This window comes from Suncus etruscus, chromosome 1, assembly GCF_024139225.1.
Source record: "Suncus etruscus isolate mSunEtr1 chromosome 1, mSunEtr1.pri.cur, whole genome shotgun sequence".
Classification (NCBI taxonomy): Eukaryota; Metazoa; Chordata; class Mammalia; order Eulipotyphla; family Soricidae; genus Suncus; species Suncus etruscus.
The window spans coordinates 184,573,761-185,133,634 of NC_064848.1; the positions used below are offsets into that span (position 1 = coordinate 184,573,761).

General features: G+C 41.4%; 6 protein-coding genes, 2 non-coding genes and 1 pseudogene across 12 annotated transcripts in view; 4 read left to right on the top strand and 5 right to left on the bottom strand.

Moving 5' to 3' along the window:
• The first annotated feature begins 13,293 nt into the window (after positions 1 to 13,293).
• HOXB1 (homeobox B1) lies at positions 13,294 to 14,523 on the top strand. The gene is made up of 2 exons (XM_049780855.1): positions 13,294 to 13,861; positions 14,195 to 14,523. Exons 1-2 carry the CDS (start codon positions 13,294 to 13,296, stop codon positions 14,521 to 14,523), a joined length of 897 nt encoding a protein of 298 aa, XP_049636812.1.
• A 14,362-nt stretch (positions 14,524 to 28,885) lies between these two features.
• LOC126028502 (U1 spliceosomal RNA) lies at positions 28,886 to 29,044 on the bottom strand. The gene has a single exon (XR_007502438.1). It is a non-coding gene; the product is annotated as a U1 spliceosomal RNA (small nuclear RNA).
• A 19,266-nt stretch (positions 29,045 to 48,310) lies between these two features.
• Positions 48,311 to 48,441, bottom strand: LOC126030766 (small nucleolar RNA SNORA21). Its single transcript, XR_007503181.1, has one exon. It is a non-coding gene; the product is annotated as a small nucleolar RNA SNORA21 (small nucleolar RNA).
• A 71,891-nt stretch (positions 48,442 to 120,332) lies between these two features.
• SKAP1 (src kinase associated phosphoprotein 1) lies at positions 120,333 to 453,447 on the top strand. The gene is made up of 13 exons (XM_049766353.1): positions 120,333 to 120,368; positions 121,889 to 122,015; positions 124,200 to 124,444; positions 149,108 to 149,213; positions 210,641 to 210,754; positions 398,201 to 398,278; positions 399,324 to 399,407; positions 403,022 to 403,146; positions 405,369 to 405,432; positions 407,740 to 407,931; positions 418,570 to 418,620; positions 428,052 to 428,152; positions 453,345 to 453,447. Exons 1-13 carry the CDS (start codon positions 120,333 to 120,335, stop codon positions 453,444 to 453,446), a joined length of 1,425 nt encoding a protein of 474 aa, XP_049622310.1. The 3' UTR covers position 453,447.
• An 18,881-nt stretch (positions 453,448 to 472,328) lies between these two features.
• On the bottom strand, positions 472,329 to 486,704 carry SNX11 (sorting nexin 11). The gene is made up of 9 exons (XM_049780978.1): positions 486,510 to 486,704; positions 481,649 to 481,708; positions 480,768 to 480,837; positions 480,459 to 480,513; positions 479,407 to 479,493; positions 479,014 to 479,114; positions 475,212 to 475,307; positions 474,770 to 474,982; positions 472,329 to 473,149 (listed from the first exon to the last, which is right to left on the bottom strand). Exons 4-9 carry the CDS (start codon positions 480,498 to 480,500, stop codon positions 472,882 to 472,884), a joined length of 807 nt encoding a protein of 268 aa, XP_049636935.1. The 5' UTR covers positions 480,501 to 480,513; positions 480,768 to 480,837; positions 481,649 to 481,708; positions 486,510 to 486,704; the 3' UTR covers positions 472,329 to 472,881.
• Positions 486,705 to 491,972: 5,268 nt separating this feature from the next.
• On the top strand, positions 491,973 to 519,054 carry CBX1 (chromobox 1). Of its 2 annotated transcripts, none has more exons than XM_049781391.1 (5): positions 491,973 to 492,244; positions 510,346 to 510,522; positions 511,073 to 511,262; positions 513,717 to 513,811; positions 517,544 to 519,054. In XM_049781391.1, the coding sequence occupies exons 2-5, from the start codon at positions 510,383 to 510,385 to the stop codon at positions 517,686 to 517,688; spliced, it is 570 nt and encodes a 189-aa protein (XP_049637348.1). In that variant the 5' UTR covers positions 491,973 to 492,244; positions 510,346 to 510,382; the 3' UTR covers positions 517,689 to 519,054. The 2 variants fall into 2 exon arrangements, with proteins under 2 accessions (XP_049637348.1, XP_049637349.1); XM_049781392.1 differs by having other exon boundaries at positions 511,073 to 511,250.
• Positions 518,901 to 528,061, bottom strand: LOC125998154 (60S ribosomal protein L23a-like; annotated as a pseudogene).
• A 2,146-nt stretch (positions 528,062 to 530,207) lies between these two features.
• NFE2L1 (NFE2 like bZIP transcription factor 1) lies at positions 530,208 to 543,553 on the bottom strand. Of its 4 annotated transcripts, XM_049779082.1 has the most exons (6): positions 543,437 to 543,553; positions 540,925 to 541,949; positions 535,516 to 535,731; positions 535,058 to 535,147; positions 534,745 to 534,903; positions 530,208 to 533,300 (listed from the first exon to the last, which is right to left on the bottom strand). In XM_049779082.1, exons 2-6 carry the CDS (start codon positions 541,432 to 541,434, stop codon positions 531,954 to 531,956), a joined length of 2,322 nt encoding a protein of 773 aa, XP_049635039.1. In that variant the 5' UTR covers positions 541,435 to 541,949; positions 543,437 to 543,553; the 3' UTR covers positions 530,208 to 531,953. The 4 variants fall into 4 exon arrangements, with proteins under 4 accessions (XP_049635039.1, XP_049635040.1, XP_049635042.1 ...); XM_049779083.1 differs by lacking the exon at positions 535,058 to 535,147; XM_049779085.1 differs by lacking the exons at positions 540,925 to 541,949; positions 543,437 to 543,553 and adding an exon at positions 536,924 to 537,319 and having other exon boundaries at positions 535,516 to 535,698.
• A 12,615-nt stretch (positions 543,554 to 556,168) lies between these two features.
• The window catches only part of COPZ2 (COPI coat complex subunit zeta 2), an 18,776-nt gene continuing 15,070 nt past the window's right edge, over positions 556,169 to 559,874 (top strand). The window contains exons 1-2 of the mRNA XM_049766567.1: positions 556,169 to 556,291; positions 556,997 to 557,071. Coding sequence (XP_049622524.1) covers positions 556,181 to 556,291; positions 556,997 to 557,071 — 186 coding nt within the window. The 5' untranslated portion in view covers positions 556,169 to 556,180. The remainder of the gene's footprint in view (positions 556,292 to 556,996; positions 557,072 to 559,874) is intronic.

Consider the following 559,874-nt stretch of genomic DNA (forward strand, 5'->3'; position numbering starts at 1 on the left):
ATTTTTATTTTTTATATTTTATTTTTTTGGGGGGGGGTCACACCCGGCAGTGCTCAGGGGTTACTCCTGGTTCTATGATCAGAAATTGCTCCTGGCAGGCTCGGGGGACCATATAGGGATGCCGGGATTCGAACCACCATTCTTCTGCATGCAAGGCAAACGCCTTACCTCCATGCTATCTCTCCGGCTCTGATGCCTGCGTTTTAAATGAGTTATTTTGCTCTGTTTCATTTGTGGAGTCATCTTGGGAGTTTTTCCAGATGGCTATGGATATAGAAGGAGGAGGGATTCCTAGGCAAGGCAGTAGAGCCACCAATGTTGGCACATTAGCAGGTATCCCAGGCAGTTCCACTCACTTACCCCCATCCTATTGAAGCAAGGCACCTTTTGGGTTAGCAACAACCTTGACTGGTGGTGTAGAGACTGGTTATAAATGGGCTGTGGTTACAATATGAAAGTTTCAGTGAAACATAGAAAACTGTTGCTCAGCCTGCTTCTCTCTTGATAAGTCATTCTTTGAAGATAAATGGCTCTTAATATTGTGGTGAAAGCAAAGGCCCATTAGATTGAGGAATTATTTGCAATCATGATAACCTTGAGTCATTAAAAAAATTAACTTATGCCTGGGTAAGTTCCTTCCCCTTTCAGAATCTCAGTCTCTCCTTCTGAGAAAAAGAAATAAAATAACTAAATACTTCTTCTAATAGCCATGCTATGAATATAAGACAAAAGTGTATTGGTTATAGGGTCAAAGAGATAGTATAGTGGGTAAGTTACTTACCTTTTTGTTTATTTGTTTACTTACTTGTTTTATGGGCCACACCTGATAGCATTCAGGGGTCACTTCTGGCTTTGTGCTAAAAAAAATCACTCTTGGGGCCGGAGAGATAGCATGGAGGTAAGGTGTTTGCCTTTCATGCAGAAGGTCATTGGTTCAAATCCCGGCATCCCATATGGTCCCCCGTGCCTGCCAGGAGCGATTTCTGAGCATGGAGCCAGGAGTAAACCCCTGAACACTGCTGGGTGTGACCCAAAAACAAACAAACAAACAAACAATTACTCTTGGCTCAGGGGACCATAAAGATGCTGGGGATCGAACCCAGATTGGCCACTTGCAAGGCAAATGCTCTATCCACTGTATGATCACTTTGGCCCCTAAGGTTTTTGCCTTGCAAGTGGCTGACCTGGATTCAATCCCCATTACCCCATAGAGTTCCCCAAAATGGGCCAGGTGTGATCCATGAGTGCAGGGCCAGGAGTAAACCCTGAGCACTGTTAGGTATGACCAAAAAGTATATTGATCAATATTCAAAGCAACATGGAAAATAGTAGCTATAGCTGTTGTTGTATAGGTGTAACTCTTTGTTGTTGTTGATTTGTTTTTTTTGGGGGGGGTCACACCACGAGATGCTCTGGGCTTGCTCCTGGCTCTGCACTTAGGACTTACTCCCTGCAACCTCAGAGGAGGAAATGGGATGCTGGAAATTGAACCTGGGTGGGCTGCATGCAAGGCAAGCACCCTACCCGTTGTGCTATCCCTCCAGCCCAGAGGTGAAACTCTTGCTGTTTGATAATGCTCCTCTTTCCACATATCTAGGAGAGAGAGTCATTGACATAAATGTTAATGTATCTATTTATACTAAAAATGATGTAACTTACCATTATTTAAATAAGTAGGGAAACAATTTCTTTCATCAAGGGTCTCAAACTCGTGGCCCTTGGGCTGTTTGCGGCCCTCCGTACAACATTTTGTGGTCCGTGGCTGGCCTTCAAATATCGCAGTATTGGCGATTATTTGCTTACCGAATAATCGCAATAAAAATTGCATTAGTAAGAAAAAGATTGTTCAGAGTGAATGTTTAATGCGATTTTTTTCTTACTAATGCGATTTTTTATTGCGAATATTCGGTAAGCGAAATCCCTTATGCGGCCCTGCCTCACCCCGACTTTTGCCTCCTGCGGCCCCCAGGTAAATTGAGTTTGAGACCCCTGCCTTTTATCATGTATTTGGATGCAGAAGTGTTTGTCAAGTGCCACATATTCAGTTACGATGAATATTCAGAAGAATCTTAGTTTGCCAGAGACTTTCATCATCTGCTATCTATTGTTTTTCCCAACATTTGTTTCTGTTTATTCTTGTTAAAAGAAGAATAGCATGTCCCAGGCAAAACGAGCCACCACATTGCTTTGACATGGTACACTGGACTTTAAAAGTCTTGTTAGGGCCAGATAGCTTGCTCAATGGACAGTGTATGCTCTGGTTTGTATCCCACAACTACACTGTCCCACAAACACTCCCAAGAGCAATCCCTACAAAACAGAGCCAGTAGTAAACCCCAAGCACTATTGGATGTGGCCCCAAAGTCTAAATAATTTTTTTTAGGTCCTCTTTAGTCAAGTTTTGTCTGATTGCTGACATGTCAGAGCATAGGCACAAAACTTAGATCTCCTGGATCAAGTTTGATTATCTTTGGCAACGATTTTCTCCAAGTCTTTGATTAGCACACCTTGGTTTCATGCACATAGTCTAGAAATGTGCTGTTCTCAAACATATGACCTCAGTTTGCAGAAGGTCAAATCACTATGGATCCTACATTTGCTGTGGCTGGTGTGGCCCATATCTCTCATTGATTGACCTGGTAACCAGTTATGCTTTCCGGCTTCCATTACCCTGACCCAACTCATCTCTTCAAATGCAGTGTGAAGCAGCTATTTAATGCCAGGAAGAGATTAGATCAACTGTTTCTACTCAGTGAGGTTCTCAAATCTCCACTAACTCCCAACCACCACAAAAAACCCTCTGGACTTCATTCAGGTGCAAATTCAGTTTCATCAGTTTTTAGTAAGATTTCCACAGTGGCCATTTTGGCCAAAATAACCATATTTGCATAAACTCAATTGTATACATGATTATTTCAATTCTTCATATCACTTTAGAAAGAATCCTTTTAAGTCATTTAGAAAAAATCCTTTTAGAAGAATCCTTTCTTGGGGCCGGCGAGGTGGCGCTAGAGGTAAGGTGTCTGCCTTGCAAGCGCTAGCCAAGGAAGGACCGCGGTTCGATCCCCCGGCGGTCCATATGGTCCCCCCAAGTCAGGGGTGATTTTTGAGCACTTGGCCAGGAGTAACCCCTGAGTATCAAACGAGTGTGGCCCGAAAAACCAAAAAAAAAAAAAAAAAAAAAAAGAAAGAAAAGAATCCTTTCTTGTACCCTTTTAGAAAGAAACCAACTCTGACTTACTTTTCACTCAGATGGAAGTTTATATCCTGTAGTTCTGTAATCTTTTTTTTTTGTTTGTTTGTTTTTGTTTTGGTACTACACTTAGCAGTGCTCAGGGCATACTCCTGGTTCTGTGCTTACATCACTCCTGGCAGAGTTTAGGGGGGACCATATGTGGTGTAGGGAGACTGAAGAGCCAGCTTGGTTGCAAATACCATCTCATAGTACTGTCTCTCCCACCCCAGATTTGTGAATTTTTTTTTTTTTTTTTTTTTTTGGTTTTTGGGCCACACCCGGCGGTGCTCAGGGGTTACTCCTGGCTGTCTGTTCAGAAATAGCTCCTGGCAGGCACGGGGGACATATGGGACACCGGGATTCGAACCAACCACCTTTGGTCCTGGATGGGCTACTTGCAAGGCAAACGCCACTGTGCTATCTCTCCGGGCTCAGATTTGTGATATTTTTAACTGGAAAAGTTAAGTGAATTCTCACTCCCCAAAAGTGATAGTTTCTTTCTTTATTGAAACTAAGGCATCATCCACCTTCCAGCCCCATTGTTAATTATTTAACACAACAAGGGGGCAGAGCTATGATCTACAAACTTATTGATAATTGACTTTTAGGCATATAATATTTCAACATCAATCCCATTACCAATGTCAAATTCCCACCAGCCCTAACCCCACCCCCATCCCGGTCTGCCATCTTGACAAACACATTACAAAGTATGAGGGAAGAGCTCATGTTGTCAGTGTTATTAAGTCTGTGCTTCGGATAGATATATAGCTATACTGCTCCATTCTAACTGAAGCCAAGACCCTTCTCCCTTTACTTTACTTTCCCATCTTCTTCTTTCTAGATTTCTTTCCTTCTCTATTCTTCTCCCCCTTAAACTCTGGGGTCAAAGGTGATCTAAGCATTTATGTAGTAAAGGTGTGATCCCCTTTTCTCATCCATTTTATTTTTTTCATCCATTTATTCTATATACCACAGATAAATGAGACCATCATGTGTTTGTCTTCCTATTTACTTCATGCAACATAATATCTTCCAATTCCAACCAGTTTGCAGCAAATTACATGATTTTATCTTTCAGAAAGGTGTAGTTGCTAAGTTAAACTATTTGCGTAAAAAGAGGCCATTTCCTCAGAGAAATTATTCCAAATATTTGGCAGATAAGGAGTGATACGTTATTATTAATATCTAACCTCAACCTTTTTGCTGTGATTCCAAATCAGTTGGGTTCTTTAAAGAGATATAACATTCATTAGTCATACAAATTATGACTTAGTCAAAAATATTTTCTCCTGAAAAATGATTCGAATTGTTGGAGTGCAGACTTGTATGTAGGAGGGTAAGTTTTTTTGTTTGTTTTTTTTGTTTTGTTTTTTGGTCACACCCGGCAGCGGCGGTGCTCAGGGGTTACTCCTGGCACAGAAATTGTTCCTGGCAAATGTGGAGGACCAGATGGGATGCCGGGAATCAAATCACCAGGAATGGAACCACCGTCTGTCCTGGGTCGGCAGCGTGCTTTGGCAAATGCCCTATCACTGTGCTATATCCTCCAGTCCCAGGAGGCTCAAATTTAATCTCTGGATTAAATAATAAATAATTCCCTGACCACTGCCAGGAATGACACCCAGCACCAAACAGGAATTACCATGGAACATGTACAGATATGGCTTTAAAATTAATCTACAAATCTACAATCTACTCTAGTTGGGACTAGGGACTTGGCACAGTGTTGGAATGCTTGCCCTGAATGTATGAGGTCCTAGATTTAATGCTCAGCACAGCAAACAAAACAAAACAGTCATTTAGGGGCCAGAGCAATAGCACAGCTGGTAGGGCGTTCACCTTGCATACAGCCAATCTGGGTTAAATTCCTGGCATCCCATATGAACCTCTAAGTCTGCCAGGAGTGATCTCTAAGCACAAAGCCAGGAGTATTGCCTGAGCACTGTTGGATGTGACCCAAAACCAACAACAGCTACAACAATAAAACCCCTTCCTTCAGCTTAGAATATATATTAGAATATACTCTTCTACCTACCCATTTAATCTTCTCAAGTCTCAGTAAAATTTACATACAATAAATTCGCATATATTGATATGGTACCTGAAAATATAGTACATATGATATTTTTCTAACATATATTTCAATTTTTTTTTGTTTTTTTGTTTTTTGGGTCACACCTGGCAGCGCAGAGGGATCACTCCTGGCTTTATGCTCAGAAATCGCTTCTGGCAGGCTCGGGGGGACCATATGGGATGCTGGGATTTGAACCTCCGTCCTTCTGCAATGCAAGGCAAACGCCTTACCTCCATGCTGTTTCTCCGGCCCCATATTTCATTTTTTTAATATGCTAGCTTTTTTCCCCTAAAATTGCCAGGAATTACAAAGTTATTTATGATTTAGTTTCAGGTGTACAATGTTCCAACACCAATCCCTTCACCAATGTTCACTTTTCTCCATGAATGTTCCTAGTTTCCTTTGGCTTCCCGACCTGCCACTCTGAAAGTCACTTTTTTCTTTTTCCTATTAGGCATGGCAGTTTACAACATTACTGATAGGATATCAAATCTTGTGTATCACCTTATCACCTTTAAGCACCCAGTCCTCTTGCAGAGGGAACCACTTACCTCTACCATTGTGAGAGTGGTACCTTCTGCAATCTATTCCTTCCTCCCACACTCCTAATAGCGAGCTTCTACCTAAGGTTCTGCCACTTCTTCCATTGCCTTCAGGCATTACTGTTCTTATTGACATTTACATAATTCTTTGCTCTCAGTCCTTGTTTTTCAGCACGTCTCTGGGAAATTAGTATGATTAGTACTCTCAGCTATGTAAAATCTGAAACTCAAACAAAATAATTAATGTATCAAGATCATATATATCTGAAAACATTTTTTTTTATTTTGGCTTAAGTTTTGGGCCACACCTGGCAGTGCTTCGGGCTAATTCCTAGCTCTGTTATCTAGGATCACTCCTATTGGGGGGGGGTGGTCTGGGTCCACCTGTCGGTGCTCAGGGATTACTCCTGGTTCTCCACTAAGAAATCACTCCTGATAGGCTGGGGCTGGGGGGACCATATAGAATGCAGGGGATCAAACCCAGGTCAACTGCATGCAAGGCAAATGCCCTATCCACTGTGCTATCCCTTCATCTCTGACTTCATCTTTTCTCAAGATTGAGTAATACTATTCCATTGTGTAGATGTACCATAGCTTCTTTATCCAGTCATCTGTTTTTTTGGGCACTTGGGTAGTTTCCAAAGTTTTATCTACTGTGAATAGTGTTGCAATAAACATAGGAGTGCAGAAGTCTTTTCTGCATTGTGTTTTTGGATTCTTGGAGTGTATTCCCAAAAGTGGAATTGCTAGATCATATGGAAGCTCAACTTCTAGTTCTTTAAGGAAAGTCCATATTGTCTTCCAAAAATGCTGGGCCAGTTGGCATTTCCACCAGCAGTGAATAAGTATCCTTTTATGATATGCTGATATAAATTTATGATCTAACATGCATAAGATATGCTGATTATTTTAGAAAATAGAGGATTGGCTCATACTACTTCATTTTTTCCCCTGCCCCCTGGCTCATACTATTTTTATATGTGATATAAACTGTCATTTGTAGAGCTCCAATTATTTTTTGGATTTTGAGCCACACCCTCAGGGGTTACTCCTGGCTATGCGCTCAGAAATCACTCCTGGCTTGGGGAACCATATGGGATGCCTGGGGATCAAGCTGTGGTCCGTCCTAGGCTAGCGCCAGCAAGGCAGACGCCTTACTGCTCTGTGTCACTACTCTAGCCCCTCCTTTCCTTTTTGTTTATTCACTTTTTTGTCTACACCTGGCCATGTTCAGGGTTAACTCCTGACTCTGTGCTCAGGGATCACTCCTGGAGGTGCTAGGGGGACAGATGTGTATTTGCAATCAAATCCTGGTTAACTTAATTCAAAGCAAGCACCTTAACCCCATGTATTATTATCTCTCTAGCCCCCATTTGTATTTTATTATTTACTTTAATCTTATTAACAATGCACTGAAATAGTTTAAATCCATTCCTCTTCTCTGAGGTTGAGACTTAGAGAAACCAGATAACATGTCCAGATCTTACACTAATAAATGGATAAGCAAGATATGAACTCAAGTTCTCTGGGCTATAAACTACTATACACTTCCCATTATAGTATATATCACCCACAGTTTCTGGATCTCAACCCAATTCATGACAGCTTCACTTGCTTGAATTAAAGAAAATTCCACTAGAGCTAGAACAATAGAACAGAGGGTAAGGTGCTTGTCTTGCAAGAGGTGACCCAGGTTTAATCCTTCACACCTGTGTCATCCCCTGAGTACCCCCAATAGTATTCCTGAGTATTGAATAAGGAATAGCTCCCCACAAAAAACATTAAATTTAAGCTTTATCAAACCCTCAAACATAGGAAACCCCCCTCTCTCTATCTCTCTCACTTTGTCTCTGTCTCTCCCTTATAGTTTTTTTTTTTTTTTTTTTTTTGGTTTTTGGGTCACACCCGGCAGTGCTCAGGGCTCTCTCTCTCTCTCTCTCTCTCTCTCTCTCCTTTAGTTCTTTTTTTGGGGGTCACACCCGGCAGTGCTCAGGGGTTACTCCTGGCTCCACGCTCAGAAATTGCTCCTGGCAGGCTCGGGGGACCATATGGGACGCCGGGATTCGAACCAATGACCTTCTGCATGAAAGGCAAACACCTTACCTCCATGCTCTCTCTCTGGCCCCTCCCTTTTGGTTCTTAAGCCACCTAGCAGTGCTTGGAGTCACACACAGGAATACTAAGTACACAATTTGCTGGGGATTGAATCCAGTTTTTTTCCTGCATGCAAAATATACAGTTGGCCTGTTGAACTACCTCCCTGGTTCAAAGAAACCATTATGAAGTAGAAAAAAATTGTAAGTCTGAATGTCCATTTAATTCTTTGGGTGGGTGCACCCATACCCTGTAGAGTTCATCTCTTACTAGTAGCAGGGCTCAGGGACCATATCTGGTGCTGGGAATGGAACTTGAGTTGGCCACATGCAAGTCAAATGTCCTACCTGTAGTACTATTGCTGAAAATATATTTAATTCTTATTTTGGGCGGGGGCGTTGGTTCATACCCGGCAATGCTCAGGGGTTACTCCTGGCTTTGCACTCAGAAATCACTCCTGGCAGGTTCCGGAGACCATATGGGATGCCGGATTCTAACCGGTCTGTGTGGGAGGCAAATGCCCTCCAGCTGTGCTATTTCTCTGACCCCCGCCATCTATTTAAATCTTAAGTTTTATTTTATTTTTTGTGGGGGTGGGCACACCAGCCTGAGCTCAGGACCTATTTTAGGCTCAATGCTTGGAGGTAATTGCTAGCAATGCTTGGGGCACTAAATGCTGTTCAGGGGATTGAAACTGAGTTGATCATGTGCAAGGCAAAGGACTTAACCTCTGTACCAACTATCTGGCCCACTCATTCTTTGTTGTTTTGTTTCTGGGTCATAATCAGCAGTGCTTAGACTTTCTCCTAACTCTATTCAGGGCTCACAAGTGGAATTGCTCAGGGACATACATGTGGAGTTAGGGATTGTGCTCTAGATAGCCATGTGCAAGTACATACTATCTCTCTGGCTTCACTTTGTTGCTTTTTAAGGTTTCTGCTGAAAAAGGGAAAGTAGCAAGGCCCCCTGGGGTTAAATAGAGAGTTGGAGCTGAAACCATCAGTGTTGTGGTTCTCCTTCCCTTCTCTTGTCATTTATTCCTGGTGGTGTCAGTTGTTACCAGGGAGAGAAAATTTCCCTAACTCTCAGAGAGATTTTAAATCCTTTGTGGATGCAGGGTGAGGTTTGAACCATATCTAGAGTTGCTTAGCACTTACTCCTGGCCCCGTTAATAAAGGTTGTTGATGGTGCTGGGGCAGAAGGGTTAATATGACGTGTTTGTACAGGAAATTAAACTGGGGTCTGCCACATGCAGAGCAAACACCTTAACCACTGTATTCTCTCTAGCCTCAGATTATGAATCTTGGGCCCGGAAAGATAGCACAGTGGCGTTTGCCTTTCAAGCAGCCAATCAAGGACCAAAGGTGGTTGGTTCAAATCCCGGTGTCCCATATGGTCCCCCGTGCCTGCCAGGAGCTATTTCTGAGCAGACAGCCAGGAGTAACCCCTGAGCACCGCCGGGTGTGGGCCCCCCCAAAAAAGGTTATGATTCTTGTATTAAACTAATTTCAATTTAGCTCCCCCTTTAGTCCTTACCACATGCAGAACAAACACTTTAACCACTGTATTCTCTACAGCCTCAGGTTTTGAATCTTGTGTTAAACTAATTTCAATTTAGTTCCTCCTTTAGTCCTTAAAATGTTCCTTTTTTTTTCTTTCTTTTTTTTGGATTTTTGGGCCACACCCAGCAGTGCTCAGGGGTTACTCCTAAATATCTACTCAGAAATAGCTCCTGGCAGACATGGGGGACCATATGGGACTCCGGGATTCGAACCAACCACCTTAGGTCCTGATTGGCTGCTTGCAAGGCAAACACCGCTGTGCTATCTCTCCAGCCCCTAAAATGTTCCTTTTTATTTATTTAATTTTTTTGGCCACACCCAGTGCTGCTCAGGGGTTACTCCTGGCTCTCTGCTCAGAAGTCTTCCTTGGCAGGCACAGGGAACCATATGGGATGCCGGGATTCGAACCACCATTGGTCCTAGGTCAGCTGCTTGCAAGTCAAACGCCCTACCACTGTGCTATCTCTCCAGCCCCTAAAATGTTCCTTTTATTGAAAGGGGATGGGTTGGGTTGTCAGAAGCTGAGGTAAGTATGTTCTTCCTGGTTTGAGGGAGGAAGAAAAAGCCAAGAAATTTTAAATCTCTCAGGAACCTTAACAGATATAGACCCAGCTCAGATTTGGAATTAAATGAGCAACCCTAATTCATTTTACCCTTCTTCACCAAATCTTTTTTTTTAATTTTTAATTTTTAAATTATTAAAATATTTTTATAAAATATTATTTAAAATAACATTTTAATTATTATCTGGAGAGATAGCAAGCAGTAGGGGGTTTGCCTTGCATGGAGCCAACCCAGGATGAACCTGGGTTCAATCTTTGGCATCCCATATAGTCCCCCTAGCTTGCTAGAAGCGATTTCTGGGCACAGATCCAGAAGTAACCCTTGAGAGCCACTGGGTGTGACCCAAAAACCAAAACCAAAACAACAACACCCCAAAATCCAAGCACCAAAACCAAACCAAAGGAAAATTGCAGAATAAAGCATCCATTTCTAAAAAAATATTATCACCACAAGATATACAGTTATAAAGTTGTTAATAATGGAGTTTTATACAATGTTCCAACACCCATCCCTTCACTAGTACAAATTTCTTGCCACCAATGCCTCTTAAAGTGTTTGCTTTTAAGGCTTAACCCTGGTTCTATAATCAGGGATCACTCCTTGCACACTTTGGGAGCCCATATAGAGTGTTTAAGATTAAACCTTGTTCTGATACATTCAACGCAAGCACCTTGCCTACTGTATTATTTCTCCAGCCCTGTGCAGGGTCTCTTAAAGCCAAAGGGGAAAATTGTGGGGCAATTGCAAACTCAGAAAAGGAAAGCAGTCAGAGAGCTAGCTCGACAGTTTGTGAATGCATGTTTTGTGTGTAGGAGGCCTAAATTCAACCTCCAGCACAACATAGTCCCTTGAGCCCAATCAGGAACAACCCTTGAGCATAGAGCTAAGAAGTGGATTTTAAGTTCTCATAGAATTGTGTTTGTTGGGGGCTGGAGTTAATACAATAGGTAAATTGCTTGCTTTGTACATAGTCAACCCAGATTTCAACCTGGCATCTCATATGGTCTCCTAAGCAGCCCCATGAATGACTCTTAAGTACAGAGCCTGGAGTAACCCCTGAGTATCTCCAAGTATGCCCCCTAGTAAAATATGTGCTTTCTCTCATCTCAACACTCTAATTTCTCTATAGACCTCCCAAATCGCAACTCAATTCTACTTTCCTTTATGTTCCCTGATCCCTTTAGCGGTGAATATTCTCTCAACCTCCCCTCACTGCATCTCCCTTATAGAAGCTCCATCTGGCTCCCTTCCCCCAATATGTCCTGGTCTGAAGCTGGGTCTGAGACAGAGTACACAGGAGGAAGGCAGGGGCAGGGGTCCTGTGAAGTGCTTTGAGCTCTTTCATACTTGGGGCTCAGGGAGGTTCACAGTTATTAAGAGAGGAGAAAGGCAGCATGATGGTGATGTGGGTGCTAGAGATAGAAAGCAGAGGACAGGCAAAAGAGGCCCGGTGGAAAACCCAAAGACAGACACAGACTATAAGAGAGACAACTTTGGTTCCTGGTAGAGGGGTAAGTGCCTCCCTCCACCCCCTTGTTCTACTTTAGATTGGGAAACCTGAGAAGCTTGAGGGCTTTCTCCAGCCCTATGGCACTGACTTCTCCAGCCTGATTTGAACTCAGTTGCTGACAGGGATCCTTCCCTGAACTCTTGCCCTCCTGGACTTGCCCTAGTCCCAGTCCCAGGCCTCTGGCCGGGCAGACACCCTGACAGGTTACAAATGAGTGTGGGAGTTAGATTGTGCCAAGCCCTTGTCCTCAGAGTCTGGAGGAGGAGAATCAATGGTCTCTACCTAAGGGTTACTCCTCCAGTCAGTCTAAGCCTGAAGAGATGCCGGAAACACTTCCTCCTCCAGCTCTGTCCCCCAGACACTCAGAGCGACAAGGACAAGGACTCCACCCTTAACTTCCCTCTGAGCCAGAGTCCTTCACCAATGCTAGAAACTCCACTGAAGAATTAAGTCATCTTTAAGAGAGCATTGGCTTTCGAATACATGGATTTGAGACAGGCCTATGTTGGGGTGGGAGGGCTGAAGCAAAGAAATGAATCATGGGGAAGGAGAGAAGGGTAGGAGGAAACCCAAACAGGCAGGAGTGAGCCTCCTTTTTAATGCTCTAGAGAGAAAATAAAAATCTCCTCCTCTTTACCTGTAAACATCACCTATCGCTGTGCTCATTGTGGCTCTCTGGAGAGATAGGGGGAGTTATTTGAGCCTGAGCGAGCGAGCCAGCTACAGCTATGGATGGCTAGAGAGAGGATAAATACATCTAGAGAGATGAATTGATGGATCAGTGGGGAAGGAATATAAATATGGAGAGAGATGGACGAACTGAGAGATGGATTGAGACAGTGAGAATATAAAGAGAGTCTGAGGGAGAGAAATGGTTGTGTGAACGAGGAAGGAGCGCCAGGTGATGCAAAGACGAGGGGGAAAGAAATGGGGTATCGCTCACCCCCCCTCCATGTTTCTACCCTGCTCACTGAAATATCAGCCACCTACCCCTCACTTGACAAACTCTTCCTTTTACATTCTAGACCCAAACTCACACCCTTAGGTGACTTGGCACCCCTTTCTTTCACAATCATCCAGTTGGCCCCCAAAGAGAGATCTCATCCTGCTCTTGTGGTCTATCACCCCCAAGACAAATTGGGAGAAAGAAACGGGGAGTGGGAATTCGGGGCTCAGTAAGGGTCACCATTCTGTTGGTCTACTGACTTGGGGGGGGGGAGACTTCTCTGGGGGTGGGAAGAGTGAGGGCAGCTGGGTTGAATTTGTCCAAATCTAATAACCTCGGAGCCTATTGAAGGCCTTGGGGGTGGGGAAGGGAGGAAAGTCTTGAATATTCCTCTAACTTTTCCCCCCTCTCCCTCTGGTCCCTTCTTTCCAGAAGTCTTTGAAGAAAGATGTTTTTGACGCTTCCACGTCATTCTCAGATGGATGGGCTGTGGGTGATTGAAGTGTCTTTGTCATGCTAATGCTTGGGGGGTGATGGATGGGCGCCCAGGCTGCCAAACTCTGGCCGGTGCGCCCATTGGCCTGGGAGAGATCACATGCACCCCTCCACCCCCACTCCCTACCCCCTTCCTAGGGGAGTTCTGGTCCAGGCAAGCTGGGCCCGGCCATGGATGCAAGCTTCAGCGCGGTGACATACTGCCGAAAGGTTGTAGGGCAAGAGGGTGTCTCCCCCAAACGGGCCGACCCTCCTGCGGCCTCCACGCATGGACTATAATAGGATGAACTCCTTCTTAGAGTACCCACTCTGTACCCGTGGACCTGGCTCCTACAGCACCCCAACTTCCTTCCCCCAGAGCTCGGCTCCGACTGGTGACAGCTACGCAGGGGAGACCCGTTATGGCGGGGGGCTGCCCAGCCCTGCGCTCCAGCAGAACTCAGGCTACCCGGCCCAGCAATCGCCTTCGGCTTTAGGGGTGCCCTTCCCGAGCTCGGCGCCGTCGGGGTACGTAACCCCAGCCGCCTGCACTTCCAGTTATGGGCCTTCCCAGTACTATCCTCTGGGCCAGCCAGAAGGAGATGGCGGCTACTTTCATCCTTCCAGCTATGGGGCGCAACTCGGGGGCTTGTCTGACGGCTATGGCACGGGCGGGGTGGGCCCGGCTCCCTACCCTCCGCCGCAGCCCCCCTACACCAACGAGCAGACGGCGAGCTTTGCCCCGGCCTATCCCGAGCTCTCGGAGGACAAGGAATCGCCGTGCCAGGCAGAACCCCGAACCCCTACCGCCAGGACTTTCGACTGGATGAAGGTGAAGAGGAACCCACCCAAGACAGGTAGGGCTCCGGCCTGGCCACGCGCTCCCCGGGGCGCACGGCGCTGCGCCCCCAAGATCCAGGGTGTCCTGTCCCGGGTTAGGGCTGGGTTCTCCTGGGCGGCCCTGGTGACAAAGGTAAGTAAGGACTCTCTCCAGGCTCTCACCCAGGTGGGCTGTACCTAGGGGGACACAGAGTTGGGGTGAGCATTCGTGGGGACTTGGAGAGGTGCCCTGGCACCGAAGGGTGCAGGGGGGGTGTGCCAGGCTGGACTTCCCCCCAAAGGAAGGAAGAGAGGGGAGGCTGGAGAGGTGAGAACTGACGCGCTCTCCGCCTGCCCCGCCCCGCCCCTAGCGAAGGTGTCGGAGCTGGGCCTCGGGGTGCCCGGCGGGCCCCGAACCAACTTCACCACGAGGCAGCTGACCGAGCTGGAGAAGGAGTTTCACTTCAACAAGTACCTGAGCCGCGCTCGCAGGGTGGAGATCGCGGCCACCCTGGAGCTCAACGAGACGCAGGTCAAGATTTGGTTCCAGAACCGGCGCATGAAGCAGAAGAAGCGCGAGCGGGAGGGAGCCCGGCCGCCCCCCGCACTCCCAGGCGCCCCCAAAGAGGTGGCTGGAGACGCTTCCGACCAGTCCACTTGCACCTCCCCAGAAGCGTCACCCAGTTCCGTCACCTCCTGAACCCAACTCCCAGCCCCCTTTTCCCTCCGTGCACCCCACCCGCCTCCCCCGTGGGCAAGATCTTCTTGAAGGTGGGGTGCAGGTTTAGAGCCTTCTAGGGAAGAGGGTGGCATTTTTTCTTCAGCATGGGTTGGGCACCGATCGCTGGGAACCTTTCGGGACCCAGAGGCTGAAGATCTCTGTGCGCCTGTGAATTGTGAGGGTGAAAGGCTTCCTTCCACCCTGGGTCTGGGTGTCAGCTCGGAAGTGGGGGTGAGGATGGCGGCGGGAACCAGCCTTACCCTCCCGGGTTCTCCTTCCCTGAGTTTGTCCTTTCAGTTCAGTGCCTTGGAACCAGGTTCTCTTCATGCACCCCTAACACCTTCTGCCCTTGCTGGATCCAGACGGAGCCCTGGAAGTTTCTAGTTTGGGGGTGTTGGTGTGCGGATGTACTTCCAATTCTTGTCCTTTCCAATCACCGCAGACCTTACAATAGCACCAGCTGCCTTGAAACACACCAAAAAAAGCCTCCCCGCACCCCACCTCCCTCCTCGCACATTTATATTGCACTAATGCGGCCTCCTAAGGTTGTTTCTGAGACCAACGCTCCCCACTCCCCGCCAGCGACCTCATCTCCAAGTCACCAAAGTGTTTTGCAACTTGGTACTCCAGAAATTTCTGGAATGCTGTGCAAGGCCTGGCCTCAGCAAACCTCTACCAAGAAGGCGCAGGCACGCCCCACTCCTCTCCCCCCTATTTATTGCCACCTGGAAAACCCAGGACTCTCTTTCATCTCTACCCTTAACCCTGGGGCAGCCCAAGGAGGCTTCTGGTGCAGGGCCCCCCTCCCAGGAGCTGCCAGCATTCAAGGAACCTTCCAGAGTGCCCAAGTTTTTGGTAACCTGAGCCCCAAGCTAGCCAGGTTCTCTCTGTACCTCCACCTACCTCATTTCAATAAAGTCTGTTTCTCCCAACTAGTCCTGCCTCATTCTGCTCCTCCACCTCCAGGAGAAGAGGTTGGGGGGGGGGGCTGTGAGCCTGTGGGGTTGGCAAGAACCCAACTTTAACGTCTCAGGTGGATCAAGAGAAGCAAGAGAACTTCGTGGGTGGGTGTAAGGCAGAGTTGGACATCAAATTTCCAGGTCTAAATCGCCCCTTCTGGGGCTGGGAATCTGGCAAGGAAAGAGTGGGGACAAGGGGGGATTCCTTGGGAAATTTGGAGCCTAAGGAAGTTTTGAGGGCCCGGAGAGATAGCTCAGTGGCGTTTGCCTTGCAAGCAGCCGATCCAGGACCAAAGGTGGTTGGTTCGAATCCCGGTGTCCCATATGGTCCCCTGTGCCTGCCAGGAGCTATTTCTGAGCAGACAGCCAGGAGTAACCCCTGAGCACTGCCGGGTGTGGCCAAAAACCAAAAAAAAAAAAAAAAAGTTTTGAGCGGGTTCTGAAAAGAAAAGAGAAACAGATCTGTTTGGAGAAAACAGAAAAGGCGGTAAAAAGAGGAATCTAGGACAAGGCAAAGAGCTTTCTATTCCTTCCTTTATCACCCTCAATACCTTTCAGACACCCCACCCAGAGCAAGGACACCAAAGACCAGAGTTCCAGAGAGATGGGTCTTTACTGCAAAACTCCAGCCTGGCATGCAAGTTAACCTTCCTGTGCATCCAGCCCTGTGCCCTCCACATAGACTCAACAGGGACTTCAGGACATAGAGGAAGCCCTGTGGTTCAGGATTCTCAGGTAGACTGCTGAGTTTCCAGGTCCCCCCCACAACCCCACCCCATGGGGAGTGGTGTGCAGGAGACATCGCAGATCTTCATGGTGCTGGACAGCAGGATGCAAGCGGCTCTGAGAGGCAGGAAGGGGAGGTGGGCTGGGGGGCAGGTTCCTCTAGATTCAGAGGCCCTGGGTGTGGGGCAGGCAGAAGGAGGTCTGGGTGAACCCGAATCCTGGGTTGACCTTTTTACCTCTAAGGATCTCTGGGTTTTCCAAACAAGTCAGCGGGACCACTATTGTCTGCTGGCGGTCCCACTGTCAACGTTTGGTAGGCTCAGGAGGAGGGCTCTGGGCTCTGGAAGCTTCTCCAGGGCCCCTAGGTTTTCATCATTGGTAACAAGGCTCTGGGGGTTCCTACTGGGCTGACTTTGTTGATTTGGGTTACCCTAGGATCTCCAAAGGCTTGGGGTCAGATAAGCCCCAAATCTGGGATGGGGGAGGGACAGGGAAATGGCAGCAAAGGCATCTTATCTGCCTGATCTTTTTGATTTTGATCTTTCAAAACCAGAGAAGCAGTGGAAAGAGATAGGTAAAAAAAAAAAAAATCAGTATTTGCTTCCTAGTGAATTTGGGGCCATTGTCAGAGGTGCATGGTCCTCAGTAATTGCACAGCCCAGCTAAAGAAGAAGAAAGCTCCACAGAAGGAGTCTAGCTTTCTCAGAGGCTGCTGTCTTGCCCTCTGTCTTTAAAAAAAAAATCTATTAATTGCCTTTCTGCATTTAATTGAAATTGCCACTAAGGTTGACTTCCCCAAAGGGGTCACCTTGACAGAGGGAACAGAGCAAGTGCCTGTGGAAACAAAACTCCCCCTATCCATTCAGAGAAAGCCTGGGGAGCTTTCTGGTTGGAGTATTTATGGATCCTCCAGCCCATAGACTGTGAGTAGGAAAGAGGGAGGGGGGAAAGGGAGCAGTGGTTGGAGCAGGGAACCACTCCAAGGGGGCACCTGGGGCTGACAGGCCCTGGGGGATGGAAGATGAAAGGGACAGGAGCAGAAGGAAAGGCTGGTCAGAGGGGAAGGGTGGCCAATTTGATTTTTGGTTAGAGCAGAAGAGCCACCAGATTCCCCCCCCACCCCCAGGGAAGGGTGAGAGGCAAATCAATTCCCTGATAACACAGAGGCAGCCTCAAAATGACACCCCAATACATATGGTTCCCTCTATCTCCTAAGATACTTATCTTTTCTGACTTTGGACTACTGGGAATCCCACTTGGAATCAGAAACTTCATTTAGTTGAAGAAAGCATAAACAATTCTCCATGCATTTTCCAATTATAAGTGACAAACACAAGGACGGGAAGGCAAGCAAATAAAAAACCAGTCTACTTCAATTGTCTGAAATTGATGGTCTTTATTAGCTTTAAATGCCAAACTTCTTCAAACCAGAGGTTTCTCTTCTAAGGGGAAGGGCATTGAGTTCAGTACTGCCGATTCTGTAAGGTTTGGAAAGTGATGACATTTCTGTAAGATTTGGAGGTGATAAAACACACCTCCATTTAACAGGGAAGCAAAACTCTCCTGTTTTTAAGATAAAAATCTTTAGAGATGATTCCTTGATTCCTTTCTTGCCTCATCTTGGGAGGGAAAATCCTTTTCAGAATTGGTTGAAAGTTAGTCAAGATTTCAGGGAAACTTCTCCCAGATCCTCCTCCACAGCATGAGATGTGTTGAGTCTCTACTGCATCCAACCTTCCACACCATCTGTTTCCCAAAGTGTGAACTTTTCCTCTTTCATTTGCCTTTTTCTTCAGCGTTTGTTCTCCCAACATGAAGCTCTTTGATCTCCTGCCCAAGGAAGATGAGAAGAGAAACATCAAACACACACACAACAAACAAACAAAAATAACCCAATCTAAACAATCCTGTGGTTCTTCTTGCTTGTGATTCAGACTTCTTTATTGTGAACATCCCAGCACCAGTACCAGGCGCTGCTAGAAGAAAGCTGGTTGTATTAGGGACAAGTAGATAGAGAGTATGGATGGGAAAAATAGGCAACTTCCATGGATAATGAGATTAGGGAGTTCCAGATAGACCCAGAGAAAAGCCAGAGGCTGGGAAGATGGTCAGGATACCCAGGTTCAAGTCTGTTCAAGTCAAAATCTTACCCCACAAGCTTATGATCTTGGCTAAGTTGTTTATTTCCTTATGCCCAGTTCTATTACCTACCAAAGGGAATAGCACTTTTTCACTGGGTTGATGCTATGTTAGTGTAAAAGGTTTGCAATGGTTTCAATAAATACTTTAATGATAGTTATTGTTATTGCAAAAGACATGTTCTCTCCTCTTTCTCTTGTTCCTATTTATGACTTATTCCAACATGCATTTATTTTCATTTTCACAGTCCTGTTGTTTGTTCCATGATGGATTTATTGGGGACTAGAAACAGGTAATTGGACAAGGTCAAATAGATGTGAATGGACCTGACTGAGACCCCTCTCTTTCAGATCTAACCTGCAGAAGAAAAGAGGTATTCAGCCACTTGCACTTTACCCTTTCTTCCATGATGGAAAAGATGAACAAGTCTTTTTTGTTTGCTTTATTTTTTTAATTTTTAATTTAATTTTATTATATTTATATAATATATATTTATTATATTATTATTTTTTTGGCCGCACCTGGTAACGCTCAGGAGTTACTCCTGGCTATGCCCTCAAAAAATCGCTCCTGGCTTGGGGACCATATGAGATGCGGGGGGATCGGTCCATCCTAGGTGTGTACGTCCTAACGTGTGTAAGGCAAACGCCCTACTGCTTGTGCCACCGATCTGACCCCAGATGGACAAGTTTTACAAACAGACATTTTGAGGGGCCAGAGCAATAGCATAGTAGTAGGGCATTTGCTTTGCACACAGCTGACCCATAACCCGGGTAGGTTTGATCCTTGGTATCCTATATGGTCCCCTGAGCCTACCAGAAGTGATTTCTGAGCACAGAGCTAGCAGTAACCCCTGAGCACTCCTGGGTGTGGTCCAACATTCCCCACAAAAAAACCCAGACCTTTTATGGTCCTGAATTAGAGTAGTGGAGGACAAAGGATCTGAATTTCTTTTGTTTTTGTTTTTTTGTTTTTTGTTTTTGGGTCACATCCAGCAGCACTCAGGGTCTACGCCTGACTCTAAACTCAGAAATTGCCCTCAGGGGCCCAAGAGATAGCACAAAGGTAGTGCATTTGCTTTGCATGCTGAAGGATGGTGGTTCGAATCCCGGCATCCCATATGGTCCACCGAGCCTGCCAGGAGCGATTTCTGAGTGTAGAGCCAGGAGTAACCACTGAGCACTGACGGTGTGACCAAAAAAAAAAAAAGAAAGAAAGAAAGAAAGAAAGAAAGAAAGAAAGAAAGAAAGAAAGAAAGAAAGAAAGAAAGAAAGAAAGAAAAAAAGAAAAAGAAATTTGCCCCCAGAAGGCTCAGGAGACCATAGGGGATGCCGGGATTTGAACCACTGTCCTTCTGCATGCAAGGCAAATGCCCTACCTTCATGCTATCTCTCCAGCCCCGGATCTGAATTTCTTTTGTTTGTTTTGGAGGTGCTCTAGGGCTACTCCCAGCTAGATTATGGGGAACCATGTCTTAGCAGGGATGGGAATCTGGAACCATAAAAATTATGTATTTCAGCCTATTGAGCTATCTTCCAGTCCATGACCTATATAATTTAACTTTCAACATATTAGCTGTATGAGCTTATACTAGTTATTTAATTTTCCTGTGCTTTTATTTCTTCAACTGTAAAATGGAATATGTTGATAGATAAATTATATATTTTATATATTATATGACTACATAAATTATATATACATATAATAAATGCTTAGACTATTTCCTAACAGCATTCAATACAAATCTTCCATTTTATATATTCATGATAGGCATGTTTTTTCTTTCTTTTTTGGGTCACACACGGCAATGCTCAAGGGTTCCTCCTGGTTCCACACTCAGAAATTGCTCCTGGCAGACTCGGGGGACCATATGGAATGCTGGGATTCAAACCAATTACCTTATGCATGAAAGGCAAATGCCTTACCTCCATTCTATCTCTCCAGCCCCTTAAATTTATTTTTTTAATTTTTTTAACCATACCCAATGGTACTCAGTGCTTAGTCTTGGCTTTGTGATAATGGGTCATTCCTGGTGGTATGCCAGAGAACTATATATGTGATCCTGGTGAATTGAACTGGGTTCAGTGGAATAGAAAGTAAGCACCTTCACTTTTGTACTATATCTCAAGTCCCAAGAGACTTTTTTAGTACTGTACCTGGCAATGTTCAGGGATTACTCCTCAGTCTGCTCTCAGGAATTATTCCTGCCTGGATTTGGAGACTATATATGGGATATAAGAGACTGAACCCATATCAACTGTATGCAAGGCAAGTACCCTGCCCATTGTACTATTTCTCAGGTCCCCAAGATTTCCTTTTTTGGTATTTGGGTCACACATGGCGGTGCTCAAAGATTACTAATTGCTCCTGGCAGGCTCAAGGGACCACATGGGATGCCAGGAATCAAACCGGGGCCTCTCTGGGGTTGGCTACATACAAGGCAAATGTCCTACCATTGTGTTATAGCTCTAGCCCCAAGCTATTTTTGATTGTTTTCTTACACTGAACTTTTCTTCATCTTAGAATGGTGGAAACAAACATGCTTCTTCTGCCGTTGGGCCCTTCTGTTCCACATCCACAGTGTGGTGCACTTGGAATTGCTACTGGGGAATAAAAATAATTACAAGAAAGAGTTTCAAGGGGAGTGAGTTTGGTAAACCTTTCATACATACATACATACATACATACGTACATACATACGATACGTTCATACATACATACATAGAGTATGGTTATCTTGATGAACACTTCTCTTGGCAGATAGCTCCATTATGTAATGTTGCTAACACATTCCTACTATGATATATGAGATTAGCACCCCTTCATCCATACCAGATTTTCCTTTAATGGTACAATCCTGTCTCTAAGGACATCCTTGCTTGACCTCCTTTGCATGACTCAACCACAATATTCCAGATGCTTCAGCTTTTGCTATTTCCCTGGCTCTCTAAAGACGTTATATAATCAGTGTGAGTCCTGGGTGGGAGATGCAAAATATTTAATGTAATCCTGGGAGAACAGAGATGCTCAAACAGCTGTGTACTTCAGCTCGCAAGCTGAGTTCCTGGCCTTTATCCATGTTCTACTCCATTGGGAAATGACTAGATCGGACACTTCAAAGATGAAAGAATTTTGAAGGAACTCGGGGGATCCAATTTTATTCTCTTTCTTGTGTGTCTTCAAGTAAGTCATTTAATCCCCTTTAGTTTCTCAGTCTTTAATCTAAATTGAATGATTCTGCTGTAGCATAGCTAGATCTTGTCCTTTGAGCAGAAAAGAAGACACTAAATAGAAAACTTGGGGGCCAGAGAGATAGCATGGAGGTAAGGTGTTTGCCTTGCATGCAGAAGGTTGTTGGTTCAAATCCCAGCGTCCCATATGGTCCCCAGAGCCTGCCTGGAGCTATTTCTGAGCATAGAGCTAGGAGTAACTTCTGAGCACTGCCGGGTGTGACCCAAAAACCCAAAGTAAATAAATAAATAAATAAATAAGTAAATGAATAAATAGGAAACTTGTCACATGGAGGAGGACTGGGGAAAGACACTGGGAGAATAGTGGAGCGAATCGGACACTCTGGTGAGGGTGTGGTACTGGAATACTTCAAGTATGAAATCCTTCTAACAACAGTTTCATAAGCCACCATGCCTAAAATTAAAATCACAATTTTAAGGAAAGTGAATGTGAAACTCGTGATAAATGGTGGGTGGGAAGGTGGACAAGGAAGCATCCTGTAAGCATAGATTCTACTGTTCTAGTCAGAGCTCATTAATATCACTGCCCCTTCCCAGTCTGCTTCTCTCCAGTTCTCAAGATTACTGGCCTTGGTCCAGGCAGCTCTGAGTCCTGCCTGGAGGGAACTCTAGGGAAGGAGCCCCACAAAGCATGCGCCTTCTGCTCCTCAGAGGCCCTGAAGCTCCCTTCAGTTTACTCTGGCCTGACAGCTCCATTTCAACCCCCCACCTTGGAGATGAGGCAACTCAATATTTACTCAGCCAGAGAGGTTGACCCAGAAGCCTCATCTGTCCTGCCTGCTCCTGCTGACTGGACTCTGCTGACCCCACCCCCTTCCCTTCCTGGTTCATAGAGAGTTCAGTCCGAAGAGGCTTGCAGCCCCCCCAACCCCCAGCCTTGGTGGAGCCGCCAGTCCAGGGAATTGTTGAGGCCAGAAGGGCAGGGAAGAGCTCCGGTCGTGGGGTCATGCCCTGGTCTTTCCACTCTTGCTGGACCAGCAACTTGGACCTCCCAAAGGAGTGGATTCAGCAACTGATTGCTTTCTGTGGGGGAAGTGGTGCGGGGAGATTGTACAGTTGGGGAGATGATCCAGAACTGAAAAGGTCCACTTATCTGTACATTATTTGGATTATAAACTGTTTCATGGTAGACAAACTTGGTGAACTCTGAACAGTGGGAACATTTCCAAAGACATAAAGGAACTCAAGGAATAAAGAAATGTCATATATATGGCCAGCAACCATCTATGAACAATCTCTTGTCTACCAACATTTTAGAAGGTCAGATCCAGGAGAATTGAGGGTTTTTTGGTTTTTTGTTTTTGATTCTTTTACTCATAATCCACTTCCAGTGCCAGTGCCTGGCACAAAGTAGAGGCTCAGTAAATATTTATGGACAAAATGAATATTAATAAAATCATCCTGCCTAGAAGGCAGGCATCCTATTAAAAGGGCATTCAGAAATGATGTTAGTTTCAAAACAAGGTCTTATAATCAGTGTATTAATGTGAAGAAAATGCAAGTAGAGTTTGAGGTAAAAGGGAAACTAAGGATTTTTTTTTTAAAAAGAAATTTATCAGACAAATGACAGTTTGTTTTATAGCTTCAGGGAGAGTCTGTTCTAGAAGTTTTTATTTATTTATTTATTTTTTGATTTCCTTTACTTAAGCCAGTATAAACTCAAGAAAAGACTCAGTTTGAGAAGGATGCTGGGTTTGGAGGTTTAGGTTGGCAGAAATGTTGGTGGCAGATGGACCTAGAAGCCATCCTTGGGAAGGGACAGAGAACACTTCCCTTCTCCACCCTATCTCCCAACTCAGCCCTCCCCCACGCTAGTGTTATTCATACACTATTATTCAATGGATGGGACCAGGCTGAGATTTTCTTTGATCTTTTTAAAAACATTTGAAATGACTTTCTCTGTTAGGTCAAAACCCCCCAAATAACAACACAACAAGCTTTGAAAAACCAAAGTGAATTCATCCAGTTTTGTATATGGCATTGTTCGGGTAGCAAAAGGGACAGACAGAAAGGGGAAGCATAGTTTCAATACTTCATGGAACTCAGGGCAAAAGTGGGCCCTGTTGGTTGAAAGAGCCTTAGAAAGCCCCAGAAGACCATTCTTTAGTCTTGATATGGGCAGTTACCATTGTTGGAATTGGGGCTGGAGAGATAGCATGGAGATAAGGCATTTATTTGCCTTGCATGCTGAAGGATGGTGGTTTGAATCCTGGTATCCCATATGTTTCCCTGAGCCTGCCAGGAGGATTTCTGAGAGTAGAGCCAGGAGTGACCCCTGAGCTCTGCTGGGTGTGACCCAAAACCAAAAAGAAAAAAAAAAGAAAATTTCAGGGAATTGATGACATCCTTTTGTTTATTTCTTTCAAAGTACTATAAATGGGTCCTAATCACAGAGGCAGTAATTTGACCTATGGAAGAATAAGGGACAAGACAACTGTCAAGGAAAAGGAAAAAAATCACCTTCCATTCCTCCTCCTCCAAGCAAGTTTCTAGATCAACCCCTAGGAAGGAAGGAGCTGGTGGTAGCACTCCTTACCTCGATACTTGAAGGGGACAGGTCTTGGATGTTGCAATTTTTGGCCAGAGTTCTCTGATTCCCCATTTGGGTTCTGTTCTCAGTCTCTGCTTCAGACATGTTGTTTTGGGGAGATGGGGAGTCTGAAGAGGTGAAATCCTTGTGTGCTGAGTGTGTGTGGGGTGGGGGGGCTGGGAGAGTCCTGGAGACTCTTGTTTTTTCATTTTTGGGCCACATCGGGGGGTACTCAGGGGTTATTCCTGACTCTGCATTTATAAATTACTTCTGGAGGGGTTGGAGGGATCATATGGGAATGAAATCAAACCCAGGTTGGCCAAGTGCAAGGCAAACACCCTACTTGCTGTGCTATCATTTTGGTCCCTCTTGGAGACTCTTGGGAGGAAAGACAGACTGGTGGTGGCTTGGAAGAACTCTCTCACATACTTCTCCAGCCCCCAAATTTCTTACCTCTTTCTACCACCTCCAGTCACTCCCACAGTCTCACCTTTTTACTCAGATACTTTTTGAAACTCATTCTTCAAAGGACAGCACTGGGACTTGGCAGGAAAGATCTAAAACTGAATGAGAAGACAGGAAGGGGCAGTAACTTCTCAGGAGGTTGGGGGTGAAGTGGGGTGGGCAGGACTAGTTCCTAGAACCCACACAAGTGGCTATTGAGATTCATTTGGGTTGGAAAAGTGATGGGGATTTGCAATGACACCATTGAATGAGTCTGCATGTTTGCTAGCTCCCACCTGCAGTGTGAACTTTTACAAGCCAGTGAAATCCATACCATGGGCGTTTTCACCACAAGGACACCTTCACAGACCTATCTGTAAATAAACATTGGGATGGGTGTGTGCAGCCAGAAAATAAATTGTACTTGTATATAGCTTTGCAAATGTGGTTGCAACAGCCAGAGAAAGGAGGATAGGACTATATCTAGGAAGGTCCTCTCCTTTTTCTACACTTTACAGTCTATCTTTTGACTCTAAATGGTGCAAATGAAACTTGCATTAAAAAAAAGTATGAGTGAAAAGCAGATGTGTTCTCAGGACTTCAATGCAAAAGAAGAGGGCCTTCTGTGAAAAATGCCTCAATTGAAGCTTTCTCTACCCAAGTCTTAGCATGGACATGGGAAGGAAATAAAGAACTACGAGTCATGTAATATATAGCCAAACACTGAGAGGGAAAAGAAAAATGTAAGAGAAATATGATCTAGTTAGCACCTAATGACAATCTTAACTTTGCTTTCTTCTTTGTTTTTGTGTTGTTTTGTTTTGGGGCCACACTCGTGATGGTGCTCAGAGCTTCCTCCTGGCTCTGTGGTCAGAGGTCACTCTTACTGGGCTTGGGAATCCTAATAGCATACAGGGGATCAAATGGGGTCAATTGTGTGCAAGGCAACACCTGACTCTTGGTACTACTTACTATCTTGCCAGCCCCAAACCTCTTGTCTCTCACACTGGCTAGGAATTGGGCTGCTCGCTAAGCTGCATTCCTCTCCTAGAACACAAGAAAAGACCTGATTTTATTTTTCCTTCCAGTACTTCTAGGTGTAGTTTTCTATTTTATTCTTGTTGACAAGTGTAAATGTTTGCTCAGTTGCCGACATAACTCAGATTCTTGCTCGGGTCAGTGGAGTTCTGGAGAAGTCTTCTCTCACTTACCTTTTCCTTTTAACTAACAAAGCTTCAGACTTAGTTCTTGTCTAGAGACTCTCTCTTAGCATCTGGAAGTCTTGTCCATTTCAGCTTGGTTTCTGAAGCACAAGGTTCACTCTCCAGTGAGGTTTGAAGACTTGATTGGGAGAGACTGGAAACCATCAGGATGTCCTTTTTTTTTTTTTTTTTTTTTTTTTTTTTTTTTGTCTCTTTTCTTTCTCTTTTATCTTTTCTTGGTTTTGGGACCATCCTTGGTGGTACCTAGGATCAGCCACTTGCCAGGCAAGCACACTACTTACTATATTATCTCTCTGAATTGCTGTCTTCACATCTCCAATCTCAACTCTCTTTCTCTCCACAACCCTGCAAATTTATTTGTTCTTGTTTCTGCTTTGGTTTGGGGGCTATACCTGACAATGCTTAGGGGTTGCTCTTGGCTCTATGCTCTGGAGGGACCCCTGGTGGTTCTCCTGACCATGTGCGTAATTGGGATTCAGGCCAGCAGATTGGGCAAGTGCCTTAACCCCTGTACTATTTTCAGGCTCCTAATTTTATCTATTGCTTATACTTTTTGGATGCCTTCTGGAGTCAACAAAATAACTCAATTTATTTTCCACATACTTCTTTTTACTTAAACATAACTGTAGTGTGTCCTTAGGTTCTTTGTAACATATACTGAGTCCTTGGGGCTAAAGCAATAGCACAGAAAGTTGGACTTTTGTCTTGCATGCAGCCCACCTGGGTTCGATCCCCAGCATCTCATATGGCCCCCCAGCACTGCCGGGAGTAATTCCTGAGTGCAGAGCCATGAGTAACTCCTGAACACTGGTGTGGCTCAAAAACAAACAAAAACCATACATACATACACAAACATTACACACACAAACTTTATTTCTCTTGGGCCTTGTTTCTAGACCTTCCCTTGTCCTTTTCTTCTTTCATTAATATCTTTCATGAAATATGTGTTTCCATAGAACACAAGATATAAAGGTTGATTAGATCTGTTCTGAGTAGAACGGTCATCTCAGATCCTTTATTTCCGACACCATATTTCTATTGATAGAGTCAGGAAAGCTTGGACAGGGTAGGACTTTGGAGCAGACTGGTGGTTGTTGGGAAATGAAAGGAATTCTTATCTCTTGCAAATTGTGCCCATCACCTTGACCTTTTAGGTCAGTGACTGATTGCCATCCATATAAATCCGCAAGCTGCCGGATGTGGAAGCCATTTGTAGAAACAAACATTTGTAGAGCAGTATTTCTGTCATTTGCAAGAAGCGAAAGATGCAGTAGAGCAGAAAAACAGTAGACAGGGGAGAAGGGAGAAAGAAAGCTCCATTATCTCTAGGGAGGAAAGTGCAAATGAACTCAGCTAAGGCGCCAGTTTTATTGTCTTTATCATTGCTATCCAGGTAATGTTACTTCTATTCTCTTCAGTAATGGGGATCAAACTCAGAGCCTATGACATGTGAGGCATATACTCTATCCCCTGAGCCTTATTCCTGGAACTCCCCCTATTTTTTGTTTTGATTTATTCTTTGGGGTCACAACTGGAAGTGCTCAGGGCTAATTCCTAGCTTTGTTATCAAGAATAACTCCCTTTCCCATCTTATTTATTTGTTTATTTATTTATTTATTTATTTTGGTCTTTGGGCCACATTGGCAGTGCTCAGGGATTGATTATTCCTGGCTCTGTGCTCAGGAATCATTCCTAGAGGGCCAGGGGATATATGGAATGCTGGGGATTTAAACTGGGTCAGCCGCGTGCAAGGCAAACTCCCTACTCACTGTATTATCATTCTGGATCATTCGAGGATCACTCCTGACAGGGTTTGGGGGACCAAAGGATGGAATCCTGGTCAGCCAGTTGTAGGAAAGGAAGCACCTTACTTGCTGAACTATCTTCCAGTCTCCTGAAAACAACAACAACAACAACAACATTATTACTGTTGTTGTTATTTGTTTTGGGGCCATACTAGGCAGTGCTCAGGGGTCATTCCTGGCAGTGTACAGGGAACTATATAGGATACTGGGAATTTAACATGGGTCATTTGCATTCAAGGCAAATGTCCTACCTACTGTATTATCACTTGGCCTCACATTTTTTTGTTTTGTTTTTGGGCCAAATTCAGTATTGCTCAGGGGTTACTCCTGGCTCTGTGCTCAGAAATCTCTCCAGGTAGGCTGGGGGAATCATATAGGATGCTGGGAATCAAACCTGGGTCCATCCCATGTGCAAGGCAAATGCCCTACCACTGTTCTCTCACATTTTATTTTATTTTATTTTTTGGCTTTTGTGTCACACCGGAGGCACTCAGGGGTTCCTCCTGGCTCTGCACTCAGAAATCACTCCTGGCAGGCTTGGGGGCCCATATGGGATGCCTGGATAGAAACACCGTTCTTCCTGGGTCGACTGCATGCAAGAAAAATACCTTAGTGCTGTGCTATTTCTTCTGCCCCACATTTTATTATTTTTTATTAAAACATTTTTATTAAGTCATTTTGAAATTACAAAGTTATTCATGATTGGGTTTCAGGAATACTTTGTTTCAATGATGTATCTATCCCCTTACCAATATCTACTTCCCTCCTCCAATTCTCTCCCATTTGTCTCCCACTCTCCAGTCTGCCTATAAGAGGCATAAATTTTTTTTTGGTTTTTCTTTTTGAACCACACCCAGAAGTACTCAAGGCTTACTACTAGCTCTACATTCAGAAATTACTCCTGGAACACTTGGAGGACCATATGGGATCCTGGGGATTAACCTGGATTGACCATGTGCAAGACAAATGCCCTACCTGTTGTGTTATTACTCCAGCCCCTGGCAATATATATATATATATACATATACATATATATACACATTTACATATGTGTAAATACATATATATATATAAACTTTTTGTACTGTAGTTTAAAATTTCATACATAACACTTTATCCACCTTCAGGCCCTGCTCTTCCTCACACTTGAATGCTTCCTTTACCATATTCATTGCCTTTCTCCCTGTCCTATCTCCCAATCTCCTCAAGTGGTGGCTTGTATCTTACTGAATGCCATGTGATAAGAAAAACTTTAATTTTTTTTTCTTGCGCGAACGCAGTCCCCCACTACCACAAATTATGCAGTCAAGTTTCCCACATTTGGGGAAATCGCAGGGATCAGCACATCCGGAGTGCAATGGATAAGCCTCGCCCTGGGGAAACCACCTTCGTGATCATGGTATCTCCCCTGCCAGGTAAGTATAAACTTTAATTTTTTACCTTCACTATCATAAGTGTATATGCAAGGGACTGGAGCAATGGAGAAAGTGGTAGGGCATTTACCTTGCACACACTAGCCTAGGATGGACAGGGGTTAAATCCCCCAGTGTCCCATATGGTCCCCCAAGCCAGGAGCAATCTCTGAGTGCATAGCCAGGAGTAACCCCTGAGCGTCACTGGGTGTGACCTCCCCCCCAAAAAAGTGTATAGCAAATCCACATATTTCAGAGCTGGAAAGATAGCTCATGGCAAAGTGCAGACTTTGTGTGCAAGTGATCTGAATTTGATCCCTGGCACCAAAGGTTTCCTAAAACCAGCCCTTGAACATCCCTAAACGTGATCCAAAAACACACAAAAAGTTGAATATTTGAAATATGCATTTAGGATGAGGGCCTTTCTTCCACCTCATCCTCCCTCTCTCAGCCTCATTGTCTATGGTACAGATTTTATTCACCATTTTTTCCTTTAGGAAAAGAGAAATCAAGAAGTCTACTCAAATATTCAAGATCATCAAGTTCAAGTAGGAGATATCTTTTTCTGTGTGATCCTTAAACATTGAACTTTCTATAAATAAGATTCTGAGTGACTACGAGCTAACTTGCAGATTCTGTGAAAACCTAAAACAAGGGCCTGGAGAGATAGCACAGCGGCATTTGCCTTGCAAGCAGCCGATCCAGGACCAAAGGTGGTTGGTTCGAATCCCGGTGTCCCATATGGTCCCCCATGCCTGCCAGGAGCTATTTCTGAGCAGACAGCCAGGAGTAACCCCTGAGCACAGCCGGGTGTGACCCAAAAACCAAAAAAAAACCAAAACAAAACAAAACAAAAAAAAAAACCTAAAATGGTTTAGGGTTTGCCTATGATGGAGGTTTTGCTGTGGGAATTTTCCACTTGGGTGGTCCTCTCCAAATTAGGAAAGAGCTAGACACTCTGTGACTGGTCTGGAAGCTGAAAGAAGCCTGGAGAAAATGCAAAGGAGAATATTTTGGTAGGTCTGGGTCTCTTTGAGGAACCTCTCCCCAAATTCTCATGACAGGCAAGCAAATGCTCTGAATTCCCTGTTACTAGGAGTTATTTCATAGGAGTAGATAAGAAATACAGATTTTGAGTCCTGGAGTTAAAGACCACTATCTTTTCTCACAATGAATTTGCCTTTGTCCTGATCCCATTCTCCCCACACCGAACGAACCCCCTCTGCCACTTTGTTGGAGATCCTAGTAATGCTAGACAAGGAGTTTTGAAAATATTTAGGAAAAATCAGCACAAAAGTCCAAATCTCCAACCTCTTATACCTAGGAGCCTCCCAACACTGATCTGCAGAGAGAAGACAGAAACCTGGAGGCCATGTGCAATTTTCCATTCAGCTACTCAGTCCAGGTCCTAGGGAGCTATAGACTGGTCCTGGTGGTAGAATTTGTAGGATGGGGAATCTGGGGGTGGGGTAAAGAGGGAAATGAAAAGGATCAGAGAGGGTCCCTAAACCAGATTAGGGGCAGGAGATCACTTGGGTCTGGTATCTACTCTCTGCTTTATGCAAATGTTGCTCTAGCCCCCCAAAGAAGCCACATTCTGGGACTAGCTTGCTGTTTATTTTTAAAAATCCGCAGACTTTGCAAGCTGTCTGGGAAGCTCTGAAGGGGCTCCTGATAAGGGCATCTCATCATATCCCAGCAGCAGGGCAGTAAATCGAGAACATGCAGAAACATCAAAAAAGCCCTTCCTTAATCAGATGTTGTAAAGAATTTGCCAAGTCTGCAGATAAGAAGATCGCTAGAGAGGATGCATGTGTGAATCCCTCAGAGAAAGCCCATTTATTTTTCTCCTTTTCATTACCTTCTGCTCTCTCGAAGAGCAAGGCATGCACAACAAGGGGGAGGTGAGCGAGCGCCAGTTGGAGGCCACGCAGCCAAGTCACATATGGTCTCTCTCCACCAGGTACTCAGGGCCTGTCCTTATCGGTTGTGAAATACAAGGTACAAAGACTTAGCAGCTGCTGCCAAGGTAAGAGGCTATCGGAGAACAAATACCTGAAGGGGAGAGACATATTTGAGAAAGCACAGATAACATTTCCAACATATTTAAAGATCCTAACCCTCAATCTAGCTTCAGTGTTCTTCCTTGTGAGCTTTTACCAGTAAAAGGTGTCAAACAAATTAAATAGCTTAGGGGAAGGCAGGAGCCAGGACTCTTCCCAGTTCCTTTTTTTCATGTGCTGGAGTCAGCCTGAAGATGACTATGTGGGGCTAATGGATCTTGGTAATTTCACAATCTAAGGAACTTTAAGCATTTCATATTTCACTTATTTTACAGTCTCACTCAGCCCCTTGAGCAAAGGGAATAGACATTTTTTGTTTGCTTTTAGACCATACTTGGTGATGCTCAGGGATTACTCCTGATTTAACACTTGGGAATTACTCCTAGAGATATTTGGGGGAATCACATGTGATGCCAAGGATAGAACTCAGAGCAGCCACTTGCAAAGGAAACACCCTACTCACTGTATTATTGCTCTGACCCCTAATTATTTTTTTTGGCAGAAAATCATTAAAAATCAGTGAGAGTTTGGTGTGGGGAGTTAGACTTTCTAATTATAATAAGGTCAAGTTGTCTTCATGGTCTTCTTCCTGTCATCTCTCCTGTAATCTGCCTTCATGTTAACTAAAGAAAGCATGAACAAGTTTTAATTAATTGGAGGAACCCCAGTGCTCTTTTATATTAAGAGGGAGTTCCTGGTATAAAATGCAAAATAAACAACCAAAATGCATAGTGACTAGCAGGTGTATTTTGAAAGGTTAAAATATATGTGAGGGGCCCAGAGTGGTAGCACAGTGGTAGGGCATTTGGCTTGCATATGGCTGACCTGGGACGGATACTGGTTTAATCCCCGGCATCCCATATGGTACCCCGAGCCAAGAGTAATTTCTCAGAGCAAAGCTAGGAGAAACCCCTGAGAGCCCCAGGGTGTGCTTCCTTAAAAGTCCAAAAAATATATTTGAGGAGTTAAAAAAATATCTGAGGAGGGGCCGGAGAGATAGCATGGAGGTAAGGCATTTACCTTACATGCAGAAGGTCGGTGGTTTGAATCCCGGCATCCCATATGGTCTCCTGTGCCTGCCAGGGGCAATTTCTGAGTGGAGAGCCAGGAGTAATCCCTGAGCACTGCCGGGTGTGACCCCCCCCCAAAAAAAATCAGAGTGATAGCATAATCTTTAGGACATTTGACTTGCAATCTGCCGACCCAGGTTCAACCCCCAGCATCCCATATCATCCCCTGAGCCTGCCAGGAGTAATTTTTGAGTGCAGAGCCAGAATTAATTTTTGAGGGCCACCAGGCATGGCCTCAAAACAAAACACACAGGCCCGGAGAGATAGCACAGCGGTGTTTGCCTTGCAAGCAGCCGATCCAGGACCAAAGGTGGTTGGTTCGAATCCCGGTGTCCCCATATGGTCCCCCGTACCTGCCAGGAGCTATTTCTGAGCAGACAGCCAGGAGTAACCCCTGAGCACAGCTGGGTGTGGCCCAAAAACCAAAAAAAAAAAAAAAAAAAAAAACAACACACACACACACACACACACATAAAAAAAGAAAATAAAAGAAAAATTTAAAGGACTTGAACAATATAGTACAGAAGGTAGAGCACTTTTCTTGCATGTTACTGGCACCCCATATGATCCTTTGAGACCCACCAGGAGTGATCCCCGAGTGCAGAACCAAGAGTAATTCCTGAGCACAGCCAGCCCACAAATACTTTGAAATGTACAGCAGGGGAAGACTGATTCTAAGGGGCAATACCTGCTAATTCTTTTTAATTACAAGGATAATTGGGAGATAAATATTAAAATCTTAACACTGAAAAGGAGTTAACCAATTTAAAGAATGAAGAGATAAGGGTTAACAAAAGGGCTGTAAAAGTGAAAGAAGAGAAACTGGTGGCTTAAGTGAGTCTCTTTTTAGAATTATGATACATATTCCTCATGCTGTTGGTTTTCCATATTTCATCAAAGAGACAGTCTTTTTAAATTTTTATTACTTTACTTAAACTGTGTGGTTTACATAGTTGTCACAATCCATTTGTTTCTGCCATTCCATGTTTCAACACCAATCACATCGCCAGTGTAAAATTCTCTCTACCATTGTCCTCGAATTCCCTGACCCTTTGTAGGCACAAAATAATTTACTTTATATTATTTGTTTAAAATGGAGTGGTAATGGAATTTTAAAAAACTACAGCAAAAGGGGCTGGAGCGATAGCACAGCGGTAGAGCCTTTGCCTTGCAAGCAGCCCATCCAGGATGGACAGTGGTTCAAATCCTGACATCCTACATGGTCCCCCTTGTCTGCCAGGAGCGATTTCTGAGTGCAGAGCCAGAAGAAACTCCTGAGCACTGTCAGGTGTGACCCAAAACCCAAACCAAAAACAAACATACAAAAAACTACAGCAAAAGAAAAAATTTTAAGAAGATTATCTCTAGAAATGGTGTCATTAAGTCATTGATTGAAGGGTTACTAACCTACTTTATGGCTAGTTGATCATTCTGTTATTGGTTTTGTTTACCTTACGTGGCTTCTATGCTAGTTTGACATCTAGTATGGTGTGTTCCTACTGAGGTATATGTATTGAAAAATATTATTATTATTATTATTATTATTATTTTTGGCCACACCCATTTGACGCTCAGGGGTTACTCCTGGCTATGCACTCAGAAATCGCCCCTGGCTTGGGAGACCATATGGGACGCCAGGGGATCGAACCGTAGGGGTGGGGGGATTGAACCGCGTTCCATCCTAGGCTAGCGCTTGCAAGGCAGATAGATGCCTTACCTCTAGTGCCACCTCTCCGGCCGCTAAGTATTGAAAATTTTGAAGGTGATCACATACGTGGTCATGTAATCCTGGAATTTCAAGTTCTGTGGCTGACATGGCAGTGGCTGTAGGACATGTCTATGGCTTCCAGGGCTTTCGGAAGTATGAAAAAGCGGGGGGGGGGGGGGGAGAGGGACGCTGCCTACGCTCACTTTGACAAAGCCCTGGAGATCTCAGCTCAAATATAGGCATACCTAAGGTTTTGGTCAGTTAGGTGTTTCTGCAGAGATCAGTGGTAAAGTGATGAAGTTGAGCCATTGGCATTGTGGTTATTGAGGTTGTGGGTGTAATTGCCAATGCTTCAGCAGTGCTGGGACTTTATCCATCCCTCCTCTTGAGATTGCCCCAGTTTTCACTAGCCTAGACTTGATTTATTGAGGCTTTATTCACATATCTTTCAAGAATAAAATGAATCAGGGCTAGAGTGATAGCACAGTGGGTAGGGCATTTACCTTGCACCCAGCAGACCCAAGATGGAGCGGGTTCAATCCCTGTCATCTCACATGGTCCCCTGTGCCTACCAGGAGCGATTTCTGAGCACAGAGCACCACCAGATGTGGCTCCCTTCCTTCCCCAAAAAAGAATAAATGAAATCTATGGAGCTGGCTGATGAATAGATATGGCTGTGGGGTATGGTTACAGCTCCCTTGAACTTTTTTTTTTTTTAATTTTTATTTAAGCACTGTGATTACAAAATTGTTCGTGGTTGAGTTTCAGTCAAATTATATCTCCCTTCCCAGTGCACATTTCCTGTCACCTTGGGGGAACCACATGGGATGCCGGAGATCAAACCCAGGTTTGTCCTGGGTAGCTGCAAGTAAGGCAAACGCGCTACCGCTGTGCTATCGCTCCAGCCTCAGAGCGACACTTTCATCTTAGCTGCTCACTCTATCACACCTTTGTGACTGTCATCATCAACCAAAGCAAATCTCTGAGCAAAGTGAAATCTACTAGTAAGCACCAAGTCAGTCCAGACTATAACATCTTCCACATTCTCCTGATGGAGTACTTACACTGTTCTTCTGTTTCAAATCCTTTAAAGACATAATTTTGTGGAACTCTTGCTGCAACCTAAGAGGCAGCATGTTACTGTGATTACTGTTTTATACCTGGTGGAACTGAGCCCAATAGGGATGGAGGTAAAGAGCTTGTTCATAATCACGTTTCAGTGATTGTACTTTTTCAGTGCAACTCATGGCTCAAAAATAATCCCATTTCTCTTCTGTTGCATTTGTACCTAAATTTTAAGACATATTGCAATGGGAAAATATTTTGTGTATATAGGATAGTTTGATATTATTTTCTCCACTTGGACCCATGCAGTGATTTAAAAATGTCCCTAGGTTTATTTATTATTTTTTATTATTATTATTATTTATTATTTGAAATATTTCAAATAGGCTTGATCTTCAAGCCCATATTCTCCTTTGAACATGTATTTTTGCATGTTTGTGTCTATATTTTCTACTTCCTTATATCCACTCTAGAGAAGTCTGTGTTCTCTCTTGAACATGTACTTCTCTTTCTCTCCTTTCACATTTCTTTTTAAGTTTCATTTTATTAGAGCGCTATGATTTACAGTTATGCAGAATTGAGTTTTACACCTACAATATTCTAGCACCCATTTCACCACCAGTGACCTCTCGCAGATCTTTATGTTTCAATAAAAAACTTTTTTATTTCACACACAGAAAATGTTTCAAATGTTAAGAAAAGATCAAAAGGATAGTACAATTTGCCAGACAGGCTTTACATAGCTCTTAATTTATGCATCCATCCTTCCACTTTTGCACTTCAAAAGAAATTGCACATCTGGGACTAGAGAAATAATACAGGGATTAAGATGCTTGACTTGCATGTGTCTGGCCCGGGTTGGGTCCCCAGCCCCACATATGGTTTCCTGAGCACTGTTGAAAGGTTGTCTTTTGTGGGGTGGGGGTGGGGGAACACACCCAGCAATCTTCAGGGTTTGTTCCCGACTCTGCATTCAGAAATTGCTCCTGACAGACTCAGGGGACCTTATGAGATGCCGGAGATTGAATCGGGTCTGCCCCGGGTCAGCCTCATGTAAGGCAAATGCCCTACCATAGTGCTATCACCCAGGCCCCTTTTTATCCCCCTCACCCTTTTTAAAATTTATTTATTTAAATAAAAAAGGGGTGGTGGGAATAAAAAGGGGTCTGGGTGATTTATTTTGGTTTTTGGGTCACACCCAGCAGCGCTCAGGGTTTACTCCTGGCTCTATGCTCAGAAATCACTCCCAGCAGGCTCAGGGGACCATATGGGATGTCGGGATTCGAACCACCAACCTTCTGTATGCAAGATAAACGCCTTATCTCCATGCTATCTCTCTGGCCCCCCCTTTTATTTTTTCAAACATTTTCATTCATGTTTGGTTTTACATGGTCCCATTTATTTCTTCTTGCTTTTGTTGTCTGTGCTGTTGTTAAAATATTCAAAAAATAATTTCTAATACTAATATCAAGTTCTTTCTGTGCTTTCTTCTAAAATTTTATGATTTTATAATTGAAATATTTAATACATTTGAGTTGCTATGTATATTATACAAGTCAAATTCCTTCTTTGACATATGGATATAAAGTTTTTCTAATACAATTTATTAATGAAATGAAGTTTTTAGGAGGGGGGTTTGGGCCATACCTGATAGTGCTCAACAGGCCTTTTTCCTGACTCTGTGCTCAATGATTTCACCTGGTAGGCTCAGAGAATCATATGGGTTGCCAGAATTGAATCTGGGTCAGTTGTGTACAAGACAAGTGCCCTACCCTCTGTGCTATTCCTATAGCTTCCATCACATGATTTTTATCATTTGTGCTATTAATGTGATGTATCTCTTGAATCATGCTTGCATTTTAGGAATAAATCCCACTTGGTCATGGTAGATCATCCTTTTAATGTGTTACTTTACTCTGATAAATTTGATTTAATGGTGTTATTTGTTTGTTTGTTTGGTTGGTTGGTTTTTGGGTCACACCCGGCGGTGCTCAGGGGTTACTCCTGGCTGTCTGCTCAGAAATAGCTCCTGACAGGCACGGGGGACCATATGGGACACTGGGATTCGAACCAACCACCTTTGGTCCTGGATCGGCTGCTTGCAAGGCAAAAGCCACTGTGCTATCTCTCCGGGCCCTAATGGTGTTATTTTTAAATTGTTGCAGAGGCTTCTCCCACTAGTGTTTGGGCCTAAGGGTGCTTGGTGAGGAGTAAGGTCATACTTGGTTGTATTGGTGTGGAAATTGTGGTACTGGTATTTGAACACAGGTCTTTATATATGTAAAGACATGTGCTTTACCCCTTAAGTAATATCCCCAGCAACAGTTGTTAAGGGTTTTTACCTATATATTCATTAGTGGTATTGTTCTGTAGTTTTCTTTCCTCCTGTTGTGGGTGGGTTGTATTATCCAGGCCTTGCTCAGGAGGTCCAATGACTCTTGCCTATCTATAATTCTCAGCCAACTGGTCCACTGTTCAGTTCTAAATCCCAGTGCTACTTGGGCCCTGGGATTACCTGGACCACTTTATGGAGCTTGGCGGTCTCCAGGATGCACCTGACAGTTCATGAGGAGAGTCAGTGCAGGAGCCAAACTCTTCAGATAAAAACCAATTGTCAGATATCCTTAATACTTCTCTGACAGCAAGAAGCCAAAGGCATCCAGGAGATCTGGAGTCCCATCTACTCAGCGCCACATTGAACTCCTGGGAGAAATGGGTATTGGAAGAACATCAATGTCCGAACACTCAGGATTTAATAATCCAGTCGCATATTGTGCTCGCCCTTCTGTGAACCCCGACCTTCCTTTCAAGTCCCTGGCCTCTGTGTTCATTAAAAAATCTGATCACCAGTGACCTGGGCCCCAGTGTAGCTGACACGGCTCTGGTCCTTTCATTTCTTCCCAGTCCTGATGTGCTCCAGGGATGCAAAGCAGCCAGGGCACAGTGGTGAGAAAATAACTGGCTGGAACAATCTGTCTCCAGCAAGGACTTAGGTGAGGAGCTAGAAGTTGGGGGAAAAGGACAGCTGGAAATAAGTGGTTGTGCCCTGCTGAGCAAGAGAATATTGTTTTCATGGGCCACCAGGAGGTAGAGAGTGAGGCAAGGATGAAATTCTGAAATTTTCTTTTCTCCAAGGGAAGAAAAACAAAAGAGAAAGCTTCTTTCCAGCTAGAGCCAAAAATCACTCAAGGGGTAAAGCTTGGGTCAAGCATTACTTTCTGGTTTCCCCTTACAGCTGAAATTCCTTTTTTTTGGGGGGGAGGGGGAGTGGTGGTGGTGCATTTGGGCCACACCTGGTGGTGCTCAGGGTTTATTCCTGGCTTTATGTTCAGGAATTATTCCTGGAGGGTTTGGGGACCACATGTGGTGCTGGAAATTGAACCCAGATTGGCCATGTACAAGGCCAATTCCTGATCCCTCTGTCCCACAGCTGAAATTCTTTATAAGATTTTTTTAAATGGAAAGGCCACACAGATGGTGATCAGAAAACCTGGGTAAATATAATTTATAGTGCTTGTGAATTGCAGCTAGCAGAGCTTACCAGACCCAAAAGACAGGTGTTTTCATGTGTGGGACACCAGGAGTTTGGACTCAGGATCATTGGCTTCAAGCTTGTAAGACAGGTGCTCTAAATCAGTGATCTTTAACCACCAACCAGTCCATGGATCAGTGGTCTGCAGCAGTTGAAAGGTTAAAAACCACTGGTTTAGTGCCTTATAATGGTGGACCTCTGGTTGGTCCACTGTGGTATGTGGGACAGATGCGGGTCCTCAGATGTGCTAAGGTGAAGAATGCTGCTCTAAAACCTTTGCAATTTCTCCATCCTGCAACTTGAAATTCTGATCTATCTCCAAATACTTTTGTCTTATTTTGGTTTTGGGCCATGCCCAGTGGTGCTGAAGGCTTATTTCTGGCTCTGTTCTTAGGGATCACTCTTGATGGGACTCAGGAATGTGTGAGGGATGACCATATGTTGTATGGGGTTAAACCTGGATCAGCTGCATGCAAGGCAAGTGGTCTACCAGTTGTACTATATCTCCAGTTCCTACAAATAATTTTTGAAGAGATTATTTGGACTATAATGTTGACACCTTCTTTTTAACAATGTAACTTGAGGGTTTTTTTTTGGCGGGGGGGGGGGGTCACACCTGGGAGTTACTCAGGATTTACTCCAGGCTCTGCGCTCAGAAGTCTCTCCAGGCAGACTCGAGAGACCATATGGGATGCTGGGATTCGAGCCTTGGTCCATCCCATGTTGGCCATGTGCAAGGCAAATGCCTTACCGCTGTGCTATTGCTCCTGTAATTTGAGATTTTATCCATGGCTTTTGTGATTCTAAAACTGAACTCTAATTAAGGGATAGTATTAGGGACCAGAATGATAGTACAGCGGCAGGGCATTTGCCTTACAAGCGGCCAACCTGGGACAGACTCAGATTGTTCCTTGCATTCCATATAGTCCCTTGAGCCTACCAGGAGCAATTTCTGAGTGCAGAACCAAGAGTAACCCCTGAGCGCTGCCCGGTGTGGCCCCAATACATAAATAAAACAAAACAAAAAGAGAGAGCATTAGAGGGCTGGAGTTATAGCACAATAGGTAAGATGTTTGCCTTGCATGTGGCTAACCTGGGTTCGATACCTGGCATTCCATATGGTTCTCCGAGCCTACCAGGAATGATTTCTGAGAGCAGAGCCAGGAGTAACCCTTGAGCACTGCTGGGTGTGGCCCCCCAAAATAAAAACAAACAAACACAAAAGAGATAGTATTAGAAATAGGCATGCTTGGGGCCAGAGAGATAGCATGGAGGTAGGGCATTTACCTTTCATGCAGAAAGTCATTGGTTTGAATCCTAGCATCCCATATGATCCCCTGAGCCTGCCAGGTGCGATTTCTGAGTGTTGAGCCAGTAGTAACCCCTGAGCACTGCCAGTGTGACCCAAAAACCAAAAAAAAAAAAAAAAGAAAAAGAAAGAAATAGGCATGCTTTAACTTTTTCCAGGCCTTGACATTGACCTAGGCTTGTGGTCTACACTTAGCCTCTCAAATCCAGAGGTAGGAGAACATAAGGGGCTTTTCTAAGGGTGGGGCTTGGATACGCTGAGCAATCCAATATTTCTTTAGTTACTTTAGTGATGATTATTGGCAATATGGCCAGCTAGGTTGAGGATTGCAAACTCAGATTGAAGAGCAGGTTTTTCTTTTCTTTCTTTTTTTTTTTTTTGTCTTTGGGCCACACCCGGTGACGCTCAGGGGTTACTCCTGGCTATGCGCTCAGAAGTCGCTCCTGGCTTGGGGGACCATATGGGACACCGGGGGATCGAACCTCGGTCCGTCCTAGGCCAGCGCAGGCAAGGCAGGCACCTTACCTCTAGCGCCACCGCCCGGCCCCCGAAGAGCAGGTTTTTCTTTGTATCTTAGCATTAGCAGTCAACTCTAAGTGTTGGTTGGGTGAAATTTGGTGCTATGTAATGTGAGAGAAGGGAATAGAAACTCCTGTTTGCATACCACTTTGTCTGAGAGCCGAGAATGACCAGCAATTATTATTTTATCATTTCATAAGTGATAAACCAGAAGATGAAATGAATAAAGTGACCTGCCCAAAAATCAGTCAAGAATGAAACTTATTTCCAGATGCAAAAATCTTGTGTTCCTTCTTTTTATTTTAACTTTATTTAAAGAAAATGCATCAAATAGTTGACCACAATACATTTGTTTTCAGCTAAGTGAAAGCGAAGTTATTTATTTATTTTTTTTTGGTTTTGGTTTTTGGGCCACACCTGGCGTTGCTCAGGGCTTATTCCTGGCTGTCTGCTCAGAAACAGCTCCTGGCAGGCACGGGGGACCATATGGGACACCGGGATTCGAACCAACCACCTTTGGTCCTGGATCAGCTGCTTGCAAGGCAAATGCCGCTGTGCTATCTCTCCGGGCCTGCAAAGTTACTTTTAAAATGAATAGAAAGAAAAAAAGGGGAAGAAAAAAATAATAAAAAAATGTAATATAACAACAAGCACATTTGTGAAAATGACTGTCTCTCTAATGAAGTCATTAATACAATGGTAGAAGGTTTAGTAAGCTCTTGTTAGCTGATGATTCTGCTAAATTGGTGTGTTCCTATAGGGATGACAGAACTAAACAAACGAAGTTGTCCAGAAATTCAAAGCACTATTACTGATACTGTATCTTTTAGGAACATGTTCTCAGCTAGCTGCCAGTTTCTTGGAACAAGGAAGATGGGAGGGGTAGGTGGGGATGCCTACATTCACTCCAAAAAGCCCTGTTGATATCAGCCCCAAAATCAACACATTTGAAATTTGGTCAGATTGGTGTCCCTGAAGAGAATCATGGAGGGGTGATGAGGCAGAGCCATAGACAAAAACGGTGATTCTGGGTGATAACTGCAGCTAGCTGGTGTCACTTCAGCAGAGTAGTAAGTGCTTGATTACTCTGTCCTCCCAAGATTGTCAGCTTTCTGCTGCATGGCCACTGTGCCCTTAATATTTCATGGCTTGGTTTATATCTCTTTCAAGAAAAGAGTAAGTCTATGGAGTGGCTCGGTGTGAACATGCCAACTGCATTTTTATGTTCTCTCTCTTATAAGAGACCTGGTGCCAGAATAGCTAGCTTAAAGCAGACCAGACATTAGAGGAATGTGGATTTGTCAACAGGCCTCAGCTGATCATTGGTATAGATATTGTTGGGCATATGGTTCCTTGTGTTCTATTATCTGTGTATATGTTTGAATATGATCTATAATAAGAGGTTTTGTTTGTTTGGGGGTCACACCTGGCAGTGCTTAGGAGTTATTCCTGCACTCAGAAATTACTTCTGGCAGGTTTGAGAGGCCATATGAAATGCCGAAGATCTCCACATGTAAGGCAAATGCCTGACCTACTGTGTTAATGCTCTGGTCTCAATAAAAAAGTTTTGTAAAAGAATCAACCTTTATTCAGTCCTTAAATCCTGTTTCTGGGGGCCGGAGTGATAGCAGAGTGGTAGGGCATTTGCCTTGCTCATAGCTGACCCAGGATGGACACAGGTTCAATTCTTGGCATCCTATATAGTCCCCCGAGCCATGAGTAATTTCTTTCCTTTTATTTCTGTTTTTTTTGTTTTGTTATTTTTTTTGTTGTTTGTTTTTGGTTCACACCTGGCAGCACTCAGGGGTTACTCCTAGCTCTATACTCAGAAATTGCTCCTGGCAGGCTCAGGGACCATATGGGATGTTGGGATTTGAACCACTGACCTTCTGCATGCAAGGCAAATGCCTTACCTCTATACTATTTCTCTGGCCCCCAGGAGTGATTTCTGTGTGCAGAGCCAGGAGTAACCCCTGAGTACTAACAGGTGTGACCCCAAAACAAAAACAAAATAAATCCTGTTTCTTTAAAAACTCTTCTTAAATATATATTTCTGTAGTGCTCAGGGATTACTTCTGGCTCTGTGCTCAGGAATCACTCCTGAAAAGATCATTTGACCATATTAAAATGCTACGAATTGAATCCAGGTCAGCCAGATCAAGCCCTACCTGTTGTACTACTTTTGTTGTAGCACCTAAATTTTACTGTAGGAATAAGTAAAGTAAAAAAAGAAGAGATAATTTTTTTTTGGTAGAGGCAGAAATACCTACTGGTGCTTGTGACCAGATCTGGCTCTGGGGTCATGCCTGGCAGAGCTAGGATTCAAACCAGGATCACAGCTGCAACCACATGCTCGCAAGCACCTTAATCTTGGTTCTATCTATAACATCAGACTCTTCAAGTTTTCTTTTAATGGCTGAGATCCCATGAATGATAACAGCTTCTCTCTCTACTGTATTGTTTATTGAATTGGGCACTGTGGTAAGTGCATCCTTGACTGCCTCTTCAACTTTTACCCTAGAACAAGGTGCTTCTATCTCTGTTTTGCAGATGAGGAAAACTGACACTTAGATAAACCAAAATTTGCTGGAGGCAGCACCTCTTGAAAGATCAGAATTGAGACTTGAACTCACATCTGTTTGTCCGAGAGCTCTGTCTTTGACACCTATTATTTGCCTTACAATAACAGGGGCCAACAATCTTTCCTGGGCTGCAATTGATTGAAATAATTTTCCATTCTCACCATCTTATAAAGAAATGCAGATGGCACTGGAGATCTCATCCCCATTGCTGGGAAAAATAGCATTTGTAAACAGAAAAGCTCTTTCATCTGGTCAGACTTGTCTGTCCCCACCTCCCTAAGGGGATTCAAGCACTTAACTTGAAGTTTGTTTTGAGATCTCAGGTGAATGAAGCTGGCATCAATCTCTACGTCCATTTCCTGGAATGAAACAGGTACCACACATGCAAAAAGGGAGGGAAGTCAAGTGGGGAGAACCTTTGAATGAGAGTTTATATGAGTTCATGTTTCTTTTTTATGTTTTGTTTGCTTTTTTGTTTTGAGGCCACTCCCACCAATGATCAGGGGGTTTCTCCTGGCTCTGCACTCAGGAATTACTTACTCTTGACAGTGCTCAGGGGTGCCTGGAATTAAATCCAATTTAGCCATGTGCAAAACCCACTGTACTATCTCTCCAGTCCTGAGTTGATGTTTCAGAGAAGACCAGTTTCTGGTAGCCAGGACTTCACCCCTACTGGAACTGACCAAGATGAAAAGACTTCTACACCAGTGTATCAGAGATCCTCATTTCCCACATTGTTTGATTTTAATCCAATGCAGCACTGACCAAGCCTTTCTCCCCTTATGGAGCCAACCTTCTAGTCTAGATGGGGAAGTGCCTTGGGTCGTTATCTAGGGTGCTATCAAATATTTAGCTGGAAAACTTTCAGAGTGCTTCAGGGATGCAGGGAACTGTTTAGATATCAGATTCTCTCCTGCCAGGTCAAGCGAACCCCCAGTTGATGAATGGCTGTGTTTCCTCAAGCATCTTTCCCAGCAGCGCGTTATCTTGTGCCCCCTTTAACTCACTGTCCAGCTGAGAGGCCCCAGGCCTGCAGAAGCTGTTCTTCTAATCCTCATCTCAGGCTCTGCTGCTGCAGTGGGCGCGGGGAGATTGTTTACAGAAGATGAAGGCTGACTGCCCTGCACCTGGTTTCTGTCTGGCCCACGCTGACGGGGATGAAGGATCCTTCATTTATCTCAGTCTCTCTTCTCAGGCAGCTCCTGCTGTCACGGCAAGCTCAGGCCAGTGTTTCAACCCCTGATAAGCTGCTTTCTGAGGAGCTGGGGAGAGCCACTTTCAGGCCTTCCTACCTCTCTCAGGTCCCCACCCTGGTCAGAGCAGAGTAGCGGGGTTGGATGCGGCAGGGGACAGCTGAAGGTTTATATAAAAGATTCAAGAGGTCAAGTGGGCTGGTGCTCTGGAGATGACTCAAAGGCTGATGCACATGCCCCAAACACAAGGTTTAATCCCTACCCCCACCTTCCTGCACAGCAGCACCACTGGATATGGCTCTGGTTGGCCCCAAGCATGGCTTGGGGATGTCAGCCCTGGCTCCTGTCAAAACAAAACGGCAGGTGGGTCTTGATTCCAGCTAACTAGCAGGCAACATATTTTTGTTTTGTTTTGTTTTTGGGTCACACCAGGCAACACTCAGGGCTTACTCCTGGCTCTACACTCAAAAATCGCTCCTGGCAGGCTCGGGGGACCATATGGGTTGCTGGGATTTGAACCACCATCCTTCTGCATGCAAGGCAAATGCCTTACCTCCATGCCATTTCTCAAGCCCAGGCAATATATTTAAAAAAAAATCTTTACTATAGATCTTAGGAAATAGGTACTGAAATAATCTGTTAGCCATTTTTTGGAGGTATAACCTGGATGTATAGAAGAGAAAGGACATCTGATATGCAAAAGGCATAGAACCATTGGAGGGGCCAGGTAGAGTAAGAAGAAAGAAGCCCATTGGGACAGATATAGTATGCTAGAAGGGGAATTTAGTGTGGGGAGTGACGAAGCTCCCTCCCTCAAAGGTCTTAAAGATAAAAAGACATTTATGATGATAAGGAACATTTATGGGGTGCTTACTATGTGCCCAAATGCTGCTCTAAGCACTTAATCTCATTTAATCCCAAGAGGTACATACTTTTATTACATCCACTTAACATATAAGGAAATGGAGATTTAGAGAGATTAAGTTTATAGCTAGTAGAAAGAAGAGGTGAGATTTAAAGGTAGGATAGCTTGGGCCCAAGGATCCAAGCTCTTAGGGACCAAGAATTCTTTGGTCTCAGAAGAGTGTTTGGTTGTCTCTTGGCCTTCCTATAGGTGTCCTCCCACAAGACCCTGAAGTTTGCTGTGGGCAGGTTTCTGATATGTCCATTGTCCTTCTCCCTTGATCTCTTTTTTATCCTTCAGTCTTATTTTGGGGCTACACACAGCAGTCCTCAGGGGTTAATCCTGACTGCGGGATTACTCCTGGCAGGATTCAGGGGATCATATGGAATACTGGAGATTGAACCAACAACTGCCCTGTAGCTCCTGCCCTTCATTTTCTCTTCTTTCTATGTCTCAAGAGGCAACTGATTGTGGATTAGAGGAAAGGGACATTTCCCTACTCAGCTTTCCTTCCTCCATTGCTGAAATGTCTTAATGGTTGAAAGTGTCACCTCCCTCCTAAGGCACGTTTTGAGCTGTTTGGAGAAGTTACTGCCCTCTTTGCCCCATATGGGGAAACTAGTCCTGGCCAGAGAAAAGGTCTTATTCCCATTAACAGATTGAGTCCTTAAGCTCCCCACCTTGACCCCACACCAATGACCCTAGAACCAAGCAACAGAAGGTGGACTGTGCCATGGGATGGCTGCATCTTGACTATTGAGGATTCTTGGAAATGGAAAGTCTTTACTTTTATTAGATTTATGTATATATACATATATATTATTGTTTGTTTTGGGGCTACACACAGTGATGCTCAAGGATTGCTCCAGGTCCTATACTCAGGTATAACTCCTGGCAGTACTCAGGAGATCATATGGGATACTGGAGATTGAACCCTGCTCAGCTACTTCTAAGGCAAGCACTCTACTACTGTATTAATATGCTGCCCCTTTATTTATATACATTCTGGTAGTGCTTGGGAAACTGTGCATCACCAAGGAGTAAATCTGGGGCTTCTACAAACAAAGCCTGAATTCAGCCCCAGACCAGCATCTTCCCCTTTAAACTGCAGCCAGATAGAAAATAAGGATTGAAGGACTAAAGAGATAGTGTAAAGAGTAAAGCCCTTGTGCATTTGACAAGGCACCAGATATGGTCCTTTGAGTACTGCCAGGAACAATTCCTGCACACAGAGCCAATAATCCCTGAATGTTGCTGGAAGTGGCTTCCAAATCAAAACTTTTTTTTTTTTTTTTTTTTTAAGAAAAAGAACAGAATGTTTGCGGGCTAAATCCCAGGAAAAGTAGGTTCCTGCACCTGAGGTTTGTATTTCATCTTGAGTTTCACTGTTTTTTGTTTTTGGGTCACACCCAGCAGTGGTCAGGGGTTACTCCTGGCTCTACACTTAGAAATCGCTCCTGACAGGCTTGGGGGACCATATGGGATGCCGAGATTTGAACCACCGTCCTTCTGCATGCAAGGCAAACACCCTACCTCCATGCTATCTCTCCAGCCCAAGTTTCACTATTGAGTTGCTGTAGGTAATGAAGGAAAAGGCTTCTCCCCTCATAGTGAGAATGTGACAAAGATTAAGGACAAAAGGGCCCACTTAAAATAAGTGTTGCCAACATTCAAGGCAAGGTGATTTTGATAAAGGGAAGTTCCTGGTCTCCCTGGGCCTCCTTCCGCTGAGCTCAGGGGTTTCTACAATTGATGCAGCCAATCACTGCCCAGGAAGAGCTTACAGTCTTAGGACCCTAAGGCCTTGACAGAGGCTTCAAACTTCATTCTTACACAACAGCACCTAGCTGACCCTTGTGGGACAGGGTTAGAGCTAGGCAGGCTGGGGTGGGGGAGGAAGAGACACTCTCTTATACACTCTTCCAACATGATGCTGCCAGGGCTGGGCTGGTGACAGGCCTTGGACACGGGGTTTGGAGCAGCTGAGTCCTGCGGACAAGAAGCAGATAAAGGGCACCAGGCCTCTTAATGAATCCAGTGCTGGCTTCAGATAAACTGTCGCCACTTATTCCTCTGGGCCCTCCCTTCTCTGAGTAATACTCTTGGCTGTGCCATAGAGATGCATTTGGAGCAGCAAGGGGTACAGAGCCTGCTGCTCTCCTGCGAAGTTCTGGAAGCAGAGGAGACTTTTGGAACTCTGATTAAAACATTGAGTCTTTTTAGCTCTACCCAACTCGCCATCTCCAGGCCTGAAGGAAAGCCAGGAATTAACATTTGTTTAAAACTGTAGGTTAGGGGCTGGAGAGATAGCACAGCGATAGGATGTTTACCTTGCAGGAGGCCAACCTGGGAGGGACCTGGTTCGATTCCCGGCATCCCATATGGTCCCCCAGCCTGCCAGAGGTGATTTCTGAGCACAGAGACAAGAGGAACCCTTGAACACCGCTGGGTATGGCCCAAAATCCAGTCAATCAATCAATAAAGCTTTTTTTTTTAAATAAATAAAACTGTAGATTACTACTGGATGTTATTTTTCAAAGAATGTTAATTAAGGGGCGAGAGAGATAGCACAGCAGTAGGGTGTTTACCTTGCACACAGCGACCCAGGACCGATGGTGGTTCAAATCCCAACATCCCATATGGTTCCCAAGCCTGCCAGGCATGATTTCTGAGCAGATAGCCAGGAGTAACCCCTGAGCGCCACTGGCTTTAGAATGTTAGTTAAAAATAACATTTTTGCTAATAGAGCTAAAAGTAACTCTATCTGAAGATAGAATATTTATCTGTTTGTTTTGAGGGTGAGGGACACACCCAGCAGTGCTCAGGCATTATTCCTGGCTCTGCACTCAGAAACTATTCCTGGCAGGCTTGGGGAACCATATGGGATGCTGGGGATTGAACTGGGTCAGCCGCATGCAAGGAAAATGCCCTCCCCAATGTACTATCACTGCTATCACTCCGGCCTGAGACAGAATATTTAAAGAGCCACCTAGAGTAAATGAGAACAGAAGGGATTTCTGAATCTAGTGATTGTGTCCTTATGTAAAGAGGCAACTGAAACCCAGATTCTGAGGGAAAACCAGAAAACTTTTAGAAGTCACAAAGATGTGATACTTATCTAAAGAGGCCTCAGTAGGGCTGGAACCCCAGAGGGTTCTCCAAAACCTCCAAAGAGTGATTCCTGAATGCAGAGCCCAGAGTAATCCCAGAACATCTCCAATCTGCTCCACCCACCCCCACAATAAAAGACCTTAGAAGAAACCAACTCTGCCAACACCTTGACTTTGAACTTCGAACCTTCAGAACTATGAGGGAATTCAGTCTTTTCCTTCCCTTGTAATAGTGCTGATTTTAGCCAAACAACACAACACATTGCAAATTCACCCCAAAGCAATGTCTTTACCCTTTCTTGATGGCTCAGTGGGTCACTAGTAAAAGGGCCAGTGAGTGCTTTTAAAAGGATAGAAGGAATCCATTTCTATTGTTTTTAAACCAACAAAAACTGATAAGGTGTGTAAAATAAAAATCTATGGGTTGTGAGATCACCCCAGCCACCATTTTTTCTAAACCCCATGCAGATGGGTCGTATAGCATAGAAATAATAAGCTAAGCCAGTCAGGAGAGAAGTATTTAGCCAGTCTGCTTTTTTGCCTTAACTCTCTGAGCCCCTGCCAAAAAGCCAGAACTGCCTTTTTTTTTTTTTTAAACCAATACCCAATACACCAGAGGGGAAGGTTAAGTGAGAGATAAAAGTACCTATCCAGAGGCCAGAGCAATGGCGCAAATGGTAGGGTTGTCTGTCTTGCATACGCTAACCTGGGACAGACCAATGTTCGATCCTCCAGCGTCTCATATGTTCCCCCAAGCCAGGAGCGATTTCTGAGTGCATAGCCAGGAATAACCCTTGAGCATCCCCGGGTGTGGCCGCCCCCCCAAAAAAGTACCTGTCCAGTACACTTTTATATAATCACAGGAAGAGGTTTAAGGAAGAAGGAAGTTGGGGAACCGCTGATAGCTGGGTGTCATCATACAGGGATGGATTTTGTTTTCTTGCTTTTTACTACTCTTCCCCTTCATGTTGCTTTTTGTTTGTTTTTATTACTTTGCCATTTTGGGGGCCATACTGGTGGTGCTCAGGGCTAACTCCTGACTCTGTGCTTAAAGATCACTCTTGGCAGTGCTCAAGGCCTGTCTGTGTGCCAGGGATTGAATCAGGGTTGGCCTCATGCAAGTCAAGGGCATTAATCTCTATACTATATCTTTCTGACCCTCGCATTGCCTTTGAATAATAAGTTCTTTTTAGTCACAGAAGTTATACCTCTGACAGGCCAGTGCTATTTTAGGATGTTGATTCCCCCATCCTAGATCTGGGGGCCATGACAAACTTAAGTCTTCAATTTGGAAGTCCTAGAGCCACACCTGGTGGTACTCCTTCAGGGTTTATACTCCTAGCTCTGTGCTCAGGAATCATCTCTGAAGAGCCTCAGAAGAACATAGAGGGCACCAGGGATTGAGACTAGCTCAGCTGCATCCAAAGCAAGGGTCTTACCTGCTACTATCTCACTAGCCCTGAAGAAGTGATTCTTCTTCTTCTTCTTCTTCTTCTTCTTCTTCTTCTTCTTCTTCTTCTTCTTCTTCTTCTTCTTCTTCTTCTTCTTCTTCTTCTTCTTCTTCTTCTTCTTCTTCTTCTACTCCTCCTCCTCCTCCTCCTCGTCCTCCTCCTCCTCCTCCCAGCAGTGCTCAGGGATTACTCCTGGCTCTATGCTCAGAAATTGTTGCTCCTGGCAGGCTTGGGGAACCACATGGGGATGCCCGGATTTGAACCACTGTCCTTCTGTATGCAAGGCAAATGCCTTACCTCCATGCTATCTCTCCAGCCCTGAAGTGGTTGTTCTTATTAGGGAAAAGGAGAAGCCTTTCTGAAGGCTTCAGAAAAGAACACATTTCTTATCTGAAGCATGGCAGCAATGGTCCCATAATGGTCTGAACATGTGGAGAAGGCTGTGTTTAGGACTGGAGAGGCTGTGTGGTCCTCTATGCTCAAGCACATTTGTTTGAACATTTTTAAGATTCCATGGGACTTTGGGAGGAGATGGTTGTAAGGTTCAGGATAGGATACAGCAAGATCCAGGACCTGATTTTTATCTCATGTTTTTATATCCAAGATAAATGTTTTGAACTGAAAGAGATAGGAGAATTCCAGTCCCCTTCTTACCCACATGCCAATCTAGAAGCTGAGTTGGATGAATTGATATTATTTTCTAATGGTTTCACCAAAATAAGCAAAGACATACCATAAATTTTTCCATGGATCACAGTGTCCACTTAACAGTTCTTATCACTTAGTACAATTCTATTAAATTCTGAATGAATTTGGGCTGCTTACTTAGCTGATGATGCTTATCAGAAGCATCCTCCTTGCAATTTGACCAGTAAACAAGTCCATAGCCTTCAACTGGAGTATGATGCCTGGACCCGTCTTAGCAAAGCATTTGGGAGATGTTAGCAAAATCACAGGCCAACCCAGAGTTATTGACTCAGCCTGAAATTTAATAACAACCACTATGAGACTCAGATGTACTTTATAGTTTAAGAAGCACTAGTCAGTATGACATGATGGTATCTAATTCTCTTTTATGAGGTAGATAGGATGAATATTATTTATTTTCTTGCCTTGCATGCAGAAGGACAGTGGTTTGAATCCTGGTATCCCATCTGGTCCCCCAAGCCTGCCAGGAGCAATTTCTGAGCGTAGAGCCAGGAGTAACCCCTGAGCACAGCAGGTATGACCCAAAAACCAAAAAAAAAAAAAAAAAAAAAAAAAGCAGACACTCAGGAGTGAGGCAACTTGCCTGTACTCATGGAACTAAGTAGAGGAGGCAGTATTTTTTTTTGTTTTTGTTTTTGTTTTTTGGGTCACACCCGGCGGTGCTCAGGGGTTACTCCTGGCTGTCTGCTCAGAAATAGCTCCTGGCAGGCACGGGGGACCATATGGGACACCGGGATTCGAACCAACCACCTTTGGTCCTGCATCGGCTGCTTGCAAGGCAAACACCGCTGTGCTATCTCTCCGGGCCCGAGGAGGCAGTATTTGAACCAAGTTCATTTGGGTGGGATTGGGTCAGGTGGAATATATTTGTACCATATCCAGCGGTGCTCAGGGGCTTGTCTTGTCTTTGTGCTGAGGAAATGTCCTTGATGGTGCTTGGGGACCATATCCAATGTCCAGACTTGAATCTGGGTCTGTTTTGCATGCAAGACAAGAGCCTTGATTGCTGCACCATCTTTCTGACCTACAGCCTTTTGACTATGAATCTCAAGTCTGTCTACTTTTTTTTTTTTTTTTTTTGGTTCACACCCAGCATTACTCAGGGATTACTCCTGGCTCTGCACTCAGAAATCGCTCCTGGGAGGCTCAGGGGACCATATGAGATGCTGAGATTTGAACCATTGTCCTTCTGCATGCAAGGCAAACACTCTACCTCCATGCTATCTCTCTGGCCCCTCGAGCTCTGTCTATTTAGTCTACTATGCCAGAGTCCAAAGAAGAAAGAAGCAGCAGATTCAGTGCAAATGAGCTACCTTGAGATTTGGCTCCTTTGTGCTTCTGTTTTTCTCACATGGAAGATGCCCTCTGAAAGAGTGAGTGTTGCAAAGATGTGATTTAATCTCTCTTCAGCTCTTTTCCAAGCTACACTCTAGCATCTCTAACCTTGACCAACTGCTGCACAAATGCAGGCTCTTAGCAATAATTGCCAAGACCTGTTATAGTACCTTGGCATTGAATAGGTTTTCCACAAATGTTTATTGAGCCAAATAGAATTACCAAGCATTAGCACAAGCTCTCAGCTGTTGATTACCAAGGAGCACTAGTAAAGGAGAGTTCTGAATCTTTGTGGCTCAAAATGCACTAGAAGATGACAAGAATTAGGGATATCATCTTAACCAGAAAGTCAGATTAAAGTCAGATTTTATTTTATTTATTTATTTGTTTGTTTGTTGTAATGTGGGGCTCTATCTTTCAGTTTTCAGGGCCTACTCTTTTAGCTTGAGTGTTGCACCCTGGGGGGCTCAGGGGACCATGAGATGCTTAGGTTGAATCAGATCTCCTGCATGCAACACATTCACTCTAGTCTGTTGAATTATCTCCCTGGGCCCTAAAGGGAAGATTTTAAAAACAAATTCCAATGTCTGTGTCTGTCTGTCTTGTGAGTAAGGGCCCAAGCCAGGAACTGTAAGAGCTTGAGGAGTGTGGAATTTACATGCTTATATTGGAAAAACAGGCTTGGCTGCATTTTCTTTGATTGGAAGTGTGGGAAAAGTCAAGAACACAGACTGAGCCAAGTCTGAAGGCCAGGGTCAGCAGAAAGAGATTACTGCCCTAGCGACAGTAACTGGGATCTGCCTATAAATGTTATGGAAAGTTGAAGGCTTTCTCTGAGATTGTTGACAATGGGGCAAGCCTCAAGTTAACCAGGCAGGGCATTTCAGTGCATTTGAACTGAACCAGGGCTGAGTAGGAAATGCCTCGGTTTCTTTGCTTGCTTTCCCAGGGGAGTAGAAATGAAGCAAAGCAAGGAGCAGAGCTGATTTATTATGCCAGGAGAAGTTTTCTAAAGATTGAGGCTAGGAAGATGGATCCTGTGAGTAAATTTGACAGTCTTTCCCCTGCATTTTAGCCTCTTACTCCAAAATATAAGTGGAAGGAGTTCACTGTCTTTTACACAGAAGCTATCCATCCTCACCTCTCTGTATAGGGCATAGATTTGGGGGTTCTCCTACCTGAAGTATATATTCTCACCCAGTCCTCTGGGAGCCTGATGTAGGCTGTGAGCCAATAGATAGATAAGCTCCAAACTCTGCTTTTTTTTTTTTTTTTTTTTGGTGTGTGTCAGATCCTGAGCCCCAGAGCTAGTGAACTCCAGAGGCAATGAGATGCAATGTGGCCTTTGAACATACATAGATTAAAGAGGCGTGGTTCTTTCTTGCCCTGCTCCTTTAGTAGCCAGTAGAAAGACTATTTTGCTTTCATATCAAAGTCTGGAAAGGACTCAGCATTTTGTGTGTCAAGAAAGAAAATTTTACTCCCCCCTCCCCCCATATTGCTCAGCTTGTTTGGGGCAGGTGATCAGCAGTTCTTGGAAATTTCTAAATATTGGAATATTAGTTCAAAAATAAAGCACCAGCTTTAGGGAACCCTTCTTTTTTTGTGGGGGGAAGGATTTCACCTGGAATATTGCTTGGGGGATGCTCTTTATGAGGTACCAAGGGGTGAGGCTGGGGATCAAAATCAGACTTTCCACATGCAAAGTCTCTGCTCCTATCTCCTGATTTATCTTCTTTTCCATTATTTTTTTTTCTAACTTTAAGGTTTTGTTCAAAGAGATACATCCCATTCCTACTTCCTTGAGTTGAGTTGCTTTAATTTGTTTTATAGTATTGTTAAGGGATATAGGTTTCCTTCCTTTTTTTTTGTTTTTTGTTTTTTGTTTTTTTTGGGGGGGGGCCACACCCGGCGGTGCTCAAGGGTTACTCCTGGCTGTCTGCTCAGAAATAGCTCCTGGCAGGCATGGGGGACCATATGGGACACCGGGATTTGAATCAACCACCTTAGGTCCTGGATCGGCTGCTTGCAAGGCAAAACGCCGCTGTGCTATCTCTCCAGGCCCAGGTTTCCTTCTTTTATTTATTTATTTTTTTTTTTTGGTTTTTGGGTCACACCCGGCGATGCTCAGGGGTGACTCCTGGCTGTCTGCTCAGAAATCGCTCCTGGCAGGCACGGGGGACCATATGGGACACCAGGATTCGAACCAACCACCTTTGGTCCTGGATCGGCTGCTTGCAAGGCAAACACCGCTGTGCTATCTCTCCGGGCCCTCCTTCTTTTATTTTTATTCCTTCTGTTATTTTCCCCCCCGCTGAAATCTTCTTTGGGCTATTTGCTAGTTGAATCATTCCCCCAAGTGAGTCTGGAAAACCAACTGTGTAGGTTGGGAGAAAAACACTGTGCAGGTATGGGAGAGAACTGACTACTTTCTTTTAGCCAAACCTAGAATCCTCTATTCAGGATCTAAGATTACAGCCCTAGGACTTACAGCACTTCACTGCATTCACTTGATACCTTTTCATGTATTTCCCCTTAAAATGCAATAAGCCTCTTGCAGAAAAGGAGTCTTATTTGTTTTTATTCTAAGCATTTAATCAAGGTACCTGGCACTGGAGGAGTATCTGGTATATATTAACTAAGTTAAATTAATAAGAATGGTTGAGAGGAGAAAGGTAGAAATGCAAATCACAGAAAGCTCTAAGTTTTTTTTTTGGTGGGGGAGGAGGGTAGCTGGAGTTCAGGATTAACTTCTACAAATTATCCTGGGTTTGGAGATTTTGTTTGTTTGTTTTGTGTATTGGGTCACACCAAGCTTCCTCCTGACTTGCAATTGGGGATCATTCCTGGAGGTGCTCAGGGGCACTGGGCATTCAACCCGCATGCAAAGCAGGTGTCCTACACACTGTACTATTGCTCTGGCCCTGGGTTTGGAAATTGGATCTCTTTCACCTTGATATTGCTAGAGACTCAGTGTGGTTGCTGTGCTGTTGATAGTGACACCAAGATATTTGTCAAGACTGAGGACAGCTGATGATACATCATCATTTTATGTGCCACAAGGGGCCTTTATCAGTGATAGAGCATAGCTTAGAAACTGCTGCCATGATGCATTTTGTTCATTGATTTGTAAAATTAGCAACATACATGCTCATATTCCTCCTTGCTGTGCTTTCTTAAACAGAATTATAAAATGCCAAAGGTGAAGAGATAGTAGAAGACATCTATTCCCTTTTGAAAATGAGGAACTGAAAAGCTCAGAGACTGAGCAAGAGCCTGTTACCAGATAATAGAAGTGTTGAGATTAAAACAAATTCACAATATCATGCACCAAAGTCACAGGTGAGATGACACTGACTGAATAGTGGTACTTCTTTCTTATTACCAGGAATCTGAGCACTGTCTGCTTCTTTTTCTTCCTGCTAAAATATAGTCAGAGGCTCTCTCTCTCTCTCCTTATTTATTTTTAACCACACCTGGCCACGCTCAGGGGTTACTACTGGCTGTGCACTCAGAAATCGCTCCTGGCAGGCTTGGGGGACCATATGGGATGCCGGGATTTGAACCACCTTCCTTCTGCATGCAAGGCAAACACTCTACCTCCATGCTATCTCTCTGGCCTTCCTCCCTCTTTTCTTTATCTCTTTTTTTCTCACTTTCTTTTTCTGGCAAACACTTTGTTTTGATTTTGGATCATATTAAGGGATGCTCAGAGGTTACTACTGGCTCTGCACTCAAGAATATCTCCTGGTGGTGCCAGGGGGACCATCTGGGATGTTGGGGATCAAACCCAGGTTGGCTGTGTATAAGGGAAGCACCCTACCTGCTGTACTATTTCTCTGGCCCTGGGCTAACACTATTGAGCACTTACTACACTCTAGCCACATTGGTGTGCATTTAATCAGCCCTATAACTCTAGGAGGAAAACTTAGTTAGAAATAAACTTATAAATTATATTATAAAATTATAAATTATAAAGATTTATAAATTATAAAATTATAAAAACTTATTATAAATACACTTATAAAATGTATAAATTATAAAAATGATAAATTATAAATTTTAAAACTTATAAAGTTATAAATAAACTTACTTAAAAATAACAATAGTTGGGGTTGGAGCCATAGGATAGCAGGTAAATTGCTTGTGTGACATAGATGACCAAGGATTGATCCACCAGAAATGATTCTTGAGCACAGAGCAAGAGATAAACCATGAGTATAGCTGTGTGTGGTCCCAAGCCCTCCAAATAAAAATAGTTAAAAAGTAAAAAGTTATTTATTTTAAAGAAGAAGCAGAAGGGCCCAGAGAGATAGCACAGTGGCGTTTGCCTTGCAAGCAGCCGATCCAGGACCAAAGGTGGTTGGTTCGAATCCTGGTGTCCCATATGGTTCCCCGTGCCTGCCAGGAGCTATTTCTGAGCAGACAGCCAGAAGTAACCCCTGAGCACCGCTGGGCGTGGCCCAAAAACCAAAAAAAAAAGAAGAAGAAGAAGAAGAAGAAGAAGAAGAAGAAGAAGAAGAAGAAGAAGAAGAAGAAGAAGAAGAAGCAGAAGTTAAACAACTTGCCAAAATAGTACACTTACTAAGGGGCAGACTTGGGATTCCAATGCGAAGCATCCTTTTAACAATGGCTCTCTGCCTTTTTTCATAGCTTTATTCGAATTTAAGGAAAACCCCAGGATGGACAACTGAGCTCTCTTGCCGACAAAAAGAAAATCACTCTAGCCAAGTAGCTACCAGGATTCGCCCTAATTTATACACATCTCCACAAGAGCTGTTGGTAATGATTTGTTTTTATGCCAATCTCTTCCACTAGAGTAGAAGTTGGAGGAGTTGTGTCTTGAATCATTGCATTTTAAAGATCTAGTTCAATGCCTGTCAGAGAAGGTGCTTAATAACAGCTGTATTGATGAGTAGATGAAGGTAACTTATAGCATTCGTGTTGTACAATACCAGGGTAACTACCCCAAGCCTCTCAATTGGAATATGACCCATCAAAATTATTTTTTGAACTTGGTTTCCATTTGGAGGAATGAACTGCCTCTTTCATATCCTATAAAACAGAAATGTCAATTGATACTCTTCTCTGAAGCCTCAAGTCTGGATAAAGAGTTTATTCCTTTTCTGGGTATCTTCTGTCAGTCCAGGGAGGCACTAACTTTGAAGATGCCCAGGTTGTGTGAAACCTTGAGCAGAAGGAAGTCCATTTTGTCAACCTAAAGTTAAATTTCCATTTAAGGCTAACAAGGCTAAGTTCCATGTAAGGGCCAAGTTTCTATCTCAACAATAATGACACAGACCCAAAGGCCCTATAAACTATAATATACCACCCTCGATTTCTAGCCATAAAAGAACGTGATGAAATACCTTAGAAACACCCTAGACAATAGCCAATCAATTTAAAGGGTCAAGACTTCCTGCTTCTAGCCCTATATTACCTGCTTGTGACCTCTGGGTGGGGTTGCTTCTCTGGGAGGTGGCCCTGATGGATCAGTTTGTAGCTTCTTGGTAGACGAAATAAAGTTTTGCTTTGCTATATTTCAATGTGTGGTATTGTCTTTGACTCCAGACCCTAACAGTAGATCTGCAAGTCCAGTGTTCCACATGGAACAAAGGCTTGTTCTCTGGTACAACACAGACTCAATGCAGAAGGGCTATGCTTGGGTGAATAGTGTGTGCGGGGAGTGTTCTACTTCCCTCCAGAAGTACTTTGAGATCTGAACTCAGAAGGTCCTTTTTCTTGGCCATTTGGATGGACCACCCCAGACAAGAATGAGTTAGGTTTAGCAGCAGGGGCTTCAAAAAGGTAACTGAGGTTTGCCAGAGAAGTATCCAAACTCTGCTGAGGTGTGTGACTGGGAGCTTTCTGCATGGGGATTCTCTGCAGGGAAGGCCTGTGTTTCATATCCCCTCATTTTCCTGGAGACACATCACCTCCAATGTTGGCTGCTTTTATCCAAAGTCTCAGGTCTTGACTCTTTACACGTAACTCCTTTTTCTTTTTTTTTTTTTTTTTTTTTTTCCTTTTTCTTGCTCAGAATGCTGGCCTGACCAGGCCCAGATGGGAAAGGCCATCTCTCTCCGGGTCTTTGCCCTTCCTAACAATGGCCGGGGAATCCCAGATTCCTGGGGGAGTTGACCTGCTTTCCTTATCTCTCTGTGCAAGTGTGGTCTCCCTTGGGAAAAAGGACATGGCATCTTCCACTCTGATCCCCAAGAGAAGCTCTGGAGGGCGAGGAGGAATCCCTGGGACTATAAATATGTCTCAAATGTCTCCTGTAAATCTCTAGACGTGTCAGCAAGGCACAAGGAAGAGAGTTTGAATTAGAGCCGATTAGAGACCATATTGTCCCCTGAGAAGGGCAAGCCTGCCTGTCAACTCAGCCCCCCAGGGCCGAGGGGACCACCTTGGGGCCAGGCGGTTCTCCCTGGACAGCTTTCTTAGATCCCAGGGAGTCCTGAGAGCATCCTTGAGGACAGACACTACTTGCCCTGGGTTCTCCAGCCCCCTGCAGGAGCTCGTCCTGGGCCAGGCCCAATGCCTGTCTGGTGGGGTCTCCCTCTTTTCGTGAGTGGGGTGGGGGGTAGGGAGCGAGGAAGCGCCTCGACATGGCAGAAGCAAACTGCCCGGGCCGGTGGGTGATTTATGAAGTGCTGAAAAGCATCTTCGAAGCTGTCATTTATCTTACAGTTCTCAGCCTAAATAAACACAGAATCCGCCTAATTATAGTTACAGTGGAAACACAACATCACAACGGCAGGGCCGGTGCTGGCAGCGTACGGCTCCTCCGGCTTCGCCCACCGCGGGGCGCCCGTCTAGCCTACAGCTGCACCCTAGCGGCTGCCTGCGGGTCTGGGGCTCCGCGCCAAGATGCAGCAACCCACCAGCCTTCCTTCCTTCTCTCTCTGGTCCCTCACTCACTAGTGTACACACCAATGTATGCACATCCTTCCATGAAAATGCACTGGCAAGAGGAGATGGACTCTGGCCCTGTGGGGTCGGAGTGGGGGGTGGGGGGGGGGGGAGAGAGAGAGAGAGAGAGAGAGAGAGAGAGAGAGAGAGAGAGAGAGAGAGAGAGAGAGTGAGATAGAGAGAGAGAGAGAGAGAGATGAGAGAGAGAGAGAGAACAGGGTCTGGGGCAGTTCTTGGCTATCATATCACTTAGGTAGAGAAGAGAAGGGAGGACATTTTTTCTGTTGATTGGCGATTTTTTTTTTTTATCAACCCGAGAAAAGAAAGTCTCCTCCTGCTAGACCATTTTCTACTCCTCTTCCTGAAATTGAACTTGGAACTCTTCTTCATTTGAGGTTCTGGGAGTCTTCTTCAACAAAGACTCTTGGGTCTTGCAGTCAGAAATTTCCGAAGTATCTGGAACAATGATTTCCCAGGGTGATTCTGAACAAATCCTCATCCCTTAGGCACCATTTCCCACTTGGCCATTGTGTTATCCCCCCCCCCCCCGCCCTTTTTTTTGGCTGGTCCTGAGTTCTGGAATCACAAAGGGTATTCGGGACCAAATAAGGTCGAATGTTGGGGCTTGTGCAAGAGCAATGCCTTATCTGCTGTTTACTATCTTTTTGGCACACTTGGCATTTGTCTTGGAGAAGTGGGACAGTATTTGCCAGAGTAGATTTCATTTATTCTGATAAACAGAGGAATTAGCTTAATGGACAATGGCATCAAAGTCCCTTCCATTCTGTAGAAACCCATGCCTTAAAACTGTGTGTGTGTGTGTGTGTGTGTGTGTAGTTTCTGAGCCTCAGGCAGTATATCTCCAGGCGCTGTTCTCCATTTCCTCTTCATGGCATTAACTTACCCACTGGCAAATAGGTTACACTAGACTTATAACTCACCGCTAATTTACTGCTGTCTTTCTGTGTGCATGGGGTCTTGTTCTTGTAGACAAATCTGGGGATCTAATAACAAAGTAAAGGAAGAATTCCTCAAGGCTGACCTTGAGGGTAATCTGAGTAGGCTCCCTGGTGGGCCAAGGGCTGCTCTGGAGGATGTGGGCTCAGGAAAAGGGTATAAATAAAGTGCTGCCACTTCCCAATTAAAAAGGACTGGAAGAGAAAGCAGCATTTCTTGTTCTTGAAGAGCACAGATCTGGGACTTTTTCCTCCTGATGTTGCTTCTCAACTCAATCTGCCTTTTTCTATGGGATGAGGGAGTTGTGGAATGGAGTCAGTCTTTCCTGTGTTAGTTCCAGTTCTGAATCTGAGTCAGAGCAGCGATACTGTGCACCTACACCGCTTTCAGGAACATTGGCAACTGGGTCCAAATAACAGGCTCTTGAGTCAAATTCTCTGTTGTGTTTTGTTCTTGTTTATGGATCACACCAGCAATGTGACGGGACCATTCCTTGCTCAGTGCTTGGGGTCAGTCACTCCCAGTGGTGTTCAGGAGATCCTACAGTGCCAGGGATTGAACCTGAGGCTCTTGCATATAAAAGGTCATCTCCAGCAGTCATCTGGAGCTGTCAAGTTTCTGGTGTTTTTTGTGTTTTGCCTTACTTATTTTTTTTTTATTGATTGAAGTTCTGTGATTTACAATATGTTAATAATGGTTTCCTATGCACATAATTTTTTTGTTTGTTTGTTTGGAAACTACACCCAGCTGCTTTCATTGATCACTCCTGGCTTTGTGCTCAGAAATTACTCTTGGCAGGCTCAGGGGATCACATGAGATGCCAGGGATCGAACCTGGGTCAGCCACATTCAAAGCAACCCCCTAACCACTGTGATATTGCTCTGGGCTATTATGCTTTTTTGTTTTTATTTATGGACCCATACCTGATAGTTTTCAGGAGTTACTCCTGGCTCTGCACTCAGGAATTACTTCTGGCAGGCTCGGGGGACCATATGGAATGCTGGGGATTGAACCCGGATTGGTCAAATGCAAGGTAAACACACTACCTGTTACTATTGCTCTGGTCCCTGGTTTGCTTTTTTGGGTTTGTTTACTTGTCTTTAAAGGAGTTCTCCTTTCCCAGGTCGAGTCTGGTTAGCCTAATCTCAGAATCTTGTTCAAAGGAAAAAAGTCAGGGTCTTTTCCATAGTACACAGAGGAGTGTGCCAAAGGAGACATCCATTTTTTACTAGTTATACTACTGCTTATCCATTAAAGTAAGATAAAAATACCTGTTCCCTGCCTGGCTCCCAAAGCGGCAATTCAAATGAATGAGGATGTAAAAGCTCATGGTAAGAAAATCTCTCCCTAGATAGTTCCAGATGAAAGAACATCTCTTTAGCACTTCCAGTAAGTTAGACAATGAGGCCTCCCCTTATGGCTGACTAGAGTAATCTCTGCATCTTTTTTTTTTTTTTTGGAAGTAAGAGGGGACATAAAGCTTCAGAAGGGTTGAATAACTTTTCTAAGGTCACATAGCAAATCACTCTTTTAAAGACTTGATTTCTTTCATCAGTTCACACATGTTTTAAGTATGTTTGCTTTGGGCCAGGACAAGGGCTCAATGGGTTGGAGCACATACTTTGCATCCAGGAGATCCTGGGTATGATCCCAGGTATTATATGGTTTCTCAAGCACCTCTGGAAGCAACCCTCTGTTCTAATCGAGGAGTGGCCCCAAACAAATACAAACACAAAAGAGAATGTTTTGCTTTAATTCCTTGAGGAGAAAGCAGTCTAAAAGAGCATTTTAGGGCCCAGAGAGATATCACAGCGGTGTTTGCCTTGCAAGCAGCCGATCCAGGATAAGGTGGTTGGTTCGAATCCCGGTGTCCCATATGGTCCCCCGTGCCTGCCAGGAGCTATTTCTGAGCAGACAGCCAGGAGTAACCCCTGAGCACCGCTGGGTATGGTCCCCCCCAAAAAAGAGCATTTTAAAGTGACATATCTGTTGAAAAAATACAATTTTAGTAGGAGAAAAACATTTTATGTTCTATTTTGCCAAGTTTCTTCAGGTTCCTCTCCCATCCCTTACTTCTCTTTTTCGCTTGCCTTGATTCTCCTTTTCTTTCTTTCTTCCTAACAGCTAAGTCAGCACTTTTATCTGTGGGATACTTTTTCTTTTTCTTTCTTTTTTTTTGCTGCCAGCTTTTTCCTGCTGCCGCCAGGACCTTCCCTTTCTCTAGACTTCCTCAGTTGATGCTGTGCAGGAGCTGATAAGTTATCTCTGCATAGCAAGAAGAAAATGAGATAGTGGGCCCAGAAGCCAGTTCCAAGAGCATCTTGGGAAATGGCCTGCTGTTGTGAACAGTCCTTGTCTTCCCACACCCAAGCAAAGATCATTCTCAGATACTTTTCTTCTCTCTTTCTGCCCTAGTCTGTACTTCTACAGTCAGATTAAGGTAGATACAAGAAAAGGGACTGGACAGCTACAGTAAAGTGTCTCTCTCCCCCCCTTGGGTCACACCCAGTGGCACTCAGGAGTTACTTCTGGCTCTGCACTCAAATATCGCCCCTGCCAGGCTAAGGGACAGGATGGGATGTTGGGATTTGAACCACCATTCATCCTAGATCAGCTGCATGCAAGTCAAATGCCCTACTGCTGTGTTATTTCCCAGCCCCTCTCTGAGTCTTTCTGAGCTCTTGTTTTTGTAGGTAGAAATGATCAATCCAGTGTGAAACTTTGTATATTTGACCCAGTTTTAGGGTACTGGAAGATTCTATCTGAAGCATAGAGTGAGTTATTGCCATTTCTAGTAATTTCTCAAGGGGCCCACCTCACACTTATCTATTTCTTTCTTCTATCACCCCATTCTATACTTCAATGACCTGACATGGAAATTTCATCCCACACCAGGATGATCTCACCTGGAGAACTCCCAGCTTCAATTGTGAAAAACCCCAGGGGTTGAAAGCACATTAGTCATCAATTCTTAATCTAATAAATATGCAACTTTTCCTCCAGTAGAAAAATACTTTCCATTCCCATAAGCAATGCAAAGTAGAGAAATTGCTTCTGCAGCTGCTTCAGTCTAAGTCAGCAGTTCTCTGATGGGAGGGTATCCCCCCTCTCCACTCCCAAATACAGGGGGGCATTTGGTATTGTTTGAAGATGTGTTTGTCACAACTAAGAGAAGGTCATTATTGGCATCTGTTGGGCAGAGGCTAGGGATCTTGGTATCCAACAATGAACAGGACAATGCTCCCTATTAAAGAATTATCCACCCCAGGTTGACAAGGCATGGACTTGTTCTGAGAAGGGATATGGTCTCAGAGGTTAGATGGTGCCCTGATTGAAAGGAGAAATAGTTCTTAATACTATGCCTACAGAGCTTATAGTTTAAAGAATATCATAAAAATATTGAATCTTAGATCTGAAAAATATCATGTTGGTGAAGTTAGTCAGAAGAAGAGGGACAGACAGAGATGATCTCTCTCATATGTGAGATATAACAATACATAGTAGAGGACCAAGAAATGCCTAAAAGAAACAGAAACAGAATTGTACTTCAGTAGGATATAAGCTGTGGGGGGGATAGAATGGGCTGGGGACACTGTGACAATGGTGAAGGGAAGTGGTCACTTTGCGGGGAGGTGCTGGAAGATGATAAAGCATTATTCATGAAGTCCTATCAGTAACAGTTTTGTAAACAACAATGCCTAATTTTTTTTTAAAGGGCTGGCTTATCATAGTGACAGCAGGGGTGGGTGGAGGAAACAGGGGTTGGGAGGAAACTGGGAAAGGAAACTGGTGGAGGGAAGTTGGCCCTGGTGAAGGGCTTCATATTAGAACATTATATGCCTGAATCCAATCATGAGTAACTAAATCACAGTGTCTTAATAAAAAATTGCATATTTCATCAATGTTTATCAACCCAATACTTTTTTTGGAGTTCCTATGGTATGCTAGCCCTATGCTACTAAGTTCTTTTTTTTTTATAATATCTTTATTTAAACACCTTGATTACAAACATGATTGTGGTTATGTTTCAGTCTGTGCTACTAAGTTCTAAGGATGTCCTCATTGGGTAAATTGATGTCTCCCAATTTATACACCTTGGAGAGAGATTCTCTTCCTAGATTATATTTTCCATCACCATTGTGAGCTATATATTTGTGAATGGGAAGGACTTTCCAGGAAAAGGAAGTTGAGTCTTCCTAGAGGAGGCTCTAGGAAGCTAAGTGATTACATCTTTGGATGTACTGTGGACAGTTCTTAGAAAACTAGAAGAGAAACTTAGGTGAAAAAGAGAAGATCTAGGTGCCATTGTGAGAGTAGGTAAGCTACATGGGTCAAGAAGATAATTGTGGAATGAAGATGCTGCCATAAATTTAAACCTTGTCTGCTGCTCTTAGACTGGGGCCAGCTGATTGTCAGTCTTGTTGTTGGTTGGATTTAACACAGAGTGCCTGCTTGCCTTGGAGAGTAGAGTGTTCTATGTACTTGGTAGGGAGGGATAAACTATGAGCAAGTCCTCTGAAGCTTGGGAATGTTCTGGTTTCTTTCACTTATAAATTTTCATAGTTCTAACTTCACACCACTTATGTAAAAAAATTCACCTGCCAAGGGAGAATGGAAAGTGGAGATTCTCGTTAGCATTGGCATGAGTTAGCCAAATGAATGAACCAAGTGGCCCTGCCATTAACTTTAAAGGTGTGAAGAAGTTATTTTCCTCATAAAGTAGGCTGAAAAAGATCTTATAAAAGAAGTCATATGCCATCATTAATTATAATTATAATTTATAATATTAATTATTATTTATTAAATATCTACAACATGTAGAAATAATTCCATTTTTCACTCAATCACTTATTATGTGTCTTGCACTATGCTACATTTTTAACACACAGAAATGAAATATGGCTCTTCTCTTCAAGAGTTCTTGAGGAAGCTACTATTTCTTTTCATTTTGGGGGAACTACTACTTCTTGAGTTTTCACCATGTACTAAGTTTTAAGCTGAGGGCTTCAACGTATACAATTTTTTCAATAACTTCAAATCTTTATTATTAATAAGGAAACTAAAGCCGCCAAATGTTTAGCCAATGGTATGAGAGTACTTATGAAAATTTAAGTAGGGACCAGAGGCAAATTCTTTCTCAGCCTTTGTTCAGAAGAAACTTTAGCCCATTCTTCAATCTTAACAACATTCCATCAGCTCCTTCTTTTCACCTCTCACGATGATTTGCAGCTGTTTGCTTCTACCAAAGATCACTCCAAGTGGAACCAAGTACTATGAAGGGGAACAACAAAATTAATCCTTCTGGCCTGGGTTTGCTTTCTTTCTTTGCTACAGCCATCAGAGAGCTGAGCCAGGAAACTAAGTTCTAGTTTCTTTTGCTGCTAACTTGCTGCGTGTTGCTGGGAGATGTCTTTCTTCTCTGGACTTTGCCTTTCTCCTCTGCACCATGATGGAAATTGTTCTTCATTGTGACTAAAACTCCATTTCTATCACTGGCCATGTACTTTTGAACTCTTCTTCCCACTGTCTCGCCCAATTCTTCCTGACTTTCCAGTCCTTCTCTTTCAGCACAGAATCACATTCTCTTTTCCTTTCTCTCCCCACCAATTGTCCCCCAATATTTGCAGTTCCACTGGCATCCAGAGAACAAGAAAAGAGGCTCTATCTAGGTTTTCTCTTGATTGAATGAACAAATTATTTTTTAGAAAGGTTGGGGCCTTGGTTTGGAGAGAGAAGACTGGGATTAAGGGGTTTGCTTTGCATGCAGCCAACTTGACTTTGATCTCTGGCATTTCATATGGTCACTTTGAGTACTGCCAGGAATGAACCCTGAAAACCAAGCCAGGAATAAGCCCTGGGTGTGACTCAAAATCAAAAGATAAACAACAAAAACTGTTAAGAAGGTCTAGGGCTAAGAGGTTTGGGACCAACCCTCTACTCAACTTTCAAGGCTGGGTTGTATCCAGAACTGTCTTGGGTGGAGATTTTGGGGTGCCTCTTCAAATCTCTGTATGAGACTCCGCCAGGGGTTCATCATGTGGCTGCCTCTTCTCCCTGGAAGTGGTTGGGATGTTGCTAGCCTCTCTGTCCCTGGAGAAGTGAGTTCTAGCTCTGATCTTGATGAGGTCATCTGGATCCCCAGTCTGGAGGGCTCAGGGGACAGCTGCCTGTGATTTCTCTCTTCCTCTAAGAAGGAAAGTCTGAGCAGATGCTCCCCAAGGTGCAGGCTGTGGTCGAGGGAAGGAGGAGCAGGATGTGGGTTTGGATGGGTGGAATGGGAGGAGTAGGGATGGGGATTTGGAACAACACCTAAGTGACATATTTCATGAGATGAGAGTCCAACCTCTTTTAATAACTTCTTAAACTCTGTTTTTATTCTTAGGAAACCTCATTTCTTTCCTAATATTTATTCATGAGGATTTTTGTTGGTGGAGACATGAGAAGCAGCTGCTTTGGGTCAGAAGGAATTCACTCAGCAGCAAAGGCAGCTTTTCATCTCCTCAGGCCAGCCAGGCTTCTCACCCAGAAACAACAGCATCCTAGTTTGGAAGGGCTCAACTCCTGCTGGATTCCTCTGTTGTGGGGAAGGGCTCCTAGCACCCCCCACTCCTGATCCTGAAGCCATGGAACTCAGTGCCAGCCTGGGACAGCTTGAGGAACATAGGAAGGACCCTATAAGAGGAAAGAGTGCCTGAGGATCTCAAGGAACTATTTTGGTCAGCAAAGCATCTTCTGGGAATTCAAGAGCTGGGGTTCTGGATGGCTGCATCTTTCAGAGGTTTAGTAAAGTTTTAGTCTTCAGTCTGGATCTAGGTCTAGGCTAGAGTGAATCTCTTGGTGGGAAATCAAGTTTTGGATTATATTTGAAGTGAGATGTAATATTCAATTAATTTCAAATTATGGTTATGTGAGGGCAGTGTTTTCCCTATCTTGGCTCCATTGACAATTAAATCATTCCATTGTTGGAGGCTGCCAAGTGATTTTTTTTTTCTTTTTGGGCCACACCCAGAGATGCTCAGCAGTTACTACTGACTCTGCACTCAGGAATTACTTCTGGGAACTAGGGATGGAACCCAGGTCAGCCATGTGCAAGGCAAGTGTCCTACCTGCTATACAATCTCTCCAGCCCCTTGCCTAGTACTTTTGAAAAAGAAGTTTAGCCCAATCCTGACCTCCACTATAGATTCTTGTAGTATCTAATTTCAAATCCCATGTAGTAGTCAAAATTGTCTCCACAGAGTGTCCGATGTTCCCAGTGGGGGAAAATACTCCCCAATTGAGGGCCACAGAGGTAAATGAACGAGGATACATGTTGGAGTTACCTTAGAAAGATTGTATTTAGACTTTGATTTGAGTTGAGTTTAGGATATGGCCAGAGTTAGAATTGCAAGTCATTAAGGGTAAGGAGTTAGAAGTAAAGTTTAGGTTCATGACAGGTAAGGTTTAGAGTTTGTACACTGATAATGGTCAGACAGCACCTTGCAGAGATAAAGAAAGGCACCTCTCTTTCACTGAATATGCAGCTTTGGGAGGGTCAAACATGAACCAGTAAGGAAGTGGGGGGACCCACTAAGTCAGTCAGATTAGCTGAATCCAACCTGGTGATCAGTGGGAAGTGTCGTAGTCACAATGGGTGATAGGTGTTATAGCCATGTCATCCTCATTTTCTCCATTAGTTGTTGGGAAATGTCCCAACAATGAAGATGTTTCTGGTGGGTGTCTTCATAATGGGCTTCAAACCTAAAGAAGAAGATTTAAAGAAAATAAATATATTGGGGCCAGAGTGATAGCACAGTGGTAGTGCATTTGTCTTGCATACTGCAGAACCAGGATGGACCTGGGTTTGATTCCTGGCATCCCATATGGTCCTCCGAGCTTGCTAGGAGTAATTTCTGAACACAGAGCCAGAAGTAACCCCTCAGCGCTGCTGGGTGTGACCCCAAATAAGAAAAATACCAAAGCAAAACAAACAAAATATATATTAATAAAAGGGGGGGGGCTGTAGCAATAGCACAGCAGTAGGACATTTGCCTTGCATGCAGTCAAACCTGGGATGGACCCGGGTTCAATTCCCAGCTTCCCATATGGTTCCCAAGCCTGCCAGGAGCAATTTCTGAGTGCAAAGCAGGAGTAACCCCTGAGTACCACTGGCTATGGCTCCAAAACAAACAAAAAAACAAAGAAGAGGATTTGGGGGGGCACACCTGATAGTGCTCAGGGGTTACTTCTGGCTCTGCACTCAGGAATTATTCTTGGAAGTGCTTGAAGAAAAAAATGGGTTACTGTGTGTTAAACCAGGTCAGCCGCATGCAAAGCAAATACCTTATCTGCTGTACTATTTCTCCAGTTTAAGGAAAAAGATTTCTTAACATAGTGGTTGTCTCCTGGGTGAACACAGGTTTGGATGAACAGAGTACATGCCATATGATGACTTACATCACTTTTTATGTCTTATTTGCACCCAGTGGTCATAGAACCCTCATTCCTGGATCCTTTCCTTTCTGTTAAATTGTTCAGACACAAAAAAATTGGTGGAGTCAGGCTCCTTAGACAGGACTGCAAGGTGCCTCAGAGACTCCAACAATGAGGCCATTTTAGATCTAGAAGTGAAGGCCCTTAACTCTCCTCTTCTTTATTATTCTATCTTATGTGTAATCCCTGTTAACTTCATCTCCCTACCTTCATATTCCTATCTTCCAAATAACCAAATGTCCCCCTAAGAAGCCCTCATTTACCAGGTTCATGAATTGGGGTTGAAGTTCACTATCATAAGCTCTCAGAAGTGCTTGAGGAAAGATGCTGTGTTGGCTTAACTTTTATTTCTTTCCCCCTGTTTTTCAAAAAAAAAAAAAGGGGGGGGCATTCCAAGCTACTTCTAGCCCAGCATCTGAGTGGTGGCAGGCACTTCCCGAGGCCTCCACCTGTCCATGTCAGAGAATTCAGGAAGAATGGGGTTGCCAGAGGTAGATGCAACAGAGAGGGAGCTATGCTTCACCAGCTTGTCAACATGTCATTAGGGTGTTCCTGTGGGAACCAAGAGCAGAAGCAGGAGGCAGGAGATGTGGGCGGGAGGGAGGAGGGAGGAAGAGAGAGAAGTGGGAGAGATGAAGGGGTCCATGCCAGTACCACATTCATCCCTGTCATGAGGAGAGCTCTATCAAACCAAGGCCAGGCCTATAAATCAGACCATAATTAGTTGCAAAGAGAAAGCTTTAACATCCTCATCAAATTGATTAATACATCTTGCAGCTCAGGACAGGCTGGCCCTGTCTTGGGAAGCCTGCAAGTGCGCCCAGCTAGAGTGTAGGGAAGGACAGCTCTGTCTGTGGCTGCCAGAGTCAGGTAGGTCCTGCCTCTGTTTGTTCCCTAGAAGAAAATTCTGGCAGGTGGCAGGGGAGGCCAACTTTGGATCCAGGAGTTCACCATGGGTCTGAAGTCTGGAGAGTCAAGAGAATGTGCTGCTTTTTGCCAGGAATGAGTCTGGATACTGTGGGCTATTTACTCTTCCTCTTTTCAGTCTCAGTGTCACTATCTGTAAACAGGTCATATTGAATCAGAAAACTTGGTTTCTTTTCATTACTGATGTCGGAAATGTCTACTGGCAAGGACATTTGGAGGTCATGCTCAGTGAAGACCGGAATATGGGTTCAATTTCTTGACCATCTAACAGAGGTGAAGTTTGAGGTAAACTTAGATAATTTCATTTAAGTCAGACTAGAGATGACCAAGTTTTTCTTGTGTATCCATTCTAAGACCTAAGAATCAACTACCTAACATTTTTCAAAGCAAAACAGAGAAATGATATAGGTTCAACTTAGATTTACATCTGGCTCACTTCCTTTTTAGTTGTATTTGGGGGGAAGTTTAGCCTCTTTAGCCTCCTTTTTAAGACAGGAAAAATAGTGTCTACTCTGTTGGGCCATTTACTAGGATAGCCAGACAGATGCAGACCCCTTAGTCCAGAGTCTGGCATCAAAAAGGCAGTCAAAAGTAATAACCAGGGGCCCGGAGAGATAGCACAGTGGCGTTTGCCTTGCAAGCAGCCGATCCAGGACCAAAGGTGGTTGGTTCGAATCCCGGTGTCCCATATGGTCCCCCGTGCCTGCCAGGAGCTATTTCTGAGCAGACAGCCAGGAGTAACCCTGAGCAAGGCCGGGTGTGGCCCAAAAACCAAAAAAAAAAAAAAAAAAAAAAGTAATAACCAGGGCCGGAGAGATAGCATGGAGGTAGGGTGTTTGCCTTGCATGCAGAAGGATGGTGGTTCAAATCCCGGCATCCCATATGGTCCCCCGAGCCTACCAGGAGCGATTTCTGAGCGTAGAGCCAGGAGGAACCCCTGAGCACTGCCGGGTGTGACCCAAAAACCAAAAAACCAAAAAAGGTAACAAACAAATTATTATTATTTAGAAGTTTTATGATATATTTATAGAAGCATCAAAATCAACCAGAAAAATAAACTCTATGGAAAACATAAAAACCTGACTCCTCACATGTCATCTAATGAGTCACTCTTCTGTGATTCAACATAATAGCCAGCATTTTATTGTGTGAAAAGCACTGAAATTTTGGTTGGAAAGTTCTAATCCTATATTTACAATTTCTGAACTTGCTCAAGATCCCTCATTTTTCAAATACTAAGTATTTTAGATGCAGTATTGTGGGTATCTCTCTTGCCTTTTGCTCAATTCTCCAAGGTCTCCTAGATGGAAGAACAAATAAAATAGGTTCTTTTCAGCCCCTGGAAGCCACTCTTATTTGAAAGGACAGCATACCCTAAGTCTTCTATCAATTGCACATATCCTGTTTCCTGCTTTAACAACAATACAACAAAATCTGTTCTATTGCTGGTAATAAATACTATATATGGTAGTGTTTAGATTACATTACAGATAATGCAACAATACTATACAAATTTTTATTTTCTTTTATAATGATTGAGCTGTGCATGGAATCCAAGGGCACAAGTATATTTTCTCTCTCCTCTCTTTCTCTCTCCCCCCCCCCCCCTCTCTCTCTTGGTCACACTTGACAGTGCTCAGTGGTTACTCTTCAGCCTGTGCTTAGAAATCACTCCTGGCAGGCTTGGGGACCATAAGGGATGTCGGGAATTTAACTGGGGTCTACCCTGTGTTGGCCACCCTACTGCTGTGCTACTTCTCCAGCCCAGTATATTCTCAAAGTAGCTGAGAACAGGCCAATTTAGTGGGTGGAGGAAGAACTATACAGAAAGATCCTGGATTAAGTTTGAAAGAGATTTCTCTGCAAACCTAGAACTCAGACTTTTCTTCCATCCTTTTCTTTCTTTCTTTCTTTCTTTTATTTATTTTTTTGGTGGTGGGGGGCTACATCCAGTAGTGCTCAGGCATTACTCCTGGTTCTGCACTCAGAAATTTTTGGACCATTTGGGATATTGGGGATTAAATGCAGGTTGGCCATATGTAAGGCAAATGCCCAATCTGCTGTGCTATTGCTCTAACCCAAGTTCAGACATTTTTGACCCATCCTACTTTCCACAGGGAAAATTTTCAGATTGTGCCAAACACCCTCCATGACTCAATCAGCAATTTAGATTCTGCTGTTCCTGTTGTATTTGAAGACTGTGTCTGCCTCTAGCTCCAACTATAATCTTCTAGTGATAATCTTATTAAGGTGTGTGTGTGTGTGTGTGTGTGTGAAAAAGAGAGAGAGAGAGAGAGAGAGAGAGAGAGAGAGAGAGAGAGAGAGAGAGAGAGAGAGAGAGAGAGAGAGGATAGCGGTAGAGCATTTGCCTTGCAAGCAGCCAACCCAGGACCAACGGTGGTTCAAATCCCGCATCGCATATGGTCCCCATGCTTGTCAAAAGCAATTTCTGAGCAGAGAGCCAGGAGTAACCCCTGAGTGCCACCGGGTGTAGCCCACAACTAAACTCCCCCCCCAAAAAAAAGAGAGAGAAAGAGAGATTCTCTCTCCATAATTATTCAAAATTTCTCCTTAAAATAATCAGTTTCATAATTAGCACCCCCTTATACCATTCTGCCATAATAAAGTCTACCTTCCCCCTAGAAAACAGTTGCAAGTAGAGGGTGAAAAGGAGGGAAGAAAGAGCTAAAAACAAGATGACTGTATAGGGAGGATTCTTGGAGGGATCCCCAGGAATCTGAACTCTTAGCTCAGTCAGATGGAAAGGCAGAGAAAACTCAGAGCTGAGTTAATAGATTTGGAATGCAACTCTGGTGGGGAAAGTGGAGTTTCCTAAACTGTACACAGCTTATGCTCCAATACCCCAAGTATACCAGCCCTTCGATGGCTGATACACTGTCTCCCCTGGCTCTGTCACCCCAGTTGCAATGATTTCAAAGCCTTCAAAGATTTCAAAGCAAAGGTTTCCTACCATCTGGGCCCGGAGAGATAGCACAGCGGTGTTTGCCTTGCAAGCAGCCAATCCAGGACCAAAGGTGGTTGGTTCCAATCCCGGTGTCCCATATGGTCCCCAGTGCCTGCTAGGAGCTATTTCTGAGCAGACAGCCAGGAGTAACCCCTGAGCAAGCTGGGTGTGGCCCAAGAACCAAAAAAAAAAAAAAAAAAGAAACGCCTAAGCTTTTAGGGGGGCTCAGCCCACCAGATGTAGCCTCAGATTTTCCTGGTGGGTAGAACTAATTTAACCCCCATGGGGTTCCTCAAAAGGCCTGCTGTGGATGCCTTTTTCCCCTGCGTGGATGGTTGAGGAATTTCCTAAGAGACGCCTGGCATTACATTTTCAGCCAGTATTTAACTATCTCTCCTTTGTATATATCAGGCAAAATAATGGCCTCTATCAAACAATTTGGCTCAGAAATTCCAGCACCAAAGTTTATTTGAGAACCCCTTTTTCTGGATATAGTCAGCCCTAAAAGCAAAGACAATTTTTCTCTCCTTTTCAAATGTCCTTTGCAGCTGCAGTTTCTGGTAATCAAGGGCATAACCAGAATACAGATTTTGACTTTTGACCCTCCTTTAGAAATAGGGAAGCTCATTCTTGGGGATTTGGTACCTTCCTTCATTTAATCTCTAAAACAATAGAGTCCAGCCTAGAAAGACCAAGTTTCTAGATATTTCCTACTTCCTCCTAATCCTGATTTTGCATTTTAAGTGGCTTGCAGGGAGTTACCTTGAGCTGTGACTTTCTCTCTTGTAATTTAGAATTTTTAAGTCAGACCCATAGTTTAGGTATTGTTATTGTTGTACTAGGCTTTGTGATTGCAATTATTCTTCGCCTGTGGCTAATTTTACCCCTATAAATTTCCCTGCTTAAAAAAATTAGGGCCCGGAGAGATAGCACAGTGGTGTTTGCCTTGCAAGCAGCCGATCCAGGACCAAAGGTGATTGGTTCGAATCCCGGTGTCCCATATGGTCCCCCGTGCCTGTCAGGAGCTATTTCTGAGCAGACAGCCAGGAGTAATCCCTGAGCACTGCCGGGTGTGGCCCAAACAACAACAACAACCAAAAAACCAAAAAATTAAACTTGTTGCACTCCTGCCAGAAACGTGTTGACCCCCTGTCTCTGTGTGGTTTCATTTATTTCATATTTCATATTTTGGCCACTCATGCTCCCGCTTTCCTATCATGTAGTGCTATGACCCATGAGAATTGCTGAGACGCAAGGCGTCTATAGCAGATTGGTTCGAATCCCGTTGTCCCATATGGTCCCCCGTGCCTGCCAGGAACTATTTCTGAGCAGACAGCCAGGAGTAAGCCCTGAGCACCACCGGGTATGGCTCAAAAACAAAAACAAAACAAAACAAAACAAAAACCATTCCCTGTGGCACTATGCTTCACTCTTCTTTGTTGTTTGTTGGTTTGTTGGTTGGTTTGGTTTTGGTTTTAGGAACATACCATATTCGGACATCACTCTTGGCTCTGGTCTTAGGGATTCAGGCTATTCAGGCTTGGCATGCTGGGAACTGAACCAAAGTCAACCATGCACAAGGCAAGCATCCTACCCTCTGTACTCTCTCTCTGGCTCCTTGTCCCCTGACCCTTTATCATTTTGAATATGGTCCTCTATGCTCAGAACTGCTCTTTAAAATATATGACTGAGCACATGATTTGGAATATGAGGGCTGAAGATTCCTCTTCAAAACTAGGTGCTCTGCGGGGGCTGGTGGCAGAGGTAGTGTCTCACAGACTGGGTGATACCAAGAAGGAAGGCTGTGGTGTTGGAGAGCTACAGGTGGGAGCCAGAGTGGGGAGGAGGAGCGGCCTCTCACTTTGCCACACCACTGGGCCGAATCCCAGGACAGGACTGAATGGGAAATGCCATTGCAAATGCTCCCACCTCATCTCATAGCTCACCAAATATTACAGTCTGCACATAAAAGCCAGCCTGCTAAGCTGATAGGAGTATTAAATTCAAGGAACTGTGACCAGAAGTTGGCAGACTCTGGGGACTGGAACAAGAAGGCTGCAGTGGCCTTGGCTCCTGGGTGGCAATTGAAACCTGGCAGAAAACTTAGCTCCAGCCCCGAAACCCACCTCTGTCTCCTGCCTCTCCATGGTTGGAGTGTTTAGAGGGAGTCCTGGCTCTCCTTAGCAGGAGTGGGGCCACCGCTAAGCAGAAAATAAATGCTTTTAAGTCATATAAATCAATGAAAATTAGCTAGAGTCAAGGTAAAATAAATCCATCCTTTACCACTCGGATGTTTGAGCCAAGGTTCTTGAAGGTGATTTAGAGCCATATAATTAGAGAGAACAGATCCCATCCCCCCACCAGCCCCCAATTCTCCCTTTCCCAGGCAAAGTCCTCTCCTCCAAGGCAGGTTCCCACTGGCCACTAGCAGCTCTGGCTCCAAGCAGGTGTGTGCACTTGTCAGCGCAGCTCCTTGATGGATTTCTGTAATACCTCGGTTTGCCCCTCCTTTCCTGCCCTTTAATGAATGTGAGCAGTCAGTTCCAGGCTAGGTCTGAAGTCTGAGTTGTTAGTGGGGAGACCACATTTTGAAGAATGTTGTAGAAACAGAGAAATGTGAAACCAAGTGAGAAGTGGTATCTTCCCAGAGGTGCAGGTGAGAGGGGGGTTGGGAGAATATAAAACTCTGACCTCTGACCTCTGAACTGAGGAGCCTGATCATGGCCTGAAAGTCCCCTCGCCTAGAGCTCCCTACCAGATTAAAACTATGATTCCCAGGGGCCAGGGTTTGCCTTTCACGCAGTCAATACAGGATGGACCCTGGTTTGAATCCAGGCATCCCATATGGAGTAACCCCTGAGCGCCATAGGGAGTGATCCAAAAAAACAAAACAAACAAACAAACAAAAACTATGATCCCCGGTTGAAGGAAGTGATCTGGGATCCAGAAACAAAGAGGACTGAATTTGGCTCAGAAAACTGGAATTTAGAGAGATGATATGGTCTGGGAAATAAAGATGTGATTTAGAGAGATGCAAGTTCTAGTACCATTTCCATCATCTAAATAATCTTTATCCACTTTGTTTTATATATTTGGGTGGGGGCAAACCCAGAGGAGCTGGGAGGCTATTTCTGGTTCTGTACCCAGCAGTGATCCCTGGCAGTGCTTGGGGATATTAGTAATTAAATACCCAGTAGGATGTATGGCAAGCACTCTAACCCTGACCATCTCTTGAGCTCCATTGAACAACTTTCTCAAACCTTTCTGTTCATAACGTATTATACTCTTGGAGCTGCTCAATTCTTCTGCTTGCCCAAGACACCAACTGGGGAATTGGGTCCTCAGTGTGGGTCTTTCAAGTCCTCTTTCGTTCTGCCTAGAATCCTGCTCAGGGACTTAGGAGGGCAGAGTATGTCTCTGAATGACAGAGACAACTGACTCAAAGCTTCTTCTAAGAGGCAGTGCAGCCCAAGCCTTTGGGAAGAAGGAAAGATAGGACCCAGCAAGGTCTTATGCAATGGGACTTCTCTGGGTTCATGTCCTAACTAAATCACTGACAAGCTGTGACCCTAGATATTTCCCAGGTTTCACTTTCCCCCCAAAGGAAGTGGTTATAGTTGTAGTTCTTGCCATGTGATGTTTCTAAGGTTCAAAGGAAATGATGAGTGAGAAAAGCCTTTGAAAGACACTATATAGTGAAGTGATGATAATTTTATTCAAAAAAAATTCTCTTAGAGAGGAAAATCTGCTCCAAAGAATGCCTTGATATGTGCTTATCATATGGTAGATGTTACCAGAACTTCAGAGAAGAGAAAATTTGCTTTGTACAAGGCAGAGGAGGCAGGGAGAAAAGAGGAAAGGGGGTGAAGTGTCAACAGGATACAGAGAAAAACCAGGCACAGAGACGTGGGTGTGTGTGAAATGCCATAGTCGTTGGACTGACCGGAAGGTGTTTAAGGAACAATGATACTGGACTAGAGAGAGTACAGTAGTCAAAGAATTTATTTACTGTGCATGGGGCTGATTCCAGGAATCATGAGAGTAAACTCTGAGCACCACCAAGTGTACCCCCACCCCAACAAAAGAAAAACAATGCCCCCACTGTGCCAGTTACATTTATGCTACATAAGCTCCTATATCCCTATAAAATTGTATGTAAGCCTATTAACCTTACCAATATTTTTTGTTTATGGACCACACCTGTCAGTGCTCAGGAGTTATACTTGGCTCTGTGCTTAGAAATCGCTCCTGGCCTGGCATGCTCAGGATGTCAGGAATTGAACCTGGGTCTGTCCCAGGTTGATAGTGTGCAAGGCAAATGTCCTACCATTGTGCTATCACTCTGGCCTCTAACCTTACCAATTTTTTGTTTGTTTTGGACCACACCTGGGTGCTCAGGGATCATTCCCGGAGGAGTCTGTGGAATGCTATGAGGTGCTGAGGAGTGAATCCAGATGAGTTATGTGGAAGGCAATCATTCTCCATGTTGTACTATTGTTCTGGCCCCAAACCTCACCAATTTTAGAACATCAACCACATATATTTAGGATTCACATACATTCTTCTAATAGAGTCCTCCTATATCTTTCCACACTGAAGACTCAGAAAACTTGGACAACTGTGAAAGGTAATAGAAGTGGTAGCTAAGGAAGGAAGGGTTTCAGTAGGTTCTGTTTAGAACTAGTACTGAATACTGTGTCATGAACTACTGCTCTCCTCTCCCCACTGCCAGGACCTCAGTTCCCTGGACCCGAGTTTTGTAAATTGTTGAAAAGATATGTTTCTATTGCTTTTCTCTTTGACACTCAGATACTTGATAGATGAAAGAGGTAATAGATTTAAAACACTTTGAGAGCTTTTAAACAAACAGCCCCATTGTAGAAGTAAGCTATTATTAATACCACATCTCACACTCTAAACTGCCTGCCTAATCCACCCTGATCTAAGGAGCCAAAGAGGAGTCTCCTTCCTTCTGTTTAGTTTATTCTTTTTAGCCAAGTGCCAAGTCTGCTCTACTTTGCCTTCTCTCTACAAAAAGCAAGTAAATGGATTGCCCCTAAAATTATCCAAGTGTGAATACCACAGTCTCAAAGCATTCCTTTCCTTCGATTCATCTCAAAGGACTAACACCAGTGCTACTTACTAAAAAGTTCTTGAGAAAAAAATATGCCATCCTCTATGTGGTGTTTACCAATTTCCTTGCTATAAATATTTTCACCCTGCTTGCTTTCAAGATATTGTGACATCACTAAGTACATTTTTTTTTACTATATTGGTATAAGACATAAAGAACTTAAAAAGGTTAGAGTATAAAAATAGTCAAGTAGGGGTCGGAGTGATAGCACATCAGGTAGATTGTTTGCCTTGCATGTGATCAATCCAAGTTTGATCCCCTGTGTCCCATATGGTCAGAGCCTGTAAGGAGTAATTTCTGAATGCAGAGCCAGGAGTAACCTCTGAGTACTGCTGGGTGTGGACCAAAATAAAAACAAAACAAAAATAATAGTCTGTTCAATTATAAGTTATGCAATTTAATTTTTGTTTAAAATATGATTTTCTGGGCCCGGAGAGATAGCACAGCGGCGTTTGCCTTGCAAGTAGCCGATCCAGGACCAAAGGTGGTTGGTTCGAATCCCGGTGTCCCATATGGTCCCCCATGCCTGCCAGGAGCTATTTCTGAGCAGACAGCCAGGAGTAACCCCTGAGCACCGCCGGGTGTGGCCCAAAAACCAAAAAAAAAAAAAAATATGATTTTCCTGGGGCAGGAGCAGTGGTGCAAGCGGTAGGGCGTTTGCTAACCTAGGATGAACCCTGGCGTCCTATATGGTCTCCCAAGCCAGGAGTAACCTCTGAGCATCACTGAATGTGGCCTAAAAAGCAAAAAAAAAAAAAAAAAGAAAAGAAAAGAAAAGAAAAGAAAAGAAAAGAAAGGAAGGAAGGAACGAAGGAAGAAAGAGAAAAAGAAAAAAAATTTCAAAAACATTTTACATTAAGAAATTACATAAAAATCAAATTAAAATATTGAAATTAAAAACATTTCAAAATTGTACAACTGAGTTTTTATGAGCTAGAGGAGGTAGCTCTAGACCTGTGTGACCCACACAAACTCCTGAAGACAGATTAGAGCCTGGAAGTTAGACTTGATAGAGAAAAGTGTTTCTGTGCTCCTAAGATAGATTTTTCTATTTGGGGGGAAGGGGGGAACAAGAAGAAACACGCTAGATGCAAAATGGCTATTTCAGCCTCAGAGAGTTTTGAAATGTTTATCTAGTCCAAGTCCATAATTGTGAGCAAGAATTCCTGCTGAGTCTGTTTTCCAGGATCCCATATTTATCAGGGCTGTGTTCTGAGACAGATGGCATAAGGTCAACAGGACATGCTTGAGAAGAACTTAATGATATGGGCAAGATAGAAGTTCACAAGGGATGGTGAAGTTAGCTTTGAGTAGGGAATTACTAGTGCTCTAGGCTTGAAGAAAAGGGACATCTCTCAGAAACTGGAGGAAAGGAACTGTGGACAGTGGTGATGCATTAGCCACCATCAACCTGAGGCCCAGCTGGTAGGAAGGTGGGGAAGTAAAGACAGCAATTTAATTCTCTCCTAACTTCTAATTCACTCAATGACTTGCTACATGATCTAAACACATATTCCCATTCTCTCTCTCTCTCTCTCTCTCTCTCTCTCTCTCTCTCTCTCTCTCTCTCTCTCTCTCTCTCTCTCTCTCTCTCTCTCTTAGTTTTTGGGTCACACCCGGCAGTGCTCAAGGGTTACTCCTGACTCTACGCTCAGAAATCGCTCCTGGCTCAGGGGACCATATGGGATGCCGGGATTCAAACCACCATCCTTCTGCATGCAAGGCAAATGCCTTACCTCCATGCTATCTCTCCAGCTTCCCATTCTCTTTTTAAAACTCTAGGGACAGAGCAATAGTACAGTGGGTAAGGTGTTTGCCTTGTATGTGGCTGACCCAGGTTCAATCCCCAGCACCTTATATGGCCTCCTGAACTTGCCAGGAGTAATTTCTGAGTGCAGAATTAGGAGTAAGCCTGAGCACCATCAGGTGTGGCCCCAAAACAAGATAAAATAAAACAACCCCCTATACTTTAGGGACCAAAGAGATAGTGTAGGAGTTAAGGTGCTTGCCTTGCACATAGCCAATCCTGGTTTGATTTCTAGCCACATGTATGGTCTCCTGAGCCAGGAGACCACATCACCAGGAATAATTTTTTTTTTTTTTGGTTTTTGGGCCACACCCAGCGGTGCTCAGGGGTTACTCCTGGCTGTCTGCTCAGAAATAGCTCCTGGAAGGCACGGGGGACCATATGGGGCACCGGGATTTGAACCAACCACCTTTGGTCCTGGATCGGCTGCTTGCAAGGCAAATGCCACTGTGCTATCTCTCCGGGTCCAGGAATAATTTCTAAATATAAAGCCATGGGTAAGTCCTAAGTACTGTCAGATGTAACTTCAAAACCAAAGTGTACATAAAACAAAGCAAAAACTGCAGAAAGAACTGGAGGGGCCGGAGATATACCACAGCAGTAGGACATTTGCCTTGCACACAGCTGACCCAGGATGGACCTGGGTTCGATTCCCGGCATTCCAATATAGTTTCCTGAGCCTGCCAGGAGTGATTTCTGAGCCAGGAGTGATTTCTGAGCCAGGAGTAATCTGAGCGCTGCTGGGTGTGGCCCCAAAACCAAAACCAAAAAATGAACTAGAGAAATGTTACAGAAGTTATGTATAGGGATTGCCTTCCTGGTAGCCAGCCCTGATTTGGTCTCTGATATTATGTGGTCAATAGAGCATCACTGAGTACAACCTAGGAGACCTTGAGTACTTTTTGGATGGCTGGGTAAACTCATATACTATATAGGGCCTGGGCAGGGCCCTTGCATTGAACCACTGATCTGGTTAGCAGTGTTAATGGAAGGAGCCCTGAGGCTCCTTGGAAAGCCTCCACCAAAATAAAAATTTAAGATCGCAAGTATTGTAATTGTATCTTGAGCCTTGACTATTGACTATTGAATGTAATAGGAAGTCAGAGTATCAGTATTGAAGTAGTTTATGCACACAGTCTCCAGCACCAGCACCCAGAGCTGGACTGGAATCATCCAGCACTGTTCCTAGAAGGGTCATTGTAAGAAATTTTAGTCTCCAAGGTGAATGCTTTGGAAACTTGCATGCATCTCTTGTAAACATCCCATCCTATAGATTACAACACTTTTTCTCATCTACTAAGTCTGAATTGAGGCTCAAACTCCCAGGAGTTTATAGTCTGGACCACTCTTAGGGAAACAACATCTTAGACCATCTCATCCCACACCCCCAAACTCCAGGGGTCTTGTCTAGTTAGAGGAATTGTGAAATGAATTAGAAATGGGAACTGTGAAAGCCTCTGAGCCTTTCCTTTCCTACTCCTGACCTCATTTTTTTTTGGCTATCCAAATATCTTATGGTAAAACCCAGTTATAAGAACAGCCCAGAGACTTGTTCTTTGTTCTCCCAGTCTCCCAAGGCCAGGCTAGAAAGAGGTGGCTTTGTGAACCCCAGCACTTAAAAGCAGCCCTCCCAACTGAAGGAATCTCTTTGGGACTTATAACAGCTGTATGTGCTTCCTTTTTTTCCTGTTCTCATAGCTACAATTAAAGTAGCTCAGTGATTCCCAAAGCTACCAGTAATCTCCAAAAAACTAGGACTCACCCAAGCCCTGGGCAGGGGTGAGTGGAGGGAAGGACAACACACTCCATTAAAATGGTTCCCCAGGTGGACTAATAGCACAATGGCCATTCTATATGTGCACAGTTCTGTGATGCCAGAGTGTCACCGATGGCCCTCAGCAAAATTCGGCCTCACCTCCATTCCCAGCACCAAATGTCGTCCCTACAAGGTTCATGTTTAAAAACTTTGATCACAGGAGAGGGAAAATATTTGCGTAGAAGGGATGGCCACCAAGAAAAACAAAACAAAACAAAAAGTGGGTCATATTCTTGGACATGTGGAATCCAGAGATGTTCCCATTTCTAGATGAATGGGGGAAAGCTCGTGTGGATGAATATGATGAATGCCAGGAAGCAAGTGAAGCTTTTACGCCTTCCAGGTCAGGTCTGAGTGGGCTTGGGAGGGTTAGGAAAGGAAGTCACATGGTTTGCTCTGTTCTTAAACAAGAGGAAGCAGCTGTTGGCTTCAGCCCCTGAGCTCTTGGTCCAATTGCCTGGGATGAGCAAAATATCCCTCCAATATCTGCCCTCATTCCAGACGTGTTGCACCTGTGTGGATTCTGCAGCAACAGAGAGATGCTTGGGTGAAGATAGCGTCTGCCTTTCTATCTATCTTTAGATCTCTATATCTACAGTGAAATGTCCACATCTATATTGATGTAAATGCTCTGGGAGATGTAAGTGCAAGGACTGTAAAGCTATAGGATGGGTGAAGTTAGCTTAACATAATTTCTTCTCCTTGGGAGCTTAATCTTCTGAAAGAGGAACATTACAACAGCAAAGGCAATTAGGTCTCGATCCTTTAGAGATTTTTCTCATTACCTATATTTGCTCATCCCAGTTTACATAGCGGTTCATTTAAATGCACAGGTCTTGAGGTCTGTAATGAAACGAGGATTTTACAAGGAAGGCCTGATAGAAAAATGAGCAGCACAGAGTGAGAGTTCACTAGTCAGAATCCAACTAACTACAGTGGCCAGAAGAGTCTTGTTTGCCTCGTTTCCTGATAAAAATCAGGAAAGAATGAGTCCCTGGTCCTTAACAAGTGAATGCATTGTTCCATAATAATGACTATAACATTTAGTTGGCACTTATGATAAAAACACTTCTCATCATAGAGAAAGGCAACATTTACAAGGAACTTCAAACATTTTGGCTTGGTTGGGTTTTTTACAACAAATCTTTGAGATCAGAGCTAAGCAAGATTATCACCATTTTATAAATAAAGAAACCGAAGCACAAGATGTTACATAACTCACCAAAGGCCACAAGACTCTTAGGTAGGAGAGCCAGGACTAGAATTTGAATTACTGCTCAGAGCTAGTGTGTTTTGGAGCCACGTCCAATGGGACTAAGGGGCTATTCTCAGCAGAATACTCAGCAGTACTTTAGGGAATTATGCAGTGCCAGGGATTGAACCTGGGCATTTGTTAGCTCTTTTGTCTGTGTCTCCAGCACCAGATTTCAGGTTTCTGACTCCTAATATATAGCCTTTCCTTATGTTGCATTCCTTTTCTTTGTCTAGTAGCTCATTTTTTGTTCTTTTCTGACTTTTTTTTTTTTGTGTGTGTCCCTTTACAGATATCAGAGTTCTGAGAGCAGGGTCTTTGGTCGCTTTTACTAACTTTGCCTCAGTACTTAGAACAATGCCTGATACATAGCATGTGCTCAATAAAATGATGTTGACTGAGTCCATAACTGAAATGGATTGCAAGTTACCAGAAGATGGGGCTCTAGTGTTGAGTTTCTAGTATCCCTCACAACAGTTACATAGAGGAAGAATCCATATCGTAGATAAGAAAGATGACTGATGGATTGGAGGATAGGACACAGGTAAATGTCTGGCTTTGCATGCCATTGTGGCTGTAAACTAGATTTGAATATGGACACTGCATATGGTGCCCAGAGCACTAATAAGTGTGGCCTTTGGGCAGGAGAGTTGAATGTGACCGCTAAACACTGCCATGTGGAGGTCAACTTCCTGCCCCCCAAAGATAAAAATAAAAAGACTAAAGGGCTGGGCCATGTTTCAAAGGGCTGAAGTATACTTGCCATGCATGAGACCTTATTCCCCATCCTGCATATCCCCCTGAACACTGCTGGGTATAGTTTTGCTGGCCCCCAGCACTACCAGACTGACCCAAGCACTAACTCTTCAAGCTGCGTATTGTCAGGAGTGACCCCATGTCCTCAAGCAATGCTGGGGAGTCACACCCTCTCTCTCTCTCTCTCTCTCTTTCTCTCTCTCTCTCTCTTTTAATTTTTGGGTCACACCCAGCAGCACTCAGGGGTTACTCCTGGCTTCATGCTCAGAAATCGCTCCTGGAAGGTTCGGGGAACCATATGGGATGCTGGAATTCAAATCACCGACCTCCATGCAAGGCAAATGCCTTACCTCCATGCTATCCCTCAGGCCTCACACCCTCACTCTTGAAAAGAAAGATGGCAGACCGTCCAGGGGGTGGGTGATGGACTCACAGAAAACCACAGAAGATGATCTACTTTGAAGTTCCTGCTATGGCTTCCTTAGAATTCTAGAGAATTTGAAACAATGACTTTCTAGTCTGAGCATATCTGATTTCCTCCAACTATTCTTCTCTTGCCCTTGAGGTCAAGATATTCACCCTTGGAACTGATGGCCCAGAAATCCAGGCCTGTGCCCTTTTGATTTAGGATCAGGCCCCGTGGAGCCTCAGTACTGTGGTCTGCAATGCCTGGGGCGCCCATCACCCCCAGAAATAATAAAATGGTTTGTTTCTTTTAGCAGCTTCCACCCAACAGTTCCCCATGTGTGTGTTGCTTTCTTCAATTTTCCCCTCTACAAAATCTGGTCATGTTTAATAACAATAAATCAGGGGAGAGATTGCAGCCTGCAAGAGAAGTCTGGGGCAGCTGGGGTTTCCACATCTGGGGCCCATTCAGTTTGAAGCGATGACAATTCCTAATAAATGTTAATGGAGAACCTCCTCAGATTCATACTCTCTAGTCATAATTTAGCCTGTCTCCATGCCAGATGACCTTTTGAACATCCAGAATACACCCAGCATAGTGCCAGCTACACTGCATGGCTCTCTGCGTGTGAAGTGGGAAAAAAACAAGGCTTGTTATTGATGACATTGCTCCATTTTCCCTTTCCCTGACTTTTTCTTCAAAGACTCACAAAGCCTTGGGGCTTTCCAGCCACCCGGGTGGTCAGAAGCGTGGGACCCAGGTTCGTGGAAGTTCTCATCTACTTGTACAGGAAGCCTAAGCCTGACAGTCAGTTCTGTTGTCACAGAGGCAGGTGCAAGGTCAAAATGGTCCTTCTTCTCTTTTTTCCCTCTTTTTGGCTTCAAAGACTTTTTACTAATCCTGCTGGCTTACTCCTTTCTCCAGTCACTCTTTCCTCTGCTGCTGCTCTTCTAAATTGTTGGTGTGCAAAACTGGCCTTTTCTCTGACTTTGCTTGTCTTTGACCTGTCTCCACTGTCTCATATCTACACGCATTGTCTCAGCTAGGATCTCTCTCTAGTTCTCTCTCTCTCTGTCTCTCTCTGTCTCTCTCTGTCTCTCTCTGTCTCTCTCTGTCTCTCTGTCTCTCTCTCTCAAGATGGGCTAAGGCCATGCATGAGACCCTACTCCTCATCCTGTATATTCCCCTGAACACTGCTGGGTATAGTTTTGCTGGCCCCCAGCACTACCAGAATAACCCAAGAACTAACTCTTCAAGCTGAATATTGTCAGGAGTGACCCCAGGTCCTCAAGCACTGCTGGGAAGTCACATCCTCACTCTTGAAAAGAAAGATGGCAGAATGTGGGTGATGGACTCACAAAAAGCACCTTACGTTTGGCTAACACTGATTTCCTGGTATCACATGGTCCCCAAAAGCCCTTGACATCTCTGGGTGCAGCCCTGAAGGCCCCCCCCAGCATTGCCAGATGTGATCGTGGAGGTCTCCAAGAACAGTGGGGTGACTCAGGTCTTTCCAGCAACACAGAGCTTGAACAACACTGCATCTTCAGGCTTCCACATGAACTAACAGACTTGTTAGACTCAGAAATGTCTAACAAGCACTGCTTGAGAGTCCCCCAATCTTTCCCCTCACAATAAATGCCTGTCAGAATTTTTTGGCTGGGGAATAGGTGATTTGACTAGACAATAGCATTGTCTAAATCCTATTTATCTATGTTTGTTCATCACCCAAGTACAACTGGGCTCTTTTCCAAAGTTCTATATCTTTTAAAACATTTCTATTCTTAGAACTCTATAGGTATCAAATCATAATACTGCCTTAGCACTCCTCCCTTCCTTTGCTCCCACCAAAGGGGTAGTAGTAGGGTTAGTGAATCTTCCCTCCCAATTTCACTCCTTTTAACTTCTACAACCCCCTAGGTCCTAATCACCTCACTCTGAAATTGCCTACTCACTTGTCTCTCTGCCAAACCACCCCTGAACAAGACAATTAACCACACGATCCCAAGACGCTATGTGATCACATCCTTCCCAAGCTCAAAATTTTCAGTGGCTTCCCATTGAGTTAGTGTTTTTTATTCAAACTTTTTCATAATTAACTGTCCATTGAGCTGTGGAAGATCACATAATATGGTAGCTATAATTTAGATAGTAAATCCCATGCTTTCCTGCCTGCTTCCCTCCTTTCTTGCTCTCATTTTATGTTTCTTTTTTGGGGGATTCATTTGCTTATACAACAAATGTTTTTTGTACTACTGTCAAATGCCAGAGGCTGCTGAGTGTTGGAGAATAAAGTGGTAAATATTTTCCCTGCCCATATGGAAATACTTTCTAGTGGGTAAGACAAATAAATGAAATAATTGCCAAATATGATACATGCTAAATAAGAGCTGGTGTGTGAGTTCTGGAGCCAGAGTGATAGTATGGTGGGTAAGGTGTTTGTCTTTCATGTAGTTGACCCTGACTCTATTCCTGGCATGGCATATGGTCCCTGTCAGGAATGATCCCTAAGTGCAGAGCCAGGAGTAAGTCCTGACTACTGCTGAGTATGATTCTCCTTCCCCCCAAAAATAAAGAAGGGATTTCTACCATTATTATTTTTTTAATTTTAGGCAGTTTACACTGACATAATCCAGCACCACACCCTCCTTCAGAGTGTCCACTTTGTCCTGGTGTCTCCACCCATTCCCCAAAGTCCCCTTAAAAACCAATTCTCTAAATGCTCTTCTCTTCCATTGAAACCTTTCTGATTCCTTAAGAATATTGACTATTTCTTGGGCACCTACCCTCTAAGAGCTCCAATAAGAAAGAATATTTATAAATGATACCTTGTAAGACAAATAATTCCCTAGACAAAAATCTCTATTTTGTTAGCCTGTCTAGATATTAAACAAATCAAACTATGTTTTTGGACACTGAAAACTATGGCTCCTAAGTTGGACTGCTGATGGAAGGAATCTTTTGGAGTTTGAGAAATTCAAATTAGAACAGTGAGGAATTTCCTGGCAAAATTTCAGCAGAGCAAGTACTTCAGGGAGCCTATCAGTCAACTTTACTACAGAAGTGCCATATAACAACAATAACAGCAACAAACCTACAATCTCTGAGGTTTACATGTTTTATTCTTGCTCATAGGCTGGTGAATTGGCTGCAGTGTTTCTGTTTCATACTGAGAATTGTGTTAGGTCTGCCCCTGCATCTTCCCATACTAGGATTCTGGAGGAAGTGAGGGGGGTATCTCTTCCAGGACCCAAAGTGGAAGCCCCTTCACCCTTGATAATGATTTTTTGGTCAATTCTTGGGTGTCTCCCAAGCAGGGTTCAGCAGGCTGAGATCCATACCAGTGATTTGATGCCAATTGAGTTGGCAGTTTGGTGCCAGGGTGGAGGACACAGTGCCTGGGGTTCTCCAGGGCTGTATCCAGTGATGCTTGGAGACCATGTGAAGCAGAAGTACAAGCAGAAGCACATATCAAGCAAGTACAGTTCAAACTTCTGACTACACTTCATTGGCCAAAGCATGTCACGTGATGAGACTGTTACCATGGACTGACATTGCCCTTGGAGGGGCATAATGGAGAATGACTCTTTGCTGAGGAGCAATACACTCCACTACGAGGAGGTTATGGAGTCTCCTTCACAAGTGGTTTTTACAAGTACAGGAAATTGTTATCTAGCAGAGTTCCTCTGGGTCCCATATTATCTGAAATGTACCAAAGGAGGACCAGAAGACATGATTTCTTAAAGATGCCTATTTCAGTACAAGGGCAGTGTAATTTGTATCTGATATCTGGTTGCCACTGAAGTCCTTTTCCTTTTTCACTAGAGCTGTGCCAGGGGGGTGATTTGAAGCTCAATCCTAATATTAGAGTCTCTGTGTGATTGTATACAGTGACAGTCACATGGCCAACATAAATACAGAAGAGGTTCTGATACTATTCAGGAACAGTATTTCTGCTCAGGGCCAACTTTGTGGCTGCAGTGTAGTTAACTGGGGAATAAAATTGGAGGCAGTGGTAACTGATAGTCAGAGGGGACCGGGTGGATCTCTATTTGTCATCCAAGGCTCAGCAAAAGGTACAGCAAGAACTAATTATATCCCAGATAGAAAAATTTAGATTACAAATGTTGATGAATTAAATTACCTAATGGTGTCCATAGTTGAGTCAACTCAAAAGGAAAGATATGAGTGTGGGTGTCAACTTGATTCCCAGGTTCTATATTTTACAGCCCCTTCACTCTTTTTTTTTTTTTTTTTTGGTTTTTGGGCCACACCCGGCAATGCTCAGGGGTTACTCCTGGCTGTCTGCTCAGAAATAGCTCCTGGCAGGCACGGGGGACCATATGGGACACCGGGATTCGAACCAACCACCTTTGGTCCTGGATCGGCTGCTTGCAAGGCAAACGCCGCTGTGCTATCTCTCCGGGCCCAGCCCCTTCACTCTTGATAATGATTTTTTGGTAATTTCTTGGGTGTCTTCCAAGCAGGGTTCGACAGGTTCAGATACACACCAGTGATTCGATACCAATTGAGCTGGCAGTTTGGTGCTAGGGTGGAGGACGCAGTGCCTGGGGCTCTCCAGGGCTGTACCCAGTGATGCTTGGAGACCTTGTCCAGCAGAAGATAGAGCCCAGATTGCCCTCAGCACTATGTTATCTCTTGTCTGATTATGTTTTGGCTATAGAGTGCTTCTACACTCCCTATTCCCCATAACTGCTATCAGCAACTTTTAAGATACCAACTAACCCCCCCTTTGATCCTCAACAAATGCATCATTTGAAAACTTATTAGAAATGCAAGTCAAAGCAAGTCCTTCTCCCAAACTATTTAACTTGTAGTCTCTAGGGATGGAGTGGGTGGGGGTGGGAGTGGGGGGGGTTGTGCCAGAAAATCATATTTTAATCAGAGTTTTAAGTGACAATTAAGCACACACTAAAGTCTGAAAACCAGGCCCCTCTCTCTCTCTCTCTCTCTCTCTCTCTCTCTCTCTCTCTCTCTCTCTCTCTCTCTCTCTCTCTCTCTCTCTCTCTCTCTCTCTCTCTGGGAGGTCTGCGGGTGGAAGCCACAACCTGCACTTCTGACAAGAATGCAGCTGGGAGGATGCTGTCTGTGCAGCACATTGTGAGCAGCTCAGCTTTCAACTCGGTTGTACTCTTGAAACGACAGTCAACAGTTTTGAAAAAAAGCCTTCCTGGCCTGGCTGAACAGAAGCGAAGTCTGAGCAAAAGGCGAGAGTCACCAGCTTTGGGATTTCCCATTTTCTTATGATGTGGTTTTGGATCTGTGCCTCTCTTGGAGTGGTACTGCTCTGTCTGATGGAATGGGATGAAACGCCTGCCTACCTCCGAGGGTTGTTGTGAAAATTTAAGAGTCCCATATATCAAGAGCTTCAAACGGAGTCTGCCAGGAGGAAAGCAGAAAAAGCATTGAATGAGGGCAGAGAGGGGAACAGAGGAGTTTGAGGGTGGGGTGCTGCAAACCAGGCTGCAGGGCTCCATCTCTCCTGTAGGTGGCGCCTGTCCTTGTTGAGCATCACGTCTTGCTGAGCTTTAGAAGTGAAGTTTCTACTCTGCTCTGTAGAGTCGCTTGTGTCCCGGGCAGCCAACTTTGGGGAGCTCAGCTTCCTTCCTGCAAAGGCACTTAACCCATTCCACGAAGTCACCCCACCTCACCTCCACCAGAGGCCGTTCACTATCTTGGAGGAGCTAAAAAAGCCTTTAAGACAGATGCAACCCAGTGGGCCTGGCTGTGGGAGGATTTCACTCCCTGCACCTGAGCTAGGCAGTTCAGTGGGAGTTTCCCTGCTCGGTTAAAATGACAAATTGGTACATGAGCGCTTAATGAAAGATGCTGGAAACGTCCGTGGAGATCAGAAAAATGGCCTCTCCGAGCTGACAGCCAGGCCATCTGCATTCCCGCATTCCTATTAATTCCTTAACAATAAACGACAGGAGCGCCTAGAGGGTTAACAACTTAATTTAATCGCTGAGATTTCTTCCTGGGGCGTTGAGAATTAGAAAGGCATTTACCAAACAGTGTCTGCACACCTTGACTCCCCTCACCCTCCCAAAGTGTCCTCTGGTTGGGTGGCACCTCATTCTGGACAAGCCCCTCTGTGGGTGCTGGAAGCTAAGTGCCTCTTCCCACATTGTTCAGAGGCTCCTTGAACCAAGTGACTTGATTCCACCTGTCACAAGATTCAGCTTCTCAGCAGTTGTTCACAGGCTGGATTGCCTGATTTCCCCAGGGCCTATGGGGTAACAGTAAAGACCAGGTAAAGAGCAAGAAAAGGGGTGCCCCGACTTGGAGTAAATTTTCTTTCTTTCCAATGCAAAAATGGGAAGTAAGGATGGCAGCAGTCAGTTTGGAAAGCTACTTGCTTAGTCTTAGAGATTTCTAGTAGATCAAGAACTATTCATTGGAGAGGCCTGATTCTCATGTTAGTCTTCTCATTTTTATGGATAAGGATATGGAAGGCTGCGAATGATTAATAGATGTGAGTGAGCCATCTCATCAGGTAACTAGTCCATTAGTATCAAAGCCCCAAATTAGGATTCATGACTCTTAGTCCACAAATACATTTAGTTCTGTGATAGAACTGGCAAGTAGATTTCACCTTACTGGAACTCCCATCTTTGATTGGGAGGGTTACCAAGGCCTTGGGGGTTCAAGTCCAAGTTAGTGGGCAACTGCCTCCAGAACAATTTGGAGATGTTTTCTGCAGAGAAAGAAGGGGCAAAGGTGCCAAGAATTTGCAATCCCTGCACTTTTCAGGCTGTTTCCTTTGGGTGAAGGCATTTAAAAGCTTCCATTATGATGGAAATGTTATCTGGGAGGATTAATGTATTAAGTCATTATCTGTCATTAACACCTTGGCTAGAATTCATTTAAGATACATTGTTAGTTGCCCAGCAGCTACCTGAGGAAATTAGAGTTGTGAACAAGGATGCACTCCAACCTCCATAGGATACAGGTCTTTGCCCTGGAGGGATGCTGTGTTTAGAATCTCAGTGCAAAGAGGAGCTGGGAAAACAATGCTGATTTTCTAGAGGAAGATGCACTGAATGGAATGAGTTACGGGAGATGAAGTGACCCTTTGTGGGGGTGTTTAAGGGGTGATGGTATTCTGCTCCTGAGCTACTTTCTGGGCTTCTGCAAAACATTTTTGCAAAATTTCTCTTTGACTTAACTTTATATAATATGGTTTCTACCATTCACATGGTCTGATCCTTACCTGGAAAATAACTATTAGATCAGGCTATTAACCTGTATATTTAGAATAACTAAAAACATTTAAAAAAATAGTGTGGAGCTGCAGCCTTAGCACAGTGGGTAGGGAGTTTGCTTGCACAAAGCCGACCTGAATTTGATCCCCAGCATCCCATATGGTCCCTTGAGCCTACCAGGAATAATTTCTGAGTACAGAATCAGGAGTAAGTGCTTCTGAGTGCTGCCAGTTGTGGTCCCAAAACCAAACCAAACCAACCAAGCAGACAAACAAACAAACCCAATATTTTGGTCCTTGTCCCAAATTAATTCAATTAAAATGTCTAGGAGTGAGACCTGCTCCCATTTTTCCTCAACCACTCTTTGTAGTATATCCTGATATTGGTCATTAAACTATCAATCCAACCCTTAGCTAAACTAACATATTTTATGTACTTATAATTTCAATTTCTCTGTCATTCTGTAAATATATCAAAAATGCTTTCAGGGACAACTAAGAATATTTAACCAAAAAGGCTGATTGACTTTCACTGTCTCTCATACACACACACACACACACACACACACACACACACACACCACACACACACACACACATACACCCCAATGTAGAAATACTATTTTGGGAAACATTATTTTGGTTCATCAAATGAAAAGTAGGAAAAACTGATTTATTCTTTAGTTTCTTCACCGTTGGTAGTGGCATTCGATTCTAAAAGGATTTTGCTCATAGATGTGGTTGCCTACAGTTGAAGAAATTATCTTCTTATTACTACTACTGCTTTAAAAGACTTGAAGGAAAGGGTAGGAACCTCACCTTTCTAAGTAGATCAGTATAACCAATCATCTCTCAGTACAGCCTTTTTACCTCTCATTGGTCAAAACTGTTCGATGACCATCTTTAGATGCAAGGGAGCCTGGGTAGCCAAGAAGCATATCTTTTTAGCCTGACCTATCACGAGAGAGGAATCTCTGGGAGAAAAATAGAAGGCAAGAAAAATAGAAGCTATCAGCTAGTGATGTGTCAGATTGCTTGGTGTAGCTGGTATGACATAGGACACAATGAAATATTTATAATAGTTAAGAATTTGGAACGGTAACATGGGTCAAATGGTAAAGTCCATGCCTATCATGTATGAGCCTGAGTTCCATTTCCAGCACTGCATGGCTCACGGGGTACTGCTGAAATGATAGCCCTGGTGGTCCTTGAGTCTCATCATACCTGAATACCAAACTTTCGGTTCCATTTCACAAGGGATCTCCGCCCTCCCCTACTTTTGCTGGTGCAGCCCTTATATAGAACTAAATAGAATAATATAATCAAGGACTTAATATAGCTGCAGCTTTATATATGACCTCCCTGACCAACTTAAAAACCTTTTTTTCTTTTAGTTCACCTCTGCAGTGCTCTCTTCTATGACCACATCCTCCTACTTAAGCAGGAAGTGTCTAAGCAGATCAAGGCCATTTAGATATGTGTGTGTGTTAGCTTGCTATGACTGTGTCTTATGATTTGACTAAAAATGTCTTCCTGACTATCAAACTCCTGTCACTGGGGACCTCATTCTTCCACCCTATCTTGCTAACTGGCTTCTCAATATCGAAACTTTCACTATACTTTATGGAACTCTGGAGAGCAGCTTTGTCTGTTTTCAGTGCTTTTATCCCCAGATCTTGGCCTATGGACATTTGTTTGTCCTTGATATCTGCAGAGGATGTCAGTAATCCTGTCTTCCTAACAGGAAAATTAAGCCCCAATGCTTGGGGCATGTCACAAAGACCTGAGTACAGTTATAAAACTGAGTAAGAATGGCCCGGAGAGATAGCACAGCAGTAGCGCATTTGCCTTGCAAGCACTGACCCAGGACCAATGGTGGTCCAAATCCCGGCATCCCATATGGTTCCCCGTGCCTGCCAGGAGTGATTTCTGAGCAAAGAGACAGGACTAAGCCCTGAGCATCGCCTGGTGTGGCCCAAAAACAAAAAACAAAAAACAAACAAACAAAAAAACAAAAAAACAAAAACAAAAAAAACCTGAGTAAGAATAATGTGTAATAAGTGAGGAGTTTCCAAGCAAAGGAAGATTCAGATGGGTTCATCAGATCAGACTGGCTTCAGATCACAGCAAAATTTGATCTTTAAAATATAATATTTGTTTGATAGGGTGGAACAATTAATATATAGAATGTTTCTAAATATATAAGCTGGAGAGAGAATGAAGGAGGTAAGGAGTTTGCCTTGCACATGACTTTCAGGTATAACCCTAGTTTAAATTCCATTCCACACATGTTCTCCTGACCACAGCCAGGGGTAATTTCTGAGCACAGAGAGAAGAATAGACCATGAGCACCACTGGGTATGACTCAGCTCTCCTTCACCTCACTCCCCCCCAAAAAGAAATATAAAATTTATAAGAAAGTAAAAAATGATAAATACACCCCAAAAAGGCATTAAAGAAAGAGTACAGGGGTTAAGTTTCCTGCCTGGTCCAATGCCCAACATTTCACATGGTTTCCTGAACACCACTATGAATAACTCCTGAGTACAGAGCCAAGAGTAAGACCCGAGTATTGTCAGGTATGTCCCAATCCCACCTCTAAATAGATAAGGAGCAGAACCAGTCATTTACTAAAGGAATAATATGAAAGGTTAATACCAACCTCTTTTGTTTGTTTTTGTGCTATACCAGTTGGTGCTCCTGGCCCTAAACTCAGAAATTACTCCTGGGGGGACTCGGGACCATATGGGGTTCTGGGACTGAACCCAGATTGACCACATGCAAGGCAAGTACTCTACTTGCTGTACTATTACTCTGACTCAATAAAAAATATTTCCAAAAAAATTTTTTTACCAATAATCCAATGAGTATAAGTCAAGATGCCAATTCTGACAACTTGTCAAAAGTTTAGTGGGTCTTCTGCCAAGATCAGGAAGATGGCTCTTAGGCTAAAGAGCATACTTTTGCTGAAGGAGATTGTGTTCTACCCTTGTTGGTTTCCCAAGCACCAACAAAAACAAATGAAATAAAAATTTGTGGCTGGAGTGATAACATAGTGGTAAGGCATTTGCCTTGCATGTGGCTGACTCAAGACAGATTCGGGTTCAACACCATCCCTGGCATTCCATATGGTCCCCCAAGCCTACCAGGAATGATTTCTGAGCACAGAGCCAGGAGTAACCCCTGAGTACCCCTGGGTGTGGCCCAAAACCAAAAAGAATTTTTGATGTGGTAAGATCAATTTGCATAGTCTAGGGAGATATCTCAAAGGGCTGGAGCACAGATTTTCATGTTGATGCTCTGGGCTTGTCCCCAACATTGTCGGAGTAACTTCTCCACACCTTCCTACAAGTACTACACTGTAAGGGGTAAGCACCCTTTTCCTTCCCAATAAACAACAAAATCAATTATCAAGGGACTTCAGAGCACAGAATCAGGAGTACTCCCTCCCAAGAACCACCAAAAACTGATTTAAGAAAATCCGTTTAGGGCTGGAAAGGTAATATAGGGATTAAGGTACTTGCTTTGCGCAAGGACAGCCCTGTTCTATTCCCTACCACATGTGCTCATAAGAGAATAAGAGACAGGAATAAACCCTGAGTGGTTAGGTGTGGCCCAACACTCAGCCCTGTCCCAATCAGCACTTGGTACTCCATTCCCATAGTTGTGTGTATGTGTGTGTGTGTGTGTGTGTGTGTGTGTGTGTGTGTGTGTGTGTGTTCTATGCATCAAAAATGGGAAGCCTCTTCCATTTCCCATTTCAGATTCTACATGAGGGTTAAGTTTCACTAATTAAATGCACTTTCCTGAGCTTTGGGTGAAGCTGTCTGTTGCTGTCCAGGAGCCTGAGCCACGATTCCTTTAAATTAGATCCTTTAGATTGCTAAGCCCTCTGGCAAATAGGCTTAACTGCAACTAAAATGTGGGCAGAGTTTTAAATGAGTTTTTAAAAAAATAAGCCAGGTTCACATATATTTGCTCAAAGAGATAAATTATTTAGTGCTAATTCTGGCTCTGACTTCAGGGTCTTGACCAAGTCCCTTGTATCTTGAGGCCTCAGTTTTCTTATCTCTACAGTGAAAGAGATTTATTAAATGACTCTTGCCACCCTGCCAGCCTCACCATATGCCAGCAGACTCTGTGCAGGCTCCTTTCTCTTTGGGGGAGCCTGTCATGTAGATGTGCTCTACCTGGCTTGAAGGGTCAGTGTGCAAGCCTCAAACTCTTGAAGCAGATTGCAGTCTATGTCTTGGCGCAGGTGATTTGACTAGGATGGAGCTGTCACACATGCTCAGCATATACATGTACTATTGCCATTTGAGGATTCATGTATGCAAGTGGACTGGTGATATAGTTTTACAATTTCTTAAAACCTCTCCTCCAAACTCTTTCCCCACCTACCTCCTAAATGTCAGTATATTACACTAATCGTTAGAAATGGCTGCTTCAGGGGCTGGAGTGGTGGCGTAGAGGTAGGGTATTTGTCTTGCACATGGCTGACCTAGAACAGACTGTGGTTCTATCCCCCAGCATCCCATATGGTCCCCCAAACCAGGAGCAATTTCTGAGCACATCGCCCAGGAGTAACCCCTGAGCGTCACTGGGAGTGGCCCCAAAACCAAAAACCAAAGGAAAAAAAAAATGAAAACCAAACAACAACAACAAAAGAAATGGCTGCTTTAGATCAAGGAATTGTGGTGAGATAAAGTGAAAATAAATAATCAAAGTAGTAACAGGAGGGCCAGAGAGATAGCACAAAGGTAGGACAGTTGCCTTGCATGCAACCGATCCATGACGGATGGTAGTTCAAATCCTGGCATCCCATATGGTGCCCCGAGCCAACAGGAGTGATTTCTGAGCCAGAGCCGGGAGTAACCCCTGAGCGCAGCCATCGGGTGTGACCCCCCCCAAAAAAAAAACCCAAAAAGGTAGTAATAGGAGTCCTGAAAGATAGTAAAGGAGATAAGGCACTTGCCTTACCAGTGGTTGACCCAGATTTGAATCCACAGCACCACATATGGGCCCCCAAGCAACAGCAGAGGTCATTTCTAATCCATGAGTAGTTTCTGACTCCTGCTGGGTATGGCCCAAAAAGCAAAACAAAAAAATAGAAATAATAAAGAAAATGAAAAGAAGTAACACACATGCATATTAATCCTAGTAAACTGCACTGATACTCATTACACTTGTGATTAGCTATCAAGTTATCCATTTGGAGGGAAGAGAGTTGACCATGAGAGAAAAGGAGAAGTTAAACTCAGACTAAAAGAAGATCTCAAGGAGGACCAGGGGAGAGTGCTTCCTGGAATGCACTAGGATGGTATAGTTATATAGCATTCATTCATGTATTCAACCAAACTATACTATCTCTCCAAATATAGATATTTTTTTCTTTGTACATGTAGTACAGGAAGGAGTGCTCTATTTTTCCTGGAAGCATCACAGCTGATTTTATGGAACAACAATATTTTCTTTCCTGTTGTGAAGAGAATCTGCTAAGAGAGGAGGGGAAGGGTAAAATAACTATAGTTAACTCATATATTTTTTTTATCCTGGGGCCAGTTTAGATAAGAAAAGTTTAAAACCGTCCTTAATGTTGGATAATGAGGCAACAGATTCATAGAGATTTGGCGCGAGAATCCCATTCAACCCGGGGCCAAATTGCCTTTCTAGTATCCATGAGTCATAAAAACAGCCAAGGCTAGAATTTGTGCTGAGAATATGGGCTTTGCTGTCCGATATCCTGCAATTGAACCCATCTCCTAGAGTGAGAAATAAGCACGGCAGACACTTAGCAATGACAGAACTTGAAAATATAAGTGTGTTAATCAGATACAAATTTCCATATGTGAGACCGAGTTTGATTCCCAGCACCAGATGGTTTCCTGAGCACTGGCAGATGTGTGTTGTCCTGTTGGCCTTGAGCATTGTCAGGAGTGACTCTTATAAAAATAAAACCCAGATATATTTAGGAATCCTTTATATTATAATTAACTTTTATGAGGTTAATTTCTTATGCATATACAAACCTGAATGCAGAATATAAAAACTTTTATTGGGACCTTCCAAATGGTGCTTAGGACACCCAGGTGCCCCTCTAGATAATTGTAGTCCAATTGGACAGGTGGTTCAACTTGAGAGTCTGAAAATGTGTTGCCACTTGGGCCTTGCCTTGCTGGGTTTCTAGAAGAACCACATGGTATTAGAGATTTAACTTGAATTGGCTGTATAGAAGGCCTGTGCCTTACTTAGCTTCTGACCTGCCTCTCTGGCTTTAAAAACTCATTTTATATACATTTAGAGATTTAGAATTATGAAAACTTGAAGCTGATGCTAGCTCACATGAGGTAGAGCTTGACTGGTTAGAGCTGGGTTGAGAAAATGACAACCTTTACCTCCCTCCTGTCTCTAGCCCTGTCCTGACTCATTGTCAAAGGCCCTCTGAGGAACCCAAAGGCTTCTAGAAATGTAAACTAGAGTCCTCCTTATCTACCCCAACACCTGTGCTTTAAATGTTCCTTTTGTAAAACTCTGCTCTGCTGTATTTCTATTAATTCAATTGTCTTATTTTCTTTTGAAAATGATGGGTTTCTTGAGGGCAGGAACCTTTGGGTTTAAATTTTAAAATTCTTTGTGTACTGCTCTACATGTAAGCGGAGTATTTAAGGCCTTGTTAAAAATCTTCCTGTTCCGTGCCAGAAATAACCAGAGACTCTTATTATATATAAACATCCTTTATTGAATCTTTGAAAAGTGATTTCATAGAAGCATCAAATTTTCAGCTTGAAGGGACCTTAGAGAACATGTACTTTAACACTCATTTTCTAGATGTGGAAACTGGGGCCCAGATAAGTGATTTGGTTGATGTCATGTTGTGAGTTAATAGTAGAATTGGGATCAGAGTGCTGGATACCCGATTCTTGGGTTAGGGCTATTTCTACTTATAACAAGAGGCTGCCACTAGGACATTATAAATTTGTATTCCAGAGAACACACTTGGCCCCCTACAAATCTCCTTTATTCTCTCCCTAGTCAACCCAGGGAACTGGTTTTATAATCTATGTCCTATGTTACATCATGTACATGTTTTAATTTTTAAAAAGTAAAAATATGGGGCCCAGGTGGAGTTTAGTGATAGACCTCTTCCAGGCTTGAGACCTTGAGTTTAATCCCTAGCACCAATTTACTTAATTGATCCAGGAGGAGATTGATCTAGAAGGTCCTATCATTTGAGATCTCTGGTACTGTTACAAAGTGTGCCATTTCAGTTATACTGAAATTAAGTGGCACCCCCCATTATAAAATAATATCAATGTGAAGGGAAGGGGAGAAAAGTAAAAAAATTTTGACATGAATATCTATGATATGATCAATGAAAAGGCAACTGTTATGTGTGAGATGATTCTATTTTATTTAAAAGTTAAGTTACTTCCCTAAAATCAAGTGCAGGGGCAAAAAACATCAGATCTGTGGTCTTTATGAAATTCATGAAATCCTGGGGTCTGGCCCTGGTATATGACAAGATAGACATTAGGCTTCTGTTGGCTGTCTGGGCCCATTTGCTTATGCTACATAGTCCATAAGTGATATTATAAATATTCCCATATCCATTGGCAGATATAAGGTTCTCTACCCCTGGTTTGGTTCTTCCCTTAACTCAATGCTCAAGTATCTAATGATATGATAAACATACACGTCAATTTGTAAAAGTTGATACCTATACATGATTAACAACTACTAGCATTTTTATTTCCTTTGCCTTATTATTTTTATTGCTGCACAGTATATCACAAGTCATAGACATCACAAGTTATTCACACAGTCCTCTATTGGTAACATTTAGTTAATATCTAGTTATTCAATAGGATGCAGTGAAATTTCTCTCCTATACATCATTTGCACATATATGAGCATTGTTATGATATGAATTCCCAGAAGTGGAATTGCTGGATAATTCTGAGATTATTGTATGGCATACATTTTCATGTTTTCCTTTTGTTGCTGATACTAAAATAAAATCCTAATATCTTTCTTTATATAACTTTCTGGCTTATTAAAATGTTCACATACATGAAATTCTTTGTTGTTTTTTTAAATTGTGTTGGTTTATTGATGGGGAAAATGAGGTAAATAAATCTTTAAGGTTAGGAAGCCAAATGAGAAGGCTAGGCCTTCTCACTCTGTGTCCCTCATGAAAATACAGAAATGTCGGGGGCCGGTGAGGTGGCGGTAGAGGTAAGGTATCTGCCTTACAAGCTCTAGCCAAGGAAGGACTGCAGTTCGATCCCCCAGTGTCCCATATGGTCTCCACAAGCCAGGGGCAATTTCTGAGCACTTAGCTAGAGTAACCCCTGAGCATCAAACGAGTGTGGCCGAAAAAAAAAAAAACAAAAAAAAATACAGAAATGTCACCTTATAATGATGACAGGAATGTGGACCTATTCTTTTGGGCAGCAGAGACTAGACATTTATTTGTTCTGTTGATGAGTATCAGTTAGAGCATAGATACCACAGGAACTATACCCTGAAGCCTTGAAAAGAGTTCCCTGACCCCAATATCACCTCCATGACCCTTCCCTGCAGTTTCCCAGAAGAGCCCTGTTTTTGTCCCTCATAAATGGGGTGCCCTTAGAAGAAGTAGCTGCTCCTAAGTTGAGAGTTCCCCTGAAAACATTTGAATGGGAATCCCAGAAACAAACATGGCCACACTCTCATGTGTGGAGAAGAAGTTCACAGGAGTGATATGGAAACATTTGTACCCTAGATACAGAGAATAAGAGAAGCTTGCAGGTGAATCAAGTCACTGGGCCTGTCCTTGTGAACAGTGATTGTTTTGTTTTGTGTATGTGTGTGTGTGTGTGTGTGTGTGTGTGTGTGTGTTAGGGTGAGGGGCCACACCATTTGGAAAAAGAGAGCTCTTCATTTTGGAAACAGAGAGCTCTGTGCCACTAGCATAGACTTAAACCCAGAGAATAGTTGTATACACATTCCCTTTTCTCCCCCCACTTCCTCCAGACTCTGTCCATAGGATCTTATTTAAACTTTCAAAACTAATTACGGATACTAAAGCACATATCAAGTCCTACTTGGTTTAACTGTCATTTATTGGACACCTCCCATGAGGAAGACTTGAGATATTTGTCTTTAATCAGGTTGCTTTAATAGAACACCAGAGACTTATCGGGGGTGGCCTTTAACAACAAACATTTATTTTATTTGGGGAAGTATAACTGGTAGTATTCAGGGCTTATTCCTGCTCATAGGTCTGTCCAGGTGATGCTCAGGGGACCATATGTGCTTCTAGGGATAGAACTAGGGCCAACAAAGTACAGGGCAAGTGTCTTAACCCCTGTACTCTCTCTAGTCCTGCTTTCTTTTTTTGCTGGATATTCATGAAGATCTCAAGCATCCTTCTCTTTTATTTTGTTTTTGCCTCTGAGCCGCACTCAATATGCTCAGGGATTACTCCTGTTTCTACTCTCTGGGATTACTCTTGATTGGATTTAGGGACCACATAAAGTGCTGGAGATGGAACCAGATCTGTTGTGTGCAAAGCAAGTGCCTTACCTGCTGTACTCTCACTCTGGTCACAAGTATTCTCCCTCATGATTTAAGCTCACCTGGATTATGTCTCACCTGAAGTATCATCTCATTGGGGATGAGGATTTAACGTATAAATTTGGAGGGTAGCACACACATTCAAGGGCAGAATGGGCGCTTCAACTGCCTAGAGATCTCAAAAGATGAGTGAACAGGGAGCAGGACTGGTGGGCAGGAGTAGGAGGCCCAAACCTAGCTTGACACATGACTACCTATGGCTGGGAAGGGCCAGGCCTATGCCTGACTCAGTTACCTCTATAGACAAGCCCTTCTCTAAGCAGGTGTTATGCCAGCAGGGACCCACAGAGGTGTAGTTGGTGACCTTTCTGGTTGCAGAATCCAAGCCGGGGGAGGGAGAAAATCAGCTTCGAAGTGGTTAATTTTACTGGCTCTTAAATTGATAAGCGGTGGGACGTCGGTCTGAAATGAACTCGCCTTGTTCAGAGGGGTTCTAAGACAGCGGAACTCAATCAGCAGCGGGCCGCACGGTTCAAGGCTGCAATTCATCCCACCGAGCCTCTGAAAAATGGGAGGTGACAGTTCATTTTGCCAGTGACAGTCTGTCGGTCTCGCTCGCTGCTTCTCCTGTCGATTGCCTGGCTGAGGTGAAGTGCAGCGCCGAGGCTCCCTCGTTTGGTATTCCACTCAGCCCAGCAAGCTGGTCCCAGGACCCAAGGTGGGCAAATCTTACTCCACCCCCAACAGCATATCTTCCCATCTGTGCTCCTCTGAGAAGCCCAGGCAGGATGAGGGGTCCCAGGAGCCATTTCCCACTTCCTGCAGCTCACCTTTCCTTCCAATTTCCACTTCTGGTGCACTGTGCCCCTTCTCTCTCTCTAAGACCTTGATAAACAAAGCCATTTTGGGCAGGAAACTTCCAGCCTTCCCACAGAGGATTGGGGGTTTGTGTGAAGATACTTATGTAAGTGCCTAGATGTAACTGATGTAAGATGGGGGCACCAAGGGAACACCAGGCTAGACATTGCCTTGCCAGACACAACTTTAATTTTGGAAGAATCCTCTGAATAGGGCGGACAGAAGGAGGATGGAGAATGGGAGATGAACCTGTGAAGACAGGCCTATTACTGATGGTCATCCTACTATTTTCTACTGCTCTAAGAAAAACCTAAAACTAAAACTACTTATTCAAATTACAACTGTGTATCTTTGTTAACAGTCTTCCTTTGGACCGCAGAACTGTGAGCTATTTAAGGAAATGTCTTCATTTTTTTTTCGGGCCACACCCGTTTGATGCTCAGGGGTTACTCCTGGCTAAGCACTCAGAAATTGCCCCTGGCTTGGGGGGACCATATGGGACGCGGGAGTGGGGGGGATCGAACCGCGGTCCTTCCTTGGCTAGCGCTTGCAAGGCAGACACCTTACCTCCAGTGACACCTTGCCGGCCCCAAATGTCTTCATTTTTAAGAAACACTACTAAGGGGCCGAAGAGATAGCATGGAGGTAAAGCTTTTACCTTGCATGCAGAAGGACGGTGGTTCAAGTCCCGGCATCCCATATGCCCCCTCCCCCCGCCCCCCCCCCCCCCCCGGAGCCTGCCAGGAATGATTTCTGAGCATAGAGAGCCAAGAGTAACCCCTGAGTGCTGCTGGGTGTGACCAAAAAAAACAAAACCAAAACCAAAAATAGAAAGAGAGAAACACTATTAAACACTTTATGGGGGATGGAGCATGTTGCTTTCAACTGTCTAATGTTTCAAGAAAATAATATAAGTTTACATAGAAAATAAAACTAAGCTGGCAAAAATTAACAGTGAATCTTGGTGAGGAGTATGAAAGAATTGTAGATCCTATGGCATCTTTTCTGTAGTTTGAAATTGATTCAAAATTAAGTAAACATTGAGAAAACAACTGAACAGACACTTCTTCATTAAGCATTTGTTGAGAATTGAATATGAACCAGGCATAGGGGTTACTGGGGATACAGTGTTCAAAAGAGAGGAAAGAACTGGAGCCTCGGGGAATTTATAGTACCAGGAGAAAGCGAGTGATAGACTCATGGTTTTGGAATGGAAGATCTCATGCTATAGAAATGTATAAAAGAGACATTCCCCAGTCTGGGAAACCAAGGATGGCTACTAGAGGAAATAATATTTAAATGGAGACTTGAGGGATGGAGAGATAATACAGAGGTTAAGGTGATTGTTTTGCAAGTGGCTGCAGCTATGACTCCAGTTCAAAATCCTGCACTATATATGGGTTCCCAGAGCACTGTCCCTGAATGTAAACCCAAATGTGATCCCTGAACACAGAATTAAGAGTTGCCCCTGAAAAACTTCAGATGGAATTCCAAAAAAATAAAAATTGAGACTTGAGAGAGGCAGAGAGATAGCTCAATAGGCTGACTGACTGCATGCTTTGCATGCAGATCAAGATTTGATTTCTAGCATTGCATATGGTCCTCTGACCACCACCAGAAGCAATGCCCAAGCACAGAACCAAGAGTTGCCCCTGTGTAACAATAAACAAAAAATACAGTAAAGAACTATGCATAAGGGTTTTAGAAATGCTAGCGTTGCAGAGAGAGGAGTTAGCACCTGGAAAATTAAAGTACAAAGCTAGCATAGGACTGAAGGTGCATATTTTGCTTGGGGACAGTCCCGAATGCCCTCTGGTCCCCTGAGCATTATTACATGTGATGGGACCTAGGGTCCTGCTGGATATATCTTGGGATGCCTCTCCCCAAAATAAGAAAGTGGAGAAGAGTGTGGCTTATGGAAGCCTTGAGCTTTGTTCCAGAATGGAACAGTCTCTTCTGAACAAAGAGAAAGGAAACCATGGGAGGAGGTGAGTTAGAGGAGATAAGTCAAGGTCAAACATAGAGGCCTGTTGACCAAATTGAGGGGCTAGAAAAAAATACTGAGAAGCAAACAAGCTTTAAATAGGTGAGGGACCTCACCTATTTGTTTGCTTATTTGTTTTCAATAAGATAGAAACTGGAATGGCTGGAGAGATAGTAGAGTGAGTAAAGCTCTTGCTTCGCATGTGGCAAATGCCCTATGCTCTGTACTTTCACTCTGGGGCCTATATCTCTGAGATAGGGCCTCTTCAAGGGCCTCTTTGACAAATCCTATATAAATTTAAGTCATTTCTATGATGATTCATTGACATAAAAGCACATCTTGGGCCTGAGCGATAGTACAGCAGGTAGCGTGTTTGCCTTGCATGCAGCTGACCAGGATTCAAGCTCTTGTATCCTATATGGGCCCCTGAATACATCTAGAGATAACACTCCTGTCTTCCCTCAGGGATGGGATTACTTTGGTGGGATTTGGGGCACTCTATGGTATGCTGGGGATCAAATTCAGGTTTGCCACATATGCGACAAGCTCTTCTGCTGTACTGTCTCTCTAACCAACCCTACTTACTTATTTAGGGGTTTGTGTGGGAGGGTCATACCTTAGTAGAACCAGGGGTTACTCCTGGCTCTACGCTCAGAAATCGCTCCTGGCAGGCTTGGGGGACCAGATGGGATGCCAGGATTTGAACCACTGTCTTTCTGCATGCAAGGCAAACATCCTACCTCCATGCTATCTCTCCAGCCCCAACCCTACTTACTTCTAGAAACATTTGTGTGTCTAGGAAACTTTTCTCTCTTTACATTAAGTTCTAGTTAAGTGGCTTTTGTAGGAATTAGGGTTTTTACCTAACCCTTTCTCCAAGGTTACAACTAAACTTACTTGTCCCATTGAGAGAAAGCCTTTCTTAATGGCAGAATCTAGGGACTCAAATTATTTGTATTTAAGGACTAGGCCTGTTCTTGCCCTTCTTTGTTCATTCATCCTTTCCTTGGAATCTTATTGAAATCAATTGGTGATAATTTTCCTTTTTGCCTAAGGCTCTTTGATTGGTTTTCTGTATTTTATAATCAAAAGTATTGATTAATACAAGTTGGTCCTTCATGAAGCCAGGTTTTAGAAAATATAATGAGGGGCTGGAGAGATAGCATGGAGGTAAGGCATTTACCTTTCATGCAGAAGGTCATCGGTTCGAATCCCGGCGTCCCATATGGTCCCCCGTGCCTGCCAGGAGCAATTTCTGAGCCTGGAGCCAGGAAAAACCCCTGAGCACTGCCGGGTGTGACCCAAAAAAAAAAAAAAAAAAAAAAAAGAAAATATAATGAAACTATTATTTTTGTCATCAGTAGCAGTTTTTAATATTTTTACTTTGATACAGCTATACTACTTTTATTTATTTTATATCTCATTTTATTAATGTAATGTGATTGACAGATATTCATATTTGAGTTTTAGAGATACAATGATAGGGCCCGGAGAGATAGCACAGCGGTGTTTGCCTTGCAAGCAGACGATCCAGGACCAACGGTGGTTGGTTCAAATCCCGGTGATCCCTTATGGTCCCCCGTGCCTGCCAGGAGCTATTTCTGAGCAGAAAGCCAGGAGGAACCCCTGAGCAACGCCGGGTGTGGCCCAAAGAAAGGAGAGAAAGGACTATGATTCCTAGGTAATAGTTGAAGTAAATAATTTAAAATAGAGATACAATGTTTCAGCACCAATCCTCTCATCAGAGTCAATTTACTTCATAACTGTTTCCAGGTTTCCTTCCCCAATACCCCCTCATGCCTAGCCTGTATCTTGGCAGGCACTTATTTTAGTTTAGTTGTTAAAATTAGAATCTCATGATTTTAATGTTGACCCCTGACCTTCATTGCTACTTCTTTTCACTACATTCTGGAGACAACCTAGGCACCCCACCCTTTAAACCATTGCATTCCCTCATCCAGTTATTCTAGATACCACTATAAGGGATATCATCTTCTTTTATTTATTCTTCTTCTTTTAGCTTACTTCATTTAAATTATTTTCCAGTTCTATCCATGTAGCAGTGAATTGCATGATTTCATTCTTTCTTATAGTTGCGTGTATTCCATTTTGTATATGTATATATATGCATATACACACCACATCTTCATGAACCACTTATCTATCATTGGATATTTAGGTTGTTTCCCAATCTTAGATATTGTTCTAAGTGCTGCAATGAAAAATGATATGCATTTATTCAATTTTTTTGGTTTTTTGTTTTGTTTTGTTTTTTTGGGCCACATCCGGTGGTGCTCAGGAGTTACTCCTGGCTGTCTGCTCAGAAATAGCTCCTGGCAGGCATGAGGGACCATATGGGACACCGGGATTCGAACCAACCACTTTTGGTCCTGGACTGGCTGCTTGCAAGGCAAACACCACTGTGCTATCTCTCCGGGCCCTATTAAATTTTTTTTGAATAATTTTTTTCTATCCTGCAGGTAGATACCAAAAGTGGAATTGCTGGGTTGTATGCTAACTCAATTCTTAGTTTACTGAGAACCCTCCATACAGTTCTCCACAGGGATTGGACTAGACAACATTCTCACCAGTAGTGGTTGAAAGTTCTTTCTTTATCACATCCTCATCAACTGAGTGTTCCCACTCTTTTTGATGTGTGCCATTTTTACTGACATGAGATCTCACTGTTATCTTGATTTGGATTGCCATAATAAACAATGAACATTTTTTCATATGTCTATTGGCCATCCTTTAGTTATCCTCAGGGAAATTCTTATTTTTATTTTCTCTCCTCATTTTTTTTTTTTTTTTGGTTTTTGGGCCACACCCATCGGTGCTCAGGGGTTACTCCTGGTTGCCTGCTCAGAAATAGCTCCTGGCAGGCACAGGGGACCATATGGGACACTGGGATTCGAACCAACCACCTTTGGTCCTGGATCGGCTGCTTGCAAGGCAAATGCCGCTGTGCTATCTCTCTGGGCCCCTCTCCTCATTTTTTGATGGGATTTTTAGAGTGTTGTTGTTGACCTTTGTGAGTACTTTATATATTCTTGATATGAACCATTTATCTGATATGTTGAGTGCAAATATTTTCTTCCATTCATTGAGCTGTTTTAGTTCTAGCCTGTGTTTCTTCTGCTTTCAGAACTCTTTATTTATTTATTTGTTTGTTTGTTTGTTTGTTTTTGGGTCGCAAAAAACACTCAGAGTTATTCCTGACTCTAAACTCAGAAATCGCTCCTGGCAGGCTGGGGGCCATATGGGATGCTGGGATTCAAATCACCGTCCTTCTACATGCAAGGCAAATTGCCCTACCTCCATGCTATTTCTCCGCTCCCACCTTTTTTTGGTTTTTGTTTTAGAACTCTTTAATGTGAAATAATACCATTTGTTTATTTCTTTTTATTCTGTAGACTTTGACAATAGTATTAGATCATTTAAGACACCTTTTACACTCAGATCTTAGGACATTTTGCTTATATTTTTTGGTGTACTTTATAGATTCTGGTCTGATCTCAAAGTCTTTGTTGCATTTTGAGTTCACTTTGGTGTAAGATTTGAGATATGATCCAACTTTAATATTTTAAAACTATACCTGGCTTTGCTTGGGGGTTATACCTGAAAATGCACTCAAGAATTATTCTTGATAGTGTTTGGGGAATCTAGAGGATGCTGTGGTTCAAATAAGCCAGGTGCAAAGAAAATGCCCTCTACTTGCTCGACTATTGCTCTGACTCCATCGCTTTAATATGTTTCATAAGTGGCTATTCAATTTATCAAAGAGGCTGTCTTTGTTTCATTTTATGCTCTCAGTTCCATTGTCAAAAATTAGCTGACCATATTGGTATTTGTCCTTGGATATTCTACTCTAATATATATGTCTTTCCTTATTCTGGCAACACTTTCAATTACTATGGCTTAATAATATAATTTCAAGTTAGGTAGTGAGATGCTTTTCAGTTCCTTATTTTTCTACATAGGCTTATTTTTCAGGCAATTTGGGGGTATTTTATGATTCCACAGAAATTTATTATTGGCTATTCTAAATTCTTGAACGATGTTATTTGAATTTGGGTAAAGATTATATTGAACCTATATAGTATTTTAGGTAGATGATCATTTTGACAATACTGATTCTTTCAACCCATTTCCTAAAATCTTCTTTAATTTCTCTCTTAAGTGATTTTGAAGTTTTCATTGTCTTTGTTAATTTGATTCTTATGTACACTATGTTTTTGGATCCTATTTTAAAGGGGGTATCTTCTTTGATCTCTTTCTCTCTTGCTTCATTATTTGTACATAATCAACTTCTGTGTTACAATGAGACTTTTGAAAGAAAAAAATTTATAAAACATTGAAGTGAGCAAACAGGTCAGATTTGGTGTCAAATTTTAGGTAGAAGGCAGCATGAGTTTATTCTTTTTATTTATTTCTTTTTATTGTTTTTGGACCCAAACTTGACTGTTCTCAAGGCTTATTCCTGGCTCTTTGCTTAAGGATCATTCATGGCTATTCTGGGACTTTATAGGATTCTGGGGAGCAAACTTGACTGTATGCAAGGCAAGAGTATAATCTGCTGTATTACCTCTCTAGCCCTATATGATTATTTTAAAACCTCTTTTGATCTGACCTCCTGGGGTCACTGAAGTGTGTCAGGTAAGGAGTAACTTAAGTAGTGCCATCTTGGCAAGCAAGAGTTGACATATAAAAATGAATTTGGGGGCCAGAGCAGTGGAGCAAGCAGTAGGACATTTGCCTTGCACTTGTTAACCTAGGACAGATCGTGGTTCGATCCCTATATGGTCCCCCAAGTCAGGAGCAATTTCTGAGCTTATAGCCAGGAGTAACCCCTGTGCGTCACTGGGTGTGGCCCAAAAACCAAAAACCAAAAAAAAAAAAAAAAAAGGATTTGGAAGGGCAAACAAGAACAAATGATGGATGGAACTGAGAAATACAAATCTGTAAAATAAACCTGGAAATACCAGAAAGACACTGAAACTACCATTTTTGAGAGATGGTAGCTATCAATCCAGTAAGTCTCAGAAGAAATTATTAAAACGATCTTATTATAGGTCAAAGCATTAATAATGGAGAGGAAGTTAGCCTTGTATGTAGCATATTCATGTTTGATCCCCAGAAGCCCATGTGATAGCCTGAGCCCACTAGAAGTGATCCCTGAGTGCAGAGCCAATAGTAATTCCTGAGCACAGCTGGATATGGCTCAAAAACAAAACAAAACAGAAAAATAATCTCATCTAGGGGTCAGAAAGAGCTAGAACAGTGGTTAAGGTGTTTGCCTTGCAATAAGCAGATCCTGATTTGATCCCTGACACTACTTATAATTCCCTGAGTATCTTCAGGAATAATCCCAAAGCAGGTTTAGCCAAAATATTTTAAAAAAAAAAAGATAAAGTAATCTGACCTGGCAAGTACCTGGGAGAACCTCACTCTAAAACTTTTATTCACACCAAGAGAAGTCTCACAGGAAGCCCACATTTGAGTATTTAGGAAGGTTGACTGAAGATTCCCAGAAGACAACTTTCAAAATTCCTTGAGGGGAGGGGTATCAGAAACAAGCATCACTTACCTTCATTTTCTTTTTTTCTTCTCCATTCTGCCTGTCCCTCAAATTAATTTGAATATTTACTCAGGCCTAAATTCAGTGTAGTGCTCACTCTCCCAGTTATTTCTTGTTTTCATGTTCAATCAAAATTTACTTGCCTGTGTCTTATATCAGCCCCTTAGGGCAGCTACTAATCTGATAACCTATGTGCACTAATAGGATAAAAAGTGCACGTGGAGCAAGATGTTAGCCTTGCCAGTCAATTTGCATCTTATTTATAAATTCTTACTACCTAACACCATTCCTGGCACATAGAAGTCATTTAGTTTATGTTTGCTGAAATAAAGTGGAGTATACTCCTTTTTACTTGGACTTCCATTAAAATCACATAAAAGTAAAGCCCTTGTGGTAGACATTTCAGTGTGTTGTGTTGGGTACACAAGTGTTGGCAAGAGATTTAGGGGTAAATAATGACCTTTTGTTATTTTCCAACCACCCCATGGGGTCCAGTGCCATCTTGACTAACTCTGTATGGTGGTTTTTAGCCTGTATCTTGACATTAATCGAGCATTTATTTGGAAGTTTCTGTTTTGACACTAAATGTTTGTGGCACTGTGTTAATAATTTAAGTAGGAAAGTGTTTGGTCTCTAAAGAATATCCATTGTCACTTGATGGGAAGATATTAATAACATAGCATTTGTGGGTCATATATTTGAGTAATTATGAGAATAGGAATATTTGATGAATACTAGTTTGTTATGGTTTTGTTTTGCTTATTTTTGAGGAGAAGGAGGAAAGCGTTGGTTTAGCACTTAGCAGTACTCAGGGCTTACTCTTGGCAGTACTCATGGGACCATATGTGTTGGAGATTGAAATAAGACTATAGGCAAGGCAAGTACCTTAATCCTTGTATTACCTCTCCAGTCCTCCAGTTTTTAAGGTTTTTGAGGGCAATCAAATTGTCTACATGTATCCTTCTGCTTTGAATGTATTAGAGGTCTATTAAATTTAAGGCTAGGAGCTTAATAAGTTGAAGGCTAGGTTATAGTTCAAGTAGTATTCTGTTTGAGACTTTGAGTTTGATCTCTAGCACTCCGTTATTCTCTAAGCACTGCTGGGTGTGGACCCTATAAAATAAATAGCTAACTGTTGACTAAATGAAGTCACAAAATAAGCCCATGTACCATATTTTTCACTCTATGAGATGCACCTGACCATAAGGCACACATAGTTTTTAGATGCTCTCCTCCCCTGCACTCAGGCTTCAGCTCCAGGCGGCATTCCCTGTAAGTCTTATGGTACGAAAAATACGGTATATATTCCTCATTTATTTTATGATTAAAGGAATAATCAAGGTCTACTACTGGGGATGTGTATCAGGGAGTGAGGTTGGCTATGTATCTGGATTTTTCAGAGCTTCCTCCTGGTTCTGTGGTCAGGGAGCATTCCTGGCAGTGCCTGGGGATCAAACTGGGACTAGCTGTACGCAAGATAAACACCTTCCCCATCATACTTCAAGGGGTTTTTGAGGTTAACATAAACAAAAGCTCCAAGAAATAAAAATGTTTGATTGTGTCTCATTTTCTTGTGTAACTGATAGGTCTTTTGAGGACTAACCCTTAACCTTAATTCCAAACTACTTGACCAATCTATCTCAATTTATACCACTAGCTGGAGTATTAATAACATGTACTGATAGGAGTAAAACAACGGGTTTCCTGCCTTCTCTTAAAATCCTAGATGGAGCTTTTCTACTTAAGCCAATCCTGGTCCAAGATCCCAGGTGTCCCTAGGAGCTGAAGACAACCATGATATTGACCACACTGATGATGGTAAACTTGGAGCAAGGGAATTGAATTTACAAGATCTGCATTATCACATGTGTAATCCAATGGTGTAAAGGGAAGTTGGAAAACACTAGAAAGTCTTCACTCCCAGTGATATGGAATCCTGGATGTTAGAGATAGAAAGAACCTCATTTCCTTACTTACAGTTGAAAAACAGGGTCCTTTCATAAAAAAAGGAAGTCAGATGGTTTCATTACCAAAAGACAGAATGCCAAACAGATATTCTCTTGGAGTGCCTAACAGCTACATTATTCTTTGATTTCTTGGTCCTGTACTGACACCAACGAATAACCCACCTCACCCTTTAAGCAAGCAGATTCAGGTTCCTCTCAGTGGTCTTCAAATAAATAGTATTCATGGGAAGAGGGGTTTTGGGAGAGAGGGACAGCTGTGTTTCACATTCCTATCACAAAACTATTTTCTTCTCCAAAATCTTCTCACTACCCTCCTTTGGCACCAGCTAACACAGGAAGTGGTAATGTTATTATCTATAGATTCAGCCAAATCTCCATTTCCTGACTCAAATATTCAGCAACCACTTTTGGATCCTCCCCCTTCCCACTTCCCTTTTGCTTCAGTTTCAGAGGTACCTAGAAGGTGATTTAGCACTCAGCAGAGTGGAGGACCTTATTTTCTGTATGAATTTTTTGTAATGCAGATTCAATCCTTTTCTTAGGCCTGGACTATATATCCTTGATAATTTTAGGGTTTTTTTGGGGGGGGGTTTGGGTTTTGGGGTCACACCCAGCAGTGCTCAGGGGTTACTCCTGGCTCTACGCTCAGAAATCGCCCCTGGCAGGCACGGGGGACCATATGGGATGCTGGGATTCAAACCACCATCCTTCTGCATGGAAGGCAAACACCTTACCTCCATGCTATCTTGCCAGCCCCAATTTTAGGGTTTCTAAAATCACTTCTTGCTCTGAAATTCTGAATTTCTTTGTTATTATTCCAAGAGGAGACTTTTATAGACCCAACTATTCTGCAAGTGCAGCCTACCAAGCCACAAACTTAGGTTTTAGGGGAGGGCAAAGCAAGCCCTGGGCTTTATGTTTAATCCATCTCCCTGACCCTCAACACACTTTGGAAAAAAAAATGTACCTGATCATCCAGTAAATGTCCTCTTAACCTAGATCTTGACTTTTGTTTGTTTGGTGTTGTTTTGTTTTTCTCCTTCTAGTGCAGCAAAATAAATTAGAGATGCAGGGGCCGGAGAGATAGCATGGAGGTAAGGTGTTTGCCTTACATGCAGAAGGTCGGTGGTTCAAATCCCCACATCTCATATGGTCCCCTGAGCCTGCCAGGAGCGATTTCTGAGCATAGAACCAGGAGTAACCATTGAGTGCTGCCGGGTGTGACCCAAAAAAAAAAAAAAAAACGAGAGAGAGAGAGAGAGAGAGAGAGAGAGAGAGAGAGAGAGAGAGAGAGAGAGAGAGAGAGAGAGAGAGAGAGACTTGTAACTGAAACCTAGCAGCATCTCTTGTAAACTGGCTAGTGGAATCAGAGGGTGGGGTGCCACTCCCTCAATGATCAGTTTTTTCTCATACTAGGTGGGGTTCAAGGAAGGTGACTGAGGGTTTCTCTTTTGACATCTATCTCTCTGTGTGTCTCTCTGTTTTCTGTCAGTTTAGTGCAAAACTCTGGGTTAGCTCCCGATTTGGTTTCTAAAACAGGATAGAGGAACCAAGTCTTCAGTGCCTCACAGAGCAATTCCCCCCGTTCTTTGTTGACAGCCATGGATTTAAGGTTAACATCCTGTTGACTGGCACTGCTGAATGAAAAACATTTCTAGGGATAGGATTTCAGTGAGAGGTTACAGAAGCTGTTCCACTATGCAGAACCATGTGCATCTTGCCTAGAGGATCTTATAAACTCTGACTCTTTTTGTTCCCAGGTACTATCTGTTTGATGCAGGGGAAGGGGAAATATTGCAAGACAGAGGTTAAATAACTTTCCTAAGGTCACACTGTTGATGGGAGAGTAGAGATGAAAACCTCAGACTATTTGCCTAGTCCTTAGTCTGGCTCTCATTGAATCACACCCTAACTTCTCCATATATAAGGGACAGGTGCGTCTGTTCAGGACCCAGGACAGGCATGCCAGGTATTGATATGACCGCCATCCCAGTCCCCAGTGATCTCAGAAGATGCAGGAAGCAGATGATGGGGCTGGAGGGGGTTACCATATGCAGAGCTGTCCTGGCAAAGATAACAGGTTGTCTGTCAATGTAAGACTCTCTGTATGGTCTGGACCACAGAGCTTCCACCAGAGAAGAAATTAAACCTGTCTCACATACCAATCCCAGTGCTCTGATTACATTTACAGAGGTCGTGGCCTGCATTCTGTCACCATGGAAACCTCTCATACTGCCAGAGTGTTGTCTGTGTGTGTGGTTGATATTTAAAGGCAACGCCGCAGGCCCCTGTTGCTGAACTATCAGCTGCCAGGGACAATTGCTCTCCTCTGACAGCCTGCATCCTGGTACTCAATACCTGAGAAAAGAGGAAGAGGAAGAGGTAAAGAAAGGTGCCCACATGTCTCTAACAAGCAGGCCTACAGGGAAGAGGGCTCTGGGATGAAGGTGCTGGTAGAGCAGATGGGTTGATAAAGGGACCAAAAAAGCATCTCAACTTGGCCAGAATGGGAGCATCTCACAGGTATCTGAGCTCTGGGATTGAGTGGAGCCCTCCTTTCTGATACTTTCACCAATTCAAGAGCACTTTCAGAATGGCCAGATGGAGCTCTGGAAATCCCCTCCACCCAAATGCTTTTGGTGGTTTCAATTTTACACGTTTGGTAGCTGTGTGAATTGTGCTGATAACAGTGAGGTTTATGAAGGGTTCTTGCTTTTGTCCAAAGATCCCCACAACACTGTCCTGGAAAAAAGCTACCAAGGGAGTGACTTATCAGGAGTCCCAGGTGTTAGAAGAGGTAAATAACACCTGATTCAACAGAGTAAGAAAAGAACACAAGTGCTGACTCTGCTGTGACCATCAATTTTTTTTTTCTTTAGTCTCAAGACAATTATTTCCACACCACTGAATGGAGAGTAGATAACACAAGCACCTTAATAGGCTGGGAGCAGAGACTGTTTAGAGGCGATTTTAAGCACTGTGAGCATAAAACAAACATGAATATTCTGCAGTACGCATCTTGCAACTTGTCATTAAGTGGATGGCCTCAATGATGTGATGCAACAGGCTTTGATTGGAATATCGAGCTCTGAAAAGGGAAATTCTGCATCAATAGTCTCATGATGCAGAATGTCACCTCGTCCTCAATAAAACATGTCATTGTGTTGATAGTATATATGCTAAAAAGTACAGCAGCAGATAATAATGACTTGAATCTCCAACAGGAGCTTTTATATAGGAATATATAGCCATTCCTGAAGATTCTAAATGTTCTTGGGGATGGCACAGATAGAACCTAAAACAAATCCATAGGAAGTGAAATAAAACTGATTTTGTTTCTAATCCTTCAAACTATGGGAATATCCATATTTTCTCTCTATTTTCCTTTTTTATTCAGTTAAATATTTTTATTTTTGAGGTCAGAGCAATAGCACAGCGATAGGGTCTTTGCCTTGTACACGGCGGACCAAGGACAGACCTGGGTCCGATCCCTGGCATCCCATATGATCCCCTGAGCCAGGATTGATTTCTGAGCACATAGCCAGGAGTAACCCCTGAGCATCACTGGGTGTGGCCCAAAAACAAAAAAAAATTATATAAAACATATATTTATATATAAATTTATATATTATATAAAATTTTTTATTTAGTGTTTTCTTTATTTAGTGCTTAGGTATTCTTCTGGCTCACCTTGGGGGACCATATGTGATGTTGGGGATCAAACCTAGATTGCAAGCAAAGCAAGTACTCTACCCATTGTACTTTCTCTTCAGCCCCTTCTCATTCACTTTTTTCTTTCCTTTTTTTTTCTTTTGGTTACTCACTATGTACCAAGATCTCTTTTAAACCTACTTGATCCCCTTCCACTCTCATTCTTTTTTTTTTTTTTTTTTTTTTGGTTTTTGGTTTTGGGGTCATACCCAGCATGCTCAAGGGTTACTCCTGGCTCTACGCTCAGAAATCGCTCCTGGCAGGCTCAGGGGGCCATATGGGATGCTGGGATTCAAACCACTGACCTTCTGCATGCAAGGCAAACGCCTTACCTCCATGCTATTTCTCCCGGCACCTCCACTCCCATTCTTTCCTGGAGAGCTTAACCCTGCTGGCAGTCCTCCAGACATGAGGCTATCAACTCCTGAGATATAGTTTGCTTTAGAATTACTTTTTTCTGGAAACTATATTTATAGTGGAAACTTGGTTTCTGCCATACTGAGTGAAAATATCTCATCCTTTCAAATGAGTATTTTTCTCCGTGTGGTTTAAAGAAATGTTCTAGAATGGATACAGCAGTGAGAATATCTTTGGGGGACAGGCAGAGATAATCTGCAGACTGATTATCCCAATTTGCTAGAGCCTGGTGTTCAGAGACCAAGGTCATCCCTTTCATCTCTTTATAGGCAAGTTAACTTTCTAAAGAGAAAATGTTCTTCTCTCAGAAACCAACAATGCCCATCTTGTCCAGTTTCTCCTCAAGTTTTTAGTGCGCAAGGAGGATCAAATGAGAGATTATGGCTGCTTCAAGTACACAGTTACTGAGTACCTTCCAGATGTTGGCTTAAATCTTAGGTAGGGGAGTTGGGCCAAGAGTTCCTGTGCTGTGCTCAGAAACCATCCAGGGTAGTGCTAGGGGGACCATTTGCTGTGTCAGAGATAGAATCAGGTCTGCCACATGCAAATGCCTTAACTTCTGTATTATTTTTATGAACCCTTGATGCTGGCTTTTGCAGGAAATGCAAAAATTATAATAGCAGCAACACCTACTACGCTACAGGTAGTTGTTAGAAATGTCATATATGGGGCCGGGTAGGTGGCGCTGGAGGTAAGGTGTCTGCCTTGCAAGCGCTAGCCAAGGAAGGACCGCGGTTTGATCCCCCGGCATCCCATATGGTCCCCCCAAGCCAGGGGCGATTTCTGAGCGCATAGCCAGGAGTAACCCCTGAGCGTCAAATGGGTGTGGCCCAAAAACCAAAAAAAAAAAAAAAAAAAAAAAGAAATGTCATATATATTTTAGCTCTTTGAATTCCCACATAAAATAGTGAGTTGAAAATAAAAAGTACTGTTGCCACTTTACAGATGAAAACATGGAGACATAGAGAGAATTAAATCTTTATCAGGTCTAGAGAGATAGCTCAAAGGGCTAATAAACGTGCTTTTCATGTAGGAGGCCTGAATTCTTTTCCTAGCACAGTGTGTGTCCCACTCCCCACCCCTCAGCATTGCCAAGAGTGACCCCTGAGTTCTGTGTAGGGGATAAATAGCCTCTCAATATAACAGGGTACAGCACGATTTCCTCCCTCCCCCAAGAAGCAGCTTAATAAAACTCACTACCAGAAAATGCTAGTTTTGAGTATAGGATTGTCTGCCTTTAGGGCCACTATGCCTTATCTCTTGCCTCTCCTTCTTGGAGGGATCAAAATTATGCTTGGGAAATATATTTTGAATTTGGGTAAAGAATTGCATGGGAGATAAAGGAGCTTTGATTCTAGATACTGAATGACAAGCCATTCCATATTACTTCTCAACAAAATGAATGAACACCAATGCATACTGGTGACACTTGGGATGCCAAGGAAAGTAAGAATGCAAAAGTCAAGGGGTGGGTGTTGGGGGAGACAAGACTGGAAGGCACGGAGAATGTTTTCAGTGGAGGTGAGCAAGGCTCCAAGATGAATTCTACACTTTGAGTTTGATCTCCAGGTAAACAGCAATTTCTCTGCCCATGGCACTTTAGTGGGATTTATACTTGTGGCATTTTATTTAAACTCAACATATACCCTGTGAAACCAGAATTATAATGTCCATTTTACATTTGGGGAGGCTGAGGTTAATAGAGTTTTGCCCAGAGATTTAGAGCTGGAGGTGGACCCAGATCTTTTATAATTAGTAAGCTTATGTTCTTTTTACTGAGCTTTGTTGTCATTACAGAGAATAAGAGGCAGAGAAATAAGTTGAAATGGTTCAGGTGTAAATGGGGAAAGGAGAAATATATTGAAAAATAATCTGTGTGAAGGGGAATTGTTGGAGTGATGGGAGCTTGGGACCTTAAAGAGCAGAGAAAGGAGACAAGAGGAAAAAGACAAATCATGTGTAAAACTCTTTAAGTGCCATGATTAGAAGGCAAATTTAAAAGACAAATAAGGAGACAGAGACATCATTAAGGATGGGGCGAGATCAGGATATGGTGGTGCCAAGGAGGCTGGGTGCTTAAGTAGGAACAGTGCCAGTGCCACTTAGGACTGCAGTGAGAGATTGGTGAAGACTGAAAAGTGCTAAGAAGGAAGGAAGGCACTGATGGCCTTGTGCGATCAATGGTGCAGAAATGGCAGGAAAGGAGAAAGAAGAGAAGAAAAAAGATAAGATGCAGAAGTTGACAAGGAAAAAGTTTGGAGAAAGAATGAGATTTGAAGAGATTTACAATGAAAGGGTTTTATTTATTTATTTATCTATCATCACACAGTTTATTTAACTATAGGTTATAAGAAATCAAATGTAACAGTCTATACAGTGATCCAAAGGTCATATTTATAAGTAATCAACTTTAATTGCGTAATTTACAACAGCTGAGGGTTTTTGCTTTCTATTTTCAAGTTTCACAGAAAGTATGGTGTGTTTTGGGGGGTCAGGTGGGAGACAAGTAAGGAAGAAGAAAGCAAGCAAAGAAGAAACCTCAGGGACATTTTGCCTGTTAAAATCACTCCACTGAAATTACTTCTTACAGTGAAAGGGTTTTAGATTTTAGAAAAACAAAAACTGTTAGACAGAGGGAAAGAAAAAGAATGTAAAACAGGTGCTGGAGAGAGAAAGCAGAGCAGGTAAGGCACTGTCCTTGCACAAAGCTTCCTGATGCTGCTTATGTTTCCCTTCTCCCTACCCCTTTCAGAAGTCATCCCTGAGTGCAGAGGCAGAATAAACTCTAGGAACACTCATGTGTGGCCCAGCCACCCTCCCCCCACTTGCCCACAGAGTGAAATTGAAGATTTAAAAGGGATTGGGAAAGTTTGGGATCAGGAAGCATAAAGTAAGAGTAAAAGGTGGGGTGGGGAGCAACAGTACTGGAGAAGGCCATTTTCCTTTATGTGGCCAACATGGGTTGGATCCCTGGCACTTCAGATGGTATTCTGAGCCTCTGATAAATACTTTCTGAGTGCATAGCCAGGAGTAAGCCCAGAGCACCACTGGATATGGTCCAAAAACTAATCAACCAAACAAACCAAGAGTAAGAGAAGAGGGGCCGGAGAGATAGCACAGACGTAGGGTGTTTGCCTTGTATGCAGAAGGACGGTGGTTTGAATCCCGGCATCTCACATGATCCCCCGAGCCTGCTGGGGGTCCATATCTGAGCATAGAGCCAGGACTAACCCCTGAGCACTGCCGGATGTGACCTAAAAACCAAAAAAAAAAAAAAAAAAAAAAGAGTAAGAGAAAGAACAATTCATAATTTAGAAAAAAGTAAAGTGAAGCCTAAAAAAGCAATACAACAAATATTAGAAGTATTGCTGACTGTGAAGGTTTACAGGAGTAGAAAATGTTGCTGAATGACAAGAAGTTGACTCGAAGGGCTGAAGTACATTTGTATGTGGATGCTCTGAATTCAGTCCTCAGCACCACATGATCTCCCAGCACTGCTGGGAGTGACCATCATGCATTACTAGGTTTGGATGGAAGAAAGGAGGGAGGGAGGGAGGGAGGGAGGGAGGGAGGAAGGAAGGAAGGAAGGAAGGAAGGAAGGAAGGAAGGAAGGAAGGAAGGAAGGAAGGAAGGAAGGAAGGAAGGAAGGAAGGAAGGAAGGAAGGAAGGAAGGAAGGAAGGAAGGAAGGAAAGAAAGAAAGAAGGAAGGAAGGGGGGAGGGAGGGAGGAAGGGAGGGAGGGAGGGAGGAAAGAGGGAAGAAAGGAAGGAAGGAATATATTGTTAAAGGAAGCCCTGGAGTGTTTGGAAACAGACAACTGAAAGGTAAAGAAAACAGACACCATTCTGAAGGCAAGGAAAACATATTTTGGTGACCCAAAGATCATCTTTGAAGTGTCCATTAGGGGAAAAGTTCTTCACCCACTTCACTATGTTGACAAAAATACCATTGACTCAGGCTCTAGGTAGTGCTTCACTAGTATTTGTGAAAGGATAATTCTTGCCATCTACATCAATTTTCTTTAGTTCGGATACTCCAGAGCATGTGGGTCATGTAGACCAGCGTATTAGGTGTTGAAGAACTTCCCCTTCTCCCACTGAAATCCCCTGCCTTATTCATGATTTTAAGATCCATAGTATAAAGTGAGGGAGAAGAGATTAGGAGAAAAGGAAGGGACTCAGGGAGCTTAAAGTTAACCAAGTGGAGCCAAAGGAAGTCAGTTAAACTTAGGACATGCTTTCCTTCTCTTATTTACTTTTGCTCTCCATAATCACTCCCAAAGAAGGGCGACTCTTTTCATACAATTTCTCCAAGTGACCATGCCTGCAAATAGCTAGCTTATAAAATCAGCCTGGGCCCCACCTGCCTCCCGAGCAGATGAAGCCTAATGCCTCACTGGCAGCACAGCTTGGAGAGCAGAGAGCGAGCATGGCCACATCTGGTTCGTTGATACCAGTGCACACAACCCTTCTGTCTCCCAAGGGAACCAATCAAAGACAGAGAATGTCAGAATCAGCAACCTCTTTGGTCTGTAGGGCCTCTGCTGGGCTCAGCAGTGTCCATAAGGAATGTCTAATGTGGTCTAAGGAATAGGCATAGGAGATTTTTTTTTTTAAAAAAGACTGGGAAATACAAGGAAAAATTATAAGGAATGTGATAGAATGACGAGATAAAGAACAACAGGAGCTGGAGAGATAGCATGGAGGTATGGAGGTAAGGCGCTTGCCTTTCATGCAGAAGGACAGTGGTTCAAATCCTGGCATCCCATATGGTCCCCCGTGCCTGCCAGGGGCGATTTTCTGAGCATGGAGCCAGAAGTAACCCCTGAGCACTGCCAGGTGTGACCCAAAAACAAAACAAAAAAAAAACAACAAAAGAGCATTACTATTGAGAGATAGTAACCTGAGAGATATTCCAGAGGGGAAGGGGCTTGCCTTGCAGAGTTGATCTCTTTTCTCTCAAGCATAGTAATACCCCCAAATAGTGTCAGGGGTCACTTCTGTGCACAGGATAAGAATATCCAGTAAGGCCTATTTCTCCCATCTAACTCCCCCCCAAATTTCAGAAGTAAATCCCCCAACCTAAAAGGATTAGCATTGAAAATAGAGGGGTCCCAACAATGATGGCTTCATAGAGTTCCTTTTGGTTGTAAATATAAAGTTTCTCAAGAGCTTCAACCCAGTCCTCTGGTGAGCTAATGACCCTGGAGAGAGCACTGTGTCTGTTACTCCTCTTGAATCTGATAACTGTGAAGATTATTTGGCCTTTTAGTGGTACTGGGTTCTGTTTCATGCTGGTGCCTCAGTGAGAAGCTGCTAGAAGAGAATTCCTCTCTGGTAGGGAACAGAACCTGATGTTATTGTGTGCAGCCGTGTAGAGAATTCTAGGCATGAGAGCTGGTCGGGGAGACCAAGAGAAATACATTTGTGGGTGTGTGGAGTCAGAGTCTCCTCAGTGAAAAGGTGAGCTGGTGAGGAAGAATAAGCGTTAGGAACTCTGCATGCTGAGCTGCTGAAGTGTGGCATCCAACTGAGCTTCTGGTACCTTTCTCCTCTGCCTCGGGGGTGGCATAAGACTTGGTTTCCAGGGCCTCACAGAGCATGCAGAATCTGGATACTTGGCGCCAGCAGGACGCATCCTCTCTCTTTCCCCAGTCCTTAATGAAGTGCGTAGCTCTTGTCCTCATTAGGCCTCTGCATCGTCAATAAAAGAGTCAATAAGACCGCTGATAGGGTTGGGACCGAGGGGCCAGGATGCCATGGTTGCACATCCACAGGGCAAATGTCAGATCCACAGCGTGTGTCATGGCCGAGCATCCAGGGTTCAATAACCAGCTTGGAAGAAAGTCCCTAAGCCTGCCCTTTGCAATTCCTTCTCCAGACCCAGGGTACCCAGGATAGAGCAGCGCCAGCCGGCTCCTGCTTGGCTTGCAATTGTTCCTACTCTGTGCCATTTTGGGCGCCAGATGCTTTTGTTTCTTCCTTGACTGAGCCCTCTGGACACCCCATAGATGAATATTTAGTGAGCGCCCACCTGGCATGAGAACATGTCGACAGTATCTCCAGGCGGCTCCGAAGCTGGCGTGGGCCAGGCTCTTTCTCGGTGTCTTCTGTCAGCTGACAGTGTGTGAGGGGTCCCCGTGGATTAAACAGTGTATTTCTGCATGTTGTGTTGTAGTCTCAGGTTCCTGCTCTGCATCTTTTTTAGATACCCTTATCTTATCTAATTACAAGGAATTTCAGATTAATTTCTTGGCCTCTGCTCCAAAAGACCTCTTATCTGGGAAGGCCTGGTATTTTAACCTTGTCATTCTTTTGTTTGCCTATAAGGGGCAGGCAGCTAAGAATAAGGGATGCTGAGCTCTTGCTGGAATTGGGGGTGGGGGCAGGGAAGAAGAGGGAGGCAGACAGACCTGGCATTTGTGTATTCTGCGCCATCCCCCTGCCTGCATGCAGAAGACAGCTGGCTGCTTACTTCTCTGACAGCCACATGGTACCCAGCCACACAGAACAGGACCCAGGCAGGGACTCGTCTGCTGCCAACCTCTCTAGATCCCTTTGATATTTCCGACAGAGCAGTAAAGGAGTCTTGACTATCACATTTTGTCTTGCCTTTCTCCACCTCTTCGAAGACTCCTTGGTGTGGTTTCCATGGCTACCCCCAATCAGATTTGGCTCCCTGAGAAATTGGATTTCAAAGAAGGACAAGGCTTCAAAGGAATTTGTCCATTTAACAGAATGTCATTAGGAGTGAGACTGACTGCTGAACCAGGGTCCTCAGATGATTAAGGAGGGGCTGCGCTCATGTGCGGAGGCAGGTTTCTGTCTACAACGAGGAACCTTGATACAACATGACAATGCTGTATTGGAATCTGCCAGTCACTTTGCACAGCCTACCCAACTCGGCGCCTCCCTCTGCCCCTCGCTCTAAAATCAGGACTAGATGTAAAAGAGCTGCAACCACAAGTTGTTGCTGTTTCCCTGTTTAACTAAGCTATGACAGGTAGGAGCCCTGTGAGGAGGAGGACAGTATGATGACCTGGGTTTATTGCTCTTTATCAAACAACTCATTAGCTTGGAGACTTCATTAGCCTTTGACAGATTTCCTTGAAGAAAAGGGGAGAGGGTTGTCAGATTGTCTTCTATTGCTAGGCCAAGGCAAGTGCTGGCATGAAATCCAGTTAGAGACTTGATTTCCCTTGCTCTTTTGAGGACCATAGGAGATTACAAAAAGATTTGGGGTCTGAGAGATTATATAGTGGGTAGGGCATTCGCCTTGCATGCAGCCAAACTGGATTCAATTCAATCTTCCACACCCCATGTAGTCCTCTGAGCCTGTTAGAAATGATCCCTGAGTGCAGAGCTAGAAGCAACAACTGGGTTTGTTCCCCCAAGGAAATATCATGAAGTTACTAGAGTATCCTTCCTTGTTTTATAACATATGAGTACCTACCCCCCCCCCCCCGCCAAAAAAGAGTCCCATGTACCTTGCTTTTGCTCTGGAGCCTGCAGAAGACAGTTTGCACATTGTTAGCTTTTCTGAGGCAAGACTAGAGCAGCAGAAGCCATAGACTTCTGCCAGCCTCCTCACACCTCCACACAGTTTGCAGGAGGGTACCGTGATCCTAAAACCAGGTCACTGTTGCGGGCCAAACCTGTTCGCAAGACGCCAGCGCCTGCAAACAGATCCTTCGTGGAGTTTCGGGAAAAATCCCACGGGGAGAAAGTGGGTACACGGACGGCGAATGACGGAAAATATGTTGTAGAAATGAATGAAACCACGCAGATTGCATGGGGACTCTCGTTAGCAGAAACGAAAGACAAATTTATTTTTTGAGCTAGCTGTTTTTAAAGGTTAGAGACTTGGAAGGCAGATGCAAATTCTAGACATCAAAGAGGCTGGGAAAGAAAGGAAAGACCCTGGCTTAGATTAGCATATTAAAGAGCTGATACTGAAGGTGAAAAGGCCAGTTTGTTTTGGGTTTGCTAGTTTTGGGTAAAACAGAAGGAAAAGGTAATTTTCGGGTGGACTGTTTCAGAGTTTCGGAGAAACACTGAAAATTACAGAGGAAAACTGAAAATTGCTTCGTAAGAGTAAACAGAGAAAAAACTGAAAATTACTCTGTTTTGGGTAAACAGAGCAAAAAGTGAAAATTACTTCACTCATGAGCTAAGTTGAAAAACCAGTTCTTGGCACCAAGGTAGTTTTGACAGTGGGAGACTTTTGGCTGGATTGATTGCTGTTCTAGTAGAAAGAATTTACTAAGGCCTGATTTCTAATAAAGGTTTAAAATAAAGAGAGAAATAGTTACAGCCCTTATGAAATTATGTCCAAATAATCCACGCAAAGGGTCAAGTGATTTTGACTGCTTTTTGCGGGCCTTTTTGGCATATAATTTCTTTCTCAGGAGGGCACTCTACCTTGTGGTGTGTGCCTCTTCTGAGTGGGGTGTGACAGGTCACCTTTCCTCTTCAGATCGCAGGACGTGAAGCTGTAAAATCAGGACTCAGAGCATCATCCTTTTTAACAGACTCAACCCCTAAGATGTATAGGCTAGGAGGCAGGCATGGCCACTGCACATTCATCCTGACTGGCTCACCACAACCATTGGGGTTCCACCATCATTTCCTCCAGGTGCCTTAAAACCACACTTTGTGCTTCCTCTTTGTGTCCTCTCTCTTCTTACTCCCACACCTTCCCACACATTCTGAGCACAGAAACCCTCTTTGCTCAAAGAAGGACAGTGTACAGTGAACCAGGTGAGGTCGGTCACCTCTACTCCAGGGGCTTAGTACTCAAACTGGCCAATGTCTTCCCACAATGCATCTGGTGGGGTTGGAAAATCCGTGCTCTGACTTCGAGGCAGTCCCTGCTGGTTAGAGCTCCAGTCTTGTGAGAGCTTCAGTGTTTCCTGACAACTGTCATTTCCCTCCTGCCTCCAGAAAGAAAGGGTGCCCTGCACAGTCTCTCCAGCAGAAGGCTTTCCCATCTTTGTTTACTCTGGTCCTTCCACCTGGAAAGTACTCTGCCCCTTCCAAGTCTGGCGTGCATCCAGCTGGGCTCAGATGACATACGCTCCATTAAGCACACACAGACCCCAACATTCCCTCCTTCCCTGAGAGCCAGGGCCCCCTTTTTATGAACATTGTGTACAATAGCCAGGTGTACAATAGTCCTGGGCTTACTGAATTTTTTTTTTTTAAAGCTCACCATTGGGAGGGAGGTTGTTTTGTGTGTGCTTGGTGGGAAGGAGGTTGGCTAGAGCTCTGAGGAGGTGTACACTCTGGTGAAAGATGCGGTGTTAAGATATTGTATTTATGAAACCCTGTCATTAAATCAGGGTGACTAACACAACAACAACAACAACACAACATTGCCTGAGGTTATGTAGCCGTACAGATGTTTGGAGAAGTAACACAAAGATCTTGCCCTCTCTTGAGCAGTTTCTCCAGTGGGAGCCTCTCACCCCATCACAGTGCTATGGTCACTTTGAATCTTGGAGACGTTTGAGTGGTACTTTGAATAGGAGGAAGGGATGAAGAACTTCCCTGTGACCTTGTCCTTCACGTTCCTCCTGCCAGTTCTTAGAGCAAAAAGGCAGGGTCCCTTCTCTCTCTCTCCTCTGGCTCCCATGACCCATTCTATTCCTCCTCTCCATCCCTTCAGCAGCACCCCAGGGACACTTGGGGCTCCCAATGTCCATGCAGCTGTGCACTCAGACTCCCCAATCTTGGAGGTTTTCATTACTTACAGAGCCTGAGTGTCACTCTGGTCCCCGCCCGGGGTTTGCCCCAGAGCTCAGGCTTTGTGGGTGCAGAGGTGGGGGGCTTCCACTTGCTCCCCCCCCCCATATCCTCCCAGGCCCAGTGAGGTCTCAGCTTTGGCTCTCACCTCCCCTTCGCCCCCTCTCTAGCTCAGAGCACCCCTCCCCGGGAAGGGGGTGTCTCGTGCCCGCGCCCAGGTGTGCCCCCCACGCGCCCTCGCGCGCCCCCGCCCGCCGCGCGCCACTTCCTGAGCGCGCCCCCGGCCCCGCCCCGAGGCTCGGCCCGCGGCGGCGACAGAGGTGCAGGTGCCCCGGGGCGGCTCCCCGCGCCCGCCCGCCCGCCGCCTCCATGCAGGCCGCCGTGCTCCCCGAGGAGATCCGCTGGCTCCTGCAAGGTAACGCCCCGGCCCCCTCCCCGGCGAGGCCACGCTGGACCACCTCCAGGCTTCGAGCATCCATCCCGGGGACGCGGGGTTCCCGCCTCCCAACGCCGGCCGCGCGCCCTGCAGCCCGCGCCCCCTTCTTCCTCGGGGCTCTCCGTCCCGCATGGGGGCCTCCGCCGATGGGGTCGGAAGTGGGGAACCCCTGGCTGCCCGTAGGCCGCCCTCTGAGTTTGTACCCTGCGTCTTTCTCCTTAGGAGCCCCCTCCCCCTGCAGCAGGTCCTCTACCCCAGCCCCAGGGGGTGACCTCTCCATCCTATTGAGAGGCCCCTGAGGTTGTCAGGGGTTTCTGAGCCACTTTGATCAAAGCCTGGTGTCCCCAAGTTTCTGCAGTTGCTTACAGGCCTGTCAGACTTTTGGGGTCTACCCCGCAGGGCAGGTTGGTCCTCAGTCAGGCACATTTCATTGACCTTTTTTGGGAAAAGTTCTTGCAGGTGACTGAGCCAGAGCCCAGCCATGCTTTGGGGGAAGTGGATTGCCTGAACTAAACACCCCCCCCCCCCAATCCTTCCAACCCCTCAGATATGGTGCAACTGGTCAGAGGACTTTGCTCCCAGTCACACTTTTTCTGCCAACTGCAACTTACTTTCCCATAACCTTCCTGGAGGCCTGGAGTCTGAGATCTGAGGAGGCTGATTGGTTTGGAATTAAGGATTTTTTTTTGGCATTCAAGTGACATTTCTGACACATATTTAACAGATGGCCCACTTTGGGCAGGTCATGCTTTTGGCACTGTGTATCCCCCCCCTCCAGTTTCTTTCGATTTAATTGGTTTTATATCTGCATTACCTTGTTATCTTGCTATAAATACCTCCTAATCAAATAGTTGGCAGGTCCTTTTGGGCTGTTTATAGCACTGTTTCCATTCTGGACTGTTTCGATGTGAAAGTTGTCAACGAGGTATTTCTTTGGAAGTTTCCAAAAATCACTAATGATCTGAGGAAATCTCTACTCTTGTGAATTAAAAACAATCTCCAAAGAAGTAACCTATCATTTCTTTCCGTTTTTTTTTTTTTTTTTTTTTTAGGGTGGGGGACGGAGGTATGGGATTTGGGGTTAAACCTGACAGTGCTTAAAGCTTACTCCTGGCTCTGTGTTGAGGAAACAATTCTAGGGGTTCTATGTGGTTCTGGGGATCAAACCTGGATCTGTTATGTGCAAGGCAAGCTCTCTACCTGCTGTATTATTGCTCTGGTCCCATACCCTGCATTTCAGCTGAAATATTTGAAACTACTTGTTTTGTTCTTGGAACCACACCTAGTGGTACATGATGGTAGTGCTCTTAGAGGATCAGATAAAAACCAGGGTCAACTTTATAAAAGGCAGGTTTCTCAGCCTTGTACTAACCCACTGGCCTTTAATTCAATCAGTATTTGATGTGTAGAGAAAGCTGGAAGGTGGGAAGAAACTCGCAAAATGTTTAATTCTCCTGGTGCTTTTAAAGATGGTTTCATTCTGGGGTAAAAACCTTGAATGTAGGCCACCTGGTTCAATTCCTGGCACCCCATGCCATATGGTCCCTTGAATACTGCCAGGGATCACTCCTGAGCATAGATTAGGTGTGGCCCAAATTAAAAAAAAAAAACAAAAGTTGGACTCAATCCTTTTCATTGGTGTCTGCCATTTGATGAGAGGAAACCTCATTTACAAGCTTATTAAGCTCTATTTCCGTTTTGCAAGTGGCCTTGGTAGAATTCGCCTTTTTCTTCTCAGAGGCTTGTAAGTGCATTCCACTCCATCAACATTTTTTGATGTGCAGTTCTTTTTGGTTCAACACTGACAGTTTGGTAAACAACTCATTTCTGCACCTGCCACCTTCTTTTAGCTTAGATTATTTTCTTGTTAGCTGACTGTTTTTAATTGAAGTCTTCAGATCTCCTTCCAAAGCAGAACCTTTGTTTGCTGACAAGCAGAGAAGGGTATGAATGGAGATTAATTGCATGTCACATACTTCTGTATCAAACTTGCTGTGTCTTAACAATCGCTGTTGGTGCTCCGGTCTTTAGACTATACGGAGGAGTCTGAGATTACATTTTTAGGGAGTTTCATTGGTTAGTTCATTTCTTTTTTTTTTTTTTTTTTTTTTTTTTGGTTTTTGGGCCACACCCGGTGACGCTCAGGGGTTACTCCTGGCTATGCGCTCAGAAGTCGCTCCTGGCTTGGGGGACCATATGGGACGCCGGGGGATCGAACCGCGGTCCATCTCCTAGGCTAGCGCAGGTAAGGCAGGCACCTTACCTCCAGCACCACCGCCCGGCCCCAGTTCATTTCTTTAGAACTTAAAAAAAGTTTGCAGTCAGACTGAATTGGAAGTAAAGTGGGATTCCACAAATAGTTTGAAAAATCTGCGAAGAATATATTTTGGGAAGGTGAGTGTAACATCGAAACCTATTGGTTATAGATTTTCATTTCTATGAGACAATGTCTCTGGGATACTCAAGTAGAAATATTCCTTATACTACATTTACTTTGTGGACATTAGAGATTCATAATGGTGATCAGTTTATTCTCTGTTCCTTTTCTCTTATCTTACCTCTCTGTGCTCCCCCGTTTAGGATTAACTGTTGACAATTAGAAAATATTAAGGTCCTGCTTGTATATTGTCATTCAGTGGAGGGAGTCACAGGCTGCGAGAGCTGCCACTTCAGTGCTGCCACATGGCTGTGGGGGTGGAGTTTCTGCAATGAATTACTACTTTCATAAACCATGGCATAAGATTTTCACAGTGATTTAATGCTGGACATCACAGCCATAACTTAAGCATTTATTTATTTATAACTACATGAGCTTAAATGACAGGAGCATTTTTTTTTTACATAATGTGTGTGCTTTTAAAAATAAAATGTGCCAAAGGTTTATGTCCAAATTTTGTGCAATGAAGAAGGGAACAAATATTCTGAAAATTCCCAAATTAATTTTGTTTAGATATAAAATTTTAAACAGTTAAAAATGTTTCATTTGAGGACGAAGAGATAGCACAGTGGTAGGACATTTCCCTTGCACGCAGCCAACCCAGTATGAATGGTGGTTCGAATCCCATCACCTCATGTAGTCCCCCGAGCCAGACAGGAGTGATTTCTGAGCACAGAGCCAGCAGTAACCCCTGAGCACCTCCGGGTGTGACCCCAAAACCAAAAAAAAAAAGTTTTATTTGACCCTGAAATCCTATTGCTTTGAATGGTTTACTGAAATGAAAGGACACAAAGTATATGTCACAAGGATCTATATTAATTTTCCAAGACTTGGGAAAGGCAAAGCAATGGTTAAATGAATGATAAATGAAGATCCACATTTAGAAATATATTACTGAAATCAAAGGACATAATATATATGTACAATGATCCATCCTAAATGTTCATGTGTTGGGAAAGGTGAGGTGATGGTATGATCAGATTATTTGTTTTATGGACTATTTTGCACTCCTTAAAAAGGAAGTATTGGATCTGTATATGTGGGCTTAGAAAGTATCTAGGACATATTTTTAAGACTGAAAAGGATGTTACACATTAGTATATATAATTTCCTTTTTTGAGGCTTAAAAAAGAAAAAACTCAACCGAAGGATAGAGCACCTACTATGCAGATACAAGGTCCCAAATTCAATCCCTGACTTCATAGCCCCTAGCACCCCTCTCCTGGGCCTTTAACCATCAAGCCTGAACCACAGGGCAAAGTATCATCAGTAGAGGCCTCCAGGATCCCAGGCACAGGTAGAAAAAGTCCTCCAATAATGAACAAAAACTTCCCAAAGAAGCAAAATCCCCTTGCCCCTGTATATATGTTTGTGTAAGCCTGGAAGAAGAAAGAATATACATTAAACCGTTAACAGTTTATTTGGGATTGGAATGATGGGGGGGAGCTACTTATTTTTATTAAAATTATGACAATTGCCAGATATTTTGTTTATAATTGGTGCCCAGGATGGTAACTTAAAAAAAAATTAAGGTAAATAGTTTGGAGAGGTTAGAATACTAAATGTATCAGCTCTGATGTCTTTCTTTTTTTAGCTTCAGGAGTGTGTAGAATATGGGAATTTTTTTTTCAGTGCTTTATTTGATTTTTGGAAAACGTTATAGGCTTCTAGAGTAAATCAGGAAATAGCTTCTTTAGATAGACCGTGTCAAACTCTCATACAGGATTTGCAAATAGTTCATATCAGCAAGTAAGTACCTTACAGATAAGTGAAATGAAGGGTGTCTACTGCCTTATTGAAAGCGGAGGAAATATTCAGGTCTGTTTTCACATAATCAGGCTTCAGATGTAGAAGTTATCTTTTTTGTTTTTGTTTTATGATAACCATGCTGAAAACAAAAACAAAGGCATGCTGGCAGTTTGCATAATCTTTGTTCTGCAGATATAAACGCTATCATTTTTTCCTTGTCTTTCTAGCTTTGCTTTTAAAGTCCTTAGTACAAGGGGCAAGTGTGAGTGGAAGAATAAATATTTCTTTAGTTTGCAGTGTTTCCTGTGTAAGGGAATAGGGTAACACTGATTTATTCCAACGGTACTAAATCCTAAATACCTACAATGTTTCTAAATCCTGCTCAGACTATGGATTTAAGCCAAAAACAGCATCTACAACTCAGTTGCATTTAATAACAATTGTTGCATTAACACTGATTCTGATATGCGTATGGTTACTTTTAAACTTCCTTAGACAGCAACAGTCATTAATCATTTCCTTCCAGATTGGTCTCCAGATTTGTATTGGTTGATGCAGCCAACTATAAAATACTTTTGTAAGATCTCAGCTCTGTAGAACTCACAGGAGTGTGTGGCTCTGAATAGCTAAGGGTATTCTCTAAGTACTTTTTATTATAAACATTTGTGATCATTTTTTTTCCTAAAATACATTAGAATTTTTTCTACACCTTTGAAACAGATTATAGTCGAAAGAAAATTCCTTCGAACACTTTAAGTTCAGAGTTGTTACAGTATATATTATTTTCATATTTTATAGAAAATGGATATCATATTATAGCAATATGATATTTTAATTTAGGGATGTTTCTACCATAATTCCTCCTGCTTTTCTTAGGAATATCTATACCTGTCTCACATTTGATTTAGCTTAATTTTATTTTATTTTAGGACCTCCCGAACAGTATTTCCTGGAGCTACTCCAAGTCCTAGGACTACTTCAGTGAAACTTGGCTGGGATGGATCAATTTGATGGCCAAGGATGTGGCTGGTGCTACTTAGGTTTTGTTATGCTATTTACTGGTATTTGGGGGTCTCCAGGCTACACTTAAAGATGCTCAGAGAAAACTGTGGCGCCCAAGATTGCATCTGGGTCCTACACATGCAAAATATTCACTCTAATCCTTGTGCTATTTCACTTGGTCCCACCCATTACATTATTTTTTTTCTTTTCTCTTCTCTTTATCTTTTTTTAAAAAATTTTTCTCTTTCCTTCTCTCTTTCTTTCGAAGAACTGAAATTTTAATACTATTTGTGATAGGGTTTTATGAGTGCAGTGTTCCAACCCCCCAGGCACTTTTCTGCCTCTTGTCACTTGTAAGTTCACTTTTGTAGATCAGAACTGGATATTTAAATTTAAATAAGCAGAAAATGAAATTAAACAAGCAATTAGCTGCTCTTTATCAACATGGTGGCCACAGTGACCACTTTAGTGGATAGTCCAGTGATTTTCAACCTTCTTGTTCCTGTGAATTATTTTTGATCCTCAGCCAGTGTTTAAAAACCACTACTATAGAATACAGTGTTGAGTGAATTTCCTGCTTTGGTATTATACTGAATCCCTGCAGGTCTGAGAATGTGTCACTTAGTTTCAGGTGAATTTAACGGTGAATTAAATTTCTGAGGACATTCTCTTTCCTTTCCTCTCAACTCAGCCTAGTATCTTTTGTTCCTTAGTTTTGTGGAGAAGGTTGACATCAGTCTGATGCATTTCTTTTATAACTCATTACTTCAATCTCCTGCATGGATGTTCACAAGATATGTTACATGTTATTTAAAAAAAATTGTCACGGGGACTTGGAAAAATAGTATAGCAGATAGGGTTACTTTGCTGTAGCCAACCTGGGTTCAATCCCCAGCACCACATATGATTCCTGAAATCCCACTTGGAGTGATTCCTGGACATAGAGTCAGAATTAAGCCCTGAGCACAGTTGAATGTGGCCCCCAACCTCCAAAATATTAAATAAAAGATGTCATTAGCTTAGAATTTTTTTTGGGGGGGCCACAGGGGTTACTCCTGGCTATGCGCTCAGAAATCGCCCCTGGCTTGGGGGGACCATATGGGACACCGGGGGATCAAACCACGGTCCGTCCTATGCTAGTGCTTGCAAGGCAGACACTTTACCTCTAGCGCCACCTTCCCGGCCCCTAGCTTAGAATTTTTAATAATTTTTTTCAGGGCTGGGAAGATAACTCAAAGGTCTAGTATGCATGGTTCGCATGTGGAAGGCCTGGGATGAACCCTTGGCTTTTGTGATCTCTCAATAACACAAAGAGCTATCTCCAAGAAATGCACTAGAAGTACATTCTGCACACTCCCGGATGTGACCTCAAAACAACAACAACAACATTTGCCTACTTTGTAGTGAAACCTTTTATGACCTCTAGAATTAGATCTTTCTTTAATAGTTTTTTCTATTAATTTCAGCTCTAACTGCTTTCTTCTGTCACATTGAGATTTATATTACACTTATAATAGACCTCGAATCTACTCCTATAATTTTGTTATCTATCAGAGGCTCCTTTTATTCTAAACTCAGAATTTATTTATTAAAATATTTTCTAAGTATTCTTTTCTCATTACTCATCATTTCGTTTTCATTAGCTCTATAAAACTCTGACTTAATCACTTTTAGGGGTTGTTGAGAATGTAACTCCAATTATTTTCTAAAGCTGGAGGTTGTGCTTAGAGCTTAATCCTAGATCGATGATCAGAGATCATTCCTGGTGGTGCTTGGGCGGAGGCCATATGACATGCCCGGGATTGAACCCAGGTCAGTGGCTTGCAAGGCAAGTGCTTTACCCCTGAACTCTCTCTCCTCTTGCTAAATATTAAATTTTTTTCATTCAATTAAAGAATAAATTTTATTAAAATTTTAAGAGTTGAGGCCGGAGAGATAGTATGGAGGTAAGGCATTTGCCTTTCATGCAGAAGGATGTTGGTTCAAATCTCGGCATCTCATATGGTCCCCTGGGGCGATTTCTGAGCCTAGAGCCAGGAGTAACCCCTGAGCACTGCCAGGTGTGACCCAAAAACCAAAAAAAAATTTTTTTTAAAGAGTTATGATGGGGGGCCGGGCGGTGGCGCTAAAGGTAAGGTGCCTGCCTTGCCAGCGCTAGCCTTGGACGGACCGCGGTTCGATCCCCCGGTGTCCCATATGGTCCCCCAAGCCAGGAGCAACTTCTGAGCGCATAGCCAGGAGTAACCCCTGAGCGTTACCGGGTGTGGCCCAAAAACCAAAAAAAAAAAAAAAAAAAAAGAGTTATGACAACTAAAAGAATAAAGACATTATGGGGGGCTGGAGTGATAATTTAGCAGGTTAGCGTTTGCCTTGCATGTGGCAGATCCAAGTTCTATCACCTACATCCTATATGATCTCCCAAGTCCTCCAGGAATGATCCCTGAGCGCAAAGCCAGGTGTAAGTCCTGAGTACCAGGGATGTGGCCAAAAATCAAAACCAAATTTAAAAAAATTGAAACTTAAATAAGGAGGCGGCATTTTCTCTAAATTTTAAGAGCTTTTTTTTCTCTTTTATTTTTGACTTTAGTTTTTTCTCATTGGTCCTGTTTATTCTCTTTGAGTGATGTTCTTTAAATTCAGACCCTGGCTTTACTTTATGACTAATAAAGGAAAAGAGTTTGGAATAGTATCTAAGTATTTGGTAAATGAAAATTTAAAATTCTTATTTCTTTGAATTTAAATTCCTATTGATCTCTCATTTTGCATTGGCTTCTCAACAAGGAAAACTCAGGCACTTAGATTGATGGTTTATCTTTGTATCTCCAAGTTAGAGACTTTTAAAGGGATTTTTTAAGGTAATCTTTTTTTTTTCTTATTCCTTATATTGAGGTTCAGTGATCATTTGTCATCATTTTAATAAATTTGCTTTGAGGAATCTCCCAAATGACTCTCAGGAGGCCTGGAGGCCTCCTTGGTTCATTGAACTGTGTGTTCTCAGGAGAACATGTAGTACCAGGGATTGAATTCAGATTGGCTGCATGCATGTACCTTTATTGCTTTGCTATCTCTCTGTCACCCCTCATTCCAGCCCAGCAACCATTTCTAGGAGAAATTTTATGGGGAAAAGAGAGAATAAGTTAGCTTTTCTTTTTACTTAGAAAGGTATCTTTTTCTTTTCTTTTCCGTGTGTGTGTGTGTGTGTGTGTGTGGTGTGTGTGTGTGTGTGTGTGTGTGTGTGTGTGTGTGTGTGACATTCAGTGATGCTCAGAGTTTACTCCTGGCCCTCTGCTCAAGGATCACTCTTGAGGTGCTTGGAGAATCTAAGGTGGTACCAGAGATTGAACTGCTTAAAGTCAGCTGCATGTAAAACAAGTACCTTAAACCCCTGTACTATTTCTGGTACAAGATATGCAATTCTTTTTCTTTTCTTCTTTTCTTTTCTTTTCTCTTCTTCTTCTTCTTCTTCTTCTTCTTCTTCTTCTTCTTCTTCTTCTTCTTCTTCTTCTTCTTCTTCTTCTTCTTCTTCTTCTTCTTCTTCTTCTTCTTCTTCTTCTTCTTCTTCTTCTTCGTCTTCTTCTTCTTCTTCTTTTTCTTCTTCTTCTTCTTTTGTTGTTTATGGGTCACATCTGGCGGCACTCTAAGGTTACTCCTGGCTTTGCACTCAGAAGTCATTCCTGGCGGCATGGGGATATGGGATGCCAGGATTCAAACTACCATCCTTCCTGGATTGACCGTCTGTCCTTATCAGCTGCGGGCAAGGCAAATGCCATGCCCTACCACTGTGCTCTCTCTCTGGTCCCAAGATATGCAATTCTTATCTTACTTTAAAAAGCACTGTGTATAAAACAGCATTTTTGCTTTAATTTCCATTTGAAAAACTATAAAGTTTACCCCTCCATTTTCTCTTTTAGTTTGCTAACTTTTCATTGGTAGAAAAATTTTACTAGTAGGTAGAGGCTAGATGTTAGTTAAACTGACCAGGTCAATTAAACTCTAGGTGCTCTCTTCCCTTGGAAATTCAAACTCATCATCTGGGCTCAAGGAGCATGCATTTCCCTCCCACCTTTAATTTTTTTTGAAGATCTGATTCAAGACTTTACACACCAAGAGCAAGGCAAGTGCTCAGTTGCTGAGTTATATCCTTGGTCCTAAGGAGCATGGCTTCTCAATGCTATCCTTCCACCCTCTGATTTCTCAGTGTCATTCTTCCATTCTCTGATTTCTCAATGTCATTCTTCCACCCTCTGATTGTCACCAAGCTCCCGTGCTACCGTACTAGTTCTCTCTCCGGGGTCACCTAAGTCTAAACTAATGATTCCCAACTGTTGTGAGTTTGTCCCTCACGGGACTTTCTGCAATGACATTTTTTATTGTCACAACTGGGGAGAGTACTATTGATATCTGCAAGCCAGGGGTGGTGATAAACTTCTTACAGTTTATAGAACAACTTCCCACAACAAAGGATTATCTAGCCTATGCTGAATGTAATGCCAAGGTCGATATAAGGATATATTGATATAAACATATCCTTGCCCTGAAGGAAGCCCCTATAATTTTAGCCTCAATATCCTCCTCCCACTATGAAAAGTTTCTGTAGATCTCTGTTTAATGATTTACATTCCCACTGGAACCTAAACACAGACAAATTAGCTTTCCAAACAATAGCAGTTTTTTCCCTAAGAGGAGTTCTAGTGCTAGCTATTAGGACTTATTTAATATTTATTTAAGTTTTGCACCTATATAATAAACTTAAAATATTTTTATCTTAATAGATAGCACTAGAATTTAAAGTAATAGAGGGAAAAAATAAGGTAAACTTCAAGATTTGCTATCATGTGAGAACCTTAACATATTGGCATAACTATCATAGATCTCATTTTTTCACATTATAAACCCTTACACCCTACAGAAAAACCTATAATTTCTGCTACATTTGTTCATATTTATTTCCCCTGTGTTGCCAAGTCCATTGCTTGCTTTTCCAGTTTGTCAGTGCTGCTTTATAGGCTAGGTGATTATAACAGATGGCTTTTTCATATTTGGAGTCTTGAGTTTCCACTGCTTAATTTTACTATCCATTTTTTTAAAAATGAAAAGTAGTGCAGATGTGAAATCAGGAACAAAGTGGTCTGAGCATCCAGAGAACAAGTTTCCTAATGGCTGATAGCTTTGATCAAATTATTTATGAATTACTTAAATTCTCATGTAGGAAACACTCTAATATAGGTTGGTTGGATGGAGCAGTGACTTAAGAGACTCACATACAGTTATTAGAAAAGAAATTTATTTTATGGTAGGGTGGGGGATGATAGGGACTGGCCTCTCAAATAGTGCTCAGGAGACAATGTGGTGCCTGGGATCAAGGCAAGGCATATGCCTTAACCTCTGAACTATCCCTCTAGACCCAGAAAAAGTTATTTCAATGGTTTTTAAAGGAGGTTTATTATAGTGTTATTTAGACAATTTTTTTGTACTAAATACACCAGCTATTTCTCATACTTGACTTAAAATAGCTAGTATCATAATTAATTCTTATTCAACTAGTTGGTTTGTGTAAGTATAAATATGCCATTGGATATATTAGTATAAGGCTCCTGTTAGGTGAATAGTTTTTATTTCCCTATAACATATTTAAAGTGAGAAGAATGTTAGGTAGGAATCCTATGTAAAATTTTAAATTATTCATAAGTTATTTTAAACTTTCTTCAGTACTTAAAGATTTTTTTTTTGTGTGTGTGTGTGTGTTTGGGTCACACCCGGCAGCACTCAGGGGTTACTCCTGGCTCTATGCTCAGAAATCGCCCCTGGCAGGCACAGGGGACCATATGGGATGCCAGGATTCGAACCACCATCCTTCTGCATGAAAGGCAAACACCTTACCTCCATGCTAGCTCTCCGGTCCATTTTTGACTGTTTCAATTTAAAAAATAATTTCCACATTGCTATACAGAACAAATCTGCATGTAGATGTTTGAGTACATGTGCTAATAGTTCGTTCGATTCTTAGATAATTGGATGAAGGTTGTAGAGGTTACTTCTGGAGCTTTACTCTGAGCAGTAGTTCAATCTTAATCTAAGGTTCTCTGTTTCAGTTTCTGTTTTTTTTTTCTTTTTTCTTTTTTTTTTTTTTTTTTCAGTTTCTGGTTTTCTTATCTCTGTGTTGTGAGAATGTAGATCATCATTTTTCCCAACAGGAAGGGATAAGGAGAATTAAATATATAAACACCACACATTTCTTGGGTCATGGGTCAAAAACAATCAGCAAGTTGGGGCAAACTAGAACCAGAACATGCTGACAATTTCTCTATTGTCTGCCATTACTCCGGACAAGCCAAAACAAAGCTGGTAGGTATGAGTTTAGCCTTGCTTAGTTTTACCTCTTAACAAAATAATCTGTGCCTTAAGATTGCTTGCCAAATTCTTACAAGTCATTGTGAGATCAAAAGTTTACTTGCAAGGTTTAGCACACTTTCTAAACAAACAAAAACCCCATCCTAGGATACTTCTATTTAGTCACTAAGATTTCCATGAAGCTTCCATGTTTAATATAGAAAATGTTAAGCACTAGAGTTTAAGAGATTTGTTTTTAGTGAGATATTTAAATGACTGCAAAGTTACTAGTGATCTGATCTGTTCAGTATACCATTGTCAAGCAGTCAGGAATTTTTATTTTTGTTTCTATCAGGATTGCCAATGAGATTGAAGAAGTTGGATTTGACTAATCAAGGTTGTTTCTTTTGTAAAATAGCAATATGTAACTTAAGAGTATAGTTATGACGTTTGATTTGGGGGTGTTGGGCCACACCAGGCGGTGCTCAGAGGTTACTCCTGTTCTGTGTTCAGAAATCGATCTTGGCAGGCTCGGGAGACCATATGGGATGCTGGATTTGAAACTGGGTCCGTACCTGGTCAGATGCATGCAAGGCAAATGCCCTACCTCTGTGCTATCGCACCAGCCCCTTTGACATTTGATTAAATTCTGAGTTTATCTAGATACCTTGAATGAAATGTTTATATTTTCTTTCTAATTGTGGTTCTCTTGGTATGACTCAGTCTGTTCCTAAAAAGCTTGTCTTATTGTTAGTAGTTTCATGGAAGTCCTGAGTATCCCTAAATCCCACTATCAATATTAGCACAAAGGCCTTGAGTGTGCCTTTGGGAGTTTCTTTTCCCCTCTTTTCTCCAATCTCAATGTGCCCTTTTCATCCCTCCTCCCTCATCTCCTATCCCTAGAGAAGGGATGTTTAGTTATTTAAGGTGTTAACTCCTCAACTTGTTCAATAAAGCATTTATAAGGTAAATTACTGTCTTTTTAATTAGAAAAGATTATATTTCTAAAAGTATCAGTGAAATTTTAAGAGATGAGGCTAAAGTAGTATATTGCTTTTAGATTTATTCTTTTTTAAAATCAGTGAATAAAGTGTCTTTTAATGTTTACTTAGATGACTCTTTTTAGAGAATGTTAACCTTTAATGGGAGAAACAATCATACTTATAATGAAATGATTTCTTTATTTAAACACCATGTCTACAAACATCATTGTAGTTGGGTTTCAGTCATAACTAGAACACCCCTCTTTCACCATGCAACCTTCCCATCACCAATGCCCTATCTCTTCCCTCCCCCACCTGCCTCCTGTATTCTAGACAGGCTTTCTACATCCCTCACTCTCTGACATTGCTATGATAGTTCTCAGTGTAGTTATTTCTCTAACTGCACTCACCACTTTTTGTGATCTTTGTGTGTGTGTGTGTGTGTGTGTGTGTGTGTGTGTGTGTGTGTGGTTTTTGGGTCACACCCGGCAGTACTCAGGGGTTACTCCTGGCTCCATGCTCAGAAATTGCTTCTGGCAGGCACGGGGGACCACATGGGACATCGGGATTCAAACCGATGACCTTCTGCATGAAAGGCAAACGCCTTACCTCCATACTATCTCTCTGGCCCCGAGGGGTGATCTTTTAATGTTAGATTCCAGAAGTTCTTTCTATAACTAAAGTCTGACCACGCCCTTTTCTCAGACTATCTATCCTTTTTTTACTGGGAACCCTACTATATCCTCCTGTTACCTGAATGAACCTCTAATGGAAGTTTTTGTTTGTGGTAAGCAGTAGCTCTACTGGGAATGCTTAAGAAAGGAGTGAGGGCCTGAGTCAAAGACAGTGGGATTCTGAGGTTTAGGACAGAGATCATTAAGGGGCCAGAATGAGAATGCTGTATCCCCTCTACTCCCCACAAACTCTGCCCCTGTGCTGGGTGGAGTTGTGACCAGTAAGAGACCTAGAAGAAAAGGTAAACAGAATTTCCTCTCCTCTCCTCTCCTCTCCTCTCCTCTCCTCTCCTCTCCTCTCCTCTCCTCTCCTCTCCTCTCCTCTCCTCTCCTCTCTTCTCTCATTCCTTCCTTCCTTCCTTTTTTTTTTTTTGAACAGGGTGGGGGGAGGTTTTGGGTCATGCCCAGAGGCTCTCAGAGGTTACACCTGGCTCTGTGCTCAGGGGACCATATGTGATGGTGGAAATCCAACCAGGGTCCGTCCAGTGTTGGCCGAGTTACCGCTGTGCTATTGAGATCTGTCTTTTCCTTCCTTCCTTCCTTCCTCCCTTTCTTCCTTCCTCCCTCCCTTTCTCCCTCCCTACCTTCCCTTCCTCCCTCCTTCTCTCCCTTCCTCCCTTTTCCCCCCCCTCCCTCCTTTCCTTCCTTCCTTCCTTCCCTCCTTTCCTTCCTTCCTTCCCTCCTTTCCTTCCTTCCTTCCTTCCTTCCTTCCTTCCTTCCTTCCTTCCTTCCTTCCTTCCTTCCTTCCTTCCTTCCTTCCTTCCTTCCTTCCTTCCTTCCTTCCTTCCTCCTTCCTCCCTCCCTCCCTCCCTCCCTCCCTCCCTTTCTTCTTTCCTTCCTTCCATTCCAAAAGGCATGGAAGTGCAGGGATAAGGGTGTATGGGGCGGGGTGTGGGGGAGTGATCACTAGGTGTGACCCTGGAGAATCCTTACCTCCTCCTAGCATTGCTAGGCTGTACCTAGTGGTTCCCAACATCCAGGCCTCAGCATTCATTCTTGGGCATTAGCACTGAACCACCATTTCCGTTGGTCAAGTATTTTGGGGGCATGGTCCTGGTGCCCCTGGGCAATACTTTCCCAATACTTGACCCTCTGTGAAAAAAACATTAAAAATAAAAAGAGAAAGAAGCTAGCATATAGGTTTAGGAATGCTTGTAGAAGTTTAGCAGAGCCTTGTTGAAAGAAAAATTAGCGGGGAGAGAATGGGTATTTCTGTGATTATGAACAGTTAGGACCATTTATAGTTAGAGAATGTTTGGAGATGTGGCTCATTCTACTGCATTTGCCGGGCTAGTGTGAAAGAACTTGGAACTTCTTTTATGAAAGAAATGACCTAATTTAATGCCAGCATTAAATTTTATTGAATTAATTGAGTGAGTCATTTTATGCTGTGCCAAACCACATAGACAAAATTGCAAATATTTTCTTGGGTATAATGCCAGTTTAGGCAGAAACGTATGCCTTCTTTTCATAACTGTGAGTTCTGTTTTAGTAGCTTAGATATTTTTTGCAAAATATCCCCGTTAGGAACACTTGGATTGGTTTTTGGTGGGTGGAATAGGTTTCAACTGCATTTGGTCATTCATCCTGCCACCTAATAAGAGGCTAATTGAAATGGACTTTTAAATTTTAGAAACATGCATCACCAAGAAAAAAACATTTGCAACTACTAGGGTACACTGAATTAAACAATTTCTTCTTTTAATGCATTAGGGGCATTGACTTAGAAAGTGGAAGGAAAACTTTTATATTTGAAAATATAACCCTTAAGATCCTGTTCTACTATAAATAAATCTTATAAATGGACAAAGTCCGAGACTTGGGAGAATGTTGGAAACTTCACTCATTTACATCACCTAGTAAGTAAGTAGTTCTCCTGTCAGTGCCAATCTTTTCCAGATTCCACCTTCTCCCCATCTCCTCTTGATCATCGGTATGTGCAAAAGATAGAGTTTAAGATGAAAGATCAGTTAGCTTCCTGAGATGATCTGTTACTTCTTCCTCTTAAGAAGAGGTGCCTCAGCCATAGGCCTGTGCCCCCTCATTTTTCTGATCCTGTTTCATATCACAGTTTATTCAAGTTGTTTATGTAAGTCTATATTATTTACTAGACTATAAACTCTTAAGATAAAATATTCATCTGTCTTGTTCACTTTTTCCGTACTTAACATGAAGTCAGTACTTAATAAATTCTTGAAGAGAGAAGGCATTTAGGACAAAGTGTCATTGGTTATGGTATGCTTCTGACATATAGCACATGGTATATTGTTCATTTACCAGTGGAAGAGAATTGTGCAGGCCCTGTAAGTTCAGGAACCATATTGAGGGTGAACCATGATGTCAATAGGCCCACCTAGCATGTAGGAGCACTATTAGTGGTGTTTTCATATGGGATATACATATATCCCATATGAAAATATATATATATATATATATTGGTTTTTGGGCCACACCCGGCGGTGCTCAGGGGTTACTCCTGGCTGTCTGCTCAGAAGTAGCTCCTGGCAGGCATGGGGGACCATATGGGACACCGGGATTCGAACCAACCACCTTTGGTCCTGGATCGGCTGCTTGCAAGGCAAACGCCGCTGTGCTATCTCTCCAGGCCCTTCATATGGGATATTGATGTTTTGGTAGTCTGGAGGCACTTTTATGAGGAAATACTCAATATTTAATTAGAGTTCTTATTTATAAAATATGCTTACTTGGTAAGTCTTGAGTGGTAACTGTGGTTAAATATGAAAGACGATATGTTATAGGACCATTTATTTTCTTTTGTTTTTAGGGCTACATAATGATAATCAGGGGTCACTTCATCTTTAGCATTCAGGCATGTTGTGCTCACACATCTTATAGTGGTGCTTCCAGGGGCTGCACCCCTTTAATTGTGGCTCTCAGACCCACATGATTATGGCTTTGAAAATCATACTTGGCATATCAGGGACTCAGGTTTTGTAACCTTTTGTTTATAAGGTAGTGGTCTAAGTCATTGAATTATTCCCCTAAGTCGGGGGTCTCAAACTCAATTTACCTGGGGGCCGCAGGAGGCAAAGTCGGGGTGAGGCAGGGCCGTATAAGGGATTTCGCTTACTGAATATTCGCAATAAAAAATCGCATTAGTAAGAAAAAAATCGCAAAAAATCGCACTAAACATTTGCATACCCGGAACGGAACTGCTTGGGGTATGCGAATGTTTAATGCGATTTTTTTCTTACTAATGCGATTTTTATTGCGATTATTTGGTAAGCGAATAATTGCAAATACTGCGATATTTGAAGGCCGGCCGCGGGCCACAAAATTTTGTATGGAGGGCCGCAAACGGCCCACAGGCTGTGAGTTTGAGACCCGTGCCCTAAGTGCTTTTTTTAAAATAAATTACAATAGTACACATATAGATAGTTTAATTTTAAATTTTATTTATCTAATACAAGCATTTAAAATGTATATTTTTTCAGTATTGATTTAGTTTGCATCATATAAATTTGGATAGTTTTCTTTCACTATGGAATAGCCAATTTGTTTAAAAAATAATATTTCTTTTTTGATATGCTATTTCAAACCGTTGAAGATATTTTTAATTAATTAATTAATTACTTTTGGAGGGTTTTTTTTGCTCACAATCAGGCCATATACTCTGTTCCCCTTTGGAAGAGGAGGAATAGTACAGTGGATTTGGTGCTTGACTTGCATGAGGCAAATCTGGGTTTGATCCATGGCATGACACATGGTCTCCTGAGCTTGGGCAAGAGTGATTCTTGACCAATAAAGCCAGAAGCACACCCTGAGCACTGCCAGGTGTGGCCAAAACCAAACACACAAAAATAAAACAAAAACAAACAGGTAGTAAAATTCTCAATTATGATAATGAATATCTACTTCTTTTTGGTTTTGATTTTTGTTTTTGGGCCACACCTACTGGCACTCAGGGGTTACTCCTGGCTTTGCGTTCAGCAATCGGGAATCGAACCCGGGTCTGTTCCATATTGGTCTTTGTTTGTTTGTTTGTTTTTGTTTTTGGGCCACACCCGGCGATGCTCAGGGGTTACTCCTGGCTGTCTGCTCAGAAATAGCTTCTGGCAGGCACGGGGGACCATATGGGACACTGATATTCGAACCAACCACCTTTGGTCCTGGATGGGCTGCTTGCAAGGCAAACGCCGCTGTGCTATCTCTCCGGGCCCCCATATTGGTCTTATGTAAGGCAAATGCCCTACCCCTGTGCTATTTCTCTGGCTCCTGAATATCTATTTTTATCTCTTTTAGTTGGAATTCGTTTCAGATATTTTAGTGCTGTTATGTACATGTGCATTTGTGATTGTTCGAGTTTCTGATAATTTGGCATTATTCTCATTATGAAATATTCCTCTATCTATGGCAAGACTTTCTGCTTTGAAGTTTACTTTTATATTAATATCACTATTCCAGCTTTACTTTTTTAAAAAAAATTTGAGGGGGTCACTCCAAGCAGTGCTCAGGGATTACTCCTTGCTCTACTCAGTGATAACTCCTCCTGAGCTCAGGGGACCATATAGGATACTGGGGATTGAACTTGTACTGGTCACATACAAGGCAAGTGCCCTACCTACTGTACTATCTTTCCAGTATTTCTGCTATCTTACGGTAATAGTTTGCATCTTTGTGTTGACTGTGTCTTTTATAGACAGCTTATAGATTGGACCTTGCATTTTTATTCAATGAGACATTCTCTGCTTTTTTAGTGGCATGCTTATTTACATATAATTTAAATACTGCAATGGGTGGATTTAGGGCTTAGTATTTAACTATCTTTGACTCAGTTTTTTTGAATACACTTTTTTTGAGGTCACACTTGCTTTTACAAAGTTCAATGTTTTTCAGTGTTGCCTTCTTATTTAATTTCTTGAATTTTTAAATTGTACACCTGATTTTATTAGGATTGGTCCAATGATTACAATATACTCCTAGTTTATCACAGTCTACATAGAGTTGATACCACACTACTAAAGAGGGTACGCCAGAATTTTTAGCTGCAAGACCAGTCTACCCATGAATTCTCTCAGCTTGCATTTCTTTTGAAAACAGAATGAATCTTATGATTTGTTCCTTTCAAGAATCAAATAAATCAAATAATCTCTGCCAATTTCTGCTTGCCTTTTTTTTCTGTTTGTTTGTTTTTTGGGTCACATCCGGCAGTGCTCAGGGGTTACTCCTGGCTCTACGTTTAGAAATCGCCCCTAGCAGGCTCAGGGGACCATATGGGATGCTAGGATTCAAACCACTGACCTTCTGCAGGAAAGGCAAATCCTTCATGCTATCTCTCTGGCCCCTTCTGCCTCCTTTTGATTGTTCTGTGATACCTTAAAATATTTTGTGAGGTTTGACTCAATGGTAGAGTACATGCCTCACAAATGTGAGACCCTTGATCATTATTACACTACAGACACAAAGAGAAAAAAATTGTTCAAAGTTTTATTTCCAGTATTAACAATTATTTTATTTTTATTATTTGTTTTGTTTATTTGTAGGGAGTCACACAGCAATGCTTAGATCTTACTCCTGGCTCTGTGTATCATATGTAGTCGTGAGGATTGAACTGGTATGAACCAAGTGCAAGACAAATATACTCTCCATACTTTGTACTCTCTCTAACTTCAACAAGTTTTCTTTTACTTTTAATTTTTTAATATTTTGCTTTTTGGGTCACACCTAGTTGTGCTTAGGAATTACTCCTTGCTCTGCACTCAGGGATCACTCCTGACAGGGCTCAGGGAACCATATGGGTGCTAGGAATCAAACCCAGGTTGGCCACATATAAGGCAGATGCTTTACATCCTGTACTATCACTTTGGCCCCCATCCAATTCTTATCTGTTAGGAATGAGTCTATTTTACGTAAGTTATTTTGTTTTTTTTTCCCCTAACTTTATTGAAAGAAAGAAGGAAAGGAAGGAAGGAAGGAAGGAAGGAAGGAAGGAAGGAAGGAAGGAAGGAAGGAAGGAAGGAAGGAAGGAAGGAAGGAAGGAAGGAAGGAAGGAAGGAAGGAAGGAGGAAGGAAGGAAGGAATGAAGGAAGGAAGGAAGAAAGAAAGAAAGAAAGAAAAAAGAAAGAAAGAAAGAAAGAAAAAAAGAAAGAAAGAAAAGAAAAGAAAAGAAAGAAAGAAAGAAAAGAAAAGAAAAGAAAAGAAAAGAAAAGAAAAGAAAAGAAAAGAAAAGAAAAAAAGAAGTCGGAGAGATAATGGTAAGACATTTGCCTTGCATGCAGAAGGACAGTGGTTTGAATCCCGGCATCCCATATGGTCCCCCGAGCCTGCGGGGGGGGGGGTGGTGGTGGTGGTGGTGGCAATTTCTGAGCGTAGAGCCAGGAGTAACCCCTGAGCGCTGCTGGGCATGACGAAAGAAAGGGAGGGAGGGAGGGAAATAGGGAGGGAGGGAGGGAAATAGGGAGGAAGGGAAGGAAGGAAGGAAGGAAGGAAGGAAGGAAGGAAGGAAGGAAGGAAGGAAGGAAGGAAGGAAGGAAGGAAGGAAGGAAGGAAGGAAGGAAGGAAGGAAGGAAGGAAGGAAGGAAGGAAGGAAGGAAGGAAGGAAGGACAATAACAAACACATTTCTGAAAATTATTTTATCTCTAATGAAGTCATTGAAGATGGCAGAAGATTTAGTAGGCTCTTGTTCATTCTATTAAACTAGGGTTGAACTGATAGATGTTAAGTATACAATACATACCAGATTTTGAAGATTTAGTACAAAAAATTATGGCTACCTTAATAATAGTTTTTATATTCAATTGCATAGTGAGATGGAAATATTTTGGATTAAATACAATTATTTTATTGGGTTAAAATAATTATCACAAAAATTTATTTTGCATAACTTTTGAAATTTGGCTATTAGAAAATTTAAAATTGCATATGTAGCTATTTTATTTCTATTGGACAACTACTTTGTATAATTGCATATTTTTTGTCCATTTAATCTTTCAGATAAGTGGGTTTTTTTCAGCTGTTTTTTTCCCCACAGATTTTAACTATATTTCCCATAATTTTTACTGTATATATTATGGTACTCACTACTTACCTTATAATAGAACATTTCTATTTTGGATCATATCTTATAACAAATAAGATGACTATTGGCTTATTTGAATTCCACTTAGATATAAATTAATGCTATTCTGTCTGCTCTTCTAAACCTTGTTTTGATGCTTTACATGCCTCTTTTATCTTAAACTTTATTCTGATTCAGGTTATCTTTTAAACAGTAATTATGTTGATTTTATCTTTTGGCCTTGTCTGAAATTCTTGGCTTTTGATAAACTATGAAGGTTTGATTGTTTGCCCAGGCAAATTAATTTTTATTTATACTTTTTGGAGCTTCCTATGTTGACTCTGGGGCTGCATGCAGAGAGATGATGATGATGGGATGCATACCTAGCATTTTCAAAGAAGTATGTAGTATAGAAATTGAATCTGGGGCTCTCCCATGCAAAGCATATGCTCCAGTTTTTTGAGCCAGGTCTCTGGCCTCATTTACATGTTGGTTTTTAATAATTAGGACACATTCTCAAGCAATGCTCAAGGAATATCCGGGCCACTCTGGCAATTCTTGATCAACTGGGGTGGACCATTTAATGACAGGGCTGAAGATACGGTGCTGTTTTGACCTTTTGGTGCTGCGAACCACTAAGATCATCTTGGTGGTGTTATGGGTCCTCTAGGATTCATTATGCTGGTGATACACATGGGACCATTTTGTGTGGGAACAGGGATTAAACTAGAGTATGGTAGTTGAATGTTACTTAATTCTATCTTTTATATATATATATAAATATATTTATAAATTATATATATCTTAATTCTATCTATTCTTAATACCATCTCTTCACATTCCTCTTTCCCCATTTTATTTTTTATTTTTGTTGATTTGGTTTTTGGGAGCCCATACTCAACAGTGCTCAAGGATCACACCTGGTGATGCTCAAAGATCATTCTTGGTGGTGTTGAGTGCACTGGTTTGGTGTCAGGGATTGAATCTGGGTTGGCTATATACAAGGTAAGCACTATAGTCCCTTTGGTGCTTTGACTAACTCTTTGACTTAGCTTTAACTACGTAGCTCTTTGACTAATTCCCCACTTTTCAAGGAATCACCCACACTACTTTCCACAAAAGGTGCTCCAATTTACATTCTCAGCAAAAGTGGACCAGAGTTCCTTTTCCTCCACATCCTAACAAACACTTGTTTCCACTTCTTTACATACACCATTTTTATATTCTCACATATTCTCAAGGGTTTTCCTAATAAAATTTTCCTAATAAAATATGTGGAGCATGTTTTTCTTTATTTGTGGGCCATATGTATATCTTCTTTGGAAAAGTCTAGTGTCTAGTTTACTCAGGGCTTTTGATCATTTTTTTTAATGTTTTTTTTTAGTTGTGTGAAATTTTAATATAGCTTTAATATTAACCTCTTGTCAGAGTATGATGTACAAATATCTTCTTCCAACCACTAGGCTGCCTTTTTTATGTGGTAATTACTTTTGCCACGTAAAAGCCTGATTTGATATAGTCTTTATTATTTATTATTGCTTTTGTTTCCCCCAAACTGATATTTGTATATTGATATTATATTCTGAAAATTTGCTGAATCGTTTACTAGTTCTAATAGTTTATTAGATAAAAAAATTTTAGTTTTTTGGTTTTGGGGGGCTATACCAGGCTATGCTCAGGGTATTTTCCTGGTTCTGCACTCAAGAATCTCTACTGGTGGATCTTGGAGGAACCATATGGGGGTACTAGAGATTGATCCTGGGTTGACTGCATGCAAAACAAGTACCTTGCCTATGGTTATATTTCTTCAGCTCTGGATCAATCTTTAAATTTAATTTGATTTATTTTGGGCCATACCTAGTGGTGCTCGGGGCTTCCACCTGGCTCTCCACTGCACTCAAGAATTACTCCTCATGGGTTTGGGATTTTGTATGGATTGCTAGGGACTGAACCTGGGTCAGCTACATATAAGGCAAGTTTCGTACATCACTTTGCCCTCTGAATTGATTTTAAAAAATATACAGGATTATATCAATTATAAGTAGTAATATATGTCTTTATTTTTAATCTGAATTCTTTAATTTTATTTTCTTGAATGGTTGTCCTTGCTAGGACCAGTACAATGATGAGTATGAGTGGTGAGAGCAGATAACTTTTTAATTTTCTTTTTCTTGGTTTTTGGACCATACCTGGTGATGCTCAGGGGTTACTCCTGGTTATGCACTCAGAAATCTCTTGGGGGACAATATGGAATGCTTGGGGGACCATAATGGGGATACCAGGGGATCGAACCATGGTCTGTCCTAAGTCAGCCGTGTGTAAGGCAAAAGCCCTACCGCTGTGCCACTGCTCTGGCCCAGATAACTTTTTCTTAATCTTGACCTTAGGAACAGAAAAAAATCATTCAGTCTTCTAGTGTTAAATATGATGTTATTTGTGGGGGTTTGTAGATACTATTTTTCTTCTATTCTTAGTTTGTGAGTGCTTTTTAATCATGAAGGGATGTTGAATTTTGTTGAATATTCTTTTTTATTTATTGAGATTATAATGCCATCTTTGTCCTTTATTCCATTAGCATAGTATATTACTAAATTTTCATTTTGGACATACTTAATTTTTAACTTTTAATTGAGCTTCACATTTCTTTTTTAGTTTTCAGAAGACTGTGAAGGAACCAAATAAATGACAAACTCAATATGGTGGTCTAACACTGCATCAGAAGTTTTGGTGATGGCTATCTAGGACCATTTTATTTGACGCTGAATAAATACAAAATAAAAATGGCTGTATACTTATGTAATACAGCTGTGTAAATGCATGATATTTTTAAACACATAAGATACAGGTTCATATATGAGGCACTCTTTTGGAAAAAGAAAAAATTAACTATATTATTTAGATGGTTTCTAGGGATGATAATTCATCTAAGCATAATTAAGTGTATAGCAACTATTTCTGGAAACTTTAATCACTGTAATTTTATCTTCGAAAATCTGTAGACCTCACTCAATTTCTTTCAACATAATTTATTTCATATTATATTTCTAGCATGTCTCTATTTTGTAATATTCCCTTGCATTAATTGTAGTTTCCTGCTTTTGGTCACATTTTTCTTTTCCATGTGGGTTCCTTCACATGGTTCCATTGTCATTTTCATTGATGATGCATTTGCTAATTAATTTTTTTAAATGCCTGCCCTTTTATTTTCAGTTTTGCATTTCAGTTCTATTTTTTACTTCAGCTCTATTGATATTTCTTTCTAGTTTCCTTTGGCCTGTATTCTTCTATGACTTGCCTACAATATGTGCTTATGAAATTCATAATTCATTCTGTGCCATCAGTGATAGTTAATATTTAAAAACTTCGAGATTTGTGGGAAATAGTTACTATGCATTGGATTTTTTAATTCATAGCATGGACTTGGATTTCATGATGTGTCACTTGATATGCATATATAAAGGTAAACTATAAGGAGTTAACCATTTTAACCATTTTTAAGTGTACAGTTTCGTAGGATTAAGAAATTCATATTGTTCTGCAATTTTGACATTTTTTTGTTTTTGTTTTGTGTTTTGTTTTGTTTTGTTTTTGGGCCACACCCGGCGTTGCTCAGGGGTTACTCCTGGCTGTCTGCTCAGAAATAGCTCCTGCAAGGCACAGGGGACCATATGGGACACCGGGATTCGAACCAACCACCTTTGGTCCTGGATCGACTGCTTGCAAGGCAAATGCCGCTGTGCTATCTCTCCGGGCCCAATTTTGACATTTATAAGGAGAAAACACCATCTACTTCTCTTTTCTTTGGGGATGGGGGAGTTCCTTTCAAGCAGTGTTCAGGGACCAGGGGCTTATACCCTGTGATTCTCAGGATCCTCCAGGGCTAAATCCAGAAATCCTCAGGGGGCCATGTGATGTGAGGGATTGAATCCCTGTGCTATTTCCCCAGACCCAATATGTTTCTTAATCTTCAGATTTTTTTCTTTTTCACTTAGTAGATTTTCTTCTCTTTTCTTCCCTCCTTTCCTTCCTCATCTCCTACCTTTCTCTGCTTTTCTCTTGGATGTTCTCAGGGGCTGCTCTTGGCACTGGGGTCACCCACAATGTTGCTTAAGGAAACATGCAGTGCAGGGTGTGCATACTAGCCCTTTGAACTATCTCTCTTGGCTAGTTTTTTTTTTTCTTTTTTGGCTTTTGGGCCACACCAAGCTGTGCCCAGGGGTTACTCCTGGCTCTCTGCTCAGAAATATCTCCTGTCAAACACGGGGGACCATATGGGATGCCGAGATTTGAACCACCATTGGTCCTGGGTCAGCTGCTGGCTACTTCTGTGCTATCTCTCCAGTCCCCTAGTTTTTAATTTCTAATGATCAATTTTCCTTGTCTTTTAGATTCTGAAGATTTCCTGGCAGAAGGTTTGCGTAATGAGAACCTCAGTGCTGTTGCAAAAGACCACAGAGACCATATTCTACGAGGCTTTCAGCAAGTCAAAACTAGGTTTGTTTAAACTGGTTCCATTATTATTCTTTAAAACAATATATACTTAGTAAAAATGTTTTTTTTTTTTTTTTTGGGCCACACCCGGCATTGCTCAGGGTTTACTCCTGGCTGTCTGCTCAGAAATAGCTCCTGGCAGGCACGGGGGACCATATGGGACACCGGGATTCGAACCAACCACCTTTGGTCTTGGATCGGCTGCTTGCAAGGCAAACACCGCTGTGCTATCTTCCCGGGCCAGTAAAAATGTTTTTAATTAAAATTTTTGTTGTTGTTTTGGGGTTGATGCTCAAGGGTTACTCCTGGTTATGCTCTCTGAAATTGCTCCTGGCGAGGGGGACCATATGGAATGCCAGGGATCTAATCTACCTGTCCTGGGTCAGCCACATGCAAGGCCACCACCCTAAGGCTGTGCTATCGCTTCCAGCCCCATAATTTTAAATTATTTTTGTACCACAACTGACTGTGCTTAGGGCTTATTCCTGATTCTGCTCACAGGGATCACTGCAATGGGCTTGGGGCCCATATGGGGTACAGGGGATCAAACCCAGGTTGGATGAATGAAGGCAAATACCTTATTCATTGTACCATCACTCTGTGATAGTAAAATATACTTTAATAGTGTGTAAACCAGAAAATGAAAAATACATATTATTGCTTTTGAAAATTATTTTGGGCACAGTTGTTTATAAACTGTTATGAGTAGGGTCTCATATATAATATATTCTAGCACCATGTCCCCATCATTGTTATTTATACTTTGTGGAGCATACTGATGGAATCACAGTTTACCAAAATGAAAATATTTAAAATTATGTCTAATTATTTTTCTTTAAGCTTTGGATCATTATGTTGGTCTTTATTAAACACTTCTTAAAATATGGTAAAAGCTAAACATTTATTTAAAATTACTAAAAGGAAAATGTTAGGCAGTATGATCTCATTTCTGTAGGCTTTTTGGTCTTGATTCTATTTCCACTATTCTTCCTTTATAGAAAGTTTAAATTAGACTTATCCAGTTGGTTCTTTGACCACATTGAAGTGTTTCAGTCTCAGATTAGGTTGGAATATCATCTTATTAATACTTTATTCATAAGATACCTTGACTTAATCTATAATGTGAACATCAGACTTGTTTAGAAGAGGAAGACATTTTTATAATGACCACAAATTTCTTAACTACCATTTGACTTGAAATATGGTAACTGAGAGTTGAAGTTAATCTTATTTTGTGTGGGGGTCATACCTGGCACTGCTCAGGGGTTACTCCTGGTAGGCTCAAGGGAGGGGACCATATGGGATGCTGAGATTGGAACCACCGTCCTTCTGCACACAAGGCAAACACCTTACCTCCATGCTATCTCTCCGGCCCCAATCTTAATTTTTGAAGGGAACATTCTTGTAAGCCTTTTTCAGCCTGCTGGGAATGTGATTCAGAATGAACAGAATTCTCTTAGAAAATATAATATATTCAGAATTACGACTGGACTTTGTGAGTCTGATCATTCTTGCCATCTACTTTAAGAATCACATCGAAGTTCCTTAGAAACAGAATTTTATCCTTAAGAAGGGCACAGCCAGAATCTACTCCCTTTAGGAATGTGAGAGAACTTCACAAGATGCCCTGCTGGATCTTAATCGATTTTTCCCGCTGGCTAATTAAGCATCACTTTTACTTAGCAACTGGGGACTGTGTAATTATCAGCCTGGGTTGCCCTGAATAATTGAAACAAACAGAATACAGAAGGTGGGAGCTTTGTGTTTTTTTGCAAAAGTGAGAATATCTATCATTGTTGGTAGCCTGGAAGAGGGTTTAAAGTAAACTTATCCCTAATGTGACTTTATTAGCAGATCATGTAGGCTTAGGTAGATGCCTGAGAGTTTAGTTAGTAATCCATAGAATTTTTAATTTTTACAAGTTTATATGTATTATAGAATTGTTCTGGAGTAGCACGTGGAATAAAGGTAGAATTATTTAAATTTTTATTACAAGGAGAAGGAGGCCTGGGTATGGGATGATATTGATAAGTAGTTCTAAAATCACACTGCATCTGTGAGAGCAAAAATATAATGAAAAGGAAGACTCCCACATTTATATCACTATTTCTGAAGAAAAAAAATTAGATTTCTAAATCTGACATTGGTTTTTAAAATCATGGTTTTATGGTGACTCATTGATATCAGACTTTTATTTTTTTTAATGTATACAACATATGCATACACACATAGAAACTATTTTTGTTAATGGATAAAGAGTGTTTCTTGTCTCAAAGAACTTGCTGTGTGGTTTGTGGGACAGACATTCAGGAAATAATCAGCAGAAGCTCTGGGAAACATCTGCATGGCTGATGGGAGCTTTGTGTTCATTGATTTGTTGGAAGAAAGATGACACTTTATTTAGAATTTTGTAATTATCAGATCATGGAGGAAATGAGGAGTCAGAAATTAGATACTATACAAGAAAATGGAAAAACGAGGCTTTTCTTTGGCAAGCTGTTTGAAAGTGTCTTCCATTCACCCTTTCAGTCATCGTTCCCTTAATGTAACTTATCTTACCAAATTCTGTTCTTCAGCCATCTCATCTCTAAGGCTCCATTTATGGACTTATGGCTGATCATAATCATATGTATTGATATATATTATGCTACGTATATGTATAATAAATGATCAGGCTATACACATAAATATATATATTTGATTTGAAATCTTGCAAGGTGGCAATCACAATTACATTTGTTGTGTGGGATATGTATCTTCCCCCCTAAAATCTGGGTGTGAAAAGAATAATGGACATCACCAATCTTGAGGATTTATGTCAAGTTGCCAGCTAACATGAAAGGAATTACCGAATGCCATTACAAAGTTTTATCTTTGTTCTTATTATAAAATAATATTTTAGGGATTTGGTAAACTTGGGGGTAGAAAATGATCTCAAAGAATTTGGCACATCTGGGGTGTATATGAACTACAGATAAGAAATCTCTAGGATCAAGCCTTTTTGGAAAACAATATGAATATTCCTCAAAAAACTGGAAATTGAGCTTCCACATGACCTAGAAATACCACTCTTAGAAATCTACCCTATGGGCCCCAAAGTACAATGTAGAAAAGCCCTCTGCACTCCTACGTTGGTGGCAGGAAATGTGCACTGGTGAAGGATATTGTACATTATATCAATCGTGAACAATTTTGTAACTGTGGAAAAAACCAACTGTATTATGAACAAACTTGTAAACAAAGTGTTTAAATAAATTAACTTAAAAATAAATAAAATAAGGAGGGTGTGAAGTTGATAGTATGGTTGATTGCCTATGACTAATCAGGATCGATTTCTTTCACCCCGTATGCTCCAAGGAGCCCACCAGGACTAATCCCAGAATATAAAGCCAGGAATATGGCCTGCAACTATCTCAATTAAAATATTTATTTATTTATTTATTTTATTTTATTTTATTTTGGTTTTTGGGCCACACCTGTTTGACGCTCAGGGGTTACTCCTGGCTATGTGCTCAGAAATCGCCCCTGGCTTGGGGGGACCATATGGGACGCCGGGGGATCGAACCGCAGTCCTTCCTTGGCTAGCGCTTGCAAGGCAGACACCTTACCTCCAGCGCCACCTAAATTTTTTATTTATAAGAATAAAAGGGAAGAAATCACTAGGGCCAGAGAGATAGTACAGTGGATATGACATTTGCTTTGCATGCAGTGAAGCTGGGTTTGATTCTTGGCATCATATATAGTTTCATGAGCACCACCATGAGTAATTTCTGAACACAGAGCTGTGAGTAAACCCTGAGAATTACTGGTTAGGCCCCCAAACAAAACAAAACAAATTCTAGCAGAATAAACCTGGAAAGCTACTATGGAGACATTATATGCATTATACATACACATATATATGTTTTAGTATTTCACACAATTCTAGTTTTTGTTGTTTATTAGCTTCATAAACATTGAACTGTTTAAGAATGCAGAGTGAAGGGCTGGAGAGATAACATAAAGGTAGGTCATTTGCCTTGCATGCAGAAGGACAGTGGTTCGAATCCCGGCATCCCATATGGTCCCCTGAGACTGCAAGGAGCGATTTCTGAGCATGGAGCCAGGAGTAACCCCTGAATACTGCCTGGTGTGACCCAAAAACAAACAAGCAAAGAATGCAGAGTGAAGAGAAACAAAATTAGCACTGTCTGGGAATCTTGTTAAACTAAAGGTTGGTCTTAATTTTTATGGTGTCCCAAAATTTGGTCCTATTTACCATAGTTGTGGTCATGCTATAAATCAAAGTATATGACTTCATTAAAAAAAGTTAAAATGCCAAAAAAAAAAAAAGTTAAAATGCCACTTGCCTCCTTTCTGTAATCTTCAGTGATTGACTCCAGGAAATAATAGTTGTGTCAAGAGTCATGGGTTTCCCCACAGTTCATTGAGCTGTTTTTCATTAAAAGCTACTTAGTTGTTTTCTCTCCTTTAACCTTACAAATAAATAAGTGTATAGATATTTCTATCCTGTCTACTAGTTTTCTGGTCTAAAATATTACCAAGGAAGGATAATGTTATTCATGTAAGATGAAATAAAAAACATTGGCAATTTTTGTGATGCCAAGGAAATGAAGTCCATTGTGATATTTGATGCCCTGAACTGTGCTGTTTATTGCTGTTCTTCAAATTGCATTCTCATTCAAAGCTTCTCCCTAAAAATTAATGGCTTTCATATTCAAAATTCAAGTTTTCACTGATCTCTTTAGAGAATGATTAGGATGAAAGCCAGGTGGAGGCCCCTCCTGCTTTATGACTGGGTCACTGCAGGATCAGCGCCAGATGTAAGACACCTGGAATGAAGCAAGCGTGATCTATACTCAGTTGTGTGATGGTGTTGTTATGCCATCACAGATCTTCAGAGAAACATTCAAGCATTTCTTAAAAGTTTGCTTCAGGGGAGGCCATCTGATAGTAAGCATACTTTGAGAGATGGGGAAGGACTAAAAAAAAAAAGAGAGAGAAAATTTTTATTACTGGGATAAAAATAAATTCTCTTAATGGTCCTTTCTGGAACAAACCAGTCATTTATGTTCACTGTTGGAAGAGAAGGCTAGAGCCAATGGAAGCAAACTTGGTGTATTTTTTCTTCTATAAAACTTACAGAATCTCCTCAAAGAGACAGGTAGAATTATGTAATATTGAAATGGAACTAACTAATTAACTTTATGTGATAGGGTTATGACACAAATGCACATAATCTGTGGTATTTAAAGTGCAGGCTGAGAGAGTATCTTGAGCTTGTTTCAACGGTGAGTGGCTATCAGAAAGTTCTACATGAAATATGAAACATTAGAGGGAAACATTTCCTGGACCCAAGAGGAAGATGGCGGTGGATGGTGGCAGAAAGAAATTAGGACAGAAACTGGAGAAGATGATTGGGAGAAGACATGCACACTGTTCTGCCAGACTTCTCCACCAGTAATGACTGCCACTATTGCATTGAGGACATTCTTCTGTGGGAACGTGTGGAAACCATATGATCCTTTGAGCTGCAAATCTATACTTGGATGGATGCCACCTTAAGAGTTGACTAGTTTAGGGGCCTGAGAGAAAGCACAGTGGGTAGGGCTTTTGTCTTATATCTGGCCAGCCTGGCTAGCTCCTTGACCGATCCTTGATCCTTGGCATCCCATATGGTTCCCAGAGCCTGCCAGAAGTAATTTCTGAGCTGAGAGCCTGGAGTAACCCATAAGGCTCCCAAAACAAAAACAAAACAATGACAACAACAAAAATCCAAAAAGTTGGATGGTTGGTAAAGGAAGTTTAGCCAGAAGCTAGAAAGAAGGGCATAAATTTCAATTTTGTCATTGATTTTAAAGACCTTAAAAAAGCCCTATTTATCAAGTAAAGGAAATTGGTAGCACCATGTCTGGGAGGAAGGCGACAGATAGTTCTATGACCATATAGTTGCAGAAGTTCCAGATAGGAGAGTATTTGGTCATAGCAATCACCCCTCCAAATTAAGCATCACCGCCATCGGATTGCTTGAAACCAAATTAAATTTTTGCTGTTATTTTTCTGAGTACTTTTCATTCAATAAATAAATAAATAAATAAATAAATAAATAAATAAAATGTACTCATTTCCTCATTATTGCCATCAGGCCTTTACTTTATAAACAAATGATAAGAATCTATTTAGGAGTTAGCTTTGACTGTGCTGTTAGGGCTATTAATAGAAAGTCAGTGTTCTAAGTCTTTCTGTACAGTATGAAAAGTGCTCTTAGCATTTTATGTAAACCTATTGTTAAATATATATGTGTAATCCCCCCAAAAGAGAAATATGAAACATTAGTTACAAATATAAAATATAGCTAGTTTGGAAGCTTCAAACTTCTTTTTTTCTAGCTTAAAATAGACTTACTTTTGTTTTGTTTTGGTTTGGTTTTTTGGGTCACACTCATTTGATGCTCAGGCTAAGTGCTCAGAAATTGCTCCTGGCCTGGGGGGACCATATGAGACGCTGGGAGATCGATCCGAACCATGGTCCTTCCTTGACTAGCGCTTGCAAGGCAGACATCTTACCTCTAGCGCCACCTCACTGGCCCCTTACCTTTTTTTTTTTTTTAAGCATCCTTTAGATTATTGATTGATTGATTGATTTTTGGTTTTGGGGCCACACCCGGCAGTGCTCAGGGGTTATTCCTGACTCTACACTCAGAAATCTCTCCTGGCAGGCTTGGGGGGACCATATGGGATGCCGGGGATCGAAGCTGGGTTCATCCTGTTTCGAGCACGTGCAAAATAACCACCCTACTGCTATGCTATCACTCTGACCTCAGCCAAAATCATTGATTGAAGAGTTTTTCTTTGCTCCATTTCACATATTTAGTTCCAATGTCAGGCATTGGCTTCTTAACTGAGAACTTTTAGTTCTGTTCTATTTGTCTTCAGGACTACATTTTTTTTAGTACCATGCAGTTTTGATTATTATAGCTTTAGTGTAGTCCAAAGTTTGGGCAAACCATAGATCCCATTTTCTTTTGTTTTCATAGGTTTTGTGTTTGGCTGTGTTTATAAGTCCCACTTGTGCTAGAATGAATCTAACATTTCAGTGCTGCCCATTTTCTCTTTTAAAAAGTTAATTAAAATATGCCTTTACATTGATCTATTTGTGATCTCTGGGAACATTGAGGTATGGGGTTTTTATTGAGGTTTTTTCTAATTTATTTCCTCCCTCCTCTCCCTCCTCTTTCCCTCCCTTCTTTCCTCCCTTTCCCTCCCCCTCCCTCCTTTCTTCTTTCTTTTCTTCCTCCTTCCCTCTCTCTTCCTCTCTTCGTTACTTCTTTCTTTTCCTTCCTTCCTTCCTTTCACCTTCCTTCCTTCCTTCTTCCCTCCCTCCCCCCTCTCTCTTTCTTTCTTTCTTTCTTTCTTTCTTTCTTTCTTTCTTTCTTTCTTTCTTTCTTTCTTTCTTTCTTTCTTTCTTTCTTTCTTTCTTTCCCTTCCTTCCTTCCTTCCTTCCTTCCTTCCTTCCTTCCTTCCTTCCTTTCTTCCTTCCTTTCTTCCTTCTTTCTTTGTGTCTCGGTTTAGGACACACCTGGTTGTGCCCAGGATTTACTCCTGGTAGTGCCCAGAGAACTATATATGGGATTAAACAGGGGACAGCCACATGCAAGGCAAGGGACTTAACTTCAGTGCTAGCTCTTCAGCCTCTGGTTTTCTCAAATTTTCTTGCCTTTATTATAATTTAGACCCACTGTGCTACAGTGAAGCTGGTGCAATAGAAGAGAATTGCAAGCTAGGTAAGTTTATGAAGAGCTAAATTCTGTTCTGCTATTTCTGTCATGACAAGTGATTCATTAGAAGAGTATTCCAATCTAACTCTATTTCCTTTTAAAGTTACCCCTCAGATATTTGGAATTCCTTCCTAAATGTTACAAAAATTCAAGCATTACTAACCATATTTTGAAACCTTTATTTGAGTTTTTGTGTGGTATAGCTGCAGGGTTACTTTTTGTTTTTGTTGTTTTTTTCTGCTTTTGTTTTTAATTTAGAAAATGATGCCCAAAACTTAATTTCTTTGGGATTTTATTTTATTTCATGATGCTTTTGAAAATGAGTTGGGCCTAAAGTGGCTTTTTATACTCACACCATGTGAGTCATTTCTTCTTTGGAAGCTGGATCTTCTCCCCCACTGTGTAGCCTCATCTAGTCTCCCTGAAGTGCAGCGCTAGCAGGGTTGATAATGAAATGCGGTCCTACTTATCATGCTCAGCAAAGGGTTCAGAGAAGATGGGGAAAAAAGCAATCCCACAGGAACTCCTCGAATGCTAGATAGGCATATTTAACCCCCATGTATTTAAAATGGAAATGAGATATCTTAGGGTTTTTGTTTTTGATTTACTCAGGATGTCACCACCTCCTTAGCAATGGGAATCTCTTACAGGCCCACCACTGACCTGTTTGGGAAGATCTCAGCCTATTGCCTCAGGTCCAGTGGAGTTTCTTAATATTTCTTTCAAAACTCTCAGCAGTACTTTGCAGTAACTTTGATTCTTTAGGCTTCAAAGCATGCCGCTTCTAGGGCCAATTTTCTGAAAGGAAAAAAAAAATCAGTGTAAGGGAGCAAACAGCTCATAAAGGAAGGGGCTGCTATCCCTGGGGCTGCTCTTACCATCGTAAATTAGAGAAGAGTGTACAAACCAGTAATACCACTGCTTTGCAAGGCTGAGAAAATTCCAATTTGTTGCTAGTGCTTTGTTAAAAATTCCCACTTGGAATGACCCAGTCTTCAGTTAGTCCAGCTTTAGATTGTTTTTATCATAGCTAGTGTGGTTTACAGACTAAGACGCTTTGTAATTAAATGTTCAAACTCGTGTTCCCTCTTGAATTTGTGGGCCTTGTTGAGGTTCTCATTATCATTTACAGAAAATTTCATGCCCACATAATCTCCAGTTAGTTATTTCTCTAAGTTATATTAGTGTGTGTCCCTCATTTATGAATTCTGACATAATCATGGGTTTATCTAATAACTGGATAATTGAAACCTTCTCCTGTGCCTACCAAGGACCTTTTGTCCTTTGTGTTGTAAAAACTGAGGTATAATAAATTAATCAAAATAATTGAATTAATAAAAGATTATGCTTTTGAGGACACTGAACTGTTCATTGGATTTGGTTAGTCATTCCATTAGAAAGAATAGGTATCGTTTTAAAATGTTATTTGAAAGAATCTTAAACCCATATTAAAGTTTAGCTCATATGGGTGCTGAAGTGTTTAATGCTTATGATATACTAATATCTGCAATTAATTTTGATATCAAAATGCATCATCAAACATGAATGTCATCTCATAAAAATCTAAGATAGATGGGTAACTGGCTAGTTGCATATAAGACAAAGGAAATATAGCAAAATATGAGTCTAGTTTGTAGGCACATTTGTGTGTTATTTTAAAATCTATGCATATTTGAAAATGTTCATAATAGAAAGTAAAATAATATTTGCTTGACTGTGCATTTTAGGAATCATGAATTTCTTTTATTGTGACTCCCCAAAACCATAAATTTCCTCAATATGGAAATATCATAAACATATTTGTTATTTTGGAGGATGATAATTTTCTAGGAATGACTTTTTTAGGAGCAGTGTGTTTTTGAATGATAGTAAATGAAGGTCTAATCCTATAACTTGCTATTTCTGACATAACTACCTTTAAGTAGTTAACTTTTATACTTCTTTAAAACTTCTAGGCCAGCAATTATTGAGAGCTGAAATTCAATTCAAACATTCTGCCCAGGAGATCCTAAAATTTTTATTTTTTTAAGGAAAGGCAATTTCTGACTTTTCTCATAAATTTGATAAAAGGAAAGCTAATATGAGATTGGTAGTCCAGTAGGAAATGGAACTCAATTTTACATTTTTTAAATCATTTTATGGTATTAAAAATGACAGAGGTTAGAAACAAAGCTCTTATTCTTTTATTGAACTAGAATTGAAAGTGGCAGAAAATCATTTTGGCCCTAGTGCAGTAAATGTTATCACTAAAACATGTTCAGGGGATATTAGGATAGTCTCTCAAGCACCAGAGACAAAAGTTCACAGAACAAGAACTGATATTTCTGTCCTTATCTTGAAATTATTAGATGTACAGAAGATGAAAGTATCTTAGTTCTAAGAGGACAGAGGATGGAGTCTGGATTGAAAATGATAGTGCTTCCATCCTGGACAAAAGTGAACTGTGGAAAATGATGGGATTACTGTCTCAGCAGGGACAACCCAATGGAGGGAATTCACAGGCCCATACCAGGTTCTTCAGCCCCCAAGGCTGAGGAATACAGAACTAAAGAAAACTGTAAGCAAAAATATGAACTGGCAATGAAGATGGTGAGCAAGCAAGCTATACTGTTCATTAAAATGATTGTTTGAAATTTGGAGTGAGCCAGGAGACTAAAGTGACTGTCAGCAGTTACTTTATTTTGAGAATCTGGTAGAGAAATTTTAAGTCCATTTGGGAAAAACCAATCATTTTTGAGTGTGCAGTATGATTATTCTTCAGAATTTTGTGTAAATGGAGCAGGTTGGTAAGCATATGTTTGCTGATCCTAAAATGATTAAAATTCAGAATAAGTAAGACTCTTGTGAAATTGAGTTTTCAGGTTCCGGCCAGTATTCTATACTGCCATATGGCATAACTGGAATTAATTGCTGTTTCCAGTCTTTTATTCTTTTCCTGAACGTGTTGATGCCCCGTTTGAAATATTAGAGTTTTTGCAGAAGTATTTAATCATACAAGATAGATGTCTGACATGTTCATGAAAGCAGTGTATGTAGTTAATAGTTCTTGGGTGGGGGGAAAGCCTGATGTGAGGTTTCTAACCCCCTTCCATCCTCTTTTTTGGTTGGGAAAATACATGGATATGAGAGTTAGCAAGGAAAATGGAAAGAGTCTCAGGATTGTGTAAATAGAAAAGGTAACATGGGGATTCATTTTTTGTGGAATCTTAACTTCTTGACATATCAAATCTACACCATGAACAAATTCAATATTACCTGTAAATATTTTCTTAGAAGTGCAGAATATCATATTCTATTACATCATACTTCAAAAGCATACTTTATTTGAATTTATTTAATATCATACTTTATTGAATTAAAATGTGCATTTTAATAACATTTCAAGGTCACCTGTATACATATCAACACTTAAGAAAAATTGCTCTAACACATTAGAGACTTTTAATTTCATTTTAAATTTAATTGCTCAGAACTCTGAGTACAGACTTATGGATGTTTTAAAATACTTAAATTTTTATTTTTGAAATTTTCCACCCTAGTAATAAAATGTGATTTTAGAGTCTAAGCTAAACCTTAGACCAAGAGACCTTGTTTATAAAGAAATTGACTAGTAACTAGTTCAACATATTTTTCTCTGCAACACGAACATGTTATGTTAAAATGTTGTTTCTTCAAATGTCTAATATGATAACATTTTGTTTATATTTTAACTGGAATTTCAATAGAAGGCTACAGGTCTGCTGACTATTATTGGAATTCTGGCAGAGCATAGATGCCAGTCATTCCAGCCATTTTTGTTCCCATCACCAGCTTCTGTTTTTGCTCTCCATCCTCCTCTGGACTGTGTCTCCACCATGTACATATTTCAGATGACATGTCTGTGAATCCTTTTGCTGGAGTTACTTGGAACACATGTTCTCTTACAGTCGGGCTACACTACATCCTTCACCTCTTTTCTCATTTGTTCCTGAGTAAAACAGAGCTCCTCTTACATCTTAAGTAGAATTTTCTCATTTTCCAGGAGTGCTTCTGGCATTCTTCAAACTCCTTACTGCCATGTTTGGACTTGTACTATTTAATCTAGTCCAAAACTTCTCCCCTTTTGAGATTTGTATGTGTGGATTTACAAATCCCTGTCCTCTGGCATCATATGAGGTCAGGATCTCTCCTCACATTATTTGACATTGAAGCATCAACTCATAGTTGTTTTCTTTGCCTAACTATTGCCATTGGCCCACAAGAGACCACCTCTTTCTTAAACTTAGCTTTCTCTCTCTGTTCTATCTCTCCATTCATATAGAGATAATGCTGAGATCTTCCCTAATGTTAAGAAAAATCTTATATATTAAGTAGTGATTTTCTCTTGAACTAATCTCTCTATTTTTTATTTTATTTATTTCTTTATTTCTTTTTCTGTTTTTTGTTTGTTTGTTTTGTTTTGTTTTGGGGCCACACCCAGCTGTGCTCAGGGGTTACTCCTGGCTATCTGCTCAGAAATGGCTCCTGGCAGGCACGGGGGACCATATGGGACACCGGGATTCGAACCAACCACCTTAGGTCCTGGGTCAGCTGCTTGCAAGGCAAACACCGCTGTGCTATCTCTCCAGCCCCAAACATAATCCTTGTAATAGAAGTTTAGACTAGCTATTTAGTTTCTTCTTCTCTGATCACTCTTCAGTGTCCTGGACTCCACTTCTGCTTTGATCAAGGTACTCTTGATCAAGTAAATCCATAACTTCTAGTTCACCATCCAGAACTACCTGTGCTCATCTATTTTATAACATATGACATTGTTGATAACTTCCTTTTCCTTAACAAAACAAAAACCTTCTGTTTATTACCACAATGGCAGTCTTTCTTGTGTTTTCCTTCTCCCTTGATTTTTTTCAGTTGTTTTGTTTTGGGGTCACACCCAGTAGTGCTCAGTGTTTACTCCTGACTCTGGTCTTGGGGATCACTCCTGGCAGGCTTAGGAGACCAATCAAGAAACCAGGAATCAAACCCACAAGTACCTATCTACTGTATTATAGCTTCAGCATCTCTTCCTTGAGATTTTTACACTCTGTTGAGACCCTGGCTTGTATTCACTTTCTCTTCACTGTTATTTCTCATATTTGCATACATTATTTTTTTTCTTCCCTCCTTCCTTCCCTCCTTCCTTCCCTCCTTCCTTCCCTCCTTCCTTCCCTCCCTCCTTCCCTCCTTCCTTCCCTCCTTCCTTCCCTCCCTCCTTCCTTCCTTCCTTCCCTCCCTCCCTCCCTCCTTCCTTCCTTCCTTCCTTCCTTCCTTCCTTCCTTCCTTCCTTCCTTCCTTCCTTCCTTCCTTCCTTCCTTCCTTCCTTCCTTCCTTCCTTCCTTCCTTCCTTCCTTCCTTCCTTCCTTCCTTCCTTCCTTCCTTCCTTCCTTCCTTCCTTCCTTCCTTCCTTCCTTCCTTCCTTCCTTCCTTCCTTCCTTCCTTCCTTCCTTCCTTCCTTCCTTCCTTCCTTCCTTCCTTCCTTCCTTCCTTCCTTCCTTCCTTCCTTCCTTCCTTCCTTCCTTCCTTCCTTTCTTTCTTCTTTTCCACACCAGTATGCTTAAAGGGCCACACCTGTTTGATGCTCAGGGGTTACTCCTGGCTATATGCTCAGAAATTGCTCCTGGCTTGGAGAACCATACGGGATGCTGGGATTTGTGAAAGGCAAATGTCCTACCACTGTGCTATCACTCTGGCCCCTATATCATTTTCTTTTTATGCTGCTGCCTGATTTATTAAATGTAGCTTCATCTTTTCATAAATGACTCTCAGTTCTACAGCTTATCTTTGGGCCTTCTCAGCACTAGACTGTTTAAGACAACCCCTTTCTATTTATCTTAAAGAAACTTTTTAGGGGGCCGGGAAGGTGGCGCTAGAGGTAAGGTGTCTGCCTTGCAAGCGCTAGTATAGGACGGACTGTGGTTCGATCCCCCGGCATCCCATATGGTCCCCCCAAGCCAGGGGCGATTTCTGAGTGCATAGCCAGGAGTAACCCCTGAGCGTCAAACGGGTGTGGGCCAAAAACCAAAAGAAAAAAGAAAAAAAAAAAAGAAACTTTTTAGTTCTTCATGAAGATAAGGCAGATGCTTCTGGTTGCCTCTCCAGCAGCCTCACTCCCATTCTTGCTTGACAACAGAACTTCACAGGCCAAGGATAAAGTATGATTGGAAAGCATTCTGCATTCACAGTGGTTGACCTAGATTTTGTATAAAATATTATTTAGGTCCAAGAAATGTAAGGATAAAATATGATGTACTCTATCAGAACAGACATGTACTTGGGAGAGAAATATTCATTAAATGCAATAGCCAGTTCAAGACCTAACTCTGCTCTGAAGTGCTAGAAGAGGAACTTTGGAGGAATCCAAATCGTCACACCGTTGTTGGGCCCTATATCAGCCTGAGAATTACCTATCTCCATATTTTTTTGTCTTAATGGAAAAAATTTTTTTTGCTTGTTTAAGCTTCTGTGATTGTAGCCTGGAGAATAGTGGTCTATTGAATACCCAAAATATGAAATTGTTTTTTAATATTCTTTTTGTTCCTTAAGTCTAATCTTGCTTTTCCTAGTCCCACGGCTCCCAAGATAGAATGACTTTTTTTTTTAATGACTTTTCTCTCTTTTCTCCCCAAACCATCAACAACCCATCTGAGAAGCCTCTCTTCACTGTCACTGGCTAAACTTGAGCCTTTATAATATGTTACTCAGAACATTGTAGAGTTTTCTTTTCTGGTTCACTGCCTCAAGTTTCTCCCTGCCAGTTTAGTTTGCTTCTCCATTTTGCTGAAAGGGCAGACTCAAGAAAGTTTAATTTAATTATTCATGCTAGAGAAGATTTCTTATGCAAAACAATAAGATAAATTATAAGTAAAAACAGCAGAATCTATGAGTGTGTGTGAACAAATGAAAAAAAAAGGGGGGGCAGGAATTTAAAAGTCAATGAGTTCTTGGTTTCCAAGTTGGAAGGAAGGTAGTTAGCACTCAGGGGAAAGGAAATATGGAAACAGGAAATGAGGCTTTACCTGTGCCATGCAATCTTGGGTCCTTTTGTAGAAGTAAATAGTTACTACAAAATAGTTTATTTTGTGCTAACACACTCACTCTCTCTCACACACAAGTAATGCTATCTTTTGATCCATATGAAATATAGCAATGCTCTGAGTGATTTATGATGACTTTTCTAAGTTTTCTCCAATAAAGGAAGTTCATTCTCAAGATCTTAATTAGGTGAGCCATCATGGATTAGAACAACGTTCTTTTCTTAGACTTAGCTCTTTGAGCCCTACTGAACTAACACAGGATGAATCCTTCATTAGGAAAGGATTATCACACTCGGTGTGACTATTTAGTAAAACATTTGTATTTATGGGTCTAGTTTTCCAAAGTGATGATGCCTGAGTAAACGACTCACTTCCTCCTCCTTAAAGCATCAGTCACCATGATTGATTTTTATGTTGGTCATAAAGAGAAATGGGATCAACTAAAAGCAGGGTGAGGATTACACAGCGGAAGCAGTTAATTTACTTAACAAACATGGATTGGCTATTTGTTTGCTCTGTCTTGGGCTGGTTGCCAGGCAATCAAGACAATGTCACATAAGACATATCCCTATTTTCCCATGGAGTCCTTTAGATGACTGGCTAACCATACTTATGGACAAAGCCAGCATGGTACGCACTGCTCACAGATAACTACCTAAAATGTCTGATTTTTTTTTTTTTTTTTGGTTTCAATTTGTTTCCTATCTTCAGCCTCACTGTTTAGAGATTTATTTGGCCTCATCATCTTTATTTATTTATTACCACGCTGAAATTCGGAACTCTGGGCTTCACATATGCAAGGCATATGTTCTACCTTTTTGAGCCATATCCCCAGTTCCTAAACAATTTTTATTGATGTAGCATTGATTTAATATATTATATAGGTTTCAGATGATCAACATTATAATTCAGGCTAAGAATTTATTACATTATCATCAAAAGTTTCATTTCTACTTAATATCATACAGTTGGTCTCTTTACCCAATTACCCTCACCTTCTCATATGGAAACCATTATTTTGTGCTTTTATTCTGAGTTGTTTTTTTGTTTTGTTTTGTTTGTTCATTTTTTTTCTTTATCTTCTGCATATGAGTAAAGTGGTTACTTTCTTTTAAAATACAAGCTTGGGACGGAGAGATAGCATGGAGGTAAGGCATTTGCCTTTCATGCAGAAGGACAGTGGTTTGTATCCCGGTATCCCATATGGTCCCCCGAGCCTGCCAGGAGCGATTTCTGAGCATGGAGCCGGGAGTAACCCCTGAGCACTGCCAGGTGTGACCCCAAAACCAAAAATAAATAAATAAATAAAATACAAGTTTGTAAGTGGTGGAAGTATGCTAGGTCCAAACAACACAAGGTTATAAGAAAATTAAGAGACTTAAGCAGATAGTTATATACGTTAATTTATTCAATGTTTTCTTTTGAATTTTTGTTTTGTTTTATTTTTGGGCCACACCCAGTGAAATTCAGGGTTACTCGTGGCTATAAGCTCAGAAATCACTCCTGGCTTGGGGGACCATATGGGACGCCGGGGTTCAAACACAAGTTTGTCCTAGGTCAGCCACGTGTAAGGCAAACAAACACCCTTTCACTGCTCTACAGCTCCGGCCCTCTTTTGAATTTTTAATTAAGATTCAGTGATGTATAAGTTTGCTGAATTGTAGTATGAAGTAAGGCACAATGCTAGGTCCATTAGGGTTATAAAATAGGGGTTTTGACTGAACTCAAATAACATTAGCAGCTGAACCATCTCAGGTAGGACTAGACTACAGATTGAAAACTCTGGACTATTCTCAGAATAGGGGTGAAACAAGTCCTCCCAACCCTCAGCCCCACCACTGGAAAAGTCAATAGCCTCCACCCATATCCACCATCTTCCAGAGTGAAAAATGGCCTAGATCCTCTACTAAGCTCCAAAAGAAAATCATGGCCATCAACTCTTTCCAGGTAGTCTGATACAGTCTGAAAACTCCAAGGCCTCTTAAAATGGGTGGGGACAGATTTCCCTTTCTTTCTAAAGGCATAGTAGCCACAGCCACACCTGACACCCTCCAACAGAACTGGCCCAGCTCTACAACTTAACTTTATCTAAATACCAAGCCACCCAATATGTTTGAGAGCTATAGGTCTTATTATACACTCGGGACCCTGCAATACTTCAAAAGTCCATAGTAGTGTCAGTCCAGAAGGATTACAGACAATCTGATGGGAAAGTTACATTAAAGATCACCAAGATTTGTTAGCCTAAACAGTAATATAGAAGGTTCAACTAGCACAATCAAAGCCCAGTAAATCCTTAGACAATGACTTTAGTAACACCATTGAGAGATATAACAGTTAAAATTGATCGAAGTGTTGATAATTCCATTTGATTTTATGTTGCAATAAACAATATAAACAATATGAAGTAAATATGTGCTTGCAGAAGGGCTGTCTGGGGTGGTGGATGGGAAACTGGGGACATGGGTGGAGGAAAGGTCACACTGGCGGTAGGATTGGTACTTGAACTTTTAGTGCCTGAAACAACTGTATTATGAACGACTTGGCAAGTCATGGCATTAGCGTGGCTGGAGCGGTGACTCAGTGGTAGAGTGCTAACCTAGGATGGACAGCAGTTTGATCCCGCAGCGTCCCATATGGTGCCCTCAGCCAGGAGCGATTTCTGAGCGCATAGCCAGGAGTAACCCCTGAGTGTCACCAGGTATGGCCCAAAAACCAAGGGAAAAAAATTCATGACATTATAATAAAAAATTTAAAAAAAGCAAAATAAAAAATAAATTATTGAGTACAGGTCATGGGCATTTGACTAGGTGGTAGATACATCCCTGACATTTGTATAACCCTGAATTTGATCCCTTGGCACTGAATGGTTCCCTGAGCACTTCTGGCTATATCCCTGGTATTACCCACCCCTAGTGCTTCTTGATTTGCACTAGTGACTCCCAGCCCTAAGCACCCAGTATCTGGCTAGAATATCACTGGACTGAATGGCTTCTGCACCATCACCAACAGTGCCACTGGTGTGGGTCCTGTAAAAACACAGTAATATTGGACCAATTTCTTCAGGAAAAATGAGGGCTTTAACTCTGCAATTTAAGAACAATAACCACACACGATATTCATCACCTTGAAATTACGTGCCAGACCAGGTGTCAAAGACTTTAAAAAATGATCTTTTTTCTCCTCACAACATGTATGTGAAGGAAATACTATAATTTTCATTTAGAGGATGAGGTCATCAACTTGCACTAGACTTCACAGCTGTTAGGTTCTGGAAGTGGAATATGAACCCAAGCAGATGACTTTTGTCTTAGCATTAGAATTAAGATTCAATTTCTTTATAAATGTGAATGAGACACTTAAATTATTAATTTACTCAAGAATTGTTTACTCAGCATATATAATTTGCAGAGCAGTTATGCAGAGAACACATTATAGGTTCCACTTCTCTTATTTTTGAGCAACATAAATGAAAAATTATATGATATGCCTCCACCTTTTAAGATGATCATTTTGGGCCTGGAGATATAGCACAGCGGCGTTTGCCTTGCAAGCAGCCGATCCAGAACCAAAGGTGATTGGTTTGAATTCCGGTGTCCCATATGGTCCCCCGTGCCTGCCAGGAGCTATTTCTGAGCAGACAGCCAGGAGTAACCCCTGAGCACCGCCAGGTGTGGCCCAAAAAACAAAAAAAAAAAACAAAAAACAAAAAAACAAACAAAATAAAAGATGATCATTTTTTTTTTTTTGGTTTTTGGGCCACACCCGGCGGTGTTCAGGGGTTACTCCTGGCTGTCTGCTCAGAAATAGCTCCTGGCAGGCACGGGGGACCATATGGGACACCGGGATTCGAATCAACCATCTTTGGTCCTGGATCGGCTGCTTGCAAGGCAAACGCCGCTGTGCTATCTCTCCGGGCCCAAGATGATCATTTTCATGTAAGAATGTCTAATACAATGCATGTGACATAGTAGATAATCTTCAAAATTTCCCAAGAAGCCCACAACTAATGGAAAATATATAAAGTATGTACAAAAAAGCAATAATTCAATATATGTTGATATTAAAGCTTTAGAAGAGTTACACATATATTGAACTGTGAAGTCCTACTAGATGGTAGACTGTAAGAAGCCTTCATGGGTTAAGTGACATTATGATTTGTTTCTTGGATGGAAGGGTAGGTGAATTTGTGATGAGATACTGTACACACAAAAATAGCAAGGGATAAGGAAAAATTTAGCCATGATTGAGAACCAAAGGGCATTTTTATAAAATTGGGTGTAAGGGAATAATGAAAAATAGGTAAGATGAGATCAATCATGAAATAAGAATTTTGACTGGGAAGAGAGAAAGGGAGAGAAAGGTAGGTAATTCAGAAGAGTGAAACCAGCAGAGAGGGTTAAACAGTGCTTTAGTAGGGAGCTTTGAGAATCATGTGAAGCTTTAGCACCTGGGCTAAAGACTATGAGAAGTGGGAGATGACTGAAAATGGAGAATTAGAGGGGCCAGAGCGGTGGCAGGAGCCATAAGGCGTCTGCCTTGCTTGCGCTAGCCTAGGATGGACCACGGCTCGATCCCCCAGCATCCCATATGGTCCCCGAAGCCAGGAGCAATTTCTGAGTGCAGAGCCAGGAGTAACCCCTGAGCGTCACCGGGTGTGGCCCCAAAACCAACCCCCCCCCAAAAAAAAAGAAAGAAAAGAAAATGGAGGATTAGAATGTCAAAGATTGCTTGTGTTCCAGATATCCAGAGAAGGAAGATAAAATAGTTATCTTTCCCATTACTTCTTGCTTGAGTTCATTTATTTCTAAAGCTGGCTTTGGGATTTTATGAGCTTTGTTAGCTTTTTTGAATAACCAGACAATCTGCTCACTTTTTAAAACTTTACGGGAAAGTGCATTCTATACACTTGACTTTATACTTTTACTTTCGAAATGCAATTGACTTGTAAATTAAAGATTATAGATACTGCACTTAGTATTTATTGATATTTAATGGGTTTTTGAAGTAGACTCAGAAATGTACCACTATGGGGGTCGGAGCAATAGTGCAGCAGTAGGGCATTTGCCTTGGACGTGGCTGACCCAGGATAGGCCTCGGTTTGATCCCCATCATCCCATATGGTTCCCCAAGCCAGGAGTGATTCCTGAGCACATAGCCAAGAGTATCACCGGATGTGGCCCAAACACCAAAAAACGAAAAAAAAAAAAAAAGAAATTTATCACTATATATTTCTTTGTTTCATTAAGAAAATACATTCAGGGCCCAGAGAGATAGCACAGCGGCGTTTGCCTTGCAAGCAGCCGATCCAGGACCAAAGGTGGTTGGTTCAAATCCCAGTGTCCCATATGGTCCCCCATGCCTGCCAGGAGCTATTTCTGAGCAGACAGCCAGGAGTAACCCCTGAGCACCACCAGGTGTGACCCCCCCAAAAAAAATAAATTCAAAATTGAAATAACTGGAAAAAAACTTTTGAAATACTCTATTTGAAGAGGGGTTACCTTAACTTCATGTTAAGGTTGTACTTAACAGGAAGCCATTGAGAAAATACTTTTTTCTTTTACACTATGTCTCAACCCTGTCCCATTGTGTGAATTGCTTGTAGAACTTGTTAAAAGTAGAAGCTTTGCATGGTAATATGACTAAGTGGGAAAACACATGACTTGCATACATGAGACTGAGGTTTGATCCCTAGCACCACAAAAACAATGAACTCTAAAATACAGCTATCTAGGTGGTCTGCACTTTGGAAATGCTAATTTCCAAAATTAGATCTCAGACAGATCCTGGGAATTTTGTACTAATATTTGAATATCAGTAAGGATATACCTGATATCAGGACCAAAAACTTGTATTTAATAGTGAAGGAGAATTAAGGAAGGATTTGTCTGGGAGAAATGAATAGCGGGTGTTGGTTGAGAAGGTGAGGATATCCTATATCCCCTACTATGGTCGAAGATAATTGACAGGAAAACATCACTGGCAGACAGCATTTCAACTTAGTTAACTTTCAGGGTATGGAAAGCAAATTTGACCAAAGCAAGAATTCTTGGTCCTTTGTTGACCTGAAGTTTGCATGCTGTCTCATGTGTTTTGTTTCCTATGGTCTGGAACCATCCAGAGACATTTCTGATTCAGGAAAACTGGTTGATGTGGGAAAGAACAGAAAATCTTGGCCTCATATTGGGTCAGGTAAATCCTGGATTGACTGGTTGGTTGTAATTGAACTTCTGGAACCCCTGACCTCTATTGTTTCATTCGTACTGCTGGTCACACAGTCATTAACCTTCAAAGGCATCTCTCTCTTTATGGTCTGGATAATGGGGTCACTTGTGGAAGGGCAAAATTATGACAGTATTGGGTGCTGTACAAAGAAATGGGCAAGAATGAGATGATAGTATAGAATTAAATAATTAGCCCAAAGGTCAATGTGAAGGTAAAATTGTGACCTAACTTAAAATGATTCTGAACTTCCGTATCTCTGTTTTAACTAGAAGAAATTATACATATAGGAGTTTTTGAAGATGTTTGTAATTTGTTCTAACTCATAGAGTACGTGCTGATAGAAGCCTGTATTTATTTATTCATACTTTGGTGCAGTATTGAATGAGTGAAATAATATTATGTCTTTAATTAGGATTCTGTTGTTATTTTTCAATTCATCTGTGTCAGTAGCTTTAGCATTTGTATTAAATCATTTTCTTCATGAAAGCTTTTAATGAGGAAACAAATTGATTGTATTTATATATTGGATTCTTGCCACTGCAATGTGTATTCGATCGTGTCTTTTGAAGTATAATTTTTGCCAGTCATCTTGTTGTTAGATTTTGAAGCCAGGTTTGAAGAGAAAAAAAGAAATCTTTATTTGGATGAAGATTTTTATGTAACCAAATTCTCTTATTTTTATCTTTAACTGATTTTCCTTCTTTTGCCTTTTTTTTTAAATTCTTTGCCTTTCTCTTAGTAACTTTGAGGAAATGAAGAGACTCAGACCTTCATGAACTCAAACATAAACTCACTTCTTTTTTGTTTGTTTTTTTGGGGGGCCACACCTGTTTGACGCTCAGGGGTTATTCCTGGCTATGCGCTCAGAAATCCTGGCTTGGGGGGATCATATGGGACACCGGGGGATCGAACCGTGATCCGTCCTATGCTAGCACTTGCAAGGCAGACACCTTATCTCTAGCGCCACCTTCCCGGCCCCATAAACTCACTTCTTAAGAAAATATTTTCTGAGTATAAACTGTGCTACAGACAGTGGAGGACTTAGTGGAGGACTTAGAGCATGGTATAGCATTGCAAATACTCCTGAAAGGTGCATACAGATGTGTGGTGCGAGCACCTCACACAGGACACTGAGATGGTTTCAAAGGACCAGTAAGAGTCCTCCAGGAAAAGAAGGTGCATGAAGGGGAAAGTTTGCTAGCCAAAAAGAGTCAGGACATGAGAAAACAATATGAGCAGAATAGGGGAGATAAGCAGAATGGAGGGCTGGAATGAATCACTAAAGAGTTTCAAGCATGAAAATAGTAGAAATGAGCTTACATTTTAGATCATTGGATTCTGGTGCTACTGACACCAGTTAATATTTGTTGGAGATTTTCCAGCTGTCAGGACTAGTGTTTTGCTTAGTTAGTCTTCCAAGAAGAATATGCAGCAGGTATTAATTTCTTTTCAGCCTCCCCTTTCTTTTTCTTCTTCTTCTTCTTCTTCTTCTTCTTCTTCTTCTTCTTCTTCTTCTTCTTCTTCTTCTTCTTCTTCTTCTTCTTCTTCTTCTTCTTCTTCTTCTTCTTCTTTTTCTTCTTCTTCTTCTTCTTCTTCTTCTTCTTCTTCTTCTTCTTCTTCCTCTTCTTCTTCCTCCTCCTCCTCACCTCCTCCTCTTCCTCCACACCTCCTCCTCCTCTTCTCACCTACTTCTCCTCCTCCTCCCCTCTTCCTCCTCACCTTCTCCTCTTTCTCCTCCTCACTTCCTCTTCCTCACCTCCTCCTCCTCCTCCTTCACTGGGATTAAACCCAGGTCTTCACATAAATGAAGTCAATGCTCTGTCATTGAACTATATTCCTTGTCCTGTTCTATTTATGCATTTTTTCTTTCTTTTTTTGCCATACCTGGTAATGCTCTGCACTTTTTTTTTTGCCACACCTGGCAGTTCTCAGTAGACCATATGGGATGCTGAGGATCAAACCTGGGTCAGCCTCATGCAAAGCAAGTGGTCTCTACCCACTGTACTATCTCTGCAGCCCCTGTACTTTCTGTTTTAGAGATGAGGAAACTTAAATCTCACAGCTACAAGATTATAGAGCTTGAACTTTTAGAACAGACCTGTTTGTGAACCCATGAATCTCACTGAATTTTTTTTTTTTTTTTTTTTTGGTTTTTGGGCCACACCCGGCGGTGCTCAGGGGTTACTCCTGGCTGTCTGCTCAGAAATACCTCCTGGCAAGCACGGGGGACCATATGGGTCACCGGGATTCGAACCAACCACCTTTGGTCCTGGATCGGCTGCTTGCAAGGCAAATGCCGCTGTGCTATCTCTCCGGGCCCTGAATTTCTTTTTTTATTGAATGGATTGGAAAGAAAAAAGGGTTCTTAGAAGAAAGCTCATTTAGTATGTTTAGTATATGGTCTGAGTGGGGTTTGTATCAGATTTTGAGTGAATTCATTATCTGTAGAGAAGGAAAGAAAATATACTAAGATATTAAGGGGTAGAATCTTTACATTTTGTGGCCAGTAATATATATTTAATAAGAGCGAAAAAAGGTTATATCTGTGTTTCACCTTCAACTTGGTAGAGGGATTTGCAGTTTCTGACTAAGACACAGTGGTAGGAGAGGTGTGGGACTTCTGGGGCAAAGGACAGTTTCCAAAGAAAGAAAAAGATAGTTACATAGCCTCTAGATAATCTTAAATATTTTAAGCTATTAATATGTTCAGACACGACAGTATTAAGTCTTTGGCATTGGCTTCTTCTGTTGCCATTTGAGCCCTATGACCTGCCTCTCCTCCAGTATTCTCTTACTCTCTTTCCCTTTCATCCCACAAATCTATGAAAAATTCTAATCTTGTACAAAATCAACTGTCTACTATCGTTGTTCTTATACTTATGCACTGAATTAGTGAGGGAGACAGATTACCAATTGGATTGCTGCCACAATAAATCTTAGTTTCCCACCTTAACAGAGCCATCAATGATGCCTGGCAATTATTTTATGTACTCTATATTATCTTTTTAAATATTCCTCACAGCACCTTCTACCTGAAATCCTCATCATTCTTTACCTAATTTTGTCTCTCACTCTGGCTAGGCATCCTAATTTACTCTGTAAATCAAGACTGTCCAGTTTGGAGCCCACATAAAACCTCCCTTATCCCTCCTTAAACAGTCTCTTTGGGAACTAAGCTGGGTGTCTGTCACCTGTTCTTGTCTGACCTTTATGCCTGGCCTCTCTCTCTGTATTTGGGTTGGCCTCACTGTGACCTTCTCCTCCTCTGCTAGGCATCTTCCTTTAGATAATCCCAGATCATCATAAATTTTATAAGCAAGAATAGGAGTTCCAAATTAGCCAGACCTGGGTTCTTTTGACTCGAATTTTATATCTTTCTGTTGAGAAATACACCTGCTCAAGGTGAGTTCTATGAACAAGGGCAGCTTAAAAATATTATTTTATGCTACATGCTCTCTACCGTGTTTATAATAAAGGAAATATCAAAAGGATGAAAGAATTTTAAAATGAATAGTGCATTTTCATGGCTGCTCCTGAGTTGCCACAAGATAAATTGATAGTTCTATAGTGTGTGTGTGCTTGTTTTATTTTGCATTACTCAAAACAGTGCTCAGAACTTACTCCTGGCACTATGCTCAGAGGTCACTTCTGGTGGTGCTCTTGGGATTATATGATTCTGAGGCTAAGACAAGTATAAGACAACAACTTTTATTTATTTGTTTGTTTGTTTATTTATTTATTTGCCTTTTTTGTGCCATACCCAGTGATGTTCAGGGGTAACTCAGAAATCGCTTCTGGCTTGGGGGACCATATGGGATACTGGGGGATTGAACTAGGTTCATCCTAGGTTAGCATGTACAAGGCAAACGCCCTTCTGCTTGTGCCACCACTCCAGCCCCCAAGACTGTGACAGTGAGTTTAACTCACTGTATTATATCTCTGGCTCCACAACATTAGCTTTTAAACCTCTGTGCTATCTGATAACTTCTCCATGCTACCTTTTTTCTCATCTATAAAGTGAGTAACTGTATTAAAAGGACTTTCAATGTCCCTTCCAGCTGTGAAGTTCAATGTTATTGAACTGTCGCTGAATCATAATATTAAAGTTACTTGCTAATTAGATTACTAGGAGTCTTGGTGATCCAAAAATAACTATTACACTGAACAAGCAAAAAAATCATATAAAACTCACAAAAATAGCATTTAAATATCAGCAAAGATATAACCAAGCAAGAGCTAAGTACGTACACAACAGTTTGGAATAAGGAAATCCACTGGAGTTGTTCCATATGTGAATGCTACCTTGCATTTTCCAGTATGCAAACTTGAAATTAAAAAATGTCCCTACTCTCCTCTTGAACCCTTTTCTCAGACTGCCTTCAAGTCTCTTCAAATATTTTCTCCCTAGGTGGAGGGAAGCTCATACTGGGAGTGGAATTGGTGTTGGAACACTAAATACCTGAGACAACTATTAGGAACAATTTTGTAAACCAAGATGTTTAAATAAAGTCTTAAATTTTTTCTTTTTCTTTTTCTCTACTGCTGCCTTCTAATCTCTCTTTCTTTCATCCAAGCTGTTTATTTCTGCGAGACTTGCCCACTGTGAGGGGAATCATTCTCTAGCCTTAAAAGCAACCAACCTTCACATGTTCCTTTTATCTCTAGAAAAAAAAAAGAATGTTAAATTCCAACTGTGGAATTTATTTTGCTACAAAAAAATTGACTGACTTTTTTCATAAGGAAAGAAGTTGTAGGGAGTATGAATTTTGTATAAACCTACAACCATGGTTTAACAGTCCTAACATTAGAACTTTGTAAAGGGAATATAAGTATATAAGTGTTCAGTGCTAAAATTATAGAGCACAATCACTGACTAATCAAGATCTTTCTGATTTCTTGTTATTCATATCATAGATGGATGCTGAATTGACCAGAGCAATAAAAATGTTGTAATGAAATTGTTTACTTAAGTTGGCAGTAGAATTTTATTTAATGCATTTAAAACCTCTCTTTTCTATTATTTGGAAATAAATTAAAAATTTAATTTGATATATGGGCAATGTCAATGTCAGATAACATTATCTATTTGTTATTTAATCGAAAATTCATTGTAACCCATTTTAACACTAGGTAACTATACGTTGCTTGGAAAATACTTTGTTGTCTTCCAGGCAGACTTGTAAAATTTGTGGTTGTTCTAAGAAATGATCAATGGAGTTAGGAACCAAGGAAGCAAGGGAGAATGGTGGAAAATTGGTATGGTAGTTATAGAACTATAACACAATTCCAACAGTATTGTAAACTATAATATCAATTTAAGAAGGAAATTAAAGTAAAATATGTGCTATAGACTGAAAACCACAAAAAATAGCATTTCCCCACCACACTCTAGGTTTTTGTGACTGATGCTTCTATTACTTGAGTTATATGTTTACTGCTTGTTTTTTTTTTGTTTTTGTTTTTGTTTTTTTTGCTACGTAGTACCTATTAGTAACTATCTTGAGTTGTCCTTTATTCATGTGCAAATAGCTCCTATTTTGAACAAGATTGCAAGCTCCTTGTAGGTAGGCATTAGTACTATATATACTCAAGCATAAGCCAACCAGAGTATAAACTGACCCCCCAATTTTACCTTAAAAAGTGAGAAAACTTAGTGACTCGAGTATAAGTCAAGGTGGAAAATGCAGAAGCCACTGGTAAATTTCCAAAATAAAAATATACACTCAAAACAATTACAATAGGGGCCGGGCGGTGGCGCTGGAGGTAAGGTGCCTGCCTTACCTGCGCTAGCCTAGGAGACGGACCGCGGTTCGATCCCCCGGCGTCCCATATGGTCCCCCAAGCCAGGAGCGACTTCTGAGCGCATAGCCAGGAGTAACCCCTGAGCGTTACCGGGTGTGACCCAAAAACCAAAAAAAAAAAAAAAAAAAAAACCAATTACAATAATTGAGAAATCAGTACGTTAAATTGTTTTCAATATTTATTGCTAAGGAAAAACTAAACTAGCAACGATAACTTTAAAACTTGAAATAAAGCGCAGAAAACCGTAGCTTAACAGGTAATCAAGCTAAATCACAAAGGTTAAAATTTGTCCAAACTGGATTCCTCTTCCTCATTGTGTCCAAGCAGAGTTTCAGTTATATCTGATGTGACGGTATCAGCATAGACATTGTCATCATCACTGAGTTCACAGATATCATCATCACTGCTGTCAGTCTCATAGAAAATACAGATTATTGAGGGTTAAATAGTTCAGTGGCCTGCACGACCCAAATATAAACCAAGTCTGGATTTTTCAGCACAAATTTTGTGCCGGGAAAAACTCGGCTTATACTCGAGTATATATGGTACATGTACTTTTGATGGGAAGATATGTGAAATTACAGGAATTACCAGCTACCCTCTGGTGACCTTCTCATTCCATCCTTGTTTCCTTTTCTTTCTTCCCCCCACTCCCTTAGGGAGGGGTCATGTGAACAATGACCAGGGGCTACTCCCAGCTCCGTGTTGGAAGTTTCTCCCAATAGTGCTCAGGGGACCATGTGGTGCTGCAAATTGAACTCAGGCCTATAAGCAAAGTTTGTGATCTAGCTTTTCAAGGCATCTCCTTGGCCCCTTTCTAAGACCCACACCCCTTAAGCCTCTGATGCCTCCATCAGAGTTTTTCACCAGGTGGTGCTCTTTTCCCATTTCTTTATTTGGAGGGGGGGTTACTTCAGTTGCCCACTCTTTCTGCAAGGTAGCTGGAACACTGGGAACAGAAAGAGAATTTGCCATCAATATGTTTTTCCCAAGTGAGAAAGAGGTTATGGGAAGTAGCTGATGAGTAGAGACCATAAACATTATTCAGAAAACCATTTTCTTGAGCATAAGTCTTTATCAGGTGGCAAGAGATGATGAAATAAGGCTCTGAGCATTGGGTTTTGTTGAATGTCTATTTAGAACAAACCGTTGTGTTGGTGTAGAAACTGAAGTTCAAATTTGGACATCCTTAAAAGATCAAGAATATATTTGATTTGGGGGGCCAGAGTGATAGTACAGCTGGTAGGGCGCTTGCCTTTTATCTCATTGTTCACCTACTTCAGAGGGTCATTTGAAGGGATGTTACTGACATTTTGAGCACTATTGAAGTTGTGAATTTATTTTTATTTATTTATTTTTGGTTTTTGGACCACACCCAGTGATGCTGCTCAGGGGTCACTCCTGAAGTTATCCCATTAGAATCATTACTCGAGTTTAGTAGAAATTAGGGTGTGACTGCATACACATACTCAAGTATGTGCTTGAATACATGTGTGTGTTATATGTTGCTGGTCAAAAGTACCAATAATGTAAACTGTAACAGGTTTGTTAACTCTAGGGACCAAAGAGAGCTGACTTACATACTTTGCATGTGGGAGTCCAGGTTTGATCCCTGGACACTGCTGTAAGTGACCTCCTAACCCAAGCCAGGAAGAAGTAGCCCTTGACATTGCTAGGTGTGGTCCAGAAAAACTGAATTAAACTAAACAATCATACAAATAGCTCATGGCTTGGGGAACCATATGGGACGCTGGGGGATCGAACCACGGTCCATCCTAGGTTAGCGTGGGCAAGACAGACGCCTTACCACTTGCACCATCACTCCGACCCCAGAAGTTGTGAACTTTTTTTTTATATATATATAAGTTGTGAACTTTTTAAAGGGAAAACAAGCACTTGAAGACAATGAAAACAAAAAAAACATGAGAATTGGTATCCAGTAAAAAGACATGCCACTTGAGGGAGCTGAGGAATAGGAGGAGGTGGTAGAGTGTTATTTATAAAGCCACATCAGCAACAGTACTGTAAACCACATTGCAAAATTTATATATATATATATGTATATAAGTACATATATACATATATCTTTTTAAAGCACCTCTTGTAGAAGCAGACTGGTTAAATGGGAGGCAAATGGGTGGGAATGGGCATTGATGAAGCAAAGTGGACACTGATGAAGGGATTGATCTTGAAAGATTCTAAGCCTAAATAACTGTAATCTCATGATGGCTAAATATAATAAAGAAAAAATTAGTAAGAAAAGAAAGCACGGGGCCAGAGAGATAGCACAGTGGAAGGGCATTTGCCTTGTAAGCGGCCCACCCAGGACCAAAGGTGGTTTGAGTCCCGGCATCCCATATGGTCCCCCGAGCCTGCCAGGAGCGACTTCTCAGAGTAGAGTCAGGAGGAACCCCCGAGTGCTGCCGGGTGTGACCCAAAAACCAAAAAATAATAAAATAAAATAAAATAAAGAAAAAAAAAGCACATTGCTTTTAACCAGGATTTTTGGGAGTTAATGAATCTGTTGAAGCTCAACTATGTACACGAAATTAAAGACTTTTCACCTACCCCCCCCCCACCCAATAACCACAGAATAACTCACAAAGCAAAAATGACTTCTCTTAATTCTATATTTGTTTTCTGCATTATAGGTCATTAAAATGCAGTCATGTGACATTTAAGAGCTGGGGCTCTAGAATTAAATGACCTGGCTACAAGTCTTGATCCTATTACTTACAAACTAAGTAAGACTATAGTCTTAGTCAAATTATTTGACTTTTTTTTTTGTGTGTGGTTTTTTGGGTCACACCCGGCAGTGCTCAGGGGTTATTCCTGGCTCCATGCTCAGAAATTGCTCCTGGCAGGCACAGGGGACCATATGGGACGCTGGGATTCGAACCGATGACCTTCTGCATGAAAGGCAAACGCCTTACCTCCATGCTATCTCTCCAGCCCCTATTTGACTTTTTAAGGCTCCATTTTCTTATCTGTAAAACGGCAATGGATATGGTACAGAAAGGCCAGAAAGATAGTTTAATATGTGCTTGCCTCACATGTAGCTGACCTGGGTGTGATTCCCGACTCTGTATATGGTGAGTGCAGAGCTAGGAATAAGCACAGTCAGATCTGGTCCTCAAGTAGAACAAAAATAACAACAAAGGTTTGATCTCATAGGATTGTGTGGAAGATGAAAAAAATAAATAAGATAATATATGAAAAACATTGTAGTAATGCCTAGCACATGCCACTTGCTAAATATGTTCTTTTATGATAATTAGAAAATAGAATTAGATTTTTCCCTTCCTAAGTTAATTCCAAGAGTAATAAAGTAGTTACAGTGATTTGTCTTGTCTATATCACTAGATTCTATCTAATTAAGTGGCTGAATGGTTAAAGCTCTGTGTACTTTTTGTTTGTTTGTTTTTGGACCACCCCCAGTGACACCTGGAGGTTACTCCCAGCTATGCACTCAGAAATCGCTCCTGGCTTGGAGGACCATATGGGACTCTGGGGATTGAACCTAGGTCCGTCCTGGGTCAGCCGCGTGCAAGGCAAGCGCCCTACAGCTGTGCTACTACTTTGGCCCAGCTCTGTGGACTTTGCAATTTTTAATTTTTTTTTTTTATGGCCACACCAGTGATGTTCTGGGGATACTTCTGTCTCTTAGCTCAGGTGGGGAACCGTATAGAGTTGATGATTGTACCAAGCCCTTCTATATGCAAAGCATGCTCATAACTTACTTTATACTTTTTTTTCTTGATGATCACCCTTGTTGGTTAGCTCTGTGCTTGATGACTTGACATCCACCCCAATTTCGAATCAAGTTACTCAGTATCAATAGCATCATTTTCAACAGAAATCTAATAATGTGCTCTATGAATGTTAGATAGCAAACTGGAATATGTTTGCAGTTTGAAAGTGACTAAAATATATCAGTAGTTAGTCCATGCATTTTAGTCACCACTTTAACCATGACATCTGGGCAAAAGTCTTTGTTTTTATGGCTTTGTGATGTAGAAGACATCCAATAAATATTTGCTGGCCACCTGCCTGAATTTTGTTTTATAACATTTCATAATAGTAAAATGTCTTTAGAGAAAGGCTCAATCAACTTTGCTGAGTCTTTTAAAGTTAGATTATATTTTCAAGTCTTTCCCTTGTAATTTCTTACTAGAGTGCTGGTTCTGAAATACATTTCTGAGATTGGAAATTTGTCGACCTCATTTACTAGCTGTGGAGCCATTGGCATGAAGCTTTCTTCTTGACTCCTCAGTTCCTTTTTTATTTTATTTTATTTTATTTTGGTTTTGGGCATCCAGCAGTGCTCAGGGCTTACTCCTGGCTCTGCACTCAGGGGCCAGGCCTGGTAGGCTTGGAAGACCATTAGTTCTTGCCATTATGGGTGCCAGGTGTCCTGGGTCAGCTGCAAGCAAGGCAAGTGCCCTACCAGCTGTATTGTTCTCTGGCCTCCATTCCTCATTTTAAAATAGGCATGATAATAATCTCTCAAGTGTGGATAAAGTGAACCCATACAAAAGAAGTGCTTAATAGTATCAACAGTATGTTCAAATTATTTTAGCATTTTAATTGTCATAGTCATTGTGACTTTAGTGACTATTGCTGCTCATCAATATAATCCCACTGTTATGGATTCCATTATTTGTTGCACTTTTCCTTATACTAAAGTCCAATCAAAAACACTTTGAAGGGTTAGAATTAAATAGTAGTGTGTATGGGAGAGGGATGGGGCAGGAGAAAAATGGAACCCTCCTAAACTGTTGGTAATATAAATCAGTCCAATCTCTATATAAACAAGAAAGAAGTTTATCAAAATATTAAAATAGACCTTGCAGTTTTATTTCTAGGTACCTATTCAAGGAATTCCAAAACGGTATTTTGAAAAATTCATGTCTATGTTCATTGTAGGGCTATTTATATTGGCTTTTATATGGAAACAACTAAGGCCTTGGAAGATAGATGATTTAGGTGGTATATAAACACAACAGAATACAACTTATGGTTAAATATATACAATCTTGGGGACAGAGAGATATTTCAAAGGGATAAAGCATATTCCTCGCATACTCAGGGCCCAACTTTCAAACCTAAGAGCCATGTGTTTCATAAGCATCCCTGGGAATAGCCCTTGTAGCCTCTAGCAACTTAAGGCTTAAATAGTATAGTATTGCTGATTCAGACATTGAATCAATCAGTCTTGCACTGCTGCTGTGCCAGGTATCATCCGAAGTGTCCCCTTTCCCCCAAGCACCATTGGAGATATCTTACCCAATTTTAAAAAATTGTTTCAAAAGTAAAGATGAAAAATTATATCTTTGGTGATGGTAAGATGGATGGAACTTAATGAAGGGGGGTTAAGTAAAATAAGTCAGAAGAAGAAATACAAATACAAGATAATTTTATTTATATATGGGAAATAAAGAAACAAAGCAAGTAAATAGATAAAACCAATGAAGATTGATCTCTGGATTCTGACCAGAGACCTAAGATTACCCAAAGGGGGAGGAAGCTGAAAGATTAAAAATGGTCCAGTAGTTGGTTGGGGAGATGGTAATGGTACCTGCAGAGCAGCATGGTCTCAATTATGCATTTTGGAGAGGTGTGTACTTGTTTTTTTTTGTTTGTTTGCTTGCTTGTTTTATTTTTTTTGCTTTGTCTTTTAAAATTATATATTCTTAGTACTTCATTTAAATATCAGACTTTACATAGTTGCTCATACATTTGTTTCTGGCATTCCATGTTCCAACAACAATACAACCACCAATGTAATATTACCTCCAGGGTTGTCCCTGGATTCCCACGCACTCTCAATCTTGACCCCCTAGCAGTCATGAAATAATTTACTTTATATTACTTATTTACAATGAAGTGGTAATGGAATTATGAGAAAAAAAATCAGTAATAGAAAATTTGTGAAAATTATTATATCACCTAACGGGGTCATTAAGTCCTTGTCTGACACCGTTACTAAACATTTTATTGCTGTGATTATTCTGTGTTATTGGTTTTGTTTACTTTGGCAACTAATTTGGCATGTTCCTACCGGGGTGTCATTATTGAGAAATTTGGAGTTGCCATATGGTCATTAGGAATTCCAAGTTCATGGCTGTGGGATGTATCTATAGCTGCCAGGGCTTCTGGAAGTACAGAAGTATGAAAGGGCAGGGGAAGATGCCCACACCTACTCCAAGAAGACCCTAGAGTTCTCAGTCCAAATACTAGCATATCTAGAGTTTTGGTTGGCTCGGTATCTCTGCAGAAGTTAATGGTAAAGTGGTGAATGTCAGCCATTGGCCTGGCAGCCATTGTGGTTGTGGGTGCAGCTACCAAGGCTGTCAAGTCCTCGCCCTCTCTTCCTGACAGTGTCTCAGCTTTTAGCTACAAGACTGGTGTACATCTCTTTCAAGAACAAAATGAATCTTTTTAGCTGGCCAATGAACTCAATGGCATGGTGGTAGCTGTGGGGCGTGTCGTGAGAGATGTGTTATTATGTCTATAAAAATAGATATAGTATGGTAAACTAACATTACCTCCATTTAAAAATTGAAACCTTGGGACTGGAGAGATAGCACAGCGAGTATGGTGATTTCCTTGCATGTGACTGATCTGTGTTCTATCCCTGGCACCCCAAATGGTCCCCTGAGCACCATCAGGATTTATACCTGAATAAGAATAGAGCCAAAAGCCAGAGTGAGAAGCCAGAGCCAGAATTCAGAGCCAGAAGTAAACCCTTCGCATTTCAGGGTGCAGTCCAATAACCTAAATAAATAAACATGAAAGCTCTTTGATAAAAATAAAAATAAAATACTTCGTTTTGCATGTGATATAGGCCAAAATGTTTTTAAACTATAGCTTATGGAGTAGGCAAAATGTAAAATTTTATTTTTCCATTTTAATTTTTAGAGGCACAAATAAAGATGGATATTTTTGCCTGAATGTGAAAATAATAATCAATGTGACTGCAGCACTTTCTCTCTCTCATTCTGTGCTCATTTTTCAGTTCCAAATATCATTTGCATGAACTTGATGATGTTGAGTATGAATATTGCAGGGGAGTGATAGCTTCCCTTTCATATTGAAGCTGAAGCTTCAAAGGGAAGATGAAAGAAGTTGTTTGTTATCTATCTGCACAGGCCTGATATGAAATTCTCAGAGGCTTTTAGATAAGCACAAGTGTGTGTGTTTATGTGCTTTTTCTATATATATTTCTATTGTAGTTTTTATATTTTTGTTTTAAAATTCTGGTCCCAGACTTGTTAGAGTCGCTGACAAAGAAACAATTGTTTCATAATGAAAGATTAAAATGTTGGCAGTTTTTTTAACTAGATGCTTCCAAATGCTCATTGAACCTTCAGTGAGGAATAATTTTTCCAATGAATGTAATTGAGACCATCCACAGGATATGTTTAATAAGATAAAATCAAGACTTTAAACATGTCCGGCAGAGAATAAATTCATGGCACCCTCCAGTGTGAGCAGAGATTGCTCAACTTCTGGGCTTGTAGAAGCTCCCTTTCAGAAGTGAGATAGGTGTGTGTGTGTGTGTGTGTGTGTGTGTGTGTGTGTGTGTGTGTGTGTGTGTGTGTGTGTGTGTTCCTTTAGAGTTTTTCCATAATAAATAGAATCTAATATTGGAGAGAAAAAAGGGAAATTAGCAGGGTAGTTTTATACCTTCTGAATGATAAGGGCACTGGCGTTCCATTTTATGGTATCCCATGACAAATTCTGTGTACAATTTTCCCCCTTTCCTTCCCTTCACTTTGTTGTTTAGATGACTAGAGGTCTCTCATAAATGCCCAGCACATTTTTGGTTGTGGTACTTAACAAGGGAACAAGGGTTGAATATCTGGGTTTACTCCTTGCACAGTTGACTTAGGTGCTCATTAGGAGCTTTAGTTCCAGTGCTTGTAAACAATCTGGTGCAGTGCTTGACAGGGGTCACACACTTTAGTTGTGGTGCATGCTCACAAGGGGTTCACATTTTTTGGCCATGGTACTTGAACATCTTTCAGTTGCAGAGCTTTCCAGAGATATCAGCCATTGCACACATTTCTGTGTAATGTATGTACAGCTTTTAGCATACATCTGACTATAGTGCTGCCAGAAACCACCCAAGGCACCAGAGATTACAAACACCAGAGACTATACCCAACATATGTAGTGACAAGGGGCATTAGGGATGGAACTCATGGCCTTATACTGCAAAGCACGTACTCTTAGCTACTAAGCTATTCTCAGGACCCTAATATATCATTTTCTTAGGGGTCACACCTGACTGTGCTCTATGCTCAGAGATCACTCCTGTTGGTGTTCAGGAGACCATAGGTGATTTTGGTGCCAAGTATTGAGCACAAATAATGTCATGTTAGGCAAATGTCAGACCCACTGTACTATCTCTCTGTCTTCCCAATATATAAGTTCCATTGACAAATATCAAGAATAAAGCATATTGTCCTATTTAACATCTACTGTAGAGGCATATTACTATATTTTATAATGTTAAATTGAATTCAATTCTGTTAAACTGAATCAATACTACTATTGTTTTTGACAGAACACAAATTCTGTGTGAACTTATAGAATCTTCTAAAAAAGAGAAACCATGAAACAAAGGGCACTTTATAAAGATAGAGAAGAGAACAGAAAATATATATGAGCTAGAGTAGGAATTGAATTTTATGTATGTCTGGATAACATCAAAGAAGAGATTGAAAGAATCAGTTAACATATTTAACAATGTACCTAGAGTTGTTCTTTTGTGGGTTTTGTTTGTATGATTGTTTAGTTTAATTCAGTTTTTCTGGACCACACCTAGCAATGTCAAGGGCTACTTCTTGCTGGCTTGGGTTTGGAGGTCACTTACAGCAGTGTCCAGGGATCAAACCTGGACTCCCACATGCAAAGTATGTAAGTCAGCTCTTTGAGCTCTCTTTGGTTTCTACAGTTAACAAACCTGTTACAGTTTACATTATTGGTACTTTTGACCAGCAACATATAACACACACATATTCTCAAGCACATATGTGTATGCAGTCACACCCTAATTTCTACTACACTCGAGTAATGATTCTAATGGGATAACTTCAGTGCCTCAAAAATAAATGAGAATTTTAACTCCTTTTTATTCTCTTAATATTTTTAAACCATTTTTGCTGAGGTACCGGGTTCATTATATGTTTCTTGCATATATCATTCTAATATAGAGTACCCACTTCCTCCCATCAGCGTTCCAAGTGAACCCATATTTTTTATAATTGTTGTTTAGATTATAGGGTTACTATAATGTTTTTTTTATGAATAAAATTCTTCACTACTACAAGAAACTTCCTCTACCTTTTCCCTCTTCTTTTCACCTCCACTGTTTGGTAATCTTAAAATTGCTCACCCTTGAAAGGAACTCTCATTCACTGATGGTAAGAATGTCAACTGGCCCAGTCTTTTTGAAAAACAGTCTTTTTGTTCCTCAAAAAAACTAGAAATTGAGCTTTTATATGACCCAGAAATAATACTCTTAGGAATGTACCAGAGGAGCCCAAAATCACCAATGCAGAAAAGCCCTCTGCATTCCTATTTTCATCATAGCACTATTCACAATAACCATAATCTGGAAACAATCCAAGTGCTCAAAAACTGATGAGTGGATAAAGAAACTGTGGTACATCTACACAATGAAATAATATTCAGCTGTTAGGAAAACTAAAGTCATGAAATTTGCTTATACATGGATGGATATGAAGAGTATGTGCTGAGCAAGTTAGTTAGAGGGAAAGGGATAGATAGAGAATGATACACTCACTTGTGGTATATAAAATGATAGTATAGTATTAATCTCTAGAGTCAATAGAGACAAGGGCCAGGAGGACAAGTTTATAGTAGGGAGCTTGCCACAAATAGTGAGAGAGTACATTTATGGCAGAGGAGGGGCTACTATGACAATGATAGTTCGAAATGATCGCTCTGGACAAGAATTGGGTGCTGAAAGGAGATAAAGTAATATGCATGATACCCTTTCAGTAACAGTACTGCAAAACACAGTGTTTAAAGGGGGAAAAGGAAGAAAGAGAGAGAGAGAAGACAAAATGAAAAAATCTCTGTCATAAAAGTGGGAAGGAGTAGGACAAGAGGGAAACTGGGGACATTGGTGGCAGGAAATTTGCACTGGCGAAGGGTATTGTACAGTGTATAACTGAAACTCAATTATGAATAACTTTGTAACTGTGAAAAAAAACCAACTATATTATGAAAAACCTTGTAAACCATGATTTTAAAGTAATTTTTAAAAATTTCTCTTTTTAGGGCCCTGAGAGATAGCACAGCGGTGTTTGCCTTGCAAGCAGCCCATCCAGGACCTAAGGTGGTTGGTTCGAATCCCGGTGTCCCATATGGTCCCCCATGCCTGCCAGGAGCTATTTCTGAGCAGACAGCCAGGAGTAACCCCTGAGCACCGCCGGGTGTGGCCCAAAAACAAAAACAAGAAAATTTCCTTTTTAGTTTATTTATGTGATTAATTATGTTGCATAGAAAGGAGTTTTATGAAAAAATTCTTTATGGTAGCTGAGTTCAATGGAAAACTACACTGTCCATTAGGTGGATATTGAACTTGCTAAAATTTTACCCACTTTCAGCCCTCACCCTGAGGCGAGTGGTGGCCTTCCTAGCTTTGCAACTTTAGTTTTCCCACTTCTTTTTCTACTTCTCTCTCTCCTCCTTTTTTGAAGATGTCAAAGCTGTCCTGAACTTTCTGTGTCCTGTAACCCAAATATTAAATATTGCACGTCACCTGATTGCCTGCCCAGACTGAGAAAAGGAAGAACAGGAAAGGAAAATGAAAAATCACTTGCGAACTTTCTTCTCCACATTTTCTTCCTCATCTCTGATGATTTTTCACAAATTTGTCTCTTGGTTATGGAAGCATACTACCTACAGAAACTCTTGTTTATTTTACGTATTTTTGTCTTGTAAAGAAATCTTGTTCAAGAGAAACCATCATATTTGGTTTTTTTATGTTATGGGTCTTTCTATAAATTGTATCAATCTTCAGAATCAGTTGTCTCAATTTTCAGAATAAAAATGCAGATGGACATTTATGAGAAGTACAGATGAGAGTAGAAAACTATTCCTTTTATTAAAAATTATGGAAGCCACTATATCCACTATATCTGCAGCAAGAATGTGTTTTGACTGCAAGCAAGACAGGAGTATATCAAAGAAGGAGGAGTGGGAGGAAAATAATAAAGAGAAAAAATATAGATAATTCTTTTGAAAATTGCACTGTGATTTTTTTTGGAGAGAAGATAGTAGTTGGAGGAGGATAAAGTAGGGGTTGAGGATTTGGTTATTTTATATAAGCATAATAGCTCATGGAACAGGTCAAGTTGAGAGGAAGAGGTTGACTATATATAAGAGAAAATCAATATAAATTAATGTAAGGTTCCTGTGAAGGTAGGAGGAAATGGAATCTAAAGTACTATAGACTTTTGTGGTTTGCCACCATACAGAACATTGTGTGAGAGAAAAGCGCAACTTGGCTACCCCAAAGTGCCTTACTGATGATCCTTTTTACCACACTGTGTCATTTATTCTAAGACTTTAAGGGTTGTTAGTTAGTCAGCCATTTTTCATACAAAGGTAGGATGATATATTAGACTGGAAAAGTCTACATCTAATCTGATAAACTAAAATTTTAGATGAATGTGAGTCAGTTATTCATGGCATTGGAGGTATTTAGAGATATACTAGGGATGGGAGGATGCTTTGGCATCACCATAACAACTGGAGATGCCACTGGTACTTGGTGTCTATGATGCTGGCTGTCCTGTAATACAGGGGACAGATAGTTATAAAAAGAAGGCCTGGGGGGTTGGAGCAATAGTATAGTTGGTAAGGTGTTGTCTTTGTACATGGCTGAACTGAGTTCCATCCCCAGCCTCTCATATTGTCCTCTTAGCTCTTCAGGAGTAATTACTGAGTGCAGAGTAAGGAGTAACTCCTGAGCATCTGGGTGTGCACCCTCCAACACTAAACAAACTAACAAACAAATAAATAATAAAAGGAAGGCCTTCTCAAAGTTTTTAACACTTCCTATGAGAAACATGATATTCAGCTTGGAAAACTCTAAGATCTCTCCAAATCTAAAACCAAAAGCATTTAAGTAGTTATATCTATACCTCTTTCAAATTTCTGATAATCCTTCAAATTTCAGAGACAATCCTTTGATTTTTCTCACAGTGAGTAGTGGCTTGAGCTAGTTATTATTGACTTTTTTTTGGGGGGGGGTCACACCCGGCAGGGCTCAGGGGTTACTCCTGGCTCTACACTCAGAAATCGCTCCTGGCAGGCTCAGGGGACCATATGGGATGCCGGGATTTGAACCACCATCCTTCTGCATGCAAGGCAAACGCCCTATCTCCGTGCTATCTCTCCAGCCCCTATTATTGACTTTTTAAGCTAGCTTTTTGGATTATATGCAAAGACAAAAGAAAATAACAAGTTTGTCTTACCTCCATCCTTTTCATTGTATTTCAGATACTGTTGGGATTTTCCACCTCCAGGTGAGTCCTTTTCGGCCATTTATGGGAAGATACTAAAAATGTCTGAATGGTTTTCTTTCTTCCTGTTTCTTCTAAATACACTTCTCTAAGGACTGGGATTAGCTGTTTCTGAGGAAAGTTAGTGGAGTGTTTAATTAACCTTCACCCTGCTGGGTCCCCCTGACCCCCTGCTGTTTTAACAACAAGAAGCTCTGATGCTTTTGCCCTCTGAATGGATTGCTGCTAGATTATTTTATAGCACCAAGACGGTAATACTCCTTTTATCCATTGAGTTTTGTTAGGCACCAGCAGGATACACTCACATTCAACTAAAATGGTAACCGAGACCATAATGAAAACCTTGGGAGGGTTCCAACTCAGCTAATTCTTCATTTGCTCCAGAAATAAATTCCAGTATATTACCTCCTCGATCACAGTGCTCCTGCATGCAGCCTGCCTGTCTGGCAGCAGAGAAATGTCAGAAATGAAGCTGGGTTGAAATTCCCACTAGAGCAGTGTTATCACATTTTAATATGGGTCTCACTGCAGCCTCGGTGCTTCTAATTGCTTTCAAACCATTATTTTTCTGCTTTTGCTTGATGAACCCAGCATCTGGCATGATTCTAAGAAGTACAACAGACATCTGTGTGCGAATATTTTTTTTTTAAATAAGGACAGGATTAAGATACATTTTTTAAAGATGGAAAATTGGACATTTTTTTTTTTCTGAATTCAGTTTAGTGGATGTCTGTAAGATGGCTAAGATAGACCCACTTCCTTTTTGTACTCTGGTTGAAAATGTAAGAAGACACCATCCTAAATGTTAATTTTATTGAATTATAAATGGGGAGTTTTTATTTTCAAAGTTTTAGACCAAACTTGCAAATAATTTTGTGAATTATTTTTTTAATAATATGCTTTAACCAAGTGTAAACTTTATCAATACTTTTGGTTCTCTTAATATTGTCATTTAGGGGGCCAGAGTGATAGCACAGTGGTAGGGCATCTGCCTTGCATGCTTCCAACCCCAGAGGGACCCCAGTTCAATTCCCAGAATCCCATATGGTCCCCCACACCTGCCAGGAGTGATTTCTGAGCACAGAGCTAGGAGTAACCCCTGAGTGCTGCCATATGTGATCCAAAAAACAAAAAAAAAATTTGTCATTTAGTATAACCATTAATAATTAAATCTAATTAAATATTGGTAATATTAATATTAACCATTAATAATTTAATTTCAAATTGTAATAATAATCATAGTCTTATCAAAATTTTAATTTGGGGGGCCAAGAAGATAACTCAAGTGCTAGAACAAAGGCCTAGCGTATGTGGGATCTTGAAATCAATCCTGGCACTAGGGCTGAAGAAATAGCTTAATGGGAGTATATGCTTTGTATGTTGATACCTAGGTTCAATCCTAATTGCCACATGGTCCCCAGAATACCACCAGGAACCACTCCCAACACTAGATTGGAGTAGTCTTTGAGCATTGCCAGATGTAATATAAAAACAAAAAACAAGCTAAAAAAAATCTGACATCACGACCTGAAATGACCCCTATAGATAAAATAGAATTATAATTTTCTATCTAATGGGGCTGGTATTAGATAATTTGGTCACACTCAACCAATGATGCTCAGGTTTATTACTGGCTCTGTGCTTAGGGGTTAGTCCTTGGTGGTGATGGTGATCAAACTGATTGCCAAGTGCATGGCAAGTGCCTTATTTCCTGTTCTATCTTTAGGCCCCAAATTATAATTTTCTTAACTCATGTTTTATTTTAATATATTTCAGATCTGTACACATTTTCTTTCAAAGCCAATTTTAAGAAATTCTAAAAATACTTTAACTCCCTTTTTAGTAGTTAATTTGCAGTCTTCAAGATAAAGTTATAATTTTACTTGTTCATTTTTTTTTTTTTGGATGGGGAGATTATACCTGGCAATGCTCAGAACTTACTCTGGCTTTACTCTCTGGGATCACTCCTGGTGGATTTAGGGTATCATATGTGGTTCCAGGAATGTTTGGCTGCATACAAAGCAAACACCTTACCCCTTAAGCCCTACCCTATAATATTTTAAAGAATATATGTAGTATGTTAGACTTCACTTTCCTAAAACATTTATTTATAGCTTGAAATGTAGAAAATTATATGTAATAATGTATTATTTTGCACTGAAAATGTAAAATATACTATTTAGGGAATAACCCTATACAGTTCAAACTCAAAGGGAGCAAAACATGAATGTGAACTGGCAGAAATGATTGGAACTGTGAGGTCAAATAGGTTTCCTAAAGGAGAAAAGGAATTTGTGTCTGAGATGAAGTATAGTAACGTGTGGAGAAGACAAAATACTTTTGGAACTTTTCACAAGATTGTGGAGCTGAGATGATCAGGGCTTCATCTTGGAGTCTCTTATGATGGTGATGGCTTATCGATATTTTTCAGCACAGATGAATTTCTCTCTTAGAGAGTTTTTCTTTTAGAGAAAGAGAGGAGGAGTTGAATATCCAAGGATTTAAAAAAAATATTACATAAGTTAGAAAGCTGTATTTGTGTCTCAACAATGATTAATATGCATAGGAAATCCTTTGCTCATTGGGAAGCAAATATAAGGAATAATTGAGTAGAAAATTTGATTCTTTATTCCTTTTAAAATGTTTATGAGTTTTTCTTTTCTTTCTTTTTTTGTTTTGGTAATACCTAACTGTGTTCAGGGTTTACTCCTGACTCTTGCTCAGAGATCACTCTCGATGGGTCTAGTGGGATCCACTGGCAACTGGGGATCAAACCTAGGTTGGCTACATACAAGTCAGGTACCTTATCCCAATGCACTATCTCTCCAGCCTCAATTGTTACAGGATTTTTTTTTACACTAGTACCAATATTATTGTTTTATTCTTCTAATGCCCACCCCAGAGTGTCAGGATTCCTCTACCATTATCCCAGGGTCCTCGTACTGCCTCATCCCCCTCAAATAACTGTTCTATGCACCATATCTCAGGATTATTTCCACTGAGGGCTGACTAACTTCTTGATTTATTTATTTGTACTCTTTGTATAAGAGAGATTATGTGGTACTTGTCTTTTTTTCTTACTCACTAAATTTAGGAACTTCCAGTTCCATCCATGATAATGAAAACTGCAAAATTTTGTCTTTTCTCATAGCTGAGTAGTATCCCATTGTGTATAAATATCTTTTCTTTATCTAGCCCACATGTCCATGCTTTTATTGTAAATGATGCTTCAATGACATAGGTGCATAATATTAAGAACAGAGCTTCCAAATAACGATGTAATTCCTCATCTGGGCCTCTATACCAAGAATATAAAAACACATTCAACTGCTTACCTTCAGCTTTGCTCCTTCTTCTAAGACATGGAGGCTAGGTGGAGAAAGAGAGAGGAGTGTTTTTGACCTTACCCGTTTAATTAGATCTTATCTGATGGCTTCAAAAACTGGTTTGGTGGATAGAAGGAATAACAGGTTCAGAGGAGGCATGAGGTACTACAGGATAATTTAGAGACATGAAAAGAATAGGAAATAAGAATAAGAAAAAGAACAGCTGGCAAAATTTTAAAAGCTCTAGAAGAAAGGTATAACTAGAGAAGAATTCCAAATAATATTTTTAGCAGTTTATTTATTTATTTATTAATTGATTGGTTTGGGGGCCATACCGGACGATGCTCAGGGATTATTCCTGGCTCTGTGTTCAGAAATCGCTCCTGGCAAGTTTGGGGGACCATATGGGGGTGCCAGGAATCCAAACAGGTCCGCCCCTGGGTTGGCCACATGCAAGGCAAATGTCTTACTCTCCGGCCTCAGTAAGTTGTTTCTTATTACTTTCAACCCCCATTTAACATAGTGAAGAAGTTACCTTTGCCTCCTTAGTTCCCAATTTCATGGATCATGTCTCAAGGACTTGAGTCCACTGAGGGGTTGATTTTTATTTCTTCCTTTGTTTCTTTAAAATCCAGTATGAGTGAGATCATCTGGTTTGTAAAAGAGCATTTATCTTTTAAATGAACTCAGGCCAAAGTTATAATACATTGGATAGGCATTTGCTTTGCACAACGATGATCTCCAACACCACATATGGTCCCCAGCACTGCTAGGAGTAATCTCTGAGCACAGAACTAGGAGTTAGCCCTGAGCACAGACAGGTGTGTCCCAAAAACAAAAAAAAATTCATTCAAGTTGAGTAGGCTGCAAAATATTGTATTTTCTCATGGCTGAGTATAATGTCACAATATGTTAATATATACATGTATAGATCTCAGTTTAAAAATCAATTTGTCTGTTTTTCGGCTCTTGACTTGTTTCCAGATCTTGCCTATTGTTAATAATGTTATGATGAACACATAGATGTCTAAAAATGACCTTATTTAACCTTAGACTAGGCTTATGAATCAGATACTGTTAACAAATCCACTTTACAGATATAGGTAGTGAAACACAGAGCTAAAGAAATTTGCTCAAATTTGTGCTCCTCAATGACTCTAATTTGGTTTAACCCCATGCCATACTTTTTTTTTAGTAATAGATTTATTGAGATATAATTAACATACAATAAAATTCACACTGGTGAAGCATAGCAATTCAGTAGCTTTTAGTATAATCACTGATGTGTGCAACCATCATCACTGTCTAATTTCATCAGCCATTTTCTTTGCCCTAATAAGAGCCTTACTCATTAGCCATTCCAGAACTATACTCTTACAACTCTTCCTTGCTGTATTTTACAGTCTCTTTGCAGTATTATAATGACTATGTGTAAACATGATATCAGACAAAATAAATAGCAAGAAAATATAGTTTAACCATCAATAAGTTTTTACTCTGTATCTCATGGTGATTCAACTTAAAAATTAAAAAAGAATGCTGTTCATATTTATGAAAATATTTCTACATCACATTTTCACCCATTTTCTTATTGATCCAATGTTAACTTCCTGAAATATATTAGTTAATAAAGAATGAATAAGGAGGGACTGAATTGATATATGGTGGGTATGCTTGCCTTGTGGGAAGCCAACCCAAGTTCGATCTCTGGTACCCCATGTGGTCCTGTGAGCTAAAAAGTAATGATCCCTGGGTGTAGAGCCAGAAGTAAGACCTGAACACTCCTGGGTGTGGCCAAAAAAAAAAGAAGAAGAAATAGGCAAAATAAAATATAATTTAAATTATAACTAATGAAAGGATATGAAATGTTTTTAATGAACTCAAATATAGAGAATTAAGAGAGGCTTTTTGTTTTTAACAAGACATTGATAATTTGTTAATTCAAGTCCAGATTATTCTAAGAACTTTATTCTATTTAATCGTTTACTTAAAGCCCTACAAAGGAAATTCATTAGAATATTTTTCAAGGAGCTTTTACTATTTCACTAATCAGATATCTAATAAGAGCTTATTGATCAGATGTCTAGACAATAATATTAATGTGTCCTTTAGGTACCATGACAATATTTTACTCTGTAATATTCAGCAAACTGATTTGCTTCATTTTGTTTAGTTTATTCTTATATAAAAACAAGTTAATTGTTAATAGTTTTTTTTATTAATTTTAGTTTAATCAAAATTTCAGTGATGAGGTATCATATTAATAATTCAAAATTCATTGCTACAAAAGCATCTTAATACTATAAAAATTGCTCACCATGGACAAAAAGTCTAAAAATGACATGGTGGTTAAATGAAAAATTTAAAAAGACCTTGAGAATTTTATTAATCTGTATAACAAAATTATATATATTTTTAATCCTCAGTATGTTTTTATAGTGATAAATATGAGCCAATGAAATTTCTTGCCATCTTGAAGATTCTTTGTCTATATGAGTAGTACAGAGGGTTTCTGAGACTCATTCGACATATTTCAATATGAAAAATTTGCTCTGTGTGAATCAAAAATCTTATTTTGAAATGACAAGCCATTTTTCAAAGAAAATTAATGTCTAAAAACAGGTTGGCAAAAGCAAATAGTGCAAAGTGAATAAATAAAATGTTATTACAAAGTCATATTAACTATAGATTAAGAGATTTTAAAGCATATAAAGTAATATGTAGACTTTATTTGCATCCTGAGTCAAACTATAAAAATGATATTTATGAGAGAATTAGAAATTTGAACAGTGACTGGATATTTTATGTTAGTAAAGTTTTGTTAATTTTTTAGATGTATAATTATATTGTGCTTATTTTTTTAAAAGAGTCCTTATCTTAGGGAAATGTATGCTGTGATATTTAAAGATAAAGCGATAGATTCTACGTAATCAAAATAATATGGAGTGAGGTTAGAGAGAGATATGGAGTGGGTATAAATGAATCAATATAGATAAGAAATGAACTCTTATTGATTAACTTTTATTATTAAATCTTATTAGTCAATTAACAACAATCAATTAACTCTTATTATTGATTAGGTGTACATGGGGGTTATTTCACTGTTTTATCTATTTTTGTCTATTTAAAATACTCCCATAATGCAAACATAAAAGAAAGAAATCCATATTGAGATAAATAAAAAGGTATAATGCTCTTTTGTTTTTATTTTGATACCCAGCACATTAATGTATAAAACACATAGGTTTCTTTGACATGTAAAGCACTGAGTAGTGAGCTTTAAAAATAATAATAAAATGGATGAGGCAGAAAGAGAGTACAGAGGTTAAAACACTGTTTTTTGTTTTGTTTTGTTTTGTTTTGCTTGTGGGATGCTGTGACAGTGGATTGAATTGGGCCGTGCATATGGTGGCCTGAATACTATCAGAAGTGGTGTCTGAGACACTACATCTGAGTGTACCCCAATCCCATTTTGATTTTGTTTTTGAGATGCGGCTCAAAGTTGTCACTCAGAAGCAGAGCATGTGCTTGGTAGGTGTGAGACCCCACAGGCCAAGTGTCACCCCAGTATTGCTTCTAATGTGTGATCCTCAGCCCCACAACCTAAGTGTGTGTGAACATTACATAGAATGTGGCTCCTGATAACTACCACAATCAAATATGCAACCCCAAATCATTTCAACATCATCAAGGACAAAAAAAGGGGGGAATTGTTTTGTTTCAAGTGTAATTATTTCTTATAAAAAAACACATGAGCTCTGATATTAGATATGAATCCCAGAGAGAGGTATTAACAAGCTTTGTGAGCTATAGCAAACAATCTAATCATCTCAGCTGCAAAATCCCCCTGATAATATCAACTCCATAGCTCGGCACTGTAATGAGTTATAATGAGAGGATGAAATTTTGAGAGAGCTTGTCACTTAGTAAGTACTTCCTAAAGGGTACCAAGTACTTACTGTTTTCTTTGGGGATAGGTGGTGTACACCCAGTGATGCTCAGGGACTACTTCTTGATCTGTGCACAGAGGTTACTTCTGGTGGTAAACAGAAGACCATATGTGATACCAGGGATCGAACCACAGTTGGTCACATGCAAGGCAGGCACTATAACCCCTATACTATCTCTCTAACATTTTATATCTTCTCATAAAATTCATCCATTCCAGCTAATGTAGGACTATACAACTCACCATGCATATCTTTGTGAAGTTCATATTTAAAGGATTTCTGTGTAGAATTTTTATTGGTAGGCACTTCAGAGGTTAGATTTATGAGTTTAAACTGCTCTGTAATGTCTGAGGCATGTTGAATCGAAGCATGGGTATCACTTAACTTCTTGTCTCTTACTATCACATACTTGGAGCATGTAGTTATGACAACTACAAGAAGCAAACCATTAAAGCAGCAAAGAAACACCATCTTTGCACTGAGGGGAAAAAAAGAAAAAAAGGGTTTCCCTTTGAAGTTGAAGAGAAGTGTTTTTGAATTAATGGAGTGTACAGTGATTTTTTACTAAGTTTTATTTATGAAAATATTCTTTGCATTTATGCCAAAAGGTTTTAGCATGGTTGTAAGTAGGACTTATACAAAGAAATACAACCCAAATTTATGACGTGTTTGCAAATGTAAGAAAAAGTCTGAATTTACAATATTCATAATTTATTGTTAAGTATCTTTCTACCACTATTCTTGGAATGCTAATATTTTATAAATACAAGTGTTGATCATGAACCTAGAATATCTTAGCCTATACTACTTAAAAAAAAAAAAAGAAATCTTGGGCCCGGAGAGATAGCACAGTGGTGTTTGCCTTGCAAGCAGTCGATCCAGGATCTAAGGTGTTTGGTTCAAATCCCGGTGTCCCATATGGTCCCCCATGCCTACCAGGGGCTATTTCTGAGCAGACAGCCAGGAGTAACCCCTGAGCACCGCCTAGTGTAGCTCAAAAACCAAAAAAAAAAAAAAAAGAAATCTTTCAGAATGTCTTCTGTATCTTTGGAGAATTTAAGGGAGCATGTGTGAGGGTGAATATATACAGGACTAAAACGTCTGACTTTGGCTTTAGTCCAATCTTTTAGCATCAACAATCTTGACATCGGCTTTTGTGACTTGACTTCCTTAGTCCTTCCCTGCCGCTTTCCTTATTTTCTACATCTTTTACAAATTAATCTGTAAAAAGAGGATACACATACATATAAACACACATGCTTACACACACACACACACACACACACACACACGGATTGTTTTGGAAGTTACTTACTTACTTTGATACTCTTTCAAACATTTTATTTCCTGTAACATTTACTGGCTAGGATGTTTTAGAGGGAAATACTGCATTAAAAAATCAATGCACTGTTTTGCAACTACTGTAAAAAAATAAAGCAGCTTTTTTAAAAAGTGAAGAAAGCTAAGTTTTTGTTTGTTTGCTTTTTAAGAAATCTACTTAGAAAGATGTGAGGGGAGAGAAAGAGGAATACAGTGTTCAAGAGAGAACATGGGTTTCTCCAGAATGGAAAAAAGCAGAAGAGAGAAAAACCATAGTTAAAAAGAGAACACAAACTTGTTTTGTTGTTGTTGTTGTTGTTGTTGTTGTTGTTTTTTAGCTACACTTAATCATGCTCTGTGCTCAGGAATTACTCCTGATGACCTTATGGGGTGCTGACAATCTCACCCCAGTTGGCTGTATGCAAGGCAAATGCCCTACCTACAATGCTATTGAGCTGGCCACCAAAATAGCTTTAAAATAAAAATAATAAAAAAAAAAAGTCTCACTGTAAAACCACCCCACGCACAGTATCTCCAACCCCAGGTGAATGAGTCTGAATAAGGGTCACACATGAAATAATCCAAACCAGGCTGAGGGTGAAACACCTATTGTCTGGCAGTCTTCTATCTCGTATCACCAGCAAGCTGCCTGTCAGAACTGTTTTTATTGAGCACAGAGGCCACCCCCAGGTGGGGGCAGTAAGGACATAATAAGGGCAGATAGTTCCGGCTAACCTGAGCCTGTCCTGCCCAGATTTACCTGTAAGCTGATCTTTATTTTGTGTGAAACCAAATTGTAAACAAACAGATTTAAAGAAACCAGGGATGATCTTTGTTTGGGTAAAATAAGGTGTAACCTAACAACTCACTCTTTTCTTTTAAATATTAAAAAATATTCTAAGACTTTGATTTTCATTTTGAATGTCCTATTCTAGAGTACATGATTTTATAGCATAATAAAAAGAACTGACTTACATGAAGGTGAAAGAAATCTTCGAAGTCAGATGCTGCTGCCTTTTATATGATACACACTATATTATGATATACAAGGAAATTCATTCTAAATTGTTTTGAACAACAAAGACTCTAAACAGCCTTAAAGTTCACCAGTGGCAGACTGGTTCAATAAATTGTTATACTCATTTAGTAAAATGTTACTTAAAGGTTAGAAGAAAATAACACACATATATGTGTAAGATAGAAAATTTCTCCAAGCATAGTAAGCGGAAAAAGTAATTTGGACAGTAGACAGTGTTTTTATTTATACATGTGTGTCTGGCTGTGTGCATATGAAGCACATGCCAGGAATGTGTTTGCATTTATTGATGTCCAGGATATGTTTGGAAGGCTACAACTAAACTTCTGTTGAAAGAAAGAGATTTTTCTTTGTTTTCTTTGTCGTTTTTTCTCGTTCTGTTTGTTGTTCCCTTCCTCTGTGAATGGTAAAGAAGTTTTTCATTATTATATTCTTTGTCACTTTAGAAATTTGAGAGATAGTACAGTGGGTAAAGGTACTTGCCTTGAACTTGGCCAATCTGAATTTTGTCTCCGGCACCCAATATGGTTCCCTGAGCCCACTAGGAGTGATCATTGAGCATAGAGCCAGGAGAAAGTCCTGAGTACCACCAGATGTAACTAAACTACCAAAATAAATAAACTCCACACACACAGGGACACTGTTATCGTTAGATAGAATATTAATAGATTGGGGCTAGAGAGTTAGTACAATGAGAAAGGTGTTGACCTGAATATGGCCAACCCAGGTTTGATCCCTAGTACTCCATCAGGAGTGAAATCTGAACAATATTTTGTGTCCCCTCAAAAAAAAAAAAAACCTAAATAAAATTTATAGGAAACTCTCACAAAGAACTGAAAGAAGAACTGCTTATCAGTTTGAAGAATAATCAAGGGAGAGAAAATTATTTTCCTTCTTGTAACATTTGAAACTTTTGCTCTGAAGGGTTTTAATTTTTGCTTGGTTTTTTTGGGGGGAGGGGCACATTTTGCAGTCTTCAGAGATTACTACTGGTTCTGTTCTCATACCTCACACCTAGTGGCCTGAGAGTTGCCCAGTGGTAGGGCACTTGCCTTGCATGCTGCTGACCTAGGACTGGCCCGGGTTTGATTCCAGGCATTCCCAGGTGGTGCCAATCCTGTCAGGAGCAATTTCTGAGTGCAGAGCCAGGAGATAGCAAAGAAAATGAGGTACTTGCTAAATTAATTACTGCCTTTTATTCATGTGATGAGCCTAGAGAAAAGGATGAACATATCACTTCTTTTATCTCTGACCCAACACAAAAAATCAAGTCAGTATAGTTTCTAAACATAGATTTTCAGGGTAAGGATTAGTTTAACTTCTCTCTGTGTTCTGAGCTGGTTTATGGTGAGATGGCTTAACACACCAAGAAAAGTGTGGATCATGGGTAAATATGGAACTCATTACTGCATCTCTCTCTGGAAGATGGTGAAGAAAATTGAAATCAGCTAACATACCAAGTACATGTGCTTCTTTTGTGGCAAGACAAGATGAAGAGACAGGATGTGGGCATCTGGCACTGTGGTGGTTCCTGTCTGAAAACCGTGGTGGGTGGTGCCTGGATCTCCAATACCACTTATGCTGTCACAGTCAAATCTGCCATCAGAGACTTAAAGAATTGAAAGACCAGTAGATCTGCCACTTGGAATATTACTAGCCTATTATAAATGGGTTATTTTTTTTATAAAAAAAAATTACTCTTAACTCAGGTGTGCTGCCTCTGACAAATTTTCATGCATTGAACAAAATTTTAGGAGAAAAATACAGCTTCTTTGAATAGGAAATTTTGTGGTTCCTCTGCTTAAAATTTTTTTATGAGTGACTACTATCTTGCTTCCTTGGATTTAAACTTCATGAATTTGTTTGATATTTGAAGGATTAAAAATATGATGGTTGGGTCTGATTCTATTCTAAAACACTAATGCTTCGCCTTGCTCCATCAATACATACTTCTGCCAGAAACCAGTTTAATCATTATGGTTTATCAGGCTGGCTGAAGAATCACTAAATAAAGGAAAGGAACTACTTAATTGTAGACAGGGGATTTATATGATATATAAAATAAAGTTTCCACTTACTGCTGAGTCTTGTAAAGCAATAGTAAAATTAATCTTTGAGCCTCTCTGCCCTTGTCTGCTGAGTGTATTTAATAGGTATTTACCAGGTAAAAATAAGTTCGTGACCATAGTTCTTCTCTAAAAGTTTTTTAAATTTAAAAGTGACATCACTTATGTCCACTTTAATAACTGTGCATTTTGTTGGGCTGGGAGATGCTACAGTGGTTTGTGGTTAAGCTCAAACCTGACTAGTACGCACTGTTGTGACCTGGCAGTGAATGTATTCACTCCAGCACTGGTTGTTCTTGTTCTATGTGCTGAGTGCCAGTCTTGGGTGAGATTGTATCTCATTGTTGTTTTGATTTGTGTCTCCCCAAATGATTAATGATGTGGAGCATTTTTTTTCATGTGCCTTTTGGCCATTCTTTGAGGAAATGTCTGTTCATTTCTTCTTCCTATTTTGATATGGGATTAGATGTTATTGTTGTTGTTGTTGTTGTTTTCTTGCTAAGCTCTACTAGTGCCTTGTATATCTTAGATATTAACCCCGTATAAGTTTGGGGTGAATATTCACTTATTCTGTGGGTAGTCTTTGTAGCTTAGTCACCATTTCCTTTGATGTGCAGAAGCTTCTTAGTTTCATGTAGTCCCATTTGTTTATCTTTGCTTCTACTTACTTGGTCAGTGATGTTTCATTCTTGAATATGCATGTTAGCTTAAGTGTCGTGGAGTGCTCTGCCTATGTTTTTAAAAGGTTTTATGATTTATAAAGTCTTTAATTCATTTTAATTTGGAAAAATATGGGTATTTATTTTTTATGTTTTAATTTTTTTTCAATATGGGTATTTCATAAAAAACTTGAAATTGATCCATATGATCCAGAAATACTACTTTTAGGAATATACCCTAAAAGCTCAAAAACACATTCTGCATTCTTATGTTCATCACAGCACTGTTTACAACATCCAGTATCTAGAAACAACCTAAGTATCTGCGACAGAGAAGTGGATAAGTTATGGTACATCTACTTAATGGAATACTATGCAGCTATTAGAAAAGAATGAAGCCATAAATTTGTTTATGCATGGATAGATATGGAGAGTATTATACTGAACTGTATAAGCTCTCCAGAGAGGGGAATAAACATATAATGATTTCACTCATTTGTGGAATATTGAAAAATAGTATGGTATTAATATTCAGAGACAATAAAGAAGAACACCAGTAAGGCCAGGAGGACCAGTCCATGGTAGAATGCTTACCACAAAGTGCAGGAAGTGCATTTAGGTTAGAGAAGGAACAATGATAGTTGGAAATTATCGCTCTGAAAAAAGAACTGAGGGCTGAAAGAAGATAAAGCGATATACCTGATACCACCCAGTAACAATATTGCAAACCACAGTATCTAAAAGCGAAAAAGAAAGAGAGAGAAAGAAAGAGGGAGAGAATAAAAATTTCTACCCTAGAGGCAGCAAGGGGGGAGGGCAGAAGGGAAATTGGGGACATTGATGGCAGGAAATGTACACTGATGAGGGGTAGGATTGAAACTCAATCATGAACAACTTTGTAACTGTGAGAAATAAAAACCCAACTGTATTGTGAATAACTTTGTAACCACAGTGTTTAAATAAAGTAATTAAAAAACGATAAATATATTGGGGCCAGACAGGTGGCACAGCGGTAGGACTTTTGCCTTGCACCTGGCTGACGTAGGAAGTACCTCGGTTCGATCCCCTGGGGTCTCATATGGTCCCCAAAGCCAGGAGCAATTTCTGAGGGTTCAAAGCAATAGTATGGTGGGTTGCCTGTGACTTATCAGGTTGATCTCCATTACTTCTCCTTACGCCAGGAGCCCGCCAGGAGTAATTCAGAGCACAGAGCCAGGAATAAGACCCGAGTACTGTGAATGAATAAATAAAATGAATAAATAAAATAAGGAAATGTTAGTTCTTGTTAAATTTCTGTTTTAAAAGTGACCAAAAGTTGGGCCAGGAGAGATAGCACAGCGGCGTTTGCCTTGCAAGCAGCCGATTCAGGACCAAAGGTGGTTGGTTCGAATCCCGGTGTCCCACATGATTCCCCGTGCCTGCCAGGAGCTATTTCTGAGCAGACAGCCAGGAGTCTGAGCACTGCCGGGTGTTGCCCCCCCCCCCAAAAAAAAGTGACCAAAAGTTGATAGTGAGGATTTTGGGGTTGATATTACTGACAAAGACATCACTCTCTAGTTTTTATGTTACAAAATGTTTTACACTTTTCTGGTTTGCTAATCTAACCCAAAATCCATTTTTTGCTGTTTTATTTTTACTCCTTGTACTTTTGTCTTTTGTTTTTTCAGGCCACACCCATTTGATTCTCGGGGTTACTCCTGGCTAAGCGCTCAGAAATTGCCCCTGGCTTGGAGGGACCATATGGGACGCGGGGGGCGGGGATTGAACCGGGGTCATTCCTTGGCTAGCACTTGCAAGGCAGACACCTTACCTCTAGCGCCACCTCGCCGGCCCCACTCCTTGTACTTTTGTAAAACCTTTGTTATGTCTTAATATAACCTATAGATAACCTATAGATATATAGTACCATGCTTCCTTAGTAGAAGATATTATAATCTAACTGGCCTTTCAAATGTAATATTGGTAACCTAACTTCTAGACTTAGTAAAAACTATGGTGGCTACTTGGAATGGCTACTTGGATAGAAAGGGAAGGGGTCTAGAGCAATGAATTGTTTGGTGGTGGGATGACACTGGAGTGGTAGTGTGAGTGGTAAGAATTCTGCACATGTAGGGTTGTGAAACTAACCCCCTAAAATTCCATAATATAATAAAGTAATTAAATGTCAGTGAAACAAACAGAAACATTGGTAAATAAACCAAATAATCTGAATAATCTTAGAATGTAGATTAGAAGTGGAGACTAAGATCCACCATCACACTTAGTAATTTGAAAAATAAAAGAATAGGAAAATAGAGAAGTATGAATTGATGGTAATAAAATTGATGGTGTAATTTCATAATTTTAAACTATTTTTATTCATAAAGCATAAAGGGTTTAAAATTTTAATGAAGCAAGGTCAAATCTACATTTATATTAATGTTACCTCATTTTCTGTGAGCCAGCATCAAAATATCCAAGACTCAACACAGTCAAACAGAGCTGCTGAAAAAATATTCAATATATTCATCAAATTAAACCAAAAGTTGTGGTATTTCATTTTTCTAAGTTTGAAGTTTATGACAAAAAAATCACATTTAAAATATGTATCAACAATCCCACTGCAATCAGTTTTAACCTATGAGTTGTACTAGTTCATTCTTTTTGTTGTTGTTGTTTTCTTTTGTTTTGGGGTCACACTAAGTGGCACTCAGGGGTTACTCCTGGGTGTGTTCTCAGAAATTGCTCCTGGCCAGCACAGGGTTCCATATGGGATGCCAGGATTTGAACCACCATCCATCCCGAATCAGCTGCATGCAAGGCAAACACCCAACTACTGTGCTATCTCTCAGGCCCCACTAGTTCATTCTTTTTATTTCTTTATTCTTACGAATTCATTCTTGATTGGATCATTGGTCACCTTTGGGATCCATACCTGTTGTAACTTCTTGTATCACAACAACTTGTAAAATTTTTTTCTTTTTACACACACACCACAACTTGTAAAAAATTATTATTTTCTCATTTTGAAGCCAAACCCAATCAGTAGTGCTCAGAACTAACTCCTGGCAGTGCTCAGGGGAGTTGAAATCAGGTTGGCCACATGGAAGGCCTTCCTTGCTATACTATCTCTCCAGCCCCAAATTAATTCAGTTGATCGTAGATTTACTTTTACGAAGTAAAAGAAGTACTAATTAATAGCACATGTCATAAATTTAAGTCATCAAGTATCATTCAGAATGCTTTGCCTTTGGGTAATTATTATGATTTATAAAGCGTGCAGATTTTGAGAGTGTATAGCTCAGTGGATTAGATTAAGAGTTTAGTAATCAGATAAGGTAAAATCAATGCCAGGATTTGCCACCAATGTGTGACTTGTGTGATTTTGAATAAGTTAATGTTTTTGGCACATTCATATCTGTGTTTCAATTTATTCATATTTGTGTTTCAATCTGAAGTTTTGGGATAAGATATAATTGGATTCTTTTAAGGATTAGATAATATATGAAAAATATTGACCCAGAGCCTGTGCTCAGTGACTGTATTTTTATTATTGTATAGTTGATTATGTCACCCTGCAAGTCAAAACATGTTGAAAATTCAGTTGAATGACTTAGTAATAAGAATTAAGTACCGAGAATACAGTGGTCCAAGGGAAACAGCTGTGGCCCAATCATTTCAGGTTGTGACTGCCTGGTTGCCATATGATAAATGTATTCATTTTACTCTATGTTTACCCACATACCACAAGTACCTAGGTTTACATGTTTTGAAGCCTGTCAAAATCTCATTACTATTGAAAATATTCCAACTCAGCAGGTTCTATTTTAGAAGCAGTTGAACAATAACAGTGGTAGATGGAATGTGTTAGTGTAAAGCCAGAATGATTGCTGACAGTCTGTAGTTTGCTTTATGAAGTATGCATTGTCACATATACAATTATCTGGTTTCTATTTGTTGCTGCCAGCGCTCCACTTGGTTAATATCCAGGAGTATGCCTTTAAGTGAAGCATAAGAAGGGTTAAAAATTCTCAGTATTTTCTGGAGGGGGTGGGGGAAAGGAACCGAGGCGGTCACGTGTTGGGTACCTTTTTTTTTTTTTAAATAAGAAGTAGGTTCATGCCACACACTGCAGCCCACCCTACTGGTTAAAATGAAAAACTACACCATAAAGGACCATTTTATTGAAGGTATAGGAAGGAATGTTTCAATTGACTCCCACAAGGCATTTTCCTGTCTAGCCCACAAGTTACAGATGTAGTTTACTTTGAAAATATTATTAGACCAGATGATCCCTTGGTTGCCATCTTTAAAGGTGTTTCAGATTCTGCTGTACATGTTTAATCAATTTGGTTTCACTTCTGAACACTCAGATATGAATGTTGCAAATGATCTCTCTAAAGAATCTTAGAAGTTGGTTTTTCTTAGCCTAATTAGGCTATCAGAAAATGGTATCCTAAACTAAACAACTTAGTCTTACTCACAATTTCTTTCTTGATGGGCCAACTCTAGTTGGAACAAGTTTGTTTGTCTTTTATCAATTTTTTAAAAGATTGATAAGTGAAAACTTTCTTTACCTGGCCCATCAATTGTTCTGTAGACTTTATGATGCTCAATACTGTTACACTCACTGAAAGGGCCTTGGGGGAATAAAGAGAATATTTATACATTGAGTTATGACTAGATGTAGGAGGAAAGAAGAAGAGATGGGCAGGAAGTCAGATCGTATGGAACAGAGAAGAATTTGAGACCTTCACAACACATGGATTGATCACAAGAACTAACCACGCAAATCCAAATGGATATTTAGAAATCAGTGAAGCCTGTAGGATGTTCTGTGGAAAATACCATACATTTTATAACCTACAAGCATGTGCAAAATGTCCATAATTTATAATGAAAGTTTCATGGAACTCTAGTTTTGGTGTTGTAAATAAGCTCCATAACATACCTATATTTTGAGTTTTACTTCACATCTATGGACACATATGTACCTCATGTGTTTTTAGTTGGCGATATATTCACCAGTTTAGGTGAATTTTTATAATAAGGAGTCATAAGCTGCAGTTTGGCTATTGTTATTATTGTTCAAGCTTTGGGAACTTACATTGTTAAATTGGCCCATGAAAACTGGTAATTCATGCTGCCAAGCATGAAAACCATTTGAATCCAGGAACTTTATTTGTAGCATTTTGTTTAGGATTTGTTAAAAAGGGGGATGTATATCTCACTAACTGTGAAATATTAGTTGAAATTATGTGTTTATTCTCAGTAGCAACAATAAAAACAAACTTTCAAATTTGTAGACATTTACATTGATCTCAATTTCATTATATTGTACGTTACTTATATCTCCTTATATTATACAGGAAATAATAATAAACTTTAAAGTTTTAAACTGCCCTATATCAACAGTTGGTTGCAGGCGTGGGTAGTCTTTGTAACATTGCAATTATTTAGAAAAGAAATCAGGGGGCCATATTGTAATATGGAAAAATTAAATCTTTACATAGTGAATAAACACACATTTATTCATATGTTTTTTTAATGTACTTTTTTAATGCTTAACTGCTTTCTGTCTTTTCTTTCCATTTCTTTGGTAAAATTGTCACTATCAACTTGTTTTGTCCCTAAGTAGTATCACAAGTTCAGAATCAGATAAGCTTGCTTTGAGTCAAAATAGTTACAAGGGGTGCATCATCATGGTTTGTTTCCCCCCTGTTTTATTTGGAATTAAATTAGGAAATGGAAGTTCTTAGCAATTTAATTCACTTCTCCATAAAGTTTATGGAGCAGCAACAGCTGGTTGAATCCATGACAGAAAAAAAACCGACTTCTAGTGGCTAAGCTATTGTTTCAGAATTAAGGGGTGGGGGTAGAGGACGGGGGAGACTCGTTAACTGTTAATGAAAAGACGGGGAATAAAAACAAATGGCTCAGCAACCTTAGCAAATTACCTTACACCTGACACAAAGCTGCCTTATTTTTCTGCTCCTACCCTCAGAAATTCCCAACTTATCACTCTATGGAGCACAAACAAAATTGAATTTGACTCTCAGGAAAGAATAGAGAAATCATCTCCCTTATAGGCCTCTCAGCATGATACTCAGTGGAAAACCTGCCATTGAATATACTAAGGAGTGTTTCTAGTGACCAATTCTTATGACACTTAGGATAGAGGAGAAAATTACCAGCTAATAGCAGGTGAGCCCTTGATATAGTTCCCCCAGATCTTGTTTGAAAATACAAAGAGAAAGGGCTGGAACTACTGGATGTGATTAATGGAGATATTGTGTGTTCGAATGTATATCTGTATAGAAATATATTGATTTTGAGCGAGTTGCAATGGGAAAGTGTGTCTCTAGTGGCAGGGGGTCTTGCTTGTGAGAAAGCCACTCTAAGCAGATGGAGTTCTAAGCCCTAATTGTAGAGCTGCTGAGTGGAAATGTCTGTCACTATAGTTTCTGATCATTTATGTCTGATCCCCCTGGACTACAGTAGTGGCCACTTGGAAGTGTGATTGTCAGAGCTATAGATTGATCCAGAGATCACTTACTGTTATGTTGTAAGGAAAAATGATGTTCTAAACTTAAACAAGTCCAAAATGACCACAGTAATTGCTGGTTCTTCTATAAAACTTTTCACCCATGTATCTTGAGTAGTTGTAATTATTTTAATTACATGGGAGTATCTATTTATAGTGTGTTAGAGGCTATTTTCCCCCCCTGTGTGTGCCCAAGGGAGTTGGGCCACTTGATATAACACTAAAAACACTTACAGTTACATTTCCATCATCAGAAGCTAATTGTGCTTGGATGTAAAACATATTTTTAAATGCTTCCCTCACTGCCGTTCTTAGTACTGATCTGAGCTCTGTTTCTGCTGTGTAGAGTTATATACCTTCTTGGTTTTTATCTTTTATGGAAATATGATCTTGTATTTGGCAAAGAGGTGGCCCTATTCAAAGCCCCTCTTGATTAACTATGTTTAGAAAAATAACCAGGAGGCAGAGAGATAATACAGCAGGTAATGTGCATGCCTTGTGCACAGCTGACCCAGGTTTGATCCCTAGCATCCCATATGGCCATCTGAGGACTGCCAGGCATGATCCCTGAGTACAGTGCCAGGATTAAGCCTAAACATGCCAGGTGTGACCCCAAAACAAAAACAAAAAATAGCCATAAGAGGGAATGACTTTTCCATTTAAAGTTAGTAAATTAAATGACAGATCCAGGCAAGTATTTTGGATAAGACTATAAAAATAGAAGTTCTAAATGTAGTCTGATACCCTGGACTGTAATTTTGGAACAGAAAAGAGACTTTAATGGAAAACTGTTGAAATTAAAATACTGGTATAGTTCAGATACTAAAAATGGACCAATTCAAAAATTTTGGTTTTGACAGATATGTCTTAATTATCTAAGAAATTGATATTGATAGTGGAGGGGTGAGCTGGGTAAAGGATGTGATATCTTTGCAATAAGTCTTTGTAATTAAGTCTAAAATTATTCTAGATAGAAAGTTCATTTTAACATTTTTATTCTAATCTGCTTATTTTTTAAAACTATGTCAAAATGTGCAAAAAGTAGTTTTATCAGCTTTCTGAAACAAGTAGACAACTGATCCCAAGTGATGGTTGCTAAAATAAATTCAGTATATCTCATAGCTGTTACCTCTTTCTTTGTAACCCAAACTTCATCTTTTCTTCCTTTTTAAAAATTAGATTTTGACCGGAGTGATAGTACAGCAGGTAGGATAATTGTCTTGTATGCAGACAACATAGGTCTCATCCCTGACATGACACAAGGAGTCCAGAGCCCACCAGGAACAATCCCTAAGCACAGAACCAGGTGTATACCCTGAGTAGTGCTGGGTGTGGCCAAAACAACAACAAGATTTTTATTTTGCTGAAATCTTTTTTTTTATTTATTTTTTTGTTTTTGTTTTTTTGTTGTTGTTTTTGGGTCACATCCGGCAGTGCTCAGGGGTTTCTCCTGGCTCTACACTCAGAAATCACTCCTGGCAGGCTTGGGAGACCATATGGGATGCTGGGATTCGAACCACCTTCCTTCAAGGCAAACATGCTACCTCCATGCTATCTCTTCGGCCCTGATTTTGCTGAAATCTTTTCCTTAACTTTTAACCTCACAAACTGTCTTTACTGTCAGCAGTTCATTTAGTTCATACTGATAAAGGATAATTTCAGTTGATTATTCGTGATATAAAAGTTGAACACTTTAAACCTCAGACTAGTATTTGAGGATTTTTCTTGTGAAAACAAACATTTCACAATGAGCCTTTTTCTGATTAGTAACCTAATTTAAATGAGTATTTCTTCTGATATGGACGAGTAACTGTTGAGGTTCTGTTGTGTTTTATTTTTTTGTTTTTCTTCTCTGCAATAAATTCTATAATTTATCTCTAAAATCCAATCTCTGCAGGTATACATCTACCTACCATTCAATACTGAGAGAAAAGTCTAGATAGTATCATCTAATTAATGGAAAGAGAAGATTACACCCTCCTCTTTCTCTCACTCTCGTTCTCTCTCTTTTAAAACATCATTTTATATCCTCCCCATCCTTCTGTTTAATTCTAGAAAATAAACCTTTAAAGTGAGGCAATACAGATTTTATGTAGGTTGTTTGGTTTCAATGTTCCCTAGTTGAAACCCGTAGCCAAACTATGCAGTGTTTACTGAGATCAGCATTGGTGATTTCCTTTGAAAATTAGTATTTTTGATACTATTAAATTCAGCTAAAAAATCTATTTCTCATGTTTGTGAAATGAATTAGCAGCTGTCCTTTTTATCAGCGTACTGTACCTCTGTTTGGAGGATTTTAAGGAAAGCCATTTGTAATTTAGAGCCTTTTCTTCCGGTTTCTGAGTGAGCTAACATCTTCCGTTTGAACCTTTTAAAGTCTCATAATTGCATAGGCCATTTCTACAAAAATATAATCCAATGTATGTTGGAAACACCCAAAAGAAATTATCACTGTTTTAATTGCATAATTCAGTATTGTATATACATTACCTTTCATTATAGCCACTTTGCAGAACAAATATTACCTTCTTAGGGCTTTTAGAATTCCTAAGAGGTTGGTTGCATCAGCTGTAAATTAAAATTATAAAGAGAGAAGTTTTTTTTTTTAAAAGAAAAAGAGAACTTTAAGATTTCAATACAAGAGGTGGTTTAAATAAAACTTAATGCAGTAAAATCTAGGTTCTTTCTAATTTACTTCTCTTAATTTCCAAAAAAGGAAAGCATATGGACCTTTTCTGCATTGCTTTAGAACGTTTAAATTTGTGTGATTTATTCTATTTCATGTGGAGACAGAGGCATTCAGCATAGATTGTAATCAATGGGGACATGATATCTATAAGTGTATATCCTACTAAGTTTTCATTTTAAATGTCACAGAGGTGTTCTCTCTGGTGAGAAGAGGTCTTCCTCCCTTCTCTAACAATTTCTAAGTTCTAGCTTGAGAACCTCTTGAATAAAAATTTCTCATACAAGTAAGTTGGTTCTTGAACTTACTTATCTTGTTTCTCATATGTAAATGGGATGCAAGTCCTGTCCATTAAGTAAAAGTACAATATTACTTTGTAAAGACATTTTTAGTGTTGTCCTAAGGATGACCTTATTTTTTTCCTTTTTGTGTCCCTCAACAGGAGACCAAGCTGAGCATTACCCTGGACAGAGCAGCTCAGATGATACTCAGAGTGGAACTCAGGGCCCTTTCTTCACATCAGATGCACCTTTTCTATCAGATTATCAGGAGGAGGGTGAGTGACATTCTTTTTGTATTTTGATATTTTGATACCTTTGTTCCTGATTTTTCGGTCCTCTAAATATATCTGTCTTCTGTGTGTTTTCTGTATTGATAATCACTAGTTTTAAAGAAGAACTATTTGTTTCATTGCCATGCCGATCCTTCTGGGTAATTCAATACTTCTAAAGTTAATGTATTTAGGGAAACACTAATTCCATATCAGAGCAGGAAGACATCATTATTGATCTTTTTATGAAAACTGTAGCTCAAAAGCTAAGAGAGTGTTTTAAGACTGCAGGCCCAGTTTACCTTTCTTTCAGTTTCTTAGCTTTGCCGAGTTGCATGAAAATTGGAGCTTTGATTTAATGATTACTGGCATATTCATTTGCTGTGGATTATTGGAGGCCATGAGCTCATCTTATTACAATAAAATACTGTTTTTAGCATGCTTTTTATATCCCCATGACCATATTGGCATTGTTTAAGGGGAACGGGAAGCTACCAGAACCATAAAGTAAATCTTTCTGGACCATCAGTTCCATTGAAGACTGGGGTATGGAAGGAGTTAAAGAATTCAACTGTTATAAGCATTATTTTATATTAAAATAGATTGGCATGTAATAGAATAGAATATAAAATGTACACAGAATTTTAAGAATTTCAGCCCCGTGGATGCCAGTGTCTGGCTCAGGCTCCGATATCCCAAGGGGGAAGTTCACTGCCACTTCTGGCACCTGGCCACTTGAGCAGAAGGTTTGATCGTCAGTGATGTACATGGTTATCTTATCAAAGTCTCTCTGGTGGTTTCCAGTGGGAGAATGGTAGAGATGCTACTAAACTGAATATCAAATTGGAAACATTTCATTCATTTAGGGGTTGGAACTAAAATAAGAGGATTGTTTTTTTGTATTAGTCTAAAATCTTTTTATGTATTTTTTTTCCGTGAACGTTTTCCCATGATCTTGATATTTTCTGGAGTATCAAATACCTGGTTTTAATTTTGTTTTCCTTTTTTGCTTTTTATGTTGGGCTTTCTTTCTTGGCAGGGTGAGGCATTGAGTTTGGGGACCAGATCCAATGGTGTTCAGGGGCTATGCCTGGCTGTTTGCTAGAGTGATCCCTGGAGGCGCTTAAGGGGTTGCCTTTTAATTTAGACATTAATTTCTATTTCATTTAACCCTTATTGTATATTTTGTTTTGTTTTGTTTTGTTTTTCGGGCCACACCCATTTGATGCTCAGGGGTTACTCCTGGCTAAGCGCTCAGAAATTGCCCCTGGCTTGGGGGGACCATATGGGACGCAGGGGAATCGAACCGTGGTTCTTGGCTAGCGCTTGCAAGGCAGACAGACACCTTACCTCTAGCACCACCTCGCCGCCCCCCCCCCTTTTGTATATTTATATATTTTTTCCTGTTCAGTGAAATGATAATGTTCACATTAGAACTTTATGCATTTAATTACACAGAAACTTTTTATTTTGCTTGAGCTTTGTATGCTAACACAATTGACCTTACCTAAGTTGTAAAAAATATTTTAAATGTAGGATCTGTATATTGATAACAGGCATTACTCTAAAAACATTACTTGTTATTTTTTACAAGTAAAAACTTGTAAGTTTAATAATTATGCTGGGAGCTGATTAATAATTATAAAAAACTTACAGTGCAAACCATGAAGGAATCATTAGTTTTTGATTCATTTAATGCTTGGTGGATTTAAAACAATAGTGCCTTGTTAATCTATAGGTCATTTACTTGCTATTTCTAACTTTTCCAAACACTTTTGATGATGTAGTAATTAAGTCAGAAAAATACATCTAAGTGGAAATAGATGTAACTATCCCCTGTCAAAACTTAAGTACCTTAATCTTGGGAAAGCCCCTAAGTTGTCCTCACTAGTGGTTCCTCTTCTTACATATCTCTATTGCATTATTTTTTTTAATTAATTCTGTTTATCACAGTGTTTTATACTATTGAAGCTTATTACCAATAACTATTACAGCCCGTACTAGATCCACACACCAGATTAGCAGAGACACAGTAGAGTCATTAATTAACAAATAACATTGATAAAAAGAAATATAAAAATAATTAGACCTATAGAAAAAGCTAAAAATAAAATTGTTAGGCATTAAAAAAAAACCATAGCAATTTGCTTATTGCAATAATGAGTGAATCATCCAAACTTTCTCCTATGAGCTCAGTATTCATAAAGTAAACCTTTAACAAGCATTTATTGAGCATTTAGAGTGTGCTTTGCATTTGTATTTTAAATTCTGCAGAATATCATTATTTAAACTTCATAACATGCTTAAGAGTTAGTTATTAGAAATATACTAATTTTACAGACAACTGAGACTTAGGAAAATTAACTTTTCTATAATGATACAACAAGTAAATTAAGTAGTTGTATTAGAATTTAAAGCTGTGCAGACCAGAGCAGGATATCTACTCTTAACCTGGCTTTATCTGCCTTATTAAAAAAAATAGACTGATTTTCTACAGATTTTGGTTAAAACTATACTGACACATAATGTTTTAAAATATTTTCATTAAAATACTTGACTAGTTTTAAAAAAGCAAAAATTAAAAAGACAAATCTTAAACATTATAGTTATATATTATATTTATTTATGATTTAATGTATTATTTCACTGAATATTGTTATACACTAACAAATTATTCACTAATAAACACAATTATTTGATATTTTATTATTTTTATAATATGTTAGATTTAGTATTAGATATTCTAGAAAATTCCAGAATGAGTCATCATAATTCTCTAGAAGAGAATTTATTATATAATAATATTAAATTTTACTTAGACTTTTTTTTAGTTTTATGTTTTTAATCTAAGGAGATGTAGTTAGTGGTACATGTAGGAATAAACTGGTGTATTGCTAAAGTATGTAATAGATATCATTTAAATATGATTTACTGCAAAGTTTTGGAGCCATCACAATGCCCTAGTGCCTGATTTTGTGCATAATAGGCAAAAGAATTATTTTCTTCCCGCAAAATAAATATTTTTCATAAAAGTAAAGAGATTTAGAAAGATATCAAGAATTTGAGTAAAGTTTCTATCCATTTTTACTAGATTTTCCCATTATAGGTAACAGTAGCATTTGATATATTATCTATTTATTATTTTAACAAATCTGTATTTAGCAATTGCAGGGAACAAGCAAGCATTGTACTAATATGCAAGTGTTAAACAAATCAGACACTTTCTATTCTCGTGGAGTTTAATGTCTTGTTGGAAAAATATGCTCTAAACAAACAAATAGACAAATATAATTATGTCTTCATTGAGTTCAGATAGCTAAGGCTATTATTTAGGGAAGAAAAGTTATTCTTGAGTTTATAGGTGCATTATTTTAGGTTTTTGGAATTCTATATTTATTAGAAATTAAAGATCACTATTAAAATATTTCATCTTTGTTGTCTTTTTACTACAGCCTGAGCAGTGTCCTAAACTTATAATATAAAAGGACACATGGTCTCACTCATCTGCCCATGGCCAGTGATGAGAAGCAGTAACTATGGTGCGTGTTGTGTTTGGGTCATGCTTTTGTGAAAACTACAAAGAGATCTAAAGAAACACAGAAACCTGGCCAGGTGCACGGCCAAAAATGAAAACCAGGATTACAGACTAAACCATGCATAAAAATGAGAGTGTGTTACTACTTAAGCACAGTCCCTGTCCTGTGCCTTTTTAACTGTCCTCAATCTGAGAATAACAAATATTATTTTAGGGTGAGAGACCCACCAAAACAGACATAACCTCCATCAGGAATTAAAACTTGGTGATACATGATCTACCATATTGAAAAAAAAATTAATATGAAAACTAGAAATAGTAACTATATATTGTAAAAGACAGTCAACTCTGCAGCTCAAAATCTGGTTGCTTTCATTGTCCAAAACATACAGCAGATTTTGTGAATATAAAAGCTCATTTGCTTAGCATAACGAAGGACATATATGCATGCACCTTTTAAAAATGGGCTAAAGAGATTGTTCTATTAATAGGGAATAGTGACTCCTTCTGGAAAGAAAAAGGAATTAAAATGAATTTTAAAATCTCAATAAAAAAGAAATGTAACTTATATTAACACACAAAATATAATAAATTTTCGTTTTTCATCTTAAAAAAAAAAAAAAGAAATGTAAAATTTATCGTAAAGCCTTATTTATTATATAGTATCACATTTTAATGAAAATAAGTGAAGAGAAAATTGGACAGATGTATCTATGAAAAATTAACAAATAGTTTTAGTGCTTCATATCATAGAGAATATTCTTATATTCCAGCAAAATAAGAAACAGAACTGGAAAAGTAAAGATCTGTAATCTTTTTTTTTTTTTCTTTTAAGACTTTGGGCCACACCTGGCTGTACTTATTTCTTACTCTGGGCCTGTGCTCAGAGATTACTCCTGGTGGAACTTAGAAAACTATATTGTTGTGCCAGGGATTAAACCCACTCTGACATATGACAAGTACCCTACCTGCTATCTAGCACTTTGACCTGTAACCATCTTTGGGGAAGAGTAATAACAAATCATGGAAAAGCCCAGTATTTATTATTACATGCCACTTGCTTTAAGAGAAATGCAGGTCTTGGAGATAGCTCATATGGGTAGAACACATGTCTTGCATGGATGAGGCCCTGTGCTTGATCCCAGGCACCACATGGCCCCCCACCACTGATAAGTGTGGCCCTATCAAAAGAAAAGTAATTTTCTGATAGGTTCTTTTAATAATAGACTAATTTAAACATAAAGATAATATATTAATAGAATTTTATCTTTCGAACTTTGCTTTTATAATTTCTCTGCTTTCATTTTAATTTGAGAATATGAGTTTAGGTTTTAATATCATGAATAACAATAGGCTAATTTTGTTATGAATGTGAGTTTGATCTTATAATAGTAATGATAGCAGAAAGAAGATATTTTAATACTATCCTTAATGGGAAAAAGCACTTATTTTAAACTAAAATGTTATAGCAACCTGAAATAAAACTGAAGATTTAACTTATTGATAGATTCTTGTGGCAAGAATTGAGGTATGTCTTAAATTTTATTATATCAAAGTTAGAATGGATTGTGGAATTTGAAAGGGAAAATAAAATTACCGAGTAATACAACCATTTGCTGAGTGCTTATGCTGTACTAAGTACTTTTTTGCGTATTGTCTTACTTAATATTTTTTTTTTACCAGCTCAGAGAGGAAAGTACTAATATTTCTATCTTTTTTTTTTTTGTTTTGTTTTTTGTTTTTTGTTTTTTGTTTTTTGGGCCACACCCGGCAGTGCTCAGGGGTTACTCCTGGCTGTCTGCTCAGAAATAGCTCCTGGCAGGCACGGGGGACCATATGGGACACCGGGATTCGAACCAACCACCTTTTGGTCCTGGATCGGCTGCTTGCAAGGCAAACACCGCTGTGCTATCTCTCCGGGCCCAATATTTCTATCTTACAGTTAAAAATTTAATGGAGAGGGGCCAGCGCGGTGGCTCTAGGAGTAAGGTGCCTGCCTTGCCTGCGATAACCTAGGACGGACCGCGGTTCGATCCCCCGGTGTCCCATATGGACCCCCAAGCCAGGAGCGACTTCTGAGCGCATAGCCAGGAGTAACCCCTGAGCGTCACCGGGTGTGGCCCAAAAACCAAAAAAAAAAAAAAAAAGAATTTAATGGAGAAATTAACTAACTTGGTTTAAAAATATGCCACAACCTACAATGGTAGGTTAGCGCTAAGAATGGGAATTGGGATTCCAAAGTTCTGAATTTTGAAGAGTTCTTTTAGCTAGATATTTGTTCTGTGAGGATAATCACTTTTTCTTTTCACACCCCTGGTTTACCTGGTTTACCTATGGCCATTCTTGCTTGATGGTGGTTTTTTTTTTTCCTGATTTTTGTTTTGTTTATTTTCTAGAAATTTCTTAAACTTAATTTTAAATTTTGACTAATTTTATTACATTATTATTAAAGAACATGATTTTGATTTTTGGTATCTTGAGGCTTCCCTTGTGACATAGTAATATTCAGTGTATGCTTTTGTGCTGTTTATATGCGACTTTATTGAATACATTTTGGTTTGAAACTTCGTGATAGTATTTTTCAAATCTTGCCTGTCCTAGCTTTTCTTTCATTTGCTGAAAGGATTCTGTCAAAACCTCTATTGTATTTCTATAGTTATCATTATTTGTTCTGTTTTACAAACATGTAATTAGTTGTTTATATAAAAAAAGCTTCTAAAGGTGCTGATATACTTTAATGGGATAAATATATACTTTGTATGCAGGAGGCCAGGGCTTTAGCCCACAACCACATGGTCCTCTTAGTACCACTGAAAGTAACCTCCAAGCACCAAATTGGGACTAACTCCTGAAAACTACCAGTCATGGCCCCCAAAACAATATATATATGTACACATAATAACATTAATAATAAATAAATGAACAAAAAGCTCTTAGCATTCCCAATAGTTCTTACACTCAATGAGTTTTTACAGGCCAGTCGAGACCCCTATTTGTGTGTATAAGACCTGCTTTTAGTGTGTAAATTATTTTACTTCACAGAATAAATAAACTTCCCTTCTTACAATGTTTACTGAGGTATGCGAATTACAGACTCAGTCACTAGTATCCCAGTAGGCTGAAAGAGTTAATGACCTAAGACCAATGATCCATTCTCTTCTTCCTCACTGATGTGATCAAACCCCATTACTTTGTTCATGTGTGTATTTTTCATTACATAAACTATGTAAAGTTATCTAGAATCTTAATTCCTTTTTATTCTGGGATGAAAATAATGAAAGTGACTTAAAATAGTCTTTTTCCATAGGTAAATATGCAAGTGTTTCTTTTCTTTTTCTTTTTTTATACAGTTGCTTTCATTCTTGTTTGTTTGCAGTATCATGTCTGTTAATAATGAAAACTCATGACTCATGTTAACACTACTGAAGTTGTGGTATATGCACACAGTCGCTCACACATGCTTGTGGGTATACAATTATCAGCTCATATAAGACAAGAACACAAAACTTTTTCATGTTTATTATTTTGGAGCCAGAGAATGATTCATGCCATAAGATACATATACTTTTATGAGTATGGTGGTTTCCTGAATAAGTTACTGTTGGCTGCAGGTAAACCTAGCAGATGTCAGATCAGTAGGATAAATTAAGGACTCAGTGTTAACTGGGGTAAAGGTAAGTAAGCCTTCCCTCACAATCGCAGTGGCCTTCTTCATGAAGATAAATGTCTTCTTAGATCTAAGACATCATGTCGTTTATATAGTCTGGTGTAAATCACAGATGAAGATGACAAACTGGGTTTCAAAGTTGACAGTAATTTATATAACTTAAATAAATGATTACCAAGGATTATACATGTTTTGTGAAGAATAAAAAAAAACAATAACAATTATCTGTCTATGAATGACCCATTTTTCATTCTTTAGCCCAGCATGTTGGGCTAGTCCACATGTTTAAACTTCGACTTTCCTTTCTGTACCTAGGAATCCAAGCTCCGTTGTGTTGATTGGACATTTTTCATAATGCTTTTTCACTAAAATTTCTTAAGTATTTAAGCCAACATTTAGAAAATAAAATTATAGAACTTTAGTGTCAAAGAGACTTGGTTCTTTATATAATTGTTTTTTTACCAACAAGAAAAATTAATCGTTTGGGGGGGGTCCACACCCAGAGGTGCTCGGGACTACTCTCGACTCTATGCTCAGGGATCATTTCTGGAGATGTTCAGGGGACCCTATGGGGATAAAATCCCAGTCAGCCTCATGCAAAGCTCTCTTCCTGCTCTCTGTACTATGGCTCTGGTCACAAGAAAAATTAATCTCAAATATATTTGCTTTTAAATATAAAAGTTCAATGATACTAAAACCAAATTAACCCACATAGCATACTTTCACTCATCTACATGATCTCACCATGTTTTCAGAGCAGACCCAGACATCTGGTTTTCAGCTATTTCTTGCAATTCCAATCAGCATTCTTCAAGAAAAAGTGTCTCTCTTGCCTGAATATGTTATTATTCTCTTCTTGGAATGATGGGAGGGGCAGCATATTTTATAAAGCATTTCAAAGAGTTCTGCAAGTGCTAACCATTTACTTATGAATAACATACAATAACTCCCCTAAATTGGCTGATTTAGAAAACTAGTTTTCTTTTGTCCTCTCATTTATGTTATAGATTTTAATAGACTGCCAATGAAGTTAGTTATTGAATCTCTATATTGAATGTCCTTGTTCAATGAGTTTAGGTACTGTATGGAGGACAGAAGAGGAATAAAGATGATTTTCTTTCTTAGTGACCACATAGTTTAGTTGAAAAGAGAAGATTAAAATCCTCTACATGTAGACTGATACACGGTCAAATGCTCATTATCAAAGAGGGATAAAGTTTTCAAAAGAATGCAGCAATAACAAAAACATGATTGGTTAGACTTGTAGTATTTTGGAAAGAAGTCAAGATAATACTTAGCCTGTGCTACAGCCAAGTATATTTAGCAGTCTTTTCCAGACTGGGAGTATGAGTGAAAGCCCATTCTTCAAAAGGTCAAACATTTATTAAGCTTCTCCTATAATTAGTAGTAAAATAATAAGACATCTATAAGTGCACAAAGTTGTTTTTTAAGTGAATGAGTTGGCAGAAGAGATGAAGCTTTTTCCAAATGCTGGAAGTCTTTCTTCTCTCCAAATTCTAAATTATTTAACAAGTTTGATGATAATGTGAGAGCCCTGTTATATGATTACTGGAGATGTTAATGTGGTAAAATGAGTAATGATTTATTTTCTCATATGCTTATTTGATTTATATTTAAATCAATCGGTGAGTTTGGTTCACATATCTTTGCATGCTTTTTATTAGAAGCCATATGTCAGTGAGATACAGTGGGTAGGGCATTCACCTTGCAAGTGGCCAACCAGGGATCAGTCCCCAGCATCCCATATGGTCCTCAAGTCCAGCAGTAGTCATTCCTGAATGCAGAGCCAGGAGTAAGTCCTGAGCTCTGCCAGGTATGGACCCCAAACAAAAACAAGCAAACAAACAAAAAAGAAAATCAGGCCGGAGCAATAGCACAGCAGGTAGGGCATTTGCCTTGCACATACATGGCTGACTCGGGTTGGATCCTCAGCATCTCATATGGTCCCCCAAGCCTGCCAGAGTAATTTCTGAGTATAAAGTCAGGAGTAACTCCTGAGCGCCACCAGGTGTGGCCCAGAAACAAAAACCAAAGAAAGAAAATTGTATGCACCTTGTTTAGTTACTGTATACTTAGAATCTATAAATTAGATTTAAACATAGAATTTGCTTTATAGAGAAACACTGACTCATTTGAGAGTTAATTACCTTAATTAGAATAATCATGGCTAAAGTTTTAGAGATCTGGATTCTTTGGTAAGATTGTCTTGACTCAAACTCAAACGCTGTTTACTATGCTAACCAAAGTTGAACTACTACTAGTCATTAAAATATGAGAGTTCTGTTTAGGTGTCGAACTTTTAGATACTTTTAAGCATGATCATTTATAGGTACATACTATAAAATGTTGATATTTATACTATTTTGATTTTATTTTTACTTTTTTCATGTTTTAGTGGCCTTTGTTTTTCTATTTGCTATAAATTCTCTCTAGCTATTAAAATCATGATTTTTCTTTTTCTTTTTTTTTTTTTTTTTTGGTTTTTGGGTCACACCCGGCAGTGCTCAGGGGTTTTTCCTGGCTCCATGCTCAGAAATCACTCCTGGCAGGCACGGGGGACCATATGGGACGCTGGGATTCGAACCAATAACCTTCTGCATGAAAGGTAAACGCCTTACCTCCATGCTATCTCTCCAGCCCCTAAAATCATGATTTTTCAAGAAAAAAGTAAGTGTTAATAATGCTATTTAAAGCAATGCTAAAGTATAAGTTAATATAGAATATTATACTCTAGGAACCAGAAAGATAATACAATCGCCAGGGTTCTTGCCTTGCCTATCACCTGTCTTGGGTTTTATCCTTGTCACCACATGTGGTGTCCTCAGTTCCACTAGGAGTGATCCTTGAGCACAAATCTAAGAGTAAGTCCCAAGCATTGCTGGATAGAAGCCATAAACAAAGCAAAAAGGAGAATTTTCTCTATTGGTGAAAGATTGCTACATTTCTGCTCTAGCTTCCTTTCTCTTTTATCCCTGTCACTTTGAATGATAAATTGAGCAAGAAAGAAATATTAAATAAAGTGGTTTCTTTGGCCTGTAAATTAGGATTTGCAGGGGAATTGTTTCATCATGGAAAGTTTTGACTTTCCTACAGTTTACCTGCAGCCAACTTGCAGGCCTATTTCTATAACCTGGTAGGCTCTAATTTATAAAAAAAATACCATACGTTTTATGAAATGATCTAAAAGGTAGACACTGTTGTCATGGCTAATTTTGTAATTCTTCTTTCATAATAATACTTTACATTTTGTTTTAACCAATAAAGTATTGGGTTAACTGAGGCTAGGAGCTTCCCTCTCTACAAATGATGGGTTATCATCAAGAGACATTTATGAATGCCCACGACTAAAGTCGGGCTTAGAAACTGTCACAGTTCAGGGGGAAAGTCACTTAAGTTATCTAATCCAGCCCTTCTAATGAATTCCCATCATTCTTACTAATATCTCATTATTTAATTATCAAATATAGCTATCATGCTTTGTATCCTTTCTCTGTAGGACATCTTTCCCGCCCAGCTATTATTACTGATTTATTCTTCATGTCTAACCCAAACTTTGCCTTTCTAGTTTCAGGCCATTGCTCTTTTCTGTACCATCTTCTGAGACTGAGTAATTCCCCTAATTCATTTATATTGTTACCTTTCGAAGGTATTTAAAGACTGAACATTTATCCCTAGAGTGTTCACTTTTCCCAAACTATATAAATTTCAGTTCTCTTAAGCCTTACCCCACCATGCATGCCTCTGTCACACTCTCCAATACTTGACTATTTTATCGCATTGTTTGATATTTTCCATTCTAAGGGGAATCACCTAAACAGAAGAGCTGCCTTTTGGAGAGGGGAATCCGAAAGCATAAAGTCTCAATAAAACACTAGAAGTGTTTATTTCATGTTGGTGTTGGTAATCATCTGGTAGGCATGCCAGTGTAGTGCTTGCTTTGGCATATGTTTGGATATATGTGTATTTTAATGCTTTAATGTATTATGGCCTGTTGTAATTGAATGTCTATAAAGTAGCAGTTAAAAGGGTTTTATAGACCTTAGAGGAGATCAGAATTCTCGAGCTCCCTCTTGTGGCAAAATAGAATACTCCTTTAAAATTTTGTCTTCTCTTGTAAAGGGAGGCTAAAATGTCATTTTTTTTTTTTTGCGCGTAAACATAGAGAATGCATTCAAAGATAAAAAAATATATATATGTACATAAGTTAACACATGTTTAACTGTGTTATTTTATTTTATGAATGCCCTGAAACCTAATGAATATTACTTTCTTACAATCATCATTTCAGTATATTATTATTATACCGGCAAGGAAGAAGTCTAATAAAATCAAGCCATAATCTTGAAGGGCTTATATTCAAAAATATATAAATTATGGAGTTCTGAACATAAATCTTAAATAAATTTTAAGGTTCTTATTTCTTCACCATTCTAAATAGACAAAGCATCTCTAACTATTAAAATAGATGTCCTATATCACTCATCTAGTATATTAATTTTTACTACTTTTACAACTTATTATATCATTTATCCTGTTACAGATATATTTCAGATGTTCATAAAAGTTTATAACGTACTTAATAGCTAACGGGAAGATTGAACTGGCTTAGAATGAATTCATGTGCATTGGCTATTTCTACAGGTAGTACAAAATTGTTTTTGTAAAATATTATTAAAAGTAGCACTTCTACCTGTAATTAAGTTATTATCATGTAGAAGTTATTATTCTACCTGTAGTTATTAAGTCATCAAGAAATAAAAATAAGTTTATATTTAATAAACTTTACATAGCAATTTAGGATATGAAGAGATTAAATTTGGGAAATTCCTAAAAACATTTTAAGTGGCTCAAAGAACTTGAGTAGTGGTTAAAGTCATTTGTCCCATACTCAAGTCATGTTCTAATGAACCTATGGGGTTCTCTTAAAATATTCTGAGAGCTCTAGAAATAAATTTGAGGCCATACTTTTTTAAATGAAATACTGTCTCTTTTCCCAAAAGGAAGCATTGGAGATAGCACAAATTGAGGAATTGCAAGAGAATGCCAGAACAAAATGAAAAAGGGTCAGTCACAGGTGAAATGAATGAAAATATGGTAATGATTGAAATAGCAAGTAGAAAATTCATAGTTTTGAACGATTCTCTTTGTAATCCTCCATTTGAAGAGATGGTAATTGTTTTTTACTAGGAAAATTAATTCACTTTATGTGCGACTGCCTTAAGACGTATGTATAAAATTTTTTATCTCAGCTATTTATTAATTTGTAATATTGACATTCCTCTGAGCATATGGAGACAATATTTAGCAACATTTTAAATGAAGTCTCTTAATAACAAAACATTTATAGACCTTCATAGGAATTAGTTTAACTTGCCACTTTGCAACAACAACAACAAAAAAGATAACTTGACATCGCATTTTTGAAATGTATTTGTAATCAGGATAGGGGATCTTATACCCCTTATTTTGTAATCTGTGCCTGATTTCTTTGAAAACTGCCCTACCCTTTTTTTGCCCACAAAGTAGAGGTTGCATTTTTCATGACACAGACTAATCTGTAGATTTTCATTAGACTTGGAGAACATTCTCATAGAATAGATAAGCAGAAAATGGCCCAGGGTTATTATACCTGTGGTGTTTACTGCCATGTGTATTTTAATGAATTTAGTCACCAAAAACTTGTGGCTTCTCTTGAATTCACATTTTTTAATATTGATTTTAAATTGTGTGTATGTACTTTCACAAAGCTTTCCGTGTGTAACTCCTATTTAAAAAAATCTGTCTGTTGGGAGTTATTCTAAAATACTTATTTATTAGCCTAACCGTATTTCTCAGCTTGGTTTTGTCTTCTTTGTGCATTAAAGCTACGGACATGAAAAGCCAGTTTCATGGATAACTGTAGTTGATGACAATGTGAAATAGAAGTTGTTAGTGAAAGTTTGGTTTCTGTAAGAGGCATTAGGGTCTGTTACTGTCATAGTCATTGTCCAAGTGTCTATAGAAAGAATAGATTTTCCTCGGGGACTACATCTGAGTTTCTTTAAAGTGTTTTAGTGTACATAATAAATTTCTTTGTCATGTTGAAACTAAAATGTAAATGTATTATTTTTTCCTTATTTTCTTGCTTTGCATGTGTAAGCACAAGCACATTTAGAAGTAAAGCAAACATCTTTCTGAACTTTCTTAAGGAATACTAGGGCAATTCAAGGAGTTCTTCATATTCTTGAATAAATTTATTTCTTATTTTTACATTGTACCCCTAAATTTTATAATAATTTTTGTGGAAAAAAAACAATGAATGTGCTTCATTTGATAGTGCATTTTGTTTCTTCCTTATTTTGAAGTTTATTAAATGCCTTTTCCATTTGAGATGAGATATTAAAATGAAGTCACATATTTCAAACTTTTTATTGCCTTTTGAACTTATTCAAGTTCAGCTTTTCTATAAGATGGATTCTTACTGCTTCTGGATGAATTATTTTACAATCTAATTCAAAAAGTATGTTTTATTAGTGTTGAGATACAGTAAATAGCGTTTGTCTTATCAAATGGGAAAGTTTTCAGCTATAGAAAAAGTGCATACTTTATCTAATTGAGCGGGAAAGGTGCATGCATGAATAATGACTTTGCATTCAAGAGTGCAAATAAATTTAGAATAAATTTTGGAAGTTTATGTTACTTTCAGTTTAGTTAGGAAATCTGCTCCACTACATAGCTCTAGCAAAAACTAACTTGAAAAAGCACATACATTTACCAAAATTGAAGAATATTTACATTTTATATCTCAAGGTAGCCTTCAACATTTTTGTTCTGATATGGTTTTGGTTTATTGGTTTGTTTTGTTTTAAGACTCTAGGTTAAATGACTAAAATTGCATGAAAGTGATTTGGTAAATCCTAGCATTGAGCAGCAATTACAACTGCAATTTAAGGCACACCTATTGTTCCTGTGTAACTGTACCAAATGTTACAGTGATGACTGTTACAGTAGGAATCACTATAAACTTTGCAGAAATCATGATCTAGCACTGCAGAAGGCAGATCGGGGGAAAAGTTTGACAACTTTCTATAGAGAGTAGGCAAAAAAATGAGTTCTGTCCGATTAGTTAAAATGTTCTTTAAATTCTCATGCAACTTATCTTTAGCAATAATTCTCACATATTTGGTTTTCAGTCCAAGTGATATAAGAGCACACTGGGTGTGATTTTCAATAAATGGCAAAGGTATAAAATTAAGAAAAGATTTCTGTGAAATTTTTTGCACACTCTGCTAGATGAATTATTGAAATTCCAATCAATATTTTTTTTAAAACCTAAAAAGTACCACAGGTTTTATTTTTCCTCAATCCTTTCAGCTCTCATAAATGTCTTCACAAAAGCTGTATCTTCGGGGTTAGAAAAGAATAGATCCTATAATATTCCCTGATCAGGAAGATTTTTTAAAAGTGGCATCTCGCTGTAAGATATTGACTGAGGTAGGCTGGCAGGTTTACTGGCCTGGCAAATAGAGCAAGTTCACAGTAAATTCATGTGGTAAAAATTTCCTGAGAAGTTTTTGATTAGGAAAGTTTTACTATCCTTTTAAAATGAAATATGCTAGTCATATAAAAATAAGTCAGATATTTATTTTGTTGTCTGAGTCAGTTTCTGGAATATATTTTAATGAATTTTTTACATGAAAGTTCCTGGAGTTCTATGATGCTAACTTAAATGACCCTCGTCCAGCATTTCCATAGAGCATGGAAAAAAATGAAATGATCAAAATCAGCCCATTCAGCAAAATAGGAAAATAATTTTAAGTTAAAACCAAGGCAACTGCATTAAGAATTGATATTGTAGTTCTTTTACTTACTTATGATTTAAATGTACGTAATAAATGCATGGTAAAATTAAAAATATGTATTTGCTATTTAACAAATATAATTGTTAAAAGATTTGTACTTAAAAAAACAAATTGTGAGGTGGCTTTTAACATTCATAGTTTATCTTTAGAGTTCATAAGAGCAAGGATCAAAGAAAATATAATGCGAAGAGACTTGTTAAAGCGGTAAACAAATTTATTGGGAAGATGAATTCAGGAGTGAAACTTTTACAAAGAAATTTATAGTTAAAGTTTATAATTAACTGACAACAACAATTTCTTAGAGCTTTGCTTGGCAATACTCAGGACTTATTTCTGGCTCTGCATTCAGGGATCACTCCTGTTGGTGCTTTGGGGTCCCAATGTGATGCCAAGGATAGAACGCAGACTGACCTCATGCAAGGCAAATGCCTTAACCCTTGCAACTCTCTCTGGCCAATAATCTCATGCTCCTCAAAAAAGTCATATACTCAGTAAATATAGCATCCTCTTCTTTCTTTAAATTCTGCATAAAATATAGCATTTATTATCAAGCTAGATTTTTGTAATTTTATGATTTTTTAAACTTTTTTATTTAATTAAGGTCAGAGGTTAAAGAGAGAGATTTCAAATTGATTTGTAGTTGCTGTTGAAGAAAAGCTATATCTATAAATCCTCCCAAATTAAGCTTGACTTTAAAAAAAAAAAAAGGCTTTCACCACAGAAACAAAAATTGTTCCTTAACTTACTGGGACCCTATGTTCTACTCCACAATTTCAGGAGAAGCAGCTAAAACAATCGGCATCATTCTTCAACTAGATAATGCTTTCTCTGCAGCTAATAGCTCCTTGTTCATCAAAGAAACAGATGTGTGTAGATGTGACATGCTCTTCACCCACTGCTCTTTGTTCTAGGGTCCCTCAGACTGATTATATCAGCCCCAGCACTGACAAATATTCCCCCAAACTTTAACACTATGTTAAATTGAGTTATGAGGTTCTAAGGTTGCACTCCTCTCGCTGAAGGTTGATTGCCCCTGAAAGATAAAGGAATTGTGCTTAATAACAGAATCCTTGCCATGGGATAATCTTAGTTATTGAACTCATAGCTCTCTTTATTTGGTTACTTGGTCACTCTTCTTTCTTGTGCCCCTCCAACTGCCTTGGGAATGGCTGGAAACTAAATTGGGGGATTCACTACTCTCTACCTGCCAGCATTCTAGCAGATGAAGAACCAAGGCAGCTCAAGCAAATAAAATGCGAAATGTTCTTTCATAGATGTTCCCTCTGGTGCCATAGAAGACCACCAGTTCTTGTTTGCCCTTCCCCTGGCATTGTGAATGTGCAGCATGGTCTGGGAATGCAGAAAGCTACCTGGTTCTCCTCCCAGCCCTCCAATATCTTACATGTTTCTTCATCACTGTGGAGGAAAAGTTGTGATTTTTGGTTATGGTCTGAAGGCAGAAAACTTCAAACTTGCTGGCCAGGCAAAAAAATTGTAAGCTGTAGCTATTGTTGATGACAGTTCTTTATTCTAATCTTTTCAGTTCCAATCCAGCATGTCTCTCAATTTATAGTAGTAAAAACCACTGAGTAATGGTAAATTAAAGCCTGTTTGATGAATTGTGATTCACTCCATTTTTCTCTATATCATATAAATTTAAGAGCACTATTATGAGTGTAATTGATAATGCCATAGAGAAAAACTTTAGTTTAGCTGCATCTTAGAAATGCTAGAGAATGCTCTATTTATGAAGTGGTTGAACAACATATAATACCACCCTACAAAAGATTTACTAGCCTGACCTTCATTACCAACAGCAGCAATCACTTACTTAGCATCTAACTGTGCTGAATACATAACACCCTACAAGGTGAATTAATAGGGCTTGCTTTCTATTATAAATGTATTTGTTGTGCCAGACATAGTGTTTTACATACATTATCTCTAATCATGATTACTACTGTGCATTGTAAGTATTGGTTTTTATTTTTGAACTTCCCAAGCAGTGTTGAGGAGTCCTGGGACCACGCCTGTCAATATTATGCCAACAAGAAGGTTCAATAAGAGGGTCTAATGATGTAGAGTCAGCAGTATTTGGGGCCACCAAGGTCACCCTGACAGTGCTTGAGGCCTTCCACATGCCCAGGTCATGATGAGGTGCTGGGGATCAAACTTAATCCTTGAGCATGTAAGTCCCTAACTGCTGGGCTATCTTTACTATATATTGGTACTATTATTCCCATATTACAAATGTAGAAATTGGATATAGGAGAAATTATTCAGGGTGGAGAAAGGGTGCTGTTCATAGTACTGTCCAATAGAATTTTCTACAGTGAATGAAGAGTTCTTTAATATTTACTGTATCTATCAGACTATCCATTTATACTATCATTTGTAGGAACTACCAAGCACTTGAAAATATGTTCTACACAACAGAAAAACTAAATTATTTTAATTAGAATTAAAGATTTTACTTAAATATCTTTTTACATCTTAATTTGAAACACTTTGGTTTACAACACTGCTAATACATGCAATATTCAAAAAAAGCACCCTCCACCAAGATGTTTGCTTCCCTTCACCATTGTCTGAGAATCCTCTCTCACCCATGTTGCTCTATCGCTGTGCCCCTATACAGGGCACAGTTCTCTGGCCTGTTGTATTTGACCCTTTATTATTACCATATGATGATTCTTGTTTGTTTGTTTTTGTTTTGGGGTCACACCCGGCAGCTCTCAGGGGTTACTCCTGGCTCTATGCTCACAAATTGCTCCTGGCAGGCTCAGGGGACCATACTGGATGCCGGGATTCAAACCATCGTTCTCCTGCACGCAAGGCAAATGCCCTACCTCCAAGCTATCTCTTTGGACCTCGTATGGTGATTCTTTATATTGCACATAGGAGAGAAATATTTCTTTTCTTTCTTTCTTTCTTTCTTTCTTTCTTTCTTTCTTTCTTTCTTTCTTTCTTTCTTTCTTTCTTCTTTCTTTCTTCTTTCTTTCTTTCTTTCTTCTTTCTTTCTTTCTTTCTTTCGTCTGTCTTCCTTCCTTCCTTTCTTCTTTCTTCCTTTCTTTCTTTCATTCTTCCTTTCTTCTTTCTCTTTCTTTTTTTTTCTTTTTTTGGTTTTTGGTTTTTGGGCCACACGCTCAGGGGTTACTCCTGGCTATGCACTCAGAAATTGCTCCTAGCTTGGGGAATTATTTGGGGCACTGAGGGATCGAACCGCAGTCCATCCTAGGCTAGCATGGGCAAGGCAGATGCCTTACCCCTTGCACCACTGCTCCAGCCCCGAGAGAAAAATATTTCTGTATCTGAAGTCTGGAATGATAGTACAGAGGGTAAAGTACTTGCCTTGCAGGTGGCTGACCTGCATTCAATCCCATGTATCCCAAGCACAACAAGGAGTGATTACTGAAAATTGCCAGGTGTACCCCCCAAAAAAACCAAGCAAACAATTCTGTATCTGTCCATCTCCTTTTAACTGACTTCACTCAGTATAACACTTTCCAGATCCATCCATGTAATGGAAAATTGCACGACTTCATCTTTTCTTGTAGCTGAGTAGTAGTCTATTATGTATATGCCATAGTTTCTTTACTCAGGCTTCTGCGCATGGACGCTTGGTTTGTTTCCAGATCTTGGCTATTGCGAACATAGGAACATAAATGTCTTTAAAGATTAGGCTGGAAAGATAGCTCAATGGGCTAAGGGCATGCTTTGCATGTAGGGAGGCCCTGATGCCACGTAGTTCACTGAGCACAGAGCTGGAAGTATCCCCTGAGCTCCATTGGGAGTGACCACAAATTTTACAAAAAAATTTAAGATGTTTTTAGTTCAATGTATACTTAAGTTGCCGTAAATAACATGTGGTTACCATACTGAAGATTATGGCTCTAGATAAATTGTTACTTCTTGATTCAATGTCACTATGTACCTAAAATATTACTGTGAAAGATCTGTAATCCACTTTGGTCAAAATAAAAATTAAAAAAAATGGTTACTTCTTAAATAGGTACCTGGAAATAGTATGTTTAAAACTTCTTAAAAGATGGATTGGATGGGATTAGGGTGAGCTAGGGAGAGAAAAGAAGGCCCAGGCATCTGCTATGTCTAAGGAGAAGGTCAGAGGGGTGAAGAAGGTGAATAGGCAGAAGAACCTGAGATAAATTTATGTGAGATGCTCAGAGAGAACAGGATGTGGAGTGGGAAGGGGAAGTGACCTGGCAAAGTGCTTTGAAGAGCATTAGAACCCATAGTTAATGGATTGCACAGATTGAAAGGTAAATAAAAATCAGCACTTTTTTTTTTCAGTATTCACCCACTGTCTTTACTTGTCATTTTGATGAGTGGTTTTAGAGTGAGTTGTTTAAATGGCACCGTGATGCTTGTATATAGTAGAGGCTTGCATCTTTCTTATTCTAAAGAACTCAAAGAGCTCCTGAGTCTTACAGCCGTCAGTTTCGTGGGCGGGACTGGAGGGCTATCATTTATTCTTTCGCAAGTATTGAACAGTCATATAGGTCATCCTCTTATTTTGTATCAGTGCCATACTTAAGCTTTCTCAATAAATATCTTCTCTTAGATTATAGATTTTTTTCATCATTGATGTAGTTAAACCCCTAATGAGGAATGTGGTCACTTATTCATAACTTTTACACTTTACTCTTTAAAAATCTTGTTTGAATGTATTCTTTTTTTTTGTTTTGTTTGTTTGTTTTGTTTTTTGGGTCACATCTGGCGGTGCTCAGGGGTTACTCCTGGCTGTCTGCTCAGAAATAGCTCCTGGCAGGCACAGGGGACCATATGGGACACCGGGATTCGAACCAACCACCTTTGGTCCTGGATCAGCTGCTTGCAAGGCAAACGCCGCTGTGCTATCTCTCCGGGCCCCTTCAATGTATTCTTAAACTTTTTGATCCTCACAGCATTCTCACAAATTGAGTCTTGGTCTAACAAGTTCAGAAACCGATCTTAAAACTCTTCTGAAATTGTGTATCTCAGATGTGGCAGCACTGGGAACCAGATAAAAAAATGAACAATTGGGGCCGGAAAGATAGCATGGAGGTGGGGTGTTTGCCTTGCATGCAGAAGGATGATGGTTTGAATCCCAGCAACCCATATGGTCCCCCATGCCTTCCAGGAGCGATTTCTGAGCAGAGAACTGGGAGTAACCCCTGAATACTGCCAGGTGTGACCCACCCCCAAAAAAAGAACAATTGTGAAGTCTTTTATCATACTCTGTTATGCTTGTTTCTCACCTTCAGCTCCCTCTCCAATGGTAACTATATAGATGTATATCCTGATGAAACGTAATCCTTATATGTGTGATAGCTGGATGCATGGCTCAGTGTGGAAAACATGTATCACAGGTATGAGGCTCTGGGCTTAATCCCAGAGCCTGGTCCCTATGTATAGCCAACATTAATAAAATTAAAATTATGTACAGGCTTCAGTTTTTCTAATTAAAAAACAGAGGCATAAAAAAATGCCAAGTCTACGACATCATGAATTTGGGTCTAGCTGCCAATTTGCAAGAAGAATAGGAAAAGAGATAGGTCAAACTTAGCTGTCAATATGGAATTAGCAAAATGTAGACCACAGGACAAACACCTTAGGTTCTTTACTGAATAAATGAGAAATAAAAGTAAGGATAACATGCAGATTAGAAGAAAATTAAACAATATAGAAAAATGTTTAACATGGGCAAGATTTTAGAAAGAGAAGTAAAAGGACCAGGGACATAGCTCAGTAGTAGAGCACATGTCCTGCATGTGTAAGACCTTGGATTCTACTCTCAGCACTGCACATATACACACAAAAAATTAGGTGCAGATATATTGGAACCATAGTCTGAAAGCCACAATTCATTTTCTAGTCTATTGGTCTTCTTATACCTTTCTATACTCAAATTGAAAGTGTTCCATTAGCTTACTATTTAGTGGTTGCTTTGGAAAACACATACTTTAAAGATTTTCTAAAAGAATTAAGTGGTAGTTGCTTTTTGCGTATAGACAATAATGTTGCATTCTGCATGGCCATAAAGCCTTTGCTCATTCAGTTTTCCTATCACATGCCTTCTGATCATCACTTGAAGTGATTCTTTAGAAAGAAAGCATTTTGGATTGAAGAGCTTTATAATAAGTTCTTAGTGTTCTGTAAATCTTGATAATACTCTAGTTTATGGTCATTGAAACAAGAAATAATATTAAAAAAGCAAAGGGAAATTATTGGATATGTTATTAATGCCCTGCTCTGAATTCTGATCTACAATCAATATAAGAATGAAAACAAACATTTAAGAAAGAAAAGATTTCAAATATAAAAGGAATGTAGTTATACTGGGGGCTGTAATATCCAAGTGTTTGAATTTAGTCTAAATAAACCGTTCAAAACAAAATCAGTTCTTCATTCACAGGGGTGCTGAGTTTGCAGGAAAAAAAATTCCAATCAGAAGCAACCTTGCTAAGGCTATTTTCAATCAATTATGAAGCTCTGAAAGATTGAAGATCCTGGGCTATTTGACCTGTAGCATTTTCCACAGGCTATGATAGTTCCTTCTATTGTTATCATCTTCATTTCTCTTCCTTTGAAATAAGTGAACTTTTGATAGGTATCTCAGTTATTCTATCTCATACTGAGGTTAAAAAAAAACATTTCCGGGGCTGGAGAGATAGCATGGAGGTAAGGCGTTTGCCTTTCATGCAAGAGGTCATCGGTTCGAATCCCAGCGTCCCATATGGTCCCCCGTGCCTGCCAGGAGCAATTTCTGAGCATGGAGCCAGGAGTAACCCCTGAGCACTGCCGGAAGTGACCCAAAAACCACAAAAAAAAAAAAAAAAAAAAAAACAAAAACATTTCCCTTTCTTATAAGAACAGTTTTGCAAATAGCAAGAGGTACATATGAAGATGTTTATATTTTGAGTTGTCTTCAATAAAGGTTGAATTATTTATTTATATTCCTGAAAGAATTTCAAAGTGTTTTAATAATAGTAGAATTGGTGAGAGCAATAGAACAGCGGGTAGGGCTTTGTCTTGTACATTCAACTGGATTTAATCATCAGCACACAATATGGTCCCCAGCACCTTTCAGGAGTGGTCCTTGAGCACAGAGTCAGGAGCACTGATGGTGTTGTCCAAAAAATAATAATACTTGACTTTTTTCATATTCTGTTTGATTGGCACTATGGATTTGAGTTGTGTGTGCACATTTTTGACAATGCAAAGTGTGCTTGTGTCTTGTTAACAATTGTCCTTTTAAAATGAAAGTTAGTCGTATTATTGCAGTTTCACTTAAGATATATGGTCAAACATTTATGTCAAGGATTCTTAAATAGATTGCCAAAGTTCAGAAATATATCTGGTTTTACCTTCTTTAACAATTATGCATCAATACTTCCTACTTTAACAATCCTGGATAATTCCTATTTTTTTTTGTCTAACAACTATAGATTCTTGTATAACTCATTATATCAAGAATTGAAATTTGGGGGCCAGAGAGATAGCACAGTGGGAAGGCATTTGCCTTGCATGCGGAAGGACATTGGTTCGAATCCCGGCATCCTATATGGTCCCCCGAGCCTGTTGGGGGTGATTTCTGAGCGTAGAGCCAGGAATAACCCCTGAGCATTGCCGGGAGTGACCCAAAAACCAAAATAATAATAATAATAATTGAAATTTTAAACCATATTTGCAACATTTTCTGTAAAAATTCATAAAAATTTTGGAGGATTTTCTAGCAAACTTATAGAGTTGTCTATTATGTGTCAAACACAACCAGGCATTGATATGGCAGTTGTAGATAAAACATGATCCTTTTTACCAGGAAGCATACAGACTAGTTGGAGAATCTTAGAATGACTAAATTTAACTATTAGTAAGCACTAAAAACAAGGAACATAAAAGCTGGAGAGAGAAAATATATCAAATAGGGCACTTCCCTTGCCCACAGCCAACCCAGGTTCAATCTCTAGCACCTATTGTGGTCTTCCAAGGGTTGCCAGGAGTGATCCCTGAGCACAGAGCCAGAAGTAATCTCTGAACATTGACACATATGGGCAAAAAATATAAATTTAAAAAACAAGGAACATAAATAGTATTCTGAGAAATTAGTGAAATAAACAATAACTTTAACTGGAAAGGAAACTGAAGATTAGAGAAGACCTCACAGAGGATGCAAGAGGTTTCCTCTTGATTTTTTCAAAGAGCAATAAGAATTTATCAACTGACAAGGCACACAGCAATAAGTGAAAATATTCAGTGTTGGATAAAAGTGTAGGAAAAGCCATATACTCCAAGGGTTGTATTTTTTGGGTAACAGTTTACCTAAAGGAAAATTAAAAAATATAACAAAAATATTTTTTTTTGGTTTTTGACAGTGCTCAGGGGTTATTCCTGACTCTATGCTCATAAATTGCTCCTGGCAGGCTCAGGATCCATTGGGATGCTGAGATTTGAACCACCATCCTTCTGCATGCAAGGCGAATGCCCTACCTCCATGCTATCTCTCTGGCCCTCGAGAAATATAACAAAAATCTTAAACTAGAGGACTCTGTCCTATTTCGACCTAAAGAACTTACTTTAAGACAACTAAAGTATTCAGATAAAGGTTTGATATTTAGGATATCCAAAGTACTCACAAAGGTTATTTCTACAAAATCTAATAACCCCATCAAAAATGGGAAGAGAAAAATAATAGACTCTTCTCTGACAAGACCAACAAATAGCTAACAGACACATGAAAAAAATATTCATCATCACTTATGGGAAATCCAAATCAAGACAATAAGATGACACATATCAAAATTAAAACAATCCCTGTTGGCAGGGATGTGGTGAAAAGGAATTCTCATCCACTCTGGTGGGAATGCTGCCTGGTCAAGCCCCTATGGAAACAGTATGGAGGATTCTCAGTAAACTCAAAATATAGCTGTCATGTGACCCAGAAATGCTTTCTTGGGGTATCTATCTCCAGGCAGAAAAACATTTATCCAAAAGGATATATGCACACCACTATTCATTGTAACACTCAGTACAATAGCTAAGACTTGGAATCAGCCTAGATGTCCAACAACAGATGAATGGATCATGAAGATGTGGTATATATGCAATGGAATTCTACATAGCTTTAAGGAATGATGTAATCATGCAATTTGCAGCTACATAAATAGAACCGGGAGATATTATGTTAAATGAAGTAAGCCAGAAGAAGGATAAATACAGAATGATATCACATATGTAGTATTTAGAATAACTACATGAAGAAATGCAATGGTCTATATTGGAGTTGTCTCGAATATCCTTAGCCCAGATTAAAGCAAAGAGAAGGAAAGAAACTGAATGGAAAAGGAGAAACACAAATATGAAAGGATGCAGTCTCAGGTGCAATTGGTATTGTTAAAAAATGATAGAACTAAATATCCAAACCGAGGCCGGAGAGATAGCACAGCAGTAGGGCGTTTGCCTTGCATACGGCCGATCCAGGACTGACGGTGGTTTCAATCCCAACATTTCATATGGTCCCCCAAGCTTGCCAGGAGCGATTTCTGAGCCCAGAGCCAGGTATAACCCCTGGCGCCGCCGGGTGTGACCCGAAAATCAAAAAAGGGGAGGTGAAGCTATAGCAGAGTAGCTGACTCAGGACGGACCTAGGTTCGATCCCAGTGTCCCATATGGTCCCCCGGAGACAGGAGCAATTTCTGAGGCATAGCTAGGAGTAATCCCTGAGCGTCACCAGGTGTGGCCCAAAAACAAAACAAAAAAAGAAAAGAACTAAATATCAAAGTCAAAGGCAACAATAATGAAATCAAGAGACCCAAAACTTTAACCATCTAGACTTAAAATGGACCTATTATACTGGCAGACTTGGGGTACAAGGAGAATGAGATGTACTTGGGGGAACATTGGTGGAAGGAGATTTACACTGGTTGTGGGATTTGTTGTATGTCTAATTCATTGTATGTCTGAAACCTAACTATGAAGGACTTTGATCATCACAATCGTTTCAATAAAATTTAAAAAGTAGTTAATAAAAAATAAAATAAAGAAAATTAATGTATGTAAAGATATTTAGAGACATTCACTACAAACTTGTTCATAAAATCACAAAAGTAGAAACTATACATATAAAGATTTGGTCCACAGGTATTAAAAGCTTGAAGAAGGCTGATATGAACTTCACAGAGAGACAGATCAAAGTCTGATTCCAGAACCTCAGGATGAAAATGAAGGAAATGGGCAAGGAGAAATGCCCCCAAAAGAGACTGCAGGGTGGTGGGGCATGACAAGGCTGGGCTGCTTGGCCCTGCCATGGGCAGGGGGTTTCTTTGTAGGTGCTTGTATTTCCAGAAATTCGCCACCACATTTCACACACCTGAAAAGAGGTGTGTGTGTGTGTGTGTGTGTGTGTGTGTGTGTGTGTGTGTGTGTGTGTGTGTGTGTGTGTTTGGTCCCTGTGAGGTTCCTGGGGGACTTGACTTTGTGTTTACTTGCTAATGTATTGGAGGAACCAAGGTGCTTTTGGGTTTTTCCCTGTCCCACTCCTTCACTTTCTTTCCTCCCTTCCTCGCCCAGTTTGGGTCCCGAGGAAATGCCCAATATTGTGCTTACATACTAGTTTGAGGAGCTGCTCCTGTGTAAATGTTCACACCTTCCCTTCACTGTATCTCTAAAATGCTGTAATGTAACCCCACAGGCCCCAAATCTGCTCAAGCTGGGGTCCCAGAGCACCCCAATTCAAAAAATAAAGGCACAGTGAAGACAATGTAGCCCCACCTCCTCTGAATGCATCTGGGTTGCTCTCTGGTTACTAAGTCCCCTTTGCTCAGGGAGTCTGCAGGGTCAACGAACTGGGATGCAGCCTATGGAGGCAGCAGGTGGCTCAGGTTCAGGGGAGCGACTTCCAGGAGGTTGAGGGTTGTGTGGGTGCAGCTGGAGGTAACAGTTGGAACTGTTTCCACTTCTCCCAATACACGTTGACCTGATCAAATGTAAAAATAAAGGCTAATATGGGGCCAAAGTGTTAGAACAGAGGGTAGGGTGCTTGCCTTGAATGTGACCAACCTAGGTTTAGTTCCCAGGATCCCAAACAGTCCCTGGAGTCCTTCCAGGAATGATCCCTGAATACTGCTGGGTGTCACCCAAAACAACACACACACACACACACACACACACACACATTGATATAAACTATTACTATTCAGTGGGATATAAGGAAATATTAAAAGTGTCTGCAGAAGAATACTTAGTGACTATGAAAAGATGTTCTTGAGATAGTGAAAACGTGCAGAGTCTTAGCCCCAAAGGTTTCACATCTAGGCATTTTCTCCAGGGAAATAAGCTGACATTGCTCTGAGAACATTCCATAATTGGAAACACCCTAAATATCTAATTACTTGGGATTGACTTAATATGTTATACAGTATATGATGGACTGCAATGTACCATTAAAATCATATTGTCAGTAGAAGTCATTATTGCATAAGAAAATGTTCAAGATATATTTAAGGGGGAAAGCAAGATACACAACACTATAGAAAAGGCATGTACCAAAAAAGTTAGTGAGTTTCTCTGGGTTATAGGACTCTGGGTGCTTTTTTGTGTCACTGTGTTTCTTAAATTTGTTGATCTGTGTATCGTTAACTTTTTTTTTTTTTTTTTTTGGTTTTTGGGCCACACCCTGTGACGCTCAGGGGTTACTCCTGGCTATGCGCTCAGAAGTTGCTCCTGGCTTCTTGGGGGACCATATGGGACGCCGGGGGATCGAACCGCGGTCTGTCCTAGGTTAGCGCAGGCAAGGCAGGCACCTTACCTCCAGCGCCACCGCCTGGCCCCATCGTTAACTTTTTTAAATAAAAGATCATCTTTTAAAAAAAAAAGTTATGCCATTCCATAAGTTCATCTGTCAGCTAGGATACAAGCAAGTCCACAATAATGTGAATACAAAGAGTAAGTAGCTGGCACAGAATTTGTTTGTAAAGGATTAAATATCCCACCAAATATGTCTGCCAGGCCTGGAAGACTCCTGCATCAATCCCTGGGAAGATATTCCAACACCCTTGGTCCTAAGAGTATCCACTCCTGCTCAACACCTTCCTCTCATTCCTTTTTCTCTTTTCTTTTTAGGCTGAGTCCTCATATATGTATCTCTCTCATTATCATCATCCTTTGAAGAGAGTGATAATGCCCAAACAAAACTTTGTGTTATTCCTCATCTTCCAATTTGCAGAGTCTGATATGGTGCTTCTCACACAGAAATGCTTGATAAATGCTTGTTGAGCAATAAATAAATAAAGGTTACAGTGCTTCCTACAGTGATTTCTCTGACTGCCCTCTTTATCCTGAGCAGCCCATTAGACTAATGTCCTCAAGGATCATTTTCTAGCTATCTGAGAAACTTTTCTCTTTTTTGTTCAGTTTAGGGCCACCACACCCACAAGTGTTCAGGGATTATTCCTGATGGCTTTGTGCCTAGAAATTACTCCTGGCAGGGTAAGGGGACCATATGGGATACCGGGACTGAACCCAGGTTGGCAAGGCAAAAGCCCTACCCACTGTGCCATCGTGCCAGCCCCCTTTTCTTTGCTTGTTTGGCTTGGTTTTGGTTTGGGGCCACACTGGAAGGTGCTCAGGCATTACACTTGGCTCTGTGCTCAGAAATCATTTCTGGTCAGCTCAAGGGATCATGTAGGATGGAAGCTGGGTCAGCAGGGTACAAGGCAAATGCCTACCTGCTGGGCTATTGTTCCACCCCCCTTTGTTTGGTTTTAATTATAGAATGTCACTAGTTCATTAAGTATTATTTGGATCTTATGAGTAAAATATTTTGTGCATTTTCCAAGATTTTATTTTAAATCAGCTAAAATAGGGCCGGAGAGATAGCATGGAGGTAAGGCATTTGTCTTTCATGCAGGACTGTGGTTCGAATCCCGGCATCCCATATGGTCCCCTGTGCCTGCCAGGGACAATTTCTGAACATAGAGCCAGGAGGAACCCCTGAGCACTGCCAAGTGTGACCCAAAAAGAAAAAAAAAATCAGCTAAAATAGAGTTCAGCTACCATTTCTCTTTCTTGTGATAGTGTCACTTATGATTCTTTTCTGCAATCTGTCCACATTAACTTGATTTTTTTCTAGGATTTTTTTTTTACTCCTTATCTGAAAGAATAGTGATTTCACTGTCTTCCCTTTCCTTAGTTTTTACAGTCTCTTCTATTTCTTCTACTCATTTTACTTTATACTTCTACAGCCCTATATTTTTTCCAGTGACCCTGTGTCTCTGAAAAGATTTACCTTTTTTAAGAAAAACCTGCTGACAATTTGGCAGGAAGTAGGCTATGGGCACAATTTTCTGGGCATGAGAGATTGAGGTAAAGTCACTAGAGGTGTCCATTCCAAATCCAAGATGATGGTAGAGCCATTTACCCTTCCTGTGTTCTTTCTTCTGTTGTCCCCTTAGCTTCTTTCTGCCTATAATTGACTCATTGCCTAGAAATAGAAAAGTAGCTATTTGCTCAAGGAATTTTGACTTGCTCTGGACAAAGCCATTAAGTTGCAAAGCTAGAAGAACATAATTATCCAGATCATTTCTTCCTGTTAGACTTGGAGTATATTAATAAACTTCCTCTTATTTCACATTTACTAATTTGCCACTCCAAATGAACTAAATTTCAAATGAAAAGTATCTAAATAAATCTGCTTAAGCAAAAAAGACAGAGTTCAGCAAACACTTGAGTGCCTTTCTCTATAGTTTCTTACCAAGAAATAAAGGAAAGAACATGGACCAGTAAGATAATTCAGTGGACAAGGAGTTTACCTTGCTGATTCACCCCTGTTCAATCCCTAACACAGCACATGGTTCCTTGAGTCCAACCAGGACTGAACACAGAGCCAAGAGTAAGCCCTGACACAGTGGGGTGTGGCTAAAACACCCCAGACTTCAAGGTATATAGAAGAATAAGACCCCCACTCCGAAGGAGGTATAAGAATAAAGCCCCCACTCCAAGAGAGATAAAAGAATAAACATAGAAAGTGTTTGGGGCTTGGGAAATATTACAGCTGGTGAGGCACTATTGTGCTAAGTGCAGTGAACATGGGTGTGCATATATTCTTTCAAATTAATGTGTTTTGGAAATAGATGCCAAGAAATGATACTGCTAAGTCATATGGGAGTTGCATTCCTATTGTTGGGAGACACCTCAATATTGCTTTCCATAGAGTTGAACAAAACCACCAACAATGGATAAGAATTTCTTTCTCTGGAGACACAGTGATAGCATGTCTGGTAGGATGTTTGCCTTGCATGCAGCCCACCCAGTTCAATCCCCACATCATCCTCATGACTGCCAGGAGGAGTAATTTTATTCTTCCTTTTTTGTTGTTTTTGTTTTGGGGCCACACCCAGTGACACTCAGGGGTTACTCCTGGCTATGTGTTTAGAAATCACTCCTGACTTGGGGGACCATATGGGATGCTGGGGATCAAACTAAGATTCATCCTGGATCAGCCACATGCAAGGGAAATGCCTTCCTGCTGTGCTATCACTCCAGCCCCTGCCAGGAGTAATTTCTAAGCATAGAGCCAGTAGTAACCCCTGAGTGCCACTTGGTGTGGCCAAAAGAAAAAAAAAAAAGAATTCCTTTCTCCACAATTCTGCCAACTATGGCTGTTTTCAGACTTTTTGATATTGTCATTCTCACCGGTATGATATCATATCTGAATGCTGTTTTACTTGCATTTCTCTATTCAGGAATGATAATAAATATTTTTTCATATGACTGTTGGCCAACTATATTTCTTCTTTGAGAAAGTGTCTGTTTATCATCTGGTCACATTTGTTGATGGAATCATTGGATTTTTTGTTGTTGAGGTTTGTGCATTATAGATCTTAGATACCAGCCCTTTATTTGATGTATTGTGTCAAATATTTTCTTCCATTTAATAAACTGTCTTTATTATAGTTTGGATTTTTTTTACCTGTGCAGAAGCCTTTTAATTTGTTTTAGTCTGTTTTCTTTATTTTTGGGTTTGTTGTCTTTGCCATTATGGTCATCTTATTGAAGACACCTCAGCTCCTGGAGAACTCTGACAATGTTTTCTTCAATGTATTTTATGAATTATGGTCTATTCTTGAGATCCTTAATTCACTTTGAGTTGACTTTTATGAATGGTGTGAGGCATGGTTCTAATTTCAATTTTTTTACTTATGGCTATCTAGTTCTCCCAATACCATTAACTGAAGAGATTTTCTTTGCTCCACTTGAGAATCTTACTTTCTTCTCTATAGTAACTTTATTGTTTTTAGCAATTACAAAGCTGAGTCCAATAATTTATTTTTATTTAACACTTAGAAGTAAGTATGTTGTTTCTACAAAATAAGTCTCTACCATGTTTATTTTTATAGCAAACAACTCCATAATTATAAAGTTTTAGTTTTAGTTTAAGAGGCACCCTTGTCTAGAAATAATTTAATTTTGAGGTTATATTAATGATTTCTTCAGCTCCCAGATTTGATTTAGAGGATTTTTAGCTGTACAAAGACAAATAGTTTACTCATTTAATTCAGTCTAAATAACAAGTTTTTTGTGATGACATATTCTTGAATTACTACTTCAGTGGTTTGAGTTTATTGTTTTTATTTGTTTGTTTGTTTTTTGTAATCTGTGAAGGACCATTTTCTGTTGTTTTGTTTTGTTCTTTGTTTTTCATTTTCTGATGTAATAGAAATCATTGACAGAAAACTCACTTTTTTATTTTTAACTTAATTCTTTATTGTAATGAGTGGGCCACATCTGTCAGTGATCAGAGACAACTTCTGATGGGGCTTTTAAGGTATAGTATGATGCCAGGCATCAAACCAAGGGCCCTATATATGCTCTAATCCTTTGAGCTATCATCCCAGACCTGTCATTTAATTCTTTCTCTTGGGTATCTAATTTACCTTTTGATTTCTTATTCATTGTCATAGTCTAGTAATTTTGATTTGTTGTTTTTTTTTTCACCAGTTGATTACTAGAATACCTTGAGTTATTTGTCCTTCTAGTAAGATAGTTTACATGTGATGAATATTTTACATACTTGATCATAAGTTTTCTTATTAAGGGTTAAAAATTTTATTTAAAAAGAGGAGTCAGTTTATCAATGCTCTAAAATTGAGGCCTCTTCTTTCTTCTGGGCCCAGGCCAGGTAACCCATTTTTACCTCTTCTACCCTGCCATCATCAAGTTCCCTCTTACCACTGAGTTATCCATGAAGAAGACAAAAAAAAAAAAAAAAAAGCAGTAATACACTTATATTCATTGTAGAAGTCAAAGTCAACACCCTAATAAGATTTATAGAGAGAAGGAGGCATATGTTTCTGGCTCCTGATTTGGATGCCTTACATGTTGCCAACAAAATTGGGGTCATATAAACTGAGTACATAATGTTTTTAACCATAAGAAATAGTCTTAAACATAAAACAAGAATCAAATCCTGAGAGATACCTCAGTGGACTGGAGCACTTGCCTAGGTTTGATCCTCAGGCTTGGGTTTGAACCACATGATTCAAACGACACTCACAAAATGTAAGTCAGGAGTAGACAATGAACACCATTGGGCATGGCCTCCAAACACAAAAATAAATGAAAGAAAAGAGTCACCTCAAAGCAATAATCAAAACATTAGAATATAAATGTTTTTATCAAGTTCTGGAGTACCATAACTAACTATAATCTGCATCAATTTCTCATGTCTGGAACACCCTGATGGAGATAAAAATTAGATTCTTCAATTTGTTATTATTTGTTCCAGCTGGGACAGGCTTCTCTTGTTATTTCATATTAATTTTAATATTATTCTAGCTCTAATTCTTACATTGTTTCAGGGCCATGGAAAGGGAATGACAGGTAAAGATCTTACCCAAGAAAGATTATTTTATTAAAATTTTTAATAATCTTACACCTATATATATATATAATTTAACAATTAAAAATATTTTTAATTTGGGGGGAAGAGCAATAAGTAGCAGAGCAGGTAGGGCCTTGTATGCAGTCCATCTGGATTCAATCCTCAGCATCCCATATGTTTTTTGAGCCTGCCAAAAGTGATTTCTGAATATAGAGACAAAAGTAACGCATAAGCACCTTGAGGTGTGGTCCAAAACAAAAAAAAAAAAAAGAAAAGAAAAAATTTTGGGGGGGGGAGGGGGTTTGGGTCACACCTGGTAGCACTCAGGAGTTACTCCTGGCTCTGTGCTCAGAAGTTACTGCTCTTGGCAGCCTTGGGGCACCATATGGGATGCCAGGATTCTAACAGGGTCCATCCTGTGTTGGCCGTGTGCAAGGCAAATAAATGCCTTACTACTGTGCTATCGCTCCAGCCCCTGAAAAAGTTTTTTTAATTATTTTTTTACTTTAAACACATGGTTGACAAAGTTATTCTTAATACATTTTTTTCTGGCATTCAGTGCTCTAATTTCAATCCAATCACCAATATAACAGTTCCCTCTACCATTGTCCCCAGTTTCCCACCTACCCCATGCCTGCCCCCTACACAGGCACAAAATATTTTATACTGCTTGTTACAACTAAATGGCTAATTAAATTATTTAAAAAAATACTTCAATGAAAGAAAATTTGTGAAAATTATTATATCTCACAATGGGGTCATTAAGGCATTTTCTGGGGCTTACTAATGCTGTTTGTTGCTAGTTGAGCAAAGTGTATTATTTATTAAGATTAGTTGCTTTTATGCTACTTTTGATCTAATTTGGTATTCTAGGGTGTCAATATTGAAGAATTTGGAGGAGTTGCCCAAACGTATGAATGCAGCTCTATACTCCAGTAACTACAAGATCTGTAGAACTGAGCCTATGAGATTACATGTTGGTTGCTGTGGGAGATGAGTGTGGTTCCTAGAGCTTCCAAAAGTAAGGGGGAGTATTCCTGCCACTACTCTCAAGGAAGATTCTTTTCTGCAATTGAATTACTTTGGTTTTTATACTGATATTCTAATACACGGGATATTTGAAACTGCAAGGAACTGGAAGTTACTAAAACAACCTTCGTTTATTTCATAACTCGATACCTGAATGCCTTTATCATTTCAATCTACTTTTTTCCCCTACTCTGTCAGCAAAATATCAGTGTCAAAATCTAAGATGTCATTTGTTCTACAGAATTTATATCAAGAGATTATTCCTACTACCACTTTGTGTATTAGTATTTCTTTCAAACTCTCAAGGTTCGTGTCTCCTCTTTTGTCATCTTCTCGAGATCATTGTTTCTATTAAATTGTGAGTACGTGCATCTCTGAAGCAAGTGAAACTAATAGTAGGAAATGTTAATTCTTAACAAAGCAAAGATTTTTTTCAAACATCAATTGCTAGAACAAATACAGCCATTTGAATCATGCCTATATTATTCCAAACCCATGAGAGCCTAATAGTGTCAGTGGTGATGGCAAATTGTGAAAGTAATTTAGTGTGTCAGAAAAGCCAAGTGAATGAAGATAGCTACCTTGATGTAATTTTAAGTGGGATCTCTTAAGTGGGCCACCCAGCATGAAATCAAAGTGAACTAGTATCCTGCCTTGGGTAGAAGATAATTGCCATGTGAGGTCGAAAAGAAATGATGTTCTTGATATAGTATTGCACTATTAGTATATTATTGGATTTGGGTTGGTGAGAGTAGAGCTTTCTTCGGAAACATCTGTTCACTGTCAGGCCAGTGTGGTAAAAGGGATGGACCAGTGGTCTGTTTCAATAGCAATTCCTATGAATAGAATATAGAACTGTGAATGTCTTTCTATGCAATTGCAAATTGTAGTGCTGGATATGAAATCTAAAAGTCATTGTTTTTGCTTCGTGTGTTATTTTGCAAGCTCATTGGATCTTTTCTGTTCAACAAGATCTATAACAGTATTTTGCTTTGTAAGCATTTCTTGTTTATTGATACTGTTGTATTATTTTTCTCCAGACCTGTTGATTGCAACTTTTTTCTTGATTGAAATTTGTTTTGTTTTATTCTTAAAATTCTTCTGTTTATAGTTCTACTTTGGTGGCTTTATTTTTTTATTGATGTTGTGATACATTCTAAGTTAATTTCTTGATATTTAATATTGTTCTTATTTCAAATGTTAATAATTATTTAACATATCAGAATCTTAAAAATTATTATTTTCATTTACAGTTCATGGTATAATATTGATGCTGAAATATTAAATTACTTGCTTGTTTTCCAATGTTACCTAATTTTGGTACATTAAACTATGTCCAAGTATATTAGCTTTTCCTTCACAGAGATTTCAATAAATATTTTATATGACTAACCTATGAATATAAATATAGAATTATATTTTGCTTAGTTCAAACCTTTAAAGATTTTCGTTTCATCATCCTTAAATTGTCCCTATTATAACACCTTCATTTTTAAATATAATATGTCTTAAGCATTATTATTTGAAAGCTATGTTTATGATGTTAATACTTTTGTTTGGAAATTGAACCCTAGAAAGAAATGGAGATCAGAAGTAGTATAATGCAGTAAAGCTCTTGCCTATAAAGCAACCAACCGAGGTTTAATCCCCAGCATTGCACATGTTGCTAGGACCTGTGCGCTAGTCTTTAGACCAGATTGTTACTTGAGCACCTCCAGAAGTGAGCCCCGATCATATCCAGTCCTAAGCATGGTCGAGTATAGCCCCTTCCCAAATAAATAAGAAATGAAGGTCACCTGATAGCCTAAGTTTTGCCTCTATTTGAGTTCATCATTCTTTTACTTATCAACATTGAGATAGTTTTTTTCCCTCCATTATCATACAAGGAATTGGTGATTTTTCACATATTCATTTCCAGTGAGTCTTTTTTTCTTCATTCAGCCTTGTCAACAGATGAATGCTCCTGAACATCCATCTGACTGCAGAGCCAAGGATCTTTGCTTAGAGTGTTCCAATGGGCTGACACCCCTCACTCCTCCATGAGTAGCTGGACCTCAATTTGTCATGGTCAGGGTCTGACTGCCAGCCCCACCCAACATGTTAGATAGTGATTAATGAAATGGAGGCTCAGATTGGGATTTTCTCCTCAAAGGCTGCCAGGGAAGAAGAGAGAAGCCACAGCCTTGAATGTGGTTGACTCAAGTTCCATCTCCAGTATCCCATATTGTTCCCTGGAGCTCTGCCAGGAGTGCACCACCATGGGTTGCATTTATTTATGTAAATAAACATGGTACTAGGAAACTGATAACACCCTGAGGGATGTGACAGGAGACTTGTTTGTGTGTGTGTGTGTGTGTGTGTGTGTGTGTGTGTGTGTGTATGTGTGGTTTTTGGGTTACACCCGGCAGTGCTCAGGGGTTATTCCTGGCTCCATGCTCAGAAATTGCTCCTGGCAGGCACGGAGGATTCGAACCAATGACCTTCTGCATGAAAGGCAAACACCTTACCTCCATGCTATCTCTCCAGCCCCAGGAGACTTGTTTTTATCTATGTTGGCTGATAGTTCAACTCAGTGTGGTGCTTCTGTTATGGAACATTCTTTTGAGTTTCACTTACAAATGAACAGTAGGTTGGAATCTCTGTCATTTTCTTTGACTGGTCTTCATTCACTTATCATTGAGGACCTGTATGCTAGACTTTAGACTAGACTCTTGGGAACACAGAGATGAAACAAACAAAATCCCTGACTATAGAAAGCATTCTTTTCTACTGGGAAAGAGGTATCATTGATAGACCATAGGTTATGGTCAATGCACAAAATAAACGAACCCCAAAAGACTAGAAGGCATAAAGACAGAAACTAATTTTTAAAGGATAGAGACAAAATTTTGCACTCAGAAGAGGCTTCTAAGTAGAAACTTGAGAAGAGAAAGCTTTGAAGCAATTCAGAAATTTGAATGAGTATTCCAGGCAGAAGGAACTCAGCAGGTGCAAAGTTTTGAGGCAGAAATCATTTTGGAGATTTCAAAGAATAATTAGAAAACATGTGACTAGAGCTAAATGAGTGAGAAGTTGAGGAAATTGGGTTGAAGAACCAGTGAGAACTGAAGGAAATTGTAAGTCATAGTAAGATGTTTGGATTTGTTTCTTGTGTATGAGAAGCAACTGCTAAATTTTAATTTTTTAATAATTACTTATAATTATTATCATGATTTTAGGAGTATAAAAGTGAATAGACTAGAATAAGATATACTACAGTTTTCCACAGCACATGGAATAAAATAACAAAATTTGCGTTTGCTTATGACGTCAAGTTGCTCTAATACTAAGAGATTAGTATAGTATGTATATATAAGTTATAAAATTATAAACCTGTATTTTTGTGTCAACTACAAAAATTAAACCTGAGGCATCAGGTTTTTTTTTTAAAGTTTAAAAGCCACTATACTTAGTGAGAGTTGATGGTGCTGGTTAGTTGGCTTACAACATTTTTCCTTTGGAAATGACAATAATCATTTTTGAATGCCTTTATTCCTTTCCTTATCACTACGTAGCAGTGGTTCTTCTTGCCATAAAAATGAGCATGCACAGGCAAGCACATGCACATTTGCATATAATTTCAGGGTGTTCACAGATAACACATTAAGAATCTCAACTGTAGAGGATAATTTCACAAAACCCCTACCCCAGGGATATTAACACTTTTTTTTTTCTGAAATCCCAGTATTTCTAGTCTAAAATTCAGAACTGCAAGTGAGAGCAGTTTCATGTAGGTCTAACCATTTTTGAGGGTCAGGATAATGCCAAGTTCATTATTTCTGTCATAGAAAAAGCATCTATTTTTCCTGTTTCCTGGACAGTTGCCTATTAGCCAGTATTAATGTAGTACTGAACAGATTGTTACAACTAAACAAAACTGAAAGCAACTTTAAAATTTTTACTAAAGAAATGATATCATTTTAATGTGACTCAGCCATCTGGCAATATGTTACTTTTAAACAGAAAGTTCTGTGACATTCTTTCTGTACTTTCTTGGTTATACCTCAAACCCTGAGGCAGAAATATAAGTAAAAATCAGGCATTTTCAAGTAGTCTTCAGAATTCTTTCTCATTTTTGGTACTTTTAAAAGTGAATGAAGAGAGCAGATTTGACCTTCTCTTTTAGAAATTCTACCTAATGGTCCTGTTGTATCGTGGGAACCTTTTAACTTATTTTGTAACGTCTGTGCAACCCTAGTTATACTTGGCATCCTAAAAAAGTTAATCTTTTAAAGATTTGCTTCGGTGCACAGTGTGACAATTTCCTACTTAAAAAGTTTGCCACATACCTTTTTTTTAACCCCCTTTCCTGCTAACTTAGGCCTTTGGTCTCAAAGTATAATTAAAGCTAATTGCTGAAAATAAAACTCAGGGTGCTGGTTTATCATGGTAATTAGCTAAAGGATTACCTTTTATTTCACTGCTCTTTCATTTTTGTGACAGGACACAAGTCACTACAGCAAGAAGAGCTAGTAACTTGGCTTCATAGGTGTGTTCTTTTCTGTCAATGTGTCCCCTTCGACCTGTCTTACTTATTGACATTTGAAATGATGTGATGTAAAAAATGACAAAAAAAAAAAAAAAAAGAAAAGAAAAGCAACTCTCATTTTATTTCTGAAAGAACTTGATGTAGCTGAATATAAACTGACATAAAAGCGTAAAAACAGTCTACTCTTTGTTGTTCAACTATTTTTTTTTTTGCAATTTATTTTTAGTTTTGAATTGTCAGATTTGAATTGTCAGATTGTATAGGGGTTAAGGTGTTTGTTTTGCATGCATCCAAACTTGGTTTAATCCTTGTTTGTAAGTCGACCCAGTTGTCCCAACCCCATCAAAAAAAAAAAAATAATAATAATAATAATAATAGTCATTTGTTTTTGAGCTATGTAAGACAAGACAGTGATACTGAAATATTTAGTTTATGTTTAGAATGTAACTTGTGGATCATAGTACAAATTTATTTTTAAAGTCATTGTGTAGAGGTTTTGTTTTGTTTTTTATCAATTCCTCTTTTGCTTCTGAATTACATGAAAATTTCTAAGTGTCCCATGATTTGAGACTTCTATTAAAGTCTTTGAGATGTTACATTAAACTTAGAAAACACCTTCCTCTTATTCTCATCACCACCACAAACACACACATTCCCTTTAGAAAAAAAACATCACCCATAGTTAAAATTGATTATACTAACTCTATTGATATTGCCTGTGTCCGTTCGCTTTATAACTTGAAGTTTGTAAATTCTCAGAAGAAAGTCTGAATCATAATAGATGGATGCGAAGAAGGCAGATAATTTCAGAACCTTGTGGGAACTTTCTGGCTTCTACTCTTTTATCCTCCTCGCAGACTTTTTCATGAAAGACAAGGATTAGTGACGACTTTCTAATGCAGAGTTAGTCTTTCGTTTTTGTTTAAAAATGACACTTGGAACATGGAGTGCATAATGCATTGGAAGGTCTGTTGCCAAGCAGCTTGAAACCTAGGGGGCATTGTTGAATTTGAAGGAATGGTGGGTTCAGGGAAGGGGGCAAAAGAAAACTTGAGAAAAATAGAGTAAGACTGAAAGTGTTTTATGATAATTAGAATAAAAATTGGATATCAGAACTTCACGGGTCAGCTTCTGTTCACACATTTAACTTTCACCTTGCAAAGAAAGGGATGTATCAGATAATTAGGTCAAATCAATGATTATATATCTTTAACTCAAGTGGAAGGGACTGTAATTGTGATGAAATTTGTCTGAAGGGGAACGCATGGGGAATCTTGTCAAAGGTCAGGAGTTCAAAGGGGAAATTAAGTTCAAGGTTCGGTTCCTTTCTCTGTCTCTTTGTCTCTCTGTCTCTGTCTCTCTCTCACACACACACACATATACACAACTACTAGTACATAGCACTAAACCAAATTACCAATATTTACCAATGATAAAACAAGTTATTTTATTATTTTAAAACAAGCAGAATATTTCTCATCTATATCCCTCAGGTATCTAAAATTAAAGTGTATATATATATATACATATATATACATATTTATGTAGAAGGAAAGCCTTCTAATATTACAGATCTAGCTTTTTTGTTTTCTACTTTGTTTCTGGTCACACATAAGACACCCAGCTGCATGAAATACAGATAAACAGTTCATCTCCAATAGGTCACAAGGCCTTGTATCCCATAAAGCAAATCTCTGACGTGCTGATAAACAAGTCTAAAAATTGTAAAATTAAGTGTAGAGGCAACAAGGATATAGTTAAGAAAGTTGGTTAGCATCCTCCTCCCCACCTTCTTTTTTTTTTTCCTGAATTCAGTTTCCCCTTAAACTTGACAAAGTGGAACCAAAATTCACCCTTGCCTTGGTCATTCTTCTGAAACAAAGGGTCTATTCTCCCTTTTAATGCATGTAGAACTTCTATGAAGGTTGACCGTAAGCTCTTGCAATGGATGAAAAAAGAAAAAGCTCTCAAATCTTTTCTTTAGCCTGTTTCACATAAGTGTTAAAGAGTCCCTGTCTGAGGAGTCCCAGTGGCTTTTAACCATTCTGAATTCTATTTCATAACCAAAGTACATTAAAGGCTGTATGATCGTTTTAGTAAGTGTTTTAAGGAGAAATGTGTACAAGAGGGGATGCTTCTAATTGCTCGAAGCAAATCAAGAAAAGTTCTTGCAGGTATTTGAAAGATTATTTTTTTACCCCATCAGCTATTACATTTGCAATTCATAAAGTGACTCTAACTCAGTAGAAAGCAAGAATAATGAGTAAACAAAAACCAGTCAATCTGTTTTCTCTATAGAGGAGAAAGTGGGTGGACCTGCAACCACACACGCACTGGGTCCCAAACAGAATGGGACAACTAAGCATTTAATGCTCAATATGTTCAAGGAACAGAGCACAGGGATGCTTTCAGTATAATACAAATACCAAACTCCAGATGCTGTGTCCTCCCTAGATTTTCAAAGATTTTCAAAGATTCTCGTCATAAAACAGGATAACAAGGCAGTTGATGAAAACCTACCCTATTTTCACTCATGAATTTCCCTGTATTTATCATGTTCCATGCTTAGATGGGCATATTATCCTAAGGTCTCTTCTCGAACAAGTCTCTTTTTTGGTATGTGTCAGAATTGACTTGATTTCTGTTTGCAAACTGTAAACATTTAACATTTAACAGAATAACCATCTTTGGCACAGATAGTGATTGATAAACTATGAGGGGATAAACAGGTCTGGGAGTGGAGAATAATCCAGAAGACAGGTGCCTCAAGTGAATGAGTAGGTTTGAGAGGGAGGCAAAAAGATCTGGGGCCGTTGACACTTCAGTTAAACTCTAGAAACTAATGTTTCACCCTGGTCAAATTTAGAAGTTCAAGGAACAACACTGTCTTGATATTAATGACCTATGAGGGCATATAGAGTTCAGAGTTCATTTTCTATTTACAGCATCCCTGACTGCTCCACCTCTTGCCCTTCCCCTTTCTAGAAGGAAAAAAAAAAATCAGTGATCATTGAGGACATTTAGTCTGGCTAATTTTTATATAAAAATAGAGACAGTGGGATAGAATAGTTTTTCGTATTAGTAATGGATCGAACTGGAGGTGCCAAGTAGGGAGAGGGTAGCTCCTGAGCAGTTCAAAGTTCATTCTTTGTTCACATATAATGAAAAGTCTTCAGTTATCAGGTATTTAAACCCAAATCAGCAGTTCCATATCCGTAACCTGAGCTGAGTGTTCCTCCATCTAATGGCCATGCTGCTGTCGTTTGCAGTGAGTTGGGTGACATTCGATTTGTACTCTGAGACGGGAACAGATGGGCTTTCATTGTGAGGCTCCGCCTGTATGCAAATGTGAACCGAGTTTCACCCGATCCCGGGGCCTGACCTGACCGTGCACATGCATTTTACTCAACGTGGCTCAGCCTGGGGGGGCTGCGAAGGGGGAATAAAAAATGGCAATCGGATAGTACCAGCGGCAGGTCAAGTTTACCATCCGTCTTTCAGCGGGACTGAGATGGCAACACAGTTATTTAGTTTCAGTGTTGATGTGCGTTGCAATAAACTCCATCATTTCACCTGTTTATGAACCCAGCCTCGTATGAGATCTCTGTGAAATCAAACAAAGCTGGCAATCAACTCTCTTGTTTCCAGCAGAATGGGAGGATTATGGACTTTTTTTTTTTAAGCATCTTTATTTTTTTTCTCCCAGCTTCACATATATAAATCGATCATTTTTTTTCTCCAGACCTTTTTTTTTTTAATTCTTAGCCTGAATTTATTAATTTCCATTTTGGAAGGAACCAAATACATTTTCCCCCAATGCTTTTTGTTTCAAATTAAGAAATATGATCATTAATGTCAGAATAAGCATCCAGCATTTTAGATGTCCATGAACTGTTTTTGCATGTACACAGCAATGTACAGTGCCTAATAAATCTTACAATTAGATGTTGAGGCTTTCATTAGAGTGAAAATACGAACAGCTGTAATCACGCACATTCTATTGACAGAGAAAAATTTGGTTTGATTTGTAATTTTTCACATGGGGAAAGAATGAGAGATGAATCGAAACACCACTGTTTCTCTCACTGTGGGCTTTTTCTTCCCATGTACAGAAGGACAACAAAACAGTGTCTCTGACTTCAGGGTCTAACAGCAGTGATTTGCCTCAATTTTCTTCCTCATGAAAGTAAATTTCTCTTGGGAAACATATAAGCCCTTGGCTAGAAAACCATAGGACAGACACCCCCAAACTGTAACAAATAATGAATTGATGCATTTCTTCAGTACATCTGTTCTTTAAGGGGTCCTGTTAACTGATGTCTGGAACTGGCATGAAAGAAAGAGAGTTGCTAAGAATATACTGGAAGTTGATGCGTACAGCAAAAACTGCTTCTGGCAACAAAAGACACTGCTTCTGGTAATGCATATATATTGCTCAGAATGGAAAGGGGTCTCTCAAAGTTGTATTTGTGCAAGTATAGACTAAACTATGGCAGCCTTCCTGCAAAAAATAGAATAAAATAAAATGCCAGATTCTCTCTGCACAGGGGTTCTTCCCCTTTCTCCACCTTGAACAACTCTTACTCCAGGGTCCAAGGCCAACATATCAGGACAGCATTTTCAGGCTCCCAAGAGTTAGACTCGAAATAATTCCAAATAGAAATAAATGGTTAAACTAGGACTGGCATTTGTCTACTAGACACCTAGTAGTAGCTGACAGAGATAATAAAGAATAAAGGGTTGTATGACAGTATAGCAAGTATTAAAAAATGTCATACTCCTTTCCTTGGCTATTGAAAATTGATTTGTTTATCTCACCTGGTTGCTAAATACATATTTCTGTCTATTCAGAATGGATGTGGGTGGTATATACATATAGACATATATGTTTATATACATGCTGGCACATACATAGATATTTATATCTATGTATACAGATCCTTCCTTATAGAGATTTATGTGAATGTAAGGTTTTATATCCACATAAACTTTTGTTCATGGTTGAATTATTGCTGGATACTTCAAGTCAAGGGTATCATTTATACCCTTAGAAAAATTGTTGGAGAATTGTCAAGGTGGTACTTACCAAGGAATTCAAAATATTTATTTACTTTAGAAGCAGGGGACTCATATGTTCTAGCTTTAACAAGAGACTTGACAAAGTTATATCCTTGTATGAATAAGATGCTGAAGTCTTTTTTTAAAAGTTAGTGAAAACTAAAAATTAACACATAATCTACATATCATAACCAAGTTGTTAGACCCACTATTTATGGTTGTTTGCTTTGTAAAATGATACATTTGCTAAAGTATTGCCTAAAATAAACTTGAAAACTGGAAGACAGCAGTTTCTTCTTAAAATGTTATGTTGCAAGTAATGTCATGAATTGAGAGGAAATGCTTTACTTTAATTCTTAAGAAAGAAAAATCCCAGATGCCATGTGTTAGCTCTGATCCAAGCATTCAGGTATCTAGGAAATTCTAGCCTTACTGTCTTTACAAAATTTGTGGAAGTTTGTTTTTCTCCATTGATTATGTCACAAAATTCTTATAAACAAGGAGGCACTGAGCTCAAATGGATACTATTGAGAATATCAACTTCTGTATGATTTTTATTCTGTTCCAAGTCTTCTTAAAAGTGTTTTACATATATTGACTAATTTAATTTTGAAAAAAAAAAGTCCTATGAGAAACCAATGCTACTTCATCTCTATTTTATACAAGAAAATGACTTGTTTCAGTAGCTTCACTTTGAAACAAAAAAATGAAAAACTCTGTCAGAACTTAGAAATCAAAACTCTGGAAAGAATTTACATGTAATTAGATAAATGCTCTGTCTATGCCTATTTCATGTATAGAAAATGATGATGAATTCTATAAAATTATGTTCAGAAAATATTGGCCCAGTTTTCTAAGCAATACAAAGTAAGTAATATTTGTATTCCTTGTTAAAACATTCAGATATGTCATGGTTTTCCACCTATGATATGGTGCTGTAGGACTTCTAAGAAAGTTCTACAAAGTTTCAGGAACTTCCTTATGGGGTGGTTATTAGAACCAATAAATCCAAATCCCTTTCCTCTTCCAAATGTGGAATCTAGTCTGAGTGAGAATAATTATATTCTTAAAAGTTGACCATATCCCTTTTTGCCTCCATTCTTTGATGACAAAATTAGGTTCCCCAAGAGTGTTTTATTATTTTTTTAATTTTTCACTAATATTACTTGTACCTTTGGAAGCTAGGGTGAAGGAAAATTAGGCAGGAGGATATTAGGATGTTTCATTTTATTTTCTAAAGATCAATTTTGGATCGTATCTTATTGTCCTTGGGCCTGGGGTGTGGACCATTTAGTGAAATCCATTCACTAGGAAAATAATGATTTTTACAGGTCGTAAATAGACTAGATCCTGCTCTGTCAGCAGCCCTCAGGAAAGGTGTGCACACCCTGTTGGCTCGAGAGAAGGGGTGGGGGGAGCCACCTTGTGGCTGGAAGAGAACCCAACAGCCTTCAAGATTCTGTTGAATAGGAAGGAGAGAAGAGGAGGGTAGCAGTCAGAGATAAATCAGAAATATCAATCACCAAATATTTGTGAAAAGTGGTAAAGTATATAAATAGAATCTATAACTACAATAACACTGAAGCTGTAGTTGTAAATATACATTATCTTCTTTAATATGACACAGAGTAGATTGAGAACTGAGAAATTATTAAGGCCCCCCATATAAAAAATTGGAAAAAAAAGAATGAAAACATTTAAGTTAAAATTATGTTCATTTTGTAATTCAATAAAGAAATCCCAGAGACATATTTTTAAATTTAATGTTATTTTCTAAAGCATAGAAAAAGCCCCACAGACATCTGTTTGCATACATTGTGTGTCAGGCAACATCAGATTTGAATGGAATTTATCTAAATTTTATATGCATGGCTTGATGTAAATTGAAATAAATTGTACAGCATACTCTGCGTGGACATATTGGTTTTTCCATCGCTGCTTGAACTTTTAACCCCAGGGCCTGAGCCGGTCACACGTTGACCTGTCTGAACTCTGCTGGTAGATCCAAGTGTGGAAGGCTGACCTTGCCTCCATGGCAACCATAAAGTAGGGTCCATGACTCTTCTCTCCTTTCTCTCTCTTTTCTCCACACTCCAAACAAAACAAAACAAAACAAAACAAATTAGTATATTCTCGCACAGCCAGTCAGTGTGATCTTGGAATAGTTTTGCCAACACGCATTTTGCCCCTAATCCAAGCTCTAAGCAAAGCTTTTTCAGTGTGCCTGTCAGATGTTAATGAAAGTTTGAAATGAAAGCCTTTATAAAAGTTAATGGAAAAGACCCCTTCCTGGGACACATTCAGTTTGTCTACTATTTATAATAAAATATACTCCACAAACTCATATATTAAGTAATGTTGCTATAGGTATGTTATACATGCAGATGAAAATTATACTGGTCTGGGTTTCAACATAATTCTTTATACATGGGTTTAAAAATATATGTAGATAGGTTTTTACCAAAGCCCACAATACCTATATCAAATCTACCATTTCCAGTGTCACTGAGCTAACATTTCCAAAAGAAGTAATAAAGAACTGGGGTTTATTTCTCTATTGTGGGTTGTAATCACCATTTTAATTAAGGTGTTTTTATACTTCCGATTGTTTTAATTTGGATGATTGATCTTTAAATCCATGTGTTAACAAATTGTCATTGTTACACTCTTCATGGTAGTTCAAAGGTGTTATTTATTCATCTCTAAAGTTTAGATTCTGTTCATAGGATGAATTTGCAGCTATTCATTTATTTAAAAGCATAAGTGGAATTTCTCCTGTTAGATTACTTTTAACTAAGTACTGTGGTGGGATGTCTTTCCCATTATAAAACGTGTGTACTTAATCTTAAGAAATTCCAGTTTTGTTGTCAAATAAACGGCAATACATGTAAAGAAAAAACTATAGAACAATTAGACAGCAGTGATAAATGTGTGATTGTTTCAAATTGTATACCAACTGACAAGGAAACATGGCATAATGGAGTGACCATTGGGAGTGGATTTAATGAAGAAAGGTCTCTTGTGAACAAAGCTTTGAAAAAGGTGGTTGTCCAAGTCTAGGAAGAAGGCATTCTACTCAGTTGAAAAGGTTTCACAGAATAAGCAAAACCATACCAAGGAATGGTCTTGGCATAAGTAAGAAAAGTGGCTGGAGAAGATGGGCTAAGTGATGAATAACAAATATCCTTGAATATATGGTCAGATATTGTATCCTTCCAATTCTTGGATACCAATGTACACCCCCTTTCTTCAGTTCTGAAGTTTTGGGGGTTATAAAACATATTTTTAAAAAACAGAATGGTCAGGGCCCGGAGAGATAGCACAGCGGTGTTTGCCTTGCAAGCAGCCGATCCAGGACCAAAGGTGGTTGGTTCGAATCCCGGTGTCCCATATGGTCCCCCGTGCCTGCCAGGAGCTATTTCTGAGCAGACTGCCAGGAGTAACCCCTGAGCACCGCCGGGTGTGGCCCAAAACCAAAAAAAAAAAAAAAAAAACAGAATGGTCAGGTTTGAGATGTAGGGTTTCCTTGCCTTCCTTACTTCCTCATTTCCTTCCTTCCTTTCTTCCTTCCATCCTTCCTTTCTGTCTGTCTTTCTTCCTTGCTCTTTTTTTAGACAACATAAAGAAAACTTCAATTTCTAGAAGTTTGAGGTAGAGGTCCAAAAATTTTATTCTTCCACAAGTTGCCTTTGGGTGACTCTATAAGTGGTATTCTGAAGAACCTGAAGTTCTTCGAGACCTTGGGGTAATTGGAGAGCAGCAACAAGGGGCCATAGTGATAGTACAGAAAGTAAGGTGCCTGCCTTACACAGTCAATCCCACTTCAACCCCCAGCACCACATGTGGTCCCCTGAGCCCTGCCAGAGGTAATCCCTGAACTCAGAGCCAAGAGTAAGTCCTGAGTACTGCAGGTATGGATGTACCCTCCCTCCCCCCAAGCACCTGCCAAAAATTCTAAAATTTACTGATTACTGGTCCTACTATTTTAAGCCCCTTGGTTTAATTCTCATAACAACCCAATTAGGTACTTCTGTTATTGTCCCAGTTTGCAGATCAAAGAATTGAGGCACTATCTTTTTCTTAAGTGTCGGCTAGCTTTAGACCTTATATATGTCAAACACTGTGCCAAGAAAAAGCAAACAAATGGCAGATCCTATCCTGGGCTTTTTAAAAACTACATAATCTCTACTGGAGTCATTATACCATTGTAGTACAATAGCAACATACAAAATCTATGCATGTGGGACCAAAGCAATATATAATAGTACAGTGGGTAGGTATTTGCCTTGCACAAAGCCTACTCAGGACGGACCCAAATTAAATCCCCAGCATCATCCCCAGCATCATCCCCCGCATCCCATATGGTCCCCCCACTCCCAGTACTTCAAGGAGTAATTTCTAAATGCAGAGCCAGGAGTAACCCCTAAGCACCACCAGGTGTGGCCCTTCCATCTCTCCCAAAAACAGAAAAAATATGAATGAATGTATGTGGTCATGGTCCAGCTAAGCTTATTTTATATACATGAAAAATTGAATTCTATGTAATTTTCATGGCATGAAATATACTTTTCTTTTTTCTTAATTGTTTGAAATGTAGAAGTCATTCTATGTTCATCTTTCTGTCTTTCTTTTTTCTTCCTTTCTTCCTTCTTTTCTTCTTTCCTTCCTTCTTTATTTTCTTTCTTTCTTTATTGGCACACCTGGACAAACTCAAGACTGACTCTTGATTCTGTGGATAGAGTTCATTTCTCTATAGGGTTATGGGGGACCATATAGGTAACAGGGATAGAAATTGGGCTGCCTGCAAGCAAGGCAAGTGCCTTATCCCTTGTACTATCCTTTTTTTTTTGGTTTTTTGGGCCACACCCGGCGGTGCTCAGGGGTTACTCCTGGCTGTCTGCTCAGAAATAGCTCCTGGCAGGCACGGGGGACCATATGGGACACCGGGATTCGAACCAACCACCTTTGGTCCTGGATCAGCTGCTTGCAGGGCAAACACCGCTGTGCTATCTCTCCGGGCCCATGTACTATCCTTCTGACCCCAACCATTGTATGTTTGCAAGTCTTACAAAAGCACAGTGGGTCCAAGCTACTGTTCTCTATATTTTACCATATTGTCTCTAAATAGTACAGAATAAGGAGTAAAAGTAGATGACCTCTAAAATTACTACAATTAAAAAATAAGGCTTTTGAGTTCAATGGCTTTCTAGCTCCCAAAAGTATAGTAACCATTTTGAACTATGTAATTAAATAATTGAAAGTTGTCTTCGAAAAAAAGCCTATTTTGGGCTGGAGAGATAATACAGCAGGTAAAGGAAGGCATTTGCCTTGCTTGCAGCTGACCTGGGTTTGATCCTCTACATTACATTACCCCCCCCCCCCCAGGGCTGCCAGGAGTGATTAACAAGTACTGAGCTAGGAATAATCCCTGAGTACTTCTGGGGGTGACCCAAAACAAACAAAAAAAAAAGAAATTTTTTTCCTTTGGAAAAAACTATCTAAAGTAGTTCAAAGGGATGAAGAATTATCTTTGTTTAAATGAGAAAAAGATTTCATTATCTTCTTTAACAGGCCATTTTAACTTAATGGCTGTTCCTATCAGGCTACAGTCCTAATATAATCCTAATACCTAGTTTCTGACATGCCTATTCACTATACTTTTTAGAGATGATAATGAACTTTTTTGTCTGCTATACAATTCTACAATATCTTCTACAACTCCTATATCACTTTCTGCATCTGAAGTTAAGAACCTCCTACCCTTCCTAATGTCATTATTACCTAAAATCAGGGTTTTTGCAGGATTCAGATGCTTAAACTCATTATTCATAGCACTCATTTCTTCTGTTTCACTGGTTCATATTGAGGTGATATGATAAAAACATGTAGGATCTGTCATAGATGATGTTCCTAAATATTATCCTAAGTTACAGGTTTAGCATTAAAACTCCTGAATGCCTATATTATATACTTACGGCATCTCAGACATTTGCGATTCATTTTCTAGATGGTAAAAAAATATCCCCTTATTATATACTAACCTAAGTAAAATAAATTCAGAGAACTGTATTTTATTTTTGAAATTTTCCATTGGGATTAAATGTTCTAAGAATTTCACCAATCCTATGTATTTAACAGACATATTGTCAGAAAACTTTATGACAGTGGATAAGTGATAGGGATTTAGTGGAATCCATGCATTTAGTTTTGATCTTTTCTCAGGTTAGTTAGATGAGGTCTGTTTCTCTTTAGTGCTGCGGGGCAGCGGCAGTAAGCTGTATCTGTCAGTCACGTCATCACAAGAGTAATTCACCAATTCGTAAGCTGTTCTTCACTTTCAGTATCTCATTCAATAAATTACCTACGAGATCCAGCAGTTATTATGAGTTTTGTATGTTGGTATTTTGTCCCGCAATAAGATGATGTAAGTGTTCTGAGCATGTGTCAGGTGGTTTGGGTTATGGTTAGTAGGGTAGGCATGTTAGATGCATTTTAACTTACGATGTTTTCTTTTAAATTTTGTTTTGTTTTGGGGTCAATGCCACCAGTACTCAGGGGTTACTCTTAAATCTGCACTCAGGAATCACTCTTGACAGGGTTCAGGAGACCATATAGGATGTCAGGGATTGAACCTGACTTGATCACATGCAAGACAAGTGACTTACCCATTGTACTATTACTCCAGAGAACTTAAGATGTTTTCGATGTATGGTAGGTTTATCAGCACATAGTGCGATCACACATCAAAGAAATATAGTAATTGTAAAGTGTTTTGCCTTGAAAGTCTGCTTACCTTAGATGTCTTCAGTATGATCTTAAAATGCTTTCTCAACCATTTTGGTCCTAGAGTGGAATCAGATGAACAAAGAGTTCTTTGAATGTAAAATGTTCGTCTTTTTGTATTCCTAAGACTCTCCAATATTAGTTTAAAGATTATATAGGTAATATTCTAAAGACTATTTGCAGGGTATTTTGTTGGACAGGGTTAAGATAAAAGACAATTTTATGTAGAAAATATCTAGGTATAGCCTATGATATAAAGCTTACCATGAAAATTGGTGAATGCAGTTAGAAAAATAACTATACCAACAATTATCATGACAATGGTGGTGAGAGAAATAGAATGCCTGTCTCAATACAAGACAGGGGGTGAGTAGGAGGGAGATGGGGAACATTGGTGTTGGGAAGGTTGTACTGGTGAAAAGGGGTCATACTTTTTATGACTGAAACCCAACTACAAACATGTTTTGTATTCATGAATAAAGTTATTAAAGGTACTAAAGGTATTAAAAAAGAAGCCCATGTGAATAAATAAGAATTCTAAGAAAAAAGGAAAATATCTAGGTATAAAGATCCATTAAAAAGAGATCATTCTTTAGGCCCGGAGAAATAGCACAGCGGTAGGGCATTTGCCTTGCAAGTGACTGATCCAGGACTGACTTGACTTGAATCCTGGCACCCCATATTGGTCCCTTGTGGCTGCCAGGAGAGATTTCTGAGTGCAGAGCTAGGACTAACCCCTGAGTGTCGCCGGGTGTGACCCAAAAACCAAAAAAAAAAAAAAAAAAAAAAAAAGAGAGAGAGAGATAATTCTTTGGTGACAAGGGTATCCCCTTCTATGCAACAGTCAGAGCATGGCTTGCCCAGCACCTAGAAACCTATTAGTATAAGCAAATAATATGCTCGAAATTGCTAACTAAAGTGAGATTCTCTCATAGTTCTTTGACCCTATTGTTTTATTTTATTTTAGTGAAACAATTGTGATTTACAAAATCCTTCAGAGTTGGGTTTTAGACATACAATGAATTAGGGCCAGTCCCACCACCAGTGTCTACCTCCCTCCACCAGTGTTCCCCAAGTGCATCCCATCCCCTCCTCCTTGCCCCACAGTCTGCCAGTATAACAGGCCCATTTTAAGTTTAGATTGTTAAAGTTTGGGTCCTTGATTTCATTGTTATTGCCTTTGGCTTGGATATTTAGTTTTGTCCTTTTTAACACTAGCAATGCATCCAAGACCACTTGGTCCCTGGCCAACATCCTTTCATATTTCTTTCTCCTTTTCCACTCAGTTTTTTTCCTTCTCCTTGCTATACTCTGGAGCCAAGGGTGTTCAAGACAACTCCCATTTAGACCACTGCATTTCTTTATGCAATTAGCCCCTATTATTATAGAATTTAAGAATTTATTGTCGGGGCCGGGTAGGTGGCGCTGGAGGTAAGGTGTCTGCCTTGCAAGCGCTAGCCAAGGAAGGACCGCGGTTCGATCCCCCGGCGTCCCATATGGTCCCCCCCAAGCCAGGGGCGATTTCTGAGCACATAGCCAGGAGTAACCCCTGAGCGTCAAACGGGTGTGGCCCAAAAACCAAAAAAAAAAAAAAAAAAGAATTTATTGTCTTCAGAGAACTTTTTTTTTGAAGTCTCTTTAGTGACTAGAATAATCAATGACTTTTCCACCACCTGTTTTCCTCACCTGTACTTGTATATTTTTATATATTTTTGATTTGTTAGCATTTAAATGATTTTTAAAAAAAAATAGATGCTAAGTTTTAAATTTGAGCAATTCACTATTTTAAGACTAAAATTTAGCTTTGCTTTTAAATGCAGAAATTGTCCAGATTATAGTTCATTATTGTTTAATTTTATGTGACTTGACTACAGATCACTATCTTCATCATATTAGAATTCTGTGTTCATGGGCCCGGAGAGATAGCACAGCAGTATTTGCCTTGCAAGCTGCAGATCCAGGACCTAAGGTGGTTGGTTTGAATCCCGGTGTCCCATATGGTCCCCCATGCCTGCCAGGAGCTATTTCTGAGCAGACAGCCAGGAGTAACCCCTGAGCACCGCCCAAAACCAAAAAAAAATTCTGTGTTCACAAATCTCTGTCCCTCACTGGACTCTGCTCCTTGAGGACCTAGCACAGTGCCTGTCACCAAGGCAAGTGCTCCCAAAGTGTTTGTTGACCTGAACTGTGAAGCAAATAACAACTAGAAGATGAATTTCACTGAGAATTAAAATGCCATGCAGAAACTCATGGATTCTTGACATTTAAAAGGGTGGATCTCGTCTGAAAGACTGGTGCAGATAAACATATAATGAACCTATGGTCCAAGCTTTCTTGGTTTGTGAAAGATGAAAAAGAAATATCCAACTCCTATTTGTGAAATTCCTAAGGCATATAAAACATCTAAAGGAAATATATGGGCTAGAGTGGTTGGGCATTTGCCTTGCACATGACTGACCCAGTATGGAAGGAGGGAGATTCAGTCCTTGGCATCCCATATGGTCCCTCAAGCCAGGAGTGATTTCTGACTGCAAAGTCAGGAATAACTCCTGAGCACCACTAGGTGTAGTCCAAAAACCAAATAAATAAATTAATTAAATATAAAAGCTAAATTATAACTATATACCATTGCCCTTAGATTTAGATTTGAAGTGAGAATGTGTTCTTGTCCTTTATGAAGAAAATTAATGTCTATGTATTTAAATATATTTAAAGATGTTATATCAACATATAAGTGACTGGCTCAGTTCTTGGTTATATTTTATGAGTCCCAGTCACCTCTAGAACTTTCTGAGAAAATGATCAAGACATATAGTGTATAATGTAACATTAAAGCCTAGCTACGTTTGGGTCAGCATGACCCTAGTAAGTATGACTGATCAGAATTTTACGAATCCTTTATTTTGAGTTGTTAATAACAACACTACTATGACCTTCATAATATACATTTCATATTGGTTAGATCTACTGTTGATTTTGTATATTTTAGCAACTAAACCAAAGTAACACCACATTCCCCATATTTTCTGGTAAATGGGAATTTTTAAATAATTTTATTAACAACTGTTAATGAAATATTCCCTAATTCCTTAAATCTACCAGAGAGAGTTACATACCTTGATACTAATTGTAGCATCTAAACGTATTGCTAGTTTTAGATTAGTCTTAGATACTGCTAGCATGGCAGAAGAACATCAGGAGTCATGGAGACCATGAGAAAATGAGAAGGAACACACATTCAATTCAAAAGTTCATGGAGTATCTATCATATGCAAGCCAGAATTTTAGGTGTTGAGGAGATCTAAGATGATATAGTTGATACTCCTCTTCTTGTGTTTATAAGTTTTTAAATTTTTTGCTGTAGGATCAAGGATAATGAGAATAAAGAGGAAAAAGAACAAGAAATGTTTTAAAAAGTTCTTTCAAAACCCATTTTAGTATATATTTAAAGTACAAGCCTAATTATAGGAACACAGGGATGAGTACTGGAAAACTAGAATCTGTGAACATATCCTTTTTGTTCTTTTTTTTTTTTTTTTTTTTTTGTGGTTTTTGGGTCACACCCGGCAGTGCTCAGGGGTTACTCCTGGCTCCATGCTCAGAAATTGCTCCTGGCAGGCACGGGGGACCATATGGAACGCCAGGATTTGAACCGATGACCTTCTGCATGAAAGGCAAACGCCTTACCTCCATGCTATCTCTCCGGCCCCCCTTTTTGTTCTTTTAAATTAAAACTATTTGGTGCCAATGATTGAACCCAGGGCCTCACACCTATAAAACATGTGCTCTGGCACTGAACCATACCCTCAAGCCCATATATGCTGCCTGTAAAAAGGAAAAAAATAATGGGATGGATAAATGGCTTTAAGAAATTTTTTTTTGTTTCATTTAGGCTTTTAAGATAGGTTATATCTGAGCAGATTTTCTAGCAGATGGGAATAAAACTATATGCAAAGAGAAAACCATGCACACAATCAAATTTGGGAAAAGTAAGTCAGATAGTACTATTCAAGAGCCATTCCTAGGCAAAGCAATAACTCCTCAGGAAAAAAAAAACCTAAAAGATAGAAAGGGTAAGATACAGAAATTTTTTTATTTGAAGGGAGGGGATAGGGAAATAAAAGACATCTTCTGAGAGTAAAAAAACAAGGAGCAGGTATTGACCTAAGGCTTAGAGAAATTGCAAAGTGGTAGTTTAGGGCAACCACAGAAAGAAATCTGATAGAGTAAACCAAAAAAATTACCGCTAAGCAATAAATAATATACATTGATAATCAAGTTATTCTATTAAACAGATATTAAGTGAAGAATCCATGAAAGAAAGAAATGGAAAAAGCTACTAGCCCACTTTATATTCAAGCTCTGCCTTTGTGGCTATTTTTTGGTATAAAATAAGCCAGAGCCTTCAGTCCATTCTGACCATATGCTCTTTGCTCAACTGTCCTAAATATTTACTTGCAAATGATTTCTGTTGACACCAGAATCCAGTCCTTAGAAGGATCAAACGTATGTTTTACAAGGTCAGTTTCTCCTCAGAATACTCACAACTCCCCTAATATTCTGCCCCAGAACTACTCTGCCTTGCATTCTGCCCCTCTTGATTCTAGTAACACAGGGTTGAAAGTTTCTTGCTCTCTGTGCTCTACTACTTATACTCTGATTTCTGTTTGTGGGTTGGTTGGTTTGTTTTTTATAAATTTTTGTTTCTATCTTATTCTCACCATACAGCATTACAAGAGTCTGTGATCTTTATCTGATGATGGCAGAGCCTCCTAGGATGAGAGAGGAACAAAGATAGTAAGGCTTGACTCTTTGCACACACTAGAGGGAATAATAGGCTAGAGATGCTCTTTGTTCAGGCTGTTATCTAGTTACACTACAGTCTCATGACCTTAGTTTATCTTAAAGAACGAAACTATGATCTGAAAGTTGTTTTTGTGCATCTACCTTTTATCTGATATTCTATATTTGAAGTGCATGCCCTCTGTTGCCCTCATGAAAATATCCATCAGTCCCCAAAACCAGCCCTAAGTCTTCACTTTGGAATGTATTTCCTAACATCTCCAGCCATTCATTCTCCTAATTCTTCAAGACTCTGCTCAAACTGCCTTTCCCACATGACTTCCTACTTGCTCTAAGCTGAATTCATCCTCACCCTTTCTTGTGTTATATTTGATGAATATCTGTAGTACTGCTCTTACCACAATCTGCCTTGCATCACATTACCTACAAGTTCAGGCTTCTTCAACAGATTGCAAGCTCCCAGAAGGCAGGCACATGTACCTTAATCATTTTTATATTTCTCATAGGCTTTAGCACTTATTAGTTATTCAATGCCATATATCAAATCAAACTCCCAAATGTGGTCTATACCTTCAAATCATGCATATACACATTAGTATGTATTTATGATATCCTGAGGAATCTCAGAGAACCTTGAGATAACAGCAGTCTCTTGTTCTCCAGTGTTTCTTAGTGTGCCACTTCATGATGGCCTCCCATTCTTCGCCCTTCCGTGATATTTAGAGGTTTTCCTCTCTTAAACATCAGACATTTTGAGAATGGAAAACAGTGTACCAGCTACATACAAAATAAATGTTTACTTCCTTCAATTGTATAGCTTATGAATATGAAGGCAAAGCCTGGACTCAAGACTGACACCATAAAAACAAATAAAAGACAGGAACTTTAGAAAAGGAAAGGAGAGCCAACAAGAACATTGTATGTGTTACACTCAGGGAAGAGAAGTGGCAGAAAAAAAAAACAAATCCACATAAGAATGTATATACCTTTGATTACTAAAATATGGTTATGCTAAGATGTCAACAATCTGTGATCGTCTATATGAAATGTACGTGCTCATATTTTTATGGTGCTTTTCATCCAGAGAATCCCAAGATATTTTATAAATTATAAATATGAATGCTCCTTATGTGGTATCCCTGATGTTTTTCATACACAAAATCTAGTTCCTAATGGTCAAAATCTCCCCACAACACCCATTGTACCACTGAATATTTAAACATTTTTATCAAATTACAATTTTTCCTGTCTTTCAAAAAACTCTCACTATTGAAAAGTCTGCAATTTACACTACTTTTCTTCTAAAATATGCTGCATCTCTCTCTCTCCCACCTCTCTTCCTCCACTAACATAGAAAGTGAATTCAATTAGATTTAAGACAAAGAGTAATAGCATTAGAACATAGAAAAAGTATCTCATCCCAGAGTGATTATGCTCTTTATCTTATGGAGAGTTTAACTCTTTCAGGAAAATAAGACCCCATATAATAAGTTAATACAGAAATTTTCTAGATCATAGTGTTTCAGAACTAATTTTCACAGTTATTATCAGTGATTATTTTCTTCAGAAGAATAGTAAACTCATTGTGAGGTATATAAGGACTAGACATTGAACATAAAGACTAAGTTAATTTGGGGGCGGAGCAATAGTACAATTGGTAGGGCATTTGCCTTACATGCAGTTGTCTCAGGTTTTCCCTGACACCATATACAATCCACCAAGCCCACAAGGGGGTGATTTCTAAGAGCAGAGCCACAAGTCAGCCCTTGAGTTCTGCCAGGTGTGGAGAAAATAAAAGACTAAGTAAATTAAGTACTTAGAATTTTTATCTCTTGACTTCTTTTTTGACAGTAGTATTTCAAAATCTAATACTTTCAAAATCTTTCAAAAATATTTCAAAATCTAAACTTTCTGACTCCAAGGTTTGCTTTAATAATCTACTTTCCTAGAATGACTTTGCGTTTTTGATACCCTTCTACATATTCAACGAGAATTGGTGTCAAGCAGAATTTGAGTCATCCATGCTACTAGAGTTTCCTTGCCAAAAACCTTCTGAATACTTCTTTATGAATACTTATTTTGGGACATTTGCAGAAATATGACAAAGTGACAGGTTCTTTATTGAGGTAGTTTGAAAAGTTTAAATGATATACAGAGCTCTGATTTGTATACTCCATATTTGAAGTTGGATGGATATGTCAGTTATAGGAAACTTGAACTTATCAGTTATATAGAAACTTGAAAGGTAAATGTTTGGAGCATCTGAGAAAATCTGGAGTAAAGAGATAGGTCAAATGTGCAAATACATGCTTCAGTCAAATCAGTTGGGCAGGCTGTTCAAGTTTGGAGTACAGTAGACAGAAGAGATCTTTCTGGAGAAAGAATGAAGTTCAGGTATCTTAAAATCTCCTTTTTTGAATTTTTTCTACCTATTTTTTCAGGTATTTTATACTTCTCAGTGTAATTTGGCTTAAGTAAGATTGTCAAAACATCTGTTAGAATGCCATGCTTAAATTGTCCTTTATAATGAGAAAATTCTATAGGACCAAAGAAACATATTCCTTTTGTTTATTTTCTTGCAAAATTAACAGTATAGAGACTCCTTTTTTTCCTCTTAAAAATACAGATTTATGGGCCCGAGAGATAGCACAGCGGCGTTTGCCTTGCAAGCAGCCGACCCAGGACCTCAGGTGGTTGGTTCGAATCCCGGAGTCCCATATGGTCCCCTGTGCCTGCCAGGAGCTATTTCTGAGCAGACAGCCAGGAGTAACCCCTGAGCACCGCCGCGTGTGGCCCAAAAACAAACAAACAAACAAAAAAATTTATACATCTTTGTGAATGAATATTTAAAGTCTTGGAGGTTCATATCCAAATGTGAAGTTGCTGGGGCATATGGCAGTTCAATTCTAAGTTTACCTACGACTATCCATATCATTTTCCACAGAGGTTGAACCAGACAGCATTCCCACCAGCAGTGAATGAGAGTTTCTTTATTGCCACATGCCCACCAGCACAGATGGTTTCTACTATTTTTTATATGTGCCATTCTTTCTGGTGTGAGATGATATCTCATTGTTGTTCTGATTCGGATTTTCCTGGGATTTTGGATTTTATGGGAAGTGTCTATTCATTTCCTCTCTCCATTTTTTCTTTCATTTTTTTTAACTGATTGATGGAATACTGATGACAGTTGGCACTAGTGGTGGGGCTGAAGATGAAATATATATGCCTAAAATTTGATTATCAATAACTTGGTAAATCATAGTTCTTTAATTAAATAAAATATTTAAATTTATAAACAGATTTATATTTCACATTTAATAAAGCTCCAGCAGCACAAATCACGTGCTTGGTTTTGATTTGGTTTCTTCTGTAGCACAGACTGGACTGAATATTTTTGTTGTTGTTAACGAGACTCTAATTTTAATTGGTTACTATTGTATTTGGGTGGTAGAACTAATTTTAAAAAGTAAAGCAAGTGAAGGAAAGCTAAATACTTGTTTCAAACATTTTGTTTTACTTGTCTTGCCATATGAACTGTTTTTCACCATTTCCAGGAACAATCCTATCTGTAACTATTTATCAGATCATTTATGTTGTACCTTGAGCTCTTATCAAAAGACACTATAGAAACTAATTTCCATGTTAATATATAGTTATTTTACTCACATCTTACAACTTTGTTGTACATAGTATAGACTCATTTATTTATGATATGTCCTAGTTTGTTACTCTTAGCAAAGTTTTTGTCATGATAAATATATTAAAATAATATAGTAGTAGTAGTAGTATGTCTATGTTATACACACTAACCAGGGATTTGAAAGACTTATTTATAGACTTGAAGTAGGAGAAAGAATGAAATAAAGCCATCATCTATTTGGTTCATAGAATCTAGAAAGTTTAGAAGTTCTTAAGAAAATGTTTTCAGTCAAGTCAACAGGGTGGGTCACATCAAAAGGTAATAAAGTAACACAAAGATTTTTTTTTTAATTTGGGAATGAGTGAGTTAGAAAAATTAATGGCCCTTCTAACTCCTTCAACAGAGTGGGCCTTTCAACTTTGATGAAGGTCATTTTCAGGACAATCTAAAAGAAAGGTTACAGTTTAGCCTCCACTACCAGGACATCAGAGATCCTGATGCTTCCCTGCTTTTCCTCTTTAAATAACACCAATAAAACACAAATGATTGCCTATATTCTGAGGTTTTATAATCATATTTTATATCTCTCAAAAACTTAGGAATTTGACACTTTTTCAGAGAGCAGGAATGAAGAGAAGGCCAGCTTACCAAGATACAATGAATGGATGCCAGTGTATTTCCAGCTGCTCATGAAAATTTTTACTCACAGCAGTTTGTGAACAAAAACCCAACACTTAATTGAATAGTTCAAACACTACTGAGTAGAAAATTTTAGTTAGCCTGTAATATCTGTGCTTTTAAAGTAGTATATGTATTCTGATAATGCACATTTTTGCAATATCAAAAACTAACCATCTTTTGTGCTCTTATGCCAAGTGTACTACTTGTGTTAGAACTTTGAAAGTATTCCTTTTCTACTATAAGTGTATTTTAAACAACAATCTTGCTTCGTTTCCTTCTTATATTTGAGCTGTTTGTAACCCTCTTTTGAATAGTGAAAAACAATGCAATTAATTTTCTCCAGCGCAATCATGCATAGATTTAATAAGCATCCGAAGGTAGGATCCATCTGTAAAGTATGCGTTGCATGCTAAATTACTTCTCTTCTGTGTTTTTTTTCTTTCCAAACCTTAATTAATTGAAGAAAAAAAATGTTTATTAAAGTGGGAACAGGCTGGGCTCTGGCGCTCCGCCTCTGGTTCAAAAGTTCATACAATTCCCTGAAGGCGCATCTGAATGTGTGTGTCTCCCTCTCACAATTTTTCTTTCTATGCCTGTGTATAGTAGGGATGAATGACCAGAAAAAGGTGTGTTATTTTTGTTCCCAGGATCAATTGTAATAATCTTACTTGAGTAAACTAACTCTGTATAGATTTGCATATATGTTTATATAATCAAGACATACACGGAGGCGCATAAATGTGTTATTTACCCATTTTCTTATTGCTTAGAATAAAACATTGGAAACTTTTAGTGGCGTCTTGAAACCGGATACAGATGGAGAGCAGGAAGCAAACTCCGACAGGTGGAGCTAAGGAAATTAAAGGAAGTGTGACTGGGGAAAAAATTATTTTATGAATAAGTTTAGGTCAAAAGAAAAAATATTAAATCTATACCAAATAGAAAAATATTTAGCTATAAACATAAAAATGGAAAAATATTGATTAGGAAGTGATGCTAGTGAGATGCTTTGGAAACAGAAGACAAATCTCAGTAAGCATTATGTGACTTAGGTGAAAAATAAAGCAAGTTTGTTGTAAAATAAAATATATTCTCTTAAAAAATGAACTCAGTCACTTGCCTAGCATGCCATGATCTTCTTTTTTTCAAAGTACTGTTTTTTCTTATTATGTCCTACCCTTTCTAGAGCCTTAATTGTTGCTGTTTTTAAGTAAATACAAGTTGTAGCTTTCGTCCAAATTACCGGTTTCTTTTTTTTACTTTAAATATTTGCCGTCTCTTTTAATACAAGTTAGGTCTTCACAATCACTACCAGATTATGGCATTAGAAATTAGTGCTACACCTTAAATAAAATTAATATAAAAAAGAAAGAAAGGAAAAGAAATCAGTGCTACACTTGACTGTGATCTTGTGTCAGCGTCCCTTTCTTTGCTCAGTAACTTCTTTGCCCTGAAGTTTACATAGGAGCCCAGTGATGAACTTTATACCAGTTTTTTTTTTCTCTCTCTCTTTGAAGTCTTGGACTGGGTACCACAAAGCTAATGGTCTATTAACTCTACTTAATTTTTTAAAAAACAGACATTGAAGCCAAGAAATAAAACCAAGAGCATAAGAGCTGTTTAAGTTTGGCATAAATACAGCCTAAATTATAGGGACCTTTTAATCTTGTATATGCCTACCATCTGATTTTTCATCCTATGTATCATTGGGATATCCTATGTATCGTGGGAACATTCTTGTAAGGGATTTTGAGAAATCAACATTCAAGATTTTCCTCTCAAAAATCCTATTGCTCCCAGGGTCTGGAGAGATAGGACAGCAGATAGAGCATTTGCCTTGCACATTGTCAACCTGGGTTCAACTTCCAGCATATAATATGATCACCAAGAGTAGTAATTTCTGAATGCAGAGCCAGAAGTAACCCCTGAGTATTGCCTGGTGTGACCCAACCCCCACACCCTATCAAAAATTTGTTGTTCTTGCATCTTGACATGTACAAATTTGGGCCACATTCACAAACATGTAAATCAAATTACAAAAATGTGATACTGAAATCTGAACATTAAGTCACAATAGAAACTAATGTCTTGCAGTCAAGGCTATCAACTACCAAGTAGGACAACTCATTTATGTATGTATACTACATATCAGCCTCTCCCCACACCCAAAACTACTCGGTGACTTGTAGAAGAATCTCACTCTTGCTTGCTAAAGATATTTTTGTGAAAATATAACTTTTGTGAAAACCTTGAATCGAAAAGCTGGGGATGTCTCACAAATGACATGCATGTATACAACCTACCTTGGAAAGGAGCATGTGTGGGCCAACCTTTCTCCTATATGCTTATGTCTCTGTTGTCGTAGATTGGCGTCCTTTGTGAGCTATTCAGTGACATTTCAGAACCATTTCGCTCTGCAGAAAACCCGCAGTTGTGTTTCTTTAGCTGACACTGTGGCACTTGCACTCGAAATTGCTAGTTAGAAAAAAAAATTGTTGAGGCCGGTGGCTGTAATCAGCGTTGCTGCTGTCTGTTTTCTCAGACTAATAGCAGAGCGATCGGAGTCTGAGAGTTCAAACAGAGGTTATCTTTCCCAGGTAGCATCTCGTCCAACGAGAATTTGATTTTTTTCTATAGGACTTTACTCCATTAGATTAATGAAATTTCAATGAGAGCCTGGCGCCCCCTGAAGCTTTGTTAAGAAAACAAATGGTGATTCTGTAGGTGTGACAGCTTGCTTGGAGAGTTACGAGAAGGTGAATACATCCCCACAATCCAAGGCAGCCTGGAACACATTGATCTCTATTTAAAGCACCAATCGGATTTTTGTTAATTATAAATGATTGATCTGCAGTTTTTTCCTTCCCTCTCTCCTCTTAGACGTGTCGTTTCCCCCCCCCCCCACCCCTCCTTTACCCACTTCTAACTTCTTTGCATGCTGAGCGCAGAGCTTTTTGTTTAAAGGGACAATCATAGAGAGCAAATTATAGCAATACCCAGCAGCGATGCTATTGTGAATGCCATTGTCAGACCATTCACTGTTCACTGGATTGAGGTGAGCCCTGAAGTAGCTTTCAAACTGACTTCGGGTTCCCTCCTTGACTTAGCTCATGCCTAAAATAAAGAACTATCTTAAGCACAAACAAAGCATTAGAAGCATTAGGTTAATATCCTCGAAACTAACCATGATTATGTTTGCAAATCTCGCTTGTGGACCTTGGAAGCCAAACCTGCTGTATTAACTTGAGCCATACTGTATGCCATGTCCACAACAGGATATACTGTGTGTGTGTGTGTGTGTGTGTGTGTGTGTGTCCCACACAGCACGTTGTGAGACAGCAGGATAATTGAGGAACTAACTCTGACCTTAAATCTCACTTGATTAGACATGTTTGTGATTAATGCACCTTTTATCATCTTTGTGAAGTGCTTTTATTTTTTAAATAATGTTTAAAAGCCAAACTATACTCAAAAACGACATGTATGTTATTCCTGACAATTATTCACCACACATATTCCTGAAGACCTCAGAAAAATATCCTCAGATTTCTTTCTTTCTGTTGACCTTTTTGGTGAAAACTCTAAGTAGCAAAGATATTTATTAATTTAATATGAAAGTTTCTTCTTTGTTATCAATAGCATATACATTAGATAATGAAGGTAATTTATAGTTCTTAGGAAACATTTATTTTTAAATGCAGTTTAAAGGTTACAGATATTCACATTATTTTACACCTCTAACTCAAATGGACATTTTATGAACATGTATTACTTAAGTTTGGGCCCTTAGTTAAGTTCCGTAACATGTCTTTTTTAAGTTTGAATTAATGAACTTACTCTAATGTTGTTGGGTTGTTTTTTTTTTAATTGTTTTAATAATCCATGCAGTGCACAGGAGACTTTTTTTAAAACAAGCTTTCTTTTCTGGCGTGGGAGCAAGAGGTGGTTTGGGCCACACCCAGCAGTTCTGGGTGCAAGACCCCACATTATATGTGGGAGTTGTTCCCTCTAATTAGAGAATACTAAAGTTGTTTTTAGTTTAAAGAGGCATTATTCGACAAAATCCTTTAGACTTGCTTAATTGTTTCATTTCTTTTAATGTTCTTAAACTTGCTTAACTTCCTTTTGGATTGCTGACTCATTGATTGTATATGATAAACTCTTAAGAATGTAAGAGCAATTTTGCCCTTAAAACAGCAGTGAAAATGTGCAAGAAACCCATGTGTAACAGCGGAACCTTCCTCGCACCTCAAATTCTGTGATATTAAAGCAGTTCACTACTGCTGTTGAGACAGGTGTTACCTCTTAAAACACTCACCTCAATATTAAAGGTATTCTGACAGTACTTCCCCATGAGGTAATTACTTACTGATCCTAGAAGGACTCTTGGGAAAACAAGATTTAAAGTGCAATTTTTGCAGTGCAGGGTTTGTTGTCAGTATTTTTAAATATTAATTTTTTGTTACTGCTTAATGTCTTATTATAATATTTAAAATCAGCAAAAAGCATTAAGGCACATTTTTTTTCATTTTAACCAATCAGATTGGAATTAACAAGGAAAGCTATGTGACGTCTTTACAAATATTAGCTTAACAGACTAGCTCCTGATATCATTGTCTAGTGACCAATGAAAACCTTAAGAAATGGGTACTCCTGGTAAATTCACCATTTTTTTTTCACAAAGTGTTTCCAAGAGGCTGGCTTTAAAATGTTTTCATTTAACTCCACTTGGACTTTTTTTTTAATATGTTAACTAATGATTTTCATTAGTATATTTGTAATTTATGTGATCTTAGTAGGTTCTGCCAAAGCTAAATAATTTAAGAAAATAAACCTTTATTTGATAGAAGATAGCTAATGAAGTATGTTAGATACGTGCCCTATTGCTGTAGGAAATGGATTTCCAAAGCTAACAACAGCTTTCTGAGGGAACACAAATCTCTATATAAATATCCAAATGTAGCAAGATGTTGCAAATTTTTAAAGATATGCCATAAAAATAGATTAACGCTTCTATGCAGTCCCGTTCAACTGAATTACAAAGGGATATCATGGGATTGCCAGTGACATTCACATAAATAAAAAATCAATTCTTAATGATGAGGCAGACTTGTTTTAGCACATTACCCAGGTTAAATGGGAGCACACAAAGACATCAACTCCTATAAGACTACTGGAATCATTGTATATTAATATGATTTAGGGAGCTACACACCTCGATGGAATAATTGTTATTATATCTATAGAGCCAGATGGCACTTGGTGTAAACAGCCACTGAGCACCTCAGATACGGTGCGGCAGGTGATCTTTAAGGTGTTCTTGCATTCTGCTCACTCATCTTATCATTGGAATCTGCGTTTCTGCTTGCAAAATGGTTTGATTGTCAGTACGCAAATTCTTCCATTGTTCAGTAGGTGTATAGAATGTTCGTAGCATGAGAATAAATGAGGCAGCTACCTGGATTTGAGTGGCTAGTAGAAGATTTTATATACTATAAACAGAGGAAGTCAGGGCTTGGTTTATTTTATTTTGTGTATTTGTTTTTGCTAGCAATTCTGGCCCACCCCCCATAAAAAATTAGATTCACACATTTTTAGTGAAGTAGGCCCTAAAGAAACTCTACAACCAAAAAGTATTAAAAGTAAGTACACTTCCAAAACTAGAAAAATCAAGTTCTCAGAAGTATCTTTAATTTTTTTTATAAAATGTCTTTGAAGAGTTAAAAATTACCTCATTAATTTTTGTTATTTATTTAAAGAAAATTTACCAACTGGTATTTTTTGACACTGAATTTGTGTCCATTTTAACTCTAGGTACTGGGGATACAATGAAAAAATGCTGTCCTCAAGGAGTTTATATTCCTTGAAGAAAGAAAAAGGGGTAGAATAGAAATTAAGTAGGGAAGAGAGGCAGTGCGCTAAGGTAGCATGCAGAAGTATGAATGTTACCTTTTCCCTTAAAAAAGAGAAGATACTGTTTAGGAATAATAATTCTTGTTTATCTTCCAACTTTATTGATCTTGTGAAATTTCTAGTGTGTTGTCTGATAACACATCTGCTATTATAGCCTCGGCTCAATAGTTAGGGTTGAATAGTTGGAATGAGTTCAACGTAAGCTTAGGTTTTCTTGGCTCAAATTAAATCTAATAATGTTTCATGCATCTTTATAGTTTGTAATCTTTTTTTTATAATAAAAGTACTGAAATGCATAGCATCTTTAATTATAAATAGTTCTTATATGCCCTTCGCTCTACTTTAAATAAAACATGTTTTCTAGTTTCTAAATTGGCCCTTGATGTACTTTATATAAACCATGTTTTCTGATTTCTAAATAACAAAGATGTAGGACTAGCCCTGTGTAGGAATCTTTATCATAGTAGATTTAGTGGATTTAGATTTCCAGGCCTATAAAACAGATTTTCCAAGTACCTGAATTATAAAATATACCTTGAAAATGTGGGATCTCATAAATTAAACCTCTGTCCCCTAATGACAAAATTCATCTTAATCTAGAGACTCTATCCCACCACTCTACTGCTTGGTACTATTGACTAATTAACTTCTGGATTTAGATTAATTTTCAGTTATTCACAAAAAGTAGTTTATTATTGAGTGCTGCTACTCTTTCGATTAAATATGATGCATGCTATGAAATATTCCTTTAGTTTAAGTTGAAAAGGTAAAATTCATTTTATTAGTTGGCATATTTTTTCTTCATTCAGGCTCATTTTTATTAAATATTAAGAATAAAAATATATACTTGCAATGCCTAAGAAAATACTGAAAGGATTTTGTATGATATTAATAATGAATTCAGAGTATAACATTAAAGATATTTACTCTTTTAGTTATACTTTTTTATAGTTAATTTCTTTTTACCATCTCCCCATATTCTTTTGGTAACAACAACAAAAATAAAATCCTCTCAGTACTACTTTTTGAAAGTCAAAGGAACCTGAAAGTTGATATATTTCTTTTTTGTTTGTTTTTTGGTTTTTGGTTTTTGGGTCACATCCGGTAGCATTCAGGGGTTACTCCTAGCTCTACACTCAGAAATGGTTCCTGGCAGCTCAGGAGACCATATGGGATGTCGAGATTCGAACCACCGTCCTTCTGCATGTAAGGCAAATGCCTTACCTCCATGCTATCTCTCCGGCCCCTGAAAGTTGATATATTTCTGTTAACAAAATCTCTCTGGCTGGCAAGTGTATGCAGATCAGATCTGCAAATAATAGAGAGCAATTAAAATCAGAGCCATCAAGATTTAGATACTTCCATGAAATTACTAATTTCACCTGTTTCTATTTATTGTACTTGAAAAGTGTTGTACTAAATTTGACCGATGTGTTCTTTTATTTCTAAGATGAGAGCCTCTTTTTAAAAAAAAAATTAGTGGGCTGGTATTTTTCTATAAAACATGCCAGATATACCAAATTTCATGAGGAAACATGTTTTTAATTTCAGGCCTTCGAATGTAGTTTTGCTCATAAGGATGAGTATTTATGTTTGTAGAGGAGAAAGAGGGCTGGAAAGTTTATTTCTGTTAGCAGTCAACAATACTTAGCCTATCAGAATGCTCGAATGGATAAACATTCCTACTGTTTTAATTTTGAATATAGATTGTCTCTTGCTGATGGGAAGTATTGTTAATTTTAATAAAATTAACTTTATATTGTTATTTCACCGCTTTATAATAATTTTACATGGTGCCCTGGGGATGCCTCCGTTTTACATTATCAGGTGTCACATTTGCCATTTGGTGGGTATAGCAGCGTTCAGCTTCACTTCTCTATTCAATTGCCTGAAGCCACACTATTCACATTCTATTGCAAGTGGCTATATTTCTATACACTGCCCAAGTTTATATACTTTTATTTTATATGTATATATCACTTTTGTATTTTCTTAAAATTATTGTTTTGTGCTACTTCCCAGCATTCCCGTTGCTTGCCTTTAGGTAGACACAGTTATTGAAAACAAGTTGGCGAGGACACCTTATTGTTATGCCTCAAGTACTAACATGTTTAAATTTATTTTCAATCTGGTTGTAAGCTACAATTTTGATATAATTTTAGTGAGTGTTTCATTGTTTTTGATAAGAGTTAACATTTAATAAGTCCATTAAACATAACTTTTTATAGGAGCATTATTGCTATTTAAAAACAAAGTAAATTATTGAGGGTTTTATCACTCACTATTTAAGACAGATCACGCCGAGATAATGAATTAGAATACATCCCCATTAAATCACTTGGCTTTAGCACTACCAGGAATGTACAGAAATCCAACTCTAGCAACTAATAGACAAAAAATTTGAACATTGGTCAAATTAAATACCACTCAATGCACAGTAATTAAGGATATCCCAAGTTCTCTGGAATCAGACCTTGGTTTTTACTTCGCCCTTTCTGAAATATAAGTTAAAAGCTTATCTTTAAGTTTGAGTTTTGTATACTTTAAATTGGTCTAGCACCTGCTTTTATCAGGTTGAAATGGAAGGTACAGAGTATGTTGACAAATTTTGGTTAGCTGTGTTAAATTCACTATTATCAGCAATTCCTTTATGTCCTCTGTGATCTATGCTGATTACTGGTATTCAGTTGGTAAACTGATACTACCTATCTATGATCTGACTGTAAACATCAATTTAACCCTATTTTATCAGTTCATATTCTTTTTTACATAAAATCGTATGTCAGTTATTTGTTTTTTTTGGGGGGGGCCACACCCGGTGATGCTCAGGGGTTACTCCTGGCTATGCACTCAGAAATCACTCCTGGCTTGGGGGACCATTTGGGACGCCAGGGGATCCAACTACAGTCTGTCCTAGGTAAGCCCGTGTAAGGCAGGCGTCCTACCACTTGTGACACCGCTCCGGCCCCATAGTAGTTTTGTTTTTCAGAAATGACTTCCTTTTTTCTTGACCAATAGGAATTAGTTTCTGCTTTGAATCATATTATGATGCCATGTTACTTAAAAGTCATATATAACTTCCTTTAATACCTTCAATTATAACATTTTGTATAGGCTTCAGTTTGAATCTTGGATTGGACTATAAAATAGTGTTACCAAAGGTTCCACTCTGTAAATGTAGATATCTTGTCATTCACTCATTCAAAGTGTGACTTATTCAATATATCTCTCACTTTCTCTAATTGTGTAAGATGTATAGTTTGGAGAATATTGCTGATTATTAGGTTATGAAATGTGATCAAAGCTGCTCTTGATTCTAGTTGTGGCATTGGTATGACTTGTCAAGAGAATAACAAATTAAAATTACAAAATTAATTCAGGTGGGCTATATTAATGGGAGTTATGAGAAGCTAATTTAATTTTGATTTAAGAGAGAACTTTCTCTTGAAGAAATCAAGTGTGTATTTTTTATTATGGGGATGTCGTAGATATTATATGCCTGTTGAATGTTTAGATTCACTCAGTGATTCCTAATTGGCTGTTTGCCTCTGGGCTGAATTCATAGACTTTGTCTTTGCTTTTCTAGTTCAAATAATACAGATCCTCCATGTGCCATTTAAAAGCCATATTTAAGCCATCACGATGGTATATTGCAAAGAATTTTCTTATTCAAATCTAGCAAGATATAAGAGAATTTGGAGATAAATGTATTTCACTTGGTCTTCATTCTCAGCCAAAGCCAAAGAAGAATAACCCACAATTTGCCAACAATTTAACGGCTATTTAGTACATTCCTGAATTTTCAGAGAAAAAAAATTACTCTTTTTGTAATATAATTGCTTTTTTAAGCACCTGAAAATTTATTTTTTAAAGATTTTATGAAGTCTCTAAATGTAGGTAATTTGGATTATATTTATAAATTTTTTTACCTGCCTTGAGAAGATTAGTTTTGTCCAATAACTATTTCACAGTAGCTAATGTGGCAATACAAATATGAATATTTAGTGGGTATTTTTTCTTAAATAGTAAATGCATGATTAGTAATGATTTCTTTTGCATAAAGTTTTGTTTTAGTGGAACATAATAAAGGAAATGAAATCTGAAGAATTATATAATGAAATTCACTGAGAGGATATGGTTTAGGTATAATTACAAAAGTGAAATGTATAATTTATATTTGCATAATACCTTTCATTGAAGGTTATGAAAATAAGTCTTGTAATGTACTCTAGTCTTCATATTTATTATTTGCTATCTATATTATAGAAACAATTTTACTATTGTGGTCTTACAATGAACCCACTCACTCAAAATTACCAGTTTTTATCATCATGAAACATATCCTCTCCAAAAACTATGCATGACACACACTTCATCTGTACTCCTTCTTAATTATTTATTTATGTTTCTTTTTTCTATCAGATATTCAAGGTAGCTAGTCTCCCCTATCTTTTTTTTTTTAAGATTTCAAGTCATGTTTAATAAATACTATCAAAACTTTACATTTAAACCATTGTGAATTCTATTTATCTTAACCATTGTACTGGATACTTTTCACAGAAGATGTTATTTTTAATATCAGTAATTTTTGTAAACTAGATATTGCTATCCCCATTTCAAAGATGAGTAAAGGAAAACTTACTTACACACCAAGTAACTTTTCCAAGGTCATTCTGCTCAACTGCACTGAAACAGAAATGCTCATTTACATCTGACTCCAAAATTAAATGTCTGAAGAAAGTGAGAAAGAGAGTAAGAAATAATTTTTAGAATTCTGGTTTCCTACTCTCACAACATTTATACTTCTGTAACTGGCTTTTTGTGATCTCTGCTATAGAACAAAAATTAATGATAAAAATGTAGCATTTGGGCCTGAACAGTGGTGCAAGCGGTAGGGCGTTTGCCTTGCACATGCTAACCTAGGGTGGACTGCGGTTCAATCCCCTGGCATCCCATATGGTCCCCCAAGCCAGAAGCAAATTCTTAACACATAGCCAGGAGTAATCCTTGAGCGTCACTGGGTGTGACCCAAAAACAAACAATAATATTTGAAAATATAGGAAGAATTTATGCAACTCCATAACAAATAAAATCAAGTCATTTATTTTTAAATGAATAGAGAAACTAAAATGCTTCCCCCAAAATTCATATAAATGACCTCCAGATACATGAAACAACTAATTAGCTCCACATAACTAATCATTATGAAAATGCACATCAAAATCACAATAATTGGGCTGGAGAGATAGAATAGCGGATAGGTATACAGAAATCTAGGTTTGATCCCTGGCATCACATAATATCCCTGAGCACAGAACCAAGGAAAAGTCCTGAGCAGAGCCTGATGTGATGCAAAAACAAATTAAAAAATCAAAATCACAATAATGGGGGGCCTGAGAGATAGCATGAAGGTAAGGTGTTTGCCTTGCATGCAGAAAGTCGGTGGTTCAAATTCCGGCATCCTCTATGGTCCCCTGAACCTGCCAGGAGCAATTTCTGAGCATAGAGCCAGGAGTAAACCCTGAGCGTTGCTGGGTGTGAGCCAAAAACCAAAAAAAAGAAAATCACAATAATAAATCTATAATCTATAATCATCTTACATCTAGTAGAATAGCTATCAACAAAAAAACTAGAGATAGCAAGCATTAGTGAAGAGGTAAAGAAAAAAGAGGACCTTGATATACTGTTGATAGGAACATAAATTAGTACAGCCATTATGAAAAATGTTAGTCTCTCTTAAAATTACAATATATCACCATATGATCAAGCAATCCCACTACTGATATATAACCAAAGGAAATAAAAAACAAGATATCAAAAAGATATTTGTAATTTCATACTTATTGCAGCTTGATTCATAGTAGCCAAGATTTAGAAACAACTTAAGTAGCCATCAACAAATGAATAGACAAAGATGTGACATGTAATGGAATATATTCAGCAATGAGAAACAAGGAAAACTTGTTATTTTAGACAGTTTGGATGAACCTTGAGAACATTATGCTAAGTGATATAAGCCAGACCCAAAAATATAAATACTATATAATATAATTTATATATGGAATTTGAAAATGTCAGAATTTTAGAAACAGTATAAAATGGCAGTTGCTAGATGGTTAAGGGCAGCGAAAAAGGGAAGATGTTGGTCAAAGGAAACAGTCTTTTGCTCAGATGATTAATAAGATCTTGGGGACCTAATTAATGACAACTTTATGATTATTGTACTTGAAAGCTGCTAACCAAAAACCTTTGTTGTTTGTTTTTTTTTTGGGTTTTTTTGAGGCCACACCCGGTGACACTCAGGGGTTACTCCTGGCTATGTGCTCAGAAATCGCTCCTGGCTTGGGGGACCATATGGGATGCCAGGGGATCAAACCATAGTCTCTCCAAGGGTAGCGACAGCAAGGCAGATGCCTTACCTCTTCGTGTCACCGCTCCGGCCCCTGAAAAAAAGTCTTAACAAAAATAAGATGATGACCATATGACATGATGGAGATGTTAATGAAGTTATGGTGGTAATTATTTTGTAATATGTAGGTGAAACAAATCCTTAAACTTCTTAAACTCTCATAATGTTACATATCAATCATATCTTAAAGACATTCAAGGAGAGTATAGTAGGTAAAAATGAATTTTTGATTTCTCATCATACTGCTCACTCATAAATGACTAAAATATTTTTTAAAAATCTTTTCACTTTTCTTTTTTTGGTTTTTTTTTTTTTTTTTTTTTTTTTTGGTTTTTGGGCCACACCCGGCAATGCTCAGGAATTACTCCTGGCTGTCTGCTCAGAAATAGCTCCTGGCAGGCACAGGGGACCATATGGGACACCGGGATTCGAACCAACCACCTTTGGTCCTGGAAAGGCTGCTTGCAAGGCAAACGCCGCTGTGCTATCTCTCCGGGCCCTCTTTTCACTTTTCAAATAATATTCTGATCGTAAAACAAATTGCTCCCAGACCAGAATGATAGAACAGCAGCTTGCACAAAATTGTCCTGGGTTCTAACGAAACATTCCAAAGGTCCCTAGACCTAGCCAGAAGTAAGCCCTAAGCACCACTGGATGTGGCCATAAACAAAAACAAATTACACCCCCCAAAATAATGTTAGAGTTGCCTGTGAAGATTTGGAGAACTTAAAAAGTGAATATACCAAGAACAAAAAAAATGGCCCTCTGTGTGTTGGAAGTGGCCTGAGGCTTACTGTGAGAAAGCTCTCCATTTAATTGCTTTGTAGGCTAATCCATACCTCGATGTCTTTCAATATAACTTCCATAAATCTCAAGCAACTAAGAATTTCAGTGTGCACTACTTGATATCTGATGCTGAAAACGACTGATCTGTAACCTGATTGGAGTTTAATAACTACTGTGGAAGAATATTGTTGAATTGTGAGCAAAACCCATATGCTTTCTGTCTTATCATGTAGATCTGTGCTAAATTCCTTGGCAGCTCATGAAAACTAGGTTTACTACAGTTGGCTAAAATCCAGTTTCCTTTTAAGATTTTTAAAATCTAAGACTGCTAAAATATATACTGATTGACAAAGATATCATGTTTTCCAGTGTATGTTGAGAGTGAAAATATTATAGAATATTTATAGAATATATATATATATATAGAATATAGACTTATAGAATAAGTCTCTGAATTACTTGTAGAAAGGGGGACTATGTAATAACATAAGTATACTTTCCTCAGTGTGTTCATCATGCTTTTCAGAAGCTATTTCTAAATATAATGATAGTGGAAATATGAACACATATAAATAAATATGAACACATGTAAATCAGAGCCAAGCCTCCTTCACAGATAAACACCTTCAAAATTTCCAGTCTGTCTACCAATGACCCACATGCCTCTAAGTACACAGGAAAGAATAGCATTTTTAAAATAAGCTATACTAAGGGGCAAACAATATTCCTGAATTGTTCTGACAACTAACCATGAGTGTTCTGTTTCAGTGTTTCAAGCTCTTCATAATCTTTCTATTTGATATAGAAACAAATATTGAAAAAACTGACTTTTATGAATTATTTACTTATTACCAAGCCTATCATATTCTACCTCCTAAAAATATCATTTAAAAGATCTAATTAAAACAAGAACAAACAAAAAGGTTTACCATCAGTCTGCAGTTTGGTCATTTCCAGCTTAAAAAGGGACCAGTCTACAGCTTGATAATTTCCAATTTCAAATCCACAGAGGGAATTTAGAGAATTTAGAGAATTTAGAGAAGCAAGAAATAAGGGAAGAAGTGAAAAAGATTTGTGGATGTGAAAAGGTAGAGGTAGCTGCTTTTTTTTTTTTTTCTTTTCTGTGCTGCATTTAAGCTGGGAAAACAATTGCAAAATTGCAATCTGTCTGAGAGCACAGGACAGGGAATGATATCAAGATAGAGTAATCAGAGTACTTAAAAGAGTGACAAGGAGAGATGGGACAGTCATTAGGGAAGTCCAAGTTAGATAGAGAGGAGTGAACTGGGTGATGTCAAATCTCAGGGAAGGATTCCCACTGGAGTTCTTCCACCCTGGCCAGGGTCAAGCTCATGGAGAACCAGATAGAAGGGCCAGTCAGACTTAGAGCACATTATTTTCCTGAAACCTAAATTATTTTCCCACCTTGAGGGACACGGAAAGGGGCAGATTACTCCTGTGGATGAATGTTCAAGAACAGATGAGAGACTTGTTCCCTCCTTGCCTGACCCCAGATTACATTAAGGTGAAATAAAGCCAGTCACCCAAGTCAACAAACATTTGATCACCTCTGTGTGGATTTTTATTGGTTCAAGCCTGCTGCATCTGTAGATGGCAATGGCTATGTTAAGCACTTGTGGTCAACCATAGTCTGGAAGAGTTATAAACCTTGCCCCAGGTCACTGAACAAGAGAGAGTTGAATTGTGATTGGAACCCACGGAGTGTGATTCCAGAACAAATCCTAAATTTAACCACTGTTTGGCTTCCTTAATCATGGGGTTTACATTTTAGATGACAATTTGAGCCTCTCTTGCAGTAATTTTCATCAAAACTATAAACATTAATTTAAGTAACTATGTTACTTAAACTATAATAAAATAAAAATATTTGTTTAAATTTTAATTAAAGAACCATGATTTGTAAGGTTAGCTAGTTGGGTTGTAAGCGTGCAATATTTCAATACCAATCCCATCACTGGTGTCATCTTCCTTCCACTAATGTTCTCATGCTCCATGCTCTGACCCCCACATTGCTACTTTGACAGGCATATTTCAAAATTCTGTGGTTATAGTTTTGATCTCATGTTTTCAGTGTTATTGAATGTGCTTTGGATATATAACTATACTACTCTCTCACATCACTGATATAACCAAGACCCCTGACTTCTGCTACCCTCCAGTACTTTTCTTTCTCATCTTCCTTCCTTCCCTCATTTCTTTCCTTCTTGTTATTCTCCCCCCTATACTCTGGGGTCAGTGGTAATCTAGTCATCCCCTACTTTTACATTTACTTTTAAATTTCCTTGTTCAGTTATTCTTTATAGCAGATAAAAGAGATCATCCTGTGTTTGTCCTTCTGACTTACATTACTCAACATACGCTCTTTCAGTTCTAACCAAGTTTGCAGCAAAATGGCATGATTTCTTCTTTCCTTGCATTTGCATAGTATTGTGTACATATACCACATCTTCAAAATCCAATAATCTGTCCTTAGACACCAAGGTTTATTCCATATCTTAGTTATTGTATTAAGTGCTGCAATGAAGAATGGTGTGGGGACCGGAGCAATAGCACAGTGGTAGGGCGCCTTGCAAGTGGCCAACCCAGGATGGACAGTGGTGATGAGGTTTTTGGACCTTTGTTGTTGTTGATCTTTATGATGATTTTATACATCCTGAATATCAAACTTTGTCTGATTTTTGAATGTAAATATTTCCTTCAGTTAGCTTTTAGTTTTAGTCCATGTTTCTTTTGTGATGCAAGAAAAATTTTAATTTAATATAGTCCCATTTATTGAATATTTTGTTGTTGCCTTTGAAAGTGGTATCATATCATTATAGATTACTGTGAGTCCAAATCTTGGCACAGTCTGCCCATATTTTCTACAAAGTATTTTAGAGTTTCTGACCAGATCTGTTAATATAAATTGACACAAATGTCAAACATAAACTCACACAAATATCAAAACAAAGCAAATCAAAGAACTAGGGAAAAAAACTTTAAAAAAAAAAACCCTCTTCCCTTAGAAAACTTTTTCCAGTTCTCTATCAACATCCTTACAGTTTTTCTTTGTAGTCTCTCTCTTTTGGGGGGTGGTGGTGGGAGGTCACACCTGGCATCGCTCAAGGGTTATTCGTGGCTTTGTGCTCAGAAGTCGCTCCTGGCAGGCTAGGGGGACCATATGCGATGCTGGGAATCAAACCATCGCCTGCCCTGGGTTGGCTGCATGCAAGGCAAACACCCTACCGCTATGCTATTTCTCAGGTCCCCTCTCTGTCATCTCTTATCAGTTAAGTAATTTGTCTAAAGACCCCAAACTTATTCTTCATGTGGTTAATGCTGCTTTGGAATACTTCATAAGTTACTTAGATATGTGGTTGTTTTGATGGCCTTGACAAAGTTGTGAGCTCAAAAATGGCCTTGGCTGTGTTTCTTTTTTTATTACTTCATTAAAACACTATGATTTACAAAGTTGTTCATAATACAGTTGTTTCTGGCATTCAGTGTTCCAACACCAATCCCAATACCAGCGTAATATTATTGTCCCCAGTTTCCCACATACCCCCAAGCCTGCCCCCTTGTAAGGCACAAAATAATTTACTATAGATTGCTTGTTACAACTAAATGGTAATGGAATTATCAAAAACACTCCATAACAGAAACTTTTATGAAAATTGTTCTTTTTCATCATGGAGTCATTAAGTTGTTTATTGCTAGTGGAACATTCTGTGTTGTTTTTGTTTGTTAAGCTTAGGTGGCTTCTATCTACTTTCACCTCCATTTGGTGTCTTTCTATTGGGGTGTCAGATTGAAGAATTTAGAGATGTTTCATGGTTGCTTTTGTAGCCATGCAATATAGAAATTTGTGGAACTATGCCAGTGAATTTACATAGCAGCAATTGTAGGGGCTCCCAAACCACCTCTCACTTTAAGAAAAATTTAGAGTTTTCAGCCCCAAAACCGACATACCTGGATTTTTTGTCAAACTAGGTGTGAATGAATGAAATTGGGTCATTGGTGTGGCAGTGATTGTGGGATATGAGTACATCTACAAGGTCTTCAACTAATCTGGGACACCCCTCTCCTGAAGGTGCCTCAAGATTTTTAGCTGAGAAATCAGTGTGCTCTGATTATTAGAAGCTTGGAATAGATCTCTTCAGAAAATACTGAGAGTATATGAAGCTGGCCAATGAGCTCATAAGGCAGTGGCTGTGGGATATGGGTGTGGCTGCTGGGTCTTCCAAAAGTATGGAAGGGTGAGGGAAGGCTATCCACTCCCATTCCAAGAAGACCCCAGAGTTTTCATTGGCAGCAGTTTTTCTTGCTGCAGATTATTTGTTTTCTGGTGCTACAGAGATAGCATACCTCTTGATATCTTTTAAGGAGCTACTAAGTGTTATTTTAGAAGTATAAGAGAAACACAGTCACTTTACCTTAGGGGAATCAAAGAAGGCTTACCCCTGAAAGATCCTCAGACTAACAATCACAGATATTTGATGAGTTGGATAATTGTATTTCATAATTAATCCTGGGAATCTATGTTGCAGAAGTAAACATATTTGCTCTTGAACTACTGTGGAATTCAGAACAGGATAATCATTATAGTTTTTTTTTTTGTTTGGGGGCCAAATTGGCAGTGCTCAGGGGTTACTCATGGTTCTGCATTCAGGAATTACTCCTGGTAGAACTGGGGGGACATATGGGATGCTGAGGATCGAACACAAGTTTGTTGTAGTCAAGGAAATCTCCATACTCACTGTACTATCACACTGGCCCCCTAATATCTATAGTTTAGAAATAGCCAGTGGGTCTAGGCCAAAATTTTGTTGGTATTTCTATGTTTTGATAGTAATTAGATCATAATATATAAGGCTTAAAATAGGGACTCAACTCTTCCAAATATCTTGTTAACTAAAAATTTTATTAGTTTATTGCGATCTTATCTATCTCCAAGTACTATTCTCTAAAGCCATATTAAGAAAATAATTACAAAGAATGACAAAGTTGCTAAGGGTGGTCGGTGTTCTATAATTATTGGTCCCTTAAATGGTGGATTAGTATTCAGCAGAGGAACATAAAAAAAATGCAGTTCTTCTTACATAAAAATAAAGCAGCTGCTTGGAGTAGGCAAAACATTGTGACTTTGTACTGTTTTGATGGAGAATCTGGTAAAGAAATATAATAATTCTATACTTTGTTGCAGCTTTTTGGAAAATTTAAAACTTTTTCAAAGTTTAAAAGTGTTTCTGGGGCTGGGCAGTGGCGCCTTGCCTGCCTTGCCTGCGCTAGCCTAGAACGGACCTCGGTTCAATTCCCCGGTGTCCCATATGGTCCCCAAGCCAGGAGAGACTTCTGAGTGCATAGCCAGGAGTAACCCCTGAGCATCACCGGGTGTGGTCTAAAAACCAAAAAAAAAAAAAGTGTTTCTATAAAAAAGAAAGATACTAATTTAGCTGGAGGTGAAAAGTAAATGGGGAATAGAAGATAGAAGAAACAATATTTTCCATGTATTAACTGTTGGAATTAAATAAAGAGCATTTAATATATCTTTCTATTATACATATGAAATTTGTGTAATAATTTAATAAAATAAAGACATAAAAACACACATTTGTAAGCAAATACAAACATTTTCTAAATGGTCTTGATAGATATGGACAACTTGAATTAACTCAAAGTTTCACTTTTCTTTGCCAGTCTTACCCTTAAGTATATAAAAATATGTGCCTACATTAATAGAAAGTATATAGTTTGTAAGTCTGTTTTCTAAACACAACAACAATATAAAGTTACATCCACCAACAGATAGTGGCTCAACATTAAATTCTTATTTTTCAATTCCTCCTTTTAAAAGTATCTTAATTCGGGCCTGGAGAGATAGCCAGCGGCGTTTGCCTTGCCAGGACCAAAGGTGAATGGTTCGTCCCGGTGTCCCATATAGTCCCCCGTGCCTGCCAGGAGCTATTTCTGAGCAGACAGCCAGGAGTAGCCCCTGAGCACCGCTGGGTGTGGCCCAAAAACCAAAAAAAAAAAAAAAAAAAAAAAAGTATCTTAATTTAGGACAAAGAGATAGTATAGGGGGTCATGAGCTTTCCTTACATAGGATCATCTAGTTCAATCACTGACACTGCATATGGTTCCTAGAACACCACCAGGGGTCACTCCTGAACACAGAACCCATACTATAATCACACATCATTGGGTATGAACCAAACCCCCACCCATATTAAATGATTAAGTGATTTACCTACAACAAATATTCTTAATTTATTTGGGAATACAAAAGACCATTTGAAGCATGATTTTTCTACCCACCAATCTAAAGATGTGATGTTTAATGTTGGGCTCGACTGTCTGCTTGGAGATCACATTCATCAGAAGTGGTCAGAATAGTCATGGGAAAGGACCACCAGGAACAGGATAAAGAGCTTCATGATTTCTAATACGCCTCCAGTGGAGTGAAATGCTTAAGTGCTGTAGAACTAGACCACTTGGATGTGAACGCACACTCTAGTGTGTTTGTAGAGCTTTATTCACAATAGCCCCAAACTGAAAATAATCAAGTGACAAATAGATAAACTTCAAGTATATCTACATAATGAAATACTATTCAACATTAAAAGTATTAAGATGCTGATCCACATGAAAACATAAATGCTTCTTAACAGTTTTATACTAATTGAAGAAGCCAGACATCAAGGAAAAGGTAATATATGATACTGTTAGATAGCATATTATTTCATTTCTAACACATTGTTAAAAAGTCAGAATTGTGGACAAAAAAGTCAATCAGTGGTTTCCAGGTCCATAGTTGGAGGAAGATTAGCTTCCCATAAAAAGGCACAAGGGGGACTGGAATGATAACACAGTGGGTAAAGTGACACTACTAACCTGGGTTCAATCCCTAACATTTAATCCCTATGTTCCCCTGTGCCTGCCAAAAGTAATTTGATCTGGGTTCAATCCCTAACATTCAATCCCTATGTTTCCCTGAGCCTGCCAGAAGTAATTTCTGAGCACAGAATCAGGAGTAACCACTGAGCACTGGCCTAAAAAACAAAAAAGGGAACACACAAGGACAAGAAACCTTTTATGAGTGATGGAAATATTCCATGTATTATTATGGTAATGATATATTTATATGCACATGTATGTGTATCTGCCAAATATATATGTATTATCCAAATTCTTCAAATTTGATTTTTTAACTTTATTGATTGATTAATTGCTTCATTATTTTTTTGGTCACACCAGCAGCACTCAGGAATTATTCCTGGCTCTCGCTTCTGGCAGGCTGGGGAACAATATGGGATGCCGGTAATCTAACTGGGTCTCTCCCAGGTCAGTCGCATGCAAGGCAAACAGTCTATCACTATGCTATCTCTCTGGCCCCAAATTCTTCAAATTTTAAACTTAAAAACTTACCTATACTTTATTACTTTAATTTTGGATTGGGGGCCACACCCAGCAGAGCTCTGGGGTTACTCCTGGCTCTGAGCTCAGGAATCACTTCTTGGCGGTGCTCAGAGACCATATGGGATGCTGGGTATAGAACCCAGGCCTGCCACATGCAAGGCAAACACCCTCCCCCCCTCCCCGCTGTGCTATCACTCCAGCCCCTATACTTTATTACTAATATCCACAAGATATTCAAAAGCAAAAGTAAAAATGACATTTTTCTAGAACCTTTTTGGATTGATCTGGCAACTATTCACAAGCCTGTTACTATTGCTCTAGGTCTTTTATTTTTCTACAACCAAGGGATATAGAAGTTTTTGTCTTAGTCTCTTATTTTATCATATCTTCTTTTTTTTTGTTTTGTTGTTGTTGTTGTTGTTTCTTTGGGTTTTTTTGGGGGGGCACACCAGTTTGATGCTCAGGGGTTACTCCTGGCTAAGCTCTCAGAAATTGCCCCTGGCTTGGGGGGACCAAATGGGACGCCGGGGGATCGAACCTCGGTCCTTCGATGGCAAGGCAGACACCTTACCTCTAGCGCCACCTCCCCGGCTCCTAAAGTTTTTTTTTTGTTTGTTTGTTTTTGGTTTATTTTATCATATCTATCTTTATTCTTTTATCTTAACTAGCAACTCTCTTTGATAAAACAGTATATGATAATAGGGCCCTACAGGAAAAAGACATCAGAGGGGACCTGGATTAATACTAATCTTAGAAGATAACCTTCTTAAGGGTCTGTAAGGAAAAACAAAAGGAATTCAGGAAAAGTGAAGCTGGCCCGGTAGAGAGAGGAAAATCTAAGAACAGAGCATTGGCTGACTCTGTGAAGGGAGGAGGGAGTGAGGTGACCTTTCTGGGGAAAGGGAAGTTAAGAGGGGAATGAATTGTACCTCTTAGGTACCACAGCTCTCAAATTAACATGTTTACACGTTCATGACACCCAAATGGCTTTCATTTCTCGGCAGTAGAATTTCTCACATAATTAAGCTTTTAGGGAAAAAAAATTTTTTTTGCCTTTAAAAAAAAACCTGACAAATGGTCCATATGTATCATTTGGACACAGGTCACATTACCCAGATAATGAACTCTTCCATGTAAAATTTCCAGTAGATTTTTAACATGCAAAAGTCTTCCTCATACGTTATTCTGCATTGATCCGATTGGAGCTGTTAGTGTCTAGTGGATCAATGATCAGCAAACTAAAAAGTCACTTAGTGACTATGACACCCATGACAGTGTTAGAATCTATTGTGTCAGGAATTCTTGTTTTATTAACTCTGTAATTACCTGTTCAGCTGAACCGGTGAATTTTATTACACATTTTCTTTCACCTGAACAAGACCTTTGCACTTCTACCAGTGCCCTGAGGAGCTTCCCTTTTTTTTTTTCTGCTCCATGTCTTTCTCCAGTGCCCTATGGCTTCATTGCCATCTGTTTAGGCAGAGACACGTGTGGGGAAGAAGGCTTTCAGAATACCAGGATTGGTCTTAACTTCAAGCACAGTTGCTTTAGTTGCGATACATTTAGACTTCAGGAAAAAGAAAGTCAAGAATGCAACTTTTGTCAGTGCAATGAATCCGATACAGAGATAGAGGTGTTAAGCTATACTTCTGAACTCCTTTAATTCTGTAATTCTGTATTACTATAATTGTACAATTGTAATTTTATATTCTGTAAATAAATCAGTCTTCAAAATGAAGAAAGAAGGTGGAGTGCATCTTTGCTTTGATTTTTAAACAAAGAATCAACACTCTGTGGCACAAAAGTTAATAGCATGGAATTTGGAGGCAAGTTGGGACTGATTCCTGGTTCTGCCAACAAGCAAATTATATATTCTCTTAACTTGGGTTTTGTTATATATAATGCAGAAGTATTTATAGTCATGCCATCTTAGTCATAGACATCCTTCTTAGTCATGTCTGCTCAACAGATTCCACAGGCCTGAATGTTTGATTCCCCACCTCCAACACACCCCAAATTAGTATTTCGACTTCTGCTTAGCAAATGGTATTGTCATCTTTGCCTTACTAGTACCTGACAACACACTCACCATATCCTATCAATTCTGCCTCCTAAACATTTCTCAGATATACACATCACTCTCCATCCATACTACCTCAGCCTAAACCCAAGCAAGCCATTACCATTTCTCAACTGTGCAACTAATCACCCAGTTGGACTCCCCAAGTTTACTCTTTGTATAGTCATTCTTCTGTTTTATTTTCTTTCTTTTCCCAAATTTTATTATTGCCACATTGTGCATAACATAATTATTTTAGGCATTAAAAGTTTAACACCAATCCTATCACCAGGGTGACCTTCCCTTCACTAGTATTCCCAATCTCCCACCCACTACCATAGCCTGCCTCCATGAGGGCACATACAACTTTACTTCATAGTCATACAACATATCATTTATATTCATACAACAAAAAGGCAATTGGAATTATCAAAACTTAGATCAACCCATATCAATTTGAATGATTGTTTTATATCTCCATGGTGTTACTAAAATCGGTGTCTAAGGGTTATGATTGGTGCTAGATGAGACTTCTGTGTTACTGTTCAGGCATATGGAGGTTGGTAGATTACTATTTAACTTTCTTATGAGATTTTCCCTGATACTAGTGGGCTGGTATAAAATACTGAGGTGCTGCACAGCTGCACATAGGCACATGGTCCAGAATTTATATGCTTAAAAAAATCTGGTGACAGACATTTGATAAGGTTAAGTACAGAACTGGGCCATGTCTGTTGGAGGCTGAGGGTTTGGCATTAGGCTGCTGTAGTTCATGTAAAAAGAGTAATCTATCCCCCTCACCCTCTTTCTGAGAATACCACAGAGGCATCAGCCAGAAATTGACTACCTGGGGAAAGTCAGCAGCCTTTGGGGGGGGGCAGCGCTTGTGGGGGAACAGGGCCGTTCTTCTGCTGGGAAGATAGTGGCAGTAAGTAGTGGCTGTTGGGTTTTCTTGCAACAGGGTGGGAGGGAGGGTTGGGCCCAATTTCATTTCAGAAGGAAAGACCCTGAGCTTTCAGCCTTGTACTCCAATTTTATTTGAGAGGGTTTAACTGTTCATATTGTTTTATTTCAGTCAAGATCAGGGCCATTTTTGTTGGAGATGTAAGGGGGTAGATTTGGACTGTTGTAATTTATGCAGAAAGAGAAATCCAAACTCTTTTTCCTTTTTCTGGTACCTGCCAGCTATCAGCCAGGTTGATAACAGCCAGGATGGAACTACCTGGAAAGTATCAGCAGCCATTATTTTATTTCTCTTTCATTGTCTTATATTTCAGTCATCTTTGAGTTGGGTTCAATTTCATTAATGCATCCAAAGATTTTTTTTTTTTTTTTTTTGGTTTTTGGGCCACACCCAGCAGTGCTCAGGGCTTACTCCTGGCTGTCTGCTCAGAAATAGCTCCTGGCAGGCACCGGGGACCATATGGGACACCGGGATTCGAGCCAGCCACCTTAGGTCCTGGATCGGCTGCTTGCAAGGCAAATGCTGCTGTGCTATCTCTCCGGGCCCTCATCCAAAAATTTTGAACAAAGTTTTTTCTTCATTCTCACATCACTCATTATGTGCTGAATTTATATATGTATTTATAGACATATATACTTATATATGTGTTCAGTCATTCAATTAATGCTTATTGAGTATTTACTGTGTGTCACTCCTAGTGCAAAGAATGTCCTGCTGAGAATAAGCTCAGTGCTAAAATGAGGGATATAGACACAAGAAAATGATTTTTTCATTCTCTTCCTTTTTTTTTTTGTTTGTTTGTTTGTTTTTGGGCCACACCCAGCGGTGCTCAGGGGTTACTCCTGGCTGTACAGCGGTGCTCAGGGGTTACTCCTGGCTGTCTGCTCAGAAATAGCTCCTGGATGGGGCCCGGAGAGATAGCACAGTGGCGTTTGCCTTGCAAGCAGCCAATCCAGGACCAAAGGTGGTTGGTTCGAATCCCGGTGTCCCATATGGTCCCCCGTGCCTGCCAGGAGCTATTTCTGAGCAGACAGCCAGGAGTAACCCCTGAGCACCGCCGGGTGTGACCCAAAAATCAAAAAAAAAAAAAAAAAGAAATTAAAAAAAAGAAATAGCTCCTGGCAGGCACGGGGGACCATATGGGACACCAGGATTCAAACCAACCACCTTTGGTCCTGAATCAGCTGTTTGCAAGGCTAATGCCACTGTGCTATCTCTCCGGGCCCTCTCTTCCCTTTTTTAGTTGTTATCATTATTGAGGTGGTGTACATACTTGAATGGAACACCAGGAACTTGAAGTGTCAGGGATCTCACCCAGCAATGCCCTGGATCAAATCTGACAGAGGAAGTTGATGGCAGAAATTAAACATATAGTCACATGGTCACTCTACCATTGAGTCACATCCCAAGATCAAGAAAATTATTTTAAAGTGGTAAAATGTGACATGGATCAGGAAAAATGCAAGTGATTAGCTTTGAATTTGCTGAATGTTACAATGTCAGAGACAAGATAAACAGGACTGAGAGAGAGAGAGGGAGAAAGAGAGAGAGAGATTTTAAGTTAAACCTCCAGCTATAAAATATTTTGGGAATATTACACAAACCCAAATCACAAGTCTCCTTTGGAGCAGGTAGACAGTGCTAATAGTTCCCTTACCATTACTGGCCACCACTATTAATTTCTCTCAAAACAAATAAAGCAAATAAAAGTCCTATTTATTTTTCAATTTTTTATCATATTTGTTATTTTCTGTCATATTTTTATTTGTTTTGAGTTGCCAATACAAATTCTTGAATTTCCATTTTCTTGAAATATATTCTAGAGACTGGACACACACAGATCAACAAACAAATATAAGCACTGATTTTTAGAATCTAGTCAAAAATCAACCAAAAATAAAAATCAATTCAACATCTTCAGATTTTGAATCTTTTTCACTGGCTTCTTAATAGGAGCTCTCTGGATACTCATTACATAAATTAGATCTTCTTTAATATTTCATTTTAGTACAGATAAATTAGACTATCCATAAAGACAGAAGATCTGTCACTGTAAGATTCTTATCATTGCCTAAACACAGATGAGATATGAGCTATCTAGTTTTCTGAAATGTAACTTTAATACTCAGTGGCTGTTGAAGGCTTGCTTGATAAATTTAACTGAATGTTTCTTTTAAATTTTCATTTCAAGCCAATTAAAACAAACCCCAAGATTCTGTCAACAGAACAAAATTTGCCAGGCATGGAAAGTAGAGGACAATTAGAAATGACATAGGGATAATGGTAAAGAAATTTTGATACTCAGGTGATGAGTGTGAAAAAATCAACAAGGCATTAATATTAGAACTTTTGATCAATTATTATTCCAGCATAATAAATAAATGATAATTGATCTTTTGATCATACTTATTTTTATACATTTTTTGGGTCACACCTGGCAGCACTCAGGGGTTACTCCTGGCTCTATGCTCAGAAATCACTCCTGGCAGGCTTGGGGGACCATATGAGATGCCGGGATTCAAACCACCGACCTTCTGCATGCAAGGCAAACACCTTACCTACATGCTATCTCTCCGGCCCCTATTTTTTTTTTAATTTTAATTTTTTTTAATTATGACAACAAAAATGCAAAGAAAGAGGACAGGGTAAAGTTACAGTGGAAGCCCAATCACCCATAAACAGAATTCTCAGTAGTCCCATCGATGATATCCCAGCCTTGAACTTTCAGCCAAAGAACATTAATAGAAACAAAACTGAACCCCTGTACAATACAATTACTTTGTCCCTCAAATCCCCAGTTGTAGTACATACTATTTCTTAGCAGCACACAATATAATCTAAAGACATTAGACTTATGTAACTCCTTAAACATTGAGGGCAAAGTACATTTCTCTAGTTCCATGCACATGCTAACTAGTTTAAGTTAACATCAAAAGTTTTAGTGGCTTGTTTTTCTTAAGAATTGGAGTCAAGGGAACATAGTAAAAAATGGTATTAAAGTGGCATTTGTTTGCATAGGCCCACCAAAACATAAGGGACATGGAAAGACAAATTATGGTCTAAATACAAGGAGACCTTACCCCTGAAGTTTCCTGGCACAGGACTGACTCTAGGCTCCAGGCAAATTAGTTTGTCCAATTCAAGTCATCGTCTGTAGTGGCAATACACCTCCATTCCTCACATAGTCTCTGTTGTTGGTATCATGCTTCTGTATTAAAGATCCTGGAGTCTGCATATCCCATATTGCAGTCAGGATGGTGCAGAGCATCCTCTCGTTTCACCTCACACTTAAGGGGGACTAGAGAGAACCATGTCCTGTAGAGCAGGTCATTGTTACTGTCAAGTCTTCTCAGTGTAAATGGAAGTCTCTTTTTAAGAGGTCGATGTCAGACCCTTGGTAGTGTCTTTCCTGGTAGAGGACTGCTTCCAGCTGTTGCTGTAAAAGACCTTGGATGTTTCGTAGTTAGCTTGCCTGGTTCCGGCGTGAATGGAGGATGCCCATTCTTCTGAGGCCTGTGCCAGGTCATTATATCAATGTTCAGGGTATAAGGTACATTGTACTGAGATTTATTAGATAAGAACTTATCTGTATGTATGGTGTTTTCCCATTTTAATGTGTCTATGCAAACAAGAATCAATGCCATGGGGTGTTATTGGTGCATCTGGAGGCAAAAGGAACAAGACCAGCAATTTCCATGAAATAGTTCAATCATAGGCATCAAACTGAGGGACAGTTCCACCAACAATCCTTACTGAACAGCTTACAAAGAAAAGACAAGATGAAAAGTGAATAGAAACATCATGGTAGAAGAATATATAGAGAGTTACATCAGCTAAAGAAAATACCCATAAAATATTCAAAAGATATATGTGTTCAATTTATGTCCTTCTAAATAGTTCTGGGATTTGTTAGATATACTGTATGTCTTAGGTCAGAGATTAGAACTATGTGTTACTGAAGTTAAGGAGGGTAAATCTGGGATACTGATGGTAGCGCCCCCGCGCGGTTTGCAAAATGTAGACTGGTATGAAATTACCATTGACAGACTGAGTATAGCTAAGCAGCTATCTGCCACCCACCAAATCAAACTCCACCCCCTAAGCCCCACCCTAGGCCAGTGTCCCGGCCCGGCCTGGGATTGGGGAAAACCCCGGGTGCCCCGTCAACTCCTCCCAGGAACCCACCTGGAGATCCGGAGGAATGGGGGAGAGGGGGGTCGGGTGAACCAGATCCGAGCCCCCCTACCCTAGGCTGGACCACGAGGCCGCTGGCACATGGGGGGGCCTGCCAGCTGCCCGTCCATGTCCGGCCCCTATTTTTATAAAATTTTAATAAAACACTCTTCATTTTGAAAAATGTGTTATGTAATTGCTATAAAATCAAAGACGTATTCTCAAAAGAAAAATGGAAATTTCCTTTTATGCCTATGATGGTTGTTGACAGTTTTATTTTGCATGTATATTGACCATAAAGAATGTATATTGACCATCAGAAAATGGATATATAACCAGGCATTATTTCCACTGTTAGAGATAATAACATCTTCTCTAAAGTCTATCACGTAAAGATCTCAGTACCTTATGGATAAATGTATTTTATTGTTCTTAGTTTAAAACCAGTATCTAATATCCAGAGAAATGCATGCAACTAGTTCAGACTGTGATTTTGAAAGAAACATTGATCAATTAAGCAAAATTGAATTGTTCTAAGACTCTAAAATTACCAATGACACCATGATTATGAAGAACAGTGGGAATATCAGTCTCCCCTTCCTTCATCTAAAGAAAAAGAAAAAAAGAAATATTACCTGGCTTAGAATGAAGTTGACCTATAACTCTATATATGTTACACTTTAAATGATTTTGAAAGTATAGTGTATAGAACAAATTAAATTTAGCTGAAAAATGAATAATATAAATTAGGAGAACTCATAATGATAGCAACTTCACTTCTACTTCTTAACTCTTCCTTAAAATGTATTGCATCTCAAAAGATATGAAGATCAATAAGACCCCATCATTCTCTACCTTCAAGGAACTAATAATCAGGTAAAAATAAAAACATATATGTAAAGAAAACCATGATCATTGAGTTGTATTAATATTTTTGAGCAAAGAGTTACATAGAGGAAGAACAAATAAATTCTACTTGAAGGTATCATGGATTTCACATAGATGGTGATATTTAGTCAAATCTTGAAGGGTAATAAAACTTAACCAAATCAAGGAGAGGAAGATACCTTATAAAGAGAAAATATAAAGAAAGTAAATTGTGTGGAAAGATGTGGTATGTTGTAAAACATATAAAGAAAGTGGCTGGGGTGATGAGTTATTGTAAAGAATCATGGATGTTCCTTTTCTTAGATCCACTTCTGTCATCTCTTGTTAATAGTTTATATTTTATTTTATAAGGTACTGGGGACCAATTTGCCTTAGTATTTTGTGTTGAGTGATTGACATGTTCCATTATTTGATCCTTTCTGTCAATTCCTACAAACTTTCCCTTTCTGTGTTATTTCTGGTTACGTGTGGTGTTAGCAAGAATGGTCGCTTCTACAACCAGATCTTTCTTCCCAAAAATCTGGTGTTGCCAGGGTTCAACCACATGATTCAAACTTGATCATATGGTCACTCCCTTTTTGAAGACTTGATCATATAAAATAAACACATTAAGGAATATGGTGATCAAATTCACTGAAAAATATGAGTTTATAATTTTTAGCAAAGACTTTTCAGATTTGAAGACAGGTTAAAATCATTTGTATTAAAAAGTTAAACCTCGGGCCCGGAGAGATAGCACAGCGGCGACGTTTGCCTCGCAAGCAGCCGATTCAGGACCAAAGGTGGTTGGTTTGAATCCCGGTGTCCCATATGGTCCCCCGTGCCTGCCAGGAGCTATTTCTGAGCAGACAGCCAGGAGTAACCCCTGAGCACCGCCGGGTGTGGCCCAAAAAAAAAAAGTTAAAACTCAAGAGGTAGATTACACATAAAGAGATAATGGAAATAAATAATGGAAATAATAATGGAGGAAGAAAACAAGATGAGCAGAGATAATACCATGGACAATTCCACTATATAAAGAGGCAGGCAAAGGAGCTAGCAAGCAAACCCTTAAAAGGTATCAGATCAAAGAATTAGAACCAAAAAGAAAAGAATCTCAATGAGAAAGGTGAGGACAACAATATCACTACTGGGAGATCAGACAGAGTAAGTGCTGAGAAGTCATTGGACTCTGCAATTAGTGGATCTTTTGGGTGGTGTGAAAGAACAGATCCAGACTTTATTTCCAAGTTGGTGTCAGAATTCTCTGGTTTAAGAAATAACAAGTGGTGATAAATAGAAGCAACAGCAGAGACTTCTTTTTAACCAGAAGTTCAAGAAAGTGTTCACAGATAAAGCAGCAAGGGACTTAATGTTAAAGGGTAGCTTTTCACTAGAGGAAGATGAGACTTCTCACTTCTTAAGAAGAAAATCTGGTGGAGAAAAATAAATTGAAAATGCTAGGTAGTGGAAGGATAGGGAGTGCAATATTATGTGGGGAGAGAGAGGAAGTGATAAAAATTGTAAGGTGGAATGCTTGACCTTGGAAGGGATTGCAATCTTTTCTTTTGAAGACAAGACTGAAAGCCTTTTTTTTTTTTTAATGAAGTTTCAGGGGCTGGATCGACAGCACAGGGTACGACATATGCCTTGCCTGCAGCTGACCTAAGTTCAATTCCTGCCATCCCATATGGTCCCTTGAGTCTACCAGGAATGATTTCTGAGCACAGAGCCAGAAGTAACCCCTGAGCACCACTGGGTGTGACCCAAAAATGAAAAAATAAAGTGATGTTGTAGTGCTATTTACAGTAGCCAATATCTGGAAACAACACAAGTGCCTAGTGACTGAATGTCAGAAGAGTAGATTAAGAGGTAGTAGTATAGATACACAATGGAATACTGATTAGTTATAAGGAAAGATGAAGTCTTTTTGCTTGTTTGTTTGGGCCACACCTGGCAGTTCTCAGGGGTTACTCCTGGCTCTGTACTAGACCAACTGGGCAGGGGAGGAACGGAGGACACAAAGGATGAACAGGATCCTGTTTAATGAGGTAGAGGGATTTGAAAACTTTGGTGGTAGCTGTCGTGTGGTAGCATTGTGACTTTAAAACATATAAATATGGGGCCCGGAGAGATAGCACAGCGGCGTTTGCCTTGCAAGCAGCCGATCCAGGACCAAAGGTGGTTGGTTCGAATCCCGGTGTCCCATATGGTCCCCCGCGCCTGCCAGGAGCTAAGCTATTTCTGAGCAGACAGCCAGGAGTGACTCCTGAGCACTGCCGGGTGTGGCCCAAAACCAAAACAAAACAAAAAAACATATAAATATTTATACTCTTGCAAACTAATGTTTCTTCGACAAGTTAGTGATTCAAAGAAAGATCAAATATCCTGGATTTTTTAATTAAACACAATAATTTCTCAGGCTAACCTTGACTTAATTTGTCAGCATATTAGATAGCAGGCCCTTGAATGTGCATTGTTTGCAAGTGATGTTTATGCATTATAAAATTCAAAAATTACTAATAAGAGATAATACAGAATAAGAGATGGAGTAAATGTTTAACATTTATGGACCGAAGAGATAATACAGAGGTTAAGATACTTGCCTTGCTCACAATCAACTTCACTTCAATTCCAGATACCACATACAGTTTCCCTCTACAACCTCCCAGCACTGTCAGGAGTGATCCTTGAGAATAGACCTAGGACTAAGTCCTGAGCTTTGTTAAACAAAACAAAATTTTTTTTTGTGTTTTGGGCCACACCTAGAGGTGATCAAGGGTCACTCCTGGTTCAGTGCTTAGCAATCATTCCTGGTAGTGCTTGGGAAACCATATGGGATACAGGGAATCAAACCTGGGTTGGCTGCTTGCAAGGCAAACACCCTACCCACTGTGATATCACTCAGCCCAAAACAAAAATATTTTTAGAGAGTTTCATATTTGGCCCAATCCTTATGGGAAGCAAGAAATGGAAACTAAGAAAGATACAAATTAAAGAACTCCTGAAGAACATTAAAAACCTAACTAAGGTTGGAATAATGAATAAATTTAAAGAAAATTAAAAATCACCTCAGTGTTCTGTTTTCTTCTTCTAATGTGTTTGGTCATCTAAATGAAATGGCTCTAAGGAGACAGAGAATCAAGGAGTGGTTGACTGAAATAAGGCTGAATTGGCAGCATGTGAACTGTCTCTAAAGTTAGGCACAAGCATAGATCTTTGCATGGAGAAGCTCTATTTCAAGTAGCTAGCCTGAACTAAAAGTATAGTTATTACCACCAAATTCTAAACTGCTTTAAATAGCAGGTAATCAAAATTGAATAACTCGCCTACAATTTATTTTCACCATTATAGTGAAAACCTGCGAACAACTTAAGTGTACATCAATGAGAAACGTGTTAAATGTGTCAAATCATGGATAGTATTCTAATTATTCTATGCCATCATAACAGTTTACTTTGGAAAATAGTCATGAGATCTTAGAACGTGAAAAAAGAGTATTGTCAAACTATGCAAAAAACCATTTAAAACCTGGTCATGAAAGAGTAAAAATATAGCAGGTAACTCTGTTAATTAACTTTGTTAATTAAGGCATACTAAATTAATCAAAAATCATTTAAACAATAACAAGTGGGGGCAGGCCAATATTTACATCCCTCTTTTTGAAAAATAAATGAGGTTTAGAAATTTATCTTCTGGGACCGGCGAGGTGGCGCTAGAGGTAAGGTGTCTGCCTTGTAAGTGCTAGCCAAGGAAGGACCGCGGTTCGATCCCCCTGTGTCCCATATGGTCCCCCCAAGCCAGGGGCAATTTCTGAGTGCTTAGGCAGGAGTAACCCTTGAGCATCAAACTGGTGTGGCCCGAAAAACCAAAAAAAAAAAAGAAATTTATCTTCTAAGATATTAATGATGACTATATAGGCCAATAATGTGGGTGATGAACTTAGGGACTTAGATACAGAGAATCTAATAGGACCAAGTGGTAATTCTAAGTCTAAATGCTGATCATGTCACCTTAGAGACAAATTTATTGATTAAATGGGCATGTTTAACATTAAATTGTGTGTGCGTTTAATTAAAATTGATTTTGGACGAACTCTCCAACTACTATTCCTTATACTCATCCTTATTTTCTGATGGTGAAAATGAAGTAAAATGGAGGTATTATTTAGGTTAAATTGTATATGCTGAGAATTGTCTCATTTTGTTTTTCTCTCTAAGGTGTAATAACTACTTCATGTTTTCATTTCATTTTATCTTAGAAAAATCTTATTAAGTGTTCAGTCTTCAAAAGTTGATAATGTATCTTAAAAAGATACTAGATTTCTTTTATCTAGGAAGCACGTTCAGAGTCCCAAATCTGGGGACTGTGGAAATAAATTTTAGAAAAATAATTTATTATTGCTATCCATTATATTTTTCTCCATATTGCTAATTTATCTGCTCTGTTCTATAAGACCTTTATTTGGAGTAGGGAGAGTATTGTATGTTGTGTATCTTAATTTCACCCACCTAAAATTTTTCCACACTAATTATACATTAGAAATATTAATTAAAGGGGCCGGAGAGATAACATGGAGGTAAGGCGTTTGCCTTTCATGCAGAAGGTCATCGGTTCAAATCCCGGCATCCCATATGGTCCCCCGTGCCTGCCAAGAACAATTTCTGAGCATGGAGCCAGGAGTAACCCCTGAGCACTGCCGGGTGTGACCCAAAAACCACACACACACACACACACAAAAAGAAATATTAATTAAAAAAACAGCCAGTGTGGGCATGGATGTAGAGAGAAAGGGACTCTCATTCACTGCTGGTGGGAATGCCATCTAGTCAGCCTTTGTGGAATACAATATGAATATATCTTTAAAAAAAAAAACTGGAAATTGAGCTTCCTTTTAACCCAGTAACAGCACTTCTAGGGATATACCCTAGGAATACAAAAATGCAATACAAAAATGCCCTCTGCACTTCTATGTTTATTGTAGCACTATTTACAATAACTAGAATCTGGAAGCAAGTCAGGTTCCCAACAACTGATGAGTGGCTAAAGAAACTATGGAATATTTACACAATGGAATACTATGCAGCCATTAGGAAAAATGAAGTCATGAAATTTGCTTATACATGGATGGTTATGACTATAAAGCTGAGTGAAATCAATTAGAGGGAGAATATAACATAGAATAATCTCACTTGCCTGTGGCATAGTAAGATAATAAAAGACAGTGTAGAGATAATATCCAGAGACAATAGAGATGACAATTAGAACTACCAGTCCTGGCTGGTCCGATGGCAATGGTTTATCAGAACTTATTAATATTAGTATCACAAAGATTGGTATATAACCCCCCCACTGCTCAATTTGACTGGCTTTAAAAATAAAAAAAAAAACAACTACCAGTCCCAAGGTAGGAAGCTTGACACAAAGAGTGGACAGTGCATGTAGAGTAGAGAAGTGTTTTCTATGAAAGGGACATGCATGGCACCCCTTCATTAATATCAGTGCAAACCAGTGTCAAAAAAGAAGAAAGAGAGAGAGAGAGAGAGAGAGAGAGAGAGAGAAGTAAAATGCCTGCCCAAGAGGGCAGGTGGAGTGGGTGGGAGAAAAGAGGGCATCAGGGAGAGTGAGAGGTAAACTATTGACATTGGTGACCAGAAATGTGCACTGGTGAAGGTTGTTGTACATGGACTGTAACTCAATTATGAACAACTTTATCTATGGAAAAATAAATTGTAGTATGAACAACCTTGTAACCATGGTGTTTATTTTTATTTTTTTATTTTTTTTTGGTTTTTGGGCCACACCCCAGTGACATTCAGGGGTTACTCCTGGCTATGTGCTCAGAAATCACTCCTGTCTTGGGAGGCCGTATGGGATACCAGGGGACTGAACCACAGTCCATCCTAGGCTAGCACGTACAAGGTAGATACCTTACTGCTTGTGCCACCACTCAGGCCCCTAACCATGGTGTTTAAATAAAAAAATAAAACTCAAAAGAGAAATATTAGTTTAAAAATGTAAAAAATAGAAAAAATAAATGCAACCCTCTGTTTAAAAAGTTATTCATTTTTGGGTTCCAGAGCGATAGCACAGTGGTAGGAAATTTGCCTTGCAGACGGCTGACCCAGGATGGACCTGGGTTCGATCCCCAACATCCCATATGGTCCCCTGTGCCAGGAGCGATTTCTGAGCACAGAGCCAGGAGAAACCCCTGAGTGTCACCGGGTGTGCCCCCCCCAATTTAATAATTTTCAACTACAAACCTGCTTTCTTGAAGATTTGTTACTGTATAGCAGCATTTATATAGCAAAATTAGTATCTTACAAGGTGAAAAACATCCATCTTATTTGATAAGTGGAAACTTTCTTTAAATAATAAAGAAACTTTTTTCTGACCCAAATGATCTCTGTCTATTTGAAAGCTAAAGAGAAACAAGCAGCATGCTGTTCTTACCAGTCTGTCATTTTCATTAAGACCTATTTGGCTCTGTTGACTATACTAAATTTACTTTTGTGTCTTTTCTGTATATTTGTTTTCATATGGTCCCGAAAATTTTACCAGCTCCCTCACAGGTTAATAATCACACAATGATGTCAGCCAAATCAAGTGCTGACAAGGAAATGGGAGCCGTGTTCTAGAGAGAGATGAGTAAATATCCCTGGAGAAGAATTAAACAGCAAGCAGTCATTTTTCATAACGAGAAAAATCACTAAACCAAAGAAAGGAGGTTTAAAAACCATTTTAACTGAAAACTTGGACACTCTAAAAAAGATGTGCAGATGGGAAGATTCTAATGGAAGAGGCATTGGGGACTATGGCCAGCCACACGTCCCACCTGCCACAGGAGTTCGCCTCTGGGCGGATGCAAGTCTTGAGTTTTGAGAGGGGGAAAGTGGAAAGGTCCAGAGTGAGTCTGACACTCCTCTAGCCATAGGGATGCTCCTGAATTTGTAGTGCTCATGGCAGCATCTCTAGAATAAAACAAAACATAAATAGCATTCTGATTTATTAACTGTAATGTTTAAAAATATCGTGCTTAAAATATACTTGGGCTGCCAAAACACCACTGGGTGTGGCCGAAGTGACACAAACTTCCCACATCCTTGGGCCCTAGCCTTGAACCACTATCTGGATTGACCAAAATTCACTAAGAGTGGCTCTCAGGTTCCAAAACCTGGGAACCCTCCCTACAAAAATAACACAAATGGAGAATTTGTGCCTTTTTAATATAGATACTGTGTGCTTTTTTTATGCTAATGAAAGTTTTCTTGCTGATAGCAGGCACTCCAAATTTGTTTGGCGCAAACTTAATTTTGAGAGTCTTTGGATTTCTATATGAACTTGAAATTAAATAGATTTGGGTCCTTTTCTTCCTTTAACATATTGGGATTCATTAGAGCCTATGACAGACAATTCTATAAGGAGTGTATATTGTTTCAAGTAGCTGGAGCAGCTTTACCCATCACTCATCGGTGCCATGGTTCACCCCAAAAGAGTCATGTTTTTCCGCAGGGTTCCTCTGGGAGACCTGTTTGTGAAAGTGGCATTTGTGATTCAGACTTCAGCTCCCCATTGCCAGCATTGGAAAGTCAAACAGATGTTTCCTCCTTTACTGCAGCATAGCTCATCACTTATCCCAGGAGAAAAATTAGAAGAAGCTGGGGACAAGCACAATTCTGTCAGCCAAAGCCACAAGAAAATGGAGGGGGGGGGGGGGCAGAAAAAGGGAAGGAGTGAGAGAGAGAGAGAGAGAGAGAGAGAGAGAGAGATTATTTCTGTTTATTGTATATGTGTGTATTCTAGATGTGATTTAGAACTTGAAACTGATTTATTTAGAGGTAGAAAGATTTGGCTATAGAAAATTATTCCTTACTCCTAAGTTTTCCTTTTTTTTTTTTTTTTAAACTCTTTTTCCTCCCTACTTCCTGGCAAAGTTCACTGTTTCTATTAGGTCTCTTTAGATCACAATTTGTGCATTTCAGTTCTGCTTTATTCCAAACAACCTATTCCAGGTTGTTTGAGAAAAAAGCCTTGTTTGTTTTTTGTAGGAAGAGCATGGTCAAAGTTGTTTTTAGTCACATGCATCAAAACATACCCATTCCTCTTACCCCTTTCCAGCTAAAGAAAATAAACAATATATGTTGGATCTCCTGTACCACCAAAGTGACATGACCTGGGAATTTTATTAAATGGAGTCTATCTATAGATATGTTAGAAAATAGTATTGCATTAAGTCTGAATTAACATTGGTGAGACATAATAAGCCTTGTATTTTTTTATCTCTCTCTCTAAAGTTCCGCTGATTTTTAAGCTAAAAATGAATTGTTTTAGAAAATAAAGAAACTTAGACTTAAGTATTCCAAGATTTTGTTTTGGACATGTAGTTTTCTAATTATAATCTAGAGCCAGATTTTTCAATTGGATTCGGGGCAAGGGGTGATCTAATGTTTACTAGGAGTGAATTCCTTTAGGTTTAGGCCTTGGAACCAGTGTGAGAGTCTGGCTGGTTCAGAGGGTTCTCTGTGATGTACATCTCTGTCTCTCCCTTTCAGACACTCTCCTTTGCTCTCCTCTCTGATCTGTGCGAACGCAGAGTGGTGTCTGTGTTTCAGAAAAAGAATGTGTGTTAAAAGAACTAATGGTCCGACTGTCCATCAGAATGGGCAGCAATGGAGGTCATTCAGCGGTCAAAACCAAATAATTTCAGCCTGTTCCTAAAGCCCCTGAAGCTGTTGACTCCATGACTGGAGTTCACTGCCTCTTGTAGCTTCTATATCCTCTGAAACCTGGGAGTTTTATTTTTAGAGGCAAGAATGAGCATATTTTCTCCCTAGCAACTGTGTGTACACAGTGCCTGCCATTCAGTATTGGCTCAGGTTAGCTTGGCAGAAGTATATAGTCAGGGCTCATACTTGATACATGTCTGTCCTGAATAAACAATAGACCAGATTCTGGACCTAGACACTCCCAAAATATTGGAAGCGTCTGAGTATTTGTGCTTTTTGAAAGTGTATTGTTATTTAGACATTTTCAATATTTAAAAATAGAAAATGTTTTCTCTTGCATGAAAAGAACTGATTTTATTTTTTTATGTAAAACTTTCTACAGGCACATATTTTAAGACGACTTCCAAGTTTCCACATTTGTATGGAACCGATGGGAATGAAAGTAGTTTCAGACTGCTGACAACTCCATTTAAAATGTTTTAAAATCATAATCCATAACCCACACATCGGTTATATTCATAACTCATATATCTGAACCACATATTGGTTATATTCATAACCTTTCCATACTTTTTGCACCCTATTTGTGGATATCGCCGCCTGCTGTGAACCAATGACACGATTTTACGTTGCTAATTAATCAATCTAGAAGTCAATATGAAATAAAATTTAAATGGTTTAAGTTAATTTTTTAAATGATAAACTACTTAATGTGTGCTTTTGGTAAATTTTAACTACCTATAATTTACCCAAACTTTTTAAAGCACATTTTCAAAAGTTGCTCAAGGTGTATTGTTTGGAAGTGAGAGCTAGTCTTTATTTTTATTTGAGGTAAATTCTTAATTTATTTGATTATCTTATCACTTCAACGACTTTTTCTTTGCTAGGATCTGAAAATAATGTTAGATTATCCGGTTGACTTCCATTTCTTCTACTTCTTTTGTCTGCCCTTTTTTTTTTTTAAAGAAATGTTTGTGAACAATAAAATAACAAAATATAGAAAGAGAGAAGGGGTAAGAAAATCTACAAATTGAGTAAGTGTTGACTTCTAAAGATTATGTCTGTGATTGAGGGATTTACTACTCATTTTTAGTTTGTTTGTTTTGGGACCACATCCATGGTGCTCGTGGCTCTACATTCAGGAATTAACCCTGCTGGTCTCAGGGGATTCATATGGGATGCCAGGGATCGAACCCAGGTCAGCTGCATCAAGACAAATGTCCTACCTGCTGTATTATTGCTCCAGACACCCTAGCACTCCTTTTGGCACTGACTCATAAGACATATGTTCACAAAATATGTTTTATCTTTTAAACAAAAATTTTAACTGTGGTCTAGAATAAGAAAAATCAAATAGTTATGCAATTATATTATAATATACCTGTTTTTTAAATTATTAAACACTTTTTTTTGTTTTTGAGCCATACCCAGTGATGCTCAGGGGTTACTCCTGGCTTTGCATTCAGGAATTCCTCCTGGGAGGCACAGGGGATCATATGGAATGCCAGGGATGGAACCTGGATCAGATATGTGCAAGGCAAACCCCATTCCTACTGTACTATTATTCCAGCCCCAAATAAATTGTTCAAATCTTTACTCATCAACTTACTAAAATTCCTTACTATATACTTACAATAAAACAAACCAAAACACAATGTTACTCTTGCCCACTAGTATAAATTACATTTTACAGAATGATACAAAACTAAAATTTTCCTAACAAAAACCGCAGTCGGGTCCAATTTTAATATGTGCCTTAAGGAAGAACATTTTTATTATTTCTATATCTAGTACAGTCTTTGAAATGCCCTGGTTTGGGGACAAAATCAAGCAGTCATTCTATTTAAATATTTTTGTTTTTATAGCTTTTGGATTCAAGGCACTTCTGAAGACTGTGCTTCTCTTGATCTCTACAATGTGAGATGATTTGACCCCTTACCTTCTGCTTCAGTTGAACATTCCCAGTACTTTTAAATGTGTGCAGCATTAGGGGCTAATTATGTTTTAGTATATTGGACTATTAGAAATTGAAGGTTTGGGGACTGGAGCTGTGGTGCAGCAGTAGGGCATTTGGCTTGCACGCGGCTGACCTAGGATGGACTGACCTAGGTTCGATCCCTCGGCGTCCAATATGGTTCCCCAAGCCAGGAACGTTAGTAATTTGGACTATTAGAAATTGAAGGTTTAGGGCCGGAGTGGTTTTGCAAGCTGTAGGGTGTTTGCCTTGCATGCATTAACCTAGGCATGACCAAGGAAGCTTCACTGAAACTTGTCTGTACTCACATAGTTGGGCACTGAGTTTTATGTGCTCTTTAGAAAAGAATTAAATAGAACCAAAAAGATAGTACAGCAGATAAGACACTTGCCTTGAAACCAGCTGACCTGGTTTCATCCAGAGCCAGAATAAACCCTGAGCACAGTCAGGTATGACCCCAAACCAAAAAACACAAGAAGGACAAAGAAAAACATTAGATTTTTCCAATGCCTTTTGGTAAGATGACTTCCAGAAACTTCTAAGGTCTTAAGGAAGAAACGCATTGGAGAGATAGAGAGGAACTACAAAAAATTTTCTTCTGATGGTAGAAATTAAGTAACAAATTCTATTAATTCAACTTAAGGATTCCCCCCACCCGCATAGGGGGTATTTTAAGAATTCTAGATTCAGACTGCCCCTGGCTTATAGAGTTTTCAAAATATTTTTTCTCTAGGCCTCAGATTAAGGCTGCAAGGCCTGACTTCTGCCCCCTGCTGCTTACATTTAAAAGATCACCAAAACAATGACTAGGTTTTCTGCAAGGCCCCGCCCACTGCAAGGGCTATGAGCACATCCTCTCTACAGTCTACCAGAATCTTCATTAGTAAGGCGCCCCCTTCTGCTCCTAGGAATCCAGTGCAATGACTCTTAAGCCGGCACTTCCGGGACTCTTCTGTATAGGAGCAGCTTTATAATGCTTTGTGCTTCAGAATCTTCTGCTTGGCTTAATGAGGGTCAACTCATGCCCATACCCAGGCATTCCAACCATCTTTTGGTCTGCAGAGTACAGAATCGTCAACTATTCGCATTTGGAACTGGCCAGATTTCGAGACACGGTTTTGAGATAAACATGCATGAAGCACTTTCTCCTTAGCATGGCAACAAAGATTTTCCCCAAATTGTGAAGGAACAGCACTTGCCCATCTAGGTACTACAAGCAGGTGGGCCCATCGCAGCCCCAATACTATCGAAATTATGCCTTAACAATTCTAAGATTAGCATGTGATCATTACTATAACAGATTTTTTTAATCTATAAGAGAGATTAATTACATAAGGATCTTACAAAGTATTTTTTAGAGTCTGAGGATTTTGAGTTACATCTTAAAAGATGAATAGAAAATATTTGCAGGCAGGAGAACCGCAGTCCTGAGAATAAATGTAACATTGGTATCCACAGATTTCTTGCATTTTTCCCGTGCTTGGTTGCCTTAGTTGTTAGCTGATGGTTAACCAATTAAAGAAAAGAGAAAAGCTGACTTGAGCAACCATGTAATGAAACAGCTTTGATCTGGATGCTTACTTTCTTTTCACATGGGGAGTCTCATATGAACAAGTCTCATTAACTTTCCCCCACTCTTATCCCATTTACCTGTTTCTGTCTGCATTGATATGCAAACATGCTGGCCCCTCCCCCTTCCACACACCACACACACACACACACACACACACACACACACACACACATCTCCAGAGTTTATTCTGGGGTTTCAAACATGATCTCCACAAGTCAAATCAATTAGATTGAATTGATAATACAACTTAATGACCCTACTTGTCTTTGCAGGTAAACTTGAGAACAGAATGGAAATAACTGCCAACTCATTAACCTTGAAAGACAATTCAGGTGGTTTTATTCTAATGTTTCGAGTGTTTGTTTAGAGTTGAGCACACTTTAAATATGTCTACATTGTTTAATAGCCTCTTGCTGTACACAGTTTTTTTTTTATGAACTCAATTGATATTCATTAAAGACCATGTCCTAATGAACTCATTCACCTTCTTGCTGAATTTACAAACAGATTTTGTAATGAGTTCTTAACGTAACTTACTAGTTTTAAAATCTATGTGTTTATACCGTCAACCTTGATGTTTCTCATCCGCATCAAATTTCTGATTCTTATTGTGAGCTTTATGGGAAATGCTTCTCCAATCCTTCATTCTTTTCATTTTTTTTTCTAATTTTGTCATCCTAGCTGCTCACTCTCCATGCTGTGCATGTCTTCATTAAGGGCTGGTAGGATTTTGGTCCCTAAAGACAAATATTTTATTAGCTCTTACTAGTGAAAGGTTACATTTCAGGGCATTATTTATTTTCCTATGTTCCTAACTTGTTTTTAAGGAGGTTTTTTCCTCCTTTAATGTTTCCATGTGAGAAAGATCATCCAGAAATGTCACCACTGCCACCTACTTGCAGTCTGGAAATTTACATGCACCTGACTTCAAATAAAGTGATTTTTTTTCCCCTGCAAGGAAAAGATTATTGTGGAGAATACTGTAGGTGGCATTGTGGATTCTTCTCATGTTTCCTAAAGGCGTGGTTTTGCTCAAAAAACACCTACCTTGTAGGATTTTTGCTAATATTTCTGGCAACAGTTTTTTTCTGTAAATGTGGTGTGTCTTTTATGATAATTATATTGCTACAAATTATATAGGTAACAGTCTAAGAGAAAATTCCATTTCTAAATGTTTTATTCATATTTATATTAGGTTTATGTTACTAGAGTCATAATTCTTAATAACTTCTTATAGAACACATTATATGATATATTCATGATTATGCTATGGCAGCTGTTACCTGGCACATTGTAAAAGACAGACATTTTATAAAACAGTGTATGTTTCTATTTAAAACAGAGATGAGTTATCAGACACCGTGTATACTTGTAATTTCATAAATAATAATAAGGTATGCATAAATGGCTCCTTAATGCCCAATGTTATTATGGAGAGAAGAAACTACATTCTAATATAATAATAGATATGAGGCTTTGGAGCTGTTTTTTTTTTTATTCTCATGATAGCTGTGACCACTCAGCCTAATGATTTTATTTTATTCAAATACTCTAAGTGGAAACTAAACGATTTGGCTTTGCCATGTGACTTTTTAATATAGGTTATTCTGTATTTTATTCAGTCTACTAAAAGTATACAGCCCTATATTAATATATTTAACTAGAAATCATTTTTGGAGGATGCTCTGTAGAGTCTTCCTTTGAAAAATATATGGACTTAGATCTAAGTAGATGCCTAAACTTTTAATTATTCCCAAATTTCACCTACCTCATTCTTCTCATTATTCATATGACAGAGTCAGTTTTTAAGACTATGTTATAAAGCATTGTCTAATCACTCCTAAGCTGGTAAATATTTGGTGCTGTAGGTATATATAAATAGCTACAAATAAACATGAAAATATTTGATTAGTGATAAATGAATGCTCTTTCTGACGAATGCAAAACTGGAAGTTTAAAGCAGAGAGCTTGTCCTTTTCTGAAACAATTCAGTGCTATCTAATTTCCCATCTATACACTTTGTCCCTAAGTGACATTTTAAAAGCAGCTGTAACGTTAGGGTTGTTTATGTTCAGTGACTATAGAATGGTTGTCTAAGAGAAGTAAAACAAATCTTTGTTCTCTGTACCCTGCTGGTACATCGGCAATCTTATGCTTGTACTTTTAAACAACTTATAATGTAATCTAATTTCATTTTTATGCTGCACACCCTTTTTAAGATTTTTTTTTTTAAATCTCATCTAGAGAACTGCAAGTCATTCAAGTTCTTTGATGGCCCCAGTAATGTATATAAATCTTGTTAGTGTGCAGTGCATTACAGAGTAGAGAGAGGCATTAAAACTCTTTTGTTGCAAAGTCATGCTTGAAGGAAAGCTTCCAGAATGGAAGATAAACTGTGTGCTGGGTGGATCTACTTCATTTGAAAGTGTTTGGAATATAATTTGGCTTATAGGGGCAATCCTTTCATGTAACATAGAATCCAGGTGCATTCTTGTGAAATGGGTGGAAATCTGTGTCCCAGGATGAAGTAAAGCTTTATATTTTGCATCCTCTCTGCTAAATGCAATCGAAAGGCACATTGGGCTTGGTGAGAGATTTTGTTTATTATTGTTATTAGGGTTAATACAGCTCAATGAAATTTTTGTATCCAAAGTGCCATCTGAGGACAGATAGTCCTGGTGGGAATACTGAAGATTTACTGCATAAGAGTGTCACTGTAACCGACTAGGGAGTCTCACTGTTTCTGTATAGGATGATAAACGCTAGCATGTCACATTGATAGAGCTTTCTGCTGCCACTTGGCACTATAAGATGGGCAGGCCAGAAGGTGAATTTCTCGTGTGGGGTCACTTTCCTTATCCACGTGGACCTTACCCAGAGCAATGCTCCCTCTGTGAGCAGATCAGCCTCTGGCCTGCGTTCAGGAGATATATAGACAGCCACAGAGGCTCCACTGTCAGCCTCTTTTCTGCTTCAAGAAATGAAGTAGCTCCATACACTACAGTTATTTTTTTAAAAGACAGTAATAAGTTACAGTTATGGGTCATGGTAGTTTTTTCTATAGTGTTATTACCATTATTATCTTCTATAGCAGTAAAAATTGATTGTTCAGATGAGCAGTGTGAGAGACCTTCAAATTCAGGCAGCAGGACTAAATCTCCAGGAAGGAAGGAAGGAAGGAAGGAAGGAAGGAAGGAAGGAAGGAAGGAAGGAAGGAAGGAAGGAAGGAAGGAAGGAAGGAAGGAAGGAAGGAAGGAAGGAAGGAGGAGGGAGGGAGGGAGGGAGGGAGGGAGGGAGGGAGGGAGGGAGGGAGGGAGGAAGGAAGGAAGGAAGGAAGGAAGGAAGGAAGGAAGGAAGGAAGGAAGGAAGGAAGGAAGGAACGAGGGAGGGAGGAAGGAAGGAAGGAAGGAACGAGGGAGGGAGGGAGGAAGGAAGGAAGGAAGGAAGGAAGGAAGGAACGAACGAGGGAGGGAGGGAGGAAGGGAAGGAAGGAAGGAAGGAAGGAGGGAGGGAAGGAAGGAAGGAAGGAGGGAGGGAGGGAAGGAAGGAAGGAACGAGGGAGGGAGGGAAGGAAGGAAGGAACGAGGGAGGGAAAGAAGGAAGGAAGGAGGGAAGGAAGGAAGGAAGGAAGGAAGGAAGGAAGGAAGGAAGGAAGGAAGGAAGGAAGGAAGGAAGGAGGGAGGGAGGGAGGGAGGGAGGGAGGGAGGGAGGAAGGAAGGAAGGAAGGAAGGAAGGAAGGAAGGAAGGAAGGAAGGAAGGAAGGAAAGAAGGAGGAAGGAAGGAAAGGAAGAAGGAAGGAAGAAAGGAAGGAAGGAAGGAAGAAAGGAAGGAAGGAAGGAAGGAAGGAAGGAAGGAAGGAAGGAAGGAAGGAAGGAAGGAAGGAAGGAAGGAAGGAAAGGAGGAAGAAAGGATGGAAGGAAAGGATGAAGGGAGAGAGGGAGGGCTAATTTCTATCCCTCCCTCATGACAGATCAAATTTGATGAATGTCCATGAATGTACCACAAACATGCCTTTCAAGTGAAACTACATTTGACAGCTATAAATCTTAAGTTTGTGTCTTCTCTTTTAGACATCGTTACCCATATCTGCATACCACTATAATTATATTAACTGTACATGTAAGATTTTTGTCTGGAATAAAATTTCTGAATATCAATTGAATACATATTTGGGGGAGTGACCAATATAAAAAAGCAACCTTTTTTGGATATCTGTAACTTGTAAACAGAGAATGCAACTGTGATCAATACAGGGGAAATTTAAGCTTGAAATCCTTGAATTCCAGGACCTGAACCAAGCAAACTATTGAACTCTGCAGATTCAGTAGTCAATAAAACTTGTAATTAAGTGTTACTATATGGTTATTTTAAAATTTTTCTTACTAGGTTCTAATACAATTATTGTTAGTAGTTTTTAAAATGATATTTTTGAAATAATGTATTTATTGCATATTATTTAGTAGATCATCCCTCTGCATAATTAGGAAGACTTATGGACCTTAGTAAACCCTTCTTGAGACCCTCTTTATGGGGTATTTTGAATCCTAAATTTGAATTCTAAAATTACTAGAGTGTTTGGACCAAGTATCTTGTGATATTGGCTCTGTTCCATCTTGAGATGTAGCCATTCTCCCTCCATATTGAGATATATTTCACAATCATTAATAATGCATGCCATTTCTAGAAATATTTTTTATTTATAGGTTGGCTCTTTCCTTCCCCACCTCCAATTGCCAAAGGAGCCCTCAGAGTTTCCTGCCCCATTTCTACCCTCTTGCCTTTAAAAGAAGACTTTGTGAACACTGGTGTTTCTCCACGAATCACAGCATCTTCGATGAGTACTGGAATTTCTCTTCATAAGGCTTTGAGAGTACTGCCTCACAGTTATCCTGGAAAGGACTTAGATGCTAGTGGAAATGGTCTCATTTTCTTCATCAGCCACACAAAAACGTAATGATATAATGCCATTGGACTATAAAATATATGCTTTTACAGGATCCTAAAGGCGTTTTTAATTCCTTTAACATGTACACTTGCTCTTGACTTTTTTTTTTCTGTTTCATTCCATTGTCGCTGATACTCATTTTCAACCATGAGTTTCAATTATTTATAGTTTTTTCAATTCCATCATTTGTTAGTTTACATGGCTTGGTTTAGTTGTGCTTTTCTCTCCTCTGCTCTCTGAATCTTCTTGACCTAACTCTATGAGTGAACTCCACATGTGAGCATTCACACACAGAAACAGACACACACACACACACACATTGACACACACACATACATACTTTCCCCCCTCGTATTAGTAAACTGAAGAATACTTATGGATATGAAGTAAACAAGAAATGCATAGAAATAACAAGTTTAAGAGGAAGCCATGCTAAGTCCGACTATTTTATAACCATATTTATATTGATTTTAAAATGTATTCTTTGCAGGAGGTTTTTTTTCCTTTGCTCTTTTGCCTGCTAAACTGAACAACAAGGAGAAACCAGTGATAGCCAGTGTTAAGCAGAGAGCAGACGGTAGCAATTTAGTAAATATTGCAGTGTCAGTTTTATTTCATTTATACAATTTATTTCATTGAGAAATATTGGGTAAAATAGATTTCCAAAACAAACGTTATGACTTATATTCTCCTAGGGTGAGCCAGCTGCATTTCTCATAAGCTGAGGCTGCAGATCTCTTCGAAGGAAAAATTATAGGGGTTGATATTACAGACCTCCTAGGTAGCTCTGAAGGAATAGATTTTCAGGTGTGGAAACTAGAATGCTTGAATTACACAGAATAGTTGGATAATAAAAGCCATCATCTCTGGCCACATTTTGCTTAAGTGTGGGGAAATTTTAATACAAGGTTTTGACCAGAAAGTTTGTCTTATGCCGGATTACATTATTGTCAATTTTAAGGGAATCATTAAATTATGTAATTTAATAATTGCATAGTGCTTCAGAGGAAGGCTGTGATGTTTTTTAATCTATTGCTGTATTCAGCAAATGTGCAGCACCTCTGTTTTATACATTTACCCAAGTATAACTAGAAAAAAGAAGAAAAGTACTTGTATCTGACTGAGAAATAAAAAATAAACTTGTGTATAAGTAGTGGATCAAAATGGGAGCCCAGAAAGGAGTACAGGTCACCACTGATGAGTGTAAACAGATCCCTGCAGTGTCCACTGCTAAGGCATCATTCTGATTTAAGATTCGGTCATTTTGTCTGACTTTAATTTTAATTATATTCTGTTAATTAAAAGCAAGATAAGCACAAGAAGCAGTTTCAGACTCTTCTTCATGTTTCTCCAATCATGAAGCTTATCACCATCTGCCTTTCCCTAGACCACTCTGCTATGATGACGTTAAGCACTGGAAGGGGGCGGACCAGCCCATTCCAGGGAGGAGCTTCTCTTTCATTTTAATGTGTAGTAAAATTTCCATGAAAGGAAAAGAATAAATCTCAACAGCTTCTTTTCCATGAAAGTATAAGAAAAAAAAAAAAAAAACCAAAACCTTAAACTTAAAATAATTTGGCTCCTGGACTTGACAACTAGTACAACTGGTAAGGTACTTGCCTTGAATGTCGATAACCTGGGTTCAATCCACATCAGCACCTGAGACCTGTCCAAGTGTAACTCCTTAGCATAGACCCAATAATAAAACCTAAGCACTGCTGGGTGTGCTTAAACAAAAACAAAAACAAAAAAAGAAAAGGAAAAAATAATGAGAATTCAGCTCTTTGGGGTTCATGCCAGAGATTTTTAGACCATAGTTGATGTTAGAACTATCTTGTATTACTAAGTTAACATTTTTATACTTCAAATTTATAAAAAAAAAATGTAATGGAATTTCTAGATGAGAAAAGTATAGGAAAATTTTCATAATTTTAAGAAGGTTTAGTATCAAATTTAGGTAAGTTTAACTTACTTCCTCCCCCCTAAAAATACCAGAACTTCCTATTTATTTCATTTCAAACTTTATTAGCTTTTCCATCATAGAGTTAGTGTCTTATTGAAATCCTATGAAAGAACGTGGTAATAATATAATGAAGTGTAGCTATCAGTTAACTCTTACTTTCCCATCTTTAATCATGCATACATGTTTATGTGTCCTTAGCTCTATACTCCCTACTTGCACACATGATAATGTACGCTGTGTATCAAGAAACTAATATAAACTTCTCAAAATGTTTATCTCTTATGCAAAAAGCATGAATTAGAGGTACGTAAAAACAATACATTCAGTATAACTAAGGGCAATTAATAATGCGGAAAAATGTCTATTCTATCCTAGCGTATGTTTAGCAATGAAAGTTCCTACACATTGTGCATTATGAACTGGAGGGGGAAAAGGAAAAGAAAACATTTCCTGAAAGAAGTTTCTCTTACCAAAAGTTTTCCTAGTGTTATTTTTATAGCCGAGTGAGAGAGAATTTACAGGGAGCTGAAATCATTGAAGCTAATTAGTTGAATGGCCCTATTATTTATCCAGGGACACGTAGTACAATAATTGCTATTGCAGGTTTGAAGCATCTCAGGGATATTAATTCCAGAGCTTTCATGTCATCTCAGTACAGTAAAACTTCCTAATGGCACCCCGAAGGTGCATAATCTCATTTTAAAACTACTTTTTCTTCTTTTTTTCTGAAGGAACTGGCAGAATCTCCTTCCATAAAAACTGAAAAAGGGGAAGAACTCATAATATTTTCCTCATAAGAAAGCAGTTATATTTTCTTATTATTTTTTTTTTACCGTGTGACCTTTCCTACCTTCTGATGAGGGGGTTTGCTATGGCACTTTGTCAAAAGTTCATCTGAACTATGCTCCTTTACCTCCCTTTGGTGGCAACCTTGATCTCTCAAGGGAAGAGAGGGAAGGTGTGAGGTACCAGTGACTCGGCTCCCTTCCACAGTCGTTTTGAACAAGAGGGCTCATTATAGAACACAGCAGGGTCCTGGACTAGTAGAGAGAGATGAGTTCGACACCTATGCCTAAGAGAAGTCTCCTGTAGCCATCCTAACCCTTCTCTAATTTGGGTCCCCTTGGAGAAAACAGCAGCCATAATATGATCTCTATAAAATCCCACCAAGAAATTCCACTTGTGTAATTTTAGAGGGAAATGAAGCCATTGCTCATAAAACTGCTAGCACTGTCTTGAGTCAAGAATAGTGTTGGTGGTTTGGCAAACATCCCACACTCATCTGTGGAACTCGGTTTCTATGTTTATCTCTCCTTCCACCCTCCCTCTCCCATTGTTATTTTATTCTTGGGCTTTCTAAAGCTTGAAGAACAAGTTCTAATGCGGGAGTGGGGGAGAGTACATACATCCTTAACATGTTTGAGAGATAGACTCAAAAGAGTCCCATTGGACTCTGGGGCTCAACAGGACATGCAAAACACACACACACACACACACACACACACACACACACACACACACAAAAACAAAAACAAAACAAAGAAACAAACAAAAAACCTGCATGCATGTCTCAGCCTTCTCTCTATTCTGACCTTGCAAATCTCAAGAGACATAAAGAAACTTTGAAACTGTGCCTGTCCTGTTATTTAGTAATAGTAGATTCACAACCTGAGACTAAGCATACTTCCTGTTCTAGTTCTTCAAATGAAAGTGGCCAGAGGATCACAGAAATAGGTTCCCACTAGAGACCACTATGACTCAATCTGTAATCCTAAAACCTAATCAACAACTGTATCCAGTTTTCAGGATATGAGAAGCAAATATAACTCTTGCTATGCCATTAAACTGAGGAACTGTTTCATTGCATCTAATCCAACAATAACACAACAGAAACCTCTAGGGAGCTGATGCAATTAGGGAAATTTGACTTAAATACAGTATATAGATTAAATTTCTTTCTTGATGGTGGTTGTAATCTCTTGGACCTGGATACAAATGCATACATGTAATATCTTAAAGATTGGCCATTTTTATCATGATATCCTAGTTGCTTTTAAGATTTTCTTGATCTGGGGCCAGAGCAATAGCACAATGGGTAGAACATTTGCCTTGCATGCGACCGACCAGGTTCAATCTCTAACACCCCATTTGGTCCCCCGAACCTGCCAGGAGTGATTTCTAAATGTAGAGCCAGGAGCAATCCCTGATCACCGCTGGGTGTGACCCCCAAAATAAGCAAAAAGCAACAACAAAAATGTTTCCTTTAATTTCTTTAAATCTAATATAAATTTATTTCAATTGTTGTTCTTTTTATTAAGGTCTTAAATAGAACAGGGCATTTTACAAAGTTATTTATGATTGGGTTTCAGGCATCCAGAATTCAACTTCACCAGTATCCACTTCCTACCATACTCAGTTTCCCTCCAACTTACTACCCTGCCTCTGTGATAGACACTTTCAAAAAATAAAATAAGTTTTAGGCATTGGGGTTGTCAGTACTGTTACTGATAGGGTTTTATACATAACACTTTACCACCTGTCGGCACCCCTCTTCCACCCAAGTGACCACTTCCCTCCACCATTCCCTGCCCTATAGAATTCCCCCACCGAAGATTGCATATTCCTTATTCTTTTGAATGGTTCTCTTTTTAGACACATGTATAAGTATAGAAAAATAACTAATAAGAAGTTTAAATTCAGAGTGATAACACAAGAAAGTCATGAAGGATTCTACAGAACTTTTGCTCTTCATAAGAAGATGACTGTTAATCCGGAGGCATATTTCAGAGGGTAGGGCATTTGCCTTGCATGCTGCCAACCTAGGTTCAAGCCCTGGCATTCCATATGGTCCTCAAGCACCAACCAGGAATGACTCCTGAGTGCAGAGTCAGGAATAACTCCTGAACATCACCAGGTATGGCCCAAAAGCAAAACAAAACAAAACAATAATAAAACTCTCCTGATCTGACTTTTGATTTCAAAAAGAGTTGCTGAGACCACCAGCAGAATTAAGATGAAAATATTGTTTTCCTGTTCTATGACAACTAAAAGAACTAACTAGGTAACTCATATATTTATTCTCTGTCTCTCTCTGTCTCTGTCTCTTTCTCTATCTTCCATATATTATTTACTCAAGTGTCTATACCAACCCTTGGGGGCTGTTAGAATCTATTTTATAGTTTTTTGGTCACTGACCTGATAAGTCGTAATCGCTCAGAAAAAATCATCACAATTTTATCAGGTAAGAGCAGCTGCTGCGCAAGCATTGTAAATTCTTGAACTTAAAATCTGCAATGATTTTTTTTAGAAGAAATATTAAATGAATGCTTTATGCAGACAATCAAAGACTGCTCTTATTTGTATTTTTAATAATGGGGTTTTGGAAGAAAGTTTATCAAGTATTCAGAAGAAGAATCAAAAAGAAAATTTAAATTTTTATCCTGCACTACCCATATTTTTTGAAACCCTTTGAAGTCCTCCTAACTTATTCTCGCTTGAGTCACCATTTAAACAAAGGGAAAGAGGGATCATTTATTCCTGTGTGTAACAGGAAGTGAGAGACAATACTGTGGAATATTTAATATTTCATACCCTCTAGAAAATTCTAGCGCAAAGAGAATTTCCTGTTTCAATCAGTTTTATAGCAGGAATGCCTTTGAAAACTTTATATTTGAAAAACCAAGAAAATCCCAGCCAAATGTCTTTTATTTTGTTGTATTGTTTGTTTGTTTGGGGGCCACACCTGGTGGTATTCAGGACTAACTCCTGGCTCTGCACTCAAGGATCATTCCTGACAGGTTCTGGGGACCATATAGGTTGCCAGGGGTCAAACTCCAGACAGACACATGTAAAGCAAATACCCTTTTTGTTGTTCTGGGTCCCCATCCAAATATCTTAAATCAATAGCCTGTCTGTATCTTTTGCTCCAATATGGTCTTTCAAATGTCATGAAAGATAAATAAGAATTTCTTTTTGACAAGCTCCTCTGTCATTTTTTTTAGCTTCCTTTCTTGCCTTTGCAAATTATAAACTTATGACAAAGCTTTGTGCAAAAATGCTGACAAACCCTTAGCTATAATAACGTGACTGGTGCTACTTTCACTTTAATTTAACTTGATTTAAATAAAAAGAATGTGGATAAAAGAGAATATATATTTGGAGGTGATTCTCTGTACTTGGTTTTAACCAACCGGCTTTATAAGTATTCATTAAGAAACTCCACAAGGCATGTTTCCTGCTGCAGAATAGACTTTAACGGAAGAAATAAAGCTGTGAAGATTCCGTTTTCACTTTGTTTCTCGTAAAGACAGTCAGGATCCAACATAAACAACAATTTACACCCAGCATTTATTCTGGAAATTACAGTATCGTGCCGTTAACGCACACAGATAAATAATGTTTTATGGGATTCTGTGGAGCCCTTTCAGGGCGGCGGATGTTTAACCGAATTAAAGGATTTTTGAGAACTCAAAGCTCTCATTTGAAGCAGGTTTAAACAGTTAATATTACAAAACACCAGCACAGAGAAGCTGGTCCAAATATATTTTTAATGCACAGTTATTTTATTTTCATGGTTTCCCATTTTGGTTTTATTACCATTTGGGTACCTTCCCTTTACACTAAGTTACTTGTCTCCCAGGCCATCTCCCTCAGGACCTTGCTTGCTTTATACTGACAATTTTTAATCTACATTTTAATCCCCTATATATTTGCAGGTATGGAAATATTAAAAATACAGCTATCCTACCTGATGTTTGTGGTTACATAATTATTATAAAAATTAATCAGAGTGATTTTTAAAAATAGCTTCAAATTGCTGAGGTTTTCTTTCTTTCTTTCTTCTTTTTTATTTTTTAAGAAGCAAGCATTGCCCATTCAGGCTGAAACCTGACTTTTTCATTAGAGAAAAGGGCCCACTTAAAAAGCCATTTCTCTTTCAGGGCAGAGGAAACACACCAAAAAAAATAAAATAAATAAAAAAAAAAAGTGGGGGGTCTGTCTAATTGTAGTAGATAGTAGATTATAATAGCTTGGAGTCATTTGAATATAAAACATATACAGTTGTAACCAAGGACTACTTGAAAGGCCAGGACTATTTAAATGACAGCCTCAATGAGAGTCTCTGGAGGCCTCTGGGTTAAAAGGTCAGACTCTCAGTAGCAAGCTTTAGAGGACCTTGCTCCTAAGGTCCTCTCTTCCCCTTCAGAACTGTAACCCATCTGTGTCATTTTCTAAAGTTGACTCCCTATTCTTGGTCTCCTATCCACCTGGCCCCCGTCTTCCCCATTATGAGGCCTCTGTGCTCTCAGCAGCAATCTGTAACAAGTTAGCAGTGAGCTATAATTTTTTGTTTAATTGAAATCGTTATTTTACATTTTACTAAAAATTGTTTCTAATATAACCTCAGGAAGGAATGATAACGTTTAAATATTCTTGTTTCCCTCATATAATTTATACGACATGTGATTTTTTTTCAATACTACTTTATTTAGCATTAGTGTAGCTGTGGTTAAGGTTAACATGGCATTTCTGTTTTAAATCACTTATTTTAGGTTTTTGAAACTTGACCTTTTAAATTCTAGTGGGACTGAAGCTGAAAGAGCTAGATCAAGTGAATGTGATTAAACTTGCATAAAGCCATTAAAAGCCTGCAATGGGGCTGGCCCGATAGTCTAATAGGACTATTTTGCATTGACAAGCCACGATCTATTGGAGAATCTCAATGTATTTCTACTCTTTAATTAAACTTATTTAAATATGGAATATATTGAGGGATATTGAAGTTATGAATTTTTTTAAGGACCTCTAGTGAAGTTTTCTATTGATGGAAATTCAACTTATAATCAATTCAAAACCCCACCACCCCCAAGCAGCCCTTCCTAATTATAGCAATAAAGGGCAGTTTCTCCCATATCTGATATGCAATCTATATAGAATGCACCATTATTACAAATATGTCTTTATTGTCTGGCATTACTCTATTTCAGTGTGGCACAGGCTTGTTGGGAAAATAGATTATATATAAAATTAGTATTGCCTACAGTTTTTGTTATTACATTGATATGTTTTTCATTTATATTTGCCAGTGCTTGCCTTGTTTGGCTTTTGGGACACACCCAATAGCATTCAGGGGTTACTCCTGGCTATGCTCTCTGGAATGTGGGGATCGAACCTGGGTCAGCCGCATGCAAGGCAAATACCCTACTTGCTGTACTATTGCTCTGGGGCTTCTCTTGCTTGCCTTGTATCCCACTAATCATGATTCAGGTCTATGTGCCACGCAGAGTCCCCTGAGCACCCTCATGGATAACTTCTGAGCACAGAGCCAGGAATAGCCCCTTAGTTCCACTTCTTCCCCTCAAAAAACAAAAACGTCCTGTGAATGAAGAGCTTTATTTGCTCCTCTATAGACTTCTTCTTGCAAACATAAATGGGCAAAAATATTGCTTATCAGGGGACAGAGCAATGTAGAGTGGATAGAGCACCTGCCTTGCAAGTAGCTAACCTGGGTTCAATACCTGGCACTCTATCTGGTCCCTGTCCCCTGACAAGAGTGATCCCTGAGCACCACCACATGTGGACCAAAAGCAAAAATATATATTAATTTCAAAGAAGTATTGCTTATTAGTTCTATACTAGAAGGTTTAGCCATTGGCCTCTTTTTATCATATGAACTATTTTCCTTCATATATTGTCTAGTTGATGTTCATCTATTTTATTCAACAGTTTCTTATTGAGTGCCTACAATGAAAAAAATGCAGTATCTGAGATTCCTGTCCTCAGGAGTGTTTACTCTATTGAGAAAGACAAGAAGTAAACTAATAAATAAGATCATCACAGATTGTGATTAGAGTCATAAAGTAAATAAGCAGAGTATTACAATAGAGATATGCCTTGCCTCTGGCTTCCCCTTTGGGAAAATTTATGAAGAGAGATTCCAGAAATAAAATAGAACAATGTTGAAAAATTAATGTTTGACTATTAGACATCACACATACATCTGTGATATATGGTTTGCAATTAGTACTTTGCTCCTGCATTTGTTGGGAAAAATAAAGAAAGGATGGAAAATATATATAAATGCACATTGAAAAATTAAAATTGAGGTCTAGGGAGATACTTTAAAGGAATGAAACACATTTTTTTCACGTGGAAGCCCTGGGTTCAATATTTAGCACTGGTCTAGAACACCACCAGGAATTGCTCTGAGCGCCATAAGATGTGTCCTCCCCCCAAAAAAATTCAAACTAGTTCATGCATTATTATTATTATTACTATTCCCAGTTGGAAAAATATACATGTAATAACAATTAGTCAAAGTTTGGTAAGAAAGTAAAACTTGACTAGAAAAAGTAGAGAAGGTTAACTTCAATAGAAATCAATTCATGGTATTGGACTTAGTTTGCCTATTGGAGGTCCATAAAAAGAGACAATGTAAGATACACTACTTGATTTCAGCAGTTTCTCCAAAACCTCCTATATCCCTGGCCTCCTATACATCCTTTTTGTGCTATTTGTATTCCTTTTTTCTAGCTGTATTATATATATTTCTTCCCAATAGATTGCAGCCAATGTAAAGGCAGGTTTTGGTCTACTTCAGTAAATTATAAGTCTGAGCTCCCCTTATAGTGAAAAGATATGCTCAGAAACTTTTTTGAAATGCATATGTGTAAAGCAGAGGTTCCAAACTCATTTAGCCTACTGTCTTCTTTTCAAAAAAAATCATTCAGTGCTCCCACTCTGAGAATTTACCTTCTTTTTTTGTTTTGTTTTTGGGGGCCACACCCAGTGATGCTCAGAATTACTCCTGGTATGTGCTCAGAAATCATTCCTGGCTTGGGGGATCATATGGGATGCCGGGGGATCGAACTGTGGTCCATCCTAGGCCAGCACAGGCAAGGCAGATGCCTTACCACTTGTGCCACTGCTCCAGCCCCAAGTAATCTACCTTCTTTAAGGCAACAAACAGAAAGCATGCCCTCACTGACACTCAAGACTACTTAGCACTATCCCTGTATCCTTTCATCTTCCCTGGTGGGATAGAGAGTTGTATTATCCCATTTGGGAAAGACTTATATAAAGTATAATAAAAAAATTTCCCAATAGTAGATAATAATAGACAGTACAGTGGGTAGAGTATTTGCCTTGCACACAGCCCACCCAGGTTCAAACCCCACATCACATTAATTTGATCTTTGGGGTAGGGGAGGAGGGAAATGAAGGTCATTCGTGGTAGGAATGTTGCACTGGTAAAGAGGGGTATTCTTTTTATGACTGAAGCTCAATTACAAACATGTTTGTAATCATGGTGCTTAAATAAATATATTATTTTAAAAATATAAACTAATTTGATACTTGGCACCACATTTGGTCCCCCAAGTTCACCAAAACCCTGAGCACTGCTAGGCGTGGCCTTTCATTATTTTTAATGAAAATTAAAAATAAAGTATAAAAAGATTTCATTTACACCAATTTTTTTAGCAAGCTCAGAAGAATTTCTCCATTATGTCCAATGCAGAGAGTTGGATTAGTATGAACTTTGAGGCTTTGAGAAGTATGAATCTATGGGATGGAAAAGGCTGTTTAGGTTCCCTACTTTTGATAATATGTATCACACTGTAATTATTAAAATATTTAATTACTAATATGTATTACATATTTGCTAGGTGTCTCCAAATAGTCAGGCTCTGTTCTAAGCCCTCTGGAACTATAGACAGATGGAGAGTTCCAAGTGAATGAGGGATGGTGGAAGGATATGCCAATTATCCAAACAACTGCTGGACTAGAGAGAGAGTATATCAGGCTCTTGTCTTGCACACATGGTCCAATCTCTAGCATCCCATATTGTTCCTCATGCACTGCCAGGAGTAATTCCTGAGTGCAGATCCAGGAGAAACTCTGAGCATCACTAGGTGTGGCCCTCCAAAATAAAAATAAAAATAACTGCAATTCAAGAGTCTGTGTGTTTCATTTTGTAGGTATTGTTCAAGGAGATCAGAGCAGGATCAGATTGGGATGAGAAATAGGGCCAAGAGGATCAATGATTTACTTTTAGAGCTCGCTCCTCAGTAGGAGGCCTAAATCGGAATTCAGTTGGTAGCTAATATCTTTGGATGAGTCAAAAAACTCTCTCAACCTTAGTAAAGGAGAATTAGACCTGTTCTCTAAAACTCTTATAGTTCCAGAATGCCATAGTTCATAAAGTAGCCACTTTGGAATTAGGCTTTAAGGACGGATAGAAAAATATAATGAAACCTGAATGATAGAACCTTTATATTTCTGATCTCATCAGGCAAAGATGGGAAATTTAGAAGAGGGGAATGACACACTTCAGAATGAAGGGGTTACATGCATAAAAATGTAATGCAGGTTGTATTCAGAGCCAGTAGTCCCATCTCAGCTATTGTAAGCCTACTCACATGAGCTTTGACTCAGTTTAGCCAACTTAATTATGGGTGTATGAAAAGAGAGATAACTGAAAAGGTAAACTAGCCTAATTTATGGAAACCTCAGAATACCAGTCTGAGGCCTAATTTAAGTTTTTAAAAAATGTAGTTGAGGGCTGTTCAAGAGCCCCAAGTTTGATCCCCAGCACCACTCAGTTAGCCCCCTAAAATTAAAAATGAAAGGATATAATTAATGTCCTTTGCTTTATATGCTATCCAAATGTCAAAGAACCCAAGTCTTCTATTTTATATCCAAGATAAAACTTGGATACCCCCTACAATGTGTCCACCTTTGATGTTTGTGTGTTTATATTATCCTCAAAATATCCAGTGATGGGGCCCGGAGAGATAGCACAGTGGCGTTTGCCTTGCAAGCAGCCGATCCAGGACCAAAGGTGGTTGGTTCAAACCCCGGTGTCCCATATGGTCCCCCGTGCCTGCCAGGAGCTATTTCTGAGCAGACAGCCAGGAGTAAGCCCTGAGCACTGCTGGGTGTGGCCCAAAAACCAAAAAAAAAAAAAAAAAAAAAAAAAATCCAGTGTGAAAAGAAATAAAAAGGAAAGTAATTTGGGCACAATGGAAAGATATACTGGTGTAATAAAATATCTATAAAATGCTTTGTGTAGGATATATCCTTATAAACATACCATATGATAGGTGTGTGTTTAAAATATGGTTTAAAACAAATTTTGATGGGAGAAGGCAATGACTTTAAAGTTGGTTTTTTTGGGGGTTTTTTTTTTTTTTTTTTTTTTTTTTTTTTTGGTTTTTGGGCCACACCTGGTGATGCTCAGGGGTTACTCCTAGCTATGTGATCAGAAATTGCTCCTGGCTTGGGGGACATATGGGACGCCGGGGGATTGAACTGTAGTCCGTTTTGAGGTTATTGCATGCAAGGCAGACACCTAACTGCTGTGCCACCGCTCCGGCCCCCTCTTAAAGATTATTTTTAAAGGAATTATGATTGTAGCTATTTTATAGGTATAAGATAGGCACATAATTTAATTAAGTTTCCCAAGTAACATAGCTAGTAAAGTTTCAAGACTGGTAATCAAACCTATTTGTTATAACTGTTATTAAGAAAACTTTTTTTTTAATTAAGAAAACTTACTAGAGAAGCTAGGGAGATAATTCAAGGGTCAGGGACACATGGTGCCTGGATGGTAATTGAACCCTAGAACCATATGCCTCCCTCTTTCCCCAAGTCACTGGGTTGGCCCTGGTGGTCCCCAGCACTGCAGGGCCCAAGTAATTCTACATGATCAAGACCTGGTACTGAACCACTCAGCCGTATTAGTTGAGTATTGCTAGGAGTAACCCTAAGATCTCATGACTACTGTTTGGGGGTTCCCCAAAATTTATTAGAGCAATTTTCACTTTTCCCCTTTAATGTACACAATATCTAAAAATCATGTCAGAACTGAAAGACTGAGTAAATTAAACCAGAACAGAGTAGCTATTCTCAAAGCATAATGAAGGCACATTCACCAAATTCACTTCTCATCAACAGCAGTAAGTCACTATCATCACTGAAGCAGACTTAGCTGTTTCATTGGCAAGTATTCATTAACAGTCTGCTTTTTAAAAATCAAATTATGGATTTGTTTTATGGCGACTACAGTCATTTTTACGAAACAAAGAAATTTCTCAGAGGGCCCATTGTTCCAGCCACATGGAGGAGGAAAAGACACCCTTGATTCCAGATCCCCACCCATTCAGCTTCCACTAGTTTGGAACTGCCAAGGGTCAGGCAGGCAGATAGTTTCCTATGCCTGAAACCACTCCCCAGGAAGGAAGGAGAGCCAGAAGGTCACTCTTTGCTCATCTGCCCAAGTTCTATAAGGAAAGGGTACATTCCTTCTCCAACCTGGGACTAAGCAAAGAAATTCTTACTGAGTTCTACTACAGATGTCATTATTCCATTTTGTCTAAGTATGACCCAAGTTCCAGATCCATAAAATAATTGGCAAGAAACCAAGCAGCATTTTGGAGGTTCTGGTAGAAGAGTAATAGCCACTGACATTATCCAGTTCTTTCATTTCTTTGTAACAAGTATAACTTTTAACCTGTTGCTTGACCCATGAAAGCAACATCTTCTTAAATTAAACTTCATGCTTTTCCTTAGGCATTTGGTTAGTCCTTAGTCTGACCAATGACTTCTTGGAGGTTCCGAAGTCCCCTTGACTGCACTGCAAGTGTGTCCTCAGCAGGGTTTTCATTCTCTTCCCCCACCTACTTCCAAATGTTTGCTGCAATGAGCCCTTCACAGGAAGTAAGCTTGCCTGGCATGGCCCAGCTGTGCATGAGGCTTGAGTAAGAGGTATTTATGACCTGACAGGAAGATAAAGATTGAGATAAAGATGAAGCTGACTTGGTGGCTGTTAGCAAGGAGAGAAGGAAATGTTTACGACCCCATCTGCTGGCGTTTCAATAGGATAGAACTGCCTTTATGGCGTCAATCTCCCCTGTGACTTCCTTCCATTTGGGGAGTGATATCTTATTTCAAGATGTTCCCACCAAACACACTGTTGTCCCCTTTGTTTAGGGGCAAGGGAGGAAGGAAGGACTTTGTTACTGGAATGTGGGGATGGGGCAGTATTTATGGTTATGACTCAAGCTGGAGAAAAGGCTTCATTGGTGTTGATTGTATAGCTCCAGAAAACTGCAGTGCAGTCTACTACTTCCCCTAGCATTATCTTCTCTGAAAGCAGAGCCATATAACCACTGGTCATTATCCAGTGTCCATTAAAACAAGCCATTTCTAACACTTTTATAATGAGAAGATCTTGGTTTCCTTGCCACTATGAGGACCAGGAGGAGGCAGATCACTTTCATGTTGTTACTTTCTTGCTTCTTATTTTTTGTTTAATCTCCCTTATTTTCCTTCTCAATATTTTCTCTTTCTTAGAGGAAACACTTAAAAACCAACAGGTGCAATATCACTTGATTCAAAAACCTGTGTATATATAATAAAAGCAGTGTGAAATGATGTTCTCCTTGTTAAAACTTGCCCAGGTTACAAGGGCCTGCAGATAAATTGGTATTCTTTTGTGAGGTGATGAATTTTTTAAATGCCAAAAGTATGGGAATAGTCTTATAATGCAATATCTCATGCATTACTAAAACCTGTGTTTTTACTTATATTGATGGTACTCATTTTACCACAAAATAAGTATTTATTTCTTGGTTGTATTTGTACTTCCCTCCAGGCCCATTAGTACAGATTAAATTTTATATTAAATTGCTCATGTAATCAGCACAATATATGTAAATCAGAAACTTTAACTTCATTGGCACTGTTTGTGTAGATATATGTGACTGTATTCAACATACCCTTATTATTTTTTTTCTATGCAAAAAAACAGGGTGTCTTTTCTTTTTAGTGCTAAGATTCTATTTCTAAAAAGTGAGTTGTTTATCAGGTTATACATACAAAAGTACAAAATTATAACGAATGACTTTACTAGTGCCATTGAATTTGAATTTACAAAAGAGAAAAGAGTTTATTTCTAGGGATGAACCAGTAAATATCTTAATATCTTAAATATCTCCTTAAAGTCCTGTCTTTATTTTCACCAATGGAGAAAAAGAAGACTACTTGTTCTAGCATTCTTTCTTTCAAAATAATTTTTCAGTTAAATTAGAGTTTTATGGTTAAGTTGGTAAATTTCATTACAATTAGTCATAAGCTTTATATCTGTCATCGAGAGAATAGAAGTTAAACATATAAAGTATATGACAGGTAATAGTCATATACTTTACATGACAGTTCAAGTAGCCCACTTAGAAAGTAGAAATATTCTGGTGGAAATGTTTCTTCAAGAGATTAGGGTTATGATCCTAAATAAAGATATTTTTCATATCTTTAAAAATAACTATCACAATGCCAACATTTTATCCTTGATTTCTCCAGAAAAATCTTCCCAAAAAAATATTCTACCATTCCTTCTAAAGTTTAGGCCTCAAGCCTTGGCATATTCAGTAGACCAACAACTTCACTTCCAATAATACTCATTCAGTATGATTTCTGAGAATAGGAAGCCTATCCCATGTGCAGTCTTCTGAGATCTTCTTTTGAACTACAGGTTACCCTATTAACAGGTGCAAACCATGCCATCTAATGGTTCATACCACCTAACCTCTTGTTCTTAAGAGTTAAGCTAGCATCCTAACCCTCTCTTGCAGTGGTTAACTCCACTGAGAAGCTTTCTATCAGCCATAATAGCTTCAAGGTGGGAAATAAAAAATGGAGAGTGCTTAAATTGTTAATGGGTTTCATGTTCTTGTCACTGTTGAGGGTTTGTTCCCTTTTATAAACTCATAGTTTTTGGTTGACATTGCTTTTATGCGAGCCATCAGCCAGTTGGTGATGGTGTTGCAGTGTTAGACCATTACTGCCGGATTGTATTTGCAGTAAAGAAGGAGAATGGAGGCTGTAAATCTGCAACTGGAGATTTAGGGCTCTGTTACTCTGCAGTTTAGGCCCATGTGCTGGGGAGTCCATTCTCCTCCGGCAGAATTATACCCTCTGAACATGCCTTCCCAGGCACTGATCGACGACGTTCATTCCCTGAGCTACCAAGGCACTTAATACGGCTAATTCAGTTAAAGAAGCCTGAGGGGTGAGGTAGATGAGCCTCTCTCCCTGCTGGAAGCCAGATGCAAGACAGGTTAGCGATACTGCTTTCTCCCTTCCTCCACGTGAAACTGCTCAGAGAAGCTTTTATTGCAAACACAAGAGAAAAATACGAAGAAAACATTTCTAATGTTGTTGGACTCGGGTCTCCTTCAAGCAAGCAGGAAATGTTGCCTCTCCCAACCTCATTAACCCCTTTCGAACTAACAGGACCATTATCAGGAATAGTCAGGAAACACATTCGTTCAGAATTCAGGATGTGTCAGAGGCCTTGAGTTCTTGACATCATTTTGCATAGCTGCCACCAAAGGAGGCAGAAGAAGCTGTGCTCTGGGGGCAAGTAACTAAAAAGTAGGGAAAAAAAATTTCCCACCCAATTGTTTTTGAATAGGAATAGTTTGGAAAATAATATCTTATTGACAGATTCAAAAGTACTTTTGGAAAGACATCACTGTGAAATATATTTAGAATGGCTTCATCTTCAATCATTTCTATTACTAGTGTTTTTAATGAAAGGATTGCTGAGGTTGGGGGGGGGGGCTGGAAAAGTGTGTTAAATTTTATTTTAGTTGTGTTTTTTGCTGCTTTGTTTAGCCTTCCCCAGAGAGGAAGAACGTTAAATATAGACTCCTCCACACGAACCCACCCACTAAGACATGAGGTCTGCTTTCTGTGTCAGCTGTGGCACAAATGTGCGTGAGTCAAGCCTACAACCATTGAACCAACATTGGCCTATTAAGACTTAAGATGATCTGTTCATGAGCTGTCAGCCCAAATTGAGCTGGAAGGCTGTTGTAAAAGATCTAATTTTCATAATTATCCAGAACCTTCACACCCTCCTTCCTTTCTGCACCACCCACCTCCACACATGCATGCAGTGCAGTAAACCCATTCATATGGACACAGAGACACAAGAGCAGCACTGTCCCTGGAGATTCATCAGGCCCCTTGCCCGAAAAATGCACCGAGTTCATCCAGGGGTCAAGCCTGGCGTTGACTTCCTGTTGGAGGAGCCCCATGTGTGGCGTTCCAGCATCGCTAGAGGCGAGTGATAACTGAGTAACCTTTCACACTCTAGCCTCCCCCCCAAGAAACAAGGTCCCTTATGATCCGGGATCTGGAGTGATTAGGACACAACAAATACCTTTTTAATATATAAGGTGGAACTAATGCCTATAGAAATAGCTCTTCACTGTCTCAGGGCCTTACATTACAGAAAGGCGATAGAGCTGTTGTCTTTGAGAATGAAGGATTCTCAAGGCAACCTGATTTAGTCTCAGGGTACACTGGGGATTTTGATCATTTAGCAGTTGCTTAAGGCTACCTTTGAGCTTTACCTGACCCTAGTCTCTACAGGAAATCATCATACTATGTATGGAGTTCAGCTGGTAATATCCCTGGCTTCAAATGGGGACCAGAGGGACCAAAGCAGCACTTTCAGATTTAACCCTTTCCAACACTGGGGCTAAAGAACCGATGCTTCGGAGATTCAGTCATTGGCATGTCCCTCTAGCAATTACACCCCACCACACAATAAGCCATTTGATCTCTGGATGTATATTGCCCAGGTGGCTAGGCAGCACTGTGCTAGGTCCTTCTCATATGACCTCAGGTTTTTGAGGCAACTGAAACTTAAATTCTTTGTCCTAAGATGGGGTAACTCTATTTCTATACTCTTGGTCGATTGTCTTTACCCTCAGTGAGCATGTGCTGCCACTGAGGGTCCGACAGAATAAAGGGACTTATTTCTTGTCTTCACAGCTTTTTCACCTTTTTTTTATTTTTATTTTTTTTTTTTGTATCATGACCATAGACTGAGTACATTACTCAAACCTTGGCTTTTCCCTGAAGTCCGTTGTTTACAGAGAGACATTTGGGTCCCTGGGGCTCACTCCCATAAAACCTTATTATCATATATTTCAAGGCCTGAGCTCCAGTTGTCAGCTGGGAAGGCCAGATTTTAGAGCCATGGCTGCTCTTGTTTTTCTTCTGCTTCAGTCTGCTTTATTTTTCTTTTAGCTGAGACTTTTTTTTTTTTCTTTTGCCTCTTCTTTATCTCAAGCAATGCTCAGTTCCAAACTGGCTCGCTCCTTATTCCACTAATTAGACAAGAAGTCCAGAGAGGCCATTATTAGATTCTGAGAATCTTCATCAGAGCCCATTATGGCCTTAAATACTGCACAAACATTTTACTAACTGAACCTAGGAAAATCTCAGCTGATCCATCCTAGGTCTTTAGCATCTACCTTCTTTAATACCTATAGAATTATGCTACCTGATAATAGAGATTCTAAACAGTTTATTTTTTCTTTGAATTAATTTTCCTAGACAGCAACTCAGGTTCATCTCCCCCACTCCCCAGCACCCACCCTCTCTCTCTTTCGGTCTCATTCTAATTACTGGTGGTGGGGGTGAGATGGCCTGAGAAGCCTGTCTTTTCTTGGTGGAGTATGTGTGACTGTGTATGTAAATGTCATATGTATTAATGTCATGTCACTGGTGAGTAGGATTCATGGTTGCCTGTTTTTCTTTCATTTTTTTTTTTTTACAGGGCCAGGAATTATTTGTATGGACCGATGGTCTCCCTTTTCTTTCAATGGAAGAATAATCCTGCATTATAATATAGTAACTGCAAAAGAAAGCTCTTTTTCTATTTCATTCTTTTCTTTCTTAATTCACTGTCTAGTGAGTTTCTGATTGACTCACAGACCAATTAAAGTAAAATTTAATGGAAGAATAGATTAACTCCCTGAGGTTTCCCTATCATCCATCACATTTTTATAGCAGGAGCTGTGAGGAAGCTCATAACTTCATGCTGTGAATGTGATAATAAAGAGGGCACGGAGAGGATTCCGATTTACTGCCGGGCTGATGTTCGCCAGGACAGAATTTACTGCCCAATCCCCTTCCCCTTTTTATTCAGGAGGAGGTCACTAGGTCTGCCCTCAGCCTGGGTTTGAGATACTGAAGGGCAGATTGTCAGGTCGAGATCCTTTCCCTTTAATTGGAATGGTGCGGGAGGGAATGTGAATTTCATTGTCCATAGATGGATATTGTATTAAATTCATTTCTGTCTCCAGAAAGCTGCTGACACCCCTTGTGTTTGTATTTTTAACGAGTCCACTTGATTTGTTACTATTTACTCTCATAGAAATCCAGAAATAATCTCAGGTACGCCTGCACATTGAGTCATTGTCTTTTATCTTTGGGCTTTCCTGGATGAATAAGGACACCACTATATCTTCACCACTATCTCAGCAATGTTTCTGAACATCTTTTATTTGTGGATCTCAAAGCACACGTGACCATTCTTTCCATCTTTCTGATAGGTCCAGGATCCAAAAATAAACCCTAGCCATCCAAACATTTTGCCAGTTTCCTAACATTTCTCTGATTGATATTAACAGCAAAGAGTGTTAGTTCTCCCAAATAATCTTAGTACTGTGTAGTCCACACTACACAACTAATATTATTAATTTTGTACATTTACTAAAGTATTTACTTCATATAGCAGCATTTTTAAATCTGAAGTATTCAACTATGATCAATTTTATGGCTATATTAGATATTTTTCCTTCAGAAACTTGATAAGAGAGAATCAATAGTCTAAAACCATGATCATTTTATTGCCCTTAAAATTAAAACTGAATAGAATCATTGAGAAGAGAACTGTTCTCTTTCTCTTCCTTTCCCAGTCCACTCTTTTTCTATATACAAAATCATTTTTAATTATCTTTATTTAAACACCGTGATTACAAATATGATTGTAGTTGTATGATTACAGTCACGTAAAGAACACCCCCCTTCACCAGTGCAAGATTCCCACCACCAATTTCCCAGATATCCCTCCTCCCCACCCCATCCATATCTGTACTCGAGACAGGCTTTCTATTTCCCTCATTCATTCACATTGTTATGATAGTTTTCAGTGTAGTTATTTCTCTAACTGCACTCATTCAGGGGTCTCAAACTCGCGGCCTGCAGGCTGCAAATGGCCCTCTGCAAAACATTTTGTGGCCCTGCCCTAGAGGAATCTTTTTTGTTTTGTTTTGTTTTAGTTGTTTGGGTCACACACCCCAATGTTCAAAGCTTACTACTGACTTTGCACTCAAGGATCATCCCGACTTTGCCTCCTGCGGCCTCCAGGTAAATTAAGTTTGAGACCCCTGCATGTGGTGAGCTTCATGTCATGAGCTGCACTGGGTGTGGATCCTGGAGAGATTATGATCCTTGGTGTCTCTGGGCTGGCTCCGCAGAAAGAAGCACAAAAATCTTATACAAGGAGGCCTATCCTCCAAAGTGATTGGAAACTTGGGAATCTTCCTAAGATCTGTCTCCTTTATACACCCCATATTTTTATCAGCTACAAAAACCCACAGAGTCTACCTATCCAATGTTTCTTGAAATCATCATGTTCTTTCTATTCTCTTGCCTAAGCTAAAGGTTCTGTTTCTTTGACTATTATGGTTCCCTTGCAACTGAACTTCTTGTCTTATATGCCCCTCCTCAACCTAAAAAAATAATTCTTTGCTTTCTTTAACATGCAAATTTTAGGGGCTGGAGATATAAGATAACAGGTAAGGTGCTTGCTTTGTACCACATCAACCTGAATTTAATCTCCAGCATCCCATTTGATCCCCTAACCACTTCCAGGAGTAATTTCTGAGTACACAGCCAGGAGTACCCACTGAGCATTGCCAGATGTGACTCAAACAAAAAAAATGTTCGAGCTAGAGTGATAGTACAGCTGGTAAGGACTTGCCTTGCATGTGGCCAATCTCTTGCTGGGTTCAATACCCAGCATCCATATGGTTCCCTGAGCACACCAGGAATAATTCCTGAGCTCGGATCCAGGAGTAATCCTAAGCATTGCCAGGTGTGTGGCCCAAAAACAAACAAAAAAAAGTGCAATTTTTTTTATCATTTTATTGCTAAAAATACTTTAGTGTTCATGGCTTACAAGATAAATAAGAAAGGCGGTAGTCCGATCTAAATAGTGAAGTTACATATCAGCATAGCTTCACAGCTCTGACTCCTAGTTTTGAAGATGTGTCATGGGATTGCCAAATTTTTTGACAAAAATACTTTTAAAGCAAGTATTACTTTCAAGCAATGCCATTTCTGAGTGTTTTGTTATCAGAAAATAAGAATACAGGTATAAAATATAGTCTCATATTAAAGTTAACTTTATTTTAAGATCACCTCATGGTTCTTGTTTTTCCCTCATTTTACTGTAATCTAAAAAACACTATGATGTTCTTACATATTATATTTAAACTCTCATGATAAAGTCATAACAAATATCTTTTTAGTATATAAGAAAGAACTTATTCTGATTAAGTAGATTATCTCTGAGTGATTCTGAGCAGGATTTGAAATCAGCTTCATGGTTTAATAATTGGCTGAGCATGGTGAGTTGCTTTTCCTGATGTTCAAATTCCTTTCTCTATGAAATGGAGACAGTAATAGTACCAAAGTCTTAGTGTTATTTTGAGGATTACATGAGATAAGGCACTTAAGTGCTTGGCCCAGTGCCTAGCACATGGTAAGAATCCTGACAATATTAGGTATTTCTATTATAATTACCTGACTTTATTTCTTATACTCCCTTCCCTACAAACATCCAAGTCTATAGACACATTAAATATATCAAAACATACTCAAGCACATTCCCTTTTGTGTAGAATTTTGTTCCTTCCGCTGTTTGTAATACCTTTGTATCTTTGCTTCAAAAGTCAGTCCAAATTTTATTGAAGTTAACATCCTCAATTTGTTCCCTCTCCTTTATTGGTCCAAACTATTTTATGGCCCCAAACTATTTCATGGGGCCCCATCGCCCCATTGCTGCTGCTGCTGTTGTTGTTGTTGTTTTGTTTTGTTTTTTAGGGCCACATCCAATAATTAACTCCTGGCGCTGTGCTCAGGGATAGAACTTGCCACAGGCAAAGCAAGCACCTTATTCCTGTACTCTTTCCCTAGATAGCCTACAGAATTTTGTAGACAACCAAATTCACCTGAGGTGCTTGACATTTATTTATTTAATTTCAAGAATTGATTCAATACAAATAATATAGAAATATATATTTGGGGTTTATGAAATCTTATTTACTTAACTCAATGAATATTTTGAGAAATTACTATGATATAAACCTCCATGGAGAGTGTATTCTAATAACAGTAATACAACATTCAAAATTGGAGATGTGTTCATAATTTTCCTCTGTGCTCCATGAAATCTACTGGAAGCATCATCCGTCTTAAAATATAATTTCTTTACGTTTTACTCCCTTCCTTGTCTAGTTCCTTGAGGGCAATTATCAGACTCGTTTTTCTCTTTCTGTACCTAAGACTTTGAAGGTTCTCCATGTATGTTTAGTGAAGAAATGAAGAGCTCTCAGAAAGCATTCTCAGAGTCTCATTGTTATTATTCTCAGAAAGTATTCTGAGTCTTGACTTGTTATTATTGTTGTGGTTGTCATGTTGTTATTACTCCTATTAGGTTGGTTTTTGGAGCCACACCAGCAATGACCAGGACTTACTCTTAGCTCTGTGGATGACTTTTGCTGATATCAGGACACCATATGCAGTGCCAGGGATTGAACCTAGGACAGCCAAATTCAAGCTTGACCTGCTGTTCTTTCTTTTTGAACCTGATTAAATTTTGTTGATTTTCAGCCTTGGACTGACACCATGATCCTATGCCAGTATAACTATTTTTAAAGTTTGAACAACTGTCAGGTTCAACATGGAGGTATTTTCAGGGGAAGAGGAGGGGATCACATATGACTGTTCATGGCTTACTCCTGCTCTGTGCTCAGGGATTACTGCTGGTAGTGCTCAAGGAACCATATGTGGTGCCAGGGAACAAACCTGGTCAGCAGCATGGAAGGCACACTCTTTATCCATTGTATTATCTCTCCAGCCCAGCTATTTTTTTAAGGAAGTGTGAGGGGGCCAGAGAGGTGGCCCAACAGTGAGTTAATTAGAACTTCAGTACTACATGTCTTACCCCAGATACTGCCAGTTTAAGTATATTCTGATTAAATAGCATAATCAGATACTGCCAGATTAAGTCCTAAAGGTTTCCAAAGACTGCCAGACTCTGATGGTCCCATGTCCCAGAGTTGCCTGAGCAACTCCACATCCTTGGGCTCTGTGGGACAGCTCAGTAGGTCAAGTATCACCAGGAGTGGCCCACAGCACCCTGAGCTTTGTATGGAGAAGGAAGAATGTGTCACATCCTCCGAAAAGGAAGCTTGGTCCCTTGAGCTCCATGCCAGAATGTTGTAGAAAAGACATCTTCTATTATATTCTGACATATTTTACTCTACGCGCCTCATAAATTAAGCAAGGGCAAGAGCTGTGATTTCTGATATAAGCCTTGCCTCTGGATGATATTTTATCTCAGGAAGCATCTTACATGTGCAGAGAGTGTCCTCGGTGTCAGGAGTTGAATCGGGGAGGTAAACACCAACATTCACAATCATCCTTGCTGTCATTACATAACTAAAAACTGAACTTCATGGGCAATTAAATCTTTCTCATCCCGCTTGTCCTGATTTAATACATTATACAGCTGCATCTTGGTATTCTGCCTTAGTAACAGCATCAGGAAAGCCACTGCATTCTGAATTCTAGAGTTTTATTACAGTTAATCTTATTCTGCAGTTTGCTATTAAGTTTTGTTTTTGTTTATTTCTTTGTTTGCTTTTCTGGGCCATATTCAAAGATGCTCGGATTACTCCTGGCTCTGCACTCAGGGATCACCCCTGCCAGAGCTAGGAGAAGCTTAAGAGTTGCTAGAGATTGAACCTGTGTCAGCCTCCTTCGAGACAAAATACTGTTAACTCTAGTCTCATATTTTTCTTCATTTTTCAATGCCTTTTTTTTTTTTGCCAGGGCATACTTAAGCTTTTAGGGGGCTCAGCCCACCAGATGTATCCTCAGATTTTCCTGGTGGGTAGAACTAATTTAAGCTCCATGGGATTCCTCAAAAGGGCCGTTGTGGATGCCTTTTTCCCCTGCGTGGATAGTTGAGTAATTTCCAAAGAGATGCCTGGCATTACATTTTCAGCCAGTATTTGACTATCTCTCCTTTCTATATATCAGGCAAAATTATGGTCTCTATCAAATAATTTGGCTCAGAAATTCCAATTCAGAAATTCCCCCTTTTTCTGGATATAGCCAGCCCTATTTTTCTCTCTTTTTCAAATATGTCCTTGCAGCTGCAGTTTCTGGTAGTCAAGGGCATAACCAGAATGCAGATCCTGGCTATTGACTATTAACCCTCCTTTAGAAATAGGGAAACTCATTTTTGGGGATTTGGTTCCTCCCTTTACTTAACCTCTAAAACAATAGAGTCCAGTTCAGTAAAGATCAAGTTCCTAGATATTTTCTACTCCCTCTTAATCCTGATTTTGCATTTGAAGTAAGCTTGCAAGAAGTCACCTTGAGTTGTGACCTTCTCTCTTGTAACTTAGAATTTTTACAGTCACACCCATAGCTTAGGTATTGTTACTGTTGTACTAAGCTTTGTGATTATAATTATTCTTTACCTCTGGCTAATTTTACCCCTATAAATTCCCCTGCTCAAAAAATTAACCTTGTCTCACTCCTGCCAGAAATGTGTTGACCCCCACATACTCTGTGTGGTTTCATTTATTTCATATTTCTTTTTTTTTTGTTTTTTTTTTGTTTTTTTTTTTTTTTGTTTTGGGCCACACCCAGCAGTGCTCAGGGGTTACTCCTGGCTGTCTGCTCAGAAATAGCTCCTGGCAGGCACGGGGGACCATATGGGACACCGGGATTCGAACCAACCACCTTTGGTCCTGGATCAGCTGCTTGCAAGGCAAACGCCACTGTGCTATCTCTCCGGGCCCACATTTATTTCATATTTCATATTTCTCTGTATGCCGGTTCAGGCAACCCACTCTCCCTAAAGTGGATTCACCGAAATTGCACTGACGCTGTAAGACAGAAGCCACTTACAGCATTTTCTTTTAATTTGGGGTCACACCCAGCAGTACTTAGGGGTTATTCCTGGCTCTATACTAGAAATTGCTCCTGGCATGTTTGGGGACTATATGGGATACCAAAAATCAAACCAGGGTCCATCCTGTGTTGGCCGCATGCAAGGCAAATGCCCTACTGCTGTGCTAAAGTTCCAGCCCTATAATATTTTTATTCATTATGTCAGTAGTGTTGCATATTTGACTATCTTTCCTGACAAAAAATAATAAGTTCCATAAACTTAAATTTATTTATTTATTTTATTTTATTTGTTTTGGTTTTTGGGTCACACCTGGCAGCACTCAGGGGTTACTCCTGTCTCTGCTCAGAAATCGCTCCTGTCAGGCTCAGGGGACCATATGGGATGCCGGGATTTGAACCACCGTCGTTCTGCGTCTAAGGCAAATGCCTTACTGCTGTGCTATATCTCCGGCCCCTTAAATTATTTTTTTTACCTTTCTAAGTACCCCTATAGATCTCAGAACAACTATGACACAACAGTTGCTGGAAAAAAAAATGTACAGTATTGGACTGGAACTCATTACAATTAAGCTGAGGGGCCAGATCTATATTGTACAGCCGGTAGAGTGTTTGCCTTGCATGCTGCTGACCCACGTTTGATCCCCAGCATCCCAAATGGTCCCCTGAGCCTCAACAGCAGTGATCCCTAAGTGCAGAGCCAGAAGTAAGTCCTGAACACTTCTGAGTGTGACACATAGACACAAAAAAAATTTAAGTTGAACTAAACAGTCTTGAATTGTTCCTTGAATCTGAAGTTTTTGTTTTTTTGTTTTTCGGGCCACATCCAATGACGCTCAGGTTACTCCTGGCTATGCACTCAGAAATTGCTCCTGGCTTGGGGGACCCTATGGGACACCAGGAGATTGAACCTCGGTCCGTCTTCGGCTAGCACTGGCAAAGCAGATGCCTTACAGCTTCACATCACCGCTCGGGCCCCTTAAATCTGGATTTTTACATTTTGATCAAGTCAAGGGTCCTATCAACTTAGTTGTTTTCAAAACTGTACCAACTTCATGCTGAGCAACTGCTTGTTCACCAGTATAACTGAAGAACAGTTATTAGCATATATACGGTCCTAGAGAATTGGCTCCTTCTCGCATACTTACTGTAGTCTGTGGAATGCACTCAGTCTTTTAGGAATAATTAAAATAGTCTGTGACTCTAATTGAAGTAGCCTGGATATTCTAAAGAAACCTATATATAAGAACAAGCTGAGTGCTGACATCAAGTTAATTGTGTTATTTTTAGCAGCACTATCACTGGAGACAGCAGCATGGCACCCAGTGCCTCTTTAATCCTTTATCTGGATAGAGAATGTTAAATAAGCAGCATCTTGATCTCTTAAGAGGAAAGGCATTAAAGCATAAATAAATAACACTACTCTGAAAACATAAAATTATTTAAAAGCACTTAGACAGAACATCATGTAAATATTAAATTGTTTGTTATATTGACAAATAACCTTAACACCTTTCACTACCAAAAGCAAACAGTCACACAATTTGGAGCACTTATCGGGTTGAGAGGATCAGAGAGAAAAGTTCCTGGATTTAAATTTTATAGCATTTCTCTGTTTAAATCACAATTGCTTTTATTTTTACTAGAAGACAGAATTTTGCCCCTTCTTTCTTGCCCCTTTTTCCAGTGCTTGGGAATAAAGAGTCCTAGTATACGGTTCTTTTACTTTTCTTTTGATGTGAAGAATTTTATCACTGTTTCCTCTAAATATTCATTTTCATCTTTTTTTTGGGGGGGGCCACACCCGACGGTGCTCAGGGGTTACTCCTGGCTGTCTGCTCAGAAATAGCTCCTGGCAGGCATGGGGGGACCATGTCGGACACCGGGATTCGAACCAACCACCTTTGGTCCTGGATCGGCTGCTTGCAAGGCAAACGCCGCTGTGCTCTCTCCGGGCCCCCATCTTCATCTTAATTCCAATTGAACATTAAACATAACTGCAAAATAACTCTTTTCATTTTTTTTAATTGTTGAAGTGAAGTTTATTTGAATGGGTTTCCCAGAACTGGTTGTCCCAGGTTGTGATACCAACTCATCTGCTGCAATGCTCCTAGTAGACTTAAAGCTTTCCTCCCCTAAAATTGACTTGAGAAGCACTCCCCTAACAAAGATTCTCTTTCCTCTGCATCCATGATCAGGATTGGCCAAAACACCTCTGTTGGAAATAATCAAGGGCACGATCACAGCTCTCAGTATCCACTAGGAAAGCTGACTGGATCATCTGTGATCCTAAGAAAGGGAAGATGAGGGGATGAATTTATTTGGAGATAATAGAAGCTATTGCTTGGGTTTTGTAGACTGAAGTTCTGGAGTTAATCATTATTCTGCAGAAACCTGAATGATGTTGCTTGTAGCTTTCCTACGCAGGCAGCTCCCCATGGGAGTCCTACTAACGGTCTTTTGTCAGGCACTATCAGCAGTATTGAGCCAACCTGAGCACCCTATTATTAATCCTTTTCTCCTAGTGACATGACAGCGATCGATGTCTGAACAAGCTATTGAAACTGTAGCAATCAAGTGGACTCCAGTTAATCCAATGGGATACTTACTCAGAGCCTATGGAAACAGCAGGGAATTTTTTTTCGAACTGTACTGTTCGTATATCCACACTCTCTCTGTTACTTTAATTTGGGTAAAGGTTAATATTTACTCAGGCCTGTAAAATACACAAGGAACCTGTACCAATTACTTGAAACCATTCATCTCATCTTTGCAGCCATCTGCCTCTTCTGTAAATACATAAACTTGTGACCATAAAATAAATATTTGTACTCAAGCAAATCATAAAGCAAAGACAATGAGGCCAGTCTGTGAAAAAGAGACTCACCTGGTAATGTTTTTTTTAACGCACAGAAATCTATCAAAAATTATAAAGAACAGTGTGAACAATATAAAGTCATCAGATTTCCTGTCCTTGAATTCATACAGGAGTAAGTTTAAAATGACAGTGCCCCAGTCTGGACATGCTTCCAAATTTCAGGTCCCAACCCCTTAGGTTGTGATTTAGTCCCGTGAGAGTGATGCCCAGAAATTTTTATTTTAAGTTTCCAGGTAATTAACCTAAAATAGCAGTTTTCAGACCACATGCCAGTGTGCTCTAGGGATTCCTAAAAAGCATATAAGTAGTTAATAGGATGGGGCAAAAAGGACAAGAGAGTGAACCACTAAGAACAAATCTATTCTCTCTGTTCGCCAGCATATCATTATTGGCAACTGGCCTTATTCTTGATTCCATCTCTCTGACTATAGAAGCTCAGTAATAACGTATGTCTTTATTTACTCTACATAGACATTTTGAGAAGAATGAAAGGAGTAGAGAGAATGAAGAATTATAGGGGAGAAGGGCTGGATAGCACAGCAGGGAGGGTGTTTGCCTTGCAGATTCAATTTCTGGCATCCCATATAGTCCCTTGAGCCTGCCAGGAGTGCAGAGCCAGGAGCAATCCCTAAGCACTGCCAGTTGTGGCTCAAACACAGATAAATAGATAGATAGATAGATAGATAGATAGATAGATAGATAGATAGATAGATAGATAGATAGATAGATAGATAGATAACAGAAAGGCAACCTCCTAAGTTAAAATAAGAATGTACTAACCTGAGGCCACATAATCCCAAATGAGTAGATTCTTTGAACCTGCATTTTGATCTCATGGCCACCATTATTTCCCAGCACCTAGAATTGGAGGAACACTCCAAGTCTTGAAAGATTTTCCTGAATTTGAGTTTAACCTTTCCCCATTCATTAGCTTCTGTTCACAAGTCTAAAGATTACTAATTCCTGTTTCTTGAGACAGTCCTGATACTTAGCATCAACTACCTTATCCAGGCTGAAATTCCTTGCTTTATGAAACAATCCCTTGGCTAAGTCATTTTTGAAGCACCTTTTCCTCTGTAGAGTATTTCATAGTCCCTTGTTTACATGATGCCAGTTGTTAAGTTAATTTGATTTTACTTTGTGTACCTGAGTTTTCCCATGATCTCTCAGTTAATCCCTTTTCTTCAATTTGACTTTTTTTTTTTTGCAGGAATTACTTATACAATAGTTACTGCAGTAGGCCTCATTGCTTTTAGTTGTTTCTGGTGTAAAAAAAATGATTTAAGAAAATGTACAGTTTACGAAATGCCTCTCAAACTTGGCTATAATCAAATCACTTAGGAAGTTTGTAACCAATATAACTTTCTCTTGAACTCAACCAGAAATTCAGGGATCCAGTGGAGCAGGGTAAGACTTTGATGTGTATCTTGGGGAGATATGCTATGGAAAGGCTGATCTGAAACCACAACATACAATAGCTTGAGAACATGAAATGGTTTAAAGGGGCTTGGACAGAAAGAGATATCCCCTTCCTGCATCATCTGTAGCAGCATGAGACCTGCACACCTAACAGAAAAGCTAGTATTGTCTTTCTTCACATCTCTCTTCTACATTATAGTATCAGGTTTTTCATAAAGTAAAATAAAGTCTTCTTATGAAATAGCTTTTTTCATTTGCATATCAGCCCCTTATGTTCTATTCCTCATCCCCCTCACTCACTCACTCACACACACACACACACACACACACACACACACACACACACACACACACACACACACTTCTGTTTCTTTTCTCTACTGCTGTTGCTTTTTCTCTACCATTGTTGCAATATCTGGGGATCAAACTCTTGGTTATGAGGGCCACACACTTACTGGCAGTGTTTGCACACCCTTTGGTTGTGATATGCCAGAGGTATACACTCTTTGCTGTAACATGGGGTTCCCCAAATACAGTGCCACCAATATCATACTTGCTATGTAGAGCAGTACCAAGGATCAAATTCATAATTCCATGCCTGCAAGAATAGTACTGTGCTAATCTACATCCCTAGGTCCTTCTATTCCATATTTTTATGTTTGTCTAATGAAAGTTTGGGACTTTATTTATCTCTGATTATTTGTTAAATAATAAATTAAATGATTGTTTAGCTTGCTTATATTTGAGTATTTGCTTGTTTCAAGTAGTCAATCATCAAATTATTTTCCTGCTGGGCATAAAATTTTCTGCAATAGGATTGTAGTTGTAAAAGAATCTACAAAAAAGAACCTTTATTTTTGTTTGTTTGTTTGTTTGTTTTGGTGGGAGCTATACCCGGTGGCACTAAGAAATCAGGGGCTGGAGAGAGAGCGCAGCAGTAGGGTGTTTGCTTTGCACACGTCTGACTCAGGATGCACTGGGTTTAATTCCCAGCATCCCATATGATTCCCTGAGACTGCCAGTAGCTATTTCTGAGAATGGAGCCAAGAGTAACCCCTGAGTGCCACCAAAAAAAGCACACACACAAAAAAAAATCACTCCTGGTGGGCCCGGAGAGATAGCACAGCGGTGTTTGCCTTGCAAACAGCCGACCCAGGACCAAAGGTGGTTGGTTCGAATCCCGGTGTCCCATATGGTCCCCCGTGCCTGCCAGGAGCTATTTCTGAGCAGACAGCCAGGAGTCACCCCTGAGCAACGCCGGGTGTGACCCAAAAAAAAAAAAAGAAAAAAAGAAAAGAAATCACTCCTGGCAGGCTCCAGGGACCATATGGGATGCTGATGATCAAATTCAGATTGGCTACATGCAAGATAAACATCCTACCCAATACTGTGCTATCACTCTGGCCTCTGGGCACCTTTATTTTTAGTACAAGAGAAAACTTCATTGATGCCCTCCCTGGTTTGGCATGGTCATGAGGAGAGAGACATCCTGTAAGGGTCCCATGAAGATAGCTAATTCTAAGAAACAGGTTTTAAGAAAATGGCCTAGTTTATTATTTTTAATTTAATGAATCTTGTTCCTGTAAAAATTGCAGGGCAGATATTCCAGGAAATCAGCATCTTTTTTTAGCCCTAGAGCAGACAACCCAATAGTGGTCATGACTGGACAAGTGTACCTGACCTGGTTTCCAACAAAAGAGGCATTTTGAATAGCGAGATGGGTTTTTCAGTTCAAGGTCTAAGTCTGTATCTTTTGCCCTTCCCATAGAGTCTGTCAGCAAAGAAGCAAATTTTGAAACCAAGTTTTGTGACATATGCACTTTCCACTAAATTATGGACATAACCCAAGACTCATTTCTCAGGGCTCCCTATCCAAGCATAAGATGAGCAATGATCTTTGGTCATTAGCACTTGGTTTGCAAGAGCCCAGAGGTGAAAGAGTTGCTATTGGCCTTCATCAATCTGAAGAATAATGTTTAGGTTCAAATGTCCTCCTAGTGTAATTGGAGAGGGTGACATTGGTGTTTGGGCATCAGGCAAAATGCATGCTCAAAATTTAGGGTGCAGGGAGATGTGTTGATGATTTGAATCTGTGAATAAAAAAAACTAAGTGTTTCATGAGCACAAATATGCTTATTGTTGCTAACTTAGGTGACCCTTCCAGATACGTGATACTCATCATTCTCTTGCTTCATTCCCAAGTCTCTGAAATAAAAACAAATAAATTCACTTTAAAACCAGAATTCCCGGGGCCCGGAGAGATAGCACAGTGGTGTTTGCCTTGCAAGCAGCCGATCCAGGACCAAAGGTGGCTGGTTCGAATCCCGGTGTCCCATATGGTCTCCCATGCCTGCCAGAAGCTATTTCTGAGCAGACAGCCAGGAGTAACCCCTGAGCACTGCCGGGTGTGGGCCCCCCCCCCCAAAAAAAAACTTCAGAATTTTCTAAACTATAAAGAATATACAGGGGACCGGAGAGATAGCACAGCAGTAGGGTGTTTGTCTTGAATGCAGCTGATCCAGGACAAATGGTGGTTCGAATCCTGGCAACCCATATGGTCCCCTGTGCCTGCCAGGAGTGATTTCTGAGAGCAGAGCCAGGAGTAACTCCTGAGCGCCGCTGGGTGTGACCCCAAAATATATACATATATATATATATATATTCATGCAATCCACATGCTTTATTTGGAGCCTGCAAAATCCAGGCACCTTCTTAAGTGTCAGTTAAATAGAATACAATGGAGACTTTGGGAATGAAAGATGAAAACAATAGCTCCAAGGGCTCTAGGCACATAGGCACTCACATAGGAAGATTACTTTCTCTTCGAAGTTAAGTCCAATGTTAAGTCCCAGGATTTTGCTTTACCTACCTCAGCCTTTATGACCTACCTTGTCCAGGAAATCACAAGAAGAGTACGTACTTCCTTTATTTGACTCCAGAATTCATTCTCTTCACTGCCATTCTACTAACTAGTAAATTTGGAAACTCCAGTTTCCTAAATGCCTTGAACCTAGCCAACTAAACCTAGTAAACTAAAAGACATAACTATGAACCCTGAAACTTACTAGCTGTGAAATCTGTACAAGTTATTTCATTTTTCTGTGCTTCGGTATTCTGTCTGAAATAGAAGAGTGCCTACTTCATATGATTGTTACCAAAACTGAAGGAGTTGACCCATATAAAACATTTACAATGGCAGTTAATATGTAGAATCCGATAAATGATAGGTTATTTCCTTGTTCTAGCACTGTATCTAGTTCAAGGCTTAAATTATGCATACCTTTGTCGAAATGTTAGGTACGATTTACGCTTCTAACATTCTTACAGCGGCATCTGAATGATGCTCCAAAAACAGAAACCAACGTAAATAAGCATCTGTTCCTAGTTCTAGCCAGATGTCAAAAAACATTTAAGGCTATTCAAGTGTCAGTACTCTCAGTAAAAGGTTTATTGACAATGCAAATGTTCTTTATACTGTCCTTGAGCTAGGCATAATATGCCAGTGAAAAAATTAAAAGATATTTTAGAGAGACTCTTCCTTGATGGGTTGGAAATCTCTCTCTCTCTCTCATTTCCCCTCTCTCTCACACACACATAAACACATAAATACACAATACTTACATGATGATATTTCAAGCAGTCTTGGCAATATTGAATCTTCTAAATTTTCGATGTGCATAAGCATGCAACTTAATTTTAGATATTAAGTATGGATCCTAATAACACTGATAATCAGTAATGCTCATGATATGCATAAAAACATTCTTTAAAATATTCAGTTGGGAGGCAGAGGAATAGAACAGGGGTTACATAATTTCTCTTGCATGTTGCCATCCTAGTTCAATCCCTGGTACTGCATATGGTCCTCTGAGCACTTCCAGGAATGATTCCTGAACTCAGAGCCAAGTACAGCCCACGAGTACCACCATGTGTGACTTAATCACCAATCCTCACACCCTCAAATACACGATGGAATTTGTAACTCCAATATTTTAACTTACTGTGTGTCAGTATCGTTCTAGCACTTTTCAAACATCAACTCATTTTTATCCTCATATCAGCTTTATTTTATTTTGGTTTTGGGTAACACCCAGATATTATGCTCAGGGCTTACAGGCTCCGTGCTCAGTAATCACTGCTGGTGGGGTTCTAGGGCCATATGGGGTGCCAGGAATCAAAGCTGAGTCAACTATATGCAAGGCAAGCTCCTTACTTACAGTATTATCATTACAGCCACTCATATCAGCTTTATAAAGTAAATATTATCATCACTCCCATTATTACAAATCATAACTTGAATTGAAAGAGCCAAAAATGGCGGCACCTCAATTTGGTCCAGAGCTTATTCTCTCCATCACCACTCTCTGCTGACTAGTAAATTTCACTGTTTCCACTCATCACCAAAAAATATATTTTTAAATATCAATAACTTTGTAAATTCTTGTTCTTTATTTGTATATAAAATCTTTATTTAAACACCATGATTACAAGCATTATTGTAGTTGGGTTTCAGTCATAAACAGAACACCCCCCTTCACCAATGCAACATTCCCATCACCAAGGCTGCCCCCTCCTTCCCAACCCCTGTCTGTATTCAAGACAGGCATTTGTTGTTTTTTAATCAAATTGCTGTTCATAAGTCAAAAAAATTTTTAAATATATATTGGGGTGTGGTTTAGCAGTAGAGTACGTTCCTGGAGTCTGGGGGACCCTGGGTTCAATTCTCAGAACAGAGAGAGGACAGAAAGAAGGGAGAGAGAGAGGAATTTCTGAAATTATACTATTGAATCTACTCTCAATTGACCTGTACTTTCAAAGTGACAATGCCCTCTGTATGCTATAAAATTTTAAAATTCTCTCTCTCTCTCTCTCTCTCTCTCTCTCTCTCATTCATACTGGACTGTGCTCAGGATCTATTCATGGTTCTGTACTTAAGGATCATTCCTGGTGGTCTCAGTGACCATAGAGAGTGAACCTAATTGTGCTACATGCAAGGCAAGCTCCTCAACCACTATATTTTCCAATCTTCTTTTTTGTTCATTTTGTTTTGGAGCCACATCTAGTGGTGCTCAGAATTTACTCCTGGTTCTGTGCTTAAGGTTACTTTTGGTGGGACTCAGGAGACCATATGACTCGCTGGGATCAAATCCAGGTTAGTCACATGCAGGTAAATTCCCTATCCAATGTACTATCTCTCCAGGCCCCAATTCTAATATTCTTAATACCAGGTGTTGATGACCAATTAGCATATATGAATGTTATTGCTGATACACAAAAATCAGATTAGGGGTTGTATATTGTGGTATTGGAGAGCCCACCTCAGAGCCTCATACATTCAAATCTCTGCTTTACCCCTGAGATACTTTCATGCAGAAGGTCATGTATCAAATGCCAGTATCTGCCAGGAGCGATTTCTGAGTGTGAAGCCAGGAGTAACTCCTGAGCACTGCCAGATGTGACCCAAAAACCAACAACAACAACAAATAAAGAAAAGGTGCTTCTTCTTGCCTGCTACACAACCTTTCTGATGTCTTTTCGAAGGATCTATGTACGTCTTAGATTTATCTTCTCAGGAGCTTGTAGCTGATTCCTTGATACATGTTTCTGGTTTTAGACACCCTGTGTTTAGGTTAGAAGTTTTTCTTTACATTTTCCTGTAATGCGCTTATGCAAACAGCCACTCTTTTATTAACTAGTTTTTCCTTTAATAATTATAGACAATATTGTTTGTTTACTAAAAACAAATGGGGGAATTGTTGTGAATGTAAATATTTTAGGGGATTATTATGTTACTGACCCTACCCTGATTGGTGATTGTGCCCTACCCTAGGGTGTTACCTGGCATTCTGCCCCCACCCTAGGGTGGTACCTGATTCTGCTTCCACCATTGGGTGGTATCTGATCCCACCATTGGGTGGTACCTGATTCTGGGGGATAAAAATAAGGGTCTGTGGAAGGTGAGGGGTGGTTGGCTGGAACTGAGGCTGAGACCTTGGACTTCAGTCTTGTCCACCGAATAAAGCTAATATTTTCACAAGCCTGACTGTCTGCAAGCTGTTTACCCGCCGTTTCACCTCAGAACCGTCGGCTGGACGGGGTGGCAGATGCGTGCTCCGAGCTGGAGGGGAAAGACCTCATCCTCCATCCCTCCATCAGTCAACCTCTTCAGGGGCTGACTTGCAACACGTCCCCAGCTCTTAATTTAGATTTTAAACATTTTAGGGGCCCAAGTGATAGTACAGTCAGAGGGTAGGGCACTTGCCTTACACACAGCTGACCCAGGTTCGATCCCTGGCATCCCAAATGTACCCGAAGGTCACCAGAAATAATTACTGAGTGCAGAGCCAGGAGTAATCATTGAGCATTGCCAGGTGTGTCCCCCCCCCCAAAAAAAAAAAAAAAACAAGCAAAATGTTTTGTTTTGTTTTTTTTTAGTTCCTTTATTAAGCTTAAGCCCAGGTGACAGCAGTACTAAGGTAGGAATAAAGAATGACCTGAGAGTTTTAGCACTGGGAATGACTCATGTACTCATGATATCCTGCCTACTCTGTCTACAGATTAAATAATAGATCAAATGAGATGCCCATCATTACAGCACCACTTAGTAGCAGTGTAAGGACAAGAGCACCAGACAAGAACAAATAGGTGCAGTTGAGGAAACAGTCCTGCTGGGAAGTCTTAATTTCTCCCAAGCCAGAGCTCTTTCAATTATACTTTGTTCCCTCTCCATCTACAGAAACTAGTAAGACTTGAGAAATCACAACAGTCTTGAAAGTAAGAGAAGGAAAATCCAGACTCCACATTGTTAAGTAGAACTTAAAGAATTAGGTGATGCCAAAATTCAAAGCAAAGTCAATAATCAAAGCAAGCCAAAGTCATGTCAAGAGGAAATTGATTTGAAGAATGAGACTGAACAGGAAACTCCAGTCCATGAGAAGAGTTAGGAAAAAAATAATCAGATTGCAATACCCTTCTTATTTCAAAACCCAGATAGATGTTTAGAAGGTCTCCATTTTGAGAGAGAATACGCTCTCATCTGAAATGGTACACATCCTTTTTAAGTGATAACCATCAGATTGACTATGCATATTATATAGGACTTTGCAGTGAGATTAAAATAAACTTTAAACTAGATTTAATGCCCACTTTTAAAAATAACTAGATGAAAATGTTGACACCATTGTAAACACATGACCTTAACTATTTTATATATTCTTTGTTTGGTTGGTTGGTTGGTTTTTGAGCCACACCTGGTGGCACTCAGGGGTTACTCCTGGCACTGCGCTCAGAAATCGCTCCATTTCTCAGAGAAATGACCAGAGGACCACATGGGATGACTAGGATTGAGCCCGGGTTGGCCACGTGCAAGGCATACATTCTACCCCCTGTGCTATCGCTCTGACTCCAACTATTATATTTTTAAATGAGATTATGGGTTACTACAACTCATCTAAGAGATCTGTGCACAGTAAGCTCTTAGTATCTTAATTTATCTGCCAGCAAAGGACTGAGCTGATTCAACTGGGAATTGAACTTGTGGTTCCAGGAAGTCTAGATATCTCAAACCCCATACTTAGTCCATTAAGACATCCCCTGCAAGAACATAATGTAGTTAAAGTAGACTTAGATATCTTTAGTCCAGAGAGTGAATTTTATTTTCACTTTGGGAATTTCTGATCCATAGAAATATAGATGAAACTCACCTGCCGTCATGCCTATAGAATAATGCATATATGCCCCCACATACTGTCACTTGTTTTTGATTTACAGTTAAGAAGAGAAAAGCCATCTTGAGGGAATAATAGATTACTAATGCATTTGCTAAGTGGGGGCTTTCTGCATGGACCCTTTCTCTGACTCTTCCGAAAGACTCGTTCTTGCCTCTATCTATAAAGTTGAGCAAATTATTCTTACCCAGAGAATTTGAAAAGGAACCACCGGTTTCACACATCTGTCAGTCGGGTCTGATTATGTGGGGGGACAGTCAAGGCACATTCTGTACCATTACAAGCTGTCAGCTACAGAGCATGTTTACTAATAAGCCTCACCATTAAGTTGGGTCGGTGATAGATGGTTCTGTGTTGCCATGCCCTGGCCTGGCATGTGCTGTGATACTCACTGACCAGCGGCAGCTGTTGTACTAGCTGCCTTGTTAAGGGTCTTACCAAGTGACATCGGCTATACATCACCCTGGCTGATACCTTTGATTATTTGGACAGCTCCTGGCATGATGAATCGTTAGGATTGATCTGCCTTGCCTCGCGTGTCTTCGTCAGTGTTCTATGCCCATCTCTCTTAACTCTTCATTTGAAAGTTGAGGATCCTGATTATAGCTCCCCCGACACATACACATCTTCTGCCATTTCAATTTACAGGACCAGCCCTTTTGAGCATTTCATAATGAAAAATTGGAATGAGTCTGAAGAACATAAGCACATCACGGTTAGAATAGGCAGACTCAGGAAAATTCAGTCCCTTCCTGCATCCAAGGAGAAAAGCCATTTTTTTTTCCCTCCAAAGGCATCTAAAGCTCAGCAGCTTTGGTGTGTAAGGTCAGGAACCTTCATCCTTTTCCATGTGGCACAAATTAAATTTGAATGCTGTGGGCAATCGGAACAATGCCTTCTATTTATAAAATTCCTTGCTTCCAAGGAGTACAAATCATTTCACACACAGTATCTCAAGCATCACCATCTTTCTGTAAAAGGAATGTTATCATCTTGACTTCACAAAGGGAAAAAATGAGCACAGAGGAGCTATATAACCCAATCTTATTTGATAAATAAATGAGCGGCAAAGTCAATAGCAGAACTTAAAATATACGATTCCCTGCTGTATTCAATCTTTTAACGCATCAAGTTATGCTAAGGACCTACTGTGTGCAGCAAGGATTGATTAAGGATGCAGAAAGCTTCTATGGGAAAGCCATTAGCTCACTGAATTTCATGTAATGCTAAGTCAGTATTCCTGAAGGGGAAGCACATAAAAATATGCAGGTTTTACCACTGAGAATTTACAAACTTGTATCAGAGATATACATATAATTCTGCGGAGCCATAGATTAGGCAGAAACTACTACTAATTATAAAAATGTTGTTTTGGGGATTTTTTTTGCTTCTTTATTATATGAAATATTTATTTAAGCACCATGATTCAAGCATGATTGTAGTTGGATTTCAGTCATACACAGAATACCTCCCCCTTCACCAGTGCATTCCCACCACCAATGTGTTTTGGTTATTTGGACCACACCCTGCTATACTCAGGGCCTCCTGCTTTGTACTTAGTGCTCAGGGATCACTTTTTGCAGGCTCAGGGAACATATGGGCTACCAGGGATTGAACCAGGTACAAGGGATGCATTTACCCACAGTGCTATTGCTCTGGCCCCTAAATTATAAGTTCTTGTACAACAAATATTATTATTTCTAAATAATAACTACTGCTGTGTAGATGCAGTAGTTCTAAAATATGTTCTGATAAACTTCTTATGTAAACAATTCTACACAAAATAATGGACAAATGAATACTTAGCTAGGAGCAGATCTATCTCTCCTCTCTCCAGAAATTGGACACTGTACTAAGTAAGCACCATTAGTATGGTTGCCAAAACTTCTCACTAATATATTTATTTACTAGTTCTTGTTTGGCTTATAGAAAAATTTTACTATAAACTGAGATTTAAGTAAAGTATAGAAGAAAATTAAACTTGGTGGTATTTACACAACCTTGTTCCGGAAAAACTCTAGGACAAATACTAATTTCAGGTAGAGGGAGCGTATCCTGCAGTGTCCAGAGGGATTAATTCCCAAGCTCAGTCCTCAGAGGCCAATCTTGCAATACTTGGGGGACAAGGCAATGCCAAGGTTCATATCATGAACTCCTGAATACATAGTATGAACTTAGCCCAGTTATCTATCTCTTCCACTGAAGAATGGGTTTGTTTATTAAGAATTATTATTCTGGGCCCGGAGCGATAGCACAGCGGCATTTGCCTTGCAAGCAGCCGATCCAGGACCAAAGGTGGTTGGTTCGAATCCCGGTGTCCTATATGGTCCCAGGTGCCTGCCAGGAGCTATTTCTGAGCAGACAGCCAGTAGTAACCCCTGAGCAATGCCGGGTGTGGCCCGAAAACTAAAAAAAATAAAAATAAAAAAAATTATTCTGGGGCTTGAGCAATAGCACAATGGTAGGGTGTTTGCTTTGCATGCGTCCAACTCTGGACAGACCCAGAAGCAATTTCTGTGTGCAAAGCCAAGAATAACCCCTGAGCACTGCCTGGTATGGCCCCAAAATTTAAAAAAAAATTATTCTGAAGCTAGGGAAGTAGTTTATGTTTCACACGCAGAATGCCTGGGTTTGACCATAGTTTCTGAGCACTGACAGGTTTGGCTCCAAAACCAGAAAATAAATAAATATTATTCTGAGATCTGAAAAGATGGTTCAATTTTTTAAGGCACTTCCCTGGAGAGTGTAAGGTCATGAATTCAAACCCTACTGCCACCTTCAAGGGATGAGCCAATTTTAATCATGATCCCTCTGTTAGGAGAAATAACCTGGAAGATATTCAGTTGACTTAGGAAGTACCCAGGACAAGTAAGGGATCTGAGCTTAATTCCCAGGACCTCACAGTCACTAATGTGATCCTGACTACCTCACATCTGGGGTTCCCAAATAGTGTAGAAATAAGGGTGGAGGAATATTCTTCTGAGCCTGGAGGATTGCTCAGTGGCATGACAGTGCTGCCCACATGTGTTCTGGGGTCCCTGCAGTTCTGGTATCTGGAACTTCCATACTACAACTTCTGACACCAATGTAAAAGAGCCACAACCAAAAAAGAACAACCCTGGTCATTACACAGCAACACAGGGTAGTGAGGGAGGAGAGGGAAGGAGACAGGGAATTCGTGTTTTCTGTTCAAAAGTGGAATAGCTCACTCAGTAGAACAGTTGTAGGATAATTATATTTCAATCAATAACACTGAACCTGGAGAAATAGTACAGTGGGTTGGGGGCACTTGCCTTGCACACAGCCAATCCCTAGCATCCCATATGGACCCAGAGCACTGCCAGGAATAATTCCTGAGTGTATAGCCAGGAGTAATCCCTGAGCATCACTGGGTAAGAACCAAAAACAAACAAATAAACAAACAAAATCTACATTGCTAGAAAACCGGTGGTTTTATTTTTTTATTTTCTTTTAATTTTTATTGTGGTCAAAGTGAATTACAATTCTTTCACAGTAATATTTGAGGCACATAGTGACAATGAATGAGGGGCATTCCCACCACCAGTGTTGTCCTCCCTCCATTCCTGTTCCCAGCATGCATCCCACATCTCCCTCCTTTACCCCCATAATGCTAGTGCAACTGTTCCCCCCTTGTACAGCTTGTTGTAGATTGGGTATCGATTCTGTTGTTGTTGACTTTGGATTTGGTATTCATGTCTGATCAGTTTTTATTTCCACCAAATGGTCTTGGTACTATCCATTTTCCCCCTCAAATTATGAGGCTGATCAAGGTGATTCCAGTAATGTAGTTCTATTGGAGATAAAAGAAAAGATATGGGAGAAGAAGAAAAAAAGGCAACTAAAAAAATTAAAACTAGGTGTTAAAATATCTGTTTTGAAGAAGAAAGGGAAAAAAGAAGAAAAAGGTAACAAAACAAGAAAAAAAGACTATCAACTTCTTTTTTCATAATACAGTTTATTTTCCACAGATAAAGTTGTTCACGATTGAGTTACAGTCATACAATGTATAACAACCTTCACCAGTGCTCATTTCCCACCACCAATGTCAACACTCTCTCTCCCTCTCTCTCTCTTTCCCTCTCTCTTTCCCTTTCCTCCCCCTCCCCTTTTATTTTGACAACAGTGGATTACAAATCTTTCATAGTAATATTTTAGGTACATAGTGACATTGAATCATGAGCATTCCCACCACCAATGTTGTCCTCCCTCCACCCTGTTCCCAACATACATCTCATATCCCCCTCCTTTGTCCCCTGGGCTACTAGTATTAGTGGTTCCCTCTTGTTGTAGATTGGGTATCGATTCTGTTGTTGTTGGCTTTAGATTTGGTGTTTAAGCCTGATCATTTTTTATTTCTACTACAGTTCATACGACTGTTTGGTCTTGGTACCCTCCATTATTTCTCCTCCAATTCGTGAGGCAAAACAAGATGGTTCTAGTTATGTGGTTCTGTTAGAAGGAAAGAAAAAAGGGGGGGGCAAATATCAAGCAAAAAAATGGGAGGAGTTTTTCTAGAGGCTATAAATATCAATTTAAGAGAAGAAAGGGAAAAAAGAAGAAAAATATAACACAAATCAAAAAAAAAAAAAAAAAAAACAACCCAAAAAGCACCACAGCAATAAAGACAACAACCAAACAATAACCATGGTCCCAAGATAAAAGCAAAACAAAACACACACACAAAAAGCACCAACAATAATAAAAAAATTAATTTGTGCTTTTTTTTGCATAGGCACAGTAAATATTGGGGAGATTAGAAAGGGAATTCCCTTGGCCTAAGAGATACAGGATTTCTCCGCCCTTGGAGTATACTGTCATGGGAATAACTACAGGCTCCATACATACTCTTATTTTCTCCCCTAGGTCCTTTTGTGATGTCTGAAAACTTTCCGCTCAGTGGTGGATGATAAAATCAGGCCTCTGTAACAAAAGATCTTGGTATTTCCACAGGTCATAGGATGGAGCCTAGGATGGAGTCTTTCTTTATGGTTCTAGAAGCTCTATTCCTTCACTGTTGTTTTAATCAGTCTTCTGTAGTTGGTCAGAACAGCAACTTCTTAAAAGGGGGTTGTGTTTCAGTTTTTTTTTTTTTTAAGGTTCTAGGAGTCTTTTTCATCGCTGTTGTTACAATCAGTCTTCTGTAATTAGTGGTCTTGGTTTTTGCTCAGATCCTAGGACAGAGCCTAGCATACAGTCTTTCAGCATGGTTCCAGAAGTTCTGCTCAGTTGCAGTTGCCAAAGTCAGACCTCGAAAACCACTGGTTCTATCATGTTCTTTTCAGAATGAAAACTGTCTGTCTGCCTAACTGAAATAAAAATTAAATTATTGAAATTTCTTAGCTTGACTTAGCTAAGAGACTTTTCTGCTAGATCCTAGCTCCTAGAATAAGTACCACACTTGCTTTCTAGAACTCAACCTGCTCATTCAGCAAAGGCTTCAGGTCTTAATCAAGTTCCTGTCAGCCAAAAACAAGCTCAACTCAGGCTAGGTTACAAACTCTAAGACTAATTCTTCTTCCTGTCCCCTACCCAGTGCTATCCCTCAATCCAGCTCCATAGTCCATAGTCTTCTCTGAATTTCCCATGTTTGTTTCAGTCCCTAATTGTATTCTTTCTTATGCTATTAAGGAAAACTTTCAGAGGGCCAATTTAACTCACCTAAAACTGGCCTCTGAAATCCTTTGGGGCTCACGTAGAACATTTCGACTGTATGAGAATAACTGAAAAAAAAAAAAAAAAAACCTGCTAATCATGGGTTACTCTGAATTCAGAAAAATAAAGGTTAAATTTGCTTACCTCTAAAAATTAGTTATTTTGAAACACACATTATAGTTCTTAGACATGTCTTGCGGTCAGACTAACTTTGCAGTTCCAGGGATTGGCTTCTTTAGATCCATATGTACACAGGCCATTGGCTTAACTCAGTTTTAACAGCTCATAGATGTATGCCGGAAGGGTTTTGTGATATGATGTGAAGTATAAAGTAGCAGCCTATAATGCAGACATTTATTTCTAACTAGGAGAACATCCAAAGTGTAAGGAATTGGTACATATTCAGAAAACTGTGCATTACTCATAACTGAACCTTAATTATGCCAGAAATTAACTCCATAGAAGTGAAAAACCTAAAACTGGGAAGCCAAAGAGATATTACAGCATATGACTTACTTGTGGCCAACTGGTACGATTCCTGGCACTACATGTTCCCTTGAGCAGCCATGAAGGCCTCAAAAATTGTCAGGTGGCCCAGGTAATGCCCAGCCCTCTAATCCCCAAGCACCACTCCATCCTCAAGTCCCTCACATTGAACCCCTCAACTAGTTGGCAATTAACATCAACAGTCTTCATGAGCAAATCTTGAGAGACCAAAAACAAAAACCCTAAAACTAAAAGAGTCTTAAATTTTTCATAATTATTTCTCTTTCAGAGATCTTTGTGAAGTATATATCTATTTCTGATTCTTCAAGTCTTTTTTCCTTTTTTTGCTATGGTTTTTGAGCCATACCTGGCAGTACTCAAAATTCACTCCTCTGGAGTTCAGAGGACCATCTATTTTCTTTGTTGTTGTTTGTTTGGTTTGGGTTTTTTTGGGGGGGAGGGGTCATACCCAGCAGTGCTCATGGGTTACTCCTGACTCTATGCTCAGAAATCGCTCCTGGCAGGCTCAGGAGACTATATGAGATACCAGGATTCGAACCATCGACCTTCTGCATACAAGGCAAACGCCTTACCTTCATGCTATCTCTTCAGCCCCAGAGGACCATCTGTGATGCTGGAGATTAAACCAAAAGTCAGTAGTGCATAAGTCAAGTACCTTACCCACTAAACTATTCACTCAGGCCTCTGATTCTTCAAGTCTTTTTTTGTTTCTTTGTTTGGTTTTTTTGTTTGGTTGGTTTTGGGCCACACCCGGCATTGCTCAGGGGTTATTCCTGGCTGTCTGCTCAGAAATAGCTCCTGGCAGGCATGGGGGACCATATGGGACACCGGGATTTAAACCAACCACCTTTGGTGCTGGATCAGCTGCTCGCAAGGCAAACGCCGCTGTGCTATCTCTCCGGGTTCTGATTCTTCAAGTCTTAATTGCTATAACTCACTTTGCATTTACCTCACAAGAAGCAGCAGTTTTCCGAATACTAGTCTCTCCAAAATCACATGAGAACTAGGATAGAAATAAAAGATGTTTTAATCATCAAAATTTTAACTCTGAAGATCTTGAATTCAAACTATAAAACTTTCAAATATAATTTTAGGAAGCATTAAAATAGCTGCATGCATCTCCTATTTTCAACTACAAAAGAAAGGTTGGAGAGTTTAATTATATCTCTGGAATATGGGTTTTCTTTTTTTTTTTTTTTTTTTGTGGTTTTTGGGTCACACCCGGCAGTGCTCAGGGGTTACTCCTGGCTCCATGCTCAGAAATTGCTCCTGGCAGGCACGGAGGACCATATGGGATGCTAGGATTCGAACCGATGACCTCTTGCATGAAAGGCAAACGCCTTACCTCCATGCTATCTCTCCAGCCCCGGGTTTTCTTAATAGTAGATAGAATGTAGGAATATGGGGAGAAATAGTAAAAAGAAAACTTTTTTAAAATCTCTTGGAGCTGGGGCCGAAGAGATAGCACTGAGGTAGGGCCATTTGCCTTGCATGCAGAAGGGCCGTGGTTCAAATCCCGGCATCCTATATGGTCCCCCAAGCCTGCCAGGAGCGATTTTTGAGCACAGAGCCAGGAATAGCCCCTGAACGCAGCTGGATGTGACCAAAAAAAAAAAAAAAAAAAAAAAAAAAGCTCTAGGAGCTCATACAGTTTTCATGAACTGTAGGGTAAGTATCATATTGAGTGGAAAAAAGCCAGAAGAAAAGGCTTGCTCTTCAAGCCTGGGTTCTCCCCTGAACACATATCTCCCTTGCTTGCCTCTGTGTTTCTTTGCTGGCCTATATCCACTCTGGAAAAACCTATTATCTCTTTCCATTATATACTTCTCCTTTTCTCTCCCCTCACATCTTTTTAAATAAATTTCAATAAAAACTTCCTGTATCACAAAAAAATAACAATAACAAGCCAAAGGAAGTAAGTACTAGATGATCTCACTTGTATCTGTGGTGTATAAGGAAAAATAACATATTCTAGAGAATGTCAATAAATGATAAGCTCTGGGTAGTGGAGCACAAACTGAGAACACTATCTTAGGGGGAGATAATCAGAGGTGACACAGGCATAGGTGGAAGGTCTTGGGCACATAAGGGGAGGTGAGGTAAGGTAACTGCACACACCAAGAAAATATCAATACCATAGTAAATACATTATCCTAACTATAATACATTTAAGTAATTAATTAAAGCAAAATAACTCTAGGCTAGGGAGCTTCAGAGAGAGAGAGTACAGGGATGAAGACACTTGCCTTGCATATTAGCCAATCCTAGTTTAATCCCCCATATCACACGGCCTCCCAAGCACTGCCAGAAGCAACACCTAAATGAAAAAACCAGGAGAAGCCCACAATCCTTCCTGGTGTAGCAAAACAAGAGAAATATTACAGGAGGAAAATCACTTTTCTTGTTCGCAGTTATAGTTATAGTGACTGGAACCCTGGTTCAAATCTCAGCACCCCCAGATGATTCCTTGAGCACTTCTAGAAGTCACTCCTGAACGCAGAGTAGGAATAGCCCCTGAGTACTGTTTATACCCTCTATTTCCAGCAACAAAACCATTCTGAACTGAAATCTCAGTAGTAAGAATACTTGATTTGTATGTGTGAAGACCTGGGCTCAGTCCCCATCATAAGCACGCAATACACACACACACACACACACACACACACACACACACACTATATGATCACTAAAACTAATATTGATTTGCATTTGCTTAAGTTATAACCGTTTTTAGGGGCTGGAGAAATGGGCTGACTTGCCTTGCACATGGTTTGATCTCCAGCACTCTAAATGGTCCCTGAGCACAGAGCCAGGAATAAGCCCTAATCATAACTGGGATGACCCCAAACTTGCCCCCCCCAAAAAAAAAACCTTTTAAATCACCTTCTTAAAGGTTTCCTCTTGAGCTAGCTCATTTTATCCTAGCTTAATGCCTGTAGCAACTTAATTCCTGAACCACTGTTTAAAGTTCCAAGTTGCCATTTAAATTGACATTTCTGGCACCATCCAATCAGTTGAGGTTGGCTAGGTTTATTACAACCATGATTTTTTAATATATTTATATACCATATTTCAACACAGAATCACTATAATTTATATATGTTAACCAAATGGACTTTCTCACTAATATATCCTCTAGAAGAGCAAAGTAAAGAGATTTCCCAGGAGACAAACTGGGATGTTTCACGGTAAACAATACAAATAAGTTTAAGGAGTAGTGCCCTAAAATTTGGAGTGCTCACTGTATTAACAACAATCCAAGAAAACTGGGGTTTTTTTTTAACCTTATTTATACCAAACATTGTGCCAAGTGCTGTAAAAAAAATTGATTTTAAGCTATTCTACCAATCTTCTATTGAAATAAAAAATATTGATGAGAAATAATTCAAGGGATCGGGTGACCAGTCAGTCCACTTATCCAATGGCTTTCTTTTCTCTTCTAAAAGACAGTCAGCAATTCTAATTCCACATCCACTTAACTTCCTGATCCAGAAATGTCTGTGAATATTCAGCTGAAATTGTTCCAGGTTGTTTGTTTGTTTGGTTTGGTTTTAAAACTACCTCTTTCACTTTGTTATTTCTGTGGTGATGACCAGGGCATCCCAAGCAGGCTTGGTTGTGGTGCTTCCAACATTTGGTGGTGGTGCTCACACACTCAGCCTCAATGCATTTCTCATCTGCAGTGTTTCTGCTGGGCTAGTCAGAGGTTGCACAACTGGCTGTGATATTCACACATCTTTTACCCGTAAGGTGGCATGCTTTACTTTTGGTTTTTACCAGTAATTAGAGATGAACCTCACACTACACCTGGCTACAGTACACCGGAAACTACACATGCTGTTGTAGACAGCAGAACCTTGGGAATTCTGGCCCAGGTAGGGGGTACCAGGGATCAAATTCAACCTCAATATTGTCAGATTAGGTACTTCTATAGGAACCACTAAGTAATCCCCCATGCATCTACCTGTTCCTGGTTTTTTTTTTTTACTTGTTCCTGTTTTAATTTAAACCAATTTCTCTTTTATAAATTGGTTAGTTAGTTAGCCCTTTACTCATAAAATATAAATAACCCTATAGTCTAACAAACTCCATGCTAAGAAACATATTTTTAAATACTATCTATGTAGTTTCTCTAAATTAAACCAAGAAATAAATTTATACTCAAAAAGAAACTCTCAATCTTTCTTTTTTGTCGTTGTTTTTTTAATATTTCAGAAGTTTACATAAGAATGAACAAAGTGCACTTACAATTTATATGGTTAACTTTTTATAGACATGTATTAAAATGTTCAGAAAAATGACCACATTCTAAGTGCACAACTCAATGATTTTTCAAACAAGCTGAACACTCATCACTCTCTCCCAGATCAACATATAGAACATCATCCACACCCCAGAAATTTCTAGCTGATGCCCTTCCCTACTGTCTTTTCTCTAGGAGTAACACAGTGGCATCTATCACCAGATATATGCTACTTGTATTTGAACTCCAAATATACAATCACATCAGAGAAACTCTGATATACTGGATTATTTCATTTAGTACTACACTGTGAGAGCACTTTATGTTTTACATAAAGCTGTAGTTCCTTTATTCTCATTATTGCATAGTCTGTTTTCTTTATTCTTTTTTTGGTTTTTGGGTCACACCCGGCAGCACTCAAGGATTTCTTCTAGCTCTATGCTCAGAAATAGCTCCTGGCAGGCTCGGGGGACCATATGGGATGGCGGGATTCAAACCACCATCCTTCTGCATGCAAGACAAATGCCCCACCTCCATGCTATCTCTCTGGCCCCTTCTTTATTCATTTTATTTTATTCTTTTGTATTACTTCTACTTTGGAGAGAATGAACATATCTAAGTGTTCTTATGCCTATCTTTTGGAGCACATGATGTTGGCATTCTTGATGGATACTTACTCAGGAGAAAAATTGCTGGATTAGAGGGCTCAGTGTTTGTGGGTAATAGTTTTTCAGAGATTTGTACCAATTTATGTTCTCACCACAGTGTATGACAATTTCAATCGCTCCCTATTCTCACCAACACTTCGTATCGCCAGTTTTTCTCAACTTTAGAAATTCTTATTGCTGGTTATAGTAGTTTGTCCAATTGAAATAAAGCAACTACCCTCATGCTTTAGGCCTCTGAGAAAATACCTTTTTCTTACTGTTCTAGTGTTTACTTAGTTCCTAGATCATAGAACATACTTACCAGGGGAACACAGTAGTAGTAGCAGCCCTTATTTGCACCTTTTTTTTTTTTTTTTGGTTTTTGGTCTTTGGTTTTTGGGTCAAACCGGACAGCGCTCAGGGGTTACTCTGGCTCCATGCTCAGAAATTGCTCCTGGCAGGCTCTGGGGACCATATGGGATGCTGGGATTCGAACCACCATCCTTCTGCATGCAAAGCAAATGCCCTTCCTCCATGCTTTCTCTTCAGCTCCTATTTGCAAGATTTTTTTAATATAGTTTTTTATTTGCAAGATTTTTAACTGTTATCTGTGACTGCTAAAGGTGCTAACAGAGAGCAAACTCAAAGACAAAAAGGTTTGTGGCCAAAATAATCCTTACTTGTTCCTTAAGGACCCATTTAGCCTCCCAGGGGCTGCAGCACACAGCCTGGAAAACAGGTCAGCATTGTGCTGTGCTAATTTCATCAATAATAATCCACCAAAGAGAGGAAAACACAGAATTTAAACAATTCCTCCATAAGAATAAGGTTGGGAACAGATATGGTTGTTTTTGCTGTCTACATCCCTTTCTTCATAATATATTTAGGTAGAATTGGAAATGGATATGGAAATTTAAAGAGGGAAGGGTTAATTGTCTTGAAGTGTTTTGCAAATATTAGCCAATTAAAAAATCATTGTGATAACAAGTAGAATGGAACAGAAGGCAGACATGAAAGATTTTCAAAAAGGTTTGAAAAATAATCATTTTTGTCATTGGGTCTGCAAGAAATCAGATTCGGTGACTTCTTTTGGGGGGGGGGCGTAGGAAGATGTAAAAATAGTACAACTAGCTTTAAAATTAAGTATTAGGGGGCCAGAGAAATAGTGCTGGTGTGTGCCTTACGTACAGCCAACCACAACTCAATCCCCAACACCACATGCCATGTCCAACCCCCACACCACCCTACACACACACACACACACACACACACACACACACACACACACACACACAATCACCAATCAAGTTGGTCATGATCACTAAAAGGAGCCTCTAGGGCTCCTGATCACACTGAGGAGAGGAGGGCCAAGAAAATAACATAGCATGATGTATTGTAATTTAACATCCTAACATAATATATCAATGTGGCATAACATATCATAGGGGGAGAGTGATAGTACAGTGAGTAAGCCACTTATCTTATGACAGATTTGGGTTCTATCCCCGGCACTCCATATGGTCTCCAGAAGTGATGCCAAGAGTAAGCCCTTGAGCATGCCAGGTGTAGCAAAAAAAAAAAAAAAAAAATATATATATATATATATATATATATATCAAATTAACATATCAAATGTCACACACTTCTATCCTGTTTTCCTTCCATTTCTTTTTTTTTTTTTTTTTTTGTGGCTTTTTGGGTCACACCCGGCAGTGCTCAGGGGTTACTCCTGGCTCCATGCTCAGAAATTGCTCCTGGCAGGCACGGGGGACCATATGGGATGCCGGGGTTCGAACTGATGACCTTCTGCATGAAAGGCAAATGCCTTACCTCCATGCTATCTCTCCGGCCCCTTCCTTCCATTTCTTAACAAAGGAACAAAATTTTTAACAAACAGGTATAAATGCTGTCCAGGTAACTCATTAATATTGAGGAGACTATTGCTATTGGAGATCTGTTTTGCCTGAAACTTGGAAACAAGAACCATTTACTGCAATTATGAAAGCTCAAAAATTAGATTTATAAATACATTAAATAAATATATCAAAATTTAGATATATACAAAGAGCAAATTTAGATTTTTTTTTCTTAAAGGTTAACTTTTTCTTTCTCCATCTGCATTTCTCTAAGTTTCTATCCTAAAATGTATGTATGTATATATACCTTTAGACTTTATGCACTGATTTCCCATAACTATCCTATGGAGGGGTTAATCTGCTGCCCCCAAAATATTGGATTATTATGGAAACAAGGTACAGTATTTCAAGCATCATGCCACAATAAAAGTAACAGGATAATGATTTTCCTTCTCAATCCAGATATCAGAGGCCCAAGTATTGATTGCCTGTTTCTCCTGCCTCCTGCCCTCTGATGAGACTATACTTTTGACACAGAGTCACAATAAAATGTGCCCTTTCCAGTATGAAATCTCTGTAAATGTCATTCACACGGTCATTGTTTTCTAATTCTCTGCATTTTCAGCAGACTAGCACAGAAGCCCTTCGCCTAATGGAGAGAGAGAGAGAGAGAGAGAGAGAGAGAGAGAGAGAGAGAGAGAGAGAGAGAGATGCATTGTCTAGATTTAGAATTTACTAGAACAAACAAGTGGCATTATTTTGCTCAAGGCAAGTAACACTTTAAATATAAATTGTGCTCCTTTTCATAGTGACTATGAAATTACTATTAGAATCGACTAGGAATAAAGACACTGATAGCTGCAAGTTTCCATTGAAACCAGATCCCACTGAATGAGATGTTGGGATTCCTGGAACTGGGTTTCACAGACAAAAAGGGGCAGTAAAGTCAGTGTTCCTAGATAGGAAGGGTGGATTGGTGGCATGAGCAGCAGCAGTCTGGAGACCTGAAGGTAATGGCCAGTTCCCCAGTGCTCCCTCCTGACCTGTAACACTATTGCTGCCTCAGCTCCAGGTCTCTGATCCCGGCTGCCAGCAAATGATTTGTGATTTTGTTTAAGAGTAACTATCAGAGGTGGCCTCGCTGGAGGCCACCAAACTCATTTCACTGGTGCCCTACACCAAATTTGATCTCCAAGGTGGAAAGCTTGTGTATTAACCCAATGTGACATACACTACCTTTCCCCCACTCTTCTGTGAAATCAGTTCATCAGAAAATATTTTATCCAAAAGGTCTACAGAAACAAGCCACACACAAAGCATCCATTGATGTGGTAATAAATGTAATCAGTGCACTTCTGGCTTTTTAAGCTGCTTCTGGGCTGTGACCTTCCTTTTCATGTAATGTTGCCTGGTTATTTATTTCCAATCGCTTCCCAATCAGTCAGCACCAGCGTCCTTTTTCTAACCTCAGATCACAGTCGAATAATCAGTTTTGGTGCTTTTATTGGCCTCGAAGGTAGTCAGAGCTGTTAAAATCTTTCTTTAACAAGTTTTTCTTGGAGAAGAGATATTTCAGTGGCTCCATATCTCGCTTACCTCTGCCTAACCTTTTCTAGAAAGATACAGAATCAAGAGCGAGACAAAGCTGAGACACAGTATCTCACCTTGGCACCAATACTCATCTAGTGCACCATCAACTTATAACTTCTCAGAATTCCTCTTCCTATGGGGTCAGAAGTGAGAACATCGGTTCAATGTGATAACTACATGCTATTCCATTTGAGGAATATTAAAATGCCCCCATATTCTGAGGATAACATTCTTCCTACGGCTAGTTGTTTACTTATCTTTCAAAGATGGAAGACAGGGAAGAAAATCAATATTTTATTTATATGCTTCTCTGTTTTCTGCTTCTCTGGGCGACTTTAATCCCTGGAGGGAAGAAACTGTATAGTTGCTCTGAGCTGGCACTGATGCAGTCAGGTAATCTCTAAAGGACTCCCACCCTTCAATTGAGTTCAAAACCCCCCTTGTTTTTGGCTCTTTGGGCTATAGTTGAAGGTGCTCAGGGGTTACTCCTGGCTCTGCACTCAGAAATCACTCCTGGCTGGCTCAGGGGACCATATGGGATGCCAGGATTCGAACCACCATCCATCCTAGGTTGGCTGCATGTAAGGCAAATGCCCTACCACTGTGCTATCTCTCCAGCCCCAGCAACCCCTATTTTTTGTTGTTTTGCTTTGGGCCATACCTGGAGGTGCTCAGGGCTTACTTCAGGCTTTGTGTTCAAGGATAACACACATGTCAGGTTAAGAAGACCAAATGGGATGCTGAGGATCAAAACCAGGTTGCCACATTAAGGTAAATACCCTAACCACTGTATGACAGTTTCAGAAAAAAAAAAATTAAATTAAATAAAACCTTCTTAGGCTCATCATTGAACCAACCTGTCTGGAAAGCAGAGTCCCTTGGGAGAATAATGAGGGGTAAGATCAAGCTCCCTTTCCTTTTGCTTCCTGTTGTTTGTCCCTAGAAACTGATTTAGGAGGTCTGAAAATGGTTTGGATAAACTATAAGGGGAAAAAAATGAGACCAGTGTGAAGAAGTCAATACCATACACCATTCTCAAGTTTGACAAAAATATTTTAGCTCTGAAATATTTCAAGTAACCCGGTCTTGAATACCAGCACTGAAAATAAATTCCAATTGAAAATATTTCAGGTAAAATAATAAAATGTGTGCTCAGAGATAGGGTACCTGAGATGTACTTTTCAGTTCTTTTTATAACCCCTTTCCACCCTCTTCTTTCCAAATGCTGAAAATATAATTTCTACTTACTAAACTAAAAGGAGTCTCAAGATTTAAGTTTATTAGAAAGATTTTGTGTATAATTTTAGTTTGTTTGTTTTCTGGCTTAGCAGAGCTCAGAGATTATCTGTTCAGAGATCATCCTAGTAATGTACCGGGCAATGAACACAATGTCCAATGCAGAGCCCTACCCACTGCACTATCTCTCTGGCCTCTCTTAGAAAAGTTTAAATCTGATGTACTATTTTCTGATTTGTTAACTATAGTACAAGTATTTTAGATAATGTCTGACAAAAGAAAAGCCAAAATGTTCTAGTTGAAGAATATTGTGTGCTGCTGGAGACTTTATGCAAAGAGCATGTATAATACAAAATTTTTCAGACTCTGTATTCAATGTGCGTCCGACAATATGTCTATTTTTATAAGCAAGGAAGTAAGTGCTGCCTTCACTGTTACCAGTGGGACTTTGGCAAGCTAGAACCTAATTATACCCTCTCTATTTGGGAGTCTATCCATGACATATTGCTTCCTGGAACGCAAACAAAATCAAGGTGTTGCTTGTATCGTTTTCTTCAGTGTGCCAAAGATAGAGCTGGGTGCGTTCTGAGAAATGTTGAGAGCTAGCCCTCCCCTGACAGGTTGCCAGAATTCCTATCACCAAGAAAATACATGTCTGATATGTTGGTAAGGTCCACTCTGCTGAGTTTTTCTGTGTGACAAAGGCATGACCTCTGAGATTTAAAATAAGGCCATTTCGAAAAGTAAAGTCACCTTCGCCCCCCTCAGATAATACACAGCCTGCAACAGAGTCCACACAGCAGTATTCTGGAAGCCAGTGAGGTGTCCTAATACAAAGAAACAGACCCAAGCAAAGGGTCTTTGCAGAGGATAGTTTTTCCTCTCCAGGAGCTCTTCTAGACGGTGGGCCTGCCTTACGGTCTTCATCTTGATCAGGGTGGAAAGCAAGAAGGACTTTCTCAAGTCCACATCAGGGATCTTTGGTGGGGTTGGGGTCACCTCAATCTACACCCTGTCTCTACTGCTTGCCTCTCTCTCTAAACCCTGATCTCATACTGCTTCCCTGTGGAGAATCTACAGAACTGCAGCTCCTTTGTGGGCCCCTGTCTCTCACAGTAGCACAGTGTGCTTTCCAGTCTGGACTTGGGTCACCCAAGAGTAGTGAAAAATCAATTTAAAAATTGCTAGGGCCCAGGCCCCAGCCAAAAGGTCTGGAGTGTGGACTTTGTAAGTAGGTTCCTACGTATGACATGGTCTTCATGAGCACTGCTGGGACTGTCACCCAACCCCAATACTGCACTTGGAGTAGCCCTAATACAGTTTTGGTATGGCCCCAAAAAGGGGAGACAGGGAAAAAAGTTGCTGCTGGGAAGAAACTCAGTAAAAAGATCACAAGCTAATCTGCTGTTCTAGCCTCCATTCTTCTTCCCTTTTTTCAGAAGCCCAAAGTCTTCTGTCTGCCCTGTGCTATTCCTTTAGCTCAATTTTTCACAGATCTATATTCTGACATGTACACTTTAGAAAATCCAAGTAAATTGGTATAATTGCCTACTTTCTCCTATTATTTTTCTGTTTTCTTTCACAACATAGAGCTTCCACAGTCCTGTTTTATGATAGCCATCACAGCTTCCTGATTATCCGTTGGCCCACTCAAGGGTATTTTGGGGAGAAGAATAAGCATTAACACAGAAACTCTTCTTCAAAAGCTACTCTTCTTTGTGGGGTATTGGAGCAATACAACCCATTCTGGGGATAGATCCATAACCAAGTCTTTCATTGTGAGATTAAAACAATAAAACAGCATCATAGGATCATTCTGGTTAGTATGGTTTTTCTGTTTACCCATTTCTTTATGTTTTAGGAGTCAGTAAAAAGTTCTGTTTCTCTTGATTAGGGAAACAGAAACCATGATAATTAATTTTTGATATGTTTGAAGAGCAGGTAAAGTAAGACCAATAAATCCTTTGGGCGAGTCATTGATATTTTCCAGGGAATATTCGAGTCAGAAAGTAGAAAGGAAGTTGACGATGAAATTCACATTCCATAGAAAACCTGTGACCCTTTCTCTTCCTCTCCTCTCTATCCCTGTTGAAGGCTCCAGGGTGAAAGCTGTAAGTTGAAGAGGACAAGCCATCAGCAGAGGATAACTTATGAAGCAAAATGAAAATATTTGGACTAGCTCTAATACCAAGCCAGTGATATTTACAAATTATTAAGCTGCCATCCTCACATCAATTGCATTTTCTTTTATGAAACGCTAAGCTGTACTTTCAGTTTATTTTAAACTGTCAGGCCCATTATTTGATGTACCTCTTTGTTTGTTTATCTTAATTAAGATGTTAAATCAATCATTCTTACTTTCTCTCTCCCAGAGCAGCAGCCAGGGGGGAAGTGGGAGGTGGGATGAGGGCTGGCCACCCTGGCACTCTGTGCAGGTGCTGATCCTCATGTGCCCACAGAGGGATCAAAAACACATTTGTTCTCTGTGTTGTGTGGACAGACAGACAGAGTTTTGAAAAGAATGGGGAGAGTCTGTGTGGGATGAGAAATGACATTTATTTCTGGAACAAGCAAGCACAGCAGCCAATCGTAGTCCTGCTTTGAAGATGATGTTCTTCCACATATTAGGAGGACTCAGCCAGGGTGGGGAAAGCCAACGTTGGGCTTGGAATTAGGAGACAATTCTTCCATCAAGCCTTGGATCAGGAAATGGCGACCCTGAACCCTGACCTGTAAACATAGCCATATTCTTGCCTTCAAGCTTTCTTTTCCATTCCTGATGCTGAAGTTCTAACTCTTGGCAAAAATCACAGGGCCCTCGAAGTCTGGCTTTATAAAATGGGGCTTTATTTCATATCACCCGTTCACCCCTGTTAGTATTTCTCTTTGTATGAAGATATTTGTGGGCTCTCAAATTTGTATTGGAGCATTGGCAATATTTTTTCAACAGTACAGCTTAAACCTGCTGAGATACCCACTCTTTTCTACCAGCTTCCTTTTGAGAAGATTGAACTCTCTCAGAATTTAAAACCAGGAATACAAATGCAACCTTCTAGGGCTTGTAGAGATAGTACATTTTCCAGGGCACTTGCGTTGCATGTGGCTGACCAAGGTTTGATCTTAGCATTATACGTGGTCCCTCAAACCAACTGGTTGTAATTCAGAGCCAGGAGTAAGTGCTAAGTACTGCTAGATGTGCCTCTCCCTCAAAAGGAAAAAAAAAAAAAAAAGAATGTAATCTCCTAAACTTGGAACAGAACTTTATTCTGAATCATAGTCAGGATCATAGGAATCAAATCCATAACTCCATGTCAGCAACACCAGATCCTGATAACTAAGTTACTGTCTTATAATTCAATCCACTGGAAAGAAAGGAAACACATCTACTGGATGGTTTAGAGAGATGAGAAACGAAGTTGTGCTTTACTTTTAAAACTACACCAATCAGTGAAGCAATTCTAATGTGTTAGGATACGGCCGAGACAGGTCTCTTGTGTCTTAGCTTGCCTGCTTGTACATGAACATTGTGGTGGCCCTGCTCTCACACCTGCCACTGTCTGGGAGACTTAGTCTGCAGACTAAGATTGTGCTCTTAGAGCCCTACAACTCATGAGTGGGGGAGGAATACCTCTTTTCCTTGATCTCAAGCTTTTGAAAGTAGAAATTGCATGTGGGATTTATATCAGCATTTCTCCATATTAGCAGTGGGGAGGAAATGCCTGGTCTCATATACAGTCCTGCTCCCTACAGAGACCAAACCTGGATTGGAGATTTTAGGCCAAGAAAGGCTGCATTCCAGTCCTTCATGCAGCAAAAGGTAGACTCTTGAATCGCATCATTCGAAGAGGAAACATACGCTTTCAAAAGACAAGCCAAACACCTCATTTATTTGAGGCCTCTGTTATGACTCCTGAGCCATAGATAGCTGCTTTCAACAAACTCTCACTCTTCATTAGTGGAGAACACGTTCCTCTAATCACCATGAATTACCCAACACCTGGACTTGGGCAGCCTGCTCTGCACACACTCATTTGCTCTCTTTCCAGGGGGATAGTCTGGGTTTGTAAGGTGACCTCCAGTATTTGGTTAGCTATGTGCACAATTTCTGGTGTTCCTGAGACTGCTAGCTGACCCCCAGTATTCATTCTCCCCTTCACATCTGTGAATGGGACTTGTAGCTGCCTAAATCCCCTGCCTCTTCATTTCCTTGGCAACTAGGTTCAACCATCTGATTTAAGTTCGAGTCAGTGGTATAAACAAAGAATGTGGAAAGAGGTGTCAACCGCTAGGCCTCCTAAAAGATACGTACGTGCATGGCATTAGGGAGGTATGATAAGGATGCTCTGTCTCCTCTTTTCTCCTTCCAACTGGTGAGATATGGAGCTAGCTAGGTGGATCATGAGGAATGAGTGGCAGACTGGCAGCATGGAGGGAGAGGGAGAGAGAGAGTGGTTACCAACCCATACTAGGCTGCCTCCCTCCAGTCTTATACAGGAGAGAGAAATCATCCTCATGTGGTTGAGGTCTTCATTATTGGGGGGTTGCGTGACACCAGCAGAAGTGACTCTTGTTGTGAGGAGTTCCTTTGGGGGATAAAACAAAGTTGATCAAGGTCTAACTTTAAGAGGCAATGAAGAGGGGCCGGAGCAGTAGCACTAGCAGTAGGGCATTTACCTTGCATGTGCTAACCTAGGACAGATGGCAGTTCGATCCCCCAGCGTCCCATATAATCCCCCAAACCAGGAGGGATTTCTGAGCACATAGTCAGGAGTAAGCCCTGAGTGTCACCAAATGTGGCTCAAAAAGAAAAAAAAAGAGGCAATGAAGAAATGAATGGGAAAAGACTACACAGGGCCTCTTGAGCTATTTTAAAGAATGAAATATCTCAAATCAGATAAGCATAGATAATAACTCCTCTGAAATTTTTTTCTTTTTCCTCATTTTGGGCCACACCAGCAGTGTTCAGCCAGGCCACACCTGGCTTAATGTTCAAGGGTAGCTCCTGGCAATGAATGCTCAGAAAGCCATGCATGTCAAAGATCAAACCCAGACTTCCTCTGTCCAGAGCATGTGCTCCAGCCTATTGGAGCTCTCTCTTTGGACATTTCTTTTGTGTTTATATATACATATAGTGCCAGAGATTGTACCAATGACCTTTCACAAGGTTAATGTCCTTGTTAAAGTCCTTCTGATTAGCCCTGATTTGATAGCTACTTTTTTTTAAGGGGCCAGATTATGACTTAAAGGAGTGGAGCACATGCCTAGTATGTGTGAGAGCCTGAGTTCCACATTGGCCAGAACCGCATTGGTCTTAAACATCTCCAGAATTCCCCTGATGGCCCCTGGCACTGTCACCAAATCCAAACACTGAACCATGAGGCCATCACAGGCACCACTTGGCCAAGTCTCCACAGAAGACCACCACCCCAACACCAATGTGGTTGGCCCTGGTTTTAAAAAAAAATGCCATTAACAGATGACTCAGATGTGCAGTCATAGTGAGACCACTGCTCCCAGGTGCTATTGACTCAATGGGGTATTGGCAAACACACCCACACCTCGTGACACATGTCTCCCATTTGGAACTGCTCAGTGGCCCAGAGGATGGATACAAATGACTGCGCCTTGTACCTGGGAAGCTCATACCCCCTCCTCATCTGTGCTCCAATGTTCACCTGTTTGCTGTCACATTGTAGATGAGAAAGCCTGGCTTAATGGACTACCTCTCCCAGAGGCATTTGTATTTCATCAGGGGATAATGCTTTCATCTAAGGGAATGGGCCCCTCGTGGTGAAATTTCAGGAATTAAGGAAGTTAACAAAGAAGGTATTTTGGAGACAGGACCCTTTTCCAATTTTCCTGAAAACATGCACCATTTAAACAGCACCCATTCCACTGGATGCTACCTTTTTAAAAGAGGAAAAATTATTTGTAATCACTGTGTCTGTTTCAAAAGCTTAGACTTGCAGGGGGGTGGGGAATCTTATATTCCCCTTCCCCCATGGAGACTGTTTGGAACTCTTCTTGGCCCTCACACTTTTTCTTGCCCCCTAGAGAAATAATGTCATTCATTCCTTAATCAACCTCGGTTAGATGACAGGAGAGCTCGTGTTAAATGAGTGCATTACCCTCTTCTGACTATCCTTTCATGCCTGGAATATGATCTTACAACACAGAGCACAGGGTCACTTAGAAGCCAGCCCCCTATTATGGCACAGAAACAGCCAGACTAATCAATATTTTATACATCTGACCATCTTTTACAAACCTGGCATAATTAGGATCCTATGGTGTCTTAGGTAATCCTTAATATTTCATGGGCTTTTCTTCTCCGCTGTTGAAACTGCTTCTTTTTTACTTATGTTCTCTCAATTTGAATTCTGAGAAACACATACCTTGTATGGCTAGTCTTAAAAAAGCAAAGTAGAGGGCTCTAAAATTTTTAAAGCTCTATACACAATATGGAGTAATGTTTTTATATGTGGAATTTATTCTTTTGTAGCAGTACGTCAGATCTTTGGTGGAAAGAGGTGGGGGAAAGATGGAAAGATGCTTGGTTAATGCCAAGTGATTGGCAGAAAGCTTCTTCATCTTCATTTTTGCCTCATCTACTTGCTAACTGGGAGACTTAAACAAGTCATTTTATTTGTCATCAAGGGAAAAATTACCATTTTTCTTATTACATATAAGTATTCATGTTATAGAGCTAGTGGTAATGAACCAATATTTTAGGTGTCCATAGATTTTTAAATCCTGCAGAAGGAATTAGGACTGAAGTTTTAAACAGCCCAAGATCACAGTAATGAACTAGAAATGAAAGCCTGGCTTCTGGGAACTTGACCCCCAATTCTAAATATTAGCATACTTTCTCAGCTAAATATGAGCATTTTTGGTTTTCCTCATTATAGATTGAATTGTCTATGGACATTTTTTTCATCCTTGTAGGCTTATTGCCCTAGAAAAAGGAATATGTAATGAGGGGGTTATTACATCTTTGTTGGTCTAAACTCTTCTGGAAAAGGCAGATATAATTAGAACACACACAGGACAGTGGGCCAAGTGTAGCCCACTAATTGTTTGTTTTTTTCCCAAAGTGGCAAGAAGTTGTTGGCGTTTCGTGCTTCATTTTATATACAAATTGAGGTCCTGGAGGAGGGTATCCTTCATGTGAACAGCTCTCCCAGTTACAGGAGAAAACTGAGTAACAATAAAACCCTCAGGGACCTCATTTAATATTTCCAGCATTTCACATGCGCTTCTGACACTCGGGTCTTCAAGGGGAAAGCTGATTTATACCTGCAGTTGCTAGACAATGTAAAGGTGAGGTCAGGCATAGGCATCCTTCATCCCTTTCCCGGTGCTCACAGGTCCCTTGGGCAAGGTGGAATCAAAGCATTTCAAATGGTAGAGGTCACCGGAGTGACACCGTTCGAGGTAAGAGAGCACAGCCTCCTTCCTCTACCAGTGGGTCTGACGCCCATATATCTTCATATTGCTGTTGTTTCCACTTGAAAAATTACATGCAGTTGGTTTTACTTTTCCTTCCCTTCCTATCCTTAAAAATGATTTCTGTCCCCCAATCTGAAGTGTAATTTATGTCAAGAATAATGATTATGTGTTGCTGATTATTTTTTTAAAAGGCGAAACCCTTAACATAAATGCAGGACAACAGGTGTCTTATTTTATGGCCTTGTACCTCTCCAACCCTATAAATTAAAATTGTGTCTTTGCATGGACCTGAAAAGTTGTCTGTCGAGGAGGACATTCTAGGAATCCTGTGGTCTCTGGCACAGTGCCACCCACACAGTAGTAGATTCCCAATAAATTTTTCTTGATTTGATGTTTGTTACTTAATCCAGTTCTGATCATCCCTTTGATACAATAGTATTCTATAAATTATAGCCCAAGTTTATGTCCTGGACTTCTGACCCCCTCTGTTACTTGTGAAATATAGCTGATTTCCAGTAGCAAGGAATCACATGTTTTCTTTCTGTTTTGTTTTGTAACGGATTGTTTGGTTGGAGCCACATGTGGTGGTGTGTGGGTTTTACTTCCATTTTGGTGCTTGAGGAACCATCCAAAGCTAGGGATCGAACTCAAAGCTCCTTTATGCAAATCATACCCTCCAGGCCTTTGAGCCATCTCTTTTATGGGTTTTTATGGGTTCTCTTGCAATTCAGGAAGAACTTAAGCAGAATTAAATCTACTGTACTAAGTGCAATATTAGAATTGCAAATGAGTCTTAAAATTGCATAAAGACTACAGATTATTAAAATGCTTTTAAAGTGATACCTAATTCAAATATGTCTTTGTGTAAGTATTTGTAATAAAATTGTTTCTCTTTATTTTACATGATTTCTTCATTCTCTTCTGGATTTCTTTGCCATAGATCCTTTGAGGCAAGTGCATATTCAGTCACTTAGAAAGGAAATCATTACTAAAAATGGAGACATGTGACTTTTTTATAAAATAGAGGTAAAAATATCTCTCCTTTTCCATTGTCTAATTATTTTTATTTTGACCAAAATAATATGGTTTAGTGTTTTTAAAAATCAAATATTATATCAACAGTTCTCCCTTTCTAATCCCAGAATACTGCTCTCCAGAGACACCCCTTCCATTTTTTTTCATCAATTCTCTGTGTGCACTCACATTTCTGAATATTGTTATTATGCAGTTATTTTTTTATTTATCCATCTCAAGCATTATCTATTGATTTCATATTATGGCCAAGGAGGATTTAACACTCCTCTTCCATCCAAACCCTTACTTCACTTTCTTTTGTCTTCCCAACATGATGATATCATCAATTTTAGATAGCTTTTGTTTTAGGATTTACAAGATTTTTACTATGTAAATTTTATTTACTGCTAACCCTAATAAATTTCTAAAATTAAATTTTATCTCTTGTTTTTCTAGACTTGGCAAGTGCCTTGTCTTTTTAGTTCACTTATTTTCTAATCAGTTTTCACTATCCTGAATTCTTCTCCTTCCCAGATGCAAAATTGTCCTGCCTCCCCTGCTGCTAGTTCAAATGATGCATCAGATGCTTTGCAAAGCAGCTTCTCTGGAGACCTTTATCCTCACCACCAACCTCACCTCACCCTCCTACTCTCTTACTCCCCACAGGTTGACTACTCTAAAGCCTGTTCTACCTGTCACCCAGGACCATCTCTTGGTCCGCCTCCATTTCAAAACCCTAACAGAGCCCAGTGTCAGCTTCTTTTCTGATGGAGCTTCTTTCTGGTGGAGCACATCCTCTAGTAATATCCAAGGGAAGGCTGCCTGGGTAAACTGCTGAGACTGAATGTCTGGAAAATACTGTCTCCTGTATTCACATTTGATGGATAGTTTAGGTACAAAAATGTTAATGGAAATAATTTTATCTTAGAATTTGTCAAGGTTTACTTCCTCAACTTCTACCTTCCAAGATTGTGGAAAACTTTCACAACTGGCAATTATCTAGTAATCCTTAGACCCTGGTCCTATTTTATTGTTTTGTTTAGTTTTGGAGCCACACCCAGTCACACTTGGGGGCTATTACTGGCAGGCTCTGGGGACCATAGGGGATGCCGGGAATTAGCCACAAGCAAGGCAAAAGCCTTACCCACTGTGTTTTCACTTCAGCCCCAACCCTGATGCAGTTTAAAATGAAACCTACCATGTACATGGTAATTTCTTCATACTAATGTAGATTTGATTAACTGAGGGGTTTCACTTTAGACTGTCCAAAATGGTGCCAGAATAAGAGAGTAGAGTGGGTAAGGTTCTTTTCTTTCACACAGTCAACCAGGTTTCAATCCCCAGCATCCCATATGGTTTCCCAAGTCAACGAGGAGTGATCTCTGAGCACAGAGCCAGGAGTCAATCTGGGCACTGCCCAAAAACAAAAACCAAGAAAGAATGCCCAGGTTTTCAAGTGAGATTGAAAATTTCCATTGAAAGTGAGGTCTAATCACTTTACCTGCAAGTGTCTATACCAGGTCTTTTCTCTGAAGTCATTCATTATTTTCCAGAAACGTGTCCTTGAATCTCCTGGTGGCATCTGTGTCCACTAGGTTTCTTGGAGCCACGCAATAAAAAGTGATAGGAATCTCAATGAGTTCATTTACCTATTTTCAGTATGGCTTCTCACTCTTCACACTGGACTGTGTATCTTAAGGTTTAGGGCCGCAATGTTTTCGTTTCCCCCGCAGAAATTAATCTCCTTTTTTCCATCTACGTAGAAAAATTATTACTTGGCTATGGTAATAAATGAGTGATCTGCTGAAATGAGTCATAAAACTATTTTCTTCTTAACTCTAGAAGTTAGTCACATTGCCTTGGGTGATGTCACCTAATAGCATTATGAGGTGAGTCACAGAATGACAACGTTGGGTGAAACATATAATCTGGCTGGCCGAGCTTTAGATTTTCCATCTACTAAGTGAATTGCAGGGTCATTCACTGCCACTGCTGGCGTGCCATGGAACTTCTCCATCACAGAGTTTTTTCATTAGAATAACTTACGAAGATGCTAAAAGAAGCGATGAAATAATATTTTAAAAACTTTCCTTTACTATCTTCTTAAACTGTGCAACCTTTTTGCATTAGTCTTTTTTTTTTTTCCTAGAGAAATCTTGGTTTTGGTTAGATGGGATACAAGTTCAGACGCTGTATCAAAGACATTGCTCTACTTCTCAGTCCTGTGCTGTGTGGCTCAGCTCAGAAGAGAACTGGCAGAAGAGAACCATTTGGCAGGTGGGACTAAACATCCCAGGAATCTCAAAAGAATCACCCAGCTACTTGCCTTTTCTTGGGTACTGACCAAGGTCAGATCCTGTCTCAGGGCTGAATAGCCTGTACAAAATCTCAGGCTTTCTTTCTCAGGATTAGTATTGCAGCCACACTCAACAGAGACATAAATCTTCACCTCAGTATCTATATAAGACTCATCACTTGAAGCTAGAGTTAACTCACATGCCTTGCATACCACCAACCCTATTTCAATCCCTGGCACTACATATATTGCCCTGAAAGACCACCAGGGGTCCCTGCGGAGCAGAGAGTCAAGAGTTAAACCCTGAGCGTTGTCAGGTCTGGCCCAAAAACCATATCAAGGAAGTGCTTTTCACAAACTCTAAATAAAGTGTGTAAAACATTTTCATTTCCATTGTTGCTTTTGTAGCCATTTGGTCAGGGAAGCCCGCCTCTCCTATCTGCTGCAGAACACCCAGGCAATTTCCTAATCAGGGCTGGCTTTCCAGCTAGCACCTTTTTAGATGGTTTCATTCTTTTTTCTTTTTTTTTTTTCCCCTCTAAAACAAATGAATCCGGAACCAATCTACCTTAGCCATCCAATATGTGCAGCCTCTTTTGTTCTTGAACAACCTGAAGGTAATAAACGGGTTTGCTCCTGTGACAGAGAAAAATGCTGCAAGGAAATGATTTTCCATTTGAGGCATCTAAGGTTCTCTACCAAACAATAACAGGGGAAAAATTATTCCACTAAACGCACCTGACATGCATTGGCATCCAATATGCCAACCTCCTCGCCAGGCATTATTACTTATACACCTGCCTTTAGGAAAACCAGTTCGGAAGAGCTACTCTGCTTTTATCAGACATACATTTTAAGGACTTTTAAATAAACTTATATAGCAATTCCAAGCTGCATGTCTTCTAAACTTTGCTATTCCATCCGTCTGTACCAAGTGCCGTGAAGCAAAATGGATGTGCCTTCAGCTTCCTACAGTCCCGGAAAATGAGCCAGTCCGATTAACAATAAATGGTAGTGAGTTCACACACACATGACTGGTCTAGTGGAGAAGAAAAGAAAGTTGAGCTTAATGAAGTCCAGTGTCTGTGTCCCTGCACACAGACAGGAAAGGACGAGTGTTTTATAACTGTTTATTGGAGTTAATGGTAATAAATTCCTCACTTGTGATGCATTAACTTTAATGTTTTCATTACTTGGTGATTTAGGTTTTCCCTTTTCACGTTGTAAATCATGTTGTCCCAGCAGCAGAGCAGGTCGAGTGCCTGCCGTAATGTTCATAATGCTCAGCAGGGAAAGGAATGTTCTCGTTCTCTCCCACAACTCTAACAAAAGATGCTTTTTGCCTCCAGATAACTTGCTACTTTCTTAATAAGGACTAAAGACAGACAGACAGATGCCCCTGACTACTGCAACAAACCCCCAGCTTCCATCCTCGAGATGGACAGCTTTCCCTCATAACTTTCCAAATGTATTTCCTTTTCTTTCTTCATCTTTTTTTTTTCCTTTTCCGTTTGCTGAGTGTGATCCCTTAGTTAATGGGCTGTGCAAATAGATATTGAGATTTAGTGTTTTTATTTTGCAATTACAGACTGGGAGATTTGGTTCAAAACTTTTGGGTCTAGAAACATCACCCTCATTTTTCACGCTCTCCTTTTTTTTTTTTCCTTGAGAAGTTTGACCAACTTCAAACTTGCAGGATTTTTGTCAGATTCAAACAGAAGAAATAAATATTTGACATCTTAAATGTGTGACTCCAAAGGGAAATGGCCATTTTTGCCTAAAGATACCTTATCAGAGCTATAATGTTTCTCCAGTTCCATACTGCTGCAGAAAGGCACTCTGGGGGTGAGGTCTGTTGGGAGTGGCACTTGGTCCAGTAGATGATCTATGGCAGGTCAAAGCCACATTGCGAAGATCATTGCATTCCCATCAAGTTCTTCCTGATGGGGTGTGAGAGTTCTCATTAGATCACCCACCCTGAAATACCCCCAGAGAATCACAATAATTAGTTCCTGAGTCTTCTTTTTTATTTTCTGCTTTGTTTGCTTTAAAAAGTTTTCTCCATGCAGTGCTCTGTTGATATCAGACTGTCTTTTGCCAGAGACACACAGAGAAGGCAAAATTTTTACCATTTGATTTCTCCCTGAACTCTTTTTGTTGAAAACAGAGCCACAATAGAGATCTCTGGACTCTGGCCTGCTCTCCCCACAGACCTGTCACTGTGGACAGTAGAAAGTGTTCAGGTATGCAGGGTGTGTGTGGGATGCCAAGGAATGCACCTGTGGAAGTTCAGAGGAAAATGCCAGTTTTGGGGAAAATGAAATAATATGCCTGGGGAAAGCACACTCAGAAGAGGCCAAGTTCTCAGTCATTCAAAATCTATTGCTTAGAAAGGGCTATCAACATGGGGCTAGAGTGATAGCATAGCAAGTAATGCATTTGCCTTGCATGTGGCCAACCCAGGTTTGAACCCTGGCATCCCTAATGATCCCCAACCCAGCTTACCAGGAGCAATTAAAGAGCTCAGAGCTAGGAGAAACCTTTGAGTGCCACCGGGTGTAGCCCAAACACCAAAAAAAGAAAGAAAAAAAAAGAAAGAAATGGCTATCAATAGTTCTTTTCTGAGGAGTAGTCATTGTTGGAATTTGACTTGTTCCTTTGTCCATTTATGACTACCTCTGAACCCTATTCTTTGGCCATTTTATAACATAGAGAAGGATCACGTGATGAGAATTCATATCTCGAGATGAAACAAGACTCAGAAATGTATTTCACTCCAAATGAGCTTCGTGACATTTTTTTTCCAAATTTCTTTCCAAGATTCTCTGTGCTTCCCTTACTACAATTCTCAGTATTGTCATTCATTCTGACTTCACTCCACACTTCTCCTGGTGCCTTGACTACAGCTTCCCTTCTTTCCATTTCTAAACAGACTTCCGTTAGTTACCAGCTCTGAGAAATTATACAGCAGATAGAGAGCAGAGCAAAAATTACTGTTTGTGGCTTAGGCAAAATGATTTTACTAACAAATATTCACTCTCATGTGGCCTTCTGAAACCACAAAATCCCATTGAGGTTGAATGAATATTTATCAGGGGGCCAGACATGTGGCTCAGTAGTACAGGAATAGGTCTTGAAGATAAAGAACCCTGGAGTCAATCTCAGTATTACCAAAAAATAATTGTCATATGCCCACTGTGTGTTACAAACCCCATAGATTTGAGAAAAACAAGTATAGCAAGTCCTCAAATAATGTCATTCTATGTCATTTTTGCTTAATATCACAGATTTCAAGAAGCAATCGGAGATGCTAAGAAAAGACTTATTATAGACAAATAATGTGTTATTCTGCTCATGTGAAAAGAATCACACTTATCATTGGTCATTTCTCTTTAGGTTTTAAGAATTTAAGATTTGGGAGCTGAGAGATAGTACAGCATGTAGGGTATTTGCCTTGCACACTATTGACCCAAGTTCAATCCCTGGTACCCCATATGGTTCCCCCATTAGTGATTCCTAAATGCAGAGTAAGAAGAAAGACCTGAGCACTACGACTGTGACCCCCTACCCCCCAAAAAAGAACTTTTAAAATTAGCTTATACTCCTCAGAATTTACTATGTATATTTTAGGATTCTTCTTTTTGTTGTTTGTTTGATTGACTGAGGACTATATCCAGAAGTGCTCAGAGCTTACTTTTGGTGCTGTGTTCAAAGATCACTCCTGGCCGGGACTCAAGGGACATATGGGATGCCAGGAATCAAACTTAGGTCAGTCACATATAAGGCAAATGCCCTACTCACTATGTTGTCACTGCTGCCTCAGGAGAAAATTCTTCTTAATCCCATATCAGTTTGAACAAAAGCCAGCCTAGTCCTTTGGTGGATTTCAGCTGTTGTCAGAGTCTGCTTTCTGCTGCATTCCTTACTCTTCTCTGGGTGATGCTGGGGTACTGGCCTGTGCCCAAGGTGCATAGTTGTGTGAAATTCTTCTTAGGTCCCCCATTTCAGCCTAGGCACTAGGAAACTTTTTTCCATCTGATTCTTTATGAATGAAAAGTAAATTTTGTCCTCCTTCCCCATTAGGACTCTCCTTCTTCCAGCCTTCTTCCTAAATCTACAGCCATTTTCATTTCCTCAGCGATGGCCCCTTTTCTTGTTTTCTTGTTTGAGATTTCTAGCAGCTTTACAACATAACTAAGGTCTAGTGTAAACCTAAAACAAGAAGCAAGAGTTGGGGCCAGAGAGATAGCACTGTGGTAGGGTGTTTGCTTTGCAAGCCGCTGACCCAGGACCAAACAGTGGTTCAAATCCCAGCATCCCATATGGTCCTCTGTGCCTGCCAGGAGCGAATTCTAAGCAGAGAGCCAGGAGTAACCTCTGAGCACCGCCAACTGTGGCCCAAAATCAAAATGTGCTGTAATAATGGCCCATAAAAAATTAAATTGGAGGGGCTGGAGTGATAGCACAGCAAAAGGGCATTTGCCTTGCATACAGCCTACCCGGGCAGACCCAGGTTCAATCCCTAGCATCCCATATGGTCCCCTGAGCTTGCCAGGAGCAATTCCTGAGCATAGATCCAGGAGGAACTCCTGAGTGCTTCTGGGTGTGGCCCAAAAACCAAAAAAATTAAATTAAATTAGAGCAGAGAAGAAAATTTTCTACTCCTACATAGGGGACACAGAAAGAATTGCAGAGATGTGATCTTTGAACTGAGTCTTCAAAGAGCACTTCTCAGGAAATGCAGATAGAGAGAGGCCTTTCAAATAGGAAAAACAGCACAGCAGAGGCCTTTGGTGAGGAGTTTGAGGGATGATCCATAAGGAAAAGTCTGTTAATAATTGTTGCTGAACCACTGGGAGGCATGGGGTAATTGGGGGGAGAAAACAAACTGGAAGTAGGGTGGTACCAAATATTTTTATGTTATATGTTGAGGTGTTTGAATTTTATCCTTTACATAACAGAGAATCATGAATGATTTCAAGAAGAAATGAGGCAAGTCCAAATCTATGTTTCATAAAGTGGACTTTTGGTGGATAGATAGTACTGTGATTAGGTAGTAGGCAACCCAGCTAAAGAGAGATTTCAAAGTCAGGCAGTGCTCTTTTCTTTCCTTTTCTCCATAATTTTATCATCATAATCTTATTATAGTCCAGGGCCAGGAATGTGACTCAGTGGCAGAGCTCTTGCCTTGTTTTTGTGAGGCTTTGGTTTGATCCCTGACACCACAACCACCACCACAAACAACAAAAACAGTTCTTCAGATTAGCACATATTTTTAAATTATATTTCTTTTATTGCCTGTTTTGGGGCCACACCCAGTGGTTCTCAGGGGTTACTCCTGGCTCTGCATTCAGAAATTACTCCTGGTGGTGCTCAGGGGACTGTATGGAATGTCAGAGATCGAACCCAGGTAAGCAATGTGCAAGGCAAATACCCTACCTTCTATACTATTGCTCTGGCCCTTTAATTATGTTTTTAGGTCACACTTGGTGGTATTCATGTCACTCTCAGTGCTGTTTAGGAGACTACAAGGTGTTGGTAATCAAACTTGAGTCTCCTGCATGCAAAGCATGCTTTGAGCTTATCTCTTCAGCTCTTGTTACTCCTTTTTAAAAAAAAATATGGACCCAAGTGACACATGTTTAATGTTTTCTGCCTCAAGATAAGTGATAAATACACTGGTCCTTCAAGGTTTGTCAGAAGACAGTCTCTCTTCCTTTTATAAATCATGAGGCCATTCCAAGCCTCACCGTGTGTATTCGTTGTACTGTAAGTAAGTAGAACCTTCTTACAGCACTTGAACTGCTCAAGAAACTTCAGATGTCTTGGATATTTGTGTTTTGCATTAAGAATGGATTTCTATCATAAAGATTAGAACCAGAGAGAGAGAGAGAGCTCACAGGGCTAAGCACATGTAGTCCCCCAAGCACTGCCTTGTGATCAAAAAAAAAAAAAAAACTAAACTAAATTAAAAAAACTGAAGGTGTAAGATTTCAGATAGATGTAATTAATAAAATTAGAAAACACAAGAGACTTTTAGAGTCTCTAAACTATTTGTGTGAAGGTTTAGAGAGATAAAACAGCAGATAGGGTGTTTGCCTTTCACACAGACAACCCTGGTTCAGTCATCAGCATCCCACCTGGACCCCCATTCCTAAGCCAAGAGTAACCCATGGACACTGATGGATGTGTCCCCTCCAAAACTAAACTATTTGTGTGGCTTACATGAATTTTTCCATCAAAACATGTTAACCAACATTCACATACTAAGCCCTCTCCCTGAGAATCTCCATAATTTTGAAGGATGAGGATTTTTTTTCAAGGAAAATAAAATATTGTGGGAGTTCTTTATTGCCATATTTATAACAGTATGAAGAATGTGTTCAGTTACAATAACGTGCATAATATGAGAATTTTTGTGTTATTTTAATTGACTTTTCCCCTTCAAATATTGCAGAATGAAAATGAATGGATTATAGAAAATCTTCGTGTTCTTTCTTAATCTAAAACCGAATTATTTAAAATCTCTGCCCTCTCGAGCAACACTTTCAACTGATGAATGTGTCATGATAATATGATTAAAATCAATGAATTATTGCATTGAGTTAGACATTCTTTTAAACTATTTAAAACTCCCAGATACTGTTAATTATTAACATTATTTAGATACTAGTGTTAGTATGTTGAAGTTGTATACATACCTGCAGTTGAGAAAACTTATAATACTTTCATTTCTATATGTAAAGTGAAACACTTTCACTGTTGAAACACTTTCACCATTAAAAGGAGAAGTCCCTAAAGCCATAGACTTCTGGACAATTAGTTTGATGCTTTTTTTTTTTTTTTTTAAGTTTCAGGAGAAATTCATCTTTATTACAAGGCCCTAATCACCATGTGCATTTCCCACATAGCTTCTAAACTAAGCAGCCTCTTTCCTGCTCGTCTGCATTCATCCTAGCTACTATGGTTGCTTGCCAGTTTGATGCTTCTTTGGAACCAAAAACATCTCTTCATTCTCTGTGAATATTCTCAGTTTCTGAATGTTACCTTGGAGTGTGACATTAGTGGCTGAGAATGTTTTGTCAAAAGAAACAATTCAAATATTTGACATAAAAAAATCTTTTATTTTTGTGTTGCAAATCAGCCCTTGATGGGGTTGACTGATGGAGGGATGGAGGTTGAGGTCTTTCCCCTCCAGCTCAGAGCATGTGTCTGCCACCCTGTTCAGCCGGCGGTTCTGAGGTGAAGCAGCAGGTAAAAGGTTAGCAGACAGTCAGGCTTGTGAAAATATTAGCTTTATTCGGTGGACAAGACTGAAGCCCAAAGCCTCAGCATCAGTTCCAGCCAAAAAGCTTCCCGCCTTCCACAGACCTTTGCTTTTATCTCCCAGAATCAGGTACCACCCAATGGTGGGATCAGGTACCACCCAATGGTGGGAGCAGAATCAGGTACCACCCTAGGTCACACCTACGGTACGGCACAATCACCGATCAGGGTAGGGTCAGTAACATAATAATCCCATTGAAATGTTTACAAACACAACAATTCCCCTGATTGTTTTTAGTAAACAAACAATATTGTCTACAATTATTAAAGGAAAAACTAGTCAATAATAAAAGAGCGGCTGTTTGCATAAGCGCATCACAGGAAAATGTAAAGAAAAACTTCTAACCTAAACACAGGGTGTCTAAAACCAGAAACATGTGTCAAGGAATGAACTACAAGCTCCTGAGATGATAGATCTACGACGTACAAGATAAAGAATTCCAAGTAAGTTCTTCCTTAGAGAAGCAGATGGAGAATCTGAAATTCAAATGATCAAGGATCTAGTAGGTGATGGGGAGCTCCCGGGGCAATCAGAAACCCAATTGTAATCCCGAGACATAGATCCTTCGAAGAGACACCAGAAAGGTTGTGTAGCAGGCGAGGAAGAAGCACTTTTTCTTTATTGGTTGTTGTTGTTGTTGGTTTTTGGGTCACACCCGGCAGTGCTCAGGAGTTACTCCTGGCTCTATGCTCAGAAATCACTCCTGGCCAATACCGGGATTCGAACCAATGACCTTCTGCATAAAAGGCAAACGCCTTATCTCCATGCTATGTCTCCGGACCCATTTTCCATTCAAGTCCAGGTAGAGCAGAAAGCCCATCTTTTTTTTTTTTTTTTAGTGTTTAGTTATAGTACCCAGAGAATTTGAAATCCAAGACATTAACTACTACAATGGTGATAAGTGGGGGCAGAAAGTGGGAATCCTTGTTCTGTTCCTGACACCAGCTGGATATGGAGCTGATTCTTTAAATCTTCGTTTCTTTGGCGCAGTGCGCCTGGAAAACCTGTGGCTTGACGACCTGATTACAGGCACTGCACACGACGAGATAGAAGGCGTCATGTGCTGGGTAATGGCCAAACAAGTGCATATCTGGAAAACTGCCACTCCCATGCCAAGAAGTCAAGTGTTGGAGAGCCAGAGTGTAGGACAGTCTCTGTCTGAGAGGCAGCCTGAGAAGCAGTGAGGTTCTAGGGCATGAGGCCTCTCCTAGACCCGTTCTCAACCAAGCAGCCATCTCTCAAGTATGTGAGGGGGGCAAGAGGGTCAGTGAGGGAGAAGGTGGATCTTCTTAGCTGAGGCTAAGAAAAAAAATCAGAAAGCCCATCTTTGAGAGCATTGAATTAGGCCCTTATTTTGGAGGAAGAAGCATACCCCCTGCACAGTGGTGGGCCACTTGCAATGATGATCAATAGGTATCTGAACTTAATCCAAGTTCTTAGTTCAGGCAGAAGTCCATATGAGATCTCAAATTGATGTACCAAGTACGTCCGATTATTTATAGATGGGAGCTTAAGTCACAAACCAGAACAAAATGTTTAAGGCAAAGAACTTCCCTGTGTAAATAAACAACTTGAGGGTCCATCCAAAATGGATAGAACCTCCTTTTAAAACTAGCATTTTTGCCTATGATGCGCCCACGCAAAAAACCCAGAAATATCATTTAGAAAACTATAGACAGCAATATCTAACCCACTAACCTAAAGTCAAGAAAGCAAAACCCTAATGTAATACATCAATTCCTAAAATTAAAAACTAAAATAGAAAAACATGAATTACAATAGTCAAAAGAAGTGTAGTACCAAATATAAATTCAAAGGATTACAATTATAAGAAAAATACAAAAGATGAAATTTCTACAGAGTCCAATACCAATCTGTAAAGATGAGGGGTCTGGAACTCTGAAAAGACCGGCAAAAGACACTTGATGGGTCTGGAAAAGCGTGTTGAAGCCTGGTACAGAATGAAGAAGGAAGGCCAGTACAAGCATCCATGTGTTGGGGCATCCCCAAGCATTACATCTTTGCCATCATGAGTTAGTTGGGCTTCTGCATTTCCTTTGGGATCGGTGCAGTCTTGGGGTAGCCATTATAGAAATGGTCAACAATAGCATTGTGTATGTGGATGGAAAACCAGAAATTCAGATAGCACAGTTTAATTGGGATCCAGAGACTGTGGGTCTTATCCGTGGATCTTTTTTCTGGGGTTACATTGTGACACAAATTTCAGGTGGCTTCATTTCCAACAAGTTTGCAACAAACATGGTACAAAACTCCAACAGTCACGGATTTCTTCCTCAGGCCGAAGTCAGGAGGCTTGTAATTGTGGGTGAAAGAGATGTTTTGCACATGTGAAGGGAATGCTGAAAATTAAATGTTAAGGACTAGGAAGAGAGAGGGAAGGATAAGGAAGACTAAATTGGGGAAGATAAAGTTAGGAAAAAAGAAACTATATACAAAATATGCAAAACAGACAGACATAGAACAAGACATACACATACAGACTTCACAAAAAAAATATGGCCATAACACTTATTTATACCAAAATATATTTGTTGGAAAGGATCCAAAATAGAGCAAAAGAAAAAAAATTCAATTTGGGGCCTGAGTGATAGCACAGCAGTAGGACATTTGCCTTGCATGCAGCCGATCCAGGGCAGTTGGTGGATCGAATCCCAGCATCCCATATAGTCCCCTGTGCTTGCCAGAAGTGATTTCTAAGTACAGAGCCAGGAGTAATTCCTGAGTGCCGCCAGATCTGGCTCAAAAAACAAATCTTTCATTTTGCTTTTCCTCCTATTTGTTGTTGTAATGATTAAGAGTCATATACCCACTTGGTTGTAATACTTACATGGTTGTATTGTTCTCTGGGGTTGCACATCTGTTGTGGTGCTTTCTGGGATGGAGATAAGGAAGACATACCTTTGGTTTCCATCTTTGCATGTATGCTCACATGGGTTACAGTGTTTTAGTGGTGGTGTTCATGCATATGTTTACTGGGGCATCATGTACCTCTGTGCATCTTTAGATGCAAACTCATCAGAGGTGTTTCCACACACTAATCTGCAATGCAGCACCAGCAATCACACACTTTGTTATGACATTGAGATTTCCCAAAGCAGGGCTATGAAAACCATATTGAACACTTATGGACAACACCAGAGATCAAACTCAGCTTCATACTTTCAAGTCAGGTACTATTCCCTCAAGCCATACTGTTGACCCTCTTTCTTAATGAATAAACAGTTGTATCCAAGATCCCTGAAGAAACCCCTTTCTGGAACAGGTTTTCATTTCTCTAAGTATCATTTCCATGTCAGGAATGGTTTTACCAATCTATTACCAAGCTGCCTCTTGGAAACTCCCAGTTGCTTTCTCTTGCAACCTTTCATTCCCTTTCCATACTTTTCCCCATATATGTATATATACATTATATATAAATTCCATTATATATATGCATATATGTCTTCTTTTACAAAGACCTTCCCTGGATTCAATCCCTGGAAGTTCCGGGGATTGGCCAGTCAATACATTATAAAGTAAATAAGAAATGCAAAATCCTAAAATAAATTTTGGCAAGTCAAATCTCTTAAGAAAACCACACATCGCATCTCTTTTCAATCCTTAAATGGACTCTCTGTGGGACAGTGCGGTGGGAAGACTCTTTTGTTAGCCTCTTCTGAGAACACCTCCTCAAGGGAAGCTCAAACTGGTGCAGCGTCAATGGGCTTTTCCAGCTGAGAAACAGTCAGCAAGATTCACAATTTTACTTAAACTAATATTTTAAATTTTTGGCCACATCCAGAAATGATCAGAGACTATTCCTGGATTCACATTGGGGTTGGCCACAGGTGATGCCTGACTTCCTGTATGATCTCTCCTGCACTAAAAGTAATCTATAAATTCTATAAATCTATAAAATCTATAAATTCTCCTAATCTTTAAAGTGGAGATAATAATAATATATGCTTCATAGAATTGTTATGGAACACAAATGAAATATAAAAATGTTGGGGCCAATGAGGTGGTGCTAGAGGTAAGGTGTCTGCCTTGCAAGCGCTAGCCAAGGAAGGACCACGGTTCGATCCCCCAGTGTCCCATATGGTCCCCCCAAGCCAGGAGCAATTTCTAAGTGCTTAGCCAGGAGTAACCCCTGAGCATCAAACGGGTGTGGCCCCAAAAACCAAAAAGAAAAAAAATGTTTGCTAAAATCCAGATAAAAAACATGTTAGCCTTCTTAACTATTGTTTTGTTTTGTATTGGGTCATATTCAGTGTTGCTCTTGATGTCATCTTATCTCTTATCTTGATATCATCTTATCTCTTATCTTGATGTCATCTTATCTCTGCACTCAGGAATCACTCCTGGTGAAACTTAGGAAGTATATGGGATAATGGGGATGAAACCCAGGCTAGCCACATATAAAGCAAGCTACCTACTCTCTATACTGTTGCTCTGACCCTTTCACTATTGTTATTAAAACATTTTTCTTGGGGCTGGAGAGATAGCATAGAGGTAGGGCATTTGCCTTGCATGCAGAAGGACAGTGGTTCGAATCCTGACATCCCATATGGTCCCCCAGAATACCAGCAGCAATTTCTGAGCACAGAGCCAGGAGTAACCACTGAGCACTGCCGGGTGTGATCCAAAAACCAAAAACAAACCAGCAAACAAAAAATCATTTTTTAATAGTACTGGCCTAGAATCTATTATAAATTTTCTTTATCCTCTATATAACAAGTTTTCTTTCACAACCTTTTCTTACAGTTTTCTCTACTATCTCTATTTATAAATATTTTAAGATTATAAAAATTTGGAGAGACTGCCAGAGTCCATCAAGAGTTCATGAATGTTGTTTCCTGTGTTGGTTTACTAACCACAAATATGACATTTTGATCATTTTCTACTTCCTTTTATCCAGCTCAAATTATACATGCATTATTTCCTAGTTTCTAATATCACAGGTTGTTTAAGAACTTGGTTAAATTTCCCTGTACCCTTGAGGAATGATCCCTGAGTGTAGAACCTGGAGTAAGCCCTGAGCACCACTAAATATGAAAAAAAATAGTATTTGCAGGTCAAAGAGATAGTACAGTGAGTAAAGTGCTTGTCTTGCACACAGTTGACTAAGGCTTGATTCCACTGAACTCTGCCAAGGGCCAGGGAGATAGCATGGAGGTAGAGCATTTGCCTTGCATGCAGAAGGATGGTGGTTCGAATCCCGGCAACCCATATGGTCCCCCGAGCCTGCCAGGAGCAATTTCTGAGCACAGAGCCAGGAGTAACCCCTGAGTGCTGCCAGATGTGACCCAAAAACCAAAAAAATAAATAGTGATTCCTGAGTACATCCAGGTATGGTTACCTCTCCTCCCCACTCAAGGAAAAAAGACTGTTGTGCTTACTCTCTTTCTTTTATTTGCTATCCAATTTCTTCCTTCATAAAATAAAATTTGTTTGAGGGGTTGGAGAGGTAAGGCATTTGCCTTTCATGCAGAAGGTCATCAGTTCGAATCCGACTTCCCATATGGTCCCCCGTGCCTGCCAGGAGCAATTTCTGAGCATGGAGCCAGGAGTTTCCCCTGAGCACTGCCGGGTGTGACCCAAAAACCACACACACACACACACACACACACACACACACACACACACACACACACACAAAGCAAAATAAAATTTGTCTAAGTAGTTTCTATATCTTTAAAAATTTTAGATCCTAAGTCAAAGGCTTAGAATTTTTCACCTTATTAAGAGTTGCTCTTAATAGTTTAGTGAGCAATAGCACAAAGACAGAAAAGGAACCAGTGCGAGTTTCAGTGGATATTTAATGGAACTGGGAAAGTTCAAGAATGCCATGTTCCATATGGGTGTTGGAATATCTTATGACTGCAACTCAATCATGAACAGTTTTGTAACTATGTATCTCACAGTGATATGACTTAAAATTTAAAAAAAAAAATAATAATGCTATCTGCCTCCAAAGATACTAATAAAGAAAGGGTGGTGGATACCAGTGGAAAACTATCTCAGGCTCTCTTCCACTTACTGACTGGATTCTGAAAATTTCAAAAGAGGTAACATGTAACCGAGTAAAACATGAAAATGAGAAAACACAGCTACGTTGATGAGGAAGGCTGCAGACAGCCAGGACATGACCCAGTTATAAAACGCATACCTTTGGACTGAAGCAATAGTACAGCAGGTAGGGTGTTTGCCTTGCAGATGGCCAACCTGGTTAAATCCCTGGCATCCTATATGGTCCCCTGAGCCCACCAGGAATGATCCCTGAGTACAAAGCTAGAAGCAAGCCCTGAGTACTGCAGAATATAGCCCCACCAAAAAAAAACAAAAATGTACTGGACCTAAATTCAATCCCAGCACTTCAAAATATAAAAAAAAGGTAGTAGCCAAATGCAAAATAGGAATTTTAATTAACATATTTGGGATCAACAACCACCAGGCAGGAATACTATCCTACTGATAACATCTTGTTTCCCTTTCTGCATTGTGAAGCTTTGTCTGGTGCCTACAATACACAAACACACAAATATTCATGTGCATGCACACACACATACATGCACATGCTTGCATGTACACACATATGCAAGTAAACACAAGCATATCCAGAGATCTGTGAGTAAATTGAAATTACAGGTGGAACTTGACTATCATCACACCTTTCAAATAGTAAATATTCTCCGTTTTTCTCCACCCATCTCCTAGGTCCTTTTTAACATTCTACGTGACATATTGCATACATTTGTCAAATACTATGATGAAACCACCAGTTAAACCATATTCTGCCTGCTCTTTACCCTAAGAACTTGCATTCTCCAAGCTGGAGCTGGTTTAATCACTTTTTCAAGCAATAAAAAAGAACTTGAGCCAGAGCAATAATGTAATCTTCTTTGCATGCAGCCAACCTGAGTTCAATCCCCTGCATCCCATATGGTACCACAAGCCCTGTCAGGAGTGATCCCAGAACACACTCACAAACACACATGAACTTGAATTTAAAAAAGGAATAAAGAGGATGTGAGAAATCTTGGATTTAAAGAGTGGGGATGGAGGGAAGAGTTGAAAAAAGATGTTTTTTTGAAAATCATTGATTTTCATTTGAGATTGATTGGGCCAGAGACCAAGCCATCTCTCTGCCAGGAAAGTTAGAGAGGACCTGGTTTGTTCTGCAGAGACTGCTGTCTTTTTGCAGCTAAAATCGTGTGGCCTCTTGTGCTATTTGCCTTGTGCTTTGGTGTTGCCAACTGATTTCTCCAATTCTCTTTTCTCAGTGGGCTAGAACACAACTGATTAAATAGGCCGTGACTCACATAAGCTCCCATGTCTTTTTTATTGACTGCTTTATGGAAATGTATCACACTGCACAGGGTCCCCATTGTTGTTGCTGTGCATAGTTGACTGAGAAGTCATGTTTAGCTTTGAGAGATGGAATCCTACTCTGTCATTTTTTATTACAGAACTGGGTGTGGGTGGAATACAGGGTTTAAAGGAATCTGGATGAGGAGAGAAGAATGTCTGAGAATTTCTTTTATCTTCATCTGCCATGAAAGTTGGGTGACCATCACTTCTGGGTAACGCGCTTCTCTGTTGATCTTATCTTTATGGCCCCACATTCTTCAGCTAAGTGAATCTTTTCTTTATATGGGCTCTTGGACAGATTTTGTTAGGTATAGTGGTATAAAGAGAGATCGTGACACTAATGTAATTCTGTTTTGTGCTGCTATAATATGATACACCCTTGGATTTATCCAAGTGGGGCATTTATTCCCAATAAATCTAAATCATTTTTACTTTTTCCATTAAGGTAGTGGTGTCTCTCTCTTTATTTTTTTGAGGTAATAGACCAAAAGCTTCTATTTTTTAATTGTATACTTAAATATAAATGTTTTGCCTTAAAATAGCAATTCGTGTAATTGTTTGTAACTTCTTTCTGTTTTATTATCATCCTGAAAAGCATTTACATACTTTCTATTAGTTTTAAGTGGCTCTGCAGATCTTTTTGTTTGCCTGCAGGTGGATTCAGACATCCAAGACTCTTCCGGTCTTATCCCCTCAGAACCTGACTAAGGTCGGGGCATCCTCAGGATCACTAGCTCTTGATCAGTAGAACCCTAAAAATATCACTAAAAGAAGAGGCAGATTGATTACCATGATGCCTTCCCATCTTGATTATTTGAATTTGTCTGATAATCAGAAAACTAATGAGATCGAGCTCAAACTCAACTTTAAATTGTAAATATAATTGTTGGATCACCGCACAGTGCCTTACTCCTAGAAGGTAATCAATAGGAGAGAGATTGACTTGGTTACATTTCCTTATATTTTTCTATTGCCTTTCCTAACTTCATCCCAATGCATTTCCCTCCTGCCCATCAAGGATCTTGCTCATCAACACAGCATTTTGCAACTTTACTGCCAGTAATATTCTCTTCAGAATCTTGTTGGTTAAAGACCAAGAGAGTTAAGAACTCATTCAAGATCCAACTTCAGCAAACCAAGTGTGGTTTCTGGGGAGAGAAGGTGGTGACGGGGCTGTCCTTAGTCTCCTAGAATTAGTGACTTGGAGTTTGAACATCTCTGCTGCATAATGTTTTTGTTTTCTTGGTGGTGGTATTCTTGGGTTTCCGTTGGTGGGGAGAGAAGAGGCTCATGCTGATAATGTACTGAAAGTAAATGAAATTAAATAAGCGAAGCAGTGCTCATCACTACTTCCTTCCCCCCTGGGTAATTCAATTCAAACTCTCTCTCTGATGGCAACTCGCAGGGACTGTCTCCGTCACCCCGCTGGGGCCTGGAGTCTTAACATCTAAATAAAAGTTTCACTCAAGCATTTTTTATGCTCCTGCCAGCAGGATCAGTGAGCTGGTGTGGGCACATTAATGTAATATTCATACTCAGACTCTCCCCGCACACGAGGCAATGTCTTCCCATTTTCATAATTATAGATGTTCCATAAAATGGCATTTAGATTTGCATTTAAAAAGGAGGTTTGAATTCTAATAGAACGTTTAACATGTCTTTTATGATTCAGACTCTCCGCATCTTTAACAAGAAGCTGTGTCTCTAAGTTTAACAAGACCTTTTAAAAGGGGGGTGGGGATGGGGGGGAGGGAATGTTGTGGGAAGAAGTGATGGAAAAGTCCAAGCTTAGGAGATCTGGTTTTATTTTTTTGTATCCCCTGTATCTTCATTTAGTTTTTAGACCTTAAAGAATCATTTGGGGACAACTCTGGGCAGAAAATGACTATCCTTCAAAGGACTTTTCTCCCATTCCTAGTCCTCACTCTAGCCACTGACCCTCTTTGGCAAACCTGGTTCTCTTCTTGAAGAGCATTCTCCAAAGGAGATTAGATTTGGGAAAGAAATGGGAGAGCCAAAAAGATACCAGACAAATGAGCATGCCTTTGCTGCTGCTCATCTCACAGATGTACCTTGAGACCCATCCAAGAAGATTGATAGCAGCCACAGGGGTTGTTTAACTGCAAGCTTTGTTTTGAGTTTGTGCTAAAACACACAAATGAAAATAGTCTGTAAACAAGGCAGTTGACAATTAGGATAAATAGAATGAAGAATTGGGGGTCAGAAAGCTAGTACAGAGATTATGGCCCTTGCCTTGCGTGCAGCCGGCCCCAGTTCAATCTCCAGGTTTCTGTGAGTGCTACCAAGAATGATTCCAGTGCACAGAGCCGGGAATGAGTACCTCAGCGATGCTGGATTGCTCACACACACATACACACAGGACCAAGATTGAACTCAATGGCTGAGCACATATGTAGTATTGATGTACACACATATACATACACAAAAACACAAACAGATGCACACATCCCCCAAAAAAGAATCAGGCACTTAGCCACACTGAAAAAGAAAAAGAGGTCAGTGATAGTACAACAGGGAAGGCACTTCCCTTCATGGTTCACCCAGGCTCTATCTCCAGCACCCCATAAGATCCCAGGAACCTGTTAGGAGAAATCCCTGAGCACTTGTTGGTGTGTGTGTTGAAGAGAGAGAGAGAGAGAGAGAGAGAGAGAGAGAGAGAGAGACCCTTCTAAGCTAGATGTTTAAAGCTAAGTTTAAAATTGTTTAGAAGAAAAGATCATTTTAATGGTATTTTTAAAGAAAAGGTTTTTTTTTTTTTATTCAGCTTTTCTGAGCACCCAGTGGAGCTTTGGTTACTTCCAGCTCTGCCGGAATTAGAAATTAGAAATTAATCCTGGTGGGTTTGGAGGACCAAATGAGATGCTGCGGGTTGAACCTGAGTCATCTGCATGCAAGGCAAGTGCCCTACATGCTATGCCATTGCTCCAGCCCCTAAAGTAAAGCTATTTTTAAAAAGTAAATTAGCGTCTTAAAATGCTTCTTTTAAACAAAAAAAAATATGTAATGTCAAATGATACCCCATAGCACCATTAAATAAATATTAGTTATTAGATATTATAGAAGATGTTCAAAAAATATTTCACCCAAAAGTCTTAAGCTACTTATAGGAGACAGAGTTGATTCACATGTGTTTGTACCTTAATTTGGTTTGTTTTTTTATTACTTTCTAAATTTTAAAGGCAAGCCAAAAGAGACTTGGTTAAATTTAAAAAGTTAGAATTATGAGGAAATGCAATGGTTTAAATGGGAGTTGTCTTGAACACTCTTGCCCCAGAGTATAGCAAAGAGAAGAAAAGAAATTGACTGGAGGAGGAGAAGAAACACAAATATGAATTAATGGGGGGCAGGGGCCAAGTGGTCTCAGGCTCATTGGTGATTTTTAAAAGGACAGAACTAAATATCCAAGCCAAAGTCAAAAACATGAAATTATAAGACCCAAACTTTAATAATTAAAACTTAAATTGGGCCTGTTATGATAGCAAGCTGGGGCAGGGGTGGTGGGTTGGCATGGGATGTACTCTGGGAACATTGGTGGAGAAAGGTCGACACTGGTGGTATGATTGGTCCTGATACATTGTATGTCTGAAACCCAACTATAAGGACTCTTTAAATCACAATGGGTTCAATAAAATATATTTTGAAAAAGAAAAAGATTAGAATTGGGCTGAAGTGATAGTACAATAGGTAGGAAATTCACCTTGCACATGGTTGACCTGTATTTGATCCCTGGTATCCCATTGATCCCCTGAGCACCACCTAGAATAATTCCTGAGTGCAGAGCCAGGAGTAGTAACCCTGAGCACTACTGGGTATAAAAAAAAAAAAGTTAGAATTTTGCTCTAGCCTCTTTCCTTCATTTCTCAACTAAATATAGTTGTGTTGTTTGAGTTGTGTGATTTTTTTATGATGTTTTTATTACTTTGTTTTGTTGAGTGTCTACTCTTTTCTCTGTCCCTCTTGCCCCTCCTTAAAATAAGTATCCTCTGGTGAAAGATGGATTAGAATATTTTTTGGGGGGGTCACATCTGGCAGCACTCAGGGGTTACTCCTTGCTCTATGCTCAGAAATCGCTCCTGGCAGGCTCGGGGGACCATATGGGATGCCAGGATTCGAACCACTGTCCTTCTGCATGCAAGACAAATGCCCTACCTCCATGCTATCTCTCCAGCCCCTAGAATCTTGATTTTTTTTTTTTTTTGTAAATCTGTACCCAACAAGACTAATTGAGAGGCAAGGACATCAAGTGTCTACGATAAAAGGCTGATGTCAGACCCAGGGTCTTTCCTTTGTAAAGACGTTGGTCATTGATTTTTATTCATTTTTCTGTACTTCAACAAAACCAGGATTTGGCAGCCATTGCCAAGTTCAGCTTGCATTGTCTTTTTGTGTTTGAACTTAATAAAATTCATGTTCGGTAAGAAAGCTTCCTGTTTGTTTGTGTTTTTCAAGTGAGAGTGTTTATTGCTCCCTCTGAGGTGACTGTGTGTGTATGGCAGACTGTATCACTCATTAAAGCTTATCTATGCTGGAAGCTATTCATTTGACTTTTGATTATCTCAATGTGGATCATCCAATTTGGAGTTTATATCCACAGCAAATTCTTAATTCTCTGGAGTCTTTTTCCGGCCAATCAGTATGTATTTTAGGTTACCTCCCCTTGCACAAATGAATGTGTATTTAGGTCATTTTCAAAGATCTTGGCATTATATAGAATTAGAAAGAAAATTTACCTTTTCTTTCTCCAATCATATAGAAATTGTTTTTATTTTCTGCTGGGTTTCAGCAATTACCCTCTGCACTCGTTCATTAATGTAGATTATCTAAAGTAGCCTAAATAAATGAAAATTCTGTCAGGTTTCAACAAAGCTAAAAGGATGGTGTTTCTTTTTAGGAATGGAAGATATGGCAAGAGGAGCTCAAGAACTTGACAACATTATTAAGCAAGGATACTTGGAGAAGAAAAGCAAAGGTATTAATCAGTTTCCCTAATCTAGAACTTTCCAGAAAGAGAAGACAAATGAAGAGTAGGAAAAGCATACCAGGTGCCTTCTCTTGCTCAATACTATGCTAAGCAGGTGTGAGACAAAAACGAAGGCAAGAGAAGAAAAGAGGTCTGGAGTTCATGTGGAGACAAAGAGATAGGCCCCAATTTTCAGCAACTATGAATTTCATCAGGATAAAGACTTACCTTACTCCCCTAGTATACAATAGTTGCTTAATATAAATACCATGGCCTTAATAAATGCTGATATTTTGGCCTCACCCTCTAGGTGTGTTCCTATAAAGAGTGAAACTACAGGGGTGGAGAGATAGCACAGCAGTAGGGTGTTTGCCTTGCACATAGCCAATCCAGGACAGTTGGTGGTTTGAATCCTGGCATCCTACATGGTCCCCCAGCCTGTCAGGAGCGATTTCTAAGCGCAGAGCCAGGAGTAACCCCTGAGCAACACCGGGTGTGACCCTCCCCCCAAAAAAAAGACTGAAACTACAGAAATGTAATTTGTGTCACATAGGTATGAATCATACATGTTCAGAAGAGCCCCAGGCTTAATGAAGTTTCAGAAGAGCCCCAAAAACATAATAAAAATATATGTGAGTCAAAGTCCATGTTGAACATGAATATAAATAGGCAAACAACCTTAGAAAATAGCCCTTCTCAGGCCCGTGGCTAGGAGCATCATTTTGGTTTAAAAAAAAAAAAAGGCACAAAAAAGATAGCTGCAGAGAAAGTGAAAAAGTCCAGGATGAAATGAGGCCCTGAAAGATGTAAAGGAATATGCAGACAGCTGAGCAGGAACAGAGCATGCAGACCCTGCTTGCAGGTTGGCCCTGAGACTGTATCCGCTGGACACTGCATCAATATGGGATAACCTGTGGGACTGGAAGGGAGGACTTCACAGTCCATTAACCTCGAAAATAAAATAGGAACACCCTGGACTGTGTTGTTGGGTTTTACAGACTTGTCAGTGAGGGTAGTTACCTGGATTTATGTCCTTTACTGCTGTTCTGTTTAGATCATAGTTTCTTTGGATCCGAATGGCAAAAGCGGTGGTGTGTTGTCAGCAGAGGCCTCTTCTACTACTATGCTAATGAGAAAAGTAAGTGCCCTTTTTTTTTTTTTTTTTTTTTTTTTTTGCACAGTGCCATCTCCACCTAGGTACAAACACATGTAAATTCTCAGGCACTTAGATCACACTTAACTAAGAAATAGGCTCTGGTAAAATTTACCTTGCCCATCACCAAAATCTCAAGCACCAGTTTTGAAGTTATTTCCCACTTCAGCACTGGATAGGTATGACCAGTACATCAAAAATTTAACAATTTACTACTAACAGCACTACTTGTATCTAAGTTAAACATCCAAAAGGAAACTCAAACTCTTTCTAGACATTAATAATATACTTACTGTTGAAAAAAAAAACACTCTAGGGGCCAGGAAAGTGGCGCTAGAGGTAAGGTGTCTGCCTTGCAAGCGCTAGCATAGGATGGACTGTGGTTCGATCCCCGGCGTCCCATATGGTCCCCCCAAGCCAGAAGCGATTTCTGAGCACATAGCCAGGAGTAACCCCTGAGCATCAAACGGGTGTGGCCCAAAACCCAAAAAAAAGAAAATAAAACACTAAAAAATATTTGAACTGGGGCTAGAGCGGTGGGTGGCACAAGCGGTAAGGTGTTTGCCTTGCACGCACTAACCTAGGACGGATCACAGCTCAATTCCCCAATGTCTCATATGGTGCCCAAGTCAGGAGTGATTTCTGAGCGCATAACCTGGAGTAACCTTTGAGCATCACCAGGTGTGGCCCAAAAACAAACAAAAAAATACAAATACAAATATTTGAACTGCTTATCCGTGGAAGAAGTTAAACCCTGTAGTTCAACCTCCCTTAAAGCAGGCCCCAAAGTTTAGCCTACTGACTACTGAGAAGTGGTCCAGTGCATATCACTAAAGTCCATGGAGTGTTGAGACCCAAATGGCTGCTGTGCCCAAGAGACACCCACCAGCCAGATGGCAGCAGCAGCAAAATGTTGATTCAGGCCAGAGTCAGCTTCTTCAAAAGTCACCACTGACTCAATCAAGCATATCACTAAGGAACTATCCCTAAAAGATCTCCCAAACCTGCTTAGCATCATTACTTAGTTCCTGAGAAAGGAAGAAGCACATTTCAGAAGGAGTGACATATAAACACAGACCAAAAATGATTCTGATCGGTGAAGGCAAGCGTTGACAGAGAGGCTACCCTTTAGCAGGACTGGACTGCCACAGGAGTAGTTTTTACAAAGCAAAAAGGAGCTGTGTACTTATGTCAGCAGTTCTTGTTGAGGGAGTTTTTCTTGTTTTACCTCCTTCATATAGAGGCGCTTTCATTTTTTGTTTTGTTTTTGTTTTGTTTGGGGACTGCACCCAGCAATGCTCAGAAGTTACTCCTGATTCTGCACTCAGGAATTACTCTTGGCAGTGCTCAGGGACCATAGAGAGTGCTGGGGATCACACCTGGGTCAACTGCATACAAGGCCAGCACCCTACCTGCTGTACTCTCTCTCCAGCCCCAAAAGCCAACTTCTTACTCCTCTCTTCTTCCTTTCCCAGCCTTAACTCCTCTCCCCAAACCTGGAGATCTAGTTTAGACAATAATCATCCATCCATCTAATTGCCTTTGGTCTTCCTTTGTACCTTTGGCTCGAATGTCGTGAATTAGGATTCTTATAATTTGCCATGGGAGCAGAGCAGTATAAAAATTAAGGCATGTGCTTTGCACCACATGGTTCCCTGAGCATTTTCCAAGTACAGCCCCTGAGTCACCCAAGCACCACTTAATAGCTCCCCTGGTATCACAGTGTCCGAGTACCACTGCCTCCTCAGGCCCTTGCATTGAACCATTCGTCCAGTTCTCCATGAATCACCCATGAGTGGTCCCCCATGAGCATCCAGAGCACTGCTTGAGAGCTTCACCCCACCAAAAAAAAAAAAAAATGACTTGGCCTTAGACTTTAAGGCAATTGCCTCGTCCTATTTCTCTGGCCTACAGCAGGCATCACTGAGTTTTATCTTGGGTTCACTTTCTTTATTCCTCAGAGCTTTTCCCATCAAGGAGAAAATTATGAAGCCTATTTGGAAACCATAGCAGCCAAGCTCAAAAACTTAGCAACAAGTTCCCTGCGTCCTCCTAGCTCCCAGCCCTCTCTCAAACTCTTTAAGCACAATTTCTCCCCTGAATTCCAGCTAAAACGCAGCCAGATGTTCTGTTCTGTTCTTTTGCTCTAATGTTAGAGATTGAATCCAGGGCTTCGCACTTGTAAGGGATATGCATTATATCTCTGTGCTCAGGGATCACTCTTGTAAGGGCTGGGGGGATCATACAGGATATTGAAGATTGAACCCCAGATGGGCTGCATGCAAGTCAAGTGCCTTACCCTCTGTGCTATCTCGCCATCCCCCCTATTTTATTACCTTAAGCCTTCCAACTAACATGACATTTGTGTCGATATGTAAGAATGTTTTCATTTTCCTGGCATTTAAATAGTGGCTTGCGTATCTGGATATAAAACCAGGTATCGCGTTCATTCATTCAGAACCTTTTCACTTAAGGTGAGAGATGGGGAAAGCGAGAGCAAGAGACTTGGACACTTTTATTGACCATTTTGCCGTCAGGGTGAAATAAAATCCAGTGACCAAAGAAACAACAAAACATTTTAGTAGCCAGTTAGAACAAGGAGAGATACTTTAACAAAAAAGATTCTGATGTCAGAAAGCACTGTTGCATGGCTCCCTTCTCGCCAGTTATTTCATATTGTGCCCAAGACGTTTCCTTAGTAAGTACAGAGTGTTTGTATATTTCTTTGAGCTCAGCCAGGTGAGGACAGAGTCTTTATCTTCTCTTTTAATATGATCACTGCTATCTTTATCAATACCAGATTCTTTCCCATGATGCAAGACACACAGACAATTGGCTCCAGTCCTCCAGCTACTGTGCCAGAACCTGACCATGAGCACACAAAACCCTTGGGAATCTCCTCTCCTCTTCCTGTTTTTAATATCCAATTTTTGTGTGGAATGGAGAGACAGAGTAGGACTTGCCCTCCTTTTGCCTTTTATTTCCTTCCTTCTCATCTAATGATACTCCGTGTTGCTCTGCTACTTCCTGATTTGATCTCTAGGAAGAGGGGGGTGCATAAAATACTGAGTTTTAATTATTTTCCTCTGCATAAATACCCACCTGACCAGCAGGAGGTGGGGGGAGAACAGTCTAGCCCAGATGTTACACAGGACATGGGGAGAGATCCCGGAAACAGATACTGTCCCCCTGTGCTGCTGTCCCTCCCCTCAAATGTGAGCTCTGCTGGCCCCGATAATAATGTTTCAGCTCTGTAATAGCCTTCAAGAGCCTCACTTTTACAGCCACACTCTCCCTGCTGTAATAATTTCTTCTTTCTGTTATTATAGATCTCTTAACATTCTAATAAATTCTCTGTCTCTGATGTACTCTTTTGGCAAAATAACCTTTCATGTTGCATTTCCCTCGCTTGGCAGTGATAGCTGCCTTGCTGTCGCAGTAGCCTCTTCTTAAGCTTCCCTAATAACCTTGCCTTGACTGTTGTGGTTCCTCAGGGATGGAACAGCTGTTTCTGTGCCTTTACCTGCCATACCAGAGAAGATGCCTTCCCTTGGCAGCTGCCTCTCTCTAGGGATACAGGGGATATTCCTGTTTTGCAGGCAAACAACCCAAAGGGACCTTTGTCATTAAGGGCTACAGTATACGGATGGCCCCCCACCTGCGAAGAGATTCCAAGAAAGAATCCTGCTTTGAGCTGACCTCGCAGGATAGGCGCAGCTATGAGGTAGGATGAGTTGGGAAAGGGTAAGCCTTGTAGTCTTGCATGTGAGCTGTGAGTGGGTGGCTGTGTTGGGTTCCATTCATTTTTGTTGTTGTTACCTGCCCCTTTCTCACTCTTCTTTCCCATGTTCTCGCTGTGGCTATGGCATGGCCTCTCTCTCTCTTGTCCTAGACCCTTCTCTTGCAGCCTTCCATCTCCTCATGCCTCCCCTTCTCAGTCTCACACCCTAGGAGGGTCTTGTCTCTTGGAGCAAAAGGTCAGAGTCTACTTTCAGTCTACTTGCATGGACTGACTTCCCCTTCGCTCCATTTTTCAACTGATTATCTTCACTCCCATGAAACCCAGGAAAAGAAAAATCTGACTGTAGCATGAAAAATCATTTATCCTTCCAAATTCATCTTGCTATTCAAAGTAATCTCCCTGTGAGTGGATGCATTGCATATCTCTGGAAGTGTTTCTCAGATATTGGTGTCGATGATTACAGAGCAGGAACACTGACAGCTCACTGAAGGACCAGAAAACATGGGGAAGGTGGGAGGGACAAAGGTGTATTCTTCACTGCGATCAATTTTATAGATTTGATATAATAGGGAATATGATAAATAATGCAGATTACTTATAAAATTAAAGGAGTAAAAATTTTCAAGACTGTGGTAATTTTCAATAAAATGACACCTTTATATAAGGTTACATACACGTACTATTTTCTGCTTTTGATCATTTTTATTTTATCAAAATGATTTGAAAAACTTTTAATTTATGAAAAGAGAAAAACTATGCTAAGGTTAATATTAATTACATGAGTAAGTCTTTGTTCAATTTTTGTCACTATTTATTTCGTTATATTTTTGCTGTAACTTAGCCCTTATTTTGATCCAGATGTCCTAGATCTTTATTATGCAATTTCAAACAGATTGTTTCAGTTTAAAACAAACCTTTCTATAGGATCCTTTACAGATGTATCTAATATAGATGTATGTGCTGGGCATGATTTTAAGTTAATTTTATTATTTAGTTCTGATGGTGTCTCCTCCAGATAAAAATTTATATGGCAAGTCTAAATCAATTTCTTTAGACATTCTTTACAAAAATGTGTTTTCAAGAAACCAAGAATTACAGTGTCTATTAATAATTATTAAGCAGAAATCTAGGTTTCTTACACGGCACACATCTTTATCTTACACTAATGGCCAGATAATAAAAATGTTTTTCAGGAACAGTCATTTCAAGTTGATTCATTTACAATGAAAAATTGCTAAGGCTTGATGCTTGACTGGCCTGTTTTGTGAATCAGAATGTAGAGTTTGTTTACTTCTTCCTTTCTTTGGCCCATTGAATTCAAGTCATTACCATGGTCTGTGGATTTTTCCTCTACAATATCCTTTGGATCTTCTTCTTATTTATTCCCACAGCCAGCACAATAGTTAAGTCCCTATCACTTCACCCAGAGGACTAGTTAAATAGCCTTAGAGTTGGTCTTCTGTCTCAATTTCTCCCTATTCTAATCCTTCCTGTTCACAACTACTGAAAACATCTCCCACTCCTTTTACTAGAATTTACAGTCACTTCCTACTGCCTGCCTTTTAAGCCTGAATTTCTAGTGCTCAGAGCCCTTCTAATCAACTCTTCTCTGACCCTTGGCCCTTCAATTTCATCTGTTGCTGTTCTCCAGTGAAGCTGATCTTGCCTACCTTCCTCATGCACGATCATATTATTCCTAAGCCTTTGCAAGTGGTTCTCTCTCCTTGAAATGTTCGGCTTAGTTACTACCACCTCGTTTTAGAAAGCAACCAAAATAGTACTACTTCAAAAAAAAACCACTTTGCCTTGCTCCCTATCTTTCTGAATGTCCCTTAGCTGATACACCTGTTTTGTAGTGTTTCCATTTCTAATGTGTGTATTGTTTCCATCCCTCTACATTGTTCTTTAAATTCATGAATCTTGTTTGTCTTTATTTCTATAAACTTTTGTGCTGAGTGAATGAATAACTAAAGGAAATCATTGTTGAGGGCTGGAAAGATGGTACAACGGATAGGACATATTTGCCTCGTAGAAGGCCTACCCAGTTTCATTCTCCAACATCCCATAAGGTCCACTTTGCACTGCCAGGAGTAACTTCTGAGTGCAGAGCCAGGATTGACCCCCCTGAGCAATGCTGGGTGTGGCCCAGAAACAAACCAAAAAAGTTCTATCAGTGATAAATTAATTCACCATTTTTCTTCTAGTTTACAGCTACTAATCCAGCAGAAGCCAGAGACTGGGTAGATCAAATAAGTTTCTTGTTAAAGGGTGAGTATTATAATTACTAAAATAATACTTGAATAATTTTGTTGTTTATTTTTTGTCTATTTGGTTTGGTGGTGGTGGTAGTATTTCCTGCTTTGGTTTGGTAGTAGTGGTGGTAGTGGTGGTGCTGGAGATTGAACCCATAATCTTACAAGACATGGGCTCTGTCTATGAGCCACATCTCAGCCCTTTGAGTGGATTTGTCAGTTGAAGTTATATTGTATTAGTAAAATCCGAAGGCTTTCATTTGTATTTTGCTGCCCTTTACCTTCTACCCTCCCTACAGCATCGCTCATAACAAAAAATAATATTGAGCATGAATCAGAAGATAAGGAAACTGTCAACCTGCAGTTGATATAATTCTGACTCATTCATCTACCTACAAGCCAGCATGTGATATTCATAATCACTAGAAAAGGAAATTCTGACAACCCAAGATCCATTCAATTCAATGCATCCTAACTTGACATTTGGGGGGGAGAAAATTTAGGCTATCAAGCTAAAATCATCTAGGTGCCAATTTAGGTCCAAAATCTTCTTGTTTTAGGCTCCATAGGAAACAATAATCTAAAACTCAGCTAGGTGGACTTCACGAATATTGGACATTAAAAACAAATTAGTGTTTCCCAGACCACAATACAATGTTCCTTGCTTTGATTGGGAAGAGTTCTGCCTAAATGGTAAATGACTGCTCTTAGAGTACCCTCTGCTGGCCAGCCTGCAGACGTGGCAGGGACAATGGCCCAGGTAGAATTGTCTGGAAATAACCTGGTAGGTACAAGAAGCCACCTTTGAGTCTGTCCATGGGCATCAGATAACCCTCCTGTACCACCAGGGCAAAACCCTGACTCAACAGAAAGGTAGAAGTACCCATTTTAGATATGGCCCCAGACATAGATAGATAGATAGATAGATGCGCGTAAACCTTACACCAAGCCTTTTCATCCCAGTTCTTCATTCTACTATGAGATTGTAGCGTGGATAAAAAGAGAAAATACCCAAGCTTTAATTATAAGAATTGCCTATTTTATTCAGTTTATGCCTTTGCTATCACAAAAACAAACTATTGCGCCTACCAAGAACATCCCGTATAATAGACTGGAACTAGGCAAACATGAACATTGATGGTGAGACTACAGGGTACACTCTCATCTTAGGTGCCTTGGATTTATGCGTGTAATATACCCGTAAGTGTGTAAACCTCAATAAAACTCAAAGCAGCTTTATTGAGCCATACCCCGTGGTATTTTCAGAATCCCACATTGAAGAAATTATTCATTCCATTTTCTTTTAAAACAAACAAAATAATAGCGTATGGTTGAAGCCACAAATGCGTCTTTGATCTCTTCCTCCTATGAGGTGGCACCGGCGTTGAGAGGAAAATGGTTACAGAATCTTTATTAAAAGCCTAATCAAGCCAAAGTGTTTTTATTGTATTTTAAAATGAACACCGGATGTCTCTTCATCCTGGCCTTCCCCAGAGTCCACTGACTGTTCTCACCCATCCTGCCAAAGCCCCTCCATAGGGGTTCAGAGAGCACTCAGTACTGCACATCAGAGAATGAACCTTCCTGGTTCCCCCTTAAAATTAAAAAAAAAAAAAAGACAATCTCTTGCTCCAGCCCTGTGCTCCCTAGTGGTATAATGGCTCAGCATCATCTATACAGTGACCCACTTTAAGGTCAGCTAGACTGCACAGTTGCTAAAGGACTTGGTATTCACATGGCCATGCCACTCCATTTGGCATTATGTTCTACATTATTCTATATCCTGCTTTCTCTTCCTCTTGCACTCTTCCCCATTTTTCTCTTTGCCAAATTATCTGAAAATCTATGGTGAGATGCTGAGGTACCAGAATCTGATCGCAATGAGAGCCTGCGGAAGTCACCGTTGTTTCCACAGCTCCATGCGCCCTGAAAAACCTTGGCCATCACTCACTCTTCCAGTTTTCTCCTTGATGAGCAGTGCATGGCAGGCTGGCATTTCCTTTTCTGGCCCATTTTCATCCCTTAGCCTCATGTATGCATTCACACACCCATACTTTTCAGGGCTGCTTCATCCTGACCAAGTTTTATTGCAAGGAAGGATTTATGTTGATGGTTTAAACCTGACACGGTGCTAGTCTGGCCTTTTCTGTAGATTTCCTGCCACTGAGACCCAAGTTAGAAATAACAGCACTTAACCTAGTGTTTCATTTTCTTTTGACATGTTTTATTCTCATCCCTCCACCTCCTTCTCCCTCTTCCCTTCCCTGCCCTTTTCTTTCATTTTTCTCCAAATCTTCATTCCCTCTTATCTTTTCTCTGGCAGATCTGAGCTCCTTAACCATCCCGTGTGAAGAGGAGGAAGAGGAGGTAATAGAGGAAGAAACGTATGATGATATTGATGGCATTGACTCTCTAGATTCAGGTTCCCAGGGCAGACCGGTTGTCTCTGCTGAGAGTCTGGGGCAAAAAGAACCCAGGGAGGAAAAAGAAGAAGATATTTATGAAGTCTTGCCAGGTGAGAAATGTCATCTTGTGATTGTATTTCTCAGACATTTTTGGAACTGGTAGAGGACCAGAACTTTGAAAATGGTCGAGGAGACCAAATTTCTGAAGGAGAGAATAGAAGACGAGCTTCAGAGCCACTTCTCTCCTTGGCTTTGTGAGCAAGATGAAAGCATCAGGACTCTCAGCTATGCTGTCTATAGAAAGTCATTTATTATGATGTTGATAAGGTTCAAGAGTCAACACAGGGACTGGAGAAATAGTATAGAGTTTGCGGTGCTTGTATTACATGCAGCCAACCCTCATTCAATCTCTAGCACTGTATGTGGCCCCTTAGCACTGCAGGGTTTAGAAAACAAAACAAAATAAACAATATTTATGGTTTTTTTCATTGGTTTACTGGCTTTTAGAGCGAGTCCTCAAAACCAGCCAATTTTAACTTCTCTTTGCTTACAATTGTGAGAATAATGGAATGTGGCATCTAAGTGGTAAAGAATACCCAGATCCTACAAGAAATGATCAATGTGGACATACGTTTTCAGTAACCCACAAAGAAACCCTGATAGAATGTCTATGACCCATGTTTTTTTTTTTCCTCCAAAAGCTGAGAATTGGCATCTCAAAAAAAAAAAAAAAGTATAGTCATCATTGCCTCTGCCTCCCTTCTTCTTGTAGGGATTCAGCAGCTGTTGAACAGTGGGGGGTCAGGCTATGGAAAACCAAAGCCTGAGCCTTTTAATTGTGAGGTAGTTAGACCACAGGAATGCTGAATCTTCGAGTCCATTCAGAAAGATCGCTCCTGTGGAAATTTGCCAGGAGTTCAGTGCTCTGCTGAGAAATTCAAGTTAAGCCTAAATTTATAGCAATTTAAACCTCAATCCGCGATGAACCTAGGAGCTAAGGTGAACCTAACAGCCAAGCTCCTGAAGACAGGGATGGTAGCTAAAAAAAAAAAGGCATCATCAGTCAACAACTTGTAATCTTAAGGCTGCTGAAGAAAAAGGTGCGATTCTGTCAGCGCTTCCTATGTATCTCCCTGGGGGGGTGAAAGGAGGGAGGAGCCATATCAAGTCACAGGGCTGTGGCCTTGTGTCTCCTTCCTGAGACTTGGCCCACCCACAAGATCCTCCTCTCAGCATGTCCAGCCTTTGCCAGTCCCAACTTCCTCAGTCTTTTTTTGTTGTGTTTTATTATGCAAATGATATCTTGGTTGAGGTCGAGCCATTTCTTGTGTCTGAAGTTAAAAAAAAAAAATGATAATTTCCTCAGCAAGTCATCGTCGTTAATGAAGTTTTACAAAAACAGATACAACCAAAGGAAAATAAAATTTCACAGGTGATAAATTTTTCCAATTTCCCTGGCAGAATTCGATAGGATTGTTAAATTAAGAGTGAAGGTGTCTGTTAGAAAGCAACGAGCAGTGATGGGTAATTTTATAGAGTGGAAAATTGAATCAAATTGCTACATTAAAACACAGCTCCTCTGAGAATCTTCCCTTTCACAGTCTGCTCCATTGCAACAGCAGGGTGCAGAAATGGATCTAATTCACAACACTCCCTAAAAGGAGATGTACTCCCCAACTTGGCCAGAATCTTCCTAGTGAGCTCACATTCCACTCACTCCTGCCCAGGCTTGGGGAAATATCCAGGTGACGCACCGGTGTGAGTTCCAGCTGTGGGGAAACCTCGCTGAAACACTCAGCCTTTTCGGGAGCAAAAATGGGCCTTTTCATATCCCATGTTCCTCTCTCAAAGAAACTCGGTGAATGAACTGAAGTTGGGCATGGCAGAGCAAAGGAGAGGCAAAGGGAAGGGACCTTGGACAATAAGTTGAGTTTGGAACCATTGCCTCACCCAGATGGATCCAAGAATGTGCGTCTAACTTCTCCACAGCCATCTTTCCCCTACCCCCCCTCCAAACCCCTGCCTATGCCTGGCTAGGATACTCCTCCCTGATATACATCAGTCAGCATATTGTTCTGGACTCCTTGAGCAGGGACCAGATCTCCTCTAGCCAGAAAAGTAACTTAGCTTCAGGCTAGAGTGATAGTACAGTGGGTAAGGTGCTCTCCTGGCACGTTACCAACTTGGCTTGGTCCCAGGTATCCTATATGGTCCCCTGAGCCTGCCAGGATTCTCCCTGAGCACTGCTGGGTGTGACCTAAAACCATATTTTAAAAGAATTTTAATTCACTTAGCTGTGGCTCATAGCGCCTGTAACTTGGACATGAGGAACATGATATGAGCTACTCCCTTTCTGCAGATTAGAGAAAGAGCAGCTCACTTGCCTATACGTTTGCAAAGAATGGTGGCAGACCCAGCCAAAAGATTCTTTACCAAAACTTCTCCCCATCAAGTTTATAGAAACACCCTCTAAGTATGGAACACTGACGTTTAATTATGCTATAAATATTTCGACCACAAGTCTTCATTCCCCCAGCTACTTTTCCACTCCAACTCAGCTTGTTGCTTCTGAAATTACTATCAGTCTGCACAGAGCACACTTCCAGCTCTTACAGGAACTGAGAGGGAAAATGAGAAGGCCTAATACTGACTCCCCTCTGCCACCAGCTCACAAGACCACCTAGAGAACAGTAGCCTGGAAGAGATGGCACAGGGTCACAGGTCACAGTTCTAGCTCTCAGTCAGAATGAACCCCTCTGCCACCTCTAGCTGTGAGATCTGGAGCAGGCTTCCTAACCTCTCCCTGATTTCCACACCTGTCAAGTGGGAACTCACACTAGTAGATAAACTTACAGGAAGGCTGTTCGAAGTGCAGAACTGATGCGTGCCTGGTGTTTGGAACGCTGAGTGATCAGTCAAAGCTGACTGTTACTAATTTGGTGGTGTTGAAGTAGCAAGTGGCCCCTCCTGGAAGAGTTGAGAGATGGCTACTTCTCTACCTCCATCAGCCAGATCGGAGACAGTCCAGTTGGAAAATTTCAACTCAGTGTATGAAGCAGGTGAGATTGCAGATCCTGAGCAGATGGAACGTGGAGCACACCTTCTGCTCGGGTCTGTTTTTATAGCAAGGACAGGTGTTGGGTGGAGGGACAGCCAAACGTTGCATTTCTCTAATATCATAAGCCCATCAAGACTCTAACATTCATGAGAGGTAAATGTGCTTTGTTGAGAATGTTTAGCACTGATGGTTCTGCTAATCTTTCCTTTTGGGGATGAGTCCTACCTAAGTCTCCTTCACTTCTATGTGGAAAGCTTTGGTGGGGGAATCGCCCTTTCAGATTATTGTTTCCAAGCATTGCCTCAAAGAGAGAAAGTTGCCTCTTTACTACATGCCAAATCTATATCATAAAAGTGTTTTTCCTAATAAAAAGAATACACAGGTCATCAACTTAAAGGCACCCTATTATATGAATCACAGGCTAGTTAGCATTTGGCCCATGGTTACCACTCTCCTTCCCATGAGGGAAACCCAGATCACTGGAGGTTTGCAACCAAGACCACAAAAACGCTGGTCCTGAGAATTATGGCTTCCAGGTTGGCATCCGGTGGGATTTCTGAACATCTGTGTTGAGCATATAGAGGTTAAGAGCTCATTTGCAATAGATTAAACTACAGGGACCTACCACCAAGTAATGCCAAACTACTATGTGGAAAATAGGAGACTTTTCTAAGTTCTCTCCCCACTCCCAAAAAATTATTTTCTGGACTAGCACAGGCTCAGTTTCATAATTTAGTATTCCATAAAAGGACAACTTTTATCAGGTTTCTTTTCGTCTGAGGCCCCCAGGCTAGAATCCAGCAAGGCACCTGAGACCGTTGAAGGGCTGTAACTGGGGCCTTGCACCAGCTGCGGAGACAACAGGATCTGATTCGGTTCTCCAGAGAGATTTGAAGAGAGCAGAGAGAGAGAGAGAGAAAGAGAGACAAAGAGTCCTCCCTGGGATTTTCAGTGCGCATTTCAATGTTGCCCGCTCTGCCTTGGAGAGTGATTATGGACCCAGAAACCAGATTGCTTTATAATAAAGCATAAAACTGGAGTTTTTTCATTTGAATCAAATGGAAACAAGTGTGCTGTGGAATAATTTTTTCCCTGTATAGTTGTCCAAACCTACGAGACAGGGAACAGTGATCATTAGTAGGTCTAAGTAAAGGAAAGAAAAAAAGCAAACAAACCAGAAGAAACCAAAAACACAAAGTTTACAAAGAAAGCAAATTCCAATTTCGTAGAAAAGCAATTTTCCATGAGGGGAAAATTTTAAAAATTAAAAAATATATACAGAGAAAATAAGTCCCACCAACAGGCCCCAGTGGAGCTGGCTGGTCTTTTTCTTTCTTCCACCACTCCCACCCCTGCCCTGGGCGTATGGGGCTCTGCCACATACTCTGCTGTAGAGCCAGCACCAAGGCTAAAGCACAGCTGCACAGAGATCTTCTGCTTAGATGTGTCTCCTCACAGACACCCACCCAGATAGTCAACTGAAGTGAAGGTGTTTGGGTGATGGTATCATTAAACTTGGGACCTCATACAAGCCTCATGCTCTTATCCACTCCACTTGTGCTATCTCCCTGGTCTGGATTTGAGTTCTATTTTGTTTATTTGGTTTGGGTTTGGGGTCATACCCAGAAGTATGGGGTTGGAAGGGTGTTACTCCTGCAGTAGAATTCAGGAGTTATTCGTAATAGTGCTCAGAAAAACATTCAATTCTGAGGAACCCAGAGCTCCTGCATCCTTGCATCCCTGGAATTGAGGATTATTCTTTTCAGCTGTAAAGTCATTACATTTTATATGTTGCAGAGATAATACAGTTGTTAAAAACATTTGTCTTACATGCCATTGACCATGGCGTGGCATGCAGCTGGTCTTGATTTCAACCCCAGCACCACATATGGTCTCTTGAACACTGCCAGGAGTGACCCCTGAGCACAGTGCAAGGAGTAGCTCCTGCATACCACCAAGTGTAGACCAAGAAACAATATAGAGAGAGACATATTTCTAGACATGTTTTTGAAGATTCCATAGCCAGCGGGACTCAGGACTTATTCCTCACTCTGCATTCAGGGATCACTCCTGGTGGGCTCAGGGTTCATATGAGGTTCCAGGGATTGAACCTGGATCAACTACATGCATGGTACATGCTCCACTCAGTGTACTTTCTCTCTAGCTCCTATACACACACACACACACACACACACACACACACACATATCTTTCTTTCTTTTTTTTTTTTTTTTTTGGTTTTTGGGTCACACCCGGGAGCACTCAGGGGTTACTCCTGGCTCTACGCCTTGAAATCGCTCCTGGCACGCTCGGGGGACCATATGGGATGCCTGGATTCAAACCACTGACCTTCTGCATGCAAGGCAAATGCCTTACCTCCATGCTATCTCTCTAGCCCCTATATATCTTAAATATATATTTAAGATACCTAAATACACAAAAAATGAATAAAATACATCCTTAGCATCTTGCTCTCATTTTCCATGTTGTTTGAAGACATGCGGCAGCATCCATGGTTTCATAACCCCTCCATGTGTGCTGTGGTATGCTTTCTGCTTCCACTTTTCTGCACGGTCCCTTTGCACTTGGAGGTTTCTGTGTATTTCTGTTGCATCTGTCACCAGAGCACCTTGACATCTGGTTGCACATGGATACATTCAGCATTTTTCAATGCGCTGTCACTACACTTTGCTTGGAGTAAGAGATGGCCTTCTTTCCAATTCAGTCATTTTTTAAATCTTCCTCCCTCCCTCTTTCTCTCTCTGCACTGTTCAGGCCGACAGCTGAGCAGCGCTTCAGAGAGGAGCCAGGTATCACTGGAGCAGTGCTCAGTGCCACTGAAGTGGATGGACTCAGTGTCCTGTTCCTTTCAGCCTTTCATTAGCCTCCCTGACATTGTGCCAAGAATGTTGATTGAAATCAACTCTCTGGATACTGATGCTCATTTGTGAGGCCCCACGGTTCTCTTCCATGTTCACACGGTTAACAGAATCTTCTTCAACTGTTTTCCCAATTGAGATGAGATATTTGGGAATCAAGTAGAGCATTTAATGTAATAAGTGGACAGTAATCTTTAGAGCTTAATTTGTTTAAAACCTATGTAAGGTTGGGGGTCCCATATGCCCTGTTAGGAGCAAGGACCATTATAATCTATTACTGTTTAAAGTTGAAGTAGCACATAAATTTTAATTCTCTCTTAAATGAAGATATATTTCAGCAGATGAAATGCTAAAATGCCTAACAATATTCTTACAAAGAAGTTTAACAAGCTCTTTAGTCTTTAAAAATAAATGGTTTTTCAAAATAACAACTTTAAAATCAGAGCTTTACCTCAGGGATTAATAAAAATGAGTAATATGGAGCCAGAGAAATAGTACAGTGTGGAAGACAATTGTCTTGCACACAGCCAGCCTGGGTTCGATCCCTTGCACCACAAATAGTCCCCTGAGCCCTGCCAGGCATGATCTCTGAAGAGTCAGGAGTCAGCCCTAAGCATAGTTGAGTGTGGCCCAAAAGGCAAGACAGAAAGAGAAAGGCTGGAGCTGTGGTACAGCGGTAGGGCCTTTGCCTTGCACATGGCTGACTTAGGATGGACCGTGGTTCCATCCCCCAGAGTCCCATATGGTCCCCCAAGCCAGGAGCAATTTCTGAGCACATAGCCAGGAGTAACCCCTGAGTGTCACCAGGTGTGGCCCCCCAAAAAAAGAGAAAAAAATTGGACTATTTAGCCCACCCCTATTTTGTGAGCAGAGAGATTTTTTTTCCCTGTTATCCTGAATTTTCCGAATTTTGAAGTCGAAAAGAAACAAATCTGATTTCACTGAAAGACCTGAGAGAAATAAAGTGCCATTTTATAGTGTATCCTCTCAAGCTGGGAAAAGGGGGCTTTCTGCAAGCAGTGGGAAGTCTTACTCCTTTACTTCTTACCATGGTACCCCAATCATGCCCAAGGTACCCCAAGGCCCAGGGACACAGCACCTTACCTCTCACATCAGTCGCTAGGCTTCTTAACTATAGTCTGCTTCCAACCACATTAGAAAAACTGCTTTAGGACATATATGGGGACTGGAGCATCTCCATTCACATCCATTGCTTACCAATGGTGATGACAGAACTCTCTGGACCTCTATGGCCAGTGTTCTGCTTTCTTTCTAGGTATTTCCACAAGCACAATGGAAATCAAAAGTATCTGGTCTGGAATTGAACTGCATAAAAATAGACTTTTTTTTCATTTTTGTATCATATCTAGATTAAGTGCCTTTGCCTGAAAGGATAAAGGAACCAAGGTTTAGTTTTCATTTTTATCATTGCAAATACATTTACATTCTCCTCTTTTACAAATGCAAAGAGCAGGCTAGCCACTTTCAATAATTTATTTTAAAATCAATGCTAATGAGGTTATGTCTCGTCAGTGGCCGAGTTTTACAATAAAGTCTGATTTATTTAGAAAAGATCTTTGGTGTAGCTTCCCATCTAATGGTGGTGGGAAGGAGGTGGAGTCACAGGCACGGTGACCCTCCAACTTCGGATCCAATTTGTAATTCACAGTGGAGATCTGACCCAATTTACATTGATTAGAATTGGGAGGAAGAGACATCTGCGCACAGACAGCAGAGGTAGGATAGAGCCTCTCTGCAAAAGTGCCTAAGCACAGCAAATTATTGGTCTTTGTGATGCAGTTGTTTGAGATCAGCAAAAGAGAGGCTCTCTGTCCAACTTATGGGGTGTCTCTGAATCGGAGAACATATCAACTCTTTTTTGTTTGTTTTTATTTGGGAACCACAGCTGACAGTGCTCAGAACTTACTCCTGACTCTGAGCTAAAGGATAAATCCTTGTGAGTCTGGGGGGTGGGGGGGACCATCTGGGGTGCAATGGATCAAACCCTCATCAACGGCACGTAAGGCAAGCACCCTATCCACTGTATTATCACTCCAGCCCCACCAACTCTACTTTTCATGTTTTCAATCCCATGAAATTAAGCCCATATCAAAAAATGAAATGCATCCCAGCTCAGGAAGGAAGGAAGTGGGCAAGTAATAAGAAGAAGACAATTTGCAAAGAACGATGTTTAACATGATTTATTTCGATGTAATATATTTCCAATATTTGATTCTCTCCTCCATTATCTCACATCTTCATTCCTCATGGTGGGGGGGCTGGGGAACTACAGGTGGTACATAGGAAATTTTCTGCTGCTCAGATGCTCGTGGAGATAAAAGGAGTTGAGTTTAAAAGTTCCTTTTCCTACAACATCTTGTAAGACAAATAAGCATATTATCAAATATATATATTTTTAATCTTAGTAACATGTGACTTATTTCCCTGAAAGTGTTCAACACTTTTGGGGGAGGGAATTATCACTTTTTATGTGAGGTCACTTGCTTCTTTACTATTCGATATAACATTCTATCTACAGCATTCTAGCATGTTTTCTGCCTTTTCCTCATGAACTTAGAATTTAATTTTTCAGTCTAACATACCAGAACTCATATTGCCTTCAAAAACCTTATATTAAAAACAACAACAGGGCCATATCAATCAACAGGACCTGGGATCAATCCCCAGCATCCCATATGGTCCCCCAAGCCAGGAGTGATTTCTGAGCACATAGCCAGGAGTAATCCCTGAGTGTTACTGGGTGTGACCCCCCCCCCAAAAAAAAAAAAAAACCGGGCCAGAGAGCTAGTTCAGCATGTAGAGTGCCTGCCTACAAACCTGGGTTTGATCCTCTGGTATCCCATATGGTACCCCCAAGTACTGCCAGGAGCAATTCCTGTGTGCAGAGCAGAGTAATCCCTGAACATCACCAGGTATGGTCCAAAAAAACTTAAGAAAAAATAATAATAACTAAAAATAACAGAGACTATCCCCAGACTGTCTCCTCAAAAGTTTCCTTTGAGGAAGCAAGATGTTTCCTAAAGTGTAAGGAAAAGAAACAAGAGAAACTAAGAATTCCATCCTCCAAATATTACTTGTATCCCATTTATTCTTGTGTTCATGTATGAGGGCTGTGGGGTTATAGAAGCTGAAAAATAAAATTTAAAAAATGTATTTTTGCTTATTGACCCCACTTTAAAAATAGCTAAGTATGATCCTGACACTCATGCTTTCTTTATAAAGGCCCAATTCCTATGTCATCAAGTAGTATAAAAACATGAAACTGGTTAATGAGGATTAAAAGTCAAGACAAAATTAAAAAAAAAGAAAGAAAAATTCTTAGGCCAATCATGTTGTGATTTTGACCATATAAACACTTGACTGGAGTTAGACAATAGCATTGACTTAGAACCCATTGTGTACCTGCAGCAATTAATTAAAAGACCATTCCAACTACCCTCAGGAGCTTACACTCAAATGAACTAAGCAGGCTGAATAACAACAGTAAAAAAAGATAACTACAAGCCCCAAGTACTAGAAACATAAAATTATGTACATGACCAGCTTCTGCTATTGCTGAACAAAGCTTGCTACATTAAGGACTAATTAATCAGGGAGGGTCTAAACATCACTTAGCATCTTAGCATCCAACTCTCTCTCTCTTTTACACACACACACACACACACACACACACACACACACACACACACACACACACACACACACCCCTTATTTCTGGATGCTTACATTGAGACAAATATATTTAAAAGAGAATCCCAGGAGCAGGAGAGATAGCATAAAGGTAGTGAGTTTGCCTTGCATGCAGAAGGATGGTGATTCTAATCTTGGCATCCCATATGGTCCCCCAAGCCTGTCAGGAACGATTTCTGAGCATAAAGCCAGGAGTAACCCCTGAGCGCTGCCAGATGTGACCCAAAAACCAAAAAATAAATAAATAAATAATAAGTAAATAAGTAAATAAATAAATGAGAATCCCAGAAGGAAAAGAAAAATTGGGATTGAGGGAAGGATTAGGATTCTATTGATAAGCACCTAAACAATCCAGTTGATTGGAAGCTCCACCAGGGTAAGGACCCTTCCTGCCAATCTTCTTTGTACTTGTTTGTTTATTTGGGGGAAGGCATACCAGACAGTGCGCAAGGTTTATTTCTGGCTGTACTCAGGGATTATTCCTGGCAGTATTCTTATTTCATGCTGGAGGTTGAACCCAGGACAGCCACAGGCTAAACTATCTCTCCAGCTCCTGCCTGCAATCTTATCTGTACTGACTCCAGTCCTTAGTGTAAGGCCTTGCCTATAAGAAGCACTATAATGTTTGAAAATGAATAAATGGGGAGGGAAGGAAAAGAGGACCAGTTTTGAGGTAAAATATTATTTAAAAAAAAAAACATGGTGATTATTGCTGTAAAAAAGAAAGCATAACAGGGGCCAGAGAGATAGCATGGAGGTAGGGCATTTACCTTGCATGCAGAAGGACAGTGGTTTCAATCCCAACATCCCAGGTGTGACTCAAAAAACAAACAAAAAAAGAGAGAGCATGACAAACCTCAGTGAAAGAAAACCCATCAGTGTAAAAAAATATATAACTGTAACATGTGATTTTTGTCATGTAACTGGTGAAAGAATGTTTGAATTTGAGGAGATGGTAATACAACATAAATTATTTTCTGGGTGTCTCATGAGACAAGGTACTTTATAAAATAAAATAATATTTTAATTTAATTTTATAGCCATTAAAACAAAAGATCTTCATTACTTCTTGCTAATGCTTATCTTTCTTACCTCCTCAGATGAAGAGAATGATCTAGAAGAAGATGAAAGAGGCGCTCAACAGAGAGGAGGTATAAGAGCCTTATAAATGTACAGGCACTGGGCAGAATATTCAGATATTGGTAGGATATGTTTCCAGACTACACACCTTACTGAACTGACTAATTAAAGAAAGGAATTCAAAGGCCCTACAAGAGCTAGATAGGAAAATACTTTTTCTTTAAAAGCAGCTACCCCTTCCATTTAATTAATGTCCCCAGAACTGCCAAGATTTATCCTGGAGAGGGTAGGAAGCCAAACCAGATATTTATTTCTTCCTATCAGTATTTCTTAAATCAGTACAGTGAAAATGGAATTGCCTCATCGCTGAGAGATCAGAGGATTGAGAACGGAAAGAATGGCAATGTCTCCTCTCGGAGAAGCCCGGAGATTGCAAGTTCAGAGGGGAATGGAAATGTGTCAGATCTGAAAAGTGAGCGTGGGGTGAAGGATAGAATTGCTTGGGGAGGCTGACTTCTGATGGCCGGATTTGATTCCAGGCACATTTGGAAATGAATATGTAACAGGTTTGTTGAATACAAAATTACGTCTTATTCATCCCAGACTGTTAGCCATGTTTCAGGCAGTTAGCAAGCTCATCGTTTCATAGGTCAGATGCCCCTCCAACACCTCCTAAGTGGACCAAGGACCCATTCTGTCCTGTCAGTAGAGGGATGTGTGTTATATGTGTTGCTGGGACACTTCAAGGATATTCATTTCATCAGCAGAGGCAGAATTGAGTCTGATTAAGATACTGGCTTATTTTTTTTTTAAAGATGAGGAAGTCTAGAAGTTCTCTCTCTCCTCTCTCTCCTCTCTCTCTCTCTCTCTCTCTCTCTCTCTCTCTCTCTCTCTCTCTCTCTCTCTCTCTCATTACTACTACTACTTCTCTCTTTTTCCTGCCTTCTCCCTCTCCATTTCTGTGGGCTTACTTTTTCCCATTCTCTTTCTTTCTTTTTTCTCTTTAGGCATTCAGCAAAGCCTCTAGCCTCGGTTTATACTTTCTGGAAAGTGAGTACAAAAGAGGATTAGTGAAGTGCTCCACTTCAAAAATGCTCAGCTTCACCTATAAAAAGGGAAAGATAGCAAAGATACTCTTTCTGCCAAAGCAAGAAGAAAAAACTGAGAATGGCACAATGCTGTCATAAGTTGGTAGAGTTACCAGTACATTTCTCATAATTAGCACATGTATTTAAGTCAATTCAAATCTCTGCTTTCTGTTGTTTTCTATTTGTGCAGAATTCCAGAATCTTCTTTTCACCAGCCCCCTCCTCTCTCTCTCTCTCTCTCTCTCTCTATCTCTCTCGCACATTGTTTCTTTCTTAACCAACTTCTCATACTGAAAATCCTTTATGTGAAGGGCTTTAATAGAATTAGCAGAAGCTTCCTAGAGCCAACTCTGCATTTAGCCCCATTTATGAAGCAGCATCTTCTGGCAGAAATATAAAATCTAGTTTTAAATTCATCTCAGTTTCTCCTTTCACCTATCTTACTAATATTCTACCTGGCAGAGGTATAGTTAGGGATTTATTTCTTAACTATTCCAACAGCTATAAGTGGTGGGTTTTGTTTGTGGTTTTTGTTTAGTTTTTTGAGTCTAAACAAAATAGTCCTAGGGCTGCTACTCCTGGCTTCACACTTGAGGGGATCAGTCATGGAAAATGTGGTGCTCAGGCTGGAACCCAGGCCTCCTGCATGCAGAGCAGGCTTTCAGCCTGTTGATCTGTCTCCCTGACCTCTCATGTAGGTGTTTTAAAATTGTTGTTCCTGAGACTGGAGAGATAGTGCAGCAGGTAGGAAAGTTGCCTAGCATGCAGATGACCCAAGTTTGACCCCTAGCATTATATATGGTCCCCTGACCACTGCCAAGAGTAATTTCTGAGTGCTAAACTAGGAGTAAACCCTAAACATTGCTGCATGTGACCCAAAAGTCAAATACTAGACTAAATTTTTTTTTTTTTGGTTTTTGGGCCACACCCGGCGGTGCTCAGGGGTCACTCCTGGCTGTCTGCTCAGAAATAGCTCCTGGCAGACGCGGGGGACCATATGGGACACTGGGATTCAAACCAACCACCTTTAGTCCTGGATTGGCTGCTTGCAAGGCAAACGCCACTGTGCTATCTCTCCGGGCCCAAGACTAAAATTTTGTTCCTCTTGTTTCCTGCCTCTAGACTAGGTATTATGAAGTGTTGTGAGAGCTCTGAATATGCTTTCATAGTTTATACTTCCCACCACTTATAATAACTGTAATCAAAAATCAGAGGTAGTGGAGCCGGAGAGATAGCTTGGAGGTAAGGCATTTGCCTTTCATGCGAGGGTCATTGGTTCGAATCCCTGCATCCCATATAGTCCCCCAAGCCTGCCAGGATTGATTTCTGAGCATAGAGCCAGGAGTAACCCCTGAGCACTGCTGGGTGTGACCCAAAAACCAAAAACAAAACAAAACAAAAAAAATCAGAGGTAGTCTCTCTATCTTGCTCTCTCACTCTCTGCAGAATCTAAGACAGGAATTTTTATTATTTGTGTTTACTTATTTATATATATTTTTTCTCCAAAGATCAAAAACATTATAGAAGAAGTATTAAACATGTGACCATTCTAATGTCATCACTTAATAATAATAATAAATAGAGGGGCCGGAGAGATAGCGTGGAGGTAAGGTGTTTGCCTTTCATGCAGGAGGTCATCGGTTCGAATCCCGGCGCCCCATATAGTCCCCCGTGCCTGCCAGGAGCAATTTCTGAGCCTGGAGCCAGAAATAACCCCTGAGCACTGCCGGGTGTGACCCAAAAACCACAAAAATAATAATAATAAGAAGAAGAAGAAGAAGAAATAGAAATCCAAGTGAATTGAGGATACATAAAAGAGAGAAAACTCTAGGACAATGTAAATTCTCTTTTCTATTTGTTTTGTTTTGTTTTGTTTGGGGGCCATACCTAGAAATGATCAGGAGTTACTCCTGGCTCTACATTCAGAAATCACTTTTGGTGGTGCTCAGGGGACCAGACAGGATGCTGGGGATCAAACTTGGGTTGGCTGCATGCAAGGCAAGCATCCTACATGTTATACTATCTCTTTGGCCCTGTACATTCTTATATAATAGATAAGCCTCAAATTTTTGGTTCTTTTAGATTTTTTTTTTCAGCTCTCTCCTGCATTTAAGGTGGAGGATGATCTTTTATCCTGAAAGCTACTATGATTAGCAGAATTATCTTGAAAATCCACATACTTTTCTCTCCTCTGTTTTCTGAATGCTGTGCTTTTTCCCTGATGTAATTGTTAAGATTTTTAAATCCCAACTAGATCTTATCAAAGAAGGGGGGAGCAGAATTCATTTTATCCTTATTGGGTGTTAATGACCCTGTAAGATGTAATTTCTTTTATTTTATTCTGTTACCTAGAAAATCTATCACAGCCTTGTAGTATTGATTGTTCAATCTATAAAGAGCTTGGTTTACAGCATGACTGTTAGTAACAGGGTTATTTTAATGAGTGACTCTTCAACAACTCCTATTTTCACTAAATTCCAACCCATCAACCTAACTCTCTAACACTAAGTATCTTGGGTGATGAGAGCTTGTTCTTCACCCCTATGATGAGAAGAGCATGTCAAGGGAACTAAAACGACAGCTTATTCTGTACTATTTGAACTAAAACTATCAGCCGTTTCCTTGAGTAGGCAGTGTTGCATAAAAGGCAGAACTGGAGGAACCAGTCTCATTTCAACACACCAAAAATATCTAAGGAAGATCTTGAAACAAGTTACCTGTGTTCTGCAATTGTGAACAAATACAAAGATTAATCCGCTTGTGTTGATTTCTGTAGAGAAGAAAAGTGGTTGTTAATATATGGTCAATCTCTGAGGCAAAACTTTGTGCCTGCCAATGAAATAAACAGCCAACAGAGAAAGTTGGCCCAAAAGATTAGTGGTCATGCTTTGCATGCATGACCCCAGAAATTAATCCCAAGCATGACTGGGTAAGACCCACCCCTCACCCAAAAGAATGGAAACACGTAGATATTTCAAATCCTTGCTCTTTAGAGTTCATTGTTGTTGTGTGTTTGTAGTGTAGTAGGACTGTTGGGTCACACCTGAAGATGCTCAGAGACTTTTACTATTCAGGGAACTAGGTGGTGGGTGAGGATTGAACAATGCATGCAATTACATTCTAGTCCTCCAAGTTTTGTTTTTGAAACTTATTTCCCAAGACCAAGCATGAGTTGATCAATAAAATGAGTTAATCCAATAAAAGAACTTGAGGAGGCCACAGAAATAGCACAGCAGGGACTGGAACAATCACACAGAGGTAGAGCATTTGCCTTGCGAGCAGATGACCCAGGGCAGATCCATATGGTCCCCTGAGCCTGCCAGGAGTGATTTCTGAGTACAGAGCCAGGAGTAACCCCTGAGCACTGCATGGTGTGGCCCAAACACCAAAAAAAAGAAAAAAGAAAAAAAGGGAAAAGAAAGAAAAGAAATAACACAGCTGGTAGGGCAGGTGACTTATACAAGGCCAAACCAGGTTTGATCTCCAGCATCCTATATATTCCCCCAAGCTCAAAAGGAGTGATTTCTGGGTGCAGAGCCAGAAGTAACCGCTGAGTACTGCCAGACAAAGCCCCCGGAAAAAAAAAAAAAAAAGAATTTAAGATGATAATCAAGATCTGTGAGTGTTCCCCACTTGAAGATGATACTTAAAACATTATGAACCTTCTTAATTGAAAACTCAAGCTATGCAAACAGTATTGTACACTTGCTCTTTCTGTTCTGGGGTCAGTGGAGCTTCGCATATTCTTTTCATGCATTTCCTTGTGAATTAGTTGAATGATATTAGACTGAGTCTGCTTTATTGGGCTGAGCATGGCCTCCTTTTCTGCCATTCCTTTTAAACAGGCCACTGCTTTGTCCTTTATTATTTCTCACCAGCCTATATTCTAGCAAGGCTTAGCTTTATCTCCTTTTTCATTGCATCTCTTTTCCATAACTTCAGTTACAACAAGTTGACCTGCCTTCAGTCTCTTTCCCTTGAATTCTGCAACCTCCTAACAAAAGCTCAAAGTGATGGATGAACTCTACAAGGAAGACAGCCAAGTTCTGTTGTCCCTTCAGCAGGGGAAGACAGAAAGGTATTCCTTTTACCTTAGCACTTTCCGCATCACAGGGGTTCATTTTCAGTATTAACTCTACTTACAGTAGCAGCTTTTTGACCTCCGTTACAGGAGAAATGACGACCACTGGTTATCAAGCATGTAGTGTGGAATGGCAAATGCTTGGCAATAAATATCTAGAAAAGAGAGAAAACTATTTTTAATTCGATCTGTTCCTGTTCTTGTTCTTCCTATGACATTTTGTTTGCATAAAGCTTAGCTTCTCTAACATGAGATAAAAAAAAAAATAAAGATATTGTCTTTTTTTTCTCTCTCCCTCTCTAGAAAAAGTCTTTCTCAGCTCTACTAGCAATTTAAATGCAGTGATCATCCCCATCAGCTTCTCTATCATTGTAATTGTTGTTAATTGTTATAACTGTTTTAGTTATTAGTGGTGTCATTATGGCTCTAGGTCCTCTGTCTGTTTTATGCTGAATATATTAGTGCTTTGCTTTTGAATTACCGGGTTTTATTTAGTGCAGACTTACTTTTTTTTTTTTTTTTTTTTTGGAGAGACATTGAGAAATGCTGGCATTAAGCTTTATTCTTTTGTTTTTCATTCCAAATGGACAGACTGGAAAAAAAAAATAATTAGATGGAATAATGTCCTCAAAATGAGAATGAGGATGTTTTGAATTAATTAAATGGTCAGAATGCTGCACCATTTCTGATCTCAGGCTGCTGCCAGAGAAATGGAAAGCTAAAGAACCTCAAACCACCCCTCAAAGGCAGTCCTCACTCAGGCTCCCAAAACATTAGTCTCTTCGTGGTTATAAAATGGGCTGGGCAAGTTTAGGGAGTCTGGCCTCCAGACTTTCAAGTTCTTCCTGAGGCCATGTTTACCTTTCTCCCCTTCTAGGTTTTTAAATCACACCCACAGTCGTTCCAATTTTTATTACAATCTAAAACTCCTAAGGAAGCCTCTCTGGACCCATCAGACTTGAACCCCTGTTCTACAGCGCCCTCCCCACTTTTGTTTAGGTATAGCAACAGTCCTAAGTACCTCTGGGACTGCATGTTGTGTCTTGCCTCCTCTGCTGGCTGGTAGCCCTAAACCTGCGCCATGCATGGTCCATGAGAGTGCCCAGTGCCAAGGACAGTCTCTCCAGTCCATTGAACTAACTCTTTGGCTCCAATTTTTATTTGTTCTTGAAAAGCTTTTGGTTTCCTCCTGACGTTTTGTTTTCACTATGAACTATTGTGTTTATGCCCATCTATATAAATATATACATATATATTTGACACCAAAGATTGATCCTGGAATCTCATACATAAGGGGAATTCACTCTTCCACTATGACTGAAACCCAACTGCATTCATGCTTGTAATCATGGTGCTTAAATTTAAAAATCTACATATAACCCTATCCCTGTTGTACTTTTAGAGTGGGTCTTTTATCCAGGTGTTTTATATATATATATATATATATATATATATATATATATATACATATATATATATATATATCCCAAAATATCCTCATCCATCTTAGAAAGTATCCCAGATTTTTTTCAGTACATTTTTCCAGTACATGGAAAATAATTTCCCCCAGTGTCTTCTTGCTAGTTAAGAAAATTCCAAGTTAGTTTTGCTAGTCTTCTTACATTCCTAAGCATGTATTCATATTTTTAATATATATACATATATTAGGGGGCTGGTAATACTACAGCAGTTAGGATGCAAGCCTAGCGAACCTAACCTGGGTTTGGTTCCTGGAACCATATGGTCCACCAGGCACCTCCCAGGTGCAGCTTTGGTATCTCCAACACTGCAGGGCCAAAAGGCATCACAGCTTTGGATCTTTGCACTGAACCTATACCTCATCAGCCAGGAATTGCCAGCCAATTCTCTTGGACCTCCTGAGCACCACTTCGGAGTGACCCCCAAAAAAGAAAAATATATATTTTAATGAAATTATTTTCTCTACCATATATAAATCATTGAGGAATATTGCTATCATGACCAATGAGTAGATAAAGAAGATGTGGTGTATATACATATATATATATATATATATAGAGAGAGAGAGAGAGAGAGAGAGAGAGAGAGAGAGAGACTTCTACTCAGCTATAAGAAAGGATAAATCCTGCCATTTGCAGGATTGACATTGGAAGATAAGTGAAATAAGTGGGAAAGTAGAAGAAAAATGACATATGATCTCACTCTTATGTGAAACATAAAGAAACTGGGAAACAGACCAAACTCATCATAAACTAATCCTGGGATTCAGAACTCAGAACAGGGGTTAGCAGAGAGAATGACATCAGAGCCACTAAGGGCCCAGGCTTCCAATAGATAGCAGGGAGAGACATGTCAGACTTGGGTGATGCTATAACTTAACCTGGAAGAGGTGTGGAAAAGCACTCCTGGAACCACAGTAATATTAATTAATGTTGCCACGATAAGTTATTAAACTAGTACACACATAAAGAAAAAATGTTGATGTCAATACTTTTTAGTCCTAATTTTGTCCAATTTTGGAGTGATTAATCAACTCCATACAACAAAATTACAGTGGGGACTTAGAATATGGCTCAAGTGGTAAAGCACTTGCCCACCTATGCAAAGTCAGGGTTTGGATGGAAACCTGTGCCATACTGTCCCTTGAGGCCAGCTGACAGTGGCCCCAAAGCTAACAAAAATATACATTACAATGTTCTCTAGGAAAACTGTTTGACTTTCCAGGGACTAACATATCTGTATTAATTCGTGCACTGATTTTCAAATAAAACCTTGTCTTTTTAAAAACTAGCATTTTCCTCCCACTATTTTTCTTCCAAACATCCAAACGCCAACAGAGACAGAATGTTCCCAGTGTAATTGTCTTGTTTGCTGCCCTCTGTTGTCTACTGCATATGCAAACTGTTTTCTGTGTAAAGAAAATATGCCCTGTTCTATAAGGTTCATATTTTCACTTCTGCTGTGATGTCTGTATCTTAAGCTCTGTCCTGTGTCTGTTGTTATATATGTTAAGATTCATATTGAAGCTTTTATCCAGAGACATGTAGAGATGCTGTTCCACTGTGAACAGATTGAATTGTTTATAAATTATTTTAATTGTTTGCAAATTAGTTTACTTGTTCATATATGAGGAACACGTAGAAAAAGATAATATATAGCACTCTCCCATCCCCATCTATTGTCATCCTCAATGATGAGTACAATCACTCCTCAGGACAGAGTCAGACAGCTGAAATATAGAAACCTGTAGAATAGGGACTCCTCAAATCATGTGAATTTTGCTAGAACTCAGGATTCTTGACTCCTATCAATCAGAATTTCATCTTTGATAGTTCAGCTCCCATACTTCATGTCCTAGGAACAGGGAGGATTGCTGCAGGGAGAATGCGGCAATCCTCCCTGCTCTGGTGGGCATTAGCCCTCCTGTCATTCAAATCCCCAGATCCTCTCCCACTTTGTACTCTAGTGTTTAACCTTTCCGGGTAGAAGAAGATCGATACAAATTCTTCATTGTTAACAATCGATGGCTGTCCTGTGGCATCACTGCCATCTAGCCTTGCTGAGAAGCCTAGTAAATCTCTCCAGTGCTTCTAAAGCTTGGTTTGTCGTCTTCAGTTGCTTTCATTTTTAATGCAGATCACTTTGGTTTCTATTCCCCTGAGGTCTTAGATAAATCTTGGCAGACATGTTCAGGGTCTACAAATGAGATGCTGGAAAAGGGCCAGCCCACCCAGAATTTGTAATGGATGAGACACCCCTTTGGTTCCACTTCAAGATCGGGCTATTCATTTCCTTATTTATTGGTGCTTACCTCACATATAATATACCTGGGTGGGAAATGCCCAGGATGAAGCTCCTGGGTAACAGGGAAGGCCAGTGTGTCTGACTGTGATACTGGCTGACTCACCCTCTCCTGTCAACAGGCAGAAGTCAGCCTTAGCCCATCCCTTCAAATGCATCAGAAAAAGAAGCACAGAATAGCATAGACTCCCCTGATCAAGCAAGTCTGGCAAGAAATCTCTTGGTGCTGCTTGCTTACTTACAAACCAAGTGAAAAATTACCTGCCTGATCTTCTTTTATTAATAAATGAATATATTTATCATACTATTGAATAGCATCCGACGCAGGGTGATCTGTAAATATTTAATGTTAGTTAATGATCTCCTCTTCCCACAGTCCCTTGCTCATGCAGAGTGTTGGGCTGTTTCTCATCCCAGCCCCCTGAATCTTTGGGTTTCCTCAAAGCAATTTCAGAGCCCTGATTTCTACTTGCAGCTAAAAAAAAAAAAAAAGGTGGGCCCCATGGCAAAAGACAGAGTCCTTTTAACTTTGATTTCTCTTCTCTTTGATCAGTGGACTATGCTGATTACTACCAGGGCCTGTGGGATTGCCATGGTGACCAGCCAGACGAACTGTCCTTCCAGCGGGGTGATCTCATCCGTATTCTGAGCAAGGTAAGGGCACAGAGTCCAGGGCTTGGGTCAAAGTTGATTGGTTTTGTGTTTTTTTTTTTCTTTTTTCTTGATGATGTAGTAGCAATATCCAGAATGATTCCACTTCATATGCATCTCTTAAATCTTTTACCTGATTCCCTCACACCTCCAATCAATCCCCATTCATTTATTTTTGTGAGGTAAAATTTTAATTGAAAACTCAGGTTCCAAGAACAAATTTTTTTCAAATTTAAACTTACAATAAAGTACCGCTGCATCACCAGGTCCTAACACTAAAGACTGAAGCTTACACAGTTTGGCCAAACATCCTGGAAATATTCCCTTAGACTAGAGCTTCCATGCACTGCCGCCCAAAACAAAAGAAAGAAGACATATTACTAAAACTACGCCAATCAAAATTTGATCTTTTAGGGGATGTATGCTACTTAAAAGGTCAGTTGTGTGTACATAATTTATTATCATAGAATTCCTGAAGACAATCTGGCTAGGTCAGCCACCTTCTTATTTCATTTATAGATAAGCAAGACTGTAATAAAATTATGTATGGGGGAGGAGTCAGAACCATTGAGCTCAGTGGGTTTGAGCAAGCGCTGATAAGGCTAAGATAGTAAATCTAATCTCAGAGCCAGATAACTTGACTCTCTTCTTCAAACACAAAGTTAACCCTGAGGCCGGAGAGATAGTATAGAGGGTGAGCATCTTGCCTTGCACACACCTGGCCCAGAGTCAATGCCTGGCACCACAAATGGTTCTTTGAACCCTGCCAGGAATGATCCCTGAGCACTTCTAGGTATAGCACCCTCCATCCCCCCACAAAAAAAGGAAATACTACACATAGTCTATTTAGTCTATATAGGTAGGATAAGGATATAGGTTCTATCGCTAAAAAAAAACTGATTAAAATATATTCTCTCAAGATGGAGAGATGGCTTAATGGGTTGAAGCACATACTTTGCATATGGGAGCCCTGAGTTTCATCATCAGCATCACCTGGGCCCCCAAAAGTATTCACCAGTATTTGAGTGACTCCCAAGTACTGCTGAATGTGGCCCCTCAAAAAAATAAAAGTTTTATCTCTATGAAATCAGTCAATATTTACAAACTCATTTTTAAATAGGCAAAATTTTCTCTTTAAGTTGTAGATTCTTTTTTTTTTTTTTTTTTTTTTTTTTTTTTTTTGGTTTTTGGGCCACACCTAGCGGTGCTCAGGGGTTACTCCTGTCTGTCTGCTCAGAAATAGCTCCTGGCAGGCACGGGGGACCATATGGGACACCGGGATTCGAACCAACCACCTTTGGTCCTGGATCGGCTGCTTGCAAGGCAAACGCCGCTGTGCTATCTCTCCGGGCCCAAGTTGTAGATTCTTAAAGAAGAATTTGAAAACTATTATTACTAACCCATCACTTGCCACTTATTTTTATTCTGTGAATATTGGCAGAGGGTCTGTTTTGATTTGACATGCACCATACGTGCCTTAGAAAACAGATCAGGGTGGGGTCAGAGCAGTAGTATAGCAGGTAAGGAGCTTGCTTTGCATGCAGCTGACCCAGGTTCAACCCTGCACCTCATATGAGCCATCAGGCCAGGAGTGATATCTGAGAACAATCAGGAGTAAGCCCTGAGCACCACCAGATGTGGCCCCAAAACAAAAAATAAAAAAACTTGGGGGGAACAGCTCTGGACTGAACCAAAGTAGCTTTCTGCTCCAACCACTTGGTCTCTGAACAAGGATCAAATTCAGATCCAACTCTTTTTGAGAGAGTGAAAGGCCGAGGCCAGCAGGTCCTGTTCACTGAGATCACAACCTTTAGTGATTTCTTCGAGAGTTCTAACTCAGCACCATCCCAGTGCCATTCCAGTGCAGCTCCAATACACCAAGAATAAATTGGAAGCAAAGAAGGGAGTGGACATTGGCCTGATTGGTATTTCAAATGCCCGAAAGCAAGGTTTGCCGTGTAATAGAATTTGTGTACATTACCACACTGGCATTACAGGGGTAATCGAGTTATCCACTCAGGTGTGACCAGGCCTCTGTTTGCCTAGAGCCTGCAGGTGAACAAATTAACTGTTTACATTGTCTGAGGTGCCTGCAGCAGGGAGGGGGGACCACAGAGCCAGACTGTCTGCTGGCCTTCTCTCAGTCATGATTATTTTGTTTGTTTTGCATGTCTTTTGCCTTTGTTAATGGCTTCTCACTGGGGGTCCCTTTCCTCCATTTAGAAGGGGCTATGCGGTGACTTGCCTGCAGTAAAGAACTGTTTGCCGTTTCTATGGTGGTTGTAGTTTTAAGAGATACCAAAGAACATGAAGAGCTACCTGATGTTTTAAACCAACCCCTCCTCCATGACTAAAAGCTATCAGAGTATCCCATGAGAATACCTGGCTTCCCTTTTTTGCTTAGTCTGCTGGGAAATTCCAAGCCTCTTTTCACCCTTTCCCATGTAGGAGCACATTTCTTCCACCACCCCCCCTTCAAAGCCACTGTCCTTCTCCACTTTGTTGTCATGGAAGAAATGAACTGTTTACAGCTCACAGCTGAAGTTTCCCTCATAAAGCTTCATTCCAGTGAACGTTGTCATGGGGAGCATTTGGCTTGGGTTTATCTTTATTATATTACCTAACTCAATAAGAGTCCTTAAACTGGAATAAAACTTTTAAAAGCTGTCCAGTCCATTCCCTTACCTCTTGGAAGCACAAATGAACCAATTTACACAGATCGAAAAGGAGAGGCTCCTTCCATTTTTATCCATTTTAGATTCAGACATTCGGTTCATTTCTGACTCTCTAAATTTTCTTTCCTGTAGGTCCTAAATTCATTCTATTTGGCCCAAGTCAAGTAAGTCTGCAAAATGCTTTTCACAACTGTGAACTAACCCAATTGAGGTTATTCAGGAAAATGGTATCTTCAAAATCTCCACTTTTTTGTTTTTTCTGGCCAGTAGAACTTTCATCTGGTGAGGAAAGACAAATGCAAGACAAGTACATCTGCTTGAAGCTCAGCTTATCTGGTCCCATTTCCACACCTATGAAATGAGGGAGTACTAGGCAACCTAGATGCCTTCTACTTCAGATATTGTTACTCTAAACCTGGTAGGCTGGCACTGCAAAACTGCTTTAAAAAATCCACACACACACACACACACAAAAAATCCACTCAAAAATGTTTTAGCTTTAATTATTTCTTGAAATTAAATGGAAAACATCTGACTATTCATTTTGGACCCTATAATTATGTGCATGTTGGTTTGTGCCTCTCTCTCTCTCTCTCTCTCTCTCTCTCTCTCTCTCTATATATATATATATATATATATATATATATATATATATCTGTCTGTGTCTCTCTGATTAAAAAATTATTCTGGGGGAAAGGTGGGGTTGGTGCTCAGGAAGAGAATAGAAATGGTTCCTGGATGGGACAGTGGATTGGAAGGAACTGAATAACGGCTTAATTCTGGGCTCTTACTACTCTATTTCTTAGCAGTGGCCCAAATGTAATCCAACCTTGAATCTTTGAATCCTGGCACCAATGCCAGGAGCTACTTCTGAGTGCAGAGCCTGGAGTAACCCCTGAGCACAGCCAGCTGTGACCCAGAAAACAATTTTTAAAAAAATTCTGGCATCAATAAAGTCAGTCAAATCCTAGGGTCTTAGAGCAGGTAAAGATCTCAGAAAAGAGATCTTTTATTTTTTCTCTTTTCTTCCTCTTCCAGAGAAAATGACAGGCTACACAGGAAGTATGTGCCCCTCAGATAACAAATGCCTGTCACCCTAGGGAAGGGGGTCAGAAAGAGGCTATTTATGAGAACCAAAAGTAAAACCACTTCATCTCACTAATTCTCAATTTTCTCATCTGTAAACATTGGGATCATTTCTACTTAGCGAGATGGTGATGCTTACATTAGAGTTTGTGTGAAGAAAGGCCTGGCACCTAGTAACTGGAAACTATAAGTATTCCTCCACTTTTATACTAATAATCGTATTAACAATATTAATGTTGAGACTGGAGAGATAGCACAGAGGTAGGGCATTTGCCTTGCAAGCAGCCAATCCAGGACTAACAGTGTTTTGAATCCCGGCATCTCATATGGTCCCCGGAGCCTGCCAGGAGCGATTGCTGAGTGCAGAGCCAGGAGTAATCCCTGAGCACCGCTAGGTGTGACCAAAAAAAATACAGATTAGGAGTACAAAAAGGTTGCCCATTTTGCCAGAAACTCTTCACAAAGATGCTCAAAAACACAAAGGGTTCTTTTTCACTTGAAAACACAAAACTCTCCTGGGAAGGGCCCTTTAGTGAGAGGTGCCCTGCCTTCTTTGTCTAGAGGACCATATCCTGGACAATGCTTACTAATTGTTCAAATTTCCAGTGTGAGGAGAGGCCTGAACTGGGCATCCAAGTTCCAAAAGCAGCCAATGGCCTTGCCACCTTATTCACCTTATCACATGCCCTCTCCTTCTGAAGTTTCTTGTCCACTTAATTAACTGAATTCCAACCCAGATCTTGACTAATATTCAAGTGAAGTTTTTTTTTCTCCCCTTTTGGTATTTTGTTTGTTTATCTTGGGGGCTACTCCTGGATCTGTACTCTGGGATCAATCCTGGTGGCACTGAGGATCATATATGGTCCCCAGGATCAAACTAAGATGAGTTGTTTTCAACTGCCTACAAGGCAAGCACCTTAACCCCTTAACCATAAGAGAGTTTTTTTGGGGTTTTTTTTTTTTTTTTTTTGGTTTTTGGGTCACACCCAGCAGCGCTCAGGGGTTATACCTGGCTCTATGCTCAGAAATCGCTCCTGCAAGTTCAGGGGACCATATGGGATGCCTGGATTTGAACCACCGACCTTCTGCATCCAAGGCAAACGCCTTACCTCCATGCCATCTCTCCGGCCTCGCATTTTTTTTATAACAAGACGCAGATCTGTGTATTCAGGGATGTTTTTATATTAATTCTGTATTAAGCCAAATAATCTGGCTTTGGGGCCAGATTATTTCTGATCAGCTTGTTTGGTCCTGAGTCTGAGCCTCACTAGCGCCTGGTGCAGGGACACTGCACAAGCCACAGCAGGGTGTTCCGCGCCCTTCACTGGCTCCAGATTGTGGCACTTGTGCAGGTCTCCTCATACGTAACCGATGGCTCCTGAGAGCCTGCCTCTCATCAATTACTTCCCCTGATGCCTGCGACCACCGCAGAATTCAACTTTGAATAGAGAAGGGAGGGAAAAAAAGGTGTTTGAAAGGCCTGTTCACTCAGCTGCATTTTAATTTCCTTTTCAATCTTGTCCCAATTAATTTCACAGAATTAATCTCACAGAAGCAAACTCGGCAGCACTGAGGCTGCGATTTTAGTGTGGCGGTCGCTCTGCCTGAACATGAAATAGGAGCTAATATAAAAATCCATCTGCTATGTTTGAAATACACACCGGCTGCTGCTCAGTCCTGTCTGACATTCCAAACATCAACAGCGGGGGGAAGTGATTTGGGGGTTAGTGGCCATCAGTACTTGGCAGGGTTTCAACAACAGGTGTACTCCAAAAATCCATTCAGCCTGGGCACCAGGCATGACAGGGCAGGTGCTGAATCAACCTCCATATAGTAACGCTGCTCCCTGGCTTAGTTCCTTGGATTGGAGGATCCTAAGGCCCGTCTGTGGACCAGGACTGCTGTTGGCATTTGTTAGAAGTGGGCGAGAAGGAAGCAGGAAGCCTCCTTTTTGTATGACATACACATCACCATTTGCATCTCTCAAAAATACAACTGTCTTTCCATCTTGAAGATTTCTCAGTAAGGAACCTTTTTTTCCTAAATAGTAAATGTGCTTATTCTACTATATAACTTAAATGACAATTTAAAAATTAAGGGTCCCAGGTCAGAGTGATAGCACAATGGTAGGGCATTTGCCTTGCACACTGCTGATCAGGAACGAACCTGGGTTCTATCCCCAGCATCCCATATGGTCCCCAGAGCCTTCCAGGAGCAACTTTTGAACACAGAGCCAAGAGTAACCCCTGAGCACCACTGGGTGAGGCCTAAAATCCCCCCAAAAAGTTAAGGGGCCAGATCAATAGTATAAGCAAATAGGGCAGTTGCCTTGCACACAGTAGATCCAAGTTTAATACCCAGCATCCGAGATGGTCCCTAGGAGTGATCCCTGAGCACAGAATAGAAGTGAGAGAGTGGCAAAAAAGTAAGGACTAGAGAGGTAGTATAGGGGTTAAGGTACTTACTTTGCACACAGACCACTCTGGTTCATTCCCCAGCATCAGCAGGAATGATCCCTGAGCACAGAGCTGAGAGTAATGTGTGAGCATCACTAGGTGGGACCCAAACATTTTGGACAAGATCTGGAGCAACAGCTTAGAATTTAAGGTGCTTGGCTTACATGTGACTGACCTCACTTTGATCCTCAGTAGGGCATATTATTCTTTGAGCACCTTGAGGGGTTACTTCTGAGCACAAATCCAGTAACTATCCCTGAGCACCAATGCATTGTGGCCCAAGATCAAAAGTAAATAAATAAAAATTGTAAGTGGAAAGAGAGCACAGTAGGTTGGAGCACAAGCTTTGCATGCAAGAGGCCCTGGATCACACCTCAAAGCCACATAATCCCCCAGACAGCACAAAAAAAATATTTGAGTACAAAGCTGAGCACTACCAGGTCAGAGCAATCAGTTAGGTGCTTGTCTTGCACATGGTCAACATGAGTTTGATCCCCAAGATCTCATATAGTTCCCCTGAGCACTGCTAGAAGGGCAGAGCCAGGAGTAGCTCAAAAACAAAGCAAAACAAAAATACTGAACACTGCCAGGTGAGGTCCAGAAACCAAAAACCTAAACAAACAAAAATTAAACCTCCCGTCTCAGAAATAATAAATAGCCTAAACTTCCAGCAGATAAAGATATAAAAACTCTTTCTCAGATGACCAGGAAATGGAAACAGGTCTCTGAAGGAGGTTGCATTTAAAGTAAACCAAGATTGTGCTCAAGAGCTAGTTGAGGGGTTTAGGCTATTGCCTTGCATAGTCAACTTCCATTTGATTCCTTGTACTGCATGTGGTTCCTCAAAGCACCACCAGAAGTGATCCTGAGCACATCCAGGTATGACCCAAAAGCCAAAAAAGAAGAGAGGGTTGGGGTGGAGAAAGTAAAGCAAAGTTTATTGGATCCTTCTCTTCAGCTTGTATTATGAACTTTATGAATAGGCTTTACCCTCCTCCAAGCGTCGTCTAGCTTAATTTCCATAGAAATCAATCTCAGAGCAACAAGTCAAATGCCACACAAGATTTATACTTAGTGGCTTCAGGACTGGCAAGATTGTCTGGTAGCCTAAACATACCATGCTTGGTTGTCTTCCCCACTAAGGCAGTTGCTTGGAAACAGGAAGCCCAATAGGCCAGGTCAAGTGTGGATGAGATGGACCAGGTCTGTTCACCCAGGTGATATTTTGCATCTAGCACTGGTTGGAGCTACTTAAACTCAGGTTGGATCCTGGCTCCAAATCTAGCTTTTCATTATCTGAATGTCAGGTCTGTTGCAAGCACTCCTGGGCCATGCTGCCGTGACACTGTGTCGCTATAATGGAGTTTTTAACACACAGTTTTCTCCACCTCCTTTCTCAGACTATTTAAAGAATGTAGACCTTTCCCCTGCCCGACCCCATCCTCTCCAAAAGAGATTTGTATGTTGTTAAAAAAAAAAAAAAAAAGAAAAGAAAGCGGAGTATCCGAATGCAGCAATACTTTCTCTTTTAAGTGTGCTTAGCTAAATGTGACAACAGCCCTCATAAAAACAGATAAGTTAATTTCTTCAATTGCTTTCAATGAGTGGTTTTGGTTTTGTTTTTGTTGTTCTGGTGGTGTGATTTTTTTTTTTTTTTTTTTTTTTGGTTTTTTAATTTCAGGGCTCTGAGGGAAAGGAGGTATTTGGTGACATCTAGTGTCCATTCAGGACTTCCTCAGGCACCATACCCTCCTCTTAGCTCGGTGGGGGATGGGCAGGGCTATTTGGGAGGTAATTTGGGGGTAGTGAGTGGGGAGAACATGGGCCTGGGGCGCAGGCGGCCCAAACAGTCTGATGACGCTGATCAATGCCTGTCAGAGGACTATTATTCACCTCTGACCTGACCGAAAGTGGTGGATGAGGGGGATTACCCTCCGAAATTATCTTTTCTTATTTATGATGCTACGAAAGAGAAGCAGAAGCATCCCCCGCCACCCCCCCCTTTCATGTTAACAAGCAGGTCAGCACTGTGCTGTGATGACGAAGATGATGATGGTGGTGGTGTTTTCTCTCATTAATAACCCCTATGGGAGACTATAGAGTTAGGAGGACGGGAATGGGATTTGGGGTCAGCTGGAAGGCAACGGTCATATACCGGTCAAATTCAGTAGAGGCCATTCCTTTCCCCCAGACAGGAACCAATCGTCTAGAACAAACCCTGGCAGCCTCATTCCTTCCAGGTAATTTTTATAAATGAGGGGACACCCATTCGGAGAGGACAAAAAGAAGAGGGTATTTGTGTATGTGTGTATATATGTGTGGGTCAATGTCCATATGCATATGGACCCATATAAACCTGCTAACAAGGGACTCACTTGCATTTCAACCCTGTCCTCCACACCCTGGTCATTCATAATACAGCCCATTTTTTAAAGAGAATAAAACTGGCATTTTCCATTTTAATCGCCTTACCCCTAAATTGTTATTCTGATCAGGATCTGTCCTGCATATACACACACACACACACACACACACACACACACACAAACACAAACACTCTTTTCTGTCAGATGCAAAGTCCTACCTCAGATAAAGAACAGTAAGGCCCAGGCAGAAATATTTACCTAGAACCATCTAAGCCATAGCAGGGTTAGGTTAATGCTCAGAATCGCCCCACGCTTTACAAACTCCAGTGTAAAAAAAAATCCAGCCATTTATTTTGCAGTGAATTTATAACAAATGCTGTTAAAGGCTTCGTCTTTTGACAGAGGTAATAATAAATTCACTGTTAAAGACGGTAGTTTAATTCCTTATACCTCCAATACTGCACAGAATAAACCATATTCATCACTGAGTAATTTTTTACCACATAAATCTTTAAAACTAACCGGTGAAGGCTGTTGAGACTGAAATATTGTGAATTTATTAGATATGCCCATGTCGTATTGAATTCAGAGGTTTCCATTCGAATATATTATGGGGAAAATTTGTGTCTTTAACTGTGACATTCCTTCCATTTTCCACCGCCAGTATTATAACAAGCAGCTCCTCTAGAGTCAACTGCACGTTTATTAGACAGAGATTTAGTAATAAACTCTTCACTAATCTGCCAGAGAGGCTGGGTGACATTTTGGTGAGATGCTCTATTTCAAAGGAGTCACAGAAGCTTTGTTTCTGTGTAATTATTTTCTCAAAAGGAACTCAACCTCCCCAAGCCTCTTGTCTGCCAGGGTTTCTTGGGAGTGTATGGATCCAGCCTTCCAAGCAAACTAGCAGAATAATGAAGCAAATTATAACTTCATTGCAAACATACAGGGCGGTAACTTCTATGCAGTTTATAGGATTAGTTATGGGGGGCGTGGGGTAATCAGTTAGAACACAGAAAAGCCGGAATGAGCAGGCATTGCCAGATGCAAGGTATTTAACACTAATAAAAAGATTCTGGGCCCGGAGAGATAGCTCAGCGGCGTTTGCCTTGCATTCAGCCAATCCAGGACCAAAGGTGGTTGGTTCGAATCCCGGTGTCCCATATGGTCCCCCGTGCCTGCCAGGAGCTATTTCTGAGCAGACAGCCAGGAGTAACCCCTGAGCAACGCTGGGTGTGGCCCAAAAACCAAAAAAAAAAAAAAAAAAAAAAAAAAAAAGATTCTATTGATTCGCACACTGAAAATAATAGACAATGATTTCAGAAAACTTGCTATTTAAAAATTTTCATCTTGACATATGATGCATTAAAGATATAATTACATCCTCAGATTTGAACAAAAATCCTTTTACTCTGTCATATTAATTTTGAGTGAAAATCTGTGCCTGATAGATGGGGATATTTCAAGCCTTTCTTCCTGATTTGCTCATCAAGTGACATTTAAACTAACCCATTGATTATATCAAATTGTAATGCCTTCTCCAGCTTCATTAAGAAAACATTAATATTGCTAGAATGAAAATGTATTTTTTTTCTTTTGGGTGCAGGAATGTGCAACATATTTTTAGCCAAGATATTCAGCAGTTTCTCTGTTCCCACTAATAGTCTATATTTTGGGGAAAGTTCTCATTACTAAAAACTTCCAAGGAGTACTGCAGACCTGAAGGTGTTCTTTTATTTAAATAAAATTAAAATGGTTTCTAACTACTAAACAAAGGACAAAAATCTCCTGGCACTGTAAGACAACAGCTCATCAGAATAATTGTTAGAAGACAGAACCCGGCTAGAAAGATAAGCATAATACCAGCAATTAATATTCAGTACTTCACATTATAGTCAAGAGGACGTGTTTTTCTTTGTGATGTGCTCATAAGCTATGAGTATTGGGAGTCAGTCTCTACGCTCTGCCTTCTTTTTGTTCATGAGGATTAAGGAGGGGAAGAAAAAAAAAAACAGAACAACAATCCTGTTCCATCTGTAAATGAACAAACATCTTGATTTTATAGCTATTTGCTTTGTAAAACTGAGGAATGAAACAAAAATTACTGGATGCCTAAGTAACACTTTAATTCTGAATTCATTTACGCTATAGCTATGTAGTTGTCACAAACCATAATGCAGTATTTAATTAAAATAACAGAAGTGCATCTAGATATGTCCTGGGGTAGCTATCGCCAAATTATAGTCTATGCCATCCGTATTTTATTTATGAAATGACAGTTTCTAAGATGCAACTAGGCTGATTCGAGAGCGTAAACATTTTAAACCTGCGTTTTTTATCAAGACTTCGCTGTGCTCTTTCCCGCTGTGTCTTTAAATTTTTTTTCCTCCTTCTATCATTGGGTTATGGAGTAGTTGTTTTTCCTTTTTTTTTTTTAAGTGGGATTGTTTTGATGTCAATAAAGATCTCTCTTTCTAACTCTTGCTTTTCAACTATCAACCTCCTGAGTCTTCTGGCTGTGAAATCTCCCGTCTGTTGTCATGGAAAGGCTCCTGAGGTTTCATGGAAACCCCAGCAAGCCTGGACTATCTGAGGCAGACCTTGGGCCCGGATTGCAAGAGACTAGGGAGAAAGCAAACCTTTCAGCCGCGAATTGCTTGTTCCCATGCAGTCTTCCTTGCACCTCTTTTCCCACCTATAAATACCCGTTATAGCTTACACGCTCACTTGCTCTACTTTGTGGATGTTCACACGCAGACATACTGCTCCTTTTCATAAACGCATAGCATCTATCTTACACGCACCCACCATCTATCTCCTTGTTCACATTGGCTGTCCCATCCACCTCCTTGTCTGCAGAATTATGTTCAGCAAGGTCCCGATTTATAGGAAATAAATAATGAAAATGGAACGGACTGGGAAAGATAATCGAAACATTCAAATTGTTATTTTTCACTGTACTTTCCACCAACAGGGCATCGATAGGAACACCCTCGTAGAGGTGTGGGTTGAGGCTTTCAAAAGTACTGCCTGATGGAATAGTTTGACTGAGTGACTCTCGCCACTTGGTCCCTTTGCTGTTTTGTCTCTCTGGTTTGATGATGCTCTAAGATCTTTGCCCTTTCGCTGAACGGCAATGGATGCTGTGTTATGATTTTCATTCTTCCTGCTTCTTAGTTATCTTGTCGCTAATACCAAATTTTGCCACCGTTTATCCTCATAAAAGAATCCTGCGAGTGGTAATGCAGACATAACAATTGCCATTACCTATTTAGAGAAAACAGCGCTGGCGGTTACTGTATTAAGATATTCCTGTAATGGTATCATCGGATCACAGCCCGATCTTAAAGCTAGGGTCTTTAGGAGAAAGGGTTTCTTATACACACTTGTAATTATTTTAGCCCCTTTCACAGGTCACATAGAAAGTTAATTTCAATCGCTGCTAATTTCCGTCCAACAAGAATGCGGTACTTTAAACCCCCCAAAATAATTGGATTCAAAACAAATTTAGGAAATTGAGTGTGTTAGAAAGCAAATAAAAATATCCTTTTGGTAAGAAGGAGGGGGAAAGTAGTAAAAATGGCCTTTTTCACCCCCCCTCCCTTCTTTCCCCTTCACAACTTTGCCATTAAAGTTGCACCTACAGCTAGAAGTTTGTCCGTGAAAAATGGTCATTTTGTTTCTCTGCTCAAAGAATGTTATTAAAATGCTAATTTAAAAGAAAAAGGAGTTAAATATCTAGCGATGGTGCATTCTAATTGCAACCATAATGAGCTCTCTAAATGTGCGTGCCCCTGACACACACAGAGCATAAACAGCAGTAAACAGATCATTAGTATCCGCGTTCATTTATTCTGGCGACCTTACCATGACCCCACCGAGGGTAGGGTGAAAAGCAGGTGGATCTGGCTGTGACACCCCCTAGAGGGATCCAGGAAATGAAGCTATAAGCGGTTGTCATGGAAACGCCTATGTGTGCAGATGATGTAACACACCGACAGGCTGTAGGGCTTCGCAACTGGGACGTCGCCTTTCCCTCTCGCCGGAACCATCTCGAGGATTAAATTATTCATTTCTTTAATTCACAAAGCAAAAGGAATCCTAATTTTCTTGGTGATGTGCAGCTCTTCCATTTGTCTAAGCTCTGGAACATGATAACTTATCATCCCCTCTTTTTTCTGAAACCTACCCCAGCTCCCGACCTTCTAGCCCCAAAAATCACTAGACCTGGTTAAAAAAAAAAAGAAAGAAAGAAAGAAAGAAAAGCAAGTGAGGGAAAAGTCGTGGAAATTTGATACTCAGTGATTGAGAGAAGAGCTCAGACTTTTGAACAGAAAATTAATCCTGTCAACTGTGTTCCTTTCTATTGAAGGCACGTAGTCTAGGGCCTAGATGTCTGGAAGAAGACAGCTTTGTTCAAGAACTGGGCAGAGCCAAGCTAGCAGCCAATGCAGACGGCGTAAAGCAAGGAGGCACCAGCCCCCAAATGAACACATCACGGTAGCAAGGTGCAAAGAAAAAGAGAGACGAGAAAATGAGCATCTGCTCACCCCCCTCCCAGGTCCAATTGAGGGAATCGAGATTAATAAAAATAATTCTTTGGAGAATGATTCCACTCCATCCTACTCTGTTTTCCACCAAACAACCTCAATAACCTTACGGCAACAGTAGAATAACTTTTCTTTCCCTTGATTTTTTTTTTTAAAGGAAGCCGAAAAGACGATCTCTGGAAATTATTTTAAAATAAAAAATATCCCAGCCTGCGTCTCCCCCCCGACCCCCCTCCCATTGCACTTTAGATGAACCTGTGATATTGTAGCAATGGCCCTTGAAGTGCAGTGGGGAGGTGATTTAGGAGAAAATTAAAGGCAATGTGGAGATTCAAGGCGCCTCTCTCAGGGAGATCTGGAGAAATACGCAGCACAGATGGGCCGAGCAGATTAAACATTTCCGTCACATTGTTCCCAAATTGTGTTGTGGTGCCTGAGGCTGGTACTGCGGTCAGAGCAAAACAGAGCGGGTGCAAAGCTGCGAGCAAGCGGCACAGTTTATGGAATACATATTAATACTCTGGTCTCACATGGTATCACAATTCTATCAGCTTCGAAAATGGGGCTGTCTCTATTGTTTCCTGAATTTCTGCGCTTGGCACCTTGTTTGCTCCCATCTGTAAAGTGTTTACCTGCCCTTTATCCTTCCTTCCCTTCTTTGGGCTAAGTTCAAGGCTGGTTTTTCCATCCTTATTGTAGCCCCTTTGACTTTCCCTCTCCCCTTTGCAGCCTTGGATAATTTTACTGTCAGGCACAGTGTTTGGAAGACACTTAAGTCACCAACAGTGTGGGGTTTGTCAGTTCCTCCCAACCCTTACTTGATCATGGTTCACTCACCTCCCAGTTTGGGACACAAGTATCTGAGCCACTGTGCCCCGAAAATTACCACCTACCTCCTCTCCTGAAAACATTTAGCAAAGGGTTGGGGGAAGCCGTATGGTGGTGTTTCATGCAACACCGCCCCCCCCCCCCTCAGTTGCTTTCACTGACTTTCCACCCTCTCTGTATCTTCTATCCCACCTCCCCACACACATCCAGGCTCTTCAGTCTGTGGGTCAGCAAACTTCCTGGGATATAACATAAATAAAAGTGGTTTGGTTGAGGCCATTTTAATGATTCATTTTTATTATGATTTATAAATCAGAACTCTGAATAATGAAGAAAAAGAGAAAATGATGACCTATTGCTTAAAACCCAGCACAACAGAACCTAGACACATTGCCACATGGCCCAAGGTTTCCTCCATTCTTTCATAGTTCCCATACCCTCATCTGCTCTGCCCACACAGCTGACCCTTTCTTTCTTCGCCTTCTGGAAAAATCTCTTCGTAAAAAATATTTGTGCTGGAAAATTGGGCACCTGTTTGTCCTCGTTGAGATATTTCTGCTTCCAGTCTTGTTTTACTCAGCAGTTATTTCTGAGGGTGCTAAGTTAAAGTCCTTAATTATGTATAACATCCTAAGAATGCATTAAACTTCCATAGATGAATTTTAAAAGTAGAGAAACTGGGCATTGGAGTTTGTTGTTGTTTGCTTTTGAGCCACACCTAGAGGTGCTAAGGACTAACTCCTGGCACTGCACTCAGGAATCACTCCTGGTGAACTCTGGGGGACCATATGGGATGCTGGAGATCAAACCCAAGTTGGAAAAAAAAAAAAAAAAAAAAAAAAAAAACCCAAGTTGGTCACATGCATGGCAAGCTGCACTATCTCTACAGCCCCAAGTGCAATAAAACTCTGAGATAAATATGATGTTTTTGGCTGACCCTGGAGTCTGACGATCCACTCTGCTTAGAAATTCATATTTTTTCTCTGCACAAACACTAATAAGAGAAATAAGCAATCATAAACCAATAATTCTGTGATTGATTGGCCTTTCCCATACATATATCAAGCATTTATTGATCTTTCACGTTAGGAGCTGATTGATTGCCCTCTTGAAAAGAAATTCTCTTGTTTACAAGCAATGATACAGTGAACTTTGATGGTTAGAAGAACGAAAGTGTGAGACATTTTCTGGGAATTGTGTTCCACAGAAGCTTACAGAAGTCCTATTCAATGTAAAAAAAAAAAAAAAAAAAAAAAAAAGAACAATTCTATTAGGAACATTCTCAGGGGAACCCACAGTGTCAAGCGGCTTGCACCAGAAGCCATCATGTTGATTTGAATAGAAGCAAGGAGATCCCATTTTAACTCACCATTTAAAGAGATGCTTCTTGGAAGGACAAGCAAACTTAGTCTTTGAATGTCTGGACTCTACAGCTGGAGGCCAAAGCCTAGAGAATGTCAGGAGCAAAGTTCTTGATTTTATTTATATATATATATATATATATATTGATTTTATATATACTCATATATATTTAAATTTATATACATAAAAGAGGAAGAAGGAAGATGATCACAATGGGCTAAAGTACAGATTCAGGCCTTAAGGATCATTGGCCACCTGGTTCCCAATGCTGGTTCAGAAACTATGGAGCAACAAAAACCTTTAAAGAACCAGAAAAGGGGCTGGCCCTCATTGTAGGGTAGAGAGGGCACACATTTTACACCACTTTTGAGGAGTCCAAAGATCTCTTCAAGTCCATCCACAAACAGGCCAGGGGTTCCCAGACTTCAGTTTAAGAGTGGTGATTTCCTTCTGTTGAAACAGCCTAGGATTCACTGAGCCTAGAAATTGAATTCTCATCCCAAGACAGGATGGTCATTCCAGGTCATGTCTGTGCTACTCCAGGGGAGCTATGGAAGCGCTTATACAAATAGGAACCAGCAGGGAGGAGAGAAATTAAAATGTAGCAATCATGGAGTCGGGGTATTTAATCTCTTTTAAGGCTTATGATGGGCGCCTGCTGGGTTTCCCCCTGATAGCCCCTGACCCCTACTGACAGGGTATTTGCTGCGCCACACAGGGACTCAGGGCCCTGTGACAGGAGAAGCACCGAGGAGGTCCATGATCATCTTGAAAGCATAAACAGCAATAGGAAACCACTGAAGGCAGAGTCAAGCTGCGAGCCAGGCCCGTGGTTGGAGGCCATACTGCTTTTTGTTTATAGAATCTGCGGTACTTTTTATGGCATATTTGGTTGGGGGTGGTTGTTTCTGTTCCTTTCCTTCCTTATTGATGGAAATTCACCACATAAATCCATATGGTAGCTTATGACCCCCCTATAAAGCCTTTTCATGGGCTCTTGTATTGAGAACCTAATATTGAGAACCTATTTCAGGTTTACTCAATGCTCTGCTTGTGCTTTCCCCTCCAGAGGATGGAGCCCAAGTAGCCAACCTTCATTTTTAAGATGCATTCAAGGAGGTGGGGCCATGATGGTGGTGTGAGGGAAACAAATATGTAATCCAGATGAGAAAAGACACATTTACTAGCTCCAAGTGAAAGGTTTCTCAAAAGATGGTGGCCAGGAGCTAATATCCATGTGAAAGGTTGGTTTGGGTTCTTAAAGAGCATTTATCATGTCATCCAGAGTCTCTCTTGAATTACCAAGTTGGTATACTAACAGCTCCACCATGCACAGTGCTTAGGGCTAAGGAGCCAGAATGTGTTGTCTTCCTACTCTCCAATGACACTTAGAAGTGTGTGGCCCACTGCGAAGATTCTGGCCCTCCTGGACAGTCAGCATTTTTTTTAGCTCTTTCCCAACATCTGGGCGAAGAGAAGTCCAATGACAGAAAATGTTGAAATTCAGATCTCACTGCTGTCCACCCTGCAACTAAAACCCAAGAATCAGCAACTTAATAAAAATGCAGTAAATTAGCACCTCCAGACAAGAGCAGAGTTCATTCAGAGCTGGGGTCTGCCGGGCTGAGCCAGTACTCGCTCCATTTTAATAGTTTAATAAAAATTAGCATAATTAACGAACATCTGTATGATCCAGAGTGGTGCAATTTGGCACTTGGAAACGAGGGCTTAAACATGATTGCTGTGAGTTTAATGTTGTTTTAATTCTTTTTGGCACTGTGCAGTGAAATAAACGTTTGGTGGTGATAGTTCTCGGCCGGATCTCATTTGCATCTTTCTCCCTTTGATTATGAGCAATTGTGGACTCCCCAGCAATTCATCAAAGTAGAAATTATTTTAAAATACCTCGTGGTGTTCAGACGGGGTTGGAGCAGTGCATGGGGGGGTGGTAGCAGAAGAGAAAGCTAGAAATGTTCCATTCATGCTTTCAACATCTCAGGCCTGCAGCCCTTTTGCGGGTATCCAGCCAAGGGAAGAAATCTGGAAAAGACAGTCAGATCCCAGGACCTGTAGGTGCTTTGATTAAGTTCCCAGGCTCCCACAGCGGGTTGTCTCTGGTCTCTGAATCTGTGCCAACCTCCTCAGACTTCTGCCTGCTCTTTTGTTTTGAAGGGCAGAAAGTTGATTCCGCTCATTTCGGCTCTCTCTGCTGTGGGGGGGAGTGCTTGCATCTGCTGTGGGCAGGGTCCGCACTCCCCTGCAGCAAAAGGGCACAGGTTGAAAGATGGGTTTTTGGAGGTGCCCTGCCGCGTCTCATCTGCTCCCCGTTTGCTCCCTCCTCTGGTTGGCAGGGGCGACCTTCCCAGAACTCAGTCTGGATTCCTGGCCTCTGGGTTCCTGGGGTTGTGAAGCCTGTGTCCAGGTCTGCAGTCTTGGATGTTTCTAGGAAGAGAAGATCTGCTTCTCTTTGAGAGTCCCTCAAGGAAAGGAGAGGACAGTATCCAAGCATCCAGTAGTGGAGAATCTTCACAATATTGAAACACGGTCATTGACTTTAATCAAAAGAGCACCAGACAACTTTGTGCCCCCCATGCCCCAGTCAGTGAAATGGCAGAACTAAAGCTCTATGAGAGTGGGAGAGGAAACTCTTACTCTTTCCTTCACAGTCATGTCCTATAGACACGGCCCATTCCAGCAACAAGCAAAGTCAAGGGACACTGCAAGAAAACTCAAGGTAGGGGCTGGTGTGATAGCACAACGATAGGGCATTTGTCTTGCACATGGCCGAACTGGGACTGATCCAAGTTTGATTCCTGGCAACCCATATAGTTCCCCGAGTCTGACAGGAGCAATCTTCTTCTTTCCTTCTCCTTCTCCTTCTCCTTCTCCTTCTCTTTCTCCTCTCCTCTCCTCTCCCTCCCTCTCTCTCTCTCTCTCTCTCTCCTTTTTGGGCCACACCCAGTGGCGCTCAGGGGTTACTCCTGGCTCTGTGCTCAGAAATCACTCCTGGTTCAGGAACCATATGGGAACTGGGAATTAAACCTGCATTTGTCCTGGGTCAGCCACGTGCAAGGCAAATGCCCAACCACTGTGCTACCACTCTGGCCCTTCAGGAGCGATTTCTAAGCACAGAGCCAGGAGTAACCCCTGAGCACTGCTGCGTGTGGCCAAAGAAGAAAGAAAGAAAGAAAGAAAGAAAGAAAGAAAGAAAGAAAGAAAGAAAGAAAGAAAGAAAGAGAGAGAGAGAGAGAGAGAGAGAGAGAGAGAAAGAAAGAAAGAAAGAAAGAAAGAAAGAAAGAAAGAAAGAAAGAAAGAAAGAAAGAAAGAAAGAAAGAAAGAAAGAAAGAAAGAAAGAAAGAAAGAAAGAAAGAAAGAAAGAAAGAAAGAAAGAAAACTCAAGGTAGAAACTGCCCTAAGCTCAGTGACTCAACAACTTGTACTAAAATGTCCTGGACCCGATACATGTATGTTGCCAGCCCATGCACATGGCATCCATATGCACATGTCTTCCACAGCTCCCCTCTTGAGAGATGTGAGTACATCCTTCCATACTTGAATGTTAGGACATGTCTTAGCACTGTCTTCACCTTTAGAGAAGCCCACAATATCTCTTGAATGTGTTATTCTCTCTTTCTCATTCTGTTCCTCCCCTTCTTCAGAATTTTTAAATCAATCTGCTTTACTTAAAAAGAAAAAAAAAAAAAAAAAAAAGCCCTGAGCCAGAGAGAGAGAATACTTAAAACACTTTCCTGCCATGCAACAGATCACAGTTCAATCCCCAGCCCCACATCTGATCTCCCAACACTACCAGGAGAAACCCCTCAGTATAGATCCAGGAGTATTCCCTGAACTAAGTACTTTTAGGCATGACCCTAAAACAAAACAAATAAATAAAAATTTTAGGTGTCTGTAGTGAAAGCCTCATGCTTCCATGAGGAATGGAGGGACATGGGTCTGGAAGCAAATGCCAGTGCAGGAAATAATCCACACCAGAAAGGAGATAAAACAGGTTCAGAAACTTCCACTTGCAAGCCTTTCCGCTCCTAAGAAGCTGATAGCTCAGTGGTAGAAAACCAAAACCACAAGTAGTTTTTCCCTGAGACCTCAGATCTTTTTTTTTGGGGGGGGGGTTGGTTTTGGGGCTACACCCGGCGGTGCTCAGGGGTTATTCCTGGCTGTCTACTCAGAAATAGCTCCTGGCAGGCACGGGGAACCATATGGGACACTGGGATTCGAACCAACCACCTTTGGTCCTGGATCGGCTGCTTGCAAGGCAAACACCACTGTGCTATCTCTCCGGGCCCTCTTTTTTTGTTTTGTTTTGTTTTTGGGTCACACCTGGCAGTGCTCAGGGGTTACTCCTGGCTCTACGCTCAGAAATCACTCCTGGCAGGCTCGGGGGACCATACGGGATTCGAACCACCGTCCTTCTGCATGCCAGGCAAACGCCCTATCTCCATGCTATCTCTCCAGCTCTGACCTCTGGTCTTTATTGGGAAGCACAAGACCATACCTGGGGTAGAGAACAGATAAGGTGAAAAACCAATCTAAAGAATGCTTCCATCCAAGATGCTTCCGACCAATGAATAACAAGCAAATTTTAAACAAAATGGAAACTGGTTAACCCAACATGTGTCCTAACCTATATTGGTGTAGGTTAACTTAACCAGTATAGGTTAGGACATTTAAAAGTTTTTCTGGGTAATTTCCCCACCAGCACTCCATATCCTGAACTTTCCCAACACTGCCACCATCAGGCAGTGCAGTGAGTATGCAGGAATGGGCCTGGGGCGGGAGGGAACAGGCAGCTGAGGTAGAAACCATGGGGGGAAGCAGTGAAGACCTTCATCTATGAAGACTGATTCAACCAAGCTAATTCCCCAAACCTTTCAGGATCTGCCCATAGTCTCAGCTCCTGGGGCCCAAGAGACACTGAGTGGCATTTCAAAAGCCACCAGGGAAACTGGCTCCACAGGCAGTTGCTCTCTTCCTGCCACCACCCTTGAGTCACCAGGGGACTATCTTGGAGTTAGATGTAACTAAATCTGCTCAGCTGAGACTATAATTTCCCCTTGCTCCCTTGGTTTCTTTATAACCTCATTTAGCAAGTATTCCTCGGGTCCTCTGGGTGCCAGGTATCCTACTGAGTACTGGGAATCCACAAACAAACAAACCCAGGTCCCAGCTCTCACTGGACTTTCCACTCAGGGACAGACAGTGAGACATGGGCTGATGAATCCAAACAGCCACGTGAATTCATTTTCTGGGACTTTCAGGATACCACACTGTGGGCCTAGCTTTAGGCCCACACACAGTGCACTTGAGAAGCTTCCAGAAAGTGACACAGGAATGGAGATCTGGTGGCTGCTTAGGAGACAGTCCCAGGAAAGGAAGGTAGGATGGAGCAGCTAAACAGCAGAGCAAAAGTCCCATGTGAGAGAAGTTGTGGCCCAGAGAAGAGGCTGTGACAGCTTCTGCTTGATGAAGAGGCCACTAGATACTAGATTGAGGCATAAATTATGATCCTGGGCAGTAAGTGCAAGCATTTCACACAGGGTCTAATCTGCCTTGTTAAGTTGACAATAGGGGCTGGAGCAATGACACAGTAGGTAGGGCATTTGCCTTGCAAGCAGCCAACCGGCACTCAATTCCTGGCATCCCACATGATCCCTGGAGCCTGGAGCGATTTCTGAGTACAAAGCCATGAGTAACCCCCAAGTACCACTGAATGTAGTTCAAAACAAAAAAGAAAAGAGAGACAGAGAGACAGAGAAAGAAGAAAGAAAGAAAGAAAGAAAGAAAGAAAGAAAGAAAGAAAGAAAGAAAGAAAGAAAGAAAGAAAGAAAGAAAGAAAGAAAGAAAGAAAGAAAGAAAGAAAGAAAGAAAGAAAGAAAGAAAGAAAGAAAGAAAGAAAGAAAGAGGAAGGAAGGAAGGAAGGAAGGAAGGAAGGAAGGAAGGAAGGAAGGAAGGAAGGAAGGAAGGAAGGAAGGAAGGAAGGGAGAGAGGGAGGGAGGCAGGGAGGAAGGAAGGAAGGAAGGAAGGAAGGAAGGAAGGAAGGAAGGAAGGAAGGAAGGAAGGAAGGAAGGAAGGAAGGAAGGAAGGAAGGAAGGAAGGAAGGAAGGAAGGAAGGAAGGAAGAAAAAATTAATTGTGGGGCCAGAAAGATAGCACAGCAATAGGGCGTTTGCCTTGCACACAGCCAATCCAGGGCGGACAGTGGTTCGAATCCTGGCATCCCATATGTTCCCCGAGCTTGCAAGGAGTGATTTCTGAACTTAGAGCTCAGTAACCCCTGAGCACTGCCTGGTCTGACCCAAAAAAAAAAAATTTGTACTTGTAGGGGGACAAAAGAGACAGTACAAGCATTGTCTTGCATCCTGCTGACAAGTTCAAATTCCCTAGGCTACATCTGGTGCCCCCAACATCTCCATGAGTAATTTCTGACTATAGAACCAAGAATAACCTGTTGGGACCAGGCAGTAGCACTGCCATCAAGTACATAGGAAGTACAAATAATTTGGGAAGAGCTGGGGACAAAGGCAGGATTATGGATGAGCAGCTTGAAGGGCCGGCTCTTGAGTCCCAGAATCCTGCCCTACCCTAAAGCAACAAAATCAGAATAATTTGACCCTGAGTTTTGTTGTATCATCAACTGGATTTTACTTTTATTTTATCCTTTCAAAACTCAGCACCCAGGTATATAAAAAACAAGAGTTAGCTCCAGAGATCTCCGAATTCAACCAAAGTAGAATAGATTCTAGAATAAAGTAGATTTCCAATTCTTAGAATTTCATCTTAAAATGTCACTTTCTTAGAAATAGAGGAAACATTTTCTGATGCTTTCAGAAACTCAAAGAGGTCATACCTTCTTGCTCAGGAGTCAGTTGTGTGTCTCAGGAGCTCTGCTCTCATTCCCGTGACATGTTTTGCATATTTTTATCTAAACTATGGATCTTCTCATTATTGTTGGGGTGACCAAGGGTGGCATATATAGCTGGATGTAATAAGCACTCATTTTTAGCGGGGGTGCTTGCTGGAAGTTAGAGGTCAGGTTGCGGTATTTGCACACTGCCACAGTGCTCACTGAGGTCTGCACCCCTCTGTGTGGTGCCCACAGGGGTCCCTTGGTACTTTCACATTTTTTATTTTAATTGAATCACCTTGAATTACAAAGTTACAAAGATATTCATAATTGGGGGCCGGAGCAGTGGCACAAGCGGTAAGGCATCTGCCTTGCACACGCTAGCCTAGGACGGATCACAGTTCGATCCCCAGTATCCCATATGATCCCCCAAGCCAGGAGCAATTTCTGAGCACATAGCCAGGATTAACTCCTGAATGTCACTGGGTGTGGCCAAGAAAACAAAACAAAAAAAAAAAAAAGTATATTTATAATTGAGTTTCAAATATACAGTGTTTCAATACCAATCCCTTCACCAGTGTTTTCAGTTTACCTCCAGCCCTAAATCCTGCCTCTATGGCAGGGACTTTTTTCCTGTTCTTTATTTCCTTTTAGGCACTGTGGTTTGCAATACTGTTGCTAATATCACTTTTTCTTATTCCAGAACCCAATCCTCCTCCTCCAGAGTGACCACTTCCCTCTATCATTGTCCTAGTGGTCCCTGTAACTCCACCCTGGATTTAGGTGTACATACCTGAGACCCGCCCTTTTCTGGGAGGGGTCTTGGGAACCAGATATTATGTGTGACCTTACCTGCAAGACCCCGCCCATTCCTGGGAGGGGTCTTGGAAAAGGTAGATAAGCCTTTGAGCCAGGGGATTAGGGGTCTCTGCCCTGCTGGGCTCTCTGGCTTTTGGGTCTTTGGCCTTTTGGTCATGGAGGTCAAAGGAAGATGGCTGAAAGGAGTTAAGATGCAGGGCTAGCTAAGAATGGCTGAATGCTTGAAAGGTTATGAGAGAGGCCACACATATGTGGTGAATAGGGCATGAATAAAGTTGATGCTTCCTGATGCCTGCCTGTGAGTGAGTTCAATACCCGTCGCTTTCCTGAACCCCAGACCCGCCGGTTGATGGGGGATGAAGCCACGTGGCCGGGGCCTAAGGACAAAGGCCTCCATCCTTCACCATCCATCGCCATCCATCACCATCCTTATTTATTTAAGACAACATCTGGCATAATTATTTGATTCAACAGTCCCTTCCCTGATCTATCCCTCAACCCCCCTCAAGTCCCCCACAACGACAAGCTTCCTTCCCTTAAGGACCAGTTCTCCTGCTTTTCCTTCTTATTGTCTCTGGGCTTTAGTTATTCCTCCACTGTGTTTCTTTATATCTCTTATATGAGTGGCATGGTTCTGACTTGTAGGTCTTTTCATTGTGATGCTTGAAATCACTTGTCATGCCAGGCATCCCAGATAACAGAACTGCCAAGATCATACTCAGCATCTATAAGATCTCCAGATTTAAACCCATGACCATTTGCTTTTAAGGCAAGTGCTCCAAGCCACTACACTATGCCTATGAGTTTACCCCTTATTTTATTCTATTATTTATTTATTTTGGTTTGGGGCCACACCCTGCAGCACTCAGGGGTTACTCCTGGCTCTGCACTCAGAAATCACTCCTGGCAGGCTCTGAGGACCAAATGGGATGCCGATGATTGAGCGTAAGTCGTCTGTGTACAAGACAAACACCCTACCTGCTGTGGTCTGGCCCCGTACCCCTTTTGGGGAGAGTGGGTCACACCCAGTGGCATTCAGGGGTTATTCCTGGCTCTACACACAGAAATCACTCCTGGCAGGCTCAGGGGACCATATGGGATGTCAGGAATCAAACCCAGGTCTGTCCTGGGTCTGCTACATGCAAGGCAAATGCCCTACCCTTGTGCTATCTCTCTGGCCCCAAACTTTTATTTTAAATCCTTCTGAATCCCTTTTTTACATGTCCCTCTCTGTAGTTCTCACCTTCTGCCTGTTGCTATAGATCTGCCTGTCAACCTCTATTTTTTTCCAGGGGATAAACCTAATATTTGAGACCCCAGTATATACCAGATGCTTCCATTTGTTTTCCCTTTTGTGGCCATCATTTATATCCCTACATGGAGGGGTGACTGGGTGGTTGGTGGAGATATTTTCCCTACTCTTAAGAAGAAGTAGTTAACCCTAAGAGAACCTAAGGTCACATGGCGCTAAAGGATCACCTGGGGATTAGATCCCCGTCTGTCTGACTCCAAAGGCCATTACTCGGTACTGTGCTGTAAGTTCCCAGAGAGCAAGCAATGTTCTGATTCATCATTATCCATCTCATGGGAACACAAACAGCACTTTACACGTAGAAGATGCTTGGAGAATATTATCGATTTGAACTATGGCATAACCTGACTCTTTGAATATCTTAGTGTTCTGTTCAACTTTCTCTAAAGTCCGTCTTTGCTGCTTGCTGGCAGACATATTCTCTGTGTTCAGCAAAGGCATTGTCAAATGTGCTAACAGTGCCAACAGGTGGCAAAGCACAGTTCGCTTTCCACTTCTAGATGACTTTTTAGGATCTACAAAGAACAGTGAGTGACAGTGTCAGCCAACACACAGTGCAATAGAATCTCCAGTGCTGTCACCGTGAGATTAATAAAAGCATAGCCAAATTATTGATCTTAATAATTTCCTAAATTATTGGGGCCAGAGCGATAGCACAGCAGTAGGGTTTTTGCTTTGTGTGCAGCTGACCCGGGACTGACCTAGGTTTGCTTCCCAGTATCCCATATGGTCCCCTGAGCCAGGAGCAATTTCTGAGTGTAGAGCCAGGAGTAACCCCTGAGCACCACTGGGTGTGGTCAAAAAAACAAAATAATAATAATTTCCTGAATTCTACTTAATAATGTACCTTAAATTATCCTTTCATGTTTTTGTTTCTCAGGAGTATAACGTGTATGGCTGGTGGGTAGGAGAACTGAACAGCCTCGTTGGGATTGTGCCCAAGGAGTATCTCAGCACCGCCTTTGAAGTGGAATCTCTGTGAAGTCCAGGTATGAGAACTTGAGTCGGGGCGGAGAGATAGCACAGCGGCATTTGCCTTGCAAGCAGTGGATCCAGGACCTAAGGTGGTTGGTTCGAATCTAGGTGTCCCATATGGTCCCCCATGCCTGCCAGGAGCTATTTCTGAGCAGATAGCCAGGAGTAACCCCTGAGCACTGCCGGGTGTGGCCCAAAAACCCAAAAAAAAAAAAAAAAAAAAAAAAAAAGAACTTGAGTCAGGAACTTCATTTCTGGGCCAGAGCAGTAGCGCAATAGTAGGGCGTTTGCCTTGCATGTGGCTGATTCAATCAATCCCTGGCATCCCATACAGTTCCCCAAGCCAGGAGCAATTTCTGAGCACATAGCCAGGAGTAACCCCTAGCATCACCGAGTGTGGCCCAAAAACAAAAAAACAAAACAAAACAAACAAAAAAAAACAAAAACCTTCATTTCTGGGGCTGGGGTGATAGCACAGCAGTAGAGCGTTTGCCTTACATATGGACCCAGAACTGACGCAAGTTCAATCCCTGGCATACTATATAGTCCCCTGAGCCTACCAGGAGCAATTTCTGAGTGCAGAGCCAGTAGTAACTCCTGAGTGCCCCTGGGTGTGACTCAAAAACAAAAAACATTTCTCTGAGGAGGATGAGAGTAACCAATGAAGTCGCTTTTCTTTTGTTTCTAAAAGTGACACTTAGGATTCCTCATTGAAAGAGAAATCTGGGGCCGGGTGGTGGCACTAGAGGTAAGGTGCCTGCCTTGCCTGCGCTATCCTTGGACGGACTGCGGTTCGATCCCCCGGCGTCCCATATGGTCCCCCAAGCCAGGAGCAACTTCTGAGTGCATAGCCAGGAGTAACCCCTGATCGTTACCGGATGTGGCCCAAAAAACAAAAAAAAAAATAAAGAAAGAGAAATCTGTCATTGTGTTTCTTTTTATATGGGAGCACAACCCAGGAGTGTGACTCCTGGCAGGGCTTTGAGGACCACAGTGGGATGTCAGGAATTGAACTCAGTGGGCCATGTGCAAGCACCCTACCTGCTATCCGATCTCCTCAGTCCCTGTAATAGTGTTTCTAAATCAGGAAATGGTGTTAGCTAATACAAATACAGGCCACCAAAATAACTCAAAATAGAAACTAGAAGCATAGTACAACAGGTACAACACTTGTTGCATATACCAACCTGGGTTCAGTCCCTAGCCCCATATAAGGTTTCCTGAGCACCAGCTGAAGGGATCTCTGAGCACAAAAACAGGATATGTACCCCCCCAACACCACCAGACATATCCCTAAATTAAAAACAAAAACCACAACAGCAAAGAGTTATGATAGATAGGATCAATTTAACCTAAAGGAAACTCACCATCATTGTTGTTCTACCATAGTAATGATGACATGACACTTTTTCATTCATGTAACATTTTCATGACAATTTATCAACAAATTTAGCTTCCACTTAAGGCAATGAAGCAAATATATACTGAGATACTCAAAATAAATGCATACAATTCAAATTAGTGATTTAATTGCAGTAGAAAAGTTTTCTCTTATGTAAAAAATTTGAGAATAAGTGATCTAAGATATTATCTAGATAATATGTACCTTCTCTCTTTTTTTTGGGGGGGGGCACACCTGGTGACGCTCAGGAGTTACTCCTGGCTATACGCTCAGAAATCCCTCCTGGCTTGGGGGACCATATGGGACGCCAGGGGATCAAACCGTGGTCCGTCCTAGGCTAGCGCGTACAAGGCAGACACTTTACCACTTGCGCCACCGCTTCGGCCCCATACCTTCTCTTTTTGCTCCACTATGTGTGAGAATTCTCAGTGTTGCCTAATTACCCAAAAGTATTGCTTCAGCTCCAGCTATCATGTCTGTGTCCCACCCTGCAGGGAAAGAGAGAGAGAAAACATACACTCTTGTTTTCTCCTGAAGGCCAAGCTCAAACCCAGAACCTCGTGCCAATCAGGCACATTACTCCTATAGCTACATTTGCACAAAGAAATGGAAGGGAAGGGGAAGAGAGAAAAGGGGAGGGAAAGGAAAAGGGAACTAGAAGGAGAAGGGGAAGGGAAAGAGAAAGGAAAGAGAAAGGGGAAGATGAAAGGGAAGGAAAAAGAGAGGAGTAAGGGAGCTCTTCCCTATGGATCTGAAATGCATTCTGTTAGTCAGCTTTTTTAAAAGCACCAAAGAAAGACAGACCTGATTTGTTCTGTTTGTGTATGGAGTCTCCTGTTTCTATTTGGGTACCTGTGTAAGAGAGATTTCTGGAAGGGGAAAAGAAAACTAGAGCATTGTGAGCATCCGGGAACAGAGAAACCCTGAGGCTATGAGACTGGGTGGGAGGGAGGCACATTCTCTTCTGCCCTTTGTACCTCCTGTGTTTTGAATCATAAAAGAAAAATGTCTGTGCTTTTCCTCCTTTAGAACACAAAAGCTTCTTTCCCACCTGCCTGCCTTTGGGAAGACACCCACCCCGCAAGCCCCCTGCACCAGCCCCCTTTCTTTACTGAAGTCTCACCTGACACCTGAGAGCAGCTGCAAGCCAAAGACAAGCCGGAGGAGGCACCTACTGCGCCCCTGTTGCTGCATCAGCCTGGTCCTAGCGCATCTGGGAACTCAACCGCTGCCACCTCTGCCTTCCCCAGGCCAGTACAGATAAGGCAGAAGAATGAAGCCTGGGGGAGAGTGGCAGTCGTTTGAGTTGGAAAAAAAAAAAAAAGGGCACAATAAAACTTTAGGTTTGATTCTTTGCTCTGTGCAGTGGTTGATGTTCTTTTTTTGTCATCATATCAAAATGTGGGTTCTAGGGAATCTCTAAAGAAGGAAAAAGAGAAGGAAAAAAAGAGAGGAGGGAGGAGGAGGAGAAGGAGAGAGAGGGAAAGAGAGGAGGAGAGAGAGGAGGAGGGTGAGGGAAAGGAGGAGAGAAGAGAAGGAAGAGGAGAGAGGTGGAGGAAGAAGAGGAGGAGGAAGTGGAGGAGGAAGAAGAGAAGGAGGCGAGGAGGGGGAGGAATAAAGAAAATAAGAAAGGTTTAAAAAAAGAGAAAAAAGAAAGGTTAGAGGACTGGAGATATAGTACAGTGGATAAGGCATTTGCCTTGCATGCAGCCAATCCGAGTTTAATCCCTGGCATCGCATATGGTCTCCTGAGCCTTATAGGAGTAATTCCTAAGCACAGACAGGAGTAGATCCTGAACATCACCGGATGTGTAGCCCAAAACAAAACAAAAAAAGTGAAAGGGGTTTTATTTAATGTACTTGGAACAATACTTGATAGTGTTGTGTACTCATTAAGGATTATAAAAATGTTATCTATGAGAGAGAGGGAAAGAACGAAAAGAAGGAAGAAAGGAAGGAAGGGAGAGGGAGTGAAGAGGGAGGGAGGGAAGGTGGGAGGAATCCCTGCTTGTCACTGCACGTAACATGGATGTCTCCATTATAAAGGGATAGCACACTCCAGATGTGTCTATTGGCTTTCCTGGTGAAGTGCCTAATTTTCCCCAAGAAATAATTCAGCCAGAAGGCCCGTCGGTGGAAGTCAGTCATAACCCCTGCGTGGATTACTGGCTATATTTCTGACATGGCTGTGACATTATATATCTCTTTACTTTTATTTATTTGGCTTTGCCTCCCTTGCTAAACTACAAATATTCGGCCTCAGTTATCCTGCAATCTTATAGAAATTTTCAGCACCAAGACTGATAATTTCCCCACTGGCTAGCACATTTGCAACTCAAAGGTTGAGCCAACCCAGTTCCCAGCAACTTGCTTTTTCCTGCTCTCAGCTTCATGGTGCTAACTATAGCTTCTGCCTTTCTTGAATTCTACTTTCCAAGGGCTGTGAACTTCTTGCAAACCAGAACACCTCCGTCTCATGTTTCACCTTACCTCTAGCAGGGCTCTTTCTCACCTACATCGGGTAGTTATTTGATATGTAGATTCTAGGGTCCAGTACCATTGTGTTGTCCCTCCTAACGATCCTCTGCCCTTTGTTTCCCTGAAAATACCTTGCATGCCAGAGTTGTGCTTAAAATGTCATCAGCTGAAAAGTAAAGTTTGTCTCTCGTCTCATAGACGTGGGTCCCCATACAATGCATTTTGTGTGGTCTCAATTATTTCATATTTCATATTCGTCCACTCGTGTACCCGTTTTCCTCTCGTGAAAGTACTATGACCCACGAGAATTGCTGAGACGCAACACGTCCACAGCACCTGCTGGCTGGAAAGACAGCTCATTGACTGAGCATATGCTTTGCATGCAGGAGGCTTGGGTTTGATCCCTGGCACCACATGGGCTCATGAACACAGACACAGAGGCAGGAGTAGCTTCTGAGCATCCTCAGGTGATGCCCATATATATATGTATGTATATATATATATATATGTATGTATGTATGTATGTATGTATGTATGTATGTATAAAGTTTTGTCTTCAAATTGTCTTTTCAGAGAGGTTCTCAATCAACCATAGCTTATAATACATAACAATTACTATTGCAATAGAACCAGGAAGTAACCCCTGAACACCACTAGTTTAGCTCCAAAACCCAAATAAGAACAAATTCAAGGGGGCAGAGAGATAGCACAGCAGTAGGTTGTTTGCCTTGCAAGAGGACCAGGACCAGGTGGTTCAAATCCCAGCATCCCATATGGTCTCCTGAGCCTGCCAGAAATGATTTCTGAGCACAGAGCCAGGAGTAACCTCTGAATGATGCCGAGTGTGACCCCCCAAAAAATCCAAAAAACTAAACAAAAAAAAATCACCATGTGTTATCCCAGAAGCGAGACACGCCTTTTACATCACCAAGAGAGAGAACCTAAAAATAGAGAGAGAGAGAGAGAGAGAGAGAGAGAGAGAGAGAGAGAGAGAGAGAGAGAACCAGGAATATGATGAGTGGATTTTATGCCACTAAAGATTTTATGCCAGCTGTTCTTTTCCAGATATTCTGACTTAGAAAAGAAAGAAAAGAAATCTGCTTGTATAAAGAGGTAAGAACGGGGTAGAATTTAGGTTTGGGAAGGGGTAAAATGAGGAGGCAGCACAATTGACAGAAATGTCCCCTCCACTTCACACAGGGAGCGAGAGGAAAAGGAACCACTAGGTGGCAGCATATGAGCAGGTGAATCTAATAGAGCCAATTGCCTCCTAGTTTACCTTTGCTCCCGGCCTACAGGGAAGGACAATTAGCATTGTCTGATAATATTGGGGGCCGGAGAGATAGCATGGCGGGGGGCGTTTGCCTTGCGTGCAGCTGATCCAGGACAGACGGTGGTTCGAATCCCGGCATCTCATATGGTCCCCCGTGCCTGCCCGGAGTGATTTCTGAGTGCAGAGCCAGGAGTAATCCCTGAGCACCGAAAACATTGTCTCCAAAACAATGTTGTGGCAGAGAAGCACTAGGAAGGGGCTGCCCAGAGGACAGGACAGGATCTAAATCAACGTGACTAAACCCTGCCCAGAGGACAGGACAGGATCCAAATCAAGGTGACTAAACCCTGCACAATTCTAGATACTCTGCGTACCACAGGCACTGGCTTCCAGCATCTAAAGCAAAAGTCCTTTATAGCCCGTTCCCTACCTGTTACCCAAGGAAACAACCATTTGCCAAATGGCAAAGTATTTTTTGGCAGCTTTGTCCAATGCGGAATAGGCACCACATTTAGAGCTCTGGCCCTGCTAGCTATAAAACTCAGCAGGAAAAGAAATTAGATTGTCCCTAAAAGACATCAACTAATAGACTGACTGGGAATCTCATCCATAGCCATCTGGCTGTGTATGACATTATTAAATGCAGGAAGAAGTTTGTCAAGTTTGCTGTATTGATCATACAATTCACAAGCTGGAGGGTGTGTGTGCTCCAGAAGGAGAAAAATGTCTCTGGAAAGTTCTAGATAGACTGTAGGCATGTGGTCATTGCTTTCAGATGTTTTCCTTGGTGAGCTCAGCCTCCCCAAGGAAAATTGCTCCCCCACTGAATTTGACAGCTACCTTTTTAGCCAGCAGCCCCAGCTGGTAAGTCAGATGACCCTTCTCAGATGCCACCAACCAAGTCCCTGCCTCACTACCAGTGACTAAGTGGATAACTGGGGCACTAAGCCACATACATTCCAAGTAGGATGACTTTTAAATAGCTACTCATTGCATTGGCATGTGAAATGCATGTAAGAGGGCTATAGATACTTTTTCCCCCCCTCCGGAGACTTTCTGTTAAGAGAAGAAATTAGAACTTTTTTTAGGGGGGTTGGGGGTTGTTTTTTGGACTTGGGATTTTCTCGGACCACATCCTGGCAATGCTCAGGTTTTACTCTTAGCTGTGCACTCAGGAATTACTCCTGGCAGGCTCAAGAGACCATATGGGTTGCCAGGAATAGAACCTAGTTTGACTGTAAGTAAAGCAAACACCCTATCCTTTGTACTAAAAGGAAATTAGGGGGGCCGGAGAGATAGCACAGCGGCATGTGCCTTGCAAGCAGCCAATCCAGGACCTAAGGTGGTTGGTTCGAATCCCGGTGTCCCATATGGTCCCCCGTGCCTGCCAGGAGCTATTTCTGAGCAGATAGCCAAGAAACTCCTGAGCATCGCTGGGTGTGGCCCAAAAACCAAAAAAAAAAAAAAAAAAAAAAAGGAAATTAGGAAAACTAAGATCCTAAATGTAAGATGTGCATCTGGGTGCACCTACAGAGCTGATAGCTGAGAATACTAAATGCTCTGAAAGCAGTCTTGTAGCTGTATTTCATTAAAAATACATTTTTCTAGTGTGTTTTCTCTATCATTCATATAACAATATAACATGGGCACTTATTTTACAATTACCTCAATATTAAATTCTCCCCATATGATGTTCTGTTATATCTCTTAGAAATCTGTATTTAATGCAAAACCAACTACATCTTTTCCTCTAGTGAATGAAAATAGGAAAGAGAAGAGAATTCCTATTAAATTGCATCTCTAAACCCTGACAATTTGCTTCCATTTAAAGTGAGAGCAATGTCCAAAGATTGGGCCAAGCAAACGCCCACCCTGGTCTGTGACAGTTTCTTCATTGAAACATGGTGTATGAGGAATAGCCCAGATTTCCAATTCTCATTATCTTCCTTTTTTGCACTTTAGCTGGCTCAGTTACATCATCTTCCTTAGTCTTTGCAAGTAACAAATCTGAGGTTGGAGGTTGGCACCAGTCACACAGAATCTGCTGGGAAGGGGAAATGGAAAGAAATTCTCAAGCTGCCGCTTTGCTTCTGGAATCACTCAGATTCTATTGCATGTAGTGGTGACACATTTCCAAAATCCACCTTTCACAACAGTCACTTGTGCACAATAAAGCATGGGTGTCAATGCCAAATACAAAGTAAGATATGTGGGGGGTATCAGAGTAATAGTACAGCAAGTTGGGTGCTTGCCTTGCATGCAGCCAAGCTGGGTTCTATCCCACCTTATCCCATCTGGTCTTTCAGCAACACCAGTAATAATTCCTTAGTGCAGAACCCAGAATATCCCCCTGAGCATTACTGGATGTGCCCCCCCCCCCCAAAAAAAAAAAAGACATGTGAGGATAGAGGAGAGCACACCTGAATTTGTAACCCATGGGATCTTGCTCTGTTGTTGAGAACATTTGCCTTGTATGTGTGAGGGTTTGGATTCAATCCCTGGCACCACCAAATAAGTAAAGATAGGGTTGAAGAAAATCATGAAAGAAAAACAAAACCTTTTTTTCTGGGACCAGAGCAATAGCACAGTGGTAGGGCACTTGCCTTACATGTGGCCAACTCAGGACGAACTCTGGTTAAATTTCTGGCATCCCTTATGACCTCAAGCCTGCCAGGTGCGATTTCTGAGCAGAGAGTCAAGAGTAACCCCTGAGTGCCGCTGGGTGTGACCCAACCCCTCCAAAAAAACAACCTTTTTCCAAGGGAAAAGAGGGTGATTTGGGCCCGGAGAGATAGCACAGCGGCCTTTGCTTTGCAAGCAGCCGATCCAGGACCAAAGGTGGTTGGTTCGAATCCCGGTGTCCCATATGGTCCCCCATGCCTGCCAGGAGCTATTTCTGAGCAGACAGCCAGGAATAACCCCTGAGCACTGCCGGGTGTGGCCCAAAAACCAAAAAAAAAAAAAGAGGGTGATTTGGGTAACCAGTAGTTCTGAGATATTCCCTGCTCTGGACTCACTCCTAATGATGCTCAGGGACCATGCAATGCTGGGGATCAAACTAGAGTCAGTAATGTGGAAAGCAAGCACCTTCACCCCTGTATTTTCTCTCTGTTCCTCAAAATCACTTTTATCTTGTTTAATTTGGGGGGTCACAGTTGGCTGTGCACAGAGCTCTCTGTTCAGGGGAAGAGGGAGCCATATAGGATGCCATGTGCAAAGGAAGCACCTTGCTCGCAGCACTATTTCCACACCTCCAAAAAAAATATCATTTGCCTGTTTCTTTTGGGAAATTTAAGAACAAAATTCAGGGGTTGGAGTGATAGTACAGCGGATAAGACATACACAGTCAACCCAGGTTCAATTCCCAGCATCCCACATATTCCCTTGAACCTGCCAGGAGTGATTCCAGGGTGCAGAAGCAGGAGTAACCCTGAGCACTGCCAAGGTTACACACTCCCCAATAAAAGAACCAAACTCAGGTTGAGGAACTGTGTGGCTTTGATCTTTAGCCCCAAAGCCACTTTGATCTTTAGCCCCAAGGCTCCCACCTGCAATGTTATGGAAGAGAAACACTCGTGAGTTTCTCTGATGTGTTCATTCCCAGAGTTCCAGCAGAATCTGTGGCTTTCCAAGAAGATGCTGTTTACAGAGAGGCTTATCTCTGCTCCACAGCCCAGTGACTCCAACTAATTTTCTAGTTTGTGGATTACCATAGTCCCCAGCTCCTCCCCAACCCTGCAACAGCCCAGCTATTTCACTCCCATTAGAATTTACAGAGATTGGGTAGGGAGTTGGAAACTTTCAGCTAGAAAGAGATTTTTCTTCTTCGTAGGAGTTGAATGATCCTCCCCATTTCTCTAGAAAGGGCTCTGTTCAGAAAACTGTCTGGATTTTTTTGTGGCATTGTAAATGTTCACTGATGACCACTCTTTTACAGCTTTGTTGTTGTTGTTATATATTTAATTATGTCTAGGGCTTTCTCCTGGTCCTGTGCTCAGGATCACTCCTGGAAGTGCTTGGGAGACCATATGGGTGCAAGAGATTGAATCTGGGCAGGGAACATGCAAAGCAAGCACCTTATTCACTGTGCTGTCTCTCTAGCCTTCTTTTCCAACTTCTTTGAGATTCAATTAATGATAAATTTTAAAATATACTTTATGGGGCTGGAGCGGTGACACAGCGATAGGGTGTTTGCCTTGCACGGACCGAGGTTTGATCCCCCGCATTCCATATGGTCCCCCAAGCCAGGAGCAATTTCTGAGCACAGAGTCAGGAATAACCCCTGAGCATTATAGTGTGTGGCCCCCAAAAAAACAAATAATAATAATAATAATAATATACTTTATAAACCTAAAAAATCCCCACAAATATAATACTCTCTTCTGGGACAGAGGGGAAACTATGGCTAGAGTGACAGTACAGCAGGTAGGGCATTTGCCTTGCACACAGCCCACTTGGTTTTGAGCCCTAACATCCCACATGGTTCCCCCAAGCCAACTAAGAGTCATGCCTGAGCAGCCAGGACTAAGCCATGAGCACCACCAGGTGTGGTCTCCCCTCAAAAAAAACCAAACTACTGAATTAGAGAAAACTGAAGTATAACCAGTAAAGGAATTATAACATTTATTCTCCACTGAAGATGTTTTTGAGAGTTATGGTGGATGCAGGTATAAATCAGGATTATTGGTAACTCTAAAAAAAAAAAGACAGGTTGCCTAGTTTCCAGGGAAGTGGGCAGTGGCCAGATCAATGGCATGTCCCTTTTTTTTCTTTGGTTTGTTTTTGTTTTGGGGCCACACCCAGTGACACTTAGGGGTTACTCCTGGCTATGTGCTCAGAAGTCGCTCTTGCCTTGGGGGACCATATGGGACAATGGGGGATCAAACTGCAGTCCGTCTCAGGTCAGCCACATGCAAGGTAAATGCCCTACTACTGTGCCACTGCTCCGGCCGCTGGCATGTCCCTTCTAATGAAGACCTCATCACAGCAGCCCAGCTTCTCAGGCCAACCCTGCCAGCCCAGCTTCCTCCCCCAGTGCCCAGGCTGTTTGGAGAGGCCTGGTTTTTCTGGCATCAAGCTGCTGGGGGTTGAGGGCTGGCAGCAGCTGTGTATGCTCAGTTCTCTCCTGGGACCCCATCACAGCCTGTCGCCCCTTCACCTGGCAGACTGCCACAAAGGGAAGCATTTTTGTGGCACTGGGCAATTGGAGGCCTCCTGGGATGGCAGCGTGTTCCAAGAGCTTCTAGTGCTGGTCCTCAAAGAGGGCATCTGGTTCTACTGTCAACACTCTCAACCGGCTGCTGAACAGCTGGTCACCCTCAGCCCTGCATCCCATGAGGAAAGCAGGAGGTGAAAACTGCAAACAAAACCTCCTAGACCACCACGCCAGAGATAATACAGCAGGTAGGGTATTTGCCTTGCACGAAGCCAACCCGTGTTCAATCTCCGATAGTCCCCAAACGTTCCCACAAGCCAGAGAGAAGTAATTTCTGAATGCAGAGCTGAGCATTACCGGTGTGGCTCAAAAAGCAACAAAACTCTCCCTGCTCACCCTTTGTCATCACTTGCTGAGCACGGAAGGACCCTAGTGGCTTTCACCTACCACCAGCTACTCCAGGCAGGCTCCCTGGCATTGGGTGAAATGAGAAAGGGCAGAGAGACTAGCTTGGTGTTTCTTCCCTGGCAGTGCAGGGTACTTACCCTGAGTATGCCCAGCCCAGTATAGGATCAGGTCATTCATTCTATGCTGGAAAGGTTTGGGAGGTATTGAGCTGATCTCTAGATTCCAAGGGGACTTCTTTCCCCCACCTCCAGGAGCTGCAGAGGTCTGGCATCCAAAAATGTTTCCAGACAATTGTCAAATATCCCCTGGAAGTGAACTCACCCTGGCTGGAAATGATTGACTCGGTGTTTGGGTGTGCCTAGGACCAAACACAGAGAAAGTGACAGACCTACTAGAAGTTCATGCTTTAGCCACAAGGTTAGAGAGTTGAGAAAGGGCTCCACTGAAAAGCCCTGGAGTAAAAATGCCATGCATGTGGAGCCCCTTTGCTCCACAAGCTCCTTTGAAATGGGTTCGCTAGCAAGGCTGAGTATGTTTGTGATGTAAAAATTGTGTGTTCAGGGGCCAGAGCAGTGGCGCAGGCGGTAGGTCGTTTGCCTTGCACACACTAACCTAGGACAGATCGCAATTCGATCCCCTGGCGTCCCATATGGTCCCCCAAGCCAGGAGCGATTTCTGAGCGCATAGCCAGGAGTAACCCCTGAGCATCACCGGGTGTGGCCCAAGAAAAAACAGAAACAAAACAAAACAAAATAAGTGTGTTCAAATGACGGAGCCTGAACTTGCCGCAGTACAGCGAATCTGCAGCAAGAGCCTGGCTGGCTGTTCCTATGTAACTGCTCTACAGCACAAAAAGAAGCCCAAGGTCCAGGTCAATGGAGCACAACCAAAGGTAGTACTGGGTACTGCTACAGAGCAAACAACGCATACTTATAGAAACATGTGGCGGATGACTTGGAGGGGGACATGCTGGTCTATCCCCCCTGACCCCTGCTATTTTGCATTGGGTAGGGTTGGTTCTATGTGGGTGCAGAGGCAGAAAGTTAGGACAAATCAACCTCTCCAGGCTGTGGCTTACCCCTCTGGTACTCAGACACAGCGACTCCAGGAGTTTTGCAAGGCCCCCTTCCCAAATAAACAAACTCGACCAAAAGCCACACACTGCCTTCTCAAGAAGACCAAGACAGAAAGAGGGGGTCCATTGTCTTTACCTGCAGAGGCCAGCCAGGAAGGCCATTGCTAGCTCGGGTGCCAACTAGAGCCCTGCCTCCCAAGGGCCCTGAATTCAAGGCACCTGGAAGGGTTATTAGCAGGATTGGAACTCATCCCTCTGCTGGGACCGGATCATAATTACAGTAATTTTCTAACAGAGCTCAGCAGTAGGACTGTTTAATCAGCATCGGTCTCCCATGTGCTCCCAGCCCTCATCACTCAAGGAGGAGTGGGATAGCTCTTAAAGAGACAGTGCCCGCCTTTCAGTGTTTTGAACAGATGTGCCCTAATTGGTAGAATATATCTAAGTCTCATAGCTTAGAGCAGGCAGTTTGCGTGGCCTCCAGCAAATTGCCTAAGGTGATCACTATTCTAGTCCTTCTGCTGAAGGGTTTTCCAGGGGCTGCTGGTGGTCTGGCTTCCTTTCCACCAGAGGAAGGACCACAAAGAGCGAGCACCTGTCAGGAAAAACCTATACATTGAGGGCTCGGGGGGCTTCTAGGTACATGGTCTTAAGGGAAGATGTTTGTCTAAAGCACTTGACCATCACAAATAAATGCTGTTCGGTGGCTTCCCATAACACAGAACATCTGTGGGGCCGGAGCGGTGGCGTGAGTGGTAGGACGTATGCCTTGCATGCGATAACCTAGGAAGGACAGCGGTTCGATGCCCCAGCGTCCCATATGGTCTCTGGAGCCAGGAGCAATTTCTGAGCGTGTAGCCAGGAATAAGCCCTGAGCATCACCGGGTATGGCCCAAAAAATAAACAAACAAACAAACAAACAAAAACCCAAAAACCAGGGACTGGAGAGATAACATGGAGGTAGGGCATTTGCCTTGCATGCAGAAGGACGGTAGTTTGAATCCCAGCATCCCATATGGTTCCCCGAGCCTGCCAGGAGCGATTTCTGAGCCCAGAGCCAGGAGTTTCTGTCCTGGGGTGGGCCGGATTAGGGGGAAGAGGACCTCAGACTTTCAGATAAACTCTGACCTTGGCCTTCATAAGTCACTCCTCCACAACTATGTCAAGTACCCCATGTCTTTCTTTTCCTTTGCTTGTAGAAGGCAAGTAAAGATTTGCTCTGCTCGTTAAGTTACGAGCACTCTCCTGAAAGAGTATGGCTCTTATTTTCCTTGGAAGCATAAATTGTTTATTCTACTTTGAGATGTGAAGTTCCAGCTTTCCAGCTCCAAATCTACTTCCTCATGAGGGTGGAACTGCTTTTTCCCGGTAAGAACTTATTTCTCTAATAAGATGTGAAGGCTGGCTGCTGCCCCTGACAGTAAGCCAGACACAAACTGCGTTTATTGTATATGTTTCTGCAAACAGTTCCTGAGAGAGAGGTGCTGGGGATGGTAGCAGATGAGAGAGAAGAGACAGTAGGGGGTTTCCAATGCAGGTGGAGGAAATCCTCAGGAAAAGAAGGTAGAGGAGAGAGAACAGCGAGGGGGCCACTCATTCACAGTTCACAGAAAGGGTACATAGGCGCCATGCCCTCCTCAGAGCAGAGTTCCTGCTGGCAGAAGGCCCGGGAGAGGGTGCAGGGAGGTTCAGGAACTGTGCCCAGGCTTGACTGACTAAAGTTGCTATCTCGCACCGCAGTGCTTGCTGCTTTGGCTTGAGCTGCGTTTCGTTTCAGCTGGCTGCTTGCACATAAATTCTCAGATGCCATCAAGCCTGAGAATGTCTGTGCTACCCCCAAGAGGAAGTCTGGGAGTTGGTCTGTTTCCAGGCCTACCTTTGACCCTACTTCAGGTGCTCTTGTCCTCTCTCGTGCTCACCCTTAAGGCCTAAAGAAACAGCAATAGCACAGTGGTAGGGCATTGCCTTGCACGCAGCTGACCAGGGACACACCCAGGTGCGATCCCCAGCATCCCATATGGTCCTCTGAGCCTGCCAAGAGCAATTTCTGAGCACAGAGCCAGGAAAAAACCCTGAGCGGTGTCAGGTATGGCCCCAAAACCAAAAAAAAAAAAAAAATTATTTCAGTAAGATGGGGCTGAGATGTAGTTCAGTGGTAGAGTGCCTGGCTTGCATTTGTGATGCCCTGGGTTGATCCGGACACTCCCCTCCCCAAATTTTCTGTTTTGCTCACCTTGAGAGGTAGATCTGCCCATATCTGGGAGGGGTCTTTGACTTCCTGTTTGGCTCACCAGGAGAATAGAGGAGATGATTAAGCGGGAGGATTGGGAGAGGTTTTTACCAAGAGAGGTGGCTGGTAGAGATAGGTTTTAAGGCAGAGCTACTTATAGAACAGGCTTAAAAGGTTTAAAAAGCTTGGGACCAGAGTGATAGCCACATAAGGCATTTCCCTTGCATACAGAATGAGAGAGGTTCAAATCTCGGCATCCCATCTGTCCCCTGATCCTGCCAGGAGCGATTTCTGAACATAGAGCCAGGAGTAACCCCTGAGCACTGCCGAGTATGACCCCAAAAAAAAACAAAAGTTAGGAGCCACAGATGGTGGCTAGGGCCTGAATAAAGTTGATGTCTCCTGAAACCTGACTGCCTGTGGATGATTTTCTCACCACCACCCTAAGACCGGCTGGAGGGGGTTGCAGGCAGGCGCATGGCCCAGGCCAGCAGAGAAAGGCCTTCCTCTCCATCATCCCTCCATTTCACCATCCTCCACCTCCTTCCAGGACTTATACCCATAAGATCATAAGATTAAGCAAGAACTGAGTACACAAGTTAAGCAAAATATAGGACTAACGTTGTATGAGATAGTTAAATATTCTGCTCACTCCCAGCAAGATTCCAGGGTGGGCTGAGGAAGCCTAGTTCTTGGGCCTGAGGAGCATAGGTCTTAGCAGTAAGGAAACTTAAGGCCTGTGGAGGAACAATTCTGAAGAGTCTGCAAGGACATAATTTCCCCTTAAATAATGACAGGTTTGAGCACTACCAGGAGTGATTCCTGACTGCAGAGCCAGGGGTAAGCCCTGAACATCACCAGGTGTGGGTCCACCAAAAACAGTGGTAGGTTTATTTTGGCATTTAAACAACTTATGGGTCCAGAGAGATAGCACAGCGGCAGGGCATTAGCCTTGTACTATACATGGCTAACCTAGGACTGATGATGGTTCGATTCCCAGCACCCCGTGTGTTCCCCTGAGCCTGCCAGGGGCAATTTTCTGAGCACAGAGCCACGAGTAACCCTTGAGTACCCAAAAACAAAACAAACCAAAAACTTGGTGTTTGTTTTAGAAGGGGTTATACGTATAATAAAACCTTCTCTTGAAGGAGGTGAGGATTGGGGCCACATCCAGTAGTACAAAGGACTTACTAATGATTCTGCACCCAAGAATCATTCTGGCGGGCTCAGAGGACCTATATATATGGGGTGATGGGGCTCAAACATGGTTTAGCCATATGGAAGGCAAGAGCCCTACTCGTCATCATTCCAGACTGAGGAGAGTGACACCTAAAACCTACTTATAGGGCATTAAAAGGTGAGAGACATTAAGTATCTCTCACATGGATATATTCTACCATTATCTAAAAGTGTGTTTTAAAGACTCAGTTTAGGGCCCGGAGAGATAGCACAGTGGTGTTTGCCTTGCAAGCAGCCAATCCAGGACCAAAGGTGGTTGTTTCAAATCCCAGTGTGTCCCATATGGTCCCCATGTTCTCCTTATTGAGCACTAAGACCAAATCAAGGGAGAGAATTGAGCACATACTTTGATCCTTCCTGCCAAAGAGCCCCTAAGCACTGTGGGGTGTGGCCTAAAATGCAAAAGATGTCCATGAAATATTTCATGCAGAAAACCAGCTGGGCCAGAGAGATAATACTTGCACGCAGCCGACTTGGGTTTGATCCCTAGCCCTCCGTGGTTTGATTCCTAGTCCCCATATGTGCCCGTTAAGAGTGATCCCTGAGAGCAGAGCCAGGAGTAAGCGCTGAGTACTTCCAGATGTAGCTTTATGAAAGATAAATAAAACCAGCTCCAACACACACACACACACACACACACACACACACACACACTTCCACCAAAATAAAACCCAACCCATGCATTTGGAAATACTTACCCTAAGAAATGTGACTAGACTTAAGCCATGGATTCAGCGACAAATAAATCATGCACAAACCTACCTGGTACCTAAATTCTAACCAAAACCCTTTCAATGGGCCCGGAGAGATAGCACAGTGGCGTTTGTCTTGCAAGCAGCCGATCCAGGACCAAAGGTGGTTGGTTCGAATCCCGGTGTCCCATATGGCCCCCTGTGCCTGCCAGGAGCTATTTCTGAGCAGACAGCCAGGATTAACTCCTGAGCATCGGCCGGGTGTGGCCCAAAAAAAAGAAAAAAAAAAAAACCCTTTCAATGTACAACTCAGTGGGCCTAAAGAGATACTAGAGAGTAGAGTGCTTGCCTTAGACACAGCAAACCTGGGTCAATTCCCGGCACCCCATATGGTCTCCTGAGCCCTGCCCTGGGTGATTCCTGAGCACAGAGCCAGGAGGAAACCCGTAACACCACCAGGTGTGACCCAAAAACACACAAAACAACAGTGGCTCATCCTCTGAGTTTACGCCACCTTTCACTATGGCAGGACCTAGTATGTGTTGAGACAGAGCAAAGCAAAAGAGTCAGGGCACGGCCTAACTCGTGGCCCGTGGGCCGTTCGCAGCCCTCCGTACAACATTTTGTGGCCCTGCCCTAGAGGAATCTTTTTTTTTTTTTTTTTTTTTTTTTTTTTTTTGGTTTTTCGGGCCACACACATTTAATGCTCAGGGGTTACTCCTGGCTAAGGCTCAGAAATTGCCCCTGGCTTGGAGGGACCATATGGGACGCCGGGGGATCGAACCACGGTCCTGATCCTTGGCTAGCGCTTGCAAGGCAGACACCTTACCTCTAGCGCCACCTCGCTGGCCCCGAGGAATCTTTTTTTTGTTTTGTTTTGTTTTGTTTTAGTTGTTTGGGTCACACCCCCCAACGTTCAAGGCTTACTACTGACTTTGCACTCAAGGATCACCCCAACTTTGCCTCCTGCGGCCCCCAGGTAAATTGAGTTCGAGACTCCTGGCCTAGATGGAGATGGGCTAAGCCCAACACTGCTAGTGTCCCTTTTTGTTGTTGTTTTTGGGCCACACACAGTGATGCTCAGGGGTTACTCCAGGCTCTGAGCTCAGAAAATCACTCCTGGGGCCGGTGAGGTGGCGCTAGAGGTAAGATGTCTGCCTTGCAAGCGCTAGCCAAGGAAGGACCTATGTTCGATTCCCCGGCGTCCCATATGGTCCCCCCATGCCAGGGGCAATTTCTGAGCGCTTAGCCAGGAGTAACCCCTGAGCATCAAACGGGTGTGGCCGAAAAACCAAAAAGAAAAAAAAAAGAAAATCGCTCCTGGCATGGGGGACCATATGAGACACCGGGGGAACAAACCACAGTCCGTGGCATGCAAGGCAAACACCCTACTGCTTGCACCACCACTCTGGCTCTGCTAGTGTCCCTTAACCTCAGGACTGGACTATCAGCTCTTCCTTCTCCCAGGGCCTCCGCTCAGTTCTTTACAAGGTAGCAAGGGACGCCTTATGGAACTGAGGTGCTGCTGTAGGCGCTGTTGTTAATGGGTCATTAAAAGAACCAGGAGTCAGAAAATCACAGCCGTGTCTTTGAATGGCTCCTGCTGGCAGAACTTGCTGCTGAGCACCAACTCCGAGCAGAAAAGACGCGAACAGAAGAGGACCAACCTAGCTTGCTGTTTTTTGGCTGAGTAGGGAATTGACACAGACCACCTCCAGCTTCTGTCTGGAAGTTTGGAGATCAGAGAGCTTCAGGCACAGCTGGGTTCACAGCTGCACCATTTGGAGCATTGGACTCATTAATATTCATGATTCGTCCCCACCAATCGGCAGTACGGATGCCATTAGCTTAGCATCTGTCGGGTTTTTTTGTGAGGGTTGTGTATGGAGGGGTTTTTTTCCCCCCCTTTTAAATGAACTTCTTTTGACATTTTGGATTTGCCTCTGTAGGTTTTCTAGCCTCGCCTTGCTCTGCTGCATCATATAAAGGAGAGGCCCAGGGGAGATGGGCAGGAAAGAGAAATGAGTCCCAGCCAGGGCTTTACATCTGCCTGTTGACAAACTTTATTTCTCTTTCAGCACCTGGCACCTCAGACAGGCAGCGAGGAGGGAATCAGCATCAGGTAAATTATACCTAACAAGGTGCCTGCCCAGAGCTGCGAGAAGCAGGAAGGAAGCGCTGGATCCTGGCTCTTTAGAAGCCAAGGCTTCCTCCAGTGGTGAAGTTGAGCTTCTCACATACACAATGCGGGGAAAACTGCGGTGTGCAGCTCTGAACCATTATTTCCACGCTGATAAATCCATGATTTATGAAAGAGACTACTGCCAGCCCTCACTCCCTCCTTCCCGGCTACAGCTTGTTAGACACAAATTGCGACAACAAGTCTTAAATACTTGAGTTTTATTTCAGGCCAAAGCCCCTCAACTCTGAGCTAAATGCCATGGCCGTCCTGCTGCATCAGCCACGAGGAAGAGCAGTCCACAGACAGGGCGGGCAGGCAGGCCCAGAGAAGGGAGGAAGGAGCCAGAACCTCAGTGCAGAGCAATGCAGAATGCCTGCGGCTCTCTGCTCCTCCCAGGGCTGGGCTCAGTGGAGAGGAATTATGGCAGCAGGAGGGCAGAACGCCTCATTGTCTGATGGAAGGCGTGTTGTTCCTCATCACCATCCCCAGAGCCCTCTCTCCAGGCAGAAACAAAGCCCTAGCGCCCCATTGGCCTGAACAGACGCTTCTCTGCCACCCAGCAGAGGGACCAGGATGGCTGAAGCCCTGAGGGCTGGGAGCTGTTACTGAGGAAAAAGAAAGGAGCCAGACTAACCCTGCAAAACAGTCACAGCTCCACTGGAGAAGCAGAAGTGACAGCTTCATCCCCAAGGACGCCCTCCAGCGGAGGCCACTTCTCAGGGACCCAAGCTTCTCTTTTTGGGTTGGCCTGGAGCTGCTCTGTGGCTCTTAGGCCCAACACAGGACAGAAAATCAGAGCATCCACCCATGCAGAGTGAGGAAGTGGGAGAGTATTTATCCACCCCTACAGGCCAGCCTCCCAGGAACAGAAGGCTCCAAGGGCTGCAGCCAGAAACCAAGATATTGATGCGAGTAAATAGGCCCCGACTTCCCTAGGGACAGAATTCAAAATAGCATCCTGGTCCCCACAAACAATCACCTGAGGCAAGGTACCCAGGGCCCACAAACACTCACCTAAAGAGACTCAGTTCCCAGGAGGATAACAGAGAGGAATTCTGTTAAGAACTAACAATGTCCAGAGTACCTGATTACCTTGACACCCTCAAGCAAAGTTTGGTCCTGTGCAGGAAGCTGCAAGGACTGTCACCACCGACCTCTGTGCCACCACCCAGGCAGCAGCTACTGTAAGCACTGAAGCAGCCCTTCCTGCCCAGCCCCTGTCTTATGCCTTCTTCCACCTGGGCAAGTTGGCTTGCCTGCCCCTTCCTGCAGCCACCTCCGAGCAGAACCAAAAGCTCAGACCAAAGCTCACTTTTCTAAAACTTTCTCTAGCTGATCAGAGTCCAAAGGCACAGCATGGTCCCCCATTGCAGCCCTCCTCACAGAATGAGGAGTCAAGGCTTCCTCTTCAGGTCTTGTAAAATCACAGCTCACTGAGGAAGGGGACAGGAGAGGAGGAACCTCCGAGGAAGGTGCATCGGAGTCGATAACGGGAGCCCAGACTTTGAACTGGTCCCTCTCTTCTTCTGGAGGTGGTGAGGGAGAGCCCTTTCTGCCTGATCTTGGAAAGCAGCAACTGAAAATAGGAAAGGGGAAAAAGGACAAGAACAGAAAAATAAAAATTAATGATCAACACCAGTGAATAAATGGTGGTCAGACTACCAGTACAATATAAATGCAATATTACTTAGCCATAAGTAAAGAAGGAAGGGACTAGAGAGAAAGCTCAATGGGCTGAACATATGCTTTGTATCCAGGAGACCCAAGTTCAGCTCCTGGTACCGCATGATTCCTGACCACTGCTGAGAGTAATCTCTGAGCATGAGAGTAATCCGCAGGGCCCGGAGAGATAGCACAGGGGCGTTTGCCTTGCAAGCAGCCAATCCAGGACCAAAGGTGGTTGGTTCGAATCCCGGTGTCCCATATGGTCCCCCCGTGCCTGCCAGGAGCTATTTCTGAGCAGACAGCCAGAAGTAACGCCTGAGCACCGCCAGGTGTGGCCCAAAAACAAAAACAAAAAAAAAAAAAAAAAAAAAGAGAGTAATCCGCAAGCACTGTCAGGTATGGCCCCAAAATTCCTCCCACCAAAAAATGGGGGGGAACAAAGTAGTAGATAACTCACTTAAATAAGTCTCAAAGACCACATTTTATAGCACCCCAAATGTGTAACAATCCAGGCAAGGTAAGGTACTTAGGTACAAAAACAGATCAAAGTTCCTAGAACCTAGAAAAGTGGGAAATGGAGCCACTGTTGATAGATATTAGCTCTCTTTTTGGATAATGAAAATGTTCTAAAATTTACAGTGATACATTTCATAACTTTGTAAATAGACCAGTGAATTGCTTGTTTGGGGGGGGGAAACCATACCCAGCGGCGCTCAGGGGTTACTCCTGGCTCTGCACTCAGAAATCACTCCCAGCAGGCTGGGGGTTGGGGGGACATACACACATGGGATGCCAGGAATTGGACTCAGGACTGTCCGAGGTCAGCCTCGTGCAAGGTAAACACCCTATCGCTATGCTATCTCTCTAGCCCCAGACCAGTGAATTGTAAAGAGAAAATTTTATGTTACGTTAATTATAACTCAATAAAGTCATTTTAAAAATGGAGAATCAAAAACAAAACAAACAGCTAAAAAAAGCCTCTCTTTTTGTTTCTAGATTCCCACTGATTTCTCGCCACCAGGGGTGTGTAAGCACACCCGAACACTGCTCAGGGCAAGAGAAACGGTCCATGGGGCCGGGCGGTGGCGCTAGAGGTAAGGTGCCTGCCTTGCCTGCGCTAGCCTTGGATGGACCTCGGTTCGATCCCCCAGTTTCCCATATGGTCCCCCAAGCCATGAGCGACTTCTGAGTGCATAGCCAGGAGTAACCCCTGAGCGTCACCGGGTGTGGCCCAAAAACCAAAAAAAAAAAAAGAGAAACGGTCCTCTTTTGAAAGGCTCCCCAATATGGTGACCTTGGTCCTTCCTTCTACCCTGCCATTCCATTCAGTAACCACAGGTCCTAGAGCCTAAGGAAAGAGAATTTCAGGACCTGAAAGATGGCACAGGAGGAAAGGCACTTTCCTTACATGTAGCCAACCCCAGGAAGATTGTTGGTACCATCATGTGGTTCCCTGAGCATTGAGCCAGGAGTAGCCCCAGAGCACCACCAAATCCTTCCTCCCTAAAAGAATGGAGAGAACTACAGTTACCTCTTAGGCTGATCTCCTTTGGCCAGCGGAGAAGAGCCCTGCCTCTCTTCCTGGACCCAGCCACAATTTGACATAGCGTAGTGAAGAATAGCATCAGAAACAGTCATGGGGCCCCGGCCTTGGACACAGGCTTCTATCTCTGGCACCGAGAGCTGGCTTTGCAGGAAGAGGTGCAACTGGCTGTCAGACAGGAGGACCACACTCTGCAGGACACTGGGACAAACGACAGTCATACAATAAGCATATCACCCTGAGGAGCCACTCTCCCCTGCCCTGTCTTCTGAAGCACTTCTGGCTTGAGTAAGCAGAGGCATAGGGGGCTCAAGAAAGGTTCCTACCATACATGTGCCATCAGTCAACGGGAGCCATCCTGCCTGGCATCTGATGTTCCCCACTCACCCCAATACCCAGCAACCAGCTTGAGCCTTCCCCATCCACTAACTTTTCGAGGAAGTGCTGCAGGCCTTGTCGTCGCTTCTCAATGAACTCATCTGAGCTGCCAAAGAAAGCTGATTTTCCCGGAAGTTCAGGTACAGGCCTGTAGAGTTACAAAAGTATCAACTCAGGTAAGTGTGACCAAAGCCAGACAGTCATTACACTTCCTGATCATGGCAACTCCCTGAAATGAGGCACAAATGAATACAAACAGCTTTTAGTAAGACAGGGAGAAGAAGGGAAGAAAAGTGCACCTCACTTAGACTAAAAGTTTCATATACACTACCAGGCCCTGGACTGACCTCATTTCACCTTCTCCCAGAAACCCATAACAAAATGGGGCCCAGAGCAATAGCACAGCGTTTAGAGTATATGCTTTGCATGTGGCTGACCTGGGTTCGATCTCCAGTATCTCATGTGGTCCTCCACACCTGCCAGGAGTGACTTCTGAGTGCAGAACAGGAGTGACCCCTGAGCACCGCTGGGTGTGGCCCCCAAAAATATGTCAGTGGTGTTCCCATTTTAGTAGTAAGGAAATAGAATTAGAGAAGTTCCATAAATGTCCTAGTGTAACAGCCAGTCACCTACTTGCTTACAGTCATCTACTTGCTTACAGTTGTAAGCAACTTACAACTTACAACTGTAAGCAAGTAGATGACTTACAAACCACACTGACATATTCCACTGTCAGCAAACCCACTCCCAACATCAGTTTTTCTTCAGAACGGAAAGCACTCAGGCACTGAGACACAGAGATCACTGAGTCGATGTTAACTAGATACTGGCTCCAGTTCCAGGGGTCACACGTTTGAGTTATAGCAAGTTCACCTCAAACTCTTTCAACAACCCTTGTCACTCTTATGCAGCTACGCAACACAGTGCTTAAAAAACAAAAGCAAGGGCCGGGCGGTGGCGCTAAAGGTAAGGTGCCTGCCTTGCCTGCGCTAGCCTTGGATGGACCACCGTTCGATCCCCCGGTGTCCCATATGGTCCCCCAAGCCAGGAGCAACTTCTGAGCACATAGCCAGGAGTAACCCCTGAGCATTACCGGATGTGGCCCAAAAACCAAAAAAAACAAAACAAAAAAAAACAAAAGCAAACAAAAAAATGGGCCTGCGCTATAGCACAACAGGGTAGACATTTGCTATGTATGCAGCCGGCCTGGGTTCCATCCCCAGTATGCCATATGGTCTGTGGAGCCTGCCAGGAGTGATTTCTGAGCTCAGAGGCAAGGATTGATTCCTGCCTCCAGGTGTAACCCCCAAACAAAAAAACAAACAAACAACAACAACAACAACAAAAAAAGGTGGCCGGTGCAGTGGTGCAAGCGATAAGGTGTGTCTGCCTTGCCCACATTAGCCTAGTAAGAACCGTGGTTTGATCCCCAGTGTCCCATATGGTCCTCCAAGCCAGGAGTGATTTCTGAGCGCATAGCCAGGAGTAACCCCTGAGCATCACCAGGTGTGGTCCAAAAACCAAAACAAACAAAAAAACAAACAACCCCAAAACCACCTTCAAAAGCAACAGAAAAGAATAGAAGCTGCAGGATTGTCAGAGGAAGTTCCCACTGACTTAAGACCCACGACTAGGTCATGGTCATGATTTATGACTCATGACTGGACTCATCACTCCCACAGTAACTGGTTCTGTCACCATGAAGCAGTCTGTGGATCACATGGTGACTTTTGCAATGGAACCAAAACTCATATAGGGTGGAGGTGACAAGTGAACAGCACTACTTTTCCTAAGGCTCCATCTGTTATGTCTCTGGAAAGGGGCTCTGTGCTCTTTCCAGGGAGAAAAAAAAAAAGACCATAATTCTGGTTAATGGCCTCCCAAGAGGTGTTCAGGAGCCAGGGGCCACTCCCACTGATAAACAGAGAACAAAGCTGGGAGCCTTAATACTAGGGCTAGAGGTCGAAGAGCTATGCTAGTGCCTGCACATTTGTATGCTTTGTATGCATCCCTAAACATCAGGCTATCCCCCCAACCTAATCACAATTTTAACCTAGCAAATGGACAGGGATACCACCTGTGAAATTAATTTAGAAGCTAAAAATTGGGAGTAACTAATAGAAAGCACATCTGAGATGTTAGTAGCACATTTGTTTAGACTAGTACAGGGTGAAGACATTATTTATACCTACATGTACCAACCCCAGCTCAATTCCTGGCGCCACTGAGAGCAACCTCTAGCACACAATGAGATTCCCTGATGTCTACTCACTGTGCTCAGTGGCAACTCCAAGCCCAGGGGTTAGGAGGTAACTTCTAGCAATGCTCAGGGGACCTTATGGTGCTGGGCCTCTAACTTGAGCTCCTGCATGCAAAGCATGTGCTCTAGCCACTTAAGCCAGCCCAGTCAGCTCTTCTTTTTTTTTTTTTGTTTTTTTTTGTTTTTTTTTTGTTTTTTTGTTTTTGGGCCACACCCAGCGGTGCTCAGGGGTTACTCCTGGCTGTCTGTTCAGAAATAGCTCCTGGCAGGCACGGGGGACCATATGGGACACTGGGATTCGAACCAACCACCTTTGGTCCTGGATCGGCTGCTTGCAAGGCAAATGCCGCTATGCTATCTCCCCGGGCCCTTCTTTTTTTTTTCTTTCTTTTTTTTTTTGGGGGGGGGGTTTTTTTTTGGGCCACACCCGGCGGTGCTCAGGGGTTACTCCTGGCTGTCTGCTCAGAAATAGCTCCTGGCAGGCACGGGGGACCATATGGGACACTGGGATTCGAACCAACCACCTTTGGTCCTGGATCGGCTGCTTGCAAGGCAAACACCGCTGTGCTATCTCTCCGGGCCCTCTTTTTTTTTTCTTAATGATCTGAAAACATCTTATTTATCTAAGTGTCTGACATATTGCCTGGTTTTCTTCATTGCAAACTCCCGTTCCCCAAAAATCATCTAAAAAGCCCCTCTCTTGGGGCCAGAGTAATAGCACAGCAGTAATACGTTTGCCCTACATGTGGCCAACCCAGAGTGGACCTGGTTCGATCCCTGGCATCCCATATGGTCCCCCAAGCCTGACAGAAGCAATTTCTGAGTGAAGAACCAGAAGTAATACCTAAATGCCACCGGTCACCAAGTGTGACCCCCCCCCCCAAAAAAGGAGCCAGAGCAATAGCATAGCAGTAGGACATTTGCCTTGCACACAGCTAAGCCATACGAAGCTTCGTTCGATTCCTGGCATCCCATATGGTCCCCCTAGCCTGCCAGGAGTAATTTATGAGCATACAGCCAGGAATATCCCCTGAGCACTGCTGGGTGTGTCCTCCCAAAAGAAGCCTCCTCCAAATAAAAATAAAAAGCCCCTTTCAGGCAGAGTGGTAGTACAGCAGGTAAGGCACTTGCATGCCTTGAGCACAGCCTACACTAGTTTGATCCTCAATACCCCATATGGTCCCTTGAGCCCACCAGGAATGATTCCTGAGTACAGAGCCAGAAATAAATCTCTGAGCACCACTGGTATCCTATATAGGTCCCCTGAACCTACCAGGAGTGATCCCCGAGTGCAGAGCCAGAAGTAAACCACCAGGTTTGGCCCAAAAACAAGAACATTTTTTTTTTTTTTTTGGTTTTTGGGTCATACCCGGCAGCGCTCAAGGGTCACTCCTGGCTCTATTCTCAGAAATAGTTCCTGGCAGGCTCGGGGGACCATACGGGCTGCTGGGATTCGAAGCACCGTCCTTCGGCATCTAAGGCAAACGCCTTACCTCTGTGCTATCTCTCCGTCCCCAAGAACAAATTTTTTTCAATAAATAAAATAAAACAAAAGCCCCTCTCAGAGCCAAGAAGGAAGCAAGAGCAAACTCACACGAGTCCAGAATTTCTCTGCAGCTGCTTTCTCAACCACACGAACTCCCGGTAGCGGCGACGCACACAAGAAGTCTTGGCCGTGAAGGCTTTGCTATTGGTCTGCAGGAAGGAGTACAGGAAAAGGCTTAAGGGCAAAAAAGGTCAAGTTCATATAAACTTCTTGCATCACACTCACTGAGGACCTAAACTTCCAGGCCCCAGTCTTAATCAGAAGCTCCAAGTAGAGAAAGAAAGAAGTTGACACTCTGAAAGCAACTCTCAGGCATACCCCAAGAGTTCTTTCCTCTCTCTTTTCTTTTCCTTTCTGTCCTGAGCCTGTTAACTTATCTACAAACAAGTCCTGCCTCAGCTCAGGAGAGTTGACCCCGATAAAGATGCTTTGTATACTTACGTGAAGGAATATCTTATAGTCCACATAAGAATTCCAGGAGCCCTCATTCTGCACACGGGGGTCCTGGACTCGTACAGTAATCACCTCCTGAAATTAGGAAAAACCTCTTGAGCTTCAGCTTCAGCTCAGTCACAAAGAGAGGCAGCTCTGACAATAAGGGTTGTCAGATTTTCCACACTAAAACTAATTCATTTGTTTATTCATTCAGTGAACTCAAATAACAACAGAAAAAAATATTGGAGTGAGGGAATCACACTCAAAGGTACTGGAGACTATGTTCCATCCTGTGCCCCAGGGTTACTCCTCCCTAGACCCCAGATTTCTTACAGCAAAGCATGTGTTCAGGCTGTTAAACTGTCTCTCCAGCCCCAATAAATATGTATTAACCCCTTCTAGGTATCAGGCACTGGGAGTAAGACATGAAAAGAGACCAGAATCTTTGCCCTCAGGAAGCTCACATTCTAGTACATTCCCACAAAGAGAAGTTAGCCAAAATGGAACTTAATTCCTAGTGAGGCCTTTGAGTTCATTTAAACACCAATATACTTATTACTGGCCAGAGCAATAGCACAATGGGTAAGGTGTTTCTCTTGCATGAGGATGGCTGGGTTCAATCCCTGGTATCCCATATGGTTCCCTGAGCCCACCAGGAGTGATTTCTGAGCAGAGAGCCATTAACCCCCAAATACTGCTGGTGTGGCACAAACACACACACACACACACACACACACACACACACACACACAAAACAGACACCAAGATATTACTGTCCAAAGACTGCCACTGAGCATTGATTTCCATCCCTCCCTTCTCTCTCTCTCTCTCTCTCTCTCTCTCTCTCTCTCTCTCTCTCTCTCTCTCTCTCTCTCTCTCTCTCTCTCTTTCTTTCTTCTCTGTGGTTAGGTACAGGGCTTACTCCTGGCTCTGTGCTTAGGGTCACTCCTGGAGGTGATGGAGATCAAACCAGGGTCAGCTGCATGCAAGGCAAGTACCTTACTCCAGTGATTTGCATCTACAGGCTGTGATTTGCAAACACTTGCTCACACTCTTACCTCCTGTTCTTGGTTCTCCAACATCCTATACTGAAGGCCCATTAGAAGAACACATCTAATGAGGAACAGAGGACACAGCAACAGTTATGATTAGCAAGTTTTCCCTCTGAAAACTCTACCAGCAAACCCCTGAAAACGTTGAATCAATACCCCCAAGCCCTGGGAAAACCAAGCAACTTCCTTTGTTCTTGTGTAAAACTGAAGAAGCAGACACTCCACATTCGATCAGGGTCAAGCAAAAAATCTAGGGGTTTTCCTCCTTTCTTAGACCCATTCAAGCCCGGACCCTTAATTCAAAGTCAACATTACCCGAAGTCTTTTGGTTTCAGTGCAGTGTCTGTCTCAAGTAGCCAGAACAGGTCAATTAGAAACACATTATCTGGGGTGGGAAAGATAAGACAGAAGGTAAGGCACTTGCCTTGCACCCAGCCTACCTAGGATCGATCCCTGGCATCCCATATGGTCCCCCAGAGTCCCCCCTGGAGTGATTCCTGTGCACAGAGCCAGGAGTAAGTCCTGAGCATCGCCTGATGTGGCCCCCAAAACAAACAAAAACATTCCTACTGTCCTGTGGGTCCAGAGCACAGCTTTGCAAGCAAATCTAACATCGCCCCCTCCTGGCTAACAAGATACAGCTAAGCCCCCCACAAACCCCAATGCTCTTATGTCTGTCTTTGGCTAAGCATTCACCCCCACCTCCATCCTAACCCCCACCCCCCGAGATTTCTAGAGCTGCAGCACTTCACAGCACCAGAGTGGATTGCCCAGGTCCAGCCTTTCCCTTATCAAACCCACTCTTCAGAGCCTGAGCCAATGGTGCTAATCATTTCCTCTCTCAACATCCCATCCGGTCTGTACCCCTGCCCAAGTACCCCATAGCTTCACAGGTCGACTCAGGATATTTTCTGCTCCTTTGTAAAGATTCATTAAAGCCTAAGCCCTGATTTCCCCCAATGTGGCAGTTTACATGTGCAAGCGACATCGCCCATTTCAACAAGGGGCCCATGAAGCCCGCAGCACAGGGTTACTCAAGTCCAAAGGGGCCCATGATGTCACCTTCTGTTAAAATACAGCACTAATCTTGTTACTCCTAGAACCACTCCAGCAACATCCACCCTGGCGGCCACCTCCACCCCCTTCTCCTCTCTTAAGAGCGGAACAATAAGGTTTAATTTCCCTTTCCAATTTACCTTGAAATGAAAACTGACTTCAGCCAATATGTACTGCCAACAAATGATCCGGGATGGCTCCTGGGAAAACAAGACTATCTCTAAGCTCTCCCACTCCCCCCGCCCCACCATGCCTATTCACACACCCACTAATTTTTTACAGTCTCACAATTAATTTTAAACACATTCTCTTATTAGTTCTGCCTCACCATTAGGAAAGGCTGTAATGCATTCCCCTCTATTTTATGTTTTGCAAACAAAGGCTAACGGTTCAAGAGAGAAGGGAAACTCATTTACACCACGAAATTAGCAGAGCCAACAGCTTCTGTAATTCTTTCCAGTATACCAGAAGGTCGCTCCACACAGAGACAGAGCACAGAGAGACAAAAGCTGCATGCAAGATGACAAAAATGGGGCTGCAGGGTAGAGCAAACCCAAGGTTTTATGGTTACAGTACAATCTGAAGCGGTCTTCTTGCTGACAATCTGATTTTTCATCTGATACTGTTACCACTGATCACAAAAGGGTCTTGAGCTAAAAGGAAAGGCAGGAAATTCCAGTTCCACAATAACCCAGGCATAACATCCAGAATATAGGCAGTCTAAACAGCTGTGACTGAAAAAGAACAGGCTGACTCACTGTGAACAATTAGCTGCAGATTTTTAAAAAACTAATACAAAGCCCAGAGAAATGTACAGGAGATAAGATGTTTGACTTGAGATGCAGCTAACCCTGGCATCTCAAAGGATTCCCTGATGCCCTTCAGGAATGATTCTTGAACAAAAGCTTTAGTACAGCCAGATAAGACTTAAAAACACCCTTCCCCCCCCCCAAGTCTTTTCTCATTCTTCTATTTCGGGCAATTGTTAAAAAAAATAAAAATAAAAAACTGCCCATGGGCCAGAGAGATAGCCTGGAGGTAAGGCATTTACCTTGCAAGCAGAAGGATGGTGGTTCCAATCAGACAGACAGTGGTTCAAATCCAGGCATCCCATATGGTCCCCCCAGCCTGCCAGGAGCGATATTAGAGCTTAGAGCCAAGAGTAACCCCTGAGCACTATCAGGTGTGATCCCGCTCCCAAAAAAACTGCCCACATAGAAGTTGGAAAGTTAAATATTCTCCTTTCTATATATTTTATTTAAAGAATATTTTTTTGTTTGTTTTTTTGGTTTTTGGGCCACACCCGGCGATGCTCAGGGGTTACTCCTGGCTGTGTGCTCAGAAATAGCTCCTGGCAGGCACGGGGGCCATATGGGACACCGGGACTCGAACCAACCACCTTTGGTCCTGGATCGGCTGCTTGCAAGGCAAACACCGCTGTGCTATCTCTCCGGGCCCTTAAAGAATATTTTAATTCAACGTATTAATAGTTGAGTTTTAGGGAGAGTTATTCTAAAGTATTTTTTACAAAACCAGGACAAGAGAGATGATGATAAAATAATAGTAAGTTATTACATATTATAAAATTATATAAAACATAATAAGACCAAAGCAATAGCACAGCATCTAGGATGCTTGCCTTGCAAGTGGCCGATTTGGGTTCAATCCTGGGCATCCCATTATGGCTCAATCCCTGAGCACAGCCAAGAGTGATTCCTGAGTGCAGAACCAGGAATAACACCTTGGCTCTGCTGGATGTGGCTCAGAAACAAACAAAAAACCATTATACAATATATTATTATATCACTATATAATACGTGTATCATTAGTTATACACTCAGAGGGACTCATTTACCTCCTGTACCTTGAAAGGATTGAAACTTAAAATTTAGTAATTATAATAGCTATCATTATATTGGGCTCAAGAAGAGTTTTTGGTTATAAAACCCTGGACCACATCCAAGCACAATTTTTTTCTGCTTTAGAGCTAATACCACTTAGAAACAAATACTAATACATTAAATTTTAAAAAGTCTCCAGACCCCTAGGATGCTGATCTTAAATCTAAATTAAAAGATACTAACTGGGAGAGGATGGAGCAATATCATAGCAGGTAGGATGCTTGCATGTGACCAACTTGGGTACAATTCCTGTCATCCCATATGGTCCTTCAAAACTGCCAAGAGTGATTCTTGAGCGCAGAGCCAGGAGTAACCCCTGAGCACTGCTGAGTATGGCTCAAAACCCAAAAAAAAAAAAATTAAATAAATAAATAAATAAATAAATAGGGCCCGGAGAGATAGCACAGCGGCGTTTGCCTTGCAAGCAGCCGATCCAGGACCAAAGGTGGTTGGTTCAAATCCCGGTGTCCCATATGGTCCCCCGTGCCTGCCAGGAGCTATTTCTGAGCAGACAGCCAGGAGTAACCCCTGAGCACAGCTGGGTGTGGCCCAAAAACCAAAAAAAAAAAAATAAAATAAAATAAATAAATAAATAAATAAATAAAGACACTGAGAGGGTGGGGGAGAGAAAGTGAGAGAGAGAGAGAGAAAGAGAGAGAGAGAGAGAGAGAGAGAGAGAGAGAGAGAGAGAGAGAGAGAGAGAACAGCAGGCAGAACAGTTGCCTTACACCTAGGTTTATTTCCTGGTATCATACATAGTCCACTGAACCCCACCATGAATGATCCCTGAGCTCAGAGCCAGGAGTAAGCTCTAAACACTGCCAAATGTTCCCTCCCCAGATTCCACCCCCAAAAGACACTGTGTCTTTTTTTACAATGGATAGGGCACTTGCCTTGCATGCATTCCATGTGATCCCCTGAGTACCACCAGGAATAATTACAGAATAATACAGAGCCAGGAGTAATCCCTGAGCATTGATGGGTGTGACCCAACAACACCCCACCACCACCACACACACACACACACACACACACACACACACACACACACACACACAAAAAAAAGTTTTCTGTGAAAACTTTCCTTAGGAAGAGAGCATCAAGAGGATGGTTGACAATGGTGGCAGGAAATGCACACTGGTTGTTGTTCACTGTATGACTGTAACTCAATCATGAACAACTTTTATCTGTAGGGAAAAAACTATAGCATGATCAACCTTGTAAACATGATATTTAAATTTTTAAAAATTAAAAAAAAGGAAACCTTTCCTTTATCGCTCCTGGAGTGGTAGCACAGCAGGAGACCATTTGCCCCCAGGATAGAACTGGGTTTGATCCCCAGAGTCCCATATGGTCCACCAAGCCAGGAGCTCAGAGTCAGGAGTAATCCCTGAGCATCAACGGGTATGCCCCTTCCCAAACAAACAAACAAACAAAAAAAAACTTCTAGAAGGAGTCAGAGAGATAATACAGCAGGTAGGACACTTGCCTTGCACATAGGCAATCTAGGTTCGAGTCCCAACACCCCATATGGTTCTGTGTCTTGAGCACAGAGCCAGAAGTAAACACTGAGCAGAGTTGGGTGTGGCCCCAAAACCAAAAAAATAATAAAAAATATGGAAGTAAGGAGCTTGGCAAATGGCTCAAAGAGCTAACACACAGGCTTTGTATTGTGAAATTCCCCTGGATTCAATACCCAGCTTTGCTTTTCCTCCTCACTCCTCCCCATCCAGGCCCTAGCACCACCAGGGGAAATCCTAGCACCACCCAGTAACCCCTAAGCACTGCTGGATGTGTTCCATTACTAAAATAAACTCTTGGAGGAAGTAAAATCCAGAAAAGTGATTCAACCCTATAACAGTTGCCTTAACATGTGTGCGCCCCTGGGTTGGAGCTGCAGAAATACAAAACAAAATCCCTCTGGAACTAATATATAAACGTTGACTCTTAGAATTCAATCCCAGGGTCTCATATGGGGTTTTATGTTTGGTTTGATTTTTAGTTTTGGGGCCACTTTTGGTGATGCCCAGGGAATTACTCCTGGCGGTGCTTGAGGGAACCATATGGATTGCTAGGGATCAAACCTACGTTGACTCCATGCAACGCAAACACCCACCCTACCCGCTGTACTATCACTCTGTTCCACCTCTGGGTCTTATATCCCCACAACACTAACCTGTCAGGAGTGATCCCTGAGCACAAAGTCAGGAATAAGCCCTGAGCACCACTGGGTGTGGCCCAATACACAAGCAAAACATAAAAATAAAAATGAAGGAAATAGTAAGCATACCTTGCCTGTGTAAGATCCTGGGCTCAATCCCTAGCACTGCAATCCAACAAATAGTAGATAAAGAAATCTGAAGCTACTATGCCTCATCACTGTCTCTTTTTTTGGTTTGGGGTCACAGTCAGCACTCTGCGCTCGGGGTTCACTCCTGAGCTCTAGACAGGTCTCAGGGAATCCTATGTGGTGTGGGGGGATCGAACCTGGGTGGACTGGGTGCAAGCAAGCTCTTTCCCTGCAATACTATCTCTCCAGCGCCTCCCATTCCTTCTGGCCCATTCCTAAGCCCCAGATCGTAAATCAGAAGGCTTCATCCTCGGTTCCCTCGAGTGGAAGGGAAAATCCCTTGTCAAACCAACCTGTCTACTTAACCAGACAGCACGCTCCCTCTTTTGGTCCAAGCTTGTTTAACTGGCTCCTCCTTCCACTTGTAGAGTAAGTCACAAAAAAACGATCACAGTCTAGCATCAGCCTCCCAGGTCCCCACGATCTCCAACTTGGGTAAACATCCCCCCAAAATCTGCGGCCACTCCCTTTCTATTGTCAACAAGGTAGCAGCAAAAACACCACAAGGACCTTCGCTTCCTTTAACTAGGACGCCTCGGGGACGAAGGAGAAAAATGCTTTATATTGAAAAATAAACATAAAAGCCAAATTTCCGAACGATCAAGAACCTGTCAAGAGCTCGGAACCCCCCCAAGAGCTCAAGCCTAGGATGTTTTGATGTGTTCCCCCATCCGGAGCGCCAGTACTGACTGACACCCAAGTCCAAGGCCCAGATGTGAGGTTAGCACCCACTCCCTGGAGCCCCCTCACCTGAGAGTCGAGCACCCCACTCACTGACAAACGCGACACCGCCAGCGCCCCCAAAATTGAGATTTCTATGGGGCTTCTACTTCCGGGTGAGTAGCCGGTTTCCCGGTGACGTTGGAAAATGCCTCCCTGAAAGGCCAATCCTAGGGACCCGAGAAGCCCCACCCCTGCAAATCGTCGCTCTTAGAGGCTGATCCTGCTCCGCCAGTCCCAGGCTCTCCAGGCTGGGAATCAGGATTCCCTTTAAAACTCACTGCGAACCAGGGAGGTCGCTGGAGCTGGGGCAGAAGCTGGTGAATGGGCTCCGGCGTCCAATCCAGGGCCAGGTCCCGCCCACCGTTGTCGGGCTAGCCAATCAGAGGCTAAGGAAATCTACAAGCGCGTGGAGGTGGAGCTATGTGGGCGGGACGATGGGGTGAAATCGTCGCTGTTATTTGCATTTTCCCCTGGGGGCGGACACCAAGTGTCAAAGAACAGACGACTCGGAAATTCCCCCACCGAGTCCCTCCCTGTTTGAACGCGGGTCCTTGCAGTTTTCCTGCAAAGCTATCTCAGATTCTTAAAACCACCGTGTTTAGAGAGGAAAGCAGAACCCAGAACTTGAGCAGCTCTCTTCATTAGGAAATCATCTCAAAGGAAATCGCGTAGCCCAACAAGAAAGACAAATCTATGACTTAGGGAGATCAACTTGTTTTTTTAAATTTCTTTTCATTTTTTTAAAATATGGAATCCCCGTGAGAGACACAGTTAGCAAGTTTTCATCATTCTCGAGTTTCGATCTTACCATGTTTCAACACCCATCATTTTTACCAGCATACATTTTTTCCACCACCACCACTACCAATGTTCCATTTTCCTCCCTACCCACCTCCAGCCTGCCTCTATGCCAAACATTTCTCTCTCTCTCTCCTTCTCTTTTATTTTCCTTATAAGCAGGGTGGTTGGCAATACTGTTACTGAAAGTGTAATATGGATATCACTTTTACCTCCTTCAGTTCTTGTCCAGAGTGATCATTTCTATCATTGTCATAGTCGTCCCTTCTCTCTCTTAGTTGCCTTTGTGGCAAGCTTCCTCCTGACCCATGTTTATATTGTTGGGTATTATTACTATACTGTGTTTTGTAATATCCCACAAATGATTGTGATCCTTTTATGTTTGTCCCTCTGACTCATTTCACTCAGCATAATACTCTCTCCATATCTATCTATCTGTGTATGAGCAAATTTCATGACTTCATTTTTCCTAATGGCTGCATGGTATTCTACCACATAGATATATCAGATTTTCTTTATCCACTCATCTGTTCTTGGGCACATCTAAGTTTTGTTTTATTTAATTTTTAGACCTACTTAGAAGTCACCCCTGAAGATGCCTGGCAGTGCTTGTGGGCCACATATGGAACCAGGGGCCTGGCTACATGCATGGGAAATGCCTTAACCATCTGTATACATCTCCAGCTCCTTAACAGCTTGTTTTATTTTACTTTATTTTTTGGTTTTGGGGCCACACCCAGAGACACTCAGGGGTTACTCCTGGCTCTGCACTCAGAAATAGCCCTTGACAGGCTCAGGGGACCATATCGAATGCAGGGGATTGAACCTGGTCCATCCTGGTTGGCAGTGGCAGCGTGCAAGGCAAATACACTACAGATGTGCTATCATTCCAGCTCCCATAATGTGTTTTTTAATATCCCACAAATGATTACGACCTTTCTATGTTTGTCCCTCTGACTCATTTCACGCAACATAATACTCTCTTATTTCTATCCGTGTATAAGCAAATTTCATTACTTCATTTTTTCCTAATGGCTGCATGGTATTCTACTGAGAGATGTACCATATTTTCTTTATCTACTCACCTAATATTCATAAAGCCACAATATTGGGGCCGGCGAGGTGGCGCTAGAAGTAAGGTGTCTGCCTTGCAAGCGCTAGCCAAGGAAAGATTGCGACCTCGGTTCGATTCCCCCTGCCGTGCCATATGGTCCCCCCAAGCCAGGGGCAATTTCTTTTTTTTTTTTTGGGGGGGGGGCCACACCCGGCAGTGCTCAGGGGTTACTCCTGGCGGTCTGCTCAGAAATAGCTCCTGGCAGGCACGGGGGACCATATGGGACACCGGGATTCGAACCAACCACCTTTGGTCCTGGATTGGCTGCTTGCAAGGCAAACGCCGCTGTGCTATCTCTCCGGCAGGGGCAATTTCTGAGCCCTTAGCCAGGAGTAACCACTGAGCATCAAACGGGTGTGGCCCGAAAAAAAACACCACAATATTAGAAAGCATAATAGAGAACTTCAGCAGCTTTCCTCACTATGAAACAGTTTTAAAGGAAATCTGTTCTTGGACACATCTAAATTTTATTAATTATTTATTTTTGGAAACATAGCCCATGGTGTTCAGAGGCTACTTAGAGGTCACCCATGAAGATGCCTGGCAGTGCTAGTGGGCCACATATGGAATCTGGGGCCTGTCTACATGCATAAAAAATGACTTAACCATCGATATACCTCTCCAGCTTGTTTTATTTTTTATTAAATTTATTTTAAAAATGCATCACATAGTTGATATAACTGATCATAATACATTTGTTTCAAGATGACCAAAAGCAAAGTTATTAAAAGAAAATAGGAAAAAGGAGGGGCCAGAGAGATAGTATGGAGGTAGGGTGTTTTGCATGCAGAAGGATGGTGGGTTGAATCCCAGCATCCCATATGTTTCCCTGAGCCTGCCAGGAGCGATTTCTGAGCATAGAGCTAAGAGTGGGCCCTGAGAGCTGCTAGGTGTGACCCACCCCTGCAAAAAAAAAAAAATAGAAAGACGAGGCCGGATCAGTGGTGCAAGCAGTAAGGCATCTGCCTTGCAAGCGCTAGCCTAGGACGGACACCACCACTCCAGCCCCAAGCCAGGAGTTATTTCTGAGCGCATAGCCAGGAGTAATCCCTGAGCATCACTGGGTGTAGACCAAAAACAAACAAACAAACAAACAAAAATAGAAAAAAAAAAAGCTAAAGAGATGGAAGAGAAAGGAAAGAAAATAAATTCAGTAGGAAGGGGCCAGAACAGTGGTACAAGTGGTAGGGCATTTGCCTTACACACGCTAACCTAGGACAGACCACGGTTCGATTCCCGGCATCCCATATGATCCCCCAAACCAGGAGCGATTTCTGAGCGCATATCCAGGAGTAACCCGAGTGTCACTGGGTGTAGCCCAAAAACAAAACAAAAAATTCAGTAGAAAGTATATTTTTGAAAATTATTGAATCATCTATTAACTTATTAAAGCACTAGCAGAAGGTTTAGTAAGCTTTTCTTTCTTTCTTTCTTTTTTTCTGTGAATTCCTCAACTATCCAGGCAGGGGGAAAGGCATCCACAGTGGGCCTTTTGAGGAACCCCGTGGGGAACACCTCAGATCTCCACCAGGGGAATCCAGGGACATATCTGATGTGCCTCCTTAGTTCCCCTTAAGTTTATGCATGCAATAAAAGATAAAGAAATACAGTAAAAACGGTGTGAGAGTGACAATTGTTGTTTGCATAGGCCCAGCAAAATATGGAGGAAATGGAAAGAAAAAGCCTTGGCTTAAACGCAAGGAGGCCTTACCCCTGAAGTTTTCTGGCATAAGACCAACTCTGGACTCTAGGCATACTAGGTTGCTCAACCCCTGAGTTATCCTGTGGTCCCAGTAAAATTTTTTCACACAATCGCTGCTGTTGGTGTCAGGCTTCTGTAGTTAGAGATCCTGGTTTCTGTGCATATTCTACATCAAAGTAGGGATGATGTGGAGCATCCTTTAGTTTCACCTCATCATTTGAAGGCAATCTAGAGAGCCCTGCCCTGAAAGCAGGTTTTTGAACAGCTTGTTTTATTTATTTCTTCTTTATTAGCACTACTCCTGGTTCTACACAGGCCATTATATATGGTCCCAGGGATTTAACTTGAGTTCAGCTTCATGCAAGGGAAGCACCTTACCCCTGTAATAGCTCTCTTGCCCTATTTTATTTATTTTTTTTTGGGGGGGGGAAACACACCCAGCAGTGCTCAAGGGTTACACCTGGCTCTGAGCTCAGAAATCATTCCTGGCAGGCTCCTGGGACTATGTGGAATGTCAAGGAGTGAACCAGGGTCAGCCACTTGCAAGGCAAATGTCCTCCCCACTGAGCTATTGCTCTGGCCCCTCAGGCCCTTTTTTAAAGGTAATCTTAGGGAAAGGAGAGATAGTTCAACTAATTGGAGCAAATGTTTTGCATGATCTCCTGAGTAAATAAGAAAAGGATCTCTCGCGTGGAGGTAGGGTGTTTGCCTTGCATGCAGAAGGCCAGTGGTTCGAATCCCAGCATCCCATATGGTCCCCTGAGCCTGCCCAGAGTGATTTCTGAGCATAGAGCCTGGAGTAACCCCTGAGTGCTGCTGGGTATGACCCAAAAACCAAAAACCAAAAAAAAAAAGCTCTTACCCCCCCCCCCCCCCCCCCCGAGTTTGTTTTGTTTGTGGAACACACCCAGCTGTGCTCAGGGTTTACTCCAGGCTCTTAAACTCTGGGCTAAATCCTAGAATTGCTGGAGGGTGAAACAATGTTCCAGTATTGTTTCTACGACCCAGTTCTTTTGTTGTGTTTCTGAATCTCAAATAAGGGGAAGTTTAGTCTGTGAAGAGGACACCTCCTCACACCAGGAACCTAACCTTGTAGAGGTCAGAAATACCTCAAAAGAAAAGTAATTCCAACACCGCAGAGATGGAAATGGAGATTCGCAGAGATTAGAAATTTGACAAAAGGGGGGGGGGCTGGAGAGATAGCCCAGCGGTAGGGCAATTTGCCTTGCATGCAGATGATCCTGGACAGACAGTGGTTCGAATCCCAGCATCCCATGTGGTCCCCTGAGTCTGCCAGGAGCGACTTCTGGGCACAAAGCCAGGAGTAAGCCCTGAGATCCACCGGCTGTGACCCAAAAACCAAAAAGAAAAATAAATTTGACAAAAGGGCAGAGATAGTAAAGTGGGAAGGTGGTTGCCTTATGCAAGGCGGTATGGCCAGGAGTAATTCCTGAATGCAGAGCCAGGAATACCTCTGAGCTAAAAACAAACAAAAAGAAGAAATCTCACAAAGCTAGTGTGAATGTGAATTGGTTAAAATTAAAAAAAAAAAAAATGTCCTACATGTGAATTAGGGAACTGTTCAGAAGCAGTTTACTTGCCCTACGAAGCCAAACGGGCTTGCCTAAAAAAAAAAATACTCATAACCCAACCATTAGTTCTGATTTTCTCATTTCTAAAGTCCCAGCCACAGCCCTCCCGCACCTGCAGTTTGAAAGTAGCAAAACAAAACTCGTCGCAACCTTTGACAACCCCCGCAGAGGGCGCGTCACGGCGTGAGACTCGCGCGCGCGCGCGCGCCGCGGTGCATTCTGGGCCTTGTAGTCCCGGGAGAGCCGAGTCGCCGTCCCAGGGTGCCGCGCGGCGGGTCGTCGCGCCTGCGCAGTGCGGGCGGCGGGCAGCGCAGAGTGCGAGGCTCTTTTGTTCGGACGAGGGGAGGGCCGTCGGCTCGGGGCCTGCGGTACGCCGCTGCAAGCGAGCAAGCAAGCAAGCAAGCAAGCCAAGCGAGGGGGGCTCGAGCGCGCTCAGTCGGGGTGATTGCATTTGGGGGCACCACTCCCCCCCGTCCTCCAAGCTCGGCCCGAACAGCCGCGACGCGCCAGCAGCGCGCCACCGATTCTCCCCGGGGATCTTGGGCGCTGCTTTGAGGTTAGGAGCCCGCTAGGGGCGGGGAAGCGGGGCGGCGGCGGCGGTGGCGGGAAGCGGGGTTCGAGGGGTCCGCGCGGCGGGCGGTGGAAGATCTGGAGCCGGGGTGGGCCGGGCCGGGCCCTGGCGGGTCGGGGGAGCTTCTCGGGGCTCAGTTAAAGAGTCTTAAGGCTGCCTGGGCCCCGGGAGGGAAAAGGGGGGCGCTTGGGGCAATGGGGGGCCCTGCTATTGTTGGGGTGGGTTTGCATGGAGGTTGGGGGGCGGGGGGCCGACGCCTGCGCCAGCCCCGAGTGGAGACGAGAAGTGTAACCTGAGAATCGTCGGGCGGGCCCCCGGCTGCCAGTGGAATTTGGCTCGCCCGCCCGCCCGCCACGCTCCAGAAGTAACTTCTTTTTTTTGTTGTTTGGTTTTTTGGGGGTCACACCCGGCAGCGCTCAGGGGTTCCTCCTTGGCTCTACACTCAGAAATCGCTCCTGCCTTAGGCTCAAGTGGGGGGGACCCTATGAGATGCCGGGATTCGAACCACCGTCCTTCTGCATGCAACTTTGGCAAACGCCCTACCTCTCCATGCTATTATCTCTCCGGCCCCCCTTTTTTGGGGGTCTTTTTTGGGTCACGCCTGGCAACGCTCAGGGATCACTCCTGGCTCTACGCTCAGAAATCACTCCTGGCTGGCTCGGGGGACCATATGGGATGCTGGGATTTGAACCACTGTCCTTCTGCAAGCAAGCCAAACGCTCTACCTCCGTGCTGTTATCTCTCTGGCCTCTCCAGAAGTAACTCTTGCAAGATTGTGGGAGTTTGGGGAGGAAGAGAGCTTGGGAGGGGGCGGGGCGGTGGTGGGGCATCCCCCTCTTTGGTCACCCCCCCTAGGAGGGAAGGAAGAAAGGGTAAATTAGCCCACCTGTCCTAGGCCCCAGTGGTGTCAGGCCACCCTCCACTCCAGGATGCTTTTCCTGGAACCTCAGAACGCAAACACACTCCCTAAATCTCCTCCCCCAGTGTAGCTCTTAAGTTCCTTTAAGTTTATGGACCGTGATGGGTTCTCTGTGCAGTGCTCAGGGATTTGATCCCAGGTAGGCCATCCATCCGAGTGCAAGGCTAGCCTGACTGCTATACTATCTTATCTATATCTCTCAGCCCCTAAACTGATGTATTTTTTACTGCAGACCAAGTAAGGGGTCTTTCTAGCTCGTTTGGAGGAGGTGTGGGGGATTTGGAGGGTGTGCGATTGGATCCAGCCAGAGAGGTTTTAAGGGGTTTTATTTCTGGCTGTGTGCATTAGGGTCACTCCTGATAGGGAGTGCTCAGGGAGCCAGCCATGTGTGCTGGGTATCAAATCTTCCGGTTAGCCCGACGTGCAAGGAAGTTCCTCAACCCATCTATCCCAGCTCTCCAGCTCTTGGAGCTATTTTCATTTAGTAGCTCTGGTAGTAAAAACAGTTTGTTGTTTAAAAAGAATTGGGGGGGGGGGCGGAGAGACAGCACAGCGGCGGTTGCCTTGCAAGCAGCCGATCCAGGACCAAAGGTGGTTGGTTCGAATCCCGGTGTCCCATATGGTCCCCGTGCCTGCCAGGAACTATTTCTGAGTAGACAGCCAGAAGTAACACCTGAGCACCGCAGGGTGTGGCCTGAAAACCAAAAAAAAAAAAAAAAATTGGGGGGGGGAGGAGCCGAGTGATAGGGCGTTTGCCTTGCACACAACCTTGACCTGGGACCTACCCAGTTTCGATCTCCTCCAGCATCCCATATGGTTCTCCCCCCAACCAGCTGGTTGTTGACCGAATTGGCTGGGTAGGGGTGTGGGGGTGTCCCTTTAGGGCCATGTCTGGCTTGTTCCTAGTTTTGTTTAAGGGGATCTTGTGTACTGAGGATCGAACCCAGGTGGGCTGCTGCTCTGGTAACTTGTAACTGCTTGTAACTATTTACTTTAGACTTGATAGACTTTTTAGTAGGTTATTTTTCTGCAGAGTTCCTGGAATAAAAATAGTCTTGGTGGTACCTGAGTGATAGCAGAGCAGTAGGATATCTTAGGAGGGACTCGGGTTCAATCCCCAGCATCCTATTTTGTCCCCGGAGCCTGCCAGTAACAATTTCTGAGCCCAGAGCAACCCTTGAGCACTATAGGGTGTGGCACAAAAAACAAAAGTCTATGATGAGACCTGGCTGGGACTGGAGTACATAAGCCCTGGTTTTATTCCTGACACTGCATGGTACCCCCCCCCCCCCAGGACCCTTGACACACACACCAGTGACTCTTGAACCCTGGGGTGTGATCCCTGGCACTGCATGGTTTCTCAAAACACACACACAGACACACACATCAGTGACCCTTGAATACCTAAGGTATGGCTCTTACTCAAAAAATAGTTTATGGGCTCCGTGATAATGGGCCGGTGCTTCTTGTTCATCTAAATGCCTAATACACAATAGGCTATTCATACTGTTGAATGAATTAGGTTGTGATATTCTCAGAATCTCATGTCAGCCAAAAAATGAATTTAATGTACATTTATATAGTATTTTTTTGTCTTCAGTCTCCAAGTGTTTTATTCAGACACACTTGGCTGAATAAAACTGTTGAGCTTGGCACGTTTATCTTGGCCTAAGTTTTAATGTATATATCCCCTAAGAGTAAATACAAAAAAAGTATTTAGATTGTGCAAGTGACAAGTTTAAATGCTTATAGAATAAACTAGCAGTTCCAGGTCCTGGGTTTCAACAGTAGACTACGTAGGCTGAATATTTTCTGTTGTTTGGGGGGTGGGGTTAGGAACTGTGGTGGATATTGGAGCAGACTTATCCAGTGGTGATCAGGGGTTGTTGATCCCAACTCTGAGGTTGCTCCTACCAATCAATATTCAGGTGACCATCTGGGACTAAGATTCAAACCCTGGCCTACAACATACACAGCATGCACTCAACCTGTTGAGCTAACTCTGGCCTTGAATATTTCCTGTTCTTTTGCTGTTGGTGTTTTCTTGGAGGCTAGGGGTGGGGAGTTGGGGCACATTTAGCTTGGGGCACATTTAGCATTGCTCAGTGCTTACTCCTGGCTCTATGCTCAGGAGGGACTCCTGGCAGTGCTCTGGGGACCTTGTGTGGAGTGAGGAATTCAGTTTGGCAGCATGCAGCATGCTGGTCAAGTGCCTTATCTCCTATATTATCTTTCCAGGCACTCACTTTTGGTTTATTTGGGTTTGGGTCTCCCAAGGATTCTTTTTCTTTTCTTTTCTTTTGGTTTTTGGGTCACCTGGCGGTGCTCAGGGGTTACTCCTGGCTGTCTGCTTAGAAATAGCTCCTGGCAGGCACAGGGGACCATATGGGACACCGGGATTCGAACCACTGTCCTGCATGAAAGGCAAATGCCTTTGGTATTCTTGGTTCAGATGGGTTGATGAAAATGCGGGCAGATCCCCAGAGGGTGCCTGGAAAAGGACTGGGTTGGCTGTATGTGAAGCATGAATCATAACCCCTGTATAAGATCTTCAGCCCGGTATCTTTTTGTTTTTTGTTTGTTTTGTTTGGGGGTCACACCTGGCAATGCTCAGGAGTAACTCCTGGCGATGCACTCAATAATCACTCCTGGTGGGCTTGGGGGAGTCTTATGGGAAGCCAGGGATTGAACTCAGGTCGACCTATACAAGGCAGAAGCCCTGTCTGTCAATTGCTGAGGCCTCAGACCCTGTATATTCTGTTTTAAAGGTGTCTTGCATAGTTAAAGTTATTTTTATTTCCTTGGGGGTTAAGGCACTTGATTTGCAAACATCTAATTCCTTATCTGATCTTTGGCACTTTAGGTGGCTCTCCCAGGCCACCACTAAGAGATCCCTGAACTCTAGGCAAGAGTGGTACTAAAATAAAAAGATGATTTCCCGGGCCATGTCTCCCCCCCACCCCCCATGCCTGCCAGGAGCGATTTCTGAGCTTTGAGCCAGGAGTAAGCTCTGAGCACTGCCCCCGGACTGAAAAACCAAAACAAAACAAAACAAAACAAAAAAAAACCAGTTGATTTCCCTTTAGTGATATCTATTGAAAATTGACCTGTTTTTTGTTTTTTTTTTAGTTTTGGGTCACTCCAGGAGGTGCTCAGGGATTACTCGAGGCTCTTGAATAGTCTTTTCTAAGGTTAATTGGAGAAATTATTTAAATTAACTAAATTCCTATCTTTTTTTTTTTTTGAATGAGGGGTGTGGGTTGGGACCACACCCAGGAGTGTTCAGATCTTCTCTCGTCTCTGTACTCAGGAATTACTCCTGGATTGGGGGGAGGGCTATATGGGATGCTGGGAATTGAACCCAAGTCAGCCTCCTGTGAGGTGAAAACTGCAAATCCAACCCCTCCTCTCAGTATTTCAATTGACTGACTTCTCAGAGTGGCCCAGTCTATGAAATTATGCCTTTCTTTGTTAACAGGTAACATAATGAGTAAAACAAATACTGGTTTCGGAGGTGTTGGTGTTGCCAAATGTGAATGTCTTTAGTCTCTTCTGTTTTGGGGCTATACTAGTTGAGTACCTTACTTGTACTATGTCTCCAACACTACCTCTGCCTTACCTTTTTTTTTTTTTTCCAAATTTGGTCATACATAGTGGTAATGCTCCAGTGACTATTACTTCTGTGATGGGGTGGGGAGGTCATGCTTATGCTCAGGAATCGTGTGATACCAGGGATCTAATATGGGCCTCCTTTTATGCAGAGTATGCTCAGTCTATTGAGTTATTTCTGGTGTATGATTTCTATATTTTTTTAACCTTTTTTTTTTTTTTTTTTTTTTTTTTGGTGTTTGGGCCACACCTGGCAGTGCTCAGGGTTTACTCCTGGCTGTCTGCTCAGAAATAGCTCCTGGCAGGCACGGGGGACCATATGGGACACCGGGATTTGAACCAACCACCTTTGGTCCTGAATCCGCTGCTTGCAAGGCAAACGCCGCTGTGCTATCTCTCTGGGCCCTGATTTCTATATTTTTAATTCCAATTTAGTTATAGTTGGTCTATCTTTCTAATCACTATTTCATCTTTTTCTTTTGTTTTTTTTTTTGGGGGGGGGTCACACCCGGCAGCACTCGGGTTACTCCTGGCTCCATGCTCAGAAATCACTCCTGACAGGCTCAGGGGACCATATCGGATGCCGGGATTCGAACCACTGTCCTTCTGCATGAAAGGCCAAACGCCTTACCCTCCATGCTATCTCTCCAGTCCCCACTATTTCATCTTAAATTAAGATTTGCTAGAGCAATAACACGATAGGGCTTTTTACCTTGCACGTGGGCCAACCTGGGTTTAATCCCTGGCATCCCATATGGTCCCCGAGTTTTCCAGGAGTGATTTCTGAGTGCAAAGCCAGGAGTACTCTCTGAGCACCACTGGGTATGCCCCCTACCCCCCAAAAAAGGTTTGCTTCTATTACCACTGTTCTACCTATTTTTGCAGATTTTGTCTCTTTGGGGGGGGGGAGTTTCGGCCACACCCATTTGATGCTCTGGTTACTCCTGGCTAAGCGCTCAGAAAGTTCAGAAATTGCCCCTGGCTTGGGGGGGACCATATGGGATGGGGGGGATTTAACTGCGGTCCTTCCTTGGCTAGCGCTTGCAAGGCAGACACCTTACCTCCAGCGCCACCTTACCAGCCCCAGATTTTGTCTCTCTCTCTTTTTTTTTTTTTGGTTTTTGGGCCACACCCAGCGGTGCTCAGGGGCTACTCCTGGCTGTCTGCTCAGAAATAGCTCCTGGGCTGGCACGGGGGACCATATGGGACACCGGGATTCGAACCAACCACCTTTGGTCCTGGATCGGCTGCTTGCAAGACAAATGCCCTGTGCTATCTCTCCGGGCCTAGATTTTGTCTCTTAACCTAAAGATTTTCCTCTATTTTCACTCATATCTTCGTTTTAACATACACTTCTGCATATTAAAAGGGGAATAGTCAAATTTCTGGACATATATGAGGTAAAATTTAATTTAGTGTATCTTTTTGGTTTCGGTTTTTGAGCCACACCTGGTGGTTAGGGGTTACTCCTTGGTCTGCACTCAGAATTCACACCTGGCAGGTTTGGGGGACCATTTATGGGTTGCTGGAGATCGAACCTGGGCCATCGGCATGCCAAGGCAACGCCCTATTCTCTGCTCAGAGATCACTCCTGGTTGAACTAGGGGACCGTTTTTTGCGTACTAGTATTCTAATACTAGATTATTTAGAATTCCTGGACAAGGCTTACAAACTAAGGGCTAGAGGAATAGTACTGTGACTTGTGAAATGACTTGCTAAATGTGTGGTCATGAGTTCAAGTTCTCATGTTCCACAAGCACTGAGCCTAATCCAGCAGTTCTGGATGAGCCTGGCAGTTTTGCTGTCTGATCCCTGGTGCCACGTGTCATTTCCAGGTGTACTGTGGTCAGGTGTGTGAAAACCACATAAATGGGTGAGACCCCACTTCCAGTAAACCCTCAAATTAAAGATGTTCATTGAACTGGAGAGAGTTTCTAATGGGTCAGAGTACAAGACCTAGGTACAATCCCCCTGTACACTGTTTAAGGACTACCTCTGCTGAACACTTGGTATTATCTCTGCAGAACCCCCATAGCAAGCAACCATACCTGATGTGCAATTCCTACTGAGCACAACAGCCAGCCAGCTATGTTGTTTGCAAGCCTCTATGACCACAGTGTCATCAACCATGAATGGGAAGGGGATCAAAACCTTTAAAAGGAAAGGAAGGAAACTTCTGGTCCCCAGGGCTTAGAGTATAAAATTCCTGCTGTCTATTGAATAGTTTTCCATCTGGAAAGCATTTGCCTCACAGCCACAGCTAACAATTGAAAACAGTTTGGAAAGATGAGTCAGGACTGTCAGTTAAATATACATGCCTTCACCTGCCTTTGACTGCTATGTAGTTGTTGATGCTCTATAAAGGTATTTCATACTTATTTTTTATTGAGAATTTGTAGATTAGGATAATCTTTTTTAGGGGGAGGATTGGGTTTTTGGGTCACGCCTGGCAGTGCTCAGGGATTACTCCTGGCTCAATATGCTCAGAAATCACTACTGGCAGGCTGGGGGTGGGGGTGGGGGATTTGAACCACCTTCCTTCTGCATGCAAGGCAAACGCCTTACCTCCGTGCTATCTCTCCGGCCCCAGATTAGGATAATCTTGATGATCATTCGCTAAAAATCTGACAGCTTTTGGGGGCCTGAACAATAATAAAACAGGTAGGATCATCACCAGACTCCCATATGATCCCCCAAGTCCACCAGGAGTGATTCCTGAGCAGAGAGCCATTAATATCTGAGCACCACTGTGTGTAACCCAGTGCCTCAAGAACCCTTGAGCCTTTTCTCCCCTCAAGCTGAGAGCTTTGTACTATTATTTCCTGACTAATGGAGTAAGTTAGTCTTTTTTTTTTTTTAAGTCTGGCTTCAGTCTCAACTGTTTAAAACCTTTTCTAATCACCCTAGTCGTTTATTCCTCCAAACTCTGATAGTTCTTTTGTGACTACTTACTATTGGTTTAATTTCTTTAGATAATTATTACATATTCTTATCATTTCTCATATTGAAATGAACTTTTACTTTTATTGGTTTCCTTGTGTGTTGTGTTGTTATTATTATTATTGGTGGTGATGGTGGTTTTGAGCCACACCCGGTGGTGCTCAGGAGTTACTCCTGGCAATCTCAGGGGACCTTATGGGATGCTGGGGTCAAACACAGATTGGCCAGGTGCAGATAATACAGTGAGCAATGAAATCGAAATTGCCAGAAACTTTTATGAGGACAAGAAATGTGGAAGCTTTATCCATCCCAAACTTCTTAAAACTTTATAAATATATAGTTACATATACTTTATTACTCAGTTATATAGTATGCTCACTGTATGTTTGCTTCAGCTCCACCTTTTTGTATGTTTTTTTCTTTTTCATTTTTGGTTATTTATTTTTCTACTTTTTGGACCATTATCCAATTATGGTCAGGGGTTACTTTTTTGGGACTCTGCATCAGGGGTTAATCCTGGATCAATTGTATGTATTCAAAGCAAGTACTTTACCCTGTGCTACTGGTAAGGTTCCTGTTTTTCTGTCCAAACCCAGGGTCTTATAGTTGGGAGACTTTGGACATTTTCCAAATAAGTGAAGTGGGCTTAATAAAGTTGTGAGAATTGAACTAAGTGCTTGTATGTGTATTGTGGGTTAAATATTCGGTAAATGTTTTATTTTTAATTATGTACCCTGAAAGTAGTCTCTAAAGCCTGCTCTTGTTTACATATTCTGTCAGGTTGACCTATGGGCCACACCCGGCAGTGCTCAGGGGTTACTCCTGGCTGCTCAGAAATAGCTCCTGGCAGGCACGGGGGACCATATGGGACACCGGGATTCAAACCAACCACCTTTGGTCCTGGATCAGCTGCTTGCAAGGCAAACGCCACTGTGCTATTTCTCCGGGCCCAAGGATGTGCTTTTTAACACTGGTTTCCTTGGCTGCCTTATGTCCTGCCCCAACCTCTTAGTAAATATAACTAGGTCTTGAACTTAAGAGTAGAGACTTGAAAGGGAGAATGAAAACAAGAATGGGAAAAGGAGTAGGTGGAAGACGGAATGAATGGGGGAGTGATCAAACCTTGCCTGCCACACCTTCACCAAGTACCACATTTTTGTTCTCAGTAATCATTCTCACCTTAGGACTTTGAACCTAAGCTTATTTTTCTTGATATTTGCAAATTATCTTTCTGGTCTCCCTTTAAATATTAATCTAAAGATACTTATGGTATTTATTGACTGGTGAGCCATATATGTGACCTCTAGTTAAGGTCTTTTTTAGGCTGAGTATAGGAGGTAGGTGGAGGGATTACACATCTTGGTACTCAAAGCTACTTGATTCTGTGCATTGGGGCCTATTGGTGTTAGGGATGAAACCCAGGCCTCCAGCATAAAAGGCATGTGCTCCAACCCCTTGAACAGATAACTATCCAGAGAGCCCTCTCTCTCGGTAAGTTTCTATTACACTGGGATTCAAAGAGCTTAAAGTAATATAGAGAAGAGACGGCAAATTATGAAAATGTATAAGTAAGGGGCCGGAGAGATAGCATGGAGGTAAGGCGTTTGCCTTTCATGCAGGAGGTCATCGGTTTGAATCCCAGCGTCCCATATGGTCCCCCGTGCCTGCCAGGAGCAATTTCTGAGCCTGGAGCCAGGAATAACCCCTGAGCACTGCCGGGTGTGACCGAAAAACCAGAAAAAAAAAAAAAAAGAAAATGTATATGTAAGGTTGTCACATTAGTTTTACAAATAAGTTATGCAGTAATATATATATATATATATATATATATATATATATATAAACTATATTCATTGTTTTAAGAAATCAGGAATGGGGAAAGATTCCATGTGTCTTGTCCTCATAAGTTTCTGGTGATTTCAATTTCATTGATTTAATTTTAAAAGAGTTTATGTTGATGTTGACTGAGATAAAAAGATTTCCATTCAAGAACATCTGTTTTTGTTTTGGGGTCACACCCTTTGGTGCCTAAGCTGTTGCCAGCTTTGTGCTCAGGGGACTGTGTGGTGCCCGTAATGAAACCTTAGCCACATGGCCTTCTGTATACGTAGCATAAACTCAACCTGTTGAGGTGCCTCTCTGGCTCTCAAATATTTTTCAAAATTTTATGGTTAAGATAAAATGTTCGGGGCCGGAGAGATAGCATAGAGGTAAGGCGTTTACCTTTCATGCAGAAGGATGGTGGCTCGAATCCTGGCATCTCAAATGGTCCCCTGAGCCTGCCAGAAGTGATTTCTGAGCATAGAGCCAGGAGTAAGTAACCCCTACACACTGCCGGGTGTGACCCAAAAACCAAAATAAATAAATAAATAAATAAATTGTTCACTTGTGGGGCCAGAACGATAGCTTAGTGGTAAGGTGTTTGCCTTGCATGCTGCCAACACAACAGATTCAGGTTCAAATTCTGGCATCCCATATGGTCCCCCAAGCCTGCCAGGAGGAGTTTGGTAGTTGGTCTGTTTCCAGACCTACCTTTGACCCTTCAGGTGCTCTTGTCCTCCTGCTCCCCTTTAGGACCTAAAGAAATAGCTATAGCACAAAGCAATAGCACAGCTGTAGGGTTGTTCGCCTTGCACTAACCTAGGACGCACCCAGGTTTGATTCCCAGCATCCCATATTGTCTCTGGAGCCTGCCAGGAGCAACTTGTGAGTGCAGAGCCAGGAGTAATCTGAGTACTGCTGAGTGTGACCCAAAAACAAACAAAAAAGTTTACTTGTCAACTGTAAGAAGTGATTTGCAGGGGAGAATGAGTAAGTAATACAGCAGTAGAATGCTTGCCTTGAATGCAGCTGACCCAGGTTTAATCCCCAGCGTTCCATATGGTCCACTGTTGAGTAACCCCTCAATATCACCAGATGTGGTACTCCCCGTCAAATAAAATTGATTTGTAAGCTAGAGAGGTAGTACAGAAGGTAAGGGATAAATAAGGCACTTGTCTTGAATTTATCTGTGGCCTGGCTTCACAGTACTAAGCACCACTAGGTATGGTCCACCCCCTCCCGATTGTTGTATGCCAATTATATGTAGAATGTAAGTTCACCTGAGGATGTAGTTTCTGCCAATAATCTTACGGCATTGGCTTTTATTTGGTAGGGAAGGGGCTCGGGCCATACCTGTTAAGTGCTTTAAGTACTTGGAGGTCACTTCCATGGTGTCAGGAACTGAATATAGGGGCTCTTGCATGTAAAGCATGCTTTCTCAACCTTTGAGCCATCTCTGACCTAGGCAAGTGAAGTGGGAGGATTTTAAATTAAAAAAAAATTGTAAACTTTTATGGAATAGTGTCAGATACACTATAATAAGAATTGTACTGCAAACATGTTTGTAATCACGGTGCTCTTGTTAATTACAAGAAGTGTATTGTAGAACTATAATATCTGTTTTCACATATGTATATTTCTTTTGGGGGTCACACCTGGCATTGCTCAGGTTAGTCCTGACTGCACTCAGAAATTGCTCCTGGCAGCCTCTGGGTACCATATGGGATACTGGGTATAGAACCCATCCGTCCCAGTCAGTGTGTGCAAAGCAAATGCCCTACCACTGTGCTCCAGCCTCAACATATGTATTTTTGTTTATATACATAATCATAAATGCTTTGGGAACTATGTAATGACCATGACTGGCCACGTGCAAGGCAAGCAAAGTGCCTTATTCTCATACTGTTTCTTTAGCCTAGAAAATCAGTGTTGTGCTTTTGCTTTCGATTTGGATGGGATGGGGCACACCCTATTGTGCTCAGTTTACTCCTGGCTCAGTCCTCAGACAGCATTCCTGTAGTGATATCCCTTGAACAAAAATGTTAATTTGGGGGGCCTTGCACATACATAATTGAACCAGGTTCTATATTCCATCTTAAGTGGACTGGTGTCCCAAAAGCAACCCCCCATAAAGCCCAAAATTGTCATTTTCTTTTGGGCCACATACCTAGTGATGCTCAGGGACTTACTCCTAGCTCTGCACTTAGAAATTACTCCCGGTGGTGCTTGGGAGTATGGGATTCTGAGGTCCAAACCCTGGTTAGCCATGTGCAAGGCAAGCACCCTATCAGCTGTACTATCTCTGCAATCCCCCAAGTTAGCATTTTAGTTAGTGGTTCTCAGCAGCCTATTTGCTAGGTATTTAACTTTTAAAATTCTGCACTATCTAGCACTTGTTAATTTAAAAGACTCAGACTGCTAAGGCATTAAAAACCAAAGCTTTGTAGCTGCCTGCTGATTTAATTAACAATAAATACGTTCATATTCCAGTAACCAATTAAAAATCATTGTTTTTTTAAGTCCAATAACTTTCAAATTCTTTTCTGAAAGAAAATCATTATCAGACAATTTCTTATTTACTGATGACAAATTGTAGGGAGGATGTGTCTCAAGTGAACTCTTTCTGTCTTTTACAGGCTGGAAGTCTCCTTGCAAGTGGTACTCTTCTCTTACAGTGTTTTAGTTACACTCTCTTAGCTCTGCATCTGCAGCCAGAGCCTTAGCCCAGCCTTGCTAAGAGATGGCTTTACTGAAGTGATCTCTCTCTCTACTCTTTAATTGTGTAGCCTTTGTGATTTAATTTGCTTTCTTCAGGCAGCAATAACATCTGAATGGCTTGTTTCACAGGGCGGTTTAGAGTAGGAATTCTTACATTTGCCATTCTCAGCCAACTCCTTTTTACTTGAGAAAATTTTATGGGGGCCTGAGAGATAGCATGGAGGTAAGGCGTTTGCCTTTCATGCAGAAGGTTAGTGGTTCGAATCTTGGCGTCCCAAATGGTCCCCTGAGCCTGCCAGGAGCAATTTCTGAACATTGAGCCAGGGAGCGCTATCAGGTGTGACCCAAAAACCAAAAAAAAAAAAAAAAAAAAAAAGATTTTTTTTTTTTTATGGTTTTTGGGCCACACCCGGTGACACTCCGGGTTTACTCCTGGCTATGCACTCAGAAGTCACTCCTGGCTTGGGGGGACCATATGGGATGCTGGGGGATCTAACCACGGTCCCGTCTGTCCTAGGCTAGAGCTGGCAAGGCAGACACCTTATCTCTAGTGCCACCACGCTGGCCCCATAAAAAAAAATTGCAGTCTGGGTATATAAGTCAAATATTTATTGATGAATCATAAAGATTTTTTTTTTTTTTTTTTTTTTTTGGTTTTTGGGCCACACCCGGCGGTGTGTTACTCCTGGCTGTCTGCTCAGAAATAGCTCCTGGCAGGCACGGGGGACCATGTGGGACACCGGGATTCGAACCAACCACCTTTGGTCCTGGATCGGCTGCTTGCAAGGCAAACACCACTGTGCTATCTCTCCAGGCCCCATAAAGAATTTTTAAGGGATTGGAGAGAGAGTACATTGGACAAGGTGCCAACCTTGTTCCAGCACCTCATATGTTCCTTCAAGACCCTCCAGGAGTGATCCTGAGCACAGTCAGGAGTAAGCCCTGAACACAGCTATATATGAACACACCCCCATTAAACATTAAAAACTGAAAATGCTCACAATTGAGTCAGGATATAGCTCAGTAGTAGAATACCTGTCTTAAATGCACGGCTTGAATTATTCCTTCTTGCCCCACACTCATTCTTCTAAAAGAATTCATAACAAAACAGAGAAAGCTGAAATCCAGCAAGAATTAGGAGTTAGAAAGTTTCAGAAAGACCACTAGGTACCTTTTATAAATGGGGTTACAGTTGGGACCTTAAAAACAAATGGGATGTCAGAGTTAATAGTACAGCTGGTAGGATCCTTGCCTTGCATACACTGCCAACCCTGTTTCAATCTTCAGCATCCCATATGGTCTCCAGAGCACTGCCCGGAGTAATTCCAGAGTAGTCAATAGTGACCCCAAAACACATGCATGCATGCACAGCAAAAAATGGGGATTGCAGCAGAGAGGTAATACAAGGGTTAAGACATTTTGTGGCCCTTATTCTTAGAATAACTGTTGTGTGAAAATCAGAATTCTGGAAATAGGACTAGAGCATAGTACAGCAATCAGGGCACTTGTTCACAAAGCTGATCAGGATCCATCCTTGCTACTGCATATAAGCCCTGAGCCCACTAGGAATGATCCCTGAGCACCACCAGGAGTGGCCCAAATTCTCCATCCCTCCAAAAATTGAATTCTGAAAACCTAAAGGCATCTTTCTTCATTCATTCAATCAATTGATTGTTATGTTCAGTGACAGAAAGGAAGATACATGGGTACTGCTTGTAAAAGATAGAGGGGTTGAAGATGGAGGTAAAGCCAATGTAAGGATAGAGGTAAAGTCGGGAGAGGAAGAGTATCAAAGATACTTATATGTAGCTGCATGTCATGCACTGTGAACTGGGCCTTGGTTGTTGCACTAAGTCACACTAGGCAGAAAATAGTTATCTATGCATTCTCCCTCTTTTGGGGGGGAGTTGGGTCACATCCTGTGGCACCCAGGTTACTTCTGGCTCTGTGCTCAGAAATCACTCCTGGCAGGCTCAGGGAACTGACTGTATGGATGGGATGCCCGGAATCAAATTAGGGTCCATCTTGGGTCAGCTGTGTGCAAGGCAAACACTCTACCTCAGAGCTATCCCCTCCAGCCCTATCTATGCCATTTTATAGCATTTCAAAATACCAGTATTTTGTTGGGAATGCAAAACCTAAAATACCATTAGTGGAAAAGATTCGTATTTTTAAAAAATCAAACTACTTCAATGATTATTATTTGTTGTTCTCTTGATTCTGTATTATCCAGCAATGTGTATTTTCTCCTTCTGTGTTTGTTTCTGTGATGAGAGGAGTTTCACACGTTTGGTTGTTTGCTTGCTAGATACCATATCCTTGGTTGTGGTGCTCACATACTTTTCACTGTAACATTCTGGAGGTTGCACACTTGATTACAGTGTTTGAACACTTGATTCTGCTCTTACATTCATTCTGGTGCATTGGAAATCACGTCTTGATTCAGCAGTTACTATAATTTTTAATAGCCTGACATTTGTTCTGTCTTTTGGGGGGGCAGTCACACCTGGTAGTGGTTAGGGACTACCCCTGACTCGGGTTGTGTTGTGTTATTCCTAGTAATACTGGGGGACCATATGTGGTGCCGAGCATGCTTTCAGCCATACTATTTCTCCAGTCCTGTTTCAGTAAAGCAGGCATATCTCACGTGCAGAAATAGGAATGCCAGTATTTCTTTGGAGTGGCAATTCTTTTTTTTTGGGGGGGGGGGGGAGACACACCCGGCAGCGCTCAGGGGTTACTCCTGGCTCTATCAGAAATCGCCCCTGGCAGGCACAGGGGACCATATGGGATGCCAGGATTCAAATGACCGTCCTTCTGCAGGAAAGGCAAACTTATTACCTCCATGCTATCTCTCATTACCTCCATGCTATCTCTCCAGCCCCAGGAGTGGCAATTCTAAGGAGCTAGTATACTCCTCCTGGCTTAGTACTTGGGTTATTTCTGGCAGTGCTGTGGCAACCGTAAAACTCAATATAAACTTCTGTTTTGTTTTATTTTGGGGGGTCACACCCGCCAGCGCTCAGGGGGTTCCTCCTGGCTCTGTGTTCAGAAAATCACTCCTGGCAGGCTTGGGGGGAACCATATGGGATGCCCGGGATTGAACTGGGGTCCGTCCAGGATTAGCCGTATTCAAGGCAAACGCCCTACCTCTGTGCTATTGCTCCCCCCACCACCGTGCAGACCGGGGGGGATTGCATTTATAATCAAACAGGGTCAAAGTGATGATTCTGATTTTTATGAAAATCTGTTATGTTGGGCAGGAGAGATAGCATGGAGGGTAAGGCATTTGCCTTTCATGCAGAAGGTCATTGGTTCGAATCCTGGCATCCCATATGGTCTCCCGAGCTTATCAGGAGTGATTTCTGAGCGTGGAGCCAGGAGTAACCCCTGAGTGCTGCCTGGTGTGACCCAAAAACTAAAAAGAAAATTTGTTATGTCATCTAATAGACAAAACTTGAAAATGCATTCAGGAGCCAGTGTGGTGTCGCTAGAGGTAATGTATCTGCCTTGCCAGAGCTAGCCTAGGAGGGACCGAGGTTTGATCCCCCGGCGTCCCATATGGTCCCCCAAGCCAGGAGTGACTTCTGAGCGCATAGCCAGGAGTAACCCGAGTGTCACTGGGTGTGGCCCAAAAACCAAAAAAAAAAAAAACAAAAAAACAAAAAAACATTCTAGCATTCTATTATGCATGCCAGGTTTTTGTTTGTTTTGATTTTTGGATCTCACCCAGTGGCACTCGGGATTCAAACCACCATCCTTCTGCTTGCAAGGCAAGCATGCTACCTCCATGCTATCTCTCCAGCCCCTATGCATGCCAGTTTTTAAGTGTTTTAGCAGTTCGTTTAAAACGTCCAATTCCTGAGTGATAGCACAGTGGGGAAAGTGTTTGCCTTGGCATACAACCAACCTGGGTTCGATCCCTGGCATCCCACATGGTCCCCAAGCCTGCCAGGAGTGATTGCTGAGTGCAGAACAAGGAGTAACAACCTAAGCTCAGCCTGGTGTGGCCCCAAAACAAACAAAAGTCCAATTACTTTAATCTCAAGACATTAGTGCAGTCTAACCCCAATTGTAACTGTCTTGAATTATGTGGCAAGCTTGATTCTTTGTATATCATCTGGGGAACATATTCTTCAATTTGTACTTTAGGGCCAATTTTTTTAGATTAATTTTATATTGGTGTGGCGCCACCTACTGATACCAGTTGGAATCATAAGGGTTTGTAGTAAACAACTTTAGAGAATTGAGGAAAATAGACTTATTGGGAACCAGAATTTAGTGCTTTGGAAACCTTTACAAGTAAGCCACCCATCCTAATGAAATATTTAAGCTCTGTTTAAGGTTCTGTTATTTGTGAAAAGTACCTTCTTCAAACTTCTCATTTTCATATAATTTAAGAGACATTTGATGGTTTTTTTTTTTTTTTTCTGGTCCCTATTCTAATATTTTTATGAGTCATTCTTTAACTTCAGAAATGATAAAAATAAAGGTGAATAATAATACAGTGGGTAGGGCATTTCTCTTGCACACGGCCAACCGGCTTCGATCCCTAGCATACCATATGGCTCCCCAAGCCCACCAGGAGTAAATCTTGAGAGCAGAGCCAGGAGTAACACCCTTAGCACCACCTATGTGGCCCCAAAACAACAACAGCAGCAGCAGAAAAATAAAACTATGGGTTGGAGAGATGGTACAGAGGATAGGGTGCTTGACTTGCATATGGCCATCTGGGTTTGATCCTTGAGCATAGAGGGGGCGAGGGGGATTGAGCCACACCCAGCAGCACTCCAGGGTCAGGGGTTACTCCTGTTCTTCAGCCCTGAAAGCTGTAAAACTCAGGGTGTAAAAGTGTGTGGTTTTGTTTGGTTGCTTTTAATGCCTCACTAAGCTTGCTGTGAGCTGCTCCCAGTTCTGAGCCACCATCAGGTGTGGCCACACACATACATAGAAATAAAAATTATAAAACAACTATAAATAAGATGTCAACAAGAAACTTAAATTGTGATGACATTCAGAAAATTGTATAAAATGTTTACAAAATAGAAAATAACCAATTTTGGGGCCGGAGAGATAGCATGGAGGTAAGGTGTTTGCCTTTCATGCAGGAGGTCATCAGTTCGAATCCCGGCGTCCCATATGGTCCCCCGTGCCTGCCAGGAGCAATTTCTGAGTGTGAAGCCAGGAATAACCCCTGAGCACTGCCGGGTGTGACCCAAAAACCACAAAAAAAAAAAAAAGAAAAAGAAAATAACCAATTTTAATTGCATAGGCAAAAAGGGAAATTAAACAAGATGTGTACTAAAAAAGCTATTTCCAAAGTAAAAAATATTTAATATTGGGATAAGATGGAAAATATTCAAAGAATAGTATAAGTTTAGATTTAAGAACTATATGTAAGTTTGACTAGTTAATTTTTTTTTTTTTTTTTTGGTTTTTTTTTTTGGGCCACACCCGGCAGTGCTCAGGGGTTATTCCTGGCTTCACACTCAGAAATTGCTCCTGGCAGGCACGGGGGACCATATGGGACGCCGGGATTCGAACTGATGACCTTCTGCATGAAAGGTAAACGCCTTACCTCCATGCTATCTCTCCGGCCCCTAGTTAATTTTTTTGACTAGTTTTTATTTGGTGTTTTTGTTTTGTTTTTATCTTTTTTTATCTTTTTTATGCTAATCTTTGTATTCTTCCAATTTTAGTATATGTGCTGCCGAAGTGAGCACTTTATCTTTTTTTTTTTTTTTTAGGGCCACATTTGTCATTCCTCAGGAGTGTATATCCCTGGTCAGGCTCATGCTCAGTACCATATGTAGTGCCAGAGATTCAAACCAGAGTTGTCCACAAGGCAAACAAGGCTCTTGGGCCCAACTGACTTTGGGGGGGGGGGGGCACACCTGACGCTGCTCAAGGGTTACTCCTGGCTCTGCACTCAGAAGTCACTCCTTGCAGTCTCGGGGACCATATGGGATGTCCGGGATCAAACCTAGGTTGGCACAGGCAAGGTAAATGCCCTACCTGCTGTGTTATTGCTCCACCCCAAAACTGTGACTTACCCTTTTACTTTCTTTTGCCATTTTAGCAGCGTCACCCTTTAAACCAGAAAGCTGGCGGGCACCATGGGGAAGAAACAAAACAAGAAGAAAGTGGAGGAGGTTCTAGAAGAGGAGGAAGAGGAGTATGTGGTAGAAAAAGTTCTCGATCGAAGAGTGGTAAAGGGCAAAGTGGAATACCTCCTCAAGTGGAAAGGATTCTCAGAGTAAGTCTAGTTGGCACAGGTAAAATGCAGTATTTAATTATCAATTATTTCTCAGGAGTCCAGCAGTGTCTTAAGACCTATGGTGCCTGAAGGAGGGTGAACATGGTACAGAAACAATGTGACTTTTAGTCTGATCTTTTTGGTATATTCTTTTTGTTTTGTTTTCCTTTTTATTTTTCTTTCTTTGGTATATTCTAGTTCGGTAAATTATACGTACAAAATGCTATGTGAAGCATAGTACTTCCTTGGGAAGTACTCTCTGACTTTAGACGGGTAAGTTTGCAAAGAAAAAGTGATCCTTCTTTGAAGAAGGCATCCAAGATTTCAGTTTGAAGATTAAAAACCCTAAGCCCTACCACGCTCTACTCCTTAACCTTCGCCTAAAATGTTTGAACTTTGCCAACTTTCTGGTCTCAGACAGAATCTTGCTCTAGTAACTCCTCTTTGCTGAGGACAGGACACCTTCTCTTGTCATCCTGTGCGTCTCCTTATTGTGACTACACTGACTGTGGAGGAGGAACGTGTGACTCACTGTGCCCTCTTGTTGCAGTGAGGATAACACGTGGGAGCCAGAAGAGAACCTGGATTGCCCTGACCTCATTGCTGAGTTTCTGCAATCACAGAAAACAGCACATGAAACCGATAAAATCGAGGGAAGCAAACGCAAAGCAGATTCGGATTCAGAAGATAAGGGAGAAGACAGCAAACCAAAGAAGAAGAAAGAAGAGGTGAGACTAGAAGTAAGAACTTTTATTACTATTTCAGAATTTTTTTAATTTAAAAAATTAAAAGGAAAAGCAGATCATTGTAGTACTTTTTGTTTTGCTGTTTCTTGGATCTTAATATAGCAGTCTCTGGATCCTTCTGAAATTTGAGATCTATGGGTTTTATGCTTATGCGGCCACATAATCTGTACTTATTTCATCCATTTTTTATGAACAATAAGTGTAACACTAAAGATGGATATAAGAGCTGGGTGAATTTATTCCTGTAAGTAGGTATCTTTTTCTTTTTTTTTTTTTTTTTTTTTGGTTTTTGGGCCACACCCGTTTGATGCTCAGGGGTTACTCCTGGCTAAGTGCTCAGAAATTGCCCCTGGCTTGGGGGGACCATATGGGACGCCGGGGGATCGAACCGCGGTCCGTTCCTTGGCTAGCATTTACAAGGCAGACACCTTATCTCTAGCGCCACCTTCCTGGCCCCGTAAGTAGGTATCTTTTTTTTTTTTTTTTTTTTTTTGGTTTTTGGTTTTTGGTTTTTGGGTCACACCTGGCAGTGCTCAGGGGTTACTCCTGGCTGTCTGCTCAGAAACAGCTCCTGGCAGGCACGGGGGACCATATGGGACACCGGGATTCAAACCAACCACCTTTGGTCCTGGATCGGCTGTTTGCAAGGCAAACGCCGCTGTGCTATCTCTCCAGGCCCAACACTTGAAATCTTTATTTTGCTGAGCTATATTCTCCTTTTAGTATATGGGATACTCTTTAGTGTTAAAAAGTATTGATGGAACACTCATTCAGAAGTTTTGCTTTTTCGGGGGATGGTCACATCGGATGATGCTCAGGTTACTCGTTTTGAGGGACTGGAGAAATAGGGCACTTGCCTTAAACATAGACAACCTGATTTCTTTTTCTTTTTCTTTTTCTTTTTTTCTTTTTTGGCTTTTGGGCCACACCCGGCAGCGCTCAGGGGTTACTCCTGGCTCTGCACTCAGAAATTGCTCCTGGTTTGGGGGACCAGATAGGATGCTGGAAATCGAACCCAGGTTTGTCCTGGGTCAGCTGCATGCAAGACAAATGCCCTGCCGCTTTGCTATCTCTCTGGTCCCAGACAACCTGATTTTAAGCCCTGCCAGGAATTAACCCTGAGCACTTCTAGGTGTTGCTCAAAAAGAAGAATTTAAAAAACCTTTTTTTTTTTTTTTTTTTTTTTTTGGTTTTTGGTTTTTGGGCCATACCCGGCGGTGCTCGGGTTACTCCTGGCTGTCTGCTCAGAAATAGCTCCTGGCAGGCACGGGGGACTGACTATATGGGACACCGGGATTCGAACCAACCACCTTGGGTCCTGGATCGGCTGCTTGCAAGGCAAACACCGCTGTACTATCTCTCCGGGCCCAAGAATTTAAAAAAAAACAAACATCTTTTTTGACAGGAAATCAAAGTACAAGTTATTGGTGAAATGTTCACAACAGAGAAATAAAGTAGCTACAGTTTGGATAACAGTCAGTCCTAAGTCCCAGATAGTTAAATTTGTCCCTCCCTCTCTTCTTCCCTCCCTTTCTTCGTTCCTTCCTTCCTTTCTGTTTTTATTTGTACCATCCTAGTTTTTCAAGTTACATTTCCTGTCTTCTAATGAAAACAACTTTGTCTTTTCCTTGTACTAAAACACTGTATTTTTTATAATTAGATTTAATAGTCATTTCTACATGGGTATCTACTCTTTTTCCTTTCTTTTTAAATTTTAGGCACCATGCTTTACAAAACTGTTGGTGTAGGGTTTCATACATAAAACATTAAAACATTCTAATACCAGGACTAAAGCAATAGTACAGCAGGGAGAATGCTTGCCTTATATGCAGCTGACCCAGGTTTGATCCCCAGCATCCCATATGGTTCTCCTGAGCCCAGTTGGAATGATTCCTGAAAACAGAGCCTGGAGTAATCCCTGAGCACAGCCAGGTGAGGTCTAAAAACAAAAAAGCAAAATATTCCAATGCCTACCTTTCACCATAGTTACCATACAACTCCTCCCATCATTGTCCTAGTATCCTCCTACCCGATCCCTTTCTATGGTAAGCTTCCTACAAAACATCATTCCTCTGTGTCTGTTGCCTTGGGCATTTGTTATTCCTCTACTATGGTTCTTTATATCCCATATCTGAAAGAGATAGTGCTGTATCTGTCCCTCTCCTTCTGACTAATTACATAGCATGATACTCTTCAGCTACCCAAGAAGTGGAATTGCTGGATTTTAGGAAAGCTCAGTTTGTTGCTTTTTTTTTTTTTTTTTTTTTGGATTTTGGGCCATACCCAGTTGTTGGTCAGAGCTTATAACTATTTTTGTGCTCAGGAAAGCATGGAGTACTGGGGACCAAACCTGTGTTGGACTGCTTGCAAGGCAAACACTTATCCACTGTACATTCTCACCAGCATAATTCCTAGTTTTTTTATTTTCTATCCATCTTTTTTTTACAGTCAGAAAAGCCACGAGGCTTTGCCCGAGGTTTGGAACCAGAGCGGATTATTGGAGCCACGGACTCCAGTGGAGAACTCATGTTCCTGATGAAATGGTGAGTCTGTCTGCAGTTCTTTGTTGTGGTTTTTTTCTTCTCCCCATCTGCTCCATCCCAGAGGAAAAGAGTTCAACCTTCAAAACTCCAGTTGTGAAACTTTAAGATGGCATAGCCCTTCGATAGTGACCCTCGTCTGACTGCCAACCTGGACTCATGAGTTACAGGTAGGGGCCCATAGGATTCTCAGATCTTCGCCCATTTTTATAGGTAGTAGGAGAAAAATCTAGAGCAGAGCAGGTATGAGGAGGAATCACATTTTGCTTCCATAAATGCAAGTGGAAAATCAAAAATGTGATATGAACTCTCCTACCTCTTTTATAAAGAGACTGGGCTGGCCCCAGAACCAGAAATTTTGTTAACTTCTCTCACTAGTAGCAAAGAATTTCTGTAGCTACCCCTTTGACTGTTAGATTTGATCCCAACCAATTTGTATAGATATACAAAGTCCTTAAAAAGCCTTCAGGGATCAGCAAGGCCCCTTTACTATATGTATTGAGCATAGATCAAGCCTACTTTATTTCCCTTACTATAAATATAAATAAGTGATAGTATTGTTCTGTGAAACAGCTTAGTAAAAGTTGTTGTTTCAATAATCTTTTTGTTGTTTGTTTTTTGTTTTGGGCCCAAACCTGGAATACTCAGGTTACTTATGGTTCTGCTCTCAGGAACCACTCCTGGCAGCTCGGGACTATATGGGATGCTAAGAATCTAATTTAGGTTTGACCACATGTGAGGCAGGCACTCTACCTGATGTGGGGCCACAGCAGGATCCCTGGGGCTCACGCATCCCTGGTGGAATTGGGGAATTAGTGGGGTGCTGGTGATCAAACCTGGGTTGGCTGCATGCAAGGTAAGGGATAGTACCTGCTATACTATTACTCCAGTCATTTTAGTAATCTTAAGAGTGATAATTTTAGAGACTTGGGAAGTGCAGCAAGTAAGGTACTTTTCTTGCAGGTGGCTAAATCAGGTTTGATCCAGAGCACTACATATATTTCCCTGAGCACAGCTGAGTCTGGCCCAATCTTCCCCACCTTAAAAGAAAAAAAGACAAAAAAAAATTTAATTTGAGAAAACTTTTTTCTTTTTTTCTTTTTAACTACCAAGTAGTTCCCAGTTATTGTCCTTAATATATAGTTTAGTTTAGGGGCTGGAGCGATGGCACAGTGGTAGGGCATTTGCCTTGCACAGGGCTGACCCAGGACGGACTGCGGTTCAATCCCCCAGAGTCCCATATGGTCCCCCAAGCCAGGAGCAATTTCTGAATGCATAGCCAGGAGTAACCCCTGAGTGTCACCGGGTGTAGCCCCCCAAAACCAAAAAATAAACCAATATATATAGTTTGGAAGATGGAGAGGTAATTTAGTAGAGCACATGCCTTGTATTCATGAGGACTGGAAACATAGCTTAGAGCACTGACTCAAATTTTATATGCAGGAGCCCTAAGTTTGGTCTCTGGCACGTCAGTAGTTCTTTGGGAACCTTAGGAGTAAAGCCCACTCACTACTAGTTATGTCCCCCAAAACAATAATAAAAACATCAGGCATAATTTAATCTTTTTTTGTTTGTTTGTTTGTTTGTTTTTGGGCCACACCCGGCAGTGCTCAGGGGTTACTCCTGGCTGTCTGCTCAGAAATAGCTCCTGGCAGGCACGGGGGACCATATGGGACACCGGGATTAGAACCAACCACCTTTGGTCCTGGATCGGCTGCTTGCGAGGCAAACGCCCGCTGTGCTATCGCCCAATTTAATCTTTTTTTTTTAACATTTATTTATAAGCTGATTGATTTGGGTTTTTATCTACATCTGGTGGCCCTTAGGCATTACTTCTGGCAGGCTCTTTAGAACTTTCCCCAGAAACTTTGTGTATGTTTGTGTTAGATTACACCTGCTGTGTGGCCTGGAGGTAAGGCGTTTGCCTTTCATGCAGAAGGTCATCAGTTCAATCCCAGCATCCCATATGGTTCCCCCTCCCCCTGCCTGCCAGGAGCAATTTCTGAGCATGGAGCTAGGAGTAACCTCTGAGCACTGCCGGTGGTGACCCAAAAACCACACCAAAACAAAAAAAAGATTACACCAGCTGTGGTGAGGATTTTTCCTGGCAGTGCTCAGGGTACCATGTTGGGGGTTGAACTTGGGTCTTCTGCATGCAAAGCAAATACTCTAGAGAGTGATTTTACAGGAGTGTGGAATCATTTCTAAAAATAGTAAATATTTCTATTAAGTGAAATGACGCACAAGATGGGAAGCAGTAGCCTTCATGTTCCTGACTGCCAGCCTCCCTTTCACTCCCAGTCATTTGTCCATTGTTGGGGGAAAAAAAACATATCAGCATGCTCATCTCTAGTTCTTTGTGGTTGCATAGCTTTAGTTTTAGTTTGTTTGTTACTGGGGTTCTAGAAGTTTTTAGGTAGTATCTTGTATGAGATCCCATGCTTTACTTGCTGTTTGCCTGTGCTAGCTACTATCTTTGTCTGCAAAATTTTTATTAACACCCCTGTGAGTTGTGTGAGTATGGTATCTGGTGATTTAGTATAATTATGAACTTACATGAAATTACCCACCAACACTGGCTTTGGCCAGTACTAGGTTGGTTGTTTTTTTTTTTTTAAGGTGGGGGCCCATAACCAGTAGTGCTCTAGGCTTAATCTTCGCTCTATGCTAAAGGGGCTGCTGGGGGTGGTTGTACTTGGGTCAGCCATATACAAGGCAAATGCTTTACAACTATTTCTCCAGCTTCTGATATTAAATCTTAACCAATTTGTGGCCCATGGACATATAGCTTACTTAGGTTAAATCCTGAACACCGCTGGATGTGACCCCAAAACAAAACTTATCAATGTTTGGATATGGAAGAGTATGGTTATCCTTTTTTTTATTTTTCCCTTGTTTTTTTTTTTAAAAAAAATTTGGGGGCCCGGAGAGATAGCACAGCGGTGTTGGCCTTGCAAGCAGCCGATCCAGGACCAAAGGTGGTTGGTTCAAATCCCAGTGTCCCATATGGTCCCCCGTGCCTGCCAGGAGCTATTTCTGAGCAGACAGCCAGGAGTAACCCCTGAGCACCACCGCGTGTGGCCCAAAAACCAAAAAAAAAAAATTGGGGGGATCCATACCCAGCAGTGTTCAGGAGTTAGTCCTTCCTGGCTCCGTGCTCCGGAATTATTCCTGGCAGTACTCAGGGAACCATAGGGGATGCAGGAGATGCATGCAAGGCAAGCACTTTACCTACTCCAAAGTATACTTTTGTCTTGAGAATTTAAAAGTCATTTGTGGATTTGGTTTTTCCTTTTTGTGAGGGAAAGGGGAAGGGTCCTTAGAAGTTCGGCTATGATAGACTTGCTTGGCCAACTTAGATTTTGACAGTGTTATTCCAAGTGAAATTTTTTGTGTTTTGGGGCCACACTCAGCGGCGCTCCAATTACTCCTGGCTCTGCGCTCAGAATCACTCAGGACCATATGGGATGCCAGGGATCAAACCAAGGTCAGGCACGTGCAAGGCAGTTGCCCGCTGTACTATTTCCCCCTCCCCCCCCCACCTCCCAGTGAATTTTCAATAGAAGATATCTCAGGTTTTCACTTGACTATTACACAGGCTGCTAATCAAAGCTGCTTGGGCCACAGAATTACTCTTTTATTAACCTGAATGCAGGGTTTTAAAGCCCTGTGCCTTTGGTGTGATCCAAGTTAGGAGGCTCACCAGGTCACAAAGTTTTTCTCTTTCTTCTGCAGGAAGAACTCGGATGAGGCTGACCTGGTTCCTGCTAAGGAAGCCAATGTCAAGTGTCCACAGGTTGTTATATCCTTCTACGAGGAGAGGCTGACATGGCATTCCTACCCTTCTGAGGATGATGACAAAAAAGATGACAAAAATTAATAACTTCTGAATGCCAGCCCCTGTCACACCTGACTGTGGGTTTTAAGTGGGGAGGAAAGGAGTTATACTTGTCTTGACACCGTAGAGGTGGCTTGAGAAGATGTCCTTTGAAGAGCCAGTATAGTTTGTGCCCTACAGCAGCCCAAGTGCTTTAAAGCCGTTCCATGCTGTATAGTTTGCACACCCATCCCAGTGGAGGGGAAGGAGGTAAGTGTTTCAAGGCAACCCATTCTGCACTCAGCTTAGAAAAGCAAGTGGCCTTCTATGAAGGACAAAATGTGCAGAATGGGTGTGTGGGAGAGCAAAAAGCCACTGTAGATCTTCAAAGAGCATCTCCACAACCCACAGCCTTCTTCCCAATAGTGTTAACTCTGCATTTTCACAGCGTAGCATGTGTGTAGTTTTGGCTATTACTGGTGTATTATTTGGGGTGGGAGGGGAAGGGAGGGGAAGAAAGGAAATGGGTAGGATCATTTTTGTTAAAATTTGGGGCCTGATTAGGGAAATGGTGAAACATTGGAAACAACTTAATGATTTATTTGGCTCTATGTCCAGAATATTTTATCTTTTAAAAAAAATGTCATTGGCAATATAAATGAGGACTATTAGAGACTGTTTAAAAGCTGTGAAAGCCTGAAACTTAGCAGCCAAGGTGTTCCTTGCCTGAGCTTAATAATGTTCCCAGCAAAGGACTAAGCCAGTTATTAATTTACCAAAGCTGCCAATCTGGGTGGATACTGATTAGGAAAGGCTAGATTTTTATTGGGTTTACACACAGACAGATCATTCTGTCTGTGAGGTGCTAATTCTTCAAATTGACAAGAAAATAACAAATTTTTTTTTTTTAGTTAAGTTACATCAGTTCATCCATCCAAGCCCTACTCCCCTGAGGTCTCTGAGGAAGGGAAGAGGGTGATTTAGGAGGTGGGAGAGAGACTAAGGAAGAACAAGGGCCCAAGCTCTTAGGTTGGAAAACTCTTGGAGCCTCAAATTTTAGACTCTGCAATTCTTGGTCCAGGGTTCCTTCACTGACAGCACAAATTCACTGAGTCACTTCAAGAGTTCTATGACTACAAAAGCCCTGATCTCAGGAGAAGATTAAACTTTCATACTGGGGCAGTGTTTCACTTTAAGACACAAAACAATACAAATGTTTTTTTAATCCTAAGAATGAACTAAAACCCAAAATGCTGTCTTGAATCATGAGATCCATCAGTTCTTGGCATCATCTAGACCTACATCTAGAACTCCATTGTAAAATCTTTGTAGGCATGTGTTAGGTTTCTGTGAAAACTGTTTAAATGTAAACTTCATACCATACTGTCATTTTTTTGTCTTAATAAAATTATAGATTTATAACCTTTGATTTCTGTTTTGATTAAGTCCTATCAGAAAGTGTCCTTCCTATTTATGGGTTTAGCCTGTAGAAAGCAATTTTCACATTATTACCATTTTGGAGGGGTTTGTTTTACCTTTTTTTTTTTTTTTTTTTTTTTTTTTTTGGTTTTTGGGTCACACCCGGCGGTGCTCAGGGGTTACTCCTGACTCTGCTCAGAAATAGCTCCTGGCCGGGATTCGAACCAACCACTTTTGGTCCTGGATCGGCTGCTTGCAAGGCAAAAAGCCGCTGTGCTATCTCTCCGGGCTCTGTTTTACTTATTTTTGCCACACCTGTGTATGCACTGGGGTAATTCCTGCTCTGCACTGAGAAACCACTCCTAGTGGCCTCAGGGGATGTGAGGCATCAAACCTGGGTCGGCCATGTGTGAGGCTTCCATTTCACCATTTTCTTCAGCAGTTTTGAAAGTGATACCTGCTTTGAATCTTTTTTTTTTTTTTTTTTTTTTTTTTTGGTCACTCCCAGCAGCTCAGAGGTTACTCCTGATGTTATGCTCAGAAATTGCCCCTGGCAGGCATAGAGGACCATATGGGATGCCGGGATTCGAACCACCGTTCTTCTGCATGGAAGGCAAATGCCTTACCTCCATGCTATCTAGCCGGCCCCTCTGCTTTGAATCTTTGAGAAGTCACGCCATATTAATTTATGTAAAGTTATGGACCATTATAAAGATTTTAGCATTCTACATATAGCTCAAACTTCTAGCTCTAGTCTATAGGATCTGATAGCACTTAAAAACTGATGCTTAGGGCCCAGAGAGATAGCACAGCGGCGTTTGCCTTGCAAGCAGCCGATCCAGGACCTAAGGTGGTTGGTTCGAATCCCGGTGTCCCATATGGTCCCCTGTGCCTGCCAGGAGCTATTTCTGAGCAGACAGCCAGGAGTAATCCCTGAGCATCGCCGGATGTGGCCCCCCAAAAAAAACAAAAAAAAATGATGTTTAGGGGCAGGAGAGATAGCATGGAGGTAAGGCATTTGCCTTGCATGCAGAAGATTGGTGGTTCAAATCCCGGCATCCCATATAGTCCCCTGAGCCTGCCAGGAGCGATTTCTGAGCATAGAGCCAGGAGTAACCCCTGTGTGCTGCCATGTGACACAAAAAACAAAAAACAAAACAAAAACTGATGTTTAGGCAATAGCATAGCAAGGAGGGTGTTTGCCTTGTACATGGGTGTAAGCTCTGAGCACCACCGGGTATGGCCCAAAAAACACCTGATGTTTAGACATTTGGGGGGGTGGTGGTTGTATTTTGTATTAGCCAGCTGGATTGTTGAGATGACCCCAATCTTACTGGCAACATCCAAGGCAGCATAGTCAGAAACCAGCCGAACATATGCCTTCTCTGAATCAGGTTTAATCAGGGTGTTGACCTTGGCCATATCAATGTCATAGAGCTTCTTCACAGCCTGTTTAATCTGGTGTTTGTTGACTTTGACATCCACAATGAACACAAGTGTGTTATCTTCTATCTTCTTCATGGCCAACTCTGGTCAGAGGGACTTTGATGATGGCATAAGATTGTTTCTCCTGTGGGTGCTCTTCCAAGGATATTTGGGTTGCCTTCTCAGCCTCAGAGTTTTGGGTCTTCGGAAGGTGGGTGATGGTCAGAGCTCTTTTTTGTGGCTGTGGACAGACATCTTTCAGGACTGCTTTCTTAGCCCTCAAATCTTTAGCTCTGGCTTCAGCTTTAGAAGGTACAGGTGTTTCCTTAGCCTTCTTGCCATTTTCATAAACCTATTTAGACATTTTTTGTTTTGTTTTTGGGCCACACCCAGCGGTGCTCAGGGGTTACTCCTGGCTGTCTGCTCAGAAATAGCTCCTGGCAGGCACAGGGGATCATATGGGACACTGGGATTAGAACCAACCACCTTTGGTCCTTTTTTGCAAGGCAAACGCCACTGTGCTATCTCTCCGGACCCTGTTTAGACATGTTTTGTTGTCACACATGGCAGTACTCAAGGCTTAGTCTGTAGTCTGTGCTCTATATGTGCTGAGGGATCATTCCTGGTGGGGCTCAAAACCATATGTAGTGCTGGGAATATTATTATTATTATTATTTTGTTTTTTGGGTCACACCCAGCAGCGCAGGTTACTCATGGCTCCATGCTCAGAAATCGCTCCTGGCAGGCTCGGGGGACCATACGGGATGCCAGGATTCGAACCAATGACCTTTAGCATGAAAGGCAAACGTCTTACCTCCATGCTATCTCTCTGGCCCCAATATTGGGAATTATAAGCACCCTACTCAGTACTCTACTGCACTGGAGTCATGGTTTTTGTTTTGTTTTTTTTTGTGGGCACACCCAGCGGGACGGTGTGGGATGCCAGGATCGAACCTGGATCAGCCATGTGCAAGGTAAATGTCCCCTTCCTGCAATGAATTTTTGAGTAAGATTTGGATCTTAAGTTCAAACTTACTGGCCTGTTGCTCCCTTTTAGAAACACTGTGCATGGGAGAAACAGGACTTGACTTGTATGGGCACTTTGGTGGAACCCAGTTTGATCCCCAGTACTATCTGCAGGGGTCTCAAACTCAATTTACTTGGAGGCCGCAGGAGGCAAAGTCGGGGTGATCCTTGAGTGCAAAGTCAGTAGTAAGCCTTGAACATTGGGGGGTGTGACCCAAACAACTAAAACAAAACAAAAAAAAAAGATTTCCTCTAGGGCAGGGCCACAAAATGTATGGAGGGCCGCAAACAGGCCCTGAGTTTGAGACCCCTGGTCTATGGTATCCTTGAGCACCACCAGGGGTCACTTCTGAGCACAGAGCCAGGAATAGTCCTTGAGCACCACTGAGTATGGCCCAAATGGCCCAACCCCCCTCAAATACCACTCAGTACCCCCCCAATTACCTCTGTAAGTGAACAAAGCAACTCCCCAGTTGTATTCAATGCTATCATCTCCCCCCCCCCCCCCCGCATCCTTCTAACACATGTTGGGGTCAGATCACTTAAACCTGGATCAAGTATTTTATTGTGTGATCTTAGCTAAAGTCACCTTCAAATTTTTCAGAAGTTGGGGGCCAAAGAAATAGTACAGTTGGTAAGGTCTTTCAGGTGGCTGACCTTGATTTCATCCCCAACATCCCATATGGTCTCCCAAGTTTGTCGGGACTGATTCCTGAGCGTGGAGCCATGAATAAACCCCTGAGCACCTCCAAGTATGGTCCCAAAAACTAAAAGGATCAGGCATTGGCTGATTACTTAAGTCATCCATTTTCCCCTTTTGGAGCGGGGGTGTATGTGTGTTGGGGAGTGAGGGTATACCGGCCAGTGCGTAGGGCTTAGGCCTTTCTCATATATGAATCATTACTGGTAGGGCTCCAGAAACCATACTGTTGGGAATCAGCCCAAGTTGGCTTGAGTACCTACTACACGCTATACGGCCACACTTGTTATACTCATTCCCAGTCCCTCTTCTGTGTTTTTTCCTATACCTGGAGGTGCTTAAGAAACCCGATGTAGTGTCAGGGATTTGAACCAGTTTCAGCCATAACAGTTGCATACAAGGCAAATGCTTTATTCTCCTGTACTATCTGTGGCCCTTCTCAATTTGATTTTAACCTGCGGCCATTTGATAATTAGTTATGTGTACTCCATACATAATTATAGCCTGGCACATGGAATCAGCATTAGAAAATAACTTCGTTCCCTCTCAAAAAGGAGAGATGGTGGGGCCGGAGAGATAGCATGGAGGTAAGGCATTTGCCTTTTATGCAGGTTTGAATCCCGGCATCCCATATGGTTCCCCGAGCCTGCCAGGGGCGATTTCTGAGCATAGAGCCAGGAGTAAACCCCTGAGTGCTGCCGGATGTGACCCAAAAACAAACAAACAAACAAAAAGATGGTAAGAGGAAATCGCTACTCAAAAATATTTGGGCTAACTCTGAAGACAAAATTTACCTTTTTTTGGTTGTAAGGCCACACCCAGTGATGCTCAGGAGTTACTCCTGGCCATGCGCTCAGAAATTGCTCCTGGCTTGGAGGAACCATATGGGATGCTGGGATTTGAAATGTCCTACCGCGCTGTGCTATCGCTATAGCCTCCAAATTTAGCATTCTGGAATAGTTCCAGATCCTGAATATATGGAGCTAAGTTCTATTTGAGACTTACCTTTTGTTCCCCTTCCTGGTCTTTTGAGTTGTACCCAGTAGTGTTCAGGGCTTAACCTGATTGTGGACTCGGCTTTGGAGACCATCTGGGATGCATGGTGGAGCCCAGGTAAACCTTGTGCAAGGCAGATAAATGCTCTGCCCTCTGTACTGTTGTGTCTTAGGCTGAATTAATTTGAGACTAAGCCGATGAATTAACCTGATGTGCAAGTGGATCGTCTCATGAAGATACTTTAAAATTTAGAGCCGATAGGATGGAATTAAACCCAGGTTCAAGGCATTGCTTCCTAGAATCGGGTTGAAATGCAAATAATGCTACCTGGCTTTCAATTTAGTAAAAGAAGGTGCCGTAAGTCTGGGATGTAGCTCAGTGGTACAACCACTTACTTGCCTTGTATGTGTGAGGTTCTTAGTCAATCCCTGGCACTGCCATAAAAGATAATGCCACCTATGGTGGCAATAGGAAGCATCTAGGTTTTGGTATGTGAATAAGGAAGATTTGAAAGAGAAGCTTCAAGTCTCCAGATAACCAGCTTTTTTTTTTTTTTTTTTTTTTTTGGTTTTTGGGTCTCACCCAGTGATGCTGGAGTTTCTCCTCTGTTCAGAACTCGCTCTTGGCAGGCTTGGGGAACCATGTGGGATGCCAAAATCAAACCGGAGTCTGTCTGGTGCAAGGCACAAGCCCTACAGCTCCAGCCCCAGTCTTTTCTGGATAGCACCTTGATTTGACCAGCATTGAGGTTTTCTTCATAAGTTGCTTTTCTCGTCAATTTGTTAAGAAATGCTTAAGTTTTCATAATATGGGTGACATTTATCTCCACCTTTGAAGCTTCCCACTGAACAAATGGTTGGATATTAAAAGCAAGTGAAAACTGAAAGAAAACCATTGATTTGGAATAAAAACTAGATAATGGGGTCTGAAGCAACAGCAGTCTTAGGGCATTTGCCTTGCACGTGGCAAACTCAGGACTGAACCGGGTTCAATTCCAGGCATCCCATATGTTCCCCAAGCCTTCCAGGAGCAGTTTCTGAGCATAGAGCCCAGAGTAACCCGAGTGCTGCAGGGTGTGGCCCAAAAACAAAACGGAAAGCTGGGGCCGGAGATATAGCATGGAGGTAAAACGTTTTGCCTTGCATGCAGGTCAGTGGTTCAAATCCCGGCATCCCATAGGTCCCTTGAGTCTTCCAGGAGCGATTTTTGAGCATAGACTTTTTCTTTGGGCTTTTTATCTTGTTTTTAACTTTGGCCAGTGAGATATCAGAATTGAGTAAAGGTTGAAACAAAGTATGCATGTTGTTGCTTATATGAAATAGCCTAGTACAAATATTCAATAATTGGGGGCTGGAACAATAGCATAGACATACAGGGTAGGGCAAGGGTTTGCCTTGCACAACACAGCCAACCCAAGTTGATCCCTGACATCCTAAATGGTCCCCCAAGCCTGCCAGGAATAATTTCTGAGTGCAGAGCCAGGAATAACCCCTGACCACCACTTGATGTGGCAAAAAACATATGGGGGTCAGGTTGGTTTTGTGCCCCTGTTCATGATAGTACTAAAGTAGATTTTTATCCCACGTGGATTTTTTGTTTGAGGGGTTTATTTGGGTGATTGCTCAGGGCTTACTCCTGGCAGTGTACAGAAAAGACCCTATAGGATGGAGATCAAAGTTGGGTTGGCTGGATGCAAACACCCTAACCATTGTACTTTCTCTGGCCACCACCCTCCACCTCCAACATAGATTTTTAGATCCTGGTTGACTTTGACCTAGCCTGTTACAGTTTTTGCATGGCCTTAGGTCTTACTGGCCTAATTTGGAATTTTGGGCAATATTTTTGGCTCCAGAATTAAGTCCCATAGTTTTTCGATTAACACTTCAGCCTTTGATGATTGGGAAATTTAGGAGAACTCAGCCCTAGTAAGTTTAAGAACACCAACTCCTTGGTCCTTTACCCATTCTGAAGTGAATTAGGTCAAGAACTTAGTTGAGGGTCCGGAGAGATAGCAAAGTGGTAGGGCATTTGCCTTGCACGCAGTCAATCCAGGACAGATGGTGGTTCGAATTCTGGCATCCCATATGATCCCCCCCAAGACTGCCAGGGGTGATTTCTGAGTGCAGAGCCAGGAGTAACCTGAGCACTGCCAGGTGTGACCCAAAAACCAAAAAAAAAAAAAAAATATATATATATATAAAGGACCCTGGTTGAAATAGCATCTGGAAGTGTGACCCCACGATTGGGGGTGGGGGACAGGACAATACATGCCCTTGAGATCAGGATTGACTCCTGGCTCTGCACTCACTTCTGGAGAGCTCAGGACCTATATGCAGGGCTGGGGATCCAACCTAGAGCAGAGCAACCACGACAAACACCATTACTCTCCAGTCCCCATTCTAAAATAAGTGTTATTGGGGGGGGGGGGGAAATTAAGCATTTTACTACTTTTCATCAATACTGTTGTGTGCTTAAAATTGGGGGGGGGGGGCCTGGAGAGATAGCATGGAAGGCATTTGCCTTGCATGCAGAAGATCGATGGTTCAAATCCCAGCATCCCATATGGTCCCCATGCTCTCCAGGAGTGATTTTTGAGTAGAGGAGTAACCCGAGTGCTGCTGTGTTTGGCCCAAAAACCAAAAAAATTTCTATCTGGTTAGTGGTTTTGCCTTTTGGGTTTTATTGGGGGGGGGCACCAGGTGGTCCTTAAGGAATTAGTTTCAAACAAGTAATGCTCCTTACCCCCTGTATTTTGAAAGCTCACTTTAGCAAGTTTCCATTCTCAGTCCTCCAAAGTCCTCAACCTATTCAAAATGTGAACTTTCAGAGAAATTTTAAACAAAATCATCTCATCGGGGTTTTTCAAAAGGTTTTTTCATAGGTATCCCATGTCCCCTGCATTCTCATTCACGAGAGAATAAAGATGAAGGGCGGATAGTTCAGCCAGTAAGGCACTTGCCTTGTATACATCTCCCCTGGTTTGATCTCCAGCACTATATATATATATCTGAGTGCAGAGCTAGGAGTAACCCCTGAGCACTGCCAGATGTGCTCCCCCCCCCAAAAAAAAATGGGAGACCTAAAGAGTGGCTGAGAGATGCTAATATTCTAGTTGGTGGTGTGTATCAATGTTGTATTCCTGAAATATTAACACTACTGTGAAACGTGGGCCCTACATTTAAAAACTGTTGGGGCCCAAGTGATAGCACAGTGGTAGGGCGTTTGCCTTGCATGTGGTCTAACTGGGACACACCTGAATTTGATTCCCTGGAGCCTAAGCACCGCTGGGTGTGACCCAAAAACCAAAATAATAATAAAAACAAAAGCAAAAACAAAGCAAGTTTTGCTAGCAAAAAGTTTAGTTTTTTATATTTCACTTAGAAATATCCACAGAAGTAAACACCAGGCACCATGTTTGATGGATGACCTCGATAGGGAAGCTAACCTTATTTGCTGTTTCTCTTATCAAGTGTAATGCCATAAAACTACAAGGGTTGGAGGATAGCACAGTAGGGTGTTTGCCTTGCACAGTCAACTTGGGTTTGATCCCCGGCATCCCCTACGGTACACTGAGCCTGCTAGGAATGATTTCTGAGCATAGAGCCAGGAGTAACCTGAGTGCTGCTGGATGTGACCCAAAAACCAAACCAACATACAGATCTAGAGGTCAGGAGCTAGGGTTTGCCTTACACAGCCAGCTGGGGTTTGATTCCTCAACACACCTATTCCTGGATCATAGCCAGGAGCAAGCCCTGAGCATCACTAGGTATGACTCAAAAACAACTTTACCTTTTGGTTTGGGGCCAAACCTGCAATGCTTTGCTTATTCCTAGATTTGTGCTGAGGTCAGTCCTGGCAGGGCTCAGGGTATCATACAACCCTGGCTGGCCATATACAAGACACATTACCTGATGTATTACCTCTGGCAGATTTTACATCAGTAGAGATTTTACATCTGTTCTAGGTCAGTATCTGCAGGATGAAGATGTGAGAGTGTATTTTAAAGTGGGCATTTGTTCCAGCTATTTGCTGAATAAACCTGAAAAGCAGCAGTTTGGTGTAGATAGGGGTTTTGAAAGCTGAGCTGAGGGCAATCAAAGATTGGGATTTGGGGCCGGGCGGTGGCGCTAAAGGTAAGGTGCCTGCCTTACCTGCGCTAGCCTAGGACGGACCGCGGTTCGATCCCCCGGCGTCCCATATGGTCCCCCAAGCCAGGAGCGACTTCTGAGCGCATAGCCAGGAGTAACCCCTGAGCGTCACCGGGTGTGCCCCAAAAACCAAAAAAAAAAAAAAAAAAAAAGATTGGGATTCATAGAAAAATCCCCCAGTTTACTAGCTGTTTGGCTAACAGCCATTTAGTTTTTCTCCTAGTCAGCTGGAAATCAGTCGACATTTCTTGATATTTAGGCCATACTTGATACTTAGCATCTTCCTAAATCACTATTAGCCCTTCATTCTCTTTTTTGGATACTGAAAAAGGCCTGGCTGCACTGAGAAGATCCCTCCAGAACAGAGGTTGTAACAGTGATCAAGATGAATGGAAAATTGGTTTGAATGAAACCAAGAGTGGAAGTCAAACCAAAGCAAGCCTTCCCATCCCTCTAAGCAGGTGTCCCTGCAGTTTGGGCCTCAGGTAAGTTTAAGGCCCACTCATCCCCCAGCCAACTATAGGACTGTCTTAGTTTTCAAAATAACTTAGGTGGAAGCAGGTCTTTCACAGGCCTTACTTGAGTCCTCCTGCCAGAAAAGCCATGGAGCTGGTATACCCACTCCACCTGCCAGCAGTAAAAAGAGGTCACTCTTACAGTAGTGCTGACCAACTTGGCCCACAGCCCTAGCTAATCAACGTGATCCCAGATACACTGGACATGTTCGCAGAGGGGGGTTGGGGAGGGGAGAGCAAAATGCACCTCCTCAGACCAAGGTGGGCAACACCAGAAAAAGGGTAGAAAGTCCTTTTAAAGTCTTTAAAGGTTTTAAAGGGTGTTTGCCTGGCCTGTAGCCAACCCAGGTTCTAGCCCCACACATGTGGTCCCATGAGCACCTCCAGGCATGGTCCTTGGGTGAAGTGCTAGGAATAAGAACTGAGCATTGCCAGTTGTGCCTCGCAAACAAAAGGGTTGCAAAGAAAGACAAGTTACAACCTAATTGTACTAAATGAACAGAAACACATTTCTAGAAGGGATTAAAAACAGAGTTTTACTTATCATAGTTTTAACTTTTTTTTAATACAGAATTGGTATTTTTATTAACATGAATTTTTAACTCAATTTTTTTTGGGGGGGGTCATATCCGGCAGCACTCAAGGGTTACTCCTGGCTCTACGCTCAGAAATCACTCCTGGCAGGCTCAGAGGACCATATGGGATGCTGGAATTCGAACCACCGTCCTTCTGCATGCAAGGCAAACACCCTACCTCCATGCTATCTCTCTGGCCCCCCAATATGAATTTTTCTAACTCAATTTGATTTTGAGTCACATCCAGCAACATTTAGGGGTTACTCCTGGCTCTACGCTCAGAAATTAATCCTGAAAAGCTCAGAGGACCATATGGGATGCCGGGATTCAAACCACCATCCTCTGCATGCAAGACAAACGCCCTGCCTCTATGCTATCTCTTCAGCCCCTCAATTTTTTGTTTGTTGTCTGGGGTGGGGTAGACACCCAGCAGTGCTCAGGGAACCATATAGAATGCTGGAGATCTAACCCAGGTCAATCACATGCAAGACAAATGCCCTCCATGCTGTACTATAGCTCCAGTCTCCCATCTTTTTCTCTCCCTCCCTAAAAGAACTTTGGTTTGGGGAGCAGAGAGATAGTATAGAGGTAAGATACTTGCCTTCACATGACCTTGGTTCCAGGCCTGCAATAGGGCCCCTGCCCTCCAGCACAGGGGAAAATCCTGAACAGAAGTGGGGGTAGGAACTGGCAGGTGTCAGTGTGGCCCAAAATCCAAACAAAAAAGAACTTTGGTTTTATTTGACTTATAACATTAGTCAATTCCTAATTGAGGAAGAGCAATCAACCCATTCCAATGAAACGATAAGAGCAAGGGCACTGTAAATTGGACAAAATTAGAAACCATTATTCTCATTCAGCTTTACCCGTTAGAGAGGAATGCCACTTGTAACATGATTAAGGTCACAGTGTCCAGGTACCGAGGGCCCATAGGACCCCTTTTAGGGAGCCTCGTTTCTGGTCCCTAACCTGGTCTCGGAGAGCAATGAGTCACCTCAGAGGTGAGTCTTCCTTTCTTTGGCATTTGCTGGGCTCCTACCCTGAGATGAACATGTCATAGAACTACCAGGATCCACCCAGAGGGAAAAGCTCTTCATTAGCTTGGTTAGTCTGTGAGGGAGAATAAACTCCACTCACCTCATTCGAGGTTTGCAGTGCTGTAAACCAAAGGCTCTGGCTTCTTGCTGCTCTTAAGGCCCTACAGCTACACTGTAGTGAGTGCACGGCATATGCATGTCCCATTATTTCTCAGTTTTTCATTCTAACTATCACTCTATAGAAGGTGAGGCCACCAGCAAAACAGCTAGGTGAGATTTAAAATGCAGTTTCACAAGCCTGAAAGCTCAATACACAGAGCACAAGCTTTGCATGCAGGAGGCCCAGGTTAGAATATAAAGTGTCACACCTTCATCCCGAGCACCTGGCCAACACACACACATACATACCAAAGTCCCCCGAAAAAAAACACCGCAGGTACTCGCCTCGCGTACATCTGAACCTGGTAACATTCCCAACACACCATAAGCAAGCACTGCGCACCTGTGTAGCCCCCAAACCAAAAATGCACCTTGTCCCAGACTCAGCAAGCAAACCCTACAGAAGTATCCAAAACCTGTTTGTTTAGAAGGCTGATCGTATTTAAGCCTGTTTCCTGCGCACCTCCACTTTCCCACAGAAGCTCTGCCTTACCACACAGTGGCCCTTGTTCCCCTTGAAAGGCTTGTTCCCTTCACTCTACATTTAAAATCTAAGGGAAAAATTGCACTTGAGAATGGTCATCCACTTTATTTTATTTTATTTTGTCATGTGCTCACAGCATCTCTCTCTCCTCTCCCTGGCAGGTCACAGAGATAAATTAAAAATAAAATCTATGAGGAAAATAATTTATAAAAGCACTTCCCAGGCTCGTGCCTTCTATCCCTACTGCTGTTAGAATGTATTCCCCTCAGGAGGGGGAGAATCCGTGCCCCCCCTCCGGCTCCCTCCCACTAGTCTGGGGCAGACTGGACTCCTGAGGCGGGTGGGGCGGGGCAGCAGTGGCAGTTAAAAATAAAGACACTGCAGTCCTGGAACCCGTCTGGGCCACCTTGGCACTCCCTTGTCTCCCCCAGGCTGTCCTCCAGGAGCCCTGCATAAGCTGGGGCTGAGAGCCTGGGGGGTGGGGTGCTCTCAGTCCCTCTGACATACATGCACTTCTCATTCTCCTAGAAAGAAACCCAAAAAATAAAGCAAAGACCTCAGGACAGAGGAGGAAATCCCAAGTGTTCACACAGTTACACGGAGTCTTTATGGCAAAGAGAACATTTAGCAGCTTTGAATATTGGGGTATCTCCTTTTTACTCAACACAAGCATTCTATACCCTATAAGTGAAACAGGGCTTAAGCCCTAAAAAAATCAAAGCGCAAGAAACTCTAAGAGGACTAGTTTTTGTTGCTGGGTTTTGTAGTTTGTGTTTCCAGTGACAAGCCCAGTTGTTGGTAGGGGGGCCTGCAGGGTCTCTCCCCAGTGTTGTGCTGAATACTGCCTGGCTTCTCCCTCTCATGTCCCCTGCCTTAGAGCGGCCCCCAGAAGGCCACAGGGCCAGTACTAAGGCCACTGCCAGCACCCCAGCTGCAAAGGCGCTCCATCGGACGCCATGAGGACTGGAGAAGGGAAGCCCGGGCGGGTGGCAGAGAACAGCGTTTTGCATGCAGACTCTGATGGAAACCTGAGAGCTTCAGCTCAGGGGCACGGGTGCAGAGGGAGATGGAGTGGCAGGGCAGTGGGTGACATGCTCTTGGGGCTGTGGCCACACGGGGCTGCATGGCCCTTTCCTGTCTACCCTACCCTTTGACAACCACCTTCCAACCAGCATTGGGTCCCAGGGGCTCCCTTCTGATGGCAACAGTTAAGCACAAGAGAGCCCAAAGCTCCTTTCAAGGGTACCAAAGTGCAGGGAGGAGAAAGTGTCACGAGTACCTCCTTATCCCACCTATCCTGAGTACCAGCCCTCAGGGGGGGTAACTCCCTGGGGGGGGGGGGGGAGTGGGGTTTACTCACTCCAGTGATGTAGTCCCACCTTAAAACCTGCTGCCTGGAGTTCTGGCTAAAGACCATCTTAACCTGCCCTTTGATTTTCTTCCCGCTTTGATTTTTTTGGGGGTTTCTTTTTTCCTTCCTTCCTTCGTTCTGTCTGTCCTTCCATGCAGGAAGGGACCTTTCTACTTTCCTTTCCTCTCACAAAACCCTTCTTTCCCTTCTGCTGGCCTCCAGCAATGCCAGTACCACCCATTCCTTAGAAGGAAAGGGTTAGTGGTGAGGACCCTGTCCACCCAGCCTGGCCATTCCCACCACCCCAGAGGGGGAGGCTGAGCCAGACAGTGCCTGCACCTGTCTCTTCCTCTCCACTGACCCGCAGTCATCCCCTCTGAGAAGATCTATTGGATAAGAAGGCATTAAAGTCCCCACTGTAGGTCCAGGTCCAGGCCCAGCCCTTCTCCAGTTTCCATCTTGATGAGCGTCAACCCCCCCTTCCTCTCTGGGCTCACTTCCTCCTGTCCTTTGGCTTCCTCTCCTGCCGCCGTGCCTGCTGGTCAGCCAGGGTTCGGGGAATGAGGAGGACACTGCCATCCCCAGCATACTGGAGTGCATACTGACTGGGCGAGTAGGGACGCCCATTCTCATCCCGCAGCCGTCCAAACACCTCCTGGTAGAGACTTTGGACCTTCTGCTTCATCTGCCGCAGGGACCTGAGAAACTCAACCTTCTCCCGCAGCAGCCGGGCTTTATCACGCTGCAGGTCCTCTACATCCCGCTCCAGGTTCAGAATGGTGTCCAGCTTACGCTTGCGGCAGTTCTGCGCTGCCATCTTATTTTTGCCCCGGCGCCGGATGTCACGGATGAGGCTGAGCTGAGCCTCGCTCAGCTGGTATTTGGACAGCAGCTCATTGAACTCCTCCACCGGCAGGTTGATAATTTTATCATTGGTAAAAGGAATCTTCATGGCTCGGGCTCGATGTTCATCCCGGCTCATTTGCTTGTCCAGAAAGTCAGCCTGCTTCTCCTTGCTGCCTTTCTTGAGGGTATTGGGTGGTGGCAGGTCAGCAGAATCAAGGGCACTGGGTGCCATGTTGTATGTGTGGTTGTGGCCCACGTGTTCCAGGTAGGGCAGGCAGGAGAGCTGAGACGGATCCTGGTAGCTCATGCGGCAGAACTTAGAATACTCAGGTTGGTAGCCCACTGCACCTTCGGCCTCTTCCAAATCCAGGGTCTCAGAGTCAGAGCTATAGCCTACAGCACCTTCCTCAGAAAAAGAGGAAGAAGCTGAGGAAGAAGTAGAAGAGGAGGAGGAGGAGGAGGAAGAAGAGGAAGAAGAGCTGCCCTCAGAGCTGCTCAGAGAGGAAGGACTATGGCTGGAGTCCAAAGAGAGGCCTGAGTCAGAATCAAATTCCTCCTCAAGCTGGGAGGCCTGCACGGGGTTAAAGCCTTCTTCAATGGCCAGGTCCATCAGGCTTATTTCATCCAGCATGGCTTCATCTAACAGACCCCCCAAGGGGTCAGGCAGCTCGGGGCCTGCTGTGTCATTGGCCGTGCCGTTGAGCTGGGGCGGAAAGAAGAGCCCTGCCAGGTTGGTGGAGCCAAATGTCGAGTTGAGGCTGGTGGAATTGCTAGGGACCAGTGGGAGCAGAGTGGAGGTGCTGGCCACAGGCAGGGTCTCCACCTCGGGACTGAAGAGTGAGAAGTCCTGGCTGCAGCCTCCCAGGGATGCCTGATGCAGGCTGACATTCTGATTGATGGGAGTGTTGGGGGCAAGGCTGTAGTTGGTACTCAGAGGGTCCACAGAAGGGGCACTGTACAGGATCTCACTTGTGGATGTGTTCACCTCCATAGCCTGCGAGGGGAGAATAGCATCACTTCACTTGGAGCAGACACCCTCCCCAGCTGGGGCAGGGACTTACACCAGCAGATCAGTGCACTGATAAATGCCAAGAGCTAAAACCAGAGCCCACAGCAAGGCTCCTTCCTACATACTCTACGCCAGAGAAGAACTGACCAGCTCCTGGTCACATGAGGCCAAACTTCCTACCATAGAGAAAGAGAAGGAAAATGCTAACACTACCTCTCCACTACAATATTAGCACAGTAACACGCAGACCCAGAACTTGGAGTGAGCATACTCCAACTGCACCAACTGCTGTATGTGAGGGTACATTACTCAACCTTAACTACCTTAACATTAAAAGAACAGAGAGAGTTGGGGCTAGGGCAATAGTACAGTGTAGGGCATTTGCCCTGCATCCCATATGATCCCACAAGCACCACCAGGAGTAATTCCTGAGTGCAGAGCAACCAAAAAAAAGGGGGGGGGGGGCAGCAGAGAAATACTAAAGGAGTTAAGGTACCTGCCTTAAACATGGAAACCCAGGTGAGATCCCTGAAACTGTATATGACCAGCAGTGATCCCTAATCACAGCCGAGAGTAAGCCCTACGTACCCATCAGATATAGCCCCAGAACCAAAGTTAGTTTTATTTTATTGGACCACATCTTGCAGTATTCAGGGTTGCTCCTAGCTCTGCATTCAAGAATTACTCCTGGGGCTGGAGCGATAGCACAGCGGCAGGGCGTTTGCCTTGTACACATCCAATACTGGATGGAATACGGTTCGATTCCCGGCATCCCATATGGTCCCAAGTCTGCCAGGAGCGATTTCTGACTGCAGAGCCAGAAATAACCTTTGAGTGTTGCCAGGCATGACCCCCCTCCAAAAAAAAAAAAAAAAAGAATCACTCCTGGCAGGCTCAGGGAACCATATAAGGTGCTGGGGACCAAACCTGGTCAGCCATGAGCAAGGCACCCTATCCACTGTACTATCACTCTGGCCCAACAAAAATAAATTACAAAAGATATAACAAAGAGGCTGGGCAGAGAGATACCTCAATAAGCATATGCCTTGCCTTGCACACGGATTTGGTTTAATCCTCTGGCTCCATATATGATCCCTGGAGCCTGCCTCAGCAACTCCAAAGCAGAGCCAAGAATAGCCCCTCACCCCAAATGAAATGCTATAGGACCAAGGGAAGCAATGATGACTAAAGCTATAAGCACTAAGGAACAGCATCCCTTTTATTCAGCCAAAGAAGCCTGCTCACTCTGATTTTAAGCCCCACGTCTGCCTCCCCCCCCACCACCATGCCCAAGGAGTCGCCTCGACAGGTTACCACTCAAGGTTTCCACCTTCCTATATGGATCAAACAAACGGGTTATTCTTTCTCTTCCAGAGCTAGAAGAGCAATGGCTAGTTAAGTCACTTAAACCCTATTCAGACCACCCTACCTGCATTTCCATGATGGACATAAGGTCTTGCCACTGCTGTTCCAAATCAAAGGGTGACTCTGTCCCCGTCAGGAGAGGAGACAAGAGGTTGTTTTGAAGACCTGGGGGCTCACTCTCACGAGGCACTGCTTCTGATATGCTGCAAATGTCTGATGGAAACTAGGGTAAAGCAGAGAGGTTTTAACAAAGAAGAAAATGACACCAGCTTTCTGCCCAGAGACTGACTACCACAGGATGTTCTACTCCTATCTTGGACAATGAATGTATAAGCTGCTTCATGGGGAAAGTGGGCTCTCCCTGGAGCCCTGCTCACCTCAGCATTCTCCCCAAAGGGGCAGGAAGCTTCTAGAAGCCTGGGGCGTTCCTCCACAGACTGGGCTGTCTGGTCCTCCCCACCAGGCACCTGCGACAACAGCAACTCTTTAACTCTTTTAACACTTTAAGTCAAACTAGGGCCTCCTTGACTGCATGCGGATGAAGCCTCTTTCCATAGGCAGCTGAAAGATGACCTGCTTGCTTGCATACCTGCATTCTCCTGCTTTCTCTGGGCTAATGGTGGCCCTGAGTCTAATTTTAGGGGCTAACAGCAGAAAAGTAGAAGCATCCTGACAGGAAACCTCTAGGTATTTTGCCTCTGCTATGCTGATTGCTAGTCCCACTGCCTCTGCTGCTTCCTCCTCCCATCCAGGTCTCTACCTAGAATAGTCAGACCTATCCACGAGACAAAAACCTGCCTTCTTTCTCTAATTGTTTAATGGGCAGAAGTAGTACCTGTGCAGGGAAGCTCTCTCCCGTTTCTCCATCCACTAGCAGGTTTCGTGCCAGAGTTTCTGCACCCTCTCCTGGCCAGGTGTCCTCCTGCTCTGTGCCATCTCGCAACTCCTTATCCACATCCTGCTCCTTCTGGCGGTGACTATAATCAAAAATTTCACGCCCAGCTCCTAAATCAATATCCTGTCGCCAAAGGATGTCAATCAGATCTATGTCCTGAAAGATAAAGCATTAACTTTAGCTCTTGGTCTTGAGACGCATCCTGTCCACCAATCCCTCAGAGGTTCCATTATTGCTAGGGGAATCCCCCACCTGCCCAGCCCTACACATACCAGCTTCTACCCCGCAACCCTGGACTCTACGAGCAAAGCCTTTTTCATACATATCCCAATATCAGTCTCCCCAGAAAAGGAGCTAGAAAGCACTAGGGCGACTATCACTAAACATGTCTGTGGGCTTGAGATCTGGACCAGCGGCATTAAGTCCAGAATGTTGGGTGTCCCTCACCCCTTCAAAAGGAGGCAGAGAAAGCAGGAGACACTTTCACTTCGGTAATGGGAATCCCTTAAAACTTGCTTTGGAAGAGGCTGGATATGGCGAGCCAAGGGCGAACTGCCATGCAGAATTGCTCCGGGGTGGCCAGGCTTGCATCAGCCTATGGTGCCATTCATTTGCATAAAGGGGTGGGCTGGGCTGGAGAGGAAAATCCCTGCATTTGCAACCACCTGATGCAACCAATGACAACCATCAGATCAGTGGGTCTTCAGCCCTTCCCAATATTTCCCCCACACATGGCTGATGGTAGGAGTGATGGTAGAACACCCACAACTCTTAAAGCCCAGGCTCACCTCCCGATCCATGCCAGCCAGAATCCCCACTCTCAGCTGATCCTAGTAAGCTGCCTCAATCCCAGGAGAATCTCAGGCAGTCAGATGATCCTCAGCCGGCACCCCACCCTTGCCAACGCCAGTCCAACCATGTCCCCTCACACCAGTGTTCTCGCTGCTTTCCTTACCACACCCCAGGTCTCACTTACTCCCATCAGCCAACCCACTCAAAGAGAGAGCCCCATCACAGCTCACAAATGTCGCCTCTGGCACCAAAATGCCTTCTTCCTTGCATCCCTCCTCTCTACCATGATATTCTGATCAGTTCCTATATCCACTGTCACTACCCCACTACCACCACCACTGAACCCCTCCCTGCAAAATAGGACCTCCCTATGAAAAAGTCTTAACTACAGCCTTGTCTACAGGGGTTAAAAGCAGGCACCTTCCGGAAGGCAGTCCCTAGGTTATCCCCATCTCCCTCGCCCTCGCCCTGGCCACGGCTCCCTTTCCCACCACAACCTCCCTGATCCCAAGACCTCCCAAGGGTACCTCTCCCATTAGTCTCCCCAGACACCAACCTGAACAGAAGCCCTGGACCCAGCAGAGGGGGGCTGGGCCCCCCGGTGACCAGCCAGCAAAGAGTTAAGGGGCCGGCTCCCTTTGGCTGGGCCCCCACCACTGTGAGAGCTGCGGTCCAGGCGGGTCATGGTCTGTGAGATGCGCCCCGGGGCAACCGGTGCCGGGAAGCCGGACAGGGGGCTGCCAGGAGCTCTTGGCTTGCAGGGAGCACACCAGGCTGGAAGGGTGGCCCCTCGCTAGCTCTGGGGGCCTCAGGATGGTGCCCCGCCCGCACTGCTGCCTGGGCGGCCCAGCCCAGCCCCCTCTCGCCATCCTTGAGCAGCCCCCTCCCACCTCACAACCCCAGTTCCACTCAGGCACCCGGCAGCCCCCACCCTGAGCTCACCGCAGAGGCTGCAGTGAGACGGGACTCCCACCCCATGCTCCGGGCTCAAGCTGCAGCGGAAGGCAAGCTCCTCCTGGGCCTGGCCTCCCGCTCCTCCCTTGCTCCCCCGCCCCACGCCCCCCAAACTTGTTACCTAGGCTGCAGCGGGGAGCCAATCCCCTCCCCCGCCCACCCCGCAGGTCACTGCTGAGGCTGCAGAGAGCCAATCCCCTCCCCCAGGTCAGCAGCTGGGCTGCGGAAAGAGCCAATCCCCACCCACCGTCGTTACCTAGGCTGCGACGGGAGCCAATCTCCTCCCCCAAGGCTCCGCTGGAGATGCGGAAGGAGCCAATCCCCTCCCACCGCCTGTTACCTAGCTGCGGCCGGGAACCAATCTCTGCACCCGGGCAGCTGGAGAAGCTGCCGCAAGGCACGGCCCATCCCAGGGCCGCCTCCGTCTCCTCAAGGAGACGCACCCAGGGGCGGGCGGCCCCACCCAGCCCAGCCAGCCAGTCGGGGTGGCGCAGTGGAGAGAGCCCTGGGGGAAGGGGTGCCACTCGGCCTCCTGTCGCATCCTGCTTCCCCAGCCCACTCAGGGGCTGGGCAGGCACTCCTGCAGCTTCTCCGGGAATCTAAGTTCTGCTCGGCAAGTGCAAGTTTTCGTGGCCAGTTCTCCTCCAACCCAAAGATCTCTCCAACCGAGCCGAGAATCGCAGCGGGGCCATGCTGTCAACCAGGGGCTTGGTACCCTACAACACGGCCAGACCAAGAGGAATTGGAAAACCACTAGCACACTCATGCAATGATGCGCTGGCCAGGTCTCCCTCCACCACCCCCCTACACACACACACACACAAGGCCCAGGAAAGAGAAGGGAGACCTGCAACTGAAGGAGACAGGCACTCTGCAGTCATGGCCACCAACAAGCCCCGCCCTACCTAATGCCTTCTTCAAGACACTCCTTATCTTTGCTTGACCCCTGACCCAAAACAGGAAAGGAGCCCCTGAGGGAGTCAGCATCCTCATTCGAACTCCCTTTCGCTATTGCTCCCCTTGAACCTGTCGGGGCCAGGGTGTTCTCGCCTAGAAAGAGCCATGCACAGGCCACCCCCTGCTCTGGGCAGACTGCCAGCCTTGAGGGGAATCCTATCCCTGACAAAAGCTGGGGCTATGGCTGTCCATCGAACAGGCCTGGCAGCAGGGGAGCACTGCCACCCCGGGGGATAATATCAGCTCCAGCAGTGCCTGTCACATGCTCTGGACCTGGGTATTTTTATCCCTGAGTTGCTGAGGAAATGTTGTTCTAGACACACAGTAATCCTCCCTTCCCCCACACACAGTCTGGGCCCCTAATGCTGACCCACCCACAGCCCCCACAGCGAACAGTAAGGACATAAGACAGGGAACACACACACTTCCTGAAGGCTAAGAAATGAAGGAGGAGGGCAAGGTCAGAGTCCATCCCTTTATTCCTAGTCCATTTGATGATATCCCCAAAATCCTTTCCCATGCCATCCCACCATGGGGAGAACCCCTGGCAGGCGAGAAAGGAAGTTGCCACGAAGGGGTTCCCAGGGGCAAGCCCAATTATATCTCTCCACCAGGGAGCTACACTGAGGCAGGAGGATGGGAGTGAAGGCTGGGAAGTGGCATAAGACCAATGCCAAGATGGACACCCACTTGAAAGGAAAGGCCAGAGGAGGCTGAAGACCGGTAAGGAAGCTAAGAAAAAGGCACTGAAAGGTAATGCTTTATTATGGCTATCATGTGCAGGTAATTCTAGTCTCTCAAAGTATAAGCCCGATGCACATAAAGCTATACTAGGGGGCTCACAGGGGGCTGTCCTGTCTGTCAGGCGGAGGGATGTGTTTGTCCTGGCCTTTTTGTTTGTTTTTGGGCCACACCTGGCAGCACCCAGGGGCTACTCCTGGCTCTGCACTCAGAAATCTCCCCCAGCAGGCTCGGGGGACTATATGGGATGCCGGGAATAGAACCCGGGTCCATCCCGGGTCGGCCATGTGCAAGGCAAAAGCCCTACTGCTGTGTTATCACTCTGCCCTGTCCTGGGCCTTTTTGTTCAGTGCCATAGCTCGCCTCTTTCCACATACATTATAGCATGTATGTATGTACATATGGGCATGTACACACACACACACACACACACACACACACACTTATGCCACATGTCCCACAGGAAAGAGAGGCACAATCATCCCGACTTAATAACTACTGGTCAAGAGAAAGCAACATTAATTGACAGCCACATTGGGGTCGGAGAGATAGCACAGTGGTAGGGCATTTGCCTTGCATGTGGCTGACCGGGAGGGACCCGGTTCAATTCCCAGCATCCCATATAGTCCCCCAGCCTGCCGGGGCAATTTCTGAATGCAGAGCCAGGAGTGACCCCTGGGCACCACTGGGTGTGGCCCAGAAACCAATCTATCTATAAATCAATCAACCAACCAATTGACAGCAACAAATGTTTGGAAAATTAAGCTAAAAAACTGGATCAAATGTAGGAAGACAAAACTTGGCCTGAATGGTGAAAAGTCAAGTTTTTTTTTTGGGGGGGGGCCACACCCTATGATGCTCAGAGGTTACTCCTGACTGCACTCAGAAATCGCTTTTGGCTCGGGGGACCATATAGGACACTGGAGGATCGAACAGAGGTCTGTCCTAGATTGACCACGTGGAAAGCAAATGCCCTACCACTGTGCTATCGCTCAATACTGTAGTCTAGTTCTGTGGCAGTATCTAGAAAACTTTTCTCAAGCCATTCTATCACCCTCCCCAAACTCAGCTTTGGAAAACCCAGTCCAGCAATTCAGTTTTCTCTCTCCCAAATGCGAAGAGTGGGCTTTTTTCAAGCTCCTTAAGGCTTTACTGCATGCCAAAAAACACATTTCTCAAAGCAGTCTTACATGGGTGGGCATTCACATTGTTAAACCACATCATTTTCCACCCGGAACTATATTTCAACCACATGGCAGGTGCCAACGACCTCTGACAGCTCAGAGCCAGCTGACATGGGCAGCAGAATGCAGTTTTCCTTCTAGCTCCCCACTCTCTTTCCAACTCCCGGCAGTGGGCCTGGAGCAGCGAATGGGAGCTTCAGCCCTCTCCTGGCCAAGAATAACTATCTAAATCTACCACTTGGCTCAGGCCCACGAGAACAGACTTATTAGGCCCTCATAACAACAACAGGACTGACCACAAAGGAGTAGTCAGGATATGTATGTGTTTTGATGTAGGGAGAGCTATAAGGCAAGAGTCCACAAAGTATTTGTGTCTTAGCAACAGATATACACCGCATCAAAGCCCATCATAACATGACTCCCTCCCCCACAACTAGCCTCCAGGAGTCATGTTGAAATCAAGCAGTAAACACACTGGCATGTTCGAGGAACCTCCCAATGCCCTGACAGTTCATTTAGAGGTGGGTCAATGGTTCAACACAAGAAAATTCTCCCAACCCCAACCAGAGTCAGAAAATTCAGTCTCATTTCTAGACAAAAACAATGGGACCAACCAGGAACCACTATGTACAGTCAGTGAGCGAACACAGCCCTCAAGGATCAGCCCACCACCCCCCCAAGCCCAAACCCCTCCCTTCCACACCTCCATGTGCCCACTAACCTCTTTGGTTAAGTCGCCACTGACTGGAGGGGCTACAGCCCCCAAATCCTCCAAATCTTCACTGAATCCCTGTTCCGTTTCGCTTTCTCGCACCCCGTTGTCTGGGCCTGTCACATCCTGGAGGCCACTGGAACTCTCAAGGGCCAGGCCGGAGCTGGGCTGGCTGCCAGATACAGACCCCTCCGGATCCCGATGGACCAGCCAGGCGTTCACCTCGGTGGTCGGCACCTGGAACCTGTCCAGGGCCCTCACCTGGCTGAGGAGGCGCCGGGCAGTGAAGTAATTGTCCAGGTCTATGCTCTTGGGGTGGATACCATAGCCATCCAAGGTATTCCTCAGGTTGTGGAACTGAGTTTGAGTATAGGCAGAACTGGGCCCCAGGATGATCTCCCGGAGTGGGGGGAGCTGTGAGGTCAGGTAAGTATCCACGTCCACCCGCACCCCAATCAAACTCAGCAGAATGGTGAATTGGAGGAGTCCTTCCGTTAAGTATTTCTTCAGAGAAAGCATTGCTGAAGGACCAGAATGTTTATGCTTTTTGGTTTTTAAATCTTCCAAAAGACAAATCAAGGCCACTGCTCTGCTGCTCCAGCCAGCAAGTCACCCTCCTCAGTGCCAAACCCTGTACCCTACCCTGGCAGAACAGGGGCCGAGCTCCCTGATGGCCTTGGAGGAAAGCACACCCTTTGGAGCCAAGGCCACGCTCTAGACAACATTCACTTTTCCCTTCTTGACACCTCACCTCTATAAGTACAACTCTTCCTAAACCAGTCCAGGCCCTAGGGGCCCACGTGACTTACTGTCTCCACAGTCCACACACAGTCACTTCCTCACTCACATTGGTTGTCTCTGTAGATTGCACTGAAGACTGTTCTCAGGAACAGCGGACAGTTTGTTTTTTGTTTTGTTTTGTTTTTCCTTCTCCCTCCTAAGGTTTATGTTCTTTGGCTGGAGCTACACGCCTTTTGTCTTGGGTCAGAGTGTCCCGCCTCCTCCACACTTACCAGGGGGGTTTCCCGTGAAACCTGAAATGGAAATCACAAGAGCAACTAAGTTAAGATTCCACCACATTTTCAAACTAGGATCAAGGCAGAAAGAAAGCAGAGAATACACTAAAAAGCCACTTTTTCAGGAGGAAAAATAACTCTTATTACCTCTCCTCAAAAAAAAAAAAAACAACAACAACTATTGTCAATAGAAAAAACAACTATGAGCAGATAATCCTCACCAAAATTTTTAACATTTGCCATCTCCCTACAAGGCAACATTTTGATGAAGACAATACCCAACGCATCTAAAATATTCCCATTTTGTCTGATTTACCAACCCTCCCTCCCCCCAAACCCTATATACAGACTACCCATCTATTTTTAGCGTGAGAAGTTCATTTTCCATCTTAAAGTAGTTGGTCCCCATCTCTCAGGAGAAAACTGCTAAAAGCCTTGTCCCCCTTCTTCCAGTTCTAGAGACGAGGGTTGTTAATGGGTGACTGTCAAAGGACAATCAAAGGACCACATTGGGGCCACCCCTTGGCTGCAAAGAATGCCTTTTGTTTTCCCAACATAGAACTCAGTATTTTCCTTTTCCTAGCAAGGGCACAGGAAAAGCTGGAGATGGGAGGGTGGTGGTGGAAGAAAATGAGGTTGATGAATCCCCCTACAATTTGCATAGACAGGTTTTATTTTCATTCATTTGACCTTCGGAGCCCAAAGAGAGAAAGAGGGCCAAGTTTTCAACCAAGAGCCAGGTGGGGAAAAGTGTGTGTGTGTGGGGGGGGGGATCCGCCTTGCTTTCCTTTCAGTTTCGGGGCTCTCCAAGTCTATAGGGGCTGTGAACCTCATAAAAACCAAGGAAGCCTCTCTTTCTTGCCTGTGGTCACCTATCTAAAAACAAAACAAAAAATAAAAAACACGGAACCGAGTAAAACCCACAAGGAGATAACCCCAAATTCCTTCCACGAATCCTACGATCGCATGCAACCAACAACCCCCCCCCAAATAAAACTATTAAAAGTTCGTGGAACCGGCCAAGGTTTTTCTTTTTTTTTCTGAGCGATCCAGTAAGCCCGATCTCGAGAGGCCTCGCGTCCCGACACCCTAATCCCGCCCCAAGGTACCCGAATCCGGCTGGGACCGAGTCTCCATGCCCGCTCTCGGCTTCTGGCCTTCTTGGGGCGACAGCGAACAAGTGCGACTTCCCCGGGCCTGGGCCCACCCTTGGGGCCCAACCCCACCCCACCCCGCCCTCCAGGCGCGAGGCCCCACCCCGCTTCCCAGCCCGGCCTCACACCACGCCTTCCCGGGGCCCAACCCACCCCCGAGTCGAGCCGGCCCGGCTGCTCCACGGAGGGAGACCTCGCAGTCGCTCAACTAAGGGAGACCCCGAAGGCGACTCCCGCGGCCGCCCGCTCCCGCCGCCAGCCCCGAGCTCGGCTCCACCCCGCCACCCTGCACCCCAACAGGCCTCAGGCGGCGCCCCCTTCCCCATCAGGGCTAAGGAATGTGCCTGATACCCGCGGCTGAGCTCGGCGTCAGTCCGCCACTGCTAGGCCTTTCAAGCCTGAGCAAATCCCGCCCGGCCTTGCCGCCGCCGCCGCCGCCGCCGCCACCACCGGCCGGCCTCCTCTCCCCTCCCCGCCCCCTCCTCCCACTCCGCTCGGAAGCCCGCCCCCTGAGAACGCGTCTTTCCAATCAACGCGCGGCGTCGCCGGAAGTTCCTTTGATGGACGGCCGCGAGCACCCAATAGACATGAGGTTTTCTCCTCCCTCGTCCCGATTTCTTAAGATTGACGCGATTGGTCGGCCAATGGGTGGGAAGCCCCGCCCCTCGGACTGAGCCAGCCAATGAGAAGGACCGAGACTCTTAGCTCTCGGTTTTCGCTCCCCTTCCGCCTATCCCGTCGCGCAATCGGTGTTGCTGCTTGTGCTACGGGATGTTTCCAGTACTTTCTTCGGCTGGGAAATAAAAGGACTAAGGCAGAGGCTAACACACGCTTCCGCCTTCAGAGTGAGAAACAAACCTTTGGAGAGTTCCCCCACGGTGACTTGCAAAAGTTCAATAAGATGCTGAAGGGCCGAGGCTGGGACCCGGAGCATGTGTTTCTCACTTGATGGTGAAGCTCGAGCCGCCATTTTGGATGCGGGTAGCGGAAGTGGCTTCAACTTCCGGCTCGTGCAGGCCTGGAGCGGCCCCTACCTACACCAGTCTAAGGCGATGGAACCAGAAGTGACTGATGGACTTGTGTCACTCACTACCAGGGAACTTTTCCCCTATGTGGGATGTGGCGTCATTCGGATCTATGCACAGAATTCCCTCCTCAGTTCTCACCCAATCTAACCTCCCATGGAGCTTATTCTGCCTTGCCTTTCAGGAGTCTTTAATAGCTTTAGTGATTTTTCAAGTATCACTCCCCAAATCACAAGGGAACCTGTTCAACCTGCCCATTCTAAGGCCCAGAAACAGCCATTCTGAACCCAGGGGGTGGCACCCTGATAACCTACTTTATTTTTTTTTTCCTCTAGATTTAAAGTGCTCAAAAAAAAATTCCTCTAGATTTAAAGTGCTCAAAAAATATTAATAACCTGCTTATTAAACGACTTTTGCATTTCCATGCAGGCTGTTCAGAAGACTTCATTTAAGCCAACACTTGAATTTTAAAAGTCTGGTGTGCCCAGCTGTAGAACAAAGGGCATCTACTTAAATTCTTGACTCGGAAGAAAGGACTTCCTACTCCAAAGACTAGTTAGTAAGGTCAAGGCTATGATAGCTCAGAAGATAACTTCGAGGTCTTAAGTATTCAGAGAAGTTGGAGGCCGCATTTGGGTGTAGTTCAGAAATTACAAAGCTCATTCACCCAACAGCAAGCAGTTCATGGAATCTTTGAAAATTATTGAGACTGCTTGGGAGAACACATTTTATTTGTTTTGCTGTTTGTCGAGTAAATGCTAGAATTCACTCCACAAGGACTTTTTTGTGCATTAACTCTTGCATCTTCAAAATCAAGAATGGTGCTTGAAACTTAGACAGGTAATAGAGGCTGAATAGTTAAAGGTGAATTCATCAGTAGACAAGCCTGTTAACTAGAGTTCTTGCTAAAAGAAAATAGTTGGAGGAGGTCTGGTTTTAAAGAATATATTACTAAGGAAATAAGGTCATTCATTCCATACCTGAATTAATAAGATCATAAGATAAATAATGGTACTTAATAAGAAAGGAGGAAAGGGGCTGAAGAGATGGTACCGTGGGTAGATTGCTTGCCTTGCATACAGCTGATCTGGATAAAATCACCTGTTCCCGAAAAGTCCCCTAAGCCCCACCAGGTGTGGCTTCTGAGCTCAGAACCAAGAATAACCCCTAAGTATCGCCAGATGTGACCCAAAAACAAGTAAAGGAGACTGGAGACATTGAAGTGTGACTATTTTCTAAAAATAGACCCAAAAGGGACCCAGAGAGAGTACAGGGGTTAAGTGACTGGTTTGCATGCTGCAGACCTTGGATCCCTGGAAATGCACGGGGATCTCTTGACCCAGCAGGTAGCAAGCAACCCCCAAATATAGAACCTAAAGCAAGGAGTACCCCTCAGTACTACACTGGTGGGTATGGTCCAGCTCCCACCCCATATAAATATACACCATGTATACAAAATATAAACACTATATGTGGACACATAACATCCACTGTATCTATATCCAACAAAGGAGGAGGAAGCAGGATGTGGCCTAAATGGTAAAATGAATGTCTTGTACATGAAATCTTGGATTTAATCCCTGGCACTGCATGCCAGGAATAGCTCAGAGTGCCAAAGCACTGTGTAGTGAAACCCTCTACAATTAAAAAAAAAAAAAAAAAAGTCGACCCTGGGGATTGAGAAATACTTAAAAACAGAACAGAAAGAAATCAAATCTAGACTAAAGCTACAGGGCTTAACTGCATGCCTATTTTGAGCAGAAAAGAATATAAACTGGAATGGTCATTTGACATAGCAAATACAGGACAATTTTAACCTTGACACAGTTTCTAAAAAAAAAACAGCTGGGCAATCCTTTATCCATGGAAAGTCAGGAGACCTTGGCACCAGTAAAATGGAGTATTTTGGACAAATCCATAAGTATTTTCCAAGTTTATTTTTTATTTGTATTATTTATTTTGAGATCAGGCTGTCAGGTACCTGGGACAGAAATAAAGTCATATAGTATAAAACTTCCATGAAATCAAGTAAGACAAATAATCACAGAAATGCAACAATAGCTCTAGATTGAAAAACCATCCTGGGGAGATTAAGTTTGACACTGTTAACATTAATTTGTTGCATTACTTTAAGGGGGGGGTTGGTTTGGGGGCCACACCAAGCTGTGCCCAGGACTTATTCCTGGTTCTGCACTCAGGGATAACTCCTGACAGCCACTTGCCAGCCACAAAGCCCTACCTGCTATACCATAACTCTGGCCCACTTTGTGGGTTCTTTTTGGGGAGGGCTGTGTGCTCAGATGCTACTCCTGGCTCTGTGTTCATTAGCTCATTAGCTACTCAGTTCATTGTTCATTAGCTCATCTATAGCTCATCTCTGCATTCAGAGATCACCCTGACAGGAATTAGAGGACCATATGGAATGTTGGGGATTGAACCCAGGTTAGGCATGTGCAAGATAAGCTGTGCCGTATTCACTGTACTATTACTCCAGTTTGAAAGCCTAAATCCATCGGGTGATTCATTTTAATGAGCCATAAGTACTTGAGAAAAGTCTTGCTCATACTTTCTCTTTTTCTTCTTTTCAGGGTTTCCAATGCAGAGGGCACAGCAAGCACTGGGAATAGGCAGGGCTGCTTGCTAATCCTCCGAGATGTGAAAGGGTATCTTAAAAGAGATATATGGGGGCTGGAGTGATAGCACAGTGGTAGGGTGTCTTCCCTGCATGCATCTAACCCCATATGGACCCCGCTTCAATTCCCAGTATCCCTTATGGTTTCCCCAGCCTGTCAGGAGGGATTTCTGAGCGCAGAGCCAGGATTAACCCCTGAGCACTGCTAGGTGTGACCCCCCAAAAAATCCAAACCCCCCGAAAAGAGATATATGAAGAGACCTTTGGGTTTTTTGTTTGAAGAGAAATATTTGGCTACATCCAGTGGCATTCAGGGTTTGCTCCTAATACTTGTTTAGGGATCACTCCTGGCAGTGCTCAGAGGACTCTGGGATGCCAGGGATCAAACTGGGGCTGACCTCATGCAATACATATGTTTTTTGTTTGTTTTTGAGCCTTATCCAACAGTGCTCAAGGGTGACTCCTGGCTCTGTGCTCAGAAATTACCCTTGGCAGGCTCAGGGAACCATTTGGGATGCTGGGGATTGAACCTGGGTTGGCCACATGCAAGGTCTTACCCACCATACTATCACTCTGACCCCACCCAATCCCATATGGTTTTGCCTACGTTATTCTGTTCATTTCCTTTTGCCTCAGACTTCAAGTACTGTATTTTATTTGTATAGAGAGTGGACAAGAGATAGAAGGAGAACTGTGTTACTGGCTTTAAATTTGACTAAAAGTAGAAAAATGTAACCGAAGGACAGAGCAAAAGGAAAGGAAAGAGGAAAGTAAGAGGAAAGGAGAGGAGGGGAGTGGAATGGAGGGGAGGAGAAGAGAAGAGAGGAGAGGGAAGGGAAAGAGAGGAGAGGGGAGGGGAAGAGTGGAGAGGAGAGGAGAGGAAAGAAGAAAAGGAAAGAAGGAAGGAAAGAAGGAAGGAAGGAAGGAAGGAAGGAAGGAAGGAAGGAAGGAAGAAAGGAAGGAAGGAAGGAAGGAAGGAAGGAAGGAAGGAAGGAAGGAAGGAAGGAAGGAAGGAAAGAAGGAAGGAAGGAAAAAAAAAGAAAGAAGGCAGGCAGGCATTGTACGAAGGTGGGATATTGGTTGGGCAGAGAGGTAGTACAGTGAGTAGGTAAAAATGCTTGTTTGCCTTGTACCTAGGTGACCCAGGTTCAATCCCTGGCACCACTATGGGACCCTGTGCCCCACAGGAATGATCCCTGAGCAGAAAGCCAAGAGTAAGCCCTAAGTACAGTGGGATATGGCTCAAAAATCAAAAGAAAAGGGAAAAAGCAAAGAGTAGTTGGCCTGTTTTGAGACCTGAGGAAAATCTAGACACAGAGGCAGTAATGGGGCGGTGGACACCCAGGACACTTGATATTCTGTGGCAGGAAGTGGAGACTGAAAGCTGCTTTTCACATCAAGGCTCCAGGTCAAGTCCAAACAGGTGCAAACTTACTCAGAACCCTCTGTTTAACCTGTAAAACCCAGGGTGTGTCCTTTTTCTCCTCTGCCTTCCCCCCTCCCCCGACTTTTCCGCCCCCTCTTGCCTATATTCAACCCTGTTGCATCAGTCGTGGTATCACCATTAAATCAGACAGAGACCATTGGAAAAAATGAGTGCAGGCACTCACTCCCTAAGGGAGAGGCTGAGAACCATCAGGAAACCCAGTCTTTGCTCAGGTAAGTCCAGGTGCTAGCAGAGGCTATGGGAAGCCAGATTTTCAAATGAAAAGATTTTCAGTGATTAAAAAAAGGAATCAACTAAGTGGACACTGAAATCTTGATCTCCTCTTCCCTGCTCTGTGCTGCAAAGTCTTTCATGGCAGAAAAGGTCCATCCATCCACCAGTCATCCTGGAAGAGTGACACTTGCCAGGAAACCTTCACAAGTGGGATATGGGAAGCCAGACTGTCACTGGGCTCAGATTACTTCTAGAATAGCAGAAATTGTTTTTTGTTTTTTGTTTTTCCCTAAAGGGAAAACCCAGTCTTAATGCTGTTCTGGATACCCACCATTTTTTCTTTCCTTAAAAAATGTTCTGAAGCCAGGACCACAGAGATAGCATGGAGGTAAGGCATTTGCCTTTCATGCAGAAGGATGGTGGTTTGAATCCCAGCATCCCATATGGTCCCCCGAGCCTGCCAGAAGCGATTTCTGAGCCTAGAGCCAGGAGTAACCCCTGAGCACTGCCAGGTGTGACCCCAAAACAAAAAACAACAAAAAAAGTGTTGTAGATCTATATCAATAGTTCTCACTCTCCCACTGTCCTTTAATCCAGGGGAATGGATTAGATGCCTGCTTGAGTTTGCCCTACAGCTCTTCTGAGACTGTGTAGGATTACACCCTGTCCATACTAAATGTTAGCCTGTTTTACAAGGAAATCAATTAGTTTTTCCTGCTAATCCAAACATCTGGTCCCCTTTCTAAAATGGCAAACATCATTAGTAAGATGTTACCATTAAATCATCAAAAGAGGTAAAAAGCTCTTCTGAGAGCCAGCATCTTCCCTGTGTGCCTGCCATGACTGTGTTAGCATCTAGACCCAGGTTGCAGCAGTCAGGTTTTCCCAGAGGAGCCTCTGTCATCAGGATTTTGTAGAAGTGACAATGATTCAGATGAGTGTCTCTCTCTCTTTTTTCTCTCTCTCTTTCTCTCTCTTTCCCTCTCTCTCTCCCCATCTCTTTCTCCCTCTTTCTTTCCTCTTTTCTCTTTATCTCTCACCCCTCCCCCCCCCCCCACACACACACACGCGTGCGCGCGCGCGCGCGCATCACTCCTGACATGCTTGGGGAAACCATATAAGATGCCAGTAATGGAATCTGGGTCCAGGTTGACTGCATATAAGAAAAGCACCCTACTCTCTGTACTACTGCTCTAACCCATAGTCTTTCTCTCTCATTTTTTTTTTGGTGGTGGTGGTGGTGGGGAATTTACTCCAGCGACCATGCAATGTGGGGATCAGAGCTAGTGTTCCAGCTTGTGCAAGCTTTGAGCCATTTCCCCCCCCCCCCACCTTTTTTCAGAGGAATCTGAAGTGTGGCAAGAATAAAGAATTACTAACTTGGATCAGAATCCAAGTTGGAGGAAAAAAAGAACAACAGTGGTAATGAAAGAACACAGACACGAATCATCGCCCAATTTTAGGAGGTAGTTATTCAGAATCATAAAATAGTCTCTCCCTTAATTCACCCAGAGAGAATGCCTATTGTTCATTCATATCTTAGTGTAACATTTTAGGAAGCTGAGTTCAGCCATCCCGTACAGCTCCCCACACGGTTCCAAACAATCTTGGGTAATTCCCTAGCTTTCAGGGTAGCCTGACATAACCCACAAGGTGTTCTTGGCAAGTGGGAAGCCTCGCCCCATAACTGGTTTCTTAAATCCAATTTACCATTTGGGCCCTCCTGAGCTAAGTGAAGATATCTATAGTCACATGATAAAAAGTCAGACTCTGTGTCCAAAAAAAATAAAAAAGAAGCCAATGGTACTTGAGTATAGCTGAGCACAGGTTCTATAGCTTGTCAAGCTTCTCTTTCCACCTCCTCTTGAACCTTATCCCAGAAAAAGCCAAGCTCATCAAAGGAATGAGAGCTGACCTGAGCTTGGAAAGGCACCCTGCAGACAGAGGCGAGGCAAGGCAAGGCGTGTGGAAGCTGGAAGCTGTTGCCTTCTGTGCAGAGGACGCCACAAGCACCCACATCCACGCCTTACATTCCACACATCTCCCACCTCCCCCTCTTGACATTATAGCAGGAAGGATGGAGAGAGGCTGTTGCCCAAGGGAGCTGTTTCTTCTTGTCACACAAGAACAGATGCTGAAATCCTAGGACAGGCAGCTCTGAAATGCGGTGCAGAGGGTGAGTCAGATGAAATGAAATAGTCTCACCTTCAAGACACCAAGATACCAAGGCCTGGTGGGAACCTATTTGAGTCACTTGCCTCCCAGAGCCTCCCAGGGCAGGGCTGTGTTTGCAGTACAGATTTGTAGTCCAGCCGTTCCATACACTCCAGCTGGTTAGAATTACATAGTTCCCTTGAGGAAGCTGAGAGCAGAGAAATCTGAAGGCTACATTCTCCAGAGCCTGAACCCAACCCCCTCATTCCTGGGAGGCTCTTCAGGTCCTAGTCTTCAGCTGTCCTCCACTGAGGCCAAGTGCTCCCAAGGTAAAGCTCCTGGACCTGTGAGTACTGAGCTTTGTGTGCACATGTCCCTGTTAAAGGGATATCCAGGTTGGAGGGCCAGGGGAAGGAAAGGAGTCCTTGGGTATCTATGGAAGGGGGTTGGGGGACTCACCTTTTGGGAGAATCTCTTGCTTGAAAATTTTTTTGAGACTTTTGAGAGTGACTAAGCTTTCAATTCACTTATTTGACACATTAAGACTTAAGAGAGGGCCATAGAGATAGTACAATGGGTAGGGCACTTGACTGCAGCGTACTTAGTTCAATCTCAAACAGTACATGTGGTTCCCTGATCCCCACCATGAGTGATCCCTGAGCACAGGACCTAGAGTAATCCCTGAACACCACCGGTGTGGACCCAAAACCTAAAAAAAAAGAATTAAAATTGTAAAGAGGGCGTCAGAGAGATAATACAGTGAGAAGGGTGCTTGCCTTGAATGTGGCTGACCTGGATTCGATCCTTGGTATCATATATATCCCACTAGGAGTGAACCCTAAGCTCAGAACTGAGTATGGTTGAGGGTAGCTCCCCCAATTTTTTTGGGGGGTTTTGGGTCACACCCGGCAGCGCTCAGGGGTTACTCCTGGCTCCACGCTCAGATATCACCCCCAGCAAGCTCGGGGGACCACATGGGATGCCGGGGTTCAAACCACCGTCTTTCTCCATGCAAGGCAAATGCCTTACTGCTGTGCTTTCTCTCCGCCACCCCCCAAATATTTTTAATGTAAAGAGATCTTGGCTATGATAACAATATCAAGAAAGATGGTAAACTCACTGTTGATGAGAATTTTGGAGTTTGTAAGGTTCCTTCCTTGGTTCTCTGATTCCAGAAGCCAAGGTCCCTCTCCAGTTCCTTATCATCTACTGCTCCCTCTCCTCCCCCAAGCAACCACACAGCTCCTTAATCTCTCATCTTCACAGGCCTGCCTTCTTTCTTCCACAAACTGATGCTCTCCTATTGTGCTTTCCATATGCCAGAGACTACTAAATTCCCCCCTGGGGCCTTTTATTGTCCTTAAAAAATAGTCTAGTTCACAGAAATATTAAGATATCAAAATAATCAAATTAATCACTGTTGTTTGGTACCAGGTATTGAACCCAGGACCTCAGACATGCAAAACATGCTCCCTCTATGAGTTCTATTCCTGGGCCCCAAATGAGTTTTGGGAGTGAAACTTAGCTTAGAAACTATTGCTGGCTCTGCTCAGGAATGACACTTGGAGGAACTCAAGTAGCATTTATGGTACTGGCAATTCAAACTAAGATAGACCAGTTAGTTTGCAAAGCAAGTACTTTTCTTTTTTTTACCTCCTGTATTATCTCACCAACCTAAATATTTTTTGGGGGCTTGGGCTACACCCAGTGGTGCTCAGGGGTTACTCGTAGCTCTGTGCTCAGAAATCACTCCTGGCAGGTTTAGGGGATTATATGGGATACCAGGGATCAAACCCGAGTCTGTCCCAGGTCGGCCTTGTGCAAGGCAAATGCCCTACTGCTGTGCTATCACTCCAGTTCCTAAGTGAGTTTATTTTTTTATTATTTTTTATTTTTTGTTTTTTCGGTCGCACCTGGCAGTGCTCAGGGGTTACTCCTGGCTCTATGCTCAGAAATCGCAATCCTGGCAAGCTCAGGAGACCATATGGGATGCCAGGATTCAAACCACCGACTTTCTGCATGCAAGGCAAATGCCTTACCTCCATTCTATCTCTCTGCTCAGAAATAGCTCCTGGCAGGCACGGGGGACCATATGGGATGCTGGGATTCGAACCAACCACCTTAGGTCATGGGTCAGCTGCTTGCAAGGCAAACACCGCTGTGCTATCTCTCTGGCCCTGTTTTTTTTTTTTTTTTAAATTTGTTTTTTGGGTCATATATTGTGGTGCTCAGGGTTTATTGCTGTATCTACACTCAATAATAACTTATGGTGGGGCTCAGGGGACCACATGGAGTGCTAGAGAGATCGAACCTACAAATGTCCTGACTGTTTACTATCATTCTGCCCCTTAAAGAGTATTTCTGAAAATATATCCAATTAGAGTGATCATTACACAATTTCTAATGATCTAGAATTCAAATACTGCATTTTTATTTTATTTTATTTTATTTTTTGGTTTTTGGGCCACACCCTGTGACACTCAGGAGTTATTCCTGGCTATGCGCTCAGAAATCGCTCCTGGCTTGGGGGACCATATGGGACACTGGGGATCAAACCGAGGTTCATTCTAGGCTAGCGCATGCAAGGCAGACACCTTATGGCTTGCACCACTGCTCCAGTCTGACAAATACTGCAATTTTCCTTCCATTGTTCTAAACTGTTGGTTTACTGTTATAACAGTATATAATATTGTCATGACACTTCTCTATTGAGAAGTGTTAGGTATACCTTAGAAATAGTGACTTGGGGCCAGAGGGATGCACAGTGAGTAGGGCGTTTGCCTTGTACATAGCCAACCCAGGTTCAATCCTCAGCATCCCACATGGCCCCCTGAGCTCACTATGAATGAATTCTGAATGCAGAGCCAGGGGGTAACCACTGAATGCCACCAGGCATGACTCAAAAAAAAACAATAAATAAGTATATAAAATATAAATAAATAAGGGGGGCAGAGCAATAGCACAGCAGTAGGGTGTTTGTCTTGCATGCTGCTGATTCAGGAAGGACCTGGATTCAATCCCTGACATCCCATATGGTACCCCGAGCCTGCCAGGGGTGATTTCTGAGTACAGAGCTAGGAATAACCCCTTAGCACTGCCAGGTGTGGCCCAAAAACCAAAAACATAAAAATAAAAAATAAATAAAATGTTATAATTTAATAAAAATTCTTAAACTTTCAAAAAAATAATGACTACCAAAAGAAGTTCAGAGATCTGGGGCCGGAGAGATAGCATGGAGGTAAGGCGTTTGCCTCTCATGCAGGAGGTCATCGGTTCGAATCCCGGCGTCCCATATATGGTCCTCCCGTGCCTGCCAGGAGCAATTTCTGAGCCTGGAGCCAGGAATAACCCCTGAGCACTGCCGGGTGTGACCCAAAAACCACAAAAAAAAAAAAAAAAAGAAGTTCAGAGATCTGGAACTCACTTCCTCACCACTTTCAGCTCTTGGTTCAAATATCACCTTCTTCAAAGCTTGTTCCTAATGAAAATGACTCTTTCCTGCTTTATCCAATCCACACATTCCTCATCTTTCTTTTTTTTTGGGGGGTCACACCCGTTTGATGCTCAGGGGTTACTCCTGGCTAAGCACTCAAAAATCGCCCCAGGCTTGGGGGCACCATATGGGATGCTGGGGATTGAACCGCCGTCCTTCCTTGGCTAGCACTTGCAAGGCAGACACCTTACCTTGAGTGCCACCTCCGGCCCCACATTCCTCATCTTTATTCCTCTTTTGTGTCTTCAAAGCAGTTATCCCCAACTCACAGAAGCTTGATTTTATTGGTGTATTGTCTGTTTTGTACAGAAAAGCACATTACACTGTGAGCAAGATCTTTGACCTCACAGGAATCAAAGTCTAGTGAAGCAAAGGTCTGTGTGTTTGTGTGTGTTTGTAAAGAAATGCCTGAAAATGGCATTCAGAGATGGAGAAGGATGCAATGTAAGATCTAAAGAGGTTGCTGAGCCAGAGTTGCTGTAGGAGAGCCCTAGCAAATGTTACCCAGTTGTCAGAAAAAGCTCTTTGGCATTTGCCTTGTATGTGGCCAACCCTGGTTCAATTCCAGCACTGCAGGGTTCTTGTGCCACAGAGCAAAGCTGTAGCCCAAAATCCCAATCCTCTTCCCCCAAACTGGGTCTTTAGGTGATGACCTTGAAGTGGAGATTTGAAAAATCTGCCCTCCAGGAATGGGGAACCCTCACTCGAGGTCGCCCTTAATGAGTGAGTGTGAAGCATAAGGGAAGAGGCTGAGACAAGGAAAAACTACTGGGTCTGAACTTTTAGACAGTCATGACACAGAGGAACCCTTACAGCCGTCTCCCTTTCCTTAGAGTGAGGGTCCTACCCATTGGGATAATATGTAAGAACATGGGTGGATTTAAAACACATGCCTAGGGACCAGAGCGGTGGCACAAGCCGTGGGGGCATTTGCCTTGCACGCAGGATGGACCATGGTTAGATCCCCCAGCGTCCCATATGGTCCCTCCAGCCAGGAGTGATTTCTGAGCAATAGCTAGGAATAACCCCTGAGCATCACCGGGTATGGCCCAAAAAGAAGAAAAGAAAAAACAAAACAAACAAACAAACAAACAAACAAAAACACATGTAGGATGTCTTGGTGGCACTGTGGGTATGTCGTTGGTATTGGAAGTGAGCGAAAGTCTGCCTGTGGACAGCCTTACCCTACTGGACTGAAGCCATGCTCATCTGAGGCCTTGTGCGCTCTGAGCTGCTTTGCTTCATTCAGTTCCTGCCCTCTGGAGGAGGTATGAGGGAAGAAGGGAGGAGAGTGATGACATCTTTTTTTTCCAAATAGACTGTGCAGTGTGGGGTGTGATAAAGTGAGGATCTCTTCTGCACAGAGGGGTTTCCCTAAACTATTTTCCTGGTTCCTCCCTGCTAGAACCTGCTCCTGGGACCCTGGGAATACCTGATCTATTGACCTCCAAGAGTCAAGAGAGGATTGGGCTTTGGGAGCCAGATGTAGTAGGTCAGCAGTAGAGGGCTTGCTGGCCAGGGGTGGAGAGAGTTCAATCCCCAGTGCTAACAAAAAATTAGTCTCCCAGGGGCCGGAGAGGTAGCACAGCGGTAGAGTGTTTGCCTTGCACACAGCTGATCCGCGACTGACGATGGTTCGAATCCCACATCCCCTATGGTCCCCGAGCCTGCCAGGAGGGATTTCTGAACTCAGAGCCAGGAGTGTCGCTGGGTATGACCCAAAGGCCAAGGGTAAGCCTTGAGCACGGGCAGCTGTGGGCCAAAAGAGAAAAGAACAGAAATAGAGAATGAATGAAGGACAAGAAAAGAAAACTTGGCCATTGTCCGTGCTCTGTGCTGACCCAGGGTAGTCTTTGGAACAAACTGACCCAGCAAACTGGACGGCGAGGAGGGACAAACTTTTCCTGGGACGATCCCAAAGATGCCCAACTCTGGGCTTCTCGGAACCGAAAGGAGCCCAGGAGGAGCGACGGGGACGAGAGGTGGGGGGAGCCGGGCTGGCTTGGGGGACGCGGGGGCGGGAGGCGGACGGCCCTGGAGTCGCGGGCCGAGGGGCGGGCGCTGCCCTCGGGGCGGGCTGCGCGGAGGCGGAGCGGCGGGGCGGTGCTGTCAGCGCGAGGCGGCAGGCGGAATGCAGCGGCCCGAGGCCTGGCCACGTCCGCACCCGGGAGAGGGGGCCGGGGCCGTCCGAGCCGGGGGCCTGACGCCGCCCGCCCCGGCGGGGGAGCCCCCAGGGCCGCGGGTACGGAGCGGGAGGGCCCCGGAGGCCCGGGTGGCCGGAGCTGGGGAAGGGGCGCGGGGAGAGGGCATTCAGGGAATGTGTGTGTGTGTGTGGGGGGGGGGGGGGTACAGCCAAGCCAACTCACTAGTCGTGCGCCTGGAACTTGGTGACACCTTGGAGTGGGCCCCGATCGGGGGCCAGGCCGAGACCAGCGATGAAAAGTTTCCAGGACGCCCCAACTTGCGAGCACACGTGGCGCTGAAGTTTTTGGGGATCAGTTTGGAGACAGTGATGGGCACGGCTGGGAGCAGGGTTGGGGTGGGTTGAGAGTCAGCTGGGAAGGGACCAGAAGTGGAGGTTCCCCTGGGCAGGAGCCCCCTTCCCCTGACCCCTCCAAGTCTGCAAGCCGGCCTGGACAGCTGTAAGGAGGCCTCGGCGCGCGCTCCAAAAGTCCCCTCGGCCCAGGTTCTGTGATACACTCCGACTCGGGTTCTGGAGCAGTCAGTGCATGACAGAACTTGGGCCCGGACGGACCTTCTGCACCCAGTGGGCACGACGCCCACCGGTCGGCCACGGTGGAACATCTGCTGCCTGCGACGGGCCCAGGTGGCACAGGGTTGGATGGGAGCTGCTATGCTGGATGGAACTCCATCTAGGGGCCCGCAGATGCCAGAGAGAGCCAGGGACGCGGCTTGTGCCGGAACCCACGAATTTTTCTTCCCTTAGTTGCAGGAACCTTCCCTCTACACAATCAAGGCTGTCTTCATTCTAGATAATGACGGTCGCCGGCTGCTGGCCAAGGTAACACCCCACCCACGCGCTGGAAGGGCCCCAACAGGCCCTGTTTTTTTTACCTACCTGTCGCTCTGCTTAGACCCCTGCAAAAGTTGTTCACTCTGTCCCCCCCACCCTTGTCAGGCTGCAGGCTGGGGTCTGGGAGCATCTCCTCTTTGTCTACTAACTGACTCCCTGACTTTCCCATCATCCCTCTCACTGGTATTGAACCTGGCAGGGTTGGGACTTCTTGAGGGTTCCGCGGAGTGTTGAGCCTGCCATCCTAGGAACCTTAGTCCCCGCATTTTGGGGGAGGTTTGGGTCACACCCTGTGGTATTCAGGACTTGCTGCTGCTCTGTGTTCAGTAATCACTCCTGGCAGTGCTTGGGATGCCAGGGATGCATCCTGGTTGGCCATGTGCAAGCAAGACCTTTACCCTCTGTACTATCTCTCTGGCACCCCCGTGAACTCAGGTTGGTGGGGGGGTTGGCTCTGTGTTCAGAAATTGCTCCTGGCAAGCTCAGGGGACTATTTGGGACCTGGGATTGAACCCAGGTCCATCCGGGGTCATATGTGTGCAAGGCAAACTCCCTATTGCTGTGCTATCACTTCAGCCCCAAACTCAGTTTTATTTCAGGTTTGTTTATTTATTTTGGGTTTGGGGTCACACTTGGCAGCTCTCAGGGGTTACTCCTGGCTCTATGCTCAGAAATCGCTCCTGGCAGACTCAGGGGACCCTATTGGATGCTGGGATTCGAACCACCATCCTTCTGCAGGCAAGGCAAATGCCCTACCTCCGTGCTATCTCTCCGGCCCCCAAACTCAGATATTTTTATTTGAAACTCACAGTGGATTTTCAGTGCCTCAACCATTTAATTGTCTCTTACCATCCTGAAGAAGCTGACTTGGTAAACCAAAGTAGAAAAATTCAAAACTAAATGTCTATCATTTGATACAATTAGCTACAGAACAATTATTCTTTCTAAACTGACTATAAAATGCATTGTAGATATATATTTTTTTTGTTTGGGGCTGAATTTTTGTTCTCATGACATTTTAATTAGTGTTTTTACACCATAGCAAATCCACATCCAGAAAATTGAAAGCTTGAACTAAGCGAGCTTTTATAATGAGGGGTGGGTAAACCCAGCTGCCGTCAGGGGTTAGTCTTGGCTCTGCACTCAGGAATTTTTTTTTGGCAGGCTCAGGGGAGCCATATGGGATGGGAGAGATCTAATCCTGGCACGCTACTGTGTGTAAAGCAAACGCTCTACTCACTATACCATCTCTCTGGCCCTGAGCTGAGTATAGCTTGTCACAGCAGGTATATGGTCAAAAGTAGTTCAGGGATCCTTCTCAAAGGGCTAGATGCATGCTTTACATGTTTGAGCCTCAGGTTTGAGCCCCAACATGATATGCTACCCAGAATACTACCAGGAGTAAATCCTCAAGCACACTTTGGTTGCTCAAAGATGAGGGCCGGAGATATAGCACAATGGTAGGACATTTGCCTTGCAAGCAGTTGATCCAGGACAGACGGTGATTTGAATCCCGGCATCCCATATGTCCCCCACCCCTATGCAGAGCCAGGAGTAATCCTGAGCAACACGGGTGTGACCCAAAAACCAAAGTGATAGCACAGTGGGTACGGCATTTGCCTTGCATGCAGAAGGACGGTGGTTCGAATCCCAGCATCCCATATGATCCCCCAAGCCTACCAGGAGTGATTTCTGAGCCAGGAGTAACCCCTAAGAGCTGCTGGGTGTGACCCCCAAAAACACCCCAAAAGATGTGGATTAGAATTGGGATTTAGAGGCAGAGCATATGCCTGGCACAGAGAAAACCTGAGGTTGATCCCTGGCACCATATTGTTCCCCACTATCACATTACTATTAAAAAGCAGAAACACGGGCCCGGAAAGATAGCACAGCGGCATTTGCTTTGCAAGCAGCCGATCCAGGACCAAAAGTGGTTGGTTCGAATCCCGGTGTACCATATGGTCCCCCGTGCCTGCCAGGAACTGTTTCTGAGCAGACAGCCAGGAGTAACCTCTGAGCACCGCCGGGTGTGGCCCAAAAAAAAAAAAAAAAAAGCAGAAACACAACGGGCCAAAGTGATAGCACAGTGGGTAGAGCATTTGCCTTGCATGCAGCCGACCCAGGTTCAATCCCTGGCATCTCATATGGTTCCTCCGAGTCTGTCAGGAGTAATTTCTGAGTGTACAGCCAGGGATAACCCCTGAGTATCATTAGATGTGCCTTCTCAAAAACAACAACAACAAACAATCCTACAAACAACGTAAAAAGAAATAAATCAGGGGCCAGGGTCTGAAGCATGTTCCTGACATGTACAGGGTCCTAGGTTTCGGTGTGGCTTCTTGAGTACTGCATGATAGAGTTCTTATGACCACTAGCCTGGATGGGGAGCCCCCCCCACAACAGAATTAGTTCCAAGCCATGTTTAGATTTAGAAACTGGGGACTGGAGATGTAGTGCAGGGGTTAAAGCTCTTGCCTTGTACACGTATGTGATCCAACCTGTGTTCAATCCCTGAACTACCAGGAGGAATCCCTCAGCACTGATCCAAGAGTAACCTGGAACATAGCCAGTTGTGACCAACCGCCCTTACCAATATTAAGGAACTGAGTGAAAGAGGTTCATCAAAGCCAAACCAAAAATTATTGACTTTGTGCTGCAGTGTGGACCAGTATGTCTTTCAAGGCACTTCACTTCTGAAGTAGGCACACACACCCCTTACCATTGCCACACATGGGCTGTTACCAGTTTCTTCACACCTCCCCATCTATTCAATATAGAGAATAAAGCTTTT

Bases quoted from the DNA above. Each gene is read 5' to 3' on its own strand.
- HOXB1 (XM_049780855.1), top strand. From the start codon at position 13,294: ATGGACTATAATAGGATGAACTCCTTCTTAGAGTACCCACTCTGTACC. The intron at 13,862-14,194 runs GTAGGGCTCCGG...CCCCGCCCCTAG, and splicing joins GAGGAACCCACCCAAGACAG to CGAAGGTGTCGGAGCTGGGC.
- SKAP1 (XM_049766353.1), top strand. From the start codon at position 120,333: ATGTCGACAGTATCTCCAGGCGGCTCCGAAGCTGGC. The intron at 149,214-210,640 runs GTTTGTTTAAAC...GTCCCTCAACAG, and splicing joins TTTCAGCAAGTCAAAACTAG to GAGACCAAGCTGAGCATTAC. The intron at 210,755-398,200 runs GTGAGTGACATT...GTTTCTTTTTAG, and splicing joins ATCAGATTATCAGGAGGAGG to GAATGGAAGATATGGCAAGA.
- SNX11 (XM_049780978.1), bottom strand. From the start codon at position 480,500: ATGGGCCTTCAGTATAGGATGTTGGAGAACCAAGAACAGGAG. The intron at 479,494-480,458 runs GTAAGAGTGTGA...TCCTAATTTCAG, and splicing joins TGGAGAACCAAGAACAGGAG to GAGGTGATTACTGTACGAGT. The intron at 475,308-479,013 runs GTGAGTTTGCTC...GTAACTCTACAG, and splicing joins CAGAGAAATTCTGGACTCGT to GCCTGTACCTGAACTTCCGG.
- CBX1 (XM_049781391.1), top strand. From the start codon at position 510,383: ATGGGGAAGAAACAAAACAAGAAGAAAGTGGAGGAGGTTCTAGAAGAG. The intron at 510,523-511,072 runs GTAAGTCTAGTT...CTCTTGTTGCAG, and splicing joins AAGTGGAAAGGATTCTCAGA to TGAGGATAACACGTGGGAGC. The intron at 511,263-513,716 runs GTAAGAACTTTT...TTTTTTTTACAG, and splicing joins AAGAAGAGGTGAGACTAGAA to TCAGAAAAGCCACGAGGCTT.
- NFE2L1 (XM_049779082.1), bottom strand. From the start codon at position 541,434: ATGCTTTCTCTGAAGAAATACTTAACGGAAGGACTCCTCCAATTCACC. The intron at 535,732-540,924 runs GTTAGTGGGCAC...TTTATCTTTCAG, and splicing joins GTGGCGACTTAACCAAAGAG to GACATAGATCTGATTGACAT. The intron at 535,148-535,515 runs GTACTACTTCTG...CTGTTGTCGCAG, and splicing joins GAGAGAGCTTCCCTGCACAG to GTGCCTGGTGGGGAGGACCA.